Genomic DNA, 560,644 nt, shown 5'->3' with positions numbered 1-560,644 from the left:
TGAAAATTTGGTAGTTCTACAACAAATATGGTGCGAGAAAAATTGTCCCGTGCAAAACAGTTTTTGCTATGTTGTAGATTTGTAAGACGGAGACAACACATGCGGGCGTGACATCCTCTATTGAGTCCCTTGCCTAATACATATCGTCTGCGTCGAGGGGTTTAAAAGCAATTCTTTTAGGTGAAAACAAAACTTTTAAAAGACGTAAAAAAATTACAGTTGGGACACTTGGACAGGGAGATAACATGAACCACCACTCATATCTTTTTTAAATTTCATACTGAGACAACAGCCGAATCATAACGTGTATTATCACTCTATACACTCACCTATGTGGCTATGTGGCAACCACGTTTTAAGGTAGATACTATCTTAAACTGTGGTGGCAACCAAGGTGGATTTATCAATCTACCTCGGTGGCAACACAATGCATTTCAAAATACCGTTTATTCTACACGGCTATTCGATATCTATCAAACATAATTTATTCACGGAATGCAGAGACACACAAATTACAAGAATTCCGGAAAAAAAATATATTGCACCAGAACCCCTTCACAACTATCTTGGTCCCGTCGAAACATATCAATTAACCCGTATAAATTGGTTTAAGTTTAAACTAAGTAATAATTCCAAATAATAAATAGGTACCTCAGGGCCCAAGCCAATCCGCCCAATGGTCTACCGCGAGGCCTTAACTCTAGGTAATAATAAAGAAAAAGAAAACATAATAATAAGTAAACAATAATGGAGTATGGACTTGGGCCTCCGTCTCCGCATGAGTTTTGCTCATTGATGCTTAGTATTTATTCGCAAGTAAATTAAACTAAATACATATTAATGTACAAAACGTGCGTCCTTGGTTTATAATTTAGTTCAATATGTTAAAATAAATAAATAATACGAAAACCAACCTACCTATATATTTTTTTTTTTATTAGGCCTATGACTTCGACGACTGTGGTTATTAGCCTGTAAGTTGGTACAGTAGTAGGGTTGCAACGGTTGGTACGGTCGGTTAGGAACACGTGCATGTGTGGCAAGATTTTTGCACACTATGAACCCGGGTGGTCACCCATCCGAGAACTAGTGGCAGTGGCTGTTGCTTACTCTCAATCACGTAGCGTGATTGATTTCAGCCACTGCGCCGCGCCGAGCCACCTTCTATTATATAATATTATGTTGTAAAAACTGTAAATATAACATAGGTTCCTAAGCTGATTTTATCGAATTTTCTATAATAATGCTGTCCGATTTTTAGCTATTTATTATTATTTATATAGGTAAATTATTTTTAACTTATAACATTGAATATTATAATTTTAGAAACGTTAAAAATAAATTACAGTTGGTAACGATAACTTGATACTAAAATGTTTTTCCTACTCCTCCCATATAATTTATTGCCCAAATCAATTCGTCATACACGAAACATTTCAATAAAACACTACAAGGTGTATAATATAATAATATATTGAAGTGGAAAATACAAAACTGTTGAGCGTTTTCAATATAGTGATAAATTATGCTTGGTTGGAATTTAATTTCTTTTGTATAACTACATTTATTATGATAAATAGCAGTTTTTTAATGGCTATTGGCTTAAAATAATTTAAAAATACCCAAAATAACAAAATTAAAAATGTCATCTCAAAGTATACATATGGATGATAGCAGTTTAAATTGTCATTTAAAAATGTTTTTGGACAAAAATCAATAATATTCAAGCAGGTTACACAAATGAGAACCACCCTTTATTATCGTACTTATGTTTTTTTTGAAAATGTTGACACGTCTAAATCGAAATCCAAATAAGTAGTTTCTGAGTTATTAAAATGTATGTAGGTACTATTGTAATAATTGTACAAAGGATAATATTTCTTCCATACAATATGCAATCCAAATAATTGATGTCAAAAACGTGGCTTACATAACAAATCACAGCCTGAAATCTCGCCCAGGAAAATTGCTAAAAACCTTAAAAACTCACATTCAAACATCTTCGTGAAGATATTACATAAAAAAAAAAAAACTTTAATTTATTAATGTATTTCCTTAAAATAACTAACGTGCAGTGGCGTAAATAGTGTTTGAAATTTGGGGGGCTGAAGCTCAGGCCTATACTTGAAACTCTTATAATGCTTTTAAATTATTGTAGTGAAATCATTAGTTTTTTGGGGGGCTATAGATACTCTAAGGGGGGCTAAAGCACTCAGCCTCTCCCCTATTTGCGCCTATATATGTAATGTACTAATGCTATTGTAAGTTAAGTCTTGTTGGTTTTTTTTTTCTAGTTTTTCTCTATTTTAGTATTTTATATTATTTTTTTTTTTTTTATTAGATTTTTTAAGGCTTCGACGACTGAGGTCATTAGCCTGTAAGGTTGGTAGGATTGGTGCAGTAGGGTTGGGACTGTTGGTACGGTCGGTTAGGAACACGTGTATGTGTGACAAGGTTTGCGCACAGCGAACCCAGATGGTCACCCATCCGAGAACTAGTGGCAGCGGCCGTTGCTTACTCTTAATCACGTCGCGTGATTGATTTCAGCCTCTACGCCGCGCCGAGTCACTTAATATTATTTGTATTAACTTAGTTCATAGTGTTCATACATATTATATTATTTACGATTATTATGATAAATATACATATTATTACAATGTAACACATAAAATGTTAATTGTTTCTGTTTCCCTGTTAATGATCTCGTTGTTGAAGCCGCAATAAACATGAAAAAATTAATTATTTCTTAATAATTGATTGACATATAAAGTGTAAAGTATGTTAATTTTATAATATTAAATACAATACACTACATTTTAGTGTAGTATTTAATATACTGTAATTTTTACAAATTATAGAATTTAAATAAATTTATATTAATTACAATAATTTTCAAATCGTCATTGCCACCATATTTACTAAGCCGATGGTTTAACGTATAATTATATAGTATTAGTGTATTACTATTATAAATGTATTATTATAATAATATTGCTGACATGGAAAAACATTTTTATCCCAAAGCGGTCGCGTTAACACGAAAGGCGTGTGCTCGCGTTGACAGGAGGACGTGCGAGTGTTCTGGAAACAGTCCAAAATATATTAGTGGGGCGCGCGAAACATTCTTAGTACCTGCCTACTTTTTGATGCTCATATGGCCATATCATAATATAGGTATAATAGCAGGGCTTGAAACCGTTTTCAAAACCGATATCAGAAACCGGTATAAACCGTTTTAAAACCGAAACCGAAACCGTAATCAAAAACGAATCCGAAAATAATTGGATACCGGTATTATAATTTAAAACCAAAACCGAAAAAAATTGGATACCAGTATTAAATTCAAAATCGAAACCGTAAAAAATTGGAAACCGGTATTAAATTCAAAATCGAAACCGTAAAAAATGGAAACCGGTATTAAATTCAAAACCGAAATCTGAACAAATTGGAAATCGTTATTTTTTTTTTTGATTTTACGTGTTTTTAATTACGTAAATTTCATTAATACGCATAATTAATACTCATAATACAATTGAGATCATGATTAAAATGTTGATAACCATTTCATTATTCGCAAAAGAACATTGGAAACCGGTATACAAAACCGAAACCGAAACCGAAATTTCTTTATACCGGTGTTGAAAAATTTAAACCGAAATCGAAACAATTAAAAACCGGTATACAAAATCGAAACCGAAACCGAAATTATTTCAATCGGTTTCAAGCCCTGTATAATAGGTATCTACCTGGTAAATTTCGTATTTCGACAGTCTTGACGACGATGGTGATGGCTGTAATAATAATAATTAATAACACGTATACGTACTTAACTAAATATCCACTCTACGTCCACACATAACTATTGCGTCGCGATGTAGCGAATCCGTGGTGATCGAGTTTTTGTCATTCGTTGCGTGGGTACTCGCGCGATTAAGAAAATACGTTTTATTTCAAATGATTTAATTGGAATACCAGCGGTACCTATTTATACTATATTTTGAACACGAGTAGTTTCGACGCTTAGGTACCTATATTATAATGTATAACTCTCTAGCCCTGCGGTGAAGAGATATAGATGAGACGGAATGGTTTGCGATTTTTGGCCCACCTAGAGGTGTACACACGATACATAGCATGTCCGTCGCTTTTCTATAAATAAACAGTTTCGAAAATTGCATAAATCGTTTCACGTACAACGATCACGTACACGTGTGTGTGTGTGTGTGTGTGTGTGAAACTCGCAAACTATCATTGGCGCGCGCTATCTACACGCACACGTATCCGATTAAAACGCATTGCTGGATGTAAAAATGCAATCAATCTCAATGTTAAATGTATTTTTTAGCGCATCGTTTCTAATGACAATTGAAAGAATTTCCAATCGATACCCAGTAGCTCAGTGCGTGTTCGTGTATGCCACCTGGGGCAGATTTTAAAATGCCGCCCTTTGAAACCATTCAACATTTTTACTCATCATACAAATATAAATAACAATAACCAGATTGATACAATGTCTTAAATAATTATACGCATACACACACACACACACACACACACACACACACACACACACTGAGGCGTATTTACCCACAGGCCGCCAAGTATTTTTTAGTTAATTTTTACTTTTTACTTTTTCATAATTTCATAATTATATTTACCTAAATTAATATTTTATATTAATTTTTTTTTGGTATACAACTTGCATGAAACTTGAGAATGGTCACGTCGCAGTAACTTTAATTTATAAGCTATAATAACCTTGCCGTTTGAGTTTAATCCTGCGAACGGCGAGCGCCACCACCGCCAGAGGTTCGACATCGACACTCGACGAGGCAGTTGCCGGCGTTGCCCATGTTATTGCATGGGAGGTGGTATACGGGTGTGCGGCGTAAACACTTACAATATTGTGAATGGCGCATGCGCAAAACGCCAGCCAAGGCAGTCAAATATACTGCCTCGGGCCGCCGGGTACATGGTATATAGCCGCTCTACTAAACGGGGGACAGCTCGCACAGTGCTTTGCAAGTAAATTATTTGATATTAACTGGAATGACCCGCCTCACCCGGCACCCGGCACCACAATAAGTGTGCACGGGCGCGCGGCCACCAAACTAGTCTATTCTTAGAATACTGGAATTAATTCTGGAAATCAGATGTCTTGATAAAGTAATTAATAATAATGAACATTGCGACGACGGCACAGTCGCCCGCCTCCTGCATAGTGCATAAACTGCTCAGAAAGTTAGAAATCTGCTAATCGATTACGATTATAGAGACTATATAGAGTGCTCACCACTTTAAACAGTACCTACCCCTGGCAACCTATAAGTAAATATCAATTACAACATTAAAGATTAAGCATGGGAGCACGCCAATGTATGGGGCGCTAGTGTTGTAGTGCCTAGGGGCGGAAAAATGGTAAGTCCGCCCCTGCACACACACACACACACACACATGACATCGCACTATTAATTGTATTTGCTTTCCCGTTTTCACTCATTTAAAATGAAAAACATTGTGTATCTCATAAAATATTAAAGAAACCTTCGGTGTCAAATGTACCTACCTAATTGTTTGTCTTCAGTAATCCGACTCGGCTATTATTGCATTGCCTTGGCTAGAGACGAGACTGTACTCGAATAATTACTATTAGTAATGTAGGTAGGTACATAAAACATTTTAGAGTAAATATACTCAGTACTCATATAGTCCAAGTGCTATGGCCGTTCCAACCAGGGTAAGGTTGGAACGCATACTGCATAGTTTATTATTGCTCAAACCAGTGATAAATCCTAAAATGTTTTGTGCCAAAACGAATTTCGGACCTTAAATGGGAAATTTTAAAATGCGTGCAAACTAGTAGTACCTGGCCATTTTTGTTATAATATTGACGTATATTATAGAGTATAAATAGTCATTACAATTATTTTATACTATGTACAATTATGTAATACCTATAGTAGGTAAATATATTTTAGCAAACTAAGTAATCAATATAGGTAAGGTAAGTGAAGCAAAATGTGCTGAGGCGACTTTAGGCATACATACAATTTGTTGCAATAAAACGCAGCTATCACGACGAGCTATAGAGGAGTTCATTTTCTGTCGTGGAATTCGGTAAAACTGTAGGAGTGTGTTTGTGTGAATGTGTGTGTGTGACGGTTGTACGTGGACAAACGACGGCTGATACACGGACCAAGTAAATTATTTAATATTTTATGTTTGTTTTCATTTTCAATAAAAATTCTGCCAACTATAGTTTGTTTTAAGCTTATCGTGTAATTGTTAACATTTTACCTTAGGACTGAACTGCGCTGGAGTATCAATATTGTGGTCGATGAAGTCTTAAGACTAAACGTTGCTGGAATATAATTACCTGTGCCCTGTGCCCTATGAATTAAAAAGACACAAGCATGAAACGATAAACGTATACCATCGTACCTCTGACCTCACATTAAGTTAATCAGTATTAAACACCTTTGCTAAGTGCATTAGATATTGGCCGTTGACTTCGAGTGTAGGTACGAAGGTAAGTCGATTATAGGTTTAGAGCGTCACGCACTATCACCTCAAATAAAACGAACAGCGCTGCACTGCTGCAGTGCTTGTGGTCATTCGATTCAAATGAGGTGTAAGTGATACGAAAATAGGTATGAGGTATTGGTGTCCTGTTTTGGCCCCTTGAATAAAAATATGCATTAATAATATATATAATTTTAATACACAAATTACTACAAATTATTGTAATAATATACCGCACGATAACGAATACCTCTACGGCGATCAGTTGGCTGTAGAGTTTATACAGCATTTGTCCCAAACTTTCACCGTTGAGATTATTATAGATTAACTTTTTATAATATTATATAGTCATCCCTAGTCATTGAAGTTGGATCAATTTCGAGAGACTGCGAAGAAGTTCAACACAACGTGATGGTGGTGAACAGTGAAAATATAACGAGGCTTGCTAAAATGTATAGGCAATATTTCTGTGGAGACAACACAACCTTTATGGATACTCAACAAACAATGACAGTGGAGGTAGGCGTATTATATGTATGAATGGCACTGGCACCGAACACGTATACTAAAACGTTGGTTTGTTATTAAGGCGGGTCGGTATTATATAGTTAGTTATGCATTAATATTATGTGTAACATGTATCTATATAGTATAATATTGTGTCAGAATGTCGTCTTAGGGGAGGGATGGGTATGTATATATACAGTGTCTTGAATCGGCGACGCGGGGTTGCAGGTAAAGTTATTAATAATAGTTCGATGGTGCATATACGATGGATACTTAAATTACACGAGTCATGTTGTCGGTGCTCATATTATATTTTGCGAACAAAATTAATTGTGAGTCGTGAGTGAAAACGGGCGTCTCGACGTTGCAGCCACTGAATATTTACCCGGGTCGTCGATAAATGGCGGTCACAGCAAACGAAATCTACATGAGTATATAGTTGTGCTATAGGCTTCAGACGTCGAGACGTACACCTAATATACATACAAACCATAAATGTACATCGTACACATAATATATAAAACACGCGAGTGAGATTTATTTTTCCTCCGTTTTTGCCGTATTCCAATTACTATCGTCACTTTGGCGGCTTGCCGTTTGCTGTTGCTCATCTCTTGCCGGCGGGATACATCGTCGGATCTATATATATATATATATATATATTTATATATGTATTATGTGCAGTGTACTGTATAGAACGAATTAGGTAGGATGATAAAAAGAAAGTTTGTGTTTGACGCACTATATAATATAATAAAACATAATATAATAGGTACCTACACATTCGATAGAATTTTGTTTTATTTTACAATCTGTTTATATTATATAGTTATATAATAATAATAATAATAATAATATGTTATAGGGCGTACAATAGTGTTACGTTGTAAATTATAATATATTATTTACACTCGAAACGTCCTCGGCGCTCCGAAGAATACATATATTTGCGATAAAATAAACAATAATAAACATAATATTATAACGATACGTGAATAAAAATAGAACAGTTTTAGCCTTTTTTATTTGCACAAATCATGGCGTTGTGTATGCGCGGGAGCTTAAATTTTTTTTTTATGTACAATCGATTTCGGGAGCAATAGACAGTGAAATGACATTTTTGACTACAACGAAATTACAAATTTTAATCCATATACTATATGTGTATATATTATATATTATACAACATTACTTGTCGTGTGACGTTTTACAAGTTTTTTCAATGCTAAAAAGGATAATCGGAAGAGGTGGATTCTCATTTGTAGTGATGCGATGGTAAATCACATTAGAAAAACAAAAAAAATTCCGAATAGAGTTATCCCACGGTCCATGTAAATTGTCGAGATAAACGTGTCTTAAAACGGTCACATATATTGCTTACACATTCCATTCTACAACAGTTTATTTTGATTTTCAAAATTATTTCTAAAATTGTACTAGGAAATTACAGTGTAGATACATTTTAATATACAGTTCCTGTTCAATATTTAAAATCTATGTATAGATATGATGTGCAACACGTTTTGAGCTACTGTCTCAAAAAGTTTAAATCGAAATATAAAAGCAATGATTAGACAATACAAAATAATAAGTTAGTATAGTCTCCATTTGGAATCTAAAATAGACGTAGCACATAATATTATCATAAAGTTAAATATAAGTAATATAATACATTATTTTTTATAGAAACAACAACGTTACGAATTTAAAAAAAAATTAAGAATAAAAAGGGACATTAATTAATACACACATGCGATTGACGTATTAATTTACAAGTAATTTATTATATAAGTGTGTATCGACGAATTGTACTCGATTCAGACTAAGCTAACTGATTAAAATGCTTAAATACATTTTTTTTAAATAGGATGAATGACAGTGAAGTTTTTTCGGTTCGAAACGATTCACGGAGTCAAATGTTTCCATATAAAGACCTGTCAAGTTCATCTAATCAACCGGCAACGTTTCGATTTAAAGCAAAACAATGGTCTAAAAACTATATTTCTTTCATTATAAAATATAATTTTCGGACCATTGTTTTTTTAAAATCGTAATAGTTTACGAGTGCCAAGATGAATTGGTTTTTGTAATGTTTCACATTTTTGAATCTCTATGGCAATATAGCCTTCGAAACAATTAACTATAACTTAGTGTTAATAGAATGAATTATAATATGTTAGGTATAGTAAATAGTCTTGTAATCCAATTTAAAAAAGAAGGAACCTAATAATATTTTATATGAATAAATTAAAAATGCAGCACTCAGATTTATGTGACAAATGTAGGCCTTGAAAACATTTCGATAAAACATTTAACAATTACTGCCCTTAAGTCCATTTTCCTAAAAATATTGCTATAAATGGGAAGTGTGAAATTTGGTTTACATGCTTTAAAACATAGAGGTATTGAGGTTTTAACCACCTCTTAGTAAGAATAATAAAGGTGTTCCGGAACCGGTGGAGTAAGTTTGACCACATGAATACTGAATCCACCGAAAATATTAGGTCAGTTAAAATAAAGAATCGCTCACTGATATTATTGATCACCACATAAAGAAACTGCATCAAACAATACATAATATACAACATAAATTACAATAGATTTTTAAAAAAACATTCTAAAAACAATAGGTAGTTAGTAGTTACTGCTTATAACTTTTTACATAATATAAAATAGAATAAATGTCTACGTATTTGTATGGCACAATAAAATATACTATGGTAACACGTAAAACACAATTTAAAAATAACAATAGCTTAAAAATTAGTTTCATCTCCAAATAACATGTATACAATTTCTAAATTTTTTTTTTTTAAATTCGTAGTGTCGTGTGTTTTTACTCATACTGAGTTTATATGAGAAAAAATGTGATCATCTATATATTACTACGTAACTATTTACAATATTAAATAGAACAATTATATTTATTTACTACGAGGTGTTTAACTTTTATGTAGTTGTATAATACATATCTGTAAAATAATACACTTTTGTATAGTAGTTAGTTTGCAATGTATTATCTTTGTATTTCGTATACTCTGTAACTGTGTATTAATTAATTGAACATTTGAGTGGACAAATACCTACGTGATTTTAAAGCATTACTTATATTGCCAAAATATTTAGTTACTTATGATAATGACTCTTATAGAAATTAATTTAATCAGAAAAAAGATATAAAATGATCTTAAATTGTTTAGTTATTGGTACCTACTTAAAATATATGTTTAATATATAATAATAAGAAAAATCAGCAACATTAATAACTTTCTTTACTTAACTATTTAACATTACTTATTTAAAAAATATTTTTACATACCTAGTAATATGATTGAAACGCATTCATAATATGTATATTAAAGTAACATAGTACTATGTTATTGTGTATGTGTTAAATAAAAAAATTCTTTATTAAAGTAAAAAATAAAATGTCAAACGAATTATTTCTTAAATTTGCCATATCAGAATAACCTTATTGGAATAGAAACCCTCTCGTAAGATCACAGTTTTATATTATAATTAACATAAAAGTTTTAAGAAATTACTAACTAGATGGCTTGCTACAAAGATACATTTTTTTTAAAATTTAATTGCAAGATATCATTATATCAAATCAATATTAAATAAATAATGTTTTCATGGATTCTAAAAATTATGAAATTATATTTCCACCGAAATTGATATCAAATAAACGAATAAGGTGATTTTATATAGAAATTAATATTAAATACCATTTTGATCAATAATATTTATTTATATTTTATTATTACTTTATAACGTATTTTATCTGTTTTTGATGCACAACATATATTATATTGTAATTAACAAATATTTTAAACATAGACGTTATTTATCCTGATGTTTCGTATAAACGTAAATTAGTAATTAAGTTTAATAGAACTATTTAAGTTAAATGCAGATAAAGTACCTAAATCTATTACACATTTCTTAGGAACTTTTAAAGATTATTTGTACACTATTCTGCAAACTCAGGTTTAAGTGTTCCAACCGTAGTTTACGTTATGTTCAATTTTTTTTAATAGAATTTAAATTACTACAACTGTGTTTATTAAAATCCGAAATAGTTCTTTTCAAACGCGTGTCGTAAATAATAATTAAAGTTAACTCAATTAGTTAAGATGGAAATTTCAAATATTAAGTCAAAATTAAATTAAATACAATGTCGTTTCAATAATTTCAATAAATAAAATTCTACGTGCAAATTCAAAAGTCTAGTGTACTGCAGTTATTACTAAGTAAATAGTTTACTTTTATTATATGATTTTATCTCCGTAGTGTCAGACTGTTATTCATAAAATTTGTGTTAATAAATTTTATGTTTTATGTTTCATAAAACCAGGTTGATTATTATTTAAAACTGAAAATAAGATTTTTTTTTACTTACCTACCAAGTTTATTGGATCAGATGTCCACTACTTGGGTATGTTTTCATATAAACTACTTAATTAGGCTCACCATATTAATGTAAAATTATCTACTGTTGTTCAACCAAAGACGAAGGAACTTTTACTTTTTACTTTATATCCAATAAAAATAAAATATCAATCTTAAAAATAAATTAATTCTATACAAAGACACTGTTAATGCCTATTTGGTCTCACGGCATCCAAATTTGGGGAGCAGCCAAACAATCAAGCTTTAAAAACAATCCAAGCATTCCAACTACACTCCATCTGATAACGGGTGCAGCTTTCCATGTTATCAATCACACTTAACACTCCTATGGTCCGATCTACACATAGACATATACTATATTATCCAAAACTGAATCCACCTTTTTTAAGAGATTTCGCTTAGCCAACCATTCAAACCTCATCATTAGAGATTTCAGTTAAAGTAATATCCCCGGAAAACCACTTAGACGATGAGCTCGCCAATAGAAGAACTGATAAATCTAAATTAATCACTAAATAATATCATGCAAAAAGAGTGTCATTGATGGGTGGCTTTTTTTATCAGTTAATTCATGCTAACCTAACCGCTCATACGCTTAGGTATACCTATTGTAAAAAACAAATAATTTTCAAATTGTGTATAACCTAACCTATTTACAAATAATAATAAAAAAAACTTACCTATAGAGTTAAACACGAACAGTATTTATACTGCGTATATTATATTATATATTATAAATTGATGAACTCTGTGTATTGTTTATAACATAGTACCTATTAAAACAATTTTTAAAAAGTGGAACGACTGATAAAACATATTATACTATGACCACCATTGCGTATTAAACATATAAAAATAACTATAGGTGGTTCTAGTGACCGACTACGTTAGTCCGGGAAAGGCGATAGAATCTTAAAAAAATATCTAACTAGGAATGGTATGAATTTTTTTTTAATTAAATATTTTTCTTTATGTCATATTATAGTATCATAGATTTGTATAATTTTCATAAAAACGACCAGAAATGTGCAAGCAATCACCTCTGAAAATGTCGTGTCTCCAATCCAGAGACGTGCTGCGTGAATTTTTTACTGCTCCGAAGTGTGTCAACAGAAAAACTATATATTATCATTACTGTGAAAGAATATGGGTTCCTTTTTCTTGTAAAAAAATAAAAAATAATTCGATGCATAATATCAGTATCCATACCTACTAGAACAGAATGATGTCGGAGCCTCAATTAATCGTCAATAATTCTGTGTAATAAATTATAATATTGGACGAGTGGACTACTGCGTCGGTTCCGATGAGTACCGTCACCGGTTCGAATCTCGACCACGGGCGGCTCATCTCTCCGGCAGGCAACTGTCTGGAGAGTGAGGCCGTCATCCCCCAACCGGGCTTGGCAGATAACCTACGGGTGCCCAAATTAAATTCTGACACACCTAAAAACACAAGTGTTTTAAACAACTGTTCCAACAGCCCCTCAACCTTCCCCCCCTACAAAACAACCAAAAAATTATAATATTGTGGTATTGTGTAAAATTTAAGAGGTATCAACATAATTTTGAACTGTTTAAAAATCTAATATGGTACATCCGCATGCGTAGCTGGCTTTTAAACAGTAATAATAGGTCTAGTCTTCGGTTCATAATTTATTTTACATCGAACGATACAATATAATTAGATAGTTTCAAATCACGTTGTTAGCGGAATGATTTAAGTTTTAGTTATGCCTCGGTGAAGTTTGAAGTGATTCGGAACGAGCTCTATTATACTTGTTTTATCTGCCAACACATTAAAACAAAGTATAGTATTTTATTAATTTTTAGTGTTTAGTGTAAATGTGTAATTAGGTACCTACGTAGATTCAAGTAACTCGAACTGGGAAAGGTATGTGCATATTATGTTATTATACTGTATTCGACGGTACCTACACGTTGTCTGAACACGAACATTGCGTTGATCCACGTTTGTGTGAGTGGGTACATTCAGAGAGTTGGTATGACAATCATTTTGTTTGTTGAAATTTTGAAATTCCATTAATTATATTATTGTTATTATTCTCGTGTGAATGCTATTGTACGCGGAACGGCAAAGATAACGGAATGATATCTGTGCGAATGCCCCGAAAGGTATGTTTTATAATCTAACGCTAAAAATTATTCTCATTAAATTTAACAGGTTAACGATTTCAATGATTATTATTAAACATCACTGGTACCTATACGCTATTATGTCCGCAAGTCTTTGGCGACTTAAAAAACATTCTGTTTGTGCGTTTATTGCGTTGCGCCTGGGCATAAAAACAAAGCGTACCCTAACCATACGAATTTCCAAGAGCATATACCATAGCTAAATACATTATTAATACATACGTACCCTCTGTTTTTATTTACATTTTTTAGTGCTCGCAACGTGTCACTTTAAAATATTATATTGCTATTTTTTAACTGTTTTTTTTTTTTTATATAATATTGTCACGTCAAGTGTCGTCTTTGGCAACGAATAGGAATTTACTGAAAAACATAAAAAAAAAACAACATTAAACCGAGGAAACGTTAATATGTGTAGCGAGATATAAATTAATACTAATGGCATATAAGATGGTTTGTAGAACCATATTAGTATATTAGACTTATATAGTGTATTACTTTTGACCGATTTTAGCGATATTTGAATAGTTCAACAAAGGTTATAATGACATAATGTACGCCATTGCAAATTGGTCAAATATACCATATTATGTAAACGCACATAATATGATAACCCGCACATTTTGTCGTACCCGAGATCTCTTTATTAAACTCAAGTTTTCCAAAGGATTTGAAAATTACGTCGTTTACGTATTCAACGTCGTAACAGCAGTAGTACTACATACGAATAATTTAAAAACGTGCACGAACTTACCTATGCGTGTTTTTTTATTCTATTGAATCTATTGTACAGGTTATCCGGAACGGCGATAGGACCTTTTTTTCCGCTTGAGATATTATTTATACATATAGTTAATAAATATTCTATTTATACACATAGTTCTTTCGCCACTCAAAATGTCAAAACGTTTTCATGGGGCGATCCAACAAGCATTATTATTTTTACCCTCCAAATCATAAGAAACATTAAGATTTATTTGTACGTTTCATGCAATTAGTACAACCTGCGAGCATGGTTGTATTTCAAAGCAAAATTAGAGTTATTATTGCATTCTAATTTATTTTTTAAACGATATATTCTACTTATAATACTTTTTATTTAGGGGATTTAAATTTGTTTTTTTGATTTTTTGAAAAGTGATTAAATGAAACAAAATTAGTATAAACACACGGCACTACGCGAATAAAGTGCAAATTAGATTGACAAGTTTTTAAATTAGTAGGTATTTCAAATAAATATAGAACATTTTTTTATTAGATTGACACATATTATGATGATATTTGATTCTTCAACAATGAATTCTAAAATACAATAATTTCTATCGCAACTAGAATACCTTCTCAATGTAAAATTGCAGCAGTGCCTAAAATTATTTTCTATTATAGCATTTCGATAATTTCAAGCGTTATTGTAATTAATTATTCAATTATTCACAACAATAATATTTGTTGAGTTTCGTAACATACTTAACTTACAATTCATAATTATTATATAATAATATATATTAAAATTTATACAACAAAACAAAACAAAAATTCAGCTATTATTGTAGAATAATATAATGTTATGATTATATATAATAAGGATGTTGAGCCGTTCATGATGGTATGTGATGCGAGGACGTGAGACACGTGACCACACCAAACACGGTTATTACGATTTGAGACCGGCTGTAACTGCTAGGCCCCCAATTGCCTGGAAAACAAAAACATACAAGTAACAGCAACATCAGTGGTGTAGAAATAGGATTTGTTGGTTCTAAAGGCCCGAGTCATATCGGGTTTAGTGAAACCAACGAGCAAATATTTACGGTGGTCGACAGTACAACGAATATTGCTTGCGATGGATAAAATATGTGATATAAAAATATGAAAAAAAGAATAGTAACAATAGTAAAATAAAATAAAACGCGTGACAAAAAAAAAAAAAAAAATGTTGGCCCGTTAATGATGCTGCCGAGAGGCATTTCGAAATGGATTTACACAATTTCAACAGGGCACGCAATAATGTATTTAAAATAAAACTAAAACAAAAACGATTTCAACTTTCAAACTGCTTTAGTATTTTATAAATCTCCGTAGGTGAGACTTTTATATTAAAACAAACTCAAAGCGGATATGATTCAAACCAACAGACCAAGTCAAAACGCGTACAATGGATGCCATGTTCAAAATCGCATAGCATAACCTGCAGTGCAATGGTTTATTAATGGTATTCACAAAGCAATACAAAAACTTAACATATTATTATAAAATATATAGGATGTACTCAAAAAGTTTTTGAAACGTTAAAAAATTTAACCCGAAAAGTAATTAAATAGATATTATTATATTATTAAGTAAGTTTGCCATATTTTTTTTTTTTTATCGCAGTCCATAATTTTAGTTTTCATTTTTCACCTAATGAATACACCGTTTTTATTCCCATCTGATTTTAATAACATTTACACATAAAAATCAGCAAGCGAATTCTTATTGTGTTTTACGGATTAGAAACGTTTTACTTATGAAAAATAATATAATATTATACTACATTCACGTATATTACAGTAACAAAATATTCTCGTCTTCTGCAGACATGCACACACTGTTTTCTTTTACGAAATTAAAATGCGAGTATACAAGCAAGTAGTAAACCTACGTCCTACCTATAGACACGTATATTTTATTCGGTTTAAAATATTATATACATATATCAAAATTGTCACAATTTTTTCGTTTTTGAATTTATATATTTGAATCCAATCGTCTATCTAGGGTGTGTGTATTAAAAATGAAATTTTCTTCCAAGTACACCGATGTAGGGAAATAAAAGCGAGTCACGTAGACAATTCTCTAGTGTCGTTATTATTATTTCTTTTTTCGTTCTTGTGTTTTTCGTTGTAACCACATCGAAGGTGCAACAGAAAATACATTTTCACCACACACTTTTTCAAAATCGTTTTATTTAATTTCGATTTAATGCGTTTCTAACGTAATTTATTTTTTAAACAAACAGTGTTATTAATTATCATTTTCGTTTTATCGTCATTTATCCTGTTTGTATGAAATACCAACGGTAATAATATAATCGTTTAATACACAGATAATCAGATAAGAATTATGAGTCACGAGTGAAATGCTTGTTTATTGATCTATTATTTACCTGTTTATATCTTCTATACCTAATACATTAGTAATTAGAGTGTAATAAGTGCGCGGATATTAAGAAAAAATAATTCAGTTGTTATCGTCATCGTCCAGCTTGCACTGTAAATTATTAGTGACAATTGATGAGTATATCTATCGCGTTCGAGGAGGAACAAACGAGAACAACGTCTGTGTACAAGCCAAATAAATAATAACATGTAACACCCGTGTATATATAAAACAAAATGTAATCAACGTGTGTTCAAAAGTTAAATAAATTGCGAGTGAGTTTACAAAAAAAAAAAAATATAAAATAAAATAAACAACTAGCATAATAAATGTGTGCAAAAAAATGAAATAAAAAGGAAAACAAATGTGCTTTATAAAAAGGCGTACGCGATTGCCCACCTGAGGCCTCGAGTCTCCCAGGAACGGTGGGCCTGACGGGACGCGACTGATGCTGCCGGTTGTCCCGGACAGACTGGCCAGTCATGTTTCGCACCACCGACACTTTCGGTTGCTTCAAAACTGCGAACCAACCATAACACAACGCGATTGGTTAACAATGAATGCCACAAACAGACAGGTGACCCTATGCGCATGCTCTCACCATCACTATCAGCTATCTCCATTCTACTGTTTTTAAATCACTGTCACTATATGTATCTCTATATTACATTTACTGTCTTTATCTCTCGCCCATATATAGGTTTAACTGTACTAATGTTTTCGGGTGAGGTACTAAATTGTTAAGTCTAAAATATATTATTTTCAAAACTTTCAGTGTGAAAGGGGGGGGGGACCGAATTCCATAACGTTCTTTCAATAAATTTATTCGAACAGTCGAGAATATTCTATTTGAAAGTTTGAAACGCAATATATTATGAAAAATTGGACGGAATTTTGACAAAAATAATTGTATTTTTGGCTCGTTATAAAATGTATAACAATAATGGTACAGGTATGTAGATATGTTTTGTTCGTTATATTGAACGTAAAATTAAATATTATATTATATTATATTAGTTATAATTAAGTATATCATAATATCGTAGAAACAAAGTTAAGAGCTAAACTATAAATGTAGATATATGTTGGTTTATTGTCCTATATAAGTTATAGTATTATAAAACTATAAAAGTGTTTGGCTATTAAGGACGATAAAGTCGATATCATGTAAGTACAACATGCCTTCGTCATCGTGTTCAATTTTAAATATAAATCTAACAGTTTAAATAGGAATTTAAAATATAATTTATTATTAAATCGTAGAATCTCTGATTCTTTTAGAATATCAAATATGTCTTAGCAGTGGCTTTAAGAGTAATGTATTTAGTATATAAAGTGACCTAAGTCATTTATATACAGGATTTATCTTTGAGGGAATTATATGACCACTCAAAAATATGCCGATCAATGAAAATGTAGAATCGTAATTCAACCAAGAAAATTCGTATAATGGAACTGAAAAACGATAATCGGTATTAGCTAACATGATTTTTGTTCTTTTGAGAAGCTTAACCACAAGTTACGAAGTACTTTAAACCGAATTTACAGCTCATCGTTTCTCGTTTAGCACATATTCTTTGAACTCGGACCAACACGGATATCACCTCCAGTAAATAGCAGTCACGTGTGTGACCTTATATTATATTATACCTCATGCACATTCACGATTCGTAGGTATCGTCGGTTTTGTTTTTGCACCTCACATGCCGATAGTAATACACAATACACATACTATTGTGGTTTTTAATATTCAAAAACTACATATTTAGGTAGGTACACCACATACAAAAGTTGTAATATACCATTGATGTATAATATTATTATATTGCTATATAATAAAATTCTTATTTATGAGTCTATTTTTATGGATCATAAATGTTTTCTCGTATTATTTATTTATTTATTGTTTTTATAGAATTACAAAGTTTTATTTAGAACATACGAGTTGTAGTGCTAGACGCATTATACAATCATTATTTATGATATGCAAAGAAATGGGTCCTTTTCATAAACTTTGTCCCAAGAAGTTGCATAGGTACAACTCATCAAAGATAGTACCATACTATAAACAACAATTTAAAATTATTGAATTAACAGTATAAAATAATGTTAATAATGTTGGTACTACTATACATTGTATACTATTATTTTTTTAACAAGAATTCTTTTAAATTTTAAATTTATTATGATTTTTTAAAGAGAAAGTTTATTAATTAAATTTGTTATAAACGTATTGACCTGAATAAAATATTTATAGTATTATAAAGTATTAATTTTATAATATTGTGTAAAAATGTGTTACATTTAAATATAAATATAATATTACTTACAAAATGTATATTGTATATATATATATAAACACTTGTTAAATAAAGTACACATTTAATTTATTAAACACATATTTATTTATTTATGTTTAAAAATAAAGCCAGGGTAGACGCTCTTCTGTATAGTATAGGTGTCGAATATTCTTCGTTATTGAGTAAGTCACTTTAAGTTGTAACGAATGTGTTAAATTTGAATTCAATGGTAATTAATTGTAAACGAAAAACGATTCTGAGCAGAGTCGATCAGTCAGCAAATATTTCTAAGCATATTTTTTTATATATTTATTATATACGATTCATACTATCTACTATTATTAATTTATTTTTCACTTACGAGTCATATGATTGGTTGGAACAATTTTTACCAAATACCAATTGCATACAATATTATATTATTATAACAATAATTATAATATTATTTCATAACATAATATTACTATAGGTATAGGCGTATAGCAGTTATTAACTTGAGAGTCAATGACGCAGTACCACGGTAGAACGGTATGAATAGGTCCATAGTGGTATAAATAGCTTAAATATAATCTAAATATTTTTATAATTGCACTGTGTTTGTGCATAGTAAATAAACATATATGTAACGGCGAAAATATTCAAGTCCCAAAGAATAATATTTAAAAAAATACACATAAAATGGGCGACCAAAATAATTGTTATTTTAATATCCAATTTCATAAACATTTGAACTTAGAATGACATAGAACAATTGTAAATATTTTTAAGCTTCTGTAAGAAAAACTTATCGGGTACTTTGTATTAGATATATTTTCGGGTTTAACGATTAAAATTGAAAATGTTATGAATTTTTAACTATAATTTAATTTGAAAATATCGTGATTTTGAGAGTTTCACGTTCGTAACTTTGAACGCTTATTACTTATGATGTATCTTGTAATAAATTGTCAATTTGTAAATTTTTTTATTAACTTTATAGAAAAAAACTATTGATTTTGTCAAACATTTCTGTTGGGTAAAATATTTCCGTATTTTTTTTTTAAATTTTCCTCTTTTTAAAATAAAAATAAAATACGGTTAATTTTTATGCTTGACCCTTCCTCTCCTCCAAAAGTACCATATACATCCAATTCTCTACCAGAAACCGTTCTCGAAAATAGACATGAATGGATTATTTCTACTATAAAATGTGTCTTATAAGATACAACAATTTTTTTTTAAAATACACATCATTGTAAAACCAATAAAATTGCTCCTCTCAGATGTTAAAACAATTAATGATTTGCACTAACAGAGATTTTCTATGTTTTACTAGATTTGAATATATTCTTCACCGGCTTGAGTGGTTGATGATTGTTGTATAGTATTTAAATTTAATTTACTGAAAATAATAAATACTTTTAGTTGGAGAAATTCTGCATAACTGAATTATTAGACGGAGTAAATTTTCGGGCTTTTGGAAAACTATATAAAAGGTTAGCTTATAAAAAAGCTTGAACTTCATACAAAAATCAGAAGATATTTTTATAAGAATTTATGTTAAAAATAATAATGGTTGGTCATTGGATTTACATTATTCATATTTTATAACTATGTAATTCATAGGAATGAAAAGTAACTGAAAAACAATGGAAAGTAAAATACTTAAGAATCATTCAATCAAATTTAGTATAAATCAATTAAAATTATATTAGTTATTTTATTTATCGTTGCAAATGATTTTAGCTAATATTATATTTATATTATGATCTGAAGGATTTGATAATTTAATATATTCTTATATTGTATTGGTATAGAATTAAAATTTAAAATTAAATACATATATTTACTAGTAATATAGTAATATTATATTACAGTACATGTAAGTATGTAACCATATTGGGTATTGAGTTCCATAGGTGTTGTGTATAGCGTATGGATAAGTGGTCGCAGGTTGGTATTAAATTGTATTAAAAAAAAACTGGGTATAATTATTTTCTAATATAAAAATGTTTGTAGCTATTGTTTATACTGTTTATAAAAATATTTTAAATTTATTTCTATTTTTATTATAACGATGAATAAATAATATTATTTTTAAATTTTAAATTATATTATATTATGGCAATCATAAAGTAGAGTTTAAATTGTTTACAATGTAAATAAATTGAAGATATTTATAATATCTAATAATATTGCTTTTTATAATATTTACTTACTGAGTAGAATAATATGAATAGGACTATTCTTATAATATAAGACTATTTAATATACTTTTGTTTAGTCGTTTAAAATATGAATTAAATACAACTAATAGAGAAATATAAGTTTCAGAGCCAAGTTTCAAGTTGGCATGAACAAAAATTGTGCATTTTAATGTTATTTTAAATATTAGTAGGCATATATTTATAGACAAAAGATAATTAATCTTCAATAATGCACCATATTTGTTGTTAATATGAATATTGTTAATCGGTAAAATATTACTGTTATAATATGATTGCTTGATAAGCAAACATGGTGACATGGACTTACCTTCTTTATTCGCCCGGTTGAGTTCGGACGCACTTTTTGGGGCTAAAGAAGGTTTTGGTATTTCTGTAATGATAAAAAAGCAAAAACAACACGAATGAATAAATGGTGGAAAATAGTAAACAAGACCAAAATGTATAAAACATTATACGACATCACAAGAATGAATTTTCACGTTGCGCTATGGACAAAGTCCCCTGGTTATGTAATTTATTGCACAATCGATCCGAATTTATACGAGTAAATTGAAAGACTCGGATAAAAAAACCACAGTTTGGAGGGGAGACACGTATAATTTATTTAGAACCTCCGAGGCAGTAAAACTTTATTTTATATACAGTATCGAACATCTAATCAGATAGAAAAATGTCCACTGCTTTAGGATTGTGCACAGTTAACGTTGTCGTCTTGTTTAACTTTGAATAAGGGTAGTAGATACTTTCTTTCTGTGTTTATACTTGTCGACGAATCGTCTGTAAACAAGTCGAAAGAATTTATAATCATTTCATTCCTGATTTTTTATGTTATTAGTATTTTTTTTTTTTTTAATCAATCACGGCCTTTTTACGTAACATCGATGCCACGTAAGGGGGAAAATTGTTGTTTCATACACTTTGTCGGAAAGTGGAACATCGGGAAATGGGATTTAAACGAACCGTGAATAATTGGCGTCGTCGACTTTGAAGTGTTCCCCGGAACCAGAATGGAATGAAGTTAACGTTTGTGGGGAGAAAAAAAATAGAATGAAAAAATTAAACGAATAATAAAATAAAACAAAATAAGCCCACTAGCTGCCGTGACGGGGTCGTTAGGTTAGGACAATTACCACACTCGGCGGACAGCGTATACACGAATCGCAACCTCGAGTAAAATCATGGTACATAATATTATACTTATAGCTATTGTATACGTAGCATAATATGGAATAATGTTCAGTGGCGTATTTAGGAAGGGGACGATGTACGGATATCCCCAGCCCTTTAGACTTGGATAAGTATTTTTTTCAAATGTATAATAATAAAATTATAAAATTTTCATTAAATTAAATGAAAAACAATAAAACTGTTGAAAAAAAAAATAGGGCATTTAGGAGAGCCCCATGTAAAAAGTAAAAACAAAATTAATCATCATATACCCCCTACACCCCGAACGTGGTCTACACAATTCTTCATATTATTATATAAAAATATTGTAATAACACTGCGTGGTAGTTAAATACCGTAAAGTCTGATGGAGCCCTCGGTTTCGCCGAGCGAGTTCTTGGATATGCACTTGTAATTGCCGAAATCCGATTGGCTCAGGTCCCGGATAGTGAGTCGCATGTGGATGTGGTACCTTTTTTCGGAGTCCGACGTCACGTACTTCTTGTTGGCGAACAGCATCGTTTTCGAGTCGCGGAACGACCAATAGTTTATCGACTTAGGATACGCCTCCGTCTGGCAATCGATCGTCACGTCCGTGCCGGACGGAGCTCCGACCAACTGATTCGGTACCCATATCATCGGCGAGACTATAATAACACATTAAATATTACGTATTATTATTAAACATTGTTATAATAATATATGATATCAAATAGCATAGTATTGCAGTGGTCCCGGAAATCCGGTCACATGCGGTATATTCATCCGTAGCTGGTAATCCGTTTTAATTTATATTTTTTAATCCTACTATAGCCGAGTGCATTAAGAAAACGAATATGATTTAGCTAACGGAATTCTTTATTTTGAAATAATATTGCTAATCGAAGCTGTGATGTGCGTACACCAGTGATGATGGTTTTATTAATTAAATAAAGGTACATTACAATTAAATAAGAATAATACTCGTGCCTGTTATAGTGTAATAACGAAATGTATTTATAAATGTATCAATGTAATTATGAGAAAAATGCAAATTTAACAACTAAAATGTATACAAATATTATTTTAAAATAACATACAAGTGTAAAATATGCTATAGTCGGTTATTATGACGTAATTATACGAAATTATAATATGAACAAACGGTTACAAATATTTTTTCGCTTTATAGCTATAAAATAATAATTTGATCAATAAACGATTCAAACAAAACCTTATTCTACCATCTGAAGTAATGAAGTATGAGCATTTCAACTCTTCCCAAGCCAAGCGTTAATAATATATTCTTATACTGCTGTAGACGCTATAAGGTTTACCAACTAAAAATTGAGGATTGAAAAACGAATTGTTCACATCTTCACATTTGATCGGGCATACTAAATATTCCTTTCTTTCACATTCCGAAACAATTTCGTTTCTATACAATTACTAAGACCTGTACCTATATGCACAGAACGCGAACCCTTTGTTCACATAGATAGGCAGTGTTGAGTTTATCTAGATAAATATTCTTTTATCTTTTATCTTATCTAGATAAATAGAGATTATTAATTTACACAGTTATCTAAGATAAAAATCACCGTTATCTAGATGAATTTATCCAGACGATTAAATTTATTAAACGGCTTTTATTTATTAAGTAATTTACTAAGTAGGTAGTATTTACTAATAACTATCGACATTTTCGATAGCACACTATTAAGTTATTCTATATTACTAAGAGCTTACGTGCCATAAACCAATATGAAAAAAATCATCCGATAATTCAGTTATCTTTATCCACATAACATTATTATGATTTATCTTTATCTAGATAAAATTATATTTATCTCGGCCTAACACTGTAGGTAGGTCACCTACTTTTTACCTATGTACGACCGCGACGTGTAAAATAAGAGATGCAGTGTATTATACTAGTGTAGTGTGTGTGTGCTGATCTCTTGTAACACATTAACGACGGAAAAATTAAAATTTCGGTAATCCGATGAATTCGATAATTTGACGGTATTCCGGTCCCGTATATATTATAGTATGACGGATAGTGACGAGATTCTGAACTGGCTGTACTACATAATATGGCACATCGTAGAATAATATTATAAAGGTACCTACTTTTTACCTGTGTACGACCGGGACGTGTAAAATAAGAGATGCAGTGTATCATACTAGTGTAGTGTGTGTGTGTGCTGATCTCTTGTAACACATTAACGACGGAAAAATTAAAATTTCGGTAATCCGATGAGTTCGATAATTTGACGGTATTCCGGTCCCGTATATATATTATAGTATGACGGATAGTGACGAGATTCTGAACTAGCTGTACCGCATAATATGGCACATCGTAGAATAACGTGCGTGCGTTTCGCCATACGAGCACAATGACGATGACGTGTAATAAATATAATAATAATAATATATTATAAATTATAATGTGATTATCGCCGAGCGCGGAAAACGTTTCGTGCTTAATGACGACGGCGACGACGATATTGCCGTGCAATAATACGTGCCCGTCCACAGTATAATAATACGTAATAAGATAAAATATTATAATTCATTGCTATTGTTATGCACGTGCGGTATGATATGCGAAATTACGAACAGTCGCGTTGGCGTGTCACACCGATATTGTTGTGGGTGGCTTTTCCAATATTATAATAATCGGCTGCATTAATAATAATAATTGTGCGACTGATTTTTGAGGACGTTATGTAAAAATCGTCCTGGAAATATAACGTTAGCCGTTGGGCGAATGTTCTGCGAGCTGTTATACCTACGACCGAAAGTCAAATTTATTTTCGCGTATTATGATGCACTCGGCTCCGCGTGTTTCGATTGTCCGCGAAGGAAAACAAACACCGCCGTGTGTGATTTGCTTTTTTATTTTTGTCAATAGGGTTTAATTAACCGTGCAAATAAAAGTGTTTACTTAAGCTCTGCTATAATACGTGTGCTGCTTATCTCGAGACTTAAATTGTGTACGCCAGCGGAGTACCAATAGATTACTAAGTTGAACCTTTTTTTTTTTAAGGACTTTGACATTTAAATATATTATTTAGAATAGTTTTGATGCATTTGTTACCTACTAACATACTACGATTCGATCACACTATGAACAAGACTTCGTGAACGACAAGATATAGTTCGAAATGTAATAATTCGATTGGTTTTATTTTTAAACACACATTGAAATCAATAGGTATCATGATTATTAAAGGTGGTGATTATGGAAATCGTTGTCCATCGCATGACTGTTTTAATAATCCAAACTATGTATGAGGGTTGTATTGGTTTTATAACGGAACGTAGTTATTATATCCTTCTCATATTTATATCAGAACTAAACCTCAATTAGGAAAAATTACTAAAAAGGTAGTGGCAGTAATTATAATGATACACTCATAAAATAATTGTTTTGATAGGAAATAAAATATCAGCTAATATAAATAATGCCATAGCCTAAAATTCAAATTAAAGTGCATGATAATGTTATACTTATTATAGCTGGGCTTATAAATTTTAGTACAAAAATGTATTTATAAATGTTGCAATGTTGTATTTTTTATTATTCCCATCTTAATATGAATATTGCGTAGGTACTATAAAAATTAAAAATTAAAAATTAAAGTGTTTTTAAGTATTTTTTCAATACAATTAAACATAAGTCATAGCAAAGGTAATTTATATAACAAAAAAAAAAAAAACAAAAATAAAATAAGTACCCTTAAGACTATAATGGTCTATATGGATTTAAGTGGATTCATAATTTGGTAAAAGAAAATAATAAATCATTTTTATTTCCATGTAGGGGCTAAAAGTTAAATTACAAAAATTAAATGGACAAAAGAACAATAGAAGTATTAAGTAAGCGGTTTCATTCTTTTATTAAACTATTACTTGTTTGGATAAAGTTTTTTTGAAATTTAAATTTCTGTTGTTCTAATATAATGTAATGCAACATACGATCAACATACGTGATTTGTAAATTATTTTCAAAAACAATGCATGTCTAATGTCAATAAATATTCCACATTATGATTAGTAATTTGGTTTTATGCATATTACTTAATATAATATGCACATACTGTTTGTATAATATATGGTATAATATGTAATACCTATGTATAATGTATATTATGTTCATATACATCCGATTTCCTAGCTTATGTTAATCACTATAATATTATAACCATGAAAAATAAGTAAAGAGTACTTAAATAACAAATTCATTTTAACCAACGAGAAATTGAAGCATATCTACAATAATAATTTGATGTAGCATATTGAGGTATATTAGATTATTAATTATTGCTTTTAAATTACGTTATTTAATTTTATAAATTATACTTGATTTACCTAGACAATATTTTAAACATGCATTTTACAGTATTATTTTCAGGTAATTTTAAAATGAAACGTGTATGATATGACGGATTCTGTTGATTTTGATCTGTAAGATTATCTTTAGATTTTCAAAGTCTATATACATTTTTTTATACATTTTTATTTTAGCGATAGTTTTTAATTTGTATTCCTTTATAGGTACATGTTATACAGTTATACATCTATTTATTGTTCAAAAAAATGTTGGTAATAATTTATTTATATTATAAGGTACATTTAAAAGTGTACTTGCGCATTACAAAAGAGTCTATTCTATATTATATAATATTAAGCATTTTCGTTTTTAAAATAAGTATAATATAGGGTGAGATATAGCGTTTTCTAGTATTGGCTACATGGACAAATGCAAAAACATCAGGATCCACATTTTATACTCTTTTAAATAATGAAAAAACAATTAGTTTACATAAAAATCACGTTATGACAGTTTTTTGTAGTTTTTTTTTTTTTTGTATATATTTTTATGGATTATTCAGAGAAACACTTTGAACACGTCTATCATTAGATAGTTTATTAAAAAAGTTATAGCTAACGTAATTTGTAAAATTGTTTTGAAAATCTGTTCGTATAGTGCTAGATTTTGGTATTCCAACTTTGTATGGAAAACGAAAGTTTCACCATTAATATAAAAATAAATATTACCATAAAATAAAAATTCAAACACGTTTTAGTATTATCTGTACTTATACAATTTGATTGACATTTATATGAAAAATATATTTATTTTTTTTATGTATAAATAAATCGAACGTGTGCATTAAACCTCATAAATGTTTATAGTTGATTATGTTAATAATGTTAATATATTAATAAAACCACGTGAAAAGTCAACTTTGATGTCTACATTAATAAAATATACAAACAAATCATAATTTAGATTTCAGAAATTAATGTTACAAAACTGTGGATAACACGTATGGATCACATACGATATCCACCATATTCAAAATACGAATTTGTTATGACATCTATAAGTGCATGGTATGACTTCCGTTAACGGTCACCTCTTGAGAATGATTATCTGAATGTAGTAGTAATTTTTTACTATTATTTACTATTATTGGATAAATACTTAAATACCTTTATGTATAGCGCGCAATCTAACGGTCACAATATAAACATTTTCCTAAAATAAAAAATTTAATTTCCAAGTTTATAGTTATTTTATCGAACTTCTACGATAAGTGATAACGCGATGAACGTGACGAATTTGTGTATTTTATCATGTTTCATAAGTGTTCACTGTTCAATGTCAGTTAAAATAATTTCGGAGCGTATTTACTATGCTTTATTATTACTGACACGTGCGTAATGTGTATATTATATTTATTGAAAACGGTTTAAATATATAGATTTAGAAAATACAAATCGGTAGTAACAATTATTCGATTTGGAAAATATTTGGACACTTTATAATAATATAGTTAAAACTGTTGACGTTTTGACGTATGGAGTACATTGGTAATGTTAATATGCTATATTTAAACGTCATTATAAATATTCGTTTTGTGCGTCTTCTTATACAGAAGAATTGAAAGCACTTGACATTAATTTGCATTTCTGGAACAAAAAGGCATTAAAGGTCGGGGAAACGAAATTTATGTAAAGTGTGATTGTGACAACACTTGAAGATTAATATTAAAACAACTCATAAGTCTCTTTTCGGAAACGGGTATCCTTTTTTTTTTTTAAATATTAAATTAACTTGACAACTCCAAACGTCTATTCAGTCATAATATATTGTGCTCCCCGCTCTCCCGTGTTGTGCACTGCAGAGGAGTGTACGTGACGTTTACGAGAACGAGTGAAAAGACCATCATAATAATTGGGTTTTTCTTCCACATTATAAAATCAAGAACGAGAAACAAGTGGCGTACGTACGTATATATTATTATTATATTTAGTATCCTTCTCTGGCGGACGGGCACTCGCCAAAATTATCTACGTGGAATACGATGGTCGTCTTTAATTTCACGTCACCCGCCACTATATAGATCTATATACACGCGTGCGGAGAAAGATGGACTCGTGTTGAATTTTAACTACTTAAATACTCCCGGCATGCCCGCGTACTCCTCGCCGTCCCGTGCCACCACCGCCGCATCCGTGTTTGTAAACTTTATACTCTACTAGCAATGTCTTCAGTGCTCCCGGGGGTGTAATCCGGCTCTAATCCTGCCGTTTATTAGTTTCGAGTTGGCAATGCAAAAGTTTTGTCAAAACAGTTGAGACGGGTTGAAAGGGTGACGAAAAAAAAAAAAACGACAAACTGAAAAAAAATACCACTAACTCGAGGGGGTATTTGTTTTTTTGTGTTTTATTCAGAAACTAAAATATCGAAATATACATGACACGACGACTTAACATTATAATAATATTTCGACTCGTACAGACATGCGTAGATTTCTAATGTTATAATAAATACAACCATGGAATGTCAGCAAGATATCTATTTGGAGCAATATATTGTGCCTATCAGAGCAACTCACAGATTAATATTAAACACACAATATTCATAATATATTCTAAAATGTAATAAGCATGCTTTTATTTATGAATTCACAGGTACCTTTTTCAAATATTTAAAGCTTGAAGCTTCACACATGTGCAGGGCTGAGACAAGAAATTTTTGTACCAGAGTCATATACTAAAAAAATATTTTAATAATGAGTTCTACAACAGTGTACACCCGGCATAGAATTTTTATTATCACATTTATTAGTTTTATTAATGTATTAAATCCATAAGATATGATACCTTAACGTTGTTCGATTGTACCTATTCTGTAGGTATGTAATCAACTATGTATATAATATATAGTTTTGAATGTGTTAATTATATTACGCAGTTTATAAATTTATAAAACCAAAACAAAATACAAACTTTTCACACTGGTCAGTGGTCACCTATAGCACACATTTGAACATTAAATTACCTGTAGCGATTATTATTTAATTATTGTTACGTGTGAGTATTTCGTATAAATACATTACTTTAATTTACTAAACCATTATTTATTTTTAACATCCGGCGAAATTGTTAAAGAAAAACGTACATTCGTTTATAGGAATAAAAGATGAATTTTAAAAATAGTGAGACATACCCTGAGATAACCTGAAGAGTTGCATATTATAATAAGTGTTTTAAGGAAAAATATCTGTGAGATGACTTCTTAATTCTAACAAGGTCAACGGATAAATTAAAAAGTTGGAGAAAGTCATCTTCTATAAAGAGTTAAAATAAAAGGCGATGAAATGATTGTAACGGATAATTGGAGCTTTAGATAAAGACAAATCTACAGGTTGAAAAACGAAAATTTTATGTGTTACGATTTGGGTCCAAACTCACTGCAATTACACAAACGTTTAATATAAATCGGTGCTTACTTGTAAGTTTATTCGATACATAACTATTGTGAGTGTACATATTGTGTGTAAAACGACTCTATAGTTTTATTTTATAGGTGTAGTGCTTGTCAGGAGAAGAGTAAAGGGGAGTAAACTATTCGTGAAACACATGTTACGTGTTCTCTGGATGACTGGACCGGGGTGAAATCCATAAAGAAAGTGTGTCCCAGAAAACGGAAGCGGACATTCTGAGTGCAGTATGGGATGAACTTTCCACGGAGGGTTAGGTCTGAGATAATGTAATTGAACTTTATAGTTTCTACTCAATCCCTTTCTAGCCTAACCACCAGCAATTAGCTTCGCCCAAAAAGCACTTCCAGCCCACTTCCCTCCTCATCAACTTCCATGTGCGTGTCCTCACTCATAATCCCGTGACCTTTTCAACGGGGTTGGACGAGCATCGCGTCCTTAGATGAAACACGTTCATAATCCTTTTATAGATGAATAATTAATCATATTCAACATATTTCGGAGACCCGTGGTTAGAGAGGAAAAGTGAGGTATCGGGGGCGAGGGATTAAAATCGAAAGCAATTAAACGGATTTGTCTTCGACGTCAGTTCTACCCACAGCTATTGTGTTCGTTGAAGTCTCTAATAATAATCATCACGACTATTTGAATTTTTTTCAAACCTATTGCGAAATGTGTAAATAAATTACATTTTCTTGGTACGTATCCATTGCATTATCATCCGGATGATCAATACGTGTCTAAACAAATAAACATCATAACGAAAAAATAAAAATTGAACGTAGGTTGAATATCAGATTCAAACAGAAAAAATTATTAGAGTAAAACCAATAAATTCGGTATCGTTAAGTGCATTTGTTCAATAACGTATTATACTCGAGTTGATTTCGTGGTTTCGTGCGTAGAACTGCAGAGACGGAAGGCTGATTGCGGCAAAGCCAATAAACCAATGCACACGGGAATAGGTATTTGATACACTCTCTTGCCCCTACTCTCACCCAGTGGATTTTATATCTGTTGTTTCCGATGGGGTTTATATCCAGTTGTTCGTTAAGTAAAACGTCATTTAGAGACCGCCGCCGTCGTTGTATGTCTGGCGACGCTACCTATATATCTGAGTCAGAGATTCCGTTGATAGGGCATAAGACCACCGGATGGTAGGTCATTTCATATTTTCTCGTCATGAAACGTCGACGAGAAAAAAATATCTATTTATTTAACTCATTTCCTACCAGCCGTCTGTTTATATTTGATAAAACATATAAACAATTTTTATTTACACTCGTTTGAGAATGTTTTCTACACACCAAGATTTTTATTTCGGCTGTTTTACACAAAGCCACGTACACTATTTTCACCAAACATAATATACAATTATAATTTATTGATATTGTATCCATTTTGCATGAATTAAGATTTTTACTAAAGATAAATTATTTTTTTTTAGTTATCTATACAATTCTACAATACTTTTTTTCTTTTCAAACATCAAAGGACAAAGACAAAGACAATTATTCGACTGCCGCAACGAAAACTATCTTACTGTATAATTTTTAACAGACTACAACATGAGATGAATTTTTATTTTTTATCATATTTGCTTTAAATTACATTAAAACAGTAATAAATTGTTATTAAATAAATTAAAATTATATTAACCATAATACAGTCTCTATAGGTACTTTTTTACTATTATGTTCACATAAACTATCGTATGCTAATTGTTTGTTATATTTATATACTTGACATACTTGATTATACACCCGTATCTCAACCTTGTATTATCAAATACAATTTTTAATGTTGAAGTACAGCCTATTGTATTATTAATACACGAGTTATTAAAAAAATAATCTTGAAAAATTGCACTTAATAATAATTACTATTTACAATCTTTATACATATAATTATCCTGCTTGTACGTCTGTACTTCACTGAACTTCTCCTAAAGAGCAGGACCAATTTTGATGCAGTTGTGTGTGTGACGTGTGAATTCGAGTGGGTCATTGGATGGTTTGGATTCACAATTGGCATAGGCTTATTCGCAGGGGGGGGGAAGCTGGGGCATTTGCCCCCTGGCTTTTTCAAAATTATTTTTGTAAATTGAATGTTTTAAGATAAATTACTATATACTATACAACAAATTTAAAGCGGTTATATGAATAATAGGTTACCATTATAAAAAACATTAGATTAGATTATATTCTGCAGTCGATTGATAATTATATTTTTATATCAGGCTAAATAAATTTCTACATAATATTCTCTATCATAAAATATCTACCTATCTAATTCTATCTATTATATAAAGTGATTACTGATTAGTAATTGTTTACCCATATAATATTTTATCATCGTGATCATAACTTCATAAGCCAGTCGTTATTCGGTTAGTTGATGTGTTTTGTAAATCTATCGGTCCATCGAAAATATTTAACGGTTGTTCGAATTTGATATAAAATGGATTTGAGAAGATACTTTAAAAAACCTCGTTTAATACTAGAACCTGACAATGCTAAAATAAACGAAAATGAATAATACCTTTACCTTTTACATATAATTATACTTATAATAAAATAAGTTGTAACATAATAAAATATATATTGCATACGAGTATAATAAAAAAGGTTATTATTTTAAAATACCTATTTAAATTAAAATATTTCTCCTCAAATCCAAACATTGCCCCCCCCCCCCAGAAAAATTTCTGCGTACACCTATGACAATTGGGCCCCGTAGATCCAACCCGGAGAGGTGCTCAAACATGGGTTTTGACTTTTTAAGATTTACAGTGGAAATTTATATTTTTATTTGGTATAATATAAACAGTTGCTATTGGTTACAGGCTACAGCTTACAGATATTATAGGACATTTTTTTAGATTCTGAGCGGAGCTCCTCCTCAGCTAGTGGTTTTACAATGGTGTTTATTTTTTTATTTATTTTTTTTTTATATCCTGTATACAAAATTTCTCCTGGAAGGAGTGCTTTGATTTCAACATATTATAGTACCTTATATTTTAGCAAATTGGATCAAGATGGTACTTTAGAGAGGTAATTTTTCGATTTTCTCAATAGTTATTTAATGCCACGGAAAAAACTACTGACCAATTACGAAAAACCGCTTAAAATGGGATTTTAATATCTAACGATTTTGTTATCACCGTAGCAACGAATTAAAAATTATAATATTATAATATTCAACTGAAAAGCTATAATAAAATAAAAATAAAAATTTAAAAAATCCAGACTTACAAACCGTTTCCGCTCAGAATCGTTTTTCTTATACAATGATATTATATCATTGAATTCAAGTTTAATAAGATCCATAATACATTGACCCAATTGTAACCTACTGTACAGCAGAGCGACATCCACTTACCCGCTTTTTAAAAAAAAATATTTTTTATGGTTTCCACCGGATTGATGGTATTATGAATAATAAACTACCTATAGATTTGTTCTTTGTACCAATTATTATGTTAATAACATACAATTTACTATACCTATGTTTTTTTTATGATGCAAAAAGTATAAACCCATACCTGTAGTTATTTTATAAAAAAAAAATTATTTAGTAATTTGTAAACATGTTGATGTATTCATATGTATATATTATATGGTCTGGGTTAAGTCATATAGGTATATTAGGTACATTATAATATTATGAGCACGAAATACTTAATATTTTTTAATATTTTTTAAATGTCATTTTAAAAATATATTAGGAGCCTTGTATTAAATTTTCAAGTTTTTTTACCCAACAAATAAAATTATATTGATATTCATAGAAAAAAAACTAATACAATTGGTGGCTGAAAAGGCCCGTGAACAGTTCAAAATAAATCAAAATATTTTGAAAATTTTATCGTGTATAGAAAATGCTAATATAAACCAACAGTGAAAAGGTCATATATATACGGTAAATTATTTTAAAGTTACACCAAAACCAAAATCGATTTAGTCAAAAACTGATTTTGCGTAAAAATTCTCATTTTTCCTTAATTTTTATATTTTTTTTCCCGGCGCTTTGGAATTTTAAATTTTGACTATGCACCAAAAAAATTCACTTTCCCATCAAACAAGATACGGTTGAACCAAACGGTGGGGACAGACACACAAAAAAAAATTAAAAAAAACATTTATTTAAAATCAATACATTCATTGCTTCGCTCAGAATCTAAAATACTCTGATGATTTCAAGAAATTAAACAATTTTCGTTGATAAAGTAAAACTAAAAGCGACAATAATCTTCGATAAATATATATGGTGAAATGTCTACAGTTTTCAGAAATAATTGTTTTTAATGTTATTAATTATTTCATATTTGTCATAATTATGTATTCAATGAGAGAGATAGAAATGCCCTCTGAACAATAATCCTCCAAATTGTTGTCCTTATTATTAGTATAACGAACAATATGAATTTATTTACACAATAAATAAAATACTTATATTTCTGTTTTATTTTCATAGAGGGTGATGAGAGAATTCTTTGGACTATCTATTTATGATTTCTAAATAAAAAATATAAAATCTAAATTGTTTCATCATTACTCATTAGGAAGGCTGGGCAAGTTAACGATTTTTTTTAACTCGTTAAGTTAAGTTATTATAAAATAATAAAGTTAAGTTAAGTTAAAAGTCACTAGTATTTTTTTTCGTTAACTCGTTAAGTTAAGATTTAACTTTGAAAAAAAAGTAACTTAACTTGGTGTAAAGTTAAAATTTGCTAATTTGCAAATAAAAAATTCCAGACACATAATTCGGTTTATCAGATAGTTTTTCTTTACGCTCAAGAAAGTTACTGGGGAAATTAAAAATTATACATCAAATCAAAAACTTGCATTATTCTTCGGACAAAAATTAACTTAGTTTAGAAACTTTTGAAATAAAATACTAAATTAACTTGAAGTTAACACGTTAATCTTGAAAAAAAGTAACTTATTAAGTTAAAAGTTAATTTGAAAAAAAGTAACGAGTTAATTAACTTAATTAAAATTAACTTAGCGTTTTAACTTAATTTTAATTTTTAACTCGTTAATGCCCAGCCTTGCTCATTAGTACCTCTCAGGTAAATATTACAAGTTTTAGTTTCATGATTATTTTAGTGTTGCTAATCGGAGATACATTGTGAATATAATATTAATTTCTTTACTAAGTTCTTTATCGAACTCCATTGTTTATCCTATTCTTATTTTAAGTTATAACTCTATACATACTAGATACACTCCTCTTTTCTTTATTCTATTTTCCTCGTTTAACTACTTATGTATTAAAACTCTCTCCTCTATCGTTTATGCGTCTTACTACTGAAGATCTGAACTTAAATTCTAGAAAAAAATCTTTATACTATTAATCAACTGGGGTTATTATTATTATTATTATTATTATTTATTTTAAGTCAGATATTTTTGTAAATGTTGAATGAACCTTATGCTTTGGGTATCGGACTGTATTGTTACATGGTAAATTGAAATAAAATTATGCATACAATATTGAAAACAAAATGAACTAAAATATGTAAAAAAAACCTTTGCGTAGGTGACAAACTCCCGGGTTCATCATTCACGTGGACAGTGTCGTATCAGAAAAAATCTAAATCCTGTAAAGGTACATCTTACAACAACAAAAATAAAAGAAAGATTTAAAACACGATATCGACTGTACAGTAAGTTTATTACAGCAGACGACACGCATTATCATATCAATAGCGTGTGGCATTGTTCGCAGAGTTTCTTGGGTTCTATTGTACAGCAATACACACGAGTAACATGATAATAATATATAATTTATTATATTATATGTACATAACAATTTAGGTGGTGTTGTGTAACGTTTACTGTACGTTTTAATTAAAACTATTATATTGTTAAGCGATATCGTTCTATACTTACATTCGACGTCGAGTATAATGCGCTTGCTAACTGACGGAGGCACACCGTTGCTAGCGATACAGAGATATGCGCCCATATCCGCTCTGTTGACTCTTGTCAAGTTTAACGTGTCGCCGAACAGCTTCTCCACAGCTGCAAACACACGTATGACAAACAAACGGATGAAAAAAATTAATACAATTTTGAACGATACTGTTAGGAGTTGTACGTATCGGTATATATCGACTTGAAATTAATAATACTATGCTATAACGACGATTGTTGTTTTAATTATGTTTTTGTATATACGGTAAACAACTTTATTAAACAAAATCTTGTTTAGTGGACTGCTCACCACGTGAACAGCCAATTAGACACAGGTATTTGTGAAATATTTTGATTTATAGTGCTAAGATACACTGACAAACGTGGAAGTATAGAAATTCGTATGTAACTTGGTTCAACTTTAAAATCGGTAAAACTCTAGACATCTACTTAAAGCTTTGCAGTTGTCCTACCAAAACAATCCCAATTGCTTTGTTTATTTAAATTCAAATCTTGACTTATTCAAATGTAATGATCAATAATGTATTAAAATAATGAATACATATATAACAATGTATAAACATCTTAGAGTTACAGATGTAATAAAATATTACTTTAAAAAAATTAAATGACGTTGATAATTTAGCTATTTTATGTAGGGTAGGTAATATATTATGTTAATTGTTTGCAATAAAAAAAAAGATAAAAATGAACTCCGAAATGAACACTTAATATTAGATTTTCATATTTTTTTTACATCTTTTACATCTATTAATATTTATTAAATAAAATCAATGAACCGTTCATAAGCAAATGTAGTTGTAATGTTCTATATTTTTTATAAAAATATGAACTCAGAATAACAAAAAATATTAAAATATTGAATAAAATAGGTGAATCAATTAGACGCTAGCAGAATACATTAAGCATTTTCAATGTTCACTGGCCAGTCTACTGATTGTGCATAATGAAACATATTATACAATGTGCATAACAATTTGAATTTCATCGTTGAAATTTAAAATGTATCAAGGACACGATGCCCGATGACTTATGAATCACTTTTATCACTTAGGAGTAGGCCTCTTGCATGCCCCTAGCATGCATAATCGTTAATCGATGACCACCCGGAAAAAATTCATTTTTAAAAGTAACGTCATTTGATTATTCAAAGGGTTAAATAATTAGAACGCGGTCCTTCGACTCTTAGTCTTCTTTGTTAGTACCCAACAAACAAAGACCTAATGACAATATGACTGTAACACAACCTGTACACAGTGGCGTAAACATGATTTCTGAAAGGGAGGGGATTAAAAAAAAGAAAACAACATAGCTAAATGGGAGATGAAAATTGAAAAATCTCCCACCTTTTCAAAACCTTTTACTTAGGTAGTAAAATATTTAAAAATAAGAAGCGGTAAATATAATTTGAGTTGATTGAAAATTCACATCAAACACAATATGGAAGATTATATAGGTACTTTAGGTATATCCACGTTGGTTTGACCGTGATTAATTAAAATATAATGGATAATATCTAACTTATAATAATGTTGGGAGCAAATATGCACAATATATTATTATATTATAATTTATATTGTACTTGCCGGCAATCGAGAGAAATATTATTTTTATTAAAAAATATTCAAATAAATAAAATGGATTTGCATTTCAATCAAAAATAGTATGATTAATGATTATCTATAAGTTTTAATATTATTATTACTTATTTTTAAATTTAGTGTTTTTTCATAAATACTGTGACAACGAAGTGATTTTTTATTGTTTGAATTAAATAATATTTTGTTAAGTAAAACGTTTCTACAAAACATTCAAAGTATTTCAAATTATAAAAAGAATGTTAAACACTAACAGCGATTCGTCTATCAAATATTACGAAAACAATTTTAATTATTTGGACCGTTATAAACCACAAGAAAATCATAAATTTGGCCGTGGACATATTATTCATCAATATATGAGTGGTGTAGGCGTTATCACAGAAAGGTATATTTCCAACGACCATTTATTGTTTTTCAAATCAGGAAATCCCTCAGATCATTCTACGTCTAATTACGATGTAAAATCACTTGAACATTTAATCGAAGAAGACGAAGAAGAGGAAATAGAAGAAAATATCATTACAACTATGCCGGTAAATTGCCCATGTTATGAAAAAGCATGCGAAGAAGAATTAAAAAAAAGTAGATCGTTTAAAAATATTTTTTCGTCGATTTTTCTAACTTTTAAATCAGAAATAATTAAATTATTGAGGATAGATTTATTACAGTAAATAATTGAAAATTGCCAATAAAAACATAATATATTATCATAGTGAAGCTATTTTACTATTTTCAGATTCCAAATAAATAATCAGTTAGATACTTAAAAAAAAAAATGAAATATATAAATAAACATAATATTAATTAAATGTTAAACGTAAGACTTACATATTGTGCTTAATTCTCAAAAAATAATCAATAGACGCTCACTATAAAGTTTAATTTTATTATATATTACATAAAAAAATTAACCATTTACACAAAGTAAAGCACCATTATCAAGCTTAAGAATAAAACAATTATATAAAATAAAATGCAAGCGTACCTAAATAAAAATTATAAAATTTGAATTTCCATAAAAATCAAATAATAATAGTATATATGAATCATGTTTGTTCCACATTCGACCTACACGTAATAAGCACGTAGGTAAGGGCGCAAAATCCAAAATCAAGAATTAATATTTTATATTGAAGAAAAATCAAATGGAACGAGTCCAAGATCTAAGAAATACAACTGAAATCGAAAATCATCATAAAAAAAACTGACCTAAAGATCCATCGTACTTTCAAAAATCTTTTTAGTAAAAATAAACTATATTTACAGTAATAAGTGTATACAGTAATACTCGTTTAAGACGCTCTTCAAGGGACAAGCTCAAAAGAGTGTCTTATGCGGGAAAGCGTCTTATGTGGGAAAGCGTCTTATGCGGGAGCTGAGCGCCTTAAGCGGGAGTGTCTTAAGCGAGTTTCACTGTATTATATTTTAGATAAAGTTAATATATTAATATTGTAGTTCATATAAAATAAAATATATTACTTATCTACTTCTGAAAACAAATAAACATATTCTAAACTTGTTATAATACAGTAAGACCTAAAGAATAAGAGCCATTATTGGTATTAATATTCAGGTGGTTCTATGTGAATATATGTATTTATTTTTAATGAAAGAAAAATTTGATTAGTAGTCTTGTCGCAAAGACCAACTAAACTAAAAAAAGAAATAATCATTTAGTATTATTAACTCTTTGTAATATTATAAAATGTAGGGAAATAATTCCACAACATCAAACTTTACCTATACCATAAAAATTGGTCGAGAAAATGCAAATACATTTTTCGATTATGTATCATGAATTTACGCATAGGTAGTCTGCGAAAACTACCTATAAAACCGTTCTATTAACATTTAAAATTGTCTACTCGCAGAAAGACTCCATACAATAGAACCGTATTCTAGGACCAACCTAGCTCAACTACGCTGTACTGTTGGTCAATATTTTCATCTGTAAGACCTTTGTGTTGGTATTTTGAGAAAATAATAATTTTTCTTTTAAAAACAAACGTTAGGTGGGGATAAATACATTTATATAAAATCGAGCATTAAAAGTGTGCACGAATACTTAACGTAACATACAGATTTATATTTTTATTGGATTTCAATCAAAGTAAATTAAAAACAATTATTCTAAATATGCTCAAAGTATGTCGTGCCTTAAATAAATCCAAATAATAGCTCTGCGGCATTTTTTTTCTTTACCTACCTACACAAATAAGTTATTCCATACTACCGACTTATCGATTTATCAATGGTCAAGTGGAAAAAACAACTCGAGTATCATAGATATTTTGTTTTAATTAAAAATATAATATATGCTCATTTTTATGACATGAAGTGGGTATAAAATATGAGTTTTGTTTAATCGGAATTATACATTGGGATATGTATAATACATGAAAATTCTCAGATGTTTAAGTTGCAAAGCACTTAATTACTAGGAAACTATAAATAACAGGAACTCAAGACAAAATTTTTTTTTTGTAAAAAATATGTTTGTTCAATTTTAAATAATTTAAATAAAACCAATTTAATGTAGTAAATAATAAAAATTTATTCACACGGTAAATCGTGAGTACAATGGTCAAAATATGTACTTGAGCTAGCTTTTATTTTCTCAGAGGTCCTACACTAGTCGGTTAATTTCTTGCTGATACTAACGGAAATAACATTACAAAAACAACCCACGTTTTTATGTAAAGTTTCATCAACATAATAATATACTTTTTTAAGTTTTTTCGAATAGAATAAAAATATATTTAAGGCGACTTAATTTGATTTCTCACACATTTTTCAATATCTCACACTGATTTCGTTTGTTGGTTTTTTTTTTACTATTATTATGAATCACAAACAGTGAATGAAAAATACCTTTTTTTTTTCGATCCGTCGCTATATTAATACCGTCTTCTCTTTTCCAACTAATTTTTGGTGTCGGTGATCCTTCTGCTTTGCACGTGAGGGATAGATTTTGATTTTCCCGGATGGATACTGAAGATGTAGAACTTTCTTCATCAATGATATTTGGTGGTACTGACACATAAAAATTTTGTTAATATTTTACCAACGGAATAAAATGTAAAAATCAAATAACTGTTGGCTCAATATCACATAATCATTTACAAACTATACAATTTTTCAATCTCTAATTATCTAGGATATATAAATGTATAATATTATAGTATATAAATATTTTAAAATCACGCATTAATTTTTTAATGCTACAAAGGTCCGTTTATATTATCAAGTTTTGGGTTGTTTTTATTATAAACTTCAACGCTATAGGCTAAACATTTCAGAAAGGACTAATACACGAAATTTCAATATAATATTTAACTGTTATGAAATTTATTAGTTATAAGTTATTATTTACTATACATAATATAGTGATTCACCAAACATACTCACACTCATTTTTTCCCTCTTCGATTATTATTTTCAAATTCTGGTTTTTAGAATTTTTATTCACCTATATTTAAGGATCATATTTTCAAATAATTTAATATACTATTTAAAGAGAATTATGTGGTGATACAAACTTCTTTTTTTCAAATGCAAATCACGCTTTTCCCCTTAAATTGTTAAGTAGATGATTTTTTTTTAAAAATGTTGATAGATCTAAATCAAAATTTTATCGAGTACTATTGAGCTATTTAACTTTGTTAGAAAATAGGTCCATTATGATAGACAATTCCAAAGAAATAAAGGCTATAGTTAAACGAACTTTTTAGTAATATATATATTGATCTTCTCAAACATTATTATTTGTAAAAATTGTCAAAGTACGATTTTAAGTACTAAATTAAAGTGTATTACATAAATTGTTTAGTATTGTAAAACCAAGGATGGAAAACAAAAAACAAAAAACGAGTACAATTAATAAAATAAAAACAAAAGACAGCTGTAAAATGATAACGAAAAATCACAAAAACAGAAAAAATATAATAACGAAATCAAAAACGAAAACAAAAAAAAATTATAGTATTATACCACGAAAAAAAATATTTCTGTTATCGAAAAATTGATAATTCTGATAACTAATAATTGTTGACAGTAAATTTTATTTTTATCAGTGTTTATCTTTATTTTGTACTTACTATTTATTATTTTTGTTTCAACTTTCAATGCGCAAGAGCAATTTTTTTATTTTTATTCTTAGATGTCATTTATATTTTTATTTTGTATACAATATTGTATGTTCGGGATTGTTTTTATTATTTATAGTTGTTTACTCTATAAACTGAAATAGTGTTCCACTTAACGTCTATAGTCTTTAGTCATTACCAATGCACTTTTAAAATTTAAAAATCTTTTAACTTAAATTTTGAATTTTCTAATTTTCATATAAGTACATTAAAATTTTGTTTTAAAATTTAAATATTAAGAATAATTAATTCTAACTTTTAAGTGAGTTCCTGTATTGTGCGTTACTATCATAACTTATAAATTATAAGAATATATAATATTAAAAAAAAAAACAAATTTACTAAAAACTTTATTTGGAAACAATATAGAAAGATATCGTATATCAAAAACGTAATTTGGAAACAATTTAAAAAAATAGTTTTTAAAAACGTACCCAATAATTAAAAACGTTTTCCATCCCTGTGTAAAACAATTGATGGAGAATTATTAACATATTATTTTTTAATAATTCAGAAACTTACTCGTTTGGATTTTGATTCAGATTTAAAAATAATAAAATCATCTGCAGCGAAACAATTATTGACAGAAAAAAAGTTTGGTTCTCATTTGAAAAAAATAAGTTTACAACGCCACAGTACACTTATTGAATAATATATAAATATAGTTATTTGAAAAAATGGTCCATGAATATACTTTTAAAAATTCCAAAAATTAAATTATGAACAAATAAATTATTAATGGAAAAAATGGGGTCGAACATACATTGCGAAACACATTATATACATCACCAATAATACAATTAATACATCTCACAAGGATTTTATTATGTCTACATTTAATAAACATTATAAATTATATAAATTATAATTATTAATATCATAATTTAACAAACATTATAAAAAGTATGTTTTTTCACTACGGTAAATGTATTATATTACCAAGTAAATGAGACATAATTTAGAAAAAAATCCTCGATATCAAATTGGTGGGACTATTTCATGAAAAAGTGACAATTTCGTGAAATATTTTCACATTTCCTGAAGTGTGAGAAATATGTTGAATTGAATTTTCTGGAAGAGATATTTTTCACATAGCGGTTACTAATTCTAATTCCATTAAAACTGTATAATGGTATGTAATTTGGGAATAGTACTAACGCGAGCAGTGATATAATGTTTCCTAGACGGTACACGGCACAGCCAAAAACGTACTCACCAACCACCTGTAAGTATCCAACTTGACTGATCATGGGGTTTGTGTTCACTTGACACATATAATAGCCTCTGTCTTCAGGCTGCGCGCCTTTGACATGCAACAGCCACGTTTTTTGACTATCGTGCGTAATCCCAAATCGTGGTATTCGGGCTATCACGTGACGATGAATAGTCAATATCATTTGCCGATCGATGTGGATCCACGCCACCTATAATGCACGTTTGAAACAAAATAAATTTACCATCAATGATCATCGAGCAACATATAATAATATAACGTATACAAAATACATCCAATGCATAGCTTAGGTACCCAAATTCAGTGTCGCGGTAGTAATTAAGTGTCTCGTAAAACATGTCAGTTGAAAAAAAAAATAGAATTTTTTTGCGGGGCTACCTACAACCGCTGGTTTGATTTTGGTCATCATAGTACAGATAGATTTTTATATTTGTACGCGTTTACGTCTTGTTGGTGGACTATGTGCACGCGGTCGTGATTCGACGACGTCAAACCGTTGGTGACAAATACACGGATAACGACGAAACACGCATATTTTGATTTCGTAGATTTCTGATAAATATTTTAGGTACCTACGTTTACCTACCTATTAATAATATGGTTTCCACCCGACGGTTAGTCCGGATACGGATAGGATTTCAATATTGTTGAAAACAGTTAACGGGATGAGACGGTGCAATATCTCGCGGACGTTTAGCCGGGCGTGAGGCGTCTCCTGCTATAATATAATATAATAGCGGAAAACCTTGGTCATAACGCCATTAATAACGAAGGAAAGATGTCCACGGAAAGCTGCATGTTCCTACAATTTCCGTTAAATGTTACCGTCAAGGACGGAACTTTAACCATTATTGCCAGATGTCTCCCCTACGGTCTACGACAACAGAGATGTATATACATAATATATTATAATATAATATATATAATAATAAATGCCGTTTCCGTTTCTCATTTTCTCTCCCACACACTCTATCATCTTCTCGGAGAGTCAATTTGTGGCCAGGTTTAATGAACTTTAGCGCTTACAAACACCGGATACGTGTAAGGCATTAATTTTCTTTTTACCCCGATCGGTAAACCAAAAATTACCGCTTTATGACTTAACATAATTTGTTATCAAAATATTATATTCCATAATTAATACTCCGGATTATTTAATAAATTAGTCGATAAAATGTAAGTGTATTGAAGTCCTGCTTGGTCGGGCTACACCTGCAAGCTCTTCAAAACAAAAATGGACCGACTGTAAGAGAAATATGTAAATTTATAACTATTGTATATTATATCAGTGGTTTGCAAATTTTTTTAAATGACGTACCGTGATTACCAAACATTTTACTTTTTGATGATGATTTAATTATTAACGCTCAAATAAAATAGTTTAAGTAAAATAAATATTTCACGGTTTCTCAGTAATTATAGCCACGGCCCCCAGTTTGAGAAGCACTGGACTAGAAAAGTAGAAAATTTTGAGACAATCGGAAACGTCAATATTGCTTGTTTTGATAATTTTGAAAATTCAGATTTAGTGGAAATCTGAAACTTTGATATGACGATAGCTCAATTTGTTCTTCGTTGATTCATAAAATCAAAATTCTTAGATGGTTTTCTTTCGGATGCTAATATTTTGAAACAAATAGCACATTTAGGAAGATGTATACATTTTTTATCTGGAGTGAAAGTGAATCAAAACTTGATGTAAATCTTGGTATTTTCGGTATTATTATTTTTTATATCAATATTTTTTGATTTTCAAATACGTCGAAGTTTCTGATAGCACGTGATCTTTAGTTTCAATAACACTATCATCACTAACATAACACTTACTGAATATTTTTTTTAGTAAATTTATCTATCAAATATACAGATACGGTAGGTATATAAATATATACTATTTACTATATATTAATAATATGTTTAAATATGTTTAAGCATTTTTATAATAATACTAGCGTAAATTCTAAGATTTTAAATAGTTAACGAAACGAGACGAAACGTCAGTGATTCTGATTTATAATCCCGATATGCTAATCGTATACAAGTACCGAATAAAAGCTAATTATGCACAAATATGGACTACAATAGAATGGTGTATTCACGGTTCTATTAATTAGAATAGCAATAATCAATGGACCGCGGGTTTTTTGTAATATTCGAAAATATGGCTATGTTTCAACAAAGTATAAATCTAATAAATTAATATACCTACCTAACCATAATTTATTGCTAGATTTTTTCGACCGCATATTAAAATTGTGTGACTCCCAGGTTGAGCATCACCGATGTATAGAGTAAAAAATTAAATACTGAATTGAGAAAAACATTTTGTTTTTATGTATGTAGAGTGTGTTCTATGAAAATATAGAAATAATATGGATGATATGTATTATCAAAAGAATAAACAAAATATTCGTTCCATACATATAATATTTACCTATGATGTATTATTATATTCACTAAAAATTCATAAATATTATTTGTGAAATATTAAATTGATACATCAGTGGGTTATCTCTATTTACATTTAATATCTATCAAATACACTATGAAGACAATTAGCAATTGCTTATAAAAATTAAATCGATTTTATGCTACTATATTAACTATTACTACTTAATTTGATGCATATTGTGTAAATTAAAGCTTAAATATTAAAACAAACATCATTTTAGAATATATTTTATAAATTATATTTTTGTAGTTCGTTAAAAATCATATTGCATTCAAATTGCTATACGCCAAGAACTATTAGGTTATGAGTCTCGGGATATTACTTTTGAGAAAGTCGGCCTAACCTGATTCAATCATTCGGATAGTTCAATTTTTATAACGTCCATATTTTAAAGAAACACATAATAATAATAATATACTCTTAGAATATGTCACCGAAAACATATGGGTCAAGTCTGCGGAGCGTAAATTTCTCCTCTGCACATTGTGACCGATTACTGTACGCATTGTTGCAGTTCAATTGAAATTCTACCCGGCGGTTTAATAACCTAGGGGGGCATGAGGCATATAAGGGTAAATAATAATGATGAAAAAAAAAAAATCACCAGCCAATACATTGGAAGGTTTTTTCGAAAACTCCTCGTAACGCAAAAATAAAATGGAAGGAAAAGAAAAAGGAACGAAAGTGTCTCGGGATGCGACTGGGGTAATTTGAAAAGGTTAATAGTGGGGATGGTAGGGGATATGGATTGAGGGAAAATACCAACAGAAACATGTGTGAAGAATAAAATATATGTACGAAAAATACCGTCTAAGCCATATTTAATAGAGTGCGACGGAGTGGGCGGAAGCCGATCCGCAGAGACAGATTGACAGATGCATGTCGATTCAGTATAGGTATAACGACAATATTATTTTCGCGTGTATAATCATTATTTATATAAGCTACCGCAAATCCGCGGTTATGCGTGCGTGTTGGAAAAATAAGAAAAATATGAAAATATAAATGGGAGGAGGATGATACCACTGTTATTATTACCTAATACCTAGCCGCATATACACAGTATGATATATAAGTATTAAATGCATAATATACAGCGACACGAAAAATGAGGCTCCCGGTCGCTTTGGCCGAAGGTTTATTTTAAATTGGGTTTTTGTTACTTTTTTTTTTTTTTTTATCATTATAGATTAGGAAGGCTATAATAATATGATATATAGGAAAATGTCAAAACACCCGATTTTGGGATTCACCACGGCGCATAATACCGTGAGAGACGTGGGTGGAAAGTGCCTTGTCGAAATTTAAGATCGCCTGTAAACGAATACGACCTGTCGGTTTATTTGTCGCACCAATACTGCGAAAAAATATCATCAGATCGTCGGTGAACGCCGTCAAACGACGTATGCTCGGACAAAAGTTCATTTGAATATGGTTAGACCTCACAAATCCTCACGGGTTCTCTGTATTCATACATAATAATATGCAAGCTGGGGCTTGACAATCGTAACGCATTTCACCAAATATACCTATTATTTGTTACGACATTATAGAACGACATGCCGTGGTTGGTTCAAATATTTAGAAAAATCGACATTTTGTGCATAGAAAATGTTTTATATATTTATCTATTGTCAAATTATTTTATGTTATTCTGTTGCATCTTGAAAATCTTTTGGTCTAGAGTGTCCCAATCGAGCACCTCGTGAAGAATATTCGAGTGACCTCTGAAATTCGAAATAAACGTGTGCTTGTCGATCATATGAATAAATTCTAATATCAAAGCTCCCGGACATTCTTATCGGCACCGTCTACTTTAAATACATTCATGTCGGGTTGCACAAAATATTTAATGAATCAATAGTGAGCTAATGGTCCCTTAAACAAGATATTTTAGTGGTCAACGATTGGTCCATTACATTTTTAGTGAACCGTTAAATTTAATAAATTGTGTATGCAACCCAGCATTAATATTGTATTATTGTACTATTTAATACATTTTTGTATTTTTAGACGAATAACGAATGAACTCATTAATAAACTCACCACTATCGAGAATGAAGTTGATAACTCAAATTACCATTATTGACTGTCTGTGAGTAATAACTAGTAATTCAAACGTGAAGGTGTATAATATTTAAAAAGAAGTATGACTCCAAGTTTAAACGTGCCTAAACAGGTTTCAAAATTTATGATATGAACACTGAAATACGCTGTATTACAATTTACAATATTATATTATACAGTCTATAATGTGTGACTATGTCTTGATACATGAGCTATCGCTAAAAGAGCTTATACCCAAATCAAAACATCCAAATAGATAAGTACAATCTACATTAACCGAATCGAAATTTGCATTTGTGTAATAATGAACTTTCAAACTAGTGCTCACTACACACAGACACCATGTTATCAGAATTTCACGATGTCATTGTTTTCGCCTTTTACCATATCACAATGTATCTACAAAGGGTCAAAGTTTAGATTGAGAGATAAGTAGATAACCGAAGGATGATGAGGGGGTCATGGAAACGGTGGTCTAACAAATCTCTCATGCCAAACAAATGAGACTGTTCAATAAAAGTTAATTGGAAAATTCTAAGTCGGAGTTTAGATAATATTTGGAGCTATACGTTTGCATGTACGGATATAGCATTAGTGATACAGTTGTAATACCACGAGATTTATTCAGAAATAACGAGAATGAGAAAATTCTTTATACAAATTCAAAATGTAGTACTTTCGTTAGGTACAAAAGTCGGTAGCAGAAAACCATTATATTATTGTACTTTGTTTATTAACTATTCCACGCGTGAAAGAGTATGTCAATACGAAATTCAATTATTAGTTATTACAATCAATTAATATTGTATCATAAATAAATAGTTGAAAAATGAATGAACAACTTTACTGCAGTTGATTGAAAATATAACAATCCAGTAAATTCAAACTGCTAATCAAAATAATGCAAAATGGGTACAACATTATAAAAGTTGCACGCGTCATAGTTGAGTGAATTCATTAAGTATCCATATATGACTATGTTAATGGACCACCCGGAAATGCTCTAAATCTCCATCCTCTACACATTAATACTACGAACAAGTACATTACGATAAAATTAAAAACTAGAAGCTCTAGCTTAACTCACAAATTTATCTCAGTATTATCAATTATATATAAACATGGAATTATGTAGATTTTTTAATAATTGTACGTTTGCACCAAAAAAAGTCTTACTTTAAAATTAATTTTTATAGTTTTAAATTTGCCAATATAAAACCTATCTCAACAAAAACACTCCACCACACTTCGTGTAAAAAAAAACGTCAAGTATAAAAAAAAAACTGCTATAAAATTGTGATATCATTTCATAGGTAGCTAAGTCTTTGAACTATAGATACTATTTATGTTAAAATAATCTGCTAAAAAATTAAACTTAACTTGGCGACTTTAAAACACTTGATTATACACTAACTATTTCAATGATAGTACTGATATAGTAGACTATATTATTATTATCTATTCGTTTTACTATAGTATTTTTAAATTTTTAACTGAAGCCGCCAAGCTAAGTTCAATTATTTTAACATAAATGATATGTACAGTTCAAAGACTTAGCTACCTATGAAATGATATCACAACTTTTAGAGACGGTTTTTTATACTCGACAGTTTTACAATGATGTTTTTTCTTTTTTTTTTAAATTATTTTATAAAATAAGTTTATATGTTTATAAATGGTTACCATTGGTTACAGATTTTAATAGTAGAGACTAGTATTATTATTATTTTTTTTTAGTAGATTAGTTGACATAGGTGTTGAATAGTGCATTATAATGCGAGCCGCGGGAAATATCAAATATTATTTAATAAAATGTTAAAAATACACGCTACAATAATTTCTAGTTAAATTGACCATAGCTCTGTTGATATTGTTCAAAATGATTAGAAACCTTCACCGTTGTTTCTACGTACATTTTCCAATATTAGATTATTGTATTTTCAAACTTCATTGTTTAACTACAAATTTGGTGTGCTTTCTCAAGAAATTTTTTTCGTGAATCGTGTTGCATCTTATATTATATTCCGGCAGTTTAGCGTGCGTTTTGCCTATGTGTGTATTACAAGACGTTCAATTTTATTTTTATACTTAGCTCGACACTGCCGAGTCGTTGGATCTAATATACATTAACTTGGAATTAATATAAGCAATCGAAACACGCTTGGCATTCCTTAAACTAATATTATGTAAAATAAAATTGAAAACATGATAATGCAGTTAAGAATTTTTAATAAGCATTCTTAGTAAAATTCATTATTTTTTAGTTTTCTTAATTTTATCAAAACCTTATAATAACTTAGGCGTAGCTTGTGTATTTATCTATTTTTTAGTTATGGTAAATTATCTACTGGCTGTATAATATACTTGGTAATGAGTTGTTTTCGCAGACCTATTTCTTTTATGAAACTAATTAATTACTTATTATTTTATGAAATGTAATTAAACCATTTGATTTACATTTTTGTGATTATAATATAATATAATTTTTTTTTTTTTTTATTGATCTTAAGCTTCGGCAACTATGGCCATTAGTTGTAGTGGTTTGTTTGTGGGTTGTTAGTGTCGGTAGGGGAAGGAACACGTGTGTGTTGGGTTTTGGCAGAATTTTTGATTGGGCACCCGTAGGTATCTGCCATGCCCGGGTGGGGGATGGCGGCACTTGTTCTCCGGACACCGTGACTTGCACGGAGAAAAATGCCGCCCGGTGGTCGAGGATCGAAGTGCCGAATCCGTCGCGTTAGACCGCTCGGCCACCTCGTCCCCCAATATAATATAATACTATGCGTAAATTGCTCATTGTTATTTAAACTGTAGAACGAAGTACAAAATAATATAAAAAATTCAAACCACAAATTAATTTATAAAATATCACAATTATTTAATATGGATAATCGAGGTACATTTGTACACTGTTTAAATGTTATGGAATTTGAAATTATTGAATCAGTGATACACCAACATCAACTTTATTGTTTAAAGTTTTTAATTTATTATATTTTATTGTATTCATAAAATATCACATTTAATAATACGGTTTATATGGATACAATATTTGTAATAATTTTTCATTAATTAAGAACTTTAATAATAATACATACGTCTTGTGAAAAAAAAACCAAATACCTAAATTACTACTTATTAGTCATCTAATTTATTCATAGAAATAGAATCACATTATACTACAAATTACATTATTACAAATAGGTGAAATATTACATTCAAACATTAAATTTAGTTTTTTTTTATATGTACATTACAAGTTTAATATTAAAAAAATGGTTATTTGTTTTATGTCAACACATAAGATGTAAATAAAAGGTCATTGTTTAAAGAAGGCCACTTAAACGATTTTGTTAGAAATATAAATATAATTTTTAGTACATGCCACTGAGTTCAAAAAGTAACTAGTCGAAGGTTCAACTGATCACACATATTAATATATAATTAAATATATAATTACGTAAATACTTATAAAATAAAGTTTTTTGTTGAATATTAAAAAAAAATTTTAAGAGTATTAATTAAATGTATAATGAAAATTATAATGAAAATCAATAATAAAAACTGTGAACATTTACCCAAATAAAATAATGGTTTATAGATGTGTTATTGTAAAAAAAAATACCCCCAGTACGTATATTTTATATATTTTCAAAAAGTCAAGCAGGTTTATTAAATATCTCGTATTAAAGCTGTTTTATAAACATTTTAAACTTAGTTATATTTAATATTAAATATATTCGCAAAGTATGCAAAAATCGACTATCTTACATGCCTATAGACCAAGTCCTCAATAATAATATTATGTTTATAAGCAAACCATGTACACCTTACCATGTCTGCAAATTGTCTTCGATATATAAACGAGGGAATGTATATAAAATAAAAATTTTGATTCTTAAATGTAAAATTTGATTATAAAAAATGCATTTATGAACAGTTTCCATAGCCGTAATATTCAATTTTTAAGAATAGCTATTATAACGTCATGTTATGGACAAAATTTTTCTGGTACTGCTAGATGGGCAAGTTACATTAATATTGGGTGCGAGTACACACTAAATTATTTTCCGGATGTTTCACCAACTTGTTTGAAATCAATTTAATATACACACAATACGTTATTGTGAATCCAAAAGTTTGGAGATTATTTCTGTCTCTTTAGAGAAAAGTCATCCATAGGAAACCATTATGCGATTCCACGGTATGAGAAAACATAAAATATTGTAATATTATGGTTATGCAGTTACAGGTACCTACTATTTTCATCTAAGAAATCAGTTATGAGATTTATTGAACGAAACTCAAGGTTAATTCACCACATAAGGTGATTCAGCAGCAAACATGCTCTGTCCAATTCATCTTATTTGACGTTACAAACTTTTTTATTCAAGAACATCCCTTTTTTGTCATTTATTTAGAAGAATATGATTTCTTTGAACGTTTTAAACCGAAAGTATACGGTACGTAGGTACTATAGTGGTTTTCTACATAAAAATGGATTCAATTATGAACATAATATTATTATTCCTGGAAAATGTTCAATTAAATTTACCAAAGTTGTTAGATGAAAACTTTTGATGGAAAACTGATTTAACGTTTTTTATGCCCTGCCTATGTGTTAGAAATTTTATTGAAAAATGTATTGTATTTAATAACACTAAAATAAATTATAAAAATTTTCACTACTTAGTCAACGAGTACAAATTATACTATACAGTATAGTAGTTACTTATATAGTATTACTAATATTAAAATCATTATAAAACTAAATATTAAAGGCAATACAAATAATATGACTAACATATATTAATCAATGAATACCATATTCAATAAGTATCAAACAAAACAGAAATAAAAATGTATGTTGAATCGTTTTAAATTACAAACACTGTATGAACCACACAGGCAGGTATTATACATTAATACGCCGATGACGAAAAATCAAATTCAGTAAACGTTATTGTATTTATATTAAATGTTATAAAATGTTAATAATAATAATATATAGAAAGGTACCTACCTACTACCCCACCAATAATGGTAAATGTGTATTACTCTAACAACAGGAATTTGAGTGTAATTTAAATACATGAATTATAAATCGACCGTGTGTCTGTCAGCGTCGAATCTGTATGAAATAATGAAATGTCATCCTATCTAATACCTACTGAGTCGCTTGTATATTTATTTATTGCCTTATTGGTACAGGTATATAATAATTTATATAAACAATTTTTCATTAATATAAACGAACAGTTTGAAATACGAATATAGTTAATGCTGAATGAAAAAAAAAACTTGTCATTAATTTCATTCGAAACAAAACACGTGATTCTCTTATTATTTTGAACAAATATTAATGTTTTAATGATCGGATTGAAGTGACATGTCTCCACTCCGAGATCACCGGAACTTTAATTGAGTTTAATATACTTAAAGGCATCTAACTAACTATTAGTTTGAAATTCGGTTGATATAAATTACACGATCATTGTAAAAAAAAAATAGTAAAAAATATATTTATGAATTTTAAATGTTGTTTTATAATGCCATTTAATTATATGTAAATAAATATTTTCAAAGACGTCAATACTTTTTGAGATAGTGAGTTTCCACTGTTAAACAATTCACCCACAATATTCAATCTGAGGATAAAATACAATAAAGGTCAATAATTCGATTATTCTATAAATTTACATTGACCTACTACCAAAAGTTGATTTATTTGGATTTATAAATTTCAATAAATAGTACGATCGATCGTATATCCGGCGGGTGTAATAGTTGCTCTTGATCACGATATGAATAGTTATATCTATTTAATTTTCATTTGACATTATACCATGTTATATAATTTAATAAAATAAAAATATTTTAATTAATTTGTAGATTTAACTTTTTCATTAAATTAATCATTATTTAAACTGAACACTCATAACTACAAGTATTCAGTTTATTATGTTTAAATGCTTATCATCGTTATGATCACATTCTCTACTAATTCGACTGATTAATTAAAACGATGCAGATAATTTTAATGTCCCTTTAAAAAGTAAAAATATGTGTCTAATCACATAAACATTTTTCTTTGCGCCACCAGTAACAGTGGGGTTTCAATTAATTTCTGGACAGTATCGTGGTGTTTTTCTCTTTGTTCGATGTTTAATCACCAGGTCCAATCGTTTCTAAAAGCTTTTTGAGCAATAAAAGGTTCCAAGACATTGCGAGAAAAGAGCTATGGTAATGATACGGTGATTAAAACCCACACCATTTCAGACACGGTTTTCGACTTTAAGTTCTTTACTGTTAACTTTGTCCCAGTGGACTTGATTAACAATCCTTGTTCTAAAAATTATCATATTTTTACCCAACTGAAATCTAGTATATTTTTTATTCATACTTTCTGGGTAGGTTTCATTTTTATTTTGGAGTTTAAAATTAAGAAATATATATATTGAAATATTATTAATATATTAATAACCTTAAAACAAGAATATTAGGACCGCTCAGTTTGTCAATACGTCTGTTGATTTTTTATCTAAATAAAAATATTAAATAAAAAAGCAGGTAAAAAGTTTATTTTTGACAAATTTGTTGTTTGTGTGAGTGCTAGTGTAATAACTAGATATTACGTGCAGTACGTTGTGGATGTCATTGTTTTTTTTTTTTAATTGAATAAATCAATTAAACAAACAATACATTCAATTTTGTATTATACAAAAGTATTATAATATTGTTTGATAAGGTATCGATGCATAAATGTTATAAGTGTTATATGTTATAATGTTAGAGTCACGAACGCACTTATCCAATAGTATTATTATTACCGGTTGAATTTAATACCAGTGAATATAAAATTACGATTCACGAACTGTCATAAATCGCAAGCCATGTGAATTATTTACATTTTTCTGAAGAAACGTTGAATTAATAGTAACGTATTTCAAATACCTGGGTAAGTTATATAAGTATTCAACAACAACATAATATTTTATAATCAAATCAATAAAGTTCAATAAAATGGTATTTTGAAAGTATTGCTAGACCATTGAATTCGAAGAACGATTGAGAGTGGAGTTCAAACTAACAATAATGTAAAGGATTTATGTAGATAATCGATCGCTAAAATATATCAACCATTCATTATTTTGTATTTTTACCCGGTTGTCTAGAAACTAAAATGAACTGGAGCGAAATTCGAAAGACGACCTCTCCAAATTAAATCTACCCAGCGAGTGTTAGATGATATCCAATCTACAGACGTGCAGTCGCGTTAAAGTTTTAGATTGTATATATATATATGTTATATACTCTCCGGAAAGTGTTAAAACGCAAAACAAAAACCTACAAATAAAAAACATAAAACGCACACGTCGACGTCAATTCGATACCGATGTTCCTGTAGTTTCGCGGAGAATTTGAAAAGAAGAGGAAAACACCCGAAAATAGTCGACGTTTTTTTTTACTAAAGCACCACTAGACTTTGGCATCGGTACGAGTACATGTAATCACGATGTATATATATATGTATATGTATATATATATATATTATACGCAGACACGCATGACGCCTACGCTTATATGTCAAACGAATGATATCTGGCTAGTGGGCTATAGTGATATAAATTTTAGTCGGATAGCGTGGTCATTAATATGTGGGGTGACGCGTGACAAACGATTCTATGCCGTGGGTCTCTGATAGTCCCTCGGGCGGTGTATATATTCGTGTGTGTATGATAGAACAGTGTACACATAATAACCAGAGAGTGCGGTCAATGATTTACATGGCAATTTGGTCGGGAACTCAGCTGGTCCGATTTTCGGTAAACCGTTTAGGGTCGCGACGAACGGGGGTGGTTTTAAGTTGTAAGTTTTTCCTCCCGAAACCTTTCTGTTGATAGGTAATAATATGTATGGCGTTAAAACGCGCGTGACAATCGACTCGGCGACAAATCATAAAATATATGATATTTAAATGTCGTCGCCGTGACGACTAAAAAAATATTGTTGCCTCCGATAATAATTTAATACAAATAATAATATGAGCCTCGTGATTTTCGAAGAAAAATATTTTTCTGTTGGCGCTGTTTTTTTTTTTTTTTTTATGTGATAAGAATTGAATTACATCATTACGCCACGGAATACAAATATTATAGAAACGCTATAAAACGACAGTATAGTTGTTGCGCAAGTACATTTTTGACGTCTGTTATGATATATTTTTATGAGTTTAAGTACTCCCCGAGGTACGGGGGGAAATCCCTCGATGAACAATTTTTTCATTTTGCTCGATTTTTCATTTTTATTGTTTATAAAACGTCCCGCAAGTACGTTTGGTCGTCGTGAAAGTGCGGGACCAATTTATAATCATATACAAAACATTAACGCAACATTTCTTATTTGAATATTATTATTGTTCTTGAGCTATGGCCCCTCGCGCCCAATACCCGATGATTACATCTGATATGTAAATTGCGGGTGTTTTGTCTTCTGACGTGACAATGGTCTGCGCCGGAATTGCACGACACACACAAACACGCATTCTATTGATTTCCGTGTCACAGAAATTGACGTTCAATTGTTTCTCCCTTCGCCATATCTCGTTCGTATAGTGTATAATATAGTTTTCATCGACGAAAAAATATCAAGTTCCAATAAATTCTACTATCGTGCCTCTTTGTGGCCGCAACACTAGATCGTCTGGTTGTGTATCATTGCATAGGGGGACGAACGTGCACAATAATAATATGATATATCGTTAAATATAATTGTCTACCGGCCAAACCGAAATTTAGCGGAGTGCGTCTTTCGTGTACCTACTTATATTATCAATTAAAAACGGTCGCAAATCACAATAGAGTGAATAGATCCACGGAAAAGAACATTGCACGTCTGTGGGAAATAAAAAAAAAATTTCCATTGATACCCTGTGGTTAACAAAATCATTGGTTTGGTCGTTTTTAGTGCAACTCCATTTTTGGTGAAACTCGGACAGTAAATCGAAAAATATTAACACATTGACGGAATTCTGTAGCGAGGGCGGGGTGGTCCTGAAATAAGTATACGGTATCTCATCAACTTTTTACACTTTTAGTTAAGACAAAAAACTAGGGAAATGTACCAATAGAACGTATTTTATGCCACCATTTATTATATTTGTAGTATTTGTAGCACCGAACGTCCAAACACCATAGTATGATATCAACATGTAAAAAAATACTACACAACTACACGATGAGTGACGTGTTCATTTCGGGCAAAATTTAGATTTTAATCAGCACGTCTTGCCATGTATTACATTACTATATGTACCGTAGAAATTAAAAATAAAACTAAAAAAGTAAAATCTTGATCCGACTATCATAATAATTGCGAATGTGGTACAATATATAAATAAATATTTTGTTCGTCATTGTTACTGCTACTGTGTTCAAAATTTCAAAATCATATTCATATTAATAAAATTATTGACTATTTACTGTAGAATTATGGTTTTGAAGACGTACTCTAAATCGAAGTTCGAATTAAATATTCTTTTAGATTCTGAGCAGAGCATTGCATTTGTTGATTTTGCAATGATGTGTGCTTTTATGTTTTAATTAAAGTGAAACTTCTTTAAAGAGGGTACGAAAAAAATCGTCATGGTCAACCGTCACGACACACACGTTTGTATGGTTTGTATCAATGTTTATACTATGACAATAGGTTCATAAGGAACTACTCACTACATTATAATTATTATATAGACAGATAGTCTAGCAAACGGATAAAAAAAAGAGAGCAATCATGTGAGTCGTGATCAAACCGTATTCTTGTGTTAGTTCGTAATATATTTTGAAACGTTTGGTAAAAATGTATACCTTGTATATTTTATAACCGTTTTCAATATATAATATATACATATTGCATTTTTAACGAGGATTAACTAATTGTTAATTACATTTTTCAACTGTACAATCGTCGATAATCCAGTACATTATACTATAAATATACACCTACTAATACCTAACACATTTTACCTCGATTTCACGAAAAATGATTATGCATTAGCAGCAAACCAATAGATTACTAATAAATAATAATTGTCTCTAGTCCATATTAAGCTGGATAATGTGATCATAATTAATCTTTTATAGCACGTACTATTATAATAAATACGAAAAAGACATTCATGAAAATCCTTATATGAGTTCATTTATCTAATATAATACATAAATAAAGACCCTATTTTGTAAACATAATGTTTTAATTTATAATACAACAGTTATTAACAGATAGTCATAAACTCATAAAGATATTAAGTTGACAATTACTAATAAATGTATACAAATTTAATAATAATAACAATCGAGGGACAATAGGGCTTAAGGCTTCTCAACGAAAAAAAGTCAATAAATCTAGAAATTTAAATTTTTAATGAAATAATTCTGGATAAAAATGATACAGAACTGTAATAAATTATGAACTACATTTACACCGCTTGTAATATTGCATACTACGGCGGACTTATTTTGAATTTTTAAATAATTATTCGTACAATACAAATGTTTATATTATTATATTTATCATCATCAAATATTTAATAGCTTGATCGGAAATATATTCTGTTTTTCAAAAACCTAATTATTCCGACGTACCACGAAACGTATAACAATATTATACACTTTCCAGAAATCGATCGAACTTATATTATATAGTTACGGTATTCATATTTATAAGGGCTGCCCATACATAACTATGCGGACCGAGTAATGCTATTTTTCTATTTTTTTTTTTATTTTTCTTTTACTCCCTTGAACCACTAATTTGATCAAGCTAAACTGTTTCCGATACTCACCGGTGGTGTGTATGGTGGGTCATTATTGAACAATCTCTATAGCAGCGTATAGAAACTACATCATGGCCGGATATGATTTATTGATTTTATGGGAATATCAAGCAGTATACACGATCGACTTCCTATCAAAATTTCATTACTGGAATGTGACCCCACCTTATTCCTACTATGTATACACCGTATTCTCGAACTAGTGCTTTTATGAGTAACGGCTTCCTCGTGGGACTTCCGCAATAAGATATACGGCTCAAAATGGAAATGTAAGATACTTGCTGTATAACAAAGGAGCATTACGTATGAAAAAATGAAGACAATATAAGGCATTTCGAATGTGCATCGTACGCACAGGGTGGGAGACAAAACATAAACCTATTATTATATTTGTACAACATTACATTTATCGTCATTATACACTGCTTACGATATTTTGAAATCAAACTGTAATTGCACAAGGACAAATCAGTGCACCTTCTAGAGTATAATATACGTAATTAAGCATAATATTATTAAACAACTTTATTGTTCACTTTGTATGAGTATCAGTATGTTAATTAATGTGTGTTGTGCAATGTTTATTGCACTCACGTTTTGTATATAAAAAAAAAAAAAAAATACAAAATTGATTATTATAATTCGAATTCAAATATGCAATATGTATTTATGATTAGTCGGGTCTTCCATTAAAATATACAACGTTTCGCCGAATAGTAACCATTAATATTTCAATCAGAGTCTACTTCGAAAGAAAAATATGAACAGAAATATTGTTTTATTGACTTTGTCTTGATAAAAATACAAATATAATACAAAGTTCGTTAATAGACGGAAGTAAAAATAAATTATTTTATCAAATACATTGTATACCTAAAAACATAAAGAAATTCTTATAAAATATTTCAGAGTACCGAGTCATAAATTATTTATGTTTGGATATTTTTTAATGAATCAAACATTGCGTGTCAAATTTATAAGATCATTGTGTACCTTAAACATACTATTATGATGGCGCACTTACTCTTATCGGTGCCCCAGTGCATCGTTGTATGAGTATTATAGAAATTATAGAAACTTAATTTTGCGATTAAATTTTATGCATTGGCCTAAACCTTAACCTAGTCGAACATTTGTATAAAACAATACCACTAAAACCCCTCTAATGTCTCAAGACATAATCTTTATTTTTATTTATTTCAATTGTTGTACTCAGGATAACATATAAGTCCACATTTTTATGATATTCCTGTAATAAAATAATATCGTTTGAGTACACTTAGGTGTTAGGTGTCAATTTGATTGATTTTGATTAAAATATCATAATGTGCATCGTACACCCTTACCCTATAGTGTAGTATAGGGCCTATACGTTTCTTAGAAATTATTATTCTTTTTTCAACAATTTTTTTTTTTTATAATTCCTGTTATATGTATACGATCGATTTTATTTTGGAAAATTCCACGGTCAGTATTGAAATAAAATGTTTGATATACCAACATAATGAAATGCTCAATGCTGTCTATTTGACTTGTATACTGATTTGATTGTTTCAGTTACCAATAAAAAAATTTAACGTTGCACACGTCATTTAGGAATAGATTAAAAAATATCATTAAACAAATACATTTTTTAATGAGTATTCAATATTATACTTCAAATGTTACCAGGATCGAAATGTGGATAGCAAGGTTACAATTTTTTGTGATTCATTTATTTTTAGGCAATTATGTTTATATTTATAGTATAATCAACAAGGTATATATTTTGATAGTACAACACATCGGCACATCGGTAACTAACTAAATCAATTGAACCACGATAGTCTACGATTGCCGCTACAACCACAAACTGAGAAATCCACTTAGGATGGCACTGGTAAGGCAGAATAACTTCGTCCATTCCGTTAATGTAAATTTAACTACTTTAATCGTATTAATTCGTCGATAGGTATACACACAGAACTCGACTGTTATCACGTAAATCCCACTATTATCCCTATATAATATATACAGGATAGACATAGAATTGTCTATGAGTGCTTAAAATTTTCCGACTAGACTAATAGGTATCCACTGTCAATGTGTAGTTTGTATTCAACTAGACGATTACACCCTCTGAAAGTAAATTGCAGTTGCAGCTCAATATTGTTAACGATACGAGAAGAAGTGAGTTGGGCTAAATAGTAAATGCGTATTGTCACCCGGATTAAACATTGTTAGTAAAATAAAAATAATTTATTGAATACTATTTTATGATCGTACCTACTGTGCTCTTTTGATTATTATTTATCTGTTAACCGAATTCAGACCTCCCTGAAGTCTGATAAGTTATTGATGGCTTTGTTAAAAATCCATTTTAAACAATATTGTGGTCGAAATCAGTAGGTTTTTTTTTTAGTAAAATGTCGAGTACGAATTTTAATTGTCTAGACTGTATTATAATGCATTTTATAGATTATACCAATAAACTGGTACTTTAAGTTAGTAAAGATTAATGAAGATAAGTTTTATTAATGAATGATTTTATACCTACAAATTACAATGCAACGGGAGTATTTAAACAAATTATTTTTGTTAAACAACCACGATTAAAAATAATTGTATTTGCCAGTAGATATGGGCGAGGGGGGCTAGTTAACTGTTACGCGTATTGTTATGACTCTACGTTTAATTTTAATTACCTACAGTCTGTGAAAAATGTTCGTAAATGTGCTTTGATTATACACTTATATTTATACGGCCTACTTACAAATGTGATCGATAATTTTTTTCAACCGCAGTTATACTATAATATATTATAAAACAAAATATATATATTCGCAATTTTTTTTTATAATGTATTTGAACAATTTAAAATTAAGACTCGTTTATAACTTGCACGGGTTTGTATTAAATACACACATATAGCACAATCAATGACATAATACAATAGAACAAATAAAAAAAAAAGACAAAAAAAAGGTGGGCAAGTGGGTATCGCTCTGCTGTACAGTAGGTTACAAGTGGGGCACTGTAATGGATGGTGTTAAATTTGAATTCAATGATATTTATATAGTATCATTGTATAAGAAAAACGATTCTGAGCGAAGACAGTCAGTCAGCCTATGATATATTGATATTACTAAGTATATTTGATGATATTATTGTGAATAAAGTAATTTATATATAACCTATTAACCTTGTTTTAAATTTCCAATCCTTAGCTATAAAAGCTGAACATTTTATACATTTTTAACTAGAAAATAGTTGTGAACATTTAAACTTTAAATACTTATAAAAACAAATTGTGCCTATATATTTTTAAACTGCTATTGTAACTATATACCAGGAGCCTTATTTTTGATTATAATATAATCATAAACTTCTATTAAATAGGCTGTCAATCGTTATGACTTATGAAGACTTAACTGCTGTTAGATCCAGAAGGACTGTAAGAACTAAAAAGTCTAGAACGAAGATTCAAACTCCGCTTCTAAATTCTGGACATTTTCAGAATCGGATTATGAATTATGATTATAAATTATGACTAATATTGCGCATCAGTTGTTACATCATCCGATGTATAGCATATTATTAAAGGATTTGTGTAGTATGCATCATTATGAATATTGTACGTTTATAATAAGCATTCATACATAATATGCGTAGCCCATGTGTATGTGATTTGATTTTATCGTTTCTAGAAAAAAAGAAAAATTCAAATTTTGGTTAATCTTTATATTATAATATTTTGGACGGGTTTTTATGAAAATATCCCACTATGCACCGCAACTCCGCATAATCCTTCAAAACAGCAAAATATTTAGATTTGTGTATTCTAATTTTCTTTGGTCATAAATATCTAATATTATTTTCCAAATTTACAAATCATCGAAAAAAACTTTTAGTTTTGTATTCTTGATCAGTATAACTAAAAAAACAAAATTTTAACAAATAATTATTATCCCCTTTTAATAATATGATAAACAATTTAGAAACTTTTAGATTTACACAAACAACAAAAATCTCGTTGCCATGTACATGAAAAATCTACGATTCGTATCTGTGTCACATATTTACCACTTGTCAATATTCATTTCTTGTCTTCATTACGAATTATTTTTCATTCCCGAATTCAAAAATTAGTTAAAACGTTTTTTCCGTATAATTTATTAATTACTCTGCCTATATATTGTCAGATAAATATGTCCAATATCAACATCACATCCAAGAGTGAAATGATGCAGCTGATTTTCACTGATTTACGAAAAAACACACCAAGACCTTTGGCTGAAAGCTGCAAGGATATGAAAAGTTTACGGGTTCATCAAAGATATGCATCTTTGCCTAACATGGCCGTAATGGGTAAAATTTCCTCAGCCAAATCGACAGACATTGGGTGGCGATCAACGCCAAATCTAAAGTTTCGGTCGGTTACCAGCGATATGCAGAGACCGGAATCGTCGGGAAATCGTGATTACAATTGTTTGCTGGACGGCAGGTTGTGTGTATCTACGCCAAATATTCCCGTGCGTCTAAATTCAGCTGGTGAGAAACCTGCAGATATGGGGTGGCGATCAACGCCAAATCTAAAGTTTCGGCCGGTTACCAGCGATGTGCAGAGACCAGAATCATCGGAAATTCGTGATTCCAAGTGTTTGCTGGATGGCAGGCTGTGTATATCTACGAATATTGCCGCGCGTCCAAGTTTAGCAGATGATGCTCCAGAGTTGCAGATTTTGAATTCGACGCAAAACACGAATGGAGGGTCTGTAACCGTGGTCAAACACAGACGTTCACGTCGTTCGTTTTGGCGTTGGACGAAGAAATTTGTCAGGTGGTTGTTCTGCTGTTGTGGTTCTATTGACATGATAGACCAGTAAATGTATATTATAGAGTTTAAAAGGTTTTTAAACGCCCCTCTCCTCCCACTGTTATCTCACTCCCATGTTCGCTGGTACTATTGTGTAAACCTAACCGTTTATCGTGTCCTTCATTGTCGTTTGTACTAAGTTAGTGTAGGTTTGCCTCACGTATTTCATGCACTGTACGTATGTACTACCGTCGGCTCTTTGCCACCTGTTATGTGCCGTTTCGCGGTCGTATGTCTTAGAGCATATACCTTCTAACTTTACTTTTGCGCTGAAATAAGGTCAAATTGTGTATTGTATATTTGTATTTGCATATTCTGTGGTAATAGTTCAATAATGCAATAATATAATAACGTAATAATGTATCAATGTAATAACAATGTAATAATGTAATAACGTAATAATGTATTAATGTAATAACAATGTAATAATGTAATAAAAATGTAATAATGTATTACGCTGTTTGTGTCGTTGATCCACATTCTGTGGATATACATTCGGTTTTTTTTCAACCAGTGAAAAAATCTCACGAGGAACATTTGTATTGAATACTCAAGTTTTTGACCAAAGAACAAAAATTGTTATAAGCAGGGTGCATAGAAAAAAAAACCAAAACCTCCGCGATATCACGCCAAGAGTTATGATAAAAAACATTTTAAGACCCCTTATAATAATATTATAATAGGTAATAATATGTATTATTGATAAAAATAAAATATTTTTATAACTGGTTTCATTGAACGAGTATAGGCCAAAATATCTTTTATTATATGAAAATTGGATATCAACTATTCATTTTAACGTGAGACAGTTATGCAGGGTCGCATAAACGATTTGTTAAATGTAATGGTTCACTTTCAATATAAATGGTTTGCTAGCTTTCCTTGGTTAGTTTATATTCTGATATACCTAGACAATGAAGCGTTGTGTACATTTTGTGTAGCATTTCAACAAATTATGCTTGAATGAATACCTACCTAACCGAACATCAATAAATAAGAGCTATTTAATAACGCCTGAAGAAAGATTTGATGAACTGCAAAAAAAAATACGTTTAATTACCCTTTTTTTAAGCGAAACATCTTATGGCGTGGTACGGTAGTGAGACCGACTAATGGCGTGGCGACGCACCGCTCGTGGCTAGTCAATCCGCTCAATCCACCTCAGCTCAGCGATCTCCTCCTCTTACCCACCCACTGCTTCACATGTGTCTATTTATATACAGTGTCGTTTAGAGCGAAGCGTTGACGGTTTTACATGTAAACTGCTGGTTTTTTTCTATTCTATTAAAATATGAGTGACAATTGGAACCCATATTGTTTGGCAATGGCGGGAGCCGGTAACTGAGCTATTTCGCGGGCGGGTGGGCGGGTGGTGTGCGATCTTTTGTCACGCATCTGCGTTCATCGATCACGGCAAAGGTAATCCAGGGATCTATGCAACAACCAGGCTATTCTACGAAAACAATTTCGTGAAAGAAAAACGATTTGGTTTTATGTATTTTAAGCGTCACGTATAGAGGTTATAATATGAATATATTATATTAAATAAGATGTAACCAAAAGTTTATGTTTTGTAAAGACCGTGGTATAGATTTCAATTATAAATAATAACTACTATATTAAAACAAGAATAAAAATATATAATCACTAATTCAATAGTGATCACTGTTGGTCACGGCAAAGGTATTGCACTATGCAGGCGGAATCTATGCGACAACCACATTATTCTACGAAAGAAAAATGTTTATTGTTTACGCGTCACGCAAGGAGCTTATAATATGAATATAAGATGTAACCAAAAGGTTTTTGTAAGGACCACATAGATTTCAGTCTCTGGCTGTGTAGGGGATACGCGTGATATGCGCGCCCAGCACTTTTGGGGATTTCCATTTTACCGCCCGGTATAATATGTCTTTGTATATTTTTTTTTAAGTTGAATTTATGAGGAATCTTGTATTCAATTTTCAAATCTTGGATTTAAAAAGAAAAATTTTTATGAATTTCTAAAACAAAATAACTCGCACATTTTTGTGATTTTAACGTATTTTGTCAAAATTTGAACTTAAATGTTTGTAAACAAATATTATGACAGTATTTTTAATATTTTTCAACTGATATCGTAACAATATATCAGGAGCCTTGTAAAAATTTTCAAGCTTTTTAAAGACAATTTTATTAACATTTATAGTAAAAAAAAACTAAAAAATTGGAAACTGAAAATGTCTATTAACAATTCAAAGCAAATCAAAATATTTTTAAAATTTTATTGTGTACACAAAATGCTAATATAAACAACCAGTGAACATTTAATTTTTCCATGGTCATTTGTTTTAAAATTACACCAAAAACCAAAATCAATTTTGTCAAAAACCGATTTGCGTGAAATTTAAAATTTTGACCTCTCGAATGCAGCAACTAGATTCACTTTCCCATCGAACAAGATATTGATATTGAAAATCGAAGCATTATTTCAACAACTTGTCGTGTACACAAATAACAAAAATAAAACACACTTCATTGTAAGATCAATACATTCATCGCTCCGCTCAGAATCTAAAAATATAATGCATCACAACGTAATAACGACCGAACCGGGTGATGTATTAATATTTAATATTCAATTAGGCAACCAAAATGTAATCAATTTTGATCCTTTTTGGATTAGTTGAGCTTCACTCTGAACTGTTTTTGAAACAAAATGATTGTATATAACTATATTTTAAGTAAACAGATGTAAAGTGTCAGTAATGTTTGTTTATTTGTGTTTTGCATTTGTTTAAATAACATCGTAAAAGAAAAATTTAACATTCTGTTTAAGTTTTACAGAATTCTAAAGCAAAAAGACCTAACCTACTTGGCTACTTGTTTGGGGTACCAAAATATTTTTTAAAAAAAAGTGGTATGGACTTGGTATGGTATTCTAGTAAAATAACTAACAATTTATTGTAAAAAATAATTATAATATTTTCGAATTCGGTATATTATATTGAATTCCATCTACTGACAAACAACTTAAATAATAACTCCATTTTTTTTACAAGAATATATCAAATGTAAAATAAATGTTTATGAAGAATTTGCATAATTTTATTTAAGACTTCATTAAATATATATTTATTTCAAATAGTTTAGGTTTAAACATTAATAACACCTAGTTAAGCAGTATTTTAAAACTTTTTATCAATATGTTTTTTTTAAATATTATTAATAAATAAAATACCAAGTGGTGGGTTGTAGGTACTACGTTACGTTTATAAACAAAAAAACTAAATAAGTCAATTTGCTGATAGGCATAGGCGCAACTAGGGGGGTGCTTGGGGGTGCTTCAGCACCCCCATCCTTTAATTTAGCACCCCCAGATCAAAAACACCAAAATTGGAAAAATCGTATGAAAAAAAGTTGGATATGTTGTAAAACAACATAACGTTTTTTTTATTTGACGTTTTTAACGGAAACACAAATTGTTTATGATGATTATAATTATAATTGGTTATATGAAAATAAATATTAGGTAGGTATGTAATCGACACACGGACACGGCAATAGATATTATATACTAGACAGTAAAAGCAGTATAGCCGTGAATCGAAAATCGTTTCAGTCATAGATTAGATAGCAAATTATTCAGTCAGGCGTCTGTAATTTTGATATCATTTAAAAATATAAAGGTTTTAGATAACAGATAAGTGATAAGACGATAAACCCAGTAGTTTATTTATAGAATATTGTCACTTAGTAGTTTATTCGATCAGCCGCCAAATGTTATTGTTCGATTGATACACACAAACGCCATATTTTGTTTATCAAACTCATATTATTGTGTATACGCATTTCTATGATTTTAATAAATATTTCGTTCCCTTATGTTAATGTGAACTGTGAAGTGTGTTAAGTATTATAAATTTTAAAATGTTTAATATTTTTAATATGAATAAAAAGAAATCCCAAAAAAATAATCACTCTACAGAAGATGAAAATATTGATGACCCGGGAACCTCTTGTCAAAGTTCATCTTGTGAATTAATTATTACAGCAGCGCTTCCAGGTACCTATAATATAGTAAAATAATTGAGACGCTCTGCACAATAAAGGCCTATTTCATAAAAACATTAGAGGGAATACATTTTTATTTTTATTGAAAAAAATGTTAAAATTCATTATAATAATATATTATTTAATTTAAGGTTGTTATGAATATCAATTTGAATTTGTTGAAATCAGAAATGCTTGTTTTAAAGAACTGCTTACCTTCCAATTATAATCATGATATTCTTAAAGATATTTGCAAGGAGCCCACATTTCCAAACGTGTATAAAATGTTACAAGTGGCTCTTACAATTCCGGTGAGTTCTGCTACGTGTGAGAGAAGCTTTTCGTCAATGCGTCGTCTAAAAAACTGGCTAAGGGCAAGTATGGAGCAACAGCGTTTTACAGATTTAGCAATATTAAATATTGAAAGAGATATTGTTAATAAAATTACTTCTTCAGAAATATTGGAAAAGTATTCCACTAGTAATAGAAAAATAATATTAGTATGAAATAATATATTATGTAAACATATTATTATGTTGAATTATAGATTTAATTATAAAATATGCCCCATTGTATAGTTATTTTGACATCAGTTACTAATATTTTTTTACCTGTTTGTACTTGGTTATTATTTGAATTACCTAATAATATAGGTAACATATACCTAATGTATATTACTGTGTAGACTGTACTACTGTAGATACTTAAATATTAGTGTGGTTATGTGTTTACAGTGCATTTAAGATTGGTTATAGTAATAATAAAATTTAAGCATGGTACTTGGGGGTGTGGGGGCGTAGCCCCCACGGGTCTGTTTCATCTGCATAATTTTAGCACCCCCAGTGTTTGGCTTCTAGTTGCGCCTATGCTGATAGGTGAGGTGTACCTCGTCATTGAGTAAGTTTCTGTAAAGGATGTGTTAAATTTGAATACAATTATAAATCATAGTATATTAAAAAATCGACTAATCGGAGACAGTCAGTCTGCAGCCTAGACTTCAATGAGGATATTTTATCATATATTTATGTTGCTATAAGTATGTATAACCAGGGGTAGGACACTTCTCGGCGGCGGGCTGATAATAGAGAATCAACCACTGCAGGTCCGCAGTAGGGGCATGATCTGGGAAAATATGAAATCTTAACGTTTTCATTTTTGGTAGCACTGAATTTGCCATGATACCACGTTTTATTGTTATCTCTATTATATTAACGTATCGGAATTTTTAAAAATAATTCTATATTAATAGTTAATACCACTTTTTATTTATTTTTGTAATTTAATTGAATCAATATGAATGAAATACCTGAACATGTATTCACATAGTCGGACATGTTATTTTATTTCAATTTTTTTAAAATCTATGGTAAGTAGTAACATAATTAAGGTACCTAAAAATAAAAAAAAATTGTATTTATAATATTGTATTAAATATTTGTATTTGTATTCAAATACTTAGTGAGTAATCGCAAAGGGCATTTTTATACTAGTATTTTAAAAGTATTTTTAATACTACTTTATTCCAATACTAGTATTAACTATTAGTTGTGTCCGGATGTCCGGTGAAGAGTTAACTCATTGTTTTAAAGCAATTAAATTAAAATAGTACATTTTATCGTATAAAGTATGCCATATTTATTTTTCGTGTATTAATGGTCAAACTGTTAAATGAACTGGCCCTACTGCGGACCTGCAGTGACTGACTCAAGCCTTCGTCCTATGCTGCCTGTATAAATTTTTATCAGTGTCCATCTTGATTGTATATTCTGTGGTATAACTAATAAGTAGGTTAGGTTAATTTTTGACAACGAAAATACATAAAATAATTTTATGATATTATTAATAGTAACAACTTTAATAACATATGAAAACGTATCGAAAAACAATAGGTACCTATGAATAGGTTTATCGTATAAATAGCTTTAAGTTAATCTAAATATTTTGAAAATTGTACTTCGTATTTTGTAAGTAAATACAATTATACGTTATAGTGTCGAATGTTCCATGCCCCTAGGAATATCGGTTTAAAATTAAAATTATATAATTAAAATCATTTGAAGAGGAATCATTATTTTACGTAGGTATGAAAAAGTTAATCAATCGCTCAAAATAAATGCATTTTGGCTTTATGATAAGTTTTTTTAAATTTCCATTATCTTGAATTTTTCAACTTATAATAAAATAAAAAAAATGTAATGCATTTTTATTACAAAATATATTTCCGCGATTACGATGAGTTAATAACAACTTTCAAGTTTATAACATTTAAAAATAAATCTCAACAATGCATTTTTGATATTTGTATTTGATGTAAAAAAACTTTTATGAGTATCTCGTATTAAATTTAAATTTTTTTTGTAATTTTCAATAAAAACATGTATAAGATAAAAAAAAAAAAAAAAACAATAAAATAGTGACAATTTCAAATATCTATAAATAGCATACTAAAGCGCGAAACCCTTATAGCATAGGTATTATCTAAAATATGTAAATAAATATTTTGAAAAAATTTAAAGTCCCTTAATTCTTAATTTTTGACTAACAACAAAAACTGCAATACTGATTTTGAGTAGAAAATTCCGTTTCCTTATTATAGGTGTCGTCGACGTTACTGAGATGAGGAATCTGCCTGTTTCGGATTGATTAAAGATATTATATTACTTAGTATATTTTTGAATGTGGTTCTCTAAAAGTCTAAACTTTCCTGATATCTCTAAGTATAATTTAAAATTTTCGTCCAAATTAGTCGGGTAGTTTTTAAGAATATAACCTACAATGACTTTTTTTTTTTGTTTGTCTTGTCGCTTTCTTAGTTCTTACACTACTTAGAATTTTAAACTTTGGCTTCTCAAAGTACTACTAGATTCCTTTTTTTATCAAAAAAGATGCTGACATTGAAAATAGTAGAATTTTTACTACTCAAAATGTAGCTGATAGACAGAAAAAAAACACACACATAATAAATTGTAAAATCATATATTCTTTTGCTCCACTCAGAATCTAAAAAATAATGATTGATTTTTGTGAGTCAAAACAAAATTCATGACTCAGCAGTGAGCCACTTTATAGTAGTTTAGTAGTTGATTAACGAAGCGATTAACATTCCACGAGTCTCAAGAATATGTGTTCAACATTTAGTGTCGATTGGTTTTAATAGCTTAAAATTCTACAAGGCCCCATACAAACGAAGGTACATACACGTTTTTATATAATAAATAGATTATAATATGCCATGGTAGAAAAAAAGAAGAAATGATATCAGTGTCTGGCAATGGTGTGAGGTGTGGTAACCAACCGGCTGCCATCCCATTATGGTTTGTGTGTATTTCAAAACCGATGTACTTATGTACACTAATATACAGACATACAGCCGTAATTAATAATGTATTATATAAACGCGATTGAGGTAGAATATTGCAGTAATCGAAGGTTTTCGTTAGACTTAAAACGTACTGTTCCACCCACCCGGTGCCGGTTAACAGTCAATCATAAGATAATCATATTCGTGGTCAACCCGGTGGGGTTCGGGGAACCATCGAACGAAAACTGCACTCTCGGAAATATTTCGGAGGCCCCTTGGCGCCGCCAGTGCAGATTGCAATAACCGGTGCTAATGAACGAGACGCGGTCGTTAATTAAATATTACGAGCCGACGGCGTCAGAGATAATAAATAAATAATATACGAGTGTTTAGAGCGGTGTGGGTACAGAAACGTTGTTACCGGAAACGTAGAGAACCGCGCTTTCACCCACCGCTCGCCTTATATGCGACGAGTGCGGTGGGGGTGGGGTGGGGGCGGAAACCGAGGTGCTGACGGGCTGGTGATGGGTGGCGGGGTGGTGGTGGAAGCACGTCGTAATTACAACTACCGACAAACAACACGAACGAACGACTACTATAATACTGCCACTATATACTAACACTACTACAACAACAAACGTTACTACAATACTATAGGCTAAACCCGCGTCGCTAAGATGTTTATCTTGCTTACAGCTCATAACGATCGTGTGCGAGGCGGAAGACGCTGGGAGGCTGGCGATGAGACTGGATCCACTTAACTTATCGGATAATACGGGGACCGGCGAAACGCGGAGGCGCCGCACTTGCGGGACGAGTTTCACGGGGAATATTTCCGGTCATTACCGTCGCGCTTCCGGTACGTTTCGCGACGCGTTTCGCGGCCATCGCGTATAGAGCTCGCGGCGTGTGCCGTCTCTGAAACGGTAACCTCTCTCCCCCTCACTCTACGGCACGTGACACCCCCTCGTCAAGCCAATCGTGTAATTGACATCACAATATTATGATAAGCTATATATATGTTGCTTCGCTCGGACACCTGTAGTTTTGGATGAGTTTGACCGGATGCAACCGGATTCGATGATTCGACGTCAAATATAGGTGGGGCCGATTCATAATCAAATAAATTCTTTGTTTTTTTCCTTTTGGGAAGGGGTAAATCAAAGACATAATTTAATACTTGATTATAGATGTTCCTAGAATTTATCACTCAAAAGGAAGCTGCCATGATTTAGCTTCTCATCATACCACCATTATTAAAGTCTATAATATTTATATATGTAGTAAGTTATTTACAAAGTCCTTTACATTAATCCAAATGGAGTCACAATGTCGAGTATGCATATAATCAACTATGATATTTAAAGCTTCATGATACTTAACAGGCCTAATAATATAGAAATTAATTAAATTACTATAAGTCCATGAAATGAAACTAACCTAGAAACAATGATGGGGGGGGGGGGGGGAGTAAACTTAACATCTTTATTCTGGAAACCACCACTAATTGAAGGCGTACCAGCGTGGTGATTCACGAAAGTCTGATAGGAATTTCACTAACACAAAATAGAGAATACAGCTCTATTATTTTCGAAAATAAAAATCAAGTTCAACTAACATCATATTATTAATATGTGTGTTATTTTATTTTTGTCACTAGTTATGTTCTTGGTTGAATGAATTAATGGGAAAATTTCAAATAAAAAAGTTTTTCTAATAATAATATAGTTTTTTCTAATATTATATAATATTATATAAAAAAGTATAAACACTTTTCATGATTTATTAGAAAAAATAAATAAATAACAGAGTAAAAATTAGTAATTATTCACATATTAATATGGCACAAATCTATCGTTTAAATAAATGTACAGTCAAGTTTAGGATTAACTGTAACATCGCAATTATAGCAACAATAATAGTTTTGTATATATAAATTATAGTGTGATATAGATTATAGTGATCCACTTGTCACAAGTAGAGATAAAATAAAACGTAACAAGAATATTACGTTCATGACGTACCTGTAATATTGTAATTAACATTTTTTTAAGCAAAAATTAAGTATATTATATCGTCAATAATTAAATATTAACTGTAATTATATTTATTTACTTTTACCTAATACATGTCACATAGGATTGAAGAGCTGAAGTATAGTGAAATTAACCTGAATACATACAAAAATATATGCTACATATTTTATCAGTTTATATCATCTAATTGTAAACAAAGTGATTATTTTATAAGGTAGAAATTAATTGTCTATAAAAGTTTTATTGCTTATGAAAATAATTCATCTAAATAATTTTAAAGTTATAACAAAACAATATTTTTGATAAAAATTGACAAAGGTTTTTACTATTTTCAAAGTTTTCATTTTTCAATTTTTTGTTGTTATTTGAACAACAAGTCGTACTATTTTAGTTTTTATATTCTGAAGCAGAAGACTGTTATGATAATATTTAAATATATAAACCAAATTTTTAGCAGGATTACTTACTTAGATATACGTGGATTAATGTTTAGATAAGTAGAGTAGTATAAACACACATTTTGTGGGCTTATATCCCTGCACGGATGTACCACTCCTACTCCCCTAATATAAGCTTTAAATACATTTTAAGTATATACATTTATAGGTACTTACTTATAACTCTATAATTTATCGATAATTTATAATTATCAACCGGTACGGTTTCACCTTATAATCAAAAAATCTTTTCATTTAAACCACTCTTATAAGCATCAAATACAAGTATTTAAATAATACAAATTAAGATATGTACCTGCAATAGCAGTTTGTAGTTATGGAAACTTGCAATACACATCCCATCGAAATCCTTTAAATATTTTGAATTCATATCAGGGGACTACTGTAAGCTATCATTTGATACGAGGAAGTAGATAAGTAACTGAGAATCCTATAGACGCGCCTTATATGTTGAAGGGGAGGGGAGAGTTATTTTCAGAGTTACAGTTTGCAGATATTTGAGCAATATACTTCTGATGAGGAAAAACTTATTACCTATAGTGTATAATCAAAAATATATTATTTGTATACATTTAATAGACTTAATATGTTTTTGATCAATATACCTGTTTTTTATACATAATAGTATAATTACAATATATAAATCTGTTTATTTATGTACCTACCTGTAAAAATAGCTCTATAAATCGTTTATTTATGTACCTACCTGTAAAATAGCTCAATCACTTGCATATCTGACCTCATAAATCTAAAGAGATAATACGTAGATTAAAGGAGCTCTCCGAAACCAATCATTGCATTACGACGTTAAAGAACAGCTTTTGTAAATTAGAAGAAAATATATTTATTTTTTTATAATTTTTTGGTCAGTACGTTTTAGAAAAATAATAGTTATTTAATTATTCGTTTTAATTTCAAGCAATAGTAAGGTGATTTAAATTTTGTAGTTAAATTCACGGGTAAAGATAATTTATTTTTATCATTATCGATTAACAGATTTATTGGGTTTATTATAATTTCCATAATATTAAAACCAACTCATTTATGGGAGATAGTAATAGTTGCCCTCCGATAAAACGTACTCATACCATTACGATGTTCGTTGGCAGCTCGTGTTCTTTAAATTTGGTTTGTGAATTGCGTCTCACGAAAAAATCCGTCAAAATAAACAAGATAAGTACCAAAATATTTTGCGGATAAAACGAGACGTAATCAGCACATTATTAAGTTAGTTGTTTTGCCTATCGCCGTTTTATCGAGTGCACAAATAGTGTATCAAAATGAACATAATGAAAAAACAAAAAAAAAAAAACAAAACCATACAATTTATTGATGAATAATCGTTAATTTTCTATACACACCAATGACAATACTATAATATTGTTGTTGTAACTATTTATTTAAATTGTCATTGACAATTAAATAACCCATGGTGATTTTTTTACACGAGAAAGGTAATAACTTAAGAAATAATTATATATTTTTTTTTAATATCTATACTTCTGTAAAGATTTCTATGATTATCTGATTAAAATATAGTTGAAAATACTTATATTACATTTATTGGGTGTCTTGATAAAAACCAATATATTAATTTAATTGCATCGTTCTAAATTTAAAGGATCAATAATTATTATTCAGGCTTCGGCGAGAATTTAGTATTTTAAAAATTAATATATGCAAGATAATATCTTGTGCATAACAATTTTATTTTGTATTAGAGAATCAATAAATGTTAAAAACAATTTTTTTTCTACTGCACCCGTTTTTACATTTATTATTAATTGGATAAAAATGTTATAATTAAAAAAATGGATTGCGTTCATTCATTCATAAATGTTTAAATTAAATCACACGTTGATACTCGGTGTATAGAAACCATTCTGTATTATGTAAGTTGTAAGTATATCAACAACATTTTATAATTCGTTGGTTAAGTTAGCACACATTATTAAATCATCTAATATTAACGAGATTTTTATCTCAGTTATAAGTGATCTTAAAAAATATCAACAATTTTAAAGCTATAGTAAAGCTGTGGTTCTAAGTTTTATGACGTTGATTTTACTTCAGGTTTTTTACTTTTTTTTTTGCGATTTTAAAACACGTAGTTTTCATAAATAATCCTCATTCAATTGCTTATAAAATAATTTGTAATCGTAAGATTATCCGTAAAAGGTATATCTGTTATCATTATGTAAAAAAATTGTCAGATACTAATATTACAATAAAAATAATATTTTTATTTGTTTTATTTTAATTGTCTATGGTATGTATGCTATGGTTTGTCAGAGTAACAACATTAGGTTAAGCACAAATTATAGCGTTCAAACCACCGCACTTTGAAATATTAACCGCTGAATTTCAGGAAAATAACCTCCTGGGAACCATGTTCCCAGACCTCGCATTATGAATAAAAATTGTTTAGCTCATTCGGCATCAGAGACTAAAAAAAGGTGCTGTTTCTAGATCAATATTGATGAGTTTTTCACCAAAAAGATACATTATTTTTGTATTAAATATTAAAAGTATACAAATATAAGTAGTATATTAAATTTTGTGACCACATTTTTTTTAGGTTTATCGATTTATTTTATTGACCCCCCCCCCCCCCCCAGTTATAATCCATAAGTATATCAAACTAGTTAAATTTCGTGTTCTACCTCTTTTATTAAAAATAGTATAAGATAGAGATAATTAAAATAAGAATAAAATACAAGGCGATTTCATAATATCAAGCGATAATATGTACAATTTAGGTACATCAAACCAAAAGTTTTTAAGCGTGTTTTAAAAAAATATTTAATGAAAAAAATCCCTTATATTCGTCTAAATAAAATTCACGTATTTATTTAATGATTAACGTCAACATAATAGTTTTAACTTTTAAGCATTAAAAAATACACCTAATTTATGATACAAACCGAAAAAAGATTGTTAATGTTAAACTATACTGATCTATTTTTTTCAGTACAAAGTGTTTTTATATTCAAAGAATAATGAGCAATTTTGATAATCAAAATCTACAATATTAAGTATTAAAGTATAATCTAAAAATAAAAAAATAAAGGAATGAACAACTAAAAATTATCCTCTTTCTCTTGATATTGTAATACACTCACATTATAATGACAAATAATTTACTCTAAAATACATAACTCAAATATGAATAGTTTACAATCAAATTTATATTTAATGATATACCTGATAGTTAAAAGCTAATATGGATAAGATAATTAGGTCACATGAAGAGGTTATAAATTTGTAATTACATTTTCAAGCATATTGTAGCTTTACAGAAAAAAAAGTTAACGACCTTTATCTTATGCAAAGTGTGATTTATAAACAGATCATATTACACATCCATATTGTACATATTGTAATATCCTAATTACATACCTACCTAATGTAATATCGTCACTTTTTTTTAAACATTTTTCATAAAAAATATGTACGGACCTATTATAATATATGTATGAACTTATCTGCAAAAACCTTTTAATAATTTACAATTATAATTAAAAGTTATTTTGCCATTTATTTATTTTTTGTTTAGTTAATTATTGTTGCTTAAAATAATCATATATTTTTATATTAAAAATATACATTATATGAAGGACTTGAAATGATACTTAAGACAATACGTCTTTTGTAAATATTATGATACCAATCACAAATTATCATTAATATTGTATTTGCGTTTTTTAATTTGCCTTTGTGAATATTATACAAAGACGAATTCATATATTATATTTGTAATTAAATCTCCATACACACTATCTAGTTTACACAGTTAACCAGCACGGGTCCCGATGGTCCAATTTAGAGTTGTTCTTTGTGCAATAGATTGCCGTATATTGTCGTGCGCTTTTAATCAGGGTATTATTCGACCTATTATGGTCTTCTACTAAAGCATGCTAATATTATATATATATATATAAATATATAATATTATATTCATAAAACAAAGAAGTCGAGTGGAAAGTAACAAAAAAAAGAGGGATGTTTAATTAAAGTCTAAATTGTATTGGTTTAAGTCGAAATATCGTTATAAACATCAATATAAAATGTGTTTTTTATCTCAGCAATTATTCATAGTAAAAATTGGTTGATAAAATAAAATGTTAATTTAATATTGACATTGATTAAAAAAATGAATGATTAAAAAATATAATGCCTTTTTAATTTTTAACAATATTGATGTAATAAATTAACAACAACTCTAAGGAATATAAAAACATTTTTTTAGTCATAATTCAGAATATTTTATTTATTTTTAGTTAAGTAACTTACAACTTTTAAAATTTAATTTAATTTTATGGATAATGCCATTATAATGGGTATCTATCAGTCAAAAAAGGTTGGCAGGTATGTATGTTTATATTTTAGAATCCAAGTTTAAATGTATTATCTTTATAATAAAGTGTTTGAATAAAGGTATATAAAAATAATATATTATGTGATAACTGATAAACGTAATACGAACGACATAACTATAAATTAAGCATTACATAAATGTAATAAAGTAAATTTGTTTTCATTATTAATTATTGCAGGTAGGTACTAATAACTTTTGAGATGGCTTTTCCACTTATACATCAGTAGAAATTCTCGAAATAGAAACGCAATAACATGTTGGGAATACAAGAAATAACCAAGAAACGATAATATGGAATTTGTAATTAAATTAAATCAAAATACAAATAATCAGAAGTAATTAGCTTTGAAATGTAATCCTTAATACGAAAATTGCATAAATAAAAATGAATATTATTATCTATTATAATATTTTAAATGGTTTTTTTCTATTTTTTTTTTTGTTTATTTAAAACTATGTATAATCTATAAACGTATTTGTATTTAAATAGTAAATTATTAAACCAATAACACTGGATCTTGGAACTCACGCCCGTAATGCTTGTATATATCGAAAGATAATATTAATCCATAATATTATAATATGTATATGATGATTTTCCCAGTCGATGTAGTTACCTTATATAAAAAAAAATATTCTTCCAGAAACATTTTGTTTGAAAATTTCCACTAACGAGTATTATATAAATTCTTGGAATTTTTGCTGAATGACATCCCTTCTAATGACATTTTGAAAAGCACGGATCAAATCTAATTATTTTTTTGTATAAACTCAGTATAATAATATTATGCTTGACGTACGTGCCTACCTACTTAAATTTGTATATTAATTTGTTATGTCGCATTAATCTAGAGATTCAAAACATAATAATATTATACAGGTTTATTTACCAAAACATACTCATCGCTATTTTTCCTTGAATAATGAATTTATTCAAATTCTGATTTTGAAATTTTTTTATACACACATACATAAAAAACAATATTTTTAAAATTCTTGAGATTATATTTTGTATTACTCAATTAGTAGTGTTCTATGGTGATATTAAAAGCTACTTTTTTTCAAATGAGAACCCCTCTCATTTTTTTACTGTAAATTATTTACTGAGAATTTTTTTTTCAAATTTTGATGTACCAAATTTCAATAAGTAGTTTTTCTGTTACTTTAAAATGTTTGTTTTAAGGATAAAAGTCATTAAAAACGGTTTTACGAAACTATTCGATCTGGTATTTATTATCCATGGACCATTTTTACAAATTGTAAATGTTAATAGGTAAATCACCTTAGCCTCTACATATTCCAAAACCATAACCATAATAATATGGGCTGATTACACTCAGTACACAAAGTTAAATAGTTAACTCGAAAAGTAGTTGTTTGAATTTTGATTTTAGTACATTATAAAACGTTAAAAAAAATTATTCGTTAAATAATGAATGGTAGAAAAGAGAGTTTTTCATTTTCAAAAAACAGAAGTTTGTATCTCCACGGGACACTCATTACGTAGTATAACAAATTTAAATCAAGAATTTAAAAATTTAAGTAATTATATTTAAAAATTACAAAATTCATATTTTTTCAACTGCATTATTGAATGAAAAAAGCTGGTGTGCCAGCTTGATGAATTCTCTGTATATTAAGTTTACAGATTCCTGTAACAATTTATTTTTATATAGATAAAATGTTATTATGATTTGTAAATATACAATTAATTATATTATATTCAATAATTATAAATGTAGAGAACTTGGTTAAATGTATTTTCATAAATATAAAATCTAGGACAACTAATAAAAATTGTGTTAAATTTATTGCACGGTTTTCGAACTAAATGTATTAGTCAGGATTTTCAAGCTAATGTTTACTGAATAAACTATTAGTTATTTACTAAAAAAGGTATATTCTTATGCAAATAAAGTGCACACCGTATTACTTACTTTACTTACTGGTTTCCAAATTATTTGGTAACGAATAAATAGTAAGTTATTAAGTTGTATTAGCGGTGTTCTGCCTAGAAATGTACTTCATGCTCGTACTACTATTATAATATTTTACTAAATATGTTGTTTACTAAATTATTGTAAATAACTGTCACATATAAGTATAAAAATCATATTATAGACGTGATAATTTATCACCGTTATCGTTTTTGTGTGTTAATTATAAATGGATTAATTGTTAAATAGTCATCAGATATAATATCATAGTTTAAACTAATTCGTATATTAAAAGAATAAATTATGTCTTTATCCATTGGTAGACATATGAGTACGGAGAATTTATTTTCAACTAGAACTTGTCAATGAATCGAAAGCAAGTTTTTTTTCATGCGGTATTTGAAGTTTCAATAAATGATTTTCTAATACTGACAGGTGGTGATAACTCCTTAAATGAAATCGTATAGGTTACAACTTACAACTTGTACTGCACTATAGTAGGTGTATAATTAAATATAAATAAGCTGGGGAGAAACATTAGACAATAGTGTATAGTATAGATAAGAAATGTTTGTCGAGGGTTTTATATCGACGGTGGTCGACCCTATAGCATTTATCTGTCAGGATGGTGTATGGTAGTATATACGTAGGCTACTGATACATTTTTCATACTTGTTTATGTCGGTTGTATTTTTGGCGGGCAACTATACCGGTGGAAGCTGTGTAGAGGTGTGTAGTGGAGCGATTCCCGCGGGGGCACTAAACCGACGTCGGGCCAAGCTTGGAACAAGTGAGTGAGAGAAGGAGAGAGAGAGTAGTATTCGCCCCGAAATTGCTTGTTTATTTATTCAGTGGCTTCGCCTCCTGACTAGCTTGTTGGCCTGACTATATTTAATTAAACTAACGCCTCCGGGGGTCTGGACTTGTAAACTTTAGACACGGTGCATATATGTGCGTGGAAGTGAGACAAAGAAAGTGTGGGAGCAAGGGACACATAATGAGACAGGACGATAGAGTGCGAGCAACGGTAGATACCGAGAACAGTAAGTTGGAGGTAGAGATGGAAGAGCCTTTTAGCGCCGATAAAATATTTATAAATCTCCTTGACGAATAATTATTACGCAGAGCGCACATCTTATGACGGAGAGTGGAAACTAAAACCAATTCGCTTTGTTTAGTTGAAGTTTAGGAATCACTAGCTGGTTTTATGTATTTTGAATTGACGTTGACAACACCACTTACCATAATGACAAATCATGAAATTACAATTAAATAAAAAGAAAATTACTATTACTTCGAATTTTTATAGTTATTTTATGAACAAAAAAAATCAACCATTCCGGTATAAGAAATAGATTTGCTTTTAAAGTGAACCTTTTTTAATCATTATATACAAATTACATTATAAACCTCAGCTGTTATCATATGCTGACGCAGTTACATATTTTGTACAATTGAGCTTTAAAATGCATTCAATGTTTCTTTTAACTCTGGATAATATTGACTTACAATAATAAATTAAATTTCATTAAAAATTAATTAAATTTAAAACTATTTATTTATTTTTTTTAAATTCTGATGATAATAACTTTTAAACAAATTAAGATAGATACAACTATATTTACCATAGTAAAAAATTGTTATTTTGTTTATACCAAAGTTTATTTAGTTAGTTCCATTTATTTCGGGGGAAAAAAATGTACTTTAAATTAATCTACTAGATATAAGTTGTACCTACATTAAAAAAAAACAAACCAAATTTCCATTCAATATATTATTATATTATAATATAAACTATTTCTCTAATTAAGTTACTTCTTTATAGTATTTTAATTCTTGAAAAAAAACAAACACATTTAGAGATTTAAAAGATATGTTAAACTCTTATAACTGAGTACGGCAACTATTAGAATATTTTATAAACGCGGGAAACACTGCGTATAAGATAGATTATGCAGTACATTAAACATTTATGTGCACGTACCTAATTCTAAAAGAAATATTTAGGTACAAGCATTATACAAAGAAATACTACTTAATTGTATTTTTTATTAATAATAATATTTTACTTTCAAAATTCGTGTGATGATATTATACAAATATTGTATTTTATTATGCGAAGAACATTTTGCTATACCGCAATAAAATTATGTTTAAATCTTAGTAAATGTAAACGTTTACGTTCCACTATATTTCTAAATTCGTTTTATGTTCGCATTAAATAAAATATGAGTTACTTTATGGTATTAAAATATAATATATATTATATAGTATATCGTTTAAATATAGCTGTAATCTTTATATATATATATATATATATACCATTATAGTTTGTACCAGACATACTGACCTATACCAATAACATACCTACGACACATATGAGTAATTTTTATAAATAAATATTATTTTGATGCAGTACTACCTATAAACATAAATTAGGCAAAACATAATATTAATATGTTATAATAGTGTATTTTAGTGTTTCTGTAGTCAATTAAAAAAAAATATAGAAGTTAGTGAATAAATATAATATATACTATATTGATATATATATATATTGAACGGGTCTATAATATTTGTTGAGCACAATGAACCAGTGTGTCAGAGCACACCAAAGTATTCAGTACCAAAGACCGAGGTAAATAAAGCAGACCAGTGTATATTCAGTACCCAGGCCAAACATACAAGTCCAACATCCGATTAGTAACACGTCCACCAATCTTTGACTTAAGAATATAAATCATATTGTTAATTTGAATTTATCTTATGAATTTTTCCCAATTAAATACGTGTATGTTATAATCTTTCATATGTTAATAAATCCGAATTTTCAAAACTAATATTACTAATATTTATATTTAAATAGGGATCATAAGTCTAGGTAGCATATTAATTATTTATTTATTATCCTACTGTTCTAATATATGCTATTAAAACATCGGTTTGATGTTTTGATTTAGATGTCCAAAAAATTAATTTCATGTCTGATTATTTGCTGTAGAGATTTTATTTTATTTTTTGGATTTCAACTGTAACGAAAGATTTATGTGAAAAGATAATCCTTGGTCGTTTACCTTCACTTAGAAGCACAGTTTTAAAGCGCCGGTGGTTAAGCTTTGGGTAATTGGTTAAAACATGTATATTTACAAACCCCACGACCGTGCTTCCGTAAAGTAGGTATGCGATTGCAGTTAAACATAAAATTAAGCAAAAAAAAAAAAAAACAAATAACAAGCACATAATTTATATTACGAAATAATTAAAAAAATATTATCCAATAATACTAACAAATTTGATTGCATTTTAAAATTTATATTACTATTTTATTCAGTTAAATCAACATGTCATTGATTTTTTTATTTAAATTACCATCTGTATATTTTTTAAAATTAATTAAACAATGAATTATATTTTTGGTATCACTTTAATTAAACTATTTAAATTCGTATTGACTTAATTGAAATGAACTGTAATATACCAAATACAACTATTCACATATCGAATAAATCTTTCAGTCTATATTTTAGCTTTAACTTCTAAAATAATGTTGCCTCATCACTTGTTCAATATAATTTATAGTATCTTCCAAATTTTAAATGTATGAGTTTTCCGGAAAAAAATGTCTGTATTTAATTTTTAACATTACCGATTAAAGATAATATGTAAAAATAAATTCATTTCTAAAACGATCAATTGTATGCTAATTTTGACGATATCATAATTAATTGTAAGTACGATTTTATACATTAGGGTATTCTGCAGCAATTGTTCGTATCAAATACTAATTTTAAGGGTATGTTATTTAATATTAAAAGTAAAAGTATAATATTATAATATTATGTATTATTGACTCTTACGCCGTAGTGGCGTATGTGTGTGAAAATCCTTGTGAATGAAAAAAAAAAAATAAATAAGATTTTTAAATCTATATGCGGCCTTTCCTGGAAGACGGTTCAATTTGTCCAGCTAACGAAAACATATGTATTCAAGCCCGAGTCCGGTACGTGACCACACAAGTGAGGTTGATATGGGGTAACGTCGAACTCTGTTGTAAGACCACATCCGGAAACGCTGTATGCCTGTACATGATCCAAATACAGATCATATACATGTTAGATGCATACATGATACGTGCAATCCCAATACGTTTAGTTTTGAATTGGAAATTTTGCGTTTTGAGTATTTTTAAAAAATAAAAATGTATTCAAAACACCATACTGGACTACAGAATATAATTATTAGATAATTTATAATATTGGTCCGATTAAAATGTGCACAACATCAATATTCATTATTTGTTTTTTAACACTTGGTGCTTAAATACATGTTTTCTAAACCATATAATAGTCACTTTGACATTTTTTTTTGCAAAACACATTTAATTTTTTTAACTTTTCATGCTGAAGTTCCTATAATTGGAAAATTCACAATAGATAAATAATAAAATAATATAAGCATACAAATCACGGGTGTGACTGTGTGAGCACTGTGAACAATAATCAGCTGTATGGACAATATAAAAAAGGACGCGTACAAATTATTGTTAAATGTTTCAACCGGAACTAAAAGTTGCTTCTGCCGTAACTCGTTGAGTATACTTAAACGTAAATAATAATTACAGATACAAGAGCAAAGCACATGGAAATTAAGTTTAACCAGCTTAAATGGAATATAAATAAAGCTAATAATTACACCCTTGTTTACAAACAAACAAATGTAATTAACTTTCATTTACCTACCCTAAGACTACATACCTTTAGATTATGTGATATTTTTATTATTTAGGAATATGTGAGTAGGATATAAGACCTTTTGAATGTATATAGATAGTAAAATTAGGAAAGTGTTGATGAACGTATTCAATCAGTGAGTCTTGATAGAATATAAATAAGCCAAACACTTTACATACCTACCTAACTTACACTTCAAATCCAATTTTCTAAACATTTCTCAAAAATTGAGATTTATGATTTCTGAAGATAAAAATTATTTAAATAACTATATATTTTATTGTTCACTTTAAACTGAAAAACTAAGTAGTAAAGGAAATATACTAACATTTGTTTAAACTATTTTCTCTTTAAATCGAGTTTTAATAATAATAAGTTTCTAATTTTCTTGTTTGTTATTATATTAATTTTGTCGACACAAATGTACTTCAAATAAAAAATGTATGTCTAGGAATATAAAAAATATAATAGATTAAGTATTTTATAATCTAGTTTGATATTATGATAGCACCACAAACTTTGTATGCTATGGTTGAAATATCTGTTACGACTATTACTAAATCAGAAACCCAAAATATCTAATACAAAAAAAAATAAATACATAATTACTTTTGGATAACAATTACAATAATTTTTAATGTGTCAATGCATTTTTCTTGTGTGGCTCCGGTTATATTGCAAGCAATGGCCAATGGTTATTAGGCGTTTTAATTTATACCGTATAGATATGTTTTCTCTGTGGATAACGTACCAAACCTTAGCAGATTACATGCATACATGATGATAATAATTGCATTGTCCTCACTAATCGGTAATAGTCGTAGCTGTTTGGCTGGATTCGAATAATTTTATTTGAAACTCATTTTATATTTTTATATTTTAATAATCACCGTTATTGCTATAGATTTATTACAAACACCGTTTGGTTTAATAATAAATTAGTTCAAAGTATAAATAATGTCCATAGATAAAAATGTTTATTTAATAATATAGCATAACCGTAATTTACACCCGAATTACTTATTTAAAGACACTATAGTAGAATTTATAAATTATCTTATAGAAATAGATTTATCTATTATTAAATGTTTGGAATAGTTGGAGTAGTACCTACCACTTATGGAATATATGATATATAATATATTATAATATAATATAATATGTGTTTGATATATTTTAAGGCGTGAAATGTGGACTGACCGATCACATATAGATATATAAGAACGAATTTAAATCAGTTTCAAAAAGTATTATCGCATTACTAGGTCGACGATGAGTATGACGGACCAAAGATTTATATATAGATTGGTTTTGGTTAAAAAAAGTAATAACTGTCCACCACCGATCCCCTTAAACATGATATGTGTTTCCTTGCAGTGGAGAAAATATCTGTATATTCAAAGATACCGTCATTATGTGTGCATGTTAGATGTTGGAAAGGATGGCGGCCGAAGGGCATGCGTGTTTAAAACTGCGTACCATTATACCTAGGACATGATGTTTCGTGCCTATCGCTGACAATATTAATAATTGTCATCTGTAAAAGTCCGAGCGTTCCACTAAGACTATTATTCATAATTATTTCGATTTCAATATAAAACTGTACAAATATCCATTTATGAAAATGTGTCCGGTGGTCAGTCATTTACAGAGTGTTCATACCGCTGGTAATTCCAAAATATGTTGAAAGTTATTATAGGCTTTTAGGTATAGTAGTGAATAGTGAGTAAAAATATAGTTAATTGATGATCGAATTCTGTATAATTTTTGATTCATATTATGATATCAGATGTCAGAATAAAAACCGTTATGTAAATATTTAATTATAAATTTTAAATTAAATTAATATTTTTTAATAAAAATAATTAACTTTTGATATTGATATAATATTATATTTGCTATGTTAAGACGTATTTTTTTTTTTTATAAAATACCGGACACGTTTTGTACGTGTTTTGCCTATTTATAACGCCGTGTTATAAAAACGTTATTATATAATAATTATTATATAACTGATATCATAGTTGGTCAAATTGTTAATATTTGTTGAATAATCTTAATTTTTAAATATTATTAAAATATAAAGCAATCTGTACAAATAATCACATTAAGTAATTTTGAAGCAATAATAAAAACATAACATTAAAAAGAACATGTTAGGCAGTCCTAACCCATTGGTGAACTCTGCAAAAATCTGTTTGGATTTTCGATCACTAATAAAGTACATCACCATAAATATTTTAAAAACGTTAAATATTCACATTAAATCTGGTGTGTTCATTTCCCAAAAAATTGCTAAGTTTAATAATTGTAATTTAGTAGATTCCTATTATGTTGAACATCGATATTTCAAATGTTTCGTTATTTCGTTTAATTTAAACCCCCTTGAAATAATGATCTTTACAATAAAACTCAGTATATATCAAACTTTTTGATACCTTGAGCTTTTTTTCTGTTCTGCTTGATTTTTGAAATAATTAAAGTTAACTATATTTTTTAATATGATATGAGTAAATTTGTTGTTTGAAAAGCTCACCGAATAATGACAGAGATCTACCTGAAATTTCTTGTCACTTTTAGTATCAAATTATGCCATCATTTGAATAATTTTTACACCGCATTTCTTTACTCAGATAATAAAAGAAATGAAATTTGATTTGAAAAATGTAAATATTGATTTCTGATTTACAACTTATAAAAAAATAATCGTTTTCAAGCTAAAAATAAAAATAAAATCTATGCAACTTTAATGTTGAACAAATCAATGAACCGCCAAAACTTTCGCTTCCACAGTTGTTTGTGCCCAGAATAATATAATATAATTCCTGACATTTTGAGAACCACCTTTAGACAGTAGAAACTATTATTTTAGTTTTGTGAGTGTTTCTGTTGCATTAATGAAAGTTGTTAATTCTATCATATTTGTGTTTTAGCTTAAAACATTTTAATAAACTAAAAAATAATTCAATTCAGTATATTATTGAGATAACTAAATAAAAATTTCATATTTCTTCATGCCTTAACTCTAGAACTGAAGTATAACTTGTTAGTTGTTAGTAATACATAATATTATATGTAACTTAACGAATGAACTATTATCTTAGTATTAATATCCTTGCTATTATGCAATATACTTTAGTTTGTATTTAAATTTCTAAACAAGAACGCGTTTGTTTTAGAATTTTTTTTTTCCCAAAACCAATAAACGATATCAAAATAAATATTACTCGTTTTGTTCCCAATACTCCTATTAGATACAAAATATATAATATTATATAACAGTAATTTATATTCTTAATATATACCTCAACCTTTGATTGGTCAATGTAGATGTATATAATATACACGTAGGTAGGCAACCCAAAATTGTCGGCCGTAAATCTTTTGAAAATACATTTCACCGAAATGATTTATGAAGTACCTTCCTCTATATAATAATGCTACTACTACTACTACCAATAATAATAATAATAATATGTACGTGGCATCTTACCTTGTACGTGCCGAGATTGTTGACTACACATGGAAGGGATGCGTCCCTCCCAAGCGACACTGTAACATTTGGTATAGGCTCTGCGAAATTCGGATCGTCCGTCAATACTGTAAAACAAATGTACTTATAATTTAACAATTGAAAAACAAATTAGGCATCAACAATATTAAACTATGTTTGTAACTAAAACGATATTATATTGGTTTAAAATATGGTTTTGACTCTAAAATGTAATACCTACTAAAATATTGGCACTGGAATTCATATGATTTACTAAATTAGATTTTCTACTAACACACTTAAATAACTATTTCGAACTTGGAAAAATACGCATCGTATTTAAATAAAAGTATAAGACACCATCTACATTTTTATTAAATCTAATTAAATTTAAGTCATTATAAATTTAAACTAAACGATTACACAGGATCCCAAGAAAACACATAATATAAATGTAATTAAAATGCATTAATGTAATACATATTGTATAATATAATATTTTATTTAATAATAAAATATGTTAAAATTAAACACAACTATAATAACTAATATATAATAAAATATTATTATGTAATTGTACACATATATATTTCGTAGAAATGTTAACAAATATATACAATGAGAAATAAACTTAATCCCAAGACCAGGTGCTGAATTAGTAATCGAACTACAATGATAAGTCACGGAGTCACGTGCCATTTGTCATAACTCATTAAACATTAGATTATATTTATGACCAATTAAGAATGGTGTTGAATACCAATTTAGTTATGAATTTAAGTTTTATTTTTTTTTAACTAAAAACGAATTTGTTTTATAATTTATTTTAAGATCACACTTTAAAATGTTTATGTTAAACAATTACATATTGTTCTTAATTGTCTATAAATTAAATATATTTTCTATTTATGAATTTTTTTTTGTTTTTTTTTTTCAGTTTCAAATTTAGTACAATATATATTTTTTTACTACAATATATAGAAAGTAATTTATGTAGTAACATTTTTATCGTTGCACGCACATGTACTAGGGGAACAAAACCCAAATAAATGTAAGTATACTATCAAAAATCATTTTACAATTCATTGAGGACATAATATAACATCTTAGTTAGGTACATACTTCAAGAATAATCCAAGCAAATGCAGACTATAATTATAGTCAGTCGAATAATAATTATTATCGTAATAGAGGTGTTGACCGATGATACAACGCAAATGATGCATGATTTTACAAATAATCGCTGTGGCGTTTACCAATTTATTTGGTTCATATAGTTTAATTATTATTATTATTCGCAGTCACACAATAACACTACCCGGCCGGACGGAAAATAATCTGAAGAAGCGACTGAAAAGTAAAATACTTTTTCCTTGTTCGACGGCCCCGGGGCCTTTATGCGAAACGATAGAATGGTTTTCATCATTCGACTCGTTCACGGAGACCCTCCCGCCCGTCGCTTTGAAACGAGACGTGGCTGGTACGCGAAACGCGGTGGAAAGACATATACCTATACAATTTGTGCATATTATTCATACACCTATACACGGCCACGCACAAACACACACGCCCACACACATACACACACACACACACACACACACACACCGTAATACGAAATATACGAATTCGCGAGTATACACATATTATTATATAGACCGGTGCACTCGTGTCCGCGCGCGTGTGCGTTTGTATAATGTTGTCTGAAAACAATTTAATCTCTCCTCCACTTTTATTATTCGTGCGTGAAGTGGCCGAAAATTTGATATACCCCGAGTTTTTTGGCGGCGGCGGCGGCGGAGATCAAGGGGTGGGCAGAGTACTGTGGGGCGGCGGTGGCGGCGGCGGCGGCACCAGAGCACATCCGACGACAAAAGGACGCGGGACAATTCACCTTTATCCCGGTCTCCGGTTTCACCCGGGCGCAGAAACGTCGTCAAAAGCAGCCGGTCCACACCGCCCGCCGCCCGACTAGCCCCGCTCGGCGTTCCAGCTTGTAGTGACAACTCTGAGCTCGCATTAATCATACACTCGCGTATATATCGTGTGGATATATATATATAAATCGGCGAATTTCCCGGGCTTTATTACGAACGAGTAATTGCCGGCGGTACGCGTTCGTCTCGTCGTCTCCGCGCGCGCGAACCGTCGGAACGCGGTCGTTTCAATGTCGTTTCGATGATTTTCGGCTTGGATATTGGAGAGAGAGAGAGAGAGAGAAATAGGAGCCGAACCGGGGCCGAGCGGTCTGCCGAAAGTCTACAGTAAGCTGTAGGAGACAATAGACGATAATAGCTCGGGACGCACCAGCGGGTGTCCGCACAATGGTCGTTTACTATGATAACTTACTATGAATTTATATTTTTATATGTGAGTACCTATTACTGTAGATGTCTATAGTAGTAATTATAGTTACGTCGTAGATTATTCCGAGTTGTTATCGAAACGTGATTTGTTCAAAATAACGAAATTACGATCAAGTAATGTATAACCGATTACCGACAAGTAAATATTTATTGAAGAACTTAAAATGTATACGATATGATGGCGTGCTTGTATGTTATTATTTTTAACAAATTAGAATTTAAAAAATGATAGCATCATATTGTTATCAATAACTATTATATTCTTTAAGATTATGATGAGTATAACGACCAACGAATAATATTGTTTTATTAAATTGAATACGTTCAATGTAATATAGTCGGTACCTAGAATATTGTGAATATATTCGTACAAACATTATTCGATATTGAGACGATATCATTTAAATATTTTAACTGTATAAACAATTATTATAAAATAATATATGATTTTTCAAAAACATTACTCCAAAAAGTTATTAATTATTATAAAAGAAAGACAATATAATGTAAAGACGATGATAAAACTTTTTAAATTTTAATTGTTAAATTAATATTATTAATATTATATAATATCTATACTGTGTATTATTATTATACTTAACATTTAAAAGAAATTAAAACTTTTATTTAAAAAATACAAAACTGTTTACTGTTGAAAATTGTTTAAAATTTTTATCTGTATACTAAGGTTGTTTACGATATTATTTAGAAGCAAAATTATTTTTAACCTGCATTTTACAATAAACATGTAAAGTATACATAACAAAAGTCATGACCTGAACACCATGAAGAGTCTAAATATATTTAAAACACCACTCAATGAATAAATTAACACATTTTCCTTGCAGTTAAAATGAGTAAACATTTATTAAAATTAATAGAAATGCCTATTTATATAAAACGAAAAGGTAGTTACCTAACAATATCATGAAAAATTATTCAATTGTATTTAAGTACATTTTGTTCTTATTTTTTATATATACAGTATATTTTATTTGGTATCTAACTGATTCTATTGACTCAAAAGTCGAGATTACATGGAAACCCAGGCAGCATTTTGTAATGATAATTATATTAAAATAGTATTATAATAACGTTATACTAATATTATTCGTTATTATAATGTTATAATAATATTATTAAACAAAAAATTGCTGTCCGGGAAAGAGTACATTTAAATCAAGAAAATTATAATTTTTATGAGCATGAATTGAAGAAATAAAATATATTAAATGATTACATTACTCATGTTTGTTCATACACTACAATATCTTTCTTTATAATTTTTTGTAGCCAGCATTTTTTGTTCTGTGTTATATTCTATCAATAATACTTTCATGATTGAATTCGAGTGAAAAGTTATAAAAAAGTATTGAAATATACACAATTATAAGTTATAGTTATTTTTGTACTTAATTATGTTTAACGTAAAATATTTGCAGGTTTAATGAAATAAACAGAACTCTAAACGTTGGACAATAAACCGTAAAACGATAATGTGAATAAATTCTTTGTGATCGACTTTTGAGACGTTTGTAAACAATTGACATTTTAGTAATACTATGGTATTTACACGAGTATGCGCCATTAAAAAGCTGAAATTACAAAATGTGTGGTTGAAGAATAATTATTTATTTTAAATTATTCGCAACTTACACGAAATGTCAGTAAAATTATTTTGTGAAATAGAAAATATGATAATTTATTATTATTTATTAATTACATAGGCTGGAACGTCTTGATATTATAAATCAATTAATTGATTTGAGTAATATCTACCTAGTTCAAAGAAAAAATCCAAACGGAAATACCATTTTGATATTATACTCTGCATAATATGGAAAAACAAATTATGGTACATTTACAGTTGGAGTTAGTGTACCTAGTGACAACATTATAATTCATTTTTCGACGATAACCGGTTTAAATTTAGATGACGGTCAGTATTCAGGGTAGCTACACTGATCCCAATGTGGATGTCGGAAAATGTAATTCACACGAAACGAAAACGCTAGCTGATGGTACGCTAGCTGATGAAAGTAAAATAAGAAAAACCTACTAGTTCCGTCACTATAGTACTAGGAACAAGTAGAAAACTATTGTTCATTAAATGCACTGCATCTGGAAATAACGGACAATTCTCCGAAATAGAAAATGAACAGCCGCCGATTTACTTGCAGTGAATGGTGGTTATGGTTTTCGTATACCGGGTGATTCCTTTGACAGCAAACACTCTTTGCCGTGAAAAGAATAAACATTTTTTTTATAAAAAGAAGTTCTCAACAATGAGAACTTTTAAATATAAGATAACTGACATTTTTAATCCTAAGCGGAATAATTTTCTAAGAGTATCGTGTAAATAAAAACTTATATTAAACTACAATTATTTCCAAGTATTTAAAATACTTTAAGACTAAACTTTAGGTTTAGATGTGGTGGTGTATATAACTCCGCTCGTATATGCTTCAAATACTTATATCTATCATTATTTACTGGTCCTATATTTTGTATTCTACGAAATTCTCAGAAAAATATTCTGTTTGAGAATATGAAACCAAAAAATACATGATAACGTTTTTTTACCGTAAATGAATCACCCTGTATAGGTACTGCGAAGACGTCTCAGTGCTCTACAAAGAGACTGTGCTCGCGGACGAGTTGGTTTTCGCGTCGCCGTTTTTATTTCTCTCATGCCGCGCTTGTAAAACGACTGTGATAACGACCAGACATTATCATTACCGTTATTGTGCACGCGATGATACAAACGTCCTCACATAAGTTCTAAAGTTATATACTATGTCGTATACGTACATTATATTATGTATAGCAAATATTGTTTTAGTAAAACACTAAAGTTAATTATTCTTTATTACGAACAAGACAGTTTTTATCTGGCCGGACACAGTTTAACTAGCGATACTATACCTATGTAATATTGATACGCAAACAAAACTATGATTTTTTTTAATGATTTTACGGGCAAAAATATTATGTTAATCGAACAACCGGCGTGACGAGACAGCTGGCGAGAGCCACCGGACTATTACTAGATTCTAAATGGTATCATACTAGTTACACGAACTGAAACTGTTATTGTTATCGGTCCAATTTTTATTTTTTGGACAAAAATATGATTATAACTATGAATCGGGTTACCCGAGTAAAGATTCAATCCGGTACATTGACCAAACATAGTCGTAGATTTGATATCTGATTTGCCAGGCAATTATATTTACAAAAGGTCATGACGAGGCTAGTTCCTTTTTATGTCTCCGACGAGGATATCCTGGTAGTTATTAAAGTATATAAATCATTCTTGGATTGTAATGGTTCCCAAGTACCTAGACTATGGAAACTCTTACAAAATGGAATCGGTTCTTTTTCAAATATTTTCCTACCTACCCAAATCATTACGAAGAGTACCTGCATAATTGAAAATTAAAGGAGTAAAAATTGTAATTTTAAGAAGTACGTAATATTATACTTCAAAACTACGGAACTCTTCAAGTACTCTGTGTACCCAAAAATGTAATCACGTATACAGTGAAACGAACTAAAAAAAAAATAAAACACTTCGTAGTGTATCACCAATTCACTATATATACACTCGTTTCCTTACTCCACTGAACATTTAAAATGTTTTGTTAAGTTATTTTTTTATTAGGTATATGCACCATAATATTATTATTTATTACAACTATAAAAAACATTGCAATCGAGATAAAAAACGTATATTTATTGAAAGTAACTTCAAACGATGTCGACATGTCTAGGTTTTAACCTATATTATGGTCTCAGCCTCAAGGGTAGTGCAGCGGATCACCGGACTGGATAATATATGCATTTAAAGCGTTTTGACGACCACTTACCAGCACGATTAAACGACACAATGATCGTCATGTCTAGGGTCCCGTGATCTGCTGATGGTATATTTAAATAGTAGCAGTAATACGTCAAGATGATAAAGATAGAACTAATTGATGAGCGTGAAATCGTTTCACCGACAGGACACGCTGAAAGGATATTATTGCTATGCGATAATAGTATACATATACGATACACACATAATATAATATTAATATTATATTAATATTACAACAGCTAAAAGATGGCTAGTACCGTTCGACTCGCGTCATAAACTTATTGTACCCATGCCAAATTCACAAAAATGAAAAGTCATTAAAATACACCACGTGATGTTTTTTTTTTTTATTTTAAAATGTTTCCGTCATTATTATGACATGATGTCTCAAATGCTAGTATTTTACGCAATAAAAAAAGTATAAAACTAATCTTTTTTTTTTTTTTTTTCGGGAATTTCAAGTATTTTGCCGGAATAGTCCTCAACCCAGACAACACACAACAGCTGATCATCTTCATAACACCTCAAAAATTGATAAACTATTGTAAGCCGTGTATGTATTTATAATATATTGTATATATATATAAAGTAATGTATACTAAAGTATATTATGTAATATAAAAAGCTAATGGCCATCAATGTCAAGGCTAAATAATAAAAAAAATTGTTAATTTTAATTAATAATTACAAAGGTGCGCCTTATTAAAAATGTAAATATATGATATATACATGTGTATATGTGACTATGCGTTGACATAGTTTTTTTTATTTTGTAAATGAAACCTGAATTTTATAACTATGTACTTATCTAATGATGGATAAATAAAAAGCAAAACTTTCTAAAACCACCGAAATTAAAATGAAAAATATAGTTTTAAAGTATTCACTTTATTAGATATATTACTTTTCTGAAATTAAAAAATATATTATATATAATATTATGTAATTAAAACCAAACTTACTTGAAAAAGACATGTCTGTTGAATTTTAAATAATTCAAAAAACAATTTTGTTTAGCGTTATACAAGCTATAACAGAAAAACCTGATAAATTTATTTTGGTACTATAATAATATTATATCATATTATGTTAATTGTTTTTATTATAATATATGAAAAAAAAAATTGCCAAGAACAAAAAGTTATAAAATAGTTGGTTAATTAATTACAATAGCCAGATATTGCTGTTGCACCCTGAGCATGGGCGTTCTAACGGGGGGGGGGGGGGGGGGGAGCATGACTACAGGAGGAATGGATCCCCCACGACCTTTTATTTAGAGCTAACTCCCCTCCTCCTCCCTCACTTTGCAATTAATTTGTATATCCTCCCTCCTTCAATGAAGAATCTTGAAAATGCCACTGTATGCGTTTATCGTAGTTAAGGCTATATTATGCAATGTGTCAACTGATAACGAATGAAACGAAAAAAGAGTCTTACGAATTTCAGTTAGACACTTAGACCCCATCCAAAAGACATATTCATTTCAAAATAAGAAGAGGTCATCTATTAAAAATAGTTTGATCCAGGGCATGAAACCGGTTATGAAAAATTCGGTTACCGGGTCCGGTAGGACCCAAAACATTTTTCGTAAGTGGTTACCGGTTTTAGGGGTTTTAAGAATTAGTGGTAATTGATTACCGGTTACTAAAATTTTCTCTAAAAATGTGGTTACCGGTTAACGGTTTGGAAGCGGTTTTAATTCTTCAAGATTACCGGTAACCACTTCGGAAACGGTTTTTTCCATTTATGTTTTTTTTGGAAAATTTTAGTTTTACTATAATTTACACAAAACAAATATTCACTTTATAAAATGGTTCAGGACAAGCTAAATTAAAAAATAAATACCTATATGGCTGTATTTTATCATTTGAAGATAATATAGATAAACATACATTTAAATTAAATTAGTAAATTACCCATAACCATCAATTGAAAAATAGTTCACGGCAAAGTGAATCAACAGCTACAATTACAATAAAATAAAATGAATAATAATCATTTAATTTGTTATAATATAATATGTCTATGAACCAATGAACAGTGCTCGAATTGGAAAAAATTAAGTAGAGGAGCTCAATCCAACGATTTAAAAACTTCGTTCCAAGGGCAAATACATTTAACGGACGCCGACTATTACCAAGGTTGAAATTTGATTTTACAATTAATATATCTATTGATATTCTAAATCACGCCTATCATCACAATAATGGTCATTGCCTAAATCGCGTTTAATAACTATAATATCCATCCCCACAATAGGAACCTGTGAAGCAGCAGTCATTTACTGTTAAAACCTAGGTTTCATCGGTATTCTTACTTTTACCATAACATGTACCATTGTACCTACACACCTACAATGTAAACCCTAACATGTTCAGTCGCACCCATTATTCCATTGAAATAAATAAAAATAAAAACACTCATTAATACACTACACTCTTAATACTTAATACGAAAAAAAAGAAACACTATTTTGTTTATGAGAACATCAGAATTTTAGATTTTGAGCGAATGTATTGATTTTACAATGTTTTTTTTTTTTATATTTGTGTCTGTATCATCTTTTGGGACCGCGACGGCCACGGTCACTGCAAAGGTCCTGATCCTCTCCGCGTGATTTTCGCCCTGACTCGACCGAGTCACCATCCGGTGGCCGTCCTGGAGTCGCGCATCGCCGTACCCTGAAACGTTATCCGTTTCCACGAGTCCGGCGATGCTGACGTCCTTGTTCCTAGCTCAGCTGTATCGTTCACCCCGTTGTGTTTTGCAGTCTCCGTCACCACCACCTTTGCGAGTCGTCCTCATGCACTCTGCCATCGTCGTGGTACCGTCGGGGCGGTATCGTTGCCCGCGCCGGTACAGCTAGCCACCGCCGTCATCGTCGTCCACCGCTCCTGGTGTGACCGAAGCAGCCGAGTCCGCGCGGAGTCGTCTTGAATCGTCCCGGCAATGAATCGTACTTAGTATCTACGATTGGTGTTTATTACTTATTATCGTGGCTACAGACAGTATATCACCTTTAATCGTACTTATTATTACATTAAATGTATTATCTTGTAAATAAAATTATTAATCAAAAAAATTTAATACAATTTCCATAAAAAAAAATATAAAATATAAAAATCAAATAGGTATAGCGTTAATTTTTTTGATATTTTCGGTTTTGTTGAATTGGTTTTTTTAAAAAAAAGGTGTTACCGCTTCACGTTACCCCTTAATTGAACTTGGTGGTTACCGGTAATTGTTAATCGCTTCTCAACATTTAAACTTACAAACCGGGAAGCAGTTACCAGTCCCAAAATTGGTCATGGTAACCGGTTTCCGTTAAAAACACAGATAATGCTGTAAAATATAAAATATATTTTTTTCTGGACAGGGTTGGATAATACAGTTAGTAATGTATATATAATATCATATTATATGCTTATAATTTTAAAGTACACCTAAGTATACTATTTCATAAAATAATATTATATTCCAATGTATGTAGGTGTATGTGTTCGAATATCTGAGAGTGGCGGAATGATTTACTCACTAATATATATGATGATATAAATGCAAAACTATAAACGCATTTTTTAATGAAATGTTTGAATGACAAATAACCTCGATTATTTTTTATTCGACGCTTTATTTACAAATTCAATCCCCAGATATAGGTAGGGATACTGTTTCGTATTTAATAAGTTTTTATTTTCGATGTCGTAAAATTTGCTCAATAAAAAACTTATGAAGGTGATGGAAAAGACATCGGCCACAGTGCACCAACACACGCGTAGTTAAAATATCGTCCAGTTTATCCCGTGGTGAATTTATGAAAAGTATTACAGTCGTGCAACAAATAAAAAATAAAATGAGACACAAACAAATAAAACTCTCGACGATCATGATATAGCAAACATTGTGAAAATGCGTTCTACGATAAACAACAATAAATCGTCATATTTATGCAAAATAACGTTACTCAAGCACACACACACAAACACACGAACTAATGCTGTTTATGCTGAGCAGGCTTAATAGAATATTATACAAGCTTTATTATTTTTATGTTAAATGCCAACGATATTGCAATATATATATATATATATATGTATATTAAATTGAGAAAACAATTAAGTATAATTTATTCAGTATCTATTAAAATGTCCAATGATCATTACGGGTGAAATAATAATACATTTAAACGTGTGCACGATCTTTTTGGACAGAATGACGGAAGTAGGAAATTGTTATATTTCGAGTGCTTAAAAACACTTAAATTTCAGTGTATCAAATCAAGAAATGTCAATATGTGTGGTTCGAATTGATAAAAAAATAGTTTTTTGAACAGAAATATTTACTTTTGATTTCAAATGTTAAAAACTGTCAACTAATTTTAAGCTTTTGATCGTAGACATATTACATTTTCGAAATTTTTTAGTTGTTTGCTTATAAAATATTTTGGGCAAACATTTTTTCTCAGCCAAAAATCTTGAAAACATAAAATATAGATTTTATGAGTTTTCTTACAAATATCTAAAAAATAAATCGAAACACACAGACAAAGATTTTTTATAGACATATATATATATTAATATTTTCTATTCATAATGTAATCTCCAAAATATTTAGACTAATTTTAATATGTTTATACTTCAGACTTATTTCTATCGTTCTATTGTACGACATAAGTGACTTATAAGTCAATACATAATATATAGATACTAAAGCCTGAGGTAATAAGTAATAACTAATAAGAACTATTTTATAGTGTTTAGAAAAAATTAGTTCAACCTTCAACATATCGTATTAGTAAAAGAAACATAGCTTACTAATAAAGTAATATAAATAGATTTTAAATTAACCATATCCACTCAGAATCGTTTTTCGTATTCAATAATTTATATTGGACTACTTACTTATAATTTATAAATATTATAATAATTTTTTTTTTCTATCGAATCATGATATTTATATATTTTCTTTGGAAAAATTATCTGTTCAGTTATTAGTTACAAAGGGTCGTATAGTACAATGCATGTATATAATAAGTATTATATTTTAAAATAATTCAAAATACGTAATATAGAAGAAAATAGTTCACGTTTTATATAAGAAAAAGAAGAACTAAAGAATATTGTTTGAGGCCATTGATAAGAAAACATATTATATATTTTTTTCTCCCTCTATTTTAAAGGAAGGTCAATTTCTTTAGTAAAAGAGTAAAAAGAAAAAAGGATAAGTAACAGTGTACCATGTTGAAGAGTATGTCATTTTTCGATTAAAATTTTCCCTTCAATTCTTAGCGTTTCATCTTAACATAATATTATATTATACAAAGTATTGTAAATATTGTCTAACATATAAAATAATTTTATTTTTTTTAATAATATACTGTCTAGTTATATATTATGCATAAATATTATTATTTTAATTTAAAATCTGATCCTAAAATTATTTACATTATCGTTAATAATAAACAGCACTAATTCATATAGTTATTTGAAATTTAAAACTCTTAAATTTCTCATATTCCATAAATATTTGACATTGAAATTATTTGCGTTATATACATGTACATAGGTCATAATATAATGATGTACATAATGTATTTTACCTTGTTATTCATATATTTTCTGCTTAAATATCCTTTATAACGATAGTAAAGTATAGTAGATACCTATGTCGATATTTTGGTGAAAATTAATAGAATATAGAATATAAATCCGACCTCTAGTTATATATTGCTTATTCTAATTTCTAATGCATCAATAAATTATTAAATTACGAATGATAACTCTTATAGTCATATAAAATATTAAAACAAAAATTCTTACATTTATTAGCTTAGAAATTATAACATTCATCAATTTCTATTTTCGAAACCTATAGAAGGTATAACTTTATAATATGATTTATAGATAAATATAAACAAAAGTCATAAAACAACCTCATTAATTTGTTTGTTGTTTTATAATTATAAAACGATTTTACTATTTCAATATAATAGGCTATAACTATTATATCAATTATGTACCATGTACACTTGAATAAGTCGAATACTGCATGGACATATAAGTATATATTCAAAAATAACTTTTTTGATCATAATATGCATGCAAATACAATAATTTAAAATAATTTAAAATATGCACACCTGTACATACCTAAAAATATTATGTAATGAACATTATTAGTTGGTTAAACTAAAAAAGTATAATTTGTTCATCACTTTGGACGTAATTGATAAGGGTACCTATATGATTGATAAATACGGTTTTTAAATTTTTTTTGCAACTTTCTTATTATAGGTACATCATCATACATAATCACTGATTATTAATCAGTCTTTTAAAGTATTTGAGTAAATTAATTTAAATAGGTACTTATAATTTTGTATTTAGAATACTTATAAAATTAAGTATTTTATTTTCAAATATTTTTATTTAAAAAATTTATCGTGTTTATTTGTAAAATGATCAATACTATTTTTATTCTATTCGGAAGTAAAATCATTGAAATGTTGTAATTTTATATTTAACGTAGCCTCCTAAAATAATTCGTAATTTGATATGTCATGATTTTACCTGATCTGCTCAATGATCCAAAGGGAACAAATACACTCAAAAAATAATAATAATAATTTCTTATATTTCTATTTTAATCTGCAACCAATAGCAACCTTACAATAAACAAAAATATATTATTATTTAGTTTATTATTTGCTGGACAAATGGCGCCCTACTGTTGTATTTTTGCAATCCAGATTTAGTAGGGTCCTCCTCTCATCGCTGTAACTTTTTCGGATTAAATGTATGTCTAAAACCTGCTCCATAATGTCCTCTTTAATTTAAAAAAAAAAACTGCATGACGTCTGAATAGGTAGTTTTGGAGCCAACCCGTAACAAAGATTTCCATTTTCACACTTATACATATAATATATTGTATTATAAAATAGATATCGTAATTCGTCGATAGCGTGTACACATAGTACAGTGTAAAATATACTCAGAGCATAAAAATATTTAGCTTAGCGTGTGTGCGACAGTTCAATACAACAGATAAATCAAATGTACCGATTGAAGACGTGGTAATGACACACTCGCGGCCATGTAAATAGTTTGCAACAGTTACGCGACAAGTGAGTGTGAAAACCACCTTATCATTTGGGGAATACCGGGGTGGTCACGGCAATACTGTGTATAAATCACTGAACTGTATAGTATGAAATACGAAGTGTGTATACAATATACATTCTAGTTAGAAAAGCGAAACATCCTTAGAGGCCGCCATATTGAGTCTGCTAATGTTTCTTTCCATGATTTTTCATGGATAGGATTATTTTATTATCTTATCTTATCTTCTATCAAATATCAGTGACACGGTTTAAGATGTACAGGTTACTCAACGCCGCATAGAAACTGGTCTCCAGAGTAATGCTCACAGTATTATATACTATCCCCACAAATCAACTGTTCACCATAGCAAGAATTACAGCTAGCGCTCTTGGTATACATAATTTTATGTATTATTATACAGAAATAAAAAAAAATCATGAAAATATACATTGTTTTGTTAGGTTAGGTTAGGCTATAATCGAGGATAAACACTGGGCATCAAATATAATGTTCCGTTGAGTCGAGGTTTTTAGATTGTATATAATCTAAAAACCTTGCCGTTGAGTAACCTGTTTATCTTAAATCGTGATCAGTGATATATAATATATCAGCTTAATATGGTTTAGAGTAGGCCTGTGTGGGGGAGAATGGGGGGGGGGGGGGGCAATTGTGAAACTAGAGCTGCCTATATTCATCGTATAAACTAGATGGACGAATAAAGGTAGCGCTAGATTCACACTTTCCCCATTCCCCTTCGCACAGGTCTACTCTTAACCATATTAAGTTGCCCGGTGATTAGGCTCTCGTTTCCAGTCCACTCTATCTAGTCCGTTGCTATCGCCAATTCCGTTATCACAGATTATATGAAAAAAAATATATTATATTATCTCACAATATAATCTGTGCTGTTATCATGAGAGTAGAGACTATGTAAAAAATATTATGTAATGATAGTAAAGTAAAAAAAATATATTTAGATAAGTATTATTTCTTGAAAACTTACTGACCAAAATCCTTGAAATACTATTTGAATAGTTTTTAAGCAAGTGTGTATTTTGTATATCTAATTAAATACAAATGAAACGTATCTTTTTACAAGGTTGATAATATATTAATATAAATCATAAAATATCAATAAACTTTTATTGTAACCGTTTATAGAGTAAAATGGTTTTCGACGAAATTCAAAAATAAGTGGATTCCGAGAAAAATAAATTAATATAAAACCACTTTAGCTTAATTAAAAAATATTATTTTCCTACCTCCAAACAGTTTTTTTCCAATGAAAACGCATAGGTGACTTATTAAAGTTTATCGTGACGCACACGGAGTGATATTAAAATGCCGGTAAATCGAAAGGAACGTGATATATCTTTTATGGAAAATATACACATACACACAAATATAATATATAAATAACGAAAGAATAAAAAAAAACGTTGATCCTTTTAAAGGGGGACCACATGTTGTGAACGTTAAGTGAAAAAGAGAGGATAGCGAATTGGCGTGAGCGCGTTTTATCTCGTAAAATAAATTACCGACCAAGTGTTGGGCCTGACCCCTTTCTGACCGCTGCCCGCCTATTTTCCCGTTCTTGTGCGTGTGCATGTGGATGTGTGTGTATTTCGAAAAACCGCTGCAAAAGAACTCGCTCTACCTGTTTTATGATCCAAAGTGTACGAAAGGCTGCGGGAGAGATACTTTTTCCATAACCGCGGTAATAGAATAAAAGTCACATCCTATTTCAATATCTTTTATACCTCATCCGTTCGACCCTCGACACTTGGCTTTGTATTTCTTTGGCATTTTTGCAATATGCGATCATCATTATTATTACTATCATTATTAATGTTATTATTTTGGTCTTTCGGCTGAACCAATAAATATATATATATATATATAATAGTATAGACCATACACCATCACCAAGTACATACGCCACAACGTTTTATTTCTTATAATTTAGTATAGAATCCGTATATGCAAATACAGACCCTACGTCGTACACTGATCTGTTTGTTATGTAGACAGTAGAGACTATAATATTGGCGATAAATTCAATTTATTATTCATTCGGTACAAATAACATTAGATATTATATTAAAATATAATCAATATTTTACGTACATAATGTTATAATAACATTTCTGACATTTAATAATGATTTAATAATTAAACCAACACATGAAAATATTCGATACAGAACCGAAATAAATTTCCTGAATTCGATAATATATCTTATAAAATACCATATTAAAATGTATTGGAATATTTTAGAAGAACGTTAAAAAAATAGTAATAATATCAACAACAAAAAAATAGCAAACATCGTAAATTCGTAACATACTGACATCAGTATTGTACACCACTATATAGCTACTGTACATAATATCATGTATTTCATCATCATAATGATGTTTGTCCAGTTTTTCGCATTGACATTGGCTTAACACGAGAATATCGTTAAGACCACGCGTTCTACATAACCGAATTCAGCGCGATGTGATTTCAGCGGGTGTTCAGAATTTACGAACGTGGCGGAAAATTTTTTAGAGGAGCCGAAAAAAAACAACAAAACAAAAACAATGGTTTTCTCGGGAGTATTTCGCGGCTACCACGCGATTTGTTTATATAATAAAATACAATAAATATTTAGAGTTATTTTTTCCATGGCCTGCGAGTAAATGCAAACCGTATAAATATATATTTATGAGCGCGGTACAACTGCGGTGAACGTATAGTGGTATAGCGGTAGTGGAGCGGGTGCAAAGCAGACCTATAAGTGATTGACGTCGTATTAGGATTCGAATAAAAAGCGTCGTTCGGGAATAACAATAACAAGAACACACTTTCGACGGGGTGAAACGGGACGAAACGCGGGAAAACTCGTGTATGTGCGTCGCGGGAGGGGAAGAGATATTGCTGACAGCAGTGCAGTGCAGTGCACGCCCGTCGGAGGTGAATATTTGTACGTATAATAATAATATACATAATACGCAATATTATATATATATATATATATATACGGTGTATAAAGTCTAAAAAATAATAATATTGTTTGTGCGTAAACTTAACCTATAAAAGTATATACCGGAGAAAAAGTGAAAAACGGAATGGAAGAAAGAAAAAAAAAAAAACGAGAAACGTTGAATTTTTTCCCGCGCGTTTGTTTTCAATCCACCGTCTGTTTTGTCCCTATATTTTTTTGTCTCTACCTATCTACCGTCTTCCACGCGCGGGGGTGCGCACAAAATAAACCCCCGAATTATTTAGTAGGTGTGACGCGCGCGCGTCCGGGCCCTTTTGTGCGTTGGCATGTCCGAATTCCCACGGACGTTGGACCTTTCTCGGCCCGCCCGGAGAAACAAATAAAGTGCGTGTGCCACACGCTCGCCCACTCACCGCTCTCCCCTCCCCCGTGTCGTTTTGTTCCTTCTATTTTTTTTTTCTTGCCATTCTTTTTTTCCCCTCAAACACCCGGTGTACACACACACACGCACTCACACTCACACACACACACACACACACACGATATAACGTTTTCAGACCAAAGTCGTGCGGATTTTCGGGATAAATTTGAAAAAGAAAACGGCGCGTTTGCTTCGGAACACTGCCCCGTAGATATATTTTACGAGATATCCTGCCACTGTATATTATATACATATAATTTATGTATATATCGTATATGTATATATATTATGAATATATCATTTATATTATAAATATATGTACATCTATCGTCAGCTACTTATATTATAATATACTGACTCAACGTTGTGTCTCTCGTCACTTGTGGTTTTATATAAGCTATAAGCAATTCAATATGCTAAACATCAAACCATCAAGGTGTCACTCTATGAACGTAAGGCATATGGTTTTAAATTTTAAGTAGATATACCTACAATATATACACCGTATGCCTACACGGTATTCATATTTTGGACTGTTAAGATAACATCGAATATTTAACGCTACATGAGCAAAATTGATGTTATATGGCCCGGGTGATATCTATTATATTATTATACCTATTATTCAGTTATTAATATTGGGGGCCTATGCCCATTATTAAACTTGTCTATTTCATATAATTTCAACACAAACAGAAGTTTAGAAGGAAATCGCATTTTTGCAAGTCCGCCATTGATTAAACTAGTAGCTATTTATAATATGTATGCCTAAGAACTCAAAGACTGGAGTAGCAGCGTACCAAAATGTTGTCGGGTATCTGGGATACCCTCGTATAGGCCATATCAGCCTGTCACTCAACTCAACTTATCTATACTTAAAATGCTTATAACTTATAAATAATTAATTATTGATTCTATAGATATTCAATATTTACACATCAACATACTATCCAAAAAATATATTACGATTACATTTTTAGAATATTGAATTAAAATATTCAACATGGTTAAAAAAAATAAAATTAAAAGTATTTAATGTATAATATTTTCAGTAGGTATTTATAATTACGAAACAAAAATGGAAAATTAGTGTCGGTTGAGAAATAAAATTCTCACTATAACACGAAATACCAACTACTCACTCTTGTCTCATATTATATATTGTTATTAATTAATATAGAATACAGGTACCTATAGATGTTAGGAATATGTGTATAAATATTATTATTTTTTAGTATATTATAAGATTCATATTATTGGTAAAGTTATTTATGGGTATGTAGGTAGTAATAATAATATCAAAGAAATATTCTTTGTTTCCCTGGAAAAAGTTCAATAATTTTATGCAAATAATTCGGGTTGGAATTTTTTTTAAAATAATACTTCGTATATTATTATCAATCGAAAAATGATTATTTTGTATTAATAACGTATCAAGTCATATTTTTTTGTTTAAAATACAAGTTACCTATCTATTCAACAAACTTACACATATAATATTATACATTTATACGGTTATTTTGTATTAATAACGTATCATGTCATAAGTATGTAACCTATTCAACACACGTATATACATATATTTTGTAGTACATAGCAACTAAATTAATGATGCTTTATTGTATTATCAAATACATACAACAATTACCTATATGTATATTTATAAATGTTAAACATAATTAGGTCTTTATGATGTACAAACACTGTAATGTAATACAATTTAAATATAATAGTAGTTTTTAAAAAATGTTACAGACTTGTATTTAAGTAAAATGTAATTAGGTTAAGCAATTTAAAAGATAAACAATTGAATATCATTTTACCATTTTAGTTAATTTTCGTATTCAAATACCAAAAACTCTTTTACGGGTATTTTATTTCACGAGTTTTATTTGGTTATATTTTAAACAGAATTAATTAAAATCATTGCTTATGTTTGACAACGAAAGTTTGATACTCATGGATAACATTTTTAAATTTAATTTTCTTAAATAATCTATTATTCATATTATATAATATTATAAATACCTACCTGCTTTTTGATATGACTATTTCTAAAATGGTTTTTTGTTTAATTTAGGTGACATTATTATAATATATTTTGATATTTCATTATTATTCCATGTTGGTTATTCAATTTCTAGGTATTTTTACGGTTTCATTTTGCTGGAAATCGTTAGTTCAACCAATTATTACGAATTCAAAAATGAGACTTTTTGTTTCTCTTTGTACTTGTGTTAGGTCAAATTTCAATTTTAAAGCAAAACCAATTCAATTTTAATCAAATTATTTATTAATACCTGTAAATCGTAATTGGTTATATGGCACTGTTAGTTTGAATCGATACTAAATATTCTAGTTTATTTTTATTGTAAAATAATATTGTTATAATTTTAAAAATAATATTTTAGTTGAATTGAAAGTTTATTGTACTAATAGTAAATTGTTTGAGTTTTTAAAAAATATGCGGGGGGACGAGGTGGCCGAGTGGTCTAACGCGACGGATTCGGCACAGCCGGTCCGAGTTCGATCCTCGACCACTGGGCGGCATTTTTCTCCGTGCAAGTCACGGTGTCCGGAGAACAAGTGCCGCCATCCCCCCGCCCCGGGGCACGGCAGAAACCTACGGGTGCCCCATTAGAAATTCTGCCAAACACAACACACACGTGTACCAACCTACCCAATATAAAACCTACAGTGCCCTCCCCACACCCAATGGCCTATGTTGCCGCGGGTTACCCAATAAATAAAAAAAAAAAAATATGCATAATTTTTATGCATTAACTAATTTTCTTATAACGCATAATTATTGACAGTTTATTGATCGTTCTTTGCAATAAAAATATGAATTGTTATTTCTTTAATATAATGTTATAAACATAGGCTCAAATATCGTGATATTTAGAGGATAGTCCCTCGGCTATTGGTGCTTATCTATAAACTTATAATTTGAAATGTTGGCAATTTATTTTAAAATTTTTAAAAAAACATAACTTATATTCCATATTTTAAATTATGCGCTAACTTGTAGTAGCAGTAGATACTTATCCAGGACCTCAAAACAATAAATTAAGTATTAACTATCGTATAAAATAAAAGTGCGATTAGATGTTTATCATCGAAAATGGTTGTATCATATGACTTTCCATTAGAGTATCTTTTTAAGTTGTAATCATTTTCAAAATATATTTACAAACATGTTCAACAAGTTTGCTAAGTAAATATATAAATATCACATTTTTTTCCAATAAAAGTGTGTTTTCCTAGGTATTATATTATGCCCTGAAACACTTTTGACGAAAGAAATTTTATTTTAACATGTTAATATAGTAATTTTTGTGAAACATTAATAACAAATAACATGATATTGTTTCAAAATCCATAAAATCTATAAAAACATATACCTACGTACATTTAAATGTATTAGGATTTATTTACAAAGTTAAATAGGTATTTTGTAACTTTTTTATTTGATGATTCAAACCTTGGTCATTTTATAAAGTACATTCATGATTTAGTAGAAAAATATGCATTTTATATTACATTTAATCGATTGTATTAAATTTAATTGTATATAATATTTGTGTAAGTAAATTAGTTCATTCATGTGTGTGCGATGTGGATTATATTGCAACTAATATAAACTGTTTTTCCTATTTCATAAATATCAACCATTTTACATTACAAATTATAGACTTTTTATACTCCAAAAAAGTTATATTAATAATAATGAAGACATTTATTGAGGTATACATTTTTTCGAAAATGTTTGATCTAAAATAAAGTAGAATAATGAATAGGTACGATTTAGCAATATAAGTATCTACGGTTATTCATTAATTATAGTGTTTAGTTGAGTCACTGTATTTGGAAATATTTTATATTAAATTGATATCCATTGTTCGTAATATTATAACAAGATCACGGATTTGTATGAACTAAAAAGTATCAAATTATAGCAGTAAAAGTTGTAAAAATATGCAGAAAATATTACGTAAAAATAAATTGTTGGTAATAATATTTAAAAAAATGTATACAATTCAATTGTTTATTAGTTATGATGATAACTTATTAGTTATAAAATGTGTAAAAATAATTAAAAATACATTTAACTACTCAATTATAGTTTACACCCATAAGATACTCAATACAAAAAAAATAATTTTTGATAATTACCTATCAGTTTTTTGTTTTTAATTAAAATTCTTTTTAATATTTAAACACACATAAATTAGTATTGGTTATTTTGGGAATAATTTTAAACGAGCAATTACTATAGAGTATGTACAGTACAGATATAAATACTACTTTGACAGCTATATTTTTTGATTAAATGATTAATTCGTATCATGAAATACGTGAAAAAAAACTTTATTATGTTCCCAAATAATTCTCTATTATGAACTTCTATCAATTTATAAATGTACCCTATTAACCAGGAATTTGTAGCATATCGATTAATATTGAAATATTATTTGTATATTATTTACACACGTATAAAAAGTATGATTGACTCCATTCAAATTTTTCGTTTTATTAATTTCAATAGTATTTTACACATTTTTTGATTCATTGTAATTGCAAGTGAAACTTGTACTTAACTACTTAAGCTTGTGGCGATTCTGTTAATTTATTAGTGGTTGACCTACAGAAAACAAGTGCTCGTGACGAATAATAAACCAAACATAAAAGAAAAATGAGTTCAAAGGTGTATGGTTCGCAAGATTGAATAAGGTCATTTGAGTGTAATATAATATTATAGATCTCAGCTTAAACCGATGAATATAGTATTTTTCTATGAATAAAGTAATTATTCTGAATACTTTTATAGTATTAAAATAACATTTTTTATTTTAATTTTTTAAATCAAAAATTATCACAGTTACTGAGTTACCTACCTAAAACATACAAGTACAACATATTTGATTATAATTTTAAATTTTTCGAAAGACTAGAATCATTTTTATCTTAAATAAAAAATATATGGAATAAATGATTTTATAGTGTTTTAAATACTTTATTCGGAATATTATTTTACCAATTTATAAATATTGTATAATATACTTATCTTAAGTCAATGGAATTACGATAATAGCAAACCTCAGTAGTTAATCTTTAAAGGCTTTTTAAAACAGCTAAAATAATTTATTGGATATTGCAAATATTCTTGATTTTGATACATTTTGTCAAAATTGGTACTTCTTATACTTATTAAAAACATTGCACATATGTATCTTTGGTGTTTTTAAATTGGTATAATAGCAATTTAATAATACGATAAATACTTATGTATTACATTTTTAAGCTTTGACCCAACAAACATTTTTTTTTATAATTTTTAAACATACATAGTTGATCAATACCTTGGAAATATTTATGATTATCACGAAGATTTCATTTATGGATTACAACTGTTTTCTCTATGTTGTCCTTATTATAAAATATCATCTATTACAGTATTATACTATTATGATTTATGATTATGGTTAGTATGCAGCATTTGGCTTCATATTTATGAGAATTTGCCTCTCTGGCTATGAGATTTTGTTTTTGACATTTTTTACAAAAAGTAACGACATACATAACGTTAGTGTGTATCATCGTCACTACTTTCTACAATTAGTCGAAACAATCGAAACCGATGGCCGCCGCCCGCCACAGCAAGGAAAAAGTTTACCGTAAAAACTATCTATTGTACTCTCAATAGTGGGTGCTCGCGTACCGTTGTGGACCACTCTCGTCCTACTCAAAAAATTACACCGGCAAGTGGCAACGTTGAAATCACGAACGACACGTAAATTCAGTTCGTTGACAAACTGATAACATGTTATTATTATCATTGTTGTGCTGTGACATTGCCCGGTTGTGCGTCATAGCTAAAATATAACGAGCATGTATGATAATATTATGCATATAATAATATTATTATGTATCGTTGTTAAAATTGTGTACGTCGAAACGGACAATATACACAACACGGTCGGTGGTCGCGGAGTGGTGGTGCAGGGTGATAGCTTCGTTCCACGTTGGATGATTTGTGTGTACGGTGTACATATTGAACATACGGTGCATGGAAATGTACATCACTGGTGCGATGTATTCGGAAGGAAACCGATAATGAGAAAACCGAGAGAATTTCCCACCACACGCAACGGTAACGGCTACAACGACGACGACGACGACGACGACGACGACAACTACATCGACAACAACAACAACAACAACGACAACAACAGCAACAACAGCAACAACAACTGTAGTTGCAGTGAAGCCTGACAGATACGCAAACTCCCATTGAAAAGGGTCGCCGGACCGTCAAACTCTGCTCTCTTCTTTTGTGCAATAATAATTATTCGTCTGGGCGCTTAGGTGGTACGCGAACCCTGTTTTGTCGGATTTTTTTTCCCTGTCGTTAAACTAGGTTGGTGTACGATTAAAAAAAAAAAAGAATATTATATATATATAACACACACACACACACACACACACACCGTATATTAAGTCGACAATTTTTTTAAAAATATGCACCAACGTCACGCGCGGACCGCTCAGTTTCTTGCAGCCATATATATATATCCATATATACAATACATAATATGATACGATACCCTCGTCCAAAAGCTTCATTAAAACATTTAAAACTGCTTAGTCCATTTGTCCGAGGCTGAAAGTGTCATCTGTCGTACAATTTTTATACAAGTGACCGAAATTAAAAAAAAAAAAAAAAGAATAAATAAATAAATAAAAAAACGAGTAAAGAATAAAGAGTGACGAGCAGTTTGACATTATAATATAATGCAAAACGACAAAAAATATAAAAACTAAAAACCATTTATGTTTTTAGAAACTAAATCTGATTTTATAATTTGGGTCTGCATAACAAATACGATGGCGCATGGAATAATAATTACAAACCAACTCAAACTCGAAAAGGTGTGAATAATTTGCCGTAAAACGTCGTTGTCAACGGTTTTATACTCTGTTTATTGTACGCGTGATATATATTGTATATTATAGCGCTCATGCCTTGAGTGAGGAATTCTCTTTTTCGTGGGAAGGATGCTTAAGTTTTTAGCTCAGCAGATTATCTGTTTGCTCTGTTGTAGGACTACTCAAAAGACAAAAACCTCGTGTTTTCGATCATATCATATCGTGCACCTTATTTCCATATACGCCCTTCACTCGGAAACATGATCGAAGTACACAGCATTACAGCCATATATGACCTATCCATATTATATAGGACAAGTATTGTAATTTTTTTTTATGAAAATAAAGTTATAAAAATATAGAAATATATCCTAACTAGTGATGGCAACCATCCGTATACCAGCAAGTCTGACATAACATTATGCTTCCATGAACACAATATATTAATATTCAACATACACATTTATTCAACTCTGAATATTATTTTACTACATCAATATTATTAATATAGGTACCTATATTAGTGTGTCTAGCCAGTGTGTAAATAATAAATCTATTTGTCCAAATGAACATACCTCACGACAACAAGTGACGATTAAATATATATTAAACCAATATGCAATTATGACTCAGTAAACATAAAAATATAATTAGCAAAAACAACTAATTTGTAATCAATAGCAATCAGGGTTAGTCAAATAATAATGCATTTATCCTCTAAAAATTGTATTTAGTTTCCAAACTTGGTTGAAGATGCATTCGTTATTGGTAGGTATTGGTCGGTTGGTCGGATTTAAACAAAAAAACTATCATCATCGTCTCATATTTGAAGTTTATTATTATAAATAATTATAATATCATATAACCCTTTAATTTTATCATCGGTAGTTGCTGATACATTCATTAGTCATTACTGTTCAATTTGCCGGTCCTATAACAGTATTGTAGTTGTTATTTATTGAAAATACCATTAGTCGTTACCATCATCTCGATAAAATAATTACGTTTCCCTTTTATAACGGAAAATATAAATACAAACATAATATATACCCATATGATATACAATTTAGTTAGCTTTAAATAACAAAAATGTATCAATTATTATTCGACTGTAGTTGATAAATAATTAGCAAACGATAAATTTACCGGAAAATGTATATTTTGTGTTAAATCCAAAATGTATTACGAACCTAATACTTCAAGCGTCAACCACACTGAGTTTACTGCACGTTTGATACAATTTGTTTTTTGTCGGTATTCAATATCTTTTGCAATACAATATTATCAAACTTGACTACGGTTTCGTGGACACAAATCGTTTTGAAACAATTCGTTTCGATAGCGATAATATCAAGACTACACGACATTAAACTGTATGGAGGTGTTATATAGGTACAAAAGCAGCCCACCCCTCGCGATAAAACAGCGGACGTTGCGCGACACGGACCGCGGTCGCGGATCTTCACCAGAAAAACCACAACAGACTGAAGATGGCAGCCATAGTGGCAATCACACTTTGCATAAAAAAACGCATTTAGAGAGCACGCGACGATCGACGTCATCATCATCATCATCATATTATTATTATTATCATCCGATCTAATGAAAGTTCACCAGACCGTGGCGACGCGTTGGAACTCATCGTATCGTGCGTGTGATTTTACGTATTCCGATGGAAAAATTGTCTCGCCGGTTTCGTGGACACAAATCGTTTTGAAACAGTTCGTTTCGATAGCAATAATATCAAGACTACACGACATTGTAATGTATAGCGGCGTTATATAGGTACAAAAGCAGCCCACCCCACGCGATAAAACAGCGGACGGTGCGCGACACGGACCGCGGTCGCGGATCTTCACCAGAAAAATCACAACAGACGACTGAAGATGGCAGCCATAGTGACAATCACACTTTGCATAAAAAAACGCATTTAGAGAGCACGCGACGATCGACGTCATCATCGTCATCATCATCATATTATTATTATTATTATTATTATTATCCGATCTAATGAAAGTTCATCAGACCGTGGCAGAGACGAGCGGCGGCGACGCGTGGCAACTCATCGTATCGTGCGTGTGATTTTACGTATTCCGATGGCAAAATTGTCTTGCCACTTGGCAACGGCGACGTGCAGCAGCTCCACTTTTGCAGTCTCCGTGCACCTGTATAGGTGTATATACGTTTATATATTATTATTGTATGTGCACGCAGAACGGCGCAGCGCAGTACATGCAGAAACGTTTCGCCTCGACAGCCTCCACACGTACACATCGACACCATACCTCCACCACCGCCGCCGCCGCCACCGTTGTCGTCGTCGTGGAAATAGTCGCCCGCCCCGCTGTTTTTTGAGTATGTAAATGTATGCCGAGTACGTAGCCGCGCGCCGTCAAAGAGTGTTTTACGGGTACGAGAGAAATCCATCTTCGGACGATGAGGGAGGAACAGAAATAATAATAATATATTATAGAGCGGCGGCGGCGACAGGAGACGTGTGTTTATGTGTGTGGGTGTGGGTGTGGGTGTGTGTTATACAATATGTACATACTCGTGCAGTGTGTACATGAAAACGTTGGATTTTCTCTTGTGCTGAAATTCGGGCGCAAAGCATGAAAAAAACATCGATTTTCCGTCACGGCGACTTATCGTAGGGCTCTTTCGCGTTACAAAATATATTTACGAACCGTAAACATATACTACGCATACAGATATAGGCGCACATCGCCGAATGAAATAAAGAGACACACGTCGTTTCGCGGTGTGTAGTCGGATAGGCGGGCGATGCGATATATTATCCTGTTTGGGCCTTGTGACGAAACGCCATCCACACGTTGCACAACTCTAACATATTATTATAATATTGTGGCCAGCGGGCTTACAACGATAAATGTGTTCGATCCACTGGAACCCGACACGGTCTCGTCCGTCACGTCGATGGCTGTCATGGTACGATGATCCTCAACCTTTTGGACACCAAGGGCCGTTGGATAGGTGGGGAAATGCCCGCGGCTCAAATTCTTTAGGTTTCGAGGATGGTGCGTATACTACTATTAGATATATTTACTATCTTAACATCTTTTAATTTGCTCAACTATAGTTTTCTTTCAAGATTTACCATATTTTGAATTGGATTCAACCCATAAATAATAATTATGCTACTGTAAATTCTCGATCACTATAGGCAAGGAAAGAATAATTGGAAGTGTAGTGAGTGGTCGTTTTTAAATATTCTGGGCCATCGTCTAAATTTTCCCAATCTTCCGGTCCAATCCACCCCTTCTTCACGACACTCTTTTACCAGTTAGATGGTCATTCACCATCACCTCATACATTTTGAACTCGACATTGTATCATAAAATAATAAACTAGTTTATCAAAAATAACATAATATGAACAGATGGTTCAAATATACCTATAGGTAATAATATACTAATATGTATCGTCATTAAATATTATATATAGGTACTAGTTTGTTAAAGATTACAGCATATTTTCGTAAAATTAAATTTTTATTGAAAAATGTTTGTTTGCTTCTTACTTAGACATTATATTTATATACCTATATATATTTGAGAGCGCATATTGCATATTATATAATATCCAATCGATTTTTTTTCTCTGATTCGGTTCAATTTACTTTTTGTTTAATGCTATTATCTTAATAATATATTCACCACTATAATAATGTATACTATATTCCCTCACGTGCAGTATCTACTTATTTGAAAGTTTAGCCCACGGTTGAAAACCACGACTGTCGTCTGTCGTCTGTCATACTATAATATAGTATATGCCGTCGATTATGATCATTCACCTGCAGTAGCAATGTAGACGACAAGTGTCGATAAATAATTGAGTAGCACTTGACGCCATAGTACAGTGCAATATTGTGTATAGGTACGGTACATTTCAAAGGAAGACAATTGTTTCGGTAAACACGATGGTGGCTCATATACAATCCGGAAGACAGAGAAATATTATGTTTTATTTATGAAGCAACGACCGAAGCGCGAACCTGCAATCCCTCTTGTAAAGGGCCCGATAAAATACGGCCTTTGTGACGTTTAAGTCGATCGTTTATTGCTTTTTTCTTCTTTTTATGCAGGTGTGTGTGAGAGTGGGGAGGGGGGGTTGGGTTATTCGTTTCTTTTTTCCCCTTAATATTCGTATTGCGCGACGGCTAGTTAACGTTGAATTAGAATAATAATAACGGGACAGGAAATGCTTATCCAAACGGATTGGAGCGGAGGGGGGGGGGGGGAGGGCAAGAGGTTTGGACAAAACGAACGAGTAATCAGTCGACTGTCGAGAGCAGATCGCCATTAACGGGACGGCGGTGGGCAAAGAATAAATCCGCTTCAAAATCTCCGCGTGCCACCGATATAATATAATATATATGTATATAATAATAGCAGTGGCAATGCCGACGCATAGGCGCAAGGCTAAATATAATATATATATATGTGTGTGTGTGTGTGTGTGTGTGTGTGCGTACTTTAAAACGCGAAAGCGGCAAACAAAGAAACTTTATTAAACACATAATAAGAGGCGACTATTATTTACCTCCGGTGTTAAATCATCCGAAACAATATGGCTAACTCCCACGGCCTTACGGCCATTGTACCCCCTCCCCCCCCACGACGATTTGCCCACACACCGCCACTACACCACCGCGGGTCGTGGATCAAGCGGGGCCGCGAGAGCCCGGCGAAACTAATTTGGGGGTATCAAGACCAGAGTGGAGCTGAGTTGGGTGTGTGGGTGCGTGAATGGGTGTGCGTGTAACACTCATTAATCTATTTAAACTTTGTGCATTTCACTTTCTACGGCGTTGCGCCGTTGCAGCATGGTGACGATTATTCATGCTTTTATAGCATACATTTTTATTTTTCGTTCTTTTGTGTATTGTTTTTTTAGCCTCTCTTTCTACTACAATGATATCATTGTGAGGATGGCAAAAGTCGAGATACCTACTATGAAAAGAACGACGATGATAATAACGATATTACTATAACTGTTTACTGAATATAATTATTGTCTTCATATTTAGTCACTTATACAAACAAAAATTAATGTCGTTATCGTAAACATTTATCTCCTGCAAATATCGAATATTTTACGATCACTGGCATTGAACAAAATATACTTAAAATATCGTTTTGTTTTCTCTTTCTATACGCGTAATTTTCAAGCTCATTTCGCTTTCTCAGTTCTTAATTTTTAATTGCTTATTTACGTAAAATGCTGTATTATTAGTGGTATTGAATTATAGCTACTACGTGCTTAAATGTTGAAATAGGGTATTATGAAGACTTGGAGTGTTTTAATTTTAAGTAATAATTTTCCAATAGTTTGTTTAGAAAGAAGTTATAAAATGTAAAAAAAAATTAATTAAAAAGGAAGCCCATTGCTTAAAATTACAATAATACTATAATAGTAAAATAAAATTTAGTAAAACTAAATTACAAACATTTTTAAAATTTATATTACAAACTAATTGAAAAATAATACAACGAAAGTTTGATAAAAACACGCATTAGACACAGATAAACTTAATCTTATCATAATTGTTATAAAGATAAACAATATAGATTTTGTTAAACGAAAAAGCTAAGGTTATTATAATATGTCCATTTAAAAATTAAAAATAAATAATATACGATCATTCAATCGGGGTCTGTATGCCCTTACTCAAATATACAACAAATAAATAAAAAATAAAAATAAAAATTGAAGACTTTAAATTGGGTGTTTACCTATGTTTTATTATGAATTATGATAATATTATAATGTTAAGCAATCAAATAGTAAATATATATTAAATCTTGAAATTTGAAATTTGATTAAAACTGTACTGCAGTAGTGCGGTCTACATTATAATATTCATCTATAATAAAATAGCAAAACGTTCAGTTAAAAGTCAGTTAAGTCTGGTATCCACTTAAAACGAACTGATTTAGTCGAAATTCAAAATTGGATTTGTAAAAATACCTGGAAAATAGGCAGTTATGAAGTGAGCTGCACGCCTGCACACTCGCTAATCGAATTAAATGGCGTACACACAATAAAAACGGATGGTTGAAGTATTGAAATCACGGAAATGCCATCGCAAATTCTGTGAGATAACATATACGGCCTTAGTACCTATAGACCTGCGTGGTTGTGTCACAGTTGATTCTTCTAAACAATTCACAATTAATAATTTATACATAATATGTGTATAATAAGTGTTGTAACTGTGTTTCTGTAAACAATTAACAGCAAGCTAATTTATTTTTTGATCATCATAACCAAAGTGGTCTAATATAAGATTAGACGTTAAAAGTGTAAAACGTTTAAATTATAGCAGTATTGTAAATTAAGTCGCAAACGCGGTGCTCAAATTTATTACAAAATAAATCAAGATGAAATTACGCAAACGTATTTACTGAATAACTAAAAAAAATAATTAGGTAAAATATGTTTCAGGATAAAATACCTATTAAATACAAATGTTGATATAATTTCCACGGTTGTAAACAATAAATATCATTATCGTCTGTAAACCTACTTTAAAAAAATATTAAATAAAACTGCAATTTTAGTTTTTGTATTTTTTTTTTTAGAAAAATATCCTTTCCAAAATTCGAAATCATGAATATTGTTGGTAATTTTGAAATAGTAAAGAAACCTAAAAAAAAAACAACAGTAAAACGAAGAAAAAAATTATGAACGAGTAGATATTTTTTTTTGCCCAGACGTAGTGTGTTAATACTGTTATATAATTTCACTTTAAATTAAATGAAAACATGTTTTTTTTTTTTTTTGGAAACACCGCGTCTCGTGTTAAAAAAAAAAAATCACCCCTACCGTGCAACGTCGCCGGCGGAAATGTGCCGCACTAGAAAGTTGTCGAACTCGCTGGTTATATAATATAATACGCGCTGGTCGACGGCGACGATGCCCCGTCCGTCCGCCGCACCTAAAAGATTTTCCGCTCTTACCGTTGTACGGACAAACTTCTTTTATACATATTATATAAATAGCTTCATCCCCTACCACCAGCCGTCAGGTTTTTCCGCTCATTCGCAACGTATGCGGCGAAAACTATTACCGAACAAACGCAATTATCATTAAGCCCAGACTCTTGCGCTCTCGCATACACAATGCCACCGCCGCCGCCGCCGCCTCCGCCTCCGCTGTAATACAACTATACTATACTTCTACCGATATAGAGGTGCCTTATACTCGCTACATAGTCTGCCCTTAGAGTAGTACCGCTAGTGTATATTATACTGTTCTAAGACTTACCACTGCCGCGGCGGCGGCGGTAATGGAGTCGTGCTGTGGGCCCGCCTATGTACACATAATAATATATAATATAGCACGCGCTTTCCCGCCATACCTGACCGGGCGATTCGCGGACATCGTTATACGCCGACAATGTACTCAGCTCGCGGGTTCGATACCCTTTTCCCTCCCCCGTCGACTTTTTTGTTTTGTTTTGCTTTCGTCTGATTAAAAAGTCGTCGGCGTGACCGCGCTGCAGCGTCCGATTTTTCAATGATAATAATTGTTACCTTCGTCTATTATTGTATTATCGACGCTATATGATACGCGTACCTACCCATGTGCGTCTATTGTTGTAGAGGTTTTCCGTATTACCGTCGACCCCTGCTGCAGGCGATTCGATGGTCACTGTCTCAGACAAGACTATATCAATATTTTTGTACGTTTCGTTCGAATTTTGATTTTAATACATCAACGTTTTCAGATAAATTATCTACTAAATAATTTACAGTACGAAGGAATGTTTTCAAACGCAAGTTTGTATCACCACAGAACATTGCTTAAACAGTACGACAAATCACAATAGCTTGAAAATATGGTATTTTAGTATATTTAAAAATTCCATTTATGTGATTTTAAATAACTGAATGAAGAAAAATAGGAGGTGAGCATGCTTGATATATTTTTCTGTATAATATCAAATACGATATAACCTACTCAATTAAATTAATTTTTTAGTTATTTCTTTATTAGTACGCAAGCCCTTGTTTTGTAGTACCTACCAATAACTCCACATATGTTAGTATGTTTTTAGCGTATAGAATTAAAAACTAAAAGACGAGGTGAGTACTGGTTTTTCCCAAATAAAACTTCATTTCATACAAATAAAAAGAGAAGAAGCACAATCGCCGATACCAAACTATGTGTATGATAAGAAATGCAATATTTTATAGGGTGTATATCTTAACCATAATGGTATATTCTTAGTCTTAGACTATAATTAATGAAATCACAAATTAATCACTACTACCTACTTACTATATTGGATAATTGAAAATAATATTGTTTCAGTTCATATTTGTGTTCACTGTATATTGCGAACTGTTATACAGTATAATATAATAATATTTTTAAAATATTATTCAATTTTAGCATACTTTGTATTATTTACTACTGACAATTTATTTCGTTAAAAAAAATATACATCAATATATATTCAATCTAAATTCAATAAAGTCATTAGTTAATGACCATGGCGTTTTAAGCTTTTAGTAGGTTGTGGGTATATTATATAGGTATAACATATACCTTGTAAAAATTGCAGAAAACATTTTAATCTCAATAATATAGATTATCTAGCATAATCAACGTCATAATCAACTGTAGATATAACGTATAAATAAATGTTATGTTGATAATGATGTTTCTCTGCACTAATAACCGGAAAGTAACAAAATAAAATTATAAAAATACTATTTTGTACATATTTATTGTTAATGCATATTTAAACATGTCTGATATTAAAACTGAGTTTACCACACTTTTATAATTATTAATGTATACTCCATCATACCCGAGTAATATATATTTATATTAATAAACATTAAGAATTTTTAATCACATATTTTATGTGTCGTGTATATTAGGTTTATGCTGCAACCAGGTCTGCATCGTAATTACCATAACGAATCACAAAGGGGTTCGTGTATGAAATATTCACTTTGTAAATTATGTATTTCGACGTACCGTTTTAGAAAAATCAAGATTAGGTAGGTACCGTTGTTATAAAATTTAGTTTTTCACCTTCCATACCCAAAATTTGGATGTGTTTTAGGATTTATACATTACTATATGTCTATATGACTATATAATTGTACTATGTGTACTGTATATTATACTGCTAATATATTTGTTTTGGGTATAATTAATAATATATACCTATACGATAGTGTGTATACTAGTAAACACCTTGTGTATTTTTCTGTCTGCGAGATTTAAATTAAACTCTCTCAGCGCAAACTACGCTCTATATAGTATAATATTACTCAAATTTGTAATACTATATTCTAATATGTAATTTCAAGATACTCGAACAGTTCGGTCCTGCTCTTGGCGTTTTGTTTTTAATTTTCTGTCGACGTTTTTACTGCAGTGACGAAATAACCGAGTTACACATTTCCGAGTGCGCTTCAATTTCAATCAATAACTCAACTACATAACATATACAATGTACATAGGTACTTTAGTGGGGTGTCATAATCATTTCTTCTGTCGAAATAATATGTGTGTATATGTTATTTAATATGATTAAATTCGTGACTGACCGCACGCCGAGAACTAAATGGGACAATACCGATATAACGTATTTATACGGAACAATAAACTACAATAGATATCAGACAACACAGCTGAATATAGAAATATTATAGCTGTATTTGTATACATGTATTGCGATGAAAACCAAAAATAGAGAAACAGCTGTATTATATGGCGTTGTGGGGCGTCGGACCATAACCGCGAAAAGACACCTCTGCCGCTAAACAATAAGAATAACGCGAAAATACAAAAGAAACTTTACTGGACTAAAACAGTGGAATATCGTTAGTGGGTGCTCACAACGTAGCGTGCGTATAATGCATATATATATATGGGTATAATATGTATGTATAGTGACACGTCTGATGGGCGGGGCGCGGAGAGAGTATTTTAACTAGCTGCTTAGAACGTGTATGTATATATATATATATGTGTATATATTATAGGCACCGAATAGGATGAAGAGCTGGGATCAAGAGGGTCGGTATGCTGGCGGGGTGGGGTTGGTCTGTATGTACATAAAGTGATATAAAAGAGTTGTAAAAGGAAGCTTTTGGGGAGGCGGCAGCGGCCACAGCAGTAACCGGGAAACGTTGAATAATGTATCTGTCAGAGGACGATGGTAAACAATACGTTATTGTGCGCGCCACACCACATATTCGCCCACATAAAAGACGAGTCGGGTCATTTTTTCCTCTTTTTTTTTCATCTTCTCCTCCAGCCGTTCTTCTCCTATTTTCATTTTTATTGTTTGTCATTAGTATCTGCATTTGTATTATTATTATTATTTTATATATCTGTTTGTGTACGTTTGTGCGTGTGCGACTATAACGCCTGCATGTGTTATTGTTATCATCGTACACGGAACTATCAGCCCGAGACGAGGGGTCCTATATACTTGTCATGTCAACAATAAAACTACATGGTAAATATAATAATAATCGTATAAAATATAGAATTTGAGAACATAATACTCGTTCGTAATATATTATGTATACTATATTTTGTGAAATTGTACTTTTGATAAATTTTCGTGGTGGGGTGTTTATGGTAATTAGAGGTGTTCAAACAAAAAAAAAAAAATGAGAGAAGAAGAACCCCAGTGAACTCTATTGTTTGATCCTCTTCGGTTCTATTCCTCTAAAATATATGTATATAGAATATACATATAAATCGTTGTTTCATTTCGTTTTTCATCGTTCCACCAACGCGAGTTTATTCTTTTTGTGTGGTCTGTCAATACAGTGTTGGTGGAATATTAAATTTTTAATAACCAGATGCACGAGTAAAAATAAATGAACGAAAATCATACATCAAAATGACTTTTTAGACTTATTAAAGTAATTGAAAATCCTTAGCGGTAGACTGAAGTCCACTATTCCTAATGGACAATGGTGCAGTGATTGTTGAACTTTGTTGTTTTTGACAAATGTTCCACTGTATCTGTTAAATTGCAACGAATATTGCCATTACTCTTTTGCATTAGTCATTATAATGGTTACATTAATTTAAGACAAATGAATAGTTTAATATTATTGATATGAGTAATGATAATATTAATTATAATTTTTAGCGACGAATCATTCCATGTGAATTATCTGACGGATAAAAATTAAAATAACTAAAAAAAATGTATGATCAAAGGAGTAGGACACTTTTCATTTATTTTTTCGTCTTTACATAGTCTCAATTCATAATTAAATTCACTGTTTTCCCAGTATTTAATATACGTCTATAAATTTTGTCATTTTTAAAATCATAACGAATAATCCGTCAAAAAAAAAAACACAAATCAATATTGAATAATAAATTTATCATCTAAAAATATTCACTGTAATTTATTTGAACAATAAACCTGAATTATATCCTAATTCTGAACTATAAAAAAATTTCATATTCAACGTATACACAATAATACATTATGCTATTAGATTACAAATTTACCAACATATTTGGGACGTCAATACTTCATTACAACATTATTACGACAAACAAAATTTCTCTATTAATAAGAATAAACTGAAAAAACATAGTACAAGTATGGATGACAAATCGTTTTAAAACTGTAGTACAATGTTATTGTAGTATCTAATTTTTCATTTTTCATTAAAAGTAAATTTAAAATTTTTTTTTACAATAATATATGTACTTGCTACAAACAGTTTTGAAATTTTACAATTTTGAAACCTTAACAAACTACAATTTCAATAAAAATTATTATTTATTATTTTAACTATAATTTTGAGTGTTTCGTCTATTTCTTTGCTGTTTTTTTTTCACTTGCCTAGGTGCATATTGCAAATACTTAATTATCAACCAATTTATACTATAAATATATCATAACAAATGATTTTTAATTAACTGTTTCAAAGATAAATAGTATATCTTGTGAAATAAGTAGAAAAAAATATTTTTAATTGATTAAGAAATAAATATTTCTAAAAACTAAGCTATCAAATTTTGGTTTTAGATCATGAATTGTATAATTATTTAAATAAAATATAGTAATTAGTTACTACTAGTTGTGTTTTCACTGATTTTATTATACATTATGACATCTGGTAACTGCGATATGTTGATAGTTGATATATATTTTGTTATGATTGTTTTTGAAATAAATAAATAAATTATAACATTTGGTAATGTATTATGCATTTTTTTTATAAAAAGTAATTCGACCATCTTTAGCCGGGTATAATGTAAGTAACCCATTTTCAGCGGAATTTCAAAAATAAAAACCATTATTGTAACGATTGTGCTGGTGGAGCGGAAAAAGAACTGTAGTTTTAAAACAATAACGAATTATGATGATGTTGACCGAGGATTTCACCGTCTCCAAATGGGTCGTGAGGTTAGGTTATCCATCAGTATATTCTCGAGTACGATTCCATTGCGGTTGTTTATGATATAAATATATAATGTATGTATGTGTGTGTGTGTGTGTATGTTTATCGAAGGGGAAATCGTGGTGAGAGGGGTAGACGACAAATTTGTAATAGAGGGGAAGGTGGATATGAACGTGCGCGAAAACTATGATTGATGCACTCGGTCATGTGGTCACGTTCACATTGGGAAAATACGGGGGGGGGGGGGGGGTGAAAAGTGGCGGCGAGATGACGGTAAAACTATAGGGTGCGCGGATGCTTTTGAAAACCAGCACGTTATTCATCACCACAAAAAAATATACAAACCATACACACACACACACACACACACACACACACACACATACCCATGCGCTCCGAAATACAGATATATTACGAATTTTTCTACTGCCACACGCGTTCACGGAAATCCCTCAACCCGTTAGCCACCGTGTCACAGCCTTTTAGTCCGACCAAAGTGTCCATCATGGTAGCCGTCAAGGATTTTATATATATAATATATTATATATTGTGAGCGTGTGTGGGCTTGTTCCATTATAATTACTGACGGTCGCCATCTGCGGCCCCTGTCCGGCGTGCCATGGCCCCGACGCCGACAGTAGTAATCATACTAAATGTGGGTGGATCAAAATTTTTCACCGGACGCTTCACCTCAATCACGTGTGTTCGGCCATGAAGATATATGCTTAGAGGGCGCACAAACGCCTATGCTGCAATATAACTCTATTATAGATCTGTACGCTGGAGGTACGGTTTTCTAACAACTTGAAGCCATTTGAACGCTAGCTGGTATGTAACGGTTTTGTTATTATAACGGTTTACAACGTCGTATACCAAAAAAAAAAAATTAAAATATAATGTATCCCATCGGATGCTTGTAAGATGCCACCGACGTTTCGTCACCAGAAATATTGTAGGTACCATTTAACGTAGCACTATCGATTTCTTTTCGCGTTTAATGTACATATATACATAATATTATTATATCGTACCTATATAGCCGTGATACGATATTTGTGTTTGATCTCGGAGAAAAAACCCTGCAGATTGCTACTTTATTTACTGTAAGTAACGTACTATATTCCTGATTTTATTCCTTTGATAATAATCAACTCGTAAATATTTATTTTTGAATACAGTGTAAAAACAGTGTTCCGTGTTATAGTACAGAAGAATTATTATTTTACTTTCTTGATTGTTTCGTTTGTTTTGTGTATTCTTTTCATTCAAACTTTTAACAGATTATAATTTGCAAACATTACTCTGGATTTATATGATAGTGTACCTACCTCCATCAGAAACTATAAAAACAAAAAAGTTGAACGCTACTCGATATTTTTCTTCTACAAGGAAATTCTATGAATCATAAATATGTTTTTGTTAATAAGTACCTAATTATATTATGACAACGAAATCCTTAAAAGTAATAAATAATATTTTACTTAAAATCGGCCAGGAAACAATAAACTGTGTATCTACTATCTAGCCCAAAAACATAACTATGTTAAAAATGTTTAAAATATCAGAATAGAAGTTTTGAAGATGTTTATAAGCGATATAAATAAAAAATAAAATAATTACAATACTTGGCTACGTGACTAATTTCCATTAAGATCTTGAAAACAACGTAATATTATAATATCTCTACAAAGTGTGTTTATAATTTGTGTTCATGATACAGAATAATTTTTTCTCACCCGATATTTAACTACCTATAAAATATTAACAAATAATAATATTATTGAAATACTAGAAAAAAGTTGTGAGAAACATTTTATCAATTGATCGAAAATATACTATATTTGACTACCAGGTATAGGTAATTAATTTTTTTCAATAAAAATGATAATATTAAACGATTAATTTAATTATATAACGTCTATTGTTCATATTATAATCATTTTATATGTACATAATATATAGTTTAAGTTTATACGCTGCATTAATTTACTGCAGTGTGAATTTAATTTTGTCACATGGTTGTTGGTGTGAGCAGTTGTAACAATATAATAATATGTGGTTTGGAGATACTTTATCGGAGGCTAAATTACAAGCAATTGTGCTCACTGTAGGTAGGTACATAAAATAACCTTTTAAAAACCCCAAATAAGACATAATGTTTAAAAATGCATTTAATAATATATTAAATTGTTATTTTATTCATAGCTAGGTGGCCTAGGTAACTTATATAATTAGCACCATTATCAAAACTGTATTTTCAATTAAATTTCGGAAGGTATTAAAATGTTTAACATACATATTATTAGGTATATAGTAACATATTTATCGTTTATTTTTCAAGTTTGAAACTATCGGAATGTTATGAAATTGTACGTAAATTCATCATTAAAATGCTAAGTATCATATCGTATTTTCACGTCATTATATATAATAAATATTAACGATTCATAAAAATTATTGGCCGAATAATTATAATAATAAATAATTCAGTGCAATATTGTTATAGTATTCTTAATACTAAATAGACGATTATATTTTAAGATAGTTACGATGGTATAATATATCTTATGCATTTAAATAATATTTGCCACGTAATAAAATATTACTTTTTTTTTATATACCTAGACAGGTACTTAATAAAACAAGATATATTGAAATATTATTAAAGTAAATATAAGTATGAGCTAAATCATTATAATATTACCTATCGTAATTCATATTTGGGGGACGGAGTTGGCGAGCGGACTTAGGCGTCGGTTTCAACGCACACCGTCGCTAGTTCGAACTCGGCCACTGGTGGCATTTTTCTTCGGGCAGTCATGGTGTCCGGAGAGAGAGGCCACCATCCCCTACCCGGGCATGACAGATGGGTGCCCACTTAATAATTCTGCCAAAACAAACACACACGTGTTCAAAACCTACAGTACCCTCACCCACAGTTCCACAGGCTAATGACCGCAGTTGTCGAAGCCTCAACAAAAAAAAAAAAAAAAAATCATAATAATTCATAAACATAATTTATTAAAATATGTTATAGTTTATTTATTAGTTTAACACAATGATTTATAGTATAAAAATGTCATCATTTGTTTTTGTTTAATATTTTATATTGCTTGTTATCGTTGTCAGATATATTAACAAAAGTTAAAATCATATCATTATGTACAATTAAATATAAATACATTTTAAATATTTTTTGTGCTTTATAAAATTTAATTTGTATACGACCGTTGAGTTTGAAATATAAAAGTATCGAAAACTAATGCTTCATCATAACCAAATCGTTGAAGTTTCATATGTCATTACGTCGTATGAGAACAAAAAATTTATTTTTGGTTGGTTCTTATCGTAATATTTTTATAAATATATATATATATATATATATTATATTTTGTATTAAAATTATTTTTACATCAATGCCTAACTTTAATAACGCTATGAAGTATGAACCCAGACCAGTCTGATTGGGGTTGTGATTATAGTGGTTGCAGAACACATTTCAATGGTTTGTAGTTTTTAATTGGTGAAATATAAAGACAACAAGTGAGAATGAAAAAAAAAAAACCACCCTGTTTATTCTTCCCTTTTCATTTTGAGACGTACATTTTAATTCCCATTGCTTTTCATCGGTGTAAAAAATAAAAAGTTATAACTATACACGAGAGAAAGGAAAAATCCAACGAAGTGTCGTGAACTAATGAATAGATTCATACGAGTCTGCAATTTCATTTGGTTAGAATATATTAAATATGAAAACAAGAAATACTTGCAACTTGCTTAATAAATTGAAAAAACAGCCTTTTCACAATTATTATCACATAGACCTCTCATTATTATTTAAAACACTATATTACATACTTTCTATTATTAAAATCGTCAGTACTTCAACGAGGCCGCACCTGGTGTGGAAATATTATAATATAAACTTGACATAATATTACATTGATATTCTTTATTTTAAAATATATAATATTATAATTATCAATACGTTTTAAAATTACCATTTGTGTATTTGCCATCAATTAAGTTACAACTAAAATAATATATTATAAGTAATAATCAATGATCAAAATAAACAGTTTCCTGGAGTATAATATATTTATTTGCTATAATATTATATTAGTTTATACAAACATAGCGTAATACCTTTAGCACACTACCTTTCAGTTAAAAACCTAGTATATATATATAATTATATTCAACGAGATGAAGCAGTAATAAATCGCAGTGCAGAGTACGTACTCTATAAGTATAACGGAGCACACCAGGATATTATAATACCTATCGTATTGGCTCAGAACATACACACACACACATGGTGACTCGCGCTTATTATTAAGTGCGATTATTATTTTGTGATAGCACACTTGCATCCTTTATTTTACAGTACTAAAGGACTTATAAACTAAGATTTGTCTGTTACAATAATTGTCCTGCAGCCAGTTTATGTGTACATTTATATGGCAATATATGGGAGAGAAAAACACTCGTCGATCGCGTTTCTATACTCGCATCGTAATTTCCAGAATAAAAACCGAACAAATAATAATAATTTTAATACATTTCCCAGTAAAATAAAATATTTTATCGCGTTCTAATTGACATAAGTCATTAAGAATTCAGATGGTATGGTTAATCAACACGCAGAAAAATATGTACTAAATAGTAATAAAATACAATTTAATTGGTTTAATTAAAAAATAATAATTTACATAAAATAGATGCAATGTTATAGACATTTTAGTCTCACAAATATAATTTAGTGATATTTTTCTACAAACCGAAAATGAAATCATGTTACCAATCATTATAAAAAAAAAAATTAACGATGGACACATAGTTATAGGTATTTTATACATTTCGTAGAATGTATAGAGTATAGACGATATATGCAGGCTTAGGGATGTGAGTAAGTTGCCTTCTCGTCCCATTCAGATTTTAGTTGGTCAATTAAATTTAAGGAATATATCAGTAAAATGTTATAGCCTTATCATCCGTGAATTTAGCCGCAAAGGAGCAGATCCAAACTTTAAAATGGTAAAAATACTAAATAAGCTTCATCACGAGGCTGGATAAAAAAAAAATTGGATAATCTTTCAAGATCCTTGAACAATTATTTCTGGTCTTTCAATGGATAATATGGACATCTTAAAAAGTGTGATATGTATATAATATACAAATCAAATACGCTTTAATAAATATTATAACGTTCACGTTTAACCCGTTGATTTTCAATGTCTCCGCGTGTCCAGACGGCACGTAATGTGGCCCGTGGCCAAGTTTTAAGTTCAAACAAAATATATAAAAATACTATTATTTTCGGGATAGTTAAATATTTGTTGTAGTTGTTATTATTAGATATTAATTGTTTTCTATTATTGGTGGCCCGTCGTAGAAAAAAAAGGTTAGGCATCACTGGCAAGCCTTAGCCCATAAAAGCCACGCGCCCGCGTCATTAACCATTATGTGCAATCGTGGTTATAATAATAATATGGCGGCTACAAGAATTTAGATTATGAAATTATTATAACGACGGTAGTCGATAGGCAGTGTAATAATGTAGTTGTTATAGTGACCACAGAGACCGGCCATCTTTTGGCAGTTTAATTTCATATTTATATTTTAGGTATAATCCTTCGAATAAACCGATACAGATGTTTCATATTATAAAATACTAGATGAATAACTCGGCTTCGCCCATGTGCAGTTTTTCTTTGTGTAATACAATTTTTCTTTATCAGTTTTTGTGGTGGAGATTAATTTTAGATCACTACCATTAATAGTATTATAATTATCAAAATTATTATTTATTAGATCACTTTGATTTATTGAAAAATAGCAGTTCCTGGGTGGGGGGTACTCTTCTAAAAAGTTATAAGGAATGGAATGCGTCGAATTTTACCTCATCTGACAAGTAATCAATGGCAACCATTTATATTTAAAAAAAAAATTATCAATTTATAATGTTAATATTATTATAGTTTGTAACCAATGGCAAACATATATAAACAAACAATTTTTTTTCACCATGAATCTCAAAATCCATGTTTAAAATCTAACCATCATAAAACAAAACTTTTTTTTTTTTATTTGATTTATTTAAGCATATTTACAATCTATACAATTTGTACAATAAGTAAATTTGATAACATAGTTAATTAAAATGACTTGAATATCTTGAGGGGAGAAAACCGTCCATCAACAGTACTTGCTATTTAATTTGTTGGGTTCATATAATATGGAGACCATTAGGCAAGAGCTTCTCTTGGCCATTTTCTTTGTAACCTCCTCGGAGGATTGTTGAAAACGAAACTATTGACCAAATTTCATACTCATAGCTTCGGCGGTTCCGCGACTTTATAGGCAATGACGAATCAGTCAGTCAGGACAAGTTATTTTATATATTATAATATAGATTCTACAACAGCATGATTATTGTTCATACCATTGCAGTGTCTAAGCGTTTATAATATTATATACATATATATTGTAAATAAATTATAAAAGAATTTTGTACCGCTCTATGTGACTTAGGCAGGGCTAGCATTTGTAAGAAAATCGTTTTGTGTTATCTACAATTAAAACGTTACACATTTATTGTGTTTATCGTTATTTAGAATTGAAACCTTATTTCACCCAACATTTAATACATACCTATTAAACTTAAAAATAATAATTAATGCGGGGAATAGTCTGTGTACGGAATATATAATAAATCCTTAGGTTCTTTTCTAAGACAATTAATATAAATCATGAAAGATTATAAGATATGAAATAAATATGTTTGCGAAACCAATATTAAACTTTTAAATTATTTTGTTTTGCGTTATTTTTCGTTTGATGATATTCTATAAATTACGTTTTCTTTTAATGATACATTATAATATATTATGTTAAGCATTATGTTTTGTTTTGTGATATTTCATTATTTTCGTTTATCGTATTCCGTTATCATTACCTACGTTTACGAATTTCAACCGCTTTTTTGTCAAATATAACGTTGTTATAAGGTTTTCGCCCTGGAAATAGGTATAATATATATTACCTATCCTAATCGAACTTATGATGCATACCTATTTGCGTAGTTTTATGATACACGTAAATATATCTATTAAGTAAATTATTGTTATATTAAAGTCAGAGAAATGTGATAACATCAAACTTGATGATATTGACGCATTGATTTATTTTAAATACATCATTCACGTGCAGTGTTAATGCATGCAGATAGTGCCAGTTTTGATAAGCAGTGAATTAAGGAGGTGTTTTATACGCACTTATATTTTAAATTTTTTTTGTGTAACGAATAGTTTAAAATGAATATCATCTCAAAGTTTCGAAGATGGATGGTAAAAAGCGTTTTGCCATAAACGTAAATGTTAAAAAATAAACTTTTCGTAGGAAACGACCATTGTTATAAAGGAGCACTCAAGCCATAATGACTACAAGGTATAAAGATGTTGTATAAAAAGGTGTGTACTTATTAAAAAAATAACATTGTCGTTGTTATGCGGCATTACGCAGACTTTTTTTTTTTTTTACTTAAAACACATAGAAATCCCAGTCATTTTCAAGACATCATAACAATAAATTTAAATAGGTTTCACCAAATTAACTTTATACCTGAGTAAACAAAAAATTAATGAAAAACAAAAAGTATATAACAATAGATTTTTATCTGAAAAGTTGTTCAATTTTATATGACCAAATGCATTTAAAACATTAGGTACTGTGACAAAATCAAAACTTTTATTATAAAAATGATTATTCAATTCAACTTGCATAAATTAGTAAATACATTGTCTGTTTTTGACTAATTAATGTTATCAAATGAGACTTATTTTAAATCATTATATTTTATTGTTCAATTTATAAAGTATGATAATGTCTGAATACATACAAAATAATAAATGTATGACGATAAATTAAAAATATAACGTGTGCCAATGTACTTGCAATGATTAATAAATGCAATATTTGTATATATACTTAGTATAGCTATAATATAAAACCAATTATGATGTTCTCGTACCTATACTTCCATAACATATTATGTATTATAACAAATCCTCATCGGCATCGCCGTTGTTGTAACAATAATTAATAGTATCTGTATATCTTTTTACTTTAAATAATTCCATTCATTTTTGAAATCATATTTAATTTGAAGGTTGGTAATATTTTGTTATAACCATTATCATTACAGAAATAAAAAAAAAAAAACGAACGAAAATATAACAATTAAAAGTAGAACAATACTCGTACTATCGGAGAAAATATTGTAAGCAGATTGTTGTAAAATATTATGGTATTTACAATCGTAAAATATACTTTGTGCACTTATGGGCTGAAAAAAAAAGTTTCGGTAAATACTACAACACAATTTCGACGATTATTTTTAGTAAAGAAAAAACCGTTCATTCGAATACTTCACACGCTGTAAGTGCATGTACCTTAGACGTTTTATATAGTGTTAGTAGTAATATCTATAGTATAGGGCTACAATATGATCAAATAAAAGAGAAGATGTGAGGGCACTTTGCACAGCCAGCTTTGAAATTAGCATTCCCCAACATTTTTGCATATTTTATTTTATGTGCATCAGTAAGTACTTTTTTCAGAGTCGATTATTAGGGAATTTTAATGACTAGCAATAAAGGATAATAACGAGTGAAACGACTGAAGTTATATTGCATTAGCATCAATCAATAAACTTAATATATGATGTATTACTTATAAGCAGTGCAAAATATAACGCGATAGCAGTATGTTGTAACATCAGTGTTTGAAAAACAACGCTATTATGTTCATAATTTACAAACAACTCGCGAAAAACACTCACTATTATATCAAATAAAAGTGAACGTGAACGAAATTCTTATTTTTCAAGTAAATTTAATGATTTTTAAGTCTTTCAAATGAAATACCTACCTACCTATTTTAAAATGTATTTTTTATATTATTATTATGTTATTGACTATTGTATAGTCATTTTATTTACAATGGCTCTGTGGTATTGACAAATTAATTTCGTTACATTACAATATTTGAGTTTTTTTTGAAAAACTTACAACATTTTTCAAACTATAATTTAGGCAGCTATTGAAAAGTTTTTTTAAAATATGTTTTATATCATATTTGTATGTATTAATTTGGAATTTATTTTTTATTAATTTAGTAACCCAGTTATTATATTGGATTTAGATAAAGATATTTTATTTTAACCAGTTATTTTACTGTATCATTATATCATAAAAAACTACTTTTAAAAATTGTTTTTGTCTTCTCAAAGTTTTATTTAAAGATTTCTATAGTTTCAAAACAAACTACAAAATAATCGTGTTCATCTATTTTAGAACGCGAACCTGTTTGTGTTCCTTTATAAGAATGTGAACGAATTCAAGGTTTAAGTGAGCTTTCGGAACGCCGGGGCTCTTTAACTCGTCAATGCATGAAAAAATAGGTAAGTTTTGACAGCTTTTGAAAATGTTTATTGTAATCTGTCTACGAAAAAAAAGTTCTATCTACAGCATTAATCGAAACTGGAATATAATATAGTGTTCTTTAATTGCGTGTTCGTTGGTATATTCTAATGTATTGGAAAATTAATCAAGTAATGAAAACATGTAGCTAAAATAGAATCATTTGCTTCGTGTTGAATCTATGATTTAATTTGTCACATAGGGGAGAAATTAAATTTAAAAAATAGCAAAAGTTATGAATTTTTTATTGTTCAAGCCAAATTTTGAAATAAATAAATTATAGTGTAATAATTATGGTTGACCATATTAAAATAAGTTTTTTGAAAAAAAAAGTAATACTGGTAATTCACAATATTCCATATCGCTTCAAAATTATGTAAATGAATACAAATATTACATAAGTAATTTAATTGCTATTTACTGTAATTTAAAAGTGAACAACCCCGAGTATAGAGGAATAGAGTACGCGCATACTTCATATTTATAGAGATATTAAACTAACCATTACTATGACCGTGGTGGTGCTGTAGGCCATTGCGGAAACGTCGGAAAAAGTGTACGCAGGTACCCCAGCGCTACATTATCGTCTAATTTTAAAGGGTTAGTAGTTTCTTTGCAGATATAAAGTGGTATAATCAATTGTATAATTAGGTATGCACCGTTTGAGCGTTTGACGGAATAACAGTGCCGTCTGTTCCATAACAATATGTCGTGTCCGAGAGTTGCAAAAACCGACAGCAATAGCATTGCGACTGCGCTCTAACGTTGTCGACGACTACACGTCTTATCCGTACATTGTACAAGTATTGCAGAAGTATTGTATTTAACGTGTGTTTTACCAACATCTGTCGTCTTTGGGGTGGCCGAATGTGTTCTATAGGGTGCGTGCGAGTTGTACCGTGTATTACAATATACAAAGATGCACACAAAAAGTTATAGTACAAACGCGACGGTGGCGCAGACCTATATATATATATATACGAAAAAGTCCGACCAACCTTCGCCGCCTCTCCCAGCGGGAGATCATCTCTTCCCGAATACATGGTACGCACCTACATAATATTATACGCGTATACGTCGCAATAAGCGGAAATATTTGTAAGAGACGATATAGACGGTACGATATGTATTTATACTTACGAGCGCGGTAGGTATAACATGTTGTGTATATAATACGCGTGCGGAAGAAATGGTTTACACAACCGCCTGGCCAAACGGTTAATCTGTTTGCCTGGGAACTCTGCGAGTGAGCAAACACCAAAACGATGGCGGCGGCGGCGGCGAGGCAGGTTAGATATTATATATTATGCCGTCGACGACGTCGCAGTTGTCGCAGTCGTCGCGGTTCGGCCGTAGGTAGTATAGCACAGCTTGTACCATGGTGGTGTTGACAGTATGAGCCAAGAATTTCAGGTATTCCTCACCCCCCTCTTCCACCGACACCTTCCCCTCTTAAGTCCCGCCACCCTTGTGTGCACTATATATACCTGCGGTGTGTTTGCTCGCGAAAGCCAAGAGACGGGCTGCGGGGAACACGGAGGAGGAGGCCGAGAAATTCGAATCCATCGGCCAGTGCGTGATACGTGCACAATGCATACGCACAGTTCGTAAACATTATAAGCATAATATTACTGTCGTTTAAAAATTCGAAACGCGACTGGATGCAAAATCGGCGCGGGGACGGTTTCGGACAGAGCGAATGACATGACATGATATTATAGTCTTTCTTCTCGTCGATGACAAAAATATAATGTAAAGTGCCACTATAGTATAGACGTACGGACGCTATCTGTGGCGTCGTCGAAGATAACGAATATCGCCGCGATGACATTACGATATCGTCTTTTGCGATCGTCAAATAATAATTTTCGTTTCGTTATTCCTCGGACTGTTTAATAATCACGTCCCGGCGGGCGCTTATACAATCCGAACGTCAATATTAAAATAATATTGAATACACAATGTAGAGGCGAGCTTTTTTTCTCCTCCAAAGGGGGCGACGTCGGTTGGCTGAATCGTATCGGCATAGCCTACCAAGACATCCGTTTTAGTTTTTGTATCTGCACGTCCACGTTTTTCCGATTGTCGGGTATTATGTCGTCGAATTACTGTTTGCCAATAAAACGACGCTGATTCGAGACGCGAAAATCATAATTAACTACCTGTCCTATATCACGATAATATAATATTTAATCCCTCCTCCAATCAATTGACAGTTAGCGCATTTTATGGCTTTCATTATACTGATCTATCCGTAATGCGTTTACTGTTTATTTTTCAGAGGGCGAACGCTTCATATTTAAAACGAAAACGGAAGCAATTATATTGTAATGTTTGGTTTTAAGACGATATTGTGTGTACAATTCGTCCAAGTCGTGCGAACATTTTTACTAGGCCACTATTCGGGCGAAGGTGACAGTTTTTTTTTTTTTATAAGAAAAGCTTGAAAGGTTTTATGTGACTTTACATAATATTATAGGTTATTATATTTCCAACCAGTATGACGTTTTTGATCTAATTTTAATAAAGAATAACATACTTATATACATATAACTTAAAATCACAAGTTTTTAACAAAAGCTAGATTATTTTTGGGTAATTGAAGCTCTATTGGCAACCGTTTAACTTAGATTTAAAACCAAAAGCTTTTGTACTTTTATCTCAATTTATATTTTCTAACTTTTTACACATTGTTATCAGACAAAATGTTTCTTTATCAGAATACAATCATAAACTCGTCTGTAAGCTGACGGTTTTAATATAAGATATCGTATAGTAAAGAGTTTTCAAAACATTCGTCAAATATAACATTATGTACTTATTTATACTGTTTTAAAATGTTAGATACTAAAAACTTTTAAGGGGTAATGTAACTATGTCCGAATAATAGACTCGAAATTCTAAAAAAATACAAAAAAAAGATGGTTTGGAATAGACTTTTGAATATTATTACGTTTATTTTCAGTTTTGAAATGTCGTTTTTATATTCAGACTTAAACTTATGGAAATTTACTCTTTCTTCAGGAAATTATGAACATAATATAATAATCTTTTAAAAGTGTTTATAATTTATTAATATAATTTATGTTATTACATTTTTATATTTACATAAAAATACATTATTAAAAAGCTTTTTCTTAAAAAAAAACATACACACACACAATGTAATACGTACTAAATACCTTTGTATTGTATGAAAAACGATTTCAGATTTTTAATTTAAAAATATATTATTATAACTTTAATTATTTATTTTTTATTTAGTTTAATTAAAAATGTGACCAACTCAAAGCAAAATCTCCCCACTATTTTAGAATGTTATCAAATAACGTACTACATTTCTTTTAAAATAAAAACTTGTTAATAATAATCAATTAAGTAAAGTTAAAAGTAATTAAAGGAATTCCGAGGAAAAATGTATTAATTATTAATTACAAAAATGTTTATCTTCATTTTAAAATATATAAATATAACTGAATCATCTCTATCAGATATAATATAATACAGAAACGTTGTTTGTTTACATATTATTATACATTTTGCCTTAACTCCATGTTATTATTGTTTTAATCTTTTGATACAACTAAATTAATTTTTTATTATTTCATTATTAAATGTTACGTAAAAAAAACATAATGTATAAAAACATTAAAATATACACGACCTGTGAAAAAACTGAAAAATTAATATTGTTTAAAGAAAGCCGTTTTTATCAATCACATAAAACTTTTTCAGAAATCTATGTAGTATTTAAAAGAAGATGTCTTGATTAACGTACAGACAATACTATGATAGCTGAAAACTTCAAATTTACTTACCAATGTCAAATTGAAAATTACCTTTGTACCACAATATTTAGTGCACACCTATATTGTGGTACAAAGGAAAAGGGTTTTTAAAAATCCGAATTTTAAAGATAGGCTCACACAGGGATTTTGTATCGGCAAACGGAAATTAAAGATTTTTTTTTGTATATATTTATTATGGTTGCCATTGGTTAAAGTAAATAAAATAGTTGTAAAAAAATATATATATAAAATTAATGTTTGTTTATTCTCTATAAAAACAAAAACTACTGGACTTTCAATAAAAGTTATATAAATAGAATTTTTGAAACTCGAAGGGTGTTTATAGTTTATTTTTTTCACCCTTATATATGTTGCTATATTGTAGCTAACACATGAATATAATGTTGACTAACGAAAATTGGATATTATTGTGCTTATGATGGTTGCCATTGGTTACAGATATAATAATACTAGTAGAAATATGACATAAAAAGTATATTTTACAAATATAATTTAAAAAAAAACGAGTAAGTGGATGTCGCTCTGCTGTACAGTAGGTTACAAGTGGGTTACTGTATGATGGATTGTATTAAATTTGAATTCAATGATATCATATCATTGTATACGAAAAACGATTCTGAGTGGAGACGGTTTGTCAGTCTGGATATTTTATATTGTTATTATATTTTGTTATAGCCTTTTTGTTGAATTAATATTATAAATTCCAACAAAATAACTAAAAATTTTATTTTTCTTTGTAATCGTTTCTATGGTGATAAACAAAGCTTTGGAAATTAAAATCCCATTTTTTTGTAATTTGTCGGTGGTTTTTCCAAAGATTGAGAAAATCGAAAATAGACTTCTTTAAAGTACTATCTTGATCCAATTTTCTAAAAGATGATATACTATAATATGTTGAAATCGAAGCACTCTTCTTCTGGTAAAAATTTTGCATACAAGATAAAAAAAAAATAAAAAAATAACACCATTGTAAAACCACTAGATCCCTCGCTCCGCTCAGAATCTAAAATACAAATCTTAAATTAAAATGTATAAGCACAATAAGTTACCTATTACAATAATTATTATTATGATTGGCTTTTTTAATATTTTGGACATTTTTTTATGTAAACGCATAGAGACAATACTAGTCTTAACAATTATATTGAATCAACGTCTGGTTTTAAGCATTAGTTGGTTTTTTTTTCTCCAGTTTTTTGTGATTGCGTAAAAAAAATGTCTAAAATGTAGAAGTGAAAAAAAAACGAATCATTGCAATAGTGTTCATAAGTATTTGATTGTAATATTGGTTTTTATTTTTTTTAAATATAATATTTGTAAACATTGTATTGTATAATTCAATCGAAGCAAAACGGAAAACGATAGAAAGATAGATTAATTTATTTTAACCCGGGTGAAGTTGGGTGATACAGCAGCTAAGTAGTATTACATTTTATTTGTTTTATACATTTATTCGTGTGTATTGCACTCCTGTTACAAGGTGTAGTTACAAGCAAATTTGAGACGATCGAAACCGTGTTTTATGGCTGATATAGTTTAAAAGATTATTGCTATTATTTTTTTTTTCCATGGTTGGTATATATTTATATAGGTACGTAGCCGGGGCAATTCCATTCGTGTACATATTTTATCCATTGGCTAGGCGGAACGGTGAGATGGGAATTCGTATACATATACCGGTTTACATTAAAAATGTTTTATTTATGCATTCATTGCGGTTTAAGACCATTGCGACATTAAAAACGGTCCTCTTCTACGCCGGCTCTGGGTGTGTATACACATAAGAAGATAATGCCCGGTACGTGCCCGGACGAGTTTATCTTTTAGCCGATTTCGCCCAGGATAATGTGAATGCGATATTCAACGTACAGTGATGGTTAAAAGTTTCTTCCGTCGTCAATGTTTTTAAGTCTCCGAAGGGCCGACGGGAAGATAAAGGCCGTGTGCGAAACAGGATTTTCACCAATCCTACTCGGTGGCGATTATCAGAATAATAATACTATCTGTGCACTCGGTATAATGCCACCGCCGACCATTTATTCGAGCTACTGGCGGCAGGTCTTTGTCGTCGGTTGGCTAAACAAATGTATATATGGTACGAAATAATAATGCTTAAACATCGTGTACACGTTGATTGATCGTGACTAAAGACAGGGGTGACTCGGGTGTCGTAAGAGCGCCAAAATACGCACTTCCACCGCTGATATAATATTAATTTGTGCATTACACAAAATACATATCGCCGTGACTGGTTCGAATTTGTAAGCTTGCAGGGCAAGTATTTTCTCGAGGTGATTACTCCATTGTCGACAGACGAATCACACACGTCGATTGTACTGTTATGCGTGTAACGTGTTGTTTGTTTTTCATGCGTACGGATTTCTATGCCAAAAATGTACAATATGACAGACGCACTATATTATTTGATAGATTGGATATAGTTCCCAGGTTTGCAAATAGCCAATTATAAATATTTAAATTGCTTTTGATAAAAATTCCTGGGTGTCTACACTGATTGTTTATTTGAACAAAGCCATAATAAATTCCAATTATAATATTTTTATTGTACATGTTTACGTTTTTATTTATTAGTAATAAGTTTTGTTAAAATTCTGGGCTGTTATTCATATCAAACTAAATCGTATTGTGAAACAAAACATGTTTAAGTTTCTATAGTAATAAGTTTAGTTGAACCCACGAGTCAGTAACATGTATATCAAATTAAACGCGGTGCAACATGGCGATGGAACTTATTGTTAATTATTATAATATACGGATTGCATCTTGTTAACATCATGGCCGCGTACACGCATACATTAAACGGATATAGGTAGTCAGAATGTTATATAATATGCAATATACACCGTGTAATTCAAATTACAACGATAATAATTATAATAACCGATAAACAAATTGTGTAGTATACCTACGGTGTTTTCAGCGAGCAATAATTAAATATCGAACGACAAAGAGAACAGTGTCGTTTCTGAAATGGCATCGTTTTTAATTAAATCATATACCTCGGTATAATAATATGTAGGTAGGTGTACACTATTCAGAATTTCGCAATACCTATAAACATATAGCTAGGTATATCGTGCATTATCGTGCGTTCGTATATCACGCTTTGTCCTTTCCGTGCAGTATATAGTTTCAAATTGTATCGATGAACCATCTTTTTCCAAAGAAGACAAGCCGAAGTGCACGGATGAAGGAGGAATGGGGGGGGGGGAGAGAGAACGATAAAGAGGTAAAGAAAGATAAGAGATAGAAGGAAGAGAGACAGAGTATCGCTAAATAGATATTTTACCAAAACAGTCGGAAGTGCTAGACGTCTGTGTGTGGTGGGTATGAGTGTATGTATTATAATATACTCGATATTATTCAAAGCATGCATAAGTTTCAGCTTTGAACATCCTCATCTCCTTGGTGAAGAAACGTCCCCCGTCTATTGAACTTCATCGTATCATGTATGAGACGCTCGGAAGTTGGCATAGGTTCTGCACGTCACGTTCTGTTTTTGGCAATTTCGATTCAAACCGTGTTAACTTTACATATATCCAGAATAACAAGAGGAAACTTGCTCTGTACACAGATCGCATCTCATAATTCCATAGATATCAATTTTATTCAGTATTTGACAAAAATGTGATGTGACCGTATACTATAATATAATGATACCTATCAATAATCATTGGTCATTCATATGTTATTGAATCATTGTTTTACACACCACAAGACAACGACACCGTATATGCAAAACGTATAAAACGTAAATAATAAAGCCACTTTTACGCTACACATAATATTTTTGTATAGGAAAAAAATATTTATTCAGTTCCTGTTAACTTCAATTAAACTAACATAGTGAGTGAATTTACTATACAAAAATTAATTAAAATATACTTATACGGTTTCTAATATTAGTATATGTTAATAATAAACATTTTTAATATTATGACATATCTTGTAAAAAATATAAATTACTAGGTATTGAAATACCGTGTAAGATTAGTTTTATATTATATCGACTTTATTCGCATACGATAACATAACATACGGTACCTACATACATTGAATAGAAGATATAGATGTTACAATAGGTGTGTAAAACTTTAATTGATCAATTTGTTTTATTTTCTTATTGATAAAATATATTTACAATCTGTATTAATATATACAATGAAAAAAAATGCTGACATTTACATTAACTAGACTGGACGATGTGATTGAAGGGGTGCTTGTGACCCTACTTCAAGACTGATGAAATTTAAAATAAATTATTTCATATTTTAAAAGCTACCGTGATATGTTTACTATAGTTAACTAAATTCTATTTTAAACTCACTATCTGAAATATGGTTTAATAATGTATACATTTTATCATTTTATACACTTTGGAGCGTAAAGTTTAATTTATTTAGTAGTAAACATTTTAAAATTATATAATTATAAATTAAATTATAACGGTACATATTTAAAAATCATAAATTAGTTTATAAAATGTATTAAATATTAATAATTTACAGTCATCGGTTTTTTATCACTATTGCTACAGTATAGGTACCGTCATTTTATTTTTAAACTCTTGTCTATAATCAATTTTCTTTCTATGTATAGATAGCTATATGAAACTTTTAGACCTCTCAAAAAAATGATAATATACTACTTTACAAACAAAAAAGATATATCTTTATGAAAGTATAAAACCAATACATTTTCACGCCATTCAGATTATAATAAATCAATATAACTCAATGCTATATTAACCAAAAAAATAGATATTAAGTTAGTTAAATAATATTATTTTGTACCTACTTACAAAAAAAAAAAATAGTAAATTATCTACAAATAAATTTAAATTATTATTGGTGGAAAGCTTCTCTATTGTTGATTATTATAGACAGAAAAATAAAATTGTCAGCATTTATTAAAAATTATCTCGATTAAACGTGACAAAATTGTTAACGAATAAATATAACGTATATGCCATCTAAACAATGCCCATCTACTTTATATGTATATATTATACTTTATCATTTTAACTTATACAGAAACGTATGCAATTAATATTCTTGTAACATTGTCAAAGCCTAGTACTCGTATATCGAAATTTCGATGAGTATTTTCAGAGAAGACCGTACCAAGTAAAATTAGTGAACTTTGGATACCTAAAACTTTGAAAAAATTGCAAATTTGAAAATCTATTAAATTATACGTTAACTCATCAATGTTAATATAATTTTTAATAAATAATTATTAAAAAAAAAGTGTCTTTGCTAACTATACTATGTACTAAGTGACATGCTCTCCAATAGGGATTTCTATATCACGTAAATATGTATGTGATAGGTTTGTGATGATTGTATAGGTGCATCAAGCCAATTATAATTCTTTTTCAAAATAATAAAGATAGTAGATATCCATATTCAAAAATAAATTATGATACGAATGTTCATCAAGTGCATTTATATCAATAATTTCAATAATCATAAGTTACCTTTAAAAATGATTAAAGGGTACCTTAAATATTTATTAAGTCTTGTCTTAAGATTTTCTCAAATTTAATTTAAGTACCCATTTTATTAATACCATAAATAAAGATTTATTTTAGGAATAATATAACTTAGGTAATTTCTTAGTAAATATCATAAATCCGATTTATAAATACAACATTTTATTATTATTAATTATTATTAACTATGTTACGATTTATCTAAGTGCTTATTGTTTATAATGTTTGCTATTTAAGTTCCAATTATAACCCAAGAATTTAAAAAAAAAATGTGTTTAGATAAACAACATAATATTATAATAATATGCTTACATTTAATAAATTGATACTTATACTATAATTTGAAATGGAATTCAACTCCATACGTCTTATAAGGGTAGTTTTGTCTGTAAAAAATATTTTAGAAACATTAAACATTGAACATTTGACTGTTCATAGTTTTTTTCTTACAATTTCCTCAAAAATGAATGACTCAATTACTTTTAAAAGTGAGTAAACTTATTATTGTACGGTTCACCTATTTGGTTTATGAACAAGGCATCTTAGGATAGGAATATATATTGTGCACATTCACCGATATTGTATACTTCAACAACAAAAGAAGAATGATACTATTCGTCTTACAATTTTTAATTTTCTTGGAAGAATTATCCATTTATCTATTTTGATGGCATTTTAGAATATAACGAGTTGACAAAATATACTATATGTTGTATTATTATTTATTTTTTAAATGCATAATATACTATAAATAAATATATTTATTTTATACAGTTATTAATTTACCATTTATTGAATATTTCAAAGATCAAAGACAATATTTTATAATCTTATATTCGTATTCTTTTAAATATTTATTTAAACGAAACTCTCTGAATAAATTGCATATATAATTGATGAAATATTCAAAGCTACATTTCATGTTAAATTATCTTCAACATAATATTTATTTTAAGTAAAATCATATTGAAAATAGGTTATAACTTTTTAAATAACATAATTTTAAGTTAATAATTACACTGAAATTAAATATAATAACAGTCGAAAATTGAAAAAAATCAATGTAGTTTAATTTTTTATTGTAAGTAATAATTATTATAAATCTATTTGAAAATAAATTATATACAATTATTATCAAAAATAATTATCTCAATAATTATTCAGAATGTAAACATGTTTACAAAAACAAGTAGGTAAGTATATCAAATAACGTATTTCAATTTTTTGTTTTATTTAGAACAAAAATATAATATTATATGAATATGAAAAAACTCATACCAAATTATTATATGATACATTTTGAATTTATCAATTGTATATAATAATATTATCTTGGTTCAACTTTAAGTGAAAAACCTATTGTTTTTATTTTATAATAATTAATAAATGAATTTACGTGAATCTCTAAATTTACACCATGATATTATATACATAGTTGTAATAACTATTATTAGATAAATCGATATTTAATAAAAAATAAAAAATTTTTAAATTCAAGATTGGTAGAGTATGATATTAACACTGACATTAACAATGAAAATATGGCTCCTAATGAAAATGTCTTGCCTTTTTCGGGAGTGTTAACTACATTATAAAATACTCTGATATTTATTATAAGTATAAAAGTATCTTTAATACTATCCACTTATAATTCAACGATACTAGTGTAATATTATTACTATCGGAACTATAATGCCGTGTGAAATATTATGCAATGTACAGTACTTTAATTATATCATATAAATTAGATTTACGCATATACAAATGTCAACATTTTACATTTAAATTATAATGAAGAAAATAAAGTATAGTGTACCTAGTTTTAGATTAGTTACTGTGTATTTTTGTGGATAAATGTCTGGATTAATTGTGTTCTTTATTGGCATATTAGAAATCTTAAATATTATTATAAATATTATATTATTATTTTTTAATATAAATTAATGAAAACATTGATAATTTGTTGACATATTTTCCACGTTATGTTATAAACTATAATGCTTATAAGATATACATTATAATATTTATGCATTATAACGATGGAACTAAACTTTTAATTTATAACATTATTATTGCTACCTACTATTATTAGTACTTAATATTTAAGAATGTACTTATGAATTAAGTCAAACTTATTTCCTTATTGAAATTATTAAGTAAGTAAATTATTCTTTATTCTTTATTTATACTTATGAATATTATTATAAAAATTAATAGGTCGTGCACTTAACAAAACTTTTCCTGGGGGGCCTAAGATAGATTTAAATATTGTAAGTTGTTTCTACTTTTTATTATATTATATATTTTGTTTTTAATTCAGGGTCTAGCTGCTATAACTAAACATTAAATGAAAAATGTAAGTACCTACATTACGATACGTCGTATCGTCAGTACCAAAAGTGAATGCTGAATAATGGACATCAAAGTCGTTTTTTTAATCATATTAAGACCATTGTATTTAGTAAATTCATTTAATGTATTTTTAATATAATTTTAATGTTTGAACTCAATTTTACGTAATTAAATAAAATATTTCATTGTGTTGGTGAACTAAAAAATATAATCAAATGACATAAATTTAATTTTTGTATACATGAGGTGATATTTATTGAAAATTTGTCTTAGAAAACGTCTAAACGATGGTGTATAATAGTATTGTTACTGCCTACTATGCAATCATTATGATTCATGGATATCCCATTGTGAAATTAACGCTTAATCAGATCTGGTCGTTGTTTATGTCTAGTGTTATATTTAAATGCGCGGTCCTTATTGGCAAAACGCGGTATTGTGCACCCATGCCCCCTGTCCCGCGCGGACCACCGTAGGTAATACGTTTTCGACTTACCTGCACAGATGACGGTGAGTATCTGAAACAGCCAGATGACCACGTACCGGTCGGGTCTTTGGCAAAACAACAGCATGGCAAGTGTGGAGTTCACGAGTTCCCTAGCAGCGCGAGCGCGTCATGACAAGAATCTCGTCGAAACTCCAGAGCGACCCCACCCCCCGTGAACTGACAGTGTTTCCGGCGACAGTGGTTCGGACTTCCGGCGATAGTATGTCGCCAGTGGACAACGGATACGAGGGCCGCGCACGTGGGACCGACGAGATTTCACCTATCAGACAACGCGTGTGGACATACACGGTGCGGACGTTCGGCCTGCGGCGAGTGCACTGACGGCGCGCGGCGGCGGCAGCAACGGGCGGCGAGCTGCCTCGGTCGGTGCCTTCCTACTCGGTGGGCGGCACCGTACGCATGTGCTTTCCGGATATGTATACGCGTCTCGGACGGGTTTTATGAATTTTTTTTTTTTCTACACTGTTATCACCGCCGTAGGTACACATATCGACTTGGTGGGTTACCACACACACGTCGTTATACCGTGTTAAATTCGAACACGATTGTAACCATCGGTTCGGTGCAGATCTCTAAAAAAAAATAACACCTACCAGACGCGACCACAACAGGCCCGCAGATTGGACAATGTGCGTACAAACAATACAGTTATGGTGATATACAACCATTAATTACACACCTAACTGTTGTTATAATATACAAACCAGTCTAGACTTGAAAATAATATTATATTCGTTTTACACGCGCGTCTGACCAGAAAATATTGATATGGCTTATTATTGACCTGCCGGTAAATAAATTATGCTTTTTGAATCGGCGTTATGGCTCTTAGTGCATACACTCTATTTAGTATTTACTAAACATTTTACTGATTTCCTAGTTTCTGATGGAATTTTAAAAATTCATCACTAGACCTAATCTAAAAGACTAGATCTAAAACATCTATAATAGTTTTCACATATATCATAGGTACACTTGAAAAGGCACACTATTTTTGTATGATTTACTTACTTTAGTATTTATGAGTACCTACATTACTCAAGCAGCTTATAAAGAAATATTACAATCATTCTTCAAATATCGTTATTAAGAGGACTCTGCTCACCATTTTTCCTAAGGGTTTAGTGTAGGCAATTTTATCAATATTTTTAGAGCAATTAAAATTGTAAATAATAAATATATTTAAATTCTAATTCAAAGTCACTTTTAGTGATCCCATGTAAGTACCATTATTGGTTGTAGCATAGTTACGAAAAAATTAAATCACTCGGAAAAGAACAAAAAATATAACAGACATGTGTAGTTGAGATACCAAATATTCCACCTAAAAAAAAGAAAACAATGTCTGTTCAATATCACCCTTATGAAAAAAAATTAAACATTATTGCACAGAAAATGTTTTCTTTTTTCAATGTTTAAAATTTGGTTTCTTGTCATCTTTGTTACCGAGCAACGGCGGTCTTAAAGGGGGTTATGTGGCGATCACCCGACCCTTTTAAAAGTTGTTTAATTCATTATATTATATGACAAAATATTAAGCTATAACAATTTATGACAATAACTATTAAGCATTGACAGTATATTTATTATTACACTATTACGAAAATTTTAAAATATAACAAGAATAAAATATAAGTACGTTTGTACAATTTCGGCAAGATGATAAAAACAATTATTTGCATAATTTACTTTTATTCTACGGTACTAAATGTCTAAATATACCACCACTCACCTTCAAGTTCTGTCAAAACTGCTACTTAGACCGACTGGTTCTTTCTTGCGCGAAATGGTTTTTAACAAATAAATTATTTTGCGTTTCATCTTAATACGTCAGATAATAATTTATTCGTAAACGCAATGGCATGAACTATTATGCATAATATAATATATTTGCATACTATTATTAGTTGGTGATATTATACGTTTAACTTTTGTGTTTTCTCAATAGGTTTTTTTTTAACTCGAAGACTTTACCTAATGTTAAGTTTGTTATTAAATGTACTTAATACACGTGTAAATATAATTATTTTAAGAATATTTGTGAAGTCATTTTCATACAAATATATAGAACAGGTATGTAATGTGAACAACTAAGTATCGCCTGACAAAAATGTCAATTAAATATATTGAAGTATAAACATTGTGTATATTGTGTGTCTATTGCCAGTCATAGTATACGATTATATAGTATAGTTGATAGAGCGACTGCCGTTATTCGTTTAGTCGTTTGAAAAAAAAATATCCTTAAACTAAGACCGTCGGATGTCGCACGTCCTCGGGGCTTGTGTGGCTTGTTCTTCGCACCAAGCGTGTGGAAATTTATTATTCCGCGATGCTCCCGTAAACGTCTTAAGATAACAACGAGACACTATAATCACAGAATAATCTATGCTATATATTCTGAGCTAAAATTATTATTACCATACGGTGTGGTGCATTGTTAGCGTTCACCAATCTATTCAATGCCCGTAGGTGCACAGTCCATTTATGCACATAATATTATAATTATTTTGGAAAAATCAACCATTCGGTTTAACGAGATATTTTATTCATCGCACAATATCGCTTATAGTATCATAACATTATATAGTCAATAATAAGAACACCCTTGTGACTGTGGGTAAAATTGTGAGGCAATATAAAAAATGTATTGTACAATATAGGTAAGTACAACAAGGTCAGAATTTACACAGAGTTTTTAAAAATATAATATATTAAATCAACAAGTTATTGTTTTAGGCGTAAACAATAACAATGCATTATTCGAATACTAATTGAATAGGTAGGTATAGTAAAACGAGATTTTATATCATGAAATTTGTCTCCATATTTTTATGACTTTGGTTGCACATTATCACATAATAATATTTGATACCGCAAGACCGTTTAGTTGATATTAATAAGAATATAAGATATAAAATACTAAATACGTGCATTACGTATTTACTATTTGTATTTATATATGATTCGAAGAATATGTGGATATTAATTAAATTTTTTTAAGATAAAAACTCTTAGAATTTCCACATAAAAACTCTATCCAGTTAAGTTATTTCTAATTCAATGACCAACCGATTATATTTGATTAAAATGGGTTATTTCCATAGATTTGTAATAGGTAATACTATTGTTTAACATTTGCAAATGGTGTTTATTACCTAGATACTGATGAATCTCTGTCCAACTGAATTATGAACACAGTAGTACAAAATATAAGCAATGAGTAAAAATTGTACTTTATTTCTTTTAATTTGATATAGGTGGTGAATTTATATTTTAAATCCCATAAAAATAGAATAGTTTACATATTATGATGCATTTTTAATTACCTAACTAAATCAAATTTAATTTGTTTATCATTCAAAAATAAATGTTCATATGTGTGGCTACACATGTCAGGTACATATTACGAAAAGAGCAAACATTGCTTATCGGAGCATACTATTAAAGGATAACTTACAAAAAAATGCAGCTGTTAATAAATGTGTTCTGAAAGTATTACCTACATAATAAATGTTACCAAAAGTTTGAAATGGTCTTATTAGTTTTCAAATATATTTCAACCAAGATATATTATATTCGTATAGGTGCACAGTATTTTTATAAAATATTAATTCATTATAAATGTTTAAAAAATTGGTTTCAAAAAACTATTTTCCGACGGTAACTGATTAACAAGGAGAACAAAAGTATATTTTCAAATAGATTTCCATATTGTTGTGCAATATAATATGTCACCGAAAGAACTGATTTGAGAGGTTGTACGATTAAATATTATACCCAGCGAAGCGTGTTCAATCTTTGTCTTCGGCATGTTTGCCGACCTCGGGTGTCGTTCTTCAGTGCCATATTATATGCTTCTCAGATCAAATACACACACACACACACACGCCCCCGCGCGCGTGCGCATATTTTTTATTTGATGTCTAGAAATTTTTTTTTTGTTTTTTATAAAAGAAGATTAAACTCTGCAATAAAACGGAAATAAATGTAGCGAATGAAATAGAGAAAAAAAAATGTATGGTGTGTAATGTAGGTATATTGCGTTTTAAGTCTCAACTAAACTATTTTATTATTATTTTTTTTTTTTCTATCAACATTTTACTGTTTGTGTTTATTTGTATATTAGTGATAAGAATTTATTTAATTCGATTATTTTCAAATGCATACGTTTATACGTTTATTTGAAGAAAAAAACATTTTTTTCTGCTTTATCTTTTTGTGTATTTACAATTCTTTGTTAATCTTTTATTTTCAAATTTATATTTAATTCAACAATTCAATTTAATTTGTCAATATTTAAAATATTTTTATGTATTTATATTTTTTTTATATTCATCGTATGCCCATTTATGAAAAACGGAGCATAATTTTAATTTATTCCTATTATTTATAATATACTTATCAATATTTTTGTTTGAATTGTATATTCGTCGTAAATAAACAGTCGCAATAATTTTTTGAAAAACGGCATTGTCATAATCCTGTTGTCTCCGAATCTTTCAATTATTTTACCCTTCCTCGTTTTATTCTTTAATAAAATAATATTGACGATGGTAATTTTATTCATTGTTATTTTGCTGTTCTGTTTACCGATAAAACAGTAATAACGGTGTATCTGTTTTATACGGATAAGCTACGCACGGTGACAAATTTTACACACATACTCAAAATAACAAACAAAATATCTGTCTTATAAAAAGAAAAACGATTCACTCCCCTTTCGTTTTTCACGTCGATATTGTAACTACATATATTTATAATCTCTGGTCGTGATAGCATACAAATGTTGAGTATAAGGATAAAAAATGCATATCTGCATAGAGTATTTCAAAAACGATGTATCAAAAACAATATACAGTTCTGTAATTACACTGCGTTCGACATTGGATTTATTTTGAAATACTGTGTTTTTGAAGGGGCGTGCTGTTTATTTGTTATAACTATAAATAAAACATGGTATTTTATGTACAACTATTGCGATCACGGTGTTCCTAAATTAGTTTTGGAAATATTAAATGCTACCTAAAAGTTCTATCCAAAATGCTTACCTTGGCTTCAATAAAATAAAATAACTTTAAATGCTGTGTACCTATGATGCAAAAAGAAAATATTGTATTTTATTATTTCAGTTATTGAAAGAAATGTTCTAGTAGTGACAGTACAGTGATCAACATGTGCTTTTCATTTATTACACTGATTTGAATTTTTTTTATCGTTTTTAAATAGTTAATAGGAGATTAGTTCACAGTTTATAATTTAAAATACAGTTCCTAGTATTAAAGGGTCTCATATACCATAATATATACACATGTTTTCAGGCGTAATTATAAAATCTTTCTTGAGGGATGGAATGGCCGAGCGGATTAAGCTGCCGTCGCTGGTTCGAGACCTCGGCCGCGGGTAGCATTTTTCTTCGGGCAAGTCAGGGTGTCCGGTGAACAAGTGCCGCCATCCCCCCACCCGTGGCATGGTAGAAACCTACGGGTGCCCCATTAGAAATTCTGCCAAAACACAACATGTACGTGTACCAACCTACCTTTAAAAACCTACAGTTCCCTCCCCCACACCCAATGGCATATGTTGCCGCGGGTTATCCAATAAAAAAAAAAAAAATCTTTTTTGAAATATATTCTTTGTATTTACAATAAAATATAAAAATGGGTGCAATGTGATAATTTCTGATTCTTTCCTCTCCCTTGGAGAAAAAAAAATAATAAATAAATAACAGTCTAATTTATAAAGGTTATTTATGAAGTATAATTATTTAAAAAAACAATTTTTCGAAGAAGTTTCAAGCTGCAGAATTGTTTCTCCAGACATTTATTATTTTTATCCATTTATAAATATTGTTTCAACGAACTTTGCGTTCGATTTTTATGTAAACATTAAACAGTATATTTTCTGGAAAATCAACCATCAAATCATCTAAAAGTTATTAAATATTATTATGTATACGTATATCATTTAAATATGATATTATACACATTAGTTGTAAAAATCATAAATTAGTAAAATTGTTAAATATTAATATAATGTTTTGTCTAAATAGAGCTAAAACACTTTATACTTAATTACTTTGATACCCTTTATTCGGATAAATCTAACGTTTAAATTTTCAACTATGGGTAGGTACCTATTTACAATTTATGCGAATAATTTTCCAACACACTTCAAATAAATTATGATGAAAATCGATTCGTTTAAACTTGACTTTAAAAACGGATTTATAGAGTGGTTATTTTAAAATGCATTAAACGAACAATTTTTTTTCAAACATTTATCTATTTTTGACCATGAAAATAAATGGTTCCTAAATAATTTTACCCCTATTTCATGGAAATATAAATATAATTTTCTTACATTATGGGTTTTATTTTTTTTTCATTTAAAGGTAATATTGATAAAAAAAAATATAATAGATAAAAATGTATAATCATAGCAACGTTGATAAAATCTATTTCAGTAATTAAATTAACACAACGTTTTTCGCGTACTAAAATCATGTACCCGTTTTATTACAGCCAAGAAATATAAACTAAAACAGAGACATTAAACACTTACATCAAGGGTGTGACAATACTATAAGATTTAATGGGTACATTGCAGTCGGAAAAAGCAACATAATATTATCTAAACGCTACTTTCGCTTACCAACTTAATGATTCTATTGTACTGAGCATTTCAACAACAATAAATTGTTTTTCGTATTTTTTTACACATATCTACGTATACAATTTAATAATAATACTTTTTATTTAAATGTCTTTGTTTTTGAACTATATACAAAGATCTAAGGTACCTAGTATTTTTTCAAATATATATGATAAATTATTATATTATAGTTACAATAATAGCTATATTCCACCTAAATTCATATAAGTACACTAAAAAAATACGATTTCTTTCAAACTTTAAATTCTGTATACCTATTAAAATCAAATACTACCTCGTGATTACGTAAATGATTTTAACAAACATTTACCATAAAATATCATAACGTTTTAACATATTATTATACCCATATCATTTTTCACATTTTTAGCCATCTCTACCAAACACCATAATAGTATCAAAAATTATAAAAAAAATTGTGTGTTACATGATTTTAGGTTGTAATGTTTTAGTTGTTTGTTATAATTATCTATAGTGGTTAGTAAAAATCAAAAAATGTGAAATTCCATGAATCAGATGAAACTATATTATGATGGAGTATCAATTGCTTACACTGCATGCACAATGCACAAATATTACTCTATATTGCAATTATTTACTTAACAATAACATTTTTATAATAGTTACACTTTTACAATTATTATAATATAATGATATTATATAATTATAGGTAATAGGTATTCGTAGTATTCTAAGATAACTATTCTTTGTTATTACTTATTATAATGATTAGATATTTTAATTTTTCTATGCATATAATAAATGTTCAAAAGCCACTTACGCACCAAAGTATCTAAAACAGTTATACATTGCACCATCTAAAAGATACTATAGTATTATAATGTATCTTATGGTAGTCACATTGTGATCGACGTTTTTAGATTTTAGTCTGTGCGTAGGTGGTTTTAGAGCTGTATTTTGTGCTTTTATTGATAAACAATCCAAGGAAATCTCGTTATTAAGAAATTAATAAATTGCGACTACTTTTCAATACCAAACGATGGCCAACTTGATGATTTAAAATTACATGACAAGTGACAACAAAACGACTGATTTAGTGAAATCTCATATTTCAGACTACGGGTTTAAGAATTCAATTATGATAACAGTATAATATTACAGCATAGGTACAGTTATTGATTCGGTCTTATACTATTAGTAACGCAATCTTGATGGTGACTGAATATTGAATTGTAATATAAATAAAATTACTTAAAATAAGAGCGATCCAATATTTTTATTCTGTGAGTTATGTCTACTATAAACAAACAACAAAATATGAATTTCGTTCTTCACAAAAAATTATTATTATTTCGTTTTTATGTTTATATCAATCAGAGAGGGGTGGTAAATATACCACATAAATTCCATACCAGAACGGCAGAACCAGCTTGTTTGGAAAGTTTTAATTTCCTAGAAACGACTATTCGTAGTTTATTTTTGATTTCTTTGAATGTATATTGTAGGTATTCGTCCTTTTTATTACATTGATTGATTTAGCATTTTTCATAAGGTATATTTTTTTTTAATGGTTATGACAGTTGGCCAACATAAATAAATGAAAAACATGTATACATTAAGTTTTACTTTGACTCTATTTAATAGTTTAAAACCGAGCAAAGTTAGTTTTTGAGATACATAAATTGTATAGAGCCGTACACATAATATGCGAAGTCTATTCAAACGTTGATTATATATCTACATGTTATGTAACACACACACACACACACACCTATATATTTTATGTGTGTGTGTGTGTGTGTGTGTGTGTGCAAAGATAGTAAGGGCTGAGGGCACGTTTTGTTTTTTTTTTTTTTTTTTGAAAATCGTTTTTGATTCGGTCGTTACAATTGCATTTTGAGAGCGCCCCTACCCCAAGCCGGTGTATAAATAAAACGCGCTAGTGTGTTTTATATTCCGCATGGGAATAACGTAACATAGTGCTTGCGTATGCCCGTATATATACAGAAAGAATCGTTTCTTTTATCGTCGCATAAAAAAGGAGCAGTACGGATTTCTTATCAATAATGGGTCAAGTTTTCCGTCGTTAATTTGCATTTTTCAACAACGTTGAACCTATCCTGCGGAGACTGAACGCCCAGTATAAAATACAGTTGATAAATATCGAAACCCTTATCAGATAACCATAATAGAAGACTTGTTATATGCAAAATAATCTATCCTTAGGTTTTTTTTTGTAAATACACATACTTGCAATTACTTAACAAGACTGTGGATATTATAAGTATAATACTGTATACCTGTATATAATATGTACAATGATATATTATAGTGGTGTAGAAACGATAGTATAAATCCAAAATAGTTAGGTTATTATTAACTATTAAGTCTCTGTAAGTAATAATTCTATGTTGTTTTTGGTATCGAAATATTTTTAACTTTTTACAAAAAAAAATTATATATTTTTAAATTCATAAACAGTCCATAAAATTACAAATAATATGAAGTTGAGCTGGAAATAAAAAAATTTAATATAAATATTAAGGTTTATTAAACTACTAAAGTAAAAAAATAAATATTATTAAAGTTCCATAGATTAAAAGTACTTATGATATACTTTAATGCCGTTAAACAAAATAATACACTTAAAATTATTGGTTTTTTGTACCACGTTTGTTGTTACTCGCACAGTTATTAAAGTATAAATATGGTTTATACAGTGTTATATATTTTAGTAATGTTTTGTGAATGTTCTATGCAGTTCATTATCTAATGATTAATTGTGAAAAATGTCATAGTAGTTTGTATTGTTATTGTTCCGATATTTTATGACTTTTGGCATATTTTTGTACAGCATGCTATAAAAAAAAAAATGTTATGTAAGGGAAAATAATATATTATTTTTATTGTCTATTTTATTGGTAACATGAATTATTTTGTATTTAATACATTTTACTTAAGATTAATGTTGAAAACGGAGCTTTTCGGTTTCAGAACACGTTTTATTTTTACTGAAGCAGTGATGTCTATTAATAGAAATTGATACAAAACGTATTAAATATATGTAGGTATATATTGATGAAGGTAACCGAAAAGGTTTTCTAAAATATTATATGTGTATGGTGTATCTCGTTATTGAGTAAGTCACTGTAATGGATGAGTTAAATTTGTATTCAATGATTAATCATTGTATACCTACGAAAAGATGTTCTGAACGGCGACAGCGATGTATCAGACGTCTTCTAAGGATATTTTATAATTTATTTGTATTACTATTTGTAAAATAAAGTAAAAACTATTAGTATTAATTTATCTTTCTATTTGTTATGTAATTATATTGTAGGTTGTATTGATGAGAGACCGGGGCAATTGATTACCAATTAATTACAAAAATCCTAAGTGGAAGTGCCGCGGTAAGGGAGTGTACCGACGTACCGTATGGACTGTGATTGAGCACAGGTTGAAAGAATGATTGGGTAGGTAGGAAATTATGACCTAGTGTATTGTACATTGACTCTACAATGATTGCACAAAAAATATATGTTTGTTATCAGCTTTTTTTTTTATTATTATTCAACAAAATTTAGTATATTTACAATCTGTGTATTCTATAAGTCATCGGTTCTCAACCTGGGGTACGTGGCATGATCTCAAGGGGTACGCGAAAAAAAATGAGTAATGGAAGAAAAAGTGAAATTTAATGTAACTGAAATAGTTTGCTATTAACGAAGTATTTAATAATTGTGTACTTATTACAATGTAGAGTCTGCGATTTAATGTTATTAATGCGATAAAATTATATCGTTATATTATTTATATTCAAAATTGATATTTAGGGTACGTGAAATAGTGGTGAGTGGTAAAGGGGTACGTGAATGAAAAAACGTCGAGAACCACTGCTATAAGTTATATAATGGGTACCTTTTGTGAGAGTTTATTGACAAGAATGACAAGCCACCCATTGATGGCACCCCGTGCAAAAGTTTTTAGGGAGAGAAAGGTTCCTACCCCAGTTATTTTTAAAGCACCTGTGTGGGTTACCTGGAATTTGTTTATTAACTTACAAGTCAATAAAAAAATAAGTAACTGTCATAAAACGGTAAAACAGGTCCAGAGTATAAATCGCTTTAAATTAGTATTAATATTTTAAATAAGATAATGTTGTGTATGGAAAATAATAATGTACGTAAATATTCTCGTTTTTCCTAAATGTTGTATATGTATCTATAGTTTTCCTCGATTACCTTATGAAGTACTGAGTATTTTTTACTTTTGACCCTTCGCCTATCCGAAGTACAAACTGGATACGATTTTATATTAGAGACCACTATCAATGGTGAAGATCAAAGTATTTTTCTACAGTAAAAACTGTTAGCAGACTAAAAATATCAATTTATTAGCTCCGCTCAGAATCTAAAATCAGCTTATATTCAAATATTATGATTAATATAAAAAATATCTTATAATATCTATAAAAAAAAAACAATTCGTATTTCTGAGTTAAATTTTAATTGTGTTATCTATAAAAATAATAATATAGTATAGTATATAATATGGTTTCATAAAAAAAAAAAAATGTTTAGAAATATAAACTATAGAAACAATTTGGTCAGTATTAAAATAATATAAATATTTAATATATTATACCATGACTGCTGCTAGGAAGCTCTATTTTATTCCGCGGAATTAATAAAACAATTGTTGCTTGAAGATTTATTAAGATACAATATTGACATTAACATTATTTTATTTATAAAGTAATATGATATAGTGTATAGTGTATAAAGATTACAGAATTGCTAAAAAAAATAAGTTTCATTATTTCGAACGTCACTAACATTTTAAAATAAAGTCATGTTTTTATTAGATGGCGTGACGAAAATTATTGTCGCCTTAAGAATGTTAATCGTATCATTTGGTTCCATTTCAAGCGGAAAATTGTGTTTCCATAGTGTAGCGCACATACGGTTGTCGTGCTTATAAGAATGTAGACATTTCGTAAATACTTGAGGTTTAATTCAACTTAATTGGCAGATAGTTCTCATCTAGTACATCCTAAAATGCTCGAATCACGTTTTTGAACGACTGCGTTTTCCATTTCACTTCCATTAAAAATAAATACATTTAGACACATCTAAACTTTTGTTGAAACTGCTCCCGAATATTTCGGAAACGTAAAAAAAAACAGAGAAGTTGCGCTGTTGCAGCACCGAAGGTGTCGAGTGTTCGTCGACATTGGCTAGGTTACTGTAATGGATGTGTTAAATTTAAATTCAATAATAAATTAATGCATATAGGTACGAAAAACGATTCAGAGTAGAGACGGTCTGTCAGCGTATATGTTTCTATGGATATTTATTAGGTATATATTTAAATATAATAGTAATTTATTTTTCCATTATTGTGATACGGTAGATTGAACTAATTTTTATCGATAAAAAATCGCTTCCAATATATTATAATAATAAGTAAAATGTAGATGTTCATAAATAGTAATGACGTTTATGTTAATACAAACGGTATCAATAGATTTGTCGTATAAATAGCTTAAAATGAATTCAAACATTTGAACATTTTTTCTGTTAATAGAACATTATCGTATTAGCAATATTGAAATGTTTTGAATATTTTAAATCAATTTTTTTTATATACTACAATTTTTTTTTAGTTTCATTCACTATTTATCTCATCATCACCGCGTACAATCTCTCTCTCTCTCTCTAATAAGTATACAACATAATGGTGTGAAGTTTTGAGGGAATCCATGTTGCTACCCACTGGGAATTATCACGTTGAACCACTGAACAAGTTTTCGTTTGTTGTATTATCACCACTGCCTGGAAATTATTTTATCGTGTTGAAATTCTACGCGAATCCTCAATGTTTATCTTTAACGATTTCCTTTAAACCTTTACCGTGTATATTTAAAACTTGAAGTGTATTCTTTATTGAATAATTGGCAAAACTTCGTATCTACCCCCTATTAGCAATAAAACGTTAGCGATAAAAGTGTATAACTCTAGTATAGAGGCGTTGGTATATTATTGTTATATGATAATAAATAAACAGAAATATATTGTGTTACAGCTATATATAAACCAACCACCACATAATATATAAAATAATAATATGTATATATTGATAGAGGGCGATAATATCTGGTGAACAATCTAGAAATGAAATACTTAACAATATCTAAATTGTATAAATAATAATAGTGAACGGTATTGCTATTTGTATTGTTTTCGTTACTACGCGAGTTCTGCGAGCGTAGGGTGCGAGATATAAATGTTATATTTTATACGTATCATGATAATTCGTAGAAGAAGATAAATATAAACACCGAGACATCGCAATGTCACGAGAGTAAAAAAAAAAAAGGAGTAAAGATAAAATATTATGATAATATTACTAAGACTGATTAATAAATTGTACTGTACCTACTATTGACAGGCTTGAAAACCGTAATAGCAAATCGTAGAAAAGTGAAAACAGGAACAAATAAAAAACTATGCGCATATAAATATAACGTACTTTCAGTCCTGGAGGGGATTAACTTAGTTGAAAACGGTAACGCTGCATGTGTGCTGTCTCGATAGACTGGAATTACCGTTTTGAGTGACAGACCTTTTTCCTTTATACAATTGATCGGATAAAATGCCGAAGGGAGTTCAAATGCATCCTCGCAATCGTACTGTATGAGCGCGCGCGTGTGCGTTTGTGTGTATTTGTGTGTGTTTGTGTGTGTTTGTGTGTGTTTGTGCGGTCTGCAGGACGCAAGCGCTTTGAGCCGGACAGAGTTGGGTAAAAGCAAAATTACCGTGTCAGGAGGATTTACGTCCAAACGCAAGCGCCGCCGGACTGCTCGTATAAAATTGAAATTTGACATAATTTTTTTACCATACCGACCAAACGTCCCCCTCAACCCATACGGTTTAGCTGACATTAAAACACCTTTCTTTCGAGTCAATGGTTACATTTTGCACGCGAGTACGGCAGCGATGAGGAGCGTCGTCTATCATTTTTTGTTTATTACCAGAAGCCAACGTGAATATTAAGTCGTTAACACCACGACCGTCGGACATGGCGCGCACAATAGTAAACAATCGTGATTCATATAATATGTTATTCCAGGGCACAATGCACGTGAAAGGTTCTGCAAACCGTGAAATGGTGGTATACATATATAATTAATTATGCAAGTCCAAAACTTATTTGGAAATTTTCCGGATTTGGACGTCCGTGTTCCAATAGTGACCCCAGACGATTTTCTCCGAACTGAACTATTATAATATTGTAGTTTATAATTCATATTCGGATCGTCTGGCACAAAAACGGACAAACATTTTAACCGAGGGTCAAAAAGTCAAAAAAATAAGTACGGTGGCAAAAAATAAATACATTATATATTTTTCATTTATTTTATAACCTAATAAATCTTGGTCTGAATTGAGTGAATTGAGTTGGCTGTGATTTGCACACCGCTGCAGGTAAACATCAGACGCATACGATATAATAATATACATTCTAATAGTATATACATGCGATTGAAAGATGAATATATTTAAAATGTTCGTATACAAATTATGTTTACTCCATGTTTCTGTATAGTTTTCAAAACAAATTACTATAGTAATTAAAACGGTAGTGACATAACATAAATGTTTTTATTAAGCTGCGCTAATTAGACAACTACCCGACCAAACACGAATATTCCATTTATGGATTGATATAACATAAATATTTGTTACGTCTCCTTTTTTTTTTTCTTTTAACAAGATTGCTCTTGCTTTTGCTCTATAATTAACATAACTATCTAATACTTTGGGGCGTAGGTGCTTTGGTTGCTACATAATAATGCGATAACTTTGGGGCTAACGTAAAGTACTAACATTAACGAATTGATACAATTATGTAGTTAGATTTATAATAGGTATAAATGCAGGTCAAGACATTTTATAAGCGGTATGTTAGGCACTTATTCGAGTCATTCGTATCAACGTAGGATAAGAGATAAACGTAATTATTAAAAAACTAAAATCATTTTATAACACGCCACGCATTTTATTTTCTGTTCTCGAAATTTAGAACTCTTAATGCCAACATTAAATATACCTGTAATGAATCATACATATATTTTAAAAATTCAATTCAATATTATTTAAGTTTCATTCTTACACAGTAAAACGGAACTATAATAATTATGGTGTTCGAGTTTAAACTGGTTGAAAATTGAATTAAAAATGTTGTCTCTTGAAATAATAATATTATATTTTACGGTAGCCAATAACTGTTTCATAGATACCTATAATACCTCATATAAATTAATAACCATTTGCATCTGTTGAAGTTTTTAAATGATGAATGATGATTCTCGACACGGGATTATATAAATCTACTTTGAAATGAAGAAAATAATAAGTTGCTCAAACCGTTGTAATAAAATGTCTGTAAAAGTATTATAATTTATACCAAGTTTTAGTCTTGACAGTATATTTTATATGATTATAAACTTTTTTTTTGTTTAATAATATTCTCATTAATTTCATTTTTGAAACTTAAGTAATTAACCACATTAATTATCACTGTATTCGGTTTTAATGCGTACATAATTTCTAGAGATGTTTGTTATACATAATATCGTCGTGTTAAGCTTCTCTTATGAGATTCATAACTTGACTAATGGCATTGATGGGATGGGTTGGGTTTGTCGGTTTTTTTATGCAAATGTTCCATGATCCGTTTAAAAATGTAAAAAATAAAAATATATTGTAAATTATAATAACACCAATTCATTGCGTTATTTACAAAAATGTTATTGAATTAATGTTATTTTATTATGTCTATTTATTAGAGTTTATCAATTGTACTTGTAAATTAAAATAAAAACTGCGTTTTGTTAACTAATTGTTTAAAAATGGTAAATTTAGAGTTTCCGACTAAAGCAGGACGCTTAATGGTACACTGGTATAGAAATATATACATATGAAATATAATGTTCTTCTGCATTTTACCTGTAAAAAGGTTTAAATTAAATTTATTACAAACCCTTTGAAAAATAATCGGTACATTATATAGTGTAAAAGCTTTAATTATTGCCGTGTCATATATTTCATTAAGGTCTTTCATTAGTCGTTTGTAATTAGCTTTCATTTAGTTTTGAATTAATAATAATTGTATAGTTGAATAATAATTTTTTTCTCATCGAAAAATAAATATATTGTATGTATATACTCATTGCGTTATATTATAATATTATATAATAAAAAAATATTATAATAGTCGTATTTATTTAATTGTTTTTAAGTTTACCTTAAATACTATACACGTTGCCAACGGGTACAACTTGAAAGTTTGTTGGTTTTATATTTTTAGAATTGATTATGTCAATGCATAAAATAAAGAAAAGTGTGCATAATTTGTTATTTTTTTCCTTACATTTAATAATTAATTATAGTTATACAACCTTAACAGTAGAAACATCAGAAACATTTCTGAAAGAGTATAAAACTGTGTTGTTGCTCGTAAAACTATAGTTCAGGTATTTTGGTATTATTAGTCTAAGTTAATTACGTTAATAATAATTATGATTATTATATAAATTAAAAATGCCAACAGTTTTATTTCCATCGTTATAGTTTGCTGAACTTTTATCCTTGTAAAAAAGTTTTGTTGATTCGTATAAGCATTAATTACAATATTTTATTAAGTTTATTAAAATCATATTTGGAAACGTTTTACTATTAAGTTATTAATGATGAAAATATAATAACTAAACTATCTATATTATCCAGCCTTTAATGAATTTGTATTGCCTAATTATACCTACTCTTCATAAATATTTTAAAGTATAATCGATTTATCACAGTCATTGTTAAGTTTTAGTAAATTATATACTTGAACGATACAATTCTATGCAAATTATTAATTATTATACTAGTTTATTCTTAATATCATCGTATTCGTTTTTTAAACACGTCAGCTTAAAGTAAAAGTTATACTATATTAATATATCCAACCATAAATACGGTTTTATTACACAAAATAATTAAAAATATATTATTACTTTGAGTAATACAAGCTTAAATGTTCTCATTTGAATTGTAAATAACTTGCCAATACGGTTTATATGAATATTATAATATTATTATTACCATACTGGACAGTTCGTAGCTCAGAAAAATAACATTCAATTTATTAAATGTGTTTATTTTTCTACGATGTTCTTTTATCACGCGTATTCGTATCTAAAATATTAACGATGTTACAACGAATATTCACGCATGGAGGACATACATAATCAAGTTCATATTATAATCTGATGAATAATATAATGATTATACCGCATTATGCAGCAGCTATTGTGCGTATAGCAATCACCGTTGGATAACCATAGAACCGTTGACAGTGTTATTTTATATCAATTTCACATAATATAAAATAAAAAATGAACGGTGCGTAGACGAATATTATCGTAAGAAACAATATTATAAGTTTGACGGTATCTCAAGTCGTTTCGCCTTTCCGGATGCGATTGTTTAAGTTCGGTCTCCAGTCGTCTACAGATAAGACCAACCGGGCGAACCGCGTGTATACGATACAATTAATGTAAGAAAATTAATACGCGACACCGATATATGCGACCGGATCACGGGAATGCAACGGAAACCACTGAATAATGCATCTATTCAAAGGACATAATGCTCATCACAATAATGACTGCACAAAACTGGTGTATATTAAATGTCTTACGCATATTATATTATTATTGGGTATACCTTTTTTGTTTTTACAAATTGTATATTACACGGGTATTTTGTATTTTACTGTCAAACGGGTCATTAATAAGTTTACAAACTTTCATATTTCATACTTTTTCCAAACATTAGGTAACCAGCATATAATTTTCAAACCGTCTTAATACTAGTTTAGAATTATTATTCACTCTCGATAAATACTATTAGGATATTTTGATTACAGTCACGGAATCAGCCAAATTACATTACAAACGCTTCAATTACCGATTATATCGTCATCCCAATCCACTTATTTCTCAACTCGCAACCATATCCATACCTCGTAATCCCCAAAAAAGACTAATCAGACAGCGGTGTCGTGACCAGCTCATATGAGTATATAATTCATTAGCTATTATGCAAATGAAAAAACAATGTAAATGCTAGTGCAAACCACTAATATTTATTGACGATTAATTAAGCTTATTATTCAACTATAACAGTAATAGATTGCCTAATGAAAAGTTATGATAAAAAAAGGATATTTAATATTTAATTGAACGAATGCCTCGTTATTTTCGTTTTTATTTTTAGTTAAAAATTAAAAATCAACAGAAACTTAATAAATAAACTAATTTATTTTAAAATCCATTAAAGCAATGTTTTAAATAAATATTTACATTTTTTTTTTTTTGATTTTAAACGATTTTAGACCATACAATTCAAATCATAATTAGATATTACAGTAAATTATTGAAAACCGGTTAAGAAATCGCTGTTTTCATTCAATATACTTAAACCATCCAACCGAGTTGGATTAATAGCAGTGTTGGTAATAATAATATTTATAATAATACGATACGCACGATATAAGCAACCGGGCTCCTTTCTGCTGTCTAAAAAATGGCTCTAATTACAAAAACAAACATTGCGATCGGACAAATATATCTGACGCGAAATCGAATTAATGTAAACAACAACTATACGAAAAAGTAAAACCATAAAAACAATAATTTCTCCGAATTTCGGAAAAATGCCTAACACAGGAAGAAAATGTGATCATCGATTATTGTTGCACACGCCCAACTTTGACCGAAGTATATAATATGATGGTTACGTTTTGTACGTATTGGTAACCGAAAAACAATATTGTCGTTGAAGACCATAGTGAATTAGAAATGTTCTAAGATAGCAAAACTGTTCTACGAAATAGTATAGCCATATCACATTGCGTATAATTGTGTTTTAGATTCAGTTCACAACTAATTCGCTTAAAAATGAATATACTAAAAATATACTTTGCATTTGTGGCAAAAAAACATTATTTAAAACAGTATAGCCACCGATAGTAATAGGTGTAAGTGGTTCAATATTTTAAGACTGTCCAATATACGTGTAGCCGGTGTCTTCAACATTCCTCCAACGAGATGGACTGCGCTAAGCGGCAATACTTATTATAACTATTCAAATTTTAAATATAAAATACTGGTTCGTAGACAAATTTCTGGGAAATGTTATAGTTTCCCAAATGTCCATTATTATTGTCAGTTGAATATAACTATTGTTATACTATCATGTTTGTGTTATACTAGTATGTTTGTGACTGACATAATAATAATAATAATAAGTGTCCACCACCCGGCACTGTAAATAATTGTGGTCGGTTGTAATAAACACAAATTATAAATGAATAGTATAATATTGGTTTATTATTATCACCTATACTTTGTGCAGAGGATTTTTTCTATGTACGAATTATCAATAATCATTTTTAAGTTTCGATAGATCTCGTTTGGTACCAATCGTTACATTTGATGCATATACACATCAGATACGAATTTAATATTGTATTATGATAATACTGCTGTCCTAAAAATCTATCAGCAAGCAATGCAAGACTTCTGCGACTAAAGAGTTAAAAGAAGTCATTAATAATTAGCTGATTACAATTTACGAGATCAGCACTGTGACTCAGTTGCACGTAATAATAAAACATCTTAACCGTAAAACGTATCTATTCATAAATATAAAAGCTTACGCGGTATATAGCTATATTAAATAATAAATCATACAACGACGACTTCGTCTTATAGTCCGCGACGTTTTTTTAAAAACTTTTATGATTTGTGTGCACTAAAAGATGGATTATCGTCGGCTTGGCTCCTTGTAATATTGTTTTAAAATTACCGTTTCTCGTTATTTATTTCGTGTAAATACGTTTCCCTGAAAGTGGTAGGCCCCGTGGCAATATTAGTATTTATCGGAGCGGGTAAAAATTGTGTGCCTACGAATAATATTAATTACAATTATTGGTTATTAATATAACTTCCGAGATCGAATGGCGTGGGCGGATCAATAATAAATCTGTCAATAAAATTCCTTAGTTTTAACTTTTATTTGCTTTTTGGAGAAAAAACAAAGAATTATTTTACATTTCTTATATCTGCACAATCACAATAAACCTAATATAATATTATTATTATAATGTATACCTTTAGAATTTCAACAGTAAACTATTGTAAACTATACGGTCGACACATTTTATTGAAACAACAACGTCCGCTTCACTGACGTTTTTGTCTTTTGTCTCTGGTAGTTTTTTATTTTATTTTTTTTGAAACTAGCGTCTAAAATAGACATATTATATTATGTTGGAACAAAACCTAGTTAAAATCGATTTGAAAAACACTCTTATTCGATACGGTGTGGATGGAACAGTAGACACGTTTTATATAAAATACAAATAAAATGACATAAATATAACGTGACACATATTCATTCCTACTCTAGGCCACAATACTATAATCTCCCATAGGTATATATCATGGATATAATGTAAACACCGTGCCTAAAGTCGGCAATGTCGGGTATACTATGTATCACGTTAAGTATAAACACGGTGGTCGATGATGTTTTTTCAGTGTACTATCCGTTGACGAAAGCTCGACGATCTACGATACGATAGTGAAACCTCCCAAATGCGGACACCCAATTTGTTTTGAGCCGTGCAGTCCGCGATTGATGATATTTTATTATATTATATATAGTTTGAATTATTTCAGTGTTTGATATAAGAACTTTTTAAATGAAGTAGGTAATGTGCATTTTGTATGAAAACAATTTTTTTTTTACGACCAGGGACTTGAGTTTAACGGTTTTAGATCCACCCTGTATAGCGTGCAGTTTGAGTATGATGGTACAAGTATAGTCGACCCTTCCTGGAAATTCTATTAAAAATAAAATACCCGTTTTATTGCCGTTGCCGACGACGATCCAAACTTCGACTAAAGTTGTGTTTTCTATATTTTTTTTTCTCTTTTAACTTACACGTTTCGGGGCCCCGTAGACGCATACTTTTTTGCCCACGACGTTTATTACACTACAGTCTGCTTGAAGTGGGCGAATGCGATTTTCTAGCTGAACGATTAAATATTGTGCCCGTCAAACGTCGTCTCCTCGCGTGCCCGTTGCTCCCTCCGCCGATGCGGCGCGCAGACGAGCGTTACCGCGATACCCACGGATACTACTACCACGGTATACGTGTGCGTGCGACTGAAACATCAACCGGGTGAGTGGATGGGTGGTATACGTAGCCACGGCGGGGCGGGTAACGGGAATAGGAGTATATAATATATATTATATGGTGGTTCTGCCGAGTCTAAACGTAATCCTCGGTGGCGGTGGTGGCCGCGGAGGAGGCCGTCTTCTCGCAACTCTTCGAGAAAGTTTCGCCGGGACGCACCCACAACAATGTAGGTATATATGTAGGTGTATTATTAGTTTGCTTACAATGCTGCCTGCTGGTAGACTTTTTACGTCCACATAAATTACGCAATAAATATGTTTTCGTGGCGGAAACCGGCCGAGGCGGAGACGGCGAAAGACCTAGCTCTAACGACGAACGGCGGCGGCAGTGCGTATATTATTATGCTTATACATATTACTATAACATACATTTTATACCTACATATATAAATATATATATATGAGCCCATCGTGTGTGTGTGTGTGTGTCGCAGGTATCCCCCAAGTGTATATATCCGCAGTAGTCGTAGCGCCGCCGTGTATTATATGTAGGCATAACGAATTCGCGTATAATGTCGGCACATAAAACACTGTCCAAAACGGAACGTCGGCGGCGGTCGACGAATATTTATGTTATAATCTTATACATAGGTTTTTGTACATTTTTCCTACCGTTTATTTATTACTATTTTTCTTGCTGGCCGTCCAGCCGTCCGTTACACGCGAGGACGTGGAAAAACTACTATATGCGCGCAATACGAGCCGAGGACATACTATTATGATACTATTATGTTATTATTGTGCGGTGGCGCTACACGGCGACTATATACACGTATAATAATAATAATATATGTCCCGTCCAGAAAAATTCTTTATATCGGCGACGTTATAGTCGAGGAACATGTTATTATACTATCGGCGGTCGTCCGACGGGTATATAGTCTGCCGCGGTGCATATAATAATAACAATAATAACATAGATTGCCGTATTATTATTATTATATACCTGCAGCGTATACTTCGAATAATATACAACAATAAATATACGCGGTTTCGTAAATAATGGCACGCGCCGGTTTCGGGCAGGCAGAAAGAAATTCCTGCCATTCGACCGCGAAGATGATTTATACGGACAAACGTCCGTACCTATGTATTATGTTATGATATTATAATGTATAGGTTCGCGTATATATTGTATTATTGGACATTGCTAGGGACGGTCGGGAGGCGCCTATTTTTCCCGAGGACTCTTGTCCTTTATTATTATACGGTCGACGTGACAAGAACTGCAGTGGACCGAGTGCAACGGCGGTGTATGCGACGAGGATACCGGACGACGAGGATGGTTTCCTATAATATTATGATCGTACGTCACATGTTAATAATATAGTTTCCGAAACGGACCGTCCCGAAAAACCGAATTGTCAACCGTTATAGAAACCGATTTCGCCATAATAATTTATAGCCAACGGATATTTCCGGACACTTGGCAGTATAATATATTTTACCTTATGTGTACGTGCACGTTTTCGAATCAGGCGCACACGTCAAACATTTACGAAAACTTATATTGTAGTCAAACTGGTTGAAGTTTTATTTCTTAAATTGCTTTCGTCTTGCTGGTCACCAGAAACGCGTTTTCACGAGTCTTAATGTGTATACAATACCTATGTATGTTATTCCATCGTCTTTTTTGTAGGTACGTCTGTTGTCAGCTTTACATGCAGCTCCTTGAAGATATTTCATTATTCGTAAGATGCACACTGTAGGTATGCTTAATTATTACTGAAACGCCGAGGTACTTAATTCTCAGTAAATTATAGACATAAGGTATTTATCTAATTTTCATATCCTAGTTACTTGACAACACTAATGAGATTCTATCGAGCTCCTTATTCATTTTACATCGTTGGTCTTCTTATGCCAATAATTTAATCGTAGGTATATAAATAATATATCGTTGATTAGAATTTTGTGTACGCAACGCATTTTTTCCAGTTGTATAAAATTCATAATTTTTAGATACGCACATCCTTTACTGCGCGTAATCTCATTTCATTGATATTTTGTCGATGATTCCTAACTTTTTTTTCAACTTTTTACACTGCTCTTCAATATAACTTCAATCGTTTTAGGTTATTATTTTAATTTAATTTAATTATACGCTTATCTCACAATAATTATTCCTAATGCGTTAAAGTAGAAAATATAATGTTAAATTTATTATTATTTTTCAAATATAATTGTTAGTGTGTTGTAGAACACTAATATAATGTTTAAATTATATAGGAAAGCAATAATAATTAATTATTAAATCCTACTTTTATACAGAAAGTGTGAACTGTAAAAATTATGCAAAGAAATAATTCACTTTGGACGATAGTAATAAGACATAAAAAAAAAAATTAGGTAACTCACTTCTGCTATACATATAGTAATTTGAATGACAATGATTAAAATCATTTTATATGAAAAAACTATTTATTGCGAAGGATATGTGTTGACTAGCTTCTATTTGTATATGACTAGTTTTCATAATATTATTATTGTTACGTGCGGTAGTATCTAACTATAAAACGATGTCTATATCTGATAGATACAGTGTACAAGAGACAGTAACAGATTGACAGCCATGAGAATTCGAGAGGATTTTGATGTTCATACTAATAGTCACTTATAATACATACTTATAGAGTATATTTTAATGTATATTGAAATATAATGTTAGTATAATATATTCTACATTACCAATGACCAATTAATAGCAATAGGTACATGGAGTGAGCAATGAAACGAGACTGATATGCGGCGCACGTATTTATAGCAAGCCGAAAGTTTATTATTATAAACCTCGTAAAGTGCCCAATCAATAATATTATTAAATCTTTTTAAATAAACTTAAAGGCCGTATTTTAAAATATTTGAAATTGTTTGTACAACAGAAGAATCGCTTGTGGAGATACAAACTTCTAATTTTTAAATGAAAACCTCTTTTTCTACTGTAAATTATTAGTGGATAATTTTTCTAAAAATGTTGACGTATCAAAATCAAAATTCATTCGAGTAGTTCTTGAGTTATTAAACGTCGAGAGCTAAGAATAATAGATCCTTCTAATGATGATGGATTTGGAAGATACATTTTAGTAATACATATTAATATTGATCTGTCAACATTTTAATTTGTAAAAATAGTCCTAGTAGGTATAATAAAAACTAGATCCAATAGGTATTAGATCTATTTTATATTTTTGTAAAATAATTTTTAAGGACTTTAATCCTTAGTATGTAAAATCATTTTAATAACTCAAAAACTTTCAATCAAATTTCGAATTAGGTATTTAAAAATTTTATTTTTTAAAAGTATCTTCTATTTAGATTTTTAGTTTATTTAAACTAAGTCCTATAAGCAAATGGGGGTTCTCATTTTAAAAGCAGCAGTTTGTACTATCACAGGATACTCCTTAAGTAGGTTTAGCAAAGAAAATATCAATCATTTCAAAATATGGCTTTTGAGTACCTGTAGGTAATAAACGAATTTCCGAAAATTCGAGTTTGAATAAATACATTATTAAATGAAAAATGGGGCAAGCGTCATTGGTAAACCACCTTGTGTATAATATTATCTAATAAATATATTACAATTAATGTTTGTCATCAATAAACTCAGAAAATACTGGACCATTAGTAATTAACTTAATAAATTAATAACCGATCAACACATCTAATATTTTAGATTCTGAGTGAAACGATGAATGTATTGATTTTACAATGATGTGTGTTTTTTTTTTTATTTTTTTTATTTTTATTTTTTTATTTTTGTGTCTGTGTACACGATAAGTAGTCGAAATAATGCTTCGATTTTCGACTTCAGTATCTTGTTCGATGGGAAAGTGAATATCGTTGGTGCATTGGGGAGGTCAAAATTTTAATTTCCCAGTAGTTTTCAAAAGCGATGTGAAAAACAAAAGAAAAATTAAGGAAAAACGGGAATTTTTACGCAAAATCGATTTTTAACAAAATCGATTTTGGTTATTGGTGTAACTCTAAAACAAATGACCGTAGATGCATGCAATTTTCACTGGTTGTTTATATTTGCATTTTCTATACACAATACAATTTTGAAAATAATTTGACTTTTTTTGAACTGTTTACGGACATTGTCAGTTTTCAGTTTTTTTAAATTTTTTTTCTATAAATATCAATAAAATTTTATTTGTTGGGTAAAAAAGCTTGAAAATTTAATAGAAGGCTCCTAGGTTATTGTTTCAAAGGCAGATGAAAAAAATTAAAAATCCTTAGTCACAGTTTTTTTTTATACACGTTTAAAGTTCAAATCTTGAAAAAATACGGAAAAATCACGAAAATTTGCAAATTATTTTGAGTTAGAAATTCATAAAAAATTTTCTTTTTAAATCTAAGATTTTAAAATCTAATACAAGATTCCTCATAAGTTTGTCTAACTTTATCAAAAAAAAAATTTCTACAAGAAAGTCAAATTAAATTTTTATGAGCGTTTTAAATTCATATTTTTACAACATTAGATATTCACTCGATTTCTCATGTACCGATTTCCTTATTTTCTTGTAATTCAAAAACGAATAACTGTAGATACATGAAAATTTCACTGAATGTTTATATTAGCATTTCCTATACACCATACAATTTTGAAAATATTTTGACTCTTTTTGAGCTGTTTACGGACATTGTTAGTTTTCAATTTTTTTAGTTTTTTTTTCTATAAATATCAATAAATTTTTATTTGTTGGGTAAAAAAGCGTGAAAATTTAATATAAGGCTCCTGATATATCGTTCTAATATCAGTTGAAAAATATTAAAAATACATAGGCACAATTTTTTTTTATAAGCATTTAAAGTTCAAATTTTGACAACATTTATCAAATTTATAATTTATTAATTATTTTGTAGTTAAAAATTTATAAATTTTTAACTTTTATGGCTAAGGATTGAAAATTTAAAACAAGGCTCCACGTAAATAGGTTATATATAAATTACTTTATTCACAATAATATCATCAAATATACTTGGTAAAATCATAGGCTGACTGACCGTTTTCGCTCAGAATCGTTTTTCTTATACAATGATATTATATCATTGAATTCAAATTTAACACCATCCATTACAGTGACCCACTTGTAACCTACCGTACAGCAGAGCGACATCCACTTATCCACCTTTTTTATATATTTTTTTACAATATTTATAACAGCAACTGGAAAATATAATGGCATCTCTTTTATACCACCAGTATCTATAATCGATCTCGAAAAGCTATAGAAATATAGCATTATATAATACAAATAAGAAATCGAATAAGAAAAGAATTCATAGATTAATATACTATAATTTTATAGTTTATTAAAATATAGTGTCTAAAATAAAATAATTCATAACATTTGGCATTAGACATATTTAAGTGATTATACGTAATGTAGTCGTTCCAAGATTATTTTTTGGTTGTATTCCTCTTTTACTTACGTTCTCATTCATTTGGATTACATTATATTAGCATACGTTTTATAGTAGGTACGTAGATAGGTACCTCAAATAACTGTAAAATATAACACTCAAACACAACAGGCTATAATATTACACATTCAAATAAAATTCAATGCCATTGCGTTTTCAATATATTTTTGCAAGGTACACACGTAGTTGACTAGAAACAAACTGACACCGTGTTTTTTTTTAATTGCAGTAATGAATAGTGACTTGACACCACGGTGTAAATAGAAATGGGGTTAAAAAGTTGAAAAAAATAATTTAAAATGTGTCCGCTTGTTTTTAATTATAAAAGTTACGTAAAAATGTTTTTTAGTTTGTTAATTATTGTTGAAAACTAGAAGGAACCAATAGTATCGAACATTAACAAATGTCGAATGTAAACATAATATTCTGTACATATATTATTTATCGAGTTCAATGTAAAATTATTGTGCTTTTAAATAGATTAAAAATAAATAAATGATTGGAATTGAATAATATAACACTTCGGGAGTGAAACTGGACCAACTAAAGCTAACGTATTCGAAAATATATGTTATGCGATTATCTTTAACAGGGTTTTCAAATAATTTGTAAAACATTTAAACGTTAAAGCTTATTTAAAATGTAGCAAGTAGAGATAGAGAGGCATAATGGTAAATTTGTAAGCATGTTCATATTTGTTCGTAGATAATATTATAAAATATGTTAATAAAAAATATCCTTTGCAATGGATATTGGATATACTCGTACACAAAATATGCACGTAGAATACTATAATATTTATTTAATGTATATAATATTCTGGTACTTGAGTTTTAGTTAGAGTTAGAGTGCTTGACTACGCTGTGAAGTTTTAGAATTAGATCAGAGAATTGTCATACGGATTAAATAAAGTTTAAACTATGATTTTATGCATACTATATTATAATATTGTTACATAATGAATCATCAGTTTAGATGTGATGTGGTAAGCTGATATAACAAGGTAGATATTATAAGACAAGTATATAACGTAGGTATAAAAATAACTACCTATAGTAATATACTAATATACCTACATTTGGGTTTTTCAAATATTTAAACTTACGTGGTTGATTTGTAAAATATTTAATTAATTAATCATTACTCACAGCTATATATATTATAACTTTACAAATTTGGAAGCATCCAGGAAAAAATAGTTTGTGTAGAAAAACGTATTGAAAAAATAGTTCAAACGTCATTAACATAATAATATTATACACATAATATTATCATATACCTATATGGTTACCTATAACGGTGTTCGAGTCAATATCACGGGAAATGAAAATGCATCCTCTAAAATCGGGCAAAGTTGAACTTGCAAAATCAATAAAACATCTGCAAAACTTATAGGTAGATGGTTTTTTTAATCTTTTTTTTTTTTTTTTTACACTCGAGGATCGCCGGGATAAAAGTTTGACGTGTCGACGGTAGTGGTTTCGTCGCCAGTGGATTTACGTCCAAGCGAATTCTTGCCGGCGGCGGACACCCGAAAAACAAATTAAAACTTAACCGAACTGGCGCGCGCGTGGGTCACGGAGAACGGCCGACGACGGTCCCAGGGGAAATAAGATCGCTATCCATTGTCGTCTGTCTGTTCGACCACATTTCGATAATAGAACAAGTAACAATGAGATCATGGTTAGGGGGTGGGTGAGGGGGGTAAACGAAAAAAAAAAAAGGAAGAGCGAAGTCAACAGGTTAGGTGAAAGGTTAGCGGCGAGTGGTTGGGAATGGTAAGAGGGTTGGGATGGTGCGGATTTCACCGCAGTATTATCGCGCACTTCCGGCAAAGGTAAATTCCGGTGCGGTCGCCGAAATAATTACCGTCCGGACGAAATATACTATTTCGCTGACGACGCAGGTTAAGTATTTACTATTTATATGTCCATACGACTGCGTTCCTTATTATTATAATACAATTGCGAGCAACGGATATTTTATTACGAACGCAACAGGACGAGACGCAATATACTGATAATAGAAAATAGAAATACGTGAATACAAATAGAACAGATTACACAATATTAATACGGATAGTACGTATTGTACCATGTCATTATACATATGAGTACTACATACTACATACTGCATACTAAATTCGTAGGCTCAGAAACCAAAAGGTATTTAATCGATTTTTTTTGTAAATTTAATTTTTTTTTGTAAATTTATAGGCTTTTTATCTATGTTATGCAATTTAACTTTACTTAAACTCATTTAGTTATATAATATTGAGAGCTGTCGGGAACTAAAATTAAGTAAATCAACACAATTTACAGATTTGTAATGTATGATATTATCAATGATTTAAATTCTAAGTAATAAACTAATAACCTAAGGTACTATTTTAAATTTTGTATTGACTGTTTGAACCATGAGATAGTACAATATTATTAATTGGGTATTGTGAATTGACTAACCAATGAAGTAGTTCTATAAAGTATAAATTATAGTACCTACCGTTACATTATTATTTTGGTTTTAACAACACGAGTCACAACACCTTTTACCATCAAACACCTATTTTGTTTAATTGCATTTTGTTTCCCGGGAAATACACATTTCATTTAAAACGAAAAGTTCTAACAAAGTTAAAAAAAAATATTAACATTAAAAAACAACTTTTTGGTTCCCAACTGCAATTTTTTACATCATTTTTTTTACGTTAGTTTGGCAAATTTTAAAACTTAACGCAAAACAGCTTTATTAATTTTTAAATTTAACTATCATTAAAAATCTTTCATTACCAAAAAATATTACAGTTTGAAGTTTAAAACCGCTATACTGTATAATTTGATAATTTGAGATACGACCTTTTGGTTCTTAACGGTGTTACTTTATTAATGTGTTGGTCTCAAGCCTTTCATTTTCCACTGAAAATATCTCTGTATGTTGATAATAATTTTTGATTACTTTTGAGAAAAAAATTATCAAATCATTCGAAACGATCCATTGTAGTTTTTTAATACCGATTATAGGTCAGAGATTAACTTAAGTTAAAGAAAAATCTTGTATTTTTTGGTCATTAGTAATTAATTTCTCACTTGGATCAAGCACTGAGTATTAAACATATTTATCTTCATTTAGTGGTATTTAGACGTTCAAAACTCTATCAATGTGTTATTCAAATAAAAATGGGAATAGTTTCCTATTCCAAATAACTGTACTTGATGGTCCCGAAATTTGTTTATTTTGCTTTATTGAATGTAAAAAGTTAAAGTTATTATCTCAGATGATTATATATTTATATAATAGATAGTATAGATTATATAGATAGTAAATATATTTTTTATTTTTTTCAACGTGAGAATGAAATATTTTATCAAAACTAAGTGGCCCATTTTCTTTTTTGAAAACAGAAGAAAGTTGCAAAACTTTTAATATTTTGCATAGTATTCTACATATCATAAGAACTATATTTGAAGTTTAGGTATAAATTGGATGACATTTTTTTCAGTGCTCATTAAGGAGGAAAGAGCCTATAATATAGGTTTACATCTTAAGAGTAAAACCACCGTTTGGTAATTTGTATTTTAAATTTTTAACTACAAAATTTAGTATTTTGAAACAAACGATTCAGGTTATTAAAAAAATGTATGTATTTAAATTTGTGTGAAATAATTAAAGGCATTTAAAACAAAGAAATGAATAAGAAAAGTTGAACATAAAACTGTAAAAGTATATAGCTGAAATTATACGAAATTAATGAAATAGAGAAAATAAAAGCAATAACAGTGCCAAAAACTTATACTAATTTGCAGTAAAACATTATATTTATTATTTATCCTATGCTATTTCGCATTTGATACGAATAAATAAAAGATAGAAAGTGCGTACCTAACGCGAAACAATAAAATAACTATAATAATAACAATTACAATAAAAAAAAAAATTGGGGAAATAATATGCATTTTACATGGACCAAAAAAAATTAATTTGTAGTAATTTGTATAATATCCAATTATTTTATCGTCGTACCCCATTCTACTCCAGCTATTATATTATGTGAATTTTATTTTATTGTTATGTATAACATCTTCAAAACACTTTATTAACCCTTCATCATTATATTATTTGCATATCAATAGACATGAACAATGGACACGGCTTTGAACCTACTTCCAGTTTCTGAATTACCAATTTACCACATTAAAAATAATATTTAATATCAAATAACGACATGAAAAAATGGGGAAAGTACGTAAAAAAAAGCTTGACAATTTAATACAAGGCTCCTATACTATATTGTTACAATGATATTTGAAAAATATTATAAATCCTTAGTCACAGTATTCATTTATTATCTATAAGTTTGTCTACCTTTATCAAAAATAAAAATTTCTACAAGAAAGTCAAAATAAATTTTTATGAGCGTTTGAAATTCATATTTTTACAACATATTTGGTATTCACTCGATTTCTCATGTAACGATTTTCTTATTTTTTGTAATTAAAAAACCAATGACTTTAGATACTTGAAAATTTCACTGAATGTTTATATTTTCATTTTGTATACACCATACAATTTTGAAAATATTTTGACTCTTTTTGAGCTGTTTAAGAACATTGTCAGTTTTCAATTTTTTTAGTTTTTTTTTCTATAAATATCAATAAAAAATTTTTTTGGGTAAAAAAGCGTGACAATTTAATGCAAGGCTCCTGATATATCGTTTCAATAGCAGTTGAAAAAATATTAAAAATACAAAGGCATAATTTTTTTTTATAAGCATTTAAAGTTCAAATTTTGACAAAATTTTTCAAATTTCAAATTTAATAATTATTTTGTAGTTAAAAATTTATAAAATGTTCAACTTTTATAGCTAAGGATTGAAAATTTAAAGTAAGGCTCCTCGTAAATAGGTTATATATAAATTACTTTATTCACAATAATATCATCAAATATACTCGGTAATATCATTGGCCGACTGACCGTTTTCACTCAGAATCGTTTTTTGTATATAATGATATTATATCAATAAATTAAAATTTAACACCATCCATTACAGTGACCCACTTGTAAGCTACTATACAGCAGAGCGGCATCCACTTACCCACCTTTTTTTTTTTAATTGTATAATCACACTTTATTATGAACTACTAATGAGATCCTTTGTTTTAAATGTTTGAGTTTCAACTATAAAATTGGACACTAACATTACAACAGCAATTTAATCATTTTCTTGAGTTTGACTAATTTTAAACTATTTCAAGTTTAGAATTAGTTTAAATATTTATCCCTTTTTTTAATACTTGAAATTTTAAATTTTGACCTTTTAAAAGTACCAACTTGATCCAACATTCTACCAGAAACCTTCCCCAAAGTTCAAAATAAAAATTTTTTCTTCTATAATATAATATAATGTATACAAGCACATAAAAAAAACTCACATTATTGTAAAATCAATACATTTATCGCTCCACTCAGATTCTAATAACATGCTCAGATCATTGAATTATTATATTGTTACGTGTTAAATAACTTTTAAAACCTATTACACTAAAGTTTTTATTGTTACAAGTTTTATTTAAACATATATTTATGTATATAACACACATTAAAAATGTATTGCGAAATCCAGAACTTTTTTAAATCGATTTATAAACGTACCTATCAAACAGCAGTTAACTGAATAATCTATGAAATCTAAAAAAACCTTCCCACTAATTAAAACAATATGGTTTAATAGACATAATAATGTAGTGTCAAAAATCGACCGAAAAGTTTTCAATTTCACACGCACGTTTGCATGACTTTTTCAATTATAAATTTTTATAGTAATATTAAATATTACAAGTACGGACCAATTTAAAACACATTGTAATATAATGGTATCACATATTATTGTATAACTATTTTAGTTACCATTAGAATTTCTATCATTTATTAATGACAGGAACACAGAACCACTATATACATTTTTTTCGTACGACGAATTGTCCTCTTTATTAATTCAATAATACTGTCAGCTGAAAACAACGCGGTTATATTATAATATAAGTTGATATTTTGATGTTTATTGTACTACTACTAAACACTAAATACTTCTATCTACAATAAACTAGTTGCATTTTTCGTTATTTTTTATACGCTATGATTATTTGTAATTAAATTAGAGAAGAACTGCCGTATATATACTGATTATTTTATCAGCGTCTGAAAGATTGCAAACAAAATAATGGCATCACGTCCGTCGCGATAATCTGATTCGGTTCGTGTATAAATAACTCCAATGAGGTTTACTCTTGACAACGTGAAATAAACCTATATTATTCTGAAACAATTAGAGAAATAACTGTGAATAAGTTATACATGCCACGATGTTCAGTCACTGTGTTCCGGATGAATGAAACTCGTTTACGTTATTCCCTTATTAGAATTTACATTGAATTTTATTTATTTTTAAGTATAACAACGCATTATCGCTTATGCATAATAATATAATATATATTATAATTTATAAACTTAACGAGACGTGTCAATACAATGTATTTAATTATAATACTAATTTAGTCTTCTTCAAAAACGTACATCATAATGAAATACAAATGTAAACCAAGATATTGTCTGCTAAAATATTGTACAAAAATGCAAATATTGTTTCGTTACAATTTAAATTCAACGTCTGGTTTAGTCTTCAAAATTAAATAGACACACGTACGCATTAATTATACATCGTGTTTGTACCGAATACAGCATTATGTCATAATATGTATACAAAAACTAAGTATCTGCAGCTATCCGCGTTGTTCGTCGCGATCCAATTTTCTTTTGCTCGACTCAATTTGTTTTGATTTTCAAGTGTAAAGCGGCTGCATGATATATTTTTTAGTAACAACACAATGTTCGTAACAAGTGTGTCACGTTTATGTACTTCAAAAATTATTTGTATGTATACATGTAACGCAGCCGTTCTATACTGTTCAGATTGAATTTAGTACTATCTTCCTGAAACACTTATTATTGCCTTTGTAAATTATGAACATAAATATTTTTTTTAATTAATGTTAAACATAAAAATGGGGGCAAGTCAAAATCTCGATTTGGTTTAATTATTTATGAAATAATTTTCACTGTCGATGATCTTCCAACTTAAAGTAGTGAGATCGTTGCATCTTCACGCACTAACGATGACTCTTGGAAAAATTGTTTCATTTCGCATGACACCCTGTATGATTTTAAATGCCTATAAAACATCAAGTCACGTAAACAACAATTTTAAATGGTTTTGTCTAAATCATGGTAATTTGCATAATGAAATTATGTAAAAAGGGGGATTTTAAACAATACAAAAATATTACTTTATTGCATTTCATATATTAATTTACGAGCAACGTATTCTATATTCCGGTTAAAATATCAATTAACCAATAAAACAGCACATTTTCATCATAACATTAAAAAAAAAAAAACTTTAGTGGCCACAAAGCATGATTATTATGCATAAAACGAATGCATTATTCTATTTTAACTTTCAGCGTCGACGCGCGTAGAGTATATAATGATAATAGTAGGGAACCATGGTATAACGAAAAGGAATTCACTTAATTTTTTTTTTTCAAGTCAAGGATTCATATTTTTTCTGACACCAACAATTTATTTTGTAAATTATAAATTCCAATTTGCATAAATATTTAAAAAAAACGATTCACAATAAAGAAGGTTTTTATATTAAAATAATATAGAAATCCATCCAAATAAAGACAACTTATAAAATGTCATATCAATTCTAAATAATTGAAAATTATGTGCTCATTACGTAGGTAATAGTAATACCTATCCAAATAAATTTAAAAAATCAGATTTGGACTAAATTTTTGCAAATTACTATATGGTAAAACAGGACCGATCAACGATTATTCCCAGTAAAATAATATTTATACTCATTATTAGTAGGTAACACTGTACCAGCAAGATAACAATAACAGTTTATCGTATTAAAAAAACGCTTTGATGATGATATTTTTGTATTGATTTTAATTTTATTTAGGTACTTATATGCTTACAATATCATTTATTGTGATTAAACATTTATTTTAATTTTAATTTTATATTTTTAAGCATTCATTTTTGTTTTACGCATTTTCACGTCTATGAGTACATATTAAGGAAATTATTGAAATTTTTCGTATAGATTTTCTACTAAAAACCAAATCATATACATTTAATGATACAATTTCAGTCGAATATAATATGAATATGGTATTGCGTGTAATATATTACTGTAGGTGCTATACATTATATAATCTATGTTTTCACGTAGGTATACATAATATTAAGTACTGACTATTATAATATCACAAAAAAGTATTAAATCAAAAATACAAAATGTATGCTCTGTAGCATAGTTTAAATGAGATATCTCGTGATATAATGAGATATCTACGTAATATAATACAATATTCATCATCATAATTTTAAATACATAATAACGAAAACTATATGTTGTGAAAAACGTTTACATAATAAATTATTGAAAAACAAATTCAACAAACGTATTTGAACAACTCCGAAAAATTCTTTTGATGATCTATTTTTATTATAGTATGCACTTAAAAAAAAAGTGGGTAAGTGGATGTCGCTCTGCTGTACAGTAGGTTACAAGTGAGTCAATGTATAATAGATTGTATTAAATTTGAATTCAATGATTTAATATCATTGTATAAGAAATACGATTCTGAGCGGAGACGGATTATCAGTCTGGATTTTTTAAATTTTTATTATTTATTATAGCCTTTAAGGTTAAATTAATACGGTGATTAACTAAGCGTTAGAAATTAAAATCCCATTTTAAGCGGTTTTTCGTAATTTGTCAGTAGTTTTTCTCGTGGCATTAAATAACTATTGATAAAATCGAAAAATGACCTCTTTAAAGTACCACTTTGATCCAATTTGCTAAAAGATAATGTACTATAATATGTTGAAATTAAAGCACTCCTTCTGGTAGAAATTTTGTATACAGGATATAAAAAAAAAAAATAAATAAATAAAATAAACAGTATTGGAAAACCACTAGCTTCCTCGTTCCGCTCAGAATCTAAAATATTGAATAATCATTAATTATATGGACTTAAAAATTCGGTATTATTCAGAACATTTAAAATCCAGATGTTGCGATTTGGTGATATAATAATTAATCTATATTTTTAAATATAAAATATTTTACAATGGAGACTATTATAATATCGAATGATATGTATCTTTAAATCATTATATAATCATGGAAAAATCATACCTTTATCGAATTTGTTCCAATTTTTTTATAAAAAACATTTCAACATCAGACATGGTACAAAATAATGTATAGACTATGGTTAAAAGTTAACACTTAATATTATTTGATAATGACGATTTGTCTGCTTAAAAACATTTATTAATTAAGTAATGTTGTTTATCTTTAAAATATCATTACTGTTGTTAAGTTAAGTATTTTGGTATTTACGGTGAAGTAAAATGTGGTTTGGTTTGCTCTTCTATCTAAAATGTAATGATTATGGTTAATATTGAACACTGCAGTAATGTACCTATTTTGCCTATATAATACGCCGTGCAACACTTTATGCTTACACAAAACGCAGGTATGTACATATTAATATAATATTATATTATACAATATAATTTTATAATATTATATTATTATATTTTTTTTATACATACAGCTCAACTTTTTTTTTTAGTATTTACTACGATTTTCAGCGTAGAATATACACGTAGATTATATTTAGGTATTAAATATTTTACAATAATTATAATATATTTTATTTTATTTTTTATTATAATATAATCATAAGCTTCTATTAAATAGATTATCAATCGTTATGACGACTTACCTAATCCAGAATGACTGTAAGAACTAAAAAGTCTAGAACAAAGATTCAAACTCCGCTTCTAAATTCTGGACATTTTCAGAAACGGATTTTGAATTATGATTAAATATATGATTATAAATTATGACTAATATTGCGCATCAGCTGTTACATCATCCACCGTATAACATATTATGAAAGGATTTGTACTATGCATCATTATAAATATTGTAATAATAAGCATGCATACATGTGCGTAACCCATGTGCGTGTGATTTGATTTTATCGTTTTTATTTCACAGAAAAAAAATTCAAAGGTTGATTAATCTTTATAATGTAATATTTTGGCTGGGTTTTTATGAAAATATCTCAGTGTGCACCGCAACTGCGCATAACCATTCAAAATAGCAAAATATTTAGATTTATATAATATTCTAATTGTCTTGGGTCATAGGTTATCTAGTATTATTTCCCAAATGTACGAATCATAGATTTTATTTAAACAATAAAAAACTTTTAGTTTTGTATTCTTGATTGATCATTATAACTAAAAAACAAAATTTTAATAAATAATTATCGAACCCATATAATAATAAATTAAAAAATCTAGATAATTTCAGATTTACACAAACAACAAAAATCTCGTTGCCATGTACATTTATGTTTGAAAAATCTACAATTTGTATCTGTGTCGCATAGTCTACATCCCTGCGGTCAACCAGTTAAAACGTATTTCCGTTGATTATTTTGCCTGTATTAATTATTATCCAATAAATTAATATGTCTGATATCAATATTCTGTCAAAGAGTGAAACAATGTTACTTGTTACTGGTTTTTAACGACCTGCGACAAAATACACCGAAACCTTTAGCTGAAAGCGGGTATTTGAAAAGTTTACGTGTGCATAAAAGATATATTGTATCTCTGCCGAACATGTCCATAGTGGATACAAACTTCTCAGCCAAAGCGACAGAGATCGGATGGCGGTAAACGCCAAATCTGAAGTTTCGGCAGGTCGCCAGTGATGTACATAGACCGGAAGCTTTGAAACAACGTGATTCCAAGAGTCTACTGGACAGCCGCGGCAGGCTTTGTGTCTCCACGCCGAATAAACCTGTGCGTCAAAATATAGCTGGCGAGACACCAGCTGCAGAGATTGGGTGAATGGCAATCAATGCCAAATCTTAAGTTTCTGAAAGTCGCCAGCGGTGTACATAGACCGGAATCGCTGGAACATCATGATTCCATGATTCCTTTGCGTCCGAATTTAGATGGCGAAGCTCCAGAGTCGCTCCAGAAACCATATCGTTCGTTTTGGCGCCGGACGAAAGTATTCGTCAAGCGGTTGCTTTGTTGCTGTGGTTCTGTTGACATGATAGACCAATAATGTAGATAATAGAGTTAAAACGGTTTCTGAACGTCCTCTCCCCTTCCCTCCCCTCCCACCGTTATGTCACTCCCATGGTCGCTGGTACAATTGTATTCGGCCAGGATTCTAAAACTGTTTATCATATCCTCCATTGTCGTTTGTACCAAGTTAGTGAAGGTTTGCCTGACGTTTTTCATGCACTGTACGTCTGTACCACCGTCGGCTCTTCGCCACCAGTATTTTGCTGTTCAAATGTCTTAGAGCTGTATAATGTACCTTCTAACTTTGCTTTTGTACCGAAATAATTTCATATTGTATACCTAATTATATCCTGTGTAATAATTTAATTATTTAATAATGTAATAATGTATTAATGTAATAATGTATTAATGTAATGACAGTGTAATAAATGTAATAAAAATGTAATAATGTACCCGACCACGTGGTATCAACCTGTTGACGTAGACCGTAGACGCCGTTCATGTCGTAGATCCGCTGTGGTAATCGTCAGTATATTATGTAGAAGCGTTTACTAGCTGGTGCCCTCCGCTAGCTCACTTTTCTCCTCTAACAATATTAGCTAAAGTTAGTGTGGTGTAATAACTAGAAGTAATTACAAATAATTGTAAGTATTTGTAACCTCAAACCAATGGGAATGTTTATGTAAAAATGTCTATAAATTGTATTATATACTTATAAATAATAATTACAAATTTACAAATGATGCTATGCTCTGGTGCTGTAATTTACATGAATAGACGTTTTTGTTATAATATGTACTTATATAGTTATATCTTATATTTTATTATAATATATGTTACTTATTCAAGGAAAATTACAAATCTGGGGTCAGGTATGCTTGTTGAATCATCATGTATATTATTATATACTATATATATATTATATAATATAATATAAGAAATTGACGTATACGAAAACCGATATTGCAGGCATGTTTTGTTAACGCGTTGAATTCCACATAACAATATATCCACGTCAAGCGATAGTTTAGTATTTTCGGTGGCAAATAGAATACTGTGTACCTGCAGTATACACTCGGAGAAAAAGTGTCATCTTGGGAAGAGGGGGGGGGGTGAGTGTTGGAGATATTTTCGCGGCTCACAACACGCAGCGGGGCTGAGACGTCTCGTAAAAATGAAAAAAAAAAAACAAAACTAAACTAAACTAAACTAAAACGAAGACGGTGGAGACGACGACAACAAGTAAAAGCTCGTTTTTATCGTGCGTGCAGTGTGAAATAATATGACGTACGATCACGATTTATCATCGCTGGGCCGTTCCGTATAAATATTATTCCGAATAAAAACCCGGTAAAACTCGGGTGTATTATACCGTACACGCGCGCGCACATATTATATTTCTAAAGACAACGTTTAAAATGTTGAAAAATGATGGCGACAAAACGCGGCGCTTACCCGGCCGCGGGCCTCGCGTTAAAGCGCTTTTCTTCGTGATTCTTGCGTTCTTGCCGTCTTTCCGGCCCGTCGTACGTACACCTAACCTAACCTGTACGAGGATGTGCGTATATATATATATATATATATTTATTTTATTCTCCCCGAGACGCTAAACGATTTCTTTCCGACGAATATATGATAAATTGTCATTGTTGTTATTATCATCGTCGTCGTCATCGCCCCCCCCCCCCCCCGACCACCACTGTTGCCATTATATCGAGAAAAACGTACCTATACGCGCGAGCCGTCAAAAGACAAGCGCTCGATTTGTCATTATATTTACTAATGCGTGCGCGAGCGTCTCCCACTCCCATTATACGGTGTATAGTATATTATTATTATTATTATTATTTTGTGCATCGATATACAATAAAAAACAACGGCGACCTTGAAAATCGCATTACAAGAAAAGTCAATATTTTGCACAGCATCAATATTATAATATAACAGACAAAATGTTTTCTAATTTTTACTGCAAAATCCAACCGGTAGCAAGTTTAGATCGCAGTTATACGTGTGCATACTGTCTGCTTGCAGTTATTCCGTGCTTACAATTATTTTTCTCTAGAAACCTTTTCACAGTTAATTCAGTTGTACGGTGTTTGCTCATTAAATTAAAACATCACTTATTTAGCACATTATTATTACAATAAATAATACATATCTGGCACAGCAGTTTGACATGAGTGCATTACGGTTCGAAGTCAGATCGTTCTTAGCCATTCACTACAGAAAGTAAACTATATTATGTTTAATATACGTATTGTTAAAAAATCATTATCATATTATATTATTATGTATTTAATTAATTAATCTGAAAAAAAAAATATGACAATATTTCTATGCGTTAAGATGTGTGTTGTACGTCACACATTTAGGGCTGTTCTTACCGGAAATTGTAAAAACTGCCTTAGGAGTTGTTATTTTTGTAGTATTTAGTTGTAAGATTTTTTTTTGTATACTCCGAATTTATTTATTTCAATCGTCTTTACTTAAATTCATTACAATGTATATTTTATACATAAATTCTTCAATACAACATAGGTATGGTTAGGTTAGGTTTGCTTATACGAAGTCTACTTATCTACCTACTAACAAGTCTATTATTTCGAAATGATGGTAACACGGCGCAATGGATAGGCATTTCAGCTACACATTATCAGTTTTTTTTTTGTAATTTTTTAATAATAATACTGTGAATAGCTTCAATGTAACATCAACATCAATAATAATATTATAAATTAATTCTACAAAAAAAATATTGGAAGTCATAATTATTCGTATGTATTGTACATTTTTCTGACAACTAAATACAATTTTAGGTAACTGAGAATGAAATTATAAGTAATGTTAATTTTATTTTTTTTATTTGTTTCATAGGTATCTCGCGAGTCAATCTTCGAGTGCCGCCGATTTCTGATTGTATTTATGAGGTATCATAAAATATAAATACCTTGTATTTTGATCATTTTGGCAGTTTATAGACTTCACTATCTGTGTTTAGACAACGTACATTATCATATTGTTAATATTGTAACGTTTAATATTCAGTGAGAAAATTGTGTGAGAGAATCGTTGGTTAAAGAGAATGTGCAGGCATTTGTCAAGGAGAACATTTATGAATTTTAGACTAGCTATTCTTGACATTCAAATATTTAACGATGGATCGTATGAGTGACCATTGATGAATATAGTTTTTAGCAATATTGTGTATACTAGTGGTTACAAATTATAGAGCAGAATTTGCGAAATGTTGGTGCGTCCCGATTATTTGTCTACTAATATTATAATACTGAAGTTATTTTTTTCGGATGGATCAAGCACGCTATTGGGATTTTTATTTTTTTCACGACTTATTTTGAAATATGTATTATTTATTTTTTATAAAATTAATTTACAAATGTACAATTATATATATTTTTTTGATTTAAATTTGGTTTCATATGCTGGAAAATTTAGTATGTATGTACTTTAATAGTGGGTTGGCATATTATAAAAAGCATATTCGAAGAAAAATTGCGTTGAATAGTGCGTTTATTAGTTACATCGATGAGTTTTGAAATTAATCTTATCTCTTGTATTGTACTCGACTTACTTTGATAATGTGATAGAGTCCATTGTTGTAGTTATCCAAACGTCTAGCACTTCGGCAAGTCTAGAACAATAATAATTGATATACATTAAGGTATAGTATAATATTTTATTTCATAAATTTGAATTCTATCAAATAAAAGCTCACGATCTGTTGGATCTACTGTAAATAGTAGGCAAGTATATACAATGCGTTATGCATAATATTATAATATACAGTCGATAAATATCATGTACAAATATTATCATAATACAATGGAATTTTTGAGCTCGGACACCGGAGTGTGCGATTCGTATGAAGCGAAACCACACTGCACACTGGAATGATAAGATTACGAAATAGAATAATCGGTATATGTTCACGCTCGTTGAGTATAACTAGGTATACACTATACATTTTATACTATACTTGGCGGGGCGCGTGCAGTTAATGGTTATGACTTATGACACAGCCCGGGATGAACTTTATTAATTTTTATAATATTATTTACATAATATCATTGCAGCGTTACAATATTATTATGTGCATTTGGATGGGAAACCGAATAGTTTTTGTTTTATAAACCCTAACGCTGAAGTACTCTGGTAGTATAGTAGAACCTGGAAGTAGATACGTGAGAGATAATAATGTTTTATCGTCGATGTCTCGCTACATTACTTTTTCTATTTTACCTCAACAGTGTCTAGTATCTAATGTGTTTTGTCATTTATTTGTCAAAAAGATACCATCAAACCAAAATATATTAATTTCGGCTCGTACGTTATTATTACATGAATATTTATTTATAAAAGTAAAAATAAAAGAAAGATCCTATAAGTTTAAAGCAAATTTAAAAAAATTACATAGATAATAAATTAGCAGTAATTTTGCTAATTAGGTCTTTAGTGGTAAATAATGTTTTCGATTCTTTTGTAAGGTCTAAAATTCCCCAGTGCATCGAGGTGAGGATTGTACAAATGACAAATTCGCAACAAAATAATTAATAACGCAAAAACCATGCAAAATATTACAAACATAATACGTAATATTGTTTAGAGTTTACTTTATTTTATATGATTATTATATGTTTATAGCAAACTGTTTATAACAAACAATATAAACGTTTTTTTTTTTCAGTCATCGCTAAAGACGGATCTTTTGGCGGTTTTTTGGAAACAATTTTTACTCGATCTCCCTGCCGTACCACAAACCGAAAAGTCCAACACGTGCCGTTATATTAGTTTGAAAACTCGGTGACGAGTCACGACGCGAGTCGTTATAGTAAAATGTAAATATATATTGTTTCCCGCGAGAAATGCGTGATGAAAATGCTTGACTAATATATGGTGGAGCAGAAATTCACCCCACGCGACGCTCTGGTTTTTGGTTGTTTCAACCCTCGTATCATGCGAAACAGAAAAAGGAAGCCTAGTAAAAAAAACTGTAAAGTAACGATCGTATCAGATCGCTAAAACATCAAACTGAATATGGTAAGTTTTGACTTTCTTATCGTGATGTATTAACTAATTAATTAGTCATCAACTAAGTCTTTATTAATCAAATTATCTTTATACTGTTTACAGCACAATTTCTTCCTATTTGTAACTTGTAATACTATTACTATGTATGTTTTATTGGTGATCGTTAATTCGTTAGGCATTCATTATTTCGGTATTTTATTTTAATTTAAAAAGTATTTGTTTATCATTGAGTATTTATAAGTATGGGGAACAGTTTTTTTTAGTATCTAAGCTTTTATGTAGTGTTATTCAACATTCATACATTATGGTTTCTAGAATAATCTGCTTCAGATAATTACATTGATTAAATGTAATTAAAAAAACACCATAATATATTATTAACCGGTGTTATGTCTGTAATAATTTAAATTCTTTTTTTTTTTGTCTTTTCAAATAACCAGTGAATGTAATATCTACGTGAGTACGATCCGATTTATGTCGTATCCAATAACACATAAATGGTTGCAATAAAAGCGTAGTAGTCAGTCGTTTTGTAAACTCCCATACTGTCGAGTGGTTTCTTTCGGAAAAAATCATATTAAGTTCCGTATGGAACGTGTGGACTATAAGTATAAATAATTATTAGCTAAGAGAAAACTACGGTGACTGTACTTAATTTTAACGTCCTGAAGTAATTATTATCTGCAACGACTAATGGGTTATTATATTTTAATGTAACGTAGCTCGACGATGCTGTGAAAAACAAATTAATAGGCAGGTACACAATATATTCCTCATAGAGAACGTGTCCAAATTAATTGTTATTATAAATTATAAACGTATTTATAGCTGAGGTGCTGAGTGTGGTATAAAAGTTCCTTGAACTATTACCAGCCCACCAAAATCTATATTCTTAACAGGATGTCAGCGCACTATTTGTTGTCTCTCTCTGGCCCACACGCCACATAGACAAAACGCATTTACGCAGAATCATTTTTTCTATGTTTTTAAATAATCTTAGAGTAAAAACACTCATTACAAAAAGATAGAGAATAATATTTTAGAAGGAATGACATATTGATTTTATATTTTATATTGTTATCTGACTTTGTATTCGACTTTCAAAATATTAAAAAAAAATTATAAATTTAAATGATTTTTAAATTGTTTGGAAACAATATTTAGACAAATTGATATGACATTCCCTCAGATATATTATTTTCTATCTTTTTTGTTATGGGTGATTTTACTCTAAGATTACTTAAAATCATAGAGAAAACGAGTCTGCGCAATTGGGTTTTGTAAATGTTGGGTATGGGTCAGTGAGAGAAAAAAAAAGTGCACTGACATCCTCTTAATATAAATATAAACCTAAATTATTTATTTTATAATTGATAGAGTTGTTTTGAGATTATTATTATTATTTTTATACAATTATATAAGCTCCTCCATCATTTGAATTTTAGGCACATAATACACCTACGTTCATTGTATTCGAATGGGCACAAATTATTCGAATAATAATGTTTTGAAATAAAAAAAAAATGATTTGAATAATTATCTACATAAAATGTCGCCCAACTTTGGTTCACGGTTTCATGTATTAGTATTATGTTTCGAATACTGTATGTCTATATCAAAAGATCAAACTTGATTTTATCAGACATTGTTTTGTTAATAATGTAATCTATTTTCATTTCTATAGAAGAGAGTGCAGTAGAATCATTTATTTTATGTCGTTGAACTATAGTTTATTTTTCAGCTGGAACAGTAATTCCTTTAAAAGCAATAGTAAAAAGAAAATGTTAAAGAATTAAACATTACAAACCTATATTTAGTTAGATGTTAACTTCAGTGGTAGAATAACTTTTATTGGTTCAATAATATGTGATGTATGCAATTTTTTTTTAAACACTTCTCGAACCGTAATACCTATTATCCGCTAATAAATACAGATAAAACAAGCAGCGTTTAAACTGTTCATATTTTTGTTAGGTAGGTACCAAAAACATCATGAATAATAAAATGAATGATATCCTTTTTTTAAGCGATGTAGTAGGATAATAAATTAAAGTTTGCATTAAAAATGAATCTGGTTAATATATTATAAGAATACTTTAATGTTTTAGATTCATATAGTAGGTACCTACTCTGTATATGGCGTACTATCGTAAAACGTCAGTACTATTCGGAATAATGTATTGCCTATAACTTGTAAGTTATAATAATATGCGTATTAACTAACTCAACTATTATTATTTTTTTTTTTTTTATTACTCACTTGAATTTAACAATTAATTACCAATTTTTTGTTTAAAAGTTCAATATCGTCGATATTTTCCCATTTTCGATACACACGCTTCAGCGCATTGAAATGGGGTTTTCAGCAACTAACATGCTTAATATTATATACAGAATTGTATACAATATTGAGTGAAATTTTACACTATCGGTTAGGACACACATTTAACTGTACTTATTTTTACTTTAATTTGTGTTTCGTGAAATATTATTCATCGTCTATTCCTAAATATATGTGTATTTATTGTATACGTTTATTTATGACAAAATATATAGCACCTATATTAACCTAATCACTAATTTCTGTTATTGATATTATCTGATAATAATCGCAAAATAAACGTAAGGTATATAACGTAATCCAAACATTTTATTACATTTTATAATTATTCAAAGCTTAAACATTTTTTAGGTTACTTTTTTTTTTTATTAAACATAAATATAAATGTAGTGATCAATAAATAAACAATCTGAACAAGATTCTAGTATTTTTTCTTTTAGATTTATACAACAATATTTATTTTCGTTGCATTTTTTTTTATCTTGTTATTAAATAAAATGTTAATTTAAAATATCTATAAATAACGATTTTTTCATTTTAAAACGGAAAACGTTTTGTTTTAAAAATGTTTGCCGAAGTTCACGTTTGGTTGTAATAATAACAACCTAGGTAGTCTTTTTTTGCTTTTTAATCTATGTTTTCTAGATATACATACAACTCCCACCGACATCTGGCCCGGTCTATTTTTATGTATTTTTCAGCACAGCGCGTGAAAACAAAACATCATTATATGATAATTATAAAAGTTGTTTTTAACGAAAAAACAACAAGTCCGGTGACGGCAATTGTGACGTATAAATAGGTGTAGGTATAATATTATTATAATATTCTAATAATACCCTGACATCGATTGATTGCAGGCCCGCAAACGATTCTTATGCCACTTCTGCTATAAATTATAATAACAATATTACGGTAGGTCTATAATTGTCCAGTAGTCGAGCGTCTAATAATATATATATAATTAGATCTGAGGACTTCTAGTTTTTTCATATTTTTTTAGAAAGATCGTAGAAAAATTTTAAATGTGTTTCATAACACCAGTTTAATTGAAAATTGTATTTTGCATATTTTTGCATATTTTGTCATCATGACATATAAATGCATATTTGGCAATTTTCGAAATAAGTTCTCAAATTAGCTTAGACAAAAAAGAACAAAGTGGTAAATTTTCCATTTCAAAATAATATTTTTACTATCGGTTAGGTAATTTACAATCTGACCGATAAAATCGATAAAACCGAAACGCGTATAAGTAGTGAATTTCAGTTATCTGTCATATTTCGTCGCGTACTTGTATTATTGTGCACACTGCGTGGAATATTTTCGTCGAGTAATTATTTCGTCTCTTTCAATTTTTTTTAGTAATATTTACTTATTTTTGTCAAATATGCCAAAGGAAAAACAATCATTGGTTTCTCGTTTAAATAGTTATGTGTCGGAATTTAGTGAATGTAGTGGTCCAGTATTTACAACTGACGGCAAAATATTGTATTGTAAATTGTGCGATTCAAAAGTTGGAAGTGACAGAAAATTCAACGTTCAACAACACATTGACACAGCTAAACATAAGGCAGCTATTAAACGAAAACAAAGTAAATTTGATTTACAAAAAACTCAACAACAACTTTTAAGTAACACAAAAAAGTCATCTTTTAATAAAGATTTATGTTATGCTGTGTTGTCGGCTAACATTCCATTAAATAAATTAAATAATCATAATTTTAAGTCATTTTTGGAAAAATATACTTAAAAAAAAATTCCAAATCAAATTACACTTCGTAAAGGCTATGTGAATGACATTTATGAAGACACTTTAGTGAAAATTAGAAGTTTTATATTTGGTAAAAAAATCTGGGTTTCGATCGATGAGACAACAGATTCCGCAGGTCGTTACATCGCAAATGTCATTGTAGGAACGCTCGAACTTAATGACCCTGGTCACGTGTTTTTATTAAACTGTGCAGAACTAGAGAAATCAAATCACATTGCAATCACTATTATTATAATAAAAATAACTAATAAGATAATATAATAAAATAAAATAATTTTTTAGAGCATATTTTAAGTGCAAATTTCTTGATTTTTAAGTACTATAAGTCCTCAGCCCTGTATATAATATTATATTATGTGCATGTCAACTGTGTACAGGATGTGTTATACAATAATATAAGTACCTAGTATTATATATACTATATTTGTGTTTCCAGAATAACAATATAATTTTATATAATTGTATAATATGTGTATCCACTTAAAATATATTATACTTAACATATTATATTATTTTTAAGTTGTAACCGATTGTCAAAAGTATTTAAAAATAACAGAATAAATAAATAATCATAAACTTGAACGAACAGAAAAAACAGTTTCTAACATTATGTGTGAATAAAATATAAAAATATACATATTATAACTATTGTCCCACATTTTTCGCAGTGCATCGACAAAAGTCCGACTAGTCCACCAAAATTCTCTGTCTATAGAAACTATATTTGTGCGCCATTTTCCCCGCCGTCGCATTATTCGAGCATAAAGCTGGGAATTTTAACCAGCGGTGGTCCTAATTGAGCCGACGTTTGACGGTTGATTGCACGCACACATACGACTTAGAAGATTGCATATTTTCTATGTGTGTGTATGCATAGCTTAATCGGGTATATAATATACACATACTGTAGGTAAACCCATAGCCGGATTTTGAGTTTTGAGAAAAAACATTTTTTTGGAATACGACTCTCAAAAAAAAAAAACACCCAATTTATAAAAATTTTCACTATGCATCGTATATTAAATTATCATGACCGGGATGCTATTCTCTCATTGAGTATTTGAGTGGCAAAACCTAAAAATTAATACACATTTATAAGAATAATTTATTATATTTTGTAGAGACTTACAATATAGTTTCAATGTTTCCCTCGACCCAGATGTATTTTATAATTTCAACAAGTACACGTTCCACCGTTAACCGCCAACTCTTATCATATCACTTGAACAAATTAGCCATCAGTGCGATTCTCCAACGTGTGCACTAAAATACACATACTATAATTATTACGGCAAGCTTTTATCTTATTTTGAATTAATTGTTCCTTCATTTTCGTTTCATAATAAAATGTTCTTCTTTCAACTTTAAAATTGTCCTATAATATAATAAATTATATCAACAATACTATAAATTCAACATCCGAAAACCCCCTAAATATTAAACTATAATATTAAATATTATCTTTACATCGACTATTGTACCATGTCAGTTTTAATTTTTGTACATTTTAGATCGTTTACTGTATTTTTAAAATAGTATTTATTCATATTCAGTAATTGAAAAGCTTAAAATAATATAGACAAATTATATCGTACAATCTTTTCGAAACGAGAAATACTGGCGTAACTGTTCGTGGCGTGTAGGGATGAAATGGAAAGTCTATCGAACAAAATTATGATTCAAAGGTGTGAAAGATAACTTGTTCCCAACATAATATACAACCGTAGAATGGTGTGTTAAATACGTGCACGTCTTTCTATTAACCACCTTACAAATTAACGATCACACAACACTAATAAAAATAAATGTATTTATATTATTAACTTGTATTTAATTCATGACTAAACTTTTTGAGTGTACACAATTTGCACGTCGGTGGTGGTAATATGGTTTAAAACTTTCTAAGCTATGTTTAAAATCGATAAATCAGAATATATTCTTTATTTTAACTTTTTTATTACATTATGAATTTTATTACGTTATATGTCAGGTTATTTTCAAATCAGAAATTAATATTGAATCTAAGAATAATTTCGACGAGTATGTACTCATATTTGCATCCATTATTAATTGTGCACCTATAAAACTGAGTAAATTATTCTATGATCGTTACCAAAGTAATGACTGAATTAATGAGTCTTAAATTTATTTCAAGCATTCACGAGAGAATTATTTATTTTTCTTTATGCAGCTGTACTCGTATATTCTTATAAACAATTTACTTTGCCTCATAATTATTATTTTGACAATTTTATCATATCTATGCGTACATGAAAATTAATATTATTAATTTCATATTAATTGTTAATGTTTTATAATTCGTTTTATGTTATAGCTAATGAAATTAACTATAAATAAATAATTTTATTTTTAATAACCTTTCATTGAATACAATGACATTATCTAACTCACAAAAACATATTATTATTTATTTTATGAACAAGTAACTGGTATTGTACATAATTTGTACTACTATAAAAACTGTTCATTATTTTACTGGTAAAATATTTCATTGTCTGATATTTCAATTTTACACACACACAACAGAAAGTTTTTCATTATTTTTGTTCTAAATAAATACATACATTTTGTTTATCTGTGGAGATGTCGGAATTTACAACTAGTATATAAATTATAGTCTTAATTTTTTTTTAGCTTTGTTCTACTATAATAATATTATTGTATACGACGAACAATACCCAAACTTCATGTATGGCTTAAATCACTATAATGTATACACTTATTGTTTTTGGTGAACTTATTATTTAAAAACAAACATTTGAAGAACTTAAAAAACAAAACAAATTCAATTTACTCGTATTACATTATGTAAGAGTTACGAAAGGACACGCATTGATTCACACGTGTCATATACTAAAAACTTATGTTAAAACATTTTTAAGTCCGCAAAACCACGTTTTGTTTTCCACAACTGAATTTTAATTATACATTTATACCTATAGGCTATTTAAAATAGTATTAAGATTCGGTATTAGGCATAACGGTATGAAACGTCTTAGTAATATAGATTTATATTAATTATAATTATTATATTAACCATTTTGTATTACCGTCTATCGATTGTTCGTGAAATTTATTTAGGTTGATTAAATAATACTTTCATTAAACCATTCGATTTGGCGTGTACAAAAAAAAAAAAAAAACACTGAAATACGAAATTTCGGAAACGTGATCTCCTGGATGCAGTCGGTTGACGAATCGCTGGATTATGTTCGTACAATATAGGCGAGATGGGACGTTATTGCCGACCAACGCGACTCGTTATATCGAATATATATAGATGAGGTTTTTATTCCGGGCCAGGGAGGCCGAGACGGGGCCACAAAATATATAAATTGCAGACATCAATAAAAACATAATCCTGCGCCTTTTGAATACGACAACAAGAGCGTAAGAACATTGGCGGTCGCAAGACGTGAAGTAGTTATTTTGGTCGAAATGGCGATGGAAGAGGAGGAGAAAGATTTGTAAGTTGTGTACTACACTCTGCCGTCGTGATAAATAATTTTTTTTAAAACTTTCGTTTATGCTAGGCATATAATATTATCTCGTTTTTTTCCCCTTCGCCGTATATATACACGATATCTGAATACGAACTAACATTTTAAACACATAATATTATTGTACATTAACTCCTCCGCTTCTCAAAGTGCAACAATAACAATTCACGTGTCAGTAGCTGTTGTGCCACAGCCCACCGATATAGATTTATCATACATCGTAAAGCGACTGGGGTGATTTTTAGTTGAATTTTCCAGTTATTATTTGTTTGACGTTTTCCCGACATCGAACTCCAACAAAAATACACACTATAATAGGTTTAAATTGTAGATGATACCTATGTGACAATCATTGTCGTTCGACAATTTCTCGGGAAATATCGATTTTATGACGAGTGGGTAGAAAGTGAGGAGGGAGGTGGTTTGAGGGTAAACTTTCCTACCATATTTTTGTAGGTCTGTAAAAAATGGTCTTATACAATATGTGTATATGTAATTTAGTGATCGAATATTTTTGTAATGAATAATTTGTTTGTATTGGATATCCTAGTATATCCGCTTAGTATTAAGAATATAAATATTAAATAATATCGGAAATAACTAAGTTATTGATTTGACAGAATCTAGTATACGTAAGTACGTTTATAATATTATCTATGATTATCGTCGAATTGATTGTCTCCGAAACCTGTAATCAGATATCGTATACAAATAGAGGTACCATATACGTAGAATGATGTCCCATTAATAATATTAAACTCTAGGAAATCAATATAATATAATAATATGATGATATAATGGTAGCAAATTTACCATGGACGGCACATGAGTAAAAGAGAATAAATAACAATACACCACTTCACAGATAACGGAAAAAACATATAATTTATTTTTTAAACAACAAAAATACAACAATAATTAATTAACGTTGAAGTTAAAATTAAAAACAAAATAAAAAAGGTGGGTAAGTGGGTGTCACTCTGCTGTACAGTAGGTTACAAGTGGGTCACTGTAATGGATAAGAAAAACGATTCAGAGCGAAGACGGTCAGTCAGCCTATAATGATAATACTAAGTATATTTGATGATATTATTGTGAATTAAGTAATTTATATACATTATAATCTATTTACGTGGAACCCTGCTTTAAATTTTTCAATCCTTAGCTATAAAAGTTGAACATTTTATACATTTTTAACTACTTACTTAGAACAATTTGTAAATTTTAAATTTGATAAATTTCGTCAAAATATGAACTTTAAATGCATATAAAAAAAATGGTGCCTGTATACTTTTAATATAATATTTCAACTGCTATTGTAACAGTATATCGGGAGCCTTGTATTAAATTTTCGCAGTAAAAAAATTTTATTGACATTCATAGAAAAAAACTAAAAAAATTTGAAACTGAAAATGTCCGTAAACAGTTCAAAACAAATTAAAATAAAAATTTTATCGTGTATAGAAAATGCTAATATAAAAGACCAGTAAACATTTCATGTAGATATCTACATTAATTTGTTTTAGAGTTACATCATAAACCAAAATCGATTTTGCGTAAAAATTCCCGTTTTTTCTTAATTTTTATGACGTATTCCCCGGCGCTTTTGAAAGCCATTGGGAATTTTAAATTTTGACCACCCGTATGCAACAACTAGATTCACTTTCCCGTCGAACAAAATACTGGTTGAAGAAAATCGAAGCAGTTTTACTGCCCCAAATGGCGGTGACAGACATATAAATAAAATAAAAAAAACAAAAACACACATCATTGTAAAACAAATACATTCATCGATCCGCTAAGAATCTGAAATTGTTTTTTTTTTTACAAGATAGCACAGGTAATAATAAATTGAAAAATTAGTAATATATTATTATCATCCTTGCACTGCTTAACTTTTTGGTATATCATGATATCACATACCATTGTGATTTCTTGATCGCGTGCGTCATTTGAATTTTTTTCTGTGCCCCCCAAGTCCACAATCATCGCAATCATAATTGCTGCTGTTGAATTGATACTATTCGTTGGTTTTAATATTTTATTTTTTAATAAAATAATAATTGTATTTATTGTGTTACTGTTCTCGTCTGCTATGGCGCGTGAGAGAAACTTTTCTTCCTGAATATCTGTACAGCGTTTTCTAGTGTATGATTGCTCTAATTACATTCAAAACACGTACCGGAATAACGGTAAATAGACCGAAATTCTCGGAAGACTGGAACATCGATGGACAATAGGATTATAAAATATAAACAACCTACAGTGAAGGGTGAAATAATACGTATTTAATGTTTTTATAATGTTATCGAATAAGTTTCTGAGGATAAAATGTTATCCTATTATTGTCGGTTTTTTCCTTACACGGCCGTGGAAGACAAAACGATCAAATTGAAATTCATGACATTTTACAAATTCACAAACAAATGCATGTGACAATATATTTTATTTTATCGAATTTGCTATTTAATAATATTTTGCACAGTTGTATGTACCATATTTCATGTTTGCAGTTCCAACTGTATATTATACTTTATCTGCATGCTTGTGCTCTATTTGTATTCCTACTATATAATCAGAGCGTAGAAGATCTCATGGGCTTGGAATATTTTGTTTTTATGACTATACAATTTTTTTTTTTTTTCATTATATGGTTTCAAACAAATAATCGTGTAATATTCCTACTCTCATATATATGTGTATTTTTTTATTAGTTGTCTGTCGTATTCTATAATATACTATATTAAAAGTGACTTTCAGTACCCAATAATAGGTACCTTTCATTATATTATTGTTGCTAAATAAATAAATAAAAGCAACTGTATTGAATTACAGCACTTGCAAAATCAAATCTGATTTTAATCTTAAAGTAATAAAATAATGGAATGTAATTAGTTCAAACATTTAAAGTCAACTCAATAATATTTAAAATTAAACATTAAAATAATACAATAACGTTTCAACAGTGTTTTTCAGTTTCTTCGCTGATCGGGAAAACAGTATACAATAGTTGCAGGTAGTAAAAGTAATAGTAATAGTTATAGTAATAGTAATAGTTGTAGGTAGGTATATAATAATATTATGACGATATTCTAAAAAATATTACTATTGATACCTAAGTACCTTATAAATTGTTATACCTATTGAAGTATAATATATAGGTTAAGCATAAAAGTATATGTATACATAATAATATATACTTAATACATAATAATATGATATAAACACTTTTCATTTACAATGAAAAACCCTACTGTATCATATTATCCTTAAATGTGTTAACGTAAAACTACATTATGACTATTATGATCATTATGATAACTTTATACCTTAAGATGATATCGTTAATAGTTAATAATTATCATTGTACATACAGAAAAACTGGCTTTTGTCCGACACGAGCGGGATTGTTAAATCTTTTCGTTAATACAATATAATAATAAAACCTACCAGTATAACAATAATGCACACTTGGCGATGGTTAAGTTTTATGATATCCTTTAAAATGTTACTTTATTTTATATGAAACGTTCAAATAACGTCGTAAAGTTTAGATAGGCGCTATTGGACATAACTAAAAGCGCTTCAGCAATTTTTTCGCAAAAATTGTCGTCGCTACTTTCCTCTTCGATGGAGGTACATACACCACACGCATCATGTGTATCAGTTCGGTGCACAATAAAAATTTAATATTACACAGTAAAAGCGTATAATCTGCAGGTTAACTCCGCTTATAGCATATAACGGGGCGTAGAACGACGTCGTACATTGTAAAGAATGTATATGCGTTTTCTCGACTCAACCCAAGAGAATTGTTACATTTTTCTTTTCCAAATATTTTGCTTACCTATGTATGATTATATTATACAGTTATATAGTACTGTGCGACTATCATAATTGGAATTTTCACGAACACTGGTTCAATGTGAAAAATATATTTTTCCCGTCGAGTGGGAGGAGGGCGAATAGCTTCCCACTTCAAGGTATGATAAAGCAATTATAGTCGGAATGCATACAATTAACCTAGGTTGATGGAATCGTACGGTCGTCGAAATTAAAATTGCAAAACTATACATAAATAAATACAACACATTTTCAAAATTCCACATTTCCACACATTGAGCGTCCGCTGGTGCGGTCGTCGAACCTGCCAAAAACGGTTTTATTTCATACATATATAATTTTTGAGTTAAAGTTATATTATTTTTCGTCCCGTTGCGCTCGTCAAACCTAACCAGATGGTCTCAAACGATCGTTATAACATGTGCGTGGTGAAAATGCGAATTATTGTTACAAGCGTGTTTATCGTTAACTGAAAACTACCTTTTTTCCGCCATCAACCACTGCGCTCGCCGTTTGAATATGCGTGAGACTTCAATAGCGGCACTGACACGTCGCCATAAAAAATGAAGAACACCTAAATCGCGCTCTACATATTGATGATGCACAATCGTGGTAGTCGGGAATTACATTACATGCGAATATTACTGATATGTCTGAGCAAATATACGTATGTATTTAATATATTATATTATCCTATTGTAGTGGTCCTATATTATATTTTATTCAATGACGGCCGCTTACAGAAATCATATACGATTTTTTTTCTTCATTTAAATCATGTAAACATTTTTATGCTTTTCGTTAACACCGATGTCAATTTTGAATCTTAATAGTTGAAAATATAGTTTCTGATAAATATTGTTTCCATCAGACTGCGTTGTTAGACTAATTTTACTGATTTTAAATTTTATATTGCATTCGATGTGGAATATGAACAGTGGAGATTAAATCATATTGAATGATCACAACAGCTGACTTGTGTGTTCATCATTCAAGTGGGGCTCGACCGAGTGATTATTTAGACGCTTTTTCGTGGAGTGGAATGCGACGGTCAATCTGCACCCGACGTAGTATACCATACAGCTACACTATAGCTGCTACAGCTAGTCATGTACTTAATGAAACGTTTTATCCATAGTGCAATATAACTACCGAAATGAAAATTAGGTTTAACGATCACGAGTAACAACGATAGAAAATCGCATTGCATCTAGATCGAATATTGAAGTCGAAAGCCATATAGTTACAATACATTAACCGTTAGAACCTATTATCGTAATAAACATATTTTAACACACACATCTCATCCACCTCTTATCAAAATCGACTTCAAAATTTACGAAACATATTATTGTTATTGTTCCTTTTTAGTTTTTATGGAAACCACCTCAAAAGCTTATATTATTGAATCATCCTCACTAATTCAAGTTTAATAGTTCAAGTTTTTAGGTTTTTTAAGAATTTATAAATTAAATTATAATGTATACACATATTTATAATCTTTTAGTTCATATAATTACTTGATATAAAAATACAATATAGATTAAAATAATAAATTTGAATAAAAAAAAAACGTTTAACGCATATTAATATATTGGAAATTTTTTAATTTATCTGGACACTTAATTTTATTTTTTAATGAAATAATGACTTTTTTAAACAAAAATTGATTTATTGCAAAAAAACGTTGTATTCATTGCAGAAAGTTATGCATAAAAAAAATTTACAATTTATTTTTTTTGGTTTTAAACATATTATTATTAACATTCATAATTGTTACGCGGTTTGGATGATGCCGTATGAACTAATATTGTGGCATATTATGGAGCGTTATTGTCTTACATTTCAAATGAGTACTAAAAGTTATAGAAAAACGGAAAAAATCGAGTGGAATCAATAAAATGTATAATCTTATTGCCTGGAGATAATCAGATGACAGTTTAATATATTATCTAGATAAGTCGAGAAGACACTACCTATGTATTTATTTTGTCTGTATAAGATATTATAAAGATAAATATTTTTATCTAGATATTGCGCAACACTGATTTCGTCATGATACATACGGCATTTACTATTTATGCAGAATAGACCTTATGCTGACAACGTATTATACGGAATGTAAACATACGCGTATAACGCCTGTCTCATTGCACGACTTCTCCCGTATACCATACAGACATCTGATCGCGATATTATGTATTCGTTGTCTAAATGCAATTTTATGATCGCTCGAGAAAACACGCCGAATACGTAATCCTTTCGCAAAAAACGAATAATATAAAATATGTATTCCGTTCTCGTAATATTGTGGTTCGATTTAAGGGGAGGCCACATAATATAGCTATAGTGAATTCTTACATACAAATGTTATAATATATGCAAACTAGTAGGTATTGAATATGGTTTGATTTTGGTATATTATCTGCAACGGGCTGGACGGCAGACGAATGTGACTTTTCGGCCCGTTCAGTGTTGTCTCGGATTCATTACTTTTTGTCATAACAACATTAGTACATTACTTATAATAACTAATTTATACTTACGATGGGTATTGATGTTTCACATACTAACATTATAATATGCGTTAATATGTTGCGAAGAATGTCACATAACAATATAAAAATATTTCGTAGGTATTTGATGATCGCTTAAAATTTAAAAAAAAATAATTTCTACACGGAAAAAAATATTAACCAAATAAATTTGGGTGACAACAATTTAGTTGGTCTAATTATATTTTAGTGAGGCTTAATACAACTATGTACTGACATTTACTATAAAGTTATGGTCAGACATTTAGTAGTTGTACCAATAAAATATAGTTGGCATGGTTAAATTATATTTGGGTACAACAAAAATAAATGGTTAAATAAGCTAAAACTTATAGTTAATATTATTTAGATCTATTACTAATAATACTAGTTGAAGTAACTAAAACTGGTGTCTGCATATGTCGAGAGCTAAACGATTACGTATTGTTACTATATTATTCAGTTGGGATAATTATAAAATTAAGTTTTATTATTTTTGTCATACTATTTTTAGATGCATAAGTAAATACATACAACATTTCACGTGTGTCCATTGTCCTAACATCCGTACGTCGCGCATTATCCGTTTATATAAAAATTACCCATAACATCACTGTTGTTATTTTCATTCACTCATCACTGCAATAATTTCCAGTTTCCACTGCACTTTTGAATTTACTTGTGTCGTGATGTACTAATGTGTATACATAAGTAATAGATGTTTGACCGTTCTTTTGTACCTAACTATTTTTTTATATCATGCTTGTACACGGTACAGTCAGAATTATAATCGTATATTCTTATACCTTCCACCTGACTTCCGTCGTCGTCGCCTGCGTATAATTATTGTTGATCGACTTCTTTTGCAATGGATGAATTTACTGTTGGTGTGCTGATTGAATGGGGATTTAAGGAACTCATCGATACGTTTAAAGGTAATTATTATATTTTATTATTTATTTTTTTTGTTTGTAAAATTCATAAATTACTAACAAGTTTATATTATTAAGATATACAGTTTTGAATGTATCTGCTTTAAATGTTTTCTAATTCTAAGTTCTAACAAAATACATACCTACTTATGAGTTAAAGGAATAGCCTATACGTAGGTAGAATTATTTGACTCAAAAATGAATGTTTCAATTGTAACTAACCTATTAATCTTAGTGTTTTTAAATGTAACTAGATGAAGAAATCGGTAAAGATGACTTTTTGTCATTAACGGAACTAATGGTAAAAGAATTAATACCAAAGATGGGTAAACGTTCATCATTTTATAGTAAACTAACTAGGCTAAAAGAAATTCAAGAGAGTAAATAAGTTATTATACCTACCTACCTATGTATACCTATTTTAGAATTATATATATAAACAACAATAACTTGTCAAATCAGTCCCTGAAACACTTTATACTTATAACCAATACGGCTATACATGTTATTTCATATTTCTTGTCCACTTGGCAGTAGTTATGGAAATTTAAATCTTTAATCTATATTAAGTATTATCATTAAATATAATATAATATATATCATATAATTCTATAAAACATCAGTTAATACTTCAGTATGTACAATGATTAATAAATTGTACAATAACTATTTGACCATTAATTATTACTTTAAATAGAAAGTGTTTTTAATACCTACCAAATTGATTATTTCAATAAGTTTTTTTAATTTAAGATAAATACTCGACTAAGTATCTCATATTAAATGGATCACCTCAAAATACTCAATAAATATTCTTATTTTAACCAATAGGAATCGATCAAATATACTGAAGCATCTATACCTATTGAAATTTCACCTTTAGTGCTGGAAGATCAAATAAGTAGGTTCAAAATCTTAAAAGATTTATTTTTCTTAATACACTTGAATATTTTTATTTCATATAAATATCTAGGTGAGCATGTAGACAAAATAAATATATCAGACATAACAAACTTTGAGTTGCACGATGTTGAAGGTGTAAAAAATAACATTGATTTATTTTCCGATGAAAATGTATTTGGTAACACATCACTGCTTGAATCTAATGATAATACAAAAATATCACTATTTATAGGCGGTAGTTATCAAGGTAGTTCTACATATTTTTGTATTAATGTACTGTATTCATTAAATTTAAATCATAAAATTTAGATCCTGGAAAAAATTTGACCAACCATATTGGCACTTCAAATAATGACTGCCATCAATCATTAAGTACTGATGAAATTGTTGAGGTTTAAATTACTTATTTATTTAAAAAAAAAATTGGTCAGAACTTGTACTTAATCTATTATTTTTGTTTTATTCTTTAGGCCAATAAAGCAAAAGATTATATAAGTAAAATATTGAATAAATATAGTGATGGGAAAGTAGTACTAAATTATTATGAGTCTGTTGGTACATTAAATCAATTCATTAGAAATAGTTTATCTTCCATCATTATTAAACATGAAATTCAGCAGTCTATCAAAATTGATAAAAATAAATTTACACTATTAGCAAAAGGTAGAATTTCTGAAGAGTTTTTAGTTTGTTTTTACCGTTACACATTTATAAAAAGACTAATTTTTTATGATTTAAATTTTAAACTAAAGGCATTGAACAATTATTTCTAAGTGAGACTGGTCAAACCTATTTTACCCCTTATTTTAAAGACGGAAATAATGTACACCCAATGCGAGGGAAACTATATGACAAATACTGTAATCTACGAAAGCAAATTAAACAAATAAATCCATCAAAGGTTATTGTAACAACACAGTCGACAGAAAATGATATTTTAATTGATGACGGTATTAATTTCTTAATGTAAGATAGTAAATATTTTGTATTTATTTTAACTTGTAATATCCAATTATTAGAGTGTAAAGAAAAAATATTGTGGCTTAAGAACAACACACAACCTACCCTTACTTTACATAAATATTGGACTGAGACATCAAATTATAGATTGACAATAAAAGAAAATTGTATCGAACTTTATCCTGCTTTTAAAAGTCCTACTGGTCATTTATTAGTGAGTTTTGTATTTAAATGCTTATGTAAATAATACAATATTGTGTACAATGAAATTAATGTATTAACGTTGGTATTATAATATTATCTATGGTTTTACTAAATTTGTATAACATGTTTATATTTTATCAAACAACATTGGATTTACTTGTATTATTACTGTTATAGATTGAGATTGATTTCCAGACTTTGTATCCTGGAAAAGATAAACTCCTATTTCATAAGTTTGATGTATTTAAAGTGAAGTTAATCAAGTATATTGATAAACTAAACAAACGTTTTTCATTACAAGACGAGTCTACTTTACTTTCCGAACTTAAAACCCAGTCAAGGCCTGGTAATTACTAATTACCTAGTTAATATTTTATTTAATATATTTGTTTTATCTTCAAATACAATTGTATTTTTTAAGGTAATGATAACATATCTGTTCTTAAACTTTTGCCTCAACTTTTTCAACCATTAACAATCAAGTTGGACAAAAAGCGTAAACGAGACGGTAAACATTCAATTTGGAGACCATCAAAGGCTGAACAGGCAGATTCTTTTGTTTTATTTATACCTGTAAGTTTCATTAATAAATAGATTTCAAATAATTTTAAGTGTTACTTATTTATGTTTTTAATTATTAATTAAATATAATTTTTTGGTAAATTTTATTTCAGGATGTCGCAGAATTAAGAAATGTTCATGCCCAAAAAATAGAGAAGGCAGTTCAATATGGTACAACATTACAACCATATATAATAATTGTTGACAACACTGACATTTATGCTGTGATCAACAGCATATATTACAAGTTGGAAACACCGTTAAAAGCGTTAGATGTTTGTTACAAATCATATTTTGCTCTGAATTTAAACTATCCTCAAGAAAGTGAACAAATTTGGTTGTTTATCCAAAACTATTTCTTTGATACAACACTCAAGTCCGATAAACATGTTTTATTTGTTAAAACATTTATCAACGATTTAAAAAACATGTAAGCTGTCACTAGGTAGTAAATGCCCACTTGTATTAATATACCTACCTAATATAAAGTAATATAATACATAAGTTTTCAATGTTATAAAATATAAACTTTATTTAGCTATATATTGCATAACATATGATAATTATTATATTCATATTTTCCATTTACTATTAAATATACATAAGTTTCATTTGATTAGGTACCTACCTACTGTTTTTTTTTTATATAAAATTGAAATTATTCTTTAAATAACAATCTGGATGTAAAATGTATAATAAATACTTACATAATAAAAAAATATTATCAATTATTATTTTATGTTAATAAAAACAGTTTTTTTTACTTACTTTGTATTTATTTACTTTTACCACAGAATGGATTAAATTATTAACTATTACAATATAATGTAATATATTAATTATTATAAATTTAATCTATTCTACGTGCTTTTACTGCATTTACTAAATTATTTTAGAGCATTGACTATAATTTTATAGTAAGTTAACTAAAATTTTATTTTCTAGTGCAACTATATATTTTAATGCAATTGGTATTTTATTTGGCAGTTTCAACTAATTTAATTAAGGTAAATAACTAATTATGAAGTCAAATTGACAAAAAATTGTAATTATATTACCTATAAAGTTTAGTTGCATTTAGTCTGAATGCATTAAAACAACTGTCATCTTAGCTATATGAAATAGTTGAAATGCAACTAACCAATATTTAGATGTAGTGACTATAATATTCTAACTATAAAAAAATAGTATCTGAAACTAAAAATATAGCAATGCCATAGGGAACTATAATTTACAGATAATGTACCTAAAATTGAAGTTAGATAAACCAAACATTTTTTTCCGTGTAATACCAACGTCGATGCTTTATTTTTGAGGAGAAGATTTTTAGTTTTTAATTAACTCCATTCAAAGTCCCATCAACCTTGAGTTCTTCGAAGACCCAAAATATCCATGACTTGGTTGCTTGATGTTTTTTTTTTTTGTTTTTTTGTATATAACATTTTCACGTTTTACTAGGTAATATATAGGGTGATTCGCCAAGCATGGATGCTCACCCCCATTTCCCTTCTTTAATAATGTATTTTTTTTATGTTTATGTTAAATATTGACATTTTAACGAAAATAATTTTTGAATTGTTAAACTTTATGATAATAGATTTAAAATATACGGAGATATGACAAATTAAAATAATACATATTTTATATATTATTAACATTTTCATTTTCGGTGAAGTCTGCGGCAACAATGAAAACATATGGCACTATACTGTTGTATCTTGGTATTGGTGTACTTCGTAACCTTTATTTAAACATTAACTGAACAAATTTAAACTACCACAATATTGACAGTATTTATCTGTCTATATTATCTGACTATTCCTGAGCAAAAAGTATTATCATGTTTTTAAATTGTATTTTACTGGACAGATAGCACCTATGATGTATTTATATTTTATCGCTCAATATTCCGTGTAAGTATAGAAATAAAAGTATGCTTATTGTAACCTGTTCCGTAATGTTTGATTCCGTTTGATAGATTCCAGATTTATCTAGGACTTAAAAATGACATTACATTCTTACTGTGTTTATTGACCGAACATTTTATGAAAATCGGTCGACAACTGTGGATAGTGGATATACATAAAGGTCATCTGTCTTAGGCTTTTTATTTTATATAATAAATATACCTAAATATTTATTAATTATAGTTGATCCTGTTTGGCGTTGCCTGTGACAAATTAAATAAACTTTACCCTGTCTTAAATCTTTATTATCTCCGTAAATGTAAACTACACATATTTTTAACACATTCCATTTGGGAATATATTATAAATATATAATATACAGGTCTAAAATGATATCTATTTTATTTTCTGTAACCGATGGCAACCATAATATACAAGGAAAAAAGTATTCTTGTTTTTCGTAATCCAACAAATCCTTGTTTGGGACCTTTTTAAAATGCAAAATTTAAAAATTTGGATTAAAGGTGCACATACTTGGCCATAAGATTACTACGTACAATAGTTCAGAACTATTAGTGTGATAATATACTTGGCAGTAGATTGTCTATAACACTCACACACATTGCTTTTTATTAATATAGATTGTATACTTGTAACTAAGCTAAAGTCTATAAACAATTTATGTATTTTATTTTATTATGTAATATAGATAGGCCGAAAATTCACTTAAACAGTAATAGTGCAATTTATTTATAAACTTGACTATGAGGACGTGCGTCTGTTTCTAACAAACTAACCATACGTCTTCGTTTACAAAATACGAATTGCATATCCCATACAAAGCATGTAAGGTTTTCACAAGATTGACATATTTCATCGCAAAAATAATATAAAACGTCTATGAAATTACTAATAACATCGTGAATACGAATGGAAAACAAACATATTATATGCCTAAATTGTTATAACCCGTCGACTGTGAAACGTCATTGTTGAAAAAGATTTATTTTTTTCTTTGAAAATATTTGATAAAACTGATTTGTATTCGGAAGAAAATGCTTGTAGTACTGATCTGCGTACTTAACGAGACCACTGTGGCACTATTCTCTATAAAATAGTGATTTCCTGAAATAATACAAAGAACATCAGACTAGAAAGTATACCTAAGTTGTAATCACGCATTGCTTTTCTCTGACTTCTACATAACGACATATATTTTGATCAACTAAAACAGTTTTCTAACAGAAATACACATCTTACTATATTATTATAATATTATATTTTGTAATATTAAAACAAAAAAATCATTACATTTACGACCCACCTCGATTACATTTGAATGTTTTTAAATGGACCCTTATAAAATACAGTTTAATATTTCAAAAAAAGCGTAATAAAAGAGAGAAAAAAATCACGAAACATTGTATATTATGTTATATTTGATATTTGTTCGTTCGCTCCTACAGCGAAGAATCGGATAAATCTGGTCCGTCTGGAGTGCGGATTTGTTTGGTAGTAGAATGAATTGTTAATATACTTTACAACCCCTCAAATTCAAATTCAAAAAAAAAGAAAGACAACGAGTAAAAAGTCACCAATTTCTCATCGTTCTATACTTGTATAACAAATATCGTTCAAAAACACCTGGTACGCTTTTTCTGTCTTACGTTTATTTTTTGGGCGCATGCACGTGGATATTGGTCCCAATAAAATATAATACTAAACAATACTCACCTCAATTAACTGAAATCTGTTTTATTTTAAACTTAATAAACAATATATAAAAACGAATAAAGTAAATCATCCATAACTAAACCTAGAAACCTAGCCACCGCGATTGCTAGGACTTAATATTATAATAACGTTTTTTCGAGCAGACAAAATGCGGTGGTTAGGTTTGAAGCTCGACAAAATCAAATTAGAACAATTGAATAATTGATACGTTTTGACAGAAATAAACATTTGTGTGGAGCGTTTTTTTTGAGAATTTTTTACTTGTAATATCGTAGGTATAAATACAATAAAAAAATTGTTTAGGTAATAGAATAAAACTTGCTTATGCGCCTAAAAACTTTCATAATGGATATAATTTTTGTATTAAAAATTCATTATATTGTCATACTTGAGGCGTGTTAGGGTGTTTAATAATTTTTTGACTTGTGTAAACTGAGTTTTCTTCACATTAAAGCACATTAATAATATATGAACAGTTATTGAACACCATGCTTGACCTCCGGTACACATATATGCGATATATAAATACTAAATAATATTATGTGATAAATGTTTGGCTTCTGTTATTTTTCTTGCAATGCGCTGTCTGATATTGTTTACTAAAATATAATTTTATTTATATGTTTTTCTTAGTATAACAATTAAAAATACAGTCGCAATATTCTTTCTATAAACATTTAAAATTAAAATTTTTCAAAATAACTGTTAAAATCAGGAAAATTTGCAAATCGCTTTTTGGTAAACAATTTATAAAGTTTAGGTTTGATAATTCAAAAGAACGTCATCATAAGTAGTTCATACAGAAATGAAAAATCTAAAAAAGAGGTTGATGTATAATAATTGCGTGTTTCTCTGTACATCTGCTGGAAAAAAAAAACAAAACAAAACGAAATGAAAAAATTCAGTTTTTATGCCACGGCCCAGGTGCAGGTAACCCGACACAATTTGGCCCGGCGGTCTCGTGCAATCAATTATTCAAGTGTCATCGGCGCCACCTCCAAAGGTCGTGTTATCATTTTTATTATCGTTATTGTTATTACTATTGTTGTTATTATTATTATTATTACTAAATTATTACTATATTTTATTTATATCGCGTGATAAGCTCATCACCGCGACAAGACCGCAAATCCAATATCTTTTCAATAACGATTTTGCGTTTTAACATATCCACGATATGGCACACCTTGATCCAATAAACTAAAATAATGAATTAATATTTAAACATTTTTAGCGAAAAAAATAATTACATATTTTGATGCTTTATTGTTTTAAAGTTTAAGTAATTGTTTTAAGACATGCGTGTCGTTATTGATACTGTGTGGCGTAATTGTATCAATGTATAGGCGTTCCAATTTTTTCCAAAAATCGGTCCATCAAAGTTTGGTACATTATATTTTATTATTATACTGGAGAATATTATATTTATCATAAACGTTCTGAAATTAATTTACGCGTTAATTTTAGAGGACAGTTGACAATTACGCAGTTTCACAGAAAGAAAAAACACTCCGCTGATTCTTTACTGGTAATGTAATGACCCAGTTACGGAATAAAACAATGTCGTCGAACACACGTGGATGTTTTTGTTATACATTGAAAAATTACATAACGGTGATTATATTGTAAGGGTTTAAAGTAAAAGTGTATTTCTGGCGATGCAAATACGGAAATCAGAGATATGACATCACTTTTCGGTGGCATTCGAAATTGCGTAGGCGATAATAAAAGACTCAGTACAAAAAGAGCTGTGTCACATAATATTACTGCATTACTTTGATGTACAAATGAAGAATATTCATTGTTATTATTGCTATTCATTTTAAATTTTTAAGTTAAAAACCATGTGCACTTTAAATAATTAGCGTTGTATGACACAACAAAAGTTTAAAACACGTGTTTCACGATGAAGGGTAAAAATTGCAGGTTAGAAGTGTACATAATGTTTAATTGTTATAGTATTCACGTTACTCTTATCACTATATTTTCATGCGCATGAATGGGGCGAACGACCACCGATGCAGTGATAGTGATAACTCGTTTTAGACGAAACGCATGTTTATTTAGCCATGTGGTAGTATCGTGTATTCGTATATATCCTAAATGCTACATATTATGAGCCCAGAGCTGTATACAATATATTATATTATTTTATACAGTTATGTCATAGCATTCAGAGTTTACAAGATATTATGAGGTAAATAAATAGACTAGGTAGAAAACGACCAGTGTTTGACAGTTTTAAATGCCATGACGGTGTAACATATGCGATGGACAGGTGTTTAGTTTCACATTGTCCGGTTCAAGAAAAGAGGACACAAAGGACGGGATTCCAAGACGACTAGTTAGTGACCTTTGAAAGAGTAATCTAGGGCAGAGAACTTAGGTTGGCCCGATCTATATAAATAGAACATTTAAATAGAAAAACGGTACACTCTCGTGCCACCCTGAGCCATCATATACAAACTAGCAATAGCTAGGGAAAATGAACTTCGCTGTCATGAGAGCAACCCAATTTTTTTTTTTATAAATTATGTTACATTATATTGAATAAACGATGCTGCATGGGGGCAAAGTAATATGCAAACACTATAGCCCCCTATACCATGTAAGGAAAAAAGGTGTTTAGTTTCTAACTGGTGGCGGCGATGCGAGCTGGCCTAGAGTCAAATATTCGAACACGACAAATTGTATATAATATTCAACTTTATTACTTTGGAAAAATATTAAGGCTATGATGACCCTTTAAAAATAATTATAATACTACAACGACAAATACAGTTCTTTGTAGGTATTTTTTTTCATTTTCAGAGCGAACGAGGAGCTCATATTGATTCTTCAGGTCTATCATCTGAATGTATCACCTGAACCTAATAAAGATTCCGTGTAACGGGCGTATAAATGGTCATCACTTAGGTTTGAAGACGCCGAAATAACTGTATTCATGATAAGCATATTATATTGTGCGAATATTAGTTTTATTATTATCACCCTCCGGCCACCGTAGGCGGGTATATTATTAATTATTATATACAACGTAGACGTGTGTAATTGTCATGATATACGAGTAGTCGTGTAAAGTACATCAGAATAGAACACATTGTCATCATCATTATTATTATTATTATTATTATCATCATCATCATCATAATCTATATTATATTATTATATTGTAGTTCACGTGGTGGACTGAAGTGAAGATGTGACATGCGCCACTCTGTAGTGCACAAACGTCGACACACGCTATACGCACGACCAATATGTTATATATTATTCGCGCGACGATGTTATTTGGCCTTACAACGTCATCGAGCAGACAACATACAAACCATATCGTGTATAATATATTAGGTTATTGGTGAATCTCGTGACACGTGTAATATTATAACAATACTATATATAACTACAACATTGGCACTATATCGCCTATACAGTAAACATTATACTGCAAGGCACGGGTTATATTTTATGAGCGTTAAGGATAATAATTTCCTTGGTAAAAATATGGTCGTGTCTAAAAAAAAAAGCGGGTAATCGGGTAACGCTCTGCTGTATAATATTAGGCGTCTGTTGGAGAGTCACTGTAATGGATGTGTTAAATTTTAATTCGATGGTATAAAATCAATGTACCATTATATACGAAAAATTATTCTGAGCAATTACCTATAATAATATTACTAGAATATTAGTACCTAGGTATATTTTATGACATAATTGTGATTAAAGTAATTTATTTTACTATTAGACGTCATAGTACAACGCGGTAGGTTTTTTTAAAATGTCGTTGTTTGTATAAAATATAATAATATATTATCTACTCTAAAAGTTTCAAGTACCCACGAATAATGTATTTAAATTACAACAAAAATTAAACTAAAAATTTTATTCTTGCTTTTAATATTTAATTGCACTTAAAATAACTATAAAAACTGTGTTTATATATTTTTTAGATTTTTTGGTTACAGAATGAACTTCTTTCTTGGAACCTTGTTTTAAATTTTCAATTCTTATCTATAAAAATTGAATATTTTATAAATTTTCAACGAAAAAATAATTTGTAAATTTTTAATTAAAAATACTTTCAAAATTTAAACTTTAAATGCTTATAAAAAATATCTTGCCTCTGTATTTTTAATATTTTTAAATTGATATTGTAACCAAGTGTGAGGAGCCTTGTATTAATTTTTTAAGCTTTTTGACCCAACGAATACAATTTTATTGACATTTATAGAAAAAAAGTTTTTCCTTGCGTTTTTGGAAACTACTAGGAATTTCGAATATTGACCTCCAAAAAATGCACCAACTAGAGTTAATTTTCTATCGGAAAATTCCCATTCTAGGATTTTTCAAAGACCTTTTTTTATAAACATCTAAGTAATTTAAGATACAAAGTGCTCAGGTAAAATGTAGTGAAACATAGTAGGTAACAAGATAAGAACAATTTAAGCTTATAATAATATAAATATAATTTAAGTTTCTATTTGAGGTCATATTATTCAGTTTAAAATGTGCATAACATTACATCATGGCAAATATACCAGTTATTGGAAAATGTTACCGTTCGTATAATCGTATATAAATAAAATTATAGATCTTTTGAAAAACGAGTACCTCGGTATTATTTCTTATTATTCGTATGATCTCTTCGATATGAAAAACATTCAAGTAGTCTGCATAATTTGTACTGTTTTTATAGCCATTTAGTCGCTAAACGTATGAATTAAATTCTGATAAAAATATTTAAATGTCACATAATACCGTAATATAATTGTATGATATTTTATGAATATTATTTATTTATATAGTATCATGATTTATGATGCTATGTAGTTTAATTTATAATATTGTTATAATTATTTGTCTTTTGTTTTGATTCGTCTTTGTTAGCCCTTTGAAAACAATACACTCGAGGCTGAAGATAATTTGAAACTTTATACTCAGAGAACACGTCTTAAGTTTTGAAAACCATTTTAGCAGTAGTCTACTTTAATTAAGTTTATAATAAAGTATATGTAATCCTATTATTTGTTAAAATCATCATTTTTTTTTTCATAGTATCGATACAAAAACTTTATTTCAGGAATTATCATGTAGCAACCATATAAGGTTGTAGTATATGATGTTGAATTGTTAACGGTTCAAAACGATGCATAATAACATCATACAATATTTACTTTGTAATATTATAGGCTGACAGACCGTTTTATCTCAGATTCGTTTTTGTATACAATCATTATTAAATTCAAATTTAACACATCCATTACAGTGACTCTCTATTTTTTTAATTCTATGAAAGCATAATATAAAACAATTTAAATAAACAGACAATAATAATTACTAATTAGGCGTGTAATCGCTGAGGTAACGAAAGCAAATGGTTTGCTGACTGTTTACTGATACAACCTGATACAGCACATCACGGCGTATAAAGTTTGGTCATAGCCAAAATGAAAATGTATTATCAAGGATATCAGAGTCACTAATCTATTGAAAAAGTAATTTAGTGATAGGAGCAAACATTTTAGTAAACAAAAAACATTTCTGACCTAAAATTATCGCCAAAAAGATTTTTACTAGGCCGTTTGTTTATGATATCTCCACGAAAACGCGCTTATTGTATTGACAATATTTTAATAATTTTAAGATTAAAAAATGTGCAGGACAAGAAGACATGGAAAAAAAATAATAATATATCCTCCTTAGTCATTTGGTAAACTATTGACAGTTAATAATTAAATATTCCTATTATTATTGATTTCTTTATAACATTTTCCTCCTAATAAATGATTATAAGGGGTGATCCATTTAAAGTAAGACACTTATTATTTAAAATAACATTGACGTTAACATAATTTATCAAGTTACAAAACAACATTTTGGAGTAGGTATAAATATTTTATTTATTTGTCATTTGATTAAAAACCAAAAATATATTTTTCAGCGATATGCATTAAATAGTTTTAAATTAAATTTTTAAACTTAATGACTGAACGTTAAAAACTGAATATTAAATTTATAAAAAACAATATTATCTAAGAAATACAGTGCATGCGTCCTATTATATCATTCGTATTGCCGGTCACGTTGTCACATTTTGTGACAAAAAACAATTTAGTTTTCTTGATAATCTACCTGATCTGATGTCAGCATGAATAACACTATTAAGTATAAATAGTGCATGACTACGACAAGAAAATATACAATTTATAATAATATAGTACCGTAACGTACAAGTATATAATATGATGCTTAATGCTTAAATTAAAATAAATAGTTATTACAATAAAGATCACTATCTCCATTCTGCTTGCAGGATGGGTGGTTGCTGTTACGGTGAGCGGGGTGGGTTACTCGAAACTTTGGCGTTAATCTGACTCGTTGCTTGCGGATAAAAGGTGACACTTGCACAGTGACCCTGCAGGAATATTAACGCTTCGTCGAAGAAACATTGTCTGTTGGTTACTCAAAAGAGACCACAGTCATGACGGAATAAAACACAGCCGTCGATCCAACGCGAGTGCTTAGGTAACACATTGAAAAATAACATAAATGTCACAATACTGTACAGGTCTTAGGGAAAAGCATCTTTATAAAAAAAGAGCCGGCGGCCGTTGTGGGTGTCGCCGTAGTTCAGCCAGGCGACGCCAATACAAAAACTAGACTTCCGGTCGGTTGGCGGCGATAAATTGGGCGTGCAACGGTGAGACGTCCCGTGCCAATAAGCGTGACCAACGCACTTAGGTCAGGTACTTAGGTACGGGTGTATGGCACGTTTCGGTGGCGTTAAATATTGCGCGTGCGATAAGAAAAGACTCGGTAAGAAAAGGACCACGTAAAGTCGTCACATGAATAATTATTGCAAAAATCACGACGTCCATTGTATCCGAACAAAATTTTAAAAGACCAACTCCCGCACAAATTGCGCGGCCTACCCACACTCATAAGATAATACGATTAGTCATATAATATAGTATGACTGCTACGTACGAAAACCACTCGATGTAATAATTTAAACGGTTGCGCCCCTGCACGTACACTGCTCGTATACAACACCCACCGCGCAGTGGCGCACACACGATAAAATATACTACCGGTTTCGAACACGCATACGCATCCAGTCATCATCGAATATTAATGTCGTTCCGATTACGCGAAAAGTTACGACAAGCACGTGACGTGTAATCCGATGGGCATAACTCCGAAATCATGCTTTACACGTAACGGCGATTGTATATACGGCGTGTAGCTTATATATATATATTATATTTATACACCTACACACGTGCAAGTTTATATTACATTGTATCCATTCTCTCGTCCGTCCATCCGTCCGTGCAGTCCGCCTGCGTACCAGAGTCATCCTCGCACCGAAATCTCAATAAAATTATATCGTGCTATGGCACTGCATATACTACACTGCACACACACACGCGCACACACACACACACACACACACACACACACACACACACACACACACACACACACACACACACACACGCGGGCGTATACAATATATAAAGTACACGATATACGTACAACAGCTACTGCATCGCGTTTCATCCCTCTGCCACCACCCGCCCACCCGTCGATCACGCCCTCGTTTTCTATTTCTTTTATTTTTATTTCCTTTGAGTAAGTTTTGTTTCTTCTCACAAGGTACACCACCATACCCGACCCGCACAATTCGTATATTATCCTTCTATCCCACGCGCACACACTGGCTGGTTTGTCACACACACGCATACCGGCTGGAAGGTGGAACGCGGAGTGTATGAAATATTCATAAAACGGTTTTGTATAGACTTATTATATTCTCAGGTCGACCTGCCCCAGGGGATGATAAAAAGGACCGCGTACACGTGTGCGAGCAAGCGCGCACGCATGTGTGTGTGTGTGTGTGTGTGTGTGTGTATAATATCAATACGTCAGATGTGGAAAGTCTACCGGAGGAGAAAATTCGCGGAGACACGCAAAAGCCGATTTCGATGTACCGATGACGGTGGTTGCTCGCGGGAGAGAGCTCGGATGAGGGAAAAAATACAAATTTTTGAATCACAAAGTACCTATATAATATATTATAACCTATTTATGTTTGCGAGGACCAGACCGACGTTGTTAAAACCGATACTGCGTGTACATGCATATAGCATATTATACATAATATGTATAGTGCGGGAAAGCCACCACCACCACCACTGCCGCCGCCGCCGCCGAAGCCACTGCCACAACTGACTCGGCCGCCACTTCCGGCGTTCCACAGAATGTATATGTCTTGTAATATTATAATAATGAACGATTGGAATGCGCTACGACGCACTCTTAATAGCCGCAACCGCCGACCGCAAGGATAAATCGTATTTCTTTGAGGGAAGAACTTTAAGAGGATATAATCAGGTCACCTCCGGGACGTTCAATTCGCATCACACACGCGTATCGATCAATTGTATACCACAATATTCGTTTGAATATCGAATCAAGACCTCGTATATTATGCACATCATTTCATAAATATATATATATTTCATACTATTGTTATAATATACACAGCTGCGGTACACACAAAGTTTATTATTATGTGCTAGCGGTGACGCCTATGATATTATACATTCATCAACGAGGGCTGTACTACGAACCGGCTTTAATCCACTGGGGGTTTGGCGCGCCGACAACCGAATAATACGCGAGTTTTTATACCGGAGGCGTGACCCGACACTACTTAAGATGTACCTTTAACGTTGGTTAGTTAATTTTTAAAAATGTGTACAATATCGGTCCTTATTAACACCTATAATACTTTATAGATTTGCCTATATGGTTTATTAAATTTGTACTTACATGACTTATACGTTTAGTATGACGTGTCCATCCCCACACCACTTCATTCCTACATCCACCTTCGGGAACGTCGATGGATGACACTTCGAGGCGACATTCGGAGAAATCTGATAAAATATTTTTCCAATTTTTGATTTGCGCATTCACAAATAATGTAAGTTGTAATCAATTTTGAAAGATAATCATTTTCATTATATATTATCATTGCAGCAGCTCCGCAAAGAAGATAACAACTTTACTTCAAAGATAGTCACCGGCTAAGCTTGTTAAGCGTGGCATTTATTTAAAAAAAAACACTTACTACAAAATAATTTTGACGACAGTTGTTATTTAGTGGCCAAAATTATTTCACCAAGTCATTCTTTACGCAGGCGCACGCATAGTGCTCATCGCCCCCTCCCCCATCGTAGGTATTCGTTTTTAATACCACACATTAATAATAATAAACATAAATAATTTATTAAGTCGAAGTATTTTCAACCACCATCTAGGTATAAGAATTAAATATTAATGCGAACCCGCTTTGGTGAGTACAACGTTAAGACACATTATTATCGCACATGACGTGGTGTGATAGTAGTTACTATATAATATAATATTATATATTGCCACACACAGATTGTCAATATTCATAAAGTTTACAAATTAATATGATAATTTCCATATAATTTAAACCTATAATTCTATTAGTATACAAAGTAACTTTTGATTTAAAATATTTAAAATATGTATATTAACATTTTCTAAAAAGTCTACCTATTTTTTGATATACCTAAAGATGTACAGAAAAAATGGTGATTCTCGTATGAAAAAAAGAAGTTGGTATTGTCAAGGAATACTCCTACAATGTCATAAAAATATGAGTATTTAAAAATCTTGAGTAATTAATTCAAAATTTAAAAAAACCAGAATTTGAAAAAAATAATTATTAAAGAAAAAATGGGGATGAGCATAAATAGTGAATCGCCCTGTATATTAATGATTATTCAGGTCAGATCTTTTAATTATAAAATTTGTCCACTATGTCAACCCGTTGCAAACATTTGAATATATTTGCAAACCTATAATATTTTAACGACATGACGCGACGAGTTTTATGGTTCAGCTCGTATTCGAAAACATAATACTTATTATGAAAATAATTTCAAAAAAAAAAAAATACGTACATTCTTATGTCCTCATCATGGCGAGGTCATTTTCGATGTTGTTTCTGACTGTTGTTGGTGTTGTTGTTGTGGTTGTTGTTGTCACAGTCTGTTGATGGTGTTGTGGTCGTTCAAGACTTATGCTCGTATAAATGAATATACTGTTTTTCGGTAACGATTTTATGTCGGAAAAGGTTGTACACGCGTAGAATAATTTGTGGAATTCAAAGGTCAATATTCCGCGTTTTATTAACTTTGGCACTGGTAGTTTGGGTATGTGGAAGTGAGTGAATGGGTGTGGTGAAGACGAAAGAGAAGAGAAAAAACCCGACAAAAACAACAGGCCATTTAACTGACGATGGAGCGGCGCCACGAGAAGATATCCATTTTAAGTATTTTATTACAGACTAGAGAGTGACCATGTACGTACAGTTGTTGGTCAAATGACATACACATAATATATATATATATATATATAACATCTCCAACCAACCGATGGTAGTTGCGTTTCGCAGTTGTACAACAATAATAATATAGTATAATTACGTCATGTACGCAATGTGATCTGGTCCGCGGCCTGAGGATGAAATTAAATTAATGATTTACACACAGTATTATTAAGAACGATAACACTTCAATTGGCAATGTTCAACACCTAATTAAAAATATTATACATTGTAATTTTCGGTCCCTGTAACGGCCTAATATTGTTCGTACCCGGCCAGCACAAGCATAATAATAATCTAGATACGTACAACTCAGACTTACGAGTGCGTTTTCCTCCGTTTGGCGTTTTTTTTTATAAACCTTTACAATACTATAACCGTTTATGGTTCTATACGATAATAGTAATATATTGTATTGTTGCTAAACAGCAAACATGACTATTTATGCTCCAACTATTATTTTACTGTAGACTGCAGTTGTAGTTTTTCTCACTTGTGTTAAAATACGCATGCTAAATACACATTACGTGATTGATTTCAGTGTCAAAGCCCGACACATCCAATCAAAAGTGATTGAAAGCAATGAAAATACAAACGGACAAATTAGAAAATAATAGCGTACACGATCAAAATGGTGGGAAATTACCAGAAAAAAATCGTAAACATTTCAGAAAAACACGCTTTTTTCCTAGAATCCCTAAATTGATTCATAAATTAAATATTATAATTAATTTTTAAAAAAAAAACTTTATCTGAAAATTAAAAACATGTAGGTATTTATGCTTAAAACAATTAATACAATAATTACACACTATTTTATAATTATTACTGAATAGTGTGAAAACAAAACGTTATTTTAATTCAAAACAGTTTTTAGCAGGTACTTAATAAATTAAATAATATTTAATACCTATGACTATTACGAAGCATGGGCTAACTTTAAATTTCTTTTGCTTCAAAACTATAGCTGATTGTCAAATTCTGATTGCATAATCGTTATCATAATTTAAAATATACATTTTCCTAAAAAAATCCAAAGTAAAAAGGAGGTGCGTCGTCTTGGCACCCATAAATCGTCCAACCCCCCCCCCCCCCCTCACATATCTCATTGGTTTGTACCCAATTTGCACCCATTTGTACCCTCCATAAAAAAATTTGTACCCCTCTCCCTTTTACGCAAAACCAAATTCCCCGTCCGGGTGCTGTAAACGACATCGTACTGGCACACAGCGTAGTCTTTATTGGATACGCAGTGCTTGGTGTTTTTCAAAATCAATGTTTTTCGGTTTACCTAAATGTAATAGCTCATCGATGGTAGTAATTACATTATATGACTATTGCATACGAGTATATAAGTATATTGTTATTTGACAAAATTACTTTGTTATATTTTACTGAACAAAATGTTCAATTCTCAAGTTTTAATACAAAATCACGTTTTTTGACCTACTATTTATACTGGTACTGCACAACAGCTTTAGAATATAAACTAATTGTCATATATATTAATTATTGTGAATAATGCAAAGAATAAAATATTATTTACTAAATACCTACAACTAAACTAAAAATAAACATATGAATCCATTATAAATGCCTATAATATAATATTGTATATGAAAATTGAATCTTTATTACGAATACATATCGTTTACACAGACCATAAGAAAAAATAATTTAAATATCATTGAACAATATAGAAGCAACCTTGTATTAAATTTTCAAGCTTTTTTACCCAACAAATAAAGTTTTATTGGCATCCATAGAAAAAAATACTTATAAAATTGGAAACTGAAAATGTTTTAAAGTTACACAAAAACTAAAATCGAATTTTTCGAAAACAGATTTTGCGTAAAACTTCCCGTTTTCCTAAATTTTTCTTTTGTTTTTCAAGGTGCTTTTGAAAACTACCGGGAAATTTTTACCTTTGACCTCCAAAGTACCAACTAGATTCAGCATTATTCGGAGTAAATGATAGCCATTGTGTATTTAAACTATTATAATATACTCTAAATATTTCATAACTCCACAAATACCTACTATTTTTGAATTACAACAAAATAACTTAAGTTCCAGTAAAGTTATAAGTTAAGTTCCATTCAAGTCAAATTAAAAATAAGTTCCGGTTCCATTAAAGTTAAGTTCCATATAAGTTTTATAAAAGTTAAGCCCCAGTCAAATGAAAGTTAAGTTCCATTAAGTCTTATTAAAGTTAAGTTCTATTAAGTTTTATTAAAGTTAAGTTCCATATAAGTTTATTAAAGTTAAGTTCAAGTTAAATTAAAGTGAAGTTACAGTTCAGTTCCATATAAGTTCTATTAAAGTTAAGTTAACTTGAGAATTTAAATATAACAAAGTCATTTTATCAAATAACAATATACTTATATACTCGTATACAATAGTAATATAATGTAATTAACCATCGATGAGTTATTACATTTAGGTAAACCGAAAAACATTGATTTTGAAAAACACCAAGCACTGCGTATCCAATAAAGACGCTGTGTGCCAGTACGACGTTGTTGCAGCACCTGGACGTGGGATTCGGTCTTGTGTAAAAGGGAGAGGGGTACAAATTTTTTTGAGGAGAGTACAAATGGGTGCAAATCGGGTACAAAACAATGAGATATGTTAGGAGGGGGGGGGGGGGGGGTTTGACAATGTATGGGTGCCAAGACGACGCACCTGTAAAAAAGGGTGTCCATTAAATAATTAAATATAATTAATGTAGAATGTATTATATTTAGGTAATGTATTAGCATTCGTTGGGTAAATTAATGACCATTGCGTGATCTATGTGAGTGTAATTTGCGTAATTTATGGTGATGGCTATTGTATCAGGATACATTCCATGTACCTAATTGTATCATCTTTATAGGTACCAAATTTATCTTATTGCATTATTGTATTATGTTTGTGTGTCTCACTTAAAGAATTTTCACGATATTATACACTGTCACCTGCAGACTGCAGTAGGCTACAAATCTGTTTTTCTTTTATGGAATAACGTCTGTTTGTATAAGTTGTTATTAACCTGTTAAACCATTTTGTTTTTTTTTTCGCAGCATGGAGAGAAAAGTTTTTGTTTCCATCATGTTGGACTACTTTTAACTCGTGCAAAATGCCAGTTGTAGTTAGTATTAAAGTAAACCACGTTCAAAAGGGTAGGTGCGAGCATCGAGCTGTTAAAAAAAAAATGAAAAATAATCACAGTTTAGTATGAATATGTATTATCATTGTAATGTTTATTGTATGCCTGGATCACCAAATTTGAAATATAATTATCACTACATCAGCTGGTCTTGAAAAAAAAACAATTAAACAATATTGTTCTGATAATAGATAATAAATTAATAATAATAATTATGATTATAATATAGGTGATCATTATTTCATTATTACATGAATATAAATTGTTAAAATCACAGGACATGGCAAAAACTCATAATGTGATCTATTTGTCTTCGTGTTTGTACTCATTTCATATAATCAGTGACGCAAATATGGTTTTCTTTAAAGGGAGCAATATTAGGAAATCACTATCAATGATACCCACATAACTAGTAATATGTGCTTTTCATATCATACATAATATTAAATATCCTATTTTACAATAATTTACAGTTTAATATATCTGTGACTTGTGTATACAGCTTAGTTAAATATGATATTATTAATGTTTCAAATTCAAACGGTAGGTTAATAATTATATTATTTTAGAACAATATTATGTTGTTATTTAAACGTGCGTGTGTGTCCACTTCCCACACGTGAGTGGATCCGTACCACTGTCCATGTAGTAGTATTGAGAATTAAGTCAAATTAGGTCTGAGAGCGGCTGCACGCCTACACACGATTCAGCCTATTCGAGGTAGGGCTTCAGGAAATTGAACTTGTCCAGTGATGGATCGTATATAACAATAAATTATGCATATAATTAATTATTATATACAAAGTATTTTTTTAAGCTCAATCCTCGGACGATAGTAATTTAAAAAAAGAAAAAAACAGTAAGCAATCGTTTTATATGATATTGTTCGCAAAGAGATTTGATTATTAATACACTATACTATACTTGCGTCCCCATTTTAAACGAGCAACTAGAACAAGAAACATAATGCAATATGCTAGATAAGTTTTGATACAACTTTATCGTAAATTATTTGCATATAGGTGTCCTTGAGTCCTTAACATCTTGTAATATATTTAAAGCAGGCAGTAGATTATACTATAGACGGGGGACGACGGGGTACTTTGTTCCACTTTCCGAACATTTGATCTATATTATATTATACAACTTATATTATAAAGTATAAGCAAATACGTATAACACATTCGAACAATGAGATTAGGCATTTTGGTTGTACTCCACAGTCATCGAGAATTGACACACATTTTAATATTTCACGTACAAACATAAACATTATATTAATTCGAAATTATATAAATATTCATAAATAATCGTACAACTCTTTCTTTGAAAAATTTTCCTAAACACAGAATTTTTCAGCACGGCTTTGTGCGCATCTTTTGTTAAGAACATATTAATTTTGATTATAAATATTATAATATTATAGATTCCAACACAGAAGACATCAACAACATAATCAACTTCCTAAGAAAAACTGACTTGCTCAACCAAATTTAGATCAAAACGATATCGCAACACACCTTCACGCGACAGAACTACAAACAATGTACCTATTATTCTTAAGTATTTCCGGTATTTACCTAAATGTATACATATAAAAAAAAAAAAAAAACTGTAACTTATGGCCTTTGCAGCCGATGTAATTTAAGATCAATAAAAAAAAAAAAAAATATCACATAGGCGTGAAAATGCTGTTTACGTATCTTCATAATATTGGCTATAGTTATAGATTATCGTTTGGTGTAACGCTCATTCACAAGTGGTTTTTCATTTAATATAATAATTTTATTTACCAACCTGATACCTACGCATAATATATTTTAATATTACGCATAGGTACTGATGTTGACGACTGATAACAACAATGCACTGATTTCAATTATACTATTGACGTAGTATAGCAAACCATATACGTTGGTATATTATTATTGGCTAATTTATTGATTAGAATTGGTAATTTATTGTGGTTTTTTACTGTTACTATGGTAGCCATGTCTCTTTTACCAAACCTACTCTATCAAGGCCCTATAATTTTCTTTTTATACACATTAAACTCTAACTTAAGGTACGCTTACCCATTTTTCAATTTCAATAACATATTATATTGTTTTTTATGTATACGCCTCAACAAGGTTTTCTGAAGATTTATACAAAATATTTTTTAAGTATGATACATAAGGCTTAAGTTATTTTATTAACATGTTTATACTATAAAACATTTATTTAACTATATTGTATACTATATTATACACCAAATAGCAAAATATATGAACTGCGTATAAGGCATATTGCTTATATTTCATCATGATTGAACTTGGGTTTTTAAAATAAAAATAAAACGTTTATTTATTTAAATACAATAAACTGTCGCGCTAACTATTACTATTTACTAACTCCCGTGTTATGTCTAACTTAGATGTCTTAATCCCAACGGGGTTCGTAGTTACACGTACTTACTAACAGTACTGTTATTTTGTCACACTCCATATTGACATAATGAATTACGAAATCGCATGTGACAACACTAAAACAGTTTGATAAAAATTAAATGAAATCACGATCGTGGAAGAAAAGACCGGGCCAGTGACAGAAATTATGACAATTATTATCCGTTATCTAGTTTAGTTGGCGATAGAAAGTTTATACATTTTTAGGCCGGTGGGGGATAGATCTGTAACCGGCTAATGGAAAAATATAACATTATAATAATTGATACACAGCGTGCCCGTTACAACTTATCAGTTTCAATCGCCAATACCGTATAGGTAGTAGGTACACGATACACTTGGTAGTGCACCATTTTAACCGACTTCATTTTTACTTCAGTCATGGTAGCAGACTGCAAACTATATACCACGACTGTCAATATGCGATGGACTTTTTATAATATTGTTGAAACGACCACTGCCCATAATATTATACTGATTTAAGTTGCTTTCGGGTATAGGTAACTACGGCAAATTTCGGTCAGTTACCGTTTTCTCCTGTGATAGTGGTTCAATGCGATGAAATTTGGTCTAATCGAGCCTCATCACTTCCATTCTAACAAAACGCTTTACACCTTTGAAGTTTTTTGACGATTACCTATTAAGTGCTGTATTGAGCAAGATAATACGCATATCAGGAACATGTGTAAATCATTCACAGGTTATTTTTACGGGACGCCTCTATGACAGTAGACCTGTTTAAGATTAAGACATACCCACTATTTTTACGAGATATTTGAATCTATTATGATTCGCTAAATGCATGACACCATCGACGGTCATTGGTACCGCGTTTGGCTGGTGCCAATGTACTTGCGCGTTGAAAACAGCGCGTTTAAACAATCGTTTTTATTGTATCAATATAGTATTATTATTGACATATATTCATAATATTGAATGTGGGTTTAATGTATTGAAAATATTAATACTATTTTGATAATAAATGTTTAAACAATAAAACTGATCATGTATTATAGAGCATTTTAAGGTAGAATATCATAATTATTGATATATAAACAATGAATAAATTATAAATGTGTGTTCTATCACTGGTGTATAGTACGCAAATCACTTTAAACGATTGCGTACATAACCAAAATGCATTTTTGTTTATCACGTCGAATATTCGGAGTGATTTTTTACACGATTAAAAGTTTGCGATTTTTCCAGTTAATTAGACATCACACGAGAATCGCTTACCCGGTTCAGGTAAAGAGTTTGTAAATTCTAGTTTTGTGGGAAAAGCACAACTGCTCAAGTATATTATACATGATAAACGCACATTTGGTAAAAACAGGTCATGCCCGTATCATGTATAAATGTTGGATTTCTGATGGCATATTCAACGTTGCATGATGAATGTGCGCTTTTGAGGTATAATTTGACATCAGTCCGCTCGTATTCTGTGTGGTTTTTGTTTACTCTAAATTCTAAATGATATACGGCTTTATGCACATAATTTACGGATGTATCGCAAAGTCTCGTTGGCTACGTACTTGTCGGTGTACCGTTGTGGGTTCTTTGTTTTTAAGCATGGAATAAACATTTATATTGTCTATACAATGTCAAATAATCGATATTTTTACACGGACACTTTTAATTTACAATCAATTAAAAAAACTCGCTGCGATCACTGTATTAACGAACCCGTCTTCAGTCCACCATTGTTATCAGCCAATATGATTGTTATTAACACCGATTTAAAATGCAAAACATATCAATACTACAGTGGATTGATATTTCGGTGTTGTAATATTTTTGTAATTTTGTTTACCTACTTGTTTGGACGAATTATACTGTCAGTGAAGAATCCAGCGAGTGTAAAAACGGTAAATATTAAGTTTTCATTTCTTTTTCATTACTGTTTTACCGAATGCTACAATACAACTGTTCATACTGAAATTAAAATATATCGTGTAATTTACATTATCTAAGACATCGCACATTTACGGTTTGCAACACAAGATCATTAAAAATAACATTGCCTAATACGTAACACATTTACAAAATATGATAGGTTGAGTGATTTATTATAGAACACAACAATATGCATTGTTCACGTAAATTTCATGATGCATAATATTATTTAATACCTTCTTAATAATAATTGTATTATGCACCACTAATAGAATCATAAATATTTGACCTCCGTACCTAAATAATATTGTGTGTACCTACACATAGCTAGTAGGTACCTACGTATAAATTATAATATTATAACAGACCGAATGGGTTGCCGAACGCTTAAATATTAATTAGAATTTTACGAACCATTGTTTGCATTTCACGGCGCACGCAATTTTTTTTTTAAATTTTAGTTTCTATACGTTATAATAATATTATGAGTAGTTCGCCAGTGTTGCATACCTATACACTCGCGTAGCTAAATTGCATAAGCATTGCGCCGGCTGACATTGTTAACGCTCGTAAATTAATAGCACATCGATGTGCAGCAAAATCTATGAGTTACAGTATAAGATAATTTTTGAGGAGTTTATTAACATTGACGACAATCATTGGATTATATTTTGGATTGGTTTTACTAATCGTGAATAAAATATCAGTGTTAATCACTTGACGGTTTTTAAATTATTTAAAGAGATATTTTTTTTGATATCTTTTCTATAATATTATGTAAACTTTTTTTTTTACTGGTCCAGATGTAAATATATTATGATAGGTAGTTGGTGTTATATTCGTGTAAATCAAAATAATTTAATTTTCTCGCGCACATCATTCAATTACATAAATGATGTGTACACTGTACAGTGTACACTTTTACTCAACAACAATTAATACGTTTTACAGTAAACAAAGACAGACGTAATGTCGTAACCTACTATTTTATTTCATGTTTGATTAATAGGTGCAATCGTATGTGATTTAATCAATATAGCTGTATTCAAAAGCACCAAGATTCGGTAAAATTGTACACTTAATCATTACCTAATTAACTTGGTTATTATATATTCACCAGTAAAAACACCACACACGTTATAGTGAATTCATAATAAAAGAAATCCTTATAAAACGTCAGCTACATTCATGTGCGTATACTCGGGAAATAAACTATAAAATTCCACTTGATGGTAGCTACATACAGTGTTAGTAGAATAACTACTGATAGTCACGTTATAAATAATAACATTTTAAAAAAAGGTACTTGAAAGGTTTCAGACAATATTTTTGGAGATAAGTCTACTAAATTATAATTCACAAATTCAAATATTTTATTATGCCGTGCCATCTGTCGGAGGGGTCAAAGTTAAAAGTGGTGGAAATCTTTTATATATTATATAATCATTTTCGACGCTAGATGCCGTGAGTAAACCCAATACTAAATAGATTATGTTTTTAACTCTCGGCTCCACGTTAGCCTTGTTTTAAATTTTCAATCCTTAGCCATAAAAGTTAAACATTTTATAAATTTTTAACCACAAAATAATTAATAAATTATAAATTTGATAAATGTTGTCAAAATTTGAACTTTAAATGCTTATAAAAAAAAATTGTGCAAATGTATTTTTAATATTTTTCAACTGCTATTAAAACGATATATCAGGAGTCTAATATTAAATTTTCACGCTTTTTTACCCAACAAATAAAAATTTATTGATATTTATAGAAAAAAAAAACTAAAAAAATTGAAAACTGACAATGTCCGTAAACAGCTCAAAAAGAGTCAAAATATTTTCAACATTTTATGGTGTATAGAAAATGCTAATATAAACATTCAGTGAAATTTTCAAGTATCTACAGTCATTCGTTTTTTAATTACAATAAAATAAAAAAATTGTTACATGAGAAATCGAGTAAATATCAAATGTTGTAAAAATATAAATTTCAGACGCTCATAAAAATTTAATTTAAGTTTCTTCTAGACATTTTTTTTTTGATAAAGGTAGACAAACTTATGAGTAATCTTATATTACATTTTCAAATCTTAGATTTAAAAAGAAAAATTTTTATGAATTCTCATCAAAATAATTTGCTATTTTTCGTGATTTTTCCGTATTTTGTCAAAATTTGAACTTTAAATGCTTATAATTAAAAACTGTGACTAAGGATTTTTAATTTTTTTCATCTGCCTTTGAAACAATAAACTAGGAGCCTTCTATTAAATTTTCAAGCTTTTTTACTCAATAGATAAAATTTTATTGATATTTATAGAAAAAAAAACTAAAAAAATTGAAAACTGACAATGGCTGTAAACAGCTCAAAAAGAGTCAAAATATTTGGAAAATTTTATGGTGTATAGAAAATGCTAATATAAACATTCAGTCAAAATTTCATGTCCCTACGGTCATTTGTTTTAGAGTTACACCAAAAACCAAAATCGATTTTCTCGAAAACAGATTTTGCGTAAAAATTCCCGTTTTTCCTTAATTTTTCTTTTGTTTTTCACGTCGCTTGTGAAAACTACTGGGAAATTTTTACTTTTGACCCCCCAAAGTACCAACTAGATTCACTTTCCTATCAGAAAAGTTACTATTGAAGAAAATCCAAGCACTTTTACTGTCCTAAAAGGTGATGACAGACACAAAAATAAAAAAAAAAATAAAAAAAAAATAAAAAAATAAAAAAAAAAACACACATCATTGTAGAATCAATACATTCATCGCTTCGCTCAGAATCTAAAAAACTGTATTAATTGTTAAACCAGAATGATTAAATATACAAACTAAAACATAGATAAAATATAGTCAGCGGTCAGTTAAGATTGAAAGCTTAAATAATATACATAGTGCATATAATTTAGAGAACTTTAATGCAATTACAAAAATTAAAAGGGAAGGGGTGAAATAAAAATATTTAATTTCAGTTACAAATTATAAGGATGAATCCAAATAGATAAAATGGATGGATACAAATCAAAAGTAAATATAACACAATGGATGTGGTATGCGAATTTAATATTTTTTAAACATTGTCATCACTGTTTTTTAAACCAAGTTACTTTCAGCCCTCGTTAAGTTATCCTAGGATTATTTTACTCCTCTCCAACCAGGAAAAATATCTTAAGTATATTTTTTACTATCTATAGATAACAATATTACAAAATATTGGAAATTTAAAAAAGTGGTTTTACCGAACACGTCAGGCGACATTATTCAAACTATTATGACTGTAACCTGAGGGCATTATTGCAATAATGTAATTTATTTATTAAGTATTAAACGGGCAAGGCCCTGTTACAATAGACAATAACAATACAATCATTATGACAATGTATAACTAAATAAGAATATAATATTAATAATGATAATAATAATAATAATTGTATTAATAGTATTAATCATAAACAAATAAGTAAATAATAATATGTCTATAGAAATTAGTAAAAAAACGAACAATGTACAATCACTATAAAAATAAACATAGCGTATTTATTTTACAACAATGTGTTTTTTTAGTTTTTTTTTCTATAAATACCAATAAAATTTTATTGGTTGGTTTAAAAAGCTTAAGAATGTAATAGAAGGCTCCTAGTATATTTTTTCAAAGGCAGATGAAAAAAATTAAAAATCCATCGTCACTATTCTTTTTATAAGCATCTAAAGTTCAAATATTGACAAAATACGGAAAAATCACGAAAAATAGCAAATTATTTTGATGAGAATTCATAAAAATTTTTCTTTTCAAATCTAAGATTTGAAAATGTAATATAAGATTACTCATAAGTTTGTCTACCTTTATCAAAAAAAAAATGTCTAGAAGAAACTTAAATTAAATTTTTATGAGCGTCTGAAATTTATATTTTTACAACATTTGATATTTACTCGATTTCTCATGTAACAATTTTCTTATTTTATTGTAATTAAAAAATGAATGACTGTAGAGTGTAGATACTTGAACATTTCACTGAACAACAACAAAAAACATCATTGTAAAAACTATATTATATTCCCGAAATATTAAGGTATCAAATAAAAATTGGTGATATCCCAAAAAAAACACTCCACCATACTTTGTGTAAAAAAAACGGCTCTAAAAGTTGTGATTTTAAAGGTAGCTAAGTCTTTGAACAATAAAATTGATATAATTTATGTTAAAATAATCTGCTGAAAAATTTATAGTCGAATCAAGCTAAGTCCAATGTGTTAGCAGATTATTTTAAACATAAATTATATCTATTGTTCAAAGACTTAACCTTTACCTTTAAAATGGTATTTTTTTATTGGTTGCAAATTTGCAATAGGTTTCGGATAGTGCATTGTAATACGGTCTGCGGGGAGTAAATGCGCTACAATAGTTCCTAGTTAAATTGGCTATAACTCTGTTGATATTGTTCAAAATTATTTTAAAACTACACCATGCACTCCTACATAAAATGTCCAATTAGATTATTGTATTTTCAAACTTCATTATTTTACTACAAATTCGATAGGGTTTCCCAAGAAATTTTTTTCGTATATCGTGTTGGTTGCTGTACTAAAATATTATTATAGTTCAGCAGTTAAGTGTGTATTATATGCCTATGTGTGTATTTTAAGGCGCTATTTTCTTTTTATACTTGGCGTGACCCTACCGACCCGTTGGATGTACAACTAGCTGAATTACCCGGACAAAAAATTGAGACTAACCTAACCATCGTTGTCTGTGAGATTCGCTTGTGATTATGCGGATAGACTTCTGTGGTAGATCGTGGAGTCCGTGTGGTTTGCAAGGCTGGGCAAGTTAACGATTTTTTTTAACTCGTTAAGTCATTATAAAATTATAAAGTTAAGTTAAGTTAAAAATCACTAGTATTTTTTTTCGTTAACTCGTTAAGTTAAGATTTAACTTTGAAAAAAAAGTAACTTAACTTGGTGTAAAGTTAAAATTTGCTAATTTGCAAATAAAAAATTCCAGACACATAATTCGGTTTATTAGATAGTTTTACTTTACGCTCAAGAAAGTTACTGGGGAAATTTTAAATTATACATCAAATCAAAAACCCATTCAAAAATTTGCATTATTCTTCGGACGAAAATTAACTTAGTTTAGAAACTTTTGAAATAAAATACTAAATTAACTTGAAGTTAACACGTTAATCTTGAAAAAATTAACTTATTATTAAGTTAAAAATTAATTAGAAAAAAAAGTAACGAGTTAATTAATTTAACGTTTTAACTTAATTTTAATTTTTAACTCGTTAATGCCCAGCCTTGGTGGTTTGTATGTAAATGTGTAATTTAACTCAAAAGTATCAAATGTATACACCAACTTTGTCGTTTTTACTTAATTTAACCTACGACGGATTATTACAATCAGTTAACGCAAAATCCTAACCTAACCTAGCCGTACTAAAATCCATTGAATAAAAAAAACCAAACGTCCACGTATGTATAGATAAAGAAGAAACATTAAAATAAGAAAAAAACAATACAGAAACAATTCAAAAAATTGGTCCCGCAAACGCGTGGATCAAACTTCAGACATTATGTACTAAATTACATAGAAGTGACACTGCGCAAACAGACTTATCGCATTAATTATAATAATTATTATTAAAACCAATAGGAACCAAACAAAAAATTCCATCGTAAATCTCCAAGCCCCTGTATGAACCCACTCCGGGTTGTACCTCTAATTTACATTTTTTAAGTAGTCTATCTTCTCAAAGGTCTAATCTATATTATGTACCAAATTTCATCGCAATCGCATGAACGGTTAAGGAATGCATAAGGATATACACTCCAAAAGATAGACAAACATTAATTTTTATATGTACCTAACTGACACAGCAATGCGTTGCTATATTGATAGGTTTTTGTGATAATGCGAGCAGCCTATGGTATAATAATCATTATTATTAAAACCAATAGCAACCATTAACAAACAAACAAAAAAATAATAATAATCTCAAAATCCCTGTTTGAGAACTTCCCTGGGTTTGACCTCTTATTTAGATATTTTATGTTGTAAGATTCACACTGTTATATTTAATCTCATTATGCAAATGTATATATTACTGTTGTAAATATTGTTTAGTAAGCCGATATTTTTCAGTAGTTGTTGCTTAAAAAAAAAAATCGCCAATTCCATATTATATTTATCTACTGGTATGTGACGTCTGTATTATAATTGGTTGTGTTTGTCGTATATTTTTCAACGTAGAAATAGGTAGCTGTGAATTGTTGATAATAGGATTGAGAACGCTATGTACCAGATGCCAAAACTCATTAGTCTTTCATATTATTTCCTCAGTTTCAAATTTAAATTCTGCTAGTAAAATGTTAAAATGTATGAAATAATTAATTAATTGTTTACTAATTTCAACTTCAATCATATTATCGTTTTAACAATATATCGTTGTATTCATTTTGAAGTCGAAGAAAGTTTTATGAAATGGGAGATGTCGAGATGATATGTTACAAATTATATTTATTGTTGATTGCACTAATTTAAGTGCTCCTGTTCCTTTACGATTGTCAAGAAATCCATTTCTACTGTAGTTGTGTTAGACGTAACCCCTTGAAATTTAGTTGAAAGTTGAATATAATAATCTATTATAGAAAAAAAAAATTGTTTTTTTTATATAATTTCAATCCATAATATTATTATAGCATTGTATTATTATTTAAGTTGTTGCACGATAAATAAATAATTTAATTGCACTAATGGAAATCGAATTGGAAATAATTAAATATATGACTATTTTGAAAAGTGACAGAAAAAATGTATATATTAGGTAGGTATTCAATATTCATAAACATAAAATCTATAAAAAAAATAATTTAGGGACTGTGTCAAAATGCCATTTTGTATGGAATATCTAAAAACTAAATTATGTAATAACATTTTATCATCAAAATTTCAAGTCATTAATTCGTTTTTTTACTATTGTTTTTATAATACTTACTTCATTTTATAGTATGAGTATCCAGATCCGCTTACACTACGAAAGTAATTTATATAGTATTATATAATATTAACATAATATTTACCAGAAAATAAATTAATAAAATTTCTAATTTTTGATATATTCATCTATCAGTTAATGCAATACATTCTTTAAACTTTTTAACTTGGCTCACATATGTATTTTCTGACTCTTCAACTTCTACTAAATGTGTATTATCAGAGATTTTTCTTATAATTGTTTATGCTAAATTATATTGAAATGATAATTTCTAATTTATTTTAAAATGTTTTGACAGAAACTTTTACAATTGATAGAAATGTAATTTAATATTTATTTTTGTTATGATATTTTTATTTTTTAAAAATTGCTCTTCCAAAAATTGTTGCCATCTATTTCTTATGCCATTTATTTTATCAAATTCTATACAAATATCTAGTCGTACTATATTAGTATTAGTTTCTACGATATTGAAAAAATATCCAAAGAGGATTAAACTCCAATTTGAATTATATGCGTTATTTTCTAATTTTGTTTTTTCTTCTACCTTGTGAATTCTTAATTGTATGTATTCTGACTAATAACTGTTATAAATTATTTTATAATTCTAATAGGCTATTACATTTATATTTTAGAAAACATGTGATAATGCATCTAAAATCAAATTATTATTTTCTGATTCAGGTTAGGTTTTTTTTCATTTATTAAAAATGAATATCTATCCAAAACTCCCCCTAATGGATTCACCAGATTTTAATTTTCTACAGTCACTCATACGCTAATTTCACAACAACCGCAGAGCATTAGTTTTTTGTGTTAATTATTAATTATTGCTTTTTGATCTTTTGGTGATGTAAATTGATTTTACTAATGTTTTTGTGTTTAAATCAATTTACTGTTGATTTGTTTTGTTTAAATTCAATTTACTGATGTTTTTGTGTAATGTGTGGTCACATGTAAGGTTTTGGTGTTTTGCTAGTTTAAGGTGGAAGCGTTTGTATAGAATTTTAGCTACGTTTTTGACTGTCAGAATGAGGTGGTCCCTGAGAAGAGTATTATTCAATAAAGAAAAAAAGAGCATTGCAGGAGCTTGTTGCATATGAAGACGGCCCATGTGAGACGGTGATCTAGGTATAAACCTAGGTAACGAATATTTCGGGCAATTGGAAGTGATTGGTTGTTTGACAAATTTACTCGATTGCTGCAGTGATGACGTCTTAAACTGAGGTAGTTGGATGAAGATGTTTGACAACTATTCCTAAGAATTTTTTCGTGTGCAATTGGTAGGTATGTGTGATATTGAGTATTAAAGTCTTTAAGGAGTAAGATTAATTTCCTGTAGGTTGTCTGGGTTATCAGTTTGAATTTTAAAGTGGGCTGTAGAGGACTTACACGATAAGGTAGTTGGACCAATGAGATCTCTGATACTATTTCGTAATCCTATGTAATCAAGGATGCCTTTGATGAATATACATGGAAAGAGAATAGAGAATAGACTTTAGTGTATTATGTGTGGTATGCGATTGCCCCTGATGGAGTTTCATGCTGGCTATCAATGTCTATGTTATAGTTATTAGTGTTTGGATTTTCATCGTCTACGATTAGAGCTTCGTAGCGATTCGGTGTGTCACAAATAGTTTTATTTTCTTGGCAATGGTGGCTGACGAGGAAGATGGGGGGGGGGGGGGGGGCATAAGGAGCGTTTACCTTCATTTGGTTTTGTCTTGCTGTTATTTTTATTGACGATTTTATTGTTGACAATCGTAATTGGGAAAACTGTAGGCTGGGTTCATGACAAAACATATCTGGTTGGGGTCCAATTGTTAGTACGCGGGCAGTGCCCAGGTTTAGTTATAGAGTGAGCAAGTGCGTATGTATTGAAAGTTTGAATCTATATATATAAAAATGGAGCGTGAAAAATGTCGTTACCTCATCAATCGATAACGGTTAGTCCGATTTGGCTCAAATTTTTTTAAGATGTTCGTAATTGCCAGGAGAAGTTGGAGACTTACTAACGCAGTGAGATAAAATTTTCCACAAGAAAACAAAAAAACACGATATAATTCGAAAACGACGGAGTGTACGTGTGTATATTATAGGTCACGCTAGCACGGCGTACGACGAAGAACTGTTTATCGACATTAATTTTAAAAAACGAAAATGTCATATAACTATAAATAGTTCAACATGAGATAAAATATTTTGAAATTTTTATGGTGTAAGGTAAAATTCTAATATAAACATTCAAATAAACTTTTATGTATCTACGGTCATTTTTTTTTTAGTGTTACACCAAAAACCATTAGCATTATTTCGACTTCTTATCATGTGGTATACAGATAGAAAAAAAAATTTAACACATCATTGTAAAATCAATACATAGTGTATTGTGTATACGTCTTATTATAACAGAGTTATATTTTATAGTTATATATCATAGGGGCTCGTACTACAAAGACCCACATGTTGCCTGTTACGGGATTCACTTGTCATTTTAAGCGATATAACCTTTTGAATAATATGGCACGCGTCACTCTTAAAAATATAATAATTATAAAAACGGTACGTACAAGATGACGTGTTAAATGATTTAACATTATTACAAATATAATTCGCATCACAGAGTCCAACTCAATACATTACGTTTTCTGTGGGTTGTATTATTTTTCTCATCTGGTTTTCGTAGTATCGTGGCGAGTGCATTAAAAATAATATGATACAATTATTGTGTGTAACACGAACTCACGATGGTCATCATAATACTACTAACAAACGTCCGTAATGCATTTCCGAATTCTTTATGTCACGGTCCCACGAGTATTATTGTTAATAAATAATAATTTAGAATAGCTACCGTCGAGGACCATTAAAAGAATCAAACAATTCTAGTTACTACAAATCATCGCGGGTAGTATTGTATCCACTCTCAACTTTCCGGATAAAATTGATTGTACGCGTGGAAATACTGCACAATTAAATAAGAAGCATTTTATTCAATAGAAAATATAAAACGGTCGTTATTGTCATTTGTCATATTATACACATTTATGTACATCGATGACTTGCGGACAATTCTAGTACCATAAACCATAAGATGTAGATATCGCGATTTTAGCATATGACACCTAAGAGATGTAAATAATGTAATATATTATTATTATGATGTATCGTTCAAAATCATGAGCTATCAATAACGTACAAATTATTATTTAAATTGTTCCAGTAAATGTACCAAGTTTTCCAATAATATTATTTCTTGTTTTGATTTTAGCCGTAACCTTGGTTAAATTCTCCTTTTAGATCTCATGAGCTCTGATGATGGCCACCTACTAAATACTGATAAAAGACATCTACTGATAATAGCCACCTACTATTGATAACAGACACCTGATACTAATAATAGCTATAATAATAATAAGTAATAAATATTTGTTAATAATTACTACCTAGTTACCTACTTAAACAAGTACCTATACTTAGAAACGTTTTTAATATTACCAAATGTTTATGAATTAATAATTTAATATAGATAATTTTCAAAACAAAAGTAAATAATATCCTTTCAATAGATTATTATCCTTAGAATTTAAAGTAGAATGACTAAGACAATTTTCGTTCAAATTTTGACACAATACGTTAACATTTTTAGAAATATCATTTGATTCACAATTTGAGAAAAAAAATGTAGGTTCTTATTTGAAAAACCAAAGTTTGTATCGCAACAGGATACAAGTTAAATGTTGTGAATAATCAAAGTAGTTATTCGAAAATATCGTCCTTAGCTCCACTTAAAAATTTGATTATATGCATAGTTTTAACATAATAATGGTGTGAGCATACATAAAAAAATTGTCATGTACTTAGAGGCAAAGTGTATGGTCAAGGTTTATATAGGTACTAAAAAAATACTTGAATGATTTTGACAAACAACAATTGAGAATAATATGTCAACAGAAGTAAAATGGAAAGGACCGATAGATCGATTTTAATAAATAGTTGGCCAATACTTACAATCCACATATATTATTATTTATTGATCGAGTTTTATGTAAATTACACATATTATGTATATCCACAGTTTTCGACCAATTGACACCACATTTTTCAAGCGCAATATGATTTGGGATCTCGAACGGGTTGTATTAGAATTTAGAATAAAAGCCATGGGTAACAGCTTCTAAATATATATGAAACGCAAAATGTATGGAAACTTGTAAAATCAATTTAAAAAAAGATTTAGATACTATTTATAGGTTTATAAAGTTATTTTGGAATGAATTCTCTCGCTATTAATAATATTACAATTATAACTGCATTTTATTTGTTTATTTCTGCTTAAAATTGGTTCACAAAAGAAAAAAAAGTAACTTATAAATTATAATCTACTAGAGTATTACAAATTATTGTTGCCTATTAACTAACCGTAGAATGGTTAAAACAGGTTCGTGGTATAAGTAGACAATAGCATAAAATTAATCTAAATGTTTAGAAAAAGTCAATGTGTATATAAAATAAATTATTACACGTTAAAGTTCAAATCCCTACGAAAAATATTTTTGAATTACAACAAAATAACTAAAATTGTTATTCTTTGTTGAAGTATCTAATTCTGTCTGAATTTCAACATAAAATGTCTAGAAAAATTCTGTTTATATATTTTTTAGATTTTGTCAGTATTACGAGGATCCTTGTATTAAGTTTTCAAGACTTTAGTTTTCAAGTTCTTAGAATGTCCGGTTAAAGTTAACCGACACTTAACCGGCCGAATCTGCCGGTAATAAAATCTGTTATCAGTCGGTTAGCGTTAATTGACACTTTACCGGACATTGTAAAAACGACCCTTAGGTAAAAAATTTAACATTTAATAAATATTTAAGTAAGTACAAAATAATTTGCAAATTGTCGTGATTTTGACAAATATTTTCAAAATTTTAAGTTCAAATGCTTACACAAAAAAAAATCGTGTCTATATATTATTTATATTTTTAAAGAGCTACAGATAAAATTTATGAGGAACCTTGTGTTTAATTTTCAAGCTTCTTGACCAATCTAAAAATATTTTATCAATAATAATTATAGAAGAAAAACAAATCAAAAATGTCAACAAATTGTTCACCTGGAAAGATTACATCAAAAATAAAAGAAAACAAGACATCCAAATCTGAGGCCAAGCACCTAATTGAAGCATTTCAGGCTATTAGTTTTTCGACTAATATATTATTACTAGATATCTCTTGCCTAAATTTACACAATAACCTGTAATCTCTATACTAGCCCACCAATATTACAATATATAGATTTCACGACGAACTAACTAATTATAAAAATCCTCTTATGTCCCTAAATATATCCTCTCTAACTATTTCAGGAAATCACATTAGAAGGCTAAAAATAAATTACCTACAAATATAAAATAATTACAAACCACTATTCAAAAAAAAAAAAAAAATAAAAAAAAAAATGTTATATATCTCAGAGATTCTACTAATAGGTTGCCCCCTCTCTTATGTTTTTATGTATATTTGTTCCTGTTCATTATAATTGATATAAATGACCTATTTATACTCCGTTCCACGAGAGAGTGCGACTGGGCGGCGACCAAAACGTGTTCATTTTCGCGCATCCCTGTCAATGTGGCCTACCGTCGGTATTCGTCGATCGCCGTCGTACCCTTGTCGAACGACGTTGTTATAATATACAGAGCGGTTACTGGTGTAATCATGTTTATAATTATTACATTTTTTATGGTAGTTTTAATAATAAAAAAAGTAATGATCAAAATAAATTATACTTATTTCATAAATATAACTCCTATACTGATATATTTTATTATAACGGTTAGTCGCGGTTAATATTTGTGGTGCGTTACTTGAGCCGCTGTATACAAAGAGCAGACGCCACACGGTGGGGGAGATTTGGCCTCGCGACGTCGGAGCTAATTCATTTCGATGCGCGTGACGGTCGCACTCTCTTGTGGAACGGAGTATAGCTATTATTAGCATAGATTATAAATATTAATTGAAAAAAAAGTTGTATATAAAAATAAATATTCACCATGGTTTCCTTGATCTTGGAGATAATTACATCATAATATCATATCGATGTTAAAATTATTATTAATATATTATATGTACATTCATTATACCTATAAAGAAAAATAGTGTATTATATAATAAAATAACAAGGTACTAAAAATATTCTATAAAATATTTTCTTGTTACAGAAAAAATATAATTAATTATATTATAATAGTCATGATGTTTTTATTCATAGAATAGTTATACTTATATACTTGATGAGTATAATATTAGTACATAATATACTAAATTCGTATGCGTCTTAATCATAATTCATAATATCTATAATCCAGGTAGTACCTATATTGTTTGTAAATTATTATTGTTGTTAATTATATATGTTAATTATTGTATTAAGTATAAGGTTATATTTATTTAAGTTTTATTTCAATTAAAAATGCATAAGATAAAATTATATCCACTATCGTGTTGAAAATAATGTTGGGGTTTATTAATTAAATATTCTAATACTGATGAATTCGTTTTAAAAAAGGTGGGTAAGTGGATGTCACTCTGCTGTACAGTAGGTTACAAGTGGGTCACTGTAATGGATGGTGTTAAATTTGAATTCAATGATATAATATCATTATATAAGAAAAACGATTCTGAGCGAAAACGGTCAGTCAGTCTATGATATTACCAAGTATATTTGATGATATTATTGTGGATAAAGTAATTTATATATAACCTATTTACATGGAGCCTTGTTTTAAATTTTCAATCCTTAGCCATAAAAGTTAAACATTTTATACATTTTTAACTACAAAATTATTAATAAATTATAAATTTGATAAATGTTGTCAAAATTTTAACTTTAAATGGTTATAAAAAAAATTGTGCCTATGTATTTTTAATATTTTTCAACTGCTATTAGAACGATATATCAGGAGCCTTATATTAAATTTTCACGCTTTTTTTACCCAAAAAAAATTTTTTATTGATATTTATAGAAAAAAAAAACTAAAAAAAATGGAAATTGACAATGTCCGTAAACAGCTCAAATAAGTCAAAATATTTGGAAAATGTTATGGTGTATAGGAAATGCAATTATAAACATTCAGTCAAAATTTTACTTTTCATCCCTTCCAAAGTCCCAACTATATTCACTTTCCTATCAGAAGAGATACTGTTCAAGAAAATCCAAGCATTTTTACTGTCCTAAAAAGTGATGACTGACACAAAAAAAAATAATAAAAAAATAATAAAAAAAAAACACACATCATTGTAAAATCAATACATTCATCGCTTCGCTCAGAATCTAAAACAACTTAAATTTTGAATTGAATAAGTAAACGTTACTCCTTGTGCAATAATTTTGAATTTAATTATTTATGCAATACCAATTTAAGGAAATAATTTATAGAAAAAAAATTAAAAATAAAAAGAATGTGTTTTTTATTTATAAAATCTTTGTGTACCTACTTTATTATTTACATGGAAAAATTTAAAAATTATTTTTTTTGCATAATTTAAAAATATTACTAATAACGTTACCTAATATTGTTAGGATAACTTAATTGAATAATCGGACTTTATTTCGTTGTTAATTTTACCTTAAATATTGTTATTCATATCTGTTTGTACGGACAGAACTTTATATTAATATCTTATCACAGTAAAACGTTTGTCAGCGGAAAAATATGTGAAAAACTGACATGATATTGTAAGCCCTGTAACTTTATTTAGTAGTGTACATTTAGCTTATCAAATAAAATATATATTCTCACTAATCATAATTATCATGTTTCACGAGATTTGTCAGATTAAGAATTATGCGATTTTAAGGATAAAAAACCTCTAGGAGTCGAAGTGGTATTAGGAAGCAGGTGTACCAAAATCGGTATGTACCTAAGCGGTATGCTTTTAAACAATTGCATTTCGAGTATATTTTTTCTGATATAAAACAAGATGAAGAGGAACGCTTAAGTAACTTTAACTGTCTTTATTATTTATTACTGTCTAATTTTAATGATAATTTATTAGGTACCAATGATAAGTACCTATCTATTTACCAATGTTTAGCATAATCATTTATTGGAATTAGGTAATAAATAAATAATTATTACTTGCCTTTCATCCGTGTTTTCCATACGTATAGAGACATTATACATGTTTAATTAAGTTCACTGTATTGATTATTCTGTATTGAGAAGATTTCAAACTTATTATGACGTAGTACGCAGGTATACATATGAACGTCATATGGCTCATCGAAAACTCTTAGTCCGCCTTCACTTCCATTTCAGTTGACGAACAAAATACCGTTATCTGTTTCTACAAAATAGTTAACCAGTATTATGGTATATTTATTGTTTGAAAAAATCATATTAAGGACCTATTGATTTTAATACAAATCATTAACGTTTGATACACACCTACATATTGTGTGCAGCCCATTTTATTGCGCACTCGATAATATCATTTTACAACCATTGAAACCGCATGTTATTAATACCTTCCAACAATTTCCATAATTTATTTGATGGATAAAAAACGAATTATACTTCAAACGGATCCATCGAGGGAATAATATAAATAAATGTAATTTATTCAGAAGTCAGAGTACCTATTAATATTGTATAAAACAGTAAAATTATCAGACGTTTGATGAGATCCAATTTGTACATAACTATCATTGCCCATTGTTGATTAATACGTTTATATGTTAAGATTGTAATTTTAGTATGAAATATAATTATTAAACAATAATTGTAATTTTATCATTTTTATTTTTCAGATGGACAATTATTGTCTATTATTTAACACTAAAAGGCTTGTTATCAGTTTACCATAGTCGTTATGACTATTTTTACATAATATAAACATTGTAAAAATATAATTACCTGCCTATACAACTGTGCATGATGCAGTAGCAGATTTAAGCGGGGCCAGAGCCCAGAGGGACCTGGCTTTCTCATTGGTCTAGCTTCTAGGTTAATAAATTGGGCCGTTTTTAAATATTTGTGTCGTAAAACTTGGAAAAGACAATACCACCCACTCCTAAACAAAATTCTAAGCCCGCCACTGGTATGATGCATTAGCTCTATGATAGTATGATAGATTGACAATTGTTATCAATAAATATTGAACGCAGCTTCAATCTCAATTTGCAATGATTGTCCGAGCTTCTAGTGCATCTGAAGTGCTGACACAAGTACTGATAGTAAGTAAGAAACAATTTTCAGTATGAATGTTCTAATTAGTTCTTCGGAACTTGAAGTATTCATTCAAAGACTAAAGTATAGTTTAAGTTACTAGTTAGTAGTTATAATAGTTACAACACTGCACATTCGAAACTATGATCGGTATGGAAGTAACTGAAAATAATTAGGCCATTTGCAAAACTTCCAATTATTTTCTACGATTTTACACGATTTTCTTGTAAGCAACAGTCATAGTATTTAAATTAACAAAATACTTTAAAAATTCCAATTTTTTAAATGTTCATAACAATATAATAATTAGTACGTACATACTAACACAGAATATCACAGATTAAAATAATACAATCGACTATACAGTGTGGAATAATAAATTATATTATAATATTATAATAGAACAGTAGAGCTAAAGTTTTATATAGATTTCAGATATTAAACTAAGTTATAATTTGTATTTTAAACCACTTTAAAGTTAAAAGTTGTAACTTATAACAGAAAGTAAAACGAATTTAAATGGTAATATCCAGAATATAAACATTTAGAATAAAAAATACATGATTGGAGTTAATCCCAGAATTTGAAAAGAAATATTTTTCTCCTAAACTTGATTATAATTGTATCATAATATTATTATATTCGAGGAAAAAAAAAGAACTCCAAAAGCTAAATTAAGATATAATGGGTTTAAGTTAAAATACTAACACTTTTTGATATTAGAGGACAAATCATTTTGTCATGAAGGGGGGGGGGGGAGATACAAATCTATGGCTGATTTTTTAACATGCACTATTTAATTATTAAAAGTATATTTTATGGTTAACAAATCTTAAATATTGAAAAAAGGTCATGGAGGATCTATCATCCCAAAATCCCATTTAACCACCACTGTCATTATTATTTATAAATAGTATTATAATTTTGATTAATTTACCACGATTTTTGTGAAGATTACCAAGCTTAAACAATAATAAAAAATAATACAGACTAATGAAGTGAAAGTGATGGAGGTATTCGACTTTAGATTAATACATATTATACATTTACGATGTGCAAATGAAATTAATCAAAATACATAATGTTATGTAATATAAATATTTAATATTTTCATTAAAATTCTTGATACTGAAATCTCTATGATTATAAATAAAATCATTTGCTATAATAGTTAATTTATAGTATAAAATATAAAATTATAGTACAAATTACAATTAAGGCAAGCGCTTTATATTAAATAGAATACAGCAAATTTATAAGGTACCTGGTTCAAAATAATAATTAAGGGTAGGTATAATATAATATGATATTTACATAACCATATGGTATAAAGTATGTCTATATTATTTATTGTAAGTAGTATAACTGTTTTTTTTTTTCATTGTTGGTAATATATTATTTCATTATTTTACATTAATCATATAATTTAGTGTGAGCACTGTGAGCAACCGATGAAAAACCGAGAAACTGCACACTCAAACATGGATAAAATGTTTGTGACGGTTAAATATCTTGAAAACACAAAAAGCACAAAACCCTGCATGTGTAACATAATCCTTAGCGTGTTGCAAACAATTAAAGCTTTTCACCACTTTCTTACTTTACGAACAATGGAACACGAGACATATGTGTATCTGAAATGTGCGCACCTAAATCCTAAGATTAGAATAAAAAGCCAGAGGGTAGTGTAAATTTAATCAGATTTCATTATTTCGGTTGAAATAAATTCAACCAACAAACTGGTTATAATTATTGTCGGGACCACATTCATAATTGAACAATATTATTATTGATAATAAATGTAATAATATGTTATGACAATAACAACGATTTACACCTGCTGTTAAAAATGAAAAGTGTAAAAAAATAAAGACATTTAAAATCACAAATAATAATATTATAAGGTCGAATGATAGCACTGATACCGTACTCGATCATCTTGATGCAGGATTATCGAATAATATTGAAGACATTTTAGAAAGTGCTGTTCAAACCAAGATCCACTGATCATCATTTTTTATAACGGTAATTTAGTGTTTTGTATTTTAAATAATTATGCAGCACTATCCAACTCAGCAATTCTAGAGGGATTGATGCTCTCGATTTCTGTTTCCTTTTCAGTTTTTTAATAATCATCATTTAAAATTATTTTATTTTTTCATGCATTATTGCGTTTTACTTTTTAAATTGTACATCAATATATCCAGTTCTTATATGCACTGAAATTTAATTTGTTTTTGGTATGTTTTTATACAAATTTAAACAATATAAATACGTATGTTTAAAATGAAGTTAGAATGCTTAGTTTCTTTTACTACTGGTTAATAAACTAGAATTTAATAAATGACAAATTAGCCAATGGTTAAATGGTCTTTGTTCAGTCCATAATACAATCTCTTTAACTTGGAATTATAAATGGGCAATATTAACGTTTTTACTATAGTGGAAATAATATCACAATATAGATGTCCTACTCTAAGTCTCTAAACATACCTACTTACATTATTGTTATTTCAATTGGTCAGAGAACTGTTGTACTCATCTTTGCTGAATTGAGTTATCTGAAGAATTTTGCTGTGTCAACGCACTTCGAAATTCGTCAACAGATCTGCATCACTCTTACGAGTGAACGTACACAAGAATGTCGGACTACACTAATAGTTACCTATTAAACATCAACCAGAGAGTTGCACACTTTCACGGATACGAAATTTGCCTATTAAATTAAATTGGAACAGTTCATTGGAAGTGATATACAATAACAATATAACATACACGTAACTTATAGCTTAAATGCGAACACAATAGTTTAACCCTTCAAATTTTAAATCAATAATCTTACGGAGTGTTGAAACTTGAGATTACAACTGTACAAGACACTTTATTGTCCATCTTTTGTTAATTATTGAATTTTTGCTAAACGACTAATATTGATATAATAATATGCATATATAATAATTATGTATAAAGTGCATAATATTGCGATTATGTAAGCGAATAACGATACTCATAATTTGTTGGCTAATGAAATTATTTACTGGTAAATCTTTTTTAATTTTTGTGGGACTATGTTTTAGTTCTTATTACAAGTTACAACTTACGGCTGTTAAATTCTATGATTTCTGATTATATTTTTTTCTTATATAGGTACTCTTAAATATGTAATTTTATTTTTTTAGTTTATTTTTATTTTTGGTCAATAAGGTGTTCATGTGTAAAGGTATAGTGATTTTTTATTACAGATACACATTGAAGTTGGTACATAGCTTATAATGGATTTATAGCTTAATGGCTTACAAACACCAATGTAATTTATACGTATAAAATGTTTGTAATATTAATTGTTGTATATAGATACAACTCGTAATCGTGTACATTTAAATTATATCAAATCGTTGTACTCTTGCTTCCGAGGATTGATGTATTATTCAACGCGGAATCCTGAAAAACGAAATTTTAAAAAAACTAGAAAAATAAGACATTCCAACGCTGATATGCATTAAATATATTCAGAATATATTATATGGTTTGGTAAAGTATTCTAAGGGTTTTGAATGGCATTAAAAATGCACTTTTCCCAAACAGTAATGGATAGGTAGGTAGATATTGACGTTATGTAACGTAAACGATGATTAACCATAAACGATGTGTTACAGGAATAATGAAATTATTCTAACCGGCTGTACTCTGGAAACAATTATTGATCTACCGTGATTTGTAAATATCACCATTTGAACTTCTCGTACTCGATGCATAACTATCTCTAATTTTTAAAACCTATGTACATTTTTTACTGTACTGAATCGTATAGTATTCATAAAAAAATATTTGTGCAATTTTTTTTCATTTACCCAATAAAAAAAAAATCTGTTCTTTCCATATCCTAGAACACAGGCAAATACGTCATGTCAAAACCTCAATATTCAACATATGAATCTACGTGTTATTTTATTACGCTTCCTGGCATGTGCACATAGGTATTACATTATATACACTTATATATAAATTTATAACCGCCGTATGGTTAAAACTTATCGGTTTTTGTAGGAATAAATGTATTTATATATTATAAGATATGCTCATAAAATATAACTATGAAACACAAAACATGTCCGTTGATCGTTAACTATCTAATTACCTATCTTTAACTATATTAAACATAGGTAGGTACTATATGGATAGATACATAGGTAATGGAATGATGGTAATTATGTATTTATTTTAATTTTAAATCAATTATTTTGTGGAGCGACTAATGCCTAGTTATGATTAGCGATCAATACAAAGAATTTCTCAAGGATATGAAGTAAACCGGTTTTTTTATTATTTAATTTCAGCCGGCATTAAATAACATTGGTAAGTTTTGGAATGCTTTTTATGTATTTATTTCATCAACAAATCAATTATTAGGTAATTTTACTCAATATTATATTTATTAAAATATAGAGAACATACTACATTATCTCTCAGTTAATATAATTAAAATGTATATGGTGTTTTTTAATTTGCTTAGTTATCACGTATGATTGCAATAGCACCTAAGTAACACTGTAGTAGGAATAGGAATTTTTAAGTCTCGATTTAGATTTAAATTATAAATAATAAATATTATTGTATATATAGGTGTTACGATTAATCCAAACAAAACAGTATTTTATTTTTTAAGCTGATAATATAAAATAGAAGACAATAATATGTAGTATATAAGGCATTATCTTCAGAACCAAAAGCATAACAATAAATGAATATTTACAATTAAAACATATGAAAATAATATCAATAGGTAGGTACTAAAAGGATGAAAAAAATTCTTACAAATGTAAAAATAATGTACATAAAAACTATCTAATGGCATTTATTACCAAATTTTTAATACTAAAGTAGGCGTGCAATATAATTTAAACACACATACAAAAATTGTTTAGTTTATTAGACGTTTGGAGTGCCACTATAATGGGTGACTTCTTTGATTACGCCAATCACGGCTGTTAAAATCAAATTATAAATAAATTATTTTCACTGTGCATTTTATGTGCAAATAGTAAATGTCTTAATTTAATAAAAAAAAGTATACAGTAGACCTAATAGACGCGAACAAGTAGAATAGGTTCAGGTGGATTACTGGAATAAGCGTCTTTATATTTTTAAGCGAAATTGCATTTCAAAAACAGTTTTAGATGAGGTATGGCTTACCAAAAAATGGCCAACATTTAGCTTGCTTCTATTTAGTCGCAGTTTTTAGTGGTTTTTCGTGATTATTCCAACAAGAAAAAAATACGTTTTTACGTGGGTACAATCTATGTTTGATTCCCATTCTATGTAAGTATAGAGGTTTATTGTGTTTTATAAATAATTATAGTAATAATTTCTTAAATAAACACATTATTAATAATTGTAAGCTAATAACTAATCAGAACCTAAAATATTAACTCTCGCATTTGATTTTAGTAAAACTACTATAATGAGTACCTAGGTATTACAATGCAATTTTTTTTTACATTATGGATTTACTTTTTATAAAAATATTTTTCGAACTAAGTTTTATTATAAGGTACTATTTGAAATTCAAAAATACTTCCGGGGGTTCAACTAAAAACAAAACATACATGTTTACATGAGTGATTTACGATATCAGTTTAAAGCGAAATGCATATTAACAAAGCTACGTAATATGTTATTACTATAATGACTAGAATAATGTCCATGATATCTACTAAATTATTTAAAATGAGTCTGAGTATTCCGTAAAAATATATAAACTATTTAAATAAATAAAAAAACAGTGATTTGTATAGGTAATAAAACAAATAGATAACGAAGTTACAAAGATTAATGGGTTTAAAACTTTAAAATAATTGTGCATAGATCGGTTGAATATATAGAATGTATATATATTTATATTTATAACTATATAATAGTGCTTACAAGTATATTGATTTATTTTTCACACAAAAATGAATAAAATTTAGCTATATACAGTGAAACCTCCCCTAAGGGACACCTCCCAAGAGCGGACGTTTTCTTGGGAACAGTATTCCAGCGACCGAGAGTGTCCGGTATTTAGAGGTTTCACTGTGTATATTAATATAATTGTATGTATTACTCGTATATTTATATTGGTATATGAGCATAACGCTGATGATACCTAATTATATACATAAGTGCTACATATTATTATGCTGTAAACTTCTCTATCCACTAAGATGGATAAAATATAACCTTATATTGATATTGTTACTATTAAGTATAACTATAATAATCTGAGTATAGTAATTTACATACAAATTCACGAAAATGTTGAAGTATATTATAAGAAAAATTACAATATTGTTATAATATAATGTAGGTAAAAGACAAAAAAATTAGACACAAAAATATAAATAACAAAGTCAATACGTAGGAAAAAAAAACTCTCATCCGACAGACTTATGTGGTGGCTGCTTGGGGAGCTGCAGCATTGTTGTGGTCTCCGCCGAGTGAAAGTGCTTGCACAATTCTCGGATCCGCCTTGCTTCCCTCCCGGAACTCTTCCAGTGTAAGTTTGTCATCGTGATTTTTATCCATTTGATCAAATATTTTATCTACTCGTTTTTGTGGGGTATTTTCATCTTCGGCTTGGGGTTGTTGACCCTGTAAACGACAAACAAATTAGTCAACACGTTCTATACATTGGTGGAGGTACTCCACAGAATAATGCGACATCTTCAACTTTCGAAAAAGATACTATCGTGACGTAAGCAGGTACGATATACTTATTATAATATTATGCGTTAGACCAACAAAGCCATTAGGTTAGGTACCTACGTGACTTTTACCGATAACGGGACACTCTACACTGTATTGTTGTGTTTCATTATATCACTAGCTAGCCTGGTAAAAATATTGTTGTAAAACAAAATACTTCTAAATAGCAGTAGTTTGTTTAAATTTACATTATTGCCTGTCGAGCCGTTCGATATTCGGGAATCACGCGGAGAAACAAGTTTGGTTTGACTCGATTTCCTATAGCTATTACGCTACAAGCACTACATATAATTTACTTTGAGATAATAATATACCTAGGTTTGATAATACTATAAGTTAATGCACCCTCAATACTCGAGTACGGTCCATAAACCATTTAAAGTTTAGTAATAGTTGTGTGGTAGAACCTCTGCTTTCGAAGTTATATTATAGACGAGTAGACGATATGCCTATGACGTTTAGGTTATGCATACCTATAGTTAAAACATAAAAATGCAAACTTCCCACCAGGATAATGACTATTCACCAATTTGTCAAGCCCAATTTATGTGCAGTCTAGGTAAACACAAAAATAGTTCATAATACAATTTTTCGTTCAACTGTACTTATAGTCAGGAATTTAATAAACGTACTAGATGTTCGTGATGAAACGTACGTAAACACTCTCACTCCAAATTAATCCAGTTATAACATTGACCAGTTACCGAAAAAAAATAATAAATAAATAATAACTTACCAAGCATCTATAAGTCAAGTATCAAGATCAACCCATATTTTTAAAAATTATTATATTTTATTTTTTTATTTTACCGTTAATTTCTCTTACCATACCTCGGGAAAAACTACCGCAAACTATCGAACAAACCGTAACATTTTCAGTGAGCTTTGAATGAACCTTGAAATGCAATGATAATATAATATTGTTAGGTACCTATTTCAATTTTAATGTCAAGGAACTATTCTACACTATTTTGAGTCAAGTTGTACTAGTGTCAAATCCAATTTCTTGATTTGGGTGGTCAGATTTTATGAAATTGTATCCCTTCCAAATAAGCAAGGCATTAACGATTTAAAAAGTTAATTTTATTTTAACTTTTTATATTAACTAGTTACTTTTGGCTTTTCATTAACTTAACTGTTAACTAAAATTCTTTTTTAATTAACGTGAAACTAATGAAATAATTTTTAATTTTAAGAAGTAAGTTAAGTTAATTTATTTTGTTTTTAATTTAATAGTATTTCACTATTTCAGTCTATTTCATTTTCATGTCAAACAATATTTACCGTGAATTGTTTAAAGTTAAAAATTTATATCATTCGAATCTAACTTATATGGAAATACTGTATTATATAAACACTATAGTCTGTAATTTAGTTTTGGGTTGGAAAAAAATGAAGTACGCTAGCGTTGTATAAACAAAATAACTCTGTGTATTAACTTTTAAATTAACTGAGTTAACCTATAATTAAATTAACTTTTAACTTTTAACTTTTTGTTATTGATGCATATAAACTTAACTTTACTGAGATAAAAAAGATCACTAACTTGCCCAGCCTTGCAAATAAGACCATGTCTTAAAGAGTTTAATTTTTTGAGAATATTTTGGGTTGCTATCCTTGGCATTTAACATTTCAAAACTCCTCGGATTAGATATTGATGGATTTCCGCCTACTTCTGGATTATCAAGTGGTTAATTCCTGTATTTACTATATTTGGGTGTTACATAATATAATATATTATAATTATACTAAAAAATAATTATGTTTAAAACAAATAATTAACAAATTGTAAATTTATGTTGAAAAACAGGTCCATTGAAATGTTGTTTAAACATTTTTTTAAAATTGTTTTGTATATAACAATTGGACCCACTGAGGTCGAATAAAAAAAAACATGGTTCTGAATTAATTTAGTTCACCTACTAGTTTGCTATAAACTAGTTTGAATCAAGAATTATCAAAGTGATTTTCTTTAGAATATAATACACAAGCAGCAGACAGACTGTACAACAAACGAGTACAAGTTTTCGATTTTTTTTTTGAAAAACATAATATATTACTATATAATATTTTTACTCGGTAATGGTTAAAAAGAAAAAAATTAATTCCGTTTTTATTATTATAAGCTCAAATTGTAAAATGTATATAAAAGTACCACCTATTATATTAGTATCAGATTAAAAGTTTCATATTTTTAACTGGCGATTATAGTTTTCAACTCAAAGTTTAAAAGCAATTCAATACGTACGAGTATTCTATCCTCTATTTGAGGTGACCAAAAATATAAGTAATATGGTCATTTGAAAGGATTTTGTTATTGTTGTTGTTGTTGTAATATCAAGCATTTTGAGTGTTCGAGTAGCCATAGTCATACTATATCATATAATAATCGTAATGCATAGTAATGTTGTACATTAAAACTAATAAGTACACAGGACAAAGGCAAGTTATACTTACATCTGTACACAAATTATTGACTTGTATATTATTAAGCGTTGAACAATATCGTTGTGAAATAAGTCTGAAGCATCGAATAAAAATACTATACACTTAATCCCCTTATAAATTGTGATTTATTTTAACGTTAAAAGCGTTAAAAGTCGCGTGACCGGTAGTGGGATTTCGACAGTCGAGGCGCCGACTTATTAATTAAAAGTTCAATTTTCCAATTAATTTTTATTTTCGACATTTTTAATATTATTTGCGTATCCACTATGTCAATATTACGTTTATACACATAAGTTTTGTGCACTTCGATGAAATAAAATTGTGTTTTACCCACTAACGGCTATTAATATTATTGAATCTCGTCCGACAACGATAACGACGGTATTCTGTTTGCATATGAATTTGGAATATCAGGAACAGTGTCGGCCGACAACCGCTTTTGTTGAATACCACACAAACGCAGAAGGCTATCCGTTATAGCTTAGACACTATAATATTATATCAAACGTAAAAAAACTGCAGTGCGTTTACAGATTAAAATCAAACTTCGTGAAAAATGGTCGGACAGTTTAAAAATGAAATCTAGTGGGTAACTACTACAAGTGTGCATAATATTATATCTACCCGTTATAATATAGTTCTGGATTCATCGATTTTCTATGAAGTTGAGAAAATACGCGATAAGAGCGAAACGGAATATTAACTAGATATACGTATTGGTGGTAATAATTAAGTAGGTACATTATCTTGCTGGATATTGCAATTTGAAAGCAGAAAGATAAACTAAATCACTTATAGGAACTTATGTACATTTCGTACCTACGAAAAAAATATAAAATCTGTAACACAGGTAATATTATAATCATATTATAGTATAGTTTACAATATTATTATACAATTTAGCAGTGAACATGTTTAGTATATTACATGGTAGGGGTGCGCTGTACAGTGTACACGTTGCCATAAATTATACGGTTGCAGGTTGATATAAGTCTCTGAATCCTACTTCATCACATCCGTGTGCTCATCGTTTTTTTTAATTATAATTAAATCGCACGTTATATAACTGGAATGCAGTAGAGTAATGAAAAATGCTAACAAATTTACACATGGCGCATATAATATTGGATTATTTCGTTTTGAGGCAAAGCTTTGGCTGAGCAACGGCGATCAGAGTCGACTGTCAATAATCCTGAGCGGCGTTACCAATGGTCTCAGAAACATCCATAGTGAAAATATTAAGATTACAGCCGGGGTCTCTAAACTATTTCATTCGAGGGCCTTTTAAAAAAATTAAAAGCTCTTAGTGGGCTAAAATTGAAAATTATATATTATGTTAACCCATATAATTTTTGATTGTAAAATGTATATTAAACTGTGGTACAGATGTTAATATCAGAAACATGCACATGATACGTAACACGCGACACACGATGAAAAGTGCTTGCAATAGTGATTTGGGATATTGTATACATATTTTTAGATTATTATCATCGTCCTTCAGAGGGCCAGTCAAATCTTGTTTGCGGGCTGTATACGGTATTACACTATAGGTAGGTACGTGTAATATCTATATTTAGCGTCAACAGCAACTTTGTGAATAACCGAAATGTCTCGGCTAAGTTTAAATAAAGTTTCGGAACTGAGTACAATTTGTGAATGTTGATTCAAAGTTTTGATTAAAAATAAATGGATGTATTCATTTGAATTTTTCTGTTACCTTTTTAGTCTCCACTCACCAAACTAATAATCTATAAAACTCTAATCAGACTGATCTGGACGTACGGACTTCAATTATGAGGAGTGGCAAAAAAATAAACACTTATAGAACTTAAACGTTCCAAAATATATCACTCCGACGACTATCCAATGTTCCACCCTGTATCTCTAATTTAACTCAAACATTGCGATCATTTGAAGAGGAAGCACACACCTTCCACACACGCTTACACAAATGACTTCATACTCATCTTAACCCTCTCATAAAAGATCTTTCCTTACACTTCCAAGAAATCCTAACTGTAGGTTAAAAAGGAAGTGGTTCCGTGATCTAAAATATATAAGTATTAAAAAAATATATTATTAAAAATCATTCAACTAGCCAAAAGTCCCTAATGGGTGGCTACTCCAATCATAACTTTCATGTTATATCTTCTTCTTATAGTCTTATCATATAAACTTATTGTGCTGATTTCTATAGATTGTTTATGTCAAATAAAAATATTTTTAAAAAAAAAACCGTTATTTTATTGTTTACTATAGACGTCTTATCGAGTGTTGTATATTTTTGTCTGACAGTTTAAAAACAAGACGTTTGAATAAAAATTTACATAATTATTATGATTAGATAATTACTTCAAAGTTATTTAAATAAACAAAACAAAAAAAGTGAAAGTGTGATCTTTTAAATAAAAACAAAAACACTATACTACTATATATAGTAGTACAACATCGTTAGAGATACTTAAATAACTGCTAACATTGTGAATAAAACTTTATTTATCTAGCAAGATTTTTTAGATTGGATGTCATCGAAATAGGAAGTTGTATTTAGGGAACGTTCGAAGTACCTATTCAAAAATAATATCTTCGTAAGTATATACATCGTAAGGTATTGCCAGTTTTATAACTGTAACCACACTGTCGTAGTTTGAAGATTTTATTTTAACATTTTATTACGTCCAAAATTGTATAGATTTATATGACTGGTTTTATTTGTATTATTTGTATCTCTTCCACTAATATTATCACATGTTATATAAGTATGAGTGTAATTAAAATAAAAAAAAAATATGGAAGTTATATATTATTATATTATTCCTTGAATTATATTTTAAACACCTAATACCTATTTATGAATTCCAAAATTGTTGTTTGTATTTATTAACTAAAAATCCAAAATAATGTTCTAGATAAAGTTGCAGATACCCATTTTTTCCATATAAAGAATACCTATCAATTCATTAATAACATAAAATATAATTCAAAACGATATACCGACTGCAAGTATTGCTGTAGGCTACTGACAGTATTAAGGTCATACAAACGTAATAAAATATTTGATATACGTATTATTTAAATTTGTCCGGTTTTTTTTTTCTTCAAAATGTTAATGTTGAAAATGGTACATGTTGCCATTGCTATTAAAATATTTTATTAATGTACATGATAAATTATATAAAATGGTAAATTCTATATTTTTTTTTTTTCAGCGTTAAACTTAATAGTCCTGTATTCCTGTAGCTATGATTCGTGTTTGAAATTGTATAAGGTTTACACTCTTCAACGAGGACGAGGAAGTAAATCAGTTTTATCGTTCAAACTATTTTTTTCTACTTTTCACATAAATACCAAGTTTTGTAGAACATTTGATTAAAATAATAACATTAAATATCCTAAGTACTAACTTAGAACTTGATTCTAGAAATTGTAAGATTGATTAATATAATAATTACTAGTATCATCCATATAGTGAATACGACAACTTCTACACCTGCTCCCCACCTCCGTGTTGTAGGTCTGAATAATAATGTGACTTCAAAATCTTGTGAGATTTTAAAAAAATTGTTAAAAGGTAAACTTAAGTGGTGTTTGGGGGTGAAGTCACTCACGGGTCTATTTGGCATAGCATTTAAGTAAACAATTGAATTGCGACGATGTAGCCCAAAAATAAAAAATGATACAGTAATTTATACAGATGAGCTATAATATTATTACTCGCATTGCCCAAAATAAATAGTGCTTTTATAATATGGACGTGTAACTAAAACACCTGCTGACAAATGAAATAACTTTTATTACAATATTTTTTTATTTTATTTTTAGATATAATTTATTGACACTTGCGCTACAAGTATAATATAAAAATATTTAATTTTTTTAAGTCGTAAAAACATATTAAATTCAAAAAGTATTAACTTTTATTAAATATGAAATAAGAATTTTTCAATAGGTACTTGTTAAGTGAAAGTTATTACTTTTCAAATTAATGAGTCTTACTTCAAAAAAATTTGACATTTTAAAAAACCACATGAAAAAACAATTTGACTTAGATAAATGTTTTTATGACCAAAAGTCTTGTAAAAACCAGTTTTACAAATTTGCTATAATATATTGAATTTTTCAAAAAAAATTTAAAATAAATTTAAATTATTTTATTTTAAGTATTAAAACAAAAATAAAACATTTATACTATACATAATAGCTCAAAATTCAATGGTTTATAGTATGAAAAAATTAAAATTAAAAAATATTGATTAGAATAAAAGTTATTTAATTTGTTAGAACGTTAGGTCTTCCTGGTTCATCCTTTAGAGACTTTTGTATATACCCCGTTTGCCGTTTCACTTGAAATTAAATGAATTTTTGTTTATTTTCATTTGGCGTTCACTTTAACTCTAACATCTTAATTATCAAATGAAAAAATACAATACACTATAGAAACCGTGTATTACAAAAAAGTTAAGTAATATTATAGTAATCAATACTTTAATATGATTGTATTATATTATACAATATAATATTTTCTTATCATTTTATTTTTGTAACTATCGTTTAATGTAATTTCAAACGTATTCATATATTAAAACTCGAGCTTCTAAAGATTTAACAGTCTTCCTTGTTTCTGCAGGTCAACAGTATATTTGTATGTCTTTATATATATATATAAGTTCGTCAAGATGTCACTTATTCATCATATCGAACCTGTTTAAATTTGACACGGGTCACGTCAAATCATAACTCTTGATAGAGTCATACATCGTCTTACAAGTCACGTATAAGATCGTTTAGTCCTCATGTCAAGTGTCACGATATTTGGTTAAACCCCGAGGATTATGTTTGAATAGTCACAGTCCACAGAGTATAATGTATAATCTTGAACATTAAAACTAACATTTGATTTATAGGTGGATTTCGTTCGTTAGATTATCTAATGTGTTTTAAACGTCTTTATTCTGTATTAATCTATGTTACTATTAATTAGAAAAAAACCAAATGTGCTTAAATGTTTTAATGGTAAAAATAAATAATTAATAAGTAGGTATTTGTCTTGAAAGTAAAAAAAAAATAAAAAGTGTATTTGTGACACTAACATACAATTATCATAATATTTCCATTACCCATATGTTAGGACAGATATTTAATATGTGAACGTTTCAAAAGGATGAATAGTGCAACACCAATGCTAGGTAAGGTACACAGAATAATCAAAATTAATTTAAAGTTGTATTTAAAAATCTTAACTGCGATCTAGGTATGTGTCAGTTAAATATTGGCACTGTGTATTGCCGAGAAACATGTTTGAATGTCAATCAAAATATATATTATATTATATGCATTAGGGCTTGTGTGTTTTATAATTCACTTCACACATTTTAAATTATATTATATGAATTTCAATATATTAAATACAAAGATTTTTAGGAATTAATGATTGAGTAATAATTGTGCACGGTTATTAGATTTGTTATAATAGTTTATATTACCTGATATTAATATGAAAACAAGAATTTTTTTTTATAAACAATCAACTTTTAAAATAATTTTTTTTTAACAAACTTTTTTTCGCATGTATTGTGTGGATAACACATATAACACTATAATATCATTGTATTACCTATATTAAACTTGTATGTTTACTACTATGTTCCACTGCTGTTACACAAACCACAGATTCCTCAATAGTTATATAGCAAAGACCTTGTAAATATTATGTCTACCTTTAAGTTCCTACTGGCTTTACCTACTTACTTTCCTACCTACGTCCTACCTATACATAAATATATGTTGTTTTATTGCATAATGATACAGTTGTTCAATTGTTATTCAAGCTTATTAAATATTTTTTATTATAATAATTTTTACAATAATCGTTAATATTTCTTTTTTACGGTTATTAAGCAAAATCATTAAATTCTAATAACGAATTCAAAAAATCTATTCGAAAAAAATAATCAAAACTTTCTTTAATAACACACGAACCCTGAAATGTAATATTGTGAAGGTGTATTTTTTTAACAATGGTGAGATCCATCAGATAAAAATAATTTAATATACAATTTATAATCTATTTTCCTTGGAATTGGAATTGGAACCAGAAAAAAAATATGGTTTTGTTTTTATTCAACCTTAAGATAATTTATGCCATCTTACTGACGTCACGTTATAAATTATAATAATATACGTTACAACATAATATATTTATAATCATTATTAATACAATTATGGTTAAGTCACTATAATAGTATAATGCATACATATATATTTATTATATTTATAATATATTCCTACATTTTTGTTTTATCTAAATATTATGATATCATAATCATTGTTAGTAGGCTAATTCACGATAAACTGATGTCATGTGATAATGATTATTCACGCGAAACAATTATATTAAATATTAACTTAAGTTCAAATAATTTAATAGTGATTTACAGGCGACTATACATAATTGAGACTTACGACTGTTCAGACGTTACAATGTAGTATACAATTTTCTGACAAAATAATACAAAGATTTGAGATATTGCTAAAAAGTTTTTTTTTAAATCATATAACCTAAACGTGTTTTTAAAATTTGTTTGATAATATTCTTATTTTCTTTGTAATAAATACAAATTATGTACTGAATACTTGTAGTGTGAAAAGTATTTTACTATTGTTGAATTTTTAGTTAACTTAACTATAATCCGTATGATATAACATTTTGAATTGTGAATAGTATGTTTTACTATTTGTTGTATAATAGGATGTTCCATAATATATATAATTATATAAGATATCCGTGCACTTGGTCAAAAAGTCTATAATTTTCAAGTCTATAGTTCATCAAAAAATACTTATTTTTAGCTTGTTTCAAAATTTCACGATAGTATTCACATTCAATAGAAATAATAATAATAATTTAAAACAGTTCACTAATTGTCCAATTTTAGGTACATCGTCGTGGTCGTGTTACTTTGTGTGCTTATAGATTATAGGTACATAGTTATTATCCTTACTCGTAAAAATATCTATCTTATGTATATGTGTGTTGTAGTACTGTTTAATTTTATATAAAATGTTCCATACATTCATATCGAGTGAAAAAAAATATATGCTTTTGATTGATGATTGTCTATACGTTACAATTATTTTAGAAAATATTATGTTTGGCAGTAAGTTCATTCAGTTTCAAAGAAATAGGTTTTGATCTTGAAAAGTTTTTTTATTGAAAACATTGGTGTATAAGGGGGGTGGGGGTGGTTGTAATAGCAACAATTATTTGTGAACACGAAAATACTGTTGATGCAGCGCAAGTATAAAAAGAACAAATTCTGCAGTATCTAAATGAAACGGCTGTCGTCAATTATATAGTTTACTTTTTATTTTTAATGTATATTTCATAAACTATAATATTATATAGCGACATTATACGAATTTGACATAGTTACCTAGTTCAACAGCTACTCTATAGCTCACAAGACTGCAAAATATTATAGACAATAAGTTTGTCTTTTTGAATTGATCGGTGATTGGAACAATAGATCCAATAATCGTAGAATTGGGTGGCTTGATTCTCTCCTAAAATTATTTATCCATACCAGGGATGCAATGTTTTGTAGCATTAAATTTTTGTTGAGATCATTTAAATTACGACCTCCAGATGATTAGTGTGCCTATTTTGTGTACATAGATTGGGTATTTTTCATTGATGCACCAACATTTATGTATGCACCACTGATAATGCAGTACCTATACTTATTGTTATGGTGCAATAGATAATATATCCAATTTAAATTTATAATCAATTTGACTACTTTAAAACTAAAAATGTATTTAAATACAGACTAACAAGCATAATTTTTAAGTTAATCAAATGTCTTTGCTGTGTGATTTGTGAATGTGATTATGTGCAATGAAATACAACGAATTGTATTGTATATTTTCCAATATATTCAAATTGTTTAAAATTTAATATTATAATTTTAAGTTTATAAAACATAATACATAATAATATACAATATTTGTACAACAGGTAGACAGTTAGAACATAAATATAAAAGTTCATCTTTAGGTGAACTCAATTAAGCTGCAACTAAGGTGGATTAATTGTATTTGGTTTGTTTTTAATAAAATGTACTAAAAAAAAAATAATGTCACTTCAAATGGAGTATAATATAAGTAAGGATATTATATCTTCTATGTTTGTAGGTATATTACCTACGATAAATTACACTCTGAAAAAGAATACTTACCTAGTAGGTATATTCATTACAAAAACTCAAGATAAGAGAAGAACATGTTCTGGCGGCGGCAAGGTCAATGTCCAACCTTATAAAAGCATAAAAGAAATGAACACTAACAAAATTGTTTTAATATGTGTATATGTGTATACTTGTGAAAAACAAAAATTGTATTAAATTATGATTCATTACTATGACTTTATACTTGAAAAATCCAAAGGACGTTAAAGAAGTTACAGTGGAGGTTTTGGACATTATTTTTGTTGATTTCAAAATAATTTTTTTAGTAGTCATAGAGTTAACAAATCTGCGGCATGACATACGTATCATAGTTATTATTCTGTGTACATTTTATTATGCATGAGATTCATCGAAAATTGATAAATATAATTAATTATCCCACTACTAATTATCGTGAATTCGTTAATGGAGGTATTGACTTTGTTGTAACGAAAAATTAATGTATAATGCAAAAAAGTATTTGATGACTATTTATATTTCAACTTGGTAAACTGTACAAGCGTTTTGATATTTTCAAACGAAATTAATTTTACAAAGTTTTAAAATGTATTCATTTTATGATTTTTTTTTTATTTTCAATATGTAAAAACGAAAATCCACTTTGTCTAATAACCGTTTATTTTTTAAAGTGTGATTGTAATCGCTGTCAAGTTCAATATGATGCCAGTGTCAACCAATGTCAACCCACGTACGAAGTAATATGTCATTATAATATTAAATTTTTATAGTTGATTAAAAATATATATATAGGTACCCAAATATAAAAACTAACTTATACAATATTTTATTTTAATTACTATTCAAAAACTATGGTAAATAGTATATTAAAGGTACCTATATAATATAAAAAAATTATATTTCGTATGAATTCGAGTAAATACGTCTTAAGGATATTAATCGTTGACGTATAACTCATAGGTATTTTAGTTTTTATAGTTATTATTTAGACTTGACTTGCTATTATCGAAGCCTTGACGTTGTATAAACTAGTATTATATCATATCAATTAATCGATGCATTAATAATGTCTTATAGATTTATATCGAAAAAAACTAAAGGATAATGTTACATAAATTACGTCAATTTTTAAAAGAATATAGTGTAATTTACAATGTATATGCTATTCTGCCTGAATAATAGGTAAATATTTCTCAATATTGATATTTGCAGTAGGCAATACATTATGCCATGATATCTCTACCCATAAACTGGAAAAAACTGTTATTATATACATCTTACCAAATATTATAAGCTAATAATGTAATTCACATACATATACATAGACTTATCTTATATAAAATATAATATTATTATTTAGACGTAGGTATAGCCTATATTAATTTCATCAAATGATCTATGACATTTTATCTTCAAATAATTTAATATGATAATATATAATATTATGTAAGATACATGAATACATATTTTGACATTTGTATTACTTGATAAGTACAAAATCTGATAATATTATACGTGTGAATACTAGCTAAAAATATTCAATATCCAATTTATCTTTGGCTTATTTATAAATGTATGATTTTTTTTTTGCGCAATATATTATTTAAATTTTTGTAATATTTAACTCTTTGTAAAGTGCAGCTGGTCGTATTACACAGAATATTACGATGCCAGTGGCGATTGAACACTATTCATGAGTACTTATAGAGGAAGATGAAATTGAAATTGTCTATGCTCTTCTAAAATAGTTACATTTTTTTTATCAATTGGACGGCTAAACAATACTGAATGCAAAATATTTCATTTTAAAAAGTTAGAAAAATACATAGGATAATTTATTGAAAAAGTAATTATAGTTTCCAATAAAATACACGATTATTTTCGACATAACTTTCTATTTCATGGACAGTTAGAGTTCTACTAATTTTAATAATGATATATTAATTTCAAACTTTTACTGGCAATTATGATCACTGTTAATGGTAATGGACACGTATAATATTAATTATACAGTTTGTGATTTTAATTAACCCTCAAGTTTAAAACAAGTTTTCGTGTTAAATGCGTTTAAATACTAGTAATGTAGTACCTACATCTAATTTTTCGGAAAAAAAAACTATAACCTTCATAATTTATTGTTTATTATACAATCATGAATCGTAGATTTTGATAAAATGTTTGTATTATACTTGGGAAGTTCGATGTGTTAAACTAAAAAATGTATGAAATGTTAACATGATTTGTATTTTCAATTACCAGTATATAAGTAGGTATATAATTCCCATGTATAATAGTTAATACTATGATAAACAACCTATTCAAACTAATCAATTTTTAAATTTATTAATCAGTGGGAAACTGGATAGATTTGAATTTAAACATATTATGCACTTATATATTTTATACTTTTGGTGAATAAGTAGGTATTCAATATACCATCGTAAACGCAGTAAACAAATAGTAGTTTTTAGATAAAGTTCTTTATAAGTTTTGTACGCTTATACCGAAGTTGGTTTATGACCATAAGCTAAATTGTGGAAACTAAAAAAATTAAAACTATAAATAAAACTGTTAGGGTGCGTCTGAAAATATGTAATCAACACGAAACCCGCGTGCAACTAATCAACTAATAAGTATTATAATAATTTAAAATTGACTAACGGGATTTAATTTGAATAGGTTATATAATAGGTATTTGAATAAAGTCGTCATTGTGTACACCGAAAATCGGTAACGCATTATACATTTGCACACAGTGACTATAAGTACCAACAGGTGCGCTATAAGTTATAAAAATGATTTATTCCGGACAGAAAATCCATTGACAACAATCGCGTGTTGTTATATTTTATATCGTCGAAATTGTTTTTAATTTCGTAGGAAAACTCATTAGTATTGCGTTTTATTTAGCTTGGTGGTTACGTTAAACTGAGACAATCAAAACTTTTTTTTCCGAGCCCATTGACTCAAAGATGGACAAGTTGAGCGGTTTTTATTATTTCATAATATAGGTAATGTTGTGTTTAAGGGGGCTGCAGCTGCAACTGCATCTGCAACTGCAGATGAAAAAAAAGTGACTTTTAGACCAATAAGCTAGACAAAACTGGAAGAATTTTGTTTGACAGGTTTTAATTTTGTAAACGGATTATGATCGATCAACAAGTTTACTAGGGAATTATCGAGGCGATTTTGAATATTTTTTTTTCAGCTGTGATGTCTAAGAATAAAAATATCGAAAAAATATGATATTTTCGTATTTATATTATTCATTATGACACTAACAATGATTGGAATATTCAAAATCGCCTCGATCCATTCCTTAGTAAACTTGTTGATCAATCATAATCCGTTTTCAAAATTAAAATCTGTCAAAACAAATCCTTCCAGTTTTGTCTAGCTTATTGGTCTAAAAGTCACTTTCATTGACTGGATCCCCCTCCAGCCCCCTTAAGGTTTATTTTATGATACGGAATTTAAATATATTGAAAAACATTATAACAAACAAAATTAATGTTGAGATTGGTCAAATCTATATTAGTTTTGACTTTTAACAAAACCGACTGCAGCCCCCTTAATACTAACAATATTAATAGATAGAAAGAATTGTCATTCGACGGAACAACTATTGGTTTTCGTTAACAGGTATGGAAGCGAACAGAGAAAATAAATTAACACTTAACCAAGCGAAATATCGGTCTAACAGTTTTCCAATATCTTATTAAACTAAAATCTATATCGGTAGCGCTGCACTATTTACGATGAAAACAATAAGTCGAGGAAAACTATTTGCATACATATAAATAGCACACTTTGTATCTCGACCCAAACACAGAATTATTTAATTTAAAAATCACTGGGTATAGTAATGAAAAAACAAAATTGACTCAGCGTGTTAAAAATTAATAGGATTGTGATTTAATCAAAACCGACTTAACTATAATAGTCACCGCCGAAGCCGAGGGTTACAGTTTCTGACGACGGGGAAAAACAAAATTAAAACCTAGTCCATACCATTGTAATAATAAATATGATGTCATGTATAAGACGAGTATAATAAGACTCAGATATTTTCAAAAACATATTCGAATTTCAAATTCTAAATTAAAACGTATGACGGAGCCACATTGCGTATTGTTTACATAGTTGATAGTACTTATATTTTGAACGTCAATGCATTTGGTGGAAAATGCTCGTACAAAGCTCGGCTTACTTTACACTATAAATGCCCATAATGTTTTATAAGTTAATATAAAAAGTATACCTATACTCAGATAAAAGTTTTTAGAATGATCATATTATATTGAATAAAATATTTATTATTAAACAGTAGAGTACCTATGTTATAATATACACACAATTACACATTTTATCAAATCGATATAATAATATAATATGTCTAAGATAAAAAGAGTTGTTAATACAGGATTCTTCTGGCAATGGGAGAGAAAATATCATATTTATGTGATATCGATAATTGTAATTAATTAGACGTTGCATTCAAAAAAGAGTTATGAGCAGAGCCAAATTATTGAAATCACACGTCCTTCTTTTTATTATTTAAATGGACCACTACCACAGACCATATAGTATTAGTTTTCAAACTTGATGAAGATTGCGCATTTATAAACCAAAAATATATAACGGTAATAATATGCACTAACATATATTTTTTTATTCTTGCATTTCTTATGTATTTGACATTGAATTAAAAAAAAATACAAAGATACCTAGTTCTCTACTGTTCAGTTTTCACGTCATCTACAATCAATTGGCAAAAAATAGGTATGTGGTAAATGTTAATTATGAAGACTTATATCTTTAATCACTGCGTGTTGTTTTCTAGTTTGCAAAGTTTTTGACATGCATACTATATTAGTACCTGTTCAAAATGGTATTAATCACCATATATGCACTAAAAGCTCTTGATATTTTATTTGAAAAGTCACGAAACACATTTATAAATTACCAATTTAATATCATAATATTGTACCACTTATTATTTCAATACGAATACAAAATCTCAAACCGGAGCGAAAAACGTGAAGGAGCATGTCGAGAGTTGTCTACCTGCTGTTATCGTTATAAATATATTATATTATAAATAAATAGGCAATCCGATTTTATTTTATTATTCATTTATTTTTGAAAATGTATAATTGTATAATATGGCGAATAGTTTAGATGAGCGTATGCACCTTTAACGGATTTATTGTTTGTTTCACTCCACTCTGCTTTTTATGAAATTCAAACATTAATCGACTATCGACTACTGGTTAAATACTCAATTTGTAAACGATATATTATTCTAAAATGACCGATGACCGTATACTATTTCGAATATGGTAAGTGTACAGAGAGCGCAATGTGGTATTACGCGGCAATGGTGATGAGGCGAAATAATGGTATGGGCATAATGATCGTGACTTACGGGTGGAAATGTCAATAGTCGACGATAAACGACCCGTAGTCGTAGTCCAAGTCCGAATCGCCGTCACCGCTGCCGCCAGCTGTGGAATATGCCTCGTCCGATAATGTGCGCGTATACGAAGAGAAGAGCCAATCCCTGTTGGCCACCATATAACTATACAACGCCAACTCGAACACGGCGATGAGATATAACACGTTGAACACCATAACAGCGGCGGTCAGCGGATCATCGCGACTGTAAGCTCGTACCGTTTGGTCCGGACCGTCCACCACGCGTCGCCGACAGTCGTTGAACTCTCCCACCAGTCTTGGCTGTCATTTTTCGTGTCGTCCCCCCACCTGCCGACGCTTGCTCTTGATGGTTTTTTTTTTTTATTGTTTTTATTATTATGGCGTTATAATGTTATTATATTAGACGGTATTCGTTGTGTAACCCATATCATGTCCACGCGCACGCAATACTACTCTATAACATAATTAGAGATGTGAGTGGAGTAAATTTACCAGGTAATTTTTTACCGGTAAAAAAATTTACCGTAAATTTTACCAATTTTTTTTTACCGGTAAATTATTTTTTACCAAAAAAAAATGTTGTGTGACCTCTCTAATCAAATGAAATCGAAAACGCCTAGTCTAAATTGTAAAGAGATATATTTTTTATCAAATGTTAACAATACAATAATGAATAAAGTACTAATCACGGTTTAAGATAAATCTTAATATAGGTAATAAACAGGTTGGACCAAAGTAGGTAAACCGAAAAAGGAACTTCTGTGATATTATCATTTGTAATATTTATAATTTATATACTTGTTATTGTTTATATAGTTTGTTATATACTATAAAATCAATATTCTGCCACCCCTAATATATATTAGAACATTAAATATCAGTAGGTAATTAGGAAAGATTTTATAGGGAGATACCAAGAATGCAGATAATGTGATATTGATAATATACTATTATCAATACAAAAGTTAAGTCTAAATATAAATGTTTTGACTTAAAAAGAAATAAAGGTAATGTGAATTTTGATAGTTTAGTTTAGTTTAAATTATTTATTAATTGTAATATGAATAATTCAATATTCATATTTCATAAAATGTACTAATTACTAATGTCTAATACAGAACAATAGATATTTTAGATTCATTTTTTAAATTTTTTGTTAATTATTGTTATTATTAGAAAGAACTAGATTTAACAAGTAGGTATACAACATTAGTACCTAATACGAATCGTATTTAGTATTTACTAATGTCTAATAGTAAAAAATAACAATGGCTCTAAGATTTAGCTATTTTACCATTTTTACAACATTATTGGTAAATTTACCGTAAAATTTACCGGTAAATTTACCGATATTTTTTTTACGTAAATTCTCCATCTCTAAACATAATTATTGTTCTGCGTTATACATAATAATAATATTATTGTAATAACATAATACGCCTATAACCGCAACATCTTTAGCAGTACCTAGCGCAACATACGTATCATACTGTATACACGTAAGCACGGTATAGCGATACACTCGGACCGGTTTTCCGTTTTGCCGATATAATAATGCAGGGTATGGGTATGGTTTTTAGTTAACATTTTCGAACGTGTTGCATAGGTACTGAAAATAATGTCGCTTGCTATAATTGTGATTTCTACTGATTTTTAGGTCGGTGTTATAGTGGACAGATCTTACGGTTGAATAATGTATACTATAAAGTGTTTATTATTATGATACATTCCGACGCACTGGTACGTGAGAATTGGACGCGTAAAAACAAATGTTAACACTATGTCCAACTGTTTTCATTCGAATATTGTACGTTTTTGTACTTGAAGCGGGTCGGCTCTGACACCCTTACATTTTGACTTCTTCGTGTACTGTTTAGATATTAAGTAGTATTTTATAACAATCGTTTATTTTTCCTATTGGTTTTTTTTATCGGAGTGTAATTGCTTAAACCTAAGGTGCACGTACTATTATTGTTTCGGTTATCAAACGATGGATTATTTTCTTATTTAAATAATAATATATTTCAAATTTGTGATTACCGGTGAATTACTTACTCACTCCAATTATCAGTAAAATTGTTTCATTGATTTCATTCATATGGTAAAAGAATATTAAATAGATCGATATTGTAAATATACTCATTTAAAATTAGTACCTAATCGATTATACAATAAGTATTATGTATATCTATTGTATATATTATTTAAAAAAATATACGTTTATGTTTACTGACATTTTCTCAAAAAACAATAGGAGAACTACGAATATTTTCCGAAATTTTGATTAAATTGCTTATAATTATGATTAGCAACGTTGGTAATTATTTCACTTATACAATTACATAATACATGATCACATTGTTTGATGACTAATGATAATTTTTTTTTTTATTGATATCTTATGCAAATTATTCATTATTTAATTTAGGCGTCTCTTACTTTTTTGAATAAAGTGAAAAACGGATACGTATTCTTCTATTTCATTAAATTCGCCAATCGTATAGGTTACCTAATAGTCAATACTTTAACAGTAGTTATGCAACAAATTTATTGAAATAAATTGATTTTATTTTACTCCAATAATAGATTTTGGTTCATATAGTTATCGTTAGACAACGTATGACAACTATGAGTTAAACTAGAATAATTACATGGGATGGTACTAATGTGCATATTATGTAATAATAATATACTTGTGTATCGAAAGGAACTTCCTATAATATAAAAGTCACTTCATCTCCATTAAATGATTATTGTAAATCGCGTGAGCATCACTGACACAAGTACGTTGTACCTACGTTTTCTGGCTTATTTCTGAATTTTAGATACAATCATTTAAATTATGCGCTCGTCGTAAACATTCCATAATATTAAACTGGATAGTCATTACAGTTAAAAAAAGTCTGTACTTATGAAAATTAAGTTCATACAATTTAGAGATTTCGCCTTTTAATTTAATCACAGGTGTTCTATCAAAAATATCGTTGTTCGTTTAACCGTGAAATAACTGTGTAGTTTAAAATTATTAAAACTGAGCCAACGATTTTCAACAATAGATATTATACTTATGTATTCTTTTTTTTTTTAGTCATCTTCTTATCCATTGCACAGTATCTCATTTAATATAAAATAGAGAATGCGTCTTTGTGAAATATAAGTAACTCTTATTAATAACTGAACTAGAAATACTACAGCTCAAACACCATTTATTCCTCCAGCTGCAAAATTTAGGCTACTTATGGCTACAGATTTAGTGTTCTTTGTTTCTTTGTGTATATAGTCTGTATATAATACTTGAAGTATAGTATATAAAGTGATTCACTAAGTATGTTCGCCCCCATATTATCCTATGGTAATGAATTTATTCAAATTCTGATATTTGACATTTTAAAGTTATATTATAAAGATCGTATTATTTTAATTAATTGTGGTGGTACAAACTTATTTTTTTCAAATGAGAACCAAACGTATCTACTGTAAATTATTTAGTAGATGACTTTTTTCAAATAAAATTTTCAATTATATAAATCAAACACAATCACTAACACAGTATATGCCAAGAAGACTTTACGAAAGATAAAATGAAAAGGTCACATTCAGTTTTATACCAAAGATAATAATCTTGAGAATAATATTTAATATTTGTCATGATATTTCTACAAAACAATCCGTATTTTTTTAAAACTTAAATATATTTACCACATAATATAATATTGAATGTAAAACAATGAATCCAATTATGTAAATATAACTGAACAAATTTACCTATTATTTTAATTTTTTAATTTTGCAAAAATAACGTGAAAAACCACAGAATAATATAATGAATCGTTCGCATTTGAAGTTAATTACAACAGACTAATAGGAATTATAATTGGTATTAATTTCGCTGCGTATAAAATAAAATGCATTGCTTTAATTATTTTGCCCGGATACTAGTATTTTTTAATTATCATATTTTATACATTAATTTAAATAAATTAGTTAGCGTTGTATAATATTCTTAATGTAGGTATACGGGTATACCTACGGAATATTTAAAGTACCTAGTAACATAATGCACTACTGAAATATTATTCATTGACAGTCACAGTTGACAGTGTCAACTTGACACACATACATCATGTACGGCCAATGGACGAATGACCAATGGCCCTGAATATTTGTATAAGTATGAAACAGTTTGTAAATATTATGCTATTTAAAAAAAAAACCTAATACAAATATTTAACGTAAAATGAATTAGAAAAATACAAAATATACAATCAGGCACCACCGACATTTTAAATTGAAAATACAAATACAAATAAAAAAAAATCAGAAAATAATGATTATTTGGATATACTTTGATACTTATTTGACATTTTTCAAAATCGAAATTATTTTCTTATTAATTCAACGTTTAATAATATCATGCTTGTTTTATATTAAAACTATAGGTATTCTCAATTTTCAAAAGTCAAGCTATATAACGTTTTATGTGCCTGTAAAAGACAATATTTCACTGAATAACGATTTATAAAACCAATATGATTTATTGATTTTTTTTTTAAAACCTAAATATAGAACAACATTTAAGTAGTAAACAATGTTTTTGATAATACTCAATATTAAATGTAATTAAAAATACTAATTGTAATGTTTCTTTGACATAAATGTTTGTATCTCCAAAATCCTACTGAACTGTATAATATTTCAAATATAAAAAGGTGTCGCTCTGCTGTACAGTAGGTTACTATAGTGAGTCACTATAATAGATGGTGTCAAATTTGAATTCAATGATATAAAATCATTGTATAAGAAAATCGAAGACGTTCAGTGAGCCTATGATATATAAAGTATATTTGATGATAATATTGTGAATAAAGTAATTTATATATAACCTATTTACGTGGAACCTTGTTTTAAATTTTCAATCCGTAGCTATAAGAGTTGAACTTTTTGTAAATCATTTTAGATTCTGAGCGAAGCGATGAATGTATTGATTCTACAATGATGTGTGTTTTTTTTTTAATTTTTTTTTTAATTTTTTATTTTTTATTTTTTTTTTTATTTTTGTGTCTGTCATCACCTTTTAGGACAGTAAAAGTGCTTGGATTTTCTTCAATAGTAACTTTTCTGATAGGAAAGTGAATCTAGTTGGTACTTTGGGGGGTCAAAAGTAAAAATTTCCCAGTAGTTTTCACAAGCGACGTGAAAAACAAAAGAAAAATTAAGGAAAAACGGGAATTTTTACGCAAAATCTGTTTTCGAGAAAATCGATTTTGGTTTTTGGCGTAACTCTAAAACAAATGACCGTAGGGACATGAAATTTTGACTGAATGTTTATATTAGCATTTTCTATACACCATAAAATTTACAAAATATTTTGACTCTTTTTGAGCTGTTTACGGTCATTGTCAGTTTTCAATTTTTTTAGTTTTTTTTTCTATAAATATCAATAAAATTTTATCTGTTGAGTGAAAAAGCTTGAAAATTTAATAGAAGGCTCCTAGGTTATTGTTTCAAAGGCAGATGAAAAAAATTAAAAATCCTTAGTCACAGTTTTTAATTATAAGCATTTGAACTTTAAATTTTGACAAAATACGGAAAAATCACGAAAAATAGCAAATTATTTTGATGAGAATTCATAAAAATTTTTCTTTTTAAATCTAAGATTTGAAAATGTAATATAAGATTACTCATAAGTTTGTCTACCTTTATCAAAAAAAAAATGTCTAGAAGAAACTTAAAATTAAATTTTTATGAGCGTCTGAAATTTATATTTTTACAACATTTGATATTTACTCGATTTCTCATGTAACAATTTTCTTATTTTATTGTAATTAAAAACGGATGACTGTAGATACTTGAAAATTTCACTGAATGTTTATATTAGCATTTTCTATACACCATAACATTTTGAAAATATTTTAACTCTTTTTGAGCTGTTTACGGACATTGTCAGTTTTCAATTTTTTTAGTTTTTTTTTCTATAAATATCAATACATTTTTATTTGTTGGGTAAAAAAGCGTGAAAATTTAATATAAGGCTCCTGATATATCGTTCTAATAGCAATTGAAAAATATCAAAAATACATAGGCACAATTTTTTTTTATAAGCATTTAAAGTTCAAATTTTGACAACATTTATCAAATTTTTAATTTATTAATTATTTTGTGGTTAAAAATGTATAAAATGTTTAACTTTTATGGCTAAAGATTGAAAATTTAAAACAAGGCTCCGAGTAAATAGGTTATATATAAATTACTTTATTCACAATAATATCATCAAATATACTTGGTAAAATCATAGGCTGACTGACCGTTTTCGCTCAGAATCGTTTTTCTTATACAATGATATTATATCATTGAATTCAAATTTAACACCATCCATTACAGTGACCCACTTGTAACCTACTGTACAGCAGAGCGACATCCACTTATCCACCTTTTTTATTTTAAATTTGATAAATGTTGTCAAAAATCGAACTTAAAATGCTTATAAAAAAAAAATGTAAACTGCTGTTTAAACAATATATCAGGAGCCTTGTATTATTTTTTCAAGCTTTTTTACCCAACAAATACAATTTTAATGACATTCATAGGAAAAAAAAACTAAAAAAATTTAAAATTGATAATGTTCGTAAACAGCTCAAAACAAGTTAAAATGTTTAATATTTTATGGTGTGTACCAAATGCTAATATAAATGTTCAGTGAAAATTCTATGTATCTACGGTCAATAATTGTCCTAGAGTTACGCCAAAAACTAAATACGATTATGTCAAAAAACGATTTTGCGTAAAAATTCGTATCGGGAATTTTAAATTTTGACCTTCCAAATGCACCAACTAGATTCACTTTTCCATCGAACAAGATTCTTTTGAAGAAAATCGAAGCAGTCTTACTGTCCCAAAACCGTGATAACAGACACGAAAAAAACACACATCATTGTAAAATCAATACATTCATCGGTCCACTCAGAATCGAAAATAAAAAATAATATTCAACTGTTATTACTGTATTCATTTTGGACCAACCTTTGGTAAGATAAAAAAATGAATTATACCTTTCATACTGATATTGATATAAATAATGTAATATAAAATACTGAGATATAATATTATATACACACATTATAATATTATATAGAATATTTTTTTTTATATTATTAGAATAAAACCATTGAGAGAAAACAATATTCAATTCTATTTTACTCTTTTGTGTTCACGAACAATTTATTACGTATTAGACATCAACGGTTTGTATTGTGACCCACGCACAAATAATAATTTACTAGTAATATATAAACGCCACCAGGTGGCATTAATTCAAGCAGAAATTGCTAAAATTATGTTCGGTAAAAAAAATATCGCAGACATCGGGCAACCTCAGGTGATATAATATCATTATATTATGCTTTATTATTTTATTATATACTAGTAATTGATTTGAAACTAATAAAAATGTAACATAATGGTTTTATTCAATTCAGTTAAATCTCATTTACTCAAGTTTAACCAGTTTTCAGTGATTGGATATGAGTCTATGATAAAAACTTAGTACCAATATTTGATGTGAGTAAATAATTATTTTAATAGGTAGACGTAGGTAGGTACCTACTTATAATAATGTATTTAACTCACGTCTACCTTCTAAATGGCTTACATAATATAACCAAACAAATAATTATTTAAAAAGCATCATGATTTGGGTTAGGACTTTATCTAGAATTGTTATGTTTTCCAGTTAATGTAGTAGAATATTCTAGGTAAAATAAACATTTATTTTTTTTTACTTGGTTAAATTTTATACAATAAGAACACTGCATATTTTTGTGAAATTTGTTATCTTTGATTTTACAAAAAAGACCTATTATAATTCAACTAATTTAATAATTTTAAGTTTTAACAAATATAAGTATCATTTTATTTCCCACGTTCCCCCCTAAATGTTGAGTATTCTTTGGCAATTTTAATATAAATGAATCTTATATAATAATAAATCTTAAAAATTTATTTTAGTCAATCATTTATATTTGTTCATAATAATAATTGTTCATTATTAAATAAATAGTCGTTTATATATTTTTAGAGTATTGTTTGGTAAATTTAATTGCACATTTGAAACGTTTTTAATGGCTGAGTCTTGAAATCTGATAATAACATAATATGCACGATTAAATATCTAAAAATCACTTCTTACACGTGATAAAATTAAACAATTTATTTTATGCCAAAAATAAGACCGTTGATCCTGGTATATAAACATTTGAAACTTAGCAGTAATTATAAATCATCGTATTTTACACAATGTTTAATTAAATCGAATTAAAGTATGTTAATCTGTTTCGTGCATACATGACATTATTTTACTAATTTCCTGAATTTTCTCCAAATTTACTAGAAAAGTCTAGAAAGTTAATTTGAAGTTACATTTTAATTCTAGGCAGGCACAAGTTATGTATCAGACTTTAGTTTCACACACACACGATTTATTATGTGAAAAAATCACACATTATGAAATTGGAAAGCTATACATACTATATTTATCAGTTAAGTCAGAATTTAACACGATAATACATTGTTTGGCTCCCCATAAAATTTGTGGAAGTATTCCCTCCCGTACATAAATGTGTACACATCAAAAGTATTTTACCAATATACAATTTTTATAGTTATTTGCTTTAATATCTTAAACATACGAACATTTTAAATTCGACTGTTAGTTTACTTTACTAACCGACAAGATGGTATTACGGCAAAATCATTCTACGATGTGGGAAAACAAATAATGCAATACAAAAGCCAAACAACAATAAATAATAAAATACCTACTTAAAATAATTAAATTACTATTAATTCGTATTGTTTTATGTATAAAATGGTCATTGTTTAATAATTATCATATTATTTAATTTATTCCATCAATAAAAAAGGTTTTATTCCGGTTCTTACATCATATAAGATAGAACAATATTGCACAATTTTCTAATATATTACTATCAATACGTGATTTGATGGTCAGGAATAATTAACAGATATGAACTTAATTTTACATCTGTATAGCTTTAAACATTTAATTGATTACATTTTCGAGTCTCCGATGTCTGCGGATAAAATTCCCAGCAAAGATATTAATTGTATACATAATACTAATTAAATATACAATATATCTTAAATAGGTCTTTATTATTTTAAATTTTGTAGAGACAAAAAATTAATAATATTATTGTGTATAATATTTAGTGAAACAATTACTTTTTGTTGCTCCAAAAAACTTATTTTATTCTACTCTATAAAATAAATATAATTTAAGTTTAAATGTAAAATTGTTTTAATGAATTTGAACACTAGAATCAAAAAACGTTTTATCATTAAAAACTATTATAAATTATGTGAAGTAATTATTACAAGATAATAATCATTTATTATAATATGCACAACAATGGTTTATAATTATCTTCTTTTAAATGATAGACTGTTGTCTATTTTATGAATTCATTTTTTAATAACTACGAGTTATTAACATTTCTCTTAATATCCTATACGTTTAACTAATTAAGTATAAATCTATAAGTTACCTATAAAATATTATTTTTATTTTTTTAAGAGAATGTAAGCACAATATTTGTTTTCCCTCTCAAAGTCACGCACAACATAGATATAACTCGTTCGCGTAAAATTTTTTTTTACGATTTTTTAGTAATCTTAGTTACTAATCACTTATTATAAAAATTATAAAGTTTAATATTTGTGAAGGATTGACTTATCGGTTTTATATTTTATAATTATTTGACTTTATATTAGACTTTAAAAATCAAAAACAATTTCTGAAATGGAAATGGATATTGAATTGTTTTTAAGACAATATTAAATTGGGACAAATCAATTTTATGCCCTCGAAAATATTATTGTCTATTTTATTTTTATTGGGTGATTTTACTTTAAGAATATTCTAAACATTAAAAAAATGATTTTTAGTAAATACGTTTAGTGCTTTGGTGTATGTTACCCCAGAGAGAAAAAACAAACAATGCGCGGATATCCTCTTAATACAATTGTTTTAGATTTGATGAATAATAGATATGAGAAAAAAAATGTAAGTTGACAAGCCACAAGTCGATTAAAATTGTTTAAATATGATAATACTTTTATGTGTAAATCACTGCCGGTAATATAGATTATAAATTTCAACAAACTTCCAGTTCACACGCTTATGTTTATTTATTTTATAAAAAAAAATGTATATATTAATTAAATTATTGAAATATAGAATAAAAATAGTAAGTCATTTCTAAATAATTTACAGTTTTTAAAATTTTAAAATGTGTTTTGTTCAAATTATTTAAATCAATAAACATTATTCATAACGAAAAAAACTAAAAAATGTGCTGTTTGGTTAGTGTAGTGTACCTACCAGTTAATATTATGTTGTGAGAATGTAACGAAATAATAACAATAAAACAAAATAACACAAATTTGAAATTAATGTTAACACTAATAGTGATTGATGGATGTGTTTGGCCCTCGTACAACCTGTTGCGTTAGGTAGGTCATTCCGTATAAACATACGTGTGATGTTATAAAGTTTTTGATATCACTATTAGCATTATATTATTACATCATGATATTATATCGACAGCACTGTTCACCTTTCAGTGTATGGAGGGTGCCCAACACATACAACGTTAAAAAACAGTATTTTAAGTTATAACCAGGGCTGAATTAATAAATTATGTGGGGCACTATAATATTAAAATTCCCCCCACTTTTGGGAGACAGTTACGGGAGTGGATGTGCAGTGTTCAAAATAAAAATTACAACTTGTATTTAAAATAAAGGAACAAATTTACTTTAGTTATCTCGCGATTTTCAGATTTTTTTTTTTGAAATATGTATTTTAACATTTTTAACAAGTTAAGAACGATGGTGCAAAAAAATTGTATATCCTTCCAAAATTTGGCAATTTTCTGCTTTTAAGCATGTGTACAAAGTTGTGGTTTAGTTCAGCGCACCACACCTTTAAACGAATTTTATTAATATTATTTTTTATAAAATATATTTATTATTTTGTCGTGATTAAAACCACTCTAGATGCAGGCTGCAGTCTGCGTAATGTCGTTATCAGTTATCCAAGAAATTTTCGTAAAAAATAAGATTGAGAGAATAACCTAAATTAAATGTTGTAGATAATAAATCTCCACCAAATCCCAATAATAATAATAAAAAAAAACATTTTACATAATTTTAAAGTTCTACTTATTTACGGCTAAATATATAAAAAAAAGTTCATTTAAATTTACCCCCCCCGTGTGTCACCGGGGAGGCAATGGCCCCCTAAATACGGGCCAGGTCATAACCTGGCCAAAATAGCGAATTACGTGAAGCCCCGTGGGCACGTGTATGGCTGTGCTGTTTAGCCGCTGTAAATAATGTCTGCGAGTTTGTTGATTTAGTGGACAGTTATGTTTCATACATTTTTGTCGCCTTGGTAGAGTGCTGGGAAAAAAAAATACGACACGCATGGGAAATTAGATTTCCATGTATTATTTTCCTCGTTGGTCAAAAACTGTCTTTTTATTTTTACAACAATCGGGACGTTTTGCGGAAAACGATTCTGACGTTTTTTCGTTACTTTTTCGCATATTATACACCCCCCCCGGCAAGCATCCGTTTCAAAACTGCAATCAATGGTGAAAAAAAATATAGAAAAACACCATTGTTCGTGATATCGAGATAGGGTTGGTACAATAATAATACGCATTACGCGAAAATTGAAAAACTCGGATATTTTACGAGTCTGAACGCTATAAAAATGCGTTAATATAGTATATATATATATCTTATGAATTCTATTCACCGTCTTATCTATTCTCTACAGTTTTTTTTTCTAGTAGGTACCTACTCACCACCATCTGATATATAGCGTCTACGATGTTGTACATCTCGTCTCGGGTTATGAAACCATCGTTGTCGACGTCATACAGACGGAAAGCCCCTGAAATCAAAAATTAAACGGTTGTTTTAATATTTTTAATTCTCACGAACAATTTGCAATAATTTCACGAGTTTGTAATATAATGTATTATTATTATTATTATTATTTATAACTATAGACCATTTGAAAAGATTTTCAATATATTTCGTGTAGTGTAGTGTGCGGCGCGAAAAACCGAATGGGGCTCGTAACGATATCGTTTCCGTTTTAATTTTCGATAGTACGGTTAGTGGTATTTGCAAAGCGTGTCATCACAGAACAAACACTGATTTATCAATTCAACTATAATAATATTATATCGTCTAGCACCCTGCGCGCCGGCTAGTATAATATTCGTTTTGTCTACAGAATATATTGTATAATATTATTGTTAAAGTAATACCGTGCGCCTTTGATGTGTTTTGCTTATTTGTCAAAAACATACGAGGAGATTATAATTTATAACGTTCGCGGTAGTCACGGGTTTACGGTGCAAGTTGACTACTAAACACGGTAGAAACCTAACTAATACTAACATGAACTATAATCAGCGTGGTATCGATATTACGCCACGAATATGTCTGTATTATAATAATAATAATATGTCCTAGGAAAACAAAGAGGATTATACCAATGTTTAAAATTTAAATCGTTAAACTTTAAACCATTGTAGTAGTACAGTAGTCCATTAACACACAGGCTCATAGAATGTGTGTACAGTATATTATATTATTATTATCAACGTCCGATGCCCGCGAAATCGCAACACAATAAATGCGATCATTAGTCTGTAACCAATACAATGCAACAGTCTTTGTACGTCAGCAGAACATTATTGCAGAGCAGTCGTTACATAATTAAGCATGCAAACGCGTAAATTGCATTCTTGCCGTAGTTATAAATTGTACTCCGTACTGATTTATTCAATCGACATAATATGTTATACCTAATATAATTATTACGAGAATAATGTATGTGCGGAAAAATACGACATATTCGTGTTTAAAGCAAAGTCTTCCCGTAGTCTACGTTTTGCAACGATATTATTATGTATATATTTCCTATATAAGTATTACATATTATTTGAATTATACAACCACCGACTATATGAAAATCTGTGTTACAGCCGTGTATTGAAGTCGATTATTTTTAGGTACGTCTAATGTGATGCTAAACGAAATCAGCAATTTTTCATTATCACATTTTCACAGATTTATTTTTCTTTATTTTATTTTTATTTTTTTATAAAATGCAATAACTAGATATGAGTTTACCCTATAATACGGATTATATTATTACAATTACAATAATAATAATATAGCTTAATACATTATCATGGGTTCAATCTTTTCGGCAAATATAGTATAATAATGTGTAATAATAATTGTTTATTTTATCAAAATAATAATATTTTAAAGGTATTATTTAGTATTTAATTATTTTTGAAACATCTTTTGCAAGTATGAGAAATTGTGTTCAACAATTCAATGTTAGAGAGCGTTTAATATGGCGTGTCGTGTTGCTGAAATTCCAATATGGTAACCTATCCGGGGACAAGTAACGAATAATAACAGAATTGGTAATCAACTAATGTGTATCCAGTATCAACTGTGTTAATAAATTAAAAATAACAATTATATGTATACTAAAATAACTGTAGAAACCGATGTTAGTTCGTATTAAATTAACAAAACAATACTATTTAGGTAGCTCCTATTTAACAAGAAAATGCAAGTATAGCTTAGTTAGTGGCTTACCCCAATAAAACTATATTACTATTATAATTGTACATTCTTATAAGAGTGTAAAAATACTTCAAAATAAAAGTATTATATTAAATCAATTAAATTATAACACTATTTCCCCTTATTTGTTCGACTAGTATTGTTTTATCAGAAAGAAAGAATGTTACTAATCGTATAGTTTTTGTCAACATTCGTATAAATTCAACTGATGTCTTTGGTATGATAATATTATTAATTATCGTTATTCTAGTAATTTCTTTCAATAAGATCTCGAAAAATATTCTTCTAGACTACCTCAATTATATTTTATCTGTTATTTCTATCGATTAATAGACATTTTTTTCTCACCACTGTTGTGGAATTAAATAAAAATAGCGAGAAACAAAGAAACAATAGAACACTAACCAATCTTCCATAAATAAATTCTAAGCAGGTTATTGAGATCTTGTTGCGTCTATATTTTCACAAATTAGGTGACGGTTTTGACTTATTGTAATGCAAGTCGTTATTTATTTAAATAACTATAGTAACGTTCATTCGTATGTAAGTATAGCAAAGTCTCGAATCATGACTATGCTGTAAGAAAATGATTCATAAACCTCAAAAACATGAAATAGTTTAGCATTTAATTTATGGATATTATGGTTATGTACTATTTCACCTCCTCAATAAACTACGCGTCTACGCCCTACCCGTTTGATGTGTTTTCCATTTCCTAAATCCGTCCTTGGTAACAAATCGAATCCACCTAACACGTACAATTCATTGTCAAGGAGACTATAATATTATAGTATATTTGTACGAGTTTAAACAAATGAACCCTATAGTTATAATATAATGTTTATTTCTTCGAAAAGATAATGGGTCCCACTGAACAGGTATGATACAATGGTTATTTTAATAATAGTGAAGTACCTACGTTAATTTTTTTTATGTATTATATACAGCGTGTTTCATTTAAAGTTGATACATCATAATAAGTCTTGTGCAGGTATACGACCTTCAATTTAGTCCGGTTATTTTGTGTACAGGTTTTTGCACATTTTCAGTTTATTTATAAAAAATTCTGCACGTCATAAAAAAATGTATAGATTTATTTTTATATAAAATCTAACTGCCATACTGCTTATTTTCTTTTTTTTTTTGTAACTTGAAAAATAGATATAAAATATAATTGGGATATAATATTTAAAAGTTTTGACCATACATGGCATTATTTTATTAGATAGCAAGTGATGAAAATATTCATTATATGGCTTGCCTACCATAAGTTCCTTTTATTTTTTAAAATAACTTTTTTTTAGTTTGTCAAATTGGTAAGTTATTCAAATATTTTTCCCTCATTATTGTACCAGCTCAAAACAAAAAAAAAAAATTATAATTTATTTCAAATATTAAATTTTATGATAAATAATAACTGGAAAAAAAGGAACAAGTACAATTTCTTAAATTTATGGTAGAATTAAATGTTAATACTATATTTTTGAATTAAAAAAAATTATAATTCCAAATAGCGCAAGAACTATAAAGTAAAAAAAAATGTGAAATTTATATTGTATTTTTTGTTATCAAAATATACGTCGAACTATAATATTATATTGTTGATAAAATATGTTGTATTCATCATTAGAGCATTTCAAAAAATATTACCGACTATACCCTACTGTTGTCAAACCCTATGTGGAGGGCAAAACATTATAAATTATTGTATTTTAACAAAATGTGAAAAAAAAAAATGAAAATAGTATCTCCCCAATAAAATATTGCACCCGTCGCATTGCATATTAGGTATATTATTTTTATAATGTATACCGGTATACGATAGCAATATAAAGTACATCCCTACTATATTATATTATATAAATAGCTGATACTGTTCGTATTTTTGTTTTTATTTTATTATCTCTCATAAATCACTGTGAAACTGTAATGGAAGAAAGGAAGGGAACGAATGAACAAAAATGAAATAATATACATTATTTCAGATCACGTCTGTCGTATAATAGTGTCCATTTAATTGTATCAGATTTTTTAAATCAATAGTTTGTTATAATTATTTATAGAAAAAATTTGTTTTTTTATAGTGGTCAAACTTTTAGAATTTGTTTTTAATTATGACTCAAATACATTCAACATTTTTTATTCCAATTTGTAATAATATTTTGAATTTTTAATGTTGTATCATCGAATATTGAACCAATAGCTAATATGTTTTTACATAATAAAAGCAATACTTCAAACTTCATTATTATGATTATGGTTAAAACATTTTATTTAAATATATCACAATAAAAATAGCATGACGCGTTTGGTTTCTGATTACCTTATACCTGTAGTGGTCAGCAGTAGATACATATACTAGGGCAAAGCGCATAGGTTAACTTTATGTGTCAAAAAATGATGTCCAAACAATTATTTTAAGAACTATTTTTTAATATAATCAAAAATTGACTTCTCAAATTCATTATTTATTCCTTCAAAAAACTTAATAAGCACTCAATCAATAAGTGGAATTTTATTCACTTTGTCCGGATACAAGGGTAAAGTGAAAACATATGGTGGGCAAAATGGTAAACAATAAGATAAATAAATAATTTATGTTAATCCATTTAATAATAAATTTGTTTAATATGAATGCGAACTCATATTAGTAAATTAACTTACAATATAAAAACAACATTTTTAAAAATTATATTTAATTCTTCACAATCAAAAAAAAAAAACATAAAATATAAAATTCTTCTTAGTAAAATAAAAAAATTATCTTTTCATGTTATAATATAAACGAAATATGACATTTTCAGATTTTCTTCATTAAATAAAAATTAAATATTTCCTAAAAAGATGATATTTTCACTTTGCCCGGATTGATTTTTTACCTTAAATAATCATTATTTTTTTAAGTATACGTGATTTAGGAACTAGTGTTTAATAACTATATAAACTTAGTATAATTATGAACATAATAAACTAAGTTTAAAAAAGTTAATTAATAAATATTATTTAAAAAACCTTAAATTCTTATCATGTATTTTTTTTAAGAAATTGAACTATTTTCGTATAAACATTAAACGCTTTCATGGTGAATGTAAACTAGTGAATGATACTAAATCATTATCCCGGCAAAGACAATGCACATTGCTGCCTACTTATATGCTCATTATTATCACCAATATTCAAACATTTATTTATTCAAACATTTATTAACAATATTCACTTTGCCCAGGTCTATGTATCTAGTGCTGACCACTACACGTACAAGGTAATCAGAAATCAAACGCATTATGCTATTTTTATTGTGATATATTTAAATAAAATGTTTTAAGCATAATCATAATAATGAAGTTTGAAGTATTTAGTCTTCGTATAATTGCAGTGATGGAGTATTCTGGTTAAATATTATGTTTAGGAGCACTATACACTCAACAATTATCCGCTTTACTCTCGTCTCCCCGCTACTTGACCATCTTATTGTTCGTATAATTCGGTAATTTGGTTTTATTCTAAGATTACTTAAAAACATAAAAAAAATGATTCTGTATAAATGTGGTTTATCTATGTTGCGCGTGTGCCAAAGAGAGAAAACAAATATTGCACTGGCATCCTCTTAAGTAGAAACAGGGGAAAGTATCGTAGAAATCTAGAGTCATACATATACGTAGTATATTATATCAACCGACTTTATAGTACGTTAGTAATTCGAAAAATAATTAAACCGTTAAAGTTTCCGTGCCGATTTATCTTTGTCTCCTTTTATGTACACGGAAATTTGTAACGTAGCACCTAGCTAATATCTTATGGTATTGTATTTTATATACGCCTAATGTATATAATATATAGGCATATTATAAAATAATGTGCCTGTAGAGAGAAAAGTTTTTTGTGGCCCAGGTAATTTCGTTGATTGAGGTGTATGATAATATATTATGTATGTAAGTTGTAAGTATACCACCCATACGACGTGTTAGTACTTGTTCAATGTTCGCCTAATCTATATTCTGTTTATCAAGACTAAGTAAACACACTAGGTTCATGTTTTATGGATTAACGACTTCGAGGGTATTTTAGTATATTATGTACATCGTAATTGAAAACTTTATTTCACCCTTAAAAGTTTGAATGTGAATGTGAAGTGTGTATATACAACATATATATATATATATATATGTGATTGGGTATACAAATTCAAAAACGATTTTCTCATCATTATTGACATCGTTGATCGTAATAATTATAGTGTTTTATCGTTTTACAATTACAAGACAACACTAACGAGACTAACATAAAATGCATAAATTGAGCCCCTTGAGTAAAAACACAAGGTTATTCTTCAAGTTTAAACACACTAATATATGGAACAATATTAATATAGGTAGTTAATTGTTTTTATTTTGGAAAGCGTTTAATAACAGTAATTAAAACACTAATATTAATTATTTTAAAATACTTTACCTACACCTAACTCAACCTAACTATAATTTAATATTGTGTGTATATTTTTAATTGTATATATTTATGTGTATGATTAAAATAATATTATGTTCTAACGTTAAACATTATACGTCTGTTGTTTTTATATAATATATTTCAATGTGACTATATTATTCGGGTGTTAAATAATAAATAGTAACTCTAAATGAGATAGTGTAAAAGATCAGTGCCAAAAGAATATACTTTATAAAGTCAGATTGTTAAAAATAATTACTTTTTACGATAGAGTTGCAATTTGATTAGTTCCAAAGTTATTAATTGAATAAATTCTTAAACACAATTATTTTTTATTACGTTGGACCAAAAGTGTAATGAACGGTAAAATAATGTGATAAATTAAATGTGTGTATTAATCTATTCTTTATATACATTTTTATAATGAAATTCAAGATTATCGTATACGCATAGCAAAAGTAGACTAAGCTGTAGGAGGTAGGTACTTATACTCATATTATGACTTAATTGAGTTGTGATTCATTTTGGATTAATCACAATTCGACGTAGTAATATTATAGCTTGCAAGATAATTGTACAGATACCTAACGACAATAAACAAATATCGTACTATTCGTACTTAAGAAATTTAAAAATTAAATAAAGTTTAGTAAGTTTTATAATTGTGTATAGAAAATTACTTCGAAGCGTTATACGGCTTATGATTCGTTTTTTAAGTTATTCCGGGCATGTATAACGACATTTGAAAATTGCATTTTCTCTCTTTCTCACGAAATAACTTTATCGTGCATTTTCTGTGAAAGATAATCTAATTACCTATTTACCTATGTATATTTGAAGTATTGCATTATGTAAATAAAAAAAAGAAACATGTATATACATATGTCCTACTACTACAATGTAAAGTTTCCCATGAGGACCTAACTCATTTAAATGTTGACAAGTAATGGAGTTTAAGTGACTCCTGTCGCTTAAAAAAAAATCTTCAATGAATAATCTGTATTTATATAAATACTAACCATCAGTAATAATGAGTTGGAGTTTAGACTCTAGAGATAATTAACTTATATACATATAAAGTTTATTTAACTGATATTCTATGATATATATTATATATAATTAATTAATTAACTAATTAGACATATAATGGAATAGTAGTTGAATAGGTACTTGAAAACCAATCCAATATGTGATCCAATATTTTCTGTGGTTTTTAAAGTTGATTAATAACCACGTTACGACAAATATTATATCAATGCATGTAGTAAATTTACTTCATAGTGACCATAACATTGCATTCAATATTAGTATCATATTATTACGCATCGAACATCAAACAACTTCCAATATTTCCATTATAGCTAAAAGAAAAAAGAAGAATTGAGGTTTAAACATTTAAATTTGGGTCCACATTGACGTTAGACGTTAATCGTCTTTGATGCTCGTTATCTAAATTATTGGTGGTTCCGTGAGGAAATTAAAATGGGGCAGTTAGGTTCGAGTTGAACGTTAATGTACCTATAAAAGCAGACACTCGAGACAAGTGCAGACGATTCGATATAGCCATTCAGCAACCCTTGATCGAACTTAATACCCACAGTGCGTCTCCGTTCAGTAAATTAAGATAGGCCAAGTATATTAGCTACCCGGGTATAATCGTCTTGCAGACAAGGAATTTTGTGTAAGTATAACTAGCAAACATTACGTTGGACTCTCTCAGCTACCTTGAGTAGCTACTAGTATGGAATCCTAAAAAATATAACCATATTCCAGTATGCAACAAGAGCACAGCATAATATTTTAATCGACATACTTTGCTGTAAGCCCTTTGCCAACCTTGTAACAAAACCATACGGTTTAAATGCCAAGCGGCCTCATAGCGGACATATTCTATATGTGGTCTAGGGTAAAGTTTTAGATTCACTTGAAGCCTATTATATCCGTGACATAATCGGATACATGTGGAACATAATATGATAACTTCATCAGCAATAATGTTTCTGTATGAATACCTACACCATGGCAGAAGAGTTATTATTTTTAAATCCAAACATAAATAAAAAAAAAGCGTGACAATTGACAAGTTTGCAATACACAAAATGTAAATACAAAAGCCAATCATATAGGTACCTCGTTTATCAGAAATATAACAATGACTTTAAAATATTAATATCAAATTTAGTTGTGTTAGTGAACTATAGCACATTGATACTTATATATATTCAGTTAATTGGTAGTTCACAGGTCTTACATGTAACGCTTATTGTAAATCTGGTAAATGGTCACCTTGTATGGCGCATTGTTTAAAATTCATAATGTAGACACTTTCTACTGACAGGTAAAAATATACATTGCAGAACGCGTAGGCCTTGTACGATCTGGTAAAAATGTTCATTTCAGAATTAGGTTACTTAGTACTATTATCTACATAAAGCATAATATATTATGTAAGTATAAGTATATAATGTAATTAAAGTTTGATGAGAATTTAACATTATTTTATTTGTTTTATATTTAAAATTAAATCAAAGATTTTATAAACTAAAAAATAGTATATAAGCAAACCAAAATAATCCATTTTTTTTTTAATTAACAGGTTAGCTGGTTACAACAAACAACTACTGGGTTCTATAATATATTTATATATTATAACTGTATTATATTATACAAGCTTATAATTAAAATTAAACTAAAAATGTTTATGATATAAATAAATCAAAATAATCAAAGAATTGTTTTAATGTAAGTACAGGTTAAATAGCAACCAAATATTTACTTTGTACTTTAATATATTTATAAATTATAATTCATAACTATGTTACCAAATTAGATATATCAAATGGTATTTAAACTTAATCATATTTTTAATACATAATACCATTTCTTTTGAAGCCTCTTTGATATTGACGGAAAAAATTATGTTTTTTTTTATGTTTACCTACGAGTTTAAGTTGATAATTATTCTCTACAAAAATAATTTATAGCTACCCAGTGACTAGTATGTCCTATTAATTATGTTTTTAACTATTAATATTTCCTGTATAATTATACATTTAGTAAAAGTTGAAAATATCAATAATTAACATAATAATATACTAGAAGGCTACTACTTAAATGTGTTGTATACCCATCATAACCATGACGTTCTTGGATATATCATAAAATTATGTTGTATAGGTATTTAGGAAATAAACTTTTCTATTTACTTACTAACCTACTTTAGCTTCTTCAAAAATCGTCGTAAAATATTAGATTTTAAACTGATGTAGGTATAATATACTAGTTTTGCAGTTATGTACCTACTTGGGTAAAAATCTATACAAAAAAAAAAAAAATTAAAAAATACTTCAGCCATTTAAGTGACGTTTTTTAGGATGTCATATTATTATTTTAATATATTTGAACTCACTGTTATAATTACCTTAAAATAAAATTACTATGCAGTAGATACCACATCTGACACAGTTAGATATCTAGCCACCAAGTACTTAACTTGGATAAGCGCCTCACTTGGAATGATCATATCCGTAACAATATACTTGCCTTAAACGCCCGCTAACATTTAACATCACTTAAACCAGTGTGGCCCTATGGTCTTCAATTATGGGGTACTGAAAAAGTCTCCAATACCAACAAAATCCAACAAATCCAGAATATTGCACTTAGGAATATATCGAATGCCCCACCCTTGGTATCTAACTACACTTTACATAATGATCTTTCAATCAAAACTGTGACAGAAGAAGCTGCACGCTTCTACAAAAGTTTTCATTCCCGTCTCCAAACACACCAAAACCCACTCATTAAAAACCTGTCCACCCAAACCTTACTTGGCAACCCCAGGCGTCGTCTAAAAAGGAACTAGTGCGACTTGTTAGGAAACTAAGGGAAAGGAATAAAATGTATATATATAGTTAGATAACCAAACAACTCCCAGTCAAGTGCCACTAATAGGTGGCTTCTTATCGTGTAATCATGTTATGTATTATGTATAGCCCTTAACCTAAATGCTTTTTGTGCAAAATTTGTAAGGATTGTGTTTATTATTGTGAAATCAAAAGTTTGGGTAAATGGTCGATTGTAAGAAATCGTCATACGACAGACACTAGTTCAAAACAATTTGAATCTACTGTCATGCATTTTGAGTTTGCAAAACGATACGATAGAACGGCTGTTTGGGCTTTCTGCTATATAATAAGACTGTGTTTTGTCACCAGAAGTCTTTTTTCAGATTATTCTTACGTTTCATGAATTGTGGAAATACTGGTTTGACGAATATTTGCAAGCATAATCGACATGAATGGTCGATTCGAGGTCAATCGACAAGTTGGATATAATATTATTATTCATAATAACCATCGATTCTTTAATATGTTTAGGGTGTTTTATTGATGATGATTATTTAACCAATTTCAATAGGTAATTGATTGTTTTACGTACATAATAAAATAAAATATGATGATTCCTAACGCTATGTAACTAATTATATCCAAAACAATCAATGTTTATCATTATCATTATTTAAAATTTTTTTTATCTTTTTGATAGATAGCATCATAATATATTTTTGCGCATGGGACCGGTTTGACCGGTGTCAAGTCTACCGACAAACAGCTATTTACGTCCATGTGTTGTAGGTAGAACGGGTGATCTACCGATATTTACGCTATATATAATAATGGAGCCGGAGTGGTACAGTGGTCACGCAGTCGATTGCGACTCACACAGACATATATCGGTTCGATTCATAGCAAAGTTCAAAAAAATTTGTGCGGTTCGATGCGTTCACCATTTTACCGTGCTGTCGTCCGATTTCCAACTAGATCCCACTCCATTGGGTGTGATGGCCCGCACATGTCTCATGAAGGGTAGGGGGGTAGTTTTATGCGTATATATACATAGACTAATAGATCGAAATCTCATGATCTCTCTACTACCTACCTGTGATAAGCATTGACAAAGACCTTGAGGTCGTTTCATGAAAAATACAGAAAAAAAATATAATTATTATACAATAATACTTACATCGATACGACTGAATTGTATGTGTGTGTTTTACGTATTGTATTCTTCAAATATAATTTTGTGACTGTTATCACTTTTCGGAGCAGTACAAATATCTCAATCTTCAACTTTGATGGTCATTTTCGGGTAGGAAATAGCTGGTAGAAATTAGATTATGGGTTTGAATTTACATTATTTTTAAAATGTTGATTGTTAAACCATTTTAAAAACTAACTGATTTGATAGCTGGCTTAAGTTTCAACAATTCATATGAAATCACACAGAAATTTGTAAAATTGTAGAAGGTCTGAAAAAAATGTGCCTTAATCTTAATCTCAACCAGTCAATTATTTAGATAGAAAAAACTTTAAAAGTTGAAGAGTATGAATAAATTACTTTAAATTCAGAACCCAAGAAAGTGGCCAGGAGGGTGGGTGTAATTCAAAAATGTTTTGTTTTTTTGGTCATGTATGAAAAGTCCTTTATACTTTATACAGTAATAAAATACGAATCAAATCCAAGGTCATTCGTTCAAAATATTTCTTATTAGGTACTTTTACTATCGAACACACTATATGCATAATTCCCGTCATATTATTTAAAAATAATCAGGAAAAACTAAAATAAAAACACTGAAAAGCTGGCATATATTTATGCAATACCAGTTTTTGACCAAATGATTTTGTTATTAAAAAAATGAATAAATTTAACCAGTCCGTAGGTAGGAACATATTTAAAATATTTATTAAATGTTTATACTGGCGTGATGTAATTTTCTTAATATATTGGTACTTTTTGAGATATTTTATACGCTTGGAATTTTCATTTTCATTTTTTTTTATATATATTTATGTTGATAAAGTTAAACCATTTCTAAATTAATATGGTGTAAAGAAGTAATACAGGGATCTTCATAATGTCCTAGCGGCAAATAAAAACTATTGACAATTTACCATCTGGCAATTTTTTTATAATCATTTCAAGTTCAAATGTTGACAATAGTCGTCAAAATCGCTGAAATGAGCCTATTTCTTAAAAGTTCTTAAAAATATTATGGATGTACAGAATATGAATTATTAATTGATAATTAATATAATATTTTGTGTGTTATACAATAACAATGTCTTACAAACCAAAAACTAATCAATAATTATTAATATTATACTATTCTGGTAGCAGGTTCTGTTATGATACCAAATATAAAATTAGTATAAATTGCTACCTATACAAATTGTTTCCAGTACGTCTTTCGTAGACTGATTAGTCTGTTGCAATACAGACCCCATAGCATAACCTCAAGGTATATAAATGCATAATGTTAAAATCATGAAAAAACCTCTATTCACGACTAAATAAGTCCATTTATGGCTGTTACCGACCTTCTGCAATCAAAATAAGTTTTTCTCTGCTTCAAAACCAGTGACCCTTTTCATGTAAGTTGAAATACGTCCACGAATTTACTAGTGAGTGTGTGTTTATACGTTCGTGTAACTGAGTGCTGTATTTTCATACAAGTCATCAACACTCAGTCACGCGTGCAAATAAGTCATGACTCACAAACTCTGATGTTGCTTTTCGCTAAAAAGTAAAAGTCTGTATACTTTTTCTTAATCGTACCGACCGACCGACCGAGTGATACATCTGAAAGAAACTATTTGGATTCGACGTTTACAATGAAAATTGGATTTGTCATTTTTAGTTGAATTCAGTTTCGCAAAATCATAGATTCCTAATACATTTCATGACGGTTGCGATTGTTTGTCCATAGCCTTATCACAAGTTATAGCCAAGTTTACCGACACAATAGCTAAAAATGTGTAAAAAAAAAAATAGTATCCGATTATACCCTTAACGATTATCATATTATTATTATGGATCATAAGACAATATCAATACACGATATATCACGTATAGTGTATCTGTGTAACCGGTAAGCCATATAATGATTCAATGAATTTCTAATATTGTGTATTATGGCAGAGTATATTATTATGTTTTGTATATTATAATAGCTTACATTGATCCGAAATTTCAATAGACTATTATAATACCTGCAATATATAGGCACATTACTTTTAGTTAAACAATTTTTTTTTTGGAGACAACCAAGATAATTTAAACTACCGTCCGCCGGCTTATAGAAAATCCCTAATTACGTCTTTGGCCAAGTTTATGTAGTACACAATGACGAGATCAAAACTCCTTGTGTCGATCAATACTCGTCAGCATAATTCACGTGAAAATCAATACGTATTCCACTGAATACAATGTTTAATTTTTACGATGAGAATAAAATTAGAAAATTATCTAATGGATCCATCTAATCCATTGTAAAAAGGCTTAGGTTTTTCGAAGAACAATATTTATTTCGTTGAGAATACAACGTAGGTATGATATTTTATCATTATTATAAGTAGTTTCTGTTCGAAAAATCAATAATACTATATTTAGTCTACACGTGGCTGTAGTGGGTACTTACTATGATTTAATAATAACAATATAAAATGAACGCAATTATTTGTAATTGTATTATTGCTATATTTTGTATGGCGTATCCTTTCAGTTTGATTCTACTGCAACTTTAATGTCCATACACGTTATATTTTTTGAATTACAAACCTAAAAATGTTTTAATTAAAACATAAGCTAATATTTTACTTTATTTGTTGATGGTTTCTAGTCGATTAATGCGATATAATAGGCGTTACAAGGGTCTACTACGTTATATTATACAAATGTATGCACGGCGCACGGTGTATGTACATACTACACATTGTATGCACAGCCACAGCTGGTATGATAAATTATCATCGTCCTTACAGTACCCGTAAAAGCTAAGTAAATCAATATTTTGTTTTGAAAAATTGTTGATAAAATGTATCAAATTAAATATTTAATATTATGTACGATATTATTCTGTTAATTTCGTTTTGATCAAATAGCTGCCCCTAGCTATTACATAATCATTAATCATTGGCTTGCGCAGTTTTTGACATTTTATTCATATTTCCTCGCGACACATAATAATAACAATATTACTCCACGGAGCTACAACGTGTATTTTTCATTTAATATATTATTTTTTTTTTATATCAGGACATCTATTCATTTTTTATCAACCATACAAACGCACGTCGAGTGTCAAGTACGTGTCATGATTCACGGGTTTTGCACAAACTCAGCCGCGGTCGTCGGGGATAGATTATGATTTATGACAGATCACTCTGAACATTTTAGATCACGTATGCTAGAAGTAGAAGATAATTTCGCTTATCCAGAAATCATCTGAGCGCAAAAAGTCAAATATTTCTAAACATTTAATTCTGATTTTGAAATCCCATTCAGTTTGCCACAATTGTGTAGCGTCGTGAGACCAACAAGTTCTCTTTTATCATTATTTATTGTTTTTGAACTTAAATCACTAAAAAAAAAAAAGAAGAGAAAAAAACCAATTACGTAATACAACTACTGTATTATGCAACGTAATCGAACTGTGCAAAACAAATTGATGGTTTATTTTATATTTGGACTAGTAACTAATAAAAAAAAAATTGCATTGGTGAAAAATGTATTCATCTTGAACTAGTTGTATTACATTTTCGAGCATTTTGATAGGAAAATAAAAATGTAATTAAGAAAAAAAAACTATAAAATGTAGAATACTTCAAATGCATTATTTAAAATTAATCTATATAGTCATCTATTATCTGTATTTATCAGCTATTATTACATTCTGTTCACGTTAATTGAAATGTATAATTATTTATTAATCATAATAATTTAGCACGATGTATAAATAATATTATACATCGTTTATTTAGATCATAATTAAATTAACTCGTTGTCCGTCTAATTAAAACTACAAGGACATAAATCTCACATTAGATACGAGTATTATACGTAATAATATGGCCTTCCTATATTACTGCGCTAAGTACACAATTAAAACCCATGTTGGCGTCTCTTGTTTTCGGCCATTTTAGATTTTGTAGTTTAAGGTTTATCGGGATACTCGGGATAATGTTGTCTTTCACTGCACAATATACCAAGAACGTACAGCTTAATAGTACGATATAATTATTTTGGAAAATATTAGAGTATATTATTATAGCTCCTGTTCACCATATACGACATTCAGTGGCGCCCGTCATTCGTTGAACTACTACGGCGAGACCTCTTTTGCAGCTTGTGACGACGGTTTGTCTATCACTACTTGGCTAATGCTACAACCACGGGCGTAACTAGGATTGAATAGTTACAGGGGCTAGAGTCCCAGAAAACCAAAGTGTAAAATACACCGTGGGGGGAACTTTAAATGCTTATAAAAAAAAAAATTGTGACTTATGTATTTTTTAATATTTTGCAACTGCTATTGTAACAATATAATAGGAGCCTTGTATCATGTTTTTAACTAACAATATTTTATTGATATTTATAGAAAAAATTGAAAACTAAAAATGTCCGTAAACAGCTTAAAACAAGTTAAACATTTTGACAATTGTATCGTGTAAAGGTATAAGCATTCAGTGAAAATTGCATGTACTTCATTATACAGCCATTATCGATTTTGCGTAAAAATTACCGTTTTTCCTTAATTTATTTTAGTTTTTCCCGGTGCTTTTGAAAACTATTGATAATTTTTACTTTTGATCACACAGTATGATGCAACTAATATAACTATATTATAATAAGGGTACCTATTTCGATATAATAAAATAATATATAATATTATGATGGGCGGCCATAGCCCACAGGGGCGTTATATAAGCTTGAAGCTAATAATATGCAATAAGCAGATAAGCTATACACAACACGCACATTTCTTTCGCGAAAACTATGACCAATATTACGATAAATTCGTACTTGGTACATCCACGTGTATTATATTATATTTTATATTATTATAATATAATAATCATTACTCATTTATTATTTTAAACATTTGTTTTTTCTTCGTAAGGATTTGGATTTTAACTACGAGCCTATAAGGAGGGACTGAAAAGTAAAATCTTTTAAGGGGGCTAAATACTAATACGGGAGGGCTAAGCCCCCTAGCTCCCCCCCTAGTTACGCCGACGGGCCTATAACTGTAAATAGGATTACTCGTAATGCATATGTGCAAGTCAAAAAGCTCGTCCCGACATGTTTAACGCTAGTGTTCTTTTATTGCTATCAGTTTATTGTCTGTGTAAAAGACGAAGCAAGACGTATATCCGAATAACAACAACAAACAACCGTTCATAATATCACAATAATAATTAACATAATTTATTATAATTTATATCGTTATGCAAATTAATTTATCCCAGACGTTATATAATTATTTAACATTGACCATCGACAGTCAAAGTAAATATAACAACGATTTGATTTATTTTAAACTGTAAAATTTATCTTTTGTTTCTTTCATTCGACAAAATGTTTTATTAGGTAATATTGAAAAAAATAGCATACTAAATCACCGTTTTAATCAAAACAATGAACTTTTTTGTAGAGATTGTTACATTACGTTTACAATTTTATTATCCATATGGGTATACTAAGTATGGGTATATAATTATTAATTATATTGATTAGTTATTTATTATAATAAGTAGTACTTATATTAATATGTGTGTTATTACACTTCAAACAAATACACGAGATATAGTTTAATGCAGACATGTCAAACACGTGGCCTTAGGCTAATTTTTTGTTTGGCCTACGGATAGTGGTATTAAAGAATAATATTTATTGAAAACAAATTAATTAAAAAAAATTATACAATTTTCATTTCGTGTGACAACTATGTTAGTGAGATGTATATAGTATATAAGTATATACATCATGTTACTTTTCTGTCTTATCTTCCGATAAACTGTAATTGATTAAGTGTTGTATACTATTGTAAATAAAACCCTAACCTTCCTTGTACCTACCTACAATTTTTTTTCATTACATTTTTATGTGTGACTCGTATAGTAAACTATTCAATATATTTGGCCCAGTCATTACTTTGAGTTGTAAATGTCTGCAGGTTTCATGGCTTCATTTAAAATTAACCTACCTATATATATACATACATAGGCGCATAATAGTATATACAATATAATATATTATACATTTATACCACGCCGTTTAGTCTATCAACATTAAACAATCAAAGTATGATTTATATTTTGTAAAGTTCAAATCTAAAACGATAAAAGCTCAAAATACTATTTCAATTCTTTATGTTTAAAATAATTTAAGGTTTAAACACTCTCAAAAGTTTTTTCAGGCTTTGGTGGATTTCGGGTTCCGAGTTTAAAAGAAGGTTTAATTATTCTCGAATAGCCGGGTTTGAAACCGTTTGAACTGCTTGCAGTACGTTGAATAGACAGTGTCAACATTCCCGTACTGGTCAGTAGCTCTAATTATTAGCTATTATAATATAATACAATTACCCTATATTTGTGCTTCATAATCAACAACTATAATATAACAAAATAAGACAACAAATAAATGCCACTTATGTTCTTTTTAAATATACCTACTGTGATCGAATTTCTTTCTTAAAATACTTTTATCAGTTGTCTATATTGTAAAGTTAACAATATTTCTTATTAAGTATATTATTTAACTCTAATCCACTCAAAACATCTGCTTTAAAGTGAGCTATTTTTTTTATTTCGAAACTAAACAAATACTTGACTTTACTAAATACAACTGTAATGGTTGATGTTTGGATTAATAATTCTACAGGACAGGACATATTTCAATTTAAACATCCAAATCCGCATCCACCTTCATTATATCAAGATATATTTTCCATACTCAACTTTTTATATTTTTGGTACTTGCAGTGCACCCTGTGTTTTAAATTCTGAGCGGAGCAAATGTAATAATGAGTTTTTTTTATTTATTTTTTTATTTGTGTCTGTGTACACGCGATAAGTAGTTGAAATAATGCTTCGATTTTTAACTTCAGTATCTTGTTCGATGGGAAAGTGAATTTAGTTAGGTGCATTGAGGAGGTGAAAATTCCAAGACATTTTCGAAAGCGCCCTGAAATACTAAAAAAAAATTAAGTAAAATCGGGAATTATTACGCAAAAACGGTTTTCGACAAAATTGATTTTGGCTTTTGGTTTAACTCTAAAACAAATGACCGTAAATACATGAAATGTTCACTGGTTGTTTATATAAGCATTTTAAATACACAATACAATTTTCAAAATATTTAGATTTATTTTGAATTGTTTACGGACATTTTCAGTTTCTAATTTTTTTAGTTTTTTTTCCATGAATGTCAATAAAATTGTATTTGTCGGGTAAAAAAGCTTGACAGTTTAATACAAGGCTCTTAATATATTGTTACAGTTACATTTGAAAAATATTAAAAATCCATAGTAACATTTTTTTTATCAGAATTTAAAGTTCAAATTTTGACAAAAGGCGTAAAAATCACGTAAATTATTTTGAGTAGAAATTCCTAAACATTTTTCTTTTTAAATCTAAGATTTTAAAATGTAATACAAGATTCCTTATAAGTTTATCTATCTTTATCAGAAAAAAAATGTATCGGAGACTCGGGGTCCAGGAAAAAGGAAAACGCTTACGTTTCAGGAGTTCGTATAAGAGCGTTAGGTAAGTACACAATGTTTTGCTTTTGTGCGTTTTCAAAAACACTCTATGACGTTAGTACCTATTCGAGTCCACCGTGGACAGCGTGTCGTTCTCTATACGCTCATATCATACAATATATTGTAAACACTAAACACGCATATTGTATTTTATTATATTACACTCGCGTATGTATAAGGTAAATGCTACATAACGCCATACGACAGTGCAGCATAATGTCATAATAACAACAATGTAGGTACCTTCGATAGTCGGAGAGAGATAAAACTTGGTGAACCAACTAACTACATAGTGATAATATTCACATCATCCGAGTGGTCGACCACATATAGTATTTTGTAAAAGTCGTTACGGGGCGACAATGGGGACTTCCTCGCGCATACAAACCAATATTACACCTACAACTACTGTGAACGATATAAAAGAAGTGCGTTTTACGGGATCCTACATAATATAGTATTTTGTTGAAAGAACTTTTGTTTTGAAACACTGTGTATTATATAGGTGTGTTAACATGAGCGAATAGTGAATACAGTTTATTTTTACGAAAGACCATCTTTTTGACAAGCCATTTCTATAATATGTTTTTCTCTTTTAATGACTTGAAAACATATTTCATCACGCCATCATCAGTATGTGTTAGGAAACAATGATATTAATCCTCTTTTAAAATATTGTTTGGCATTAATTATTCATTTATTTAGGTACTGAACTTTTTGAAACGACTTTTGTTTTAGATTCTGAGTGAAACGATGAATGTATTGATTTTACAATGATGTGTGTTTTTTTTTTTATTTTTTTTTTTTTTATTTTTTTTTTTTATTTTTTTTTTTATTTTTTTATTTTTGTGTCTGTGTACACGATAAGTAGTCGAAATAATGCTTCGATTTTCGACTTCAGTATCTTGTTCGATGGGAAAGTGAATATCGTTGGTGCATTGGGGAGGTCAAAATTTTAATTTCCCAGTAGTTTTCAAAAGCGATGTGAAAAACAAAAGAAAAATTAAGGAAAAACGGGAATTTTTACGCAAAATCGATTTTTAACAAAATCGATTTTGGTTATTGGTGTAACTCTAAAACAAATGACCGTAGATGCATGAAATTTTCACTGGTTGTTTATATTTGCATTTTCTATACACAATACAATTTTGAAAATAATTTGACTTTTTTTGAACTGTTTACGGACATTGTCAGTTTTCAGTTTTTTTAAATTTTTTTTCTATAAATATCAATAAAATTTTATTTGTTGGGTAAAAAAGCTTGAAAATTTAATAGAAGGCTCCTAGGTTATTGTTTCAAAGGCAGATGAAAAAAATTAAAAATCCTTAGTCACAGTTTTTTTTTATACACGTTTAAAGTTCAAATCTTGAAAAAATACGGAAAAATCACGAAAATTTGCAAATTATTTTGAGTTAGAAATTCATAAAAAATTTTCTTTTTAAATCTAAGATTTTAAAATCTAATACAAGATTCCTCATAAGTTTGTCTAACTTTATCAAAAAAAAAATTTCTACAAGAAAGTCAAATTAAATTTTTATGAGCGTTTTAAATTCATATTTTTACAACATTAGATATTTACTCGATTTCTCATGTACCGATTTCCTTATTTTCTTGTAATTCAAAAACGAATAACTGTAGATACATGAAAATTTCACTGAATGTTTATATTAGCATTTCCTATACACCATACAATTTTGAAAATATTTTGACACTTTTTGAGCTGTTTACGGGCATTTTCAGTTTTCAATTTTTTTAGTTTTTTTTTCTATAAATATCAATAAAGTTTTATCTGTTGGGCCAAAAAGTGTAAAAAATTAATACAAGACTCCTGATATATTTTTACAATAGCAGTTGAAAAATATTGAAAATACATAGGCACAGTTTTTTTTTATAAGCATTTAAAGATCAAATTTGGACAGAATTTATCAAATTTATAATTTAATAATTATTTTGTAGTTAAAAATTTATAAAATGTTCAACTTTTATAGCTAAGGATTGAAAATTGAAAACAAGGCTCCACGTAAATAGGTTATTTATAAATTACTTTATTCACAATAATATCATCAAATATACTTGGTAATATCATAGGCTGACTGACCGTTTTCGCTCAGAATCGTTTTTCTTATACAATGATATTATATCATTGAATTCAAATTTAACACCATCCATTACAGTGACCCACTTGTAACCTACTGTACAGCAGAGCGACATCCACTTATCCACCTTTTTTAATTTCATATCCTTAAAATAATTTAAAATGTATAGGACATTAATCATAGATTATCATTTATAACAATTCAGAGCTTACGTCGAATAAGAAATACCTCTTAAATATGTTGTTCAGAAGGTAAAATGTTTACATTAAACATTTTGTACTAGTAGTTAAACAATAAACTGTATTTTTGTTTGCGTATCAGCATTTATAAATAACAAACAATTCCACTTGTAGTAGAAATTTAAAAACGGAAAAAATGTTTTCGCGTTCTACAAATGTGTAAGAAATCACACTTTTATCACAATAAATACCCCCAAAGGAAGATGACAAAAAAACGATCGCATCTGACATAAAAAAAAGAATCTTCCCTATAATATTATATTGCAAATACGTATAAATTGTAAGCTTCCAAACTGGGCTGTCATTTAGTGTATCGACAGGTTATACTTTGGTGACTTTATTTTTACCATACGCCCGCTCGTACCTAATTGCTCTGTTTTAATTTAATACTTGTGCCGATATATGTCCATGGCAGTTAATACCATTAACAGTTTGTAATTAAATTATAATAAGCAAGTGCATAAATTAGTTCTCAAAACCCAAAAACTTTATTTCCTCGAACACTGTGTTAAATGTATCTTGTCCGTGTCAGGCAGCTGGTTAGGCTGTATTTCTCAAATTGCCTTTTGACCTAGTTTTGGCAAAATTTGGCATTTCTAAATATTTACAGCAGTCGCAGTAGAGCATAGTCGTATATATTCCATTGTCTCGTGGTTTGTCGTGCTAAAGATTTTAAGCAACTCGTAGTCGTGTAGAGTCACACACCCACAACACACACACACACACACACACACACACACACACACACACAAAAACTGGTGTTCAAATGCACGTCACGATATGATTCGGATGAATTCGGAGCGGGTGCTGAAATAAAAATACGCCACCGTGTTTTCATAAACCGACTTGTTTGTTTTTAATCAATGGTCGTTGTGTGGGTAGGTGGACGAAAAAATAAAATACCGATAAAACAACAATAATAAAATTATGTTGCTCAGCTTCCACTGACATGGTTCATAAATAAAGCCAATTCTGGAATCGTACATTTTAAATTAAGCAATTACCACCGTGTCGCCCGACGACGACTTTGCGGGTATAATCTTGTTGCATATCTACGCGCGTTTTTTAGTCGGGCAAATAGTTATACAAACAATGTTTGGTGATTAAACCATTCAAGTTTGTGGATTGGTATTGTATACTATTTTGTTTTCCAACGTGTATCATAAATTTGTGCACCTATTCTGTTATGTTGAAAAAACTCTGTAGTTATAAGACGAAACGATACGCATCATTGAACAACGATCGGAAAAAAAAACCCAATAAAATGTGTATAGAACATAGGTACGTACAAAAAAAAAACTTAAATCTCAACAGTCGGATTATTAATATTTACGGCAAACTTGAATACAATTTAACAAATGTCGGCGTTCGTTATCAAGCAGAGATTTTCCCGTCGTTTTCACGTTTTGCCGTTTTTTATTTCATTTTTGTTACATTTCGAAATTCGGAATAACTCGATTCCATCTAGAGTTATATAAAAAAAAAAAATGATTGTTCGAAAAGTTTACAACGAATTTATAATATATTGGAGCTGTACCCGTAGGTGTAACCTTATTGAAAGTAAATCATACGTCAACAGAAAGGCGCGTTCGTCATTATGAAATATCGGCAAAATATGTATAGGTATTTCACAAAATATAAAAAAATGTTAATACAAAGAAAAGTTCGTATATTAAGACGTTTATTGAATGTATAACATATTATTCGGTTTTCTACGTTTCACAGTTTATTAAATACTGCATTTTAATGACATTGAAAAACGGTACTATTATTGTAACGAAATAGGCAACAAAACGTTTCGATAGTAATATTATAATCATATTATTATAACTGAAATAATGCCGAGGTTTTTCCACTGTATGATATTATTTTCATTGCATGTGTAGAAGTACGCGTATAATATTACCTTCTGGAAATTGATTATTGAACCCTTGTTTTTAGTATGTGTGCAAATCGTACGTGACATGATTTGTAAAATGCAAATTTTTTTATTCAAAATCATAACTAGATATTGTTTGTAAAATATTATGTAAAATTCTTATCATGTCGTGTATCCGGTGCAAATATGACGATATTGTATAAACTACCTATACTCTTTGTTTGCAGTTCGTCAAGATACTTTAATTGTAATTCATTTTTTGTTCCATAATAATTCATAACCTAATTAGTAATTTAAGTTAATTTTAACTTTGACTCAATGATTTTTGTTTATTATCAACTTAAGTATCTTTTAAACTTTATAAATACTTCAATGATATATTTTAGGTTTGATAATTTACGTTAAAACACTTAATACATTTGTTTTCAGGAATATCAGAACAACATGAATGATGTACCCATCAAAGAAGTCAACTTTACTGATATTTACTCAAAAACGTCGGTGTAACTTATAAGTCTAAGTTTCAACAATAACAAACATAAACAAATACAAAAAAAAAAATGATTAGAAACGTTTTTAAAAGAAAACATTTTAGTTTCATAAAAAAAATACGAAAAAAAGACACTTATGCATTACAATTACATAGATGTTGATAATATAATACAGTATACCTTACAATATATCAATATAAGTATTTTAAAAATAGAAAACGAACATATTATAACGTCAAAAAATACAATTATTTGACGAATAAAGAAAATCGTGCGATTTATCTACACTGTGATGAACACGGCAAATCGAGCCTATAATATAATAATCGTACATAGGTAACGTACTAATACAGTCAGAAAATAGTAATGATAACAATCAAAATGGCAAGCACCGTGTTTCATGCACGGACCGTATTATTATGTTTAAGGAAAATCGTGGGCGTAATGCGGTTAGTTGTGGTATCACAATATTATCTATACTATATAGATATATTTTGTTATCATTATTGTTATTACTATTATTATTATTATATTATATCATACAATATGTATACCTATGGTATTTTTGGAACAAAAACTATGTATAGTACTAGCTGAAAGGCTGAAATGCTTTGCTATTGCTAAGTTTTTGTAACTCATTTTGGGTGTAACACGCTGTGGGAGCAATGTCTTTTTATATGTAAATTATATTATATTTTAATTTATAGCCATCCCGACCGGCGTTGTCCGTGCAGAGATTCGCTTGTGATTATGCAAGCAGTATATTATAAGGTAGGCGGTAGATCGCGGACCCCGCGTGCTTCATACGTAAGTGTATAATTTAACTCTAGAGTATCAAAGCAATTTCAAAAAAATTAGTCCACCGAAACCGTGGTTCGACCTCGATACATTCTGTACTAAAATACACAGGCTCATCACATCAATAAATATAATATTTTTTACTAAAACCAATAGCAACCGTTTATAAGCCAAAATTTCCATCGTAAATCTCAAAATCCTTGTTTGAGGACCTCCCTGTGGGCTACGGGCCTCTTATTTACCTTTTTGTAAATGTAGCCTATCTATAGGTACTTCCCCAATGTCTAACCTATATCTATCCGTACCAAATTCCATCGCAATCGCATGAACGGTTTAGGAATGCGTAAAGGACGTAATAACTAAAAAGGTAGAAACATTATTCGTGTTTTATAAATATAATTATATAAGTAGATAAATTAATGATCGACGTCACTTGCAAGTTTCGGGACGCGCGCAAGAGATGACGAGTGACGGAAAAACGCATTTTTGGGGCCGATTCTCGTCGACGATATTATTATAATTTTTTACAAACGCGTAATAATGGACACCGCACATGGAATCCGTGCATGTATGACACTGCGGAATGTATCGTTTAACCTGACCTCGACCCGACGAATATAAAATCGTACGATCGCGTAATGACGATATCGGTCTGGCGACTGACGTTTTAACGATGCTGCAGTATAGTAATATCATCGTATAATGTAAATGCGATAAGACAATAACGCATATTATTATGAATTGCATGGTGTTCGTATTGTATCGGTCGGGAACTTAACGCAGACGTCACACAGCGGACGGGTCGATTTTATGTGAGTGGTCCGCGATAAAACCGTCCGGAGAACGATTAACCGCCGACCGGATATAACTGTGACCGCGCCTAAGGAGATCGTAACATCGTAATACAATATACAGACATACGTGCACGCGTATATCGTAGTGGCCCGACGCGCAAGATATAAATCGTAAAGGCTGTGTGAGGATGTCCGTCCTCCTACTCCGCGGCCGTACAAGTTGGCGCCAATTTTACTGGAACAGTAAGCGTCCGCCGCCCCCGCGCCGTCTGGGCAAAAAACAATATAACATTTTATGCTATACCCGCCGGAAGACTGCCGGTTTTTATTTAAGATTTCCGGAAACGACGTAAAAATAGTTCCAAAACAATGTATGCATACACAATATTATTATGCACGTCACGATATTAAATTGTATTTTAATACACGAATCGCATACAGTGTCGACCTAATTGAATGTACGAAGATCCGTCATAATATTATTATTCAAGTAGGAACTATGGCAGGGTCGAATTTAAGTTGTATCGATGGGTCTCCCGAATTGGAAGTCCAACATAATATGAGAAAATCGGAATAATATTACAAAATGTGTAATGATAATAATCACAACAATATTAGTACAGGGACTATAGGTATAGTATTTTTGTAGATCGACATTTAAACGGATGTAAAATTACATTTAAAATTATTTAAAAATATTTTACCTAATAAAAACTGGCCATCTATACACATATTATTATACCTAGCTTGCACAAGACTATATTATTATTTTAAATTTTAATAATACCTATATATGGCTATATCAAATTAAAAAAATTGATAATTCGAAAAGTAACTACTTGGGCTATTAAAAGTGTCCTTCTCAGTACAAATCATTATGGTTCATAAATTAGTCGTCAAAAAGTAAATTATTTCTCAAATATTCTATTCACATGTAAAATTATTATTATATATTATATAATATATAATAAACATAATGATTAATGGTAGGTATACTGTGTAGTTGGTAGTGTTATTACACATTATTAATATCACATAATATTTTATAGAGTTGTCCTGAACATTTTTGTGGACTTAATGTGGTTTTGTCTTTTAAAATATTATGCTATACACTGAATAGTATTAAAATAAATTACGCAATAGGTACTAAAATTGATAAAACTGAAATCGCTTTTGAGCGCTTTGCTATAAACTGTATGGTTTCGTGTATGTCATTGTTGCTGATGTGCTATGGTTTTATTATGAACGTTTTGAAAAATCGAACACAGTATAGATGGAAAATACATAATAATATCTTATGTGGTCTGAATTTTATTATTTGATACTTGCGAAGTGATCGCCCCATTAGTTTTCAGTCACCCGATAAGAATACTAGAAAACTTTGGCTATTAAAGACGGACCTGCATCGTCCGCATTGTGTAAACTTTGAAAAAACCTTCACATTTCTAAAAAAAAAAATGTCTCCTTTTGAAATGTCTACAAAGTGCGGTGTAAACGAAAAATCTATTAGTGCAGTCATGCCAAATGAAAAACTTTGTGAACATTTGAACAATTAAACTTAGAAAATGATCGATATGATGAAATAATTATCATCTATGAGCTTATTTCTATAATGCCACATCTGATGTACGAAATATAAAAACACTTAAACCTACTACTCACTATAGTGATGGTCAACGTCACCATTATTGTTTTAGAATTATTGGACATTACGCGATATTAAGTTTAATTTATCGTCGTTTTCATTTGATGAATTTCTTAAATATTATTTTGAAGCTAAATAGAATAATGTAACTATTAATACATTACCTATTACAAACTGGGGAAAAAACGGATTGAAATCACAAACACGACCCTCGTAACGTCGTCAACTGTAATTATATCATTTTATTTTACAATTTTAAATGTCTCTACTATGGTAGTATGAACTATGAGTCTATGTGATCATGGAAAACATAATAATATACCTATATTATAGGTACTTATATTTATATGAATTCAATATAACTTATTAGTGTACTCTGAAGTGTATACTTACTATATACTATAAAATAAGGGTTGATTGGCATACCGAGATATCGAGAAGTTTCCTGACGGGCCGATCTTTGTGAGATAAATATATATAGATACATAATAACCTATTTTTTACAAGTTCAATTTTAGTGTCCCGGATTTTTGAAAATTTAATCTTGCCGCCCTATGTGAGGGCTACATTATTATTTCATTAATTCATTTATAATTCATTGGACAACAACTTTTTCATGTAAAATTAAATTTTATAAATATAACTACAATATTAAATATTTACAATAAATTCGATTGGATCAACCAATTATTATACATGTATACAATTTATCCATTTAAAAAGAAATATTTGTACAAAATAATTAAATAGATTTAGATTTGGCATGTTTGCGGCTTGTCACCTATTTATATAAAATTATAATAGTTTTAAAAATAGGTTTCTGGAAAATTCTTTATATTGTGTGCTTAACTTAAAACTTGGAACAAGTTGACCCTGCGAAGATATTACTATCGTAGTTTATAGTCGAAATATCATTAAATTTTGGTTTAAGTTGGAATACGATTGAACATATTCTATTACCTGATTCATATTATATGGGAAATTATAGTTTTAATGACAACGTTGGCATCTAATAATATATATTGTTAATATTGATGAAACAGACATTTTTAAAATTGTTGCGAAAAAAACAAAACATGTGAATAACTGAAAACTGTGCTGTTGGCTGCTTTGACGTTATTAACGACATAGGTATACGCGCTTTATATTGATGCATAATACGTCATTTCAACAATAAACAATTACAAATATTTTCTTACGCTTCATTCAACCCATATAAGTACCTATAATGCTTTAAATTATTATTCAAATTTATCGAGTAGTTATATTGTACTTGATTAAATATTAATTATTTAGCTTATTATTTTAGATACTTCGATATACTTCATTGTATATTATTACTTTATTAAGGGCGAATGTGTAATAGAATAACAAATGTTGATAGATACGTACAAATAAAAAATTTTAACTTGAAAAATAAAGAAAAATAATGTTTCTGTAGGTTGCTTAGATTTATATTTACTTAGCTGAAAAATATCACGAATATACTCATGCATTATATAGTGTATACTGTATAGCTGTATGGGTATGTTTGTAAAGAGCAAACAATGTATTATTATAATAATATAATATGATGTACAAAGTATGGGTATAAAATATGAAAAACAACTTATTATAATATTGCACTCTAATTATATATGTTTTTCTTTCAATTCCTTGTGTTCTTCCGTGTTTTATTTTTATTTATTGAAACTATGGTAGTTACTAGTTAATAGTTATAACTATTAATTATAATTTAAGAACTATATAAAGTACAATTTATTTAACAAACCAAAAAATATTAACATTTTTAGACCATCGTTTTTAATTTTTAAACATAACAATTTATTCCAATATTTTTATTTTATTTCATTAAATTGATTATTAAAATTGTTTAATAGCAGTATGATTTATATTTATTAGTTATAACTTAATATTAACAATTTCATAAGTTATTGCTACCAATATAAATAGAATTTTTGATTGAAATAAATATAATTTATCAATTATTAAAAAAAATTACATTTGTCTATTGAAATACTCAGTTATACCTGGATTTTATTAAGTATACAAAATAGGAATTTTTTATGCTGTTTTCGGTGTTGTCGTTTTTCTAATACATAGAAACTGAGTGACCTTAATTGACAAAAAAAAGTAATTTCAGGAAAAATAGACACGACCAAAAATGTTAAAATGGATTTTTATCCCCCACCGTTAGTATACCTGAACACACTCAGTACATTAATATTAACGGCCTAACATAAACTAATTAATTATATTACTTAAATCCAATTTCAACTATATAGTATCTACCTATATTATAATAAGCAGTGTTAAATATTTAGAAATAGCTGTTTGTTATTATATGATATGGTAAATTAAATTTACGATGTTTTACAACCAAGTCGACAGGTTTTTCTGCATACACTCGACAGATTTATGGGGCAGTCCTTCACAATTTATAAAAGTCATCACATCTTGTAATTACCACTAGCGTGTAATACGTATAACGGGGGATTCGATATTTGAACTGTAGGTACCTAAAAAAAATGGCAGAACTATATAACACGTAACAATTTCAATGTAGTGACACTTTTACAATCACAAAGTTAATATTATTACGTAAAATACAAATTATTTAATACTGTATCAACAATACTCCGTTGTTGAAAATACAAAACGCTTCAGTCTTACACTCGAGTACTAACGTAAAGTGAAATTATGTTCGTATAACAATATTATGTACATAATATATTATTATAATAATATTATGTATGAATCCCAATTCCCAGTATAATTTCATAACGTTTAGGTTTACTATAAGAACAAAACCAATCGAAATAAAATTATAAATAATATTAGGTACAACCGTAATGTATGATTTATGTATGCCATGTGTATGCTGTAATGTATGTAGTATAAGGTTTTCACTCGATTTAATTTGATCATATTTATAGGTTAAACGTATTCGACGCCCGACTCCAGACTAAAGTACACAATACCCCAAAGCATTTATAACAATTGATTTATCTTCTTTTTTATAATACTATTATTTTATATTTTGCATGTACACGAGCCCAGAAATAAAAAAAAATATTTAATTTAACTTCACACTAACCACCTGTTTGCTATTGGCTTCATGTAGGTATACGCTGATAAAATAAAATAAACAAATTGATTAAAACAGTATATAAATAATTATTCTTAATATTATAACTACCATCGCCACAGACAAGGACTTCATCCCCCCCTCCCCAAAAGACCAGAAATGTATTATTGTCATAAGAGTAATAATTATTCATGATGACTTGATGACCTATTTATTTGATCATTGAATATTTAAACCGGGTGGTGTCCCTCGCCTGAAAAAAAATATGTCCTGGCTACAGCCATACAAATTATTTCAAACGTAGGTATTCATGGTTGCCGACAGTCATATGCAAATTTAACATGATAAATATTATTCTAAAATTATTAAATTATTGTATAATATATTTATTATACTGGTAGGTGGTAGTGGATACCCATTTAATAATTAAAACATTTTAATTATTATGGGAACAATATTTTTAATATAACAATTATTGCAGCTATCATTAAATAAATAGACAAATGAAACAAAATGTTAAATATATGGAAAAAAAACTAAATTTGGTATACTATGGTTTAACAATACGTAACAACCAAGTAATAACAATAAGTGATGACCTTATGGTCCATTAATGTAGAATATATATTAAGAATTCTAGACAACAGCCATTTTATTTAAATAAATATGATATATGCTTATGAGGGACCCGTCGTATCCAGAATCCGAGATCGATGTAAAGCAGTGATGATGGTCCTCGGTAAACAGATGGCTAGCTATAATCTTGTCAATCCTACAGTAGTAGATTATCATAGTTTGTACTAGTAATTCTATGACAGTTGTTTTCATAATCTATTTGGACTAGTCATAAATGTATTGTTATTTGCTATGCAAAGAAAATTTCCGAACCAGTATAATTTGCTTATTTTTCAGATATTTTGAATCTAAGTAGAGTACTGAGTGTATCATTAACATCCTTAGAAGTACTGGACATGTACGCAATTTATTATAAACATTTCCCTGTCAAAGCAATGTACAAAGTGGCGATAGTGGTATAGTATAACAGCCTACTACACTAAACTTCCATAACACAACCAATATCAATCATTTATTCAGGGCGTTCTGGCCAACATTCAAAACGATGCAAACACAACATAATAAATAAAACCCAGGATCGGCAACTTTGAGCAATAAATTCAACTAATAAAATAAGGGTGCCTAGACTCTGTGACGTAGGAAACTGCGAGACAACTAAACACGCAGCAGTAGATTCCAATATCAAAGCGTACAGCACGATATCAAAGATTAAAATAGAAAAAAAGAACATATGAAATAATTCAAATCACATATTAAAATTTACGGCATGGTCTCATAGAGACAATCATTCGATATAAATCAAGATTAACAGTACGATGTGTACACGCGTCATAATAATAATAATATTATATAATATTGTTAAAAAATACAAAAAATACTCGTATATTAGAATCACGAGAAACATGCAACAACACGATGCGTGCGAGTATGGTGCGTGTATCATACGGTTTTCGTACTCGTCTCGTGAGATGTTTATGTGTTTACGTTGGCCGTAATATAATAAAAACAACAGTAACAGATACGCCATGTAACCGGAGACGACAAATTCCAGAACATTAGATAAAAAAAAAAAAAGCATTTTGAAAGAAAAATTATAAATTTCAACAAATATAAAAATGAATTTTAATTTAGAACACTACTATATGGCTTGTATAATATAATGCATGTTTTAGAATAAAAATATGTAATTCAATTTGATTTCATATCGATTTGTACAATGTATCAAATGAAGATCTCAAAGCTTGTCTTTTATTATACATAAGACATAACTAAAGAATATAACACAAAAAGTATTCATAGATGAAAATTTCAACGTTTTCGATACTTTTCCGACTTATATTATGATAAGTATCACACAATATAATAGTTACTGTTTATTTATTAGTTAAAAAAACTGGTCCCAATATACATACTATAAACTCTAAAGTGAGCGTATATAAAATTACATAGTATATTATGCGTTTCGGCAGTACAAACAATAAAATAAGTTTGTATTAACTTATATATTTGTCAAGCAAGAGGAAATATCGTTTATCAGTTTTCTCGTTAAAAAGAAAAATTGAGAGGAGAACAGACGCAAAACTCTGGCAAAATTACTTTCACCCAACAGTGCAATAAAAATCGATCCCTTTCCAGAGACTTGATATAAAGTTATTGATGAAATATATCATAATATTATCCACACGTTCACAGCCCATTTTTACAGGGGGATTTAAAAAGTTCAAGCGGTAATGTTTCGCCCAGTCACATTTTTTACCGTGTTACACAAAATTATTGTACTTTTTGAAAAGTATAATGTTTGTGCAAAACTCATTGATAAAGAGATAATATAATCTAATACCTGACATCCAACCATCCAACCCATACACATTGACTTGTCTGTTGGGATCAAAATACGATTTATTTCTATCACTAAATGTTTCAATTATTGGCGTCAAATTAATGAATATAATATATTCAATATTGTACATATTTCTGTAAAAATTCAAAAGTAGGTACAATAGATCGGTCACCGATACCTCTACCTAATCTATTTCCGTTAAAAAAAAAAATATAGTCACTTTGATTGTCCACAACTGCCGTTACATCACATGCACAATAATACAATCCTACTCCCATTTTATAGAATTCATTGTTTTATTGTTTCAAAAAAAAAAATTTACTTCCACATTATTGGAACAGAACTATATTTTTTTATCATTAGGTATCAATTATTTGACAATAGGTAATTTATGAATTTATTGAACTAACAAAAACGTGTTGGTATAATTTGTGTGTTTTTCTTTTATTATACGTAATTGGCCAAATAGATTTTTATAAATATATTCCAAAAACATAAAAGTACCAACATTAACACACCTACTATAAATATGTAAAGTAATTCACCAAGCATGCTCACCTCCACTTCTTATTTATAATAAAATAATTTAGAATCTGATTTTTAGAGTTTTTAAATTTACCAAGGCAATATTCTCAATTACTTGTATTTTCTATAATGTTTAAATATTATCCTGTGTTGATACAAACTTCTTTTTTCAAATGTGGACCATTTTTTTTTTTATTATTATAATTTAATCCACAGATAATTTTTTTCATAATGTTGATGCGTATAAATCGAAATTTGAACGAGTGTTCTGAGCTGTTATATTTTAAGCACTAAAATATGATAACAATCCAAAGAATCTATATATATATAAAAACAAAAAATGCTTCTACTTACATATTATGTATTTTATGCATTCCTAAACCGTTCATCCAATTGCGATGAAATTTGATACAGAAATATATTAGACTATGGTAGGTACTTAAAAATTCCAAAAATTTGAATTTTAACATATGCATTATGCCATTATGAAATGAAAATAGATTGTGAGCATAATCAGTTCACTGCATAAGAATTATGAATATGATCAATTAATATTCAATTAATGTAGGTTACCTAGTAAAAACGTAAGAAATCTACATTAAAATTGGGTTATTGTGTATAGATTCTTTAACTAGAATGCGTAATATTATATTAGTATGCATTATACAAACAATTATACTCAATGATATAGTTTTTACCGTATTTAATATTGTTTGATTTATAAACAATATATATTTAGGTAAGTACATTGAATGTTCGGTGACAGATAAAAAAAAAAAATCTTTTAGTGTTACATCCTTAACAACAGGTTCCCAACAACAGGTAATTTTATGAATAATACTTACTATGATACTACCATATTTTCATTGAATAAATGTAGAATATTTTGAATTGTTATACTACTTAACGAAAAGTAAACATCCTATTATAATATTTATAAAATTATTGACAAGCATTACATGTATATTAAAATGTTTATGAATTGTATTATTATTATTATAATAACATTATATTTAAATCAAGTTGTATTCAATTTTTAAAACCACCTTAAGTTTCTGGAGTTTACAAATCCACATTACAGAGCAAAGGTTTTATTAATATAAATTATTCAAATGTATTAATAATTTATACCTACATAGGTAATCCAATATTAAGATGACGCGTATAGGTACTTATGCAGTTACACTATTGTATAATGTACTCTTCACTATCACAATAGTCTTATCTATATAATAATATATATATTATATTATTAATGATGGCTTCGAATAAAATAAGAAACGTTGTAAAATATACTTAGTATATACCTATTGGCAGTTTGGTAAAACACAATAATTATATTGATCTATATTGTAAATACTACAACAAACCATGGTATTTGTTCATGGTAATTCTTATTATTAGTGTGCGTGTGCAACAATATTAGTTGAAATTAGAATACTAAGTTTATTAGGTTTTCGAGTTTCATTAAATGCAAGGTTACGACCCCTTTGGAGAATAAGATACCTCGTAATTAGAGTTAAAAGTTAACAATATTAGCATATCAGCATACGCGCTGAATTATAAGTTTAGTTTTACTCTATTTGGCTAACGCTTCGATTTTAAATATAATCACTGGACATTTTACAGTATACATTTTAAATTGTTAAATACGAACTTTTATTATATTATAATCATTTACCTACACACTTTCGCTTTCATAGTCTCCTAAATGATTTTTTACAGTATATAAGACTAATGCTTAGAGAATAATTTTGACGAACATGTTTGTACTCTGAAAACTATATTGTTTTTAATTGATTTATTGCATGTCACCTACAGTCAAATTGACGACGGAAACGTGATTTATTTCCTAAAATGGGTAACTGCCGTGTTTTTAGGGAAAGAAAAAAATTTACATGTTATTAAAGGCATTGATATTTTTATTTTATGAAGTTTGCGTGTATGCATATTTTACGGCTGCAGTGTTTCAGTGTTTGTATTCTTTAAAATATTTATAATATGCGTAACAGAAAAACCTCAAGTGCATTCAAGCGTACGTAAAAAATCCATTTTCTATTGTATAAAGGTTTAATATGAAAAATTAAGCACCCACGTTTTCATAGTTTTATTACGTGAACAACAGTTATTGGAGTGGTAGTAGTGGTGGTGGAGGGGGTGGTTGTGACACTGATGATATTATTTTTTAAAGCCCAATAAATAAGCTCAACCAACCAATACAGCTAAAAAATGCATAATTTGTAAACAACATTAATGTAAGTGCATTATTACAAACATATGCTTTACGCGTAAACATTACCTATATATGATACAAATAATTTATAGGAGAACAATGAATTTAAACACACTTATATTGCATTCAGTACTGGTCAAAAACACTGTATTAACGTTACAATTATGAATTATACTTTCAGAAAATATATTTAATGCTTAAATTCTGACATCCAACATTTATAATCTACACACAGAAAACTGGAAATTTAAATTCATAGTTCCTAAAATTGTGCTGCATCATTATAGAAGGTCAGCGATTTAAAAAAAAAGTTACCTACGATATTTATTTTAAAAAAATGTGTTGTGATTAGATTTAAAAATAAAGCGATCAAATTAAATACGTGCTACCTCAAGTGAAGCCTGTGTACAACAAGTTAAACTATTACAAACTAATTAAGTTCAATGAATTGATTGTTACACAAAGTTTTAAAAAAATAAAAATAATTACTTTGTTTTTATTTTTGTTTTTTTTTTTTTTTTATAGCTTTCGTGTTTTAATTTAATTAATTGTACAGTACAATAATTACATATTAAATAAATGATTAATTAATAATACCTATCTCTATAGTAACAAATGCTAAATTAATTTCTATAATATAATTATTGATAAGAATATAAAATGTAATACTAGTACAATACAATAATATCATATAATACATACATAATACATATCAAAATGTTTTTGAATCGTAATACTTTCCGACGCTTTATTACTGGTATTTTAGAATTTTGACTTCCAGAACTACGTTCATTTTTTTACTAGAAAAGATAATTATGTCAAACATTGAAGCATTTTTACTACCACAAATTTTGATGACAGAAAATCTATACAACATCTTGCAATGCTTGATATATTGCAATTATATACCCATACGTTTTATAAATGTTTAGATAATGTTCCTTTGTACTGAGCAAATAGAATATTTTTATTCAATTCAACGTTTAGATCATTTTTACAATGTATGTCATCATTGGTATCCAGCCAAAATAGCGAAACAATTACCGCGAATGTAAAAATCGCGAATTAATAATAGCGTAAATAAAAATAGCGAATTGTAAAAAAGAGCGAAAATACATAATAGCGAAAAGAGAAACATCTGTCTGTCGGGTTGCTTATATGACACAGTGTAAAAATCAAACATATTTGTTAAAATAAAAAATGGATATACATAGCTTATAAATGAGATTAATAAATTTAAAAAAGTAAAGCATACAATAAAATATGGAGTGATCATGGAATATAAATGAAAAATCATTATATTTAGTGTTTTATTTGTCTCTTATATATTTTTTGAATACATTCATTATAATTATAATATCGTTAAGTTCTAATAATAAGTATTTATAGTAGCAGTAATAATAATTTTAAATAAAATAATTATATTCAATTTAAATATAATTATATTTAGACATTCAGTGACAAATTATATGCTATACCTTTTATGAAGTTCTTATTTTCATTAGTATATGACATTGTATAAGTTAAATAATAATTAAGATAGCATATTGACGATATCAGTAGGTATAACGATATTATTGTGACCTACCTGCATAGGGTTTTGTCCTAAATTTATTTCCCTGCGAGATATTTAAAATGATATATAATTTTAAGTTTCGTTATTATGCATGATCGCTTATTTTGAAATTCGCTGTTTTTATTTACGCTATTATTGATTCGCGATTTTTACATTCGCGGTAAATTGTTTCGCTATTTTGGCCTAGACCCGTCATCATTATGTTTTTGAGAAGTTCACCGTTAAAATAAATTATATTTTATAAACTAAAATTAACGTTTTATTCTACAAGAAATATTCCACAATGTTTGATATAATTTTGTTCAATAGTTGTGATTAATAACTATGACATAATGTAAGTTGTGCAGACAAACAGTTCAACTAACAACACGAACTGTTATGATGTTCAATATTCAATATAATTATTTTTCAGTTAATTTAATGGGATAAATTCTCGTGTAATAAAATAAACAAAAAATCCATTTCGAATTAAAATAACACAATGTCCACCTGTTATTATATTATTGCAGGTTATACATCCACACGAAGCATTTTAGTGCATAATATAAGCGCTATTAAATTTAAACCATGTATGGTGTTGTGGTTTGAAATAATTGATGTGTATAAATACTATTAACAAATGTAAAACATTTAAATGAATCTGAAATGCTGTTTAATGCACGATTATGTTGTTACTGTCAGGAACAGTATTATACTACGTAACGATAATTCATAATGATTCCCAATTATAATGTATAATCTAATCACATTTGTCCCCACCACATTAAAGTATAAAATTCTGCAATGATAATATTCAGAAAAAAGTTTATAATATAGATGTACGGTAAATCAAGAAAATAAAAAAACAGGTAGGTATTACTATATTTGCCCAATGTAAAAATCGAAGAAAACTAAATATAGTAAAAAAAATGAAACTATATGATAGGGGGCAAAAAATGAACATTTCGTGACCGCCATAAAATTTAGTTCCGTAAATTAATTCGTCGATTTGTATTCCCCACCAATGTAATATGCTATATACAGCTATATATTAAGTCAGCGGTGGTGGGTAGTGCGGAGATAAAAAGAAACTTTTTTTTGCTTGGTCGTATATTATAGGTGTACGCCAACGACTATCTACGTCATTCGCCCATCTTCAATCCGTTATATTGAACAATAATAATAACAACAATAATGGAACATCATAAAATGACGAAAATTGACGAATGCTGTTGAAAATATTATACACCACGAATCAATAGATGCGGTTTAGTTCGAGCTGCAAAATGTAGCTCGTACGTTGAAAATCTCACAAAATTGGTGATGTAGGAAGTGATGAAGGTACGAATAACTATGCATTACCAATGTCCCTTTTTGAGTAAACGCTTATTTTAAATAATAACATTAACGATTAAGGTATATTATAAATCACAGAGCATTTCACCATTCACCCTGTTTAATGACTTTTTTTTTTATTTAATATTTTTGAAATAATATGATCTCGGAAAATAATTTCCTTAATAATATTACAGTTAATATTAAAAATAATTACGATTTAAAATGTATATTTTAATTTGTATTACCTAAATCCAAATAAATAGTAAAATGTTATTTTTGCTTTTCATAATAATATTATAATTTATAGATATAAGTTGTTCTTTGTTGGTCTAAAAAAATCGGAAAAAGCTTTAGACATCTTTCAATTATTATCCTCGTTGTTGCATACAAAAATAAAAGTAGAAGAACCTCAAAAATGAAGAAAATATCTCAGTGTTTATGTTGCTAGGAATATGGTGACACTCGAACGTATTGTGGAATGCTGCCATTGTATCTGCGGTACCCCATATTTATCGTTAGATTGATGTAATGTCTATGAAGACCTCCACCGTCGTAAAAAAAAAATATAGATGTTATATATTATTGACAAAATATTTTGAAAATTATATCATACACGTAGGTATATATAAATTAATGCTAATATATAAACAAATATATTTAAATTATGAACGGGATATCTGTTTCTAAAATACAATCAAATAAGAAAATTGATCTTGTCAAAAACTAGTTTTGCGTAAAAATTCCCATTTGTTATTAAATTTTTTTTGATTTTCACAATTATTAGGTATGAAAAGTATTGGGAATTTTTAGATTCTGAGTGAAACGATGAATGTATTGATTTTACAATGATGTGTGTTTTTTTTTTTATTTTTTTTTTTATTTTTGTGTCTGTGTACACGATAAGTAGTCGAAATAATGCTTCGATTTTCGACTTCAGTATCTTGTTCGATGGGAAAGTGAATATCGTTGGTGCATTGGGGAGGACAAAATTTTAATTTCCCAGTAGTTTTCAAAAGCGATGTGAAAAACAAAAGAAAAATTAAGGAAAAACGGGAATTTTTACGCAAAATCGATTTTTAACAAAATCGATTTTGGTTATTGGTGTAACTCTTAAACAAATGACCGTAGATGCATGAAATTTTCACTGGTTGTTTATATTAGCATTTTCTATACACCATAAAATTTTCCAAATATTTTGACTCTTTTTGAGCTGTTTACAGCCATTGTCAGTTTTCAATTTTTTTAGTTTTTTTTTTCTATAAATATCAATAAAATTTTATCTATTGAGTAAAAAAGCTTGAAAATTTAATAGAAGGCTCCTAGTTTATTGTTTCAAAGGCAGATGAAAAAAATTAAAAATCCTTAGTCACAGTTTTTAATTATAAGCATTTAAAGTTCAAATTTTGACAAAATACGGAAAAATCACGAAAAATAGCAAATTATTTTGATGAGAATTCATAAAAATTTTTCTTTTTAAATCTAAGATTTGAAAATGTAATATAAGATTACTCATAAGTTTGTCTACCTTTATCAAAAAAAAAATGTCTAGAAGAAACTTAAATTAAATTTTTATGAGCGTCTGAAATTTATATTTTTACAACATTTGATATTTACTCGATTTCTCATGTAACGATTTTTTTATTTTATTGTAATTAAAAAACGAATGACTGTAGATACTTGAAAATTTCACTGAATGTTTATATTAGCATTTTCTATACACCATACAATTTTGGAAATATTTTGACTCTATTTGAGCTGTTTACGGACATTGTCAGTTTTCAATTTTTTTAGTTTTTTTTTCTATAAATATCAATAAATTTTTATTTGTTGGGTAAAAAAGCGTGAAAATTTAATATTAGACTCCTGATATATCGTTTTAATAGCAGTTAAAAAATATTAAAAATACATTTGCACAATTTTTTTTTATAAGCATTTAAAGTTCAAATTTTGACAACATTTATCAAATTTATAATTTATTAATTATTTTGTGGTTAAAAATTTATAAAATGTTTAACTTTTATGGCTAAGGATTGAAAATTTAAAACAAGGCTCCACGTTAATAGGTTATATATAAATTACTTTATTCACAATAATATCATCAAATATACTTGGTAATATCATAGGGTGACTGACCGTTTTCGCTCAGAATCGTTTTTCTTATACAATGATATTATATCATTGAATTCAAATTTAACACCATCCATTACAGTGACCCACTTGTAACCTACCGTACAGCAGAGCGACATCCACTTATCCACCTTTTTTTACTTTTGATCTTCTGCCCCTTCCCCCTCCCCCAAATTACCAACTAGATTGTCTTTCCTACCAGAAAAATATATTTAACTTTTAACTCACACATCATTATGAAATAAATATATTATTCCTCATTCCACGTATCACCGAATAGTGATAAAATAAAAACTATAAGGATTAGTTTCTGATTTTCATCGAGTATCAAAATAGATTGTAGTGTATACTCAGTATGACACCTCTATGTACATGCATTGTACTGAGATTCATTACCATTAAGCATTGTTTTGCAATCATAGGTAGACCTACCACATAATATTTTATGACTATTTGAATTTATTCTATGGTTTTATACTTGGAGCTGACCTCAGCGGTCCCGCTCCGTGGATAGGCATCATGACAACAAGTATCGAACCGTATAATAATAACACTAACAATAATGTTCGACAAGTGGTGGCGGAGACGTGAGATTTTCGACGACCGCCACCACCTGCAGGGTACTACTCCGTCCCTGATGTCTGCATCGTGGGCACGCCGTATAACATGCCGTTACAAACCCATAAAATATAATGTTGCGTTGCAACTTAATGTTTCTAATGGCAATACGGTTAATACTCGTTATAATATACAGTTCCATAATCACCGTAGTTTAATCGATTCACTAAACCTCCGGACGTGTGCACATATTATTTAAAATAATGTACGCGATGTATGATACATGTTAATATTATCAGTATGCTCTTCGATTCTCGCATAAACACCCATCAATCATTATTGCTGACATTAGATGGCGATGACAGTATAATATATTATTATACTTGGGTTGGGTTATCGTAATAGTGACAATAATATTAAAGGTGACCACCACCACGACCGCCGACATCAGCACCTATAGCTCCCTTGAGCAACAACCCTCCCCCAGTCAACCCTTCACAACTGACGGCGCAGAGTAATAATGAGGGACAGCTTTTAGATCAGCCACAACAACAGCGGTAGTCATTTCGACGACAAGCGTGCCTAGACCAAACTTCCGTAAATTAACGACGACGCGTCGTTTGCATGACATGGTAATAATATATAACATTATGTCGTGTATAACTTAGAACCCATCGGCTATTGCGCAAAATGGTATATTATACGGTCCGATCGCTGCAGGCAACAGAGAAGAAAATGCAAACTCTGTAATTTACATATACGCGCATCGCTGCCAATGTAATTTATATTATTATAACCATGGTCAAGTACTTTGAAGGAAGGTATGCAACAAAAAAAACCACGAAACAATATAAGGGTGCAAAAAAATGTGCAGTGTAATGTGTAACATAGAATAATACATTATAGTAATAATGTTATTATTTAAATATCAGTTAAGTATTTGGATGGGACGGCAATAATTGAATCCACCCCCCCCCCCCTCGGGAGTAGGCTTTGATTTTTTGCCTAATGTACCTATTTAAAATTATTGTGTATATAAACCATAATAAAATTGCTAAATTAGCATTAAATTAAAAAATTAAAAATTCTTTAATATGTTAATTATTGTTAATCCGTACTTGTCCAGATATTTATTAAATAATTTGAATCTCCTTGGCCGTTTCCGCTTGATCTTCGGATACGGCATTTTTAATTAGAATATTATGCAATATTATACAATATACAATCATCTATACGTATCTATATAACTATCCATACATGTAAACTATTTTAATATTATGTAATGATAAGAAAAATGTAAAAATCCTCTGTCATTTTTAAGAAGAAAATACTATGATAATTTAACATTGTTGTGTTCAGCAGATCCAGTATTGATATTCAAGTATTTGATCCCTGAACGGGACTAATTATAATTGCATTGGATTCGATTTAAACGAATACATAGGTAACTTACGAGCTCTTCAGGTTGTTGCGCTCCGTGAATTAGTCGTTCCGTTTTGTATTTCGTTAAAAAGGCTCTCGTTAAACATAATATTTATATTATGAGACCGTTAAAGTAATGGTTTGATATTATCGTCGGCTTTGTAATTGCACAGCCAATAAGCGTAACATGCTACCTTTTTATTCGCAGCCACATAATATCCACAAAACACATATTCAGTAAAAAACCATTTTCTATCGAAAAACCGCATAATTATAACAATAATTAAATACATGTAATCGGTAAATGTTATGGATTAAAGTAAATGTACATACCTACTATTTAACCTACATTTTAACAATGTTTATTTTCCTTGCTACATTTTGTACTGGGTACTGTTGCCAAAATCAATTGACTTATTTTAAATATTTCTACTTTCTATTAGAGTAATAATTTGTAGGTGCTTAGTTTGATAGGTACTAATGTAATATTTAATCTATACGACTATCTATACATTACACTGTGTTCATAGCTTTGTTCAAGGTTTCACATACTTTGGTTACGAATTCAAATATAAATACGACGAAAACTAGATACAAAACTGTATTCGTCTTTGTGAATTACAATATAAAAACTATGCTAGAGAAATGTTGATAAAAAAAATGAATGTATATTTAATGTTTATACTATATCCTATACTATGATCTTTATATGTTTGAACTTATTAAAAATCAAATTCACGTCATACTTTACGAACAAATGAGATTATTATTGATATTTTAGTCAGTACATAATAAATATGTCCTAAAATAAAATAATTTACTGTATAATATTTATCTAAGTATATTATTTCTGAGTCACTTAACTACAATGAGTTTTATCATAAATCCATTACTTTAAGTCACTTACATAGTTACATATTACTATAAATTATAAGAAATACATTTTGAATAAAACACGTAGGTACCTATTATAATGGTAATAATATAACTTACTTCATGTTAGTTATTCATGTTAATGACCCATTATACATTTAATTACAAAAATAACATATAAATCTAAAAATATGATGTTAAGTAAATTGCATGTTTTTTTTTTTAATTGTAAGTAGTAGTCCTTTTCTCGTAATACTTATAATGTACATACAACACGAATATTTTTATTTTTTTGGTTAGAAACCAAAAAACTTGTATTGAATCATAACGCTTTCGTTTGTATGATAAAATCAAAATGTAAAAATACAATTTTGAATATAAAAATATCAATAGAAAAACTTCAAGTTTGAAAAAAATATTTACAAACTTTCAATGATCCAACGCATGAAAATATTATAATAATTAGCAAAGGGAATATAGTCAACAGTTAGAATTCAATGGCATTAAAATAAACTATTGTTAATATTAATTTATGATTTATATCGAATAGTTAATAGATTCAATGTTATAAAACCTATGTATTTAATATTATAATGCAAATACATAGATATATAGGTAAAGTTTGAATAGGTAACAAAAATATATTTATAAATGTAATAGGTATGGTTTGGTTTTGTACTTTCGGAATAATAAGATACTATAAATATATTGTTTCTCAAAACATAAGCTTTAAAACATTAAAGCCCCTATAGTCTTGTAATATTTTTAATTTTATATAAAAGGATACAGAGGATGTAATAGACGTTGGACCCTCGGTACAATTTGTATTCATGAAATATGAAATAAAAATAACTAGTGAATCTAATTTTATTAGATTATTCACTAGTTCACATATTATTGTATTGACTATTGAACATAATAATAGTATTATCAGGCACCATATTATAGACCAGTAAATATGCAGCTGATTTCATTTATATCGTTTACATCAAGGCTGGGCATTATAGAGTTAAAAAGTTAAAGTTAAGTTAAAAATTAAATTTTATTTTAACTTTTTAACTTAACTAGTTACTTTTGGCTTGCATTAACTTAACTGTTAACTTACTAAATTTCTTTCTTAATTAACGTGAAATTAACGAGTTTATTTTTCTTTTTAAGAAGTAAATTAAGTTAATTTATTTTGTTTTTAATTTTATAATATTTCACTATTTCAGTCTATTTCGTTTTCATGTCAAAAAATATGTATCATAAATTGTTTAAAGTTAAAAATTTATGTCATTCGAATCTAACTTATATGAAAATACTGTATAAAGTATAAACATTATATCCTATAATTTAATTTTGGGCTGGAAAAAAAATAAGTGCGCTAGCGTTGTATAAACAAATTAACTTTTTTTTAACTTAATAAAAAGTTAACAAAAAATGTGTATTAAATTTTAACTTAACTGAGTTAACCTATAGTTAAATTAACTTTTAACTTTTAAATTTTTGTTATTGATGCATATTAACTTTACTTAACTGAGTTAAAAAAAATTATTAACTTGCCTAGCCTTGGTTTACATTATTAGAAAATATAAGGTAAAACTGGTAATTATAAAAAAAGCAACGATTAACGAGTAATAGTACACATAATCACAAACAGTAAAAAATAATTGCCATGATTTCAAAATATCTCTGACAAAGAAAGATAATATTATATATATGATATTATAATATAATATCATATCACGAATATGAATAAACTTAATTAACTATTATTAATAATTCAGTAAAAGGACGGGTCACCGACAATGTTCGGTACGTTAACATGTCGACACAAATTAGATTTAGAGCAATAATTACAGAGATAAAACACCTGTTATGAAAATTGAAGATAACAATGTCATTTAAAATTAACTTGTACGATTTTTTAATTTTTTTAAATGTTCTTTTAACAAAAATTTAAAATAATTAATAAACAAAGAAAATATACGAATTAATAAAATTAAATGTCACTAAGTATACTTTAATTAGCAAAAATGGATAATAGATGGTCTGTATAATGTTGTTACTTATAATTATTTTTATACGTATTTTGTGTCTAAAAGTTAGTTACTTTAAATTGGCAACCAAAAATATTTTAATTTTTCTTAAAACTACGTTGAAATTAGTTTCAAAATAACCCCTTAAAAATTCCGGTGGGACCGTAATAAGACGTTAATGTTAATGTTTGTACTTTTTTTGTATTTGTGGACAGCGGTAAGTATTAATTTAGATCTTCATCGATTTTTAAGGAGTTTTGTATAGGCAATATTAATGAAATTAAAATGTTATACAAATTGTATATTAATATATGTTTTCAGTAAAATTTGTTACATAATTATTACCAAAGATGTTTAAATCTACCGATAATATTGCAATAATAATTGTAAAATTGTATTACCTACGGCAAAAAATGTAATTGTACTTGACCGACACTAAATCATATCATGAGTTGCGAAACACTCATTGTCTCTTTGCACTGTTGGATATAAGTAAGTAGTTAATAATGGTTTTAAAATATACAAGTAGGCTCGTCAGCTTGTCGTTGTGTAAACAGTATGTTTACGATCGACAGAGATTCTACCGTACCAATGGAGATTTAATAATTATATAATAATATTAGATATGCTGCAGTGATTGTATTAAATATTTTTATTTCATCAAAACTGTAAAACAATATCAAAAGCGGGATGAATGCATGGATATATTATAATGCATCTTACTCAGACTACAACAGTGCCGGTTATATGAGATTATTTTTCCAACCACTGATCGCCGAGAGGGTTTCCTATAATATATTATATTAATGAACCGTCCGGTCGAACCCAATATGTGCATCGAAATGCATTTTATTGTTTCTATATAATAATAATAATATCGTGTACCTCACATTCGCGTGATGTAGGAACTCCGGGACATAATCTCGGCGATTTAGTACAAATTCATAGGCGTACAAAACATATTACATTCTTATATATTTTACACACCACAGTTCGTTCTCGGGTTACACATTATACGAAATTTGAATATGCAAATTCACCGAATAGGGGATCTACCCTGGCAGAACAGCCGCTGTGTATTAGGACGATTTCGTACGAAAAACCCGGTCCGCTATATATGCATTTAATATAATAATATAATAATACCTATACCATACTATAATTTATACACACACCGACGACACACGACCCGAAAGTCGTCGCACATTGGCCTTTCCTTTTGTTGGGAATTAAAATATTATAATATGTAGTTAGCCTTAGCCACAGCGCGAGGTCCGTCCACAACGTTTCACGGACTTCGTCCTTAATTATAATACAGTGAGTACCGCCAGTACCGGAGCAAGCGTCGGGGCGAGCGGGGCACGTGCCCCGGGCCCCGCGATTTTGGGGCCTCGTTATTTAGTGCTCCCACCTGAACGAAACCAAAAAAAAAAAATCAAGTTCAGATTTGATCATGAGTTTTTGTACCTATTACTCGACAAAAACTAACAACATATTACCCAAAATACCCAAGTACAGTAAATTTAAGTTGATTGCTACCAGATTATATTCGTTGGATACGTTGAAAATATTATGTTTGTTAAAACTAAAGTGCTCATTTATCGGCTATTTAAAATCATTATCGGCTTATCGCATTTGGTGTAGCCATTAGTATGTATAATATGTAGGTATATATTAGTACTTATAATAGTCACCAACTGTCTATGAAAGATATAAATAAATTGAAACGTAAAATATTCGATAAACAGTGATACGGCTAGGTTTCCTTTTATTTAAATTTCCAAATATCTAACTTTTAAGGCTATTGAAAGATATTTGATAATTTGAAGTTTTTTTTAAAAATGTATAGAAATACTATTTATTTAATAATATTTATGCAGTATATTTAAGTATTTTAGCATATTTTTAATAAAACAAATGCATATTTTTCATCATTTTTTATTTCATATAAATCATAGCCCTAATCATAATACAGAACAACTAAAATATGAAGATATAATAAATGATTTTGCATCCAAAAAAGCTAGAAAAATTAAAGAATTATAACTGACAATATTTTACTTTAACAATGTATTATGTATTTAAAATATTATAAATTGTTGTACACACTCATTTTTGATTCTGAGCGGAGCGAGGAAACTATAGTGGTTTTACAATGGTGTTTATTTATTTATACAAAATATCTACCAGAAGGAGTACTTTGATTTCAACATATTACAGTACCTTATCTTTTAGCAAATTGGATCAAGATGGTACTCTAAAAAGGTCATTTTTCGATTTTCTCAATAGCTATTTAATGCCACAGGAAAAATCACCGACAAATTACGAAAAACCGTAAAAAATTGGATTTTAATTTCAAACGCTTTGTTCATCACCATAGAAATGAATACAAAATAATAATACCTATTATAATATAAGTTCAACTTACAGGATATAATAAATAATAACAATATCTAGACTGGTAAACCGACTCTGCTCAGAATCGTTTTTCTTATACAATGATATTATGTCATTGAATTCAAGTTTAATACAATCCTTTATACATTGACCCACTTGTAACCTACTGTACAGCAGAACGACATCCACTTACCCACTTTTTTTTTAATTTCCTTTATAAATTAATATTATTACTCACCTATTATGCAATTATACATTTAATTATAGTATTTATAGTATTTAATTATAGTATTTTTTTTTTAAGTACCTAGCTAATTATTAATAATATTTGTATTCTGATATTTTATAATAGTGATTAAGATGATGAGTTTATTTTCTATGCAAATAATAAGATAATACATTTATCATTGATTGTTTTGATTTTATTTACATACCTACTTAATGTACAAAAATCGTTTGATTTAAAATCGATAGACAAAATTTCTTTTTGAATTAAATCTATAATTAATTTAGAATGGGGATGTAATGTATAAGATAGGAATGAGGGCCCCATATTTTTTACTTGCCCTGGGCCCCGCAAAACCTTGCGCCGGCACTGAGTACCGCTTAATGTGATCACATTGGTTTCATTTTGGTTCCATTAATCAGTTGATTCCATAAAGCATAATATCTTTTTTCAATATAATATTTGGTTTGGGATTTTAATTTTCGATTCCAATAAACGGTTGATTCTATAAACCAGTGATCACATTAAGCGGAACCCACTGTATTATCAAATACGCAAAAAATGTATGCTGACGGATGCACGCTGGAGAAAACTAATTACCCATGTATTGTTATTATTGAGCGTGAAATGACATTTAAATTTCATATTTTGTATAGGTATACCAAAAGTAAGACATGTAATGCGAATCGTACAGTTATCCGTAATAGGTTAATAATTCCATATAATTTGCATTATAACCTATATACGTTTTTTGATTTTGTAGAACTGATTTATGTACCTATCTAAGATTTTTAAAATTTTCATGTCTTTCTATGTTTTTTGCCCAATACAATATTATAAGCACGTTTTTTTTATTGAACAAGACGAGTTGAAACAATTTTTTTAATGTCTTAAACAATATAATGCGGTCGATATTAACAGGTTTATTGGGGGATATATTATATCATATTCGTATGATAATTGAATTTCATTCGGGAAGTTTAAGGATTGTACTGACAATCCGTTTAAAAAAACCTGTTACGTGGACCAGACTGCGAGGTTTCCTACAACAAGTTTAAACGTATTTTAGATTCCGAGTGGAGCGATGAATGTAATGACTTTACACGCACTGTCTGCACACAACATATATAGTAGAAACAATGCTTCAGTCTTCAACTTTGAGGGCGGTTTATGAAAGAAAATTGGATCTAGTAGGTATTTTTGAAACGTCAATTACCAGGAATTTTCAAAATAATCGGGAAAAACAAAAAAAACATTTAGCAAAAAACGGGAATTGTTACGCAAAACCAATTTTTTTCAAAATTCAAAATTTGTAAATAATTTTGTATTATAAATTCATAAAATGTTTATGCCGAAGATTAATATGTTATTATAACTTATAAAAGTGTAATAAAAAAAAAGTTCAGCGTAATCCCATACATATTTTATATTATGAGCGTCTGCATTTTAAATATTGACAAAATTGGATATTTACGCATAAAATAACGATGCTTTATCTCTTGTTTTGGTATACCTAACTTAAAAACATATAACCGTAGATACTTTCAATTTTCAATAAATGTTTATATTATCATCTTCTATGCCTACAATGCATAATTCCCACAACAACGATGCAATTTTCAAATCATTTAGATTAATTTTATGGCTATGCCTATCTATTGTTTATAAAATGTCTATAATAATAATTAATAGTTATACATATTTTTAACACTTTTCTTAAGTTTGGTTTCACGTCTGTCTGTGATCAAATCTTGCGCGCTCGATTTGAGGCACTTTTTGAAGATGAATAATTCTGAAAATTGGTATAGACCTTGGTCTTGGATGACAATACAATAATCCGTTGTCATTTTGGGACATGGACCAAAAAAAAAAAAAAGGATTGTCCCCACGACGTCGCCGTAATATCTCTCGCAGATATTGAACTTTCTCTCTTCCCCAAAAAAAACCGCAACCTCTTACGAAGCAAGTATAGGCGTGTCCTATCCATTATTATAATATCTATGGTAACAACGGTAATTATTACCAAATAACATTATACCGGTATTCTGATATAGGTACCGAAAACACCGGATACCGATATTCTTTAAACACTACAGTCAGCAGTGAAAATAAGAGCAACAGACTGTTCGTAACTTCATGTTCTACCGATGTGGTTGATTAGATCAATCTGTCCGCTGCCAAAATGAAAAATAAGTAAATTAAATTTCTTATCAAACTCCTTATCAATAAAAAGCAACATTTAAGAAAATCCCATTAAATCCTATCAAAAACTCAAAACCCAGAGTTTCCCCTTGACGGGGGACATCGTAGTGGCCTCCCGGACCTAAATCAAACAAAAAAAAATTTCCAAAATGGGGGGAGGGGGTGCCCCCGTTCCCTAAAGCGGAAAACTGTAGTCTTCAACTTAAAGAGGCGTTCCCCCTTAGCCCGAGGTCTTTAACTTGAATTCCCGCCGATTTATACTTAACTCAAAATGTGGGGGGGTGGGGGCTTTGGTTCCCTAATGGTGGAAATTCATCTGGGGCCTAAAAAGCTGAGATCCCCCTCGGTCCGGGGTCTCTTAGTCAAATACCCGCTAAGTTATGCTTGGTCAAAAAACAATGAAGAGAGAAGAGTCGCACCTGTTATGCGACAAATCGGTAACCAACTTTTACAAAACAGTAAGCATATTATGAAGAGTTTGGTCGACGCTCACAAGTACTTGGGAATTCTCAAAATAATCTTGAAACAAATCGAGAGCTTGGTGATATACATGCTTTTAAATTACTTTCAACTAAAAAGTAGAAAATAAAAAATAAAAAAAAAAATTTTAAAAACACACTTTTCCATAAAAACATTTAAAAAAAAATTTTAAAAATTGCACTAAAAAGACAAAAATAATTCTCTGTACTTAAAAATAATGAAAAATTTATTGATGAAAAATTTAAAAGTGTGTGGTGCATCATACAAAACATTAAAAGCCGAGCTAAGTCTCACATACACTTCTTTGTTCAATCCTGTTTATAAGATAGTGACTGGCAGTATATGTCAAGTATAAGAGCAAAATAATGAAAAATTTACTGATGAAAAATTTAAAAGCCAAGGAAAGTCTCACATACACTTCTTTGTTCAATCATGTTTATAAGATAGTGACTGGGAATATATGTCAAGTGTATGAGCACCACACACTTTTAAATTTTTCATCAATAAATTTTTCATTATTTTTAAGTACAGAGAATTATTTTTGTCTTTTTAGTGCAATTTTTAAAATTTTTTTTTAAATGTTTTTATGGAAAAGTGTGTTTTTAAAATTTTTTTTTTTTTTTTTTTATTATGATAATAGACTGACAGACCATCTTCGCTCGCAATCGTTATTCGTATGTAATGATTTATCATTTAATTATAACCTAATCAATGGCGATGTACACTCGACTCCCACTGTTCTGCAGGGTGGTTATACTCATATAAATTGCTTATATTATTTTCAGAGTAAAAATATTTTCATACCCGTGTTAATCTGACATCGAAACATTAATACTAAACAAAAACTATATAGTACATAATATTTATAATCAAAATTAAACATATTATTAAAGTCGAACTTGTCTGACGTGTTTTACCAGTGACCACGAAAATAGGTACTAGATAATTATAATAATAATATTGCTGAGAGATATTATTTGCTATTTAATTAAAGGTGCCCATTCGTATAGTTTATTCCTGCAACAAAATATTAATTATTTAAAACATAATAATTTTATGTTAAAATGTGTGTCTTGTAATAATAATTATGAATTAATGTAAAGCAAAGAGGAAAAAATTACCGAGTACAAATCTTGATCCGAGTTTAAACGAGTAATAACGAGTATAAAGTATAAACATTCATCAACAATAATTATTATACTAATTATGTCGGTAATAAATAATAATGTATATTATTAATAAACTTGTTTACAAAGTTAGGTACTTGTTCGTGGAAGGACTTATGCTCGATAACTTATAAGTGTAACTGGAAAAATTATAATATTTAATATTCATTAAGAACTAGCGATATGGCAATGCTTTGCTATTGCTAAGTTTTTGTGATTGTTCAACTCCTTTTGGGTGTAACACTCTGTGGAAGCAATGTCTTTTTAAGTGTAAATAATATTATATTTTAATTTATGGCCATCCCGACAGACGTTTTCCATGAGATTAATTTGTGGTTATACGATCAGTAGATAGTAGTTTGGATATATCTCCTGCGGTAGATCGCGGACTCCATGTATAATGCGTACGTAAGTGTATAATTTAACACTAAGTGTCAAAAAATACAAAAAATTGTTGCACCGAAACCGTGGTTCGAACTCGATGTATAAAATACACAGGCTTATTGCATTAATAATAATAATATTATTATTATTAAAACCAATAGCAAACATCATTTATAAACAAAAATTTTCATCGGAAATCTCAAAATCCCTGTTTGAGAACCTCCCCGGGTTGGACCTCTTATTTACCTTTTTGTAAATGTAGCCTATCTTCTTTCCCAAGGTCTGTACCACATTTCATCGCAATCCGATTAAAGGTTTAAAATACATAAAGGACATAGAAAAAATTTTTGTGTTTCATCTAATCTTATAGAGACGGGAGACTTAATATTGATGGAACGTCGTGCAGTTAGTTACAGGTCCAACGACCCGGAAGTGTCGCGCCAAGTATAAAAGAAAAGAGAGCCTTACACATAGGCAAAACACACGTGAAATCTGCCGGACCATAATAATATTAATTATGGTAATTATTACAGGAAGCAACATGATTCACGAAAAAAATTTCTTGAGAAAGCAAAATTGTAGTTAAATAATGAAGTTTGAAAATACATTCGTTTAATTGGAAATTGTACGTAAATTGTACGCATGCTGTACTTTTCAAATCGTTTTGAACAATATCAACAGAGTTATAGCCAATTTAACTAGAAATTATTGTAGCGTATTTTCAATATTTTATTAGATAATATTCCTTGTGACCCACATTAAAATGCACTATCCGACACGATGATCGGCGAAGGGCCCCCCATAATAATATGATTATTTTACCGATATTTTACTCGCGTGTTGCCATATATGTTATAGATATTATATTATTTAATATCTATGATGTTGCCATGGTGTTTCCTACCACTTCGTTCTCGAATACACATACACTCTCAATCACGTATCATATTATTCAAATTTAAAACCATGTATTTCTTGTGGCGTACTCGTCATGTAACTACTACCATAATAAATTTACATAAGGGTTTTAAAAAAAGTTATTACTTGATAATATTCTATCTTAAACCACGCTGTTCCTTATTTCTAGTCACGTAACAATGACTTACAAATAATAAGGTATCGACAAAAACTTTGCGTTATTCCAACAAGAACACTCCGTCCAACAACGTGTAAAAAACGCTAAGTATAAAAAAAAACGCATCTAAAAGTTATGAAATAATTTTATAGCTAAGTCTTAGAACTATAGATATCATTATGTTAAAATAGTCTGCTAAATAATTCAACTTAGCTTGGCAACTTAAGTTAAACATTTCAAAAATACTATAGCTATAGCACAATGAGTAAGTACATAATAATATAGTCTACTATCATTGAAATATGTAGTGTATTACTGATCAAGTGTTTTAAAGTCACAAAGCTAAGTTCAATTATTTAGCAGACTATTTTAACATAAATGATATCTTTAGTTCAAAGACTTAACTATAAAATGATATCACAACTTTTAGAGCCGTTTTTTTCACGGGGTTTGAAGGAGTGTTTTTGCTGAGATGTATAACAATGACCTTAGGTGTAACACAATTAAAAGACAGTTTTTTAAATAATTTTTAACCGCACAACTGATGGTAGTTTCCTAACACTGATTTGTGATATTTAGTTCACAGGAAACTAAATTGTTTTAAAGATGAATTTTGTAAAATTAAGTTTGACAATAGAGTAACAAGAAGTAACTGTTTGTTGAAACATTTTACAAATCATTTTACAATGGTACCGACAATTTCAACTTGAAAAGTATTTAAATAATAATTTTGACAAAGGCATTTCTAATGAATTCCATAGTAAAATATCTAAAAGCGCATAACAATCCTATTCACATCACATGAATGCATGTGCTTAGTTACTTATGCAATGGAAACATTTAGGTACTAACAACTAACTAAACAAAGAGATTAGTTTTTTTTAACTTAACGGTATTTAGTAAACAAATCTATAGTAATGAAACAAACTATCAAATCATAATTTTACTAATTATCGTACAGATGTAGTTGAAACCTGCAAATTAATCGTAACTTTTCCACTGAAGACAAAACCAAGGCACCAAGCTCTAAGGAATTCTAAATAATTTCAAGTATGCAGTAAAAAATAAACAAACTCTAGTCTATATGTACTTCACATTAATATTAGGTATTGGTATTTGAATATTATTTTATTAGTAATGCACATTGATATCCAACGTTAATTTTTTACTTTGGTACATATATTTTAGATATTTATTTATAATACATACCTAATTCTAATATTTGTATTACACAATAGCTGCTAGGTATAGATAATTTATGTTGAGACATCATTATTTGAAGGAAAATACACTTTTGATAAGCATTAGAATATTAGCTTATTAGTAATACTTATAGTCAGTAAAAATTGTTTTTAATCAAGACAAATTTAAATTTAGTTTAACACGACCTTGACAGGAGATTATCCTACAGAATGATAATTTTATTCCAAACTTTGAAAAAAATAAAATACACAGCCAATGTTTTTGATATCGTTATTTTTTTGTTCTGTAGAGTAAACATTAAAACAAAATGTTGGTTTAGTGAAGCACTTTGTAACCGCCCAACAGACCACTAGACATCGATCACAGTCGTTATATTAGAGGCATTTTTCCCTTATTGCCTGTTGAACATAGATAATTATCACTTATTAGTTACAGTATTGACGGACAGACACCATAAAACCTTTTAATTTTAGTCTTGAACAATTTAAATTCATTTTTATAAAAATATTTTCAGATTATAATCAAAATAAATCAAAATAATTTGATGTTAAGATTATCAATTATGACTAATATTGAATACCTAACGTACAAAACTATAAATAAAAACATTAAAAATACCTACTAATATTATCCCTGAAAATGTTGAATATTTTTGTAAAATATATTTGTATAAAAAAATCTTAAGTGCTTATAAACACAATCATTTTTTAAATAAAAACAAATGTTTAAAAGATTTTTGTTCATTTATTATATGAATACATTTTTTCTAGATTATTTTACTTATTTTTTAAAAAATACTTTTAATACAACATTCTGAAGCAAAACGTTTCTGTGAACATTGTTAAAAATTCATTATTTAAAAACATATTGAAGTAATATTTTGTTATTAAAATATTATTTGAAGTGCTGATGGGGTCACGAGGGTAGAACAATTATTATATTTGTGGTGTATCCCCTACCGTTTACCGTTCCTATATAAACATAAACATAATATGTTCAAGAATAACAATAATATATTGTGTGAATAAAGTAAGTATCCATTTATTCGCAATATTACAATATGTATAAACATATCAGACTATAGAACATGCAGTAAACTTATGGTGTACCGTAAATATCGGTGATAATTTTAAAGGAAAATAAAACGTTTTGTCTGATGATAAAAATATATACTGTAGAAATCGGTTATAACGAGTTTCAAGGGCCAGCTAGATTTTCTCGTTATAACTTATAACCGTACATATATAAATATAAATAATCTTTTTTTTTTTTTGGAGGGGGGGGTTGAGGCTTCGACAACTGATGTCATTAGCCTGTGGAACTGAGGGGGAGGGTACTATAAGTTTTGAACACGTGTGTGTTTGTTTTGGCAGAATTTTTCAGTGGCCACCCGTAGGTATCTGCCATGCCCGGGTGGGGGATGGCGGCCTCTCTCTCCGGACATCATGACTGTCAGAAGAAAAATGCCACCTGTGGCCGAGTTCGAACCGACGACGGTGCGCGTCGCAACTGACGCCTTAGTCCGCTCGCCCACTCCGTCCCCCGTAAATAAAATAAATAATCATTATAATATTGTAATCTTAATATTATATTTTTTGGAAAATATATATATATATATATACAGGTATATTTTATGTATTTTGCATAATATTATAATAAATTTATTTATTATTAATTATAATACATATTATTTTATATTGAACATGTGGTATATTTCCATAATACTAAAAACCGATGTAAATTGGTTTTTAAATATTTATAACTCGTTTGTTATAACGAAGTGAGAAAGTAAATTTTACATTTGTAGCTATATGTAACCATCGATAAAGATATTCAATAGGTAGTTATTTACCCGCTGTAGAATGCGCTTTGAAGATATAGAAGAGATCATCAATTACTACGATAACATGTATCTATGGGTGGTTTATGGCGTGTGGACAATAAAATATGGTTTTTAGTGGGATTGGAATGTTAAATGAAAATACAGATACAGGCGCACAAGCATAATATCAACGGTTGTTACAGCTACAGTTTTGTGCAAAATAAATGTATACAGTAATAATATTATATATTGTATATTTTTTCAAGTTGATTCGTTTAATGTATGGACAATTTAAGTTCAATATAAAATTTACTCTAGATCGATTAATCAATTTTTGCATTCATTATTTGAATTATGATGAAGGGAAAGTATCAAAAGTATACCTACTAAAATGAAAATAAGTGTGAAAATTGATTGCTTATAGCAGTGAGTACTCCTTAATTGAAGAAATGTTCCCAGAAAAAATGTCATTATAAAATTAACAAAATAATCTTAATTTTAATTATGGCTTAAATTTAAATATGTTTCTATTAAAAATGTATACAAATTCAATATTCAATGCCATTAATACGTTTGTATTACGTACCTTACATAGATTGTTGGTATTTCGTATTTGTCTTATAGATCATAATATAAGTAAAAAATATATATTCTTAAAAATGCTATTATATTATTCACGTTCATACTAAAATATAAATAGACAAATACCTAGTGTTAAAATAAAATGTTATAGAGGTATGTGCACAAAGTAAAAAAAATTTTAATTTTCTACGGTTAAAATGTTTTTATTCATATTTTACCACTACATTTTCATTCTAAAAATTCAAAACGAATAAAATAGAATAGTATTTTATTTAATATGTAAATAAAACAAAATTGAAATGAAAAAATGGCACACAATGCACGTATTCAGACTCAAAAACTTTCCAACGAGTCTGTGTATATATTATTATTGTTACTTATAAAATTATGGCTTACACAAATTAAACTTTCATCATTTACCATACAATTCGAAAGGTATACAATTTTCTTCTATTGAGATGGTGTATTTAATAATATACTCTTTGGAACCATATTATTTCATTTTCTATGTTATATGTAGGGGCGTGGGGCGTAGGAACTATACGTCAATGATAGATATATAGGTACATATCTCAAAAAAATGAATACACATTACACATCCTTATAAAAATGCATTGATCAAACTTAAATAATTGGTATACTAACTTATATTTTGTATATCAGCAAACCCAATTATATAATACATCTGTATTCTAGGTAGTGACTTTAAATTTATTTTCTACGTACAACAATAATTGAATCACGTTGAAATATCGATGTAACTATTTTATTTAACTTTTCCAGAGTAGCGTATTCAGAATATCCTCTGTATTATACTGTAATTCAACAATCAGTTTACGTCATTCGTACATAACATAATATTATAAGGTAGTTTCTATAATATGCCTTCCTATTGAGTGACTGCATAACAGTCATGGCCTTTTCACACAAATATCTATTGCATGACATCGAAATAAAAAAATTAAAATTATAAAAAATTATTACCTTTTGCCAAATATGAACTCACACTTCATATAACGACATACTATTATCGTACACTCGTGTTACGATCTACGGGGACCTTTATATTCAGAAAAAGATCATAATATACTAATATGAAGGTGCTATTAATAAATAAATCACATTATTACGTTAATATAATATAGAGTATAAGGGCAATGTGATACATTGTTTAATGTTTACGTAAAATCATCAGCACGGTTCTGTTTTGATCTACAACTTAAGGCCACGCGGCACTCATATTAAAGCACCTGCTCTAAGCTAACACTTATACGTGGTAGGTATATGCTGAAAATCTCGAGAGAAAAAAACACGAAATTCGTCTTGGTTAAAAAGTAAAACTGAACAAGGCCACTACAAACAGTACAAACCTACCTTCCGTTTTCTTCTTTCAACTATCTCTTATCTCGTTATCTGTATGATTGTACCTATTGATCGCACGATATTATATTAGGCACGTTTGCACGTAAGTTCAACACTCCATTGGCAGAACACAAGCCGACGAATTTATAGTATCATTAATGTGTATAAACTATATACTGTTACATATTAGGAAATGCATGTTTTTGTAGGCACCTACACTCTTATCTATTATAATAATATAATGTTTTTTAATTTTGTTATAGAATTTAATGCTTAATCTGTTCAAGCGAATATTATGCTTTACTCATGGCATTGAAACATAGTCGATTTGAATATTCAAAAACAACTTTGAAGTTTGTGCCAGGCAAACAGTTCGCTAATAAATAACACGAATTAAGTGTAAATTGTATCCAATAAAAATGATTAGCTCGTCCCAATTGAAATTAAAACATGTTTCCTTTTCAAATTATTATTTTATTATTTTCAAGTAGGTACCCTATACATATGTATAAAATAGACCTACAATTTTAGTATAGTATTTGAGTTTAATCACTAAAAATACCACCACTATACAACTGTGAGGAAAACTAAAATAACTTAATAATATACTTACAGTGAAGTTTCTCGTCCAAATTTCCTCTGGACGTTACTGATAAAGCTTTGATGAATTCTTCGAACTCTATAGAACCATCCTGAAAAATTATATTATAATGTGATTAAATTTGGATTAATATGAAAATAAAAACACATAATTAAACAGTTACATATAAATATATTATAATATAGTAAATAGTAAATACTCTAGTTAATATTATTGAATAATATGTTTTAATACGTAAATATGATGTAATGTAATATTATACTAAAAAAATATTATAACGTGTGAGCGATGTGTACCTATTTATATTTTTGTATTTTTATTAAAATTGCAAAATTACTAACTAGTAAGATAGCACTGTGAATAGTTTTTTTCAAATAATAATAAAATTTAAAAACAAATTATCTTACGTAAGTAATGTGCATGTCAATTAAGATATTAATTCAACAAAAAGCAGGAAATGTCACTATGTGTAGTATGGTATGTATAGTATGGCATAGTATAAGTACTTAATCTCGATTTCTCGGCCATGGGCGGCATTTTTCTTCGGACAAGTTACGGTGTCCAGAGAACAAGTGTCACCACCGGGCAGGTGGGCATGATAGATACTTTCAAGTGCCCAATCAAAAATTCTGCCAAACAAAACACACACGTGTTCCTCCCCTTACTGACTTAATAACCTACAGTCAAACTACAAATAGCACACTTCTTTGCCCGTTAAAAGTGCCAAATCTATATATGATTCAAACTTTGTTCAATTCGTTATTTAATATTCGGTGTATGATATTCAAAAATTTAAAATTTTCATCGATCATTATCTTATTGAATTTCAAAATACTTGAGCAAGTACCACTTTAAAATGCGAATTTTGGAAGATGCTTTCTTAGTGCACACTTGCATGGTGGTTTGAAGGTACCATGAACATTTCAATCCTCAAGCCATCATTATTTAGGGTCTACGTTGATCAGTCAGTGAGTCAGGTAGGACACGTTCGATTATATTATATTATGCCATCCCGTACGGCGTTGCCCGTGAGACCGATTATGCGAGCAGTATATTTTCAGGTGGAATATCCATCTGCGGTGGATTGCATCCTCGCGTGGTGCGTACGCAATTATGAATGTCTTATTAACACGTTGTTTACGATGTGCGTGTATAAGGTTCCCGAGACAACGGTAAACAAATTTGCATTAGGAATACCATTTTTACTAAGTTTAGTATGGTTTTGACTAGGTATAAAATTAAATTCAATCATAACCAATACTAACCATGAAATAAATAAAACACAATAAACAAAAATAAATTATTATAATATAGTTTATTTTTTGGCTAGACGAATATGGCGCAACTGTTATATTTTTTCCATCCAAATTTCCTACTTTTTAGGTGGATTTTCCTAATATTTTCTTTCAACCAAACATTGCCCTGACAAACATAAAAAAAAAAAAACAATGAAATCGGTGAAGCCATTTTTGAGATTTAGCCAGACTTACGAACAGCTTTTCATTTTCATACATATATATAGAATATATGTGTTGTATGTGTTATAATATAGTAGGATTATCCTCTTACCTAGCAGTATTGAACCGTGTCTAAGTATAAAAATTCGTTTTTGTCGTATTTATATTCTCATACGGCTATTATTATTATATAATATACTCAATAATTTGCACACCTAAAAACAAAGCTAATTACCAATTAATAACTTATTAATTATTAAGAGCGCATGATGGCCGTATGCGTTATCTCCGTCTTACAAAATATGTACAACATGGGAAAAAACTGTTTTGCGCGGGATAGAACCATTCCCTTGATATTTATAGTATAATTACCAAAATTCCACAACGCATAGGGAACGACCTTAACTGTGTCATAGCGTTTTTATTTTTTTTTTTAAGCATTTCCCAATAATTTTTAATAATTAAATGAAAAAAACAAAACAGAATCCTAAAGTTTTCAAACTGATAACTTTAATTTTATTTATGTTGTCCAAATAATAAAAGCGCTACGACACAGATAAAGTTGTTCCCTATGCGTTGTGGAATGTTGGTAATTCTACTATAAATGCCGAGGGAGTGGCTCTATCCCGCGCAAAACAGTTTTTTGCTATGTTGTACATTTGTAAGACGGAGACATCGCATGCGGGTATTACGTCCTTTTAAGTTTATTGGACTAAACCTGGTCGATGGTGTCCTCTTTAATTTTAAAAAAACTGTATGACGATTGAATAAGTAGTTTCGTAGCTAAGTCCTAACAAATATTTCCATTTTCACATTTATGTATATATATTTATAGATAATATTATATACGTACCAATGTCAAATATATATATATATAATAGTTTTACGAAATGTCCATACAAATTATGTTAGGTACAGATCTTTTTTTTTAGAATTTCATTTAAAGTTCCCTCTTACTATACCCGCAACCAGCTTCTTTTCTCCACGCCATTTCACACCACTTTGTACGACAATAAGTCATAACTCTTAATATTAACTCCTTAGCACCTTTCAAATAACTCATTTTATACCATTAACTATTTTTACGAACGAGACATTTTAAATTTTTTAATACTTATTTAAAAAAACATTTACATTTATATAAATAGCTTTAATACTATTTTTTATAGTACATTTTAATATTGATATTCATAAAATAAATACGTAATTTGCATATCATAAAGTATTCTATTACAGTACTACCTATACCTATGTATTTGTATACAGGCTCAATATAATAATATCGAATACTATAAGTACCAAAAGTATAGTGCTTATAATACCTATAGGTACTATTTCTCAGTAATCCTAATACATTGTAATATTAATATTATTGTATTATATTCCTGCATGTGCAGTAGCCAGTAAATGGAATTCAAAAAGAACAATTATTAATAATTGTATATATATATATAATCAAACACGATGTTTTCTAAAGAACAATCATAATAAAATATAATTTTACATGAAGGATTTTTGCTTTTACAACTCTCGTATATATTTCACGTGCTTCAGACGATATCCAAAATGAACAGCATAATAACTTAAAAATTCTTTTGTGCACATTTTTAATCTTAAACACGGTTTTAAATAATAATTTTTCTCTTCAATAATTTATTAATAACCAACATTCAAACTAATAAAAATGGTATAATACAAAAGTATAACATTATAATTTATTAAGTCCGTCTTCGTATATTATTATATCATACTATCGTAATAAAACAAAAAGGCATGCCACTTTAAAAACTTTATAGCTTAATTTTATGATTATTTAATTCATACATTTTATTGTTAAAAATACATTAAATAAATTAAATTTACCAAGTTTGGTAATTTTTCTTTATTATCACGTTATAAACATCTTGAAATAGTTGTCTTCTTACATTATCATTTACATTTTCATCACAGTTACTTTTCTTGCAATATCATAAATTTAGATTCATTATTAGGTGGCTAAGGTAATAATGGTAAATTGGTAAATGGTATTCGATTGTTGACATTATAATATGTCTTAGGTAAGTGCCTATGTATAAAATTTGTGTACCTAATGAAAAAAGTGCAATGTTTTGTGGTGCTCTTTTTGTAGTGGTATAAACTTGAAATTTAAACTATAGGTTTGACTATATACATAGGTATATTATAAATAATTAGTTTAATTTTTGGTTTTGAGATCATACAAATTTGATTTTAACAGTCTGTGTTTGATATACTACATATACGAATAAAATTTTTTTTTTGAATTGGAGATGTCTTGTTGTCTTTCCCAAGTATTCATTTGTTTAGTACACCATATAGAAGACTATTCACTTTTATAACCAGAGTATACTGTACTGCAACTATACAAGTATTTTGTATAGTTGTACATTCATTTTATTTAATTACATTTAATTAACAATATTGTCTAATAAAAATTCAAACTATTTTCGTAGTGCCTATAATATGTAAATCGTTGTATTTAAAGAAAACTTAGGATTTCTCATTGCGTGAAGCCTAAATGAAGAGTCAAAGACCCGAAATCCTGACCATTGATACAAAACAATAATTTAAACATATTGAATGTTAATAGGTACCCCCCAATAGGTATTTTTCTTTATTAGATATGTTAATATAACTGTATTATAATTCCAAAAAGTTTTAAACGCTTAGATATAAGCTAGATAAATTAAAATAACATCAAAATATGGGTTGATAAATAATGATTTATAGGTACAAATGAATATTGGAATTTTCCAAATCAATGGTAATACCATTATAAATAGACGTCATATTATATTATTTTAGTTTGTAAATATTTGTTACAACTTAGTTGTTGTACCCAAAACCTTTTCATGTATACTTATATGAATATAATATTAGCCAATTAGAATATGGGTAAGTAAACCTGACCTTAGACCCATAAAAATATTAAAAAGAAAAGTATTGCATAGTGATTTTATTGAAAGTATAATATTTTTATTCGTATAGGTACCTATAATACATATTATATTATTTATATGCAATAACTTTATATGACTGATAAAATGTTGACTAATGTATTATAAATAAACTTATAAATTATAAATAAAATATGGGGAAAGTAGGTACTAACCGCTCTTCTGTACAGTAGGTGTAAAAAGTACCTCGTCATTCTTCAATAAGTAAGTCACTACAACGTATGTACTAAATTTGAATTTAATGATTGATCAATACTTACGAAAAACGGTTCTGAGCTATGACGATCCGTCAGCCTATAGTATTACAAAGTATATTTTATATTTGTAATATAGTTATTTATTTTACTATACCTACTCCTGCCTGTATTATATTATTGTTATTATTTATTAAAAAATTAACTCGTAGTCAATACCGACTTACCGTAGAACGGTGAAAACAGATTCGTGGTATAAATAGACAAAAGCTTAAAATTAATTTAAAATGTTATTGTGTTTATAAGAAATAATAATATACGTAAAAGTTTTGAGTTCCAACAACGCACGAATAATATTTTATTCGATATTACGATATTACGATTTTAGGTTCTTATGTTAATTGCTTACGAGGAATCTTGAAGAAGTTTAAGCTATAAAAATTGAATATTTTATGACAGACGTAGAAAAAAAATTATCTAAAATATATTAAAAATTCTAAGTACATAGTTTATATTTTATGATATAAAAGTTTAAATAAAATAAAATAATTCCACGTAACCATAAAACCATAAGTTATTTGATAACTCACGTACTTATAATGAATGAAATTTAAGAACCTATAGTTAAAATATTAAGTAAATTATACTCACAAAATTGTAATATTTGAGTATATCATATTAGGATAACTGTAATAATTTATCATAAGATTCTTTTTTTTATAGATTTAAAAATGAACTTCATGTTTACAATTTTAAATGAGTATTTACACTTATTTTTGTTCAAAATTTCGAAACTAATTTAATTAAAATAGTTAGAAAATATTAATGAAAAAAAAACAACATATCTTAAACTATATATTATTATACTGTTCAATGTTTAGTAAAGAAACTTATTTTCGATTAAGTCTTCTTCTTGTCATCTATAATAGTTTAACAAAGTAATCAGTATGTTTTTATTTTTTTAGTCATTATAACTTTATTAATTTGTGCAGTATCTGGTGCAAAAATATCGACTAGTCTAGTCATGCATACTTAAATAACCTTGTTTAGATATCGCTGCATGAATAATGATTAACTATGTTCAATATGTTGACGCGTTGCTTGCAGATAAAAGGTGACATTTGCACAGCGTTGTCCAGCAAGAAACAACGAAATGTAGTTAATTCATGGTTACTTAATAGAGAACACAGTTATGGAATAGGTAGGTACATCGACACGAAACAAACGTGAGTGTCTTATTATATAGGTACATTAAAAAATAACATAACAATTATAATATTGTACTAGTTTAAAGGGAAAAGCGTCTTTAATAGAAGATCCAGGGGCTCGCGGAATTGGCGTCGCCTTGTCTTTGGTTATGGAAATAAGAAAAAACCAGACTGGCATACAGTAGTCGGTCGGAACTCGGTGGCCGTGTAACGCAGCCGTGCCCCCCCCCCCCCCCCCAAACACAAAGATCATAACGTGTCATCATACATCGCTTTTTGGCAGCGTATGTGGTATGCGTGGGCGACACAGATTTCTATATAGTAGGTACTAGATAGCGAACTCCCACCATGAATTGAAGCTTCAAGGTCAGTTGGCAATTTTATGGGGTTTTATATGGTAAATAAGATCAATTATGATTTATCTTGTATTATATTATTCCTAAGCTTGTTTTTTTTTTTAAAAAATTAAAATATTTTATATAAATCATTTTGCATTTACTATGGGCCGTGGGTGCCAGGTCTAAACGGGCTTGGTTTTCTGTAATCTACAATAAAAAAAAAAAATAACTTTAGTATAGAAATCTGTTATATATTGAATATTATAAAATGTTATTATATTATGTTTTTCAAAGTAAACAGGTTATAATAATTTGTTGATGAAAGTTAAGATTAATTACGTTTTAATAAGTACTTAATATTATATTAGCAAAAGTGGAACTGTGTCTTATAATATAATGTTGACAAATGTATCAAATGCGTATTGGGTTACCTTGCGAGTGGAGCGAGCAGCTTTTTTTTGATATGCTAAGCTTTATAATTATAGGGCTGGTTTTTTTTATGCCCTACCCTACCAAATATTGAAATTACGGCCCTGAACTATAATTTCCTTGTTAAGAATCGCATTAATTAAACCTTATAGAACAGATTAAATTATAATTTAAGAACACTAAAACCACTTCATGCAAAAGAAATCCCACTGAATTTATTTAATTTGAGATGTAGTGAAGTTTACTTTACACGTAATTATCATACCCGATAACAAGTAAAAATAATGTTTTTAGATTAAGTAACAAAAAAAGAGATTCTTTTAATATTAGCTTTGGCATGTGTAATCGATTAGGTATCAACATCAGCAATTTTAATAATTGTAATAGTTACAAAAAATATATTAGTACTAATGTTACATTTTTACTGTCATTTTTATGATATTGTTTTGTATATGATAGGTACGGTACTATTGAATTTTTTAGTTGTATATTAGTTTTCTTTTTTTGGTTGTATTTATCTATATATTTATATAATATAGACAATATTATGTTTTTATACATTGTATCTATACCTATTATTCTTATATTTGAACAGGTTCTAGTTAAAATTAGTATGACATAATATATTTAAGTAAAAAACTCTGTGTCTCTTCTACAAGCTTTGCTTTTCATAATTTCAAAATCATACTCGTTATATTTATATTATATATATATTTGTGAAATGAAATAAATGTATTAATATTTTTAATATAAGTTATAAAAAAAAATAACAAAAAATATTTTATTATTATAATAAATTATTTATATTTATACAAATTTTTTTAATTTTATTTAGGTTTCGTATTTGTTAATTTTGTTGCGTAATGTATAGAAGTATTTTCATCGAACAACTGAGTGTTTGACCTTTGACCAACACCAATAATCTATAAAGATGTGCACGAGGGAATAATTGATCGCCGATTAAAGTCGTTTATGATTTTTTTTGCTCAAAATATTCATCAGGCGGCAATTCTATAGGTACTCTGTGCTCTGATTAATTTATATATTTTTACGGTCATCGCCCGTTACTTTGGCAATTATTGTGGCATCCATCGTAACAATGGTACTTATTCTGTGAGCAAAGGTAATATGGGGGGGGGGGGGGGTGCCACACCATCACTCCCCTTCAATATTTTATCCCCCGGATGTATCATTTTTTTTTTGTGAGTTTAGTCTTTAGATACTTTTTCCAGATACTTTTACATCGAGTTGTACATTTTACGCTCCGGACATTTTATTCCCTTGGGATATGTTTACCGGTAACCGTTTTCAACGTCCCGGACGTAGACACGGCGGCGACCGGAAAAGGAACGGACATATATTATTATCTCACGCCATACGTACCTACCTATATACACCGTATTATCGACGCACAAAATACGTCATCAAGTGGTTTTGTACTGCGTCGAAAATAATAAAATAATCCCCTGAAGTGCTACGATACTCGACAGCCGACGGGTGCACTAGCGTGAGCATATTACACTTACACAGTGCCCGATACATGATTATATCAAGTAATATGGGTATTTATACGATTATTGTATTTCATTATTACCGTCGTCGTATTGTATAAGTCGTCGTACAATAAAATATATGGCGACAATAATAAAATTATATTGTAATATTATATTGTATTAATTTGCGGGCTGCTAAATAACGCAGAAATCGTGGCGTGCTCTCGTGGGGTGTGAGGTCATACTCGTCAGTGAAATATAATACACATGCATACAAGTGTTGGACAATATATTATTATGCGGTTGTAGAGGGCGGTGACGAGCGAAAAGAAGAGCGTGTATAGTAAGTACTTCATACGATAATATAGTACGCACCGTACAGCCACTGCCGTCCGCCCAGAAGTGGTTGTGTGCTCTATACTTTCGCACTCCATTCCACGCAGTATTTACGGTAAAGTGTTATAGTATCGTAGCACTCTCGTCGATTGACACTTATTATATTATTATCATCTTACGAACGACAAAGGGTTAAAGCTCGTCCCAGATCGTCGGCATACACCCGTTCCGTCACATAAGCACGGTGGGCTCATTCGTTTTGTTAACCCCCTATTTTTTCTCGCTTACTCTCTCATTCACTCGCACTCACGCTTTGTCTTTATCGACTATGTGCCTGTATGCTAAAAGCCAAACACACAAACACAGTATTTAACAGAGACCGGAGATTCGAATTAAACTTCACAGTTTTTTGTTTAAAACGTTTTATAAAAAAAACTAAATAATTAGCGCAGTCCGAGAATTATGAATATACTGACTATAAATAGCTTAAAGTTTTTAATATTAACGTTGTTTGAATGATAATCACAAGACAACAAAAATCGTTGTCGATAAACCGTTATCACACATTTGAACATCAAATGTTGTCAAAATTCCAATCACTCGTAAAAATGTATGTGGCTTTGTATATTATAGGCATTTTTATTTTCCATCCACAATATAATTTTCAAATTTTAGCAATGTTGATGATTTATAACATTTTCAAGCTTTTAATCAAAAACAAAATTGCTATTATACAAAAAAAAAAAAACTACAATAGATGAAGATATAAAATATATTTAAATTTCACAAAAAGAGCCGAACTACTTTTAAAATTATATTATGTCTAGCAAATGCTAATGTAATATTTATTACTCTAGAGTCATGTTTTAAAAATATCCGCTTATTCAACTTTTTTTTGGTGTTTATCTTTTAGGTGAATTTTAAAAGAACTGTGAATTTTTATTATTGTTAATAGTACCAACTAGATATAATAATATTATGCTACTTGAAAGTTGAAACCACCCTTAAAGTTTAAAAATCATTTTTATTACTCCAAATGCTGATGACAGACAGAAAATAATCATTTTTAGAAAAAACACATAATGTATTGTAAAATCAATATATTTATCACTTTAATTTCTCATTTAACTTAAATAATAAAATGTAAATGCTGGAATCAATATAATGGTATATAATAATATATAGGTACGTGTACAATGTGGTATGATTAGGTACGTTGGGATGAATATTTTTAATATTAATTTAGATTCCAAGATTAATGGAAGATATGGTTCATTTTTGCACATAATTTTGTGGAAAAAGATCGAAGTATACAATAATGAATTTTAGATATTTTATAATATTTGGCAGGATTATCATATTGTCCCTAATTAACTCAATGGACTCGTGAAAAGGTTTTGATAAAAAAAAAATGGACACACAGATTAGGTATATTTACTTCTTAATTGTCGAATTTATTAAGTAGGTATATTCGTCAACTTAGAATTGTGATTACACAACCCATGTTTTATACTATATTATTATAGTGTTCATATTAAAGTGCTGTTAAACTATTATTGTTGCCTGTTGGTGTTCTATATTGCTGCTTAAATATACTACTATAATAATATACCTACTCAACATAATTTATGAGTCAAGTTTTTCCCTACCTATATGAACGGGAATTATGAAAACAAAAAGCGAAATTTGTTTGTCATCTCAAAACACAGGTTTACTTTTACATATACGAGTATTATATTACCCATGTATTACGTACGTCACACTAGCCCATCCCATATCGAAATTTGGTAGTTTCTAATATGTAAACTATAGTAAGTATGGCATTCGTATGTCACTTGAAATCGAATTATAACAAAAATAGGAGGGGTAGGCTGGCTAAATTATGTAACCAAAGCCTGCACATGACTAAAAATCAAATTGTCGATATACTATTTATTTGTACACCATTCATATTAATTTTTATGCCATAATTCAACCTTTAATTTTCAAAATAACACTTGGGTGGGCTCTGTGGAGTGTAAGTAGGATAAAAAAGACAGTTCCAAAACCTGAACCTGCAGGCGTTTCCCTATACCGCCTTGCTGAACCCTGACACCCGGTTCCAGACCCTCTGCTGAACCCTCCGCCTTGCTGAACCCTCCGCCGACGGCTGATTCCACCACCGGTCGCGCACGTGCGCGAGATACCCCCCGCCCCTCGCCGCTACCCCTTCCCATATGGCCGCCGCCCGGGGAAAATAATTTAAAAATTTTTTTTCCCGGACTGGGATTCGAACCCGGACCCGTTGGTTGATGAGCGATTACCGTACCACTGCGCCACCCCGTTACATATACTTATCATTAATAACTAGCCTTATTTAACTTGTAATAAAATATACCACCAACGTGCATGACTTATATCTGCGTTATCACATCTGCGTTATCATATCTACGTTATCACATTACTTCTTCCCCTATCGAACTTGTAATAATATACCACCAACGTGCATGACTTATATCTGCGTTATCATATCTGCGTTATCATATCTGCGTTATCATATCTACGTTATCACATTACTTCTTCCCCTATCGGACTTGTAATAATATACCGTGAACGAGTGTATATCATATCTACGTTATCACATATACCCTTAACTTGTAATAAAATATACCGCCAACGTGCATGACTTATATCTACGTTATCACATCTGCGTTATCATATATACGTTATCACATTACTTCTTCCCCTATCGAACTTGTAATAATATACCGTGAACGAGTGTATATCATATCTACGTTATCACATATACCCTTATTTTGTAATAATAATATACCGCCAACGAGTGTATATCAGTTATCATATCTACGTTATCACATTACTTCTTCCCCTATCGAACTTGTAATAATATACCGCGAACGAGTGTATATCATATCTACGTTATCACATTACTTCTTCCCCTATCGAACTTGTAATAATATACCGCGAACGAGTGTATATCATATCTACGTTATCACATATACCCTTATTTTGTAATAATAATATACCGTCAACGTGCATGACTTATATCTGCGTTATCATATATACGTTATCACATTACTTCTTCCCCTATCGAACTTGTAATAATATACCGTGAACGAGTGTATATCATATCTACGTTATCACATATACCCTTATTTTGTAATAAAATATACCGCGAACGAGTGTATATCATATCTACGTTATCACATATACCCTTAACTTGTAATAATATACCGCCAACGAATGTATAGCTGCGTTATCGCATTATTTTAATATATATGTAATATTGTTCTCCACTTTAAATATTATATTCCCAAAATTATTAAAATATATACATATCTGTTTGTAAACGTCGACAGCCTTAACGAACATATGGCAACTAACCCTCCTATAGTCAATCAATTGTAAGCGTTAACGGACATGTAGCTGCATGCAACATCCCTGCAGGGACATGTAGATGTTCCTCCCTCCAAATGATATTCAATGTATACGTTAAATACCATAAAATAATATCAGTCGCTCTACATCCACCCGAGTGTCTACTCTGTCCGTGCGTTCATCTCGTTTTAAAATAAAAATATTTTTTCGGTGTTTAAAATAAAATAATTTTTTGGTGTTTAAAATATTTTTTCGGTGTTTAAAATAAAATAATTTTTCGGCGTTTAAAATAAAATAATTTTTCGGTGTTTAAAATAAATATGGCTGGACCAGTCGCAAATATGGCTAATATTTGGAAGAAGAAGCCTTTTAAATATACTCCACCATCACCGCCAGCTAATCTCATCGATTGCAGTAATTTAACTATCGATTTCGCGGCCCGTAAGTTTTTAAACATTGGACTAGACCCTACCGATGAATTCAATACCAGGATACATATTATAACAGCTTCACGTTATGTAAATATTCCTGTCGACTTTCTAAATCGAATATTCAGACTTATGGGAAACATTCTATCGTTCATACTCGATCAACCAGAAAAATATAAACGAAAATTATTTTTGGAGACAGACTCAATTTCATTATCTAGTATGGTGTATCAATCGGAGAATACACTCGTTATAGAATCAAAAATTCAAGACGGTTGTCGTGTTTTGTTAAATCGTACCGACCTATTACTCTTGCAAGATTTAGAATCTACCATTTCTGAGATCATCGATAGAAAATCTATTATAATTAAACCAATTGTAATACATCAAATTGATCTAATCGCCTCATTCTTAAAAACAAACTCGATGTTAAAACACTCGACACTCGAAATAATGAGAAACCGTGTGAGAAACGTCAATAATGATTTCATTTCAATACACGTTATTGGTGAGAACGACTACATTTTCACAAGTCAGTTAAAATTATATGCAACTGATTGTATCGTTCAAAAATGGATGGAAAAATTGGAAAAAGATGAGGTACGAATATATTATATTATCATTATTATGTTATGTTAATAAATTTAATTTTTACAGGGATACAATGGTCAGTGTTCATTAGTTTATTCTCCGCCATCGTTTAACAGTTTATATGGACAGGTAATAAACAGTTTTTAAATTTAACCCACAAAACATATTTTAATTTTAAATATTTTTAGGAAAATCTGCCATTAATCTCGCCCTTATCTCCACCGACACAAGAGAGCCACGTCGAAAACATGGAGTATTCTCTACCCACACAGGAGAGCCCCGTCGAAAACATGCAGTATTCTCTACCCACACAGGAGAGCTTCACCGAAAACGATGGACCATTTGGACCACAGTATATATATAACTAATTTTATTTGTACTATTGTAATTTTTGTGTAAAATAAAAAAAACAACCGTGATATTTAAAAAACAAGTCTTTTTATTTATTAGTCATAAGGTTTTATTATATATATAATACATTCATATATATAATACATTCATATATATTTGAAAAAAAAAAAAAATAATGTACATTTTTATAATTTTCTAACATCACCACTAAACGGGTTATAAGTTATAATCTGGTCATGTAATATTAAGCAATATGCTGCAGTCTTTTCTGGTATAACTGTATCCGTTTCAAATTCAATACGTAGATCTACGGTCGACGACTTTACATTGTCGTTTTGACGTGATAAATCGACAACGATGATCGGAACATAGTTTTGATAAATATGTTTTGATAATAATGGTTCGCAATAGTCTCTCTCATAATACGATTTTTGAAAATCTGTATAGGCCTTATACAAAATACTAGTTGTATTATTTTTAAAATCAGCGCGAAAGTCTTCATATGGATACACTTGAGAATTTAAGTGAACCTTAAGGTTTTTTAGTTGACAGTGATCGAATCGTCCAGCATCGATTTCAATATTTTTTTTTCGATTTGTTTGTAATCCAAACAGTATAAATCTCGGTTTTTCTAGCAAGCTGCTGGACTTTACCGTCCACGAATGAGAAGTATTTCTAGGAAGTATCGGATATTCACACAGGTCCCAAGTTCTGAACGCACACGATAGTGTTCTATGTGAATCTATTACTTTTATCAGCCTTAATTTTTCTCTATCACTAACTCTGATAATAGGCATCTTCCAAGTCACCTTAGTAAGTTCAATCGTAATTTTTTTATTTTTTTCAACGGATGCAGTTGCGCCCTCCCCAACAACATGTATCGCATCCAGGTCGGTAGATGCACGATTTAAAATCAGTTGTTGATTACAATTGAGTAATATTTTTTTATAGTCTTCGCAAAATCCGAATAAATGTTTTAGAGGGATACACCCGGCAAATACATTGTTACTCATAAAGTTTTTATTATCTTCACTATCCATCGCTGAATCCCAGGCGGCGTTCTCCAACGTATTTAAATCGTTTGGAGTATACGAACAGTAGGCTTTCAAACAAGACGAAACTCCCGGTGTTTTTAATTTTTGTATTTCTATTCCGTTTATTTCATATCGCATTTCAGAGAATAAAAATGCTAATCCATTATTCGAAAAACGAACATCTCCAGCAGCATCGGTAGGTTTATTTACTTTCCCCTCGATGTAAATATAACTTTCACACGGTAAAGTGTATGAATCCATATTTAAAATACTTATCCTGATTTCATCGTTATTTGATAAAGACATGTTTGAGTACGGGGTGAACGAATGATAATCCATTTGTGTTATTTTACACTCGTCGACATAGTCGGCCGTAACGTCTAAATACGAGTCATCCATGATTAAACTTGCAACGAACGGAGAAAATTTAAATTATTTTTCGTGAGCTTGGTATTTTTCGGTTTGGAAATAGTTTTTTTCGATTTCGATATAGATGTCGACTTCTTGACGGCAGACGGTAAACTGACAGGTTTTTTGATTGTACCGGTTTTTATATTAAACTTGAGCGCCATATCCGCGCACTATTTGTAAACGAACTGTTATCGGCTCACCACGCAGATTAATTAAACATTCGTTCTGGTCTTTTAGCACGATATTCACTCTAGATACTGATCTCGTGTTGAGCGCATAAAAAACTAGATGTCTAGGTATTTCAACGATTTTATACCCTGCAGGTACAGATGGATACAGCTCATGTATAGTCTGGCTCGGTGTTCCATCACAGAATGAACCGGTAATCAAGTTACACTCTACTTTTATACAGTTTATTTTCATAATATTAACTATATTTTCCGATTCGTAACTAGATCCAGTGGTGTATACACCCTTTTTAAATCCTAATAATTTGGCTACACTATTTTCAACTGAGAGGTCTACATCGTGACTACACGACATAATACACTTTAATGTTCTACTGTTTGCTTTTAATTCAAACCAGGGGACAGAGTCTGGTAACATTTTTTGTATAATACTCTCCAATTGGTCCAACTCATACGTCCCCGTAGGAATAACTATGTTTTCGTTCTGTCCGATGAAATTTCGGAAACCGATAGTATTGCATCCAGGCTCAATGTTAGGTATCGAATTATTTGTTTGTAAGCTCAAAAGGCATATTTGTGCTGTGCTTTCTACTTCCAACGGTGGAAAAATGTCACATGACAATTCGCTCGAGTTCCCGTTTAATGTTATCGTGTACATGATAAAAATTTTAAACACAAGTGTCCACAGTTTGTAGTATTATATTTCTGTTCTCTGCTATAATTGAAATCGATATTGCATCCGTGAAAATATTTTTGTACTTCTAATGGAGGTGGTAGATTTCCAAAACTATCGTAATATTGTACTTGTTTTCCGATTTTCTTATACGCTACCCAGTGAGTACCTGTACCGTTTTCTGTATCCAAGTTAACAATCGCTGATTCTATTCGTTTACGACGAACAGGTAACCTGTCTCGAGTAAACACGCCGACGAAATGAGGTATTTTAATCAAACGAGCGATTTTTATAAGTTCAAAATCATACAGCGCTCTTCTGGGTAACGTAGTTATTAGTTTTTTTTAGTTTTTCTTGTTTTTGAACCACCACCACCACTTTTATATGGTGTGATTTTATACGAGTTGCCTTTATACGGCGCGACGTATAATCCGCCGCCCAAATGAGATTTCGAATTTCTTTTAAATTCACTAGCCATCTTCACAACGTTGGCAACACCACCAGTCAACGCTCCGAGTGCTGATAAACCAGCAAAAATTGGAATCAGTGGTAGCACCCCACCCTTTTTTGGAATTGTTATAATCCTTGGAATTTTAGTTTTTTTATTTTTGAATGTTTTTCGTGCGATGGTTATACACTTTTTACTTAATTTCTTAAGGTTTTTTTCACCAACATTTTTCTTTATAACGTTTTTAGCTGCTCTGATGGCTGCTTTAAACCCACATCCAGCACCGATTTTACGTTTTGCTTTCATGGCGGTAGTCACGCCCCAAGCTACAGCTTTTTCTTTTAAACTAGAATCTTTAGACTTGAACCTATCCCAGGCTCGCTGCTCTAATATATAGTCTGCCTGGTTACGATCTGTGATAGAGTTACTACGATCGTATGCAATATCGTGGTCTCTACACGCAGTGTCTAAAGGGTTTATTCCTTTATCTCCGCGAGCTAAACGTTTTTTTAAATTTGTACCAGGACCACAATATTGATAACCTAGAGAGAAATATTATTATTATTATAACTAATATAATATACGCATATTATGATCTCACCAGGTACGTGAAGCTCTAATGGTAATTTGTTTATAAGCGTGTTGATAAGACCAGCGCCTTTATTGTTGTACCTCCTTCGAGCGAGTGACATCGTGTACTGATCAAGTTTACTGTGTTACATAGATATTTATTTAAAAAATGAAATTCCTTAAACAAGATATACAACTCACAGTTGAAAATGTGGACCCACCTACTTCGTATAAAAAACAAAGACATGGAACGCTTCTACCTAATACGATAAGATCACTTATCGTAGGTCCTTCGGGTTGTGGGAAAACTAATTTAATATTCACATTATTAACACATATAAACGGTGTACGATTTAACAACGTTTACATATATTCGAAAACATTGGATCAACCGAAATATAAATTATTGAGTGATATTTTATCAGACATTGCTGAAATACAATTATTCACGTTCTACGAAAACGATCAAGTTATTGAACCTGAAAAAGCTTTACCAAACTCTGTGTTTATTTTCGACGATATTATAACTGAAAACCAAAAGATTGCTAGAACTTACTTTTCCAGAGGTCGACATAATTTAATAGATGTTTTCTATTTAGCTCAGAGTTATTCAAAAGTGCCTAAACAACTTTTGCGCGACAACGCTAATTTTATTGTACTATTTAATCAAGATGATACAAATTTAAAGCACGTTTACATGGAACATTGCTCTGGTGATATGTCATATACAGAGTTTAAAGACTTTTGTACTTCATGCTGGCGTAAAGGGAGATTTGAGTTTATCGTCATAAACAAAGACTGTGAACGCGATAATGGACGATATCGTTACGGATTCGATACGTTCGTCGTTATATAAACTGGTGTTTTTTATAAAAACACTTCATTCGTAAATATGTCGCCTAACGACGAAGTACTCGGTGAATTAATTAAAGCCAAAGAAAATATTAAACGCAAGTACACTGCATTAAAACACGGAAAAGCTGATATTCATTCAATAGTAACAGAAACATTAAAGCCGATTATCGAACCATTAAACGATATTCATAATTCGACATCACAACCTCGGGACATAAGTGTTCGAAATATTGAAGAAAATAATACAGAAAATAATACAGAAAATTCTAGAGTTTTTAAAATAAACGAGTTGTTGGATTCATACAGCATAGACAAAACGTACGGTCCTAAATTACGATCGAACGGGGACGCATATTTGGGTAAAAAAGAAATTAAACTTGACGGAAATACATTAATTATTGAAGATATATCATACCCGTTAACACAAGGGCTTGTTAGTTTAATAATCTCGAAAACTCCGAAAATCTATACCACAGACGACCTAGACGCGTATAAGCGCATATTAATTCAGACATCAGCACATTTGACATCAGACGAGAAAAAAATTAAAAAAGGTGGAAATAAATTCACTGATATAATCAAACCATTGTTCCCAACTGGTAGTGGGTTATCTATGAAACTACAAAATAAAAGTATAGTGTACTGGAATGATCCTAATGAGCTAGTCGATCGCTTACGATTACTTTTAGCTTCTCAAGCTGCTGGTAATACAGGGCTTTCCAACGAAATACTTTCAATTTATGAAGAATTGTATGAAGCGGGTTTGATAAAACGAATTCCAAATGTCTAAACGTGACATCGCTTTCGAACTACACAAACCAGCCAGAAAAAATTATACGAGGCGAAGAGTTAATGTGTATGGAAAAAACGATCTATGGCAGGCCGACTTGGTCGAAATGATTCCTTATTCAAAGATTAATGGTGGTTACAAATATTTCCTGGTTGTAATTGATGCATTTACAAAACTTTCTTGGGCGAAACCGTTAAAGAGTAAATCAGGGAAAGAGGTTACTAGCGCTATGGCTACAATATTACTTGATCGGTCACCAAAACTTTTACAAGTCGATAACGGAAAAGAATTTTACAATACGACATTCGACGCGTTGATGAAGAAACATAATATACATAAATATTCAACGTATAGTACAACGAAAGCGTGCATAGCAGAACGCCTGAACAGGACAATTAAAGGAAAAATGTATAGAGAGTTCACTGCACGAGGATCACATGAATGGGTTTCCATTTTACAATCTCTGATTAACGAATATAACAATTCAAAACATAGAACAATAGGTATGACGCCTATACAAGCTGATGCAAATCCTTCTTCAGTGAAATTAAAGCAACGTCAAATTAAAAATGTAAAGATTAAATTTAACATCGGTGATAATGTAAGGATAAGCACGTATAAAGGGGTATTTGCAAAAGGTTATTTACCGAGCTGGTCCACAGAAATATTTAAAATTATAAAAATAAATAAAACTTTTCCTACTACTTATCAACTACAAGATTATACTGGAAAACCGATTGCAGGCTGTTTCTACTCTGAGGAAATTCAGAAAACCATTTACCCAAATGATTATTTAGTCGAAAAAATTATTCGTAAGAAGGGAAACCAAATGTTTGTAAAATGGTTAGGGTTCGATAATTCACACAATAGTTGGATAAATACGATAGACATTAGAAAATAGTGTCAGTCGAGCTATAGGCATGGACGTGTTCGGAAGTTCTCAGGCTGGTGAAACAAATAAATTTGTGACAAATCTTGAAAAGACAATCAAATCGTTTTCGTCTAAATTAGATAAAATCGAACATTTACTTGAAGAAAATCAAAAATCCGTTAATATACAACAAGAACAAACAAAAAAGTTAGAATTAACGTGCATAGAGATTACAGAGCATATGACAAGAGGCGAAGTATCATCACAATATATCAAAGAAAGTATAGGCGAGATTAAAAAAATAATACCAGCTATACTGAGCCGTCTTAACACTATAGAAACTTATTATAAAGACAAGCCATAATGTCTTCAGCCATCATCGATATACAATGTGTTCTTGGAATGGATAATAAATACATGATTAAAGAAATGTCTATTGTAGACACAGAATCATGGGCAAGCCAACATTGGATTTTTAAAAATTCTAAATCTAAGCAGGACAATAAGAGTCGAACAACTAATAAGTGGTTGGAACGTAACTATCATAATCTATCAATAGAATATGGTGATGTCGAGTATGAAGAACTAAGTAGAATATTGAATTCCTTAAAGTTTAGAAACATTTACGTAAAAGGGGAGCAGAAAAAACAACTTATTATAGAATTTATACCACACGTCGTAATTATTAACATTGAAGATATAGGATGCCCTCGATTAGATCAAATATGTGATGAAGAAACTTTGCCATGTTGCATTTTTCATATGGGGATTAACCCTAAACAATGTACATTTTATAAAGTATTTAGTCTAAGAAGATGGTTTGTAAATAATTGTTGAAATGTTTTGTAAATAAATATCAAATTTATTTTTATTACTAAAGAGTTCTTTCTTTATCCTAACTTAATATCTACCTACAATATCTAGAGGGATACTTTACAAGAAAAAAAAAATAATATCCCTGTAGATATTTTACAAAAATGAAATAACTACAAAGGTATTTTACAATTCAACATCTATTTTAGAATAAAAAACTATCTATTCAGCTCTAGAAGTTGTATTTATTCATCTTGCTCAGCTAGTGTATCGGGTTCCCTATAAAATTCATAAATATTATAAGTAGAATATTATTATAAGTAGAATAAAATTATTTTTAACTCACTCTGTGGAGTAGTGTCCGTGAGCTAGGGTATGTATTCTATCCTCGAGTATAATCCTCTTGTCATCGAAACTATTATAAGTGACTTTGTTTGATTTAATGGTCTTCAATTGATGTTTGAATGAACGGATAGAGACATTTTCTGTCTTCGTATCCAAGGTTGCATCCCCAAACAGACAGCGATAATGATCGTCGAAGTTCATGTGGTTTTTCACTACATGTCCTCGGATTCCTTTCGCCCGGATCTTCTCCTTACCATTGATCTTATATGCATAAGACTTTGAACGTAGTGCACAAAAATCTGTCATAACCTCTGAATTAGTCTCATCGGAAAACAGACCCGGAATTTTCTTTCGTTCGGCAATGTAACACGGATGGTCTCGTGGTAAGTCTGATGTATCCATTCGATCGAGTAAATTGGAATTATTTTCCAAGTCTTTGTAAAAATCATCGGTCTGGATATAGTATACCAGTGAATCTAAAATAACATTATAAATTAACATATGAAAATCAGTTTAATTTGAAAACATTTACCTGTATCAGTATACATGAGCTCAATTTTATTTCCATAATGAGCTTGCATAACGTTGTAATGATAATCATACATAACGGTCTTAGAAATTTCCAATACTGCAAAACCTATTGAAAATTAAAAAATATTAAAATATGGTTGATAATAGTAAATTAATTGTATATATTTACCTATATATATTGGCTTGCAAAACTTGATAATTTTATTTTCTAATGATATGGCATTCAGAGTTTCATTGTATGTAATGCAGTGTTTGAATGTTGTAAGGTTTATAAGTTTTTGCAGACGTTTTTCACTACAAACAAGCTCCATTTTAATTCTAAGTCTTAAATTCTCCATCGTCTTCCCTTTAATTAGATATGTTAGTAAGATAATTAAAAATATATTAAATTTATATATATATACCGAAAACAGCGTTGTTTAAAAGTTTGAAAAAGTCCTTTTCGAAGTCGTTTTTAGCTTTTTTTCGCATCTCAGTGTTTAATTCTATATATTTCTTAAGCCAGTCTGACTGATTAAACTGTATAACTCTGTGAACCTAAAATAAATTTATAATTTATAATTTATAAATAAAATAAAAAATAAATATGGTACTTTTTCCACTACTAGTCCGTTTTTAATGGCCTGCTGTAGGTTCCGATAATGAATCACGTAGTTTTTCTTTGAATGGAGTGTTGCCATAAGTTTTTTAACTTTTGAACCGGGTGGAATATCATTTTTCGGTAGGAATGGCAAGTCATTATGTTTGTCATGAAGTTCTTTTGGGTATGATATGTCAACCTCATACATCCGACCGATTGGTGAACTATCGTCTAAAGCATTTAACCCATCTAGTGTGGGTTCGACCCACTTAAATCCACCGTATGGCATGAATTGTGACATTGCGTAACCATACAAATTGTTACCTGGAATTTAAATAACAAATTAAATTAAATTAAAATAAAATATTAAAATTATTCTTACAATCCTGATAAACAAGCCATGATTTCGGTTTTGTTGGATCATAATCTGGTGTCTTTTCATTATTCGCCTTTGCATATCTCATGCTCGCCTGAGTCAACCCACCACGAATTCCTATAATAAAATCAAGTATTATTTCACATTTTTTTAAAAAAAATAAATAATCATTTTACCTTTTTCAATCATTAACAACATGTCATAATCATGAAGTAATTCGAGTTGTTGACCCGTGTATTTCAACATACAGTCAAAACTAAATCCTGGTGCCGTGTAGTAAAATGATGGATCCAGATGGTAGGTGGTTAAACAGAGGTCTCGGAAATTTTCAAACACATCAGCCAACAGTAGCACATCGATTTTTAAATAAAGATCAGAGTATTCCCCGAGTGTTTGACAGCTGAAATGGTTCCAAACTGTATTTGCATGTTTAAAATCCTCATGTTTTATATGTGATTCTTCCAATGAACTGTAAAAATCTTTTTCTGCCGGTAAACTGGTTTCTTCGAGCTTATCCCAATCATCTGTATAGTCATACGGGTATACACCCTTACGGGTAACTAGTGGTAAATCCTGTGCGGAAAAGTGTTTTGCGCTGTTTCTAAACTTTTCAAATCCAGGTGTGATTAAATTTTTTGAAAGTGTTGATAAGCTGGAGGCCATAAATCTCAGTGTATCGATAAATCTTAATGTGAACGAATTGCTTATATATTTTGAAAACGTAATAAACTTTTCTTCGCTGTTTGGTATTACAGAGATGGAGTTTGTATCATATCCAAGACGAGTGACAATGAAATGTGAATCATAATTCGATAAATTATGAAAAAATACCGGTACAAAGTTTGGTGTTTGAAGTTTAAGATTACACGTATTGCATAACGATTGTCTAAATTTTCCCGATAAATGGCAGTGATCTGCCACTTTATGATTTTCACGAGAAAACTTGGTCTTACATAAATTACAATTATTACATAATTCGTGTGTTTTTCGTTGTTCACCCGTGAAAATTATAGGAATGTTTGTTTTGAGTAATTCTTCAATTTTTTTAGCTATGTCCACAATACTATCTACAAAATGTTTCGCCACGTCCTTATTATTTTCATTTCCACGGTAGATTACGGGTGATGTTGGAATTCCGAATTTTTCAAGCAGTTCCACCGGTATTTCGTCATTTGCTTTAACCATATACCCATAGCTCATGGGTTCGTGTTCTTGAAAAGCTGTTGTTTTTTCTCCAATTTTCTCATCAGTTTTCTTGAGAATTGCTTCGAAATCTGCATAAATTACTATAGGATGACGTTGTGTTTTATCCCATGCAGTAAACTCGAGTATTGACCCAGGTTCAGGTATCTGAGGTAGTATGGGTTTGTGCTCCCCACATATTAATTTATGTTGTTCTAGTCCTGCCACGCCGTTTAATTTATATTTGTACTGTTGTTTGTCGAATGTTGTGAAGCACCGTTTGCAAAATATTGTTTGTCCATCGTGTTTGGTTTTTTGTGATCTGATGAGCCGTGAAAAATTAGAGATGTAGCTATAGTGACTGTTATCCCCGTCTGATATTATAAGTAGATCAAAATGGTCGGGTTTTTCTTCATGTACTACTTTCAGAGGGAATACTTTATATTCCGGAAATTTTGGTGGTTGAAATTTCTTATCGATACCGTAAACATTTACGGACACGTTTGGGTTATTTTTTTCAAAAATTTTAACCTGATGTAGTGGTGTCGGGAACGATATATTTGTAAAATTATATTTTTTTTCGTGTTTTATATAATTATCACCAATACGACATTTATTTTCTCCTGTAACATGTTTTGCTAGGATTGCCCATTTGAAGCATTGCATGTCTATGTTTTGAGGGTTAATCGTGGCTTTTTTATTTTCTATCGCATCTGGTAGTTGTATGTAGGATGAGCCGCCTATAGGTGTATATTTATATACACCTAACATTAAACCGTCTATACATTGTAATGTGAAACCACTACCCTTGCTTGTATACTCGTCTTGCTCTTTCATTAATTTAGCGAATGCCTCTTCAACAATTTCCTGTACTCCGGTATCACAGAAAACCGCCTTAGCCGATGTTTTGAAAGCACGGTTTTCCGATGAATATTCCACATTTGGTATATTATATGTCGCCTCAAGCTTTAAATTAAACTTGATCGGATTTTTACTCGCAATTGATTTTAGTAAATTGATTAGTTCGGATTTAATAGAATCAAGGAAGTAAATATAGTTTTGAATATTGCCGGTATTTTTTACGTAATACCAAGTGATTGTGTTGTTTGATGACGTCGAGATTTGTGTAAACCCGGGGGACTTTACGAGATTCAAGCGTAATTTTTTTGCCCTGACAGCAGATTTAGTGTTTGCACTGGAAACGCGTTTTCCATTATCAAGAGTGGTGTATGAATCTTTTTTAAAAAAAAAAAAAAAAAAACCTTATTAGTCTATACCGCGTTTATAAAAATTAAATTACTAACCTTCCTTTTTACAGAATCCAAGGTTTTCGATGATATCTGCAACTTGAGCGTAATCGCCATCGTCATCCACGTTGTTGTAAAATTCATCCATCACGTTATCTCGTACTGTTGACATTATGTTATCTCGTACTGGTGATACGCTATCTCGTACTGCTGATAGTTTATCATTTCGGACGGATGGTTCCACCGGACAGTCTGTCGCGGCATCATTTAGGGTTGGTATCACTGGTGAACCGTTTACCTCGATATCTCGTACACATGACGAACCTGCTGGAATATCAGGAACAAATATTTGGGGTGCGATCTGTATATTTCCTTGCTGCATGATACCTAGTAAAAAATATAATATAAATAAATATTTAAAGTGTAAGACAGAAATACTTACCATGAACATTATCGGGGGTGGTTGTTTGCGGCATGATTCGAATATTTCTTTGCCGAATCGGGGCTTCTATAACACCTAGTAAAAAAATATGTATATAAATAAATATTTAAAGTGTAAAACAGAAATACTTACCATGAACATTTTTCAAATGTTTTTTGAAGCTGGTCTTGTAACTGAATGTAATGGAACATCTAGTACACGGGAAACGGACACCGCCATGTGTTTTGCGGTGAGCAGTTAAATTACGTTTCGCCGTGAATTCCGAAGTACATTGATCGCATTTAAAAAAATTTATATGCGTTTTTCGGTGAACCGTCAAATTAGTTTCGTACATGAATACCAAAGGGCATTGCTCGCATTTAAACATTTTTAAATAAACACCGAAAAAATATTTTTATTTTAAAACGAGATGAACGCACGGACAGAGTAGACACTCGGGTGGATGTAGAGCGACTGATTTTATTTTATGGTATTTAACGTATACATTGAATATCATTTGGAGGGAGGAACATCTACATGTCCCTGCAGGGATGTTGCATGCAGCTACATGTCCGTTAACGCTTACAATTGATTGACTATAGGAGGGTTAGTTGCCATATGTTCGTTAAGGCTGTCGACGTTTATAAACAGATATGTATATATTTTAATAATTTTGGGAATATAATATTTAAAGTGGAGAACAATATTACATATATATTAAAATAATGCGATAACGCAGCTATACATTCGTTGGCGGTATATTATTACAAGTTAAGGATATATGTGATAACGTAGATATGATATAAACTCGTTCACGGTATATTATTACAAGTTCGAAAGGGGAAGAAGTAATGTGATAACGTAGATATGATAACTGATATAAACTCGTTCGCGGTATATTTTATTACAAGTTAAGGATATATGTGATAACGTAGATATGATATACACTCGTTCGCGGTATATTTTATTACAAGTTAAGGATATATGTGATAACGTAGATATGATATACACTCGTTCGCGGTATATTATTACAAGTTCGATAGGGGAAGAAGTAATGTGATAACGTAGATATGATAACGCAGATATGATAACGCAGATATGATAACGCAGATATAAGTCATGCACGTTGACGGTATATTATTATTACAAGTTAAATAAGGCTAGTTATTAATAATAAGTATATGTAACGGGGTGGCGCAGTGGTACGGTAATCGCTCATCAACCAACGGGTCCGGGTTCGAATCCCAGTCCGGGAAAAAAAATTTTTAAATTATTTTCCCCGGGCGGCGGCCATATGGGAAGGGGTAGCGGCGAGGGGCGGGGGGTATCTCGCGCACGTGCGCGACCGGTGGTGGAATCAGCCGTCGGCGGAGGGTTCAGCAAGGCGGAGGGTTCAGCAGAGGGTCTGGAACCGGGTGTCAGGGTTCAGCAAGGCGGTATAGGGAAACGCCTGCAGGTTCAGGTTTTGGAACTGTCTTTTTTATCCTACTAGTGTAACATAAAAATAAAATAATTACTGCGCTGATCGCCAACTTTGATAGATTATTGTTGTAGCCAATTGGATCTAGTTGTTACTTTTAGGAGGTCATAATTATTGAAAATTCTCAGTACATATAATAATAAAATTTAAATAACCAACAATTTACCAAAGACCATCTTGGTTCAGTATTGTTTTTAATCGTATACAATAATTTATCATTAAATTCGAATTTAACTCATCCATTACAGTGTCTACTAATAATGATGAGGTACAATTAACTCCTACATTACAGCCCCCTTTTTTTTGTTTTGAAAATATGAATAAATATTGTATGATATTAATATATTATTTTCTATATAATAAAAATAAAAATATGCTGTCCGTTGATAACCGTATCAGTTGAGAACGACTAGATTGATTTGGCTTATTTTTTTCTATGATCGTAATAGTCCAAATGATGTTTTTATAGAAAGAAAAGTTGGAAAATTCAGGAAAAACTTTGCAATGGGATATTTGTATAAATTGAATTTGTTTATAAATGGTTTCCATTGGTGATTACATATTATAATATGGTAGCTAACTCATGATTTTTTATCAGCTAACAAAAAAATAAAATTATTTGTTTTATTTATAGGGTTACCATTGGTTACATATTATATTAGGTATTATTTTATTTAAATTAGTAGAAATATAGAATTTACATTATTTTTTTACAAATAAACTTATAAAAATAATAAATCTTTCGCACGGAAAACACCTGACGGGACTGCTAGTTTTATACTACTTAGGTACGTGTTTGTATGTTTATCTTTCGTTTAATCATTATAATTTTACAACTGAATGTTTTATAATATTATGTATATTAATCAGCTGGTTAACTAGCTCTTATTACACATTTTTTCATAAACCATATATTACACCACTGTAAAATGGCATTTTTATGAACTTGTAAATTATAAAAATTTTGTTTTTACCCTGTATTGTTTATATTTGCTACATTATAACTACAATTTATTACTACATTACGATCTATTTAATTTTGTTTTATTAGACATGCCGACATTATCTGAAAACTCCAATATTTTTTTGAATGGCAACTATGTATTTCTCAAAACGCATTATATAATATATCATCAGCTTGAAGAAGGGTTTTCAAGTATAAGTTTGTAAATTTAAAAGTTATTCTTGACTCAAAAGTTATTTTGTTTCAGAACTTAATAGCCTGACCACTCCAATCATTCAAAATTGTACTAAAATAACAGTTCATAAAAATACAGTTCATCGTTACAATTTTCATTGTATCTTTTTGAATAGGTAAGTACCTATTAGTATTTATTCTGTCTATATGACTTTAGATAAAATATTTTTTAATTACAAAAATATTTTATTTTCTTAGAGTTTTTTCGTGCTTACGAAAAAAATCACTGTAGTAATTACGGATTTGTTTTTAATTTAAATGACATGTATTATTTTTGTGCCTTCATATTTGTTTACAATATATTTAATGAATTACTTTTGATTGCCTTTTATACTATTTTTACTCATTAATAATTTAATTATTATTTCAAAAGTTAAAACATATTTTATTTGAATTCATTAAATTATTAAGGCATTAAGGCATATCATTAAATATTATATAGGTATAAGTAAAAATAATTATTTTAATACTGAAAATAAAAATAATATATCATACATAAATATAAAAAAATGTTTACTCATTATGAATGTGAAATTTGTATTCGATAACTTTATATAGTTTAAAATATTATATATTACATTTTGATAAATAATGAATAAATTATTAAGTCAACAAAAACATTAAACAATCAAAAAGGATAACATTTTAGTTTACATCGACACTTATATTTTTGTTATAATTTATTTGGAGTTTGCATAAAACAAATTATTTTTTACCAGCTTAGATTTTTTTACATCTTCTCATTATTATATGATAGGTATATGAACGTTGCCATAGGATAAATTATATATAATATGTATGCAGGCCCATTGTTAGATATTTTCCGCCCTAAAGCGAACATTGTAATGCCGTTCTTCTTTAGCGAAATTTATTTAATTTTGCTGCCTTCAATTCCTTTAAAATTGTATGCCGCAAGCAACGCATGACTTGTTTAAACCTGTATATGTATGTATGTGTGTATGTATGTACAGTGTACACAGTAATCAGCGTTGATTATTATAGTGAACAAAATGTGTCGATATAATTTTTGCACGTTTCAACAAGTCAATTATAATAGTAGAAGCTTTCATAATAATATATTAAACAATTATTTTAATTTAGTTTTTAGTGCATAATATCCATATAATTTAATTTTCTTGGTTTTATTTAAAATGTCATAATTACTGGTTTCTTTTCTAAATTTAATATAATATTGATTTTATTCGTAAAATCATCATAAAAATACTAACTATGTACCACGCATTGTTAAATAATAATAATGATATACTTTATAGCTATACTTAGATGTCTATAATTTAATTTAAATACATACCTAGGTGTTGTTATATTTTGTACAAATCTGAGTGAAGGAAATAAACATTGTTATATTTGAAAATACGAAAATAAACAATGTGCATTAGCTACCTCCCTACCTAAACATAAAATATTGTTTAATTAAAATATTAGATGTGGTTATACGAGGAATCAAGGAATGGAAAATACAATAATTGTTTATGGATAGAATGTACATTTGTATTTACACTAATTGCTTCAGATTAAAGACATTTTCCATGAATTAATTAATGCTGTACAGCTTATAAAATGCTATAGGTTATTGTTAACGTTTCAAAAGTAAGTGTTTTTATTAATTTTTTAAGTAAGTGTTTTTTGAATCTACTTTTGTGAAGAAAAAAATGCAGATAAGGAACTAAAAATTAAAAACGTATATTTTTATGGAACACAGCAACTAAGTATTAAATAATATTGACTAGTAATATTTAAAATTATTTATAAGTGGTACTTAGATGAAAATAATAATTACTAAATTGTAAATAATAATCATGTACAATGTTATATCGAATTTATTTATCTAAAAATTAATCATGCATATCAATTTTATATTTAACTTTGACATTGTTTTTTTTTTTTTTTTGTTAACATATTATATTTGTATGTGTATGTTATTGATTCATTTTAATTTTCAACTGTTCAAAACACTTTAAAATATAATTAATATTATAATACATATTACCTACCTTAAAACAAAATATGAGGTAGTACAGAGCACTTCAAAAGAAAGAATAGGTTATAAATTAATTTAACAACGCTCACCCGAACAATATATTTGAATGAAAAAATTATTATAGCTGGTTTATTGAAACTGGATATTATGACATTTTTCAATAAAATGTAAAACACCTGTAGCGAAAACGGTTGAATAAATTATTGGTACATTTGTCACTTGATTAAACGGTCCTTTTTTTATAAATCAAACCATATTATTATAAATAATTAAGCAATACAATTTCAATTTAAAATTTAAAAGTAAAATACTGTTAAGCATTTTATAGTTATGCTGTGTATAGATTACGGTATAGCCATAATAAATTAATCAATTTATGATTGACATTTATTGTTTGAAAACGTAAAACTTATACATTTTAAAATGTTTAATATATTATTATACTTAATATACAATTGGATTTAATTATTGTCTATATTTGAGAGATAAAACAATTTAGTACCTACCTAAAGACTTTCTTTTTTCAAATACGTTTGATATTATTTTTCATTCTAAATTACATGTTTAATTAATTTTTTTTTTAAACCCATAATTTTTTTTTTAATAAACTACTTTATCTTGTCATCAATCAATCGTCCACTATTTATTTTATAATATCCAATAATTTGAGACCTTTAAAAGTCTAAACATAATATTAATAATATTATTTGTCATAATATATTCATTAATAATGTATATGAAAGTTTTTAACGAAAAAAAATAACATAATCATTATACTACCAAAATTAAATAAAATAAAAAACATGTCACAGGGATACAAAAATAGGTACCGATATAGAAGTATAAAATTTAATGTGCATAATAAATACCATTATAATAGGTACCTAATTGTCATTTTAAAATCAATTAATGCAGAATTGTTCAAATTTAGTTCAAAATATATGGACCAAAACTAACGAAAGTAATGTAATATTAACAAAATCAATTCGCAAAACAAATAATCTTACAATTATTAATTACTGTCCGAAGTATTTGATATAGCCAAATAAAAATTTTAAAAGTCACTCAGATAATAATATAAATGTTTTGATAAAAATGATTCAACTCATTTAATGTCAAACAATAAATGTTAATTGTTATTATAATGAAAGCTACAACCTAAGTTTATACCTCTCTTTGCTCGTTGGCTAAAAATATCGTAACAACAAAATATTTTATTCGATGTACAAAATAATAATGTTATTACAGTAACAAAGGCTACGAAAAGCGTGAAAGATGGACAAGAGGACAGACACAATGGGACATATATACGTTACAATGGGTATAAGACGATGTAATATATTATATGCGTATACCAAAATATATCTGTTTGAAAATCCAAAATAATGTTATACAAAACAACAAAAATACAACAAAACGGTTAAAGTATAAAAATCACAAAATAAAGTTATGTTGCAATGGATTTATTAGGAACGTTATCCCTTAAGTGTGACAGTTTATTTGAATATAGGTTATACTGTCTTTTACATTCAATTTAATCGTTATGAAGTTGCGCCCATCCTTTGAACTATGATATCCGATTTCCTCAATATTTTGCAAATACTTGCTTGCTTGAGTAATTAAAATGTATAAACTTTTGTTTCGGTGATCGATTATATCAGGAAAATTATGATGAATAACGTTAATTCTGTTTATTTTCCTACTCTGCAATGAAATGTTTATCTGAAAATATTATTCTCGTTCTATACAAACAATAGTACCTATACAGCAAACATGAGTGTTACTATTAATAATTAACTTAATTATTACTAGGTGCAAGATGACACTACAACAAGAAGTCCACTTTATACCTACTGATGGGTCAATGTAATAATAGAAGTATAAATACATAATAGAAGCTTAACACAAGTTTTATTTTCTTGTTAATATTATAATGGACATTGTAAAATGAATGTATAACATAATGATGTTATGATTATTATAAATACATACATTTTTCTTTTAATTTAACTGAATTAATTAATAAACTATAGTAATATATTAAGTACTACATAATATATTATATTACAATTTGTTATAATAAATGAAAAGTCAATAGAAATATTTAGAAAATATTTTGAAATATATCCCGAATATAAACCCAATAGGTTTAACAAATGAGGACAAAACATTCATAAGATACCGTTTTAATAAATTTCATTTGATATTTTATCATACCATTTTAAAGTATATTTTGTACTTTTTTATAACAACATAAAATATATTATTATTGTTTTCTAGAAAATGTTTAATTTGGATTTTATGAACGATTGAATGTCACTCTTGACAGTAATAATAATAACAACAATAATAGTAATTACTAATTATATTGTATAGTTATACTATTTCAACTCATTGACGTTGTTTATTTACTATCATTTAGTGTGTAAAACGTCACATTAAAAACAATTTAATCATAGTAAAACATTTTTTTTAATCATACAGTCATAGGTAGTTTTTGGAAACGAAAGGAAAAATACTTCGTGTAAAGTTGTTCACATCTTGTTTAACGGATTAATAGTTTGACAGAAATGTCAGTACATTGTAAGTGATACGAGTGTATATATTATATAATTTATATACGACATGAGTACCTATATCGAATTACAAAAAAAGACTTACGTTTATTATAGAATTGAAGACTGAAGTGAAGTGAATACAAAAATTGTTTTTAGAAGCCGATCTTTTCTAGTGATAAGTTAGTTTATTGAACTCCCCAATGTCCCTGCAAAGCTGTGTCGAAATATCAATGGAGTTCGGTATGTCAATATCGTGATAAATTGCGGGTCCACGTAGAAGGCACTCTACTCAAATGAATATCAACTTTTCAATTTACTATTCCATAATAGTTGTAACAATGTTCAAACACAATAAGTTATCGGAGAAAAGGATATTATATATTCACTTACTGTCAATGAACAAACATCAATATCATAATTTACGATATGTATGGACAATCAACAAATAAAAAAAAGTGGGTAAATGGGTACCACTCTACTGTAAAGTATAGGTGTCGAGTGGGTCACTGTAATGGATGTGTTAATTGGAATTCAATGATTTTATATCATATACGAAAAACAATTCTAAGCAGAGACGGTCTGTCAGCCTATATTAGGTACCTACTAAGTATATTTTATGATATTATTATTTAAGTAATTCATGTTAGATACTATTACTATAAATAACTTTTAAAAGTTAAAGATAAATGAATAATAAATACATTTTAATAAAAAAGTTGAGTGGCATGATACGACTATGGAGTTATATTTCTGTTTAAATATTAAATTTGAATACAAAGGTAAATCATAGAATGTGTTTAAAAACAATTATGAGAGACTGGTGTTGTTTGTATTTTTTTTATCCCACAATTTTAATTTTAATAATTTAACCTAGTTATAGTATAGCCTTGTAGATGCTTGTAATAAAGCACTTAACTTTAGTTTGTCTTTTGATTTACAACTCAAAATCAAAAAATATGATATTGAACATGATTAGGTACATGCATTTTAGTTAAACCTACATGCATTTTTTATTGTATAAAATTATACAATCCTAACCTTCTTTGTTTAAATATTCAATATTAAGATCCACAAAGTATAATCTCTTGTAAAACTATAATAACTATATAACTGTACTCTTTACCCATTTTAGTTCGTTTAAACTTTAAATAAATAATAATAATCTATTAAAATAAACAATAGTTATGGTAATAAATTATATAAAATCGTATTAAATGTGTTCTTTTTATGTTTTTTTGAACCAGAAATTAAACTTTAAAAAAACATTAACAACTCCTTTCATTTTAATCTTTAAGAAAATATCCTTTCAACTGAATACTTGTAGCCCTGTGGACACCTGTTTTTTTTAAGGTTTTGCTAAGTGGATAAGACGAGGTGAATTCGTCAAAATTTCTCGTTACCATTATGTAAAAAAAAGCATCTTCAGACCATCTTCTTCTTTCCATTGGCCGTTTACTTTCCATTGAAAAATTAAATCGCTGGCTGGTAATTAGGAAGAAGCAATGTAGAACGTGAAGTTGAACCATTTAAATTATATAAATTGGAACGAATTCAGAAACTCGAGTTATAGATAGATGGAAAATCAAACAAGTACTTACTTAGAGTTTGGTTAAATATATATACGTCGTTAATTTATTGAACCATATAATTATTATAATCTTTACATAATAATATCAATTTTATTGATATATACAAAAACATACACAAATGGGCGCTTTCCCTAATGTACAATATCATTCGTTCACGGCTCATCAAATAATGTATCTTAGAATTGCTTGGATTGAAGTGGAAGGCTTTCAATTTGAATTACATTTCATGACGTCGAGGATTTCGTGTCAACAATAACCTGCAGTAGTTAGCGGTGGTCCTCAAACTTAGTTACCCTTTTAATATAGCCGGTGGGCAAAAGTTTAATTAAAGTTCCGAACTATGAAATAAACTCGGGGTTGACTGCCTACGTATTATTTTTGGAGTTAATGAAATAAAACTAGCTCTCTTAGTCCTTAGTTAAGTAATATTCAAACTACAACCTTACTAGATAGTACCTTAAAAATCAAATCAAGCACTGACCCTAATTATATACCTGTATATATAGTATATTAAATGTAAATATGTAAAGGGTGATAATCACACGTATGATGTTTAAAATGAATTATAACTATAAAATAATATTATCTATACTGTTGAACAATAAAATATTGATATTAATATATCCTAATATATTATATTGCGACTTTTACGTTTACGTAAATATCGGTTAATAATTAATATTAATTTTCAACTCACTGACCATATTTGTTTTTATTTTACAATGTAATTGGTTTGATATAATCAAAAATACTCAACGAATTCCGTATAGGTACCTTAACTCATAATTGTTGTATTTAATGTAAAATATAGTGTGCAAGTAAGGTGGTAGCCGATAGCATTTAAACAAAGATGAATAAAAAACATTTTTTAATAGAAGTGACGTTTATGTAGGTTTTGTTCGTTTTAACTTTTAACTAATCGAAAACATAAGTACTAAGTGTCATGGCAAAAAAAAATAATATTTTTATATTATGCAAAAAATTATACTACACGTGTTAAAACCGTTTTGTATTGATGTTAATATTTCAAATGTTCCATTCACTCGACTTTTTTTTGTTTGCACAGTATTATTAAATTATATCCAAACAGAAAATGAACAAAAAAAACTGTAAAATATATACACAGTATACACATTATGAAAATGATCACAATTTTGTTCGCGGAAAAATATGAAGAGCGAATACAAATTAAAAATCGGGATGAAAATTAATTATTGAAATGTAATGTAAGTTATCCTACATATCTATTTATCCTTGTAACTTAATAGAAATGTAAAATATACAATATCATAACCTACAGATTTAGTAATAATAACTCCTTTTTTTTTTCCTGTAAATTTATATTAAAATTAAGTGGTTATATTTTCTAAATATTTTATTTATAAAACATAGTATCTACTTAAAAGTTGAAGTAATATAATGCAATTTAATTACTATTTTGATTTTCTATATTCTATTTCTTCGTCTATTTTGATATTAAAAAGTTGAGAATTATTTATCTCACTATGAAATGTATTAAAAATGACCATACAATAATAAGTGAACATAATGTTGTAAGAAACTACATATTTTGTTTTAACTATAAATAAAATGCATTTATTTTATTTTTTACAAACTCATCCATGACATATTTAATATTAATAAATACAAAATAATTATCTAAAAATTGATAATCTGATTAAAATAAATTTACTACAGAGCCTATATTTATTTTTTATTTTTATTTTTATTTACAATTTGTTTTCAAATATTTTTCTCCATAATTTAGTAATTTTAATATTTAATTAGAATATATTCATATGTAGGTATAAATTCTGTAGATTAAAATTCAACATATAAGATATAAGAATTTATTATTATTAATTCAAAATATATTTTTCATTGTTTATATAATATGTAAAACCATTTACACATAAATTAATAGAAAATCTTTTTACTATTATATAATACTATACAGCAAAAATCTTTAAACAATGATCTATCTTATTTGTTCAGTTATTTTAAGACTTTTTTTAAAAAACCATTTGAGTTTATCGATATTTATCCTAATACAATTTATAAGATATAAGAGAAGACAGATGTTCAAGACAAGTTGTAGTGTTGTATCCTCAAAAAAAAAGACAGTCGCTAAACTAACTATGAAGCAAAACTTGGCGTTCTAGATAGAACGAGATAAGATTTTAAATTAGGAGGTCTGTGTCGATAATATCAATACTGACCAAGAATAGTCAATTTTATATTTGGTTTGCACGTGATCAAAATTATGTAACGTCATAAAATTCAAATATATTATCTAAAAACACAAAATATCTCGTTTTTCTAGTTTTTACTTTTTACTGGTTGAGTTAAATATGAATTCAATAATAAATCAGTGAATACAAAAAACTACTCTATTTAGAGACGGTATTCCATTTCCGAGGATATATTATAGTAATTTATTATCACCTACTATTCGTAATTATTTATCAATTATCATTATTTATTGTATTATTAATATCGTACCTATATTGAAATAATTGTTGTCAAAACATCGTACAATTTATTATATTTATATAATTATAATATATTTTATATTAATAAAATGTTTAAGAATAATATATCGTTAATTTACTTTTAATCATTTAATTTCATTAAAATTTGAACTTAAAATGCTTCAAAAAAATGTAGACTATATACTATATATTATAATATATTTTTAATATATTTTAACTGTTGTGATAATAGTTTTTGAGAAACCTTGTTCTATTACATTTTCGAGCGAACCAATACATTCCTCGCCCCACTCAGAATTTAAAATATATATTAAATTGTGTAACTCATGCAAATAATATTTTATTGTTTAGTTTTAAAGTCAAGTTAGTAGCTAGGAAGTAAGTTTGATTTCTCATTTTAAATTCTAAATAGCAATTTGAATTCTTGAATCACTAAACATTTTAAGTAGAAAATCACAAAATCGTTAAACTAAAGATTATGAAATTCTGTTTTAATCAAATATATTACACGCTAAACTACCTACATTTTAAACGTTTATAATTCTACAAAATAGGTATACAACTATTTCTAAAGCTGCAATCTTACATACTCTCAAAATATAGCTTACATGAACAGTTATTATTAAAAACTAACATCTTATAATATACCTTTAATTTATAAATATTTAAACTGTATAAATAGCCTTTGTACAATTAGCTTTGGACTGTCATACTTTTATACAAAACGAATAAATACAACAATAACAAAACATAATAAACAAGATTTTTTTTCATCAAACAGTTTATAGCTTGGGGTACAGATTAAACTTCACCAATCTTGCTAAAAGTTTGTTTAATTTTTATTAAAAATTAGAGGAATAGCTGGAAATAATCAAATTTTTAGGAATAATCTACCTATTATGACCACCCTAATGTTATATTATTATCGATGAATATGGGAGTCTAATCGGGAAACTGTTCAAAAATTCGGTTGCTCCACAGATCCATTCTCACAGACATTATTATTATTTTTTACTATTTGTTACATTGGCAACTATTGTCAATTGCGGCCTTTGTGTGCGTCGTGTCATTGTAAAATGAGTAGAGCGGCATTGCAGAAGAGATCAAACGAAGTAGATTGACAATAACAAACCACAATGTTTTGTACAACAGATGGCGATCACAGTATATTTCCATAGACCTGTAGTAGAACCTGCTTAGGTACATTGCCGGAAAAGTTACTCGATTATTAGTTAAAACTATAGTTACATGCTACAAGTTACCTACACTATGAGTTGTAAACCTGTATTATTATAGATACCGTATAATGTACGTATAAAACTAATTTTTAATTCAAACACAGATAAAAATTGTAATAATTATTGTCTTCACGGTAAACTTTTAAGCTATTACATAGCTTCTATCGCAGGCCTGGCGTTATGACTGAAAATAGTATATTGTGTGGCAAAGGCGGGAAGTGAGCTATTTCAGTCACGGGTGACATGCGTGGCACGAGTCGCAGGCTAGGGCTGCATTTCACCCAAGACTGAAATTACTTTCCCGCACGAGCCACACATACTACTTTTGTCACGCCTCTGCATTCATCGATTACGGCAAAGGTAATGCAGGGATCTATGCAACAACTAGACTATAATTCTACGACAACAATATTTCATGAAAGAAACGATTTGGTATTATTTATTTTAAGCATCACGCATAGAGGTTATAATATGAATATAATATGTAACCAAAAGTTGATGTTTTGTAATGACCGTGGCATAAATTTCAGTGTCTGGTTGTGCAGGGGATACGCACGTAATATGGCTTTTGACTGATCGAACATTTTTTATTGACATTTATAGAATAAAAACCAAAAAAAATCTGAAATATTCAATATTTATTTTTAGATCTAAACCCAAAAGACAGCAAGATATTTTAAAAATATTATCATGTTTATAAAATGCCAATATAAACGGGCGAGACCGTTTTCGACCAAAAACGTACCCTTCCCTTTTCGGCCGATTCACTTTTCGACCAAATTTAAAAAACGTCGATTCCCTTTTCGACCAAAATCGTACTCTTCCGTTTTCGGCCGATTCACTTTTCGACCAAAACAAAAAGTTTTATAATATGATATGTAGAATAAATAATTGATATATAATTTTTGTAAAATAGAATACCCATATATTAACATTTTTTTTTTTATTACGATTATTACGATTTATTATATACGATCGGTGATCGTCGACTGTGATGGTTACTACCATAATATTATATAGTTATATCAGTATAATATTTTATGTAGTATGTACCTGCAAGACTGATCGTTATACGTATTGTAGAGAGTCACTATCTTTCTTAATATTATACACATTACTATTAGACTTAATTATTATTGACAAAAATTGTATATTATTATGTTATTATTTTTATAAAATATTATGCACACTGCACAGTGTGACATATTAACACAAAACTAATGTTAATAATATATAGGTATTCTTATATTTAAATTTTTTTTAATATTTTATTTTACAATATTTTATTTTACAACATTTTATGTAACTTATACTTTAAATAATTTTTAAAATTATAATTGCCACAATTTTACAAAAATTATATACCAATTATTTTATTTATTTTACATATCATATTACAAAACTTTTTGATTTGGTCGAAAAGTGAATCGGCCGAAAAGGGAAGGGTACAATTTTGGTCGAAAAGGGAATGGACCTTTTTTAAATTTGGTCGAAAAGTGAATGAATCGGTCGAAAAGGGAAGGGTACGTTTTTGGTCGAAAACAGCTATGCCCATATAAACATTTGGTAAAAATTGAAAGTATCACGGTTATTCGTTTATGAGTTACCCTAAACAAAAAAATCAATTTTGTCCAAAACAGGTTTTTTCGTTTTCATTTAACCCTGTTAAAAGTAGCAACTATAGATCCGATTATCTATCTGAAACCATCCATGAAGATCGAAGATTTTTTCTGCTATATTATATCGTGTATACAGAAACAAAATATATTAGTTGTCAATGTATTTCAACTAAATATTATTCTTTGTCCAAAATTAAACCATGACCACGGCTTTTTGGTTTTCCAGCACCAAATTTCTTTGCGTTACAAGTTCCTTGTCCAATTGGATATACCAATATATTATGTGTCATCGTTTGCTCTGCTTTGCCGTGACAATATTATTTATCCTGTCATTGTGATATCCTCATTTTATCATATTCTCATTATACTAACTGACACCCACTCTCAGTTTATTCAGTGTTTTCTATGTCTGCAATTGTAACTCGAGCATTGAAGGTTATACTATTGTTTTTCTAGTTCTATGCATCCTCTAATTTCCGCTGTTTTTTCTTTACATATTTCAGTTCTACATAGAGTAAATTCGGAATAGTTCTAAAAGGCTATAGATACTTTGAGGAAAAACTTTCTTGATTTCATTTGAGAGTTTGTAGCCCTCTGTACATGTACAGCCAACTCGAGTAATAATTTTATCTGATTGCCTTTCTATATTGGCGGACATTATTCGTCTTATTGGGAGAGGTGCTATACTTTCCAGTTGATATATTTTCTCTATTTATAAGGCAACCAGATTTAGTAATATTAAAATCATTCGGGTCATTATATATTTTATTAACGTAAGTTGACCTTCCCCACGCTTCACACGCATATAACGTAAAGTTTATTAATAACGATTAGGTTAATGAATACATATCCATAGTCATAAGACGGCTAAATTTAATTTTCGAAGCTCAAATGTATACCGGTAACATAAATCTGGTTTTGGGGAGCCATTCTATCTTGATTCAAATCTTATTTATCTGGTAGCGTCGGTACAATGTGTTTAAGTCTTAGGATGTAAATCTGAAGCAGTCTGTGTAACTTCAGGTGTTCGTCAAGGGGGGGGGGGCACTTATCACCGTTATTGTTTTCTTTATTGGTTAATGGTCTTAAATTGGTTATCCCAAATTCTAAGTTCCTTATGTTTGCTGACGATTTGAAAATCTTCAGGATAATTGAGTTAGTAGCTGATTTTGTTATCCTCCAGAAAGAGCTTGATGTTCTTGCCTTGTGGTTTAATTCTATGGGATTAAGCTTCAATATAGAAAAATTCCAATCCATGTAATTTGTTAGGAATAGAAATATCATTAACTACACATATTTGATAAATGGTTCAAGCATTAGTATGATTACTAGGAAGAAAGACTTGGGTATTCTTTTTTGTCCAAATCTTGAATTTTATTACCATATTGAGGCAGTTTGCTGTAGTGCGTTTAAGGTGGTTGGTAATGTCTTTGTCATACGCACGTCAACAGAATTTAAGCTCTCTAGTTCTCTCAAAGCTTTATATTGCTCTCTCATACTGCCACTTTTGGAATATTCTTCTATTCTTCGGGACCCTTTTACGGCGGCTGAATCTTCTGACATTAAGCAGGTCCAGCGGCACTTTTGTTCTTCGGCGTCATTTATTTTGGAAATTCCCATACATCGCGTGATTATATGCGAGTGATGAATAAACTCGAACTCTTATCTCTAGAGTCTAGCAGATATAAGAGTTGAAGCTAATTTGATGTTTTTGCACAAACTAATTGACGACGGACATGTCAACTGTGGATGCTCCCTCTCTTATTTCTCTAATACATTTTAAAGTTCCTTCTCATTCAACTAGGTCTAATTCTTCCTTTATTATTCCATTCCACAAGACAAACTATGATAGAAATAATATATATTTATTTTTCATAAATATATGTTTATTTTGATCCATTCTATTGTTTGTTTGTTTACTTTAATGGTTTAATGATTAGGTTATATTATTCAAATTTATTTATTACTATTAATTGTATTGTACTATTAGGCGACAAATCCGTTCATAAATATATAAGAGCTATAAATAGTTTATTTAATATATTATTTCAATATCGACAAAACAATATTAACATAATATCATTTTTTTATTTAAACTTTGTTTTGAAATATAACATTATTACAAGACACTATTTTCAGATTATGGTGATTATGTACACATTCATTCAACTTCAATTTACTCTCATTCAATGTCTAGCAAATAAAAAAATGAATCACAAACCATGTATTTCTTTGAATGTTTCTGTTTGAATACATTTCAATTAGAAAAACTCAACCTTTGATAGTTCAGTTATGAATAAAAATAGCAAAAAAAGAAAAAAGAAAAATATTAATGGGTCAGTCGATTTCAGCTTTTTTAGATTATAATATACCTAATATATAATACAATATGTGATTTTCAGTAAAAATTGTCTTTCAAATGTCATTGTTCATTTCGTATAATTGTATTAGCTTCCATAATAAATCTAATTAATTAATAACTATTAAGTTCAGACGATACGTGGATTGTTATGAAATCTATTTAGGTTTGTAAGATTATCTATTTAGGTCAGTAAGTTAGCTAGATAAGTTTGAGACAATCATTTGGATTTATTTTTGGACTACAAGTTGACAAATATAGATTTAGTGAATGATTGAGTCAATAGAGGAGTTAGTTTAATTGAGAAAAAAAATGCATATCAATATTATAATTTTGTGAAGTTAGTTCAGTGTTTAAAGATAGATGATTTATTTCTGACCATTGATAACTACTAATAAGATGTTTTAATGAGAATAGTTTTTTTGCAAGCTTTATTTTAGGACATTCTTTTATATTTAATGTACAGGGGGATGTTTTTTATACGTGTAATGTTTAATATTTGCATGACAAAGTTTGATAGATTGACAAATTAAAATGTTTAAGATAGTTGTACAATTGATTACGAATACTATAGATTTCAAAATACGCAATTAAAATATTTTAATCCTTTTTTGGTAACAGAGGTCATCGATGTATTGTTATTTGGTAAACGCAGCCAATTGCTTGTTTCGACTTTCGACTATTTTACTTGCCAGTCATATAGATTACCAGTGAAGTCAAAAAATAAACAACCACTTTTGCGGCACTCATTATGGAGAAGATAATAAACAAAAAGTCTGACCTTAGACTACGCAGCAACCAGACATGCGGCGATGGCAGCCTGTCTTAGTACCTACCTAACTTAATCGTATTTATACGACCAAATATTAATTGAACTGAATTTATGGTCTTTGATATTTGCCAATAATACTATAAATGTTGAACAAATAGGTTATTTGATAAACTTGTTTACCTATGTATAATTATATAAAAAAGCACCTGTGAAGTTATTGTATTCACCCCCTCCCATATACAAGTTATGTATACGCCACTGAAACCAAGTACAAAAATGTCTCGCAAATCTAAATGAATTCAATTTACTTAAATTGAAAATGTCATCTGAGTTGAATAATAAAGTTTTACATTACATATTTAATGTCCAAGTATACATGCTTTTTGCAAAGTTAACATTCGAGCAACCTAAAAACGCTACCTACTTCTTGGCTTATCCAAATGAACGAGCTCCGCCGTTTCGTGCCCAAATTTCTACTACCTATTCACCCACTCACGGAGACGGCAGCCAGCATACGAGTAGATTTAGTGATCGGAATGCACGAGAACGAACGAATTTTGTTAGCCGCACAGTTTTATCACAATAATATAATCCGATGAGTACAATATAAAAATTTTCTAATTTTTGTTTATTTTAAAAATTAATAAGATAAATATTGTGTTTAAATTTAAACCAAACCTCAATTCGTGCATAACTATAATAATAGATAAATTACTAATTCTACTATACAGGGAAAAGTCTTAATACCTACAACAACAATATCATAACTATTTAAAATAATTTAACTACCTACTTTAAATGGAATCTATAAATAATTATTATAATAATATTATTGTCTATTTTATAATATATGTACATATCAATATAACAAAGAAAATCAAAGGTACCTTCTATGAAACCTGTAAAATGCATCGTATTTTTAAATAAATGCATATTTCAAAAATGTATTAAAATACTCTCATGTACACAAAATACTATATTATGTTTTGAAATAAACTTACCTTATTTTCGTCAAACACTCTGAACACAAGTGATGCGAATTTTGTTGGATCACCTTGCGGGAAAAACTGTCTGTATATTTTTATAAAACCCTGAAAATCAATAATATTTTTGTGAAAGTCAAATATGAGAAAATTTTTATTGTGATACACTAAAAAAATCAGTTGTATACCTATATAAACAAATTAATTAAAATATAATATACATATATATACTTGTAGTCTTGTAGATATTGTAACAATTTAATTATTGTATTTTAAAAACAAAATGCACGTGTATTCTACACTGAAAAGTGAAAATAAAGGGGTTGAATTCTGGGATAAAAAGTAGTTATCCCTACTTTCAAATTCCTACTTACCTATGAAAATTCCATTAAAAAAAGGTTCAGCCATATTCATGGTTAGCTCAGATACATAGACAGACCCTTAAATTGTATTTATTTGTACCTACATATCGATAATATGATTTTTTTTATATAATTTTATTGTTAGTATAAAAAAAATATATATTACTTACTCAAATAAAAAATGAATTCTAACTGAAAATTAATATTGTGTTCATTAGGTAATCATTAATCATAATGTGTATTATAATATTTTTGTACATAATTTGTAGCCATAAAAATTATTTTAGTCCTTAAATACTTTAGATAACTCTATTTTAATAGTTGAAATAAATTCAATTTTTTATTAAAGAAAATAAATATTTCAAATAAATGATGAGCATTTTTTTTTATTATTATTATTTCGAATTTAGTACATTTTATGAAGATGCAATTATATAATTTCATGGCTGTATCTATTATTTAACTATGAACATACTACATAGGTAGGTCCTACCATGTTGATTATAATTACTAGTATATTTTATAATCAATGATATTATTTTAGATTTAACTGTGATAAAAATAATGACTTTTTGATGTTCTGTATAGCTTAAGGGAAATACCCAATTTCAATAAAAAGATAAAAACACGATAAGAATTATTTTTTGACATGAATCAATATTATAATGAATGACTTACTTGTTCCGTCAGTAATCCGTTTGGGCAATCCTTTAGAAAACCTTTGTGCCTATTAACATATCAAACAAATAAGGTTGTATAAATAATATGTACTTAATTTGCATATTATATAAAATTACTATTTTAATATAATATCTATATTTATTTATTTATACAATTTCGCAAATTGTTTAATTAATGATTGGGAAGGAAGTTATAGATGGTTCATATTGTTATATATTAATCTGTGACTTTGAAAATTGGTTATAACTTATAACTACTTATTATTATTTCATTGTTTTTTATTTAACCACGAAATATTTTGTATTTTTATCAACAGTCAGTCATGTTATAATATAATAACCCCGAAAGATTATCCACAGTAATTTATATTAATATTACCACAATCAACCATTATGCTAACTTGAAACGTATACCACATGCAGCGAGGTCGACAATCAACTACCCTTACAATGTTTACATACTAGTATATTACTAATCAGGAACTGGAACCGAATCAAAAAGAACTGGATCTGAAACCGCTTAAAACATTGGGAACCAAAACTGGAACCATTATTTTAAAATAAGCGAAAATCTGGTTTTACCGCAGATTATATTAAACTAGATGGTGCACTTCTGCATTTTACTGACAACTAAAACCTACCTCGATGCAGTAGAATCCTGGATAACATATGAAAAATAAATATATTGTACAACACCTTTACTATTATTGCTGTATATCACATAATATGACAATAAATTGTTAGGAATTTGGCGCGAGTAATAAATATCAGTGCTGCATAGTGAATAATCAATAATTTCTCTGTTCTCGTAAAAACTGTTTTTCTCTATTAGTGGTGATAGTGATTTGAAGTAGGTAGGTTTTGATTTGTTTACATTTTTGAGAATACTACGGCTTGAATAGGAAGTGCACCATGCCACCATCTGGTTTTATATAACCTGTGGTTTTACAATGTTTTGATTATTTTGTGTTTACATCCGTCGTCAGTCCCATAAATATATACAACGACTAGATAGCCGTATTTGTACTACAGCTGTGACTAATGTTGAAATCGGCCGCCATTTATAAAGCAGGCAATTTTTACATTTATTTATATACGTATATATTTATCCATACATAATATATACTGTGATCATGTTATTTTGTAAACAATGCCCACTTTGTAAATGGCGACTGACTTCGATGACAAGAAGGAGACGGCAATCTAGTCGTTGTATATATTAATTATGATCAGTCCTCAATTTATTGACTATAAGAAGTGCTTAAATGCTTTGATAAACTATTATTAATTTTGTTTAGAAAAACCTAAAGGTATAAGTCCCTGCTACCAATATTCGTTATAAAAGGAGCTCACGAGAGAGGTAAGATGAAGATAACATTTTCATGATTAGTGTCATACATTTAAAAATAGACTTTTCTTACATGATAGTGTATTATTTTAGATTCTGAGCGAAGCGATGAATGTATTGATTTTACAATAAAGTGTGTTTTTTTTTATTTTTTTTTTTTTGTCTGTCATCGCCTTTTAGGAGAGTAAAAGTACTTGGATTTTCTTCAACAGTTACATTTCTTTGGCACTTTGGGGGGTCAAAAGTAAAAATTTCTCAGTAATTTTCAAACGCGACGTGAAAAACAAAAGAAAAATTAAGGGAAAACGGGAATTTTTACGCAAAATCTGTTTTCGAGAAAATCGATTTTGGTTTTTGGTGCAACTCTAAAAAAAAATGACCGTAGGTATATGAAATTTTGACTGAATGTTAAGTTAGAAAAAAAAATGTCTACAAGAAACTTAAATTAAATTTTTATGAGCGTCTGAAATTTATATTTTTACAACATTTGATATTCACTCGATTTCTCATGTAACAATTTTCTTATTTTATTGTAATTAAAAAACGAATGACTGTAGATACTTGAAAACTGAATGTTTATATTAGTATTTTCTATACGCCATAACATTTTCCAAATATTTTGACTTATTTTGAGCTGTTTACGGACATTGTCAGTTCTCAATTTTTTTAATTTTTTTTTCTATAAATATCAATATAATTTTATTTGTTGGGTAGAAAAACGTGAAAATTGTATGCAACGCTCCTTATATATTGTTACAATATCAGTTGAAAAATATTAAAAATACATAGGCACAATTTTTTTTTATAAGCATTTAAAGTCCAAATTTTGACAACATTTATCAAATTTAAAATTTAATAATTATTTTGTAGTGTTTGTTTTATAAAAATTTATAAAATGTTCAACTTTTGTAGCTAAGGATTGAAAATTTAAAACAAGTTTCCACGTAAATAAGTAAATATATAAATTACTTTATTCACAATAATATCATCAAATATACTTAGTAATATCATAGGCTGACTGACAGTTTTCGCTCAGAATCGTTTTTCTTATACAATGATATTATATCATTAAATTCAAATTTAACACCATCCATTACAGTGACCCACTTGTAACCTACTGTAAAGCAGAACGACATCCAGTTACCCACCTTTTTCATTGTTGTATTAGTTTGCTTTCATAATAATAATTTTTTATTACGTAAGTACATTTTGTACCCTTACAACACTAATTTCAAAATATAAATTGACTTTTGAATTATTACCTAAAATACTGTATAGGTATTGTAAACATAATATAAAAATACCACTTGATAAATTTTCATTACGTAAATTAAAATAAAAAAATAATAAATATACATAAATTAAAAATTTTTATATTATGTAGATTATCCTTGGAAACTGTATCTATTTGATTTTTAATTACGATGTGTATCAATATTTATTTTATTATTTGTAACGAAATAGTATACAATACATTTACTTAAATTAATTGCATGCAACACATATCCACACGACGTGTTCATAATGGTGTATCGCGCCTTCCGAATCATTACATACCTAGGTGCCTACAATATTATAATACTGTTATATTTTTAACGTAAGTTTTCCATAATACGTACCTAGATACTCAATATAATATTTTACTATTAAATTTTGTTTTTACCTCATATTTTGAATTAAATAATTTAAATTTAACTAACCAAATATTGTGCTATTTCAGAGTATTGCAAAATATGTATTGAAAGACAATAATTTATTTATATTCTCATTTTTAAAATTAGCTGCAGTTGTTTGAATAAAACGAATGACAATTTTATGTTATAAAAAATTAATACTTCAGTTTAGTATTATAAAAATATTATACGAATAAATCATTTAAAAATATGAATTGTCATGAAGGTACTTACGTAAAATCACAATAAACAATTAAATATTTAGTGTGATATATAATTCGGTCTATCTATAAGTAAAAAACTCTTTTTAACTTGGGAATTGAGATATACCTATAGCTTTTAGGTAAGCCTTAATACTTTATTAGATACTATATCCTTTGAACATTCAATAAAGGTCATTTTATGACGCACTTTGCAGTTTTTCGATTCACGGACCTAGTATCTCTAAAGTCTAAATATTCTGCAGCTGAAAGGTTCCGATTAAATATGTGAATAAGCCGTAGATATTTTATTATTATAGTTAATTTAACTAACCTTAGCAAAATAACATATTATCTACTTTTATAAAATACAATCTCATTTCGTTCATACTGTTAGACGTTAGTTGTTACCTATCAAGTTTTGAAACATAGTACATGTAGGTATTTATTAAATACTAATACGCACAAATGAACTGAATTATTTTGTATTGAATTAAAATAACTATACTTGAAAACTTACCAGAAGTAAAGAGCTAATTAATAGTCTACAACCCATAGAAAGGTTTAACAATTAGGTATGTTTAATTTAAAAGAGTCCCTGGTCATGTATATTGAACATTACAATTTTGAAATAATGTATTTGATCAATGAATTATTTGTAATGGGTATATACTAAATTATAGTATAGGTATATAGTATATTATTAGAATTAAATAAAGATACAGTTGAATTCAGAAAAAAATTATAATTGTTTAACGTGCTTACATTGTTTACTATATTCAAATATCGTGTTATCAGCAATGTTTATATTCCCTGAGTGTATTATAAACTAAAAAAAATCATAGAAGTAACAGATGACCAGTCAAACTTTGAATTAGAAATGACATATGTAACAACTATTAACTATATATTACAAATATTACCAGAGTTGGGATAGTTGGGATAGGTAAATTATTCATAGTTAAAAATATAGTTTTTAAATTCATGAATAATTTCATTCTTAAGTAAAAATTGTATTGAACCATGAATAATATTGTACTCAAAAATAATGAATAATTTTAATTAAAAGTCATATTTCATTTTTAAAGAATGATTACATTTAATAAAAATCAATATATTGTTTACAAAAAAAAAAGATTAATATTCCTTTATTAAACATTATGTGAGATATTCACAAATCTAAAAAGAAAACCTGAAGAAAAAAAACTGTCCAAGACCATGTCAATAAATCGGTCTAAATTACGTAATTACGTTTTTATAAATTTATGATTACGTGAATCGTGTTCTACCAAATTTAAAAAAACATAAAAACAAAACTACAGAGCCAATTGACAATTTCATAATGTCCCTAAATATTAAATATTTTTTTTTCATAGAAAATCAATTTTATTTTAAAAATTAAATTTTTAAAAAAGCAACTAAAATATAATAAATACATTTAATAATGAATAAAAATTAAAACAGATATGAAGATTGAAGAATAATACTATTTTGATTATAAATTGAATCATGAATAACGAATAAGAGCTCCTATCATTATTACAAATTTGAATCATGAATAAGAAATAACTACTCAAGGGATATACGATTAAATTAATTAATTAATGACAAATAGTTTTTAGTTTCTATTTCTATTCAAATCAATAATTATTCTCTGAGGTAAACTATTACAGTGATATTAGATATATCATTTTTTATTATTTGTGTTTATTAAAAATTATAATTGAACAAACTGATTTGTAGGTACACCGTACACCGTAAAAACAAGATTACTTGCGTCTTGCATGTGTGTAAAACAAAGTTTCGCAGTATTTTCTAAAAGCGAAAACAAAACATTATTAAGTTTATGAATGATGAGCTAAATATAAAATATTAAACAAGTTTATCAATAATGTAGTAAGATTAAGAAGTTAGTAAGTAGTTAACCTCGAAATATTAAATTAACAAAATAAGCCAATGTAGGTAGGTACTAGGTACTCCCAATTCCTAAGGGATCCAGGAAAATCTCAGAAACTATGTATTGGTAATATCCACTTAATCGTGATTCCAGAAACGCACCATTCTACGGATTTTGGAGTTTTATGGTACACACTATTCCAAACACGTTTTTTTAAAAAACTTTTGTAGAGATTAATAAAATTACATTATACTTTAACACACAAAAAAAAATTATTATCGTATTACGTAAAATTAGAAACGACACGAACGCAGTACATTTGCATGTGTTTTTTTTCATAACCTTATCAATATATAAAATTAATTTTTGTTCTAAATTATTATATTATTATTTATTATCACACAACTAGTTAACAAACCCAGATATACAGAATAATAAAACAGTATATTTAATTTTGCTAGAACTAAAATATTAGTTGATGAGATTTATATTTATGATTTGATAGTCAAAACAACAGTTGCTATAGCATTAAATATTAAATTACAGGGAAAAATGTAAAAAAATAAAAAAAAAAAAAAAAATAATCTGTTTTACAATTTAAAAGGTGTAAAAAAATTAAACAATTAACAGGTTACCAACTACCTTGTAATACTTTATATTATTATATTATTTAATAATTTATAACTACCTTGTAATAATATAAAAATATAAAAGAACCTTGAAATAAAATATAAGCTAATTTATCAGATAAATATCATTTTCAATGATCACTATGTGAATATTATTAAAATTAAAAATCATACTCATATAAACTTAAAAATGAAGATATTATTAATTTAGTATGAGCTTTATTGAGTCAACAAAATATGAAAATTCTATAAATACACTAAAATATGTAAAATCATATGAACAAAAATAATATTATTAAAAATTAAAATCGCAAAATGAAATCATGATACCTATTTACATACTGTAGATACTCTACGAAAGGATTGTATAATTATTGTAAAATAAATAACGATGCTTGTTCAATGCGATACAAGTTTGTAAGAAGAGGCTTAGGTTCTGCAAAATAAAATAGCTTGGAAACCACTAAAATAAAATTTATTGACAAACATTTTAGATAAACGCTAACTGATTACAACTCTTATAATACCGACTTCAAAAGGTCCTGCAGGCGACTTGACATTCTGACTATGCAGTACCTACTAATATTATAATTATAGGGTTACACTTTGAACACATACATAATAATTATTAGTTGCCTTAAAATTTGCGGTTGTATTGGTTGAACGGCGATTAATTGTGACAGTGTAGATTCAATTGCACATACGTGATATACTATATACGTTATACTACTAGATTAACATAGAGATGTTTTCGGGCTGGGTTTAATTTTTTTTTCTACCCGACTTTTGCGAGGTCGATTTTCGTAACGCTATGTTGATTGCCATAAAAACGCAAATCAACAATAAAAACAAAATTAAAATTAATTGAATTCATAACAAAAAGTGACATATTCCTAGATATTTTACAACCACACTATACCTAAAAACACATCTATGATTCCTCAATTTTCTTTGCAGGGGAAAAATATCTAGTAGGTACTTAGCATGCTACTTATGATTTAAATTATATACCTATGAACTATTAATTTAGAGATTATTAGCGTACTATTTTTTTTCTCTATGATTCACGCACAATATACCAAATTTATGTCATCCCTGTGTAATATAGGCTATGTTGTTAAGTTTAGTAGCAGAATTAATTCACCTATTATCAACATTTAAATAATATGTGACAATGTGACAATATGGTTACATAAATTATTTGAAATGATGTTAGTAGAACGCCCATTTCTTACGCAAGGCAAGATAATACAACACGTGATAACTATTTTATTAAGACATTATGATATTATTGATAATGATGAGTGTATTTTTGAATTTTTTGGGTTTAAGCCATTGATATTTAACTAACTATGTTTATTATCAATGGTATATTAAGCAGTGATACAAAAAAACAGTAGGTAGCGTCTCGACCACGATTTATTTTAATAATCCAATTGAACATTAATTGTTGACTTAAAGTGTAAGTGTAGTTAATCAATTCAGATCATTATTATAAACGATAATTATAATGACTGCATATTTGGCATATAAAAAGCCTATACCAGATAACATTTTGAGCGAAATTAATTTCAAATATGACTTATAAATATATTTTATATACCTATTACTTTCCTTTCAATATTTACAGCTTTTCTGCATATATTTTCAATTATAAAAATAAAGGTTTATTTATTCAGCTGATATGGTAATAAAAGATAAAATTAAAATTAAAATAAATAATACAAAATGTACTTACCATTGTCTGATTTCTTTTTCCGAAACTAAGCAGTGGAACACATAAACAAAACATAATAAAATATTAGTAAGAATGTCAAAGGAAAACAAAAATTTACATTGTAAATAATAAAATTAAAATAACACTTGTCTCAGGGATAATTTATAATTTTTTTTGGTTTTCTTCTAATATTATATAAAGGGGATCGCAGCACACGTATTTCTCATACGTTTTAGAACAATAAGCGGCTGTAAATAAAACATAATTTGCAAAATTCGATTTTAATTTTTAATGCGTGTATGAATTCTTTGACAAAATATTTAAGCTATTTAGCTATTTTCAATTTTAAAAAACCTTAAAAATAAGATATTATTTTTAAAATTTCATGAAATAATTGCATTTAATTTTTATTTATTTTGAGCACGTCAGATTTTAAATAGAAAAAGTGATTCCTAAATAGCCTAGTCTAGAAACTTATTGATTCAACCATTTTTTTGAAATTACAATCGAACTTCAGAATGTATGTTTAATTTACTACCTCCCGCGTTTAGTAGTTTTTATAGTTGTGCAAACAATTAACAAAGATTTAATTTTCCGCGACGCAATGATATGTGTGTGCGTATGCGAAATTTAAGCGATAACGAATGTTAATTTACTACTCACGACATTGACACAAACCAAATGTAAATGTCATATACATTTCCTAAATATTACTCCTTAAAACATGCTACGCTCTACCCCCCTTCAAATGTATTTGTTTTAAATGTAAGATTTTACATAAAAGTCTGAAAGATTTAAGTTGATTTAAATTTAATCGACCAATCACGTGGCATTCGGGTTAAACGGACTGTTAAGTGTATTGTGACTTATTAAGCGGATAATTAACCTTTTTGAAATGTAGCATTAGCATTAGGTACATAAATTAATATAGAACTAATACATCGTATTTATTAGCTTATTACAATAAATTGTGTTGTCATTGTCATTCTATAATGCACAAAAATAAATAACCAACGCATTTGACGTAGAACGGTACACTTCAATTATTGATACCACGAAATGTATACTAATAGACCGGTTGTATATAAATTATATTCATATAATTATAATGCACATAGGCAGAAATCTTGGACAATATTATACTTGAAATTTATTGTCCTTCGCTGAATCATAAAAATAAATGAATACAAATCTATATATTATATTACGTATACCTATACATTTTGCACAATCCTATTAGAAATCATTAAATCATTGAACACAAAAATGTGTCCAAAGGAGGTTCATATGATGTGATACATTAATATTGTCAAAAATAATAACCAATAGTACCTACCTACTAACTTAGCGATGAATTACCAGTATTGTTTACAACCTTATATAGGTACTCTACTATAATTTATTAAGCTCATTTGAAAAAAATACATATATTTTTTTATTAGTAAAATGCAAAATGTTTTAGTAAGTGTGTTAAAACTAATATCATTCTGAAACTGTAGGATAGAAAATTTAAATTTATTCATTGCTTTTATACTGTGATATTACACCGTTTAATTTGATACAATAAAGTTGATAACTAATTTGATTTTATCACAGTAAACAGCAAGATACATTATTTTATCCTTGTTTATTTTTATATTTACAGTTGATTTTTATTAAGTCACTTTTTTTCAAGCTAACAGTGTACAATTATACTATAGTATTGACTTTAAAGTTTAAACAATAACAACCAACACTTCATTTTCAATAATTAGTGATAATTATTATAAAAATGAGTACCTATAACTACTGAAAATTATTTTAAATTGTATATGAAAAATTAAAAAATTAAAACTGTTGATAAACTAACATTATGAAAATATAATTTTAATATAGATCATTGCGGACATGGAATAATAATGGTTACTCTTAATGTTGTACTATCATTGTAGTAGATTTGTTTGATATTTTTGATATATTATATATAGCTGAAACATCCGAAATTCAAAGATATCACGTCTTAAATTGATGCCTTAGACTATTATTTTATTTTTATTATTGAACTCGAGCCCAGCAACTATGGCATTAGCTATTGTAGGGATTATGGTACGGTAAGGTTGTTACGGTTGAAACGGTGGGCAAGCAACACGTGCATGTGTGGCACGATTTTTGCTATTATGAACCCGGGTGGTCACTCATCTGGGAACTATAGTGTCAGCGGACATTACTTACTATCAGTCACGTTGCGTGTCTGATTGCAGCTCCAAGCTACCAAACTATTATTATCTATGTAGTATTTTATACTCTTCTACTGTCCACAATGTCCATATATATATATATATATATATATATATATATATATATATATTATCGGCTCTCAAATATTATTCCTAGGGGACGGAATTATATTATGTAAATGCATAGGTATTTTTTATTATAATATGATATTTAAAGTATGCTAATAAATGTTTAAAATTTGAATTATTTTTTCCATTTTATTTTACATATTTCACTAATTTGTGAATATTTTGAAACATTTTTCTGAATTTCATTGTATTTATACGTATATTATTGTAATATTATTGTAAGCACTTAACAAAAATACTAGAAATTATTTGAAAATACATAATGATAAGAAACTTTAATTACGATTGGAAAAACTCAAAATATTATTCAAAATTAAATTTTATATCAGAGTATTATAATTATATAACGCATAAAATTACAACTTGAGAAAATACAAATATAAATAAAAAAATGCATACTGTTATCGATAAAAATCCTGGCTTAATGGTTTTTTAGATTTTAGAATTATAGTCTTCAGTGTCACGCGCTTTAACTTACTATGAACCAATTAAATCAGTTAATGTGTAGTCCGTAGTTTGTATGTATATTTGTATTTTAATTTCATATAAATTCATTCCAAAATAATAATGTATACATGATTAAAATAAAGTTCTACACTAATAAACAATGTATCTTATTAATAGTTAATAGTTATTATATTTATTACGAAATGTCAGTATATTTTAACTTTGGTTATACTCATTCATGTTTGGTTTGTATTATAAACGATCACCGACAAGGAACAATTCTATGCAAACAACATACTATATTTCAAACGAAAAATATTTATTATCTTACTTCATTATCTGCTAAGTTCTAACTAATAATCTAGTTAATAATTACAAATCAAGTAGAAACTTAACATTATTTTTCCGATGACTTATTAATAAATATCAAACGTTTAGACTTTAAAATAATACAGTCCATAGTGATTTCTTTATCTTTCCGAAACTTCTAAATTGTGTTTAACAAAGTTTTTAATAAAATGTTTATCACGAAAATATCAAATATAATAAATTTTAATTTATGTTGATACAAAATATCTACACTTTATCAAGCAACTACAGGGGAAGTATCTTTTTTTATCATTATATTATTTTCTATTACAATAAATTCGAAACGCCAATAAAAAAACGACATTTTATCTTTGTCAACAATTAAACATTACCAAAAAATAATGTCACCATAAAAACTATAACTAACATTAATTTTATCCAATTTATTAATTTAAAATTACTTGAAGTTATTGTAATACATTTTACTTATATTTAATAAACAGTATAAATATTAATAGAATCAATAACATCGCACAAATTACTTTAAATACTATACCGTCAATACCTTTTATTAATCCTTTATAGTATAAGACAATATTAATATAATTTTATTAGTAAAAGTATTTTAAGTATTTTAAAATATTAATTGATTTAGTTAACCGAAACCCAGTGTTATATTTTACCAAGTGAATTTATAGGTTTTTAACTCACTGGTTCTGGGATAACGTAAGAAATAAATAAATAACAAAATGCTTTGACGTTCTGATATCAATCACTCTGTGGTATTAAATTAAACTTGATGTAACTTTGAATATCAAACGAGATAAAATAAACTATGAATACATGTGAGAATTCAATAGTAAGTATGCCTTTAAATATATAGTATACCTGCATAATGTATTGTCACTTTCTGTATCTTAATAACTCATGAACTCTAAAACATTTCCTAATTACCTTGCTTGTCATTCGGAGGTTCATAACTTATTTTCACACTTTAGTGTGAAACAATGTTATCAGAGACAGAGCCACCATGAGAGGATGGAATTGAAAGTGCCTCTCCCTACCCATCAATACTTGAAAACTTTGCATTTGGCACTCTCCCACTCATAACTCAATATTATTATACTTCTAAAAATTATCGTTCAATGTTTGATGAAATATTACTTTACATTCGTCTGGTTTATTTGATAATTTATTTTATTGCTCTAACGCGATATTCCCTCAAATTGCATATTATTAAATAAATAATGATGGTAACAATATTATAGTGAATCAATTTTTTAGTATATAAACATGTTGTGATATAATGCAAATTTTCAGTAACCATATCACGCATTTTAAGTCATGTTTAGTTTAGTATTCATTAAAATATGCTGAAATTAATAACCAGTAAACATTTTGAAATTAAAAACGATTTGTTAATTTTATAATAAATAAGTGACGTACGTTGATTTTTAGGTTACGTAAAAAAAAAAATTGCACATTTCAAAAACAAAATTTTAATATTTGTGAAGTGTGAATTATTAAAAGGATACGAATAAACTGCCACCGTTTAAATAATTTTACAACATTAGATTATTTATAATTTTTAACTTTAATTTTTACCCATGCTATGATATTTTTTCCATAAATTTATCAATAATAAATTAAAAAACTTTACATTATAACATCACAATTTTCTATATAAAAAATTAATAAAAAATAAAATAAAATCAATGAATGTTGACGTGATGCATTTAAATGTTTTTAAAGTTTGTATCAGAACAAACATGAAAGAGTAAACAGCCTCAGAGAAATAATAATAGAATAAATAATATTTGTGTTTGGCAAGAATTATTTCAGATGGAGAATAAAATTGAAATAAAAAAAATCTACAGTTGGTTTTACGATGAAAACCTTTTATTATTGATTTAAAATGTCATTATTTTTATAATTTAAAATCTAAAACAATAATTTAGAAATCTAAAAATAAACCTAATTTTTTTACATAAAATATAATAAGATTGTCGACGTCAAGTAAAATGTATGAAGAGCTTCAAACAATGATTATAATTGGCCTATCAAACTCAATACACTGTCTTAATACTTAGTTAGATTTTAGTTTCGATTACATTTATCAAAATATGTGATCATGAATATGAAATATATTATATTTGTTAATATTTGCTACTTAAGACAGAATATCTCGGATACTCGAATACTTCATGCGCAATTAATTTAATATCTACAAGATAAAAAAAAATAGACCACATAATATTACTCATACAGACTTAGAGACAATTTGTCAAGATTTATTGTTTATTGTATAAGCCGATTATTAATTATATAGATAGAACTTTGCAATAGGTTTAATAATATAATATTATATATTATATATTATACAGGTATAAATAATCCTATAAGTAGCATGATATAATCTGCAATAATATTTTTAAATGTTTGAGTACAATTTATTTGCAACTTTGATATAATATTTTTGTTATCTAAAAAATAATTACATTTTATAATACCTATAATCTACAAACCTATACTATTTTTTTTCAAGTAATGGAAATCATTTTGAAATTGAATTTCCAATATTTGTTATTTTCAAATTAATGAATAAAAAATCTTTATTTTTATTATTGATACTGTGGCTAACTAATAAAAAAAAGTCATGAGACACCAACCTCCCATATATGTAGTTACAAGTCGTATACGTAATTGTATTCGAGTTACTGTTGTAAAGTTATTGTTTACTATTCCATAATGAAAAAAATACGTATATGAAAATGTATCGTTTTTAATTTCTCTCCCCCCTCCCCTCCCCATCCCCAAGTCAGAGGGTTTCTACACTGGTGGGCCTCCCTCCCAACAAAATTTATGTTGTTAAAAACTTTTCGTTTAAACATTGGATACCACAACTAGGCCTAATTTTCTTTAAGCAACTACGTCATAATATTGTTTGCATTTTTAACAATAGTATTATGATCAAACGGCGTTTTAGATAGGCAATTCGGCTACATTACTTTCGTGGATGCATAATATTATTCTTTTATCGTACCACATAAGAAACATAAATTTATTATGTTTGATAATCTAATATAAATGATATCTTTCTCGACTTTATTCAATTTTAGGGAACTGAACGTTAAGTAATTATAAGTAGTTTTTATTTTGTATAACTTTTTTAATTTGAATTATAATTTATAAATTGATAATATAAACCATTTTCTAGTGACCTTGGTTGTTGTAATAGTATTATGGTTACACTATTTTTGCAACCTTTATTTGTCTGGAAAGTCTTTTTTGTTTGAAAGACTCATCACTGGATACGTGATACACACTTCGCAGCATTGGCTTCACCACGTCGCTATAGCATAAAATAAAAACCGTACACCTGAAGTGAGGTACAATAAAACTTAAGTACGCAAGATCTATGATTTCATTAAATAACAACAATTTATAGACACATGATCATATAAAAAAACTTAATTATTTGAATTATAATTGCAGAAACGATGAAAAAAAAATTAGAACATGGATACCATGGGAATATTAGTATTATATAATTATATGAAAACAATTCCTCGATTAACGCATCAGTTGGTTAAGCAAAATATGTCCATAAAACAATCTTTTTAGAAAAAGGTATATAACGATGAACTGTATTAAATTTATATCACACTATGTACAAACATAACTCGAATGGTGAAGTCCACTATTTGCGAATAATAAAATAGTTATTACATGTTGACCTAGGGAGTAAGTGGTAATTATACAATACTCAATAAGAGAATATTAGCAACCTCTAGGATAGTAGTAAGAAGATAGCTCCGAACTTTAAGCTAAATAAAAAATAAATCGTATTAAAAACAAACAAATAAAACTGAAAGAATGCAACTATACAATTGGTACGTTTGAAAGAGGTTTGGTACCAAAAAAAAAAACAGATTATTAAAAAAAACTTCCAATTTTTTAGTTATTAACTTGATGAAAGTTCATATAATACTAAAATTAACGAATCAACAACCTAATGGACTAGGTAGCATTATTATTTATTTAAATATTCAAATACTAGTTTTGTTCAAAAGCTCAAAACAAAACAGGTTTACTATAAAAATTCTAGTGACAAGACAAGTATGTATTTTCTAAAATTTGACTAGGGCTAAGGATTCCAAATTGTTGATATTTTGTCTAGAAATATCGTAGATCAATGTGTTATATTATAATATAAATCTATAAGTAATTATTGTATTTAATGTTGCATATTTCTTCTGTTATATTGTTCTAGTTTTTAAACTATCTGGAATATTCTTCGGCCCATTTTATTCAATTGGATATATTTGTATTGCTTAAAATTGTCAATATTTTGCATAAAGCAATTTGCACAATGTATACTTGAGTATATTAAAAAAAATCAGGCATTCAATATTTCTATATATCAAGGTTAGCGTCAAATGAGGTTTGAAAATTGTCACTATAAAAAATATAATCATTTCACTGTTGCGAGATTATATGCAAGTCGATATGACAAAACCACTGATAACCCCGCGGCCCTCACCAAGTGTATTACGCGTAACTCGTGTACAAAATTAACCTAAGTGGCCAGTAATAATTTATCAAGTATTCATTCTCACTTGTGAAGTATTTTCGTTCCATGTAAGTGTAATATAATGTATATGAAAATATAAATCATTTCAAACTATTGAACCATTTTTTTTTTTTGTTGAACTCAGTGACTGAGCTATTTAGTATTTATTTATGTACCTACTTGATATAATATATCATGCATAATACTCATATAATCATACGTTATACGTATAAAATACATTTGTTATATTTTTTTTCTAAAACGTCATATTAAACGCTATGAACGTAGTAAATGTTTTCAATTTCTTTATGCGTAGCTGCAGTTATCAAACTGATCGGAAATTGAATATAGATGTGTTGTGAAATTCCCATTATTTTTCAAGAAAAATAGGTTTAAATATATGATCAAATATTTATATGGATGCAGTATTTTTCAATTTATAGAATAACATTTTACAAAATTTTCAGTGAATAAATATTCTTTAGTATTTTATAAATTTGTTTTTGAAAATGGAGTGGTTTGCTAACTATAGACAACACGGAAGGTCAATAGTTATAACTATTATAAAGACATGTTTTAGGATCAACGTTAACTTGAACTTGAAGTTTACCGGCCACTTTCATGTTCAACCCCAAGTAAAGTATATAAAGGTACCTACGGGTATTCATCAACAAATATCTCAGTACAAGTTTAAATTTGTGCATTGTAAAGCTTTTTGGTCAGTCTTAAGGGATCAAGTGTACTAGTATACTACTGAAGAACAAATGGCTTAACGAAGTAAGCCGTAGAAACAAAGAATCGTTTGGTCATTAAACAAAGCCGTTATGTAGTGAAACCATGCAACGTATTGATGAATACTTCATCACATGAAGAATACTTTCTAGTTTCTAATTTGTGATGTAGTTTCAAATTAGATAACAATAATAAAAATATTTAGATACTCCTAAAATACCATAAAATTCGCATTGTTACTGTCAGTTTAAATAAATATTTATAATAAATTCTTAATCTAATACATAATATAATATTATAATAATATTCTAAAAATAAGTAGGTACTTACTATACTTGCAGAATATTATATACTGCTCTTGGATAATTTATATTGTAAATCATCTAAAGAACAGGCAGAACAGCTACTATACATATATTAAATAGCTGGGTAATTCATAATTTTTGAACACCGTATTTATACATATATTTACAGGACGTTCCACTAAGATTAATTAATTTATAAAATGATGGAGTAATTGAATCCACTATACCTCTTTGAATTAATAAATCCTCGTGGGACACCACCGTCCCCGCATCTATATATTATAATATACTATAATACGAACACAAATTAGTACAAACAATATACCTATTAGTAGTAATAAAATACAATCACAATTTATATGAACCACTAACTGCAGCAGCCTTGGTGTACCTATTGAAAATATTGAGCGAATTACATCTATTTGTCGTACATACAACTGGCCAACGATAGAGGACCCATCTTTCCTCATTTGGTTTATTATTTATTAATATTATTACTATTATAAGCTTTGTTAATGTTACTATTATTATATTATTTCAATGTAGTTTTCCAACTATTTATTTTTTTATTATTGGTAATATTTACAAATTTGGTAAATTTTTGTTTGTATGTTAAGCTCTAACATATTTTGAATTGTGTTCATCAACCCATATATTATATTACATAAATAAATAAATTATTGCTGAAACCACTATACTGCAGGGTTGGTGAAATACATCTCACACTATATTAATATTATTTAATATAGTGCCAGTATATATATTATCCCAAGGTTATTGCTAGGTACCTATCTATTGTATTTTGTATTATTTTTAGAAAAAAACACTCTTATATAATATGATATAGTGCATCGTGTCAAGGAAAAAATCAAGTTTCTTTAAGGTAATAATAATAAATATACCTACGCAATATTTTAAATACTTTTAATCAAAATTGTATGCTGTATAGCACTAATAATAATATAATTTAAATCATTACATGGCACACCGTAGCGACATCGATTTTCAAATAATTAGAATTTTCCAAAAAGGTATTATACAAAGATTTGCATCGCGTATAATTGTATTTTAAATTATATTAAATTTTGTTATTATTAAATATAACTGAAATTTTCCAAATAAACATTTCACTGCTCTTTTTAAATTTAATATTATTAGATGCATAAAATTCACGAGTACAATAAATATTAATAAGTAATCAAACAAACCAGCCATAATAATAATAATAATAATAATAATAATAGGTTATAATAATAAATATTAAAAATATTCATAATGGAAATGGTATATTATGTGAGAGAAAAACCAATTGTATTATTTATTGTATAAATGCTATCAGTTGATTGTGAACGAAAACAATATTGGACGTATATCAACAAACTTCAGACTAAGTTGTTTGTATACAGTGCGCGGTATAGGTATAATATGACAACAGGTGGTCGGTGATGAATGTACATAATTCACGCTAGTAATAATTTAATTTCATAGCTTTATTGTTCATCGGCTCAATGATAAGTCACATGATAATATGTGACTCTGTTCAATGTATATAAAACCAAATTCTTCTCAAAAACACGAGTTTCAAATCGTTCAAGAAGCCGCTTTTTCGAGTGTGCTGTAAAGTCCCTAGTGATGCACTAACTGCACTAGTGATGCCCATTGTCTCCTAATATTATCCACGTTACTATCGAATCACACCTTAATCAACGACTGAAAATTATATCTAGTCATACATTCATAATTTATTTTTAAGAAATTAGTGTTTAAAAGCATGCGTGTTATCGCTGTTGGCCCAATTTCTGTGTCGAGATCACTGAAGAGTGTATAAACGATTTTAAAAAATAAACACCCATTATAATATATGATGGGATTTGCAATTACTTTATCAAATAGTTTATATTGACATGAAAGTTAAAACACTTTTCACTGCATAAAATTAACTATTGTGTTTATAATTATTTTAACGAAATTCTCCAAATCTCAATCCTGAATCAATCCTGGTTGTAGTAATTGTATTATAGACCATAAAATATGTTAATATTTAGTTTCTATGCTTAATATAATAGTAGGTACCTAAATAATACTACAAAACGCACATATAAAATTCATATAAACAGTTTCACTATGTTTTGTAAATTTAAAAATGTCAACTAAAATAACTTGGATTTGTAACAAGCATGCACATACTTAATACTTGTAATGCAACTTGCACGTTTTTAATCAATGATGACATTTTATTTTTGAAACAGTTATTATACTTGAGATAGTTATTTTATAATTTTTTATTTTGAAAAAGATAACTCTTGTTTATGTTATTAGTTTGCCATTTTTAAGTACAATGACTTGATTTAATATTATTTAGATACAATGCATAAAGAAATATTATTAAATGTCACAATATAAAACACTTTTATGTCAAGTCATATGAAATTCAAAATGTTATATAAGTTCCTCGTGTTGCATTTAAATATATTTTAAATTACTGCGAATAAGAGTATACGATATTAATAAATCATAAACTTTATTTTTCTGAAATTAGTTTTGGTCTTTTATAAAATGACAAATGTAAATAACTTGTATATCTAAACAATGCTTCTGTCGCCTTTTATCGTATGAAACATTTCGTATAGGTATGTCACACATTTAACTATCTAATTCTACACAGTGAATTGAAAATAAAGGCTTTTTAAAATATCAAGTATTTGAATATGAAATAGTAAAAATATATTATGATAAAACTCAAAATTATATTTTAAAAATGTTATACCAATTTCTAAAGGGCGTATTTATTTTTAGTTGTGTTATGAAATTATCTTTGTGCATTGGATCGAACAATATTTACGTCCATGTACCAATGCCCAATTCATGAAAAAAATAGTAATAAACTATGAACTTAAAATTATTTTCATTGTACTTTTGTACTGTATAATTCGACATCCGGTACGGTGTTGTCACCGTATTGATTTTTTTGTATCTTTACGTATGAAAAGTTTATTGAAATATATATAAAAATAGTAATACAAAAAAGTAATATCTATATTGTTTTCTATGGATTACAATCCATACGTGTTAAAATAAACAACTCCAATTCAATCATAGTGGTATCATCTCAAAAATGAATCTTCAAAATATAAATTGAATGTTGTAAATATTCACGTACATGTTTTGTTTTTGAAATAGACTGTCTTGTTTTATATACGCCTTCATATAAAAAGGTATTCATCAAAAGACACAGAAACTTTCATTTTCAATTTTTAAAACAACATAATATATAAAATATACATAGGTATTATATAAAGATACGATGGGTATGGGTTGCTGTGTAAAAGTTATTTTCACTTAACATTAATATATCTATTATTTCACTATTATGTGGTTCAAAGTTGAAATATACTTTTAAGTTTTGGAACTTTAATAGTATTACTTTATGTGACAAAATAAAAATGTCTTCTTTTCAAAAAATTGAGTAAATTAAACTGAAACTGAGTAAAATGTACGAAAAAAATTTATATTATCCGTAAAATAGTATAGAAAAAATGTTAACCATTGAAAAAGTCTAAACTATGATCTATAAAAAAATTATATGTTTTGCCGTAGTTAATTAGTTATAAGTATTTTAAATTATAACCAATTGATTACTCATAAGAATTTCAATTTGTATACATATATTAAAATTTTCGAAAAAATATTCTACTTCAGAATATGAAATTAAAAATGTATGTCGTTATTTAAAATATTTACTAAAAACTGTTTTTTTTTTTTTAATGATTACAATAAACATTAAATGTTTATTCAAAAGTATTATTATATGACTTTAATATTATTTAAGCAAATGTATTTACCAAAAATGCATACTTTTCCAAATAATCAATGTTGTCTGTTAAAAAAGAATTACTCTAATATTATTATGTTTACTTATTTTATATAAGCAAGTGTTATGTCTAATAAATGTTAAAGCAAATGATAGTTTTATATTTAAATAAATATAATAATAGAGTTCAACGCGAAGATGAGAACGTTTTCATAAAGTCTTTGATGAAAAATACATTTTTATAAAGTACTTTGATCTTTTAACGCACAGGCTAGGTAGTGATTTTTGGATTCTGAGCAAAGTAATGAATGTATTGATTTTACACTGTGTTTTTTTTATATCTGTATACGCAACGTATAGTGGAAAAATGTTTTGATCTTCAACTTTGGAGGTAGTTTCTAATGGAAAATTGGATCAAATTGGTACTTTTAAAAAGTCAAAATTCAAATTTCCTGCTATTTTTTAAAATAATCAGTCATAACAACAACAAATATCTATATAAATACAGGAATTTTACAAGACCAGTACATCGATTTCTTTTTTGAGTACATAAGTTACTTAAAATTATCAAGAAATATTTATATTATTATATACTCTTTATTTGAAAACGTTTTAGTATTATTCATGTTTTTTTTTTATATACATTTGAAGTTCAAATATTTACAAAATTCGTCAAAATCATGAAAATGTATAAATATTTTTTAGTTAAAAATGAATTAAATGTTGAATTCTTATACCTAAAGATTGAAAATTGTATACAAGGTTTCTCATAAGTTGATCATACTGCAAACTAACCACCCCCCCCCCCCCCCCTGTAAATATGCCCGAGTGCCTACAATAATAGATTACAAACAGTAAAATAAAAATATATAGAATAACAAATGGTCTTCGAGCAAAATATTTTGCTCGATTTTCATGTGTGATGATTTTTTGTTGAATTCAAACTTAACACATCCATTACACTAATACAGTGATTTACTCCTCAGTTACGAGGTACACTTAACACCTACTGTACAAGAAAGCGGTTGCCTACTTTCCCCCGTTTTTTTTTTCTATTTAAAGAAAATTAATAAATGGAGAAATCTGATTGAAAATATTTTAATCATAAAATGACCAATTTTAAAATATATTTAATACATACATTGTACGTTTATCTACATGACGTGCCATTTGAGATTTTTTATATGTATACAGCATACCTATTACAATTGTATGTTATATATTATAATAAACGATAAATTAACAAGCATGTTATTATTTGATTGTAAATACATAATAATATAATTATATTATAGTAAATAAGCTATAATAAGTAGAATAAATTGTAATTATAATTTGTTTTTGTATCTTCTTCTATAATGGAGCAAAAATTCAAAATTCTATAATAAAAAATACCCACATTTTTTTTAAACACGTAACTATTTTTACAAATAATTATGAAAATATTTATCTTATTTATACTTTACTTGTAACCATAGTGTTATTTAAAATGCAAACGAAATTTCAAATTTATCGCTGACATATATTAATAAAATTCAAACTTCTATGAACTGTTGTCGTTTTTAATCTCAACAAAATACGAGTCCAATACTCGTTATGTTAATATTGTTGTGAAAATATGTGCACTACCTGCCGATAACAAATTACATTATGTGATAAGTTGAAACATACAAACATACTTATTTTGTAGTCGAAAACGTTTTTATATTATAATGTTAACAAGTAGAATATTTACGCGTGTACGAGGATTTGTAATTGATTTCTAATAATTCAATGACACTGTGATATTTTATAAAATATTACAAACACGACAAATCCATAAAAATTATCAATAATAATTGCTAAACAACAGTAATATTTTAAACGTTTTCTGGTAAATGGCCGACTTGATATTCAAAATTATTACAATAAGGTTCATAATTTATTGTGCATAGATACGTTCAAACTATAAATCAATTTACGCTACAAAATAGTTATCACCAAATAGTTAACTCATCGTCCGTTGATGTTTCAAATGTTATGGTTTTGACATAATCATTGGTGATAAAAAAAAAACAAACATAGCTGATCGTGGGGAACAAATAACTTTCGCTGTCACTAACTTAAGTTATCGATCAAACTTTAAAACATTAGCTGGAGGATGATTTCGAACTTATTCATGAGGAGAATATAATCATATTATAATATAATACTAAGATATAGTATTTGCAAATACATTTTAAAGAACGTTAAATTTCGTATTATAACTGTGTAGGTACTAGGTTCCTATAATGTATTTTTAATATTTAGATTTTTTTTTTAAACTGTTCAATCTACACAGCAGATTTTTATTATGTCGAACGTCGATATATTGGATTTTTCGTAATATCGAACTATATTGAAATCCCATTGAAATAATTACCATAACAATAAATCTCGATATCTCAAACATTTATTCGTGTCTCTTGAGTATCGACACAACAAGAGTTTACTGTAATATGATTATTCCGACTTACAGTGAAAAATATAATTATCTGTTGGTTAACTAAAATTGTAAATTATCTTCTTTTGAAACTCTATATAGGTAATGATAATCTTTGTGAGTTCCAGTTTAAAATAAAAATCTTAAAAAAATTAATTTTTACTTGTAAATTTAAACATCCACAAATCCAATGCCTGTCACAACATAGGAAATATTATGTTCATGTTTTTGAATGTGAAACTACAAGTAAATCGATTTATTTGAATATTAATACAGAATAATAATTAAGTTTTAAAAATGTTCAAAATTCTATAATATTATCAGTTTTTTAAAAATATTTTGTACAGTATGTGTGATTTTTGCACGTCTGAATTAATTTAAAATATTCAATTTTTATTTTATCTGGAAAACTAGTTGTATGTAAACTTTATAACTAATTTGTGTAAGACCAACGTGATATAAAAATGATTTTAGTTGAACTAATCTTATTACTTAATCAAGTATAATATTTGTCTATTATGTACTTATCTTATTGCTTCCCAGACTTAAATGATGTGTACTAATTTACCAGGAGTGCCGATTTTCGATTAATATATCGATACTAGGGATGGGAAATTCCAAGGAACACGATTTGACGGGAATTCCTGGGAACGTGTGGGAATTTAATAATGTTTACGATAGGTACGTAAGGATAAACTATGGCTTGTTTCATTTTAATATTCTGATATTCAAGTTCTTTGCTAAATTTCCATTTAACACTTACACTGCCTAAACATAACAAAAAATAAAATTAGGTTTCAATTGGTTAATATATTTATGTGCCTGTACTGGTGGAATCGATGCTATATTGGTGGAGTCGATAGGTCCCATTAAAATTCTCTGATTTTTTATTACATTAAAAAAGCATACAAACAATTTAATAATTTTTTTAATTTAATACGATTTTTCATTTTTATAAAAAAACAGCCGTTTTTATTTCTTTAATATTTAATATATTCAAGATCTCACTGTTATATAAATATGTATTCCTAAAACAGTATTTGAAATATGTCCTAGATACCGCAGATAGGTTATATAAATTGTCAAATAATGCAATACGAATTTATAATAAAGAATAACAATATTTTTTAAACAAATCGAACTTCTGAAAAATATTCTCGGGATACCCTATACTATAGGTTAAGCTATAGAGACTTAGACCATAGCCCATATTATAGCTTTTAACTATCTAATAAACCAAAATAAATGTTTAGCTATATACTATGTATACTAATGAATATTTACATTTTCTGAATATTTTGTTGGCGTTCTTAGTTACAATAATAAATAATCAACACAACTTTTGTATGATTTTTTTTATATTTTCTCGTTTCTATCAGAATCTTAAGCTACTGAAAAGGTTTACAAAGGTAGTAAATCCCTCTTTTTTTCTGATAAACATATTATTATGAACTTTAAGTCTGTATGACTGTAACTAATAATGGAACTATCCTTTACTATTATAGAAGAATCTTATAATACATTTTAAAATTACTAAAATATATGCGATAATATTATAGTTAAACTAATTTAAAATATACATAAATCAAAACGTGACTGTCTATAATAACAAAAATAATAATTGAAAAAAAATTGTCGGGTTTTTTCGTATTTTCAGAATATTCCTTCCCGGGATCGTTCACTGTAATTTTCAAGAGTGCCAAACCTAATTAATACATCGAAACATCACCTTTTTTAAATTCTGTCGTTACATTTTAACTAGCTTTTAATTTTTTTTTTTTAATTTCCAATTTAAATAAACGTGGTGTAGTTACCTACTTTTTTTTAAAAATTAAATTTTACCGAACATTAGAAAGAAAAGATAAAGTATTTCATAAATTAGATTATACATTTAAAAAAAACATTACTTATAATTAACGTATATTAATAAGAATTATTGCGAATTGCAATTCTTTATCCCTGTAATGTAATTAAAGTGGATATCCTTGAGCAAGTTTGAATAACAAATATATTCATAAGTTTATACATGACCAATAAGTGCGTACAAAATCTGAAATAAAATATTTAGTAATATATTATTTTTGAATTTATGGTATTGTCAATTATTTAATGGAAGATTCTGAAATATACCTCATCATATATAATTAGTATAAAATATAAATTGTAAAAAGTAATTAATATAAATGGTAGATATATTATTTTAATATCAGCTGAATAATTTTCTGTACTCCATGACCCAAAAGACTTCTTTCAAGAAAATATTTATTTTAAAATTATTATTTTAATTGATAAGTGCTACTTTTGACGATTTTATTTTAAAAATTCACTCAATTTCTTTAATATATTTTTGAATAGTACATTTCTTTTAAATTTGTAATAACCAAAAAATAATAAATAAATTGCTCCATCGTGTACATTATAACGCAATACATATCATTATGTCTTAATACATTTAATAAAAAAATCTCTGAAGACAAGAAACACATTTGATAACAAATATAAATCATGTAAAGACAAATTATACCAATTATATTATTATATTATTCAACACTGTAAAATGAATTGCTTTAAACAATAAGCATCTGAACTCGACGAAATTTCACACTATAAACATAACAAATACCATAAATAACAGTTTGTGCTTATAATATGATATGTATATAAAACATGAAACATAATTTCGTAATTGGATTTGTTAAAACAGAAGTTTTCATCTCTATGAAGTCATTGAAAAGTTTAAATTAGTGGAAGTCTAATTCATATTTTAAGAAGAAAAAAGTTTTTCGTCCAATGTCAGTTATATCTATAAACTTTAAGGAAGTTCTAAAATCATTTTATGTTTATGGTGAAAAAAACTTTTTTTAAATGTTAACGGCTACTTAGTTCATTTTGCATAAATTATAGACTAGTCTACACAATTTATTAAATTTATAGTAATATAATTACATAATAATATTACATATTATAGTAATAACAAAATTAACAAAAAGTATAGAAAATTAGATATATAATAAATAATTACATGACGATAAGTAAGTATCTAGCATTTCTTAAGACAGAATGATATAAAACACTTGAAAAATCATAAATTAATTCCAATTCAGTAGTAAAATATTATCATATAATTAAATTGTTAATTTTTTATTATACAAACATTTTATCTAATAGTCGTCATGATATTAAGTTCAGCAGTTACATAATATTGTAAATAATAAGAATTATCATAATAATGAAGAGTTAAGACTAAAAACAGTGAATAACTGAGAAACCCATATAAAACTCATAACAGTACAGATGATATTATTGTACACATCCGTTGTAATCTATATACATTATATTAGAGTAAAAAAAAAAACTGATGAAACATGTAATAAATTAACTGCGTAAAAAGACATTTTCACTCAATAGATATGCTTACTTTTTTCACATAATTATAAATTTAAACTAATATAATGACTAAAACAAAAGTTACAACAGAAGTTGGTCCATATCATATCTGTTTATCGTTTATGTTAAAACCAGTAGGTACCTATATTATAATGTACTTGTATTATATTTTTACTTACGTTCATCTCGTTCATTTCGATCGCGCCGTGGCGCTAGTTAGACAGATACGCGTTTTCGAATTAAAGTCGAATTTCTACGCGCTTATACCATTAAACATTAATAGCCGCTGTTATAAATTATAATAGCGTTACAACTTACGTGTAAAATAACGATATGTATAATTATCGTATACCTTGATAAAGGTTCGTATGATATATCGAATGTTATAACATTAGAAACGAAATTCCTTTGCGGGTCCCCACGTGCGTATCCCCGAAATCGTCCGGCCCGCGGTATATAGGTCAGCGCCGTGTATTTTATAACGAGCGTTGATAAATTATTATGATTCGCATGTACTGACAATTAATGGATGAAACGGCTGAAGCACACGCGCACGCTATCCACGACTGCCGCCGCTATTGGTATAAGGGTATAATATTTTATATCGCCTAGCCGTCATGGTCGGTCTTCTTGTCCGGCGCATTGTTGTTCCACAAAAGGATTTTTCTTCGGCAGACTTGTCTACTATGATAACGTCATGGTTAGCTAAGGTATACTAACATGACCCGCTTGTTGTCGGTAGTTCGCGCGACAATCGGTAAACGTTTACCGGCCATCGTATTCGCGCCAAATTCCTTTATTGTCTCGCGCTCTTCTAACGATCAGACGATATATTATTATTATTATTATAATATCCACACCAATGCAAACGTAGGTATTAATGTATCGTTAATAATTATTGGGCGTTCCGTTGACAACACTATATAACATTCTTTTCCAACGTGGCAACATTTTGTTTTACGTATAATCTCGACTAATTATTATCGCCTGGTGGTCAATCATAGACGATAATATACACTAGGTAGTTTTCTTGACCGATTTTCATTTGAAGAGAAAAATATTGCACACGAATGTTTTTTACATTGCTTAAATGTTTACTTTTTCTTTTTACAAAATCCCCCCATATTTTTAATTACTTATTGTCAATCGAAAAATTCTTTCTGAAAAGGTCGTTATAAAACATTGTGCAAATAGTATGTAAAAGTACCTGTATTGTGTATTTATAAGTATTCAAAGTTTATATGAATGGAACGGTGAAGCTACAATATTGGGAACTCGAGGGTATTCTCGGTCACTCCTCTCCTTTTATCTGAACTTTAAATGCTTAGATTGACAATTGTTAGACGTTCGTACGATGCATTTCAGACTTATCAGAGGTTAAGGGGGAAAATTAACAATAACAATAGTAAATATAAGGTTTATAAAACTAACATAATATACTAATCGTATTTTAATTTTGAACTCGCGTATAGCCACCTATATATTTTGCTTTCATAATATGTAAGTTCAATGATATACCTACGTCCTACACTCAATATATTATAATGTTTCATACAATATAGAATCAGCTGAAGAAACAAAAATACAATTTAAATTTAAATTAAATATCACATTGATATTTATAAATTTATTGTTCACACTTATAATAATATTATATAAGTGCCATTATTGTCAAAAAAAAATGTTACAATATTTTTAATATAATTACCACCTTTTTGAAATCTGATACCTAGATGAATATCTCATTATGGTTTTTCAATTAAATATTTTAAGGTTGATATTATTTCATAGATCAAAGTTGGAAACAAAATTGTACTTATAAAGAGCATACCTAATACCTATGTAACCCAATTATTGTTTTACTAAACGGAATCTGTAAAGAATAATCAAAATCGAAAATATAAAATCACCTCATCGTTCGATAAAACAATAAAAGTTTTCATCATTGGGTTATCTGAGCAAAATTCAATCGGGGTTAGAAAAAAGTATAAATTGATTTAACTTGCTCATGTCGTCAAGACGGTGACGAAAATTTATTATACGGAAACCTCTTCACGGATCTTGGTGACAAAACTGAACTCTCGTGGGACAGTTGCAAATACGAAATCAAATTCAACACCAGCCTAATAATATTATTACGCACATACGCACGCATAGATACACACAAACACACCCACACACATGATTTTTTTTTGCCAATAATCTACCCAAATTAAGGGATCTTATTTCACATTTACACGCTTATAATACTCTGATACACGAAAATATAAAATATATGAAAATAATGTTATCATATTGGTGTATTTTTATATTAAATAATTCACATATCGGTAATAATTTATAATTATTAAAACAGTTTAAGTTTCGTAAAATATTTATGCATTTTGATCTCACTGTACAATGCAAGCCATTTTTTTTAACTATTAATAATTACCATATTTATAAATTATAATTGTGTACAATTAATGTCATTCTGAGGTACAAAAACTAATATTATATACCAAACCATGTTCTGCCGAACACCTGCCCAATATTCTTAATGTTTTTCCTAGATTTACCTTACCATACGGGTTTAAATCAAATCGTCATTGACATTTCTCGAAATTGAATAGTGAAAAACCATGGATTTTAGAAATATATAAACCGTAAAGAAATGCCTTTTTTTAAACGGATGCAGGTCCTTGTTGAGTAGTAGGTAGTTGTTGTAAAATTTAATACATATTTTATGGGCAAACAAATCTTAAATCTCTGTGGGATTTAATTCATGGTTAAATATTTATATTGTAGATCCAGAAAAGATGATGAATATTAAACTCTTCTACAGTGATAGTTCTAGTTGAATTTCAGTCCAAGTAGGTAGTTGGATAAACGGGGTTATTAAAAGCAGCGATGTTATTGACTATAATTTATATAAGTATTGTTTTATTAGGACCAGTCTATTATTTTAAGATAATTAGACCCATAAATATGTATTGGTTGAATAATTAATATAAAACGAAAACTATGGCAATATTATGGAAATACATAAATAATTATATAATTTGTTAATTAGTCCTTTATAGAACCCTCTCATAATTCTACCTATCACAATGTTACATGTTCATGGTTTGTTGTTTTATAAGATACACGTTTTTTTTTTACAGAATTGTATCAAAATTTGAACTGAAAATGCTTATAAAAAAAATTGTGCCTATAAATCTTTAATTTTTTTGAATGGCTATAGTAATAATACTTATAAGAAACCATGTATTACATTTTCAAGCTTATTGTTATAGCAAAAATATTTCCATTTATAAAAAAAATTGAAAATGTCAAATGTGTATGAATATTTTGAAAATTATAGTTAATATTATAAACTCGGTAAAACTAATTAATTAGCATATTTTACTTTAGCTACCGGTATGACGTATACATACAATTTTAACTTTTTTTTTATTACTTCAAAAAAAAAAGTTTATTTACAATCTGTATTTATAATTTATACAGTAGGTAATACAATTAGCAAATGTGATAAATTGAAACAAATATAAATAAAAGGACAGGAGAGGGGAAGACGCCCATTGGCGGCACCCCGGGAGATTTTAACTTATACACATTATTTTTAATATTAAGTTGTTACAATGGATTCTTTAACTAATTAAGTTATTAGATAATAATTAGAAAATTAACTAGCAATAGTTACATTGAAATATTAATTTTCATAACTTAGCTTTAACTAGTTAATTTTCACATTTGAGTCTAAAATTGTATTACAACATTTAATATTTTGAAATAACTTACAATACGTGTCTTCTATTAATTTGTCGATTGTATCTTGCTTCAGTTTTGAGTTCCTTTTGCCCATGCTTTCTTTTTCTTATCTGTGTATATCTGAGCAAGAACAGCTTTCTTGCATCTGACGTTACTGGATTATTGTCTTATTAGGTACTGAAAAAAATTATAAATTTTATTATTTGTCCATCTTACTTTTCTGAGTTAGTGAAGAAACTTGTATACAGTGTATCACAGTAACGATTCACTTAGCGTGACAAGTAGTCAGTATAGTGATGGAAATGTTGGCTAAGGAATTCGTCTATTGTTCATTAAATTAACATTCTAAAGATTAAAATTTAAAAATTGTATCTATAAATTATGTTTTTTGTAATTAATAAAATATATAAATCAAATATATTTAAGATGCTAAATCACTAATCAGTATCTATCAGTTTTGAAAACCTTCCATCAGTACTCAGTAGTATTATTCTAATCAATAATTAATATTAAAGTTATCAAAAATTACTTACTAACAGTCAACTATACATTTTTATTAATCTCAACATTTGATAACAATTATTAATTTTAAAGAATATTCAGGAAATCTATTTCACTCGCTAATAACTATTTCACAGAGATTACATTTTAAGTTTAGGAATTTGATAGCTTAAAATAACAAAGATATTTGATTCCTATGTTTTGTATTTTAAATTTTTTAAATAGGTTTAAAATAGAATATTGAATTTTATTTTGATATAACAGTTCCTATATTTTATTAATACCATAATATTAAATTATAATACACAGATATACTTATTTCTTTCTCAATTTTTTTTAGAAAATTAATTAAAAATTAATTTGATTTACTTAGGTAAGTATGTCAATTTAATAACTAGAAAAGCTATACATAAATTATGCCTACATTTTATTTTTTAAGTATAAGTATTCATTTGTAACTCGCTATCTTCGCCACAATCCAGGATTGGCAAAGACCCGGGCTTTATAGAAAAAACCCAACCAAAAACCCGGTGGGTTTATTGTAAAATATTAATGGAAGGTTTAAAAAAAAAACCCAAAAAAACCTAAAAACCCGATGGAATTTAATGTAAAAGTCATAATGGGTGGTTTTATGGGGTTTTTTTTTCTGAAAAAGCCCATCCGAAAAAAAACGTAATTTTTTTCTATGTATTAGCTGCACTGTTTTTTGATTTTTCCCTCGTCGCGTTATCTCTATACTGGCCCCACCATAACTATATGATAATAATATAAGATATTGACATTCTGAACTTTTCCCAATTGTTAATTGTTAATTTTTATTGACGTTAGTGGCATTATTAAGTTTTTTGTTTTGTTGTTAGTTGTTAATTTTTGTTTGGATTATTCATTAAGTATTTACATTTTACAGAAAAGTTACCTATTTAATATTTTAATATCTTATTAAAAATAAAAGACTTAACATTTCTATTTTCTATTGACCGTTGGTGTGTAATTTTTTCTATTTTATAATTTTAATTGTACCTACCTAATTAAAAAATAATTATTACGTTTTTTTTTCAAATCAATTTAATATTTTAATTGGAAAAATAAATTGTACCTATAAGGTAAATTTTTCTGAAAATTAACACAAGTTAAAGAAAAAATAAGAATGAATTTCTATTTTAACCAGAAAAGCAGCCCGGGGTTTTTTATGTGTTTTTCAAAATATCAAGTGGATTTAACCCAGAAAAGCAGCCCGGGTTTTTCGGGGTGGACTTTTTCGTTCCAACCCTGCCACAAGCACAGCTTACAGAAGATAGATAGGTAATTCAAATGTATAATGTATAATTCTATATTTGTTTTTTTAAGCAAAAAAATAAATAAATAAATAAATATTTAGTAAACATACAATATTATATTACATGTCACGTAAAAATCTAAAAAAATTTATTCATTTTTATTTAAATTGTTGAATAATGTTCTACACAAGCAGTATATTATCGTAGGTACCTGAACTATGATAATAAGCGTTATATAAATATTAAATTTAACATTAGAGCTTCATTTTAATAATTTAAAGCTAAACTTATAAATATATTGCAGTTGACATAACAACATAATAATATATACATCTTTTATTTGAGTGTTATAAATTATAATTAACCATGAAATATTGAGTAAGTTGTATAATACATTAATACAACATAATAATATATACATCTTTTATTTGAGTGTTATAAATTATAATTAACCATGAAATATTGAATAACTTGTAAACTTGTACAATATTATAGTGGCTATTTAGCATGGTTTACTTAGTCCTTTTATTTGTAATTTTCTCGACACTAAGAATAATTTTAAAAAATATGATTCAATATGTATGTCAATGTGATACTTACAATCGTTTATTAATCGTACAAAGTTGTCTCGTATAATATACCATTTATTAATTTCCGTATAAAAATTTGAATTTCAAAAATAAAAACAAGTTTGTTTATTAAAATTTATTAAAACCATAACGTTCCTTACTTATAAGCTTGTATTTGTGTTTGAGTGTTTAGTTGTTTTCACGTTAGTAATAATATGTTAAATATTTAATCAACCGGTATGAACGTGTGTGACGTATATATAATATTTATGAGATGTTACACTACATATTATTATGAATTAGTCAGTAAGCATGTTTACTATATATACGCGGCGAGTATATACTACCTGTGTGCCCGTGTACAAGCAAATCATCAACCCGCTAATTCTAAATCATTTCGCCAATGTAATGACTGAGTAACGTTACATCCACGGTTACAGTGTAACATTGTAATGATATCGCGCTGTAATTATTATAGATAACGAAATGCCGGTGGAAAGACATGAATTACCTTCCGTTGAAAATCGAACGCCTGCCTCGATCGCCAGACTACTACTATCCGTTAATGTACCGCGGGATGTGGGGGACGTCGCGAGTACCGAACACGATATAATATTATGGCGCTGGGGGCGGGCGGGCGGGGGGTGGGGATGGAGACTTTTGGAGACGAAAACGATTTTCGAAAACGAACGGACTCGCGTGAACGGCGAACGGCGACGCAAGGCGCAACAATGCGTGACTGTCGCGCGGTCGTCGCCCGCCGGTCGGAAGCGAGCGAACCGATGGACTTTGGCTGCTAGGCGCGCCCCTACACGCCGCCGCCCGCGACGTCGGCGGTTTAATCGCCGTCACGCGTACCCCGCGTAACGCGTACACGTGCGCGAGCTCGCACTTTTTGGGCCCGAGGCACGATGATGTTGTTATGTACACGCAGGCCGAGGTATGCGTTGCGGCACCGGTTTACGGGTACTGTCGTTGTTATCGTGCGTGAAAAAAAAAAAGAGAAAACCACGAACGATACACGGCATTGTTTCAAAAGGCGCCTTGCACTTGCAAAAGTCGCTGAGCGTGCGCGTCGTCCACGCCGATACCACGAAATCGAAACCAAACGACGTGTGTTTTTCTCGAAACTATGTTTAGACTGTCCCGCCGCGAGTAAATAACAATATTATATTATATATAGTTCCCGTCGAAAACATTTTGTTTGCGTTTCGTTCCGTTTTGTATTCGTTCGCGGTTCTGCTGCCGTTTTTAAATCATTTGTGTACAATATAATTCGCGGGATACTCGGGGGGGGTCGTTTCCAAACGATAGAAATAATATTATTATTGCCCGCAACTGCTGTAGGTGGGGGGGGTACCTATATGGAAATAATGACATTAATAATAATTGTGGCTCGGGAGTTATAGGAGCTAAAAAAGGAAAAATATACCTGTAAATGTGCACGAAAAAATTGTAAAATATGCACGTAACTTTGTCAAATATGCAAAAAAAATTAATAAATATTTGTAAAAATTCCGAAAAAAAACATTTGTTGTTGTTTTTAATTTGCACTAAAACAAATACTAAATATGGGAAAATAAAATTATAATATTTAAGATATGGCGGAAAACTGTTTGCCATGTTGATATTTTATTCAACTGAAAAAATAGCTTAAAAAATATTCGAAAAGATACTATATAGATAGGTACATCGGTATATTAGTGTGATAGTGATTCAAATTTGCGCATCGCACCGTTGTCGTTAAATATAAATACCTATATTAAATAATATTGAGTTGCATAGCTTAGGAAAGAAAAAGAACAACTTGTATCAAGATAATATTAAATAGGTATGCATAATATGCGTATGAAAATTATTAAGAAGTACTTATGCACTTTTCCCTTAAAATTGACGAAATATGCAATATATGCATTTTCGATTTTCGATTTTTAAAGTAACCATCCGAGCTATACGGATTTCTAGCGTGGTCTACTCCTCTGCTATAAATCTAGATCATATCGAATAACAACTCCTACAAGGCTACAACTTCCGAGCCCTAAATATAACTAACTTCAAAATATTATTATATATATCTCATATTATTGAAATGCAACTTCCAGTAGCGTACACAGGATTTTAGTTGGGTTAGGGTTTTACCTGAGAAAATAATTTACATTATTAACGGTTTTTATAAAACAAATTATAGTTAGTCTCAAATTTAGTTTACGCATTTACAATGTTTAATCTGGTCATCTATAGAGCCGTAATTCGGGCCGTAATAAACATGATAATAATCGATGGACGATGATACACCATCGATTATGGCAGACGTTTAGCAATGTTCTAAATCAGCCAAAAAAAAACTATGATTTTCGACGTATTTGTCATATTCAACAATTTATTGTTTATCTATTAAAAATGACCAAAAATTGATCTATATCAGTGTGTATCAAAATGGTGGTAAATAAAATTTTTTTGTAGAAAAAAAGAAATTATAAGGGGGGTTAGAACCCTAAAACCCTACCCCTGCGTACGCCACTGGCAACTTCAAATAACGAGAATTAACTTCATCTATTTAAACGATATAATTATGTCACTAAACATTTATATAATATGTATATTATTATGTGCTATATTAAAAAAAAAGTAATACATCTATTTTTGAATATGTTTAGATAATAATATTTCCCGTCTATTTTCTCAAAACAAAATATATTGTATATGCACTTGATATTATAGTACAAGTACAATATTTGGAAAAGTATATATATTTACATTTTTAAAAATGTACTTTTTGGAAAATCCAAGATACATTTATATACAGTTCTAACATTTACACAAGCTGAAAAATGAACCATGAATTTCAAGGGGTCCTTGCTTTTCCATCATATTTAATTGAACTTAAAATAGAAATATATTATTTGTTTAATATCTGAATATCTGATACATCAACATTTATACTAAATTATTCCGATTAAAGTCGTGCTATTAAAAATATAGATTGATATTAAGAAATTAAAAGCTGTTTGTGTCTATACTAACAAACATAAAAGTTAACCAAGGTGTATATAATAATTACACACAAAATAAGGATAATATACAATTTTAGAATTACATGAATTTTAAATGTTCTGAAAATGTCTAAAATGTTAATAGTTTTCAAAATAATAAGTGTTCATAGTTAATAGACCTCCTCTCTTTATAGGTACCTTGGTGGCTAGATACATAATAAAGTTTTCAGAAAAGTATCTAAACTATTTTCGAAATAACTAATATCTTTGCACCTAAAATGAAATCCATATTATAATCTCATACCACGAATGTACAAGTAGACTTGCATGCTACATAAAATTAAAAATAAGTACTTACATATTATTATATTATACAAACTCGAATTTTTTTTTGGGAGAATTATTTTTCATACATAGATAATATGGAAAGAAACACGACAAATAATTAATAAACAGTACATTTTTCTGTTATAAAATTGCGTTTAAATTATTTTTTACTACATATTATTATAGTAGGTGCTGTAAATTCAATCCAACCTCTAAAAATAATTGCGTCTTATATAAAAGTGTTAAAAAAATATAGACAAATTTGTTTCATTACTCTTATGAATACAAATTAGCACATTGTTTGCAATATTTACACTATTCGTAACCATTTTAGAAATAATTTTATAATTTAAAATTTGAAAAAGAAATTAATATACATAACTATTTACTATATAAATAAAAACTATAATTTTTTTGTACAATTTGTACTCGTCAAATTCTTAATAATTAATTACATACAATCGCTTATTATGTAATACAGTAATTTATAATGAGTGTCATAAAGATTATTTCCAGTAGGTTAGGTTAGGTTAGGTAACCTCAATGTAAAATATTTGTACAATTTAAAAATCAAACAAACGTTCTATTTGTTAGTTTAACTATTTATATTTCATTTTAGGTATTGAGTACCTAGTACCTAATATTGATACACAATTTATTCTCGGTTTTATCTCGTGTACCTACTACGACGCTCTTTTTCGTTTTAAATTCTGCATATGAAATTGTTAAATTTAATGCACTCTTGTTTATCTATTACGAAATCATTTGCTTCTACTGAAATACTACAATGCATTACTGAAGTATAATATTTAATTTAAAAAACAAACTTTGATACTTTAACGAGTTTAACAGTTGCAATACTCGAACATCCTACAACCCTTTCTGAAAAAGGTATAGGTACTATTATAGTAAGTGCCCAAATTTACTCAGCCATAATATTATATAACCACATAACCAGGTAAGTAAACAATACGTAAATTATAAGTAGGTAATAAGACTATCTTTTTTTAATTTTGTATATTACTTTAATATTTAAATTAATATTGTTTGTGTCAGTATTTTATTCTTTTATTTCTTTTATATGGAATTTAAGTTTTTTAAAAATGTTCTATAAACATACGTAAAATACATTCATCGCTTCGCTCAGAATCTAAAATTTTAAAATCAAAATACAAAAATTCAGTAACAATTTGAATAATTATGTAAGTAATAATATAATTATAGATGCGAAAAAATATTTTTTTCTTTAGATAATACAAAATATGTACCCATGTCAACAATTCCAAATATAAATAGTATAAAATATTATGTTAGTAGGTAGATGTTAAGCTAATGATACTTTTTTGTGTATTTAAAAAAAAAATACTAAAATATAAACAATTATACGTTAGTTTTAGAAGGATAATGATAAGTAATATCTAAATTATTTTCAGTAGTTTGAATTTTCGTAGAAAGGTTTGAAATAAATGTAGATTTTCCCGTGTTTTCCACTTTTTCGAAGTATTCTGGCATTCCGATTTTAGTGGATTTAACTTCAAAAGTATTACATTCCTTTTCTTTGTTTTTTTTATTCTGTGACTTCTTATTTGCATTGGTTTTGGGATATTTTTTGAATGACGATTCACCCACTTTTACAGCAGACGCATTGAAATTGCTTATCATATAAATATTATTTATCTGGCACAACAAATTTTCTGACGTGGAGGAATTGTCAAGCATGGCGGAAACCTCCTTTGATACAGATTGCAACAATTTATCCACATTTTCGGAAAAATCATCATTAATTTCTTGGTAAGATGTTTTCTTCTGAATTAAATGATCGTTTTTATTCGCTTTCAACCTGAAATTTTTCATATTTGTCGTTTAAAAGTCCAGAATATAATATTTGAATAATAATATTGGGCATAGAAATGTATTTATCACATCGTAAAATGGTCTCCATTGATTTGCACCAACAATATTATTTTTTTTTTTAGTAATAATAATATTAATACGTACTTAAAAGATAAGTCATCATCAATCGGATGACCAATTATATAAAACAAATTAAGGGTAAATATAGCAGAACCTAAATACGAACGAAAGAGTTGCATACTTTATTTATCAGCTAGGTACAAATTATTAACCATTAATGTTATACTATTAAATAATTATTACAAGCTTTTATAATATGTATTTCAAACATGACACACAAACAGTGTATCCAATGGATACAGTGAATCAATTAACAAGCATTTTTATTTTTAACCAATACCTACAGATATTTTGTTGCGATAGAAAACCATTTTTGTTTGAAACAATATTTTATAAAATTCATCTTTATTTGTTGTTGTATAACCAAACTACTGATAAACATTGATAAAATATTATCTAATACGCACTACCAACGATTAATGGTTTATTCGGTTTAGATTTTCATTGTTAATAATAAAATCATTTATATAATATATATCTAATCTGGATTATATTTCCGCATTCCAGTATGAACTAGTCGAGAACATTATCGTCAATAATATATCTTGTTTGTCGTTCAAAATACAATCTATTTCGGTTGATTGCCGGTTCACATAGTCACATGCCTACCTCCAAATAGTTTATTGTCATTGTTTTCGTGTCGTAATTTGCACAACTCACTCTTCACCGCTCAACCTAACCGTTTCGGTTCTCTTTTTAGCGGGTAAAAAACAAAATAGTTACTAAAATGTATAAACTCTATTACAATACAGTCCACCACGCGGTATAGTGTTTCTGCACAAACATGTCAACAGTAAATTACCTTAAAGTTGTTTTTCAAACGAAAATATAAGCTGTCTGCCGAATTTTACCGAAACAACTTTAGTTTATGGTTTGATGAAAATATATTGCGTCTGTGACGACGAAAAGTTGCCGAGCATTTCTAACGGCATTCGTGTACGGTCCGTAATTATTAACAATTCCGTTTGCTCGGCATTTGAGATTAAACCGACTTTCGTCCCAGGTGTACACCTCGTCCGGATTACAGCAACATAAGTGTACCTTGAGAGCTCTACCTACACACTATTGGCGTGTGTGTTCGCGGTTAGCAATTCGTAATTCGCAATTTATTAAAATCCGTCATTTGGCGTCGATTTGTGTTATGTTAATGAACAATTCCAACAGCTAGTAAGCAAGCGAGAGCATTATATATTAACGCAAGCTCGTTCTTAATGATTCACGAGAGAAAAACTATTCGTCATGGATGATAATATCTTTAGGTATTTATGCACGATTAATAACTTAGCTACACAGCACGTCTCTAGAAAAATATATATTATCGACCTGGCTGAAGTAATGCGAAATAAACATACGAATCGAAAATTAAACAATAACTACGAAAGTGTTGAAAAATATCCAACTACCTAATAACTATTAAAATAAATCGATAGTGGTTTTTTCCCCTCTCTCTCTCATTTTGTTAAATAGTATCTCACGAAGTCATCATATTATTATGATTCATGAACAAAAAACCAACAAAAGCATTGTTGCTATTTCGTTATCATATTATGTTATATTTTGAAAACCCGTGTTATTATAATATCATAATAGTATCAGAATCCGTGTTGTCTGTGGACGTGTGGTTCATGGACACTGGTGTTAGTTACCCTCGTGTCAACAGCTCTAAGCTATTATATCCATTCAAAATTCAATAAATGATGTAATGTGGATTCTCTATTGTTTATAATTTGAATAAAAATAAAGTTGTGAAGTGTGAAATGTTATGGTGGCAGTAAACGCAATACTATTTAAGTGATATTTCGAGACTTAGATGTGTAATGTTATATACCAATATTTTTCTAACATTGAAAATTAAACTATGTTCTATCTTCTTTCATATTTCTATTATTTTCAACATCCACTACTCGAAAATTAATTTTATTTACTATTTGACTTACCCAGTCATTATAAAAATAATGGAAGTTGAAAAGTTGGTATTTCTACGAAAAAAATTATTTTTACTTTATAGAAACAATTCCCTAAAACATTATTTTCTTGCATGATTAACATTTTACAATATTACGTACTAAAATCAAGATTTAAACAAATATTTTTAAATTTTTAAATTTGTGTACTAAGGATAATAGGTCCATGATAATGGGTTTGGAAGATATTTGTCCAATGATGATTTGAACATTTTATTAATTAATATTAATCTATCAATATTTATAATTTATGAAAATAATGGTCGAAGGATAATAAATACTTGATCCGATATTACATTATTTTATATTTTTGAAAACCCATTTTTAAGGACTATTATCCTTCATATACAAATTTTAACAACTGGAAAACTACTCGTACAAATTTTAATTTAGGTACATCAACATAAGAAAAAAATTATTCAATTCATAATTTACTGCAAAAAAGGTGGATTCCCTTTTGAAAAATAAAAATGTGTATCACCACAGAACACTCCTGTCTAAGTAGTACAAAAATCAATCACAATAATGTGAAAATATGGACTTAAGGTATAGGTATTTAAAATTCCAAAAATCAGAATTTGTATAAACTCATTATAAAATGGAAAAATGGGAATGATACACGCAATTAATTTAATCTGCACTTGTTCAAAAGCTCCAATAACGTTCTTTTTATAAAAAAATTAAACCAATAAGGAAATTACAGTAATAATTATATTAGTACTTACAATATAACTTCATTTATCATTTAAGAAAAACTCATTCGCCTATAATAAGCCTTTTCATAAATCATAAAACTATTTTATTTCGAATAAAAATCGTACACTTTTAATTAATGACACAATACTCGTACACACATAAGATATTAAGTTTCAAAATAAAATTTTTAAAATATGATCAGTATAACAAATTATCAATACATAAATTTAGTGTTTTAACTTTTATATGTAGCTACTATTAGGATATAAGTCTATACGTAAATTATCATACCTTTTATAATTCAAATTCAGTCTAACAGTCTGTGATTATTCCAATTTAAAACGGTTTTTATAGTTATTAATATATTTAATAATACATAATTCTAACTTACTTGGGCCCCACTATACCACATCTACTTAACCTTACCTTGTTATAACCTTTATTAATATTTTTCAAGCATTTTTTTATGAGGTTAAAATGGTACAAATAAGCCTGTGGTAGCAGTAAATTTAGATCATATTATACAATATGCTACTTCAAGGAGTTCAAGGTTCAACCGATATACTTATAGTTGCAACCATTTTCAATGCACTGGTGAAATTCTAGAGTTATCTCTGATCAAATAATTACCTACCTACCAGGATGCATCTCAAATGTTTAACACCCTTTGGGATTCCTCCGCAGAGATATACTCAAACGAGGTCTGGATTACTATTTGCTTAGGATTTTGAAAATTAATACAAACACGTGTACCTACTACTACTTACTTGTTCCTGATGTAGACAAACGGTGAATTAGCGTAAAACCATATACCTTATACGATATACGTGAATTGTATAAACACAGTCACTCATTATCCTATAGTTGTGTGTTCTTTGTTATACGTGTAATGATTTGTTTGAGGTATTTTCTAACCCAACCACAAACGACAAACAATTTTTTTACGAATTTTCTTTACACACCGATCGTTGCATTTGAGCGATTCGCGAACCGTGCGGACCCCGTTGTGCCGACAAGTCAATAAATTATGACATTCCCCATATCAGCATTCTGCTACTACATACCTATTACTAACTATCCTGTACAGAATATTCGGACGACGTGCTCGATTTATTGGTTACTACCAAGAGAGTTCTGAGAAAGTGCCTACAATATTTATAACATAATATTTGCATTTTTTTTTTTTTTTTCGACAACTCCTATTTATTACCAACTTTGTATTGAAAACCATTGTTTTTCTTAACTCATTTACAGCAAATACCTTGTGAGTGTTTTGATCTACTTATGAAAAAAAAAACATGTGCTTATATTATTATTTATTACGGTCTACCAATGTGGTTACAGCTTCGCACAAAATAATATACATTTACACGAAAACTTTGAATCAATTTCACTCACAGGCGTAGACGTAGAAGTACTACGAAAGTGTATTGTATATTTGTACTATTCCCCATATTATAGTATAGGTGATCGACCAACTTAACGAGTAACGATACATCTCTAGAGTTGACTACATTCAGTATTTCAATAGGATACACGAGTCATTTTCTGTACGCTCGACTGAAATAGATTTTTTAAATACTTATTACCTGCTACATCATAAATATTATAAAAGATATTATTATTTTACGTTTAAAATGCTTCGAAATTCTCGGGCTTTCTTATGACTGCACGATATTATATTAGATTTGGGGGTGTGCCTCCCTTCGCCCCCCTTGGAAGATGCAGACTACAACGTTAATCCAACGCAGCTGGATTGCACTTTTGCCACTAATTTGTAATAAATAATTGTACATCTACCGATTAAATCCCAACGACTGACCACCATACACTAGACATCATAGGTACACTCAATACGTAACCACGTCCAACCCGAGGTTCGCAGTGACAGTTTATAATAATACGTGTATAATGTATATTTTTGGGAAACTTTGTAATGCTAGTAGATATAGGTACCTACAGTAGAATTATATGGTTTTGAAATACTATACAAAATATTTTAAACAATTTTGAAACAGTTTTGTAATTAAATTATAATCGGATAATAACGCCCTGGATAACTACATCTTCAATCCATTTAATTTTAACAAAAAATCGATTTGCTATTGTTATCTTCAAACAGTATATTATTTTCTTTTTGTTTTCTTTCAATTTTCCAGAACCACTTACTAGGGTTAACTCTGTACGGAAAATTACCCCTCTAATAAAATAAACCTTTTTTCATTCTTACTCGCAGAATTCTGATTGGTTAATAAAACTTTACTTTACTAAGAAATTAAAAAATGTATTTTTCAAACGTTTCGAAACTGTAATTCCTTATGTTTACTCAACGTGCAAGTTCTTATAAGGTGAGATTTAACAAATTTAGAAAGTAAAACAACAGTATAATTGCTAACATTGTTGTGAATCAACATAAAAAGTATCAAAACATTATAATTTCGTCAACAAAATATATCATAGGTTACATGACTGTCAAAAATAATATATTATATACTTAGGTACTTAGATAATAGCGTAATATACGAGACACGTATAAAATCATATTATGTATATTTGTTATTTTTTTTAATTTCGTAACTAATAATATCTACCAAATAAAAAATTGAGCCAACTGTACGCAGTAAAAACACTGCAATGTGTATAAACTTTACCAATGTGACAACAAACATCATCGAGTGAATTCGAAACCTTTATCTGAATCTATAAAACGGCCTTTCATTCAAATATACTAACGTTTGTTGTCATTATTATTTCAGTTATCTTTATCATTACCATTGCTTAATAATAAGTATTTTTTTTTGTTTTATACGGATTAACCATTAACGGAACAAAAGTCAACATGAATATCAAACTGAACATTGTATGCAGTAGAAAATATTTTTTGGATTTTATCGAATTATAAATACTTGATAATATTTTTGTATATTATCAGGTACCAACGGACATTACCTAATGCGTTACAAGCTTTTATCGATCACCGTAAATATTTGAAGTTCAAATTTTTTAAACTAAAAATTAAAATTTTCTTTAATTTAGTTGTTTTTTTTTAATTAGTAGAAAAAGTAAAAATATTAATTCATTTTTTCTGTAAATTAAGAAGAATTTTAGTGAAATAATTTAATAATCATTGTTTTATTTATTAAAATTTGTTGGTTATTATGAAAACTGCTTATAATAATTACTGAGTAGGCAGTAAAATTTAAAACGCAAGTAGGTAGGTAAAAATTTTCTAGGGGGGGCCGACACTTTAACTGTGTAGGGGCCCAAAAATGTTTAATCCAGCAATGACTGTATCCAGCAATGACTCTAGGCACCGTGGCATACCCGGTCCCGATTAATATTCATCACTCAATTGTTCTTCCATTTTTTTCGGCAAATATAATAATAATATGTTATAATATGTATTGATAAATTATATTCATAGGTTACGAAAAAATAAGATGCAAGTGAATAGTGAGTTATAGGTACGTTAATCTCAATGCTATACAATTGAATATCATTCGGCCATATTGCAATCCACAATCATCGCAAAAACGAACATTTAACTGACACCTGATGCATCGATGAATGATCAGACCAATGCGCGGTAAATTTTTCCGTGTTATTAGTTTTCGTAAACCTATTCTTCGTTGCAGTTTTAGTTTTTTTCGTAACAACTTTGTTAGTTTTAATAAATTTACCTGACATATTACTATTTAATACGTTTAATATTGAGCAACAATATACCTATACATTTATTTTGATGTCGGCATTTTTAATTCCATCATTAGGTATATAGTATACCTATACAGAACAAATGCCATTACGTATCAATGTAATAAAACAAAGCAGTTCCTTATTCAATTTCAGGATGTAATAAAATATACCCCTTGATCCGGTTTTTAATTTGAGTGGACAGGATTCCACCAAACAATAAATTACTAAAATTAATTCATCGGAACGTTACTGTTGTAATGGAAACGTTTAAGCATAGTTACGCGCGGTGAAATACAAAACAACAACAATAAAAAAAACATAAACTGTTTTTCTACACACTCGGAAAAAGGTCTCATCTCAAAAACTTTTCAAATTTATATTGGATGTTTGCAAAATGACCATCACGTACACCGACCAGGTCGCCACGTGCCGTGGTCTGGGATGTTTTTGGAAATTACTTTTTCGGTAATTTCGTTTGGTATTATCTATGTATTACGACAAAGTTAGTAAACTTCAATATCGTCACAATACTTTTACCTGAACTTGTACGTTACAGTTTACCGGGAATAACATAACTATTAAACAGATATCGTTTTTATTCAATTATTCAGCTATAGTATATAATTATTTAATTACATTTTACCAATTGTACACTAAATACTAACATTTCAGTTGGAAAGGTAGCATTTACAAACTGCTGTGGCCCAATCTGATATTGTTCACGATATGTTATTTTTCGTTGAGTCTTACATACAGAATAATATTGACACAATCACAAAGAGAGTAAGAGACAACCGTATAATATTTATTGCCATAAGATCGATTCAACCTCCATTTTTTAATTTTGATTTAGTCTTTTTGAAAAAATATCGTTGCACTGTCAAATGTACACCAATCTGATCCCTGTGTCATTTGTGTTGGGGTTTTACGTTGCAGTTGTCGTTGGCCGATGGTGGAATCAGTACCTAAGTATACCATGGCCGGATTCCCTAGCTTTGTATGTCAGCACGTTAATTATCGGACAAGTATGTATCTACCTGATTAGCTTAGCCTCAGGGCCATATTTACCATAAGGTAGGATAGGCAACTGCCTATGGCCTTCGTTATTAGAGAGCCTCATATTTTTATGAAAATTTTTTATTTTTTTTAGAGTACTTCTTTCATTGCATAAAATAAATATAAGAAAAATAAAATATTTCAAAAAAAAAAATTATTAATCCTTATCAGTGTAAAATGTAAATGAAAATAAATAAAAGTCTATTTTTAATAAGAAAGAATTGATAACTTAGGTTTGCTATCAATAGAAATGGATCTTACATCTTCTTTAAATTTCGATGACATAATAAATGAATTTGCTTTAAAAAAGCAAGAGAAGTAATTTTATAAAATAGCTTATTAATTATTTCTATCATAAATATAAAAATAAGTTTATCACAGTTAATAAATAATATAAAAAAAGAAATGTTTAATTTAGTTTTCAATATCAATAATAAGTATATATATATTAATTAAGAAATAATAGGTACAAGAAATCTGTAGCCTGTAGAGATAAAAATGAATAACATTATAATTATGTTTGTGAAAATGTATAAGTTAATACTAAATTGATATAAATTATTATTTTGTTATATTCAACTCGTTTGAGAAGGGGGGGAGGCTATAAACGCTACTGTTGCCAAGGGGCCACGTTTTTTATTTTGCCTAAGGCAACAAAATGCCTAAATCAGGCTCTGCTTAGCCTATGCGTGTATTATATCATTGCAAATATCCAAAATAATAAAATTAATTTGCTGCAGTAATCAGTGGCGGTTTTCACGGGGAGGCAAGGGAGGCACCGCCTCCCTTGAAAGTTAGGGAAAAAAATGTAGAATTATTGTTCCTGATCAATTTTAAATTGATGAGTACATAATTTATAAAGCTCAAATAATAATATAGGTAAATAAACTAAATCAGAATAATTTAAAAACATTTTGAATTCCAAAAATTTTGTAAGAACAAAAATTGATGAATTAAAAATGATGCTGCATCGGATTATTTATATAAAATAATTTTGCCGCCCCCCGAACGGGCGAACCGCTGGGCGCTGCGCTGCTGCATATTCCATAGGCAACCAATTACTTTACGCGCAGGCGCGTACAATATACAGAATTAGCAATAGTAACTATTGGCTCCACGGCGGAGACAACTGATTTTCGCTGCCTCCTGAAGTACAGTCGTGTACACATTAAATACACACACACACAAACACGAAATAATTGTAACTGCGCATGCGCATCACTTTTAAGGAGGCAATGTTTTTAATAAACTCCGTTACGACTTCGTCGTCTCGTGACCATAATGGTCACTGGTAAATAGTAATATTGCTAATTGTTTATCAATTTGTTATTAATTGTTATCATTTAATATTTATCATTATCAATACGCTCTTGGCATTTTATTGTTCTAGGCTCTTAGCTCTTAATCATAATTTTGATTTGTAGTTAGTAGCTATGACTAATTTGCTCGTGTAATTTTGACTTTTGTTAAGTGTGAATATAATTGAATACATTTTATATTTTCAAAAACCATTTCATATTTTATTTTTGTTATAATGAATCCTTTGTACGATCCTGTTGTCTTGTTACTAGAAACTCCATATAGGCGTTGGAATATAGTTAATAAAAATGATTTACTTAGACAAGGTAAATTAACTCCTCATCTTACATGTTTGTTCACTGACAAGATACGTTCCAAAGTATTCAGTAGATCATTTAATTCAAATGTGTATAGTAAACATTCATGGTTGTGTGGTAGTCATTATCTACAAAAGTTATATTGTTGGCCATGTTTGTTGTTCAGTCAAACAAAGTCTGTTTGGATTACAGAAGGTTACAATGACTTAAAAAATTTATCTAGAAGTATTCAAAGACATGAATCTTCTAAAGATCATGTCCATAATCATTACAGCTTTAAAAATTTAGAAAATAATGCAGTCACTGTTGTAGATACACTTAAGGAACATGGTAAATTATTTAAGAAAAATTACAATGAAAATGTAAGACTAAATCGACTATTTATGGAGCATTTGATTGATTTAGTATTATATTTGTCCAAACAAGAATTAGCTTTACGTGGGCATGATGAAAGTAGTAGTTCATTAAATAAAGGTAATTACAAAGAGTTATTTGAAATGTTTTTTAGTAGATTCTCATTAGAAATTCAAAATCATTACAAAACTATTCAAAATAAGTTTTCTGGTACATCAAAAATCATTCAAAATGATTTAATTTTTTGTATTTCTGAATATTTGTCAAATCATACTAAACAAGAAGTTAGAGATAGTATATTTTATTCTATTCAAATTGATGATACAACTGATATTACCCAAAAAACACAGTGTTCTGTTATTTTAAGATATGTCACTAAAAAATCTGAATTAGTTGAGCGTTTTTTTGGATTTCATAATGTTAGTGAAGATCGGACTGCAGAAGGATTGTTTAATTTAATTAATACTATTCTACAAGATTTTAATATTGAACAAAAGTTAGTTGGTCAATGTTATGACGGTGCTAGTGTCATGGCAGGGAATATAACGGGCTTACAAGCCAGAATAAAAGCTATTGCACCTAACGCATTATTCACTCACTGTCTAGCACATAGATTAAATTTGGTTTTGCAACATGGGTGTAGTTTAAATGAAAAATGTCGCATATTCTTTGCTAATATGACTGGTATATCTGCCTACTTTCACAACTCTACATCCCGTACTAATGTAGCTGATGAACTTATTGGAAAACGTGTTCCCCAATTTGTTCAAACCAGATGGTCATCTAGATCAAAAATTTTGCATTTATTGGTTAACGAGTGGTCCAAGTTTCAAACAGTTTTTGAAACTATAATTAGTAATCCTAATTCATCCGCAGAATCTATTTGTGGTGCGATTGGACATTCTAAAAATTTAAAATCTTTTGAATTTGCCTTCCTTGCACTTATATTTAGTGACATATTTTTAATTACTGATAATTTATTTAACACATTACAGAATAAATCTTTTGATATTGAATATTGTCTGAGAAAAATTAATATAACATGTGATCTTATACAAAAAAAGAGGAATGAAACAGAGTTTTCAAATTTTTTTAGTAAATCTGTTACCCTTACAAAGTTTCCAACAACTAAAAGAAATAGTTCAAACACTGAAATAAATTTTAAAATTCTATTTTATGAAATAATAGATAGTATTCTTATGCAATTGCGTACAAGATTTAAAGATACTGATAGATTGTTATTCTTACAATTGGCTGATATATCAAAATTCAAAGAATATTCTAACCAATTTCCCATCACTGCTTTTAATAATCTAAAAAGGACATATTCTGATATTTTCCATGATGAAAAAAAATTAAAAGTAGAATTAGAAGTTTTATACAATGATGACAAGTATCAAAATCTACAACATATTTATGACTTGGTTAAAATATTTGAAAAAAGTGGTATAAAGGATGTTATGCCTGAAGCATATAAACTATTTGTGTTAATTTTGACAATTCCTTCAACAAGTGTTTCTGTTGAAAGAAGCTTTTCTTGTTTAAAAAGAATTAAAACCTATTTAAGAAATAGTACCTTACAACAACGCTTGAGCTGCCTTTCTACAATATCTATTGAAAAATTATTAATTCAGCAACTTAAGCAAAATGAACCATTTTATGATGATATTATAAATATTTATGCTAGTCAAAAAGACAGAACTATTAATTTAATATATAAAACATAATAAAAACAATATTAACTGTTTATATTCATCATTACAATTTTTTTTTATTTTTTATTAATCCTAATGTATTTGTTATTACCTATATATTATAAAATATTTACTTCTTGATTATGACATAATATAGAATATTATATGTTATTTATATTTTATGTATATTAAGTATAATATATTGTCTATAATTTGTTTTTATTTGTATGGTACTAGAAAGAATACAAATATCCTAGTCAGTTAAAAAATTGTATCGTTATTATTAAAAATGTATTTGTTAATAATAAAATTAATATTTCTACATTTTTGTTGATTGATGGTGTGGTGTGGTGGAGTGGGGTGGGGGTCGAAGCCCCCCACGGGTTAGCTTGAGTTACAACATGTTGCCTCCTCCAAAATTGAATGCCAGAACCGCCACTGACAGTAATTGAAGAAAAAATACATATAACATACTTGTACGATAAAAGTGAAAAAGGTGAACAAATAGGTACCGCTCTGTTGTACAGTAGTTGTCGAGAATGTATTTTTCTTTTTGAAAAAGGTAGAACAATTTGTGGGGAATCTTTTATCAAAATTTGTAATGTTGGCTATGTAAAGTTAAACTTTCATGAATATCTGCATGAAAAATAGTTCGAAAATATTCGAAATTTTGATGAATTTTGTCAAAGCTTGAACTTTAAATACATATAAAAAATAATAAAATAATCTATTGTGTCTTTTTATTAAAGTATTTTTCATCGAAAATATTTATTAAAAAATTTACAAAATTCGAAAAATATCTCAAGGATAACTAGCTCAAAAAGAGTCAAAATATATCAAAAATTATACCATTCATGGAAAATACTAATATAAATATTTGGTGGTTTATTTCAAAGGTCTGTAGTTATTAATTTTTGAGTTACACCAAGAAAATAAAATCAATTTTTTCAAAAATTGGTTTAGGGTAAAATTACTCTTTTTTTTGTTTTTCTAGACGCTTTCTAAAATTTAAATTTTTTTCCATTATAAGTACAAACTATATTCTCTTTTCTATCAGAAAAAATGCTGATGTTGAAAATTGGAGAATTTTTATCACCCCAAATGTTGATAACAAACAGACAAGAGACACATTGTAAATACAATACATCCCTTCGATCCGCTTAGAATCTAAAATAATAAATAAATATTACGACCACCAAAAACCTATTTTCTGCTTTCTGAGATATTTAGAGATATTTTAAAAATACTATGATGATTACATAAATTATACGAACTACAAATAATTACAATATTTATTTATTGTAATACATATTCTACAGGTACATTAATGAATAATGCATTATTATGGGTATATTAAAACTATTTGAATATTATAGTAATGGAAACATAAAACGAATAATTACAAACATGTTATACCATTGTGTTTATATTTAATTTAAAGTAAATATATATAATATATTAACTCAACACTCATATTTTTTTTCTAATAAAACTTTAAAACATGTTTGAAAATATATTCATAATATACTATACACAATTCAATTGATATATGTATTATTATTATTTATTTATACACCAAGCAGACATTTTTAAGATAACAATTATAGGCCAATAAAAAATTAGTGAACAGTTGCATAGTAATAAAATTAATTTTTTAGAATACAATTAATATTTACAATAAAGAAAAGCATCACTACCTTAAAATCCAAAATTTAGGTATATAGGTAGAATTAGTATTACTTATTTTATTTTTAAGAGTCAAATAGTGTTTAACTGTCGTATAAACTATTAACATATAGAACCATAAACCATTCAATTATTATGAATGACACATTTCAAAATTTTAATTACTTGTATGACATGTGACGTCATTAAATAATGAAACTGTATTATATTATAATATAAAAGAGGATTAAACGCCCGCAATGCACTGATGATGACAACATATAATATACCGCAATAAATGTATAATGCATACTATAATATGATAAATTTATCAAACAGTTTGTATTATAAATAATTTTTATTTAATTTACAACTGCTAGAGTATTGTACAAAATATCATAATCATCATATTTGAAATTCGTAAATAAATATTTTTAAATGGATAGGACCTACAGCGTTTCAAAAAACTAACTAATTTATGCTTGGAAAACTAACTATTTGTCATAAATAACATTAATACGTCCTCACAATACTGTAGATTTTTATATTTCACATAAAGGTACAGTTTTTAAAAGAAAAAAAAGGCACTTCATGTTTTAAAAGTATAATAGAGTATAAACAATTTTAAATGGTTTTTTCATATCTCTATTCGTATATTAAGGGGATTCTGTACCGTAATTTTCTGGTTTTGTGTAACACACACGCGACATAGGATTCTAGACTGGTTTCTTTGCCAAACATACCAATTGATCTAATGAAGCGAATTGATTTAAACTTCTCCAAAAATTAAAATACGACAATTTTTAAATACTCTTTTTTTAATATGACATTTTTAGGAATTTTGCGGATAAAGTCGATTTTGAGTAGACTTGACGAGAAATTCAAATCTGTTTTCAGATTTCTTATCGCTTCAATAGATCAATTGGAATGTTTGGCAAAAAACACGTCTAAAATACTATGTTTCAAGTGTGTTAGACAAAAACAGAAAATCACCATATCGAATCTCCTTAATATTTTTTCAAATTTAATTGACGTGATAAAATACAATATTATTTAAATAACTTTATATATTTTCAATCCTATTATACCTCATAATAATTACTACAAATAAAAAAAAATGTTAATTTCACATTATAATAATATAATCTATATACAACGTATAATATAAATATACAATAATAATATTATACCTATAACTATTAATATTTTATATTAACGCTTAACGCTGTTCGAGGAAAATATTTATGTAATTATAGAACGAACGCTCTCGACTAATAAGAAGAACAATAATGCGATATGCCAACCTGTGCATACTTATGACTTTGACAATGATTTGTCCGGCAGTGAAAAAGAGATTTCCGACAATGGATCATTTGGTGGAGTCGGGATTCTTAATGCCAGACGAAAAGGCACTACTCGAGTCGATGGACGGCAAAACTAGTCACCCGAATTATTGGATGCCACTAGTATGGGCCGCTACAATTGTGACACAAGCCGAAAAGGAGGGATGTATCACGAATGAGTTTTCAATAAAAACATTGGTTGATGAAATAAACAAGATCCGGTCGAATTGCGGTAGCTTGCTAAGCTACGATTGGATTAGTGTGCCACTAGTTTACACCCAAGTAATAATAATAGAATATATTTATATACCTACGTCCTACACTCATTACTCGTGGCACGAATAAGGAGGGCTAGAGGGTCTTAGCCTCAGACTCCAAAACTCTTCCAAGTCCATCCAAATCTAGTCCTCATCAAGCAAATAGGTACTATAAGTAGGTAATAAGGTGAATATAATTTTTTTTACAATTTTGAAATTAAACCCAATAAAAATTATTGAAAAAAATATATTGATTTGTAGTAAGTATAGTATTTTCGGATGGGTGATATAAATACAGACGATAAGAATTGTTGTTTTTTAGGTAGAAAAAATGGCAAGATAATAATATATGACTCAACTATGAACAATTTTATTTGATATACAATAACGGGAATAATAAATTCATAATTTTTAATTTAACGCATCTTACTAATAGTGTAGATACCTCATTACTCTTTACTCAAACCCATTTTAAATTATACTACAATATTATTATTATATTAAATATTAATATATTTACAAATACCAACAGTAAAATATATGAGATATTATCTCATTTCAAACGAACATGAGGTAAAACAAAAAAAAATCATATTAATAACGTTAAACCTTATACCTACCTATATTTTATTTTTTACTGAAATGCAATCTATACATCTAAGCATTTAACTCACGTTTTACGAACATTTTTTAGTTAATTTGTTTATTTCATTAATATAAAAACATATAATCACACTTTTTCATCTTTAAATTATAAAACCGTGGTTGCATGTAATTAAACAAAATAAATCTAATTTATCTTAAATTATTTTGTTCACATTATTATAGTTTGAATGTGTTATTTATAAATTAGTTAGTAGTTATTATTACTTATTAATTACTATCTATTTACTACTCTTTATTGAGTGTATAACATGTTAAATAGATACCAAAAGATATTAAGTTGAGGTGGCTATAGTAATAATAAATGAAAAATTGGAGACCATGCTACATATTGCTACAGTATAAGAACATATTTAAACATAATACATAATAAATAATAATAGTAATAACTAATGTCTAATAAATATAAATGAAAATAAATGTATGGGCGTTTTACGAATAACTTATACAATATACATATTAAAAAGGTAGTTTAATATTGAAGTGTACATCAATTAATAGTAATAAAAAATATGGATTTTGGACTTCTGTAATAATTCCATTATATCCAAGCATAACTAAAAAAAATATCATCTGTCTAGAAAAGGTACATGAATTCAAATGAAAATTAAGTAGCTTTAGATCACGATATGTCACGATATGATCACGATATATATAATTGTATTTTTTTATTCAATGGGACATTTTTTAAACTATAAGATATCTACCATAGCTACTTTCTCTGGCTACAGAGAAACCAATAGAAAATTATTTTATAGAAGTTACCTGTAAAAAAAATAAAAAAATCCAAAAACAAAACTAGTTTGGAGTTAAAGTGCAATAGAAAATCGTTTCAAATTAAACATGATGCATAATGTATAGGGAAGTGAAGATTTTCCTTCAGATTTTTAATTTATTTATCTTTTATTTAGTATTAATTATTATTGTTGGTGCTATACTATATAACGTTCTCGTATTAGATTGCAATTCAAAGATGAAAAGCGTCACTATGGAAACACTTTTTGTCTTTTGACTGTTGTATTAATTATAATTTCAGTTGAAAAGAGACGACAGGGTAATTAAATAAATGTGTTGTTAGCAGCAAGAGAAGTAGTTTGGTCGAATCCGAAGAATCGGATTTTTATATATACCTAACTTATAACTATAAAAAAAATAATAAATTTTATCGAGAATATTTGTGTTAAAACTTTATACCAACCATTCGGTAGATAATTTATGCAACGCGTAGATAATAGATATAATTTTGAAAACAACGAGCTATGGTTTGCGTATATTCTGCCATAAAACTACAAAACGAAACACGTACAACATAAAGCAGTATATTGTGTATATAAAAGAACATTAAAATACATTTTATATAGAAATGAAATATGATTTTTATTTTTTTTGCCATGAATAAATGTATAATATAGTGATAGATAAATTTATCTGATTGCAATCAATTGACGCATAAAAATTCGCTACATAGGTACCCATTATACTTTCTACACACAATAGTCCAATAATTTATATTTTATGTGTTATGTATTTATCCACATTGTATAATAACATTGACCCACGTGTGTTATTTATTGTTCTTGCTAGTAATAACAGTTCGATATATTAGAGTCCCACATAGGTAGAATTATAGTTTTTCTCCGGGGACCGGAGACTTAACACGTGGTCTTATATCGTAAAGGTACAAACTATTATACTCAGGTGTAAATGATATTTGAGTTGAATAGAAGATTATATTTTATACGTGCAATTATTTCACTGCGAAAACGTTACAATATTCACTTCTTACTTTTTAAAACACTTACCTAATTATTATTAATTTAAATCGTAGGTATAGGTACACACTAATTATACACCATATACACCATAAAAATAAAACATAATATTACAGTATACCTACTCTCTACCAATGCTTATCTTATATTTTGTTTAAACGTTTTGGTATACAATGCCTACGTTTTAATCCTATTCTTGTATAACATAATTAAGCACATATTATAATATTCTGTAAATATTCTGCAATATTATTATTGATGATGAAAAATAAACATAAAGAATGTTTGTGAGGGAAGGAAGGGTTAGCCAGTTAGCCCTCTCAAAAAAATTGTACGTATGACGAGTATAATTATTTTATAGCTTGTACTATAGGAAAGATTTGTTATTATTTTAAAATTGGATTCGGTTTTAGCCAGTTGGTCTGTAATTGGAATCAATCCATTTTATCTTTGGCCCGACCCCCGTCTCATCCCGGGAACCTTTTTGTTTTTATTAAAGGTGTTCAATAATAAATTCAACACATTTTTTTTATCTTGCTGTGATAAAAATATTATGTTATATTAACAATAAACAATCAATTATTAAGGTAGGTAATAACTGTAACTAATGTCTAATGATATGATGCATTACCATTATTTACTTCACAGTATAGGTAGTAAGTACCTAGCTAATATTTAGACTAATTAGAATAATAATAATAAAAATATCTATAGGCAAATTGGTTACAAATATGTGTTTGCACTATTAAAATATAAGCTTTATTTAAAAAAAATGTTCACATCTAAATTTCTGGTAAATCTCCACGTATGGGACTATAATAAATTAGTAGGTATACCTTAGTATCACCTTGTATCATCTGATAACATTTCAAATATATTAAAATACAATACCTTTTTAATGTGCAAAATACTTAATAATAATAATATAATATATAAAACTATATAATATTCTTCAACTGTAGCTCATAAGTGTGTAAAACTAGCCACATACCAGTTGCCCTCAAAATTACCTTTTTTAATACAAAACAGCCTACAGCAAAATGCACCAGTTGCCCTCAAAATATTATTTTATTTACGATCACAATACCATAGGTGCCTGGCTTAAAATATTAAAGGTAAATATGTGAAGGCGCCACGTCGTTGACGGTGCTATAGGTATTAATTTTAAAAAAACATATAAATATGAAAAAAATAAATTCATTATTATAAATGATAATAATTGTACATTGTAATTTGACAAATTAAAATTAATATAAAAAAAATTGTTGTGTCAAAAATTACTCATGTTAATATAAAATATCCCTCTTGTACCAGCCACCAGGTGCACTGTTTTACGTTGAGGACAATTGGTACCTATATTCGGTTGAGCAGTGGTGTTTTAGGTGTAGTCACAACCCCATCGACCGTATTTATTTATTACAGGTATCTGGTACATAACAAAATAGTGAAAGATAAATTATTTTACAATATGGCCATACGCAGATGCGTAGCCAAGGGAGGTTGTTTTTGGTATTAAAACACCCCTCCACGGTCATATAATCCAAAAATATATTAAATGTGGGAACAGTTAACCCCTACCTACAACCCCCCCCCCTACAAACAAGTTGTATTTAAATAGTAAAATAAAACACCCCCCCCCCCTTTAAAAAAACCCTGGCTACGTGCCTGCCTTGAGGACACAATCATTTGAAATCACTGTAGAGCTGTGGTTTGTTCATTTGATTGAAGTCTTGAGTACATTAATTCTGCTTGGTGTTTTTTAAGTACTTCATTAAAACTTTAAATTTATGGATATGGATTTAAAAACTAGTCTTTACGTAACTGGGTGGTATAATTCTGGACAATTGATAGTCTTTGGCTCATTGGTAGGTGGCCCAGCACAGAGGAACGGTGGAAATCTGCAGTCAATTTCAATAAAGTTTGCTAAAATATAATCAAAAGCCGAAGAAAATATTTTTTTTTAATTTTCAGGGGTAATAGAAAATGCATTAAATGCATTATAAAATTCCGTAGAAGTTAAAAAAAAACTGATCTTAAGAAATGCTTTAACTCATGAAGTGAAATGTCTTATTCATTTTTGTCGTACCTATTCAATTGTATGGCCCAATTTTCTAATTTGTCTATTCCAAACTTGTTAGAGGTGAAACCGGGAACATTTAATTTGTAGATTTTGAAAAAGCTTATATTTATATGATCAGATAATTTTAATTATCATCGTCGTTTTAATTCTTTATTACATAGGTTATGTTTTTATTAAATGCTACATTTTTTCATAAATATCAGTGGTTTTTGGATAGCATTACTTTGGATGCCACACTTTACATAAACAGTTGAACGTACATCGATTCATGTAAAATACGAATGCATAATGTTGTTAAAAATGAGCAGGGCAAATATAAAATGTACACCATCGCCTTAACTAGTATTATTGTTATTGACTAAATATTCTATGCAATAAAACTAACTAGTAACTGAACTCAATCGCTTTTGTTTTTAAAACAGAAAAATACATTATAGGTATTTAAGAACTCAATATTAATGAGCGTGAAATTTTAAACTGAAACTTTTAGTGCAAAGGGTATAATATTGTACCAGATAATAACATTTAACTTTGTGCTTTTATCTCACTATTAAAAGTAGGTACTAAGGTACGAAAGCGCAATTAAATGTTGAACTTATGGGCTATTAAAAAATTAGATAATATGCGCTTTTTGCATGGTGCCTATCTCCGCATATTCTTCATTAGTTACGTCTGATACTTACTTCTATTTTAAATTAATCGATACTAATATATCCGATGTTGGTGTACCCACTTTTACAGGTAACGACATTAGCTGTGTATGTTTATTTTGTTGCTTCGTTAATGGGAAATCAGTATCTGGATCCGCGCAAAGGGTATCCGACGCACCCAATTGATTTAGTCGTCCCAATATTCACGTTTTTGCAAGTAGGTAAATAATAAATATGTAGGTATTCTAGAAACACTATATACGTATATACACATATTGTTTCCAGTTTTTCTTCTACATGGGCTGGTTAATGGTAGCAGAAACTTTGGTCAACCCGTTTGGCGAAGACGACGACGATTTTGATGTGAACTGGCTCATTGATAGAAACTTACAGGTGAACAAAACACACAATAATCGAGTATTAATCGTTATATGTAAGTACAGCTAGGTACCTATTGTTTTTGACGTGGTATCGCAAAAAATTACTGTTCTTCAGAAAAACGGTTTTTGTGTTTTAACTTGGGTAGGTTACAGCTCTTAAAGATTTACATTTTACTATTTTGTATTTATCTCTAAGAGTAAAACATACGGAATCTTACTTATTTTTCAAAGAAAATAGATCTTTATTATTTACATTTTAAATGGGTTTTTTCGTCAAAATTAAAAATCAGAATTTTTGGAAATATTGCGCTTTAATAAAACTTTAATTTAATAATAATTTGTGAAAATGTGAAATTAGTAAAGTACCCATTTGTTTTCTTATTTTATAAATAAGATGATAATATATACGACTATAATATATAGTTATAATATTTATATTTTATATAAACATATACAGGCAGTAGCAATTTAAAACAAACTTTTATAATTAATGTAAGTAGATGCACAAAAAAAGATAGTTTATTTTATAGCATTAATCAAAATAAAAAATAATAGTATATTATATAAAAAAAAAAATGTAATGATACCATTATTATAATATGATTGTACTAGTATTATTTTTATATTTTTATATTAAGTATAATATTTCAAAAATCACAGTTTCAAAATCTTTATAAAATGACATTTACGTAACATAAATAAAAAAGTTTTAGTCGAACTCTGAACCATCATTTTTCATCTCATCGAACTCTAAAACAACTTTGGAAGAAAAATAGTTTATTTGATCAGAATGAGGATTAAAGTTCAGTCATACAACTACTATCGGTTCAACGAGTTTCATACGACCGTATATCTAAAATATATCAATAATTATTTAAACAGGATCAAAAAAATAGAAAATAAGCTTTCTACTTATATACGTATAGACTATTATAGACTCGAAGTATACTGTATAGTTTATTAATTATTATTGATTTTATATAAATTATCACTCACATATTTTTTCCTTAATAACATTAGTTTAAAAATGTTAAAGTACATCCATCATAATGCATAGTAACTATTATCACAAATTACTATAGTTTATAATTGGACGGACTTTATCACACTCTATATTAATTAATATACAGCCAATAATTATTATTTGTTAGTATTAACCGTTTCAGTTTGTACGATTTTACACTTCGTTAGAAAAACTAAAATAGAAAATTCCCTTTACTATATAATATCTTCCTATTCTTCCTGTTCTGTAATAGTATATGCGATAAGCCATAATATGATGTAGCCATATAGGCTATGAATCTATGACTTATTAAGGTAATTTTCGTAAATTTATAAAATCAGCCAACTTAGCGAATTGTTAAATGTATTCTTGCTCGCATTTAGGTATCGTATATAATTGTAGACGAAATGCATCAAGAGTATCCGGAAATGGTGAAAGATCAATATTGGAACGAAATATTCCCATCGGAATTGCCGTACACAGAGGAAACTAAACACCTTCAGATAACTCCGTTTTTAGGATCAGCTCAGGCCATTGAAGCGCGAACAGAGTATAATGACAAAAAACCCACAGTTGCCAGCTACGATGAAAAAATGGTAAATCGTATGCTATAATTTCATAATATTATTATAATGTGGGTAGGTATATTATGTACATTTATAAGGATATTATTATAGCCAGGTATTATGTGTATTTAATATATATTTTCATTTAAATAATTTAGAACAAAAATATAGCAGTAATATCATGGTTGCGATAACTAGATGTCTAGATAGAAACAATTTGTAAAATAATTATAAATACATTAAAAATGTATTATTATTTTTTTATGCAAATATGGATTTTTTTTTAATTTGAATCAAATGATTAATTATTGTTTTTGTTTAAAAATACAAATGTTGGCCATAGCATAACCTATATACCTAGTATAATTAAGTTAAATAAACTTAATTAATATTTAACTATCAGACACGGCAATGCGTTATTGCTATTGCTAGGTTTTTGTGATTATGCGAGCAGTATATTATCAGGTAGGCAATCTACCTGTTGTAGATCGCGGACCCCACCACGTAGTGCGTACGTATCTGTATAGCTTTTTGTATTGAGAACAGTTTCTCCAATAGTAGGCGACCAAATCGTACTTCCAAATTATAAACATTACATTTATATACATTATAATATATATATTATATATAGGTCACTGTTCAGGAAACAAAAGATAAACCGAAAATAAAGACTGAATTTTCAAACAACGTGATGACATCGTTAACGAAGGAATATCATAAAAACGTTTACATACATGATGATTATTACAATAATTTTTCAGGTGAGTACCTAGAAAGTTCAAAGTGAATTCAAACGACAAACTTTTTATTTAAAGTGAAAGCCAACTCTAAAATAATCACAAAGCACTGATCTGGAGTTCTGCAGTAATTACGGACCCCCGTAAGTCGTTACATATGACGTACCTATATAGGTATATAACGAATCCGGTGTCGTTATAACTCTTCTTCGACTACCTACTTTTTTATGTGGTACTATGCTATAATTTTGTAAAATTATTATTGAACAAATTGCTTACTTAGATTTCCCATAATCATTTTAAATGTTTAAATTTTATATTTCGAAAAAGGGCAACAATCATAATAAACTTACGTAAGATAATTGATAGGTATTAGGTAGGTACCTACCTACTATAAGTACCTAGGTAGGTATATTAGTACCTATAATAATAATAGGTATGACAAATTAAAAACAGGTAGGTAGGTACCTAAAGTAACTACTAGAGCAAGGACTTTTATCAATTATGCACTAAAAATCATCAAATATGCATTTAAATAGCACTTATGCATATAAAAATTAAAAATATTGTTAAATATGCCCTGAAAAAATTACCCACCCATGTTACACTAAAAATTACATTTTTCCTTTAAATATTTTATTGATATACCTACCCAATATTATAATTTATCAAGTTGGTGCATTAGTTAAATTATATTAGCTAAAAATAAAATTACACAATAAATATTTTTATTAATTTTAATAATTGTAGGTAATTGTTCAATTTTCTATGTACCTACTTTTATGTAGGTAAAAAAAACCAATAAAATAGACAATACAGATCTTATTCTTCATTCAAATTTAATATAATTGTTGACCTTGATTCATGAAAAATGTTTACCGCGGTGCTTGATTTTTCGATAAACTATCAAAATGTGCACTAAAAACTTAAAATGTGCTCTGATAATCAAACATATTTCCTTAAACCCAAAAATGTCAAAATATGCAAAAATATACACTAAAAACTTTGAACATAGGATCACCTAACGTTGTGAAATGGACGGGGCATTACACTTTTAGAAGGGCCTATCACCTATAAAAAAAAACGTGATTCTTCTCCCACAAATTCTTTCACTGAAATGTATTGTGTAGGTAGGTACTTACTAATCATACGATATAGGTAACCAGAAAAAATATGCAAATGCATAAGAGCCTATGTTGTAGACTTACTACCAATACGGGTTAGCCGACCAATACTACCTATTGCATATTATACAGACGTTAGAAATATAATATTGTATAAATTATACTTCAAAATATCGAATTTGCCACGTTGGTAATCCTGTATATTGTATATAATATAGGTGCGTACAGCGTACAATTTTAAAGCTCTAAATAAATAAATTGACGTAACGTAATCTTTCGTTAGCCTTTTACAAGTATATTTTATTAAAATTTTTTAATTTTTATAGGTACCTACTTTTTAAATTGTATCTAATACTGTAATTATGTACTAAAGCTAATTGAAATTGATTTACATTCCTCCTCCTTGTAACCAAGATCATATAAGTACTTGCGCACTACTCAGCTCGTACAATTTTTATATCAATTTCTTGTAATATTTTATCAGGTAAAGAAAAAATCAACCAAGAACAACGTGCAAATTATATTGGGGAATCACTAATTTCGTTGACGGATTACAGTCATTCGCAACTATTACCGAGCACATCAACTCAAGCCCAATATATCTCGAGGTCTACGCCATATTCGGTGGTGGGTCAAATATATTATATTATTCTAATAAATACCTATGCATAAAAATATTGAAATAACCTGAAAACCTATTATGTTTATTGTTCACAGGCGAGTAGTTGTAGTGGTGATGAGAGTGACATGCAAGAGCATCAAATATAATTATTATATAGGTGGTACTATAGAACAGCGCGATTTCTGTATTAATTAAAATATAAGTATTGAATTAGGTAATATTTAATATAGTTATAAAGTCTAATGGAAGTTTTCTTAGTTGTTTCGTTATACTGTAAGCAACTTGTCATAGACTGCAATTTAATTAGTAATTAGGTAGAATTATTATAAAAATATTTAATGTATTTTCCTTGTACCCTAAAGTACTTAATATAGTGCTGATATACCTACTGGTAACAAATAACAGATTGTTTAATTTAATTATTTACAGAATACCCGGTACTCAAAGCGCCCGGGGCCAATGCAATTTTGTCCACACTCTACGGGAATAACAATACAGTTCTGTAAAATCAACCAAATTTGATACATTTTTTTTTAACTAATAGAGGGTAATTTTTTACAGGCCACATTGAACTTCGTTTTTCAATATTTTATAATATGTCAGATGTTTTAAAAAATAATACAGTTTTAAGCTTTTTTTTTACAAATTATAATATAAGTAGGTAGGTACTATTATTTGAAATAAAATAGTAATCGGAGTTCAGTGCGGCCTGCAGGAAGTTAATATATTTATCCGACAATTCTACAAGGCCTGAGAATTATTCCTATAAGGTCATTTTTTTCGATATAATACACGGTATCGTCCCCGCCCCTCTCCCTACCAAAAAAAAAAGGTTTCGGGCAGTAGGTTTTAGTGGAAAAGTATTATAATTAAGGTAGCAACTAAAATATAATTTCCAAATGTTATTGAATTGTGGAACATTTAAAAAAAAAACTGCACAGCCCCCCCCCCCCCTCTCAAATAAAATTTTTAAAGTTTATTTTTCGTTTAAATATCTAAATTGTCCTAATTTGAACTTAAAATATCTATAAAAAAACTGTGTTTATAAACCTTTTTAATAGGAAAGTGAATTTAGTTGGTACTTTGGGGGGGTTAAAAGTAAAAATGTCCCAGTAGTTTTCAAAAGCGCCGTGAAAAACAAAAGAAAAATTAATTAAAAACGGGAATTTTTACGCAGATGTTTTCGAGAAAATCGATTTTGGTTTTTGGTGCAACTCTAAAACAAATAACCGTAGGTACATGAAATTTTGACTGAATGTTTATATTAGCATTTTCTATACACCATAACATTTTCTAATTATTTTGACTTATTTTGAGCTGTTTGCGGACATATTCAGTTTCCATTTTATTTGTTGGTTAAAAAAACTTGAACATTCAATAGAAGGCTCTTAGTATATTGTTTTAAAGGCAGATGAAAAAAATTGTCAGTGCTATTTATACTTTATAGCGTATATTTTGACGTTTTGATGTGCATGTTATTATAATATAAAGTGCTAAAATATATCATTTTTAATGCAATAACCTCCGAGTCCAATGACTCATAGTCATTACTCATTAGAATTATCATTGATTATTATTATTTTTCATTGGTCTTAAGCCTGGCATCTGTGGCGTGGTACTATAGGGTTTTTTGGTACGGTGGGGAACGATTGGAGGAACACGTTTTTGTGTTTGGCAGAATTTTCTAGTGGGCACCCGTAGGTATCTGCCATGCCCGGGTAGCGGCCTTTCTCTCCGGACACCGTGACTGCCCGAAGAAAAATGCCGCAACCGACGCCTTAGTCCGCTCGGCCACTCCGTCCCCCATTGATTATTATAACATTTATAACCAATGGTAGGTATTATAATATATTAATATATGACTATATGAGCAAATATAATAATATTATTTAGCATTTTTAATAAATACGAAATGTCATTAAATATCAATGCTGTTGCGGTACCTACCTAAATTCTACAAACCATATTTCATATTTCCTTTTAGGTTAGGTTAGGTTAGGTTAGGCGACCTAAATAGAGCGTTCAATTAAAAGTATTTTTTTTTTGGTTTCCGTTGGCCACAGTGAGTAGACAATTATTTCAATATTTTACCAATATTAAAACTTTATATACGGCACTGTTAGAATTGTTGGTGATTTTAAAATAACAATAAATCTGGTATTGGAATGAAATACCCTCTCCGAAAAATATAACAATTTTTTAAAATACGTTTATCAACAAATGGATAAGTACCTATCAGAGTCTGCCAGTTTGGTACCTATATCAAATATACCTACAAGAATACCGGATTTCGTCGAGACGCGGTACCTTTCTTTCGTGAGACAGACTATATTAAATAAATATTATAAGTATTAACATTTAACACACAACAAACATAAGGGTTCATTGTTCATTTAAACAACCCGTAATCCATCCAGAATAAAATGTTCGGTGGGGGAGTTCCAAGTTCCAAAAATCCATGGAAATGTCAACAGCATGTATTTAGGATATAGGAACTATTAATAGGTACTAACTATATAGATAAGTACTATAAGTACCACGAGCGGATTGGAACACCAGGAATTCGGAAGTTTATCCGGTGGGCCGCTTCTTCAAATAACTATGTATTTTAAAATATAAATTCTTAAATATATATTACCCTCATGGGCAGTAAATTTGCATTTTTTTTTTATTTTTCAAAATATAATAGGATTGCGGACAATATGCAAACAGCATATCAGGTAATAGAGTGTAAACAATCTACCTACGGTGGATTGCGGACACAACAATGAACAAGAAAAAACGAAAATAGTATTTTTCGAAAAGCCAAAACAACATAAATATTTGCCAATTTGTAATACATACAACAGTACTTTATTACGTTAAATTGACAGCCCCCGCTTAAACTTAAATTAGGAACAGACTATAAACTTAAAATTAGTTACCTACTAAACAAATTGTATTTCTCTTCCCGTTTTAAAACTACTCTGCTTTTTCAATTGTTATCAAAGGAAAAAATAACATTAAATCTTTTATTTTGTTAAATTCTTTATAATTTAAGTTTAAAATATACAATTTAAATCAATACTTTATAGTCTTGAAATTCAGGTATTATTCAATTACTTTTTTATTATCATTATAAATACCTAAGTAAACAATATGTACTTAATCCTAATTAAATAATATTTTTACATGCTAATAATTAATATCAATAAGTTAATGTCTTAAAATAATATGATAATACATCAATAATAAAATATTACAACTACAAATGTGATGAGTCATGTCCATTATCCAATGTCAAATGTTTAATTTAATTAACATTATCAATGTTCATATGACAAAATATCTAAATACATTTATTAGAATAGGTATTGATCTTATTATAAGAAACAGAAAAACATCAAACAAATATTACAAACACAAATGGAAATATTTGAAAACCACGTCTCCCCAGCCATTATATATATACTGCCCCTTCTACATATATTATAGTAGACACACACTGATATCGGTCCCGATACAGTTGTGACATTTGTGGTCTGCACCTTTTTTGTGCTGTTTGCGGTCAACTTATTTCTATCTACCTGAATATCAAATTGAAGGTACTATATATATTACATTCAATATAGTATAAACTATATTTATTATAAAAATGTGTTGACATATAGGTACTGGAGAATTTAAAAATGTATTATTATTGGATACATTTGTACCGATTTGTTGCTATATTTGGTCGTGTATGGGTATTATTATCGATAACGTTTACTCAGTATTTAGTAATTAGTATAGAACACCCAGTGTTGTAATGTACTTGAATAAAATTATTCAAATACTGTATAAATACTCAAATACGTATTTTACATATTTTTGTAAAAAAACTGTATCTGTATTTAAAATAAAGTACTAATTTTCAAATACATTAATAACTCTTTTTATCTTATATATTTTATATTTTAATTTTGATCACAGAAAATAAAATAAATATTGTCTGAGAATATATTTTTTACTTTGAATTACTGCCTGGAAAAGTGAGAAGGGAAGTTAAAATATATTATTGCATATTATATTTAGTATATAATTTAATATATATAGTGCCTTAAATTTGATACTCAGTTAGATAAAATAAGTTGACTGCAACTGGCCAGAAAAAAGAACTGACCGCAAATGTCCTGACCACATATTTCTTGGAACCGTATTTACTGTTGCTAGCAATGAACCAGTTACCTTTTTTTGTAGAGTTGTATAGCGTAGCACATCAGTGTATCATAAAACCAATCATTTTATACTGTGATAAGCATATTATTAAAAATATCAAACAAATGTTTACATATAAACTTAAATAACACATAAAATAACTTATATTAAATGTTAGGACTTGCAAAAAAAAAAAAGACTAGAATTTGTTGACGTGCTGAGGCGCATCAGTCTCCAAGGGATTGCCTTTTAGTATAGCTAATATCATGCTAAAACAAACAAAATTATTTATTAATAAGTCATTTAGATGGTATTGATTAAAAACATTCTATCTAAATTTCTAAAACTACTTAATTATTAAAGTTCTAAAATGTAAATGATTATATTAAATAAAATAATATTATAATTATTGAAATAAATGTAAATGTATTAAATAATGTTAGTAAACATTTTCAAATTAAAATTTTTTTTTTTTATATGTTATATTCAATTTTTAGGAACAATAAGAATATGAGATAGAAAAAAAAAACATACATACATGAACAAGTCACCCAGTAGTCACTACCCTACTTGAAGATCAAAAACTTAGAAAAATAAAAATATATTTTTTGATTTTAGAAGTTACTGAATTGTTACTAAATGTGACCTAGAGTATACTTAGAATATCTCATCAAAAATTGATTGAATTTATATTTTATTTTACATAGGTAACTACATAAAAGTAGGCAATTATAACTATGTACCTATCGGCTATCATTTGAAATACAATATAATAATATATTATATTGCACAATAATAGTTAGAATAATTACAACGGGATTTCTAACCTTGATAATTTTGAATATAAAAAGCCATATAACCTAGTTATTATAATTACAATTATATAACTTACTTATAATTTTGTGATATTTAAATTAGAATAAGATTTTACTCAGCATAGATTCTGTTTTTACTGTATAAATAATATTTACTTACAAATATAAATAGAAGAAAAAAGTAATGAGATACCATCCAGTAAATATTACAAAATTACGCATATGCTTTTTTAATTGCCCACGGTGGTGAATCTCGGTTGGGTCAAATAATCCTGTATTTCCTCTAGGTACAGTGACAAACCTGTGAAAATTATTATGGAATAACTCTTTAAAAAAGTTGTCTAATATTGAATAATATCAAATAGTATTAAATGCTTACTCATAAATGACCCATGCAGCAGCTGGTATATTTACAAGGGCCATCCATAAATTGCCATCAGTCAAAAATCCTACAACTATTATTGTTTGTGCAACAATTTTTGGTCGTACCCACTGAAAAAAAAATAATGTATTACTTACAATAAACAAATTAATTTAAAAATGAATTTTAAAATCCTTGAAATTACAAACATTAAAGATTGTTAATTATATTGTTGAATATTAATTGTCATAGAAAAATAAATGAATTACCTATTAAATAATAGAACATTACTGAAATTAAATATTAGGTTAAAACCAGGGCTTGCATTTGAAAAAAAAATTCCGTTTTACGTTATTTACAATTAAAACGTTACACAATTTTTTCGTTTATCGTTATTCAGAATTAAAACGTTACACAATTTTTGCGTTTATCGTTATTCAGAATTAAAACGTTACACAATTTTTGCGTTTATTGTTATTCAGAATTAAAACGCTATCCAAGTTTTGAATTTATCATTATTAAGAATAAAAACGTTATTTTACCCAACATTTTCCAACAATCCAGTAAATAATTTACTACTTAATTTTTTTCAACATCGTTACCAGAAAATTATAATTTATTATTTTATTAATGTTCAATATTGGTATAAAATAGTATTCTATATACCAAACACCTAGGTATTTTATATAATTACGTTGGTACCTATACTATACCAATTATTATTTAATATTTTAATTTAATAAATTACCTAGGAATTATATAAAATCACTACACATTATATTACCTATAATAGCAAAAATAAAACCATTAATTATTATTGTTTTAAATGTATTATACATATTTTATACCTAATTGATCATCAATCATTATTATTTATTTATAGTTTTATAAGTGTTAGAATTATATAGTCATTTTTACAACATTTTATATTATGTAAATATCATTTAAAATTAGACAGTAATTTATGTTTTACACATTTGCACTGATTAGTTTGACATATACCTGAAATGTACATGAAATACATTACCTGAAATGTATTTATACCTTGCTACAATTGCCTAATAAATTATAGAAATATTGAGTATAGACTATAATATTATAGTATTCCTATTACTATATACACAAATAATGGAATAAATACTAACACCAATATGTAAGTAAATAGTAATGTATTCAAGTATATATATGATACTACCCATGATAGCGTTTTTGTTTTAATATTTAGCTAGGTAATATAAATAAAACGGATGTTTTAATAACAGTATACTAAGAGGATCGCAGTAGTACAGACTACAGAGTAGACAAAGTACAGAGTGAATAGTGAATACAAAATAAGTCTATACTCTATACTTCTACAGCGCAATTATCGGGGCATTATTAATCATTATTAATAATAATAATAATAATAATTATTATTATTATACTAGGTATTAGCTATTGACAATTCAGTTTAAAAGTTATCAATAACTCCAAAAAAATGCGGGTAGGTAATGTCCCAGATACGGAATATAATATTATAATCAATTCTTAGATTTTTTTCTAAGACAAAAATAAGTAGCATGAAATAAAATATATTTCTACAAAACAAATATACCTTAAATACCTTTAAATAAATAGATTTTAAATTTTCAAATAATTTTGTTTTGCGTTATTTTTCGTAATGATATAATATATATATTGTTAATCGTTATGTTTTGTTTTGCGGTATTTAATTATTTTTGATTATCGTGTTCCGTTATAATTACGTTTACAAATTTCAATCGTTATTTGTCAAATATAACGTTATAATCATAACGTTATTATAACGTTTGCAAGCCCTGGTTAAAACATTCTGTTAGTAACCTAAATGACTTAAGTTCGGATCACACACCAATCCTTTTACCTATGATTGTATCAATAGAATAAAATCTTCCACATTCACCACTATCTCAAGACCCAATCAAATGGGACAAATTTTCCAAAATTATACAAAACACAACCTACCTTAATATATTTTAATATTGCTCCCTTTAACAGTAAATTTAAAATTTCTTTTTAAACTACTACATAGTTTTATTGATTGCACAGAAATTTTAGAACGTATTACTTCAAAGTAAATGTAAATAATTCTAGAAATGAACATCCTTTTTGTTTAACAATTATTAAAACTAACTACATGACTTACTATCCTATTATATTAATGTCATGTGAAAACTTTTTCAATAATTTAGACCTGTTCTCTTAGTTTTTTAAATTGCTAGAAATAAACTTGAAACATACTCAATACTGTTACTCATTCAATATATAAGAACTATATGTCATTATTTTTTTTTTTACACTCAACTAAATAACTAATAGAGGTATGTATGCTTACAAAATTCAGTCTGTTACAACATTCTTGAGCATTTAAATAATCACATTCAAGATCTGACAGTGTTATAATCTAAATAAAATATTTGCTAAGAAAAACAATAGGTAATAGAATACAAACTATACAATACAAATATAATAAAATTAACATGCCTTAATTACTTACAGAAATTGATAATAACATAAAATAATAGAAATATTTAAATATATGATTTCTAAGTCCCTTCAATGGAAGGTTTCTCTCTTTGTAAACCATGTCTTTTTTTTCTTACACGCCATATTCAATTATTGTTCAACTTATTTAAACAGATTGTGCAATAAACAAAACTTAAAATTAAATACAAAATATTGAAGTAGGTATCTAATTTTAATATAATAGTGTTAATACTTTAAACTGTTTCAGATAACCATTTGACGGTTGATTATTTAAGATAGATAACTCATTTAATATGGTACCTATATTGTAAATTAATTTCATTAAGTCTGTTTCGCTGTGAAATTTTTATAGGTAATTAAGTGTAACTATATATTTATAAATTTATTTTTGAATTGATGAATATGTTTGGAAACCTTATTTTGTACATTTTATGGTACCACCTACCTAAGTCATTTTAATTAAAATTTCATCAGAATCCCTTTTGCAGCTATTTTTAGAATAGTGTTTTAATAGGCTCCCACATACCATTTAATTTTTTTCTTTGATGCAAATATCTATTGCTGGTAAAAGTTCACTTTCTTTTAAGCATTTCAGACAAGTTTTTTGGTTATAAATTAGGAGATGGTATAAATATCTCATTGAGGAGTTTCTGATTCTTCAAAAAACCATACAATTACTAAAAAATTAAAAAAATTAATAAATTTACACGAACATAAAGTATGTTAAAAATAAAGTGTATACAGTATTATATTATTTAAACATAACCACCGATAATTTAATCAGAGAAATGCCGAACTTGATTACAAGCCTATACCCCGGTTTGTTGAGCGCATATTTCCATAAAGTATTGTAGTATATTTCATTTTCTGTATTTTTTATGTTGAAAATAATTAATTCGTAAATATTATATAGCAACAAATATATAAAAAGGACAATACCTGTTTAAGCTTAATAAATGAACTATAAAGAAATGTAGGTTTATTAAGTTTTCAAATATGTTATTTGCAGAGCATGTGCTCAACACATTTTCTTTATGCCTAATGTGAATTTAAAAATTAAAGTCTTTTTTGCATATATTATCTTCCAAAGTATTGTCAATATAAATAAACTATTTCGTCCAACAGAATAACACTAATTAGACTATAAGTTTTAACATACTAACTGTGGGTATACAATTAAATGTAGGTAGCATACTTAACCATCAAACGTTGAGAAGGTAGCATACTTAAAGAGTAGGTACCTTAATAATTAATAATCATTGAAAAAATATTATACACCATGTTGACTGGTAAAAGGATACAGAGTAAACCATGAGGAATAACAACGCTCCTGTCATGAACATGGAAAATGCATAGATCAAAATTTCCCACATTATATTATCAGTGCTTTCTCTCAAGATGTTTTTCCTCGGCGCGCACTATGAAATGCGTATGTTAAATAACTTCTAGACGAGATTCACAGCATACTTGAAAATTACACCTTGAGCACTCAATGGTTAGTAAAATACAGAACTTGATTACTATGGACTAGTGAAACATACGAAAGTTTTCAACTTTTCAAGTCTTTAATACTACATTGACGAGATACGAATTCATTTACATTTTACGCATACGAAAAGAAAAATACAAATAATGGTCAAAAAATTAAATATGAAATAATATAACTTATACTTAATATAATTAAAAAAAAAACCGTGCGTTGATAAACTAATGTTTGGTGATAATATTATTATAACAACCGTGTTATCATCTATTGTTTGGTGTTATCACAGATGAATATTGAAGTTTAAACTTTCAAGCACGGGAATCCAGGATATAACTGTCATGATTATGGATAAATAAGTTAACAAGTAATAACAATAAAAATAATCATTCATTTTCATTAAGATTAAAACAAGATTTGTTGGTGTTTGAACTATGGCAAATGAAGAGCGAATTCTTCCATCGTGGATGACAGAAGAGCAGGTAAGAATACTGTACCTATACCTATCAATTCCTTATACTTCTATCCTGTTCCCAAGTTGTTTGTAGACTTGAGTTACATAATTTGCTTTATACCTTCAAATCCATATTTGATCAAAATTTAGTTAACTGTACATTTTGAATGTTTATTTTTTTTTATTAATGTCAGGTTATAAAAAATACAAAAGAGTTCTTGCAGTTTGAAGGACAAATTAAACAATGCATATATTCAAATATGTTAGCATCGTATGCAGAGGAAATTTTGTAAGTTAAAAGTGTTTCACAACTCATTGTTTCACGGGTTCTATCATATATTAAATTACAGTGTGTAACAGGAAGACCTGACAGATGAAATAACTTGTGTTCTAATTAATATTTTTAAATTTTTTTTTATATATAATTTATAGTTCCTTGCGCTACACATGTAATATTAAAAAAAAAATATTTTTTTATACTGATAATATAAAAACTTAAATTTGATTTAAATATTTTTAGAAAAATTCAAACTATCCAATTTGTAAATCTGATTATTAGAACAATTTCAATGGTAACAACATTTATCTAATTCAAGTAGTTATTTTTTAGAATTTTTATATATCAATATTTTTTTTTTAGTAAATTAATGTATAACCTAATAACTTTTTTTGGAAATTTCTTAACAAGAGTATATTTTCTTAATTTTTATTAACCATAAAATTTTCACAATTTTTGTCATACGTTTAAGAAATATCATTATTTTTTTTTTTGGTGAGTTTTCCTGTTACACATGTATACTTAAAACACGCTGCTTTACTTTGTACGACCCTATGAGTTCTGAACATTGAATCCCCATTTATAAAATATTGTTCTTTCAAGTTACAACATTTTATTCTTTTTACATCTATGTTTAGGAACAAAATTGAGTCTAGTGAGATACATGAAGTTGTATATGGCTTTGATATGGAATGGCCCGTAACATTTAACAGAAAATCGAAAAAAACTGCTCTTATACAAATTTGCACTGACCACTCCACATGTTATTTATTCCATGTATGTGTTTTAGTATTTTCATTTTTCACCTGTTGGCCTATAATGATAGTTATTTAAATTTATATAACATAGGTGTATCATATCATAAATCTTCCGTCAATATTTGTGCAGCTCATTAATCATCCAAGAGTTAGATGGTCTGGTGTATTTATTAAAAAGTAATTTTTCTTCCCATGTTTTTCTTAAATAACTAATTATTTAATTACATTCTATATTTTTTGTTTATAGTGATTTTTTGAAGCTTGCGAGAGATTTTGACATTAATGTTACTGGTGCTTTAGATGGAATTATTGATTTAGGTGATTACACAAACAAAGTTTTGGATTTTGACTCGTCTACTAGATGGAGTATGGCCAGATTGGTTCAAAATTTAGTAAGTTCATAAGCGTAAGCAATTATTTAAGATTTAAGAAACATATTCATACTTGTGTATTTATTTTTAATAGCTTAAAAAAGATGTAAATAAAGATACAAATGTTCGTATGAGCAGTTGGGAAAACACAAATTTAGATCAAAATCAATGTATGTATGCAGCAACTGATGCTTTTGTAAGTGTAAATGTGAATTAAACAATTTCAACATTATTAATGGTTCTATTAATATTTCTTATTATTTTAGATATCCTTAATATTGTATGAACATCTGAGAAGATTTGATAAAGAAAATGAACTCCAGATTAATTAAATTATTAAAATTAGGGCAAATGAGTTATGATTCATGTCTTAAATTGCAAAACCATTTATCAGAATCTTTAAAAACAACAACCATTAATAAATGTGGTTATCTCCTTATTGTAGAACATGCACCTGTTTATACTGTAGGCATCAGACAAAAAGACTACAATCCACTTTTAGAGGAAAATTTAATTAAACTGGGCGCAGAATTCAAACGTACTAACCGAGGAGGTCTAATCACATTTCATGGTCCTGGACAACTGATTGCTTATCCAATTTTAAATTTAAAAAAATTTAATCCTAGCATTCGGTGGTATGTTGCAAATTTAGAAACAACCATTAAAAACCTTTGTAACGAGACTTATGGACTTACTGCAACTACTACATCCGATACTGGAGTCTGGATAGATAATCATAAGATCTGTGCAATAGGTGTAAGATGTAGTCGATATGTTACAACACATGGCCTTGCCTTGAATTGTAATACTGACTTATCCTGGTTCAAACACATTGTACCTTGTGGATTACATGGTAAAGAAGTTACCTCTCTTAGTAAAGTTTTTGAAAAAAACATTTCTGTCAACGATGTGTTACCATATTTCTTACAACATTTTTGTAAATCATTTTCATGTGACATTGTAAATACTGAAATTGATAAAATAGCTTAATTCAATGAAAAATTAATTCATTAGAATTTAGAATACTAGAATATTATAAAAATTAGATTATTAATCGTAGAACTTTATTAATTTGTCATATTATTTTATTTGCATTACTTATATTACATGGCATGTAGAATTATATAAACTTATTTATGTTTGTTAATATTTAAAAAATAAACACTTGTGACAACTACCTATATTCTGTCAAATTTCACAATCTGTTATTCCATTGGCCAGTATTGTATCAATAAATAAAACATTTAAGAACTTTTCTTTTATACTGACATTTGGGTGAATTCGCTTACAATTTTACATAAACATTAAGTGAAAATTTCACCTACAGTTGTTGTTGGTTGACACCTATGGTATCTAAGTTATTAGTATTTTAGTTAAACCTAAAAATAAAATCAATTTTGTCAAAAACTGGTTTAGCATAAGAATTGTTGTTTTTTAATTTTAGATTCTGAGCTGCTCCGATGAATGTATTGATTTTACTATGTTTATTTTTGGGTTCGTCAAAAATCAAAAATAATATAATGAAAATCTAGGATTTACTAACATTTTTTATTCACCATAGTTTTTTCATACTTTTTCATGCATATCATTTTGAAATATTTGAATAAAACAATTTTTATTTCTATTAGTTTTTTTTTTACTATCATTGATAAAATTTATTTTGTTTAGATGAAAAATTAAAAAATTGAATACAATAATCCTTGTAAGTCTTCATACATTTAATACCAAAACAAAGTTTACCGGAAACTGGAAAGACAAATTAATATTTTATGAGTGTTGGAAGCTCAAATTTTTTTTTAAATAGAATAAAAATAAATAATTAAATACATTTTTTTTAAATTTATGCATATACAATTCCATTAATATATTTAAAAAATGTGCATACCTATTAATTATGATTATTATTTTTATAAATATATCTGATATTATGTAAATTATTAATAAATAAATTCATTAAAATATAATATTTATATTCCTACTTGGTTATTTATTAATTTATTTGTTTCAACTATGTAGTAGAAACTGTTTAAAATGACATCGGTTGTAGTGACATATTAGATTTGAAAATTGATTCCTATATTGTATGTATAATTTGTATCGATTAGTATGACTAATCGTAATGACTACCTACCAGATACCTATACGGATGTTATAAAAAATTTTTTAGTTTTATAGTAGTTCGTGGTTTCATCACAGGCGTCATGAATTCCACAACAATTTTTATTGCTAGAGCCATTCGTGTATGTGGTGGAAACTGGAAAGGGTTATCAATGGCGGTTATCAATATTTTCCCGCTTTTTTCTAGGTTATTTTGTTTTGTACTCCGTTCAGTGTTACTATAGTGTTCATTATTTATTTACTAAAAATTCTGTTCCGGTTTTCTGAATAATATGTAAGTATACAATATAACTCATTATGAGTGTATTGCTATTTGCTAAAGGTATCACGTAGTCCGGTAGTCGGTCATAACTTATTAAACTTATAGGTACTCTCGGTCGGCGATGTCCGAGCCGACTTGTTAGTTGTTTCCTGTTCAGTTTTGGAATTTGATACCTTTAACCTTTATCGGTTTCATTAATTTGATTAGCAGGCGGTTGGCGCGGATGTACGGTGTTGGTTTGACGATTTTCAGTATCAATATTTTCCGTTGTTCAATCACTCAATAACAGCACTCTCCGGTCGTGTTGAACACACGTACAAGTAATAGTATGTATCAAATTGTGTTTAATTTTATATCTGATTATTTAAATTAATATCGTTGGCTCGTACCTACATGTTGTATATAAATGTAAATAACTGAAATATTATAGTGATTTGTTCAAACGCCTTAACATAACAATTCAATTTACAATAATTAAAATTGTTAAGTATATTTATGTTATCATCAGGCCCCTGATTTAAATGCCCTAAAAACTATGAAAAAAATAACCAATAGTTCCTTTTCAATGCAATAATGCCCTCAAAAAATGTCATGCAGCCATGTAGTCGATAAGGATTTATAATACTATTAACAATAATACAAAACCTAAATACCAAACTTAGGCATGTTCAATAAATAAACAGTACCTACCTATACTGAAAATAAATGCGATCACAATGTATCTCCAACTCGCCAATTAGTTGTTATTTAGTTAATTTATTCTACGCAACATATAAAAAACACACAAAAAAGTTGTTTTATGTTTTTAAGTTATCTTAGAGTAAAATCACCTGTGACAAATATATAAAAAATAAAATTATTGAGAGTATGGTGTCGATTTGTCTAAACATTGTCTTAAAGCAATTTAATATCCATTCAAATTTAAATTTATTTTTTATTTTTAAAATCAAATAATTATACTACATATTTAAAACCAAGTTGTCAAAACTTCAAAAATATTATCCTCAATAATTTTTTTAATAGTTGATTTTACTCTAAAATTACCCAAAAATCACAAAAAAACAATCATACACGAATGCGTTTGATCTATGTTGAATGTTGGTCTTAGAGACTAAAATTTATATACTTAGCCACAGCAAAACTTTAAAAGCATTATTTACCTAGTTAGTTATTTAGTATCATAATTTAATTATATCTGTAACCTCTATAATATTATAACCATATTCATTAAAGGCGAGCGAGTTTATGAAAACATTAACTTGAGTTAGTTATGTTGAGCTCACATCATTAAGTTAGGTTATAAGTTGATAGTAAACCTAATCCAACAGAATATTTAACTTGAGTTAATATGGAGAAAAAAAATTAACTTAACTCTGTTAAAATGAAGTTAATTGCATTTATTAAATTTAACTCAACATTTTAAAATAATAATTATACACTTCATTAAAAATCATTGTAACAGCGTGGTTAAACAAAACTATTCATTAATAAGTTAGTTAATATATAGACATGATTTTATTATATTTAAAATTTACTTAAAATATATAAGTTATTACTAAGGTTTGGGTTTGAAGACAAATATCTTTTTTTTTTTTGATAACCAGAAAAAAAATTTTTGAAATAAAATGTATTTCATTTAATTTCTAACATAATGGGTGAAATTTTATTTGATTTTTTTCTTTTTTAATTTATTTGTGTTTAAATATCAATTGAGTTGATAGTTTTCTTTACATATCAACGGAATAAATCGATACGAGCTTGTAAAGACGACACATTGTCGATGTCATGTTTAAAATTAGTTTTAATGGGATTTATTATCCGCAATATCGATTTGTATTTGTTACAGCAAGTTAATTTATCGTTTTTGTACATAGTAGTTAGTTTTTTTTTTACACAAACTAGTGGAATCAACTGAAATCTATTTAATTTTTAAGTAAATGTTGTAATTGCTTTTTTTGGCCTTTTTCACATTTTAAATGCTTTTTTTTTATTGACTATATTGCCTACAAATTTGAACCTTAGTTATTACCTTTTTTTATTTAGCTGATTACTATTTAAAGTTATTACCCAAGACAATTAATTAATTATAATATAACAATTTGATTTAAGAAGGTTACTTTTTAATTTGTAAGCACTCCAACTTAACCTTTGATCAGCATATAGGCAGAGTGGCCAGCTGTCCATACCAATTAATTTGGTATTCACATGTTACAAAGTCCAATGTTTTGATAAATAAAGTTAAGAATATTAGTTAAAATAATGAAATTAGGTAATATTTAATAGTTTTTTTTTATCATTTATTTTAAACTTAGTTTTGCTTTTCAAACTTATCAGTCATCATTATTACACACTTTAATACATTAATTTAAAAAAGTGTTAACTAACTAAATGTAGCTAGACAAAATATACCATAAATTGTCATTAGGTACAAGTGTACAACTTAGAATATTATATTTTAAATTATAATCAATGGTAGGCGGTAGTACATACATATCTAATATACAAAGAAAAATATTCTAATTTGTAGGTTCATATTATAGTTACTAAAAGCTTATATAATATTTTAACAGTTTATTTTATTTGTATGTTTTATATATATGAATTTTTTTTTTCAGAATTGCTTATTATCGATGAACAAAGTTCTGTATTTAATGTGCCATGTTAACTATTAATGATGTAAACAAATTTATAAACGATAATATAAATTTAACAGCACAAACTAATAATTTACAATACAGGTCAGTATTATACTTAATAAAATATTTTATTTAACCTAGATTTGATTATGGATTATAAAAGTACCTAAATTGGTGCTTAAATTTAGTAAAAATGTATATTAAAGTTTATTATCAGTTTAAATTAAATCTAAGTAGGTATTGTTATATTTAGTTTAAATTATTTTGGTATTTTTAGTTATAACAAGTCTTTAAAATTTGATTTCTTGTTTTGTCAAAACCATTTCTTTAATTTGTATTTATTTTTATATTATTTAAAATGATGTTATCATTGTGATGCATATTGAAGTTTATTATAAGATATTTTTGTTTCCGAGTCTTTAAAATATTACCATAATATGTAGGATTGTTTTTCTTTTATCAATGTACCTAACTGGCATTAATAATTTAATAAATATGATTTTTCATTACAATTACTGTGTGTTCCATAAATTTTAAATTTTAAAGTGCCAACAATTGAATGAATTTACTCCCTTAAATTTATAAATATAATTCAAATTACTGTGGTTATCTTGTAACACACATTTTCCAATTTTTATAACTAAATTTTTAACTCCAAGGCCATGCAACCGAATTAACCGGAACCCCTAACACCTCTAAAAACTTTTAAACACCCGAAACTCATATAACCCAAATAATTCTGTTTTCAAAACACCCGAATAAAAAAAAAAAAAAAAAAAACTCGAATAGTTTTGTTTTTTACAATCTTCATGTGATATATTATTTTTTATAAGTATTTCTTATAGTGAGTTCGATTCTGTAGATACTTGTTTGTTAATAATAATAAATTAACATGAACAATTGTATAATAAATCATAGGTAGGTAAATTCAATAATTATTTTCTTGAAAATACTATCCAATAAAATCATTAATTGATTCTGATTAAACCAAATTGCCTAATACTTAATTATATCTTGAACCTTATATATATAATATATAATTTATTACTTTATTAGTATATTGTATATAAAATAAATCCAAATATAGCCAATAGCAGTATAAAATATGAACAGGTTCCCCACAAAACTGATTAACAAATTGACAGTGGTGACCAAAATATCAAATACTAATAACTTATAAGTAATAATACCTATAATTAAAAACTATATAGTATTATTTGCTAACCAACTTCTCAAGCAGTATTATTATAATTATTAATTTAGTAACTGTGTATATTTACCAGTTTTCTGGAAATCGCAAAGTCATAATTTATATTTTATTTTATTTCTCTACAGCTCAACCTATTTTAAATATTTTAGTTAACTTATGTTTATATCCGTCCACTTGGCAACTAGTAAATAAATAGGTACATAATTAATTTCCCATTGTCTTACTTCTTGTAGTTTCTTAGAAATATGTAACTACTGTACAGTAATAAAACGAGTTTGGTCTAACAAAAATGTTACGCATTTGTGTTAAGAATTTATTCTTTATTATAAATAACATGAAACGTTTTATTAAAAAAAATTTTTTGGCCTTTAAAAGTTGTGTTTTTTTCTAGACTACTGAACACCCGTATTAACCAATATAACCCTAATAACAATTATTAAAACCTGAATGTTTGTTTACATTTTTTATTCCGGTGTTTGAACACCTAAATACATCCAGCGCCCAATACCCAACAGGTGCTAAGCCCTGATTAACTCCATATAATATGATATTTGAATATGTTAATTAGAACCACTAACAATTTATCTACAATATTGTAATAAATTTTTTTTACATTTAATTAATTTTGTAAAAACAAAATCTAACCTATGCTTCAAACTTCAGGAACCTATTAACAAATATTTACTTTGTGGTTGGATTGAAAATTAATTAAAAATTACCTACATGTTGAAATATGATTTTAATTTATGTATAATAGATTTTGAGTTAATTACTTTATTTACACCATAATTTCCTGGGTTAGATGAAATTTTAACTTTTAATTTAAATTCAAATTCATTCTGTAAAACTCAGTAAAACCTTTTATTGAATTTATTTTTATTGCAGACATTTTTAAACCTCAAGAAAGATGTTTAATAAGAAAAGACCAAATTTGTCAGATAAACAAGGCAATTTTAATAAAAAATTTAAAGCTGAAGATGATGATGATTTTCAACAATCAATGTTTGAAAATGATCTTGCCATTATGGAAGAAATGGATAAAGAACATGAATTGTCACAAGATATATTGGGTGAGGGTCCTGACCAAGAAGACTCCAGTGCTCTGTGGAGTAGACCCGCTATGAAAGCAATTAATCCAGTTACTGAAAGTTTAGCTTTTCAACAACTTACTATTGACAATTATATTGGAGAACCAATGAAAGGAATGAGTGGTGCACAAACTGGTCTAGTTCCTATTACTCGAATGTTTGGAATTACTATGGATGGTAATTCTGTATGCTGTAATGTGCATGGGTATTCTCCATATTTTTACACCAATGCTCCTGAAGGATTCGGTCCCGAACACTGTAAAGAGTTTAAAACTCGTTTAAATGCAGTTGTGTTAAGTGATATGCGTGGAAATCAAAATAGAGTGCAGGAACCTGTTCTTATGGTAGAAATAGTTCAAAAGATAAATCTTTATGGCTATCATGGCGAAGAACTAGAAAAATATTTAAAAATAACTATGGCTTTACCAAAATTAGTGCCTGCTGCAAAAAGACTTCTGGAAAAAGAACCAGTATTACCTACTTTTTCTGGACATAATTATAGAATGTTTGAAACTAATGTTGATTATGATATGCGGTTCATGGTAGATTTAAAAATTGTTGGTTGTAGCTGGATCGAACTTCCTGCAGGCTCTTACACTATACGTGATTCCAATTCACGACTAAAAGGCCATTCTAGATGTCAGTTAGAGGTAGATGTTGGTTGGCAAAAAATGATCGCTCATGCTCCAGAAGGTGAATGGAGTAAAGTTGCCCCTTTTCGAATTCTCAGCTTTGATATTGAATGTGCTGGCCGTAAAGGTATATTTCCTGAAGCAGACAAAGATCCTGTTATACAAATAGCTAATATGGTACAAATAGAAAACAAACGATTAATTAGAAATGTATTTACATTAAATACATGTGCACCAATAGTTGGTAGTCAAGTTATAAGTTGTGAAAAAGAAAATACTATGCTTGAAAAATGGGCTGCATTTGTTCGAGAATGTGATCCTGACATTATTACTGGATATAACATTAATAATTTTGATTTACCTTATTTGTTGAATCGTGCGAAACATTTGCATACAAAAAATTTCAATTTCTTGGGACGCATCAAAGACATACAGTCGGTTATAAGAGAACAAGTTCTTCAAAGTAAACAAATGGGCAGAAGAGAAAATAAAAGTGTTAATATTGATGGAAGAGTTCCTTTTGATTTATACTTGGTGTTAGTGCGAGACTATAAGTTACGATCATATTCATTAAACTCCGTTAGTTATCATTTTTTACAAGAACAAAAAGAAGATGTTCACCATAGTATTATAACAGATTTACAAAATGGCACTCCTCAAACAAGACGCCGTCTCGCAGTTTACTGTTTAAAAGATGCATTCCTTCCATTAAAACTTTTAGATAAACTTATGTGCTTGATTAATTACATGGAAATGGCCAGAGTAACTGGTGTTCCATTGGGAAGTCTCTTAACTGGAGGTCAGCAGGCAAAAGTTGTATCTCAATTACTGCGTCTAGCACAGGAAAAAAATTATATAATGCCTACAATGGCTGGTGGTATGCAGGATGAACAATTTGAAGGAGCAACTGTAATAGAACCTATTAAAGGTTATTATGCTGATCCAATTGCAACATTAGATTTCACTTCCTTGTATCCGAGTATTATGATGGCACATAATTTATGTTATACTACTCTGTTGTCTCAAAAAACAATAAACCTTTTAAATTTGTCTGAAAATGATTATACAAAAACTCCTTCTGGTAGTTACTTTTTGTCTAATTCTATACGAAAAGGATTATTGCCAGAAATTTTAGAAAATTTATTATCTGCGCGTAAGAAGGCTAAAACAGATTTGAAATCTGAGACTGATCCTTTTAAAATAAAAGTTTTGGATGGTCGACAATTGGCATTGAAAATTAGTGCAAATTCAGTTTATGGCTTTACTGGAGCTCAAGTAGGAAAGTTACCATGTTTAGAAATATCAACAAGTGTTACCTCATATGGTAGAACAATGATTGAACGAACGAAACAAGAGGTCGAACAAAAGTATTGCATAGCAAATGGATATGAACATGATGCTGTAGTTATTTATGGAGACACCGATTCTGTCATGGTAAAATTTGGAGTAAAGTCTATCGAGAAAGCAATGGAATTGGGACGTGAAGCAGCCGAGTATGTAACAACAAAATTTATAAAACCTATAAAATTAGATTTTGAAAAAGTTTATTTTCCATATTTATTAATTAATAAAAAACGTTATGCTGGCCTTTATTTTACACAACCTGACAAATACGACAAGATGGACTGTAAGGGATTAGAGACAGTACGCAGAGACAATTCACCATTAGTATCTAACATGATTAATACCTGTTTGCAAAAGCTACTTATTGATAGAGATCCTGATGGTGCAGTTGCCTATGCAAAAGAAGTTATCAGTGATCTGTTATGCAATCGAATTGACATATCACAGTTGGTAATTACGAAAGAGTTGACCAAAAATGATTACACTGCAAAACAAGCTCATGTAGAGTTATCAATAAAGATGAAAAAAAGAGATCCTGGAAACGCACCTAAGTTAGGCGACCGTATACCATATATTCTAATAACAGGCACCAAGGGTTCACCAGCATATCAACGAGCAGAAGATCCAATATTTGTTTTGGAAAATAATATACCTATTGATTTTAACTATTATTTGGAAAATCAACTGTCTAAGCCTTTGGTCAGAATTTTTTCTCCAATTCTTGGAGACAAAGCAGAATCTGTTTTGTTGAAAGGTGATCATACACGTAAAAAAGCCATGGTAACATCTAAAGTGAGTGCATTATCAGCCTTCACAAAAAAAAGAGAAGTATGTCTAGGGTGTAAAAGTGTACTGCCTACTAATGAGGAGAAAAATGCTCTATGTAAATATTGTATGCCCAAACAAGGTGAGCTATATTATCAGGAACGTGTTAAAGTGAACGATCTACAAGAAAAGTTTTGCCGCTTATGGACTGAATGTCAACGTTGTCAAGGAAGTTTACATGAAGAAGTAATTTGCACTAGTCGAGATTGTCCAATATTTTATTTAAGGAAAAAAGTCCAAATTGACTTAACTGCTCAGGTGAAAACAATGGATCGATTTGGAAATCCAAATAATAAATAAAATCATAACACAAAATAAAAAAATTTTTTTGTCCATTTGTTTTGTATAAGCAAATTTTTTTTATTGTTTTATTACATTTCATTATTAATTTGTCAAAAAAAATTTTTATATTAATGTCACATAATTCAATATTTTCAGTATTATATTATGATAACCACAAAGTGAATAATGTATCTGGTTTAAAATATGGTATTTTTGTTTCTACAATTTTTTTTATTTAATTTGACAACAATGTTTTACAATTAAAATAGTTTAGGTAGTTCACAAGACTATGAAAAGATCTTGCATAATGTTAACAAATTATTATGTAATTAAAAACTTTATACTAAACTGTTAAATGTTGTTGTATATTAATGTAAAATTATAAATTTTTTGTATGCCAATTTAAAAGATGTTAAATATGCCTTAATTTATTTTAGATAATTCATGATTATTTCATTATTAATTATTACCAGAGTTATTTGCTTAGCTGTGAATTGATTTTACTTACGGCTAAATTTAAATCAGACATCATAGTTGATGAAACATTAATCCAATTCATAGCAAAATTGTTGTTAATGTTGAATTGTATTTTGTACATAGTTAAAGCCGTATATTATCAGACTAAATGCCATGAGCTGTTAAACAAACAATATTGTATACAAAAAGTAACAATACTAAAATAATAATAATAAAATACATGAATAATAGATGGCAAGATTTGATTTTGAATAAAATCATGCTATACCTATATTGTAATAAAGACGATGAATTTTTTTCATGTAGCCATGATTCAGTGGCGGATTTAAGGGAGGCCCCGCCTAACCTAACATATTGGCCGTTCTATACAGTAAGTCCCGAAACTCCTGTATCACCTTTAGTATGGATCTTTTCTTGATCATATTTCTTAAAACAGTTTAAAAAATATATATATTAAAATTGAGTGAAAATTGACTCAGGTTAAAAAATCAAATTTCATAAACATTTTTTGAAAATGGTCTAATTTGAATCTTGTGCCATTCAATTAAAATGCACACGCTTCTTACTGCAAAACAACTGCATTTAAATATATTGATTTGCCACGGAAATACTAAGGTTGATGAGTTGGAATTTTGGGACACACTGTATATGATTAATATAGTTGTAATATAAAACTTATGACTATGAGTAACTCAATATACTAATATTTATAAAAACATACTCTTATTTTTGGTACATTATAATTATAATGATATAAAGTTACTTTATACTAATAAGTATAACTAATCAGTGTTTTCTAAATTTATTCATTACTGTTTTTAAAAATGTTTCCCCCACCCACAAAAAACGACAACAAAATCCTAGATCCACCACTGTCATGTTTAAATTTATTCACGGAGTACGGACACAGTATCATGGGAACCCAGTTGTCAGTTGAAAACAGTCATATTCATATATCTACATAAACTTTCAACCTGAAATTCAGTAGAACTGTACCTGCCTACATGTATATTTTCTCCTGTAAACCATGAAAAAAGATAGGGTATATCACAAATTATGTAGTATGATAATAGTATGATCACGGCTAGTCAGTGGCGTAGACAAGGAGGGGTCATGGGGGTCAGATCGGGGGGGCATTGACTTTTTATTACTTAAGTAAAAAATTTTGAGAGGGTGGGGGATTTTCCAATGTTCCCCTCCCATTTAGCCATGTCATTTTCTTTTTTTGATCCCCCCCCCCTTTCAGAAATCATGTTTACGCCACTGCATGCTCATCTTCTCCACACCCGCCCTCCTAAATAATATGTAGACGGTAGACCTAAGTTCTCTATTTATGATTCTTCACATTTTATAGTAGGTACCTAAGTATTAAAATAATAATGACAATAAAGAGTGGAGAACTACGATATGAGTATACGAATACGATACGTACAAGTTACAAGCAATGTGAAAAAATTATTAAGCGTGGTGTATGTATCAAAAAACTGCGTTGATACCCATCATTTTAAAAGTTTCCTTGCTCATATTGTATTATAAATTAAATATTAAATAAAGTTTATACTTTTTACTAAATTCTTACAAAATATAATTTATAAACATAGGTACAAAATAAGTAGGAACAGCTTTTAAAATACCTACCTATATAGAGTATAGGTACCTAGTTCATAATTAAATAGATATAATATCAATTCATAATTATAATAACTTACCTATAAACTACCTATAATTATATCCAGTACCTATATGTGTACCTACTATGTAAAATGTATAATAAATTAATAATACGCATACCTTACTGTTGTAATAGGGGGCGGGGGCGAAAACATTTTAGTCTTGAATATCGCTTTGCTAAACAAAAACTTAACATGGATGTGCTTATATAATCCATATGTTTGATTTGTGTATCAACGGTCTGTAAAATCAGTGTACAAACAATTAACAAAATGTATTTATCTATTAGCAAAAACAGAACATTTCACGACTTATATAGAAGCGCTCCCCCCCCCCTCAGGGACGCCACTTGAAGTTATGAAACATGCCCTCCATAGCCCGGTTGTTGCGCCGCGTTACGCCATAGGTCCCTACACACATTTTTAAGTAGGTATATTAAATATATTACTAATAAGTAAAGACCGGATTTATATGTTTTTACATATCGTTACTGGGTCTATGCAGTCTTATGAGAATAAAAAATGTGGATGATTTGTTCAATTCTGAATGCATAGAAAAAAGTTTTTTTTGCATATTTGAGAATATTTTATGGGTTAGAGAATATTTAATTCATTCAGCATATTTTGGAATATTTCGTAAATTGTGAGAAAAAATTTGTATTTATTTTTAATTTTAATATTACGGTACCCAGAAAAAATTTTTTTGAACATTTACAATTTTTTATTTTATCATTTCCAACTCTTACTAAAGTGCAATAATATTCCATTAGAATACGAAACTTTAAATACCTAATAATTAACTCACTATTAATATAAAATTGAAAAAAAATTTTTAAATGCATATTAAAGTAAATATAATGATGTTTATTGATTATTTTTGCATATTTTTGCTTTTTTTTGTATATTTTGCATATTTTAGCATATTTTTTAATTTTTTAAGAGAATATAATGAGAATATTTTAAGGTTTTTTCGAGAATATTAGCATCATATTTAAGGTATTTTAAGAGAATATAAATCCGGTCTTTACTAATAAGTAATATTATGGTAGCTAAGTAACTCAGTGGCGGATTCAGCGCAGCAAATATGGATATTTGTGGACTGGGCCCTCGGACTTGGTAGCTCACAATTTTTTTTAACTAAAAAAACAACAATCAAACCTAAATAATGAGTCTTGTAATTGTATGTTGTGTCACTGGACAGGGCCCTTCACTCAAGCAAACACATCTATTAATTTGTTCTAAAATAACTTTTGTTTATTGTAGTGTACCTACCTACCTAGTTTGTTACTTATACTGCAGATTGGAAATGTCATAGGTAACCTATATTTTAATAATAATAAGAAAAAAAACACTTTCAAAACGGATCCTAATTATATCTAGTAATTATAGGAACGACGAGTCAATAACTACGTGTCTATGTAGCTGGTAACAACTAAAATATTATTGAGCAGGTAGTACCTACATCACAACTCACTTCATATTTCATTATGCTATTTAATAGGTCTGAAGTGCCGTCGTTGGATGGTCCCTTATCTCTTATGAGTTCTATCATGTCTACATGGTTACATTTATTCGGTCTATTGTACTAACTATGACACTATGTACAGATTGTTGAATAACCTAATAAAAATTATAAAAAAAAAAAATTAATAAGTAGCGGTATACCGTAGGTACACGAATCGCCGACGTTTCGTCCTCGTTTATGGCCATTAGGCTATTAGCTGTTTGTTTGTTTGGTTGTAGGGGAGGATACTGTTGGTATGGTAAACACGTGTGTGTAGTTTTGGCAGATTTTCAAGGGGGCACCCGTAGGTATCTACCATGCCCGGGTGGGGGGTGGCGGCACTTGTTCTCCGGATGCCGCCCGTGAACCGAGGTTTGAACCACCGCCGGCGTGCGTCACAACCGACGCCTTAGTCCGCTCGGCCACTCGGTCCCCCTATAATACATTTAGGTACAATACAAATACATTTACATAATTATTTATGTTTTGATATATCAGTCACTACATATAGGTATTTAAAATAAAATGCAAAAACCATATGAAAATTATTTACAGTAAATAATTACCTATACCTATTCTTTTTTAAAAATATAAAGTTTCAGTATAATACTTATTAAATCTAAATTCTTTGTCTGCAATACAATTTTCATCAGTCAAATTTAATTTTTAAATAATATATTTAAACTATGCCGCATGGTTAAAAAAAAAAAACGTCTTACAACTCCCGGGGGCCAAATGTCCAATATTTATATTTACAATTTTAATACCTATATTGAATTGTATAATAGACAGGCACGCAATTGATTCATGGTTCATTGTTATGCAATTAAATTATAATTTAAGTAAATTATAGGTAACTCAAAATGGGTATTTATTAAAAACCAAAAAAAATTGTTGCCTCGAGTAATTATTTTATTGGGTCCTCCTTTGTAATGTTTGCAGACCGCGAATTTTTCCGTGAATCCGCCACTGCCGCAACTATATTGCGAACCGCGATGTAGCACTTTGTGTTTTTAATCATTGTCGTATTTTCATTTAAATATTTCAATGTTGAATTTTAGGCGAAATGCGGCGCCCGGAGCATGGCTAATGTTGGCGTTGCCGTGTGCAATAATCGCCGGCTTTTACACATGCGAAACCTACTCGGAACCGTACTTGATATCGACGATACTGAGTTTGGGTATTTTGGTTAGTGCGGTGTCCGACGTGTTGCACTGCGAACGCTTCCCGGCCAAACCGTTGAGTTACATCGTCACGGCGGCCGTTATCGCGCAACTGCTGACCCTCTATACTGAGTTGGGCAAGTAAAAGTAAAACGTATACATACTATTAAGCTATAGGTTTACACGAGACATGGACCACGAGAGTGGACCACGCTTTCGGCCCCACGACCCAAAACGTGATAGAATCAAACAATGTTTGATTTTCAGTCGTAGTGAGATACGAACGAAGGTGGCGTAGTGGCGTGATTCACTCTCAAATTCACGCCCCATGTAAACGCAGCTTTACCCATGATAAGCGATAAGCGTTCACCGGTATAAAACAAAATACTTTTTTCTACAATAATTATTGTTACTCCGAAAGAGGAATAAGTATATTGGTCTTTGGAGTTGCAAATTATATTTTAGTAGTTCGCTTTATGTACTTCGATCACAATACGGTAGAATAGTGGATCCAGAACTTGGATACGATTTTATTTTTCATGTGAAACTAATATTTCGCGGCTTGGAGCCTCAAATCGATATCAATTTTTTTTATAAAGGGCTCTGCTCCCCCCGGTGGCTCAGTCCCTAGTCCTTATACTTTCCCTTTATACAAACACAAGACTTGTTATAGGCATTGTACCTGCATGGCTGCATTGCTATACGTCGTGATATTTCTTTACACGAATCTAAAATTGATCATCGAACACATTTTTGTATCAGTGTGGTACCTACGTGGACCTGCTAAACTTAACTTAGAATGATCGAATCGATATAATTAAATTAAATATGCGTCACTGGTGTCCGTAGGTGAGGGAAATGGCCCTTTCGGCCTTCCAGTATAGATCCGTCGGTGTCCGCCCTGTATATTAAAACAAACAATAACGTGAATATTATTTTGTACAACAGGCATCGTTTACAACCTGACATGTGCCGCGTCCTGCGCACTCGCCTACCACCGGCTCTTGCGGTCGGTCGTGTCTTGCTGCCCGCTGAGTTTCACGTACGGCGAAGCCACTGTCACTGCGCAGGCCGCGCTGCTGTTTGCCGTCGCCTCCGTCACCAACATGTTGGCGCCATACCATCAGCAGACGTGTTTCGACGTGTTCACGCTGATACTACAGGTATAACAATCACGCTGGTCTGGCACTACTCAGGTGGTATATAGGCATGGGGGTGTCGGCACAGTTGCGGTCAATACCTTTTTGGTGGCATTTGCGGTCACTATTTTTTATACCTATGAACTGGATTTACAATACTGACATAATAATATAAAATATTAATAATAATAGTAATTATTATTTAGCTCTTATTCCACTCCAAAATATTGACGAGATTGGCTTATAATTATGAAAAGCAGTCCTAATAATGAAAAACTTTAATTATTTAATTATTTCATGACTATTTTGTAGAAAAGTGGTTCGAAAATGAAATAATGTCCAAGAATCTATGGAATTGTCAGGTACCAAAAAAGACACAGGACGAATAATGTTGTTGAAGGCTGGAACAGCAGATTGAACAAACAAATTAATAGACCTTGACTAACTTTTTAAGCTCTATACAAATGTCTCAAATTAGAAGCTGAGCATGAAGACTTATTGTTTAATCGACATTTTTTAAATTTAGAAGGAAAGAAAAGAAAACATGTTACATGGAGCTCGACATTAGAATTGACAAAACATTAAAATCATATGAAAATGTCTAAAAATTCTTTCGTTTGTTCAAAAACTTACTTTTTAAACCGTAACAATTAACTAACATATCTCTATAAAATTTATAGTTAAATATCATAATAATTTTAATAAATATTTTTAAAAAAAAACTTAAGCACGCCAGTAGATATTTTATTTATTGACAGTCCTAAGCCTGTAAAAGTGCGAAGGAAAGTTGTAGTTTATTGTATTATATTAAAAAAATATTGTTTAAAATTATTGTTATTATGTCAGTATTGTAAAACCAGTTCATAGCCCATTATTGGTAGGTATAAAAAAAAGAGTGACCGCAAGTGTCACCAAAAAGGTATTGAGCTCAACTGTGCCGACCGTATCTGTGCCGGAATCGGCATGGGTATGGCGTATCTCGAACTGGACACGACCAAAGATCGGCATGATTATAAACGACAGTCCCGGCTGTCACAAATTATATTAAAATTACATGCAGAGTGATTTTTGAAGCATAATATACCGCCTCCCTTTTTTCTCAAATAATGCAGGCATTCAAAATCTGATGTTTGGAATTTTCGAATATATACCTATTATATAATAATACATCAAACGATTTTGAACATTTGACATTTTTTTTACCATTCAAGGAATGTCCTGTGGTAATAATAACTTCTGTTTTTCTAATGAGAGCTATATCTTTTATCTACCTATCTTTTTTCATTTTAAATTATTTAGCAAAATATTATGTTTTTTAAACATTCGGATGCACCTATATTAGAACCAAGAATTATAAGATAATGTAAAAAAATCTCAATCTCCCGTAAATATGGTGTTTAAGTAAGAATATTTAAAAATTCCAAAAATCAGATTTTGAATAACTTCATTGTTGAAGAAAAAACCGATCTTCCTATATCTTTATATTATTTTATCGTGTGTATAGGTATTAGAAATAAGTACCCCCCTTTGAATTTTTCTAGGCGACATGATTAACTATTATTTATAATATATGTTATGTTACGATCGGTATTGCTTAATTCACGTGTTTGTTAACGTTCTGATATTTTACTTTTTTAAGTAGGTATAGGTTACCTATAAGTCTTAAGACCACTAAAAAAATAAATATTGTTTGCGACAAAAGTATTGCACCTAATAAAACTTTTATTTTTTCAGTACGGAATTGTCGGCATTTCCGTGTTTGCCCTGGTCGTGTATAACGTGGAAAAACTACGCGCGTCGCCCGGTCGGTTTTACGCGACGTTTGCCATAGTCGTGTCCGCCACGATAGTGTTGCCACTGCATATCGTCCTAAACGGTAGTCCCATTCTAAGAATCTTGCATTGGGTTACGAGGGACCGACACACGGTGAGAGCACGTCGATATTAGGAATTATCTTCTGTCTGAAATGCCACTGTACAACTATATAATATAAGTACCTAATAAATATATAACTACGTCGTTTACAGACAATACTGCTGCTGTACTGGGCTGGCTGTTCGGCGTTCGCCATCGTTTTCGTGTGCGTGCAAATAATGAGCGACGCCAAGGCGTCAACTTCGATTAGAAAGAACTTCCATCTGGTCGCTTGCCTCGTGTACGCGCCGGGTCTTGTTCACGATCCTTGTCTGTTGTACCTGGCCAGTGGCGTGGTTTTTGCTGGTTTCGTGTTTTTGGAGGTGAGTGTTTACTAAGTTTATAAATTATTAATACACTCATCACTATAATCGTTTTATGATAATGTTTAAAACTGCATAGGTAATTCATTAGACACAGTCTTGTTAAGTATTCGAATACTTGTATTTAAACACTTTTTTTGTATTTCAAATACTTTTTGACCCATGTATTTTAAATACTTAAAAAATTCTTTTTATTTGTATTTTTATTCTAGAATACTAAATACTTTTTTTAATTCTCGTGGTCTAATCCAAATTCCAATTACTAATATTTTGGAATGTACTATTTTAAATTTTGTTTCTACAATATTATTTACTGTAGCTTATAATTTAAATACAAGTTTTGGTATTAATGTTATTGAACTTTTTTTTTATCATATTTATTTTAATTTGTACAATCTGTATAAAATATTTTTACAATAAGCACAATAAATGGAGGGATACATAATAGGGTTTAGTTGGCTTAATTAAAGAAACTATTCAACAATAGTACTTCATGGCGTGGGTAGTATTGGTTAGTCGGCTTGTTATTGAATTGATTTAATTATTGATTGAAAAACAAGATAAACAAGTTAAAGTTAAGTTAAAAAGTTAATTTAATTTAAACTTTTTAACTTAACTAGTTACTTTTGGCTTTTCATTAACTTAACTGTTAACTTACTAAATTTCTTTCTTAATTAACGTGAAATTAACGAGTTAATTTTTCATTTTAAAAAGTAAGTTAAGTTAATTTATTTTGTTTTTAATCTTAAAATATTTCACTATTTCAGTCTAATTAGTTTTCATGTCAAAAAATATGTATCGTAAATTGTTTAAAGTTAAAAATGTATATCATTCGAATCTAACTTATATGGAAATACTGTATGATGTATGAACACTATATCCTATAATTTAGTTTTGGGTTGGAAAAAAATTAAGCACGCTAGCGTTGCATAAACAAATTAACTTTTTTTAACTTAATAAAAAGTTAACAAAAAGTGTGCATTAACTTTTAACTTAACCGAGTTAACCTATAATTAAATTAACTTTTAACTTTTAACTTTTTGTTATTGGTGCATATTAACTTAACTTAACTGAGTTAAAACAAATCATTAACTTGCCCAGCCTTGTATAATACTATACATACGATATAACCATATAGCTGGTAACCTTTTTATAATTACAACCTGTTTATTTGTAGATATTAAATTTAACGATTTCCTCTTTTTTTAATACATTTCCTGCTGCTACGATTATTTAAGTACAGTTTGTTCCCTTCTGACAGACTTTGCGCATCGCCAACATGCCGCCACTGGGCGTGGTCCTCCAGGAAGGTTTTCGCGTGTACTCGGACGAAAAGGACGAAGGACCTGTGGCATTCACTCCGATCTACTTGCTCGTCGGATGCTCTCTTCCGCTTTGGATCCATCCGCGACCTGACCTCAGGAGCCTGTTGCCGCTGCTGTCTGGCGTGTTGTCTATAGGAATCGGAGATACGGCCGCTAGCTTGGTAGGCTCACGGATAGGACGTCATAAATGGAAAGGTAGGTCTTGTCTACCAATTAATTTTTTTGATAACGAGTGTGCATAAGATTTATAGACGTATCTATACCTAATTTAAATGATTGCCGATGCTCAGATTTTGTACACAGTTAGAATATCTGCTATTATATTATATAATTGAAATAATTAAATTATTTTTATATCAGCTATATAGATATGTGTATATAATATATGAAATCGGTAACAATACAATTCAATATTGGTATACTTATAACTAAAAAAAAAATGTTTTCAAAACAACGGATAGGTATTTTTATAATTTATTTTTGTTTATAAAAGAACGTTTATTGAGTATTTACAATCTAAAGCAGTGGCGCCACAGATATTTTCAGTGGGAGGGGTTATATAAAAAAAATTATATGTATATGTATATATATTAAAATGGGTTTTAAATTGTATTAATTTAAATACATCAATATTCAGTATAGTAAAAAAATACCCCCACCCCGTGTGTATGCCACTGATCTATAGTATATATAGTATATACATTATACATACCTAATACCTATATTGCTGGTTTGTTACGAAGATTTTGACACTGGGTTTGTTCATTATCACAGCGGACACATATATTGGATTATATGGAAACAGTAACTACGGGTATGGACGTAGGACTGGAAACGCTGGCATTGAGGTATTACTTTTTGTATGGGGTGTTTCAACTTTGATTTTGCAATAACTTAGAGAAGTGAGTTTAAAGATGTCTTGATTAATTTGAGATTGTTCTAAGTCTATGAAGAATAGTGATAACGGTGTTTTGTTCTTACGAGGGACATTCGAAATAATTTTCACTTGATATCCCAGTTCAGATGAATCATTGGTTATAAATTGGTGGCCAGTACAGAGATGATTATTTCTAATGACAACTCTAAATGGTTTATTTTCTTTTGATTGATAAAAGGGAAATGATTTGTTAATTTCCTTGAAAAATCAACGTGTATTAATTTGTATAATATGATTATACGTAATTTGCAGGTACGAAAAAAAGCATCGAAGGGTCCGTGGCTTGTTTCGCTTCTCAAGCTCTGTGCATTGTCGCTCTCAAATATTCAGGTTTGTATAAAGAATGAAGAATCTAAATTCATAACGAAATCTGCTATTCATTTACCTTAACCTATATGAAATGGAAACAAAAATTTACTTCATTATCATTTATCTTTGGAAATCCAATAGAAATAATTAACGTGTATCTATTTGCAATTTACTATTCACGTTTAAAATCTCAAATCCTTCTTATTGATTAGATTGGATTTGTTGTAAATTCAGATTCTTATAGAATTTTTAAATCCATGTTTTTATTAATATGTTTTTTTTATAAAAATCAATAGGTTTAGCATGTGACATTAATCTGATGATACCGCTGCTCGGAGCTGGTTTCGTAACTCTCGTCGAAGCAAAAACTGAACAAGTTGATAATTTAGCATTGCCTCTTTTGTTGTATACGCTTCTATTGCACTGTTAAATTACTAAGATTTATACGATTATTATTGATATTTGTTGATTTAAATAAAAATTCAGATATGTTTTATTAAATTTATTATTTTTTTATTAAAAAATAAAATAAATTATAATAATATATTACAATTTACAATATGACATTTTATGTCTTATAGTAATATCGAATAGCTAATACTATATTTTTATACGTTTTGATTTTTGTTTGTTAGAGTTGACAGTATTAAGATTTACTGTACACAAAATATATTCTTACGATTTTAAACTCGATAAAAAAGGTTAAGAATATTATTTAAAAAATACTTAGATTTTATGAAAAAAGTTGTTAATTGTTATTTAAATACACATTACACATGATATGTCTATATACAATAGAAGTGGTATAGAAAAGATATCTCTGTTTAAATAACGGCCGTATAGATTTACGTCTATGATTTAAATATAAGACAAAGAATAACTCCATGCATTTTAGATTTGGAAAGAATCGATGAATTTAAATTTTAATGGGTAAGGCTTGACAATTTAATTCAAGATTCCTCGTAAGTGTTTCTTACAGAAACCCAAAAACCTCAAGCATACAAATGCGCAGACATTTTTTTATAGACATTTCTAGTTTAAATTCGATATTTAATCGAAAAATAATTATTTTAATTACTTTTCTGTAATTCAAAAAAATATACTATTCGTAGGGACTTATTAATTTTAAGTAAGGTATTTATTTCATGAGTTATGAATCCATTTACACTATTCTACATTACGTAGATTTTACCATACATATTAGTGTTAATACTTAATAATAACAATTTAATAGCTAGTAGTACAATACCTATATAGTATTATATGAAATAATAATATAATAAATAATAATTACTATATACCTAATATATTTGATTTTTTTTCGGTAAACATTAGTTTAACCTAAACTTACGGTACTATACTAATAGAATAGTAAATTATCTAATACCAATATAAATAAATAGTAAAATATCCTCAGAAATATATAGGCCAACCATAGAGTAATAATATTAGGTACTCTATGAGGCCAACAGAACCGCTCAGAATCGTGTAGCGTATGCAATGATTTATCATTGAAATACAATTTAACACTTTTATTTCAATGACCTACTCAATGTCGAGGTATACTATCAACAGAGTGACTTACTCGGTTTTTAATTTGCGTATCTATTATTTTGACGGATTTTAAAATGTGTTATCAGAGTAGAAATTTGTATCAATAAATGTATGGTTAGCATTATTATAATACTGGTACAATATTTTCGTTTATTATTTAATGATCATATTATAAACATATTAAATATACATTTTATACGCGCAGGGTTATCTATCCTGCAATCACCCATACCTATATTATCTATATTAGTTTTCTCGCTGAATGTTTGTGATTAAAAATAAATTACCTATATTTATGCATATGTAGGTAATTCATAGTAATTAAAACCATGTAAAAACATTTTTTTTTACTTTTGTTATTAATACACAATATGTACCAGTAGCACATTAAGAATATGAGCTATATAAAACTAAAAAAAACTTAGACAACTTGATTGAAGAAACCACCCATTGATGACACTTTCGTAGAACATAATATTTTTAAATCATAATTACTATTGACAAAACCAGTTAGTTATATAGTTCATAATGTATACGTAGGCACCTACCTACATGACTTCATTTAGCAGAAACGAGAAACTAACTTGTACATTGCTTTTTATTTTCGAAACTACTTCTTAGTGGAATTGTATGTATTATATTATGTATAATCTTAAACACTAACCTTGTCACAATATCACCTTGGTATAGTTTTTGCCTTTGAGGTACTTTTTACAATATTTCAACAACCAACATAGCGATTATATACCTATACAGTATACACTGATGACTGATGAGTAATGTGGGGAGGTGCGTGAGCAATATATCATAGTAGGTACTTATCATATTACTTATAATGTTTACAGTGTGAAAGTAGTTCATAATTATTTGTAAATAGTAAATACTTAATAGGTAGGTATTTTAAATTTGTGTATTTTTGATGCACCTCACAATATTCATTATCGTAATAAACACAAAATATTAATTTTTAAATAAAATATTTACGAGTTTAACAAATAATGAATACGTGGACAATGTGTTCTCGCTTATTCATGCTATTATTGAACAGTTAACTTTAAAGTTAAAATTCATAACCACAAATCACAATTCAATTTTCTAATATATAATAATATGTTTATCACCCATAAAACTAAATACTATAAATATTCAAATTATATTTTTAACGCACAAAATATAAAAATTTTTAAAATAGTATTTGAAAAAAAAACTAAAAGTTTACAATATGTGATATTATTATTAATATACAATAAATTAATTGTGTACATGGCAGAGCTTAGGAAGCAAAAAATAAAATTATTTTGATTGTTTTTTTTTTAATTTGATTAAATTCAGCTTTTGATTTTAATAATTACTCAAATTACTCCAAGTACCTGAAACAATAATGTGAATTTTATTTTTATAGACCCAAAAACTACAATAGGTAGTTATTTATTTACTTTGAAGTCCATTCGTTTTTTCCATGTCGTTTGCTATTTTTATTCTTATCGCCTTGGCCATAAGACACTTTGCTTACGGATGGGAATGTGTCATTTCTCATGCTTTTTGACATATTCCTATGCATAGGTAGTAAGTTTTACATAAAAAAGAATATAAATAAAGAATCATCATATTTTATTGAAGTAATATTATTTACTTAGACGTATTGTCCTTAATATTTTTTTGTAAATACAGAATAAAATGTTTTGTAAATTTAAATACCTATATTATAGACCTATCTGTACCTATATTACCTAATAATTAGTAACCTACCTATGCCCTATATAAAAGGGAAATCATATAGGTACTTAATATTTATATGTTATTGCTCTTGTTAATAAATAATGATGTCATAATATCTATAATACGTATTCCTATAATAAAATAAAACTTAAAAACTGTAATGTTTTTCTGTATTTTAAGCATATAATTAACAAAATATCTGTAAAACTAACAACTAACGTAGTACTATAGTATTTGTATGTATATTATTATAATATAATATTATTATTTTGGTATCGTTTTGATCGAAATGATATAGTGTTAAAAAGTTGTTAATCAACAGCAAAAATCCCAAAATACCACTTAAACATATTATTATTTTGATTTTTTTATGAAAATATAAATATTATTATTGATAAATTGTTATTATTTTACTCATTCTCAGCTGCTTGGAAGTTGGAAGCCCTCCCCGTTACATATCTGGCCACTGATAGATAATGTTGCTTGGCGCTCAGTTTCTTTTTGCTTAACACCATAACATCCGCATCGTTATCGTACCATGTTTTCTCTTTATTACCGATTGGCTTGTTCGCCAACGTTTCCCATTGTTTTTCGTATCTAAAATGCATAGTTATAATACCATTACGGTATCAAACTTTTCAAACTACCTTGCAGGCTGCAGCTATCAAACTACTTAACTACCTACTAGTAATCTTTCACTGATATTAAATATGATATCAGCATAAAATTATTTATAATATTTATTCATAAGCTCACTTCAGTTGCTTGTTATTGTTTGATTGTAGGAGTGAAATTTGAGATTTCATTAGTTGTACGGGCTGTCTTTTTTGTTGGCCAATCTTAGCATAGGACACCTCTCCTACATCCTGACTCAAACGTAGTTGTCCTACTTGGAAGTATGGTTGCCTGAAATATAAACAGGATAACAAATATTCAAAATGTACGAAAGTCAACAAGACGTAATTTTACTATTTTTATGCTTTAACAAGTGTGGTTGCATTATTATTAACGTTTATACGTGGTACCTATTGTACAGTGTTGTTAAATTATAGACAAATGACAAGTGGGTAGTAAATTAAGTACCTAAGTATAATATGATGTCACCGAATGCGAATGGGTAATGACTTATTATTATTTTAAACAGTTTTAAAGATATACTGTGTGTTCGTGGAAATTGAGGACACTCAATTATTCTGCAGTTATCTACATTACTCAGTAACCTATACATATTTTAATATTCCGTCTGAGGGAGATTGATGATCCAATAATCAAGTTACATGTGACATGTCCCATGTTCATGAACATTGAATACAAGGCTCCTGATATAGTGTTATAATGGCAGTTGAAAAATATTAAAAATACATAGGCACACATTTTTTTTATAAGTACCTATTTAAAGTTTCAATTTAACCTAATTGATCAAATTTAAAATTTAAAAATAATTTCTACTAACAAAATCTTATGAGAAATCCTGGAGGTATTCAATTTTCAAGTTTTGGAAATTTAAAATTTTGACTACCCAAATATCAACTAGATTCACTTTCCTACCAACCAGAAAAGATGCTTATCTAGTTTTTAAATAATATTTAAATGTTCTTAATAGTTCATCTAAAATTTACATATACTGTCCCCTTTTCTGCTCTGCAAGTTTGCTAGTTAATACACTTGTTTGATAATTGAAAGTTCTGGAAACAAAACTTTTATAATGTCTTCTATAATATGCGTACTACTAATGCGAAAACAATTTACGCTAATTTCTTACGATTATTAGTATAGAGAAATAAACACTTGTAGATGAAACAGTTATAATGTGTGTAAAACACATTTTTTTTACATAGGTAATCAAACATAGGTTATCAAAAAAAAAATGTGTTAATAATCCGAGTACCTCATGTTGGCTGGTAGGTAAATATAATATAATAATAGGTATATAGTCAATAATTATAGTATACAGGGTGTCCCACTGAGATCTGACAAATGAAATAACTTTTGTTCTAATTAATATTTTTAAAAAATTTCTTTTAAATATAATTCATAGACTATTGCGCTACATTTTTAGTATACATTTTTTATTTTTTATTTTTTTATACTGAAAATAAAAAACTTAAAAACTGATAAAAAAAATTTCCAAAATATCCAAAATAGCCAATTTGTAAATCTGATTTTCAGAAAAATTTATATCGTAAAAACATTTAAGTCAAGTGTCTGATTTTTTACCATTTTTTTAAATATCAATATTCTTGTAATATACGATAATATATACCTAACCCAAATTTTTCTGAAAATCAGATTTACAAATTGGCTATTTTGGAAATTTTGGAAATTTTTTTTATCAGTTTTTAAGTTTTTTATTTTCAGTATTAAAAAATAAAAAATGTATACTAAAAATGTAGCGCAATAGTCTATGAATTATATTTAAAAGAAATTTTTTAAAAATATTAATTAGAACAAAAGTTATTTCATCTGTCAGATCTCAGTGGGACACCCTGTATATATAGATATAGTGTATACCTCAAAGCACTTTGTGCGCTTGGTCTTCGAATCGGATTCCAACTAAGTAGTAATTCCATTAAATGTATTCCATCCCGACTTGCATTTGGTACAACCGTATTAAGAGCCAATCGTTTGAATTGAGGAAACTTAAAACTCATAGCTGATGCCAATTGGTAACCTTCAAACCATTCTTTCTGAAATATAAATAATTAACTAGGTATAGTAATATTCTTTTAAGATAGTTTAATTTTGTAGCATTATACCTATCTTATACTATGATAATATTTTAATTTATAGCATCATACTTCAAGTTAACGAATAATTGTTAAATTATTATTATTTACTACGGATATTCCAGTAGAGGTATTATACATTTATACTACTTATATGATATACTCAACGAGTCCCATCTGCCTGAAAACAAGGTTTCCTCTCACGCTTAAAATGTCTATACTCTATATTATCACGACATATTACATGTATTCATGGTACACGTTATGTTCCGGTATACCAAAATATCATGCTAAGTAATTTTGAACACGAATGTTATGTCAGTAGCACATACCTAATCTACCTATCTATACCTATATTATATTGTAAGAAACTCGTGTTGTATTAAAATAATAATAAATCAAATAACATATTTATACCTAATTCACTTTTAAAAACATACAAAAATTGCGTGTAATCGTTTTTTAGAAAATTATCCATTTAGTTTTAATAAAACGGTTAACAAAAGCGGCATATTAGGTGACCGTGAGTATTAGTTAAAATAAAAAGAATTATACACTGGTTCAATAATAATTAATTCAGAAATATTATTGATATTAAATACCTATAGGTTGGTAACTATATAAAGTATAAACATTGATTTCTACAAATTTTTTTAAATATTGTAGATATTTTGTGAAAAAAAAAACATTGTTTCTAATTATCTATATACTCAAACATCTGAAAATATATGGCATCTATCACAAACTTTAAAGTATTAAAGCACTATTTTTTTTTATGCAATGTTGATCATAATACGGAAAAGGTATATGGAAATAATGCGTGTTGAGCGAGCTTTTTTATGTTAATTGTTTAAGGTACCTTTACATTTATTTCTGTTATATATCTTATGTAGGTACCTCAGTTACTACCTACTAACTAAGTACCTACCCGACACAATTAATATAAAAATTATACAAAAGTCACGTCAAAAGTTCAAAAGGTCAAAAATTATACATAATTATACTTCCGTAATCATTCATCAATGTCTGATACTAAATTATACTTCTGTAAAGTAACCAATAGAAAATGTATTCAAGTAAAATAATATTGTTGCTAATTGTTTTCTGTATAGGACTCAAATATAGAATTAATCGGCAGGGCACGCATGTTGCGTGATTTAAAATATTTTATTTAAACGATGTTTCATTGAAAATCGAATTTATTGCATTTATATTATGACATTACATCTCTATATATACTTATATTAATTGACAACCGTTTATTTGTTTGTAAAATGTGATTTAATCCCATCGTAAAACCATTTATGTTTCTACAATATTTCTATTTTGATATATTGTATTATTTACGACAGTCGACAATAGGTACATGAATAAATTATAAATATATAAATACTTACTCTACACATTCGTTTTATAGGTAAGGTATCAGCTATTAAACTTGATTTAAAAATAATAAGTTATAAGCTGTAAAGGTAAACGGTATAGGAAAATGCGGGAAATGCCTTTCTAGTCATATACGATATACCTATATCCACGTTATAAATTATTAACACGTCGATATATTTCACTGTATTACCTATCCACTTATAGACGTTATAGTAAAATGGGTACAAAAAAGCTATGGGAAAAACTAGAAGATACTTTTATATTGATTTATCATTATTTATTCACATTTTTCTTCAATGAAATTGGTTAAAAGTATTTTTGACGATAACTTTGTTAGTAAATTCAAACCTTTGATAAATCAACCTATATTATATATATATCGGATATGGATCGCTATGGAGGCAATTTTAGAGCACCCGAAAATCATAAATGTACCCTTAACTACCACCTATTTTAATAATATTTGAGTGTAATGGACAGATGCGAACTATTTCTATTAATTATAATTCACTAATACCTAAATACATTACCTACCTATCTATAGCTTTACAGTAACGTTAATTAATCAAATCTTAATAATTGTTGCCGCCGCAACATAACAGAAATAAGATATCGGCCACGGGGGAACAGCTGGTCACACACACACACACAATCACCGCTGTAATCATTGTTTTATTTTTGTATATATTATTCAAACGTGTCCAGTGAATTATTATGTAATTGTACCTACAGTATTATTATACATAATTATTTTTATTATCACCGCGTTATCGCACTTCGACGAGCTGGCTCCGCGAATATTATTTAACACGGCCGCCGCGATTTTTGTCTCGTACCGAACGTTCTCGCAGCAGTATCCACGCATGCATTTTTGTACCGCAATATTATAATATTTTTTATACTAAAACGGTAAAGTATTGTTATTTACAGATTTTTGTTGCAGGCTCGAATAGCCAAGTATTTAATTATAATCTTATTATTGTGCGCCATAAGGGCCATTTATTATACATATTGTAATTCAATTTACTTTAAGTTCCGCGGCGCAAATTGCCATATTATTATAATATATTGAGTGTGCGCGAATCGCCGGCTATTTAATAGTAAATAGTATTGTATCGTGGGCGCGAATCGCCACGAATTATTATATAAAATTCTTGTTATATTATTATTATTATTATTATTATCATTACCCGGTGCGTATCGCCAGTGTTGTCTTTTTTTATACATTATTGTTATAGCAGAAGTATGAGACCAGCTGGCCAGTCTGCGCTCCACAAATTGTGAGTTATTCTTATTACTATTATTATTTTTACTATTACCCATTTCGTATTATAATTATTATTTGTTGTACCAGAAGGGCCGCATAGTATTATTAATTTATCATTATTCTGATTTGTCATAAGGACTACATATTATTGTAATATTATTTAACGAATTTATATACCTACAGCTCACATAGCTGCACATAATATTAAACCTTAACTCTGTTGAGCCAGAAGGGCTAATTTATATAATTTATTCTGTTTTGGGTGAGAATGGCCATAATAGCATACATGTATCTCGTTTAGCCATAAGGGCTGCGATTCATTATATTATATTTTTTTACACCATTATTGTGTTGCTGTGATTTATTGCCTTATTTATTATTTGTTATTTATTATTATTATTGTATTATACAGCAACTCATTTATACCAGCAACTGTGTTACCATTTTTCCTTATTATTAATTATTATAAACACACCCACATATATACACACTTAACACACAGATAATACACATAATTACACTACACGCATTACGTAGTTCGACAGTATTTGCCCGGCGATCCCGACCACTGCTGTTCGAACTATTACACCATTACACACCCAGCTAGTGCTCGCATATTTAAGACCTAGGTGTTAGTGGTGAGCGATTATAAGGTGTCCGGGGTGCGCGTATTATCGTCATAGGCTCCCGGCCCGTACATTTTGGTGACCTCGACGTGATTTATAATATTATTTTCTTAGATTACGGATATTGTTATATTAATTCATTTTAGAATTAATTATTTCTTATTATCTTCCGTCGTATTGATATTATTGCTTACATTTTCATTTTGTGATTAATATCTATCTACGTCAGTTGATAATAGTCTGATTGATAATTTAAAATCAAGCTAATATTGCCATTTTAATTATTGTTATTTAATTATAATATTTAATCAATTTGTATCGCAATTGAAATTTCAACTCTTGACAAATCAATTTTACCTCGTTGTATCGGTCACATTCGACCTTGATTTGTGATCCTTCATTTGTGCCAATATTTCTTGTAAGGACTAAACGATGTACAGCGAAGAGGAAATAAAATTGTTAGCAGAGCTAAGAAGGAAACGAGGTGTTGTCAAAGCAGCCCTCACACGTGCCCAAACCTTTGTTTCAAATTTCGTTATCGGTGAGCAAGCAGTCTCATTACTCGAGTTCAGGCAGGAGGAGCTGCCACAAATAAACAGGAAGTTTGATGATATTCAGTCTCAAATCGAATTGATTACTATTGAAGATACTGTAGAAGCTGAAACCGAGAGGAATAAGTTTGAAGAACTATATTTTATGATAAGATCACAGATGCAAGAAATTATCAAGGCAGATAAGGCATCAAACACTTCTGTTCACAATGCTTCGCACATTTTCAGCAGTTCAGGACATCGGAATCAGCTGCCACCAATACCACTGCCATCGTTCGATGGAAACATACAAGAATGGTCTTCATTCTTCGATATTTTCCGTGTTATAGTACATGAAGGAAATGAATATTCAGATGCTCAGAAGTTTTATTATTTGCGTTCGTGTTTACAAGGGCAAGCATTAGACTTGGTGCGTTCTATTCCTATCAACGACGGCAACTATTCGGTAGTTGTTGAAAGGCTTAAGCAACGATACGACAACCCTAGTCTTGTAATTCAGTCGCACATACGATCGCTTCTTGAATGTCCAAGAATTGAAGAACCATCAGCATCAGCGCTGCAAGAACTTTATTCGCATGTAAGCACTCATGTTGCCGCACTGAGCGCGCTTGACCAACCAATCGAACACTGGGATGCGTGGTTAATCACTATAGTTACAGGACGTCTTGACAGAAGCACCGGGCACGGATGGCAACTACATCTGAGAAACACTGATTTACCCAAGTACTCGGACCTCGAATCGTTTCTGGCTAGCCGGTGTGTGGCGTTAGAAGGTTCAGAGGCAGTAAGTTTAAATCAAGGGGGATCTAAGGTTATTCCAAATAATTCGGGCACAAGGTATTCAAAACAAAATCAATTGAAGGAAGCTCAACTCACCCGATCAGTGAGTAATAAGAAGTTCGGAGCCCACTCAAGAGGTGCTCTTGTAGCAGCATCCGAAGTAAAAGAAAAATGCGCATACTGCACAAGCATGCACAGGTTGTATACATGTAGCAGTTTTAAGAACCTTTCAGTCGGAGATCGAATTAATTTTGTACGTGAAACTAAGCTATGTTTCAACTGTCTTCATCCAGCACATGCAGCTGACAAATGCAGATCAAGATATAATTGTTTTGTCTGCAAGGGGAAGCACAATACTTTACTTCATTATGAAAGAAAAGGGGAATCTTCGAAATCTGTGAGTGACGAGGACACGCCTGAAGAAGGTGTAGCTTCGTCTTCGAACCAAACTGGCTCAAAAAAGGTATTACTAGTTCATCAAGGACATGGCCACGTATTCTTGTCAACAGCAGTAGTTCTAGTAAGGGACCATCAAGGCGTGCGTAGGAAATGCCATGCCATACTAGATAGTGGTTCGCAGGTTAACTTCATATCCAAGGGACTAGCAAAACAACTACAATTACCAGCTGCAAGGTCGTCGATTCCAGTTAGTGGCATAGGAGCAAACACACTCCAGTCTAGTACCTATGTTGATGTACATGTTGAATCCAGATTTGGTTCATCGAGTTTCAACTTATCTTGTCATACCTTACCTGTTATCATGTCACAACTACAACCTGTTCGTCCTCCAGTGGAAGGCTGGACAATTCCAAGTGAGCTATTACCACAGCTAGCTGACCCTCATTTCTGTGATTCCAAACAAATCGATTTATTGATTGGAGGTGGTGCATTCTTTGACATATTGCAGCCAAGTCGTATACAGCTGGATGTGAAGATGTTATATCTGCAGGACAGCAAGTTGGGTTGGATAGTCACAGGTGAGTTGAGCCACACATGTCTGCTAAGTGTTGGCAGGTCGTTGGAAAAGGAATCTAAGGCAATTCTCGGCCACGAGGATGTTTTGTACGACAAACAATCAAAGGCAAACCAGTGTTCTATCGAAGAAAACCATGCGCTCGAACATTTTCAGTCCACATTTAGACGAAATGAGGAAGGTCGTTTCGTGCTGCAATTACCCGTCAAAACAGACCTAACTAATTTAGGTCAGAGTGTCAACTCAGCTACATCTAGGTTTCTCAGTATGGAGAGAAAACTACAGCAAGATGCAGACTTGCGAATTGAGTACACGAAGTTCATGAAAGATTATCTGGAGATGGGCCATATGCAAGAAGTTGTGAAGGAATCGAATATTCCTAAGCGATCATGCTACTTACCACACCATGCAGTATTCAAGAGCTCAAGTTTAACAACTAAAATTCGAATCGTTTTTGACGCCTCAGCGAGAACTTCTTCAGGGTTGTCACTCAACGACGTATTGATGCGAGGCCCAAAGACGCAGGAGGACATATTCTCAATTCTTACGCGTTTTAGAAAATATCAATATGTGATTTCGTCTGACATTGAGAAGATGTTCCGACAAGTAGCTGTGGCAGAACAAGACTGGGATCTCCAACGGATTTTCTGGCGAAATAATCCTAGTGAAGCTTTGCGGACCTATCGATTGGTCACCGTAACTTATGGTACAAAACCAGCCTCGTTCATGACAACGCAGTGTTTGGTAACGTTGGCACAACAAGCGTACGAACATTTTCCCAGAGCTGCGGACGCGATAACGAAGGATTTTTATATGGATGATCTTATGACGGGAGGTGAAACCGAAGCTGAATGTATTCAATTGCACCAAGAGATAACGTCAATTCTAGCCTCAGCAAAATTACCTCTAAGAAAGTGGTGTTCGAATTCCTCTTACGTCTTGGGACATATTGGTAAAAATGTCAGGGACCCCTTATTCACCTTGGAATTAGGAGATGAAGAAATGGTCAAGTCTCTCGGCTTATGTTGGAACCCAGTACTTGATGAGTTCAGGTTCAATGTCATACCAACTCCAGCACGATCAAAATTGACCAAAAGAACACTGCTATCCGATTTGAACAAGGTGTTTGACCCCATAGGTTTTATAGCCCCAATACTCGTAAAGGGAAAGATATTTTTACAGCAGGTATGGGCTTTGAAAATTGATTGGGATAGTCCCTTGTCTTCAGACATTCATGATCGGTGGATGTCATTCCATAAGGATTTAGAGAAACTGCAAAATATATCCATCCCAAGAAAGGTTCTACCAAAACCAAATGAATTCCAAATACACGGATTCTGTGATGCGTCGCAAGAAGCCTATGGGGCTTGCATATATGTACGATCGCACTGTTCTGAAAATACGTGGCAGGTTCGACTGCTGTGTGCTAGGAGTCGTGTAGCGCCAATAAAGGGTTCAACAATTCCTCGTCTTGAACTGAATGGTGCCTTGGTATTAGCACAATTACTCCAAAAGCTAACGGATGCTTGGGAAATTGATCGTCATAAGTGTCATTTGTGGACAGATTCCACTGTAGTTCTTAGTTGGTTAAATGCACAATCCAATCGATTAAAGGTGTACGTCAGCAATCGCGTTAATCAGATCTTAGAGCTTACAAATGCATCGCAATGGAATTATGTAAGAACAGATAAGAACCCTGCTGATATGATATCTCGAGGTACTAATGTAACGGAGATAAGTGCTTCTAAACTTTGGTGGAATGGACCTGATTGGTTAGGCATATCAGACGAGTTGTGGGAAAAGGTCCCAAGAAATATATTGAAGGAAGAAGAAATACCTGAGCAACGCACAATACAATTTGCATTAGTTGGAGTTCAATCTAATCAAGAGTTGGTCCAACATTACTCCTCCTGGTCACGACTGAAGAGAGCAACAGCTTGGTTAAAAAGATTTGTAGAATATTTGAGAACAAGAGGGGTACCAAGTGAAGTTTATTTGTCTGTAAGAGAACTGCAAGCGGCCGAAGTATGTATACTGAAACAAGTCCAAGCCGAATGTTTCCTTGATGAGTTACGATCTCTGGAATCTCAAGGGGAGTTGAACCTAAAAAGTAAACTGAAGTCCCTACGTCCATTTATAAAGGAAGGACTAATCTTGGTTGGTGGACGTTTGAACAATTCTGGGTTGTCAATGTTACAAAGGCACCCGATCGTGTTGCCCGCAAATCATAAGGTGACTCGGTTAATATTTGAACAAATACATTTAGAGCAATTACATTGTGGGCCTCAAGCTTTGCTTGCTGAGGTGAGACGAAGGTACTGGCCGTTAAGAAGTCGAGTGATGGCTCGTTCCGTGGTATCACGTTGCGTGAAATGCACCCGAGCAAAACCAACATTTAATGCTCCCTTGATGGCTCCATTACCCAAGGAAAGGGTCCAAGTCGCACGACCGTTCGCTGTTACTGGGGTCGATTTTGCTGGACCAATCATCATAAGAAGCGGTATAAGGCGAGTGATAGGCGTGAAGGCCTGGATAGCCGTTTTCGTATGTTTTACCACAAGAGCAGTTCATTTGGAGATGGTGGAAGATCTATCGAGCCAAGCCTTCCTGGCATCGTTGCGTCGATTCACGGCGCGTAGAGGCTTATGTTCAACAATATTTAGCGATAACGGTACAAATTTCGTTGGAGCAAGAAGAGAGCTGTACATGCATGTAATGGCTGCTCATCCACAGATAGCCCAGAGAGGTATTGAATGGAGATTTAACCCACCATCAGCACCACATTTCGGTGGCCTATGGGAGAGTGCGGTTAAAAGTGCAAAACACCATTTAACCCGTATGATGAGTGATGCCAAGCTAACTATTGGTGAATTATCAACACTATTGTGCCAGATAGAAGCTTGCCTTAACTCACGACCGCTGACCCCAATGAGCAGCGACCCATCTGACTTAGAGGTACTAACCCCAGCTCATTTCCTTGTAGGCAGTCCTATCTCGTTACCTCCTGAGGTCGACCTGAGACAGGAACCATTGAATAGTCTTAAAAGATGGAAGTATGTACAGGCGTTAATGCAACATTTTTGGCGAAGATGGTCTAGCGAATATTTACCTCAGTTACAAATTAGAGGAAAATGGAGTAGTAATAAAACTCCATTAAAAATTGGTGATATTGCTATTATAAGGGATGAAAACACACCACCCACAAAATGGAAACTGGGAAGAGTAGTTAACGTGCATCCTGGTAATGACGGGATCATAAGAGTAGTAACAATGCGCCTCGGATCCGGGGCAGAATTGAAGCGTCCGACAGTCAAACTATGCCGACTACCAACAGACAAGGACATAAATATAGATGCAGACGAAGAGGTAGTTGAAAAACAAATTTTCAACGCGGGGGAGAATGTTGCCGCCGCAACATAACAGAAATAAGATATCGGCCACGGGGGAACAGCTGGTCACACACACACACACAATCACCGCTGTAATCATTGTTTTATTTTTGTATATATTATTCAAACGTGTCCAGTGAATTATTATGTAATTGTACCTACAGTATTATTATACATAATTATTTTTATTATCACCGCGTTATCGCACTTCGACGAGCTGGCTCCGCGAATATTATTTAACACGGCCGCCGCGATTTTTGTCTCGTACCGAACGTTCTCGCAGCAGTATCCACGCATGCATTTTTGTACCGCAATATTATAATATTTTTTATACTAAAACGGTAAAGTATTGTTATTTACAGATTTTTGTTGCAGGCTCGAATAGCCAAGTATTTAATTATAATCTTATTATTGTGCGCCATAAGGGCCATTTATTATACATATTGTAATTCAATTTACTTTAAGTTCCGCGGCGCAAATTGCCATATTATTATAATATATTGAGTGTGCGCGAATCGCCGGCTATTTAATAGTAAATAGTATTGTATCGTGGGCGCGAATCGCCACGAATTATTATATAAAATTCTTGTTATATTATTATTATTATTATTATTATCATTACCCGGTGCGTATCGCCAGTGTTGTCTTTTTTTATACATTATTGTTATAGCAGAAGTATGAGACCAGCTGGCCAGTCTGCGCTCCACAAATTGTGAGTTATTCTTATTACTATTATTATTTTTACTATTACCCATTTCGTATTATAATTATTATTTGTTGTACCAGAAGGGCCGCATAGTATTATTAATTTATCATTATTCTGATTTGTCATAAGGACTACATATTATTGTAATATTATTTAACGAATTTATATACCTACAGCTCACATAGCTGCACATAATATTAAACCTTAACTCTGTTGAGCCAGAAGGGCTAATTTATATAATTTATTCTGTTTTGGGTGAGAATGGCCATAATAGCATACATGTATCTCGTTTAGCCATAAGGGCTGCGATTCATTATATTATATTTTTTTACACCATTATTGTGTTGCTGTGATTTATTGCCTTATTTATTATTTGTTATTTATTATTATTATTGTATTATACAGCAACTCATTTATACCAGCAACTGTGTTACCATTTTTCCTTATTATTAATTATTATAAACACACCCACATATATACACACTTAACACACAGATAATACACATAATTACACTACACGCATTACGTAGTTCGACAGTATTTGCCCGGCGATCCCGACCACTGCTGTTCGAACTATTACACCATTACACACCCAGCTAGTGCTCGCATATTTAAGACCTAGGTGTTAGTGGTGAGCGATTATAAGGTGTCCGGGGTGCGCGTATTATCGTCATAGGCTCCCGGCCCGTACAATAATATTTTATAATAAACTAATGTTATAAAAATCATACGTAATACGTTAGGTAACTATGTTAATCAGTGCTCGACTTCTGAAAATAAATATTAGAGTACCTAACCTACTTTGATGAAATATGACTAGGCTAAAATACCTATCCGAAAATTTTATTGAGGTACTTTGTCCCTTCCTCCATCAAATCAAATCAAGCACTCATTTTTAATACGTCATAATCAATGAATATATAATATACCTAACCTAACGTAGGTAGATTCCGGTATAACGATTATATTCAGCATGCTTCATGTTTAGATGCTATAAGCAACATGAGTTGTAGCCTTTAAAAATATATTCCATTATTCGTCTAAATTTGTATTTAGTGTAACAATGTTATACGTATAGGTTCTTATGTCTAATCAATATACTACTATAGAGACAACATTATGTATAATAATGTAGTGTAGAGTTGATGTTTTAATAGTTCAAAAAGATAATAATAGAATAGCATATAGCAATATTATAATACCTATAGGTCGCAATAATAAAAAATCTATTTTGTCTACATCCGTTTGACTTATAATCTATGATATTATTAAAATGGAGAACATCTTTTCGTCTCAGAAACGTATTATAATAAAGCAATAAATAAATTAAAAATACACCCTTTAAACTTTTAAATAGTATCAGGTAATCTTTCCAACGTGATATGCCTAGCCGCCTACAGGTACTATATATATATGCTAGCAAACGTTGTGAATTCGTGACATTATAGAACTGCAGTATAGGTACCTATATGGAAATATTGCAAGTAGAATGAAGATAACAATAATATACAGACTAGACCTATAAATGATGCGTAATTTGGTGTGGTGTCACACGCCTAACATCTGCAGCAGCAGCCCATATATACACGTAAGTACCTTATCGGGCGTGCCTAGGACCGAGCATATTTTGAATATTTGATCGATCTCGCTCGTGCCCGGAAACAACGGTCTGAACGTGTACAGCTCGGCCATGATGCAGCCGACGGCCCACAAGTCGATCGGCGTGCTGTAATTGATCGAATGCAACAACACCTCGGGGGCCCGATACCATCGGGTGGACACGTAGTCGGTGTACGGGGGGCGCGACCGAGTCTCCCTGGCCAAACCAAAATCGGCGATTTTGACAAGCTCGGGACCGCAGCACAGTAGGTTCTCCGGCTTCATGTCCCGGTGGAAGAAACCGTGCCTGTGCATGAACGCCAATCCTTGCAATATCTTTGAACAAAATTACACACGCGAAATGGAATATACATATACATATATATATATATATATATATTATTCATTATTATAATAGGTACATATTATTATTATATACGTGATGTACGTGTATAGTTTAAGGAAGGGAACAAAATCTGTATGACTGCAGGATACACCCAAGCTTATGGATTATTTTAGAGGAATTTCTTTAAACTATTAATGAGTATTAGACCAAAATATACATATCTATGCCAACTGTACCAACTATTATAGATACCTACAGTAGTAATTGGATGAAAAAAAATTTGCATAACCCTCACGAGTTTCTCTCATAAACGTCTTTATATCGACGGTATTATATATAGTCAAACTAGGATTGTGTTTGGCTAACTTAACCCCAAATAAATAATAATGTAATGTGTGTAAAAATCGCTAAAAGTACTTACTAATTGGGGAAATTGTTCTAAAATAATAAATAATAATGGATAAACCCTTAATATAGATTACAATAAATGTAAAAAGTTGGTTTTTTTAGTTTAAGTTAAAGGATATTACATTATTTTAATCAAATAAGTTTGGAATACTGTCCGCCTGTCCCTAATATTTAGATAATTATTATCTAAATATTACTGTTTACCACAATGAATAAATTATAAATACAACAATTAGGTAAAAAATGCATTTATACCAAAAACTTATTTTTCCACTTTAGAGTTATTCTGACTCGACAGTTGACTAATAATATGATATGATATGTATTATATACTTAAAATTTTCGTATAATGTATATTATATATTTTTATCATACGATTTTTACCTGATAAAGTATATTTCTGATGGACTGTTCGGGAAAAAATTTACTCTGACTCCGCATAAGCTGATAAAGATTTTCTTTCATATATTCGAATACAAAGTAGAGTGTATCGTTTTCTCTTATGACTTCTCTCAGCTTTATTAAATTAGCATGATTTAATTTTTTCAAAGACTGCAAAAATATTTTAACATTTGATAAAATTCAGAATTTTGCATGAAGTATATTAGTATATAATATAGAGTGTACCTACCTTAACTTCTCTCAAATTCATTGCTTCATCCCAAGAATAATATTTTCTTTTCATTCTGTAAGAATTAAATGTATTTTAAAACACAACACATGGGGTCTTAAGACATTTAGCCATGTATATACGGTATACCATAATTATTATATTATAGGTACCTATTCAAGTATATTACCTATATTATTATACCTATAATGGCTACTACCTAGCTGAAATAGGTATTTGTATAATACCTGCTGGCGCTGTCTAAATGGTTTAATTTATTGTGATAACGTCCGTAGATACCCAGTGTTTTAATTGTGTTAGTATTAATATTATGATACTAAAAAAAAAATTCGACAAAAACATATTCATTGAACTACGGGCGAGTATCTATAGTATTACCCTCAAAAATTGCATACCTGTAGGTATACAATTTTAAAAACCTCTACGAGTTACAACTTACAGATACACGTATTCAAGTTGTAACGATACGAGGTTAAATATACATATAATGTTACGATACATCAGTATTCAGTACAATAGACAATAGTACATCACATGTTATACAAAAGAGTACTCATATTGCAGCACATATAGGTATAACAATACTAGCTCATTTTACACGAGATAGGTAGTACCTCAGCTATACCTATCATATTAATTGTATGCGGCTTATTCTAAAAATGTTATAATCTTTCTCGAACATAATAATATTAATACGATATTTTTTATATTTTATTATCTTATTGTGTATAAATAACAATTATATAATACCAATTGTTATAATTATTTTCTTAGTTGAATTTTTTTAAGAATGTTATAATTTTGATTTCGTTTTATGTTTATGATGGGTAATATAGTGTACTTAATACACTAATAATAATATTATGTATGCGCAATTCCGTTTACCTCTTAATGGCCACCTTTTCTCCTGTATCGATGTTTTGTCCCAACACGACTGATCCATACGTGCCGTCTCCAAGCTGATTCAGAGTCATGTATCTGTTCATGTTGGTTTATTGTCATTTCTTCATGAACACACGTGGCGTGAATATAGCAGTGTTCTGTTGATATGTCTTTGCGTCGGTGACAGTATTACCTATATATTATAATATACGCCAGCATAGGCACGTTCTTAGACAGCGTGTAGGTACCTATCTTACAGTATATTATGTTATATTGTAAGCGATTAGCGTAAAGTTAACATTGTATGCGACACAACAGAATATTATTAGGTAGATTCGTACGATATATTGATCTGCACTCTGCGGCACGAAGACACCACATTGTACGGGGAACGCAGAACGTATAGCTAGGTACCTATACCTATTATTATACAAAGCCGAACACTCAAAACCAACCACCTGCATCAATATAAATATACCGTTGCTAGGATACATTTCAGGCGTTTTGTACAATCACAAGACCTTGTCTGAAAGTTCACGTGGGCCACACAACATACATATATATATATTTGACTGTTTTGACTAGACAATCAATATACCTATACCTATGTATATAATGCGAGTTAAATTAAAATCGAAAAAAAAACATCATATAGGTACCTACCTACCTAATAAATATGACTGCGGAGTCCATCGTGATAACACAATAATATATTATATTTAATAGGTAGGTATACAAATGGACTGTGACCCATAAATATATATAATATACAACCGTTACACATTACCTATATACTAATTATATGTTTGTATAGTACTATGAGTAATAGGTAGGTACCATAATAATGCTATTAAAAAAAAAATAGTCTGTTGTAGGTAGGTAGGTGATTTGACTTATTCCACCTAGCAATATACGGATACGGTACACGTACTATAATTACTATTATTTATTTACACTTGCATGGGGTAGGTAAACATATCTGAGCAGCGCCAAAACTAATAGCGTTGATGAGATTTGTTTGATTAAAAAACATAATATAGTAAATATTAAAATATACCTATGTTACCTATAGGCTATAGGCGTATAGCTATTATTATCATTCGAATCTTAATATTTTAGATTACCTACCTACATTTTGGTATGAGTATATTTACCTACTAGTAAAAGCTTTTATGATTTGCTTTCTTAATTCCAGACATATTTTTTATATACCTACTATACACTATACACGTATAAAGACGAATAGGTACCTACCAATGTTGACGATATTGGATCTATGTCGACTTTTAAGCAATTGTTGATTGGACCTTTAACTGTTGTGTTTAGGTAGGTGCAGTGGCGGATCTAGGATTTTATTATGGAGGTGCTAAGTTAAGGTCTCGTATTCTGTATACTCTTTAAATATATTGATGGCAAGATTTTTTATAGTCGTCCTCAAAATGAATGTGCCTAATATTTTAACTTTAAAAACAACACTATTTAATATGGCGTAAATTCACTTCAGATACCTACGCATTGCATTTTTTTTTTTTTTGAAACATACGTACTTCGACAAGTTAAGTTTGACGGTGCAAAAATAAATTGTGGAAATCATTATTTTGGAAGTTATATTCTTCCAAATTTTGGGATTTAACGTATTTACACGCATACGCACAACACACCGTACTTGACTGTCGCGCCCGTCGCCTATAACGAATTTTGAATTTTTTTTTATGTGTTTTAACAAGTTAAAAATGATGGTGAAACCAGTGGTAGGTATATTTATGTTTTACTGGACATACTTTGTATGTTTTCAATTTGTTTGATTTAACATACCTATGTAGTTGAGCATGCTGAAAATGACAGTGAACAGTTAGTTTTGAAGTCATTCAAGGTGGTTTTACATAACAAACCGAGGGATCCCAATGTTTTCGATTTTAATTGTCCGAGTGACCACAGCAAGCAAGTGACCACGCCGGGTGTATATGAAAATACTATAAATTTAAGTTAGATACCTACCTATAACTAAGTCTGACCGCCAAATTCTGACTTCAAAATAATGAAATGCATAAGTAGGTACTAGAGCTTTGCACGGTCCGTTTTCTTATAGACCGAACCGGACTGTTCCTTTTTAACAGAGACCAGGACTGGATCGGCCCGATAAAATAAAAATGAAGTCATCAGACCGAACGATTATTTTATTATGATTTTTATTTTTTAACGTAATATAAATTATATGTAAAATTTTAATATTAAATCGTCGTTCCAAATGCAGATCACTATAGAGCGGACAATATTGGACTAATATAAATTTGATGGCGGACCGGACTGGACCATTTTTTTTTTTTTTATAAACGAAGAGACCGAACCGGACCGAACCACATTAAATTTCAATACACAAAGACCGAACCATGGTCCGGCCCGGTCCGGTTTGGACCGGTCTAGACCAGACCGTGCAGAGCTCTATAGTAGGTACATTAAGAAAATCAAAATTTGTTATGGGCGCTGCACGCGGCATTAAGCCAAAATAATAACTTAGTCATGTATAAACTATTAGCTATGTATAATTATTATTTATTATCATGTTAAAATAGCTAAAAAAAAAAATTAAAACCGTTCTGTAAGAGTGTACATATTCGTAGATAGCCGCATAGGATAGGAATGTCTTATTACCAAGTACTCAACAAATAAAAAAATTAACTAATACCTATGTCATTGATTAATTATGTTCAGTGGTGGATTTTTAATAACAAAACAACTTAATTTTTTTATTATTACTAAATAATACCTACGTCTTACCTAATAATAATATCCGACTGCATTATAAATCATAATGTGACGCAGGGTTTATTAAAAACTGTTTTAATCGTTTAAAACATGACGTTTTGTTTGTTTAAAACATGTTTTCCTAAAATGATTTTTCAAACGGTTTTAAACATGTTTAAAACATAATTTAATCGAGTTTAAAACAAAATATGTAATTTATTTATAAAAAAAATTATTTATAACATTTTTATATATATTTTATAAATTTTTATTTATGTTGGAGTACAACTATAATTACTAATTGTTATGTTATTTATTGGTATGTAATTTTAATAATTCTATTTCTAATTTCTATATAGCTTATGCTTTACATTAGTGGCCAATGTCAAATCTAATTGGGTCACACTGCATCAATTAACATTAATCGTTTTCACACAAATAACATAAACAAATTTTAATGACATCTTATTATATCATCTTATCTTATCTGACTAACTATCTCAAATTCATCCAAATGTGACATTGGCCTTTCTTGCCCCAAGCCATAGCATTTTATTGAGAAATTGTTCAGCAAACGACTCCAACACTACCAGTCTCTCAATGACTAAAAAACTAAGTTTTTGTAGTTTTGGATCATTATTGGCAACTTTCATTAACGCTAATTTATCATTAGCTTTGCGCGTTTGATATTTTAAGTTTCAAAAACTAAATACTTTAGGTAATGCTGTTAAATTATTTTGTTGTCCCCTAAATTTATTCCATCCAACGACACTACATCAGTAACGAGTACTGACGAAATAACATATTAATTACCTATCTCAACTAAATTATGTTAATACATTAGTGGAAATGACAAGCTGAGAATGCCAAGGTTCACTTCATGAAAGTGTTACCATTAAAGGAATTCCAAATTAATGATTTAAACTATTTTTTCGATGAGGCAATTATAGCAAGTAGTTATAGTACAATTGTATAAGTTCAATAAAAAGGTTTACAGAATTTGACTACTTTAAAAAAAAAACCATTTTAATGCTTAACATATGACAACACTAAAAAATAATCATAATCCTATAGATTATAATGATGTATTGTAAGAAATTAATTGATTAATTTTAATTCAATTGGTTATTAGTTTATTTTGAATACAAAATGTATTTTGGTTGTATATTTATAATTTATTATCATTACACAATAGTAAGTCACAAGTGATGGGTTTAATTAACAATGCATTTTTGGGCAATTAAAAGATTTTACGATAATTTAAATTCTGTAAAAACCTGTTATTTACTCTATTGGATTATTGATAATCCTCTTCAAAATTATTCATTTATCATTATTTCAACCATCTGATAGTTTGATCATTAAAACAGTTAACTACCTGAAATATATTATTAAATCAAACGAGGGATGTTGACAATTTAGCCAAAGCTCAATTTAGACCTTCATACGGAAAATAATTTTCAAGTATTTAACAACTACACTTTTGTAAACAATTAACTTTAAAATAAAATTAGTTAAAAATAAGTCAATGAAATGTTGATAAATGTTTTTATTATTGATCATAGAAAGTAAATGCATCAGAAAAAAAAAAAACAAGTTATCTGTTGGTGTTTAAACGATGTAGGAATGTGATGAATTGCAATTAAGTTTAATCGACTTCTTCAATAGTTGGACCGGCTCCTGAGCCAGCACCTGGGGCAGCACCACCAGCACCAGCAGCTCCTGGGAATCCAGGCATACCACCGGGACCACCTGGCATACCACCACCAGCACCAGCATACAATTTGGTGATAATTGGGTTGCAAATGCCTTCCAATTCTTTTTGTTTGTGTTCATATTCTTCCTTTTCAGCCAGTTGGTTAGCATCCAACCATTTGATTGTTTCGTTAACTTTTTCCAAAATTGTGTTCTTGTCAGATTCTGGGATCTTTTCTTTGATTTTTTCATCTTCCATTGTGCTCTTCATGTTGAAACAGTAGGATTCCAAACCATTCTTAGCGGCAATGATATTTTTTTGTTGTTCATCTTCATTCTTATATTTTTCAGCATCATTGACCATGCGTTCAATATCTTCCTTGCTTAAACGTCCCTTATCATTGGTGATGGTGATTTTATTTTCTTTGTTGGTAGATTTTTCAATAGCACTAACGTTCAAGATACCATTGGCGTCGATGTCGAAGGTGACTTCGATCTGGGGGACTCCACGTGGTGCGGGAGGAATGGAAGTCAACTCGAATTTTCCTAACAAGTTGTTGTCCTTTGTCATAGCACGTTCTCCTTCATACACTTGGATCAAGACTCCAGGTTGGTTGTCAGAGTAAGTGGTGAAAGTTTGGGTTTGTTTGGTTGGGATGGTTGTGTTACGCTTGATGAGAGCGGTCATCACACCACCAGCAGTCTCAATACCCAAAGACAGAGGAGTAACATCGAGCAACAATAAGTCTTGGACTTCTTCAGATTTGTCTCCGTGTAAAATGGCAGCTTGTACTGCTGCACCATAGGCAACAGCTTCATCAGGGTTGATAGACTTGTTTAATTCTTTGCCGTTGAAGAAGTCTTGTAATAATTTCTGTACTTTGGGAATACGGGTAGAACCTCCAACCAATACAATGTCATTGATGGCAGATTTGTCCATTTTAGCATCACGGAGAGATTTTTCTACTGGCTCCATGGTGCTGCGGAAAAGATCAGCATTCAATTCTTCAAAACGAGCACGAGTGATTGAAGTGTAGAAGTCGACACCTTCGAACAAAGAATCAATTTCAATGCTAGCTTGGGTGGATGAGGAAAGAGTACGCTTTGCACGTTCGCAGGCAGTCCTCAAACGCCTCAGGGCTCTCTTGTTGGTAGTTACATCCTTCTTGTACTTGCGTTTGAACTCTTGTACAAAGTGATTGACCATTCTGTTGTCAAAATCTTCACCTCCCAAGTGAGTGTCACCAGCAGTTGACTTGACTTCAAATATTCCATCTTCAATGGTCAAGATGGATACATCAAAAGTACCACCACCCAGATCAAAGATCAGAACGTTGCGTTCACCAGATGTTTTCTTGTCTAAACCATATGCAATGGCAGCAGCTGTAGGCTCATTGATGATACGCATTACGTTTAAACCAGCAATGGTACCAGAATCTTTGGTAGCTTGACGTTGGGAATCGTTGAAATATGCAGGTACTGTGATAACAGCATTTGTTACTGTTTTTCCTAGGTAAGCTTCAGCGGTTTCCTTCATCTTGGTCAAAACCATAGACGATACCTAAAAACAAAATTAAAAAAAAATTATTATTTGTTATCATTTTTCTTAAATTTTATTTAATAGTACCTCTTCAGGGGAGAAGATTTTGTTTTCTCCTTTGTAGGAAATTCTGATTTTAGGTTTACCACCATCACTGACTACTTCAAAAGGCCAATGTTTCATATCGGCTTGTACAGTAGCATCTTCGAAACGTCTTCCAATCAAACGCTTGGCATCTATAATGTTAAAAAAAAGTTATTAACAGTCATTAACAATATTAGTAGCTTAATACCTTAGATCATATACTATAGATGTAGCTACAGCGTATAATTTTGTTGCCAATATAGCGAGAAGGCACCAAATTAGGTGATCAAAGTGCGCAAGCGCAATTCCTCGCATAATTATTCATAGGTACAATAGGTATCTGTGGATAAATATGAGACGTCGCATTGCGCATGTTTATCGACCACCTAATTTGGTGACTTGTCGCTGATATCAGCAACGTCTTTTTTGTATTGATTATGCTGTGAATCTATCTATAGTATATGATCTAAGCTTAATACTTACCAAAGATTGTGTTGTTGGGGTTCATGGCGACCTGATTTTTGGCAGCATCTCCAATGAGACGTTCAGTATCGGTGAAACCAACATAACTGGGTGTGGTACGGTTTCCTTGGTCATTAGCAATTATCTCTACTTTGCCGTGTTGGAAAACACCGACACAAGAGTAAGTTGTACCCAAATCAATACCAACAGCAGGAGTTTTGGCAGCCATTTTTCTTGGTATGTAGTATTTTTATAGTAAGGAATATATGAAATAAGTCTTGTAGTTTGACAAGAAGTCCTATATAAAAAAAAAATACTTATTTATTATATAAGAACTGTATCGATAGTTTAACATTGGAATTATGCTATCTATATTCAGTATAACAAGGACATACAAAATTAAAAATCATTACTATTTATAGTATGATTTACAATACAAATATTTATTCTTTACCAAGAGATTGCACTATATTGTGTCAAGACAAGATGAAACTCCTACTTTAAAACTGCCTATTTATACTACTTAAAATAATATAAATAACTGCATCATGCAGTTAGTTAAAATGTATAATGTATTACATAGTTTACAGGTATCTGTTGTATTTGTTATAATTAAAAGAATTAATGACAATCTCATTAAAATAACGAGTCATAGCAGGGAACAATTCAATAAAAATATTAATTTATAAATTAATAATATAATCGTTTTGGTATAAATATAAATAAAAATTGGATGATTGTAAGAACAATTTACTGAATTATCTCTATTGTCACCATATTCCTAATCAAACAATTAATATTCGATTACTTATTGCTCACTAATGCTTAGTCAGTTCTCGACATTGGAATATGACGGAAAATCGTTTTATTGAACTAAGTGATGCGTTACAATACGGCCTTGGCCCAACAGGTAACGGACTAAGGTTTAACGATAATTGATACTAAATACCAATATAATATTCAATGGTCATAAAACGGAAACAAATGCTCAAGTCGAGCATAAAAAACAAAATAATATACGGAGTCGTGAAAAACACGAGTTGTGAACACTTAGGTTATGCGGTTAATGGCGCCAACAGGCGGCACACCGCCGAACAAAGAAACGACAAAAAGACGGACGGCGAGAAAGAAAACGACAATCATATTATGTTACACGACAAATGGCAACGGGAGATTTGATAAAACGAATCGATATTCGACAAATCAAAAACGACGGAACCACTTATAATTAATGTTCGCATATAACCTTAAAAGCGTACATCGTGCGAGGTGCTCCACAATAATACGACGGGCAGGACGATATTGTCGGGCCGAAAAAAACAATGCGAATGTCTTGGTTTTGGAAACTAATCGTGTAACCGCGGGGAAGTGTTGTTCTGATGGTGAAAATTGAATAGATTTCGTGGTCGGGGACATTACAACGAAACAAGATGGAACAAAAATAATGAAAAAAAACAACAAAAATCATACTCACAGACTAGTATCCCGTGTAGAGTCCAGGAACAAAATGGAAGATGCCGACAGACGAGTGCGTTGCCGTAGCGCTTTCAGTGGTTATGACTTGTGTTTGCCGGGTGGTGGGGAGACGGTAGTTGACGTAAATGAATCCGTTCGCCGTCGTAGCAAGCGGACCGTATTGCCGTATACCGATTACCGGGCTGACGGCGGGGCGAAGGGTTGGACAAGTAAGTGGTGGGGGTCGACGGCTCTAGAACATTCTAGACGTTTCATGGAAGAAAAAACCCGACCGCAGTTTCCGCCTTTCCGGGGGTTTCGACGGTTATACCGAATGCCGACCCCCCGCGGCCCCACGATCAACCGCGGGCATCTCCGTCACGTTCGCGTTTTCCAGACGTGTTCCCAATGTATCGTGTACTCGTGTGTGTTAGCCGTTTGGCCTTGACGGCTTGGCGGTTGAACCTTGGACTTCTTGGTGGTTTGTACTGTTTGCATTGTTGGCAAACCGCGATTGACCATTGACGTCAACGCCAATCAACGGAATGTATTATATTAATATGGGTGGACGATTTAGGATTTCCGCGGTGGGATAAAATATTAAAATCCCGAAAGATTCACCGCGCAATGCACACAATTCAAGATACACTTTTTATGCCGTTGATATTATCCGTATAATATAATTTATATTTTAAATATAAGTGTATTATCTAGGCAGTAGACATCTAGGGAAAAAGGCACCCTAGTAAATAATAATTAAGGAAATTTGCTTTTATTGGGAGTCTTTATGGCTCATATTTCTGAGACCCCCACGACCCCCGTGACAGCAGGCTATGAATGGGTACCGATTTTGGAGGTCTAGCTAGTACTCTATAGTCGTTTGTTTGAATTATAAAAGTCGCGCCTGTTGGTCGGTCTTGGATCATAATATAATATAAGGATTTTTGATAAGGCTTGGCCTTTTGGCGGTCTCTTTCGAAGACGTTTGAAAGTCGAGTTTGAGTATCTATAGAAATGTTCTCTCACGCCCGTGGAAATAGGTAATTTAACGGGACTGGTAGATGATACGGTCCAGTCTGTGCTTTTATGAAAGTCGAAAAGCATAATTCCGAAAACCGTGTTCGTTGAGTGTCTTAAAGGAAGTCAGTCACCTCAACTCTCAAGTGAAAAACGATTAACGTTCGACTTGTGGGCTGTGGCTTATATTATAATAATAGACCTCTTTCTACACAGTCACACTGCAGTAGTGCAGTGCGTTAATTTTGTATGGACAAATAGAAAACGGTGGTAAATTCCGAGTATTTCAAATGTATATTTATATATTTTTTATTATACCTATATACGTTGTTATTCTAATGTAACTTTAACTAATTAAAGCAAACATGTTTTACATTTAAAGTATTTGAAGCTAATTTGTCAGAGAACTTTTTAATACTGTATTTTTATTTTAGGGCTTTTATTTCCTAGTACTATATCTAGGTTGTTACATGATGGAAATTGGAAATAAACTATTAAGTTATTTCTACCATGGGTTGTTCCTTGTTATTTGATTTGTAGATGGAAACGACGTAATAAATATATTATACGTGAGCGCGTGAGGTGTACCTATGGTGTATCCGTGGTATTGGAAAAAAATCCCCTGCGGTAGCAATGTAGCATTATATTGGGGATCGACTAGATAAAAATTATTTTATAAATTATACATAATGTAGGTAGAAATAAAATTAATATTGTATATTACCTATGTTAAAAATGTTTGTTTTATAAAAATTGTCTTATACCCTAAAAAAACTATATAACTATAAATATATTATATATTATAAAAAAATGTATGTCACGATACTGAGGCTTATAATAATAATTGTATTTAAATAATATAAGTGATGGTAATTGGTAGTATATATATATATGTGATTATATTACCTATGGCTAAATATATTTAGCCATATGATATTACCTATATAGTCAGTCGCGATACCTAGGGTTATAATAATAATAATAATTAAACATAAATTATTTATAAGAATTATTTTATAAATTATATAGCAGAAATTAAATTTATTGCATATAATTTAAAAAAAATTGTTTTATACTAAAAAATTATGCCACGAACCCGAGTTTAGGTAAACAATAATATACGTAATGATAAAATATGGTTTAATTGTAGTCGTTAAAAAAGAACATTTTTAAAAATGTATAGGTATGTTTAAGATTCTGAGCGGAGCGATGAATATATTGATTTTACAATGATGTTTATTTTTATTTGTGTCTGCGTGTAAACGATAAGCAGTCGATAATGCTTCGATTTTGAACTTCAGTATCTTGTTTGATGGTAAAGTGAATCTAATTAGTTGATTCATTGGGGAGGTATATTCCCTTATTCCCATTAGTGTTCAAAAGCAAGAAAAACAAAATAAAAATTAAGGAAAACTGGGAATTTTCAATTTTTACGGTTTTCGACAAACTCGATTTTGGTTTTTGGTGTTACTCTAAAACAATAGTGACTTGACATTTTTACTGGTTATTTATATTAGCATTTTCTGTACATGATGCAATTTTTAAAATATTTAGATTTGTTTTGAACTGTTTAGGGTCATTTCAAAAAAATATTAAAAATCCAGTCACAATTTTTTTTTGTAAGCATTTAAAGTTCAAATTTTAACATAAGGTGTAAAAATCACGATAATGTGCAAATTATTTTGAGTTAAAAATTCCTAAAAAATTTTCTTTTTAAATCTAAGATTTTAAAATGTAATACCTTCTAAGGTTATCAACCGACTATAAATATATACCTGTATCAAAAAAAAAATTTCCATAAGAAAGTCAAATTAAATTTTTATGAACGTTTGAAATTCAAATTTTTACAACATTGGATATTTACTCGATTTCTCTTATGTAACGATTTTCTTATTTTGTTGTAATTCAAAAACGAATAACCGTAGACATTTGAGATTTATATCACATGTTTATTTTATAAATTCCTATACTTGATAACATTTTCAAAATATTTTGACTTGTTTTGAGCTCTTTACGGACAATTTCCAATATCAATTTATTTAGTTTTTTTTTCTATAAAGATCAATACAATTTTATTTGTTAGGCCAAAAGCGTCAAAATTGAATACAATGCACCTGATATATTTCTTAAAACATAGCAGTTGAAAAGTATTAAAACTACATAATTTTTTTTATAAGCATTTAAAGTTCGATTTTTGACAACATTTATCAAATTTTAAATTTTTAAATGATTTTTTAGTTAAAAACTTATAAAATGTTCAACTTTTGTAGCAAAAGATTGAAAACTTACGACAAGGGTCCACGTAAGTAGGTCATTCTGTAACCAGAAAATCTCTAAAATATAAGAACACAGTTTTTTTTATAGTTATTTTAATTTTATGTTCAAATTTGGAGGTAATTACATATCATAAATAACCAAGAATAACGATTTTAGTTATTTTGTTGTAATTTTATAATATTAATTCAATTTACCGGCAACCGTATTAATTATAATAAGTTAATAACTAATAAGTAATAACAATATAATTAATATAATATAAAATATCCACATAGGCAAACCGTCAACTCACCGCTCAGAATCGTTGTTCGTATACAATGATATTAGCTATATATCATTGAATTCAAATGTAATACCGCATGCATTATACAGTTATCCACTTGTAACCTACTGTACAGCAGATAGCGACATCGACTTGCTCACCTTTTTTTTTTATTACTTTTTTGAATAACATCAATCAACATAATATTTTAAACTTATTTAAGAGGACATAACTCATGTATTTGTTGTCTCCACGCGTCTTACACACGTACGACATGGCAAATTTTCATTCGCTTGTTTATAGTGATATTACTATATTAGATTGAATTAGTGAATTGACCTATATATATTATCTAATTTTAGGTAAGAATATTATCTGTGCTCAAGCAGTTAAGCGTCAGAAATTTATCCATACCAATTTTTCAAGCAAGATATGGGTAGGTATTTAAAATATTACAAATTAAAAATGGTCATATCTTATCTTAAAATTATTGAAAAACCACCTACGCTTAACTATTTCACTAACACAGCGTTTCTTTTACATTTTTATCCGTGGAAACCTTTTTTATGTCCACTTTTATTGTCGAATCTGGGGATATATACTTTACTTTTTTTTTTACTTTTTTAGATTTTTTTATTTAGCTTTCAACAATAAGTTATTACAGCTCGACAATTAGAACCCCTACTTTGTTTCAATTGATAGTTTCAATTTTAATAGTCATTTTTAGCGTCATTGTATGTAAGGATTATTTGCAATAAAAATAATAATGATTTCAAATAATAATAATGTATACTGTAAATAATTCAAAAAATATTTTAAATAACACACAAACAGGACCTCGACATTTCAAATTTAATGAGAGTTTCGCGGAACTCTGAAGTGATCTCCGCGGAATCCCAGGATTTGAAATGCTGCACTAGCATATTTTTTTTTTTATATGTATTTCCATAGGCGTGCGCACGGGTAGTGCTGATTGGGCTTTAGCCCCACCTGAGATTTGTATATACCTGGATGGGTTGGTACCTTATGAAGATATGACTAAAAGTAGGTATATATAGCCTTTTTAGTTTTTAACCGTTTGTGTTTACCCGAGATACTAAAAACTTTTGTGTATGTATCTTACTATATAATTTAAAATAGAACACTCACTATTTCAAAAAGTGTAATTGTTTTTGAAAATATTTTTTACATAGTTTTAAGTCGCTTAAAAAACCACTTTGTTATTAAAAAATTATATTTTTAAATTTTTTTAAATTTTTTAATGATTACATGGAGTTTTAATTTCATATTCCAAAGCCGAATATTTTTCCAAGTATTAAAAAATCGAATTTAGTGAGAGTAGTTTATGCGTTATAAGTATTTAAAGTTTTGATGAGCGGAGTGGAGTGATACGGGGTTACCCCACGAAATGTATGTCCACTACTCCGCTGATATAAACTTTTATTTATAATAATAAATAAATATTAATGTTAATTAACAATACTGTTAATATTATATAATATTATATTTTGAACATTTTTGAATTGTTTTGTTAGATTATATTTGGTTAAAATTTTAAATCAATATTGACGAATTTTGTATGTGTGAAATAATGGAAACTAATTGTTTACATTTTCCAGTCACCAACAAAAGGGTCACTTAAAAGTTTGTAGTGAAAATTTTTATAATTTTTTTATTGTATGCCGGGGTGGGTGATCAGATTGAATTAAGCCATACCTGATTCAGAGGTTTGCGCACGCTTATGTGTATTTCCAATTAAGTTAGTTAATCCCCAGTATAATGCTACTGGGAATTTTCTTTCCTAGTGGGGTGTTTTTTTTCCGCAATTCTCGTCGGAATTTGACGATAGTGAAGTTATCCCCACCAACTCGTCCAATCGACTCCAAACCGGTGTCAATATTTTGCAAATTAATTGCAAATTGGGTATCGCAATTATATAGGCGATACCTTGGCACGTACATCGGGAAACCATATTTTCGGGAGTACGGGTGGTGTTGCAAACCGGTCTAAATCAATTTAAACATATTATTCATACCAAAACCAAATTTGCAATTATTTGCAATTAATTTGAAAAATATTGACACCAGTTTGAAGTCGATCGGACGAGTTGGTGGGGCTGACTAAATTTGGCAAAAAATTCCCCAAAATTACAATTTTGATTTGCAAATTCTAAAAATCAATTTGAAATTATTTGCAATTAATTTGCAAGATATTGACACGAGTTTTAAGTCTATCGGAGAGTTGGTGGGACTGAGTGAATTTAGCTCCACCAAACGAAAATTTCTTTTTGCGGCGTCTGTTTCAATTTTGCGAATATGTCAAAACCCAATTTGCAATTATTTGCAATTAATTTGCAAAATATTGACACCGGTTTGGAGTCGATTGGACGAGTTGGTGGGGATAACTTCACTATCGTCGGAATTTGTGGAGCTGTGGTGTAACTGCAGTATAAGTGACGGTTACCAAATCACCAAATTAACCAAATTCACCGTGAATTCTAATCTAACGAATTTTGATTTTCGATTATTTCATGGTGTCAAAAATTATAAATTCCGCCAAAATGTCAGTCTTATCTGTATTTTGATTTTTTAACATTTCCCTTATCATTCGTTGTGGCATATTTGATAATTAAGTGTGTCAACAAAAGTAAACAATAACATTAGTATATAAGAAATAAATTACATATTTTACTAAATGTACAATGTACTTACTACTTAGTTACTTACTACGTAGGTCGTAGGTAGTACAATAGTACTATCGTAGTGTCGTCGTCTGAAACAATTAAAAAATATCAATAAAAATTAATAATGCCTGTGGCTCCGTCTCTTTCACAGCGAATTATGATTAATTAGTCCTTACCAGTTTCATTTTATTTACACGTTACTGTATTTCATAATCAATTTTATATAATTTAACACACAACTTATAATGACTGACGATTTGTGCAATATTGATTCATGGGGTTTGCCTGACCAAATCGTAGAAGTAAATATTTTATACTTAAGAGGACGCCACACCAGCATATGTTTTAGAAATGTCGAAATGTACATCATAGACAAATTATTACGTTCGGTTGAACCAATTTTTTGTTATTAGCTTTAACATTTTAGTGAATTATTTTCGAATTTAAAAGTAAGAACATTATTGTTTCTACGTAAGATTTTTTTATGATATTTTATCTTTTAAGCATTATATGAGCATTATTATATTGAATATCTTGCATAACTACCTAACTTGAAAATTGAAATATCTATAAAAACCAGATGTACTAACACAGATAATGTTCTTACCTATGTTTCATAACATGTAAAATCACTCTTATATTAAAACTAACAACCCAAAATTGGTTCTTTTGAACTTCAATTTTCTATATTGTATAGTGTATATTAATTTTACCCACATTTTTAAGACGGAAACAACACACACACCAGTGGCATCCTTTTAATCATATTTGAATCGTTGTCTCTGATCATAAGCAGAGTATAACATAATATTTTATTTATTTTAGAACTATAAAAAACGAGGTATTGTGTCAATGTTTCCTTGGCAAGTGGAATGTCTAACTAGTGACGGGGTTTTGGACGGAAGAAATCTGGTGTACTCGGCACCTACGTCAGCTGGTTAAAATTTTATTCATTTAATATTTCACTTTTTTTCTAAGCTTAAGGCTATTCTTTTTATTTTATTATATTTTGGTAGTAGTTTATAACTTTTATAAAATAGATTTTATTAACAATTGTTTTAGGAAAAACTATGGTTGCCGAATTATTAACAATGCAGACAGTACTTGAAAGAGATAAAAAAGTTTTAATAATCCTTCCATTTGTATCAGTTGTACGAGAAAAAATGTTATATTTTCAAGTAAAATTTTTTTATTGAATTATTTTAACATTTGTATTAAATTAATAGTCAATAATGATTAATTATTTAATATAGGAACTATTTGAAGGAACAAACAAAAGAGTTGCTGGATTTATGGGCAGTTATACTCCGACTGGTGGTTTACGTTCTGTAAATGTTGCTATTGCTACTATTGAAAAAGCCAATGGCATAATAAATCGGTAAGCTTTATAGTAAAAATTAATGTTTATAAAATCAACGATAATGATTTTGATTTTAGCCTAATAGAGGAAGATGGACTGCAAGATGTCGGTTGTATAGTTGTAGATGAACTACATATGCTAGGTGATTCAAATAGAGGCTACCTACTAGAATTATTGCTAACAAAAATCAAGTACATGTCTAAAATGTAAGTTACTTATTAAAATCATATTTTGTTTGTTTATTTATCTATGTATATTTTTTCTTTAAAATATTTGATTACAGTAGAAGTAATTTATCGATTCAAATTGTTGGTATGTCTGCTACATTGCCAAATTTAGACATTCTTGCAAAATGGTTAGATGCTACATTATATCACACAGATTTTCGTCCAGTTCCTTTAAAGGAATATTTAAAAATTGGTAAAAATGTGTATAATGCCAACAATCTTTCTTTAAGTCATACAATTGAACCCAGTGTTGCGATTAAAGTAATGAACAATAAATTAAAAATTGTAGTTTAATCATACTATATTTTATACAAATATTTATGATTTTTTCTTTAGAATGATCCAGATGATGTAAAATATTTGTGTATTGATACAATTCTTCAAGGGTATTCAATATTAATATTCTGTTTTACAAAAAAATGGTGTGAATCTTTAGCTCTTGAAATTGCGTCTGAAATTAAACATTTAGGTATTTTTTTTTTTTAATACTTGAAAAATGATGGTAAAAATAAAATATTATCTTATAATTTGTATTAATTACAGGTGGAGATAATAAATCAAAAGTTGGAATTGATTTACGGAATCAATTAAATGGAGAAAGTCTAGGAGATGTATTGGAGCAGCTTAGGAGGTGTCCCGTTGGTCTTGAAACTGATTTAAGTAAAACCATATCATTTGGTGTTGCTTTTCATCATGCAGGTGATATTTTATTATATTTTCCTTGAAAAGACATCACACCCACATGTATTGTCTCTGTCTTACAAATGTACATCATAGCAATAATAACAGTTTAGTGCGGGACAACACTCATGTATTTTTGTTAACCAATTGATAAAAACACTACAACACAGATAATGTCCCCCTATGTGTTGTGGAATTTTGGTAATTCTACTATAAATACATTAGGAGTAAAAATGTCCCGCGCTAAACATTTTTTTCTATGTTGTACATTTGTAAGATGGAGACAACACATGGGGGTCACATGACTTCCTCTTAAACAGTTTTTACAAAATTTGTATTTACTGCTTTTTTAAGTTAATAATAATATGTTCAGACAGTGGTTGGTCTGTGAAGTGTGAATGTATTTTACATTTTTGGACTTGAAATCGTAGTAAAACAAAATAACATTTTCTTCAAACTTGACTGTTATTGTACTATAATTAATTTTTTATTTACTATTAATATTTAGGTAAGTGAAAAATGATGAACTTGCATAGTAAGTTTTAATATATTCATAATTTCATTTAGGTCTTACAATGGACGAAAGGGACATAATCGAAGGTGCATTCAAGCAAAATATAGTTAGAGTATTAATTGCCACATCAACTTTATCCTCTGGTGTAAATTTGCCTGCACGTAGAGTGATAGTAAGATCACCACATTGCCATGGATTTCCTATTGATATTTTACAGTATCGACAGATGATTGGACGCGCTGGTCGTATGGGTGTTGATACTGCTGGTTTGTTATTTTCGGGTTTGTTAATTTTTTTGTAGTTTTAAATATTTTATTTTTATTTTTATTTTAGGAGAAAGTTATTTAATATGTAATGAGAATGAACGGCGAATGGGTGAAGAAATAGCTACTCAAAACCTTCCTCCAATTAAAAGTTGTTTAGGCGTTGGAGATTTTTCTAGCTGTTTAAAACGAGCACTGTTGGAAGTGGTTGCCGGTTGCGTTGTTTGTACTACAGAAGAAGCTTTTGAGTATATTAAGTGTACATTACTTTATATATCAAATGGTGAAAACTGTAAGAATTCATCATAATAATTAAATGTCTTTACTTAGAAGTTTGATGTTGAATATTTTTTTAGTGAATGAATCTCCAATTAATGAGTGTCTAAAATTATTAATCGAACATCAATTTGTACGAGAAAATGACAATAAATTATCTCCCACCAATCTAGGTCAAGCGTGTCTTGCAGCATCTGTTACACCTGAAATTGGTCTAAAACTGATCAAAGAGTTAGATAGAGCAAGGCAAAATTTTGTCCTTGACTCTGAACTTCATTTACTTTATTTGGTAAGATGGATTATTTATATACATTTTTATATAGTTGTAAATAAAAATCAATATATCGTACTTTAGATTACACCGTATTCAGTAAGTGATCAAATTGGACATTTGGATTGGTTTAGAGTTCTTCATGTGTGGGAAAAGTTACCACATTCTATGCGCAAAGTTGGAGACATGATCGGTATTGAAGAGGGATTCATTGTTAAGGCTATGACTGGAACCAGTTTTAGTACATCTTCAGATGTATGTTATTCATTTAATTTTTAGAGAAAATTGTGAACAATCAAATGTATTTGTGATGTAGTTGACAAAAACTAAAAAGTTGTTCAAATATTTTAAGGGCGGGTTGCATAAAGAACAGTCTGTACATTTATTACCGGCCCTGTAATTTATTCATTCTATAAAGTTAATATTTGTGTTAAACTAAGCTAGTGTTGCATAAAGAAATATTAAATTATTGATAACCGCAATTACCAAATAAATTAAACCACCAATAACATTGATAACATCAATGATATTTTATTGATCTGTAAATTACCGAACCAAAATCCGATCTGTAGTTAACAGGTCCGGTAATCAATAATTTACAGAACCATTAGCACAATTGGGCGTTCAAGTAACACCCACTTTTATTAGAACTGTTAGCGGTTAACAGTTTAGTAAGTCGCTACAGGACATTTTTGAAACCTACCCTAAGTTTGCAGTATGTGTCATACAAAAATGTTGTACTAACCTATACTCCAATCACGTTAAGAAGGAACCTAGACGGCAACCAATTTATTTTGGTTGGTGGTCATACAACACTTATTTCCCCTCCTCCCCCACTGAGTGAACTATCTGTGTAGATAATCCACGCTCCTGCGTACAAAATCAGCAGTCAAGGTTCCTTCTTAACGAGAATAGAGCATAGTTAACATAAAATTTAAACTGGCATACTAGTTTAATTTTTAAATTTTTGAAAAATAATTAACTGATTGTTTTTGTATTTAGAAACATAAATTAGCTGTTCATAGAAGATTTTATACAACACTCTTACTACACGATTTAATAAATGAAATTCCCATTAATACTGTAGTTTCAAAGTATGGTACATCTAAAGGTCTTCTGCAAAGTCTCCAGCAATCATCTTCTACTTTTGCAGGTAAGATTTATTATAATGTTTTAATTTTGTAGGTTTTATTTTATTTTATTCTGTTTAGGCATGGTAACACAGTTCTGTAAAAGACTTGGTTGGTCATCCTTAGAATTATTAATATCACAGTTTTCTGAAAGACTACAGTTTGGTGTACAGAGACAACTTGTTGAGTTATTACGATTGGACTGTTTGAACTCTATCACTGCCCGAACATTGTATAATGCAGGAATACAAAACATTCCTGAACTAGCATTAGCCGATTTGCGATTAGTGCAGCGTACCCTTACCAAGGCGATTCCATATCAAAGGTAAGCATAATTAAATAGCTTATGACTACATTTAAAACTTAAAATTCATTTTTAGTAATACAAATAATAATAATACCAATGATGAGGACAAACGAAAGAACATTTGGTTGGCTGGACGTTTTGCTCTTAATGAAAAAGAAGCTGCTATATTTATCATAAATGAAGCAAGGCATCTTTTAAAAGTAAGATTCAATGTATAGTGTACTAAATAAAATGTTTACACGTACATTTTGGTTTTATGATTTGAACCATTAATAGAAATATAACTTCAATGAAATATTTAGGCTTTAGAGGATGTCTCAGTAATTCACCAGTATAATATGCTGTACAGTGTACATAAGTCTTAAAAGTGCGTAGTCAGTCTTGTAAAAAAGTACTTTTTAAAAGTATTTGAGTATAGATAGTCATGTCCAAAGTTCAAATAAATAAACAAAATAAATCCAGTTGTTATTGTTACATACTCTCTCCATCTATTAGCAAGACATCAAACAAATAGTTGAGGTGAGGTGGAATCGATAGAAACGTATGTGCAATTGATATTGACAACATTGTAGAATTACATAATTATAATTTAATACATTGAAGTTTAATTGTTCTTGGTTCAGATGTACAACATATTATATTATACATATTATACAGTATACACTATAGTGCGTAACCTAAAAAATTAACATTCGGCCATTTTAATTTAGTTTGTTAGTTTAAATATTAGAGTGAATACTGAATTTACTATTATTACAAAATACTAGGTTTGGTGAAGCTGTTTTTTTTTGTATTTTAGTTTTTTAAGTGAGTTATGAATATTTTGAAATTGCGATATTTTATATAAATAATATTATTATAACAAGCTTTAAAATAAAAGTGTTAAAGCTAATGAAGCCATATAAGAAAGGCTGAATATAAATTTGTTGTTACTCTCCTGTAAGATAAAGAAAAGATATGTGAGTGTGGCTCGATCCTCTTTGGTTTTTACTGAATAAATTGTTAAACAATATTAATTTTTAATATATGTTTTATAATATATATTAACATTATTTATTAATTAATTAGTTTTTTTTATATTATAGAGAGAACTTGGTCTTAAATCAGCAAGTTGGGTCGAAGGTAATAATGAAGAAGAAGATTTAGATACGACTGTGAAGATACGTCCTACGTCAAGAGATGTTACTGTCATTGAAAATAGTCAAGAAAGCAACAAATCAATGAAATCTTTGGTAAATGTTTCTGTTCAAAATTTATCAAGTTCATCAAAAAGTGTTGAATTATTTGCTGAATCTGATTGTGAAAATGCTAAAATAGAAGAAGTAACTAATAAAGATTATAAGCGAGAAAGTTTGGATCTTTTTGAAGGGTCTTTTGAACATACTAAATTTAGTATTACTGTAAACGTTAGTCAAAAATATAACTCAGGTAATCTTAGTAACAAATCAATAAGTGATTCATATTTAGCCGAGTTAATTAACATCAAAACACCTAAAGAACTAGAAGAGAAATGGGATTGTAATATCGGAGGAGAAATTATTTTGGAAATGAGTCAAAGAGATTTTGGGTCCAAAAAACGAAAAAGAGAAGAAGACTATCAAACAGAAAATGGTTGTTTAAATGATATTTTTATAGAACCTCAACCAAAATATAAAAAAATTTATGAACCCTCAACAAGTCTCTGTAAACCTCCTGAGATAAGTAATTCTTTTGAAAGCACAATGTTTCCAGATTCAATAAGGATTGACACACAACTTGATCAACTACTGAATGGAAATGGCAAAACGAATACAACTATGAACATAATATCTAAAGAAATGAGTGAAAGTGTAATGCAATTGGCATTTCAAGATTCTTTTAATTCAATGTCAAATACGATAATATCGCCAAAGAAAAGTAATGTTGTTGTCATGACGTGTAAAGATTTAACTATATCCGACACTGAAGACATGATTGCAGGTTCCCAAGACACTTCATCCAGTGGACCATCTCCTCACAAGTATGATTATGTGCTAGATCCGTGGGTGTAACCAGGCCTTTTAGTTGGGAGGCTGGAGTTCAGACATTTTTTGATAGCAAAATAAGATATTACGATGCCACATTTTCACAATTCACTCTAAATGAACAAAAGTTGATCACTACTCAACTTTGTTCATTGTTCAATGTAGATGATAATTTTTAATGATTTCACGTTTATATTGTTCATTTTTTATTGACGCCAAATGATTCATCTTAAATGATCATCAAAAGTTAACCATCATAGCATAACATAGTCCTCATACAAATATAATACAATTGTATTAAATATTTTCCTTTTTTTGGGTTAATATTAATCATAATAGGTATTTTAAAAAATTAAGTTTAATACTATAAAATGAGTGGACTTACCTCCCCCCCTCCCTACAAGTTACATCTATGACTAGTGACTAGTTATTCAATTTTCTAAATCTTTATACGTCTATTTATCTATTTCTTATTTTTTTAGAGAGTCTCCAATTAAACCTGATGCTTCAAAATTTGATACATGGGCATATAAAACTAAACTTGTGGAAAATATTGATTTGTTTGCCCGAGATTACTTTCCAGATATTAAGCGCAGAAAAGAAATATCATTAGCTTTGAATGTATGTACAGAAATTAACATAGAACAGAAAATTGGTGCTAGAATTGTAAGACGAAGTTTAGAAAATAATAAAAATACAAAATTATTCAAATTTAATAACCAAGTATTAAAAGCATTTGCTATTACGTGGTACAAACAAACTGTTGTACATTATGTAGATTTCAATAAGACTGGTATGTTTCTTTTTATTGTTAAATAATCTTATTTAACCATAAAAATGCCTTTATTTTTTTTTTATAATAGGTCCATCTGGTGTAAGTCTATTGAAAAAGCTGTTGTCCAATAAAAATTTAACTGTCAACATAACTGATGCTAAATTAAATTACAAAATTATCTCTCAATGTTGCAATATTAAACCTGTTTGCAAATTCAGAGACCCTTTTGTAGCTGATTGGCTAATAAACGGTCAACCAAAAAATTCATTAAATAACTTGGTAATTTGTATACACTATATATTCATATACTATTTATTATTTTTATTAATTAAAATTGTTCTGTTTATCTATAAATATATTCATAATTGAATTCTATTAATCAAAAAATTCTGTTAGGTTCAATGGAATTTAAACTTTCAAGGAAAAATACAAACTAATGATGCAGTTTTTAATGCATTTATCACTCTTAAATTAATGTCAACTTTAAGACAGCAACTTAAACAAATATATATTTACAAAACATTCAAAGGTAAAATTATTTACATCAAGAAGTTCACATCAGAAAATATTTTTTATTTTTGCAATAATAATTATTTATTAATTAACTATTAGATATAGAGATGCCTATACAAATTATTTTGGCAAAAATGGAACTGTATGGTTTTGGTCTAAACAAAGAACATTTGGTAGAGTTAAATGATACAGTAAATAAGCTAATGGCCAACATTTCTGAACAAGGTTTTGAACAATCTGGAACCAGGTTTAACATGCAATCCACATTAGAATGGGCCAAAGTAAGTGTAAAAGTTATTTTCTTTAACAATAGATTTCAATATTTAGATTTTATTGACTAGGTAAAAAAAAAATTGAAGTTAACTGATAGTTCTTCACATATACTGGTTGAATTGGTCAAAAATTGGCGAAAATTAAGCTGTCTTAGAAACACTGTAAGTATAGTAAACTTAAATATTTTGAAAGCAGTTACTTATTAATTTTTCATTTTGTAGCATATCAATATGTATTTAACAATACAGAATGATCGTGTTCATTGTGACAGCAATACATATTCGAATACAGGTAGAATAAGTATGCATGAACCCAATTTACAAAATATACCTAAAGACTATGTCATTGAGAATGATATTCTAAGTTTGAGATCAGCGTTTGTGCCAAAGTCAGGTCAGTTTCATTGATATTATTATTGGATATTAATTATTTTTATTATAAATTGTTAATAAGTAACTTTCACATAGAAACTCACACAACAAGCGTAGCACGATTAAAATTATCAACTTTTTTGCTCAACCTATGCTTTGTATTAATGGTAGCTGCTAATTATGTTGTGTGCATAACAAATTTGGTATAATTGGAAAATTGATTATATTATGTTGTTTTTGAGATTTTCTAATAATTTATTTATTAGGTTCCTGACTCATTTAGTTTATACTTATTTTGATATGTTTTTATTAAGGATACAATAAATTATTTCAATATTATTAATAGTGAACAGTAACCAATTATTATACAATACAATAATCTATATTCCAATTTTAGTCTAATGAACTATCTTGTTAGTTATGTTTTTTTTTATAAAATATCTTATAAAAATTAATGATATCAGGTCATCAGGAGTGCTCAACCACCGACCGCAAAAGTATTAAATAAAAATTGTAAAATTAAAAAATAATTAATTTATACATTTATCCAAAAATTTAATACGTGTAAAATAAAATATAAATGGATATTTCTTCATTTCCTATTGCTTATTGTTAATTAAATACGTTGATAATCAGACATGGACATGTATCGCCGTATCCTCTTTGTTACCTACATCGTTTAGTAATAGAAATAATATTAAATATTACCATATTTATTGCACGAACACTAAGTTAACATTATACATTAGTACATTACAAATATCAATTTAGTTCTATAAACTAAAGTCTTAGAGGAAACTTTAAAATTCTTGGCATGCCTTAAGAAAAATTGGTTAATCCCCACCATAGGCGTGCACAGACATGCTAAGTCAATAAAGATTAAGAAACCTGAACTCCAATGAAAGAAACAATTAAAATGTTACATACTTTAATTTACCTACTCATAATCACCCACTATTTAAGGCATAAATCATTCATATGATAAAAAACAGATACATATTTTTCAAAAATTAAATAAGAAATATTTTAATTGTCAACACAGTCTTAAATACAATTCCGCAATCTGTAATGGTAATATGTTATCAATTTTATTTTTAAAGACATTTAATTTATTATTATATAAAATTATCATTGGGTATCAACTATTAATGTTATTTTTCACCTACCTATTTAATGTTTTATGATTTAAAAAATCAAAAATCGTGATGTTTAGATCATGTATTACTATGTATACAAATTTCGGTAGGTGTCGCAGGGTGGGCCACGGCTCCTTCGGCCCCCCCTGTGCGCATGCTTATGATCCCCACTGCAGTACATAATTAATCGCAAGATATATTATTATATCTATTTATTTTTTTTTTTAACTCATATAATAAATTTCTTCACATTATTATTGGTTTTGTTGAAAATTAAATGTTTGGCCCAAAACTACCACTAGATAATATACAGTGTTGAAAAAAAAGTTGTGAAAATTAGTGAAAATGCTGTTTCCATTTGTCATTAATTAATTTATATATTAATCTATACAAATCGTAATTAATGTTGCACATATTAAAAATATTAAAACAACAAAATTAATTTTGGAATTTAAATGTTATAGATCAAACTTTGGTATCCGTAGATTTTTGTCAAATTGAACTACGCGTACTCGCTCATTTATCTAAAGACTCAATATTGTTATCAGCTCTCACATCTCCCGGTGATGTTTTTATAAATTTATCTTCTAAATGGCATAATATACCAGAGATTGAGGTTTGTGTAAATGTATATTTGTATTTCTTACATTATATGTTACGTGTTATATATATATTCTTATTTTGTGTGTTCAGGTATGTGATGAACTTAGGCAAAAAACCAAACAAGTTTGCTATGGTATGTTGTACGGCATGGGTGCAGTAACTCTAAGTGAAACTTTGAATATTACACAAGATGAAGCTCATAAACTAATATCAGAATTCAAAAGAACATTTCCTGGTGTCAACAAATATTTTAATGAATGTGTATTACAGTGCAGGTCAATGGGGTTGGTGAAGACATTGAGTGGACGAATCAGACATTTCCCAGATATAAACAGTGAAGTATCAAAGATCAAATGTATGTTTTTATTCTTTTAGTCTTGTATTTGCAAAATAATAAAATATATTTTATCATTATTGTTATGATACGTTATTATTAGCTCAAGTGGAACGTCAAGCAATTAATACAATTATTCAAGGAAGTGCTGCCGACGTTACAAAAATGGCAATGATTAAAGTTGATAAAATTATCAACCAAGGTGTTCTCAATACACGTGTACATTTAGTTATGCATTTGCACGATGAACTAATTTTTGATGTTAGTATTATATTCACATTTCACATTGTATTAATAATACTTCTCTTGTTTTATAAATGTATTCAACTATTAAGTTATTGAACTATTCTGTAACGTTTTCAGGTTGAAAATACAATTCTTGATGAAGCTTGTTCAACAATTATTAAAACAATGGAAACTGCAGTTAATTTATGCGTACCTTTGCCAGTAAAATTGAGAAAGGGTTCTTCATGGGGTGATTTAAAATAATGATCTCATTTTACAGTTTATTATTGTCAACTATTTTAACTAACACAAATATTTATTTATTTGTTTTTATTCGATAAAAAAAAATAAATATATATTATGTCTATTAGTCTAAAAATTTAATTATCTCGGAAATAATTTTTTTTAACACATTGATTTTGTTAACTTATTTTAGTTATTTTATCATTTTTATTACTTTCACTGTGTAATTTATGTTTAAATTAGTGTCATATTTTGCATGCTTTTAAATCATCGAAACACTTTTTAGTTGGACTGATTTAATTATTATTAAATAATATTTATTTTTATATTTAAAAACAATTTTTTTTATCAAATATTTAGTTACAATTGATTTTTATATTATTGAATTAGCCAAAATCATTATTGTGTGTTAATGTTAACTAGTCTTTAAAAAATCTTATTCTTTTGAAAGATTGTATTATCTGTGTATTATTTTTAATACAATTTTATTTAAATGATAATATTCATAGGGTTTTTAAAATATTTTTTAATATTTTAATCGGGATGTAAAGTATATAACTTATGTAATACTTATTTTAGAATATTAAATATTGTGTATAGATTTTATTTTATTAAATTATTATTAGTATTTTAATTTAACAATATTTTTTTGGGAGGACGGAGTAGCCGAGCTGACTACAGCGTTGGTTCCGACCAGGGCTTGAAACCAAAAATATTTTTTTCGATTTCGGGTTAGGTTAGGTTAGGTTAGGTTATTCCCTATTTTCCTTAATTTTTTATTTGGTTTTCCCGGTGCTTTTGAAAACTACTGGTAATTTTAAATGTTGACCTCCCCAATGTACCATTGAACAAGATACTGAAGTTGAAAATCGAAGCATTATTTCGACTACTTATTATTGTACACTGCAGATACAAATAAAAATACTCACATCATTGTAAAATCAATACACTCATCGTACCGCTCAGAATCTAAAATTTACATTAGTAAGAAGAGAACGCAAAAAGATTTGCAAATATAAGACGTAATAACAACATTTATAATTTGTAAAAATGATCCAAGTATAAATGTGTAAATACCTACTAGATTCAATATAACAAGTATTTTATATTTTTGCAAAACCATTTATAAAGGCTATTATCCTTATTACTTAATATTATAAGCTATAAACAATTAAATAACTGAAAAAGTTGGAAAGTACCTACTGGCTAGGTACCTACTTGTTAAAATTTTGAATTATGTAACCTACCTATGTCAACATTAAATAATATAATATGCACTGAATAATTTATGGTGAAAAGAGGGTCTTCTTATATTTTAGGTTACAGAAGTATGTGTATCATAGGGCACTTTTTAAGTACCTAGTACAAAAGTCTCAAGAATTTGGAAATACGGTGTTTAAGTATATTTAAAAAATCCGAATATCAGTATTTGAATAAAAAATAAATTGAACGAAATAATGCGAGTGATCATGCTTAGTGTATCACCCTGTGTGGCTGTATAACGCGACTATATCACAGCGTTGTTTTTAAGACGAATGGAAAATCATCCTGTAACTTGTAAGGCTGTATGCATAAGTAAGTAACTACTCGTATTATACGCTGAGAAATGGGAATGGAGAAGTATTTAGAGGGCTTGGATGCGATCGCCCTGAGCGGTACATTTATTTTGCGTTTATAATTGTTAACAAATATTGTAAACTTGTTGGAAAACCTTTTTTATCTTGTTCTTATGCACCGATTAGATCTTTGTAACCTGAGGGCTGAGATCATGGTCTTACAAGACCGTGGCTGTGATTAAATTCGTTTTTAATAAAATATGTTTACTTTTCCATAAGTTGAATTTTTTTTTTTCAGTTTGTCTATTTCACTTTATACCTAATATAGTACCTAACATGGCGATATGGCATTGTAGGTACCTATACAATATTAATCGTGATTGACATTTATAATAATAAAGGGAGGAGAGAGAATAAGCCCCGAGCCGTGAAAATAATGATACGTCTCTAGTGAATGATGACTGATGAATGATGATAATAATATTATCATTGCAGTTGCCCCCAAATTAATGAAAACAAACAATAATAATCAAACAACACGCTTTCCATTTCAATGAGACGAGTCTATAGATAGGTAGGCAGTGGCATAGTTATGATTTGGTTCTGGGGGGGGGATATTTAATTAATTGGATAAACGTAAAGTGGAGGCCAAAGCCCCCCACACCTCCCTAACAGGTTTTTTTTTTAAACATAATTCTATACACAGTTACATTAATACAAAAATTTTATTTCCATAAATTTTATAATTTATAAAATAAAATCCAATATCCTAGGTTTTTTGGCTAACTCGTTTATTATCTCCTCTGTGTCAATGTGTACGTTTTTGTGGACAGCCAACATAGTTAATCCATTCAATCGATCCTGTTTAATAACAAATAAGGATTATTAATTAATTATTATGAAAATGTAATGACAATCGTTTTATGACAATGAATAAAAAGTTAATGATTTTTAGTCTTACTTCAGACATGGTATTTCTTAAATATGTTTTTATTCTTTTTAGGGATGAAAACATCCGCTCAGGTGTTGTAGTGGATACAGACAATGTACATAAAATTTTGATTAATATAAATATATTAGGAAATAGATTAGCATCACATTCAATAAGCGCTTGAAGAGCTGATTTTGATACAGTATAAGATGATCTGCTTAGTTTGTGCCTCCACAACTTTAGCTCAACCAGTAAAATATCTAAGTTTTCCACATCTGGTTGGTAAAATTCAACCAATTTCTTAAATGAAGTTTCTTCAACTTCAGTCAAAATTACATTGGAAGAAAATAAACTCTCAAACCCTAAAAATGTAAAACAATTTCAAATACACTAATAAATAATATTTGTTAATATTACTATATAATATTATATTATTAAACTACCTTTGAAAATGTCTGAGTGTGCCAAAAATCTATTTTCCAATTCAGTTATGAAATAATCAACATATGGTATAAAAACAGTTATTTTGTAGTAAGTTTCCGCATCCATTTTTTGATCAGACAATGGATTTGCTCGATTTGTTTGTCTTTTATTTAACCGTTTGACTGTCAACTCAATATCCATTTTAACAGCCATTGCCTATTTTTTTTTTTTAAATGTTTATATAAATAACTAGTATATACTTAACATATATTTGTGTAATTTTTTTAACCTTTGCTTGTAGGAATATTTTGTTGAACTCGTTATCATATTCGCTTCTCATAGATTTCAATTCTGAAACAATGTCTTTTGTCAGGTCAACTGCTTCCTTTAAATCAATCCTTTCTTTTTGTAATTGCTTACATAAAGGAAGACCAAATGAAAACAACAGCTAAATACATAAGAAATTACATTTTTACCTATAGATACTTGTTTTAATTTCAATATTTATAAAAAAAAAAAATACCTTAACAACATAGACTGACACTATAAACTCAGAATCCATAGCTTTAAGTAGTAAATTTGCATCTGTAGTAAATTGAATTTCTTTGTATGAATAAACCTACATCATTTTTGTGATATTGCTGTATGTTCAAGGGTTCTTCAATCTTTTATATAAATACACATAAGGCAATAAGCTATAAGCATATTATAAAATGTATAATAAATTAATAACTAAACTTACATGAATTGGAACTTGAGATGGGAGACCACGACCATCACTATCCTCAATTGAAGTTAACTCAGTGGATTCAATTAAATAGAACAAATTGATATAATTATAACTTATATAAATAATATTACTAAAAGTTAATTTTTAAATGTAACACTGATCTTACCTCATCTTCGTTTACTTCGTCAGCTTTTGATTTTTTTACAAAAAAAGAAAGAATAGTATTCTTTCTTTTGTTAATCTCATGCTCATTAGTGATATTCATACTAAAATACTAAATGTGTAGGCGTGTAGCATCACTGCACCAGTTATGGAAATATAAATTTTAACATAAACAGTCACAGAGGCGTCAACAATTAGAAAACTATGTAAAACTATTAACTATAATATTACGTGTGTAGTAAAAGACGTCGTCACTCGTCACATCAAACAACGGTCGTTTTGCGTCAGTGGTTATCAGTTTATCATCACAATTATTACGTATCGAAAAAACCACAGATGTCTATAAATAGAAATTTGTATTTGTAGGAAAAACACTTGGTTAATCTATGGTGTTGCGTTTCACGTACTATGATTGTATGAATCATGAACTAAGATAGATTATCTTAGTTCATGGTATGAATGTATCATGAATGATAATATGATAGGCGAAATATATAATTTGAGAGCCAAGATAAGGACATGGTGGATTAAATCCGTAATTATAATATATTATATTATATTATTATAATATATATTTTATATGTCAATACATTAAACATTTAAAAAAAAAAAGGCTCTGGGGGGGGGATCTATCCCCATCATCACCCCCCATAACTACGCCACTGTAGGTAGGTAGGTAGGTAGGTACCTATATTAAATATTTTATGATATCTCCTGAATAATATGGTGAATATACGAATATTTACATTCGGATAGTCTTATGGCACAGACAAATAAATTACTACGACGTGTTGATAATCTTTAGTGTAAGACATAGGTAAGTAATATTATAATTTATAACATTCGGTTTATTAGAATATTCTATAGCGATAAATATTTCAGTACCCCCAGTGCTCGAAGTGTGGGGGGGATGGAGGGATGGCATCCCTCTACTTTTTTGTTAGATGAAGAATAGAAGAATGTTATGATGATATCAGGAAATCTGAATTGTAAGGCATCCCTAGCTTCACTTATCTTGAGCCATTTCGACCATTGAGTACCCTATATCGTGTGTGCGTGTGCAGCAGGAACCAATGATATAGGTATATAGTAGGTACAGTGGCGTACTATCCAGCATTTTTTTCGTGGGGAGGGGTTAAATATTAATTTTTGATAAATTTTATTAATGAAAATGTTGTTATTATTTAACAATTTTCGGGGGTACTGGATAATCCACTGGGTAGGTATATACCTAATATATAATCATAGTTATCGGCGTGTAGACTTTGCTGGAAACGGGGGCAGAGGCTTGGTACCTAACATACCTAATCCTTACTAATTTTTATTGCGTTTTTAATTTTAAAATACTCATAATTCGCTTTAAAATCAAAATATAATAGACCACATATGCGGGTGAGGCGTCATCTTAAGCTTAACACAAAAAAATAATAAAATTCTAAATATATATTATATACCTACCTATGATACCTATGAGTTTGAAAAACAACAAGATTTTATTGTCATATGTAATATCTACATATTGTTGACCTGTAAATTTACCTGATTGCAGGTAATTAACTAATAAATATATTAAATAATAATTATTAATTTCGTTCTCGGCAGTATATTTGGAGAAAATGTTTGACTAGGAATTTTGCAAACTAGTTACTATAGAGTATAGACACTAAAGTAAGTTGGTATAGTCGGTATCTACTGGCTACTGTAAATTTGATGTATTCACTGTATACCTTATGGCTTTATGCTAAAATTTTAAAAAGCCGAAATTATATTTATTTATCATAACATATTATTATTATTTAATGATTCATAGAAAAATAATTTGTTTTTATAAAAATATGCTTGTACGTGCTTCTAATATCCAAATATCCAAAGGTACACCATCTTAATGATAATTGAAATAATATCTTATATTATTATTATAATATTAAACTAAAAATTATAAGCTATTTTGGTTATCGTCATATTATTACATTTCAACGAACAAATTGTAAACACGGACTTCTTTGATATTATATAAAGTTATAATACATTTATATCCGTGGATTCATATTATACTGACGTAATATAATATCCATCATAATAATATATTATATTCTATGGCAATTGTCAAAATCGTTGCAGATGGCAGAGTGGATTGACGGTTTGAAAATTTTAATAGGCAAAACGGACACAAACAAAAAACATATTATTTTGTTCCGTACGGTTTTATTTGTAATAAATTACAATATTTTCAGTTCAGTTCAGTATCGTATACCCACGTCGACGGCGCGGAAGTGCGGAACCGGGAACACACACACGTTACGGATTTCGCCGATTGAGCCGATGTTTAAAGTAAATTTGTTTTCATTTGCGGCTTAAATTTACCTTTTAGACTTAAAATAAATATTCGATGCCACGAACACCGTATAATGTTATGCTATCCAAGTGTCGTAGACGCATATTTTATTAGCGAGCGTGAAACGCATAAAATACCGCGCGAAATCGAATAATGTAGGTACCAATGCGTCGTCGTCGTAGAATTATATTAATATTAATACATAGGTACAGCAGGTAGCAGGTATACCAGGTATAACCTACAGTTAGGTACTTGAAATAGACATACGGTTTGGACGGTCGGGTGCTCGAACCATCATTCCGAAACTATCGTTTGACGACGCCATAATATATGGTCCTCGTGAGTTTTCGTCTTTATATCATTATAGATCCGCTGCGGCGTCGCCGTTGGTCGAGACTGGACGTCGGAGCATTTCGAGAACGTGACTTCCATTATATAATATTATTAATTATTATTATACATATCATGTGGGTGCGTAACACAGTATATGGCGAAAGCGGTGCCACATTTCGAGCAAATGTTGCTGCTTAGGCCATTTTAAATATGTGGCAGAAAACAATTTCAAGTTGTACATTACTTGTATACCTAAACTTAGAGTCTTAACACATTAGATCAATTAAAATAAACAATAAGACATTACACGGAAAAAATAGGTATTTAAGAAATTATATGAACACACATTTTAGATATTTAGCTTAAGTTGTAAGATACGACAATAATTAGGTAAATGAATAAGAAACGTGAAAATTCCCATTTCGAATATATATGGGCAGCTAGTTAAATATATATAGGTAATAGGTCCTATATACGCATGAGTAAGATCATTGTGTATTTGTGTGATAGTTTTAATTGTTCTAGGAATGATAATATTGTCGATTTTATATTTTGTATCTATTTTGTGGTTAGGTGGTGCTTTCGTTAAAATATTTTTGATTATGAAGACAACGGTTGTTTAAAAGAGAAGTATTTTTATTATTAATACATTGACTTCAATAAAAAATAACTTATCATTACGAAATAAATAATTTTCATTCAAAATAATAATAATAATAACATTATTTTGCACTACTATAAAACAAATAGGTTACCTAGTTGTATTATGTAGGTAGGTACTACTGTACTAGCCCAAGCGGACCTTTTCCGTTTATTCACTACCACCACTTTTCTTAGTTTTTCCGTTGATTCACAATCGTTATACTCGGTCGCTGCGCTGCGCTCGGACAAAAAAATCGAAAATATCCCTCGACTTGCTATGCAACACCACCTTAAGTTGGTTACAGGGTAACCGCCGTATACCACTCATAATAACGACCTTAATTTTATAACGACTTTTCAATTTAAATAGTGGTATACGTTAAAACGTTAAAGTGTATAACACGTATAATACGTATTAAAATGATAATTAATAATGGACAATGGTCAATGGTTAGGTAACTATTATTACAGATAAAACCGATAACAACTTATAACTTACAACTTCTGATTTTTAACCGCCTAAAAGTTACCAAAAGGTACCTTCTTAGTATAAACACAAAATAAATTAAAACTGTTAATTTTGTTACTTGTTAATAATTATTGTTTTTGTAAATTACACAATACTAAGGCCTGGGATTTCAATGCCCTAAATAAATGCTTTTATGCACTAAAAATTTTGAATAACACACTAAAAAAAATCTGGAAAAACAATAATTTCCATCATACCCTATTATTTTTTATATAGGTAGGTTTAGATTATATATTTATTTACCTGTATCTATATAATTATAGTTTGTTCAATTTATATGAAAAACCATGTAAAAGCAAGCATGTAAAAATATTTAAATACAGTTTCAAATTCTAATTCTGGATTTAAAAACTTTAAAAATCCTTCAAAAATCCTAAAATGCTCTAAAAAAAATGACTGTCAAATTAAAAAATTTGGATAAGTGGATGTCGCTCTGCTGTACAGTAGGTTACAAGTGGGTCACTGTAATGGATGGTGTTAAATTTGAATTCAATGAGATAATATCATTGTATAAGAAAAACGATTCTGAGCGAAAACGGTCAGTCAGCCTATGATATTACCAAGTATATTTGATGGTATTATTGTGAATAAAGTAATTTATATATTATAACTTATTTACGTGGAGCCTTGTTTTAAATTTTCAATCCTTAGCCATAAAATTTAAACATTTTATACATTTTTAACTACAAAATAATTAATAAATTATAAATTTGATAAATGTTGTCAACATTTGAACTTTAAATGCTTATAAAAAAAAATTGTACCTATGTATTTTTAATATTTTTCAACTGCTATTAGATCGATATATCAGGAGCTTTATATTAAATGTTTACACTTTTTTTACCCAACAAATAAAATTTTATTGATATTTATAGAAAAAAAAACTAAAAAAATTGAAAACTGACAATGTCCGTAAACAGCTCAAAAAGAGTCAAATTATTTTCAAAATTTTACCGTGTATAGAAAATGCTAATACAAACATTCAGTGAAATTTTCAAGTATCTACAGTCATACGTTTTTTAATTACAAAATAAGAAAATCGTTACATGAGATATCGAGTGAATATCAAATGTTGTAAAAATATGAATTTCAAACGCTCATAAAAATTTAATTTTACTTTCTTGTAGACATTTTTTTTTTAATAAAGGTAAACAAATTTATGGATAATCTTGTATTACATTTTCAAATCTTAGATTTAAAAAGAAAATTTTTTATGAATTCTCAACTCAAAATAATTTGCTAATTATCGCGATTTTTCCGTTTTTTGTCAATATTTGAACTTTAAATGCTTATAAATAAAAACTGTGATTAAGGATTTTTAATTTTTTTCATCTGCCTTTGAAACAATAACCTAGGAGCCTTCTATTAAATTTTCAAGCTTTTTTAGAAAATATGTTTATAGAAAAAAAACTAAAAAAATGGAAACTGAAAATGTCCGTAAACAGCTCAAAATAAGTCAAAATATTTGGAAAATGTTATGGTGTATAGAAAATGCTAATATAAACGTTCAGTCAAAATTTCATGTACCTACGGTCATTTGTTTTAGAGTTTCACCAAAAACCAATTTTCTTGAAAATAGATTTTACGTAAAAATTCCCGTTATTCCTTAATTTTTCTTTTGTTTTTCACGTGACGTTTGAAAACTATTAAGAAATTTTTATTTTTGACCCCTCAAAGTACCAACTAGATTCACTTTCCTACTGTTGAAGAAAATCCAAGCACTTTTACTGTCCTAAAAGGTGATGACAGACACAAAAATAAAAAAATAAATAAAAAAATAAAAAAATAAATAAAAAAATAAAAAAAACAAAAAAAAAAACACACATCATTGTAGAATCAATACATTCATCGCTTCGCTCAGAATCTAAAATTCAACTTATGGAAAAGTAAACATATTTTATTAAAAACGAATTTAATCACAGCCACGGTCTTGTAAGACCATGATCTCAGCCCTCAGGTTACAAAGATCTAATCGGTGCATAAGAACAAGATAAAAAAGGTTTTCCAACAAGTTTACAATATTTGTTAACAATTATAAACGCAAAATAAATGTACCGCTCAGGGCGATCGCATCCAAGCCCTCTAAATACTTCTCCATTCCCATTTCCCAGCGTATAATACGAGTAGGTACTTACTTATGCATACAGCCTTACAAGTTACAGGATGATTTTCCATTCGTCTTAAAAACAACACTGTGATATAGTCGCGTTATACAGCCACACAGGGTGATACACTAAGCATGATCACTCGCATTATTTCGTTCAATTTATTTTTTATTCAAATACTGATATTCGGATTTTTTAAATATACTTAAACACCGTATTTCCAAATTCTTGAGACTTTTGTACTAGGTACTTAAAAAGTGCCCTATGATACACATACTTCTGTAACCTAAAATATAAGAAGACCCCCTTTTCACTATAAATTATTCAGTACATATTATATTATTTAATGTTGACATAGGTAGGTTACCTAATTCAAAATTTTAACAAGTAGGTACCTAGCCAGTAGGTACTTTCTAACTTTTTCAGTTATTTAATTGTTTATAGCTTATAATATTAAGTAATAAGGATAATAGCCTTTATAAATGGTTTTGCAAAAATATAAAATACGTCTTGTTATATTGAATCTAGTAGGTATTTACACATTTATACTTGGATCATTTTTACAAATTATAAATGTTGTTATTACGTCTTATATTTGCAAATCTTTTTGCGTTCTCTTCTTACTAATGTAAATTTTAGATTCTGAGCGGTACGATGAGTGTATTGATTTTACAATGATGTGAGTATTTTTATTTGTATCTGCAGTGTACAATAATAAGTAGTCGAAATAATGCTTCGATTTTCAACTTCAGTATCTTGTTCAATGGTACATTGGGGAGGTCAACATAGTACATTACCAGTAGTTTTCAAAAGCACTGGGAAAACCAAATAAAAAATTAAGGAAAATAGGGAATAACCTAACCTAACGTTAAACGAAAAAAAAATTAATTGAGCGTAAATTTACAATAATTTGTTATGAACATCTTAACTTCAAATTTTGATAGCATTCGTTAATTTTCCAAATTGTTTTGAGTTAGACATTGATTAAATTTTTTTTTTATATACCTAAGATTTGAAAATGTAATTACAGATTATTCATAAGTTATATCTGCCTATAACAAAAAAAAAGTTTACCGAAAGGTCATATTATTTTTTTATGAACGTATGAAGTTCAAATGATCTTGACATTGAATATTCACCCCTAAATTAACGAATTCTCATCGAATGATTTTCTTTTTTGTTATACCTTCAAAAATGAATAACCATAGAATTTGAAATTTACACCAAATGTTTATTTTAGAATTGTCTATATACCTGGTATAATTTGTATTATACTATCTATATAATGTTTATATTATAGGCTGACAGACCTTCTACGCTCTGAATAGTTTTTGATTTTATATTATTGAATTCAAATTTTACACGTCCATTATACAGAGACTCACATGACACCTAATGTATATCAGAGCGGTATTCACTTATCGACTTAACTTTTGCAAGGAAATTTTAGTATATATTTTTCTGGAATGGAAATATGGAATGCCCAATACAATAATATTCAACCGTGGATTAAATAATTAAATAATTAAATCTGTGATACAACTGATGCGTTCATTGTTATTAATCATCAATTTTGATTTATATTATATCATTCTATATTATTTCACTACCTAGAAAGACTAGATTATTTTTATCCAAAAATAATAACGGCCCATTTGTTTTGCTACCGGCCCACCGAGATTTACTTGATAGTTTGCCGGTTCAATCCGGGCCTGGTGCCTTGGTTGGCTACAAACATAGCGCCATTTTACGTGTATTTATTATGTTATAAACTAAATAAAATGCTGGCCAAATAATATTTTATTTATTTATTGATATATAAATATGCCAGTTATTAAATTGTATTAATAACATATAAAAAACTAACCTATTATTTATTGTTATTTTTTATTAATATTTATTCAAAAACATTTAAATAATATACGTTACAGTTTTTACCTTGATGAATAATATTTATATTTTTCTAATAAAATTACCGTTCTAATTTGTAATTTCTAAGAGTTTTTAAAAATTCTTTTTAACTTTCCTTAGTTTCTATTTGTACTTAAAGGATTGATATTGTTCTATTTAATTTCAATTTAAAACCATTTCATCGTTTTAAATTTATAGATGCACTCATCAACAATGAACGCAACTTTAAATGAACAAAGACTTTTATTTACCAGAACACGGATCTGAAATAGTTGTATGTACCTCAATGTTTCATAACTGTTAAACATTATGGAAAAGTTGAAAAAGTCCGCGCGAAGTTTTGATACAAGTCTTGGCAGCTCAGCCTAGTTAAATTAGGTACCAAAACCAAGTAAGTAAGATAATAATATATTGATAGGTATGTATTTTCATTGATTAGGTATATAGTACTATTATAGTATTATACCATTGATTATATAATCAATGGTATTTTGTAAAATATTTTATTGTCTTATATAATAGACTTGTTAAAGTATTTCTAATATTTATTGTAGAAATATATAATAATATATTAGTAGGTAGGTACTATGGCTTTGCTAATGCTAATTGCTAGTACTAATGCTTATAGGTCTTATGATAATTCAGTGAACAGAGAATTTCGATAATTTAGTTCATAATTGTAGATTGCAATGAAAATTGTCCGCGGCGCGTCGTCCCCGTATTATTATTTATTCGTATCACGTAAAGTTATTATAATATTATTATTTTTGAACACTGCATACGTTATCACGCCTTCACCTCCCTGACAAACACATCGCAAACAGGCATCACACACACACACATAAACATAATAAACCTACGTATACAATACCTGTATTTTTTGACTTTTTATTTATTTATTGGCTTCTTTGAGTTAAATCAAATTATATTTTATTATTGATATTATATTGTCAATAATCACCGTATACGTTTTTATTATTTGTATGGTGCACGCTAGTATAATGCTTATATTATAGTACACTAGCTGATCCTTTGCACTTCGTTGTCCGTCAAAAATATTTACTCTTTAGTCTCTATGATTCAAATGTTCAATTCGTCATTCAATACCCAGCGCATTGATGTTCAAAACTTCCCGTTAAAAATTCCTGTGGATTTATCCCATACCCATTAAAGATTTTTAACACAGTCATAACAGTGGTTCGTGGTTAGTAGTCACAGTCATTTTGATGGTTTTGACCAAATATAAGATACAGGTCTAAAATCATTATTCAATCTATTAACTATTTTATTTTTTGTAACCAATAGCAATCCTATAATAAACAAAAGTATATATTTTAGTATTTTAGATTCTGAGCAGAGTGAGGGATCTAGTGCATTTAGTTCATGGTTTTACAATAGTGTTTTTTTTTATTCTGTATACAAAATGTCTTTTAGAAAGTGTGCTTCGATTTCAACACATCGTATCTTATCTTTTAGTAAACTGGATCAAGATGGTACTTTAAACTGGTCATTTTTCGATTTTCTCAATAGTTATTTAATGCCACGGGAAAAACCACTGACGAATTACAAAAAACCGCTAAAAACGGAATTTTAATTTCTAACGCTTTGTTTATCACCATAGAAACGAAAATAAAATAAAAATAAAAACAACGATTTTAGTTATTTTATTGTAATTTATAATATTAATTCAACTTAGAGGGTATAATAAAATATAATACCAATATAAAATTTCTAGACTGACAAACCGTCTCCGCTCAGAATCGTGTTTCGTAAACAATGATATTATATCATTGAATTCAAGTTTAATACAATCCATTATACAATGACCCACTCGTAACAATGTAACATACTGTACAGCAGAGCAACATCCACTTACCTTCTTTTTTTTATTATTTCATTAAAAAACTCAAATTTTCAAAACAAAAATTAAGGGCTATTTATAGCGATAAAATATAGCTTATAGATCCTTGGGATAGTGTAGCTTTCTGGTAGATGGTAAATTTTTTTTTTAATCAGTTAACTAGTTCCAGAGATGACCCCGAACAAACAAACAATTTTTCTTCTTTATACCTACCTATATATTAGTATAGATTAATACGCACCAATATAATATTTATGCCAAATACAACGGTGTGTATCCCTCTCTCAAATACATACGTATTTGAAAAATAATATTATTACATAACTATTATATTGTGAGTGAGTTTTTTAAAATTATAAAACCACGCATTGAACATTTTGTGAGTACTTTTTATTTGTTTTAATTGTCATAATATTATCATATAGGATAAAAAAGTACTCGATTAAATATTAAATTACAGCAGTTAAAATCTAATTGTTTACAATAGGTAAAATACTATAATAATAATCATTGTCGATTATGTATTATTACTTTTATCACTCTCTCTCTCTATATATATAAAAGGATGAGGTGACTGACTGAATGATCTATTAACGCACAGCCCAAACGACTTAATGAATTAGGCTGAAATTTGGCATACAGATAGCTATTATGATGAAGGCTTCCGCTAAGACAGTATTTTTGGAAATTCAACCACTAGTAAGAATATAATAGTGGCGCCATCTTTCTAGTGAAATAATATAAAATTCCAAAGTCTTAACTCATTTGTTTAATTTTTCACTTAATGGCAAAAACGTATGAACTTGAAATTTGGAATTGGGGTTCCTCATCGTGTGTCCACATTTCACCCCAGGTAGATTGACTACCTGATCTACACTGCTTGTATAATGTTCCCGGAGTGGCTTCCTAAGTGACTAAATTGCATCTAAGTCGATTTTCACTTGAAGTGACTGTTAGACACTAAAATCCGGTTTTTGATAATTCACTTTTTACATATAATAAAACACCGGATATGCTGCGGCACAAAAAGCATTCAATCTACCGTATGAATATTTCAAATGTATAAAAATAAAAAACAAATCTTTGCCTGGGCAACGCCGGATGGGACAGCTAGTATAATATAATAGGTGTAACAGAATGACTTGAAAAATTACTTTTGTTCCAATCAAATTTAAATTTTTTTTTATATAAAATGTTTATATTAATATATACGCTTTCGCTACAAGTATAGTTCAATATTTTTTTTTTTTATTGTATTTAGGTATAATGATGTGTGTGTTGGTATTATTTTCTGTCTGTCATCGACATTTAGGATAGTCAAAATGCTCCGATTATCGACATCTGCATCTTTTCTAATAGAAAAGTGAATCTAGTTGGTACTTTTGGGAGATCAGAATTTAAAACTCTCAGAATTTTAGAGAGCGTCAGGGGGTCCCCTATGGAATAAATTTATTATTAGCTTGACAAAATTTATATTAATTTTTTCATGTAATTTAAAAACTAATAACCATAAACACTTGACATTATCACCAAATATTTTTATTGCATTTTATATACATAGTATTAATTTTGAAATATTTCGAGTCTTTTTGAGCTATTTATTCTATCTATAGCCTTGAGACAACTTTTTGAATTTTGTAATTTTTTTCAAATTATTATCGATAAAAACTTTTTCACTTGATGAAAATGGTTGAAAATTTAATGCAAGGTTTATCATAAGTTTCTTTAATGGTAGTTCAAAAACATTAAAGATAGGTACATGGGCAGAATTATATTTATAAACATTTAAAGTTAAAACTATGACAACATTTATTAAAATATTGAAGATGTTCCAATTTTATTCAGTTAGAAATCATAAAAGTTTTTCTTCCCATAGCTAACATTAGACATCTTAAAAGAAGATTCCCCACACATTGTTTTATCTTAAAAAATATAAAGTTTACTGGAATGTAACATACATTTTTATGAGCGTTTTTACGAACGACTTTGTACGATATTGGATTATCGCCGGTAAATTAATGAATTTCAATCTTTTAATATTTTGTTATACAAAATTCTAAAACTATTATCTTTGGACACTTGAATTCAAATATAACAAATCGATTACAATGTTACACTCGTTTACAATATATACAACAGAGTGGTAACAACTAGTCCTCATTTTTTATTTTTTATTTTATAATAGATACAAAAAATAAAAATTAACAGCCAATAAAAGAGTCAATTTGTAACTATAGATATGAGAAAAATGTTGATAGAAAAAAGTTTCTTCAAGTTAAGTAACTAGTCTATAGAAGTGAAACTACAATGCATTATCACACATAGAAATACTAGTGTTGTTGTTTTAACTCATAACCATGTTGTTAGGCTATAGCCTCCTTAGACCCTCCCATCCTATGACTATACTACTAGATAGTGCTATTGCTTTAAGGATTAGTTACTTGACTTAAAAAATGAATTATCGTAAGGAACCCACGTACAGACATAGATATCGTGTTCTTACAATCAAGTATTTCGTAATAGGTCGATTCAATCTAATATTTAAACTAACGAAGATACTGTTCGTAAACATGATCTGCTAAGCGTAAATATTCCATGTAACCACGTAACGCACTTTTAAGACACAAACAAAAAAGTCTGTGTAATAATAATAAGTATTTTTTTAAATTTACTAGGATATAATAATATAGCATAAATATGTATAATTACCAAAATATAAATGCGAAACCACTAAACAACACACTCAAAGACCCGTCTTAGGACCTTATTAGTAAATGCCATACTAAATAGGCATACATTCTCCGGTTTTGAAAGCAAAACCCATTAGTCGCATATATTCACCCGGTTTTGAAAGCAAAACCCCTAACACGCACACAAAATTACCCATGTTAGCAACATATAACTTAATCGGGTACAAACATTTTCCTAGTTTTGAAACCAAAACCCATAACACGCATACATTCTCCGGTTTTGAATGCAGAACCCATAACAAACACACAAAATTACCTCTGTTCGCAACACATAACTTAATCCCGTACAAAATTTTCCCAGTTTTGAAAGCAAAATCCATAACACGCATACGTTCACCCGGTTTTGAAAGGAAAACCCATAACCCCCATACGTTCTCCGGTTTTGAATGCAAAACCCATAACTCGCACACATTCTCAGGTTTTGAATGCAAAACTCATTACTCGTACAAATTCTCCGGTTTTGAAAGCAAAACACATAACACGCATACGTTCTCCGGTTTTGATTGCAGAACCCATGACTCGCATACAGTCTCCGGTTTTGAAAGCAAAACCCATAACTCGCATACAATCTCCGGTTTTGAAAGCAAAACCCGTACCACGCATATGATCTCCGGTTTTGAAAGCAAAACCCATAACCCCCATACATTCTCCAGTTTGGAATGCAAAATCCATTAGTCGCCCACAACCTCCCGTTTTGAAAGCAAAACCCATAACCCCCATACATTCTCCGGTTTTGAATGCAAAATCCATTAGTCGCCCACAATCTCCGGTTTGGAAAGCAAAACCCATAACAAACACAGACAAATTACCCATGTTACCAACGTACCACTTGATACCATACAAAAACTTCTCAGTTTTGAAACCAAAATTTATAACACACATACGTTCTCCGGTTTTGAATGCAGAACCCATTACTCGCATACAATCTCCGGTTTTGAAAGCAAAACCCATAACACGCATATAAACTCCGGTTTTGAAAGCAAAACCCATTGCTCTCATACATTCACCCGGTTTTGAAAGCAAAACCCATTGCTCTCATACATTTACCCGGTTTTGAAAGCAAAACCCATAACCCCCATACATTCTTTGGTTTTGAATGCAAAATCCATTAGTCGCCCACAATCTCCGGTTTTGAATGCAAAACCCATAACAAACACAGACAAATTACCCATGTTACCAACGTACCACTTAATCCCATACAAAAACTTTTCAGTTTTGAAACCAAAATTCATAACACACATACGTTATCCGGTTTTGAATGCAGAACCCATAACACGCATACATTCTCTGGTTTTGAAAGCAAAACCCATAACACGCATATACTCTCCGATTTTGAAAGCAAAACCCATATCCCCCATACGTTCTCCGGTTTTGAATGCAGAACCCGTACCACGCATATAATCTCCGGTTTTGAAAACAAAACCCATAACACGCATAAATTCTCCGGTTTTGAATTCAGAACCCATAACAAACACACAAAATTACCTCTGTTCGCAACACATAACTTAATCCCGTACAAAATTTTCCCAGTTTTGAAAGCAAAATCCATAACACGCTTACGTACTCCGGTTTTGAATGCAAAACCTATTACTCTCATATATTCACCCGGTTTTGAAAGCAAAACTCGTAACACGCATACGTTCACCCGGTTTTGAAAGCAAAACCCATTACTCACATACAGTCTCCGGTTTTGAAAGCAAAACCCATTACTCGCATACAATCTCCGGTTTTGAAAGCAAAACCCATAACAAACACAGACAAATTACCCATGTTACCAACGTACCACTTCATCCCATACAAAAACTTCTCAGTTTTCAAACCAAAATTCATAACACACATACGTTCTCCGGTTTTGAATGCAGAACCCATTACTCGCATACAATCTCCGGTTTTGAAAGAAGACCCATTACTCTCATACATTCACCCGGTTTTGAAAGCAAAACCCATAACCCATATACGTTATCCGGTTTTGAATGCAAAACCCACTACTCCCATATATTCTCCCGGTTTTGAATGCAAAACTCGTAACACGCATACGTTCACCCGGTTTTGAAAGCAAAACCCATTACTCGCATACAGTCTCCGGTTTTGAAAGCAAAACCCATTACTCGCATACAATCTCCGGTTTTGAAAGCAAAACCCATAACAAACACAGACAAATTACCCATGTTACCAACGTACCACTTGATCCCATACAAAAACTTCTCAGTTTTGAAACCAAAATTCATAACACACATACGTTCTCCGGTTTTGAATGCAGAACCCATTACTCGCATACAATCTCCGGTTTTGAAAGAAGACCCATTACTCTCATACATTCACCCGGTTTTGAAAGCAAAACCCATAACCCATATACGTTATCCGGTTTTGAATGCAAAACCCACTACTCCCATATATTCACCCGGTTTTGAAAGCAAAACCCGTAACACGCATACGTTCTCCGGTTTTGAATGCAAAACCCATAACTCTCATACATTCACCCGGTTTTGAAAGCAAAACCCACAACCCGCATACATTTTCCGGTTTTGAAAGCAAAATCCATAACCCGCATACATTCCCCGGTTTTAAATGCAAAACCTATTACTCTCATATATTCACCCGATTTAGAAAGCAAAACCCCTAACACGCACACAAAAATACCCATGTTAGCAACATATAACTTAATCGGGTACAAAAATTTTCCTAGTTTTGAAACTAAAACCCATAACACGCATACATTCTCCGGTTTTGAATGCAGAACCCATAACAAACACACAAAATTACCTCTGTTCGCAACAGATCACTTAATCCCGTACAAAATTTACCCAGTTTTGAAAGCAATATCCATAACACGCATACGTTCTCCGGTTTTGGATGCAGAACCCATTACTCGCATACAAACTCCGGTTTTGAAAGAAAAACCCATAACACGCATAAATTCTCCGGTTTTGAATGCAAAACCCATAACTCGCACACATTCTCAGGTTTTGAATGTAAAACTCATTACTCGCACAAATTCTCCGGTTTTGAAAGCAAAACTCATAACACGCATACGTTCACCTGGTTTTGAAAGGAAAACCCATAATCCCCATACGTTCTCCGGTTTTGAATGCAAAACCCATAACTCGCACACATTCTCAGGTTTTGAATGTAAAACTCATTACTCGCACAAATTCTCCGATTTGAAAGCAAAACACATAACACGCATACGTTCTCCGGTTTTGATTGCAGAACCCATTACTCGTATACAGTCTCCGGTTTTGAAAGCAAAACCCATTACTCGCATACAATCTCCGGTTTTGAAAACAAAACCCGTACCACGCATATAATCCCTGGTTTTGAAAGCAAAACCCATTACTCGCATACAATCTACGGTTTTGAAAGCAAAACCCGTACCACGCATATAATCCCTGGTTTTGAAAGCAAAACCCATAACCCCCATACATTCTCCGGTTTGGAATGCAAAATCCATTAGTCGCCCACAATCTCCGTTTTGAATGCAAAACCCATAACAAACACAGACAAATTACCCATGTTACCAACGTACCACTTAATCCCATACAAAAACTTCTCAGTTTTGAAACCAAAATTCATAACACACATACGTTATCCGGTTTTGAATGCAGAACCCATAACACGCATACATTCTCTGGTTTTGAAAGCAAAACCCATAACACGCATATACTCTCCGATTTTGAAAGCAAAACCCATATCCCCCATACGTTCTCCGGTTTTGAATGCAGAACCCGTACCACGCATATAATCTCCGGTTTTGAAACCAAAACCCATAACACGCATAAATTCTCCGGTTTTGAATGCAGAACCCATAACAAACACACAAAATTACCTCTGTTCGCAACACATAACTTAATCCCGTACAAAATTTTCCCAGTTTTGAAAGCAAAATCCATAACACGCTTACGTACTCCGGTTTTGAATGCAAAACCTATTACTCTCATATATTCACCCGGTTTTGAAAGCAAAACTCGTAACACGCATACGTTCACCCGGTTTTGAAAGCAAAACCCATTACTCGCATACAGTCCCCGGTTTTGAAAGCAAAACCCATAACTCGCATACGTTCTCCGGTTTTGATTGCAGAACCCATTACTCGTATACAGTCTCCGGTTTTGAAAGCAAAACCCATTACTCGCATACAATCTCCGGTTTTGAAAGCAAAACCCGTACCACGCATATAATCCCTGGTTTTGAAAGCAAAACCCATAACCCCCATACATTCTCCAGTTTTTAATGCAAAACCCATTACTCGCATACAATCTCCGGTTTTGAAAGCAAAACCCATAACACGCATACATTCTCTGGTTTTGAAAGCAAAACCCGTAACACGCATACGTTCACCCGGTTTTGAAAGGAAAACCCATAACCCCCATACGTTCTCCGGTTTTGAATGTAAAACTCATAACTCGCACACATTCTCAGGTTTTGAATGTAAAACTCATTACTCGCACAAATTCTCCGGTTTTGAAAGCAAAACTCATAACACGCATACGTTCACCTGGTTTTGAAAGGAAAACCCATAATCCCCATACGTTCTCCGGTTTTGAATGCAAAACCCATAACTCGCACAAATTCTCAGGTTTTGAATGTAAAACTCATTACTCGCACAAATTCTCCGATTTGAAAGCAAAACACATAACACGCATACGTTCTCCGGTTTTGATTGCAGAACCCATTACTCGTATACAGTCTCCGGTTTTGAAAGCAAAACCCATTACTCGCATACAATCTCCGGTTTTGAAAGCAAAACCCGTACCACGCATATAATCCCTGGTTTTGAAAGCAAAACCCATTACTCGCATACAATCTCCGGTTTTGAAAGCAAAACCCGTACCACGCATATAATCCCTGGTTTTGAAAGCAAAACCCATAACCCCCATACATTCTCCGGTTTGGAATGCAAAATCCATTAGTCGCCCACAATCTCCGTTTTGAATGCAAAACCCATAACAAACACAGACAAATTACCCATGTTACCAACGTACCACTTAATCCCATACAAAAACTTCTCAGTTTTGAAACCAAAATTCATAACACACATACGTTATCCGGTTTTGAATGCAGAACCCATAACACGCATACATTATCTGGTTTTGAAAGCAAAACCCATAACACGCATATACTCTCCGATTTTGAAAGCAAAACCCATATCCCCCATACGTTCTCCGGTTTTGAATGCAGAACCCGTACCACGCATATAATCTCCGGTTTTGAAACCAAAACCCATAACACGCATAAATTCTCCGGTTTTGAATGCAGAACCCATAACAAACACACAAAATTACCTCTGTTCGCAACACATAACTTAATCCCGTACAAAATTTTCACAGTTTTGAAAGCAAAATCCATAACACGCTTACGTACTCCGGTTTTGAATGCAAAACCTATTATCTCATATATTCACCCGGTTTTGAAAGCAAAACTCGTAACACGCATACGTTCACCCGGTTTTGAAAGCAAAACCCATTACTCGCATACAGTCTCCGGTTTTGAATGCAAAACCCATTACTCACATACAATCTCCGGTTTTGAAAGCAAAACCCATAACAAACACAGACAAATTACCCATGTTACCAACGTACCACTTGATCCCATACAAAAACTTCTCAGTTTTGAAACCAAAATTCATAACACACATACGTTCTCCGGTTTTGAATGCAGAACCCATTACTCGCATTCAATCTCCGGTTTTGAAAGAAGACCCATTACTCTCATACATTCACCCGGTTTTGAAAGCAAAACCCATAACCCATATACGTTATCCGGTTTTGAATGCAAAACCCACTACTCCCATATATTCACCCGGTTTTGAAAGCAAAACCCGTAACACGCATACGTTCTCCGGTTTTGAATGCAAAACCCATAACTCTCATACATTCACCCGGTTTTGAAAGCAAAACCCACAACCCGCATACATTTTCCGGTTTTGAAAGCAAAATCCATAACCCGCATACATTCCCCGGTTTTAAATGCAAAACCTATTACTCTCATATATTCACCCGATTTAGAAAGCAAAACCCCTAACACGCACACAAAAATACCCATGTTAGCAACATATAACTTAATCGGGTACAAAAATTTTCCTAGTTTTGAAACTAAAACCCATAACACGCATACATTCTCCGGTTTTGAATGCAGAACCCATAACAAACACACAAAATTACCTCTGTTCGCAACAGATCACTTAATCCCGTACAAAATTTACCCAGTTTTGAAAGCAATATCCATAACACGCATACGTTCTCCGGTTTTGGATGCAGAACCCATTACTCGCATACAAACTCCGGTTTTGAATGTAAAACTCATTACTCGCACAAATTCTCCGGTTTTGAAAGCAAAACTCATAACACGCATACGTTCCCCGGTTTTGATTGCAGAACCCATTACTCGTATACAGTCTCCGGTTTTGAAAGCAAAACCCATTACTCGCATACAATCTCCGGTTTTGAAAGCAAAACCCGTACCACGCATATAATCCCTGGTTTTGAAAGCAAAACCCATTACTCGCATACAATCTCCGGTTATGAAAGCAAAACCCGTACCACGCATATAATCCCTGGTTTTGAAAGCAAAACCCATAACCCCCATACATTCTCCGGTTTGGAATGCAAAATCCATTAGTCGCCCACAATATCCGTTTTGAATGCAAAACCCATAACAAACACAGACAAATTACCCATGTTACCAACGTACCACTTAATCCCATACAAAAACTTCTCAGTTTTGAAACCAAAATTCATAACACACATACGTTATCCGGTTTTGAATGCAGAACCCATAACACGCATACATTCTCTGGTTTTGAAAGCAAAACCCATAACACGCATATACTCTCCGATTTTGAAAGCAAAACCCATATCCCCCATACGTTCTCCGGTTTTGAATGCAGAACCCGTACCACGCATATAATCTCCGGTTTTGAAACCAAAACCCATAACACGCATAAATTCTCCGGTTTTGAATGCAGAACCCATAACAAACACACAAAATTACCTCTGTTCGCAACACATAACTTAATCCCGTACAAAATTTTCCCAGTTTTGAAAGCAAAATCCATAACACGCTTACGTACTCCGGTTTTGAATGCAAAACCTATTACTCTCATATATTCACCCGGTTTTGAAAGCAAAACTCGTAACACGCATACGTTCACCCGGTTTTGAAAGCAAAACCCATTACTCGCATACAGTCTCCGGTTTGAAAGCAAAACCCATAACTCGCATACGTTCTCCGGTTTTGATTGCAGAACCCATTACTCGTATACAGTCTCCGGTTTTGAAAGCAAAACCCATTACTCGCATACAATCTCCGGTTTTGAAAGCAAAACCCGTACCACGCATATAATCCCTGGTTTTGAAAGCAAAACCCATAACCCCCATACATTCTCCAGTTTTTAATGCAAAACCCATTACTCGCATACAATCTCCGGTTTTGAAAGCAAAACCCATAACACGCATACATTCTCTGGTTTTGAAAGCAAAACCCGTAACACGCATACGTTCACCCGGTTTTGAAAGGAAAACCCATAACCCCCATACGTTCTCCGGTTTTGAATGCAAAACCCATAACTCGCACACATTCTCAGGTTTTGAATGTAAAACTCATTACTCGCACAAATTCTCCGATTTGAAAGCAAAACACATAACACGCATACGTTCTCCGGTTTTGATTGCAGAACCCATTACTCGTATACAGTCTCCGGTTTTGAAAGCAAAACCCATTACTCGCATACAATCTCCGGTTTTGAAAGCAAAACCCGTACCACGCATATAATCCCTGGTTTTGAAAGCAAAACCCATTACTCGCATACAATCTCCGGTTTTGAAAGCAAAACCCGTACCACGCATATAATCCCTGGTTTTGAAAGCAAAACCCATAACCCCCATACATTCTCCGGTTTGGAATGCAAAATCCATTAGTCGCCCACAATCTCCGTTTTGAATGCAAAACCCATAACAAACACAGACAAATTACCCATGTTACCAACGTACCACTTAATCCCATACAAAAACTTCTCAGTTTTGAAACCAAAATTCATAACACACATACGTTATCCGGTTTTGAATGCAGAACCCATAACACGCATACATTCTCTGGTTTTGAAAGCAAAACCCATAACACGCATATACTCTCCGATTTTGAAAGCAAAACCCATATCCCCCCATACGTTCTCCGGTTTTGAATGCAGAACCCGTACCACGCATATAATCTCCGGTTTTGAAACCAAAACCCATAACACGCATAAATTCTCCGGTTTTGAATGCAGAACCCATAACAAACACACAAAATTACCTCTGTTCGCAACACATAACTTAATCCCGTACAAAATTTTCCCAGTTTTGAAAGCAAAATCCATAACACGCTTACGTACTCCGGTTTTGAATGCAAAACCTATTACTCTCATATATTCACCCGGTTTTGAAAGCAAAACTCGTAACACGCATACGTTCACCCGGTTTTGAAAGCAAAACCCATTACTCGCATACAGTCTCCGGTTTGAAAGCAAAACCCATAACTCGCATACGTTCTCCGGTTTTGATTGCAGAACCCATTACTCGTATACAGTCTCCGGTTTTGAAAGCAAAACCCATTACTCGCATACAATCTCCGGTTTTGAAAGCAAAACCCGTACCACGCATATAATCCCTGGTTTTGAAAGCAAAACCCATAACCCCCATACATTCTCCAGTTTTTAATGCAAAACCCATTACTCGCATACAATCTCCGGTTTTGAAAGCAAAACCCACTACTCCCATATATTCTCCCGGTTTTGAATGCAAAACTCGTAACACGCATACGTTCACCCCAGTTTTGAAAGCAAAACCCATAACCCCCATACATTCTCCAGTTTTTAATGCAAAACCCATTACTCGCATACAATCTCCGGTTTTGAAAGCAAAACCCATAACACGCATACATTCTCTGGTTTTGAAAGCAAAACCCGTAACACGCATACGTTCACCCGGTTTTGAAAGGAAAACCCATAACCCCCATACGTTCTCCGGTTTTGAATGCAAAACCCATAACTCGCACACATTCTCAGGTTTTGAATGTAAAACTCATTACTCGCACAAATTCTCCGATTTGAAAGCAAAACACATAACACGCATACGTTCTCCGGTTTTGATTGCAGAACCCATTACTCGTATACAGTCTCCGGTTTTGAAAGCAAAACCCATTACTCGCATACAATCTCCGGTTATGAAAGCAAAACCCGTACCACGCATATAATCCCTGGTTTTGAAAGCAAAACCCATAACCCCCATACATTCTCCGGTTTGGAATGCAAAATCCATTAGTCGCCCACAATCTCCGTTTTGAATGCAAAACCCATAACAAACACAGACAAATTACCCATGTTACCAACGTACCACTTAATCCCATACAAAAACTTCTCAGTTTTGAAACCAAAATTCATAACACACATACGTTATCCGGTTTTGAATGCAGAACCCATAACACGCATACATTCTCTGGTTTTGAAAGCAAAACCCATAACACGCATATACTCTCCGATTTTGAAAGCAAAACCCATATCCCCCATACGTTCTCCGGTTTTGAATGCAGAACCCGTACCACGCATATAATCTCCGGTTTTGAAACCAAAACCCATAACACGCATAAATTCTCCGGTTTTGAATGCAGAACCCATAACAAACACACAAAAATTACCTCTGTTCGCAACACATAACTTAATCCCGTACAAAATTTTCACAGTTTTGAAAGCAAAATCCATAACACGCTTACGTACTCCGGTTTTGAATGCAAAACCTATTACTCTCATATATTCACCCGGTTTTGAAAGCAAAACTCGTAACACGCATACGTTCACCCGGTTTTGAAAGCAAAACCCATTACTAGCATACAGTCTCCGGTTTTGAAAGCAAAACCCATTACTCGCATACAATCTCCGGTTTTGAAAGCAAAACCCATAACCCATATACGTTATCCGGTTTTGAATGCAAAACCCACTACTCCCATATATTCTCCCGGTTTTGAATGCAAAACTCGTAACACGCATACGTTCACCCGGTTTTGAAAGCAAAACCCATTACTCGCATACAGTCTCCGGTTTTGAAAGCAAAACCCATTACTCGCATACAATCTCCGGTTTTGAAAGCAAAACCCATAGCAAACACAGACAAATTACCCATGTTACCAACGTACCACTTGATCCCATACAAAAACTTCTCAGTTTTGAAACCAAAATTCATAACACACATACGTTCTCCGGTTTTGAATGCAGAACCCATTACTCGCATACAATCTCCGGTTTTGAAAGAAGACCCATTACTCTCATACATTCACCCGGTTTTGAAAGCAAAACCCATAACCCATATACGTTATCCGGTTTTGAATGCAAAACCCACTACTCCCATATATTCACCCGGTTTTGAAAGCAAAACCCGTAACACGCATACGTTCTCCGGTTTTGAATGCAAAACCCATAACTCTCATACATTCACCCGGTTTTGAAAGCAAAACCCACAACCCGCATACATTTTCCGGTTTTGAAAGCAAAATCCATAACCCGCATACATTCCCCGGTTTTAAATGCAAAACCTATTACTCTCATATATTCACCCGATTTTGAAAGCAAAACCCCTAACACGCACACAAAATTACCCATGTTAGCGACATATAACTTAATCGGGTACAAAAATTTTCCTATTTTTGAAACTAAAACCCATAACACGCATACATTCTCCGGTTTTGAATGCAGAACCCATAACAAACACACAAAATTACCTCTGTTCGCAACACATCACTTAATCCCGTACAAAATTTACCCAGTTTTGAAAGCAAAATCCATAACACGCATACGTTCTCCGGTTTTGGATGCAGAACCCATTACTCGCATACAAACTCCGGTTTTGAAAGAAAAACCCATAACACGAATAAATTCTCCAGTTTTTAATGCAGAACCCATTACTCCCATACAATCTCCGGTTTTGAAAGCAAAACCCGTACCACGCATATAATCCCTGGTTTTGAAAGCAAAACCCATAACCCCCATACATTCTTTGGTTTTGAATGCAAAATCCATTAGTCGCCCACAATCTCCAGACAAATTACCCATGTTACCAACGTACCACTTAATCCCATACAAAAACTTTTCAGTTTTGAAACCAAAATTCATAACACACATACGTTATCCGGTTTTGAATGCAGAACCCATAACACGCATACATTCTCTGGTTTTGAAAGCAAAACCCATTACTCGCATACAATCTCCGGTTTTGAAAGCAAAACCCATAACCCATATACGTTATCCGGTTTTGAATGCAAAACCCACTACTCCCATATATTCTCCCGGTTTTGAATGCAAAACTCGTAACACGCATACGTTCACCCAGTTTTGAAAGCAAAACCCATAACCCCCATACATTCTCCAGTTTTTAATGCAAAACCCATTACTCGCATACAATCTCCGGTTTTGAAAGCAAAACCCATAACACGCATACATTCTCTGGTTTTGAAAGCAAAACCCGTAACACGCATACGTTCACCCGGTTTTGAAAGGAAAACCCATAACCCCCATACGTTCTCCGGTTTTGAATGCAAAACCCATAACTCGCACACATTCTCAGGTTTTGAATGTAAAACTCATTACTCGCACAAATTCTCCGATTTGAAAGCAAAACACATAACACGCATACGTTCTCCGGTTTTGATTGCAGAACCCATTACTCGTATACAGTCTCCGGTTTTGAAAGCAAAACCCATTACTCGCATACAATCTCCGGTTTTGAAAGCAAAACCCGTACCACGCATATAATCCCTGGTTTTGAAAGCAAAACCCATTACTCGCATACAATCTCCGGTTTTGAAAGCAAAACCCGTACCACGCATATAATCCCTGGTTTTGAAAGCAAAACCCATAACCCCCATACATTCTCCGGTTTGGAATGCAAAATCCATTAGTCGCCCACAATCTCCGTTTTGAATGCAAAACCCATAACAAACACAGACAAATTACCCATGTTACCAACGTACCACTTAATCCCATACAAAAACTTCTCAGTTTTGAAACCAAAATTCATAACACACATACGTTATCCGGTTTTGAATGCAGAACCCATAACACGCATACATTCTCTGGTTTTGAAAGCAAAACCCATAACACGCATATACTCTCCGATTTTGAAAGCAAAACCCATATCCCCCATACGTTCTCCGGTTTTGAATGCAGAACCCGTACCACGCATATAATCTCCGGTTTTGAAACCAAAACCCATAACACGCATAAATTCTCCGGTTTTGAATGCAGAACCCATAACAAACACACAAAATTACCTCTGTTCGCAACACATAACTTAATCCCGTACAAAATTTTCACAGTTTTGAAAGCAAAATCCATAACACGCTTACGTACTCCGGTTTTGAATGCAAAACCTATTACTCTCATATATTCACCCGGTTTTGAAAGCAAAACTCGTAACACGCATACGTTCACCCGGTTTTGAAAGCAAAACCCATTACTAGCATACAGTCTCCGGTTTTGAAAGCAAAACCCATTACTCGCATACAATCTCCGGTTTTGAAAGCAAAACCCATAACCCATATACGTTATCCGGTTTTGAATGCAAAACCCACTACTCCCATATATTCTCCCGGTTTTGAATGCAAAACTCGTAACACGCATACGTTCACCCGGTTTTGAAAGCAAAACCCATTACTCGCATACAGTCTCCGGTTTTGAAAGCAAAACCCATTACTCGCATACAATCTCCGGTTTTGAAAGCAAAACCCATAGCAAACACAGACAAATTACCCATGTTACCAACGTACCACTTGATCCCATACAAAAACTTCTCAGTTTTGAAACCAAAATTCATAACACACATACGTTCTCCGGTTTTGAATGCAGAACCCATTACTCGCATACAATCTCCGGTTTTGAAAGAAGACCCATTACTCTCATACATTCACCCGGTTTTGAAAGCAAAACCCATAACCCATATACGTTATCCGGTTTTGAATGCAAAACCCACTACTCCCATATATTCACCCGGTTTTGAAAGCAAAACCCGTAACACGCATACGTTCTCCGGTTTTGAATGCAAAACCCATAACTCTCATACATTCACCCGGTTTTGAAAGCAAAACCCACAACCCGCATACATTTTCCGGTTTTGAAAGCAAAATCCATAACCCGCATACATTCCCCGGTTTTAAATGCAAAACCTATTACTCTCATATATTCACCCGATTTTGAAAGCAAAACCCCTAACACGCACACAAAATTACCCATGTTAGCGACATATAACTTAATCGGGTACAAAAATTTTCCTATTTTTGAAACTAAAACCCATAACACGCATACATTCTCCGGTTTTGAATGCAGAACCCATAACAAACACACAAAATTACCTCTGTTCGCAACACATCACTTAATCCCGTACAAAATTTACCCAGTTTTGAAAGCAAAATCCATAACACGCATACGTTCTCCGGTTTTGGATGCAGAACCCATTACTCGCATACAAACTCCGGTTTTGAAAGAAAAACCCATAACACGAATAAATTCTCCAGTTTTTAATGCAGAACCCATTACTCCCATACAATCTCCGGTTTTGAAAGCAAAACCCGTACCACGCATATAATCCCTGGTTTTGAAAGCAAAACCCATAACCCCCATACATTCTTTGGTTTTGAATGCAAAATCCATTAGTCGCCCACAATCTCCAGACAAATTACCCATGTTACCAACGTACCACTTAATCCCATACAAAAACTTTTCAGTTTTGAAACCAAAATTCATAACACACATACGTTATCCGGTTTTGAATGCAGAACCCATAACACGCATACATTCTCTGGTTTTGAAAGCAAAACCCATAGCACGCATATACTCTCCGATTTTGAAAGCAAAACCCATATCCCCCATACGTTCTCCGGTTTTGAATGCAGAACCCGTACCACGCATATAATCTCCGGTTTTGAAACCAAAACCCATAACACGCATAAATTCTCCGGTTTTGAATGCAGAACCCATAACAAACACACAAAATTACCTCTGTTCGCAACACATAACTTAATCCCGTACAAAATTTTCCCAGTTTTGAAAGCAAAATCCATAACACGCTTACGTACTCCGGTTTTGAATGCAAAACCTATTACTCTCATATATTCACCCGGTTTTGAAAGCAAAACTCGTAACACGCATACGTTCACCCGGTTTTGAAAGCAAAACCCATTACTCGCATACAGTCTCCGGTTTTGAAAGCAAAACCCATAACTCGCATACGTTCTCCGGTTTTGATTGCAGAACCCATTACTCGTATACAGTCTCCGGTTTTGAAAGCAAAACCCATTACTCGCATACAATCTCCGGTTTTGAAAGCAAAACCCGTACCACGCATATAATCCCTGGTTTTGAAAGCAAAACCCATAACCCCCATACATTCTCCGGTTTGGAATACAAAATCCATTAGTCGCCCACAACCTCCGGTTTTGAAAGCAAAACCCATAACCCCCATACATTTTCCGGTTTTGAATGCAAACTCCATTAGTCGTCCACAACCTCCGGTTTTGAAAGCAAAACCATTAACCCCCATACATTCTTTGGTTTTGAATGCAAAATCCATTAGTCGCCCACAATCTCCGGTTTTGAATGCAAAACCCATAACAAACACAGACAAATTACCCATGTTACCAACGTACCACTTAATCCCATACAAAAACTTTTCAGTTTTGAAACCAAAATTCATAACACACAAACGTTCTCCGGTTTTGAATGCAGAACCCATAACACGCATATAATCTCCTGTTTTGAAAGCAAAACCCGTAACTCTCATATATTCACCCGGTTTTGAAAGCAAAACCCGTAACACGCATAATTCAACCGGTTTTGAAAGCAAAACCCATAACAAACACAGACAAATTACCCATGTTACCAACGTACCACTTAATCCCATACAAAAACTTCTCAGTTTTGAAACCAAAATTTATAACACACATACGTTCTCCGGTTTTGAATGCCGAACCCATTACTCGCATACAATCTTCGGTTTTGAAAGCAAAACCCAAAACACTCATATAATCTCTGGTTTTGAAAGCAAAACCCATAACACGCATGTAATCTCTGGTTTTGAAAGCAAAACCCATTACTCTCATACATTCACTCGGTTTTGAAAGCAAAACCCATAACCCCCATACATTCTCCGGTTTTGAATGCAAAATCCATTAGTCGCCCATAATCTCCTGCTTTGAATGCATAACACATAAATCGCATACGTTCTCCGGCTTTGAATGCAAAACCCATTAGTCATATACATTCACCCGGTTTTGAAAGCAAATCCCATAACACACATACGTTCTCCGGTTTTGAATGCAAAACCCATAACACGCATACATTCTCCGGTTTTGAATGCAAAACCCATAACAAACTCACAAAATTACCCATGTTAGCAACATATAACTGAATCCCACATAACATTTATCCGGAAAATTTACATGGTTTTGAAAGCAAAACCCATTACACCCATACATTTTACCAGTTTTGAAAGTAAAACCCAGCATGTATTCATACTCTGGTTTTGGAAGCAAAACCCATCACACTTGTACATTTACCCTGTTTTGAAAGCAAAACACATAACACGCACACAAAATTACCCATGTTAGCAACACATAACTTAATTCCGTACAAAATTTTTCCAGTTTTGAATGCAAACCCCACAACACGCATACATTCTCCGGTTTTGAAAATAAAACCTATTATACGCATACATTCCCTGGTTTTGAAAGCAATACCCATTATACGCATATATTCCCTGGTTTTGAAAGCAACATACAACTTACTCCCGTACAAAATTTACTTAGTTTTGAAAGCAAAAGCCAGCATGCATATATACTCTGGTTTTGAATAAAAAACCCATGAAAAGCACCCGTGTTAGGACCTGATAACTAAATACCGCTAGATATATTGTCTTATAAAAATTACGATGACCTATTATTGTACCGATTTTGTTATTGTTGAAAGTAAAACTTGACGAACTAATGACTTTAGTATTAACATAATTATATGTATTATTAGCAACTAGTATAATATATATATAATGTACAACTTGGACAGTTATCTGTGAACGTACACACCTTATGACGGTGTCCGTGTAATTGAGTATTACATACATCAAAAGCTCTATATATAATATGCACAATTGTGGTCATCCCGTATCCTTATATAATATAGAAAGCGATAGTAAAAGTGTTACACAGCTGTATCGTAACTGCCTAAGTATCTATTAGAAAACAATAATGTACACGCATGTGTGTTTCCATGGTATTTGAATACTAATATTAATTGTATATTTCAACAGTTGCCTATAATACAATATGGATATTATTAACTTTCAGTTACCTCAAATTGAGTTTGTAGGACCTACAGAAAACAATAATAAAGAAACTGATACATTAATTAACAGTAATACACGTAAGATAAAAATACTAACTACCTATTATATTATTTATATTTAAATATAAAATGTTGAAAATGTTTTATAACATTATTTATTAATTTATTTTCAGCTAAATAATATTTGTTTTTGTTTTTATACTATCATGTTAGCAGGTTCAAATTATAATACTAGATTTCAATTAAATAAACAATATTCTACTGATCAAAATGTACATAATAATAAGATATTATTAGGTATGTAATTTTTAATAATATTTGTTAAACTATTTTCAAATAATTAATATTATTCATTTTATAGATAGTAGTGATGAATGTGATGATAGTGGTGATGAATGGCAACCCTATAATAATAAAAATAATGCAATTGACTCTGATAGTGATGGTGTGATAGGGACCTGCAATGATGAAAATATTTTTGGTGTGATAAACGTTACAGAAAATACAGAAAATAAGAAAACAGGAGAACAGAATATAATTAAATCAGTGATAAATTATATTATTGATGAAATTTGCAATCAAAGTAAAGACACATTACTTGAAGCATTAGATGAAACCGTGAATAGTCAAAGTAAAAAATTGGTTAGAAGAGTAAGGGGTGATGCAAGTAAATGGAAAAAAAATGTTATTTCTAAAGAAAAAAAAAAACTTAAAAAACCTAAGGCTATTGATTGTTCCCACTGTAAATTTAAATGCTCTATTAATTTTGATGAAAGTTATAGAAATGAAGTTTGTAATAAATTTTGGGTTTTAGATTATAACCGCCAAAAAGATTTTATTTTAGCCAATGTAAATATAAAATCTGTCAAACGCCATGTCCCAATAACAAATATTAGAAAAGCTAAGGAAAACTCAAAAGTATATAGTTTTAATAATAATACAGAACATAATATTCAAGTTTGTAAACAATTTTTCTTGAAAACATTATGTATTAGCCATGGGCCTGTAGATAAAGCATTTGAAGGATTAGGCACAGACACTGGATTATTCATGGACCATGATAAAAGAGGCAAAGCACCATCGGTGAATAAATCTTCTGATGAAATTATAGCTAATATTAATTCACACATAGAAAAATTTCCTACAGTTGAATCCCACTACTGTAGATCTACATCTAAACGTCAATATTTAGATCCAAATTTATCTATATCAAAGATGTATGAGCTGTATGTGAAAGAATGTAATGAAACAGGTCAAAAACAAGTAAGTTTATCATTGTATAAAAAAATATTTTGTGAAAATCATAATTTATCATTCTTCAAACCAAAGAAAGATCAATGTTTAACTTGTGAAAAGTATAACAAATCTGCAAAACCTCAATCCAAAGACATGGTTATAAATTATGAAAATCACATCCGGAGACGTGATGAATCTTTTGCTGCAAAAAAATTAGATAAAGAACGAGCTACAAGTGACCAATCTTTTTGTAGTGCTACATTCGACCTTCAAAGTGTCCTCCAAATTCCAAGTTCTGAAGTATCAGCCATGTACTACAGTAGGAAACTTTGTGTATATAATTTAACATTATACGAGGCTGCTGCACCAAATAATGCATTTTGCTTTTTATGGACCGAAAGGATGGTCAAAAAGGAAGCTCTGAGATTGGATCAGCATTATTAAAGTGGATATATCAACTCCCTGAACGTATTAAAGAGATTTCCCTGTATTCTGATACATGTAGTGGGCAAAACAGAAATCAATATGTTGCTGCATTATTTTTATTTGTTGTAATTCATACAAACATTGAAGTACTCCATCACAATTTTATGGAGAGTGGTCACTCATATATGGAGGTAGATAGCATGCACAGTGCTATTGAGTCAGCTAAAAAAAACGTACCAGTCTATACCATGCACGATTGGTTGAATATCTGTCGCCTAGCTCGTTCTCAAAGAAACAATAAAAAATGTTCTGGGTACTCTGTTCATGAATTATTATATACAGATATTTATGATCTAAAAAGTCTAGCAAGTATTTTAATAAAAAATAGAACTATTGATAACTATGGTGATCAAGTTTCTTGGTTAAAAATTAAAGTTATGAAATATGAAAAAAATAAAAAAGGGATAATACAGTTCAAATACAATTACTCAGACAATGAATATAGAAGTATACACGTGGGTGGAAAAGGTAGGCCTTCTAAACTTCCTGAAAATTTAAAAATGTTGTACGACAAACAATTAAAAATATCAGAAAACAAAAAAAAAGATCTCATGAAGTTGTGTAAGTCTGAAGCAATACCAAAAGACTTCCATAATTGGTATCAAAATATTCCATTCAGCTCAAAGAAGAAAGATACAATACAAATTTCAGATTCTGAATCAAATTCTGAATAGCATACCATATTTTAGTTATTATGAATTAACTATTTTTTTTTTATTTGTAAACAAGGTCGAAAGTTATTTTTTATTTTTTTGTTATTTTATTGTAAAACAAAGTTATCTTTTTATTTTTATTTTTATTTTTTGTTATATTATTTATAATGAATAATATTATTTACTGTTAAAACTAAGATTTGGTTTTAGTAATTATACAGTTTCAATAGGATTAAAATAGTTATTAATGTTATTTATATAATAATACCTAATAACAGAATTTGGAAATAACACATGTTACCTTCCAAGTTCCAATACTGTATGTTTAGACCATTGTTAATAATAATAACATGCTGATGTACATTGTGCATTTTATATTACATTATTATTCAATTTTTTTTTTTTTGTAAACAAGGTTGACAGTTATTTTTTTGTTATTTTATTGTAAAACAAAGTTATCTTTTTATTTTTATTTTTTGTTATATTTATAATGAATAATATTTACTGTTAAAACTAAGATTTGGTTTTAGTAATATACAGTTTCAATAGGATTAAAATAGTTATTAATGTTATTTAAATAATAATACCTAAAAACAGTATTAGGTAATAACACATGTTACCTTCCAAGTTCCAATACTGTATGTTTATACCATTGTTAATAATAATAACATGCTGATGTACATTGTGCATTTTATATTACATTATAATTTAAATTAAAATATAAATGGAAAAAATGACCAAGTGCTTAAAATGCCACTTAGTCATTTTTTACCCATATTAAATTTCAAATTTTTTCAATTTAAGCTTAAAACAAAAGAAATTGAAAAAAAATTATTGAACATATTAATTATACACATTATTACAGTTTATATGATATCAATTTTGAAAAAAATGGATAAAAATTGAATTTTTCATAGCATATCTAAAAGTAAAATTGATATAACCTAAAACTATAAAAATACACTTGGTCAGTTTTTGCATGACGACGACGAGGTGTCTAGTAAGTTCCAATATACTACACATGTAGCGTGTGAATATGACAAATGTTATATTATTTATGACATTATGGCTATTAGCTTAAAATAAGTGGAGCGAAAAATTAAAGGTATTAAACAATAGAAAATTGACGATATTATTTGGTGTTAATATTATATACGAAAAAAAAAAATAATAATCCAACATTATTGTAATAATGCATTTATGTCACTTATTGACGTATGTTATGTGTTAAGGTGACCGCGGATCCCCGACATGAGTATTTCGGACCCCCAGAGGGCCGCGGACCACAGTTTAAAAACCGCTGATATATGTAATTTTTTTTTTTGATTTACCCATATATTTATGTTGATAGTTATTATGTTTATAGTTTATAGTTTTTTTTTAAAAATGCAGCGAAATTGATAAATAAAATGAATTGGAAATTTGATATAATTTTTTTTTTCATTACAGTATTTATTTAATGTAAGTACATTTTATAACAAATTGATTATTAAATATAATTAAAAACAAATTAATAATGATACAGAATTGTAAGTAAGGAAGCCCGGGGCGTCATTAATAATGGAAATTATTGTGTACACGTCGGATGCTGATGTGGGGAAGTTGGATATTGCGAGTGAGACAATCGAGAGAGAATTTCTAAGACAGAAAGAGATCTCTACAAAGTGAGTAGGAAGGGTGATCAAATAGAGTAGGTACGCGGCGTGGGTCACAGCTGATGCCAATTATTTCATCTACTCGAAGACGTAGCTGAGTGAATAAATGAAACAAGTTGAGGAAATAATACACCTGTGGAAATATGATATTAATAAACAGGTGAGATGTATTGTATAATATAATATATCGAAACGAACTCAAATGATTAGCTGGAGTATACCTACCTATATTCTACTTACAACGTACCTACATTGTGCATGCGTTTAGGTGATAATTTTTTTATTCATTTAATGTGCACGTCTTATGTCTTGAGAGAATTTTAAATGATTTAAATTTTCATCAATACTACATGCACATATTATGTGTATACTATTTAAACACCGTGTAGTAGCGGTACGTAGATATAGTAAATATTCGATGTTAGGACGGGAGTGTTTAAAATACAATTCATACACATTTTGTATACTTTTATACATAGCTAATATTATCTTAATATTAAAATTAATTTCTTTACGATATTATGTAAGTATACCGAATACGAGTTATCTACTTGATATTATAATATTTCCTATGGATATTGTTATGATAGTTATATGATGCAGTCATATATACATTTAACAACAAGAATTTATATTGGGACTTAAAAAGGTATTAAACTTGAAACGAGTGTGTATTTCATTGTATTAGGTGGTTTCAAAAAAGGTTTGTCAGCTTACAGTTTCAAAAACGTTTTTAAATATTTATCATCGCTATGTTTTGTAAAATCACCTAACGATTATAGTATTATAAACGTACTTAGTGCCTTCAATAAAATTTGCTATTTAAATAATTAGGTTAAACATATACATATTTTATTATATTTTTATATGTTAAACGGGTTCCTATATAAATGTTAAATTATTTATTTATTATTTAGATGCTTTTACTCAAAGGTACCTTACTACCATGATATCGTTGTATACTATAAAGCTTTACCTCATTTATGATACATTAGCTTTTGTTATATTATTAATAGTGAACTGCTGCAGGTCTACGAATTGCGAGTACAGAATTTATGTAATGGCAGAAACAGATACAACACATACTATACGACTTTAAACATAATCTTAAGTCAAGATTATAGCAATAAGAATTTGTCTAAAAAGGCTCATACATTATCGGTTATGACTAAGAGGTTTAGATACGAATATTATTTTTCTTGATTAAAATAATATTATTATTTTTTTAATTTTTCTGTTATAAGAATACAGTTATTGACCACCACTTTTGATTTTTGAAAAACATAATTATAACATCAATATAATAGATTCGTTACTCAGAGTGGCTCTTATAAAAAAGTAAAAATATTTTACGGTGAGCCAATATATTTATCATAATACCAAATAGCCAATATAATTTATCATAACTAAACAAACATGAAAAAAAAATACATAACAATTGGATTATAATCGTAATACAACAATACATTTTCCCGTGATCGAGCTATTCAAAATATATATATCCACACAGAAGTAAGCACATTAGAAAGTATTGTCGTCAAAATAAAAATATTCCCATATAAAATTCGATTAATCGTGACAGCGTGAGATACCGTGCGAAAGACACCTATTCGTTGACGTACCGAAATTGCCTATACATGATGCCGACCAGTGGATTTTAAGTAATTTTATTATAAAAACAAATATTGAGAATGACAACTAGTGTTTTTTGACGGAAAACCTGACACTAGGGTTTGGTTTTGTGTGCGTGTTTAAGATTCAGAACAGCAGTAAGCAAGACGTTATAACAAATAAAATAAATTCTCCACTATGCATACCTATAATATTATACTTGAATATTATCCTGTTTGCTTTGTCTCATAAAAACTATAACTAAAATTTGATAATTATTATTCATAGAATTAATGAAAAAATAACACGATAGTATATATTTTGTCGAGTTCGCTGGAATCGAAGAAATTTGATACTGGGGTTCTTTATATATTATATGTCAGTGTCAAATATAATCACTGTTATATGGAATATCCTTGTTGGTACCTATGTAATTAATTGACTGAACCAACGCTTAAACAACTATTATATAGTGTATACATATTATGTCAGAATTATTAATACATTCATTATAAAGTACCTATAATTTTATAGTATAAATTGTTAAGTATGTCAATCTAAATGTACACGTTTTTTAAACCAAAAAAAAAAAAAAAACAATAGTGGTCAATTAAATGTTAGAAATTATATAAGAAATTAAAAATCTGTCTAACGATAATTTGTGATCAAAAAAAGGTGTATTGTTATGTCATATACGTTGTTTCTTGCGATATGTGTGAAGTAATTATACATCACTAATGTATTAATGTGACCAAAAAATAAAAATAAGGGTTTAATACATTAAAAATAAGCGACTATATTATATCCCCTATCCGTATATTGTAGAAAAATTGCATCATTAAATGGAAAACTTATAATATATTATTAGGTAGTTGGAAAATGTTTTTTTTATCGTCCATTACTGAGGAACTTTATGATGTATGTGATTAAATAGATAACAGGGCATATGAACGTATTTTTTTTTTAAAGGTTTTTATGAACTGTATATTATGATCGTATCCTAAGTATTATACTCATCTATACTATAGTAGATCGGAGTAAAACAACTTGGTGAGATACCTAATTTAGCTTATAACACATTACACACTATGCGTACTTGAAAGAGTTAAAACAAAAAATGTATATATTATAATAATAATGTATCCTACTTTCCAAGATACATCTAAGGAATCTTTTTTTATTTTTGTTTCTTTGCTTTCACATTACATAACATAATATCAGGAACCTAAAATATATTAGCTGCATCAGCATAGACAGACATTGGGGGGGGGGGGGGGGTTGAGCGAGAAAGGATTGGAGGCTTTAGCCCCCTCAGAACGTTATCAAGTCTCCCGGAAGCTGCTGAGGATTTCTCCATACTATACATTTGTAAAGGTAAAAATGTCAAGCCCCTTCAAAAAAAAAAATGTAACCAAATATCTGCATATTTGCATCAATATACTTATCTCCTGTTAGTTCATTTATATTAGACTAAAAAAATATACATTTATTTACACGTTTCTTTTTTATACACACGGCACACTTAACAAGTAACCTTATTATAGCGAGGAAAAAAATTGTAATATTACGTTGAAAAACATTATTGTACCTGTATACTGATTTAATAGTTAATAGGTGACTATTAATAATACTAAAAAAACAACATATTAAATATTTTTAAATCATTTTTTTAATAAAAATTTAAAGATTTTGGTAAATTTTACCCTATATTATGCTAACACAGATATACATGACCTCCTAAATTTAAGTAATTTGATTAACACTAATCAACATAATAAATTAAAAGTATAAATAAATTATAAGTAAATATTACGTATTTTGACTAAAATAAGTATTTTATGTTATATAAAAGTGTTATGCGTATAATGATTCTATAGTTAAAAAGAGTGAGATTTTAATTTTTCGTGGCTTCATAAAAATAATAATAAATTTATAAAATTGATTTATTTATTACAAAATTATAGTAAGTGATAAAGTTAAACTCACTACTATATTAAATATTTCTAACTTCGAGTAACGCTTGATATAAGAGATTTATTTAAATACTAACAAATTTAAAATAATTTGAATAAGCTACATGAAAAATAAACATTAAACCACTCAATTTTGATAGGTTGGTAAATTAAGAAAAGTTACGTTACGTGACAAAACGTTCACTTTCTGGCAATATAACAACTGTAGGGTGTAGCCGTGTAGCCGTGTAGGGTAGTCTTAAAAGTGTCGATAAAGTAATTTAAAAAACTATAAAGATAGAATACAAAATTATTCTCATTGAATGTTATTTAAATTAGCTGGGCAATCAAATATTATTTGAATTTATCTCACACCAAAATCAAAAAATAAGTGGACATATTTGTAGGTTTCAATAAACATTGTTGATGAAGGATTTAGATGTAATTTAAAAAATATTATTTACCATATTGACACAATTAAAATTCTTTGCACATTGCTGTATATGTATATTGATTCAGTGAAATTCAGTAGTAATATTATAATTTATAACTGTAGTTTTATTATTATAAATTAAATTGGTTTTTTTAGATAACAGAACACAAGCATCCTCTTATAGAAAAAACTTAGAAGTTTTTAATCAATTAATGTAACACATTCACATAGCATGTGGTTAAGGATCCTTTATACTCAAAGTAAGTGACATTAAAGCAATGACGTTGCATTTTACTCGTAACACTCTCAAATCTCAATAATCATATTATTACGATGACTATAACGTTTTTTGTATTATATTTTTAAAAGGAAGTATTTACCTATTGTGTATAATATAATATATTAATATAATAACAAGATTTTTCGCCATCTATTGAAATTTACCTTATAAAATAAAGAATTTATTCAAATATATGTATTTAATACATTACACATTTATGTTAAATAATTTGAAATTCGAGGTATATTGTTTTACAATTTGTTTCATACAGTAGTATCTGATTTAAAATTAAATTAAAATAAGATTAGTCATATTCTGCATAAAGTTGAATGTATGAATGTTATTTGTCATATTGTTTCAAAATGAATATTGTAATAACTAATAATAAATACTCTGACTATTGAACGCATTATGTATGGAAATAATGAAGTATTGGTATATTTATGAACAGG

At 29.3% G+C, this 560,644-nt stretch overlaps 15 protein-coding genes across 20 annotated transcripts; 8 read left to right on the top strand and 7 right to left on the bottom strand.

The window, feature by feature from the left end:
- Positions 1 to 15,086: 15,086 nt before the first annotated feature.
- LOC132942497 (lachesin) lies at positions 15,087 to 145,787 on the bottom strand. Of its 2 annotated transcripts, XM_061010932.1 has the most exons (9): positions 145,443 to 145,787; positions 87,687 to 87,793; positions 43,099 to 43,306; positions 40,609 to 40,770; positions 36,092 to 36,223; positions 22,770 to 23,060; positions 21,554 to 21,616; positions 17,139 to 17,258; positions 15,087 to 15,297 (listed from the first exon to the last, which is right to left on the bottom strand). In XM_061010932.1, exons 1-9 carry the CDS (start codon positions 145,516 to 145,518, stop codon positions 15,200 to 15,202), a joined length of 1,257 nt encoding a protein of 418 aa, XP_060866915.1. In that variant the 5' UTR covers positions 145,519 to 145,787; the 3' UTR covers positions 15,087 to 15,199. The 2 variants fall into 2 exon arrangements, with proteins under 2 accessions (XP_060866915.1, XP_060866916.1); XM_061010933.1 differs by lacking the exon at positions 17,139 to 17,258.
- A 57,177-nt stretch (positions 145,788 to 202,964) lies between these two features.
- Positions 202,965 to 206,331, top strand: LOC132942736 (uncharacterized). Its single transcript, XM_061011366.1, has 10 exons — positions 202,965 to 203,031; positions 203,283 to 203,329; positions 203,860 to 204,178; positions 204,241 to 204,323; positions 204,402 to 204,594; positions 204,684 to 204,881; positions 204,951 to 205,105; positions 205,273 to 205,441; positions 205,517 to 205,668; positions 205,770 to 206,331. Exons 1-10 carry the CDS (start codon positions 202,965 to 202,967, stop codon positions 206,088 to 206,090), a joined length of 1,704 nt encoding a protein of 567 aa, XP_060867349.1. The 3' UTR covers positions 206,091 to 206,331.
- Positions 206,332 to 249,310: 42,979 nt separating this feature from the next.
- LOC132943030 (frequenin-2) lies at positions 249,311 to 413,071 on the bottom strand. 2 transcript variants are annotated; one of them, XM_061011800.1, is made up of 8 exons: positions 412,918 to 413,071; positions 410,090 to 410,236; positions 387,961 to 387,985; positions 380,474 to 380,522; positions 379,452 to 379,541; positions 336,646 to 336,724; positions 278,170 to 278,258; positions 249,311 to 250,070 (listed from the first exon to the last, which is right to left on the bottom strand). In XM_061011800.1, the coding sequence occupies exons 2-8, from the start codon at positions 410,151 to 410,153 to the stop codon at positions 249,867 to 249,869; spliced, it is 600 nt and encodes a 199-aa protein (XP_060867783.1). In that variant the 5' UTR covers positions 410,154 to 410,236; positions 412,918 to 413,071; the 3' UTR covers positions 249,311 to 249,866. The 2 variants fall into 2 exon arrangements, 1 of the variants encoding a protein (XP_060867783.1); XR_009664324.1 differs by lacking the exons at positions 278,170 to 278,258; positions 336,646 to 336,724; positions 379,452 to 379,541; ... (2 more) ...; positions 410,090 to 410,236; positions 412,918 to 413,071 and adding an exon at positions 266,268 to 267,604 and having other exon boundaries at positions 249,929 to 250,070.
- Positions 348,316 to 349,863, top strand: LOC132943801 (uncharacterized). Its single transcript, XM_061012906.1, has 3 exons — positions 348,316 to 349,466; positions 349,524 to 349,586; positions 349,646 to 349,863. The coding sequence occupies exons 1-3, from the start codon at positions 348,759 to 348,761 to the stop codon at positions 349,823 to 349,825; spliced, it is 951 nt and encodes a 316-aa protein (XP_060868889.1). The 5' UTR covers positions 348,316 to 348,758; the 3' UTR covers positions 349,826 to 349,863.
- Positions 356,552 to 361,365, bottom strand: LOC132943807 (uncharacterized). 2 transcript variants are annotated; one of them, XM_061012916.1, is made up of 10 exons: positions 361,165 to 361,365; positions 360,780 to 361,109; positions 358,470 to 360,710; positions 358,300 to 358,410; positions 357,931 to 358,241; positions 357,742 to 357,874; positions 357,507 to 357,683; positions 357,339 to 357,443; positions 356,808 to 357,282; positions 356,552 to 356,740 (listed from the first exon to the last, which is right to left on the bottom strand). In XM_061012916.1, the coding sequence occupies exons 1-10, from the start codon at positions 361,196 to 361,198 to the stop codon at positions 356,707 to 356,709; spliced, it is 3,951 nt and encodes a 1,316-aa protein (XP_060868899.1). In that variant the 5' UTR covers positions 361,199 to 361,365; the 3' UTR covers positions 356,552 to 356,706. The 2 variants fall into 2 exon arrangements, with proteins under 2 accessions (XP_060868899.1, XP_060868898.1); XM_061012915.1 differs by having other exon boundaries at positions 360,780 to 361,213.
- An 11,379-nt stretch (positions 413,072 to 424,450) lies between the features above and the next one.
- Positions 424,451 to 441,981, top strand: LOC132943029 (bestrophin-1-like). Its single transcript, XM_061011799.1, has 10 exons — positions 424,451 to 424,521; positions 424,729 to 424,839; positions 424,910 to 425,081; positions 431,698 to 432,066; positions 437,298 to 437,423; positions 437,492 to 437,599; positions 438,973 to 439,185; positions 439,787 to 439,916; positions 441,501 to 441,643; positions 441,734 to 441,981. Exons 1-10 carry the CDS (start codon positions 424,451 to 424,453, stop codon positions 441,782 to 441,784), a joined length of 1,494 nt encoding a protein of 497 aa, XP_060867782.1. The 3' UTR covers positions 441,785 to 441,981.
- Positions 441,982 to 444,453: 2,472 nt separating this feature from the next.
- Positions 444,454 to 451,211, bottom strand: LOC132943489 (protein cornichon homolog 4). Its single transcript, XM_061012503.1, has 5 exons — positions 450,797 to 451,211; positions 449,344 to 449,412; positions 447,009 to 447,121; positions 446,790 to 446,930; positions 444,454 to 446,083 (listed from the first exon to the last, which is right to left on the bottom strand). Exons 1-5 carry the CDS (start codon positions 450,866 to 450,868, stop codon positions 446,014 to 446,016), a joined length of 465 nt encoding a protein of 154 aa, XP_060868486.1. The 5' UTR covers positions 450,869 to 451,211; the 3' UTR covers positions 444,454 to 446,013.
- Positions 451,212 to 451,274: 63 nt separating this feature from the next.
- LOC132942907 (3'-5' exonuclease) lies at positions 451,275 to 453,317 on the top strand. The gene is made up of 7 exons (XM_061011618.1): positions 451,275 to 451,460; positions 451,627 to 451,721; positions 452,348 to 452,486; positions 452,559 to 452,644; positions 452,715 to 452,859; positions 452,933 to 453,034; positions 453,105 to 453,317. Exons 1-7 carry the CDS (start codon positions 451,413 to 451,415, stop codon positions 453,168 to 453,170), a joined length of 681 nt encoding a protein of 226 aa, XP_060867601.1. The 5' UTR covers positions 451,275 to 451,412; the 3' UTR covers positions 453,171 to 453,317.
- On the top strand, positions 453,190 to 453,828 carry LOC132942735 (putative lipoyltransferase 2, mitochondrial). The gene has a single exon (XM_061011365.1). The coding sequence runs from the start codon at positions 453,190 to 453,192 to the stop codon at positions 453,826 to 453,828; it is 639 nt and encodes a 212-aa protein (XP_060867348.1).
- A 1,248-nt stretch (positions 453,829 to 455,076) lies between these two features.
- On the top strand, positions 455,077 to 463,643 carry LOC132942345 (DNA polymerase delta catalytic subunit). Of its 2 annotated transcripts, none has more exons than XM_061010654.1 (4): positions 455,077 to 455,230; positions 455,426 to 455,544; positions 457,834 to 457,956; positions 459,950 to 463,643. In XM_061010654.1, the coding sequence occupies exon 4, from the start codon at positions 459,972 to 459,974 to the stop codon at positions 463,251 to 463,253; it is 3,282 nt and encodes a 1,093-aa protein (XP_060866637.1). In that variant the 5' UTR covers positions 455,077 to 455,230; positions 455,426 to 455,544; positions 457,834 to 457,956; positions 459,950 to 459,971; the 3' UTR covers positions 463,254 to 463,643. The 2 variants fall into 2 exon arrangements, with proteins under 2 accessions (XP_060866637.1, XP_060866638.1); XM_061010655.1 differs by having other exon boundaries at positions 455,149 to 455,230; positions 455,324 to 455,544.
- Positions 463,644 to 466,869: 3,226 nt separating this feature from the next.
- Positions 466,870 to 474,426, top strand: LOC132942734 (dolichol kinase). Its single transcript, XM_061011364.1, has 8 exons — positions 466,870 to 466,964; positions 467,948 to 468,186; positions 468,998 to 469,212; positions 470,923 to 471,114; positions 471,216 to 471,425; positions 472,687 to 472,945; positions 473,940 to 474,017; positions 474,293 to 474,426. Exons 1-8 carry the CDS (start codon positions 466,870 to 466,872, stop codon positions 474,424 to 474,426), a joined length of 1,422 nt encoding a protein of 473 aa, XP_060867347.1.
- A 1,848-nt stretch (positions 474,427 to 476,274) lies between these two features.
- On the bottom strand, positions 476,275 to 493,944 carry LOC132942347 (serine/threonine-protein kinase MAK-like). Its single transcript, XM_061010656.1, has 9 exons — positions 493,543 to 493,944; positions 492,658 to 492,712; positions 492,411 to 492,578; positions 491,270 to 491,608; positions 479,781 to 479,956; positions 478,026 to 478,175; positions 477,684 to 477,866; positions 476,987 to 477,103; positions 476,275 to 476,920 (listed from the first exon to the last, which is right to left on the bottom strand). Exons 1-9 carry the CDS (start codon positions 493,641 to 493,643, stop codon positions 476,908 to 476,910), a joined length of 1,302 nt encoding a protein of 433 aa, XP_060866639.1. The 5' UTR covers positions 493,644 to 493,944; the 3' UTR covers positions 476,275 to 476,907.
- Positions 493,945 to 497,818: 3,874 nt separating this feature from the next.
- LOC132942918 (heat shock 70 kDa protein cognate 4-like) lies at positions 497,819 to 501,698 on the bottom strand. The gene is made up of 4 exons (XM_061011632.1): positions 501,540 to 501,698; positions 500,087 to 500,363; positions 499,607 to 499,755; positions 497,819 to 499,540 (listed from the first exon to the last, which is right to left on the bottom strand). The coding sequence occupies exons 2-4, from the start codon at positions 500,292 to 500,294 to the stop codon at positions 497,933 to 497,935; spliced, it is 1,965 nt and encodes a 654-aa protein (XP_060867615.1). The 5' UTR covers positions 500,295 to 500,363; positions 501,540 to 501,698; the 3' UTR covers positions 497,819 to 497,932.
- A 6,025-nt stretch (positions 501,699 to 507,723) lies between these two features.
- On the top strand, positions 507,724 to 520,342 carry LOC132943339 (DNA polymerase theta-like). Of its 2 annotated transcripts, XM_061012296.1 has the most exons (26): positions 507,724 to 508,061; positions 508,585 to 508,696; positions 508,822 to 508,937; positions 509,013 to 509,137; positions 509,197 to 509,325; positions 509,403 to 509,607; positions 509,683 to 509,815; positions 509,890 to 510,045; positions 510,595 to 510,807; positions 510,875 to 511,096; positions 511,161 to 511,369; positions 511,436 to 511,606; positions 512,354 to 512,504; positions 512,563 to 512,806; positions 512,862 to 512,988; positions 513,874 to 514,787; positions 515,274 to 515,584; positions 515,655 to 515,845; positions 515,963 to 516,095; positions 516,179 to 516,360; positions 516,421 to 516,513; positions 516,574 to 516,745; positions 518,324 to 518,475; positions 518,553 to 518,817; positions 518,900 to 519,057; positions 519,160 to 520,342. In XM_061012296.1, exons 1-26 carry the CDS (start codon positions 508,005 to 508,007, stop codon positions 519,283 to 519,285), a joined length of 5,067 nt encoding a protein of 1,688 aa, XP_060868279.1. In that variant the 5' UTR covers positions 507,724 to 508,004; the 3' UTR covers positions 519,286 to 520,342. The 2 variants fall into 2 exon arrangements, 1 of the variants encoding a protein (XP_060868279.1); XR_009664339.1 differs by lacking the exons at positions 518,324 to 518,475; positions 518,553 to 518,817; positions 518,900 to 519,057; positions 519,160 to 520,342 and having other exon boundaries at positions 516,407 to 516,513; positions 516,574 to 516,588.
- Positions 520,343 to 521,567: 1,225 nt separating this feature from the next.
- LOC132942733 (52 kDa repressor of the inhibitor of the protein kinase-like) lies at positions 521,568 to 523,281 on the bottom strand. The gene is made up of 6 exons (XM_061011363.1): positions 522,917 to 523,281; positions 522,698 to 522,839; positions 522,464 to 522,622; positions 522,195 to 522,390; positions 521,782 to 522,113; positions 521,568 to 521,681 (listed from the first exon to the last, which is right to left on the bottom strand). Exons 2-6 carry the CDS (start codon positions 522,734 to 522,736, stop codon positions 521,568 to 521,570), a joined length of 840 nt encoding a protein of 279 aa, XP_060867346.1. The 5' UTR covers positions 522,737 to 522,839; positions 522,917 to 523,281.
- Between the last annotated feature and the right edge of the window lie 37,363 nt (positions 523,282 to 560,644).

Source organism: Metopolophium dirhodum, chromosome 4, assembly GCF_019925205.1.
Source record: "Metopolophium dirhodum isolate CAU chromosome 4, ASM1992520v1, whole genome shotgun sequence".
Lineage (NCBI taxonomy): Eukaryota > Metazoa > Arthropoda > Insecta > Hemiptera > Aphididae > Metopolophium > Metopolophium dirhodum.
Note: the sequence above shows the minus strand (reverse complement) of the source record. Positions and strands in the feature narration are given on the sequence as shown.

Bases quoted from the DNA above. Each gene is read 5' to 3' on its own strand.
- LOC132943029 (XM_061011799.1), top strand. From the start codon at position 424,451: ATGACCATCACGTACACCGACCAGGTCGCCACGTGCCGTGGTCTGGGA. The intron at 425,082-431,697 runs GTATGTATCTAC...ATGTAATTATAG, and splicing joins GCACGTTAATTATCGGACAA to AACGAACGCTCTCGACTAAT. The intron at 441,644-441,733 runs GTGGGTCAAATA...TATTGTTCACAG, and splicing joins GGTCTACGCCATATTCGGTG to GCGAGTAGTTGTAGTGGTGA.
- LOC132942497 (XM_061010932.1), bottom strand. From the start codon at position 145,518: ATGCTGTTGTTTTGCCAAAGACCCGACCGGTACGTGGTCATCTGGCTG. The intron at 21,617-22,769 runs GTATTTAACTAC...TTATCATTACAG, and splicing joins GGGCTCCATCAGACTTTACG to AAATACCAAAACCTTCTTTA. The intron at 17,259-21,553 runs GTAAGTCCATGT...GTTGGTTCGCAG, and splicing joins CAACCGGGCGAATAAAGAAG to TTTTGAAGCAACCGAAAGTG.
- LOC132943030 (XM_061011800.1), bottom strand. From the start codon at position 410,153: ATGGGCAAAAGGAACTCAAAACTGAAGCAAGATACAATCGACAAATTA. The intron at 336,725-379,451 runs GTAAGTTTATTT...ATAATTTTTCAG, and splicing joins GAGTGTTTGACGAAAATAAG to GATGGTTCTATAGAGTTCGA. The intron at 250,071-278,169 runs GTGAGTAGGTAC...TGTCGTTTACAG, and splicing joins ACGCTATATATCAGATGGTG to GGTCAACAACCCCAAGCCGA.
- LOC132942918 (XM_061011632.1), bottom strand. From the start codon at position 500,294: ATGGCTGCCAAAACTCCTGCTGTTGGTATTGATTTGGGTACAACTTAC. The intron at 499,756-500,086 runs GTAAGTATTAAG...TTAACATTATAG, and splicing joins CCCCAACAACACAATCTTTG to ATGCCAAGCGTTTGATTGGA. The intron at 499,541-499,606 runs GTACTATTAAAT...TTTTGTTTTTAG, and splicing joins AAATCTTCTCCCCTGAAGAG to GTATCGTCTATGGTTTTGAC.
- LOC132942733 (XM_061011363.1), bottom strand. From the start codon at position 522,736: ATGGATTCTGAGTTTATAGTGTCAGTCTATGTTGTTAAG. The intron at 522,623-522,697 runs GTATTTTTTTTT...TTATGTATTTAG, and splicing joins TGTCAGTCTATGTTGTTAAG to CTGTTGTTTTCATTTGGTCT. The intron at 522,391-522,463 runs GTTAAAAAAATT...AAAAAAAAATAG, and splicing joins AAATATTCCTACAAGCAAAG to GCAATGGCTGTTAAAATGGA.
- LOC132943339 (XM_061012296.1), top strand. From the start codon at position 508,005: ATGACTGACGATTTGTGCAATATTGATTCATGGGGTTTGCCTGACCAA. The intron at 511,097-511,160 runs GTAAGAATTCAT...ATATTTTTTTAG, and splicing joins TATATCAAATGGTGAAAACT to TGAATGAATCTCCAATTAAT. The intron at 512,807-512,861 runs GTAAGCATAATT...ATTCATTTTTAG, and splicing joins AAGGCGATTCCATATCAAAG to TAATACAAATAATAATAATA.
- LOC132943807 (XM_061012915.1), bottom strand. From the start codon at position 361,173: ATGTTCATGGTAAGTATTTCTGTCTTACACTTTAAATATTTATTTATA. The intron at 360,711-360,779 runs GTTAGTAATTTA...TTTTTAAAAAAG, and splicing joins TGGATTCTGTAAAAAGGAAG to ATTCATACACCACTCTTGAT. The intron at 357,875-357,930 runs GTACCATATTTA...AATTTATTTTAG, and splicing joins ACGGACTAGTAGTGGAAAAA to GTTCACAGAGTTATACAGTT.
- LOC132942347 (XM_061010656.1), bottom strand. From the start codon at position 493,643: ATGAACAGATACATGACTCTGAATCAGCTTGGAGACGGCACGTATGGA. The intron at 491,609-492,410 runs GTAAAAATCGTA...TTTTGTTCAAAG, and splicing joins TCAGAAATATACTTTATCAG to ATATTGCAAGGATTGGCGTT. The intron at 477,104-477,683 runs GTAAAATAATAA...ACCTATGCATAG, and splicing joins TTCCAAGCAGCTGAGAATGA to GAATATGTCAAAAAGCATGA.
- LOC132942736 (XM_061011366.1), top strand. From the start codon at position 202,965: ATGGATGAATTTACTGTTGGTGTGCTGATTGAATGGGGATTTAAGGAA. The intron at 205,106-205,272 runs GTGAGTTTTGTA...TTACTGTTATAG, and splicing joins GTCCTACTGGTCATTTATTA to ATTGAGATTGATTTCCAGAC. The intron at 205,669-205,769 runs GTAAGTTTCATT...ATTTTATTTCAG, and splicing joins CTTTTGTTTTATTTATACCT to GATGTCGCAGAATTAAGAAA.
- LOC132942345 (XM_061010654.1), top strand. From the start codon at position 459,972: ATGTTTAATAAGAAAAGACCAAATTTGTCAGATAAACAAGGCAATTTT.
- LOC132943489 (XM_061012503.1), bottom strand. From the start codon at position 450,868: ATGTGGGAAATTTTGATCTATGCATTTTCCATGTTCATGACAGGAGCG. The intron at 449,413-450,796 runs GTATCCTTTTAC...TATTTTATTTAG, and splicing joins TATTCCTCATGGTTTACTCT to ATTATAACACTGTCAGATCT. The intron at 446,084-446,789 runs GTAAGTAAATAT...TGTTTGTTTTAG, and splicing joins TTTTTCTTCTATTTATATTT to CATGATATTAGCTATACTAA.
- LOC132942907 (XM_061011618.1), top strand. From the start codon at position 451,413: ATGGCAAATGAAGAGCGAATTCTTCCATCGTGGATGACAGAAGAGCAG. The intron at 452,487-452,558 runs GTATGTGTTTTA...TATATAACATAG, and splicing joins CCACATGTTATTTATTCCAT to GTGTATCATATCATAAATCT. The intron at 452,860-452,932 runs GTAAGTTCATAA...TATTTTTAATAG, and splicing joins CCAGATTGGTTCAAAATTTA to CTTAAAAAAGATGTAAATAA.
- LOC132942734 (XM_061011364.1), top strand. From the start codon at position 466,870: ATGCTATTTAATAGGTCTGAAGTGCCGTCGTTGGATGGTCCCTTATCT. The intron at 469,213-470,922 runs GTATAACAATCA...TTATTTTTTCAG, and splicing joins TGTTCACGCTGATACTACAG to TACGGAATTGTCGGCATTTC. The intron at 474,018-474,292 runs GTTTGTATAAAG...AAAAATCAATAG, and splicing joins TGTCGCTCTCAAATATTCAG to GTTTAGCATGTGACATTAAT.
- LOC132942735 (XM_061011365.1), top strand. From the start codon at position 453,190: ATGAGTTATGATTCATGTCTTAAATTGCAAAACCATTTATCAGAATCT.
- LOC132943801 (XM_061012906.1), top strand. From the start codon at position 348,759: ATGGCTGGACCAGTCGCAAATATGGCTAATATTTGGAAGAAGAAGCCT. The intron at 349,467-349,523 runs GTACGAATATAT...TAATTTTTACAG, and splicing joins AAAAATTGGAAAAAGATGAG to GGATACAATGGTCAGTGTTC. The intron at 349,587-349,645 runs GTAATAAACAGT...AAATATTTTTAG, and splicing joins TTAACAGTTTATATGGACAG to GAAAATCTGCCATTAATCTC.